This window comes from Xyrauchen texanus, chromosome 5, assembly GCF_025860055.1.
Source record: "Xyrauchen texanus isolate HMW12.3.18 chromosome 5, RBS_HiC_50CHRs, whole genome shotgun sequence".
Lineage (NCBI taxonomy): Eukaryota > Metazoa > Chordata > Actinopteri > Cypriniformes > Catostomidae > Xyrauchen > Xyrauchen texanus.
In genome coordinates this window covers 16,201,505-16,726,504 of record NC_068280.1, presented here as the reverse complement: position 1 = coordinate 16,726,504, position 525,000 = coordinate 16,201,505, and the positions used below count along the sequence as shown (strand labels likewise).

Below are 525,000 nucleotides of genomic sequence, written 5' to 3'. Positions count from 1 at the left end.
GAAACAAACTTTGTTTTTTGTTGTTTTGTAACATACTATAAATCAATTCAAGAAAATGATCAGCCTTTCCAGATTGACTGCCAAAATTCTAAAATATTCTTTTGATTTCAACAAGAAAACTAAAAGCATACAGGTTTGGAATGACATAAAGGTGAGAAAAGAATGTCATAATTTTTTATTTTTGGCTGAAATATTAATGTAATCAATTGTAAATATCTGAAGTGTTCCTCCCAAGTTCGATAAACCAGCTCAAACAAGATCAACAGGAATCTAAGTAACCTCAAGAACTCTCATTCCTCACATTGTCTGGCCTTCCCTTTGCCTCCCATGGGTATAAATCAAGAGAACTTCAGCCCTGTAAATCAACAGGACAGGGCTCTGCAAAGGTCAAGCCATGTGTAATTACAGCTAATTAAACTGTGCCAGGGAGATGGAGCTAAAATTTACCACCACTCATTAAAGCCGAGGAGACAGTGCTAATTGGACATCAACCCTCCTGTAACTCACTGCCCTGTTAACTGTCATGCTGAATCGCATTCATAAGTCATGATCAATGTAAAACATTAGCAAGTGCTTTCGAATGAGGCACAGCCACGTGTCCAGCATAACTTCAGGATGAGGCACCAGAGCGAACTGAGCATTAAAAGAAAGTGGCAGCTACAAAACCTCATTACCAACAAACATTTGATGTGTTTTACATGTAAAACATACACACTAGGTTTTGTTTAAAATGTTACACATCTCTTGCTTACCTTGCATTAAAGGAACAGTTCCTCTGTTATGAGGAACACAAAAGAAAAAATTAATACTTTTTTTTTATTAAGTATTTCAATACAACTTGAGTTGATAGTGACTCACTTTAAAGCTTAAAGCACCCAAAAGTATCATAAAAGTAGTTAATGTGACTTGTGTGTTGTATTGTATTTAGGGGTTTCAATGAAAGTTTGCTAACTGGTTAGATTAGTGTTGTTGCTATGCTATTAGCTTAGCTGTACTGCGTTTACAATATAGCATTGGCAGGTTACGCATGTGCGGTTAGTTACCCCGGAAGAGTCTCTTTAGGACTTCCTGTGAACTTTGAACTTGCTATCACCATAGCGACCAACACCAGTGATTTGTGATCTGGATCAATACAAATGAAAATACTTTCATCGATGCATATGAACGTCAGCGCATTCCACAATGCACAAATAAACAGTAATCAGTTAAAGTGCCCAAATTCTCAAATCACTATGTGTAGCGAATTTAGTATAATAGATGTACACTGCACGGGTTAAAGTGTTGTGTATATTAACATTATTTGTAAGGGAAACAGTATGTGTGAGTTAGGAATTAAATTAATCTGTTCTATTTCTACATCACTATGTAAAGAAATGTATAATGGAATCAGTCGCATTTGACAAACGTTATAATTTAGATATATGACAGATTACTAGATTATTTCTCTTATGATTAATTCTCCTATTATAGTAATATTATTCTCATCGCTTATTGAAAATAATATTACATATATAGGTATAGCTTTGAAGCTAAATCTTTTAGAAACAGGGATGAGATTATTTATCAAAATATACCACTGTCAAAATATTTTTGAAACGAAAACATGAATAATTAATCATAACTCGTTATAATTAATTATGAACATTTGGATCGGTTAATAGGATCAACTTGAGGTAGCTGAATTAACATTAAAATCAATTTATCTGTCCATACAGCGAACACTCAGTATTGATTGTCTATCAATTCTCAGAAAGGATATTTTTCATGGCCATACAAAAATAAGTCTTTCTTAGCATGGAGCTGAGATCGAATCGTTAAATTTACATTGATTTACAAGCAGACCAGAATCAACACGCAAGAATGTACACAACATTTTATTTAACTAAAAAACTCATACATGGGAAAGGGAAAAGTGAAAATAAAATGAAACCAGAACAGAATAGGGGAAATGCAGTTATGGAATAAATAATTTGACCATCTGAGAGGACCATCAAGTTCTTTGTTACAAAGGGGTTTTCATCTTATACTAAACTATGTTCAGTTAGTTACGGGTACAATACTTGCAATTGCCTTGGCTGTTGAGAGAGCGCCCGGATGCAGTTGCACGAAATAGGCTTGATGGTTCCCAGTCCCACATGAACAGCAGAAGAGAGTCTGGGGAAAGAGAGAGAGTAAGAGGCGGGACATGCCTTTTAACTTCTGCGTGAGGTCCCTCCCCTCGAGTCTGGCTTGACCAATGAGAAAGGTGCAATTTCCAAGCGGTAAATGTTCCTTTGTTTGGAATCTGACTCATTTGCATGACTGGGGTTAGTTTAAGCCCTTTTATGCTCTGATTAATATAGCAAGCATACAATGCATGCTGTCAGAATCATATATATATATATATATATATATCTATATATATATATACATACTGTTGTCCAGGATGTCACACAAGGATTCATTTAGTAGGAAACATGGCAGAACTAATTGTACATTATCTGGTAGTTCTGTCATAAGGCATGTATAAAACTGTATACAGTATACAGCCAATCCAATTTGATACTGCAACATTGTTTAAAACAATGGTCTGAGTTTGGGGTGGGACTATCTGTTTTTACAACCAATGATTGGGGAATTTTCTGGAATCCTTTTGAAAACAAATTATTACAATTATTTTTGCAATCCTGTATGGTGTACGCTAGTGGCACAGAAATTACACATTTCAGCTTTAAGATAGTCAGCATTCTTTCTACAGTTCGGTGTTGTAGAATCACTCACAACTTGTGTGTAGGAACAACAAAATCAATGCAGTGCTACAGAGACCTGTAGTGTCCATTTCATAGGAGTACAGCTTGCAGACATAAAAAAAAAATCTACTGTCAACAGTAAATTGACAAAGAAATAAAGTGGATGCATAATGTAGAAGAGACCAAAAAAAAGGACAATCTGAGTATTTTACAACTGCACTTTAGACATGATTTTGAACACAATGGAGAGAGACCTTCACTGTACCATGAAGTGGGAAGATGAGCCCCAACAAAAGTGAGGTGAACTCTTTGTGAATTTCCTATGGCTGACAGAGGTTATTTATTTGTTTACTTAGCATCTCAGTGCTCTCAAGGCACCCTGGTGTTATGCTGTTGCTTGTGGAGGTGTGCAGTGGAAGTGAAGACACAGGTGGAATGCTTGTTACCTTGAGTACTACTTTTCCCACACAGGGCACATTCATCAAGACTGAGAGGGCCTGGTAAGGTTACTGTCTGAGAGAGTTCTGCATGCTTCTCTTCCTCCTGCAGTCTCTCATGTCTGCTTCTTCCCATTCCATGCTCACCTTGGCCATCAGTATTCCCTATGCTAAACTACAGATGAGCCTTTGATTCCTCTCCCACATCATCTGTCTTATCACCTCCCTTCAGTTCAAATCCCCCTGTTTCCCTCTTCTCCTCCATCTTGCTTTTCTTTAATTATTTTCTTTTTGCATTTTCTTTTATTTCTCACATTCACTCATCACCTCACCTCCCCTGGCAACATGTCTGGGCACATCCAGGCTCTGCCACACATGGCATCTTGCTCGTTTCAAGCTCTCCTGCCAATGTTAAATGACTTGAGGACACAACCTGCAATTGGATGTTTCCCCTCGACAATGTCTACCCCTCACGGTGCTCAAAACAGAATCCTACAGGTGCTCCATGTGTATGTTTCTGATGGTTTCTACAACACAAAGAGAGAAATGTGTGTGTGTGCATGTGCTTTATTCTGCAAGAGAGAGAGAGAGAATGCATTACATTGCATAGTAGTTGACAAGAAAAGTTACATTGACATGTTTTGCATTTAGTCATGTAGCAGACACTTTAATCCAAAGTGACTTACAAATGAAGAACATAAGCAATTTGTCATACAAAAGTCAACAATATTTGCTTTATCACACGGCCAAGTTCCCAGACTAGCTAGAAAAGTACAAGCTAGCACAGGAGACATTTATTATTATTATTATTATTATTATTATTATTATTATTATTATTATTAGGGTTCAAGCCCGAAGGGCTAGAAACCTATTGTAATTGTAAGGATTTTTATTATTATTAGTGGTGCTTGCAAAGCAACACTATTGTAATCTCACATACTTATTATTCTATCTCCGTACAAAACTTCGGCACCTAACTCGTCCCGCACCGTTTGGCGTAGACCCACGAATGAGGTGTCAAATCGAACAGCCTATTGAGGACACGTGTGCTGTGACTTTTCTAAGCGATCGGGTGTACGATGTTCGCACAGCGGATGAAAAACCCATTGACTTAACATTGCGGAATGTTCAGAAATTTAAATCCCAACTGACCTTTTCACACACACACAGACAAAAAGGGCCTGACAGCCCTGCGTCTCTCCCTCTCTCTCTCCCTCAGAGGATTTATATTATCAAGCAGCCTAGCAAAGTGCTAAAAACGTGTTACCATCATGCTAACAAATGGTAGCTTCGACTAGCGAAGTGTTAAAACATGCTAAAAACGACCTAGCATCATGCTAACAAATGCTAGCATCACCTAGCGAAGTGTTAAAACATGCTAAAAATGTGCTAGCATCATGCTAACACATGCTAGCATCGCCTAGTGAAGTGCTAAAACATGCTAAAAAAGTGCTAGCATCATGCTAAAACATGCTAGCATGGCCTAGCGAAGTGTTAAAACATGCTAAAAATGTGCTAGCATCATGCTAACACAAATATAAAACCTACATGATACCATCATGAAAAAAACATGCTAGCAACATTCTATGACCATTATTTTAGTGCTTAGCAACAAGTTAGAAAATGCTATTTGACGAGTTTTGCCACGGCAAGCACCACTCACATTTTCTTCAGGAAATGTACCTATCTAGTTATTTTTATTATTCTGTCCTAAAACTGATCGTGCAGGTTAAACCGTAAGTTGTAGAGAGCTGAAACTTTGAGGGAAGTTAGTCCCCCAGAACACTACAGCGTATCAAAGTTTCGGCCGATCGACCTCAAGGTGGCGCTATGGTGATCATGTTTACGTTTTGGCCCATAAATCGTAAACTGTTTATCACACACTCTAGTGTCTTACATCGTTGGATTATTTGGCTCAAGACGAACAAATGTTCGAAATGAACGTATATCTCCGATTTAATTTCTGTCATGAAAATGTACAGGCTAATTTGCATAATTCGAAAAACCTACTTTTTCGAACTCCTCGCTGTATGTCCGATTCACACTAAAATTGGTGTGTGTCTACAATGAAACCTCCTGACAAAAATGTATCAAAGGAATTTTGACTTGTCAAAGCGTTGCGAAGTTATAAGCCAACGAATTGTCAGGCGTCGTCCATGTTGTACGTATTGACTAATATCTACCAAACGAAAAGGCCAAATGTTACGAAACTTGATAAACATAGACAACAGGACATTTTGAGGATACACGCAAAGTTGCAAAATGTTTCGCCTATAGGGGGCGCTACAACAAAAACGCTAATAACTCTTGGTATGCGTCTTGTAGGGGCCAAAGGCTAACATATACTACAATATCAGTCAGACAAATAAAAAAACATGGCCACCAGCAGCCAGTAAATTTTCAGCAACTAATAACATCAAATATTAATGTCCAACCATAACGAAACTTGAGATATTTGTAGACAGTGTTAGAATGAGGCTGTGTACCAAGATTTATGAAAATCAGCCACAAGGTGGCGCTATAACAAGGACATTTAAATTTTCACCAATAACTCCGCAACCGAGTTGAATAATGTCAAAATAATTTTTTCCTCAATTCTTTGCACAAAAACCTACAAAATGTATATCTTCGTTTTATGGCATATTACAAAATGTTTCTGCTATTCAAATTTTCTAAAAAGCTACTTTTTCGAACTCCTCCTTGGCCGTATATCTGATTCTCACAAAAATTGGTGTGTGTGTGTGTATACTATGAACCCTCCTGAAAAAACTAATTGGTCAGGCATCATCCATTTTGTGCGTATTGACCAATATCTGCCAAACGAAAAAGCCAAATGTTACGAAACTTGATACACATGTACAACAACACATTTTGAGTCTGCATACAAAATTGCGAAAACATTAGTCTATAGTTGGCACTAAAACTAAAAAATGCTCATAACTCTGCAACTGTATTATCAATGAAGTTGAAAATTGGTATGCTTCTTGTAGGGGCCAAATGCTTACATATACTACAATATGACTCAAACAAATAAAAAAAACATGGCCACCAGTAGCCAATAATTTTCCAGCAAAATGGCTGTATAAATGGTGTGTAAATTATTGTATATTATTCAATGTTATCTGCTATTGTGAACTACATCTAGGACTCCCTATGTCAATAATTATCAAAGGAAATTTGAACTTTAGTTATTTATTTAGGTATTTAGGGGTTGCATTCATCATGTGGGTTTGACCAAGTGTATCCAAAAGCCTATAATTCCTAAAATATATATTCAAACTTCAAAAACCTTTTTGGAGATTGGGTGCATTGTGGCTTTATAACAGTTAAAACATTTATAGAAATGAACACCATAACAATTATCCTGTTTCAGGATCGTTGAACACAAGACATCAGTTATATTTAACACCAGTTTGCAAATTCAGCAACTTACAAAATACATATACATATACAAATACCTTCCTTTTTTTCATGCATTGAAAATTCTTAAAGGGCTTGAACCCGTTAATTGCTGCTTGCAGCTATATTTATTATTATTATTATTTTTATTATTGGTAAACTAGTGTTGTTAAGTGAAGCCATTATTGGTATTTGTATCTGCATCTGAACATAGATCAAGTTGATTTGTAGGCTACATTAACTGTGGAATATGTTGCTAACTATGGTTTCTCCTGATATTTCTGATATTAATATCTGCATGTTTGCCTGTGCATGTATAACAACATTATTCTGAAGGCAGGAGGTGTCAAGCAAAATATGAAATGTCAAGCACACATTTTGAAATGAATAATACATACAAATTGAAACATTAAAAGAAATGAAAATAAAATCAATATAGCCTACTGTGACATGGGGGGCCTGGTCGTGTGTCGGTCTGCGGGAGAGAGAGAGAGAGCGGTAAGGCTTGTCACCTGGTTTGTAATTATCTCTAACACCTGTGTCTTGTTATAGTGATACGGAGAGAGACATTTAAGGAACGCCAAGTGTCGAGAGGGAGGGAGAGAGTGTCCAGAAAGCACGACAGCCCGAGTGTGCTATTTTTATGTTAATATTTCATTCTAATGGCGGTTACCGTCGTATGTACCGAAAACCCCAAATAAAAAGTACTGACCTCAAAACCTGCTCCGCTGTCTCCTGACTCCTCCATTGTTCAAACCAACCAGTTGACAGTGGTGCCAAAACCCAGGTTTGGAGGAGAGCGCCGCTATGGAGCCTTCACTGCTGGCCGAAGTCATCAACGCCCTCACCAACATCCAGCAGACACAACACCATGCCCTCTTGGATGTTCGCCGAGAGCAAGAACAACGCTTCCAAGCCCTGCTCCAGGCACAAGCCGAGAACCGGCAAACGCTGCGGAGCCTGATCGCCAGGGAGGGGGATGGCGCTGCGTCCTCCTCGAAGCCTGTCCCACCACTGGCGCTCGCGAAAATGGGGCCAAGCAAAGCAGCCAAGCAGTGGGTGGCCCACCTATTGCCCCTGCTTTCCTGGGAGGCGCAGCTGGCGGCACAACAACTTCCATCTGAAGAAAGCCATCCAGCAACGGGTCGGTCAGACCCCGGAGCAGAGTCGGCAGCTATTCCGCTCATTGAGGTTCGGGAAGGACGGCCGCCCGTTCGCATTTGCGCAGCAGCTCCGTGACGCCTGCCGGAAAAGGCTGTTGTTGGGGGGAACCCGTGACATCGTGGAAGTGGTCGACATGGTGGTACTGGAGCAGTTCGTCTCCCAACTTCGCCGAGGCATGTCGGAGTGGGTCCAGTGCCACCGCCCGGCGTCGTTGGATGGAGCCGTCCAGCTGGCAGAGGACTACATGGCGGTGTTCCCAGGAGGCGGCGAGGAAGTATCTCTCTCTCTCTCTCTCTCTCTCTCCACCCCCTGTGTCTTGTGTTCCGTCCCCTTGCCCCCGTTCCCCTCACTCCCACAAAATTCTGGCTCCTCGGTGGTGGAGAGGCCCGCCCAGACCCTGACCCCGGTCCAGAGGACCCTTTCCCTTGTCTGCCCCTTCAAACCCCCCTGTCTCTCTCTGCTATTCCCCCCAGGTTGGCGAGCCCACCCCCACGAGTGCGGAAGGAAGACTTGGGCCATTCTGCTGGAGCTGCAAGGAAGCCGGACATAGCCAGGAGCGGTGTCCAATGATGGAGGTGGGGACACTGGTTCGGATCCCGACACTCCACAGGCTGCCCCCGATCGGGCAGGAATGTATCGCATACCGGTAAGGGTGAAGGGGGATACACATCAAGCTTTGGTGGATACAGGTTGTTCTCAAACCTCGATCCACCAACGCTTTGTGCAAGGCTGGCATTGGATAAAAATAAACTGGTGAGGGTGAGGTGTGTGCATGGGGACATTCACAAGTATCCAATGGTTACCGTCGAGATCACGATTCAGGGGGAAAAGGCATAGAGTCGAGGCCGTGGTTAATTCCCGCCTCACCCATCCACTAATCCTGGGAACCAATTGGTCCGGTTTTAAAAATGCACTGAGGGTAATGTGTATGGATGGCTCCTGAAGAGTGGTGCGCCGGGTGTGGCGTGTGATACTATGGCCGGGGAGGTGGTGCTGGGGCCGTCAACGTCGGCTCCGCGTCAATATGACGCAGACGAGGGAGTTCCCGTCTTCAGGGGCTTCCCTGAGGGGGCCTCAGGCACGCCTTCGAACAAGTGAAAGTAATTGATGGTCAACAGCTCCAGCCCGGTCTTGTGCTCACATACCCGTACTTTTCTATTATCAAAGAGCGGTTGTATCGAGTGACGCAGGACACTCAAACCAAAGAGATTACAACTCAGCTGTTAGTACCAAAGAGCCATCGGGAAACACTCATCCAGGCGGCTACCTATAATCCAATGGCCGGCCACTTAGGTCACGAAAAGTCTTTAAACCGTATAATGGCCCGTTTCTTTTGGCCGGGCATTCACGGGGACGTTCACAAGTAGTGTGCGGCGTGCTGGGAATGTCAGTCGGTGAACCCACCAGCCACCCCAGCGCCATTGCGCCCGCTTTCGTTGATTGAGATCCCCTTCGACAGAATTGGAATGGATCTCGTCGGCCCATTAGAAAAGACTGCACGTGGGCATCGCTTTGTGTCAGCTCTACCTGCTGAACACTTTACTGTTGTACAGTTTCATGTACAACAGTAAAGAGTAGACTCAGGGGTGCAGGCCTTATGGGAAGAATTGCAAAGAAAAAGCCACTTTTGACACAGAAAAACAAAAAGAAAAGGTTAGCGTTAGGGGTGTAAAGTAACGAATTACAAATACTCGCATTACTGTAATTAACTACTTTTTCCAAAGAATTGTAATTTAAGTAATTTAAAAATGTTATACTTTCACTTGAGTACATTTTAAGTGCTGTAACTGTACTTTTACTGTGCTATTTTCCCACCATCTGTGTGTGCTACTTCCCTGTCCTGATTTTATTTTTATCTATCAACATGATTGGCTAGGGAGAGTCTCATGAATCCTGTCAAATCAAATCACATGTAAAAAACTTGAACGGCAGCTGCAGATCTGGCGCCAACTGTGGAGAATGCCTCAAGCACAGTTTACAGCTGAACATCACAGCAGCACCTGAAAGGGCTTTCGCAGTGAAAAAAGGCCAATTGCTTGATCGTGTCATGTGAGTTTAACTTGCTCAAGCCAGATATCAGCATTAATCCTGCTCTAATTTGAAGAAACATATCAAGGTAAATGTAATATTTCTGCTTACTAGATTCTGTGTGTCTATAACATAGTCTGTAATTTAACTATCTATCACTGAGATTATTGGGCTGCTGTGAGAGATTAATGCAATTTTATCGATAGGGCTGGGCAAAAAAATATCTAGATGTTTATCGGGAAAAAGAGAGATGTCCTCGATGAAATTTTGAATAGTTTTCTATAATTAGCCTATGTTCTACATCTAGAACAAGAGTGTTCATAACATCAATCGTGATAGCAAGAGCACCACTAGTTGGATGATCTAGATAAAATATAAAAGATTGACTTTTTAATTCCTGACGTCTGTACAGTAGCTGCTGTTTGATTGACAGATGGCTAATGTTTTAGCGCTAATGTGCACCTAAATGATCAAATGCACCTTATAAATTCTGCCAATGAGGATTTAATTTAAATTCAGTCGTTATGTCTAAAGTGAATTTAAACAGTGGGACAAAAAGCATATTTGCATTAAAATGTTGGACATGAAGTATACATGTAACCCAAATTGAGCGCTGTCTTGTAGGCTATGTCATACAATATAAAGGCTATTAATCAAACAACATTAAAAAGGAAACAAGAAAAACACTCACAACTTTTGGCCGAATATCTTGAGTAGCTTTAAAAGTATTAATGTGATAGAATAAAACAGTGACATTTTTAATAATAATATTTTTTTTTAAATATTGATCGTTTTTTAATAATACTGACCCCTGATGTAGAGAGAATGTTAATTTGTTTAATAAATATCATGGAAAGTAGAGATTATGAAATAATTTACAATTGTGCTTAGCCTTTATAAAGAGAGAAAAGTATCAACAATTGCAATATTTCAGCAGAACTTTCCACCAGTCACAAACTTCTGAAAATTGTGCATCATGCATTAGAATGAGAACACAATTATTCTTGGCTTAAAAGATACAAGTATCTCAAAAGGAGGACAATGTGGCCCCCCATGTGCTACTTAAAGAAATAATTCACACACAAATGAAAATTATCTTATCATTTTCTTACCCTCATGTCTATGACTTTCTTTCTTCAGAACACAAATTAAGATTTTTAGAAGAATATTTCAGCTCTGTAGGTCCATTCAATGTAAGTGAATGGGTGCCAAAAATGTTATGCTCCAAAAAGCACATAAAAGCATCATACACATCCAGGATGGCATGAGGGTGAGTAAATAATGAGAGCATTTTCATTTTTGGGTGAATTATTCCTTCTTAAGCATGATGTTGCCCCTGTGCCAAACAACATTTCCCATGCCTGCTCAACCTCCTCTGTTGTGCAGGACATGATTCTTGCATTTCTTGCATTGTTTAACATGTTTTATTCACAACAATAATGCTCTGTCGGCATTAAGGGAAATTTATACCCTACACTTAAACTGATTTTAATGTAATTGTTTTATACATTACAATTTAAAATGGTAATCAGTGTATTAAAAATAACTTTTTAATCTTTTCATTTCTGTTATAATGTCTCCCTTTTGGAATCAGATTAATGTAGTGTTTATCATAGATATGTGATGTATTTTAAAAGTTGGCATACAGTGTTCATTATAACGGTGCATAGTTTTTGAAACTCGGTACTCACTACTCATGAGTACTTTTAAATGAGCTACTCTTTTACTCTTACTTGAGTAGTTTTTAGGACACCTAATTTTACTCTACTAACACCACATTTTTTGGGAAGTAACAGTACTTCTACTTGAGAATGATTTTTCAGTACTCTTTCCACCCCTGGTTAGAGTGGTCAAAGAAACACAGACATTGGACAACAGTTAATTGGAAAAGAGTGTTATGGATCTTAACCCCTTTGAGCTTTTGTGAAATCAGCTAGACTGTAAGGTGTGAAGTGCCCGACAAGACAGCCACATCCATGGTAAGTGCTACAGGAAGCATGGGGTGAAATATCACCAAAGTATCTGGACAAACTGACTGCTAGAATGCCAAGGATCTGCAAAGCTGTCATTGCTGCATGTGGAGGATTTTTTGATGAGAAATCTTAGAAGGAAAATCCCAGAAAATGATGACAACCCTTTAGGCAATTATCCAATTAGCTTCAGATAGGCTAATTGGAATCAACTGGAGGTGTACCTTTGGATGTATTTTAAGGCCTACATTCAAACTCAGTGCCTCTTTGCTTGACATCATGGGAAAATCAAAAGAAATCAGCCAAGACCTCAGAAAAAAATTGTGGACCTCCACAAGTCTGGTTCATCCTTGAGAGCAATTTCCAAATGCCTGAACTTACCACGTTTATCTGTACAAACAATAGTGTGCAAGTATAAACACCATGAGACTGCTCAGGAAGAAGATGCATTCTGTCTCCTAGAGATGATCGTAATCTGGTGCGAAAAGTGCAAATCAATCCCAGAACAACAGCAAAGGACCTTGTGAGGATGCTGGAGGAAACAGTTATACAAGTATCTACATCTACAATAAAATGTGTCCTATATCGATATAACTTGAAAGGCTGCTCAGCAAGGAAGAAGCCACTGCTCCAAAACCGCCATAAAAAAGCCAGACTACAGTTTGCAAGTGCACATGGATTTTACATGTGCAAGGATTTTACTTTTGGAGAAATGTCCTCTGCTCTGATGAAACAAACATTTTTGGCCATAATACAATTGTTATGTTTGAAGGAAAAAGGGTGAGGCCTGAAAGCCGAAGAACACCATCCAAACCATGACGCGTGGGGTGGCAGCATCATGTTGTGGGGGTGCTTTGCTGCAGAAGGGATTGGTGCACTTCACAAAATAGATGGCATCACGATGATGGAAAATTATGTGGATATATTGAAACAACAACTCAAGACATATGCCAGAAAGTTAAAGCTCGGTCGCAAATGGGTCTTCCAAATAGAGAGTGACCCCAAGCATACCTCCTAATTTGTGGCAAAATGGCTAAAGGACAACAAAGTCAAGGTATTGGAATGGCCATCATATAGCCCTGATCTCAATCCGATTAAAAATTTGTGGGCAGAACTGAAAAATCATGTGCGAGCAAGGAGGCCTACAAACCTGACTCAGTTACAGAAATGTAGAGAGAAATGTAGGAGAAATGGGCCAAAATTCCAGCAACTTATTAAGAGAAGCATGTGGAAGGCTACCCAAAACATTTGACCTTAAAGTTAAACAATTTAAAGGCAATGCTACCAAATAATAACAATATGAATGTAAACTTCTGACCCACTGGGAATGCAATGAAAGAAATAAAAGCTGAAATAAATCATTCTCTCTACTATTATTATGACATTTCAGTCTTAAAATAAATTAGTGATCCTAACTGACCTAAGACAGGGAATATTTTCTATGCTTAAAATTCAGGAATTGTAAATAAAAAAAAACTGAGTTGAATGTATTTGGCTAAGTTGTGTGTAAACTTCTGACTTCAACTGTACACTGGAGTGCAGTGTCATTTCATCTCTTTTTGCTTGCAATTTCATCTCTGATTAGTAGCCGGATTTTAGGTCTTTGCTGAATGATATTATTAAAAATTATGCATTAAATACAGACACAATGTCGGAGTTGACCTGTAATTACAATTATCTGTATATTATATTCTCACGTTAATATGTTATACAATTTCATCCAAAATGGTGGGGTTGCAATGCTTTTTCTTAGGGTGGCAATTCACCCTATGCCACCCCGGTAGATCTGCCACTGGTTCATTTTGAGTGCATGAAACTTGAAAAGCTTCGTACTCGGTTCCTTTTTTTCCGAAAGCCAAAACCACTATCCTCCCACCACACTCCTTTTTGGGCTCTAGAGGGTTAACACAAGAAAGGCGTGCAAGGTCGGGATATAGAGCAAAGAGAGTTTGAGGATGATTTTTTAACGGCTTTGGCCTTGCATCTCACCAATTCTCCATCTAAAGTGGTTTCACCTGTCTAGTACGGCCCATTATGGTTATGTCCCACTGATATTATGATGAAGGGGTTCTGTATCGCTAACGTTTATCCCTGTCAGATGCACAGCACTTGTTGAAATGTATTGTATTCATTGTGAGCGCATGACACTCAAAGTGCTTCGCTCACGGCTTGCTTTCTGGGAAAGCTGATGCCGGTCCCCTCTCCTCCCTATATCTAGTGAGGACGGGATACTGAGCACAGAGAATTGAAGATGATTTATCGCTAGCTTGAGTCTGCGTCTCTACTCTTCTCCGTCTTAAGCAGGAAACTTGCTGTTATTTGTGATGGAGTGGCCCAAACACCCTTGGTTCCTAGAGCCGGTATAACTGTTGGAATTTCACTGAGGAGAGACCTGCTCTTGCAGGCATGAGGCACAATCTGACATCCTCAGTGGAAACTTCATGTCTTGCCCCTCGTCTGACCTGTGCTTGACACCATATTACAGGTTGGAGCCCCCTCAATGAGGCAGCTATGCCTTTGAAATGGCACGTTTTTGCTGGCTGTATTGCCCTGTGCATATGAAGCTTCACTTTTTGCAAGAGTGTTTGGATGCATGACTCACTCCCCTCATGCTCAAAGTTTGTGTTGCTGCTATAACAGCGGATCACGCTCCATCAACATCATTTGGTCAATAAATTCTTGCAAGTAGTAAGATGGCTGAGACCCTCTTGCCCCACTGCTGTCCCAGTCCTGGACTTAGCACTTGTACTGAATGTGCTTTCGAGTTCTCCATTAGAGCCATTTGATGCAGTGAGCTTGAATGTACTCTCTGTGAAGACTGTGCTGTTACTCGTTGCTTTGGTTATAACACATTGGGAATCTTTAGGCCTTCTCTCTCCATGAATCTTGTTAGGGGTTTGGACCGGCTTGTCTACAGCCATTATTAAAACAGGGGAGTGTTATGTGGCCAATATTTTGGATCTTAAGTGCGCAGGTGCTAATCTTATATGCTTTCTCTCCTGCTCTGTTTGAATCAGACTAGGCGCAGAGGCTGCACATGCTCTGCCCTGTGAGATTGTTACACATGTACATTGACCATACAAGTCAATTCAGGCTGACGGATCATCTATTTGGAGGATATTCAAAAGGTTTGACCTTCTCTAAGCAAATACTTTCTCATTGGATTGTCAACGTCATTGCGCACACAAAGCGTGCAGTGTCCCACAGTGTTATGACTCACTCTGTTTCTTAATGCTCCTACATAGCCTCCTGTAGGGCATGGGCTAAGGGTGTGTCGAGAGATGAGACACTGCTTGCGCTTGCTGGACTTCATATTTCTCACTGTTATGGGACCAAGAGATGTGCTCTTACATTAATTCATTCGAAAAATCCTGATGACATGGCACTGTGCTATGATTTATATGCTAGCATCGGGGTCCGAGCATCAAGCACCATCCGCTAATAAATTGCCGTGATTTTAAAGGACTTCAGCAATCATCACACCTGGGAGGAGTTCCCATAGTGTCAGCTACTGAAGCAGCATCTCATACACTCAGAATTAGACCGCTTTACTATGATAATGTAGTAACCATTACTGTAGTAACCATGTTTAAGTTTTGTTTTTTGGCAGAATCCATGGTTTTACAATGGCAAAATTTTAGAAAATATGTCTGTAGTAAGCATGGCTGTAGTAACCATGATTTGTTTAGGCTGAAATCATGGTATTGATACATATATCATGTGGTTTTGATTATATAAATATGATCCATATAGACTACGGTTTTACTACAGTTATATTTTTGTAACCATGGCAGTAATAACCATGGCTAATTTTGTGATAACCATAGTTTTAGTAATATCATGGTATATCTATGGTTACATTAGTAAAACCGTGGTTCATTTTCATAGTAGAATGTCACCATAATGAAATATTTTACATCAATATATAATATCAGATGATGTTATGACTCTCCTGTAAAAATGAATGTCAACTTTAAAAAAAGCATCTTGAGACCAAGGGCATAACCAGGAAATTACATTTGGGTGGGCCTCAAAAAAAAAAAAATGGATGGGCCAAATTTCTGCCAACATTTCTTTAACAGAAAGATGCCTCATTCAACCAGTTATTTCACACATTCAAACTATTTTATTAATAAATATGTGAATTCAAGGAATAATCTGTAATATTCTGGGTGAGCTTGTGTCTAATTTGGGTGTGCCATATAGCCATATAATCACCATAGTCTACCCTTGGCTATGCCACTGCTTGAGACACCTGTTTGATTCTAGTTGTCGTGCTGCGTCTAGCATTTTTTGATTGCAATAATGCTTTTAAGATATCAAACAAATTTAATTGGTGATTTTTCTTTCCTGTGGGATTGCAGTTAAAATTAAAAAGATTAAAACAAAATAATAACAGAAATAGTGACTAGTTACATTACAGCAACTAAAGTATACACTTTCCCTTATACATTCTACCCTAAAATCTTGATGTTCATGAACAAATTGTGCATCATCTACATACATTATATGTGTTTGCATCACTCAGCTAGTCATTGGGCACATTGATCATCTACGCAGCAGCACATAAGGTGAGCAACAGATGTTGTCGAACACCCCACTTGCTTCATAATTCAATTATTCTACCCGTTTGTTTTCAGGTCACACTGCCAGCATGCTGCACAACGACAAGCAAACTGGGCCAGTTCACACCTGCCACCAGTGAAGGTGAAGTAAGAGGCAAAATCTTTTCAGAGGAGAGGTCTGCTCCGCTGCGCTGGTGTGGCTGTAAGTCAGCAGGGCTTTAGCTTGATGCTGCTTATTTTCAGAGCATCTGACAGTGTGATTCATTTCTCCTCTGCAGTCCAACAGAAAGTGAGGTGAGAACAAGAGTAGAGCCTGGGGACTTGTGTATGCAGAGTCTTGGAGACACTTACACACACCTCTCGATCTCTCTAAGTGTCACAACCAAAGGATGGAAGAGGTTGAGGATAAGAGCAGCCTGCAGCAAGGTGAGATTGTGTGTGTGTGTGTGTGTGTGTGTGTGTGTGTGTGTGTGTGTGTGTGTGTGCGTGCGTGCATGTGTGCAGCCTATGGTTGTGATTCCATGACAGGTTGAGGAGTGAGACGCAAGCATGATGTTCTTTCCTGCTCAATACCTGAAGTGACATTCTTCAGTGTCTGACTCATGCTCCAGTGAGTTTTCTATCCACATTCATGGGCATTCTTCACAGATGGGGTCATAAAAAGGTTGACACATGCACAGACTCTGAGAGCTCAATTTAAACTACTAGCCATAGACCAGCAAATGTTTCTCATGATCTTACAAGACTTTTGATCTAAAGCCTTATGCGGAAATAGTTGAAACTAGTTGTGTAGACAAATATAAATAGTTCCCATGTATGAATGTCTTTACAAAAGTGTTTTTTTTTTTTTTAAATAAATATTAGATAAATTGGACCAGACAGTGAAGGAACAGCATCAAGTGCCCAGAATACATAAGACCTCCTTCAATGCTGTTTAAAATGCACTTCAGGTGGATACCTTAGGAAGTTGTTTAAGACAATGCCCAGAATGTGCAGAGCTGTAATCTAGAGACAAAGGATGGCTACTTTGTGTAAGCTAATATTTAATAATTAAGATTTGTTTATTTTATTTTATTTTATTTTTATTACTACATAATTCCCATACTTCCATTTGTGTAATTTCATAGTTTTGATGACTCTACTATTCAAAAATTTGCAAAATAGTAATAATAATGAATTAATAGGTGTCCAAACTTTTGATTTGTAGTGTACACTGTAAACTTTATTCAATGAATTGTATGAATTTTATTAAAGTCAAATATAGTCAAGTCATATTTATTTGTATAGCACTTTTCACAACACACATCATTTCAAAGCAGCTTTACAGAAAAGTATGCTTTAACAGAAAAAGCTTTAATATAGTAATGCCTTTGAGTCATAATTGTGCGCTTTAATAGAAAAACACGATTGTAAAGTGAGCCTTAAAATAAATAACAAAATAAGTAAATTATATTTACAGACCCCCAGTGAGCAAGCTAAGGGCGACTGTGGTAAGGAACACAAAGCTCTATAAGATGTTGGTTAATGGAGAAAAATAACTTTTAGGGAAACCAGGTTCACTGTGGGGGCCAGTTCCCCTCTGGCTAAACAGCATGACTATAATGCCAATAATAGACATTTATGTGAAGTACATGTCATGATTTAAAATGAGTAAACTAAATAAGTGTTAAGATAAAATATATAATTTAATGTAACAAGATCAACCTGAATACATTAGATTACACTTATGCAAGGGTGACATCAGGTAGAAATAGCTCCTTAAGGTATATAATGTATGCAACCATTTTTTTTACAATATAGCATAACTTTCTACAAGTACATACACTGGTAGCCAAAAGTTTGGAATAATGTATAGAGTATGCTGTTTTTTGGTACTTTAATTCAAGTGGCATTCAACTGATCAAAAAGTATAGTCAGGACATTACTGATGTAAAAAAAATAGCATCATCACTGTTTGAAAAAAGTACTTTTTGACAGGCCCCATTTCCAGCAGCCATCACTCCAACACCTTATCCTTGAGTAATTATGCTAAAATGCTAATTTGGTACTAGACAATCACAGATGAAAACTACTTGGTTTGTTAAATGAAGCTTAAAATTGACTTAGTGTTTGTTTTTGAGTTGCCACCATATGTTAATTTGGTCATTACCATCAATATTAAGTCAAAAACTGCAAAAAAATAAACAGCTTTCTCTAGACTACTCATCAGTCAACAATTTGTTTGAGGAATGAAGGCAATACAATGCTTGAAATTGCCAAAAAACTAAAGTTCCCTATGTGTCACTCACTCAACGTTGTGTTGATTAGTTGACACTAGGGGTTCACTCTTGGGAGCCCAGACTTCTCTGATCTTTGAGAAAAGGCCAATGAGAATTGGCGAGTGGAATTTGCGTGCCATTCCTCACATGTCCTCAGCTGACAGCTTTATTGAATTCTACTTGCTCAACACCAGTTTAATGTACAACAGTAAAGAGAAGACTCAGGGGTATAGGCCTTATGGGAAGAATTGCAAAGAAAAGGCCACTTTTGAAACAGACAATCAAAAAGCAAAAGTTTGAATGGGCAAAGAACAACAGACATCGGAAAAGAGTGTTATGGATCTTTAACCCATTGAGCTTTTGTGTGATCAGCTATACTGTAAAGTGCTTGAGAAGTGCCCAACAAGACAGCCACACCTATGGCAAGTACTACAGGAAGAGTGGGGTGAAATGTCACCTGAGTATCTGGACAAACCGACAACTAGAATGCCAAGGATCTGCAAAGCTGTCATTTCTGCACATGGATGATTTTTTAAACATTAATTGGCCAAACTCCATCCCTAACCTGCATAATCCTTACAGTTTATCCAAAAATGATAATTGCAGTGTCTTAAGAATGATTACAGTTCATTGCACTTGAGGCATGCACAGAGAGCTGTACACTCTGCACAGCGTGTGTACATGGGCACAGCCCCTGTACAGTGCTCTTTGCATGATTCGAGAAGAAGGAAGTGTAGCCTGTATTACATTGTGACAGGTTCACAAAACGATCTGCTCTAAAATGTGCTGCATAAACTGTTAAGATCAGACTAAATTATTACAGACCTTGCCAATCTTTTCTAATGTAGTGATCCTACAGAATGACAGGTTCAGCATATAGGAAGAGCAAACATTTTGGCAGACTTTCCTTCCGTTTACTATTATTGTAAGGGCTTATAGTGTTTAGGAAAACTAGTTTATATCCTACTTCCACTATATTACCTAACAGTGACTGGGCGAGCCAAAACACCAAATAGACATTGATGTGTAAATATGGGTGGTCATATGTTAATTCCTCAGATGCCTGATGTCAGAAATTCAAGAATTTCAGAATAAGATGTGTTTGCAGCTTTTAATAAATGCAATTTTGTGTTTAGGGAGGAAGTTGAGTTCTAAAAGTGACAGTATGTTTTCATAGTACAATTAATTCCTTTGTCTGGAAATATAAAGTCAAATTTTATGCGACATGCCTCTGAAATCTGATTAGTTGATGGGAAATGTTGTTATGTACTACTTGGCTGTCATGTTCTGCTCAATAACTTCCAATGTGAACAATCAGACAGTGGCAATAGTTATAGAAGCACTTAGGAAAATGTTTTAGAACTTTTAATAAAACTTCTGCCTAACCAGAGGTGCACTTGTCAAATCATTATCCTCAATTTAAGTGATGTAGTGGTGCCATTGCCTTAGATGAAACACTCAAAGTTGGTAGCTGATTGTATTTTCTTTTTCATCTCAAAAACAACAATTCCTTATTACCTCTGTAAACCTGTAAGAGGATAAAGCACTCACTCTGTAGGCCTGAAATTAAACAGATGATTAAGCACAGCCTATTTATCTTAATTAAAGCTCCTCTCAATCAGAGAGAAGGACAGGGCCTCTAAGGACAGGGTAAAGCCTGACAACACACACACATTCACATGCATACACACTTACTCTAATTCTGCGTTCATGGACAACATCCATTATGGTTGATTTGCGAAAGAGATGTGCCCTTCCAACACCCTGAAGCTTTGCTGTTTTTATTTTCACTGGAAATCATTTACAGGAACATGAAAATTCAGTACTATGTGAAAACACTCTTGCAGAACCATTCCTGTCAGTTTTCACCTTTTCTTTCTCTATTCTGGTACAGGGTAGCTGGTCCTTTGTGTCACGACCTTGTGTCTTCTCACAAATTGTATATGAATGTGTCAAAGGAATTCTGTGAACCAATAGCAACAAAACAACTAAACATAGAAATGAAGAATAATGTTTAGGTTTACAAACAGTTCAGTCCAATGGTCTGAGATCACATTTGTTTTATTTAAACCTGGAAATAAAAAATGTTTTAGGATTTTAAAACATTTTAAATTCAAGTTATGATGTAAAATGAATTAAATTCCTAGGTCACAAATCAATTTAAGCAAATGCGAGAGACTGTAAATATTAAAGTATTTGTACAAAAATTCAGATTATCCCACTTCCATTAAAGCACACAAAATACGGTTTAAAACTTTTCATGCTGGCATAACATTGATCATCAGGTTTTGCCCAAACTTGTGGAGTCAATGCCAGCTTAAGTGCATGTCATCATTATAGCAAAAAGGGGGTATACATATTACTGAACAAATCAGACATTGATGTCAGTTTACCAATTAAACTCTACACTCACACTGTAATATAATAATATAATTTGCAATAAAAATAAATTATATTGAAAAAACAAAAACAAAAAAATAGCATTTCAGTAGAGATCTACATGTGTTGTAGCTACATGGTCTAATCGTCAATTTGATAATTAATTATTTGAAATGCAATGAGAGTATATTAGTAAACAGATCAATACATCAATGCATAAAAAAATTAGTCTATGTGAATTCACATTCAAAAAGATATTCAATCTTTGAAGTTCCTTATCTGTCACTCAGTCGACATTGTGTCGATGAAGTGACACTAGGGGTCACTCTTGGGAGCCTGAGACACCTCTGATCTTTAATAAAAGGCCAATGGGAATTGGTGAGTGGTATTTGCATGCCACTCCCCCGAACATATGGGTATAAAGGAGCTGGCGAACCGTCCATTCAGATTTTCTCTTCGGAGCTGAGCGATTCCCATGGCTTTCCATTCACCTCTGCTGGATTTCGACACTGCATTACAGCGTCTTCTTCCTCCTCTGCACTGGTGCACTGCAGAGATCGCCTTGGGCGCTTCAGAAAAACAACTAAAAGAGTATATTCTAAAAGAGTATAATTCTGAAAGAGTATATTCTAAAAGATCGGCACACACGGAATGATTAAGATGCGTCTTTTTAAAGAAGCCTTTCTGTTTGTGTGTTATTCATGGTTGCGGTCGTTATCTCTTGCCTTCCGATGGCCACAATCGCTCTCTTTCACGTCTGGGCGCTGGTCACGCAGAGACATCGTTCGTGGATGGGTCATGTCCTCACTGCGAGAACATGATCATGGCAATGCTGCGGTCATGGCTTGCCTTCGTAAGAAAGCAAGCCATCCCAGCGGACCTTCTACCTACGGATATGAGGCCAGCGTGGCTAGCACTGGGGTGATATGGGGACCTCAATGGGACCACCTCCGCTGGGCATTCCCCCATGGACCTCCCATTCCCTTGATCGCTCGTTTGCCCTGATCGGGCTTTAGGATGAGTGCGCCGGCTAGCTGACCAGCTGACATGGTCGTGGGAGGCACCTTTTACTACCCGGTCCCGATCTTTCAGCTCCCTCGCCATCACTACCCTCGATGGTGGGGCGGCCATCTGGACCTACTGTATGTCCGCATAGAGCCGCCACCTGGCGTGGGCACCCGAAGCTCCAGTCCAGGGCCTGTAGGTTTACTTTGTCCCTGATGGCCAAGGCCTATGGTGCTGCTGGAAAAGCCGACTCCCCCTCCACGCCATGGCTCACCTGCAAGTCCACCAAGCCAAGGTGCTAAAAGAACTGCACAAGGGTAGTTCCACCCCAAGGTTGATGGAGGAACTGTGCTCGGCGACCCTCCGGGCGACGAAGGTCACGGTGCATACTCTCAGGCGGGCAATGTCCACCTTGTTGGTCCAGGAGCGGCACCAATGGCTCAACCTGGTTGAGATGAGAGAGGCCAACAAGGCACGGTTCCTTGACAACCCCATTTCCAAGGCTGGCCTGCTCGGCGACACCAGAGGACTTTTAGCATTTCTCGCAGTGAAGCAGTAGACAGAGGCCATACAAAACATTCTACCCTGGCGTGGCTCAAGATCCCATACTCTGTCTGGTCGTCGCCAAGGGCGTCCTGCTGCGGTGACTTCACCTGCAATACTGCTTACCCTGAGGAGGTTACGGCCCTTGATCCAGGGCAATCACGTGTTGGTTCAGACAGATAACATGGCAATGGTTGCATTGGAAATGAAGCGCTGTCTCCAAGCAGAGGATCACCCACTGGGTCATTGACGCCATAGCGATGGCATATCATGCCCAGCATGTGCCGCCAGCCGCAGGGCTATGAGCCCATTCTACTCCCGGGCCTTGACCAGTGGCGCCTCTCTAACCAACACCTTTGTGAGGTTCTACAATCTCTGGGTTAAGCTGGTTTCGCCACGTGACTTGGCAGGAATTAACAGAAGTCCGGGACAGTTATCGGGTGTATCTCATGCGCATAGCGCCTTTTATCTCCCCTGAGCTGAAGACGTGTGCTGTTGACTCCCAGTAGTGTTCACAAAATGTGTTCCTTGGATGACGAGTTTGCGGAGAAACTCGCTGCCAGCTCAGTACTAGGGTAGGTGCTCTGCATGTGCTGGTTCCCTGTAGGTAACCCCATGCAACGTATATCTCCCCATTGGTAAACTGTGTCTTCCTTGTTTGTAGAAACTCCTCCCCCATTGGGTAAGGCCTATGGCAATAACTTCTCCACATGACTTACTTTCGACCAGGCTTGGCAAGATCATGTGACGTATTTTCACTCAAAATACCCCCCCCCCCCTCTCTGGGTGGGGTGTGGTCTCCGCAGTGTATTCCCCTTGGGAGTGACTCCCCACTGACATAGACACTGGTGGTACCAGTCGGTTGGCAAATTTCAGTCTTTTTGGGGAGAGGAAAAAAAAAAGAGGAAAAGGGGCCATGACTGGGCTATCCTGTCCTTATTTTTTGGACAGTCGATTTGTCCCCTAAGCGCCATTCAACGCTCAGAACAGCATTGGGTGAGGTTACATGTCGGCCTGGTGCGCTGGCTACAAGGCACATAGTAGGCTGCCCGTCTTGCACCACCAGTTCATGTAACACAGTTCAGCTAGTTGTGGTATTTTGTATAGGGACCCCTAGTGTCACTTCATCGACACAACGTCGAGTGAGTAACATATAGGAAACATCCTGGTTACTTCCGTAACCTCCGTTCCCTGATGGAGGGAACGAGACATTGTGTCCCTCCTGCCACAACACTGGACTAACCACTGAAATAGCCGGGACCTTCTCTCGGCTCCTCAGCACAAAACCTGAATGAACGGTTCACACGCCAGCTCCTTTATACCCGTATGTTCAGGGGACTGGCATGCAAATACCCCTCGCCAATTCTCATTGGCCTTTTATCAAAGATCAGAGGTGTCTCTGGCTCCAAAGATTGACCCCTAGTGTCACTTCATCGACACAAGTCTCGTTCCCTGATGTTACGGAAGTAACCAGGACGTTATTTTTACTGCTCACCAACCAATTAGAACAACACATTACTATTTTCATCAGCTTCTCAAAAAGATCTGTGTAAGTGTAGGAAGACTGAAACTCAGGAGTAAACACCTGGTAAAGTAGACAGAGCGTTGCATTTCCCAGCCCCTCACCGTGAGACACTCACAAATTGGCTAGATAAATCTAGTTCTATGGGCAGCAATGTGTGCATAAAAGCAAATGTTTTTCATTTTATTACATGGGTTTATGCTTTCATTTACATCACCCTGTATTTTATCTTTATTTAAATTAAAATATTTGATGTGTGCAATGACGGTTGCATGCTAATTTTATCTTTTCTGATGCTAGCTATCATCATACAAGTATTATCTCATTTAAAAAAAAAAAACATTTGACATGAAAACCATCAATGGGAGGAACCTTTGCTTACAAGATGAGCTAAAACTATATTTAAGAATCCTTAATATTGGCTTACCATATTCATAAAATATTTTTGTTTTTAACAGACTGTAATGTAGGGTTTCGTTTTATAACCAGAAATAAGTTGCCTCCTTTTCACAAGTTACCCCTACATCATCGTGCCAAAAATTGTTGTTGGCAGATCTGTAACCCTGTGATTTCAGACTCAGCGTGTGTGTCACGATTCCCTGTTGTCTGCCCTGTGTTTCTCACTTGTCATCTGTCCCGGACTACACTTCCCATAATTCCATGCCCTCATCACTGCCAGCTTCATTGTTTTCACCTGTGTGTCATTATCCTTGTGTATTTAACCCCATTGTTTTATCATTCAGTGTCAGTTGTTAAATGTAATGTATGTCCTTGATTGTGTTCCAGCCTGTACCCTTTGTTGTTAAATGTAATGTATGTCCTTGATTGTGTTCCTGCCTGTACCCTTCGTAGATGTTTCTCTTGTTTATATTTTGGTTTTCCCCTCGTGTATGTTTCATTTGTTCCCTGTGTTTTCAGTTACCCTGTTCATCTTTTGTTTTTCCATTAACTGCTTGTAGATCCTCACTCCTCATGTGGTTCGTTACAGTGTGCATGCACACACATGCAAGTTATATTGTGTACAATCCACCCATGTGACAAGCCTCTTGGATTGCTAAAACTTGTGTAAGCTTTCACTGCTAGAGGCCCTGCAATCACTACTGAAAATTGCACCTACGTTTGATTTGTTTATCTACAACCACAGCTAGTGATTAAGAAAAATACAGTAAAATATTATGCAAAATAGAAAAATCGAATCAACTGAAAGCTATTAAGGAACTTGTAATGTGCACGAGTAATTGATTACTCATTCAGCTTTAAATATTAGACTAATAAAAACACTCCTCGAATGTTGCAATTTTATTTCCTTTGTACCTTTACCTGCCGTGGGCTACTATGAAACTGCTTCTCTCAGCTAAATCTCGTTGTTACAACTCAATACATTGGCTGGCGGTATAGATACATTATGATGAAAAATAGTTCACCCAGAAAGGTTGTCATTTTTCTGTCGTTATTTAAATCTCTTCAGAAGACTTGGAATGTATGTTTTTTACATCACTATTATTTATTTATTTCATTTTTTATGTAGATCTTGTTGTTTTTCATGCATAGTGCTTTTTTTTTTATAAGAAAAATAGTTTCAAAAGCTTATTTTGAAACCGCTAAATGGGTAACATTCATGAAAAACCCAAAGGCTATACATTTTACATGTGCGTCGCACTCTTTATTTACTTAACTTCAATGATGGCCCATGCATTTTGAGTCTATGAATTCAGTGTGATTCATGCCATTAAGAAAAGAGTTTCATACGTTATGTGGCAGTCAAATAATAATACCAATTTACATTTTAAAAACAGGCCCACACAAGAAAACCAGAACAATGGAGGTCTAATATGAAGAAAAATCTCTCTAATAATATTTGCGATTTAAATGTTGCTTGCAGTAAATTTTTTGCATTAAGGTTACATGGTAACTTTTCAAAACTTGAAGACACTGAATGTTCCAGCAGCCTAATTTACACTCACAAAACTCCTGATGTTGCTATAACAAAGCAAATAGCTCTTACCAATTTACTTGAAGTGAAAATCAGCCCTCCTTTTCTGTTTAATTAATCAATCGCATGATCATGCAGAACATCTTAGGTTTTTAAATCCATAAGGATCTCGTTTTAATGGTGATGATAGCAGTCTCGTCAATCTCGCACTCTTCGCTTTCAAATTACATACATCACTTAAAGCATGATTGCATCACTCAAGGTCAGCTAGTAGGCCTAAATACCACACCCACCAAGAACAAATAAAGTCTGATTGGCTGTGACATTCTGACATTAGATTCCCATTCATTTGCACTGTTGAGGGATTCTGCAGAAATTCTGAACACTCCAAAAAAAAATGTATTTATTTTTCCATTAAAAAAAAGATTTATTTTACCCAATAGCTGGGTTAAACATACTGGGTCAATCTGCTGGGTTATTTACAAGTTTATTGGGTTGTTTCTTTAATAACGCACCCAGTTGGGTTAAAACTGGTCTCACGAGGACATTTTAAATTTAAACGGTTGACCAATGCCACTGCCAACAGAAGATACAGAGGTAAGTTAATAATATCACATTATATGAACACTTTTCGTTTTCTTTATCAACATACAATAATAGCTGATAAATTAAATAATTAAATAATTTCCCCTTAATTTTGGGTCTGCTGTATTGCTGCTCACTTGGCTACCGACATAACACTTGCTATAAAGCCAACTTATTTTATACTGTGACATAGAAACTATTAATTGTGATGCTCCCCCTCACTTTCTGTGTTTGTCCCGACTATTTTTTTTGGAAATCATACATAATATTTCAAATATTTGGCCGACGCTCGAAGGAATTGTAAGACGCCTCTGATTTTAGACTCATTATCTGGCGTTGCAGACACGGCAGTTGTTCATCATCAACTGAAAGAGAAGTATATTGTCATTTTTACAGTGTAACATTAAAATATTTCAAAGCGGAAATATGAAACATTTTATCTAGAAAGTTATATCTGCAAGGCACTAAACTATATAATACACAAACTGGACTCAACAAGATATTACACCAGGTATAGGCAAACTTTTTGACATGGAGTGTCATTTATTTTTTTTTTGCTAGTCACTAGCTGTGCCGATGAAGGTTTAATAATAGAGTTTTCCTTATTACATGACGTGTTGTTCTGAAAGCAAAAAGAAACAAATGAAACACGGAATGTAGGCTGTCATCCACTCAGTCTGACCAAAGCAAAGCGGGCGCATTTACTCACGCGATTAATCGAAAGAGAAGTGCGGCTTGCAAGCGCAGCGCGTGTCTCATCACACTTTAATAGTGTTTAGCTTCCCATTCAGCTGATGAAAACACACTGCGTAATCGTAGATTGGAATGCAGGTGCAGAATTTATATAAATATAGTCTACTCCTCTCTCGCCGTTGCTGGCATGCCAATGATTACCCCTCTGCGTGCCAATGCTGGCACGTGTGCCATAGGTTGCCGACACCTGTATTACACAATAGCCAGCATCCACATGACATTGGGTGATAGCCTAATCAGAAGCCACTTTTCAGATAGTTCTGCACTCCTGCATTCATGACGGTTATGACTTTTTTCACGTCGTGACATTTATCACTTTTATAGTGACTTTTTAATGCCAAAAAGCAGCAACATTTTGATGGTGTTCTTTTACCATTGCAGGAAGGTGCCTGGCTCGTTTTATGATTGCCTCGTTAACGAAGCCCATTGCTTGAAATTGAAATTACAGGTTGTTAATTCACTTTATATGAACTATATATTTCAATTAGGATGTGATGGATTCATAAGTGAGGGAAACACTTCAGAAGTGGAACCTTGAAACATTAATTTCTAAAAAAAGCTCCAAGCCATGTCACCGCCACGCCAGAGTCAGCTGCAGGCCACGTCACCGCCACGCCAGAGTCAGCTCCAGGCCATGTCTCCGTCACGCCTGTGTCAGCTCCATGCCATGTCACAGCCATGCCTCAGCTTGCTCCTTGCCATGTCACAGTCACACTTCAGCCTGCTCCATGCCATGTCTCAGCCAAACCCTTGACTGCTCCATACCATGTCACAGCCAAGCTTCAGTCTGCTCCACGTCATGTTTCAGTCGAACCCCAGACTGCTCCATGCCATGTCACAAGCAAACCTCTGCTCACCGGTCCAGGCCCGCCTCTGCTCACCGGTCCAGGCCCGCCTCTGCACCACGGTCCAGGCCCGCCTCTGCGCCACGGTCCAGGCCCACCTCCATCCCTATGACTCCCCCTTGGCTCCACCCCTTTAGCCTTTCATGACCCCCACCCAGACTCTGCCTTGATCCCATGCCCCACGCCCTATCTCGCCACGCCTCATGCCTCAAAACACCCCCCCAGCTCCCTACAGAACACTGGACTTATGTTTTTGTTCATGTGTTGGGGCATCGGGAGCCGCCCCTTAGAGGAGGGGATATGTCATGCTTATTCTGTTGGTTCCTGTTTTTCGTGTCTTTTATTTTGAAAAGTTAGTCCTGTTCATCTCTTCAGGTCCTTCATTTTGACATTTGTTCACTTCCTTGTCTAGTCATGTGATTTTCCTGTTCCAGCCATTTTCATGTGTTTTTTTTTTCTCAATGGTTCCTTTGTTTATTAGTCTTGTTTTGTTATTGGTTCATGTTTCATTGTCTTGTTCTATTGTTTTCAGTCTTGTATTTTCATTGGTGGTCTTGTTAACTTGTTACCCATGTCAATGTATTTTAGCCCTCATGTCTGCCATTGTCCTTTGTGGAGTATTGTTAATGTAAATTTGTTGTAGTATTGTTTTGTTTCGTTTAAGTCAAGCCAAGCCAAGCTTTAGTCAAGTCATGTTTTGTTTGTGTCAATTCTAGTTTAGTCATTTTTCGTGTTTCTAGTTAGGGTTTTTGGATCTCAATTTGTTTAATAAACTAAACTTGGGTTCATCACTCCATCACCTTCGTCCTTTCCAGCAACGTTACACCATTGCCTACTTATTACTTATATATTTGTGGTGGTTCTTGTAAATTGAAACATGATTGTAAGTAACTTAATGATAAAAAGGAAGTAAATCGATAACACAATTGCAACCATTTACTTAATTATAGAAAATGTTTTTCAAGATATTTGTAACTTGTGTATTATAATTTATTTACACAGCAATAATAATAATAATAATGTCAACAATAATAATAATAGTACCAATAATACTAAGATGGTTAAAGCAACATTTTGGCCCCCCAAAAAAATTAAACCCAACAAATGAGTTATTTTACAACCCAATTTATTGGGTAAAACTTGCTACCCAATGCATTGGGTTAAAATAACCCAACAATGGTTTAGTGCTATATCAACCCACCATTGGGTTATGTGTTGGGTAATTTTTAACATAACTGATTTTAGTGAGTATAACTTCCTAAGTTTTGAACTTACCTGTTTTTAAAGCCTCAAATCTGTAATGATGTTTGCATTTATTGTTTATCTTGAGGATTTCCAAATTTGTTATTCTATTATAAATTATGATACAGACAGATATGCAATTTTGTCACAGAGAAACAGGTCTTTGGGACCATAACGACTCTGTTACTAACGTAACCTCGGTTCCCTGAGAGGAGGGAACGAGTATTGCGTAAGTAGCTTACGCTATGGGAAAACTCTGTTTCTCGAGAAATATTGAAGTCTTTATGTAAAACAGCAATACAGCAATGAGAGGCAGCTCGGTCATTGGCTGTGCTGCGGCAACTTGCTCGAACCAATGACGGGGCGACTCTGAACACGCGACCAATGAGCGCGTGCTTCGCGCCCGCCAAGATTAGCATGGCTAAGGCTATATATTAGGCGCCCCATCATGAGAGTTCTTTAGGTTCAATCGACTGAAGCGAACTGACCAAGCACAAGCACGGCAGCTTACGCAATACTCGTTCCCTCCTCTCAGGGAACCGAGGTTACGTTAGTAACCGAGTTGTTCCCTATCGAGAGGCCTCTCCTATTGCGTAAGTAGCTTACGCTATGGGAACACCATGTAAAACGCCGTGCGTGCTGACTTCGCTCTATAAAGCCAGAGGCAGATGCCTAAGCCTTAAAGCAAAGTGATTATTCCACGAGCCGGCCAACGGCGAGCTACATAATGGGATAGTATAGAGCACCCTTCCAAGGTGGTCCATGGTGGGGCGCTCATAGTACAAACACAAGCACATATCTTATGTACTGAGTTTTCTATGTACTGATATGCATAAAAAATCCTCTAAGTCAGTCAGAGACGGACCTTATAAGGGAGGAGATAATGCTCAGCATATACATACTCCAGTCCATTCTACAGTCAGGCTGATAGAATGTTGGAATGCAATGAGGGGCTCCTCGTAGAGTGAGCTCTGACGCCTAAGGGGCATTGAAGGCCCTTGGCTTCATAAGCTAGCGCTATAGCATCCACTATCCAGCGCGATATTCTTTGCTTTGAGACTGCGAGACCTTTAGTGCGGCCGCCAAAGCATACGAATAATTGTTCCGTCTGTCTGAACAAGGCAGAACGTTACAAATATACTCTGAGCTCCCTGACCGGGCAGAGTAAATTAGCGTCGCTTTCGTCTGCTGGGGACGATAGCGCTGCCAGAGATATCACCTGTACTCTGAAGGGTGTGGAGAGCACTTTAGGAATATACCCGTGCTTTGGCCTAAGGACAACTCTGCAGTCGTTAGGTCCAAATTCCAGGCAAGCAGCGCTTGATGACAGCGCGTGCAGGTCGCCCACTCTCTTGACTGAGGCGAGCGCCAGCAAGAGCGCAGTTTTGAGCGAGAGCTGTTTAAGGTGCACGGTTCGGAGAGGTTCGAACGGGGCACTCTTGAGTGCGTCCAGGACCGTGGATAGGTCCCAGATCGGCACCGAGAGGGGGCGAGGAGTGTTCATCCTCCTAGCGCCTCTTAGGAAACGAATGATTAGGTCTTTTTTCCCTAATGAACGTCCTTTATCAGGATTGTGTGACGCTGCTATGGCAGCCACATAGACTTTGAGCGTGGAGGGTGTGTGGCCCGCCTCCAGCAGCTCTTGCAAAAAGGCGAGTACACTTGGTATCTCGCACGATTTGGGGTTCAAGCTCTTGGTATCACACCAGTCACTGAACACTTTCCACTTTTGAGCATATAAGCGCTCGTAGAGGCGCTCGCGCCTCAGTGATGGTTCTCAAAACTCCACTGGGGAGGTTCTCGGGAACCCGTTGAGGGGCCATGCATGGAGGGCCCACAGATCGGGCGGGGATGAAGAATCATCCCGTTGGCCTGCCTGAGGAGGTCTAGCCTCAACGGAATCGGCCATGGGGCAGATTGCATCATCTGCATCAGTTCTGGAAACCACGTCTGGTTGTTCCAGAGTGGGGCTACCAGGAGCACTGCACATTTCACTTCCCTGATCCGACAGATGACCTGAGGTAGCATCGCGATCGGGGGAAAAGCATACAAGGGGCGGCTCGGCCAGACTTGGGCGAGCACGTCCGTGCTCTTTGAGAAGAAAAGGGGGCAGTGTGCATTTTCTCTGGAGGCGAAGAGGTCGACCTCTGCCTCGCCAAAGGTTTGCCATAACCACTGAACCGTCAGGGGGTGGAGAGACCATTCTCCTGGGACATGCGCTGCTCTCAGCGAGCGCAGGTGGTGTTGTGACCATAAGATGAGCTCCCTGGCCATAGAGTGCAGGGAGTTCGACCTGAGTCCACCCTGGCGATTTATATACGAAACTACCGACATGTTGTCCGTTCGGACCAGGACGTGTTCATTTTTCAGGTACGGAAGCAGGGCTCTGAGAGCCAAGGCGACCGCTTTCATTTCCAGACAGTTTATATGTAGGCGCTTTTCCGGGTTTGACCAAAAGCCGGAGACAGGCCTGCCCTCGTAAAGGGCCCCCCATCCTATTTTGGAGGCATCTGTCGCGATCATTTTTCTCCGTGTATTTACACCCAGACTCACGCCGGTTTGATACCAGTTGACGGCTTTCCAGGGCGTCAGGGCTTTTATATAGCCGTGATTCGCTCTGATCAAAAAGTGGCCCGAGCGCCACGCGTGAGTGGGGACACGGCTCTTGAGCCAGCGCTGGAGAGGACGCATGTGCAACAATCCTAGCTGGAGTACCGCCGATGCCGAGGCCATGAGACTGAGCATTCTTTGAAATCGTTTGACGGGGGCGTGTGCACCCGTTCTGAATGATGTTGCAAGGCGTCGAATAGAGAGCGCGCGCTCTGATGAGAGGCGCGCTGTCATCTGCACTGAGTCTAGCACTATTCCCAGAAAAGAGATATTCTGGCTGGGGGATAGCACGCTCTTTGCAAAATTGATTCTCAGACCCAGGCATTCTAGATGGCTGATAATCCAAGATCTGTGCATTGTTAACTGACCCTCTGATTGTGCTATGATTAGCCAATCGTTGAGGTAATTCAATATTCGCACTCCCCACTGTCTCAGGGGGGAAAGTGCCGCGTCCATACATTTCGTGAATGTATGGGGGGCCAATGATAGGCCGAATGGTAGTACTGTGTACTGGTATGACTGTCCCTCAAAAGCGAATCTCAGAAAAGGCCTGTAATGAGGCGCTATCGGAATGTGAATGTAAGCGTCTTTCAAATCCACTGATAGAAACCAATCCCCGGGGCGAACTTGCGCGAGGATATGTTTGGTTGTCAACATTCTGAACGAGCGAATCATTAAAGCTTTGTTCAGATGTCTGAGATCTAGGATGGGGCGGAGGCCACCGTCCTTTTTCGGGACGAGAAAATAGCGGCTGTAAAAACCCGCCTCGCTCATAGAGGGAGGAACAGTTTCTATAGCGCCCTTCTCTATCAGTTTGAGCACCTCGGTGCGTAGAACATGTGACACATCTTTCCTCACTTTCGTCTCGCCCACCGCTGAAAAGCTGGGTGGTCTGCGAGCGAATTGAAGTGAGTAACCGTGTTTTATTATGTTCAAAACCCATTTCGGCATGTCAGGGATGTTTTCCCAGGCTTTTGCTCGCACAGATATGGGCTGAATGCTGGCTGGGGGCGTGTCGCAGTGACGTATGGGCCCCACCGGCAAATTGCCTTGTGCTAACACTGAGTTTACAGCTCTCAGAGGCGCAGGTGCGCGCTGAGCAGCCGTGTTGAGTGCCGAGTGCAGGGGTGCGTGTGAGAGTACAGGCACGCGCGCTATCTCCGAAATGCTTGCAGCATGAGTCGGAGAAATGCTTGAAACTGTATGGACGCGCGCCACATTCATAAAGCTTCCCGCTCTTAGCGGGGAGTCTCTTGGCTCGCGCATCACATCTGTGATGTTTGCGGCATGAGACAGAGAACTGTTTGAAACTGTATGGGCAGCGCTTATGGGTGGGGGTGCATATACTGTAGTAGGCACGCGCGCCACTTTCATAAAGTCTTCCACTCGCGGCGGGGTTTTTTTGGCTATGCATACAGTGTTTGTGTGTAGGGGTGCATGCATGGCAGCAGGCACGCGCGCTACTTTTATAGTATTTCCCGCTTTTACTGGGGAAGTGTTTATAAATGTGGGAACAGTGCTTGTGTGTAGTGGTGCATACATGACAATAGGCACACGATCTACATTTATGGAGCGTCCAGCTGAGCTGGGGAAGTATTCGGCACTGTTTGGACAGTATTGACATGTGGGAATGCGCACTTTAGTGTGGACAGGTGACCCCTTAGTGACACAGGCAGAAAATGTGCTAACACTGAGCTTACGGCTCTCAGAGGCACGGGTGTGCGCTGAGCAGCTGTGTTGAGTGCCTAGTGCAGGGGTGCGTGTGAAATCACAGGCACGCGCGCAATCTCCGTAATGCTCGCAGCATGAGCTGGAGAAATGTTTGATAACTATATAGACAGTGTTTATGGGTGGGGGTGCATACATTGTAATAGGCACGCGCGCCACTTTCACAAAGCTTCCCGCTCTTAGCGGGGAGTTTCTTGGCTCACGCGTCGCATCTGTGATGCTCGTGGCATGAGCTAGAGAACTGTCTGGAACTGTATGGGCAGTGCTTATGGGTGGGGGTGCATATACCGTTGTAGGCACGCGCGCCACTTTCATAAAGCCTCCCGCTCGCGGCGGGGTTTTTGGCCATGCATACATTGTTTGTGTGTAGGGGTGCATGCATCACAGCAGGCACGCTCAAACCTTTATAGTATTTCCTGCTTTTACTGGGGAAGTGTGTATAACTGTGGGAACAGTGCTTGTGTGTAGTGGTGCATACATGACAATAGGCACATGATCTACATTTATGGGGCGTCCAGCTCGAGCTGGGGAAGTATTTGGCACTGTTTGGACAGTATTGATATGTGGGAATGCGCACTTTAGTGTGGACACATAACCCCTTAGTGGCACAGGCAGAAAATGTGATTTCTGTGTGTTGCCGTTAAAACGGCGTTTGATTGCAGGTGAGCGAGTTCTGTGACTGGCCCATTGACTGCTGTACAGACATTTCCAGCCGCCTGTAAGGGGACTGGGTAATGTTTTACACGTTTTGGAGACGGGAGGCGCCGCCCTGGCTCGCTGCTGCTGCTGAGGCGGTCTCTGGCGGCTCTGTGACGAGCTGGTGCCCGTGGAGTCCATGCCGGTGCCCGTGCTCGTGTCCGCTAATGTCGACGGCGCGGGGTCGAAGGCCGAGCCCGGCCAGTCGTCGGATGCAGCGTCAATGGAAAGGCTGTCATCCTTTTCACCGTCGTCCCCTGACACGCCGAACGAGACGAGACCCACCGCTCTGTAGGAGGGGTGCTGGTCTGCCTGCGTTGAAATGGACTGGCGGCGGGGAGTTCTCGGGTAGTGGTGAAGCACGCGGGGACTGGCCCAGCGTGACGTCACTGAAGTCCGCGTGCTCTGGCGGCCTCCGTGAGCGGCGCTTTTTCTTGTGCGGCTCGAACAAAGGGGACGGCAGCACGGTGGTAGCAGGCTCGTTCGCGGCGAAGGCGGCAAAGCGAGCGCGCAGCTCGGTGAGGCCCAGGGAGTCACATTCGGGGCATCTGCCTCGAGTGAGAGCAGCTTCTGCATGGTCAGGTCCCAGGCAGCAAGTGCAAATGATGTGACGATCCCCGTCAGGAAGAGGGCCTCTGCACGAGGCGCAGGCTGAAGGCATTTGCAACAACCCCTTGAAAAATTACTCTTTTACTCAATCAAAAAGCGTCGCAGAGGCGAGCGCTTGCAGTAAAAGGATATAGCGATGTGCGCCGGATGGCGTAGCAAAAGGCTTCGAAGGCGGCTGAAGGCGCCGGCGTCCTCTTAGCGGTCCTGCTGTAGGCTTTTCGACGGCGGGCGAAAGACTCCAACAATCTGGAGGATCCAGCGAAGAGAAGGTCTTTGCTGAAGGAGATTAAATCTAAAGAACTCTCATGACGGGGCGCCTAATATATAGCCTTAGCCATGCTAATCTTGGCTGGCTCTGAGTGCGCGGCCGCAGCACAGCCAATGACCGAGCTGCCTCGCTCATTGCTGTCTGCTGTGCAGCTGCAATGCGTTTTACATAAAGACTTCAATATTTCTGAAACTGAGTTTTCCCATAGCGTAAGCTACTTACGCAATAGGAGAGACCTCTCGATAGGGAATCTTCAACACATTTGCAAACAGTCTCTTACACATCTTCTTAGCATAATTATTTTCCTGCCACTGTTTTCGTCCTTTGCAAAAAGCTTGGTTGATGCATGAGGGTGAAAAGGGTGAACCATCACTCAACTTGGATGAGACAGACTGCAACAGCTCATACCATTTCCCTTGTCACTACTGTCTCTGCTATTCTTTTGAGTACTGTGTTTGACAGTGACTCTGTTGGTTAAAAATGACCTCAGCATAAGGGGAATTCAATACTGTGCTTCTCTTCCATTACACAAATCCCTGGATAATAGCTCATCTCTAACTTCCCCCCATGTACTAGACAACAGCATTAATTGCTTGCAGCCCCATGTCTAATAGCCGGTCAATATGCGGCATGTGTATTTTCAGCAAACTTACGGTGGCGTGCGAAATCCGATCTGGTTAACCTCATGGCCTCTGTGTAATTCCTTACATAATGAAAGAGGATGAGCGGAATCAGGGATCTGGCAACTAAAACCTGCTTTGACAGCTGTGGAATCATCGCTGTGACACTGGGCATGTTTTCGTTCAGAAAGGCAGCCGTTTTTAATGGAGATGATTGGAATAATTACATCCTATTTCAGAAATTAAACATCACCGGCATGCAGCTGATTGCTAATGAGGAAACGAATGGAGTGAGGTGATCACTCATGGTGAAGATGATGTTGGTCTAAATAGTAAACAAATATAGTACATAACTGACAACATATAAGAGGTAATGATATTATCCCATTCAAAATTAGGGGACACAGTTTCCATTTAATTTCATTTTGGGGCTTTATTGCTATTTTTTATCAGTTAAAGTAGAGAAGAGACAGGAATATTTAGGGTTTGCGAGGAGAAATGGGATCAGGACACAAAAGAGGCCAGATTCAATGCTGTTAAGCAAATGTTTTTGAAAACCACTCATAAAATGGCCATAGGATCTAAAAACAGGTGTCCTAAGAAATCACATCCAGCTGTGATAGCCCTATGCTTGTAAATAATACAAATATATAAAACCAGAGGTCGCTAGGTGTTTGAGACTTTTAGTTTGAAATTTTGTTTACCTTCTTGTGTCTCTGTTCCTGCCCTTATTGTTCCCAGCTGTTTCTCGTTTACTTTTTTGCATTCATTACACAGCCCATGCTTTTTAAGTCAATCAGAAAACTTTGAAAGACAGTGTTTTGGAGAGAGGGCGTATTTTAGATTGGATGGATACCGTATAATGCGGTCTAAATGGTTCAGCTTGGACCATCAGTATGGTTTAGAGTACATTTATCTGCATTATTTATTTAGACTGGATAAGGGCAAATTAAAAATAAATTTGCATTAAAAAAACAAAAACATAAAGAGCCTATAAAATGTACTGAAATCTTCTGTAATTTGGACAAACCATATTAACCATAAATAGGCTACTTGAAGCGCTGCTTTCTTTTCCATTAGCACAGGGGCATGCTATGTTTCACTAGACTATTTAATGTCAGAATATAATTTGATTTTCATTTGGTAGAGTTCTTATTCCTTTATGCCATTTAATTTACTCCACATAAAAGTAATGACATTGGGGCGAGTACAAAAATTATTTATTGAATACACCACTGACTGAATTCAATACAAATGGCAGTTCATAGTGACTCACTTTAACACTTAATAAAGCTCCCAAAAGTGTGATAAAGTAGTTCATGCAACTCATGTCATATATATACCAATTCCTTCAAGGCATATGATCGCTTTATATAAATCAACAAACCATAATTCGTCATTAATCACCCTAAAAATCAGCCCATAATCTGCTGAAATCAAAAATGCTACATTGATGACATCAAACCTCATTGTTCTTGCAGGTCTCATGATCCAACATGTGACATCAAATCACAACATCATTGGGGTTTATTTCTCCTATTTGTCGGATGTTAGATTTAGTATTAGGCTTCCATTTATGCCCGAATTATGTTTAATCCTTAATTATAAACAATTTAAAATTAGGATTAATTCACTTATTTTCCCAACACAGAAATAAAATCAATTTTAAGTGAAATGTCACCTCAACTCCAAAACAATATAAATACTTATCTGAAGACAAACATATGTCACATAAGCAAACCATTTTTAAAAGCTAAAGAGTAACACCTCAATGTTCTTGTTTCCATCAGACTTTAAATGTCTATATAGTTTACTTAGACTCAATGGTTCAGCCCTACCCTTTTGATAGAAGTGAGAGCAAGTCTGAATTCACACGAGGCCATTATAGTTCTCCAAATACATTGAGTGATGAAGTAAATTGAAGAAAAGTTAAGTGTCAGTCCATTTCATTGTTCCATTGCCTTGCTGTCATTCAAGATTAGTGCTGCAAATTCTCAGTAATGGCTAATGATTCTTTGAGTGAATGTCTGTTAGCCACAGGAGAGGCAGTGAACCCAATTTGCAAAGGATAGAAAAATCCACAGGGACAGTTGCACAGGTAGCTTGACTTAAAGCAACTAAACACCAATCACTAAAGCAAGGGAACAAACCAACATAAATACACACAGGGCAAGGAGATACAGGTGACAGCAATAATTATGACACGCAGGGATAAAAAAAACAACATAAGAGAGATCACTGAGGCCCTCAAGTGGCTAAAACATAGAACAAGTCCAAAACCCTAACAAGTGATATGCATATTTGTGGTAAAACTACTGTAATCTAACATGGAGTACATAGGGAATGTCTACGGTTACTCTTGTAACCTTGGTTCCATGTGATGAAGGGAGCGAGAAATTGCTGAACACTATGGGGAAATTCCTTTTACCTTGTTGAAGCCTTTGTAACATTACGGCAATCTTATTATTGGCAATGGTGTTTGAGCCCTTCTCTTTTAGGTGTGCATTTGCCCTATACAAGTGGGCGCTCACACACCATTTCTTCAGAATTTTCTGACTGAGGAAAAGAACGCATCACTCATACCTCAAACTCTGAAGTAGTAGTGTAATGTTCTCGTTTCCTTCATCTCAGGGAACCGAGGTTACAAGAGTTACCCTAGACGTTCCCTATCAGTTCAGTTAATGAGACATTGCTGAATGCTTTGGGGAATGGAGTACCTACATGCCACAATCCATAAAGTAGTACTCTTAGGACCAGTGGATAAAACACTTGGAAGAATATGTATATAAGGTCACAGGCCCATCAGCTGGTGACTTTGTATAATATCTATTTAGTGTGTCTGAAAATGAATAACCCCACATGGTGAAAACAGATGGGAAGATAATATTAGTCTAAGGATGTATTTGAGTCATTACATACACACAGTATAATTTAACCTCTTCATACCAGAGGTAGGGAGGGAGGTTTTATTATTTTTATTGGAAGTGCTTGTGACTTCTTATGGGAGTAAACTGGGTAGCAGTCTACACAGATGATTGTATTAAAATATAGCAGGTAGTCCGCCCATGATATGGGGTTCGGGCTCACTCGCCACGGGTTGGAAAAATAAGCTCCCTAGACAGAGAGGACTCATGGAGAGATGCACGCCATGTCAAGGTTATAAAACCTCACAAACATTTTTTGCAAAGACCATCCTGCTGTAAAGCATATATCCTATAGGGATATACCATTTATCCATACCCATGAATAGGCCATGCCTCTAGCTGAATGCGCCAATAGGGCATCTCACACCCTGTGATTCATAAGCGAGGGTGATCACATCAACGATCCAGTGAGATAGCCTTTGTTTGGAGATGGACATGCATTTTGTGCATCCTCCATAACAAACAAAGAACTGATCTGACAGTCTAAACTGGCGAGTGCACTCCACATACGTGTGCAATTCCCGCACAGGGCATTATAAATGCGCTAACTACTCCTCATCCGAATTAGATGATGGAGGAGAGAAAGCTTGTAGGTGCACTATCTGAGCCCGAATTCCAGTATATCGCTGTATATAGATTTTGCTGATGAGTGCATGGAGGAGACGTGGACGTATCAGGGGAAATGCATATTTTACGCCAAGATGCCCACTCCTAGCTGGGCTTGGGACATGGAGTATCAAAGAGGGCAGTGGACTGTCTCTGTGGAGGCAAATAGGTCGATTACCGCTTTGCCGAACAGTTCCCAAATCTTCATAACTGATTGAGAATGAAGTCTTCATTCCCCTGCCATCAGCCCGTGGCACTACAGCATGTCCACTCAGCAGTTCAAGCGGCCCGGGACGTATGTCACGCGCAGGGAGAGGGGTTGGCACATGCTCCACACATGGATGCGTTGCGCCAGGCTTAACATTGGCGGTGATCTAGTGCCGCCATGGCGATTTATGTACGTTACCACTGACATATTGTCTGAACAAATCAGAATGTGATGATTCACCATGTCAGAATGGAAAGCTTTCACTGCTAAGAAGATGGCTAACATTTCCAAGCAGTTGATGTGCCATGCCCGTTTCACACTGTCCAAGTGCCGAAAGCCGGGCGTCCATCCCAAACTGTGTTTTTACTCATCCGTGGTCACCACTTTTCATCTGAAAACCTGACCCAGCATCACACCTGCTGATAAAGGTTTGGAGCTGTCCATTACAAGTAAAGATTGTACAAAGTATGAGCAATGATTATGATCACATTGCTTTCATGTACTTAATTTTTTAATTTAATCTTCAGATATGTTACAAGATCCATTTAAAAATTTACATCCCAGATTCCAATTAGAGAAAATAACTGGTTTAACAGTTGTTAAAAAGGATTTATATCATTGCGGTTTGAGTGCGCTGATTAAGGAAACATTCAAGGCCAAATTCTGGTACTCCAGGGCTCCGGGGCTTACCGTTTTGCTGGAACAGCCCGATCAAGCAGATTTGCATTGTATAACAATAAAAAGTTCTGACCGTTCCTATCTGAGTATGCCATGCATCTCCTTGCCCAAACTCTTGTTATATCTTGACAGGACTACTGCAATGCTATTCTGCAAGGACTTCCTGCATGTACAGTAAAACCTCTGCAATTGATCCATAACAAAGTTAAATGGTTTTCAAGCCAAAGAGAGGGCATCTTGTTCAATGCATTGATTCTTGCTTACAGAACAACCAATGGCTGTGCACCCCACTGTCTACATTCATTACTTCAAGTCCATTAGCCCTCCATAAGCTTACAATCAGTGGGTGAGTGAAGCCATGTTGCACAAAATCACTTTCTATTACTTTCACTTCAACTGTTCCTAACTGGTGGAATGACCTGCCAAATGACACCTGAACAGCTTTTAAACTTTATGCGAAAAATTAATTGAAGTGCTTAATCTTGTTCAGAAGTGCTCACATAATACTGCAAAATGAGACACAAAAACATGTCATTCTTGGCATTTTAATTCACTTACAATTCCCTTATTTGACAGTAAAATTGTAAAATGTGAGGTGGAGGTGTAACTACTTGTTAATTTTCTCAATGCATTGATTAATAATCCTGATCAATCTAGAAATTAGTTTTTTGAAACAAGAATCATTATTGTTGCCAATAAACGGTTTAAAATGCTAAAAATCTAATGAACTGTGATTCGGCAAAACAGTGTACAATATATACAAAAGTTTCAATATTACATTTTGTTATATGTGCAGCATGATTCTCTAATGCACAGTTTTTCCTTCACAGATGCGTGCTGCACTTTTCCATAGCCCTTCATGGGATCATGCCCACTCTTTGTTCCATCTGTAACTCTCAATGAAACTTCTTCTGAGCATCTTCGAGCACATTGTGTCTGAATTCTCCTCAGGATGGCCACTGAGAATCACATGAGCAAATGTCAAGTTGCAGCAGTCTTATCTCAAGTCAACTGCACTCAAACCATTGATACAGCCACAAGTCATCGCGTGGCAACTACAGAAATAAAATGCTTTCATTACAGGGAAATAAAACTTAGACATTATTCGTTTCCTGGACATACATCTTTCAAGTAATTATTACTGGGAACTAAGCATGTGTTGGTATTCGGTAATTCTGTATATCACAGTAATATGCACAATATTTTTTTCGTGGGCACAAACAGATACCGTAAATAATTCTAGATAACCTTTTAGCCAAATGGTTTGGATTTTGCTGATTGCAGATAATTATTTTCCATCAACGAATCAAGATTCACACTTCCGATGTAAATCTTTAATAAGAAAAATAAAGGGTCGATTGTGTTCCTCCTTCAGCCGTGCTGCTCAACCACATGGGTCTTGTTTACATCAGAGTTCACATATGTTATTTCTGCTGCATACACACATGCAGCATAAATAAGGGTGTTTCCCTGCCTTTGGCCCGAGACAGCTGTGATAGGCTCCAGCAATACCCACTACCCTACTTAAGACAAGCGCCTATAGATGATGGATGGATGGAAAATCATACGTTGTCATACATAAGGGGAAGGCAACCTATGGCACGCATACCAGCATTGGCACAAGGAGGGGTAATCACTGGCATTCCAGTAACAACAAGAGAGGAGTAGACTATTTTATTTATATAAATTCCGCACCTGCATTTCAATCTACAGTACATCTTCATGTAATCCTTACTCATGATCACGCAGCGTGTTTTCATGAGCTGAATGGGAAGCTAAACAAAAAATGTAAACGTGACAAGACTGCAGTATAACCAACAGACATGGTCTGCTGAGTTTTTCAAGTGCAGATTCTTTATTAACCTACTGTATACACTGTAAAGTGTGGTAACATGGAATTGATCTATTTCTACTTGATCTAACCTTTTATAAAATACTTTCATTAGTGTAGCGTAATTTTGTCAGGTTGACATTTAGGTTGAGTCATGTATTCATATTATTCACTTATGATTTTTGTTCATGTTCATGGTAACCAAATAATAATATCCCTAGTTTAAAAAAATACATTTAATGATAGAATCGATATTTTTGTGTGAGGATCGATATTTTCGATACAACATCAGTATCGGAAGTATCAATACATTAGGATCAATCTGCTCATCTCTACTCAATATTTAAAGCATCTTAATTATGGCCCAAGCACTGAATATCTGGAGACCCTATCGTTCTTCTAAGGATTATTATTATTGTTTATTATTATTAATATCAGGGCCCAAGCACTGAAAATGCAGAAGCCCTATTATTCTACTAAGGATTCTTATTCTTCTTCTTTTCAAGGTTTTCAGTGCTTTTGGGGTACTTGAAAGTGTGTACACACATCAGAGTCGGCGGCAATTAGGACTAGGCAAAGTTACAGGGAAGGGCTTGCAGGTGAAATGGGCATATATGGGGGGCTCTGTAGCGCCCCCATTTTCACCTACAGTCACCAAAATTGCTACATATCTCATCAAGCCGGACAACTTTTGTGCTGACAATCATAAGCTCCATCCAACCAGAAGTTGGCCATTTTGGATTGTTTGAAAAATGCATTCTCTGGAATTTGAAATACTCATAGGGGATTCATGTTAAAGGTACCAAATGTGGGCGACATCATGCCAAGACATTGATGATGCTAAATGGCAAATAGATTTTTGATATATCGAACGGTGTTGCCATGGCAGCATAAAAAATAAATGGGAAAAATGGGAAACAGGAAGTGTCTCATATCTTCTGTGTGCATTGTGTGATTTACATAAAAATTGAGCCATGTGTGGCTATTGTGAGTCACATTCGTAGTGCCACCAACTGGTGGAAGGAAGTGTGGCACTTTTAACAGACTTCGAAATATTCCTCTTATATTGACCTGTATTGTTTAAATTCTTTTAAGAATAATGTTATGTCGTATTGATGAGTATTGACGCTGACAACCACCCCTGGAGTCACGATTTTGAATTCAGGGCGTGCTGAGTGACTCCAGCCAGGTCTCCTAAGCAACCAAATTGGTCTAGTTGCTAGGGAGGGTAGAGTCACATGCGGTAACATCGTGGTTGTTATAATGTGGTTCTTGATTTGGGGGGGGTTGTGCGTGGATGCTGCAGAGAATAGCGTGAAGCCTCCACAAGCACTATGTCTCTGCATTAACACACTCAACAAGCTACGTGATAAGAATAATGTCATGACAGTACAGATTTAAAATTCTGAAGGGATTCTTGATATATTAAATAGTGTTGCCATGGCAATGCATTAAATGTCATAATTCCTTTTTATGTATATTCACATGTTTTTGAGGTACTTGGCATGCTTGAATTTTCATGATATTTTGCACACACATCAGAGTTGTCAGCCATTATGCCTGGGAAAAAATTAAAGGGGTCATGACATGAGAAACCAAATTTGCCTTGATCTTTTGGTATATAAGAGGTCTTTGTATCATTAAAACGTCCTGCAAGTTTAAAATTTTAAGACGTCCTCCCCATTCTAAACGAATCATTTATTTAATCAAGCTCAAAATACAGCTCGTTCTGGATTCATGGTTAGAAGTGACGTGACGGTTAGAAGTGATGTACCAGCGTTTGCATATGACCGCCTCCAGCACAAGATAACTACGCTTTAAGCGCAAGACAACTACGCTCATTTCGTATCGCCGTGTGCCTCACAAGTGTTCAGTCGATGGACAGCGAGCTCTGACAGAGACTACTTGTGCACAGGAAAATTACGATGCCACACAGATGTGCTGTTCCTGGCTGTGGTCAAACAAAACCTCTGAATAAGCTGCCGAAAGATCCAGACGTCAGGGAAAAATGGATGCAGTTTATTTTTTGCGGACGCCCCAGTCACGGCAGTGTTAACTTAAGCGTTTGTTCTGTACATTTTAAGGATGACTGTTTTGAGAACATATCTCAATATGATGCTGGCTTTGCCAGAAAACTGTTGCTCAAAGATAAGTCCGTGCCGACTATTCTGGGAACAACGACGACGCAAACTGTAAGTAATCTATTTTAAACTTTAAACTACTTTTTAAAGCGCAATTTCATTCATTATGAATAATCACAGTGTTTTTACTTAGTTTACTTGCATATTGTTCTGGCTGGGGGCGTCAATAATTGATACATAGGCACTGACGTTAGCCAATCATAACAGTGGGCGTTAACACTGAAGTATTAAATGGAAAACGCCCCCAAAACAGACTGTTTGAATCAGAGGATGAGAAACAGGGTGGGAAAAGGTCATAAATCACTAGATTTTAAAAGTTTTTCTTAAAAAAAAATATATTAATACTATAATTGCACCTAAGGGAACATAATAATACAATAAAAAAACCCATGTCATGACCCCTTTAACAAATAGGCTTGGCTGGGGAGCTTTTGACAAAAGTGGTAGGGTCAGTTTCTTGTATGGTCACCAAACTTGCTACATACTGTATATTGTTCTTATCAAGCTGGACAACTTTCAAAATTAAAGTCATAAGCACCGCCCAACAGTAAGTCGGCCATTTTGGATTGAATATCCATTTTTTTAATTACAGACCCTGAACTTTTTAATACTCCTCCTTGGAGATTCATGTGTATGCCACCAATCTTAGGCAATATTATGCCAAGACACTGAAGATGCTAAATTGCGAATTGACTTTTGGTATATTGAATGGTGTTGTGATGGTGACACAATAAATAAAGGGCAAAAATGTGAATCAGGAAGTTCATTATATCTTATGTGTTTATTGTATGATTTTATGAAAATCCAGCTCTATGTATGGTAATGGGGGATAATGAGATTTATGCAGCTATTATGGGTCAAGGTCATAGAGCCACCAACTGGCAGCAGGAAGTAAGGCAATATTAACAGTCTTTGAAATAGCCCTCTTGTGTTTACATGAAATTCTTCTAAATTCTTTAGAAGGTATATTTGATATCTTAAATACTGTTGCCATGGCAGTGTATTATCCAAGAGAAAGCCGTTTTTAAAGTGAAATATAAAAGCTAAAGTTTAAATGTATTGTAATGAAAATGTACTGCACACACTTTTTATTTTTTAAATAAATATAATATAATAAAAATATCAACTGATATGTAAAAATACTAGAAAATCAAAGCCATGTCTATGTCTAACCCAGTTCTGAGTGGAACGTCTCAGGTTACTTTGCTGTAACCCTTGTTCCCTGAAAAAGCGGAACGAGATGCTGTGCTGATTCAGCGCTTTGGGAACGTCTTTTAAGAGTGACCAGCTGTGAATATGTGTGCAACACGTCAATAAAATTGACTAGAATGTATAGCCTCTGTTGGTGACATCATCAGAATTTGCCTGTAGCAGGGCTATAAATAGATGTGCCACAAGTGCATCATCAGGCCTTTTGTCTGAAGAGCAGTCCTGGGACATCCTCAGTGCGCCAATGAAGTGCAGAATCTCTTTCCGCTTTTTCAGGGAACAAGGGTTACAGCAAAGTAACTCGAGATGTCCCCTTATCAAAAGCTGCACTTAATACTGCACCGATTCAGCACTTTGGGAACGAGAATACCCACGCCGCTGCACTGTGGGTGTCTGGACCCCTTACGGTTGTGTTGTGTTTGCTCACAAGAGCGCGAGAGGTCTCAGACATGAGTTTGTGATGTTGACTCAAGGACGTAGAGCCCAGAGTGGCATGAACATCCAAACTATAAAATCTTATGAATGTTTGCGGAGAGGACAAGCCTGCCACATCGCAAACATGCTGTAGAGGGATACCCCCAGCCAAAGCTTTAGAAGAAGCGACCCCTCATAGGCCAGGGCAATAGCATCACTCACCCAGTGTGATATTGTTTGTTTTGTGGCTGCCGTCCCCTTGTTACGGCCCACATGGCAGATGAATAGTTGCCCCGACTTACGCCACTGGCTAGTGTGGTGGACCTAGGCCTGAGGAGCACGGAATTTCTTCTGATCCGGCATTATAAAAGGCGGAGGACAGAAGGCTTCAAGATTGACCAGAAGAATGGTCTAAAATGAACCTTAGGCAGGTAGTCAGGATGAAGGAATTGCTTTTTCCATTCCTGGGGCAAAGTCTAAGCAGGATGGCAAGAAGGACAGAGCCTGCAAATCCCCAATAATTTTAAAAGAAGTAATAGCAATAAGAAAAAAAACATCTTTAGAGTCAGGAGCTTGTCAGACACTGATTCTAGAGGTTCAAAGGGGGTCTCAACCAGACCCTCAAGTACTATAGCTAAGTCCCATGAAAGGATCCTGGTCCTAATGGAAGGCCTCAGTTGCCTAGCTCCATGACTAAAGCGAGTAGGCAAAGGATGTTTCCCTAGTGGCACTCCGTCAGTCAAGGCATGGCAAGCCGATAAGGCAGCCACATAAACCCTGAGAGTGGCGGGGCATGTGCCTGCTGGTAATTGTTCCTGCAGAAAGTGCAGAACTGAAGCAATCTGGCAGTTAAACAGATCTGCATTACGTGCAGTACACCGTTAACGTTAAAGACACCTCATTTGTTGGCATAAGTTCTTCTAGTCGAAGGAGCCCTAGCACTCAGAATGATCTCAATAACTTCAGGTGAAAATCCAGTGTACCTTAGTTGGTACCCTTCAGGGGTCAAACATGAAGGTTCCACAACTCAAGCCGGGGATGAAATATTGTCCCCTGCGCTTGAGACAGGAGGTCCCTCCTTACCAGTATCGCCCAAGGTGGACCGTAGAGGAGAGCTATTATCTCCGAGAAACATACTCTGTTCGGCCAACGTTGCGCCATCAGTAGGAGGCTAGACCCTTGTTGACAAACTCTTGCTACAATCTGGAGTGAATGCATACAGGTGAATTTTGGGCCATGTATGTGTCATTGTGTCCAGACCCGGGGGGCTGGATGACTCAGAGAGAAGTAGATGGGGCATTGCACTGTCTGTAAGGAGGCAAAGAGGTCTACTTCTGCTTTGTAAAATCTTAGCTAGATTGGTTTCACTACCTCGGTGTGGAGTTTCCATTCTCCCATCTGTATTTTTTGTCTGGACAATAAGTCTGCTCCACACACGGAATATGCCGTGCCAGTCTGTTTAACTGGTGTGACCGTAGACCTCCTTGATGGTTTCTGTAAGAGACTACTGCTGTGTTGTCCACTCGCACCAGGCCATGGCAGACTCAAATGCTGGAGGAAGTATTTCAGGGCCAGAAATACAGTTGATGTGCCAATCGAGCTGATGAGCCTCCCATTCCCCTTGAGCTGGATGACCACTTAAGACCGACAGGGTGGCGTCCGTTGTTAGCAATCTGCAACGGCAAGACGCACCTAGAGTAGGACCCAAAGTGAGGAGCCGGGGTCTGAAACACATAGAAAGGGTACATAGCTCGCGGCGCGTAACCATTATCTGCCTTCGGGGATTGTCCTTTGGGTGAAATCCCCTGGCTTTGAGTCACAACTGAAATGGTCTCATATGCAAACGGCCCATAGGAATCACCAAGGACGCAGACGCCATGAGACCTAAGTAAAAATAATTTGGCCTAGCCTGACTTTGCTCAGGATATACTGAATGGTCTAGATTCTAGTGGGAAATAGCTGTGCCCGCATCATGCCCAAATTCCATACGATCCCTAAATACGTCGTTCTCTGGGTAGGAGAAAATGCTTTTCTTGGCGTTGACTTTCAACACCGAAGCAACCTGGTGAGCTAAGATAATATTCCTGTGCTGTAATGCCAGTTCTCGTGACTGTGCTAGAATCAGCCAGTAATTTATATAATTCAAAATGCGGATGCCCCGGAGTCGTAATGGAGCCAGTACTACATCCATGCACTTTGTGAATGTGCAAAGTGATAAGGCTAGGCCGAATGGAAGAACCCGATATTGGAAATATTCACCCCCAAAAGCGAACCTCAGGAACTTCCTGTGTTGTGGCAAAATGAAAATGTGTCTATGAGATCGATCGTGACTAACCAATCACGATGTTGTGCAAAGTGATAAGGCTAGGCCGAATGGAAGAACCCGATATTGGAAATATTCACCCCCAAAAGCGAACCTCAGGAACTTCCTGTGTTGTGGCAAAATGAAAATGTGTCTATGAGATCGATCGTGACTAACCAATCACGATGTTGTATTTGTGACACGACTGTTCTGACAGTAAACATTTTGAACTTGAGATCCTTGAGCAAACAGTTCAAGCCTCGAAGATCTAAGATCGGATGCAATCCCTCATCCTTCTTGAGAACCAGGAAGTATCTGCTGTAGTAACCTGGCTCTCTCCCTAGAAAAGGAACATGTTCTATGGCCCCTCTGACCAGATGTGTTTGTTCCAGTTTCACGGTAGTAGGAACTACGCCATTGAAACAAAAAGGACGGCAAAGGAATAAAATTCTTTAGCCTTTTCTACTGTCTTTAGGACCCATGTAGAAAAACTTGGTGGCAGCTTCCAAGCTGCCTTGTTCTCTGAAATGGGTACAAATTTTGATATTCCTGTTGAGGGAATGTCGGATGTTCCATGTCCTGGGTGTGACAACAGGAAGCAACAGAACACCCAACATTTTGCTGGAAACCTCTAGCTCCCAAAACACCAGAGGTGGTGGGAATAGAGAGGTTCCGTGGGGTTGTCAGGAAAGTGCCGGCAGATGTTTTACGTGCCGTCCCGAGGGGGGGGGCTACCCCCACAAGGCTGTGCGCAAGACCATCAGGACTTTCTCTTATTAGAAATAATGCTCCTGAAGTCTTGCTTTAGAGGCTGCTGAGGATGGCGAGCCGATCCCCACTCTTTGCGGGGGGGGAGCACGACTCGCCACACTCTGCTTTTGTACCTCCCTTCTAGAAGGACCGGGGGGAAGCTGGGTGGCCGACAGCCCCTCCCTCTGAGTGCGGGGAGGAAGGAATTGCACAAAGGCTTCCTCGTTTCTTTTTACCTCCCGAAACCTAGAAATGACAGTATTCATAGAGTCACAAAACTGGCCAGAAGGTGAAATTGGGGCATTAAGGAGGAACACTCTGCCCTTATCCTTAATACCTGAAAGATTTTGCCACAGAGGCCTCTCCGTGCTGACCAAAGCATCCATTGAACGGCTGATAGTGTAAGCCGTCTGTTTAGTGGCACGGAGAGATAAATCTGTGTCTCGACGAAGCTCTGAAAACGCTTCTTCGTCTATAGTACTCCCCGCACTCAGGTCCTTCAATAGATCAGCCTGGTACGCTTGTAACACCGCCGTGGTGTGTAGAGTGGCACCAGCCTGACCTGCAGCTTGATAAGCCTTCCCCACAAGTGTTGAGGTGGTCCTACATGGCTTTGTGGGGAGAGTTTGTCCTTTTAATGATGATGCCGGACCAGGCGAGAGATAGCCCGTGAACTTCTCTTCTAAAGAAGGGGAAAGACTGACTTTGATTTCCCTCTCTCTGGCCACTAGACAGAAATCTATCCTAGGGCAAATACTAGAGTACATTCAGGATTTTTCTGAGGAGCCGGAAATGGTCCGGCCACTACAGCAGCTCGGCTCAGCGATGTGGCCGGGAAGGACACAACGTCTCGTTCCCTCCATCAGGGAACGGCTAACCTAGACGTTCCCCTTCTGTCGCTCTCTCCATGTTGTGTCGGAGAAGCGACACTAGTGGTCCAATTTAAATCACGCCATGCGCAGAGCCGTGTACGTGGTCTGACACAGGAGCGGGCAGGTGTTTTACGTGCAAGACGACCGGCTGTATCAGACTGCATGAACCCTTCCCCAATGCCCCACCAAAGTCGTCGGAATCCTTTTGGTTACCCTGACAGGGGAACAAGGTGACGCTTGCCAACCTGGGAATGGGCCAAGCCTGGCTGGGCCTCTTTTCTCTCTATGTTTCTCGCATAGAGCAATAGACAGCCGGGGCCCTTACACGCATAGAGGGAAGGAGGTCTTATCCAATTTCCTATTCTTTCAGGGGGAAAAGACCCTGCGGAGACCACACCTACCCAGTTGGGGAGGTAAGGTGGTGAATACATCACATGTGTTTTTAGGCGACACATGGGAGTGGCGCGGTGGTAGATCCAGCCTCAGCGAGGGGGAATGATAAGGGGACGGTATCATGGAGAATACACACAGGGGGAGTCAAAGTAGGAGTCCTCACCCTGTGGAGCACCTATTCCAGTACAGGGTAGATTTGAGTACCCACAGTGGATTGGGTCGGCAAGTTCATCCGCCGAATTGCGGACCCATGAGGGCTAGGGAGGAATCGACCAGGGATTCGAGTTGAGTGGAATCTCCTGGGAAAAAAGACGCACACTTTTACCTCAAGCGAGGGAAAGGGCGCTATATGCAAGCAATTCACCCAGCCAGCCCATCAGCGTGTTACCGAGTTCTACTGGCTCGGACCTGAGAAAACACGGGATGAAACTGACTCAACCCAGAGATTGTAATACCTCGTAAAGGTGTTGGGTGTTGCCCAACAAGCAGCTCTACAAATGTCTACAGTGCCCACGAGGACGTCACTAGACAACACTCCTTGTCTAGTGAGCTCGGCCCCGCAAGTGGGGGCACGGCCTGAGTCTGATAAGATAATGAAATGGCATCTACTACCCAGTGGGAAAGCCTCAGTTTGGAGAAAGCGTTTCCTTTCCGCTGTCCCCTAAAGCATACAAAGAGCTGCCCAGAGTGTCTAAAGCTCTGCGTGCGGTCCAGATAGGTACGCAAAGCACGTACCGGACACAACAACGACGGGGCTGGGTCTGCCTCCTCCTGGGGCAGCGCTTGCAGGTTCACTACCTGGTCTCTAAAGGGAGTGGTAGGAACCTTGGCACGTAGCCCGGTCGCGGTCTTAGGATCACATGAGTGTCTGCCAGACCAAACTCTAGGCAAGTGTTGCTGACAGAGAACGCTTGCAGGTCCCCGACCCTCTTGATGGAAGTGAGCGCGATCAGCAGGGCAGTCTTGAGAGAGGGTCCTGAGTCCAACTGATTCTAGCGGCTCGAAGGGAGGTCTCTCGAGGCCCGCGAGGACTACCGAGAGGTCCCAGGAGGGGAACAGGCTTGGCCGGGAGGGATTTAACCTCCGGGCGCCTCTTAGGAACCTGATTATTAAGTTGTGCTTATCAAGGGACTTGCCATCTACTGCGTCATGGTGTGCCGCGATAGCAGCAACATACACCTTCAAGGTGGATGGGGACAGCCTCCCCTCCAACCTCTCCTGCAGGAATAGGACCACTGACATAACTGCACACCTCTGTGGGTCTTCAGCCCGGGAAGAACACTAATCTGCGAACAAGCACCACTTCAGGGCATAGAGCTGCCTAGTGGAAGGGGCTCTGGCTTGGTTGATCGTGTCTACGACAGTAGGTGGTAGGCCAGCTAGATCTTCCGCGTCCCGTCCCGGGACCAGACGTTGAGTTTCCAGAGGTCTGGATGCGAGGTCCGAGTCTGGAGTACGAGGTCCGAGAACCAGGCCCGGGTGGGCCAATATGGAGCCACTAGTGTGACTTGCTTCTCGTCCTCCCTGACCTTGCACAGCACCTGTGCTAGAAGGCTCACTCAGCTTACGCAGCCCCGCGGGCCAGCTGTGTGCCAGTGTGTCTGTCCCGAGGCGAGCCTCTGTTCGGGCATACCAAAGCGGGCTGTGGGAGGTCTCTCCGCGGGGCGGAGCATTTTGAACGGGAGTTTGAATAGCGCTAGATTGAAAACTCGCAGGTCCAAAATGGGTCGTAATCAATGGGTTGTTCTTGGGTACAATGAAGTAAGGGCTGTAGAAACCCTTCTTCGTTTCGGTTGGAGGGACAGGCTCTATCGCATCTTTGAGTAGAAGAGTAGCGATCTTCGCATGTTGGCATGTTGGCCGTGCACTGCATTAAAGCGGACGCCCGCGATGGGGGCCTGGCAAACTGAATTGTGTAACCGAGTCGGATGGTCCGGGCCAGCCAGCGAGACAGGTTGGGAAGTGAGAGCCACGCATCCAACCTCCGTGCTAGGGGCACCAAAAGGACGAGTATTTTTGACATACCCGGTGGGGCTTCGCAGCGGGGCGGAGCAGATAGTACGCCGTCGGGAGGCGAGGATGCGTCCTGAGGCTCTGGTGCTGAGAATAGACTTGAAGCACTTACCTTGCTCCGCACACCCGACAGGGGGCAGGTTAGTGACTGAGGAGGAGGTCTTGTAATGCGTCCTCTGGACTCGTCAGAACCGGCCGGCCGGGGAACAGTCGTGGGTCTGAAGGCGGATCTGGGACCGCGTCCAGCGTGCTGGGACTTTTTAGATCTGGTGGCAGAGTGCCGTGAGAACGGCATTTGTGGGCCAGATGACCCAGAGACAAAAGAAATAGGTATTTTATTGAGAATTTGGGTACCGCTGCCCCGGTTAAGGGGAGCGGAAAATTAAAAGTATTCAAAGAAAGATTCTCCTCCCGGCCCTCCACCGGGGGACAGAGTGGTCTTACCATCTCTGGAACTAATGTCTTGGGCTCTGGGTCATCCGTCTCAGGAGCGCCTTGGAGCCTTCTGGGTCCTCGAGGGGGTTCGTGAGACAGGGGCATCGGCTTCGTGCGGAGCGCTCGACGCATGGGCTAAGAGCTGGGCCCAGGTTGAGGCAGAGCAGCTTGTTGTTTCTTCACAGGGGGATGCCCTCAGCGAGCAGACGGGGCAGGATATGCGATATCTCCTCCGTCTGTTTCTTCACCGCAGAGCACTGCTGGGTGAAGTCCTCGACGGTGTCGCCGAAGAGACCGAACTGGGTGACTGGGGCATCGAAAAAGCGAACCTTGTCGGCCTCACGCATCTCAACCAAGTTCAGCCATAGGTGTTGTTCCTGGACCACAAGGGTGGCCATCGCCTGCCCGAGTGACTGCGCCGTGACCTTCATGGCTCTGAGGGCAAGGTTGGTCGCTGAGCGCAGTTCCTGCAACATGTCGGGATCAGGGCTACCCACCTGCAAATCTTTAAGCGCCTTGGCCTGGTGGACTTGCAGGAGGGCCTTGGCGTGCAGGGCAGAAGCGGCATTTCCGGCGGCGCTGTAGGCCTTTGCTGTCAGCGAGGATGTTGTCCTACAGGCCTTGGAAGGGAGTACAGGGCGACCCCGCCAGGTGGTAGGGTTTCCGGGGCATAACTGGAGCATAACAGCCCTATCCACCGGGGGAATCGCCGTGTACCTGTGGGCCGCTCCGCCGTCGAGGGTAGCGAGAGCGGATGAGCGTGTGGCTTTGTGATGTCGTGTGGTGAACGGTGCCCTCCACAGCGACGTCAGCTCATCATGCACCTCCGGGAAAAACTGGACCTGGGGTGGGGGTGGGGGTGCAGCCGTGAGCATGCCCGGACACCAGGAACCAGTCATACAACCGCGATGGCTGTGATGAGGACGGGTGGTTCCAGTCCAAGCCCACGCTGGGGGCGGCCCAGGAAAGCATGTCGGACATCTGAGTGTCAGCATCAGCTTGGGCGTGCTGGCCCAAGGGAGTCATCCAAGTCAGACACTTTGAGCTCTAGAGGATAGGCGAGCTGGCTGTGAGGCGAGCCGCTGTTGCCTCGAGCATGGATGGGATTCAATGAGTGTGCCGGGGACGGGTGGTCCGAGGGGGGTATCCGACGGAGCCGCACTCGCTGCCATCCCCAGATCGCTTCCAGTGCCACTCGCATCGTCCTCAATCGCGTGGGAAGAAGGAGCAATGTGGGGGGCGGCTGGAGTGGCTTGCTTTCGGTTGAAAGCGAGCCACGACCGCAACGTTGTCATGGTCATGCTCTCGCAGTGAGAGCATGAACCATCCACAAACGCAGCCTCAGTGTGATTGCTACCCAGACACACGAGACAACGCCTGTGGCCGTCTGAAGCGGAGAGCACTCTACCGTATCCAGGAACTACACAGGGGCGGAAGGGCATCTTTATAAAGACGCGTCCTGAAGAGGACGTTAAACGCCGCTGTGTATTTTGCTCTTTTAGAGGAAATCACTCTTTTAGAGGAAATCACTCTTTTAACTAACTCTTTCGAGTTTGGGTTGTACTGCGCTGTCGAAGCACCCAGGGGCAATATGCACTGCCATGCAAAGCGAAATCACCGCTGTAATGCGCCCTCAATCCAACAGCATGCAGTAGCATCAGAGAAATACAGGAACGGGTGTGTCTTCAAGCAAACAGCATGCACAACCATCGGCTCTGAAGAAAATTTCTGAATGAACTCTAGTATTTGCCTCACCTATATACCCGTATGTCCGGGGGCGGGGTATGCAAATACTGACTGCCAACTTCTCATTGGCCTTTTTTCATAGATCAGACGTATATTCGGTGCTCAAGAGAGACCCCTAGTGTCGCTTCTCCGACACAACGTCGGAGAAGCGACATAATTTAAGATTTTTAGGATTTCATTTCTGACCTCCTCCTTTATACAATGCAAGTGAATGTACTCCATTTTTTGACGGTCCAAAATGCATATTTAGGGTGAATCAAAATAATCCACATGACTCCAGTTGAAAAATAAAGTTTTTCTGAACCAAAACAAAACAATACTTATATACTTTTTAACTACAAAAATGTTTGCTTCCATACATCTCTGTAATGGGCGCTCATGAGAGGGATGACGTAAGCTCGTTGGTAAGGTCACGTGTGGAGGAGGAGGCAAAATGGCTCTGCAATATGCAGAAAAGGCCAGCAAATGTTTGCCTCAGAAGGACCACGCCAGCACCAGATAGAGAGAGAGAAACTGGGTCGAGAGCCTTACTGTGTTATTGTGAAGCTGATGTGTTATTGTGAAGCTGATGAATTATTGTGAAGCGTTAAACTAGGGAAGTGGTTCCCTACCTGTGTTTGAAGAATCCAGCTCCCAGTGTCCTTTGTTACAAGGTGTTAGTCACATAAAATGGAAAATCATTTCTTGAAAAGAGTGGGAAACCTGTATTTGCACTATTGCTTGTATGCTTTTCATGCATTGCCTCGCTCTAGACACAGAATCAGTGATTAGGAAGGGAATACTCTAGCTAAAGTGCATTTTGATAGACAAAATTGAGCATTTAGTTTAAATGTTTGATGGATTTTATGTTCAACATTTTTCATAGTATGAAGACAAGGCCAAGATGTGACAAAGCCAACAACTTGTTTATGTTTGCATTCCATAATGTTGCACACTGGACAGTCTAATTTGTCATTTTCAACGTGTTTTGGATAACACAATAGAATAAATGTCCCTAGGGACAACCTTTCCTAATGAAAATCACAATGAGCACAGTTAAATCTTTTTCTTGAAGTCAAAATAAATCATGTTTTATTACAGCCCTATATATTAAGATTATTTATACAGCCACTGTGTTCTGGAGGACCAGTCATGGCTGCAGTTTGACTGCTCGTTAACGCTTTGCTTTTTACTGAGTCATTAAAACGAAACTGCATAAACTACTCTGTGCTTCGCAGATAATAGTGCGATCTCTGTTCCAGAATCATATCTGTCTTCACACAAGAGATGCATAATTAAGGTGTTAAAAAAACAACAACATTGATCAAAACCACATTAATAAGTAAGATGAAGGATAGAACTCTGTAATTTTATAGGCTGAATCACTTTAATCAAAAGCACAGCATAATTTTTTCATAGTTTTATTGTGCTGATGATTTATAATCAAAAGGCATGTGGCAATATTTTGCCTTGTGTAGTTTGCACAGGGCCTTTTACTAATTGGATGTCACAGGCTAGTACACAGGCTGCACCTTTTAATTGCAAACATCCATTTCCTCATTAGGGGCTCTCAAAAACTTAAATTCTTAATTTCAGCAGACTGGATCAGAAGGTTGCTGGTGTCCTCAGACTAAACCTGGGACCAGAGGCACACCTAGACTGAAACACACTCACCCTGCTTTAAAAATGCTTTTATCAGCTAAATTAATGTTAATACTAAACTTCAAAACACTGAGGTAAAATGTTCTTCACATCAGTGCTTGTGTGTCTGTGTGTGTTGTCACACAACTGGTGCTGTGACATCCAAAGCAAGTTGTTTTGACATTAAGTTGTGCAGCATCATCCTATGTATTTGTGCCTGGGTCATCAGAAATATTTAGTTTATGTTGTGCTGGCTGATATGGCAAATATCTTGGAATTGGACTGTATATTGAAACCTAACGAAGTGAATGCAGCATCATGCAAAAGCAATAGTTTTCAGATGCAGGTGCCGTTTTAGATGCCATTCGATATACACAGTCAGCAATTATTAATGTTACTTGAGCAAAAGTGTCTAGTAACAGGGGGGTTACCAAGATAAAGAGGCTGGTCATGTGATCTGACTGACCCCTTGCAGTAAACCCAGCTCCATGTAAAATACAATTTTAAATTTTAAACATATTTTTCAAATGTGCAATTAAAACTTTTTAATGAGGAACAAATTATTAAGTGCACCTTTAAAACCATTTTGACTTATTTACTGTAGGTTTCTACCAGTCTTTTCTTCGTTCACCATCCTATAACTCTTAAACAATGCCTATGTCCACTAGCAAAATCAGCAAATAAAACAAGCAGCCTAAATGGCTGATCTGACCTTCGCCAGAGCAGAGCGTGAGATTTTTCCAACTGAGATAAAAGAGAACTCTGCATTTTTTATGTTATAAATACAAGACCTTGAAACTGCATTCATTGCTTCACATAGCTTTGAAGGCTATAAATTGCATTTTCTACTGTGTTATTTCTTTGATGGACAGCTATGTGAAAGCCTCAACACATATTTTCTAGTATACTCAAGTCTGATCTTTGACAGCCAAGGACACACTGTATGATCTCTTTTGAAGCCAGTCTAATGTATTTTCGGCCTGGGCATAGTCTCAGTTACGTGAAGCATATCACTGGTTCCCTGAGTGGGAACCAGATGGAGCGTAATCACATTGGGACACGCCCTGAGTGTCACATGGTCTGAATCCCTTATACAATCATACCAGTTTATTGACTGATGCCACTTAATCAACGCCCCTAGGTAGCTACATCACAGGCTCTGTGAAGGTGCTCGCTTCACGCCATCGATTTTCTGCATGAAGGCATGAGCCTATGCAGCTGCTAGAGAGTATGGCCAGCTTACGCAGCATCTCATTCCCACTCAGGGAACCAGGGTTATGCTTCACGTAACTCAGATGTTCCCTTTCATAGGAACTCGAGCTGCATAATCGCATTTAGAATGATATACAATCACGCCATGCGAACAGTAGCTGCCAACTGTCTAAGCCCATGTGGCAAGCATATAGCGGTGCACAAGCGAGTTAAATCGTCTGAATAAAAGTCGGCAAAGCAAGTGCAATCTTTCATGCTCATATGACTCAAATGGGGGAGGATAGAAAGCCTGAAAATTAATAATCTGCCAATGAAATGATGTAGGAAAGACTTTGGGCAAATAGCCCAAGCGTGGCCTTAACACCACCCTTGAACACCCAGGCACAAAATCCATACATAAGGGATTCATCGACAGGGCATGCAAACCCTAACCCTCTTAAATGCTGCCAATGCCACCAGCAGGGCCGTTTTGAGAGTCAGAAATTTATCAACGACTGTTGCCAAAGGCACCAGAGTACCTGAGAGCGGCTCTAAAATAACAGATATATCCCATAAAAGAATGCGGACAGGATGAAAAGGTCAAAGCCTGCATACCCCGTGCATAAAACGAGAGACAAGAGAATGTCTTCCGACAGAGTAATAGATACTAAAATAAAAAACATGTAATGATACTAGTGTTCCTGCAGTACCAGTAGTACCGAGCACCAACTCTATCCGGTACCAGCGTGCAGTATGACTGACACACGACAACATTAAAATGCTCACAGGCTTATTTTGAATACGTGTTCTGTTGCTTTTTTTAACCCCGAAATGGACAATTAATCAAATTAAATTGTGACATGTTCTAGTGTGATTTATTAATCCACTAAATCCACTAGAAACTCAACAGATGTTGAAACATTCACATTGTACGAGATCAGAGAACTTATCCATTGTGAACCATGCAGCACATGTCAAATATATTTATATAATTAAAATCACAGCATTTTCACTTTAATCTCAGCTCAGCTTTATTTACATCGCATTTAAAAAAAAAAAAAAAAAAAGTTGACAAGTGTTTCACAGTAATACAGTTTAAAACATAACATTTAAAAATTACCACATACACAAACACCAGATGTCTAAAATACAAATGCTCCAAAAAGCGTGTCCTACATTTAATTTGTCAGACTCAAAGGCCAGTGTAAACAGAGATTTCAGACATTACTTAATTCTTCAATGATCACGCTACGCCATGACCTGAACTGTTTTTCAGAAAAAATTAAGCATCCGGCAAAAAACACACATCACAATAAAATAACAATTCAAAATAAAATCTAGATACCTGAAATTGTATTAATATATATTTGTAATGATTACCCTGTCTTGTCTCTCTGTTGCCCCCTTGTTTTCTGTCTTGTCACTTTTCACTTCTTAAGTTTTCACTTTAGTCCCTTATTTAATTCCATAGTCCACCCTGTCTCGTTTCACTGTTGCCCTCTCGTTTTCCATCTTGTTGTCACTTTAGTCCTTTATTTGATTCCACAACCCTCTGTTAGCGTTCGTATTCACTGTTCATTGTTTACACCTGCCCTGGTTAATTTGCCTTTGGTTTCTGTTTATCACCTTGTTACCTTGTTTGAGTTCTGTTCTTTCATTGGCCACCTTTCCCACGTTTGTCTATTTATACCCCGTGTCTTTGTGCTGTCTTTGTCGATCGTTGTTTGATGTCAACCTGGTGTGTGATTCTCCCTCGAATGCCCTCTTTGTTCATCTCGTGTTTAGTTTATACTTTTATGTTTCCTTTCCCCATCGTGGGCTGTTCCTTTGTGTTTTTCCTGTGCTGTTCATTTAATAAAGTTTGAACTGCGTTTGGATCCGTACCTCCTCGTCTGCCTCATTGCTCAAACGTAACAGAACGATCGACCACAATGGATCCAGCAGTTTTTCAGGCAAATTACGATCTGCTCAGCCTGAAGCAAGGGGACCGACCTATTGAAGACCACATTCACGACTTCCTGGCTCTGGCAAACGTCTCTGACTTTCCAAATTACTCTCTCGTGGTCTTCTTCCGAGGCAACCTGAATGATGGGCTGAAGGAGCGGCTGCCACCGGCTACGCACGACTGGACGCTTGACGCATTCGCTGAAGAGACCCTACAGATCTGCGGTTCTCATCTAACTGTGGACATCATCGAGGAGAACCCCGTAGCGCCTCCGCAGAATTGACCCTCCATTCGCCCGTGGTTCGTCCTTTCGCGCCGGTCAACGAGCCAGCGCGGTCCTCCTCGCCTGCCCGGAGAAGGAGGAGAAGACGGGCTTCCGCCTCCGCCCACGCATGTCACGGTGAGCGAGCTAGAGCCCACGCATGTCACGGTGAGCGAGCTAGAGCCCACGCATGTCACGGTGGCGAGCTAGAGCCCGCGATGTCACGGTGAGCGAGCTAGAGCCCACGCATGTCACGGTGAGCGAGCTAGAGCCCACGCATGTCACCGCGTGAGCGAGCCCGAATCCTCGCCAACCACGGTAACCCAGCCAGAGCCTGTAGCCTCAGACGTCAATGAGCCAGTGCCGCAAGCCTCAAACGCCAATGAGCCAGTGCCGCAAGCCTCAAACGCCAATGAGCCAGTGCCTGCAGCCTCGACGCCTGAGCCAGCGCCTGACCGCCCCTGAGCCAGCCTGTAGCCTCGACCGTCCCTGAGCCAGCGCCTGCAGCCTCGACCGTCCCTGAGCCAGCGCCTGCAGCCTCGACCGTCCCTGAGCCAGCGCCTGTAGCCTCTGAGCCAGGCTCCCTGAGCCAGCGCCTGTAGCCTCGACCGTCCCTGAGCCAGCGCCTGTAGCCTCGACCGTCCCTGAGCCAGTGCCTGTAGCCTCGACCGGCCCCTGAGCCAGCTGCCAGTAGCCTCGACCGTCCCAAGAGCCAGTGCCAGTAGCCCTGACCGTCCAAGAGCCAGTGCCAGTAGCCATGACCGGTCCCAAGAGCCAGTGCCAGTGCCAATGGCCGTGACTGCCCAAGAGCCAGCGCTCTCGAGCCTTCCAGGGCTCCTCCTCCCGAGCTTCCAGAGCTCAGCCATCCGAAGCTTCCCGAGCTTTCCAGAGCTCAGCCATCCGAAGTCTCCCGAGCTTTCCAGAGCTCAGCCATCCGAAGTCTCTCGAGCTTTCCAGAGCTCAGCCATCCGAAGTTTCCGAGCTTTCCAGAGCTCAGCCATCCGAAGTCTCCGAGCTTTCCAGAGCTCAGCCATCCGAGTTTCCGAGCTTTCCAGAGCTCAGCCATCCCGAGCTTTCCAGAGCTCCGCCTCCCGAGCTTTCCAGAGCTCCGCCTCCCGAGCCTTCCAGAGCTCCGCCTCGAGCCTCTCGAGTCTTCCAGGACTCCGCTCTCGAACCTACCAGGGTCGCCCCTCAAGCCTCTCGAGCCTCCCAGGGCTCCACCTCCTGAACCTCTCGAGCCTACCAGGGCTCCGCCCCTAAGCCTCCTACGGCTCCACCCCCAGAGCCTCTCGAGCCTCCTGCAACTCGCTCACGGGCCTCCTACGGCGCCTCCAGAGCCTCCGATTGCTCCGCCTCTCGATCCACTCAAGCCTCTGACGGTTCCGCCCCTCAGAGCCTCTTGAGCCTCCTACAGCTCCGCCTCTCAAGCCTCTCAGGGCTTCGAGCCTCAGCCTCTCGAGCCTCCCAGGGCTCCGCCTCTCAAGCCTCTCGAGCCTCCCAGGGCTCCGCCTCTCGAGCCTCCCAGGGCTCCGCCTCTCGAGCCTCCCAGGGCTCCGCCTCTCAAGCCTCTCGAGCCTCCCAGGGCTCCGCCTCTCAGCCTCCCAGGGCTCTCAAGCCTCTCGAGCCTCCCAGGGCTCCGCCCTCAAGCCCCTCGAGCCTCCCAGGGCTCCTCAAGCCCCTCGAGCCTTCCAGGGCTCCGCCTCTCGAGCCTTCCAGGGCTCCGCCCTCAAGCCTCTCGAGCCTTCCAGGGCTCCGCCTCAAGCCTCTCCCGAGCCTTCCAGGGCTCCGCCTCTCGAGCCTTCCAGGGCTCCACCTCAGCCTCGAGCCTTCCAGGGCTCCACCTCTCGAGCCTTCCAGGGCTCTGCCCCTCAAGCCTCTCGAGCCTTCCAGGGCTCCGCCTCTCAAGCCCCTCGAGCTTCCCAGGGCTCTACCCTTCAAGCCTCTCGAGCCATCCACGGCTCTGCCTTCCGAGCCTCCTCCAGAGCCTCCTACGCTCGCCTCCAGAGCCTCCAGCTGCTCCGTCTCCTGAGCCTTCCTTGGCTCCGTCTCCTGTGCCTTCCTCAGCTCCGGCCCCGCGAGCCTTCCAGGCCTCCGCCTCAAGAACTGTCTCACGGCGCCACCGCCCTCAGCTCCGCCTCCTGAGCCTCCAGAGCCTCCCTCTGCTCCGCCTCCTGAGCTTTCCAGGGCTTAGCCCCGAGCCTCCTACGCTGCCTCCGAGCCTCCAGAGCCTTCTAGGGCTCAGCCTCTAGAACCTCCTTCGGCTCCGCCTCCTGAGCCTCCCTCAGCTCCGCCTTCTGAGCCTTCTACACCATCGCCTCCCCGGCTCCGCCTCCAGCCTTCCACGGCGCCGCCTCCCAAGCCTTCTACTGGCTCTGCCCACAGGGTACACCATGGCTCTGCCTGCCTCTGCTCCGCCCCCAGGGTCTCCTGCGGCCCTGCCTATGCCTCCTCTGGCGCCGCCACCCAAGTCTTCGACTGCCCCGCCTCAGAGGTCCTCCTTGGCTCCGCCTCACGCTGCTCCGCCAGCTCCCCAGTGGCCACACCTCCCAGGTCCCCTGAACCGGCCATTGGCCCACGACCACCTCCCAGGCCACCGAGCTGGCCTCTGTCCTGTGGCCTCCTCCCAGGCCTCCTGACCCGTCCCTGTCTTGTGGCCTCCTCCCAGGGCTTCTGACCCTGTTCCCGCCCTGTGGCCTCCACCCAGACCTCCTGCCCCTGTTCCTGTCCTGAGTCCTCTTCCCTGGCCTCCTGACCCAGTCCCTGCCCAGTGGCCTCCTCCCAGGCCCCCGACCGGTCCCTGTCCTTGCCAAGTGGCCAGCTCCCGGCCATCTAAACCGGCCTCTGTTCTGCGGCCACCTGACCCTGGTCCCTTGACACACCCCCATAGACTGCTTGCCTGCCCTCTCGGCCTCCATGGTCTATCTATCTACCCTCTCCACCTCCCTGGACTGCCTAATGGCCCCCATGGACTTCCTGCCTGCCCAGTGTACCCCCTGGTCCGCCCATGTGCCCACTTGTCTCTGTCTGTTTGCCCCTGGTGCCCTCATTTTGGTTTTTCTTTGTGGGTCTTTTTTCGTCTTTTGTTGTTTTGATCGTCTGGAATCCGATCCTTTAGGGGGCTATGTAATGATTACCCTGTCTTGTCTCTCTGTTGCCCCCTTGTTTTCTGTCTTGTCACTTTTCACTTCTTAAGTTTTCACTTTAGTCCCTTATTTAATTCCATAGTCCACCCTGTCTCGTTTCACTGTTGCCCTCTCGTTTTCCATCTTGTTGTCACTTTAGTCCTTTATTTGATTCCACAACCCTCTGTTAGCGTTCAGTATTCACTGTTCATTGTTTACACCTGCCCTGGTTAATTTGCCTTTGGTTTCTGTTTATCACCTTGTTACCTTGTTTGAGTTCTGTTCTTTCATTGGCCACCTTTCCCACGTTTGTCTATTTATACCCCGTGTCTTTGTGCTGTCTTTGTCGATCGTTGTTTGATGTCAACCTGGTGTGTGATTCTCCCTCGAATGCCCTCTTTGTTCATCTCGTGTTTAGTTTATACTTTTATGTTTCATTTCCCCATCGTGGGCTGTTCCTTTGTGTTTTTCCTGTGCTGTTCATTTAATAAAGTTTGAACTGCGTTTGGATCCGTACCTCCTCGTCTGCCTCATTGCTCAAACGTAACAGAACGATCGACCACAATGGATCCAGCAGTTTTTCAGGCAAATTACGATCTGCTCAGCCTGAAGCAAGGGGACCGACCTATTGAAGACCACATTCACGACTTCCTGGCTCTGGCAAACGTCTCTGACTTTCCAAATTACTCTCTCGTGGTCTTCTTCCGAGGCAACCTGAATGATGGGCTGAAGGAGCGGCTGCCACCGGCTACGCACGACTGGACGCTTGACGCATTCGCTGAAGAGACCCTACAGATCTGCGGTTCTCATCTAACTGTGGACATCATCGAGGAGAACCCCGTGAGCGCCTCCGCGAGAATTGACCCTCCATTCGCCCGTGGTTCGTCCCTTTCGCGCCGGTCAACGAGCCAGCCGGTCCTCCTCGCCTGCCCGGAGAAGGAGGAGAAGACGGGCTTCCGCCTCCGCCCACGCATGTCACGGTGAGCGAGCTAGAGCCCACGCATGTCACGGTGAGCGAGCTAGAGCCCACGCGATGTCACGGTGAGCGAGCTAGAGCCCACGATGTCACGGTGAGCGAGCTAGAGCCCACGCATGTCACGTGAGCGAGCTAGAGCCCACGCATGTCACCGTGAGCGAGCCCGAATCCTCGCCAACCACGGTAACCCAGCCAGAGCCTGTAGCCTCAGACGCCAATGAGCCAGTGCCGCAAGCCTCAGACGCCCCTGAGCCAGCGCCTGCAGCCTCGAGCCGGCCCCTGAGCCAGCGCCTGCAGCCTCGACCGCCCCTGAGCCAGCGCTGCAGCCTCGACCGTCCCTGAGCCAGCGCCTGCAGCCTCGACCGTCCCTGAGCCAGCCTGCAGCCTCGGACCGTCCCTGAGCCAGCGCCTGTAGCCTCGACCGTCCCTGAGCCAGCGCCTGTAGCCTCGACCGTCCCCTGAGCCAGCGCCTGTAGCCTCGACCGTCCCTGAGCCAGCGCCTGTAGCCTCGACCGGCCCCTGAGCCAGCGCCAGTAGCCTCGACCGTCCAAGAGCTAGTGCCAGTAGCCATGACCGCCCAAGAGCCAGTGCCAGTGCCAATGGCCGTGACCGGCCCAAGAGCCAGCGCCTCTCGAGCCTTCCAGGGCTCCTCCTCCCGAGCTTTCCAGAGCTCAGCCATCCGAAGTTTCCCGAGCTTTCCAGAGCTCAGCCATCCGAAGTCTCCCGAGCTTTCCAGAGCTCAGCCATCCGAAGTCTCCTCGAGCTTTCCAGAGCTCAGCCATCCGAGTCTCCCGAGCTTTCCAGAGCTCAGCCATCCGAAGTCTCCGAGCTTTCCAGAGCTCAGCCATCCGAAGCTTTCCAGAGCTCCGCCTCCGAGCTTTCCAGAGCTCCGCCTCCCGAAGCTTTCCAGAGCTCCGCCTCCCGAAGCCTTCCAGAGCTCCGCCTCCCGAGCCTCTCGAGTCTTCCAGGACTCCGCTCTCGAACCTACCAGGGGTCCGCCCTCAAGCCTCTCGAGCCTCCCAGGGCTCCACCTCCTGAACCTCTCGAGCCTACCAGGGCTCCGCCCCTAAGCCTCCTACTGGCTCCACCCCCAGAGCCTCTCGAGCCTCCTGCAACTCGCCACGGGCCTCCTACGGCTCGCCTCCAGAGCCTCCGATTGCTCCGCCTCTCGATCCACTCAAGCCTCTGACGGTTCCGCCTCCAGAGCCTCTTGAGCCTCCTACAGCTCCGCCTCTCGAGCCTTCCAGGGCTCCGCCTCAAGCCTCTCGAGCCTTCCAGGGCTCCGCCTCAAGCCTCTCGAGCCTTCCAGAGCTCCGCCTCTCAAGCCTCTCGGGCCTTCGAGCTCGCTCTCGAGCCTCCCAGGGCTCGCCTCAAGCCTCTCGAGCCTCCCAGGGCTCTCTCGAGCCTCCCAGGGCTCCTCAAGCCTCTCGAGCCTCCCAGGGCTCCGCCTCCAAGCCTCTCGAGCCTCCCAGGGCTCACCTCAAGCCCCTCAAGCCTCCCAGGGCTCCGCCTCAAGCCCCTCGAGCCTTCCAGGGCTCGCTCGAGCCTCCAGGGCTCCCTCCTCGAGCCTTCCAGGGCTCCTCAGCCTCTCGAGCCTTCCAGGGCTCCGCCTCGAGCCTTCCAGGGCTCCTCCTCGAGCCTTCCAGGGCTCCACCTCTCGAGCCTTCCAGGGCTCGCCCTCAAGCCTCTCGAGCCTTCCAGGGCTCCGCCCCTCAAGCCTCTCGAGCCTTCCAGGGCTCCGCCTCTCAAGCCCCTCGAGCTTCCCAGGGCTCTACCCTTCAAGCCTCTCGAGCCATCCACGGCTCTGCCTTCCGAGCCTCCTCCAGAGCCTCCTACGGCTCGCCTCCAGAGCCTCCAGCTGCCCGCCTCCTGAGCCTTCCTTGGCTCCGCCTCCTGTGCCTTCCTCAGCTCTGGCCCCCGAGCCTTCCAGGCCTCCGCCTCAAGAACTGCTCCACGGCGCCACCGCCCTCAGCTCCGCCTCCTGAGCCTCCAGAGCCTCCCTCTGCTCCGCCTCCTGAGCTTTCCAGGGCTTGCCCCGAGCCTCCTACTGCCTCCAGAGCCTCCAGAGCCTTCTAGGGCTCCGCCTCTAGAACCTCCTTCGGCTCCGCCTCCTGAGCCTCCCTCAGCTCCGCCTTCTGAGCCTTCTACACCATCGCCTCCCCCGGCTCCGCCTCCAGCCCTCCACGGCGCCGCCTCCCAAGCCTTCTACGGCTCTGCCCACAGGGTACACCATGGCTCTGCCTGCCTCTGCTCCGCCCCCAGGGTCTCCTGCGGCCCTGCCTATGCCTCCTGCGGCGCCGCCACCCAAGTCTTCGACTGCCCCGCCTCAGAGGTCCTCCTTGGCTCCGCCTCACGCGGCTCCGCCAGCTCCCCAGTGGCCACACCTCCCAGGTCCCCTGAACCGGCCATTGGCCCACGACCACCTCCCAGGCCACCGAAGCTGGCCTCTGTCCTGTGGCCTCCTCCCAGGCCTCCTGACCCGTCCCTGTCTTGTGGCCTCCTCCCAGGGCTTCTGACCCTGTTCCCGCCCTGTGGCCTCCACCCAGACCTCCTGCCCCTGTTCCTGTCCTGAGTCCTCTTCCCTGGCCTCCTGACCCAGTCCCTGCCCAGTGGCCTCCTCCCAGGCCCCCGACCCGTCCCTGTCCTTGCCAAGTGGCCAGCTCCCGGGCCATCTAAACCGCCTCTGTTCTGCGGCCACCTGACCCTGGTCCCTTGACACACCCCCATAGACTGCTTGCCTGCCCTCTCGGCCTCCATGGTCTATCTATCTACCCTCTCCACCTCCCTGGACTGCCTAATGGCCCCTCAGGACTTCCTGCCTGCCCAGTGTACCCCCCTGGTCCGCCCATGTGCCCACTTGTCTCTGTCTGTTTGCCCCTGGTGCCCTCATTTTGGTTTTTCTTTGTGGGTCTTTTTCGTCTTTTTGTTGTTTTGATCGCCTGGAATCCGATCCTTTAGGGGGCTATGTAATGATTACCCTGTCTTGTCTCTCTGTTGCCCCCTTGTTTTCTGTCTTGTCACTTTTCACTTCTTAAGTTTTCACTTTAGTCCCTTATTTAATTCCATAGTCCACCCTGTCTCGTTTCACTGTTGCCCTCTCGTTTTCCATCTTGTTGTCACTTTAGTCCTTTATTTGATTCCACAACCCTCTGTTAGCGTTCGTATTCACTGTTCATTGTTTACACCTGCCCTGGTTAATTTGCCTTTGGTTTCTGTTTATCACCTTGTTACCTTGTTTGAGTTCTGTTCTTTCATTGGCCACCTTTCCCACGTTTGTCTATTTATACCCCGTGTCTTTGTGCTGTCTTTGTCGATCGTTGTTTGATGTCAACCTGGTGTGTGATTCTCCCTCGAATGCCCTCTTTGTTCATCTCGTGTGTAGTTTATACTTTTATGTTTCCTTTCCCCATCGTGGGCTGTTCCTTTGTGTTTTTCCTGTGCTGTTCATTTAATAAAGTTTGAACTGCGTTTGGATCCGTACCTCCTCGTCTGCCTCATTGCTCAAACGTAACAATATTACAACAGTATAGTCAAATGTAATATTCACTGTAATAATAATAATAATAATAATTGATCAAAATATCACAAGCAAGTCAAATGTTGAATAAAATTTGGCAAAAAAATGCAATGACACTTGTTAACATTTTTAAGATTTTATTGATTAGAATTTATGATGAAATTAAATTAAATTGAAAAAAGAAATTCTGGAAAGTTCTGGAAAATAATAATAATAAAAATATTTCTTAAACAATTAAAAATAACTAAACTGGTGTATTCAGTAGTACATTATTATATTAGCATATTATTGCTGTGGTATGTTCAAGCATTGCGGGGCATTATGGGAAAAAGCTCTCTGCACCGACAGGGCAGTGAACTGGATCTTCACCTCGTGCTCTGCACCAAGAAGCAAAAATATGCTACTTGAATGCATAAAGCTTCCTAGTTAATGGAGCTCTAGTATTCAGAATGGTATCAACCACAGCAGGGATAACCCATCATTCAAAAGAACACCCCATTTAGGGGCCATATCCATAAATTCCAAAACTCTGGCTGGACGCATTGTCGGCCACTGATGCTCCAATGCACCTGTTCCAACAGAACGGCCAACAGCAGAAGGCAGGTTAGTTTCCATAGTAACAGAATTTGGTAGCACCCACACTTCACTTTGAAAAGACGGAATGTATGCTTCACTGGTGGATGTCCCTTTGCAGAGTTCATCCAGCACTGAAAAGATCTAGCATGCAACATGCCCAGGGGAATTACAGCGCAAGCCTAGATCATGTGCCCCAAAAGCCTGTGAAACGTTCTCGCAGGGAGAACGCATCTCACTCTGAACATGGCTAGACACCAGCGGACTGACAGAATACAAGCTGCAGACATCGACCATGAATCTAGCTCCACCCCTAGAAACAGAACCCCCAAAAGCGAATCTGAGAAAGCACCCATGCTTTGGTGCAATCTGAATATGGAAATAAGCGTCCTTCAAATCTATTGTCACAAACCAGACCCCTGGCTGCACTTGTGACATTATTTGCTTCTGCATCAGCATTCTGAATTGACATTTCATTAGTTTGGAATTCAAACTTCACAAATCCAGAATGGGACACAAGCCACCGTCTTTTTTTGTCTGTATAATAATGTCTGTAAAAGCTGCACTCTCTCTGAGAAGGGGGAATCTCCTCTATTGCCCCTTTTTCTGAGACAGAATTAATTTTCTGAATCAAAAACGGGGCTTCTCAAACAGAATCACAAGTCGGAACAATCCAGTTGAACGCCAGCGGAGTTTGCCTGAATTGAATTACTTAACCATGCATTATTTTTCGATGCCATTCAGCTGCTGCCAAGCCAACAGCCTGGCAGACAGAGGGATTAATGCATGGCTTTTGCCTGCAGGACAACCTGTAACCATGAGATGGTACGTTGGCTTATTTTTGGCAACTACCCCCGAACCAGCCTCACAGCGGAGGGAAGCCTCCTCTCCTCAAATACTATGGCAGATAGAAGGGAATTTGGTAATGTTTTTTCCTTTATTGTATTCAGGCATAAAAGATGAGCACCCTAAGATTGATTTGCAGCAGGGATGCTGACAGAATAAAACTTTCCCTTTGTATTTTGAACAGGGAAAAATTTACAGAACATTGCGGGAAATGTTTATTTGGAAAAATGGTTCACCACAACGACCCCAGCATTCTTAACGTGTAGTGCTTATATTCAATGTGTGTTTTGTGTACACTTATGTTTGATGAACATGTTATGCATGTCTCGAGACCCTTGGTCATGGAGACAGGGGCTGAATTCCGAATGTGAGATTTTAATGTTTGCTCTCCAGTGCAAGCTGTGGAGGGAACTGAACTATATTCTGGCTGTCGAACTCAACCCGATACTGTCTGTAGGGCAAACAGGAATGACACATATGTTTGTATGGTCCTATTTCGTTCACCGAATGGGGGCTCACCCTTCGTTTCACTGCAAGTCTAATTTCCAGCTTGGCGCCAAAAGCGAGTTGTATTTTTTGTTGTAAATTATGTAATTCATTCAATAGGAATGCATATTTGATTAACTCTACTTAGATTTTGGGTTGTGGTTTGGGTTAGGTGGTAGAGTAAAAATGTAATCTTAGAGCAAATATCACACTCACCATTGTATATGTGAAGGCAATTACTTCCTGGTTTCCTCAGGAAAATGAACAATTTTATACAAATCATATTAATGATAAACAAAAATAAAAAAAGTTAAAGCTCATTAATCAAATTGCATGACAGTAACTGAAGAGTACACAATATTTTGTGATATTTACTAACAGTAAATGACAATTTACAATACAGTACAGATGTCATTACCTAGAGTTTTCAGTAATCCAAAATAAACAATGCACATAACCTAGATTTGCACTGTTTGGCCCAGATTGTGATCTCTGGTCATGTGACACACTGTCACTCTTCTCTCCCTCTGTTTGAGGGCCATTGCTATACTGTCTGAAACCCAGCAGGAGATTTATTTTCGATTGAATCTGAACCTGGGTGTTCTTTTCCAGCAGGCTCTGGAGGGCTCTCACGCTGTCCTTTTCCTTATCACTGCACATGCAGGCAGCTGCAGCCTCCATCTGAACGGCAACTGTCTGGTTTATCCTCAGCTTTCATCTCTTGTGGTAGACCTGTGCTCAAAGAGCTGCAGCAGCCTCGATTCAGCCCACATGCCTAATCTCAGAGACACTGCCCGCTCTGCTGTCAGGAAAATAAAATTTCCCTCATATTGAAAATGACATGTGTGTGTATTTAATCTTGTTTGACTGATTGCCATTTTTGTAATCAACTAGCATTGGTGTTTTATAGATCCAAGTTAATCCACAGTCTAGCACCATAAACAGGGCCCGTTTTTAACTTTTTCCCAGGGACACCACAACAAGATTCTTTGCCAAACCCAGGACCCCTAGTATTAAATATATAAAAAAATATAAAATAATAAAACTAATTTGAATTGCTTTCATTAAAAGCATTAACATCACCACAATATTTTATGTTTTAAAGATCATTAGTTAGAAAGTTAGAAATTAGTTAACAGTCACCAATAGAACCAATTACCATTTATATTTTTTTAAAGAAATACAGGAACTGTATAATGACTTTCGGTTCTGTATATGATTCTTAAATGTGCATTTTTCCACCGATGTGGACAGAACACTGCATTTAAATACTCTGACAGTGTTTTCTGCTACAATATTCTGCGGAATTGCTGCCCCCATCCTAAATCTACAGCATGTAACATGCATCTCTACCAGTGTAATCCAATTCACAAATTAATTACTCTTAAGGTCACTTCTTTTTGTGAATTTGACTTTCGTCACATCCAGCTTGAAATGTACCAAGAACTGTTAATGTGTTATGTAATGTTGTACTTATGGCCAAAGTCTTTCTAGCAAGTCAGTTCACTGGTGGCCATCTTTGGAAAACTCTTGGGCAGCTATTTTTATATGCCATTCCAGAACAGCTCCTGTCCAAAACAGTTGGTCAAGATTATGATAAAATAAATCAGCAGTAAAATCTGACAACACTGGTATAATTAAATATGCTTCCTTACCTCACATTACGCTAAGAATCGTAATTTTCCCGGCTTGTTTAGCTAATGCACAAACAAGTTCTTGAGTTGATTGACTGGCGATGTCTGTATCTAAAAAGTGATTGGCTTGTTTACCTGTAATGCGGAACTTCCTGTTCTACATCCATTGACCGTTGGGGGTTCCAATTTTTCCCATTAATTTAATAGAAGTGGCCCATCTCTGCCTAATTGTCTGTTATGGCTTCTGACATTTAAATCAGGCAGTGCAGTTACTTACTGGTTGTTCATATGAGATGAATATGCAGTCAAAGATAGTCCCACACATTATGAGTTTTGTTGTAATCAGTGGAATTTTATGGGGGAAAAAATGTATGAAATATGTTAGGTCTTTTTATTTGTTTAGAATTTTTTATTAAATATATCGCTACAGAAGGACCAATTAATGGATGCAATTTATTCCACTGAAAAGTCTTTGAAAAGTCATTAAAAAGAATGTGTTTGAAAATGAAAAGTTTATCATTTAATTAACTTATTTTATTTGTTATATCTGTTCTACAGAATATGCAATTATCTGCAATGCACTACTGAGGGCAATAAATCCAATAAAAATGGCATTTCTTACCTCTAAATATTTCTTCTTCAATAGTTAGAATTAGTGGAACCTATAAGGAATCTAAATCATTAGGAGAAATTGGAATCAGAAATGTTACATTTCTTACGATTCCCATTCCTAATTCTACTCTTGTTAGGATAGCAGCCATTTTTTGTTTTAAACAGATGAAAACAGGTCTGTCAGGGATAGAGTTACAGACTGTACAATGGCATGCACTATTAATGTCCTTGATTAGATCTTATTTTCACAAATGACGAGAAGGATATACGTAGCTGCAGGCAAAGCACCTAAAAGTTGCGGGAGCTCCAAACTGCCAGCAAAGATAGAGGGAGCCTCTAACCTAAACCTCTCCCTAACCCTAACCATGAGGAGTTGGCGCAACCTCGTTTTGGAGTAACTCTGCACCTTCTGGAATAACCCCAAGCTCTTTTGAAGATTCTTCCCATTTTAAGGTCTCTGGCATGCAGCTATACCTACTTATAAATGATAAAAGTTCAGCCACGCAACTCTATGTGGTGCAAGCTGAAAGGTTTTGGCCAGTTGGCTCGCTCACATCAAGTCAAGTTGAGCTTTATTGTCATTCCGCTATATGTAGAGACATACAAAGTAATGAGATGTCGTGACACAGGATTGCGGCGTTATATATGGAGAAACAATACAGCGACATTATTTACCTAACTTAGATAAATATATCTAACCTATGCTAGAAAATCTACCTAAACATATGTGACATGTTAAGATAATCGGTTTGCTTTGCATAAGCTGATTGGTTCTCTGACTTGTCATTGAGTAGCCAATCATCTTGCGTCTCTCACTTCTTGTCTTTTATTTTAACGTCTCATTGAGTAGCCAATCATCTTGCGTCTCTCACTTCTTGTCTTTTATTTTAATGTCTCAGTTTTGCAGTTAAGCTGGTTTCTCTGCAGTGTGCTGTGATTATTTTTTTTTCTCTGAAAATGCTATTGAATAAGTTACTAGATAAATAATCTTCAGACTTTCCTAGCTCAGGAACACATTATGAGTTAGGTCACTAGTATTTAAGCTATTCAACTTAGCAGGCCGAGGAACACACAGATTAAGTTAATACATTTAGTTAATTAACATTATGCCACTTCGCCTCTGGCCTAGGCACACCTAACTAGCATATATTTGGAGCATATGTCTCTTCGAGGCAGCAGCAGTATATATGCCTTGGTAAGTCTTCGTACATGCTCTGCAGCAGCAGTAGCAGCATAGCAGATCTACAGTAGTGCGGCAAGACCAATAGCCTATCAATATGTCATACCCACATTAACATGCTAAATCTTCAGAGAGTTGTCATGACTGAACTTGTGTTTTATAGAGTTTTTTGCCTACTTAATTTTTTGGGGGAAAATATGTTTTTTCAATGTTTCATAAGCTGAACACTCAATCTAATGTAAAATTAAATATGGTGCTACTCTGACTAAGGTCCACTATATATATATATATATATATATATATATATATATATATATATATATATATATATATATACACTGTTTATTCTCCACTGACTTCCTGGAGTACCTCCAATGGCCCCTCATTGAAAAGCCTAATCATAAAGTATCAGAATTATGAAAGGCAGTGTATTTGGCAGATGAGAATTTCAGATACATTCTGTGAAGTATTGTGCAGGCAGAGCAGCGGTGTCCGGTTAACAAGCGTAAGAGAAACTCCTTGTTCCCAGTCAAGAGGGATTAAGTAGGGCTCAATTCCCTCTGCTCTCGGTTAGTACTTTTCTCTGAGCAGCATGGAGAACATGCTGGGGTGAAAAGACACCAAGCACATACTGTGGAATTGTAACAACTGCCAGAAAGGTTGCGTAATGAATAGCTGTGTGGAACAGTCATGTATTCACTCACCCCTAAAGATTAAGTAGGTTCTGTGTGTGAGGGCTTGCATCCATTAACATTTCTTTCTTATTGATGTTAACAGTTTAGTAACTACACTGGCACATTCCCTATTAATTATGACCTTCTTCTACCCAGGCGGATGAATGTAATGAAATTGTTCAGCCCTTTGCAAAATGATTTAAGCATTCATACAGTCTGTCAAGGCATATCTCCACTTCAAAGGGCCGTCTAATGAACAAAGTTTGTGTTTCGCCTGAAGTCACCGTGATGATTTTCTGATAAAAGATTCAAAATGTTTCACAATTTTTCTACAGTTTAACTGATTTAGTTTTTTCTTGGAACCTTTAGATGCGTACACATGTCATCTGCATATTTAGTGTAATATTAACTTCATAATGATTGCATTCTAAAAGCTTTTTTTTGTAATGGCATTTTATGAACTAATAAAGATTTTATGCACATCAATTTTTAGACTGTTTATACATGTGTGCATTTCTTGGGACTTGGTAATCAACAGACGGATTGCAGTGCATGTTGCTGTGTGTGTGTTTGTGTGCAGAAAACAGCCTGTGTCTGTTTATTTACTCATAACTTTTTCTGAAATCCTCCAAATGCACACTCCACCTCAGGCAAACAATTTGTCTACTTCTGCTCAGATGAACAATCCTTTGTCACATTTCACAATTAGCTGCAGGCATGGCATTTAGCTCATTGCGTTGTGATTAGAATATCTCATTGTGCTTGTCCTCCATAGCATCTGCACACAAGACTGCCGAATATTAGCATGCCCATTATTTTGTCACTCCATCAGTTTACACTGATGCTGAGTACATCTGATGGAAACTATATTTGCACTGTTATTTGTGTTTGGCTGTCATCCAATATTCATCCCAACGTTTTATTTATGTCACTTGGTCTATGGTGTATTCATTTTACTTGCAAGACATTTGGGATCTGTGTAGGTTGAATTAAAGGGATAGTAAACCCCAAAATGAAAATTATGTCATCATTAACTTGCCCTCATGTTGTTCCAAACGCATATGACTTTATTTTTTGCCATGGAAACATTAGGCAAAATGTTAGCCTCAGTCACCATTCACATTCACTGCACCTTTTTTCATACAATGAAAATGAATGGTTACTCAGGCTAACATTCTGCCAAACACGAGCAGACAGAGAAGTAAGTTTGTGTAACCCGGACACACACACACAAGATGAGACAGTGACAATGTAAGTCAACAAACTGCTTTTATTAAATAAAGAGCAGGCGAAGGTACAGTAAGGAAAATCCAGAGGGAGAATGGTCAGGGAAAGCGTAGAGTCGAGAGCCGGGGAACGAGGATATAACAAAAGGGCAATAGCAAATAGAGTGGTCACGGAAAGCAAGGGGGTCGAAGCCGGGGTAATCAGAATAACAATAACAAGAGGGTAGAGGACGGGAAAACAGTTAACAACTAGGGAGCTGGCAAGCTAAAAAGGTAACGAGTAGGGAGGTCAAAACTAGGTGAGACTAGCGGGGGTCAAGACACGGGGAACTAAATACAATAACCAACCTCCAACAAACGAAAGGATAGTGAGTTATATAGGGGTGAGTGCAGGTGTGGACAATGACAGGTGATGAGACGAGTGCAGGTGAAACTAATGTGTGGAGATAGGAAGCGCGTGAGTGCAAGTGGTCATAATGTTCAGGCTGATTGAGGCGAGTGCGCCAGAGGGAGGAGATAGTTTACGAGCAAGAGAGCTAGGGGAAGCATAGTGGGCGTGAGGGCTCGAGCGAGCAATGCGAGCGTCAGAACTCGAAGGGGGCGGAATGAGTAAGCACGAGGGAGTGCGCGTGTGTGAGAAGGGAGATAGTGTGCGTGTGTGAGGAAGCTCGAAGGGGCGGAGCGAGGGAGCGGGGTTCGTGACAGTACTCCCCCCTCTGAATAGGACGGCTCCTGACGGCCGCGCTCGGCTGCGAGGAGCGCGAGGGAACAGAACGAGCGTGTGAGCTCGGGGGGACAGAACGAGCGTGTGAGCTCGAGGGGACAGAACGAGCGTGTGAGCTCGAGGGGACAGAACGAGCGTGTGAGCTCGAGGGGACAGAACGAGCGTGTGAGCTCGCGGGGGACAGAACGAGAGTGTGAGCTCGCGGGGGACAGAACGAGAGTGTGAGCTCGCGGGGGCAGAAGGCACAAAAGGGAAATGAAACAGTCCATGGGGGTCAATGGGCAGTTCAAGGCAAGGTCAGGGGGAACATAGTGGACAGGCGGGTGGTCAGGAGGTCTAGGGGGCAGCCATAGGGCAGAGACTGGGTCAGGAGGTCTGGAAGGCGACTGGAGGACAGGGACTGGGTCCGGGGGTCTGGAAGGTGACCACCGGACAGGAATAGGGTCCGGAGGCCAGGGAAGAGGCCACAGGACAGGTAGAGGGTCAGGAAGTCCGGGCTGAGCGTGAAAGGCGGAGCCGTCAGAGGCGGCACCATAGTTGGCTCTGGAGGTGGGGTCCTGGAAGGCTCTGGAGGTGGAGCCGACAGAGTCTTAGGGAGCAGAGCCGTAGGAGGCTCGGGTGGTGGAGCCGTGGAAGGCTCGAGAGGCGGAGCCCTAGGAAGCTCTGGAGTCTTTGGGAGCAGAGCCATGAGGGGCTCGGGAGGTGGAGCCGTAGGAGGCTCTGGAGGGGGAGCCGTAGGAGGCTCGGGAGGCAGAGCCGTAGGAGCCTCTAGTGGCCAAGCCCTGGAAGGCTCGAGAGACGAAGCCCTGAGAGGAGGAGGAGCCCTGAAAGACTCGAGAGGGGGAGCCCTGAGAGGCTTGAGAGGGGGAGGAGCCCTGAGAGGCGAAGCCGTGAGAGGCTTGAGGGGTGGAGCCATGAAAGACTCGAGAGGCGGAGCCCTGAGAGGCGGAGGAGCCCTGAGAGACTCGAGAGGCGAAGCCGTGAGAGGCTTGAGGGGTGGAGCCATGAAAGACTCGAGGGATGGAGCCCTGAGAGACTCGAGAGGCGAAGCCGTGAGAGGCTTGAGGGGTGGAGCCATGAAAGACTCGAGGGATGGAGCTCTGAAAGACTCGAGAGGCGGAGCCGTGATAGGCTTGAGGGGTGGAGCCATGAAAGACTCGAGGGATGGAGCCCTGAGAGACTCGAGAGGTGAAGCCATGAGAGGCTTGGAAGGAGGGGGAGCCCTGAGGGACTTGAGGGGTAGAGCACTGGGAGGCTCATGAGGAGGAGCCCTAGGAGGCTCGTGAGGAGGAGCCCTCGGAGGCTCGAGAGGAGGAGCCCTGGGAGACTCGTGAGGCGGAGCCCGGGAGGGCTCTGAGGGGCGAGCAGAGGCTGACAGAGCCGTGGTGGACTCTGAGAATGGAGCAGAGGCCGACAGAGTCGTGGAAGACTCTGAGGGCGGAGCAGAGGTCTGCAGAGCCGTGGAAGACTCTGGGGGCGGAGCAGAACACGGCAGAGCCGTGGAAGACTCTGGGGGCGGAGCAGAACACGGCAGAGCCGTGGAAGACTCTGGGGGCGGAGCAGAACACGGCAGAGCCGTGGAAGACTCTGGGGGCGGAGCAGAACACGGCAGAGCCGTGGAAGACTCTGGGGGAACCTCTGCGGTCTTGAGCACAAGACGAGACTGGGGAGAAGGGGCCCTCTTCCTTCTCTGACGTCTTCGGCCAACAGGGGATGTGGCCATGGGGACGGTCGAGGCTACAGGCGCTGGCTCTGGGGCGGTCGAGGCTACAGGCGCTGGCTCTGGGGCGGTCGAGGCTACAGGCGCTGGCTCGCTGACCGTGGCAGACATGGGCGCTGGCTCGTTGGCCGTGGCAGACCTGGGCGCTGGCTCGTTGGCCGTGGCGGGCATGGGCGCTGGCTCGCTGGCCGTGGCGGGCATGGGCGCTGGCTCGCTGGCCGTGCCAGGCTTCGAGACTGGGGCCGTTACAGGCTTCGGGGCTAGGGCCGTGTAAGGCTTAAAAACGGGGGCCGTGGTAGGCTTCAAGACGGGGGCCGTGGTGTGGAGCGCTGGTTCAGTGTCTACCTCCCCCACAGTAAACGAGGAACCAGCGTACAGTAGGGCGAGGTCAATAAACTGAGCCAGGTTGAGGGAGCAACGACCACCTGGCATGAATGATGAGGTCGGCTCATTCAGTCCACATCGAAAAATGTCTTTCAGAGCCACCTCATCAAAATTCACCTGGTTAGCCAGGGCACAAAAGTCAGTCACAAAAACCTCCAAGGGTTGACTCCCCTGACGCAACACCAATAGTCGGGCCGCTGGCTCCACAATGTCAAGGGCGGGGTTATGCGCCACACAACCGCTGCCCTGCATAGAAAACCCTTGGTCAGCGTCCGAAGAGCCATAAAACCTCTCCGGGGATGAAGAGCATACGGCGCTCGCGGATGCGTGGAGAGCATCGACGGGCTCAGGGGCAGACACAGGTGAGACAGGGTGAAATAAACCAGACATAGTACATACCTGCTGCCCCTGGGCCGCGAGCGCTTGGTCGAGTTTCCAAATAGTAGCTCCTCGCGCTGAATGTGGTGTATCTCCGCTCTAGTGAGCTGTGCGAATCCTTAGCGCGGGGCATTGTAACTGTCTGCGGTGAGGTTGGTTATTTTGTAACCCGGACACACACACACACACAAGATGAGACAGTCACAATGTAAGTCAACAAACTGCTTTTATTAAATAAAGAGCAGGCAAAGGTACAGTAAGGAAAATCCAGAGGGAGAATGGTCAGGGAAAGCGTAGAGTCGAGAGCCGGGGAACGAGGATATAACAAAAGGGCAATAGCAAATAGAGTGGTCACGGAAAGCAAGGGGGTCGAAGCCGGGGTAATCAGAATAACAATAACAAGAGGGTAGAGGACGGGAAAACAGTTAACAACTAGGGAGCTGGCAAGCTAAAAAGGTAACGAGTAGGGAGGTCAAAACTAGGTGAGACTAGCGGGGGTCAAGACACGGGGAACTAAATACAATAACCAACCTCCAACAAACGAAAGGATAGTGAGTTATATAGGGGTGAGTGCAGGTGTGGACAATGACAGGTGATGAGACGAGTGCAGGTGAAACTAATGTGTGGAGATAGGAAGCGCGTGAGTGCAAGTGGTCATAATGTTCAGGCTGATTGAGGCGAGTGCGCCAGAGGGAGGAGATAGTTTACGAGCAAGAGAGCTAGGGGAAGCATAGTGGGCGTGAGGGCTCGAGCGAGCAATGCGAGCGTCAGAACTCGAAGGGGGCGGAACGAGTGAGTAAGCACGAGGGAGTGTGCGTGTGTGAGGAAGCTCGAAGGGGCGGAGCGAGGGAGCGGGGTTCGTGACAGTTTGAAGTTTGGAGCAGAGGAAATAGAAATAAACCTTGTGTAAATTGTCAGCTTTACGGTGAGCTAAAATGCTATTTCTAGCCATTTTACATGCATGTTACCAGGCACGATCATATTTTTTTTATCAAGAAAATTCACGTTGGATCGTAATTTCTTTTTTCTTCTTTTTTACCTTTGAGGTTAAGGCAACATTTTTATTCTTGATAATCGTTGTTGTATTATTTTCCTGTAAAAATATCTAAAAATCTTTAAAACAAGATCAATTTGATTGATCTTGTTTTATAAACAACATGTATTTTTGAATGTATTTTTAACGTGTATTTTGTCTTACTGAACTTGCAAAGTTTTTAAAGTCAAAACAAGTGAAAAAATCTACCAGTGCTGAAGAAGTAATCCAAAGAATTTCAAATATGTTACTGACCTTGAATAATCTAAAGGAAAACGTTACAAATAACATTTTGCCACATGTATTCTGTAATCTGTAGTGGAATCCTCCCAACCCTGTCTACAGTTACATAGAGAGAGAGAGAGAGAGAGAGAGAAGCCATACAGCATAAACTGAATGTAAGACCTTGGCATTTGACCCAAAATATTCTCCAGGGGTAATGTTGTAGCCAACCCTATGGTTTGACCTCAGAGCTGACAACACTCATTGTGAACATGTATTTGTGGGTTTGTGAGGCTGACTAAAGCCAGTGTCACAAATAATAGCAACTTGTCACATATCCAGAGGCAATAAAATGAATGTGTAAATGATCATGTCCAACTGATACATCTTTTACAGTTTCATACTGTATGTTTCACACCTTTCAGTTTTCAATTTGTTCACATCTGTCATAAATCACTGTCTGTACTGCATTGGAGTGTATAAATAAACCTGTTAGGCTGATAATCACTGAGGTCCAAATTAATTAACACAACAATAGTCAGAATATGTACATTTGTAAGGTGATGAAGTCAGTCACAATGTGGATTTTGTAAGAGGAGGGACTGTGTTCTCATAGTTCATAAAATAACAAATACTTTTTGCATTCTTATAATTGCGTTCTTATTTGTATCAGAACAACAGTATGGTGCTGATATTACACTTCTCACCTTGTGAGCACCTTTCTTTCACCTTGTCTCTCAAAGTCATTGGCAGGGTTTAATATATGTCGGAGACTGAGATGGCTCAATCTTCTCTGTCATATCCAATAGGCTGTATCAAATAATTTTACTGATGTGCTGCACTGCAATTTTAAGACAAAGAGTAGTAGACATTTTGAATGCCTTGAACTAATGTTTCTCTACAGTTTGAATTCTGTCTGTTGCCTCAGGAAAATGTGTGCAACTACGACTTTTCATATAGATTTAACATTTTGAAGTTTCTAGCTACATTATGAGAACATGAAAATGTGCAATTTGAAAAATGATAACAGCTTTTAAATAGCCATCTATGTCAAACAAAGCACTAATTTGGATAGACAACTTAAATTCTGAGCAGCAGTATATTTTCACAGTACCTCTTAGGCCACGTCAACAATGATACATTTTTGTTTACGCCTCTTAGCCACACTATAGCATTTGCCTCCACCAAAAACACCTTCCAAAACACTCTCCGCTACGGCATACATGTGGCCTCATTTGCCTGTTCAAAATTTTGTGAGCAAATCATGTTAATGGCTGTGATGCAAACTAAAGGCCACTGGCCACTATTGGACAAGCCCTTTGTTATGCTCCACCCCCAACTTCCTGTTTCAATAGAAATATGTCAAACACAAGATAGAAAGAAAACTATGCTAAGCAAATTTACACGATCCAATTTAGTTACAGACTAACTGTGCTTGTGAAAATCGCTGTCCATGGTGCTGAAGAAAACAGGTTGTAGCTTTGTTTGAATGGAGTGATCGATAGCATCAATATCCCCATAATTAAGGAAATTTAAATTTGAGACTCCCAATAGAATATAATAGAATAGAAGAACAGGGATTCCTGAAACGGATGGCATGGTCCCCACAAAACCCCACTCTCTCTTCTGAAGAGACAAATGAGACTGCCTAAATAGATAGGAGAACTGCAGCAAATTCTCCAAGAAGCTTGGAAAATCCTATCTGCCAACAACCAAGAAAAACAGTGTCCAGGTACACCTATGAGAATTGGTGTTGTTTTGAAGGCAAATGTGGCCACACCAAATATTGATTTAGCTTTTTGTATGTTTACTGGACTTAGTAAGATGTTGATTGATAAATTAAAACTATTTATGCCGTTATTTTTTAAGACATACTCATTATGCCTATGCACTTAATTTTTCGCAAGTGCCTAAACATTTTGCACAGTACTGTATAACAATATTATACAAATATTGTTTTATTCTTACGTTAAACGTTGTGTCGATGAGTTGACACTAGAGGTCGCTCCTGCGGAGCCCAGACAACTCTGATCTTGAGAAAAGGCCAGTGGAAATTGGCGTGTGGAATTTGCATGCCACTCCCACAGACATACGGGTATAAAAGGAGTGACGCTGCAAACACACATCAGATATCTTCTTCGGAGCCGAACGAGCAAGTCACAGAGCTGAATTACTCTGCCGCCTCCATTCATCTCTACACACTGTTGGATCTACGGTGCTTTCCAGCGGTTCTCCCCCTCGCACACTACGTTGTGCTGAGCACACACCCCTGGGCGCTTCAGCAGCAGAAAAAATTTCACGGAGTGAATAACTTAGTTTATATATATATTTATATACCTCCCTATATATATATATATATATATATATATATATATATATATATATAGGTAGGTATATAACCTGCTGTCATGGCAGGTTACGCCCAGGGGAGAGTGGAGGCTCCACCCTCAGGCGGTCCAGCTGATCTGGAGTCGATTCAGCCAAGCACAGGTAGACCTGTTCGCATTGCCAGAATCCTCCCATTGCCCACTATGGTACTCTCTGACCGAGGCGCCCCCTCGGCACAGATGGCTTGGCACACAGCTGGCCCCTGGTGCTGCGCAAGTATGCATTTCCCCCAGTGAGCCTACTTGCACAGACGTTGTGCAAAGTCAGGGAGGACGGAGAGCAGGTCCTCTTAGTGTCCCCTTATTGGCCGTCCCGGATTTGGTTCTCGGACTTCATACTCCTCGTGACATTCCACCCCGGCAAATTCCCCTGAGGAAGGACCTTCTTTCTCAGGGATGGGGCACCATCTGGCACCCTCAACCGGACCTATGGAATCTCCATGTCTGGCCCTTGGATGGACGCGGAAGACTTAGGGCGCCTTTACGGCCTGAAGTGGCGTCTGTTTGCTCAGTGGTGTTCTTTCCGAGGTGAAGACCCCCAGAGATGCGCTGTTGGATCAGTGTTTTCCTTTCTGCAGGAAAGTGTATGTAGCTGCCATATCGGCACAACACGATGCAGTGGACGGTAAGTATTTAGGGAAGCATGATTTGATCATAGGGTTCCTGAGTTACGTGAGGAGGTTAAGTACAAGAAGTATGAACCCTGGACATTCTTCCACCCTAGCTTAGCAGCCATCAAGTCTTCGGAGAGGCTTGCTGCCGCCCCAGTACGGGCGTCACCCAGGCCCCCGTACTGAGGTAAGTGCTCCACATGCGCTGGTTGTCCCCTAGGCAACCCCATGTGATGAAACAATTTTTTCCCTGCTGGTAAACCACATCTTCCTTGGGCAGAGGGCCCTCTGTCCTTGGTCTCCGTGTTTGTAGTAACTCCTCCCCCCTTGGTTAGGACCTACCACGACGCCACTCCACACGATGTGCTTCCACTCCTAAACAGTAAGACCGTGTGTTGTATTCCACCTAAAATGTTCCACGGCTGGGCCAGCAGTCCTTATACTTCTGAGCAGATAGCCGTTCCCCTAGGTTCAGGGGACCGCTTCATGCCTGCCAGTGTGTTGGGGGTAGTTATGCGACGGCTTGCTGCACTGGCTACGAGGCACACAGAGGTCTGCCCATCTCGCAATGCCAGTCTGCGTAACTCGGTTAAGCTCTTACGCCGTTTTCCATTGGGACCCCTATTGTCAACTCATCAACACAACGTTGAGTGAGTGACAGATAGGGAACGTCTCGGTTACTGATGTAACCTCTGCTCCCTGATGGAAGGAATGAGACGTTGTGTCCCTCCTGCCACAACACTGAACCAACCGCTGAAATGGCCAGGTCTTTGGCTCGGCTCCTCAGTGCGATACCTGATGTGTGTTTGCAGCGTCACTCCTTTTATACTCATATGTCTGTGGGAGTGGCATGCAAATTCCTCACACCAATTTCCATTGGCCTTTTCTCAAGATCAGAGATGTCTGGGCTCCGCAGGAGCGACCCCAAGTGTTAACTCATCGACACAACTTCTCGTTTCTTCCATCAGGTAACGGTTACTTCATCAGTGACCGAGAAGGTTGCAGAACAGGCCATGCCTAATAGCCCCCTCTGTTGGTAATTTTGTAAATTCAAACCATAAAAACCACTAAGTTATTTACAATAGCATTGGAAAATATATCCTATTTAGACTATAGTGTCTTTAAATATTCAAGTCTAGATCGAACCTGATATTGACCAAATGAAGATCTGCAATTCACTTAGAAACATCAGGGGATCCTTTGTGTATGCTCTCTTCATATATACACATATGTGTGTGTGTGTGTGTGTGTGTGTGTGTGTTTAGAGTAATCTTGTTCAAAATGTCAACCAGAAGGAGTAATATTTATATATATAATAATGTAATCACAATACAGGTAATTGTTTCACAGATATATTGCATTTAAACAGCAAGCAGAGCTACAATTTTTCAGCTCAAACCTAAGGAACACAATACTGGCTTGATGTTGCCACCTCTTCTTACTCTCAGAGCTTGTTTAGTGAAACGGCTGGGCGCATTAGTAAAGGCGGTATGCTGCACACGTGGTTTATAACCGCAATATCTAAAAACTCGAGGGCGATGAGACGTCTCCCAAGGAGGAAAGAGAAAGAATCCTTAAATCTTGAGTAGGTGGAAAGCGCAAGAGGGTCTTAATGAAGAGCAAAAGACGATTTCAAATTGTATCACGAACGCATTGCCACAGATAAAAACGCGGCGCTCGTCGTTGAGCAATTATCTTAATCGGAAACGTTCCTTTGTACAATCTCAACAAAGAAGATGGGATTACCGAGCGTCATACATGTCTCAACATGCAAATAACCCTCTATTGTAAGCCGTTTTCATACTATTGCTCGCGCGTTCTCTTAAATTCCTGGTGTGTGGTAAGCTCTTATCCGTGTATTTATTGTCTAAGCTATCATAACGGTTACATAATTATGTCAGATATTGTGGTATGTTGTAGTGTGCTCAATTAATGTTTGGTTAATGTTGTATACAGTTAAGAGAACGGACAACATTGCTCGCGAGCCCAATAGTATACGCGTAATAAAACAGTGTTGCTGCTGTGTTTCATATGCTTTTTATGCTGCTTGACGTGACTTCTATTTCTTCCTCGCAGGTGAAAGTTTGTCGTCTTCTGTGAGGGAGTGTAAGGAGCTCGAGTTCACACACGGCAGACTCGCGTCTATTCAGAGTTGGATTTTGTTTTATTTGCGTCTTGAAAATGAAGAGGAGGGAAAAGCGCGTTCTGCAGATGGCATTTTTGTTCATGGTGGCTTTAATTTTTCTGCCAAACGTCGGCCTTTGGTCAATGTACAGAGAGAGGAGCCTTATGAAGTCTCATGAGTCTGGAGAGCAGGTGAGTAAACAAGTTAACATCTCTTTAACTCCATTGAGTTTACCGTCAGTCATGTCTGGTCTGGTCTGTAAATGACAAGCTTGGATAAACCTCAACACATATGTAATATTTCCATTGAAGGATATGTGGATATCCTCATTGTACTCTCAGATGTTTTTAAAGTAAACTTCATGTCAGACTAGGTTAACTTTCAAGAGATGCATTTACATTTCAAGGTATTTAACTGCTGCAAACCACAACCAAAACTATTTCATATTAATTTGGCCATTTGATTATTTGAAGTATAGGCAAACGGTCAACACTTTTCCCAAATATTTTGTTTGACCATTTATTTAAGCAACACTTATACTATATATGTTTTAGGTAAAGTTTATCATGTTCAATGTACTGGCACATTTTGAATCAAAAAGCATATTTCCCCCTTGTCGACAAACTGAGAGATTTGACAATTGAAGTTTTGAAAATAAGACATTTGACATCAGAAGCAGTACACAAAATAAACTTTTAAGATACAAAAATATATCTTTATATGCCATGCTCAGTTGTTAATGAATAGTTAACATTACATTATTGTACATTTGCATCTCACAAGATTATGCATTTAGGAGCACTTAGGAAGTCAGCAGCTTTGCCTTCAGGGAAACATAAATCACCAGTCAAAAAATGAAAGAACATTTTCTTTCACAGCGTGTAAAAATGAAAAGGATGATGCTATCATCTGAGATAATATTTATTGTTAATCTCTTTAATGTTCTCAAAGAGGAGGAAATTATAAAATCTATTTAATGATTGATCTTTATGAGATTCACGATTCACTGTTAAAAAAAAATCTGGTTGTTAAAAAAAAAAAAAACCTGGCTGCTGTGGTTGCCAGAAAAATTATGTAGAAAAATACAGTTAAAATTTCAACAACTTTACAGAACAACTTGTACATTTTACAGTTTAAAACGAAGTTGTTTTTACAATATATTTTACAGTGCAGTACCATTGTTTATATTATTAAATGATAAACTTTATATATTAACCTTCTGAAATGGTAAAAACCTGCTTTTCACTTTATAATGTAGAGACAGTGCTCAGTGTAACTCACACAAACACTTAACACCATCAGGGTAACACGTGTGAAATTAAAATAATACAATAAACATTAAATAAACTACATCAGATATAACACAGAACACCTCAAAGTACATAACTGATATTAAAAATAAGACTATTCCCATAAAATATAATGAAATGTAATGGGACACGCAGGGCATTCTGTGAACACCCGATTACTGTTTTTATTGTAATTATAACAATAATTTACTGTAAAAAGTACATGTACTCTTTTGTTAAACATAATATACATTTTTACCATTAATTATATGGGAAAATCATACTTTTTACATCTAAACAAATGTAATTTTTACAACATTTTACTGTAAAACTACAGTATTGTCTAAACATTTTGAACATATATTTTACGGTAACATGTAATTTACTGTAAAAATCTTTTACCGTTAAAATTACGTAAATACTTTACTGTTTAGCATCACATTCATAGGTTTGAATTCCTTAATCATGCCTAACTCTAGCTCTGAGAACAACATGGATAAGCTCATTTTCACCACAGCTGGTTGCTGCATGTGACGAGAGTGTAATCAGTGATTCTCTCAGCCAGCTGTCATTGTGGCATATTTAGTCCCCTGAAAGCATCTTGCACTTGGGCTGGGTTGGCTTGAACTCACTTACCATTTCGTTTGTAGACATACTGGTTGTAGTTCCGTTCCTAGATCATCATTACTAGATCACACTTCTTCCTTCTTTCCGTGCTGTCAACCAAGCAGAAGAAACCAGGTCTAGTGTTAGTGTCTACTGAATCCTCTCTGCTTTCCCCTCTCTATGTTGTACATGTGCACCCCACACCAGCTGCTGAGGGGTGCTGTTGGCTCATTTGATTCTGCCCTTGGGCACCTGCTTGCTTTTGGTTTCTGCAACTGTGATGTAATTCTACTGTTCAAAGGGAAAATGCTGAGTCTGTTTATTGCGTCTCCTAATTGCTCCTTTCTCATTTGTTTTGCCTTGGTTGCACAGCTTTAGCCTTGGGTGAGCGTAACTGCAAAAAAGTCTCTTCATTAAAGCAAAATCAGTGAGCAGGCACTGCGGAGTTGACAGGGACAAAAATATCAGAAGACCTCATGCAGGGTGTTGTGCTTTCTGTCTCTGCTGACCTCCCCTTATAATTTCCTCAAAAGGCATTCTGGAAGCAAAACAACCTCACCTGCCTCTGTGGTAATTTTATAGATGCTTTAATGCAATTAAAGCCAATGTGTAGGGCTGTTTGGTTGATATTAAAAAGGTAATATTCTTAATACTTTTCAGCCTTTTGACGATATTCAACATTAAATGTTGATCTGTATGTATTTTCTTTACTCAAAAATACTAAACAGATGCAATTCACACAAAACAATTACTTGAAAATACCTCTTCTATGATGAACTATTTTTCAGTTACTGGGTTCAAAGTCATTTTGACATTTTTCTAGGGCTTAAAGTAAACAATATGTAACCGTCATTTATGTAACATTCTTGAAATATGAAATGTTTGCTTGAGTATTGTGTTTCTTAAAAGAAAAAGCAGTGATTTTATTTTAAAATATGATATGGCGTAACCAACATGTAGGTAGCCAATGTGTTGTCATGGTCACCAAAAAAAAGAAAAGTTGACTTTCAGGACTGTTTGAAGTAAAAAACAAAAAACAAAAAAAACAACAGCAACAACAATAAAAACAACTATATTTCTTTTATCATTAAATATAAATATTTTTACATTTATATGAAAATGCACATGTTGTTCAGGTCATTTGGTGTAACCCTGAGAATAACTTGCACAAAAAAATCATATTTGTAAAATAAATAAATTGTCACCTTGATAAATATGCTTAAGTTTTATGTTCTTTATGATAAAGTTGCAAATACTCTCATGTATTCAATGTGCAAGAAAAAAGTATTTTAATGCCTTTTACTCGATGGTTACACCATGTTATACCACATGACATTAAAGTCATTAAATCAATGAATTTTGTGTAGAAAATGCTATAAATGCTTATCAACAATGTGGTCTAAAATGTTTAATGCAAGAGTTAAAACATATTGAAAATCTACTAAAAAATAATCAAGGCATGTTTTAAAAAAAAAAAAATTTGATGTGCACTAATAAATAAATAATGGTAATAAACAGCAATATTTAGCCTTCCTCTTTTTACTGAAAACATTTTCATGATGCAAACTAATCGTTTGAGCTTTGAATTTATTCATTGTGACTCATTAATCGAACTTACCTACTCTGTTTTTGGCTACTGAAATTTACATCAGAGATGCTATTAAAACATCCCTGATCGCAAAATTAATCTAATAACACAGTCTTAAGGATCGTTAATGGCCTAATGAAAAGCATGATTACAATTATTGCAAAATTTGAGCCTGTTAGCCTTGTGGGCATTGCTCATACATATGGGGCAGTAGCATTACAGGCGACATGAGTTTGAGACCCAACTCGAGGTCCTTTCCTGATGTCTTTTCTCCCCTTTCTCTCCACTTGTGTACTAATAAAGTACCATAATAAATTTGTTTTGCAACATTCATGATAATTTAATATTATATCACATATATTGCAAATATATTGTGAATTTTTAATATATAAGCCAACCGTAATTGCTAGCTACATAAAATTGGCTCTGTACTCTCAATGCAACATTCAGCAGTGCCCCGGATTGCAGACTCAAGACATAGACTGTGTCGTCTGAATGTTTAATATCATGTAATGAAGTAAATCAGAGATGGCAATGTATTGATTCTCCAGCATTTTTTTAAGAGAATATGATTAGTGGATTGCAAGAGCGTGCCGTGGGGCAGAGGTGGCTCGGGCTGTGTTGGGATATAAGCAGTCTTAAGGATGGGATTCAATCCTCTCATGTCACACACTTTCTTTACTCAAAAGGAGCTCGAGTTTATCACTCAATTGAAAAAACCCAGAGCCTGTTATTGAGCACCTGTCAGAAAGTGAGAGATAATTGACAACAGAGATATTTTGCCAATAAGCCCCCAAGAATACTGGTGAATAAGCCCGCATTTGTGTAGCCTCCTTTTATTATCTGATAGCAATTACCCATGATTGAATCAGCTCTCGAATCCTGAAAATCCTCCCTCAGTGATGTTAAGTGAGGCTTAACAAAACAGCAAGTCTAAACTGATGGGAAACGTACTGGATGACAGTAGACTTGATGCACAGGTCCTTTTCTTCTGGGAAGATATCGTCTGCTTTGCTGAGAGGAAACGGTTTTGAGCTCGGTCCCTCCTTCCCTTTAAAATTTTAGCTTTCTCTCTCTTGGGAGACAATCATGTTGAATTAGCTGTGGCACCCCACTCCTGGCACGGGTAAGCAGTATCTGTGTACTTTAGTGGGTGGCGTGCACAGTGCTGGTGCTATGAGATGGATGTGTGCTGATAAGCGTGTGTCAGGACTGATAACCTTCCCTCAGCTCCAAACAAGGCTGCAGCATTGAGTGTGACATTGTGAAGGCCCACGAGCATTATGAAGAGGTTGTATACGCAATCCTATCTCATTGCACCACTGCTCCTCTGTGTGCTGACAGCAGCAGGGCGTGCAAAACTGTCACCAATAGTGCGGTGGATAACGAGAGGTTTGCTGTTGTTAACTACCTGGGGTGGAAGCGCAACGAAGGCAGAGGGCAAGGTGACCTCAGACTCTTAAAGCTTCCCTGGATCAAGCTTTAAGCCAACCATGTTTATGTCACTCAAGACAAAGGAATATTTTTGTCGCTTTCCATTTGCAAGTAAAGTGACAAGGGGAAGAGAGATGTAGTAATTGCAATTACCCTCAGTGTCATACTGGTGAGATACATTATGGTAATGCGCACGTCATGCTGACAGTGAGAACACGGGTGAAGAGTGCACCAGATGATTTGAACTGAATTGTGGTCTGGGCACACTCAAGTATCACAGAAATAGGGAATAGAATAGAATATTTTAGAGAGGCTAGAATAACCAAGGAATGAAAAAAATTATCTTGTACTTATTAGTTATTGTCATGAGGCATTAAATATGTTCCTCACACGGTGGTAAGGTTCTATTTGGAACCATAATAGGTTGAATGGTGACCATGTTGACCGGAAAAAGGAGTGTTTTTCTCCTCCTAATTTCCATTTCACTGACTATAAATTAAATTGCGCTGTCAAGAGGGAGGGTGCGAGGGAGGGGGTCTCACTCAGTCTCTGGGGGAATGATGTAATTGAAAATCTCACCTTGCAGTGATAATGTCCGGTGTTCAAATCTAATAGTTCATGTATCCTTTCTCGATGATCCCATGGCATTTAACTATCGAAAATCATCAACGTCACATTGTTTCCCTGTAATTGCGCTCTTTCCAGAAAAAGGGTAAAGATAATTGGACTTCTTTGTGTATGCCAGAAAAAGTGTCTCCGCATTTGATGCCAGGCTAATTTATTTAGCTTCCTGTAAAGAAAAAGGCTTATATGGACCAGCTTCAAGATAAACTTATTGGACATCATTCATGAAACAGGAGCAGAACAAATTTTTTTGTAATTAATATTTGTTAAGCCGTTCTGACGTAATTCTCAGATTCATGAAAGTTTTCGTATTTTCAAAACATTAGTTGGTACAACCAAAATGTACTCCTGCTGCCGACCATGTGTAAATTAACGACAATAAAAAAATTAAAATTAAATAAGACATTCGAATGTGTTGTGTTCTTTCAGGGAAAACTGCCTTGACAACATTTTGATAGGAGTTAAATTAAATAAGGTATGAAAACATGTACTAATAATTAAATGATTTAAATTAACCTTAAAAGACAACAAAGTAGTAAAAAAAGCTAAAAAAAAAAAAAAGCTTTGTTTTCTTTTTAAACCATAGCTTATACTTAAGAATGTTTCTTTGCTGCTTGCATTTATTTCTTCAAAGTATTGTTTTTTCCCAACTCTGCATGTTTTTCTGCTTGACATGGGGTGAAAGGTTCATTTAAAGGTGCCGTTTGTGTTTGATTTTCTCAAAAAATATGACTGGTCTTTAATGTGACTTGTTGGACAGTTTTTATTAATTTCATATGAGCTCTATAATTTAGGTTTCATAATTTAGGATAGGCATCATTAAATCGCATTCAGTTGTTAATTTATGGTCAGTGCTAATGCTGTTAAACTAATAAATAAACACATTGCAGACAGATACACAATACAATGGAAAAAACGCTTACAGCTTTTACAGTAGGTCAGGGGTCTGCAACCAGTGGCACTGGCACACGGAAGGGTAATCACTAGCATGCCATCAACGGCGAGAGAGGAATAGACTATTTTATTTATATAAATTCTGCACCTGCATTCCAATCTACATATTGATGTCCTTCCTCATGATTATGCATGATTACGCATATTTTCATGAGCTGAATGGAAGGCTAAACAAAAAGTTAAAATGTGACGAGACTGCAGTATACCCAACAGACTCGTGCAGCGCTTGCAAGCCATTTATGCATCATGAGGCGGCAGCGCTTCACTTTTGGTTAAAAGTAAATGCTCCAGCTTTGCTTCAGTCAGGCAGCGTAGATGTCAGCCTACATTTCGTGTTTCAGTTTCTTTTTACTTTCAGAACAACATGTGATGTTATAAGGAAAACTCCACTATTAATCCTTGAGATTTCCAACCCAGCATACAGGCACACCAGCATACAGGGGTTGAAAAATCTTTTGAAGTCCATTTAAAATTAATTAAACCTGGAAATAAAGTTTTAGAATTTTGCAGGTGCGATTCACCGAAAACAGCGAAATAGCTGATTGGCTTATGATATGCGAATGGATTGCACGCGCAGCACGAGTCTCATCACACTCCCATTCATCTGATGAAAACATGCTGTGTGATCATTAGGAAGGATTACATCAAGATGTACATTGTAATGCAGGTTTAAAAAACATCATATAAATAAAATAGCCTGCTCCTCTCTTGTTGTTGCTTGTGTACTAGTGATTACATGTTACAATGACATAATGTAAGAAATATGTAAGATTCCACACAATTTTGTTATCAGTAATCAAATAAGCAAATTTGTGACATTAACTGTGTTAACTCATTTTGTACAAAAGGACAGGTTTTCAAGGTTTTTCCCAGCTCAAAATGAGGTGGAGGTGGTACCATACTGATAAAAAAAGTGACGTTAAAAACACATAAACATTGGCTTTGTATTAATAAACTACTAATGACCTGGCAACTGAATACTAGTGTTAATTTTGTCAGCTGTTTTTTTTTATTTAGTCTTAATCCTTTGTCAAATGTCCTTTTTAGTTTTTATCATATTTAGTTAACCTTATCCTATTTTAATTTTAATTTTATTCAAGTTTTAGTTGACAAAGTCTGGGCCTTTTGATGTAGTTTTAGTCAATGAAAACTGTTGACATTTTAGTAACATTTAGTCATATTGACATTTTAGTCACTGAACACTGTAATCATTTTAGCCATAAGACTATTATTTATAAGTATTTTGTCTATCCAAAACCAATATTTATATATATATAAACACATTTTATTGTTGTCGTCATTTTAGTGTTATTTTTCACATAAGATTGATCTTATCATGATGATCTCATGATGATTATGTTGTGAGCTGCAGACAGCGGGGGGTGAGAGACTAGCGTCTCCGTGTTAGAGTCCGCATCAGCCGGCGGGACTTTAAATCTCTCCCGGTCTCAACTCCCGCTCAGATTGGGTCTCTTCCCGACTGGTTGAAGCAGCTCTAACCGCACAGAGAATGACAGTTTTGGAGTTTGTGTTTATTTACATGGCACGCTCCAGTATTATATTAACTTTAATTAAGGATGAAATAAAGTTATATCGCCAAGCTGTGATCTGTGTTTCTATCAGACACTCTGATGTGGGGTGAGAGATGAGCGTCTTCGTGTTAGAGTGCGCATCAGCCGGCAGAACTTTAAATCTCTCTTTAAATTTGGATAAAAAATGGCACTCTATGTGCAAAATGGTTGCTGACCTCTGCAGTAGATTAAATATCTTCTTCAGGCATTCTGTTCATTTCTTTGAAGATTCTTCCTGTTGCAATTTGCAAGTATATCACTGTTATCATCATGATGCACTGCGAACTGAACCAGAGAAGGTTAATGGTGGTGGGCATCATCCTCCTGGCGTAAATGGAAATTTTTTATTGACTTATTGAACTGTTTGATTTACAAAATAGCCTCCAATGACAGCAAAAATATGCGATGACAGAAAGTCCTCACTTTCTTTGAGACACTATTGTGCTTGCAAATTGATTCAAAATTTTACGATGTGAATGCACTTCATTCATAAATGTAATTACTGTTCCTTATAGATGTTAGCAGCATTTACTAGAGAGTCTGGGGCCTTCCGTATATGGCGTGAATGATCGTGCTCGTGCCTTATATTTAGGAATGCTTGTAATTCACTAATGCACATTTTACAAACAAATCTGGGGAGCACGAAGCATTTGAGAATCCAGCTGAAAGTTTTTGGCAAGGTCCATTTTACATTGAAATTACTCTGAATTAACTTGAATTTATGAAAGTTTAATGAATGAGGCCCATTGTACGAATGCAGGCAGAAACATGCAAAATCTCACCTGCCTTCATACACTCATACTTTGCATTCGTGTCAAACATTTTGCTCTACATCATTACCACCTGCAGTCACACTTAATGCCCTGTGCCCTTAATATGAACAATGGCATGACCCTCTTAAGAAAGATGCAATTTAAACTTGATTACTCTGATGTGCCTCATAGGGTGAGGATGGAACAATATCTTTGGCTGTTCACCGATGCTCCCGAGAGTAATGCGCATTTCATATGGAGCGGCAGACATATAGCAGAGCAGGGTAATATAAAACCACTTACTCTCAGGCTCACAAAACAAAGGGACACAGACCTTTCCAGTCTTGTGTGTTTGGTACCTCCATTAAGATAATAACACTATTGCAAGAGATTGAAAGCCTCTGAAGCACTCTTACTTTTTCTCTTGGTCTTTAGCCGTGAGAGTGAAACAAACATGCATACTTTTAATGGTCATATGCATGATTGCTCAATGTGTATTTATAATTGTGAACCTGAATTGAAATAATGCAAATTTCTGCAGTGATATAGCCTTCACCTATCAAATCTGATTATTTTGAAAATAAGTATTAATATACTGTAATTATTTAGTATTATCTAACCAATACCATGTTCAAGCCTAGACTGTAGCTTCACACATTTATTCAGACCTTCTCATTTTAATTCTATATAATCATGTAGCTTAGAATTCTAAGATTCATCTTAGAATGCTCATATTCATCTAGAGAGTTCTTTGAATGTACTGTATATGTTATGCTCAAAATGTAATTTTAATATAATAGCCATCATTTATCATATGTGATTGGTTTGAAGAGTCATTGCACAAAATTATTTATTAGGGTTTAAATCAGCAGGGACCAGGCAATAAAATATCTCTGTATATCCATATATGGTTCTTGGTGCGATTTTAATATTGTTATACTTCTATTGCAACACAAAACGTCTAGGTTACGTATGTAACCTCCGTTCCCTGATGGAGGGAACGAGACGTTGTGTCAGAGAAGCGACACTAGGGGTCTCTCTTGAGCGCCGATATTCACCTCTGAACTATGAAAAAAGGCCAATGAGAGTTGGCAACCAGTATTTGCATGTCCCGCCCCCGGACATACGGGTATTTAAGCGGCGCAAATACGGGAGTTCATTCAGGATTTTTCTGAGGAGCCGGAAATGGTCCGGCCACAACAGTGTCTCGGCTCAGCGACGTGGCAGGGGAGACACAACGTCTCGTTCCCTCCATCAGGGAATGGAGGTTACATACGTAACCTAGACGTTCCCCTTCTGTCGCTCTCTCCACGTTGTGTCAGAGAAGCGACACTAGGGGTCCACTTATAAAAGCGCCATGCGCTGAGCTGTGTACGTGAACTGCTGATACAGGAGCGAGCAGGTATTCTTACGTGCAGGACGACCAACTGTATCAGGCTGCACGTACCCTTCCCCAATGCCCCATTCAAGCCATCAGGATTCCTTATCATTACCCTGGAGGGGAACAAGGTGCTGGCCGCCAACCTGGGAACGGGCCAAGCCTGGCTGGGCCTCTTTTCTCTCTATGTTTCTCGCATAGAGCAACATAGGCCGGGGCCCTTACACGCATTGAGGGAAGGGGGTCTTAGCCCTTATTCAGGGCGGAGAAGACCCTGCGGAGGCCACGCCTACCCGAGAGGGGAGGCAAGTTTAAGTGGCAAAACCATCAGAGGCCTGACTTAGGGCCTATGTGGAAAAGTCGGTGCGGTGGTGGATCCAGCCTATAGAGGGGGGAACATACAGCACGGCAACCGAGGCAGCCGTGACTGCCTAAGGGAAGCACGGGAGTCCACTCGCCCGAGGGGACAGAACCGTGGCGTTACACACAGGGGGAGTCCGAAGGAGGCCTTACCTGTGGAGCACCTATACCAGTGCAGGGTAGCTAGCGGTACCCGCAGTGGCTTGGGTCGGCGAGTTCCTCCACTGAACTGCGACCCACGAGGGCTAGGGAGGAATCAACCAGTGTCCCAAACCTGAGATCTCCTGGGAATGAAGGTGCACTGTTTCCCCTGGTTAGGGGGAAGGGCGCTAGATGCAAGCGATTCACCCGGTCAGATTGTGGGCGTGCCACCGAGTTCTACGGGCTCGGTACCTGAGAGAACACAGGACGATACTGACTCAACTCGGAGATTGTAGAATCTCGGGAAAGTGTTCGGTGTTGCCCAGCCCGCTGCTCTACAAATGTCTGCTAGGGCAGTGCCCCTAGCCAGTGCCCATGAGGACGCAACACTCCTGGTGGAGTGGGCTCGGACCCGCAAAGGGGGGGGCACGGCCTGGGTGTGATAAGCCAGGGAAATGGCGTCGACAACCCAGTGGGCGAGTCTCTGCTTGGAGACAGCATTCCCTTTCTGCTGTCCCCCAAAGCAGACGAAGAGCTGCTCAGAGCATCTGGTGCTCTGTGTGCGGTCCAGGTAAATACGTAAGGCACGTACTGGACACAGCAGTGAAAGGGCTGGATCTGCCTCCTCCCGGGCAGCGCTTGCTGGTTCACCACCTGATGCCTGAAGGGTGTGGTGGGAACCTTGGGCACATAGCCCGGCCGTGGTCTTAGGATCACGAAAGTGTCTGCTGGACCGAACTCCAGGCAGGCGTCGCTAACAGAGAACGCATGCAGGTCCCCGACCGTCTTGATGGAAGCGAGCGCGATCAGCAGGGCCGTCTTAAAAGAGAGGGCCCTGAGTCCAACTGAGTCAAGCGGCTCGAAGGGGGGTCTCTGGAGTCCCGTCAGGACGACCAAGAGATCCCAGGAGGGGAACAGGTTAGGCCGGGAGGGAGTTATCCTCCGGGCACCTTTTAGGAACCTGACGATTAAGTCGTGCTTACCAAGAGACTTGCCGTCTACCGTGGTCGTGGTGGGCCGCGATAGCGGCAACATACACCTTGAGGGTGGAGGGGACAGCCTCCTCACCAGCCTCTCCTGAAGAAACACGAGCACTGACCTAACTGCGCACTTCTGCGGGTCTTCGGCTCAGGAAGAACACCAGTCCGCGAACAGACACCACTTTAGAGCGTAAAGATGCCTGGTAGAGGGGGCTCTGGCTTGATTGATTATATCTACGACGGCAGATGGTAGACCGGCTAGATCTTCCGCATCCCGTCCAGGGGCCAGACGTGGAGGTTCCAGAGGTCTGGGTGCAGGTGCCAGAGCGTGCCCCGTCCCTGAGAAAGAAGGTCCTTCCTCAGGGGAATTCGCCAGGGAGGGGCTGTCGTGAGGAGTGTGAGGTCTGAAAACCAAGTCCGGGTAGGCCAGTAGGGGGCTACCAGAGTGACTTGCTCCTCGTCCTCCCTGACCTTGCATAGCACCTGTGCAAGAAGGCTCACTGGGGGAAATGCGTACTTGCGCAGCCCCATGGGCCAGCTGTGTGCCAGCGCATCTGCCCCGAGGGGAGCCTCTGTCCGGGCATACCAGAGCAGGCAGTGGGAGGTTTCTTGGGAGGCAAACAGGTCTACCTGAGCCTTGCCGAACCGGTCCCAAATCAGCTGGACCGACTGGGGGTGGAGTCTCCACTCTCCGCCGGGCAAGCTTTGTCTTGACAGCGCGTCCGCCATCACATTGAGGTTGCCGGGGATGTGAGTGGCGCGCAGTGACTCCAGTCGCTGCTGACTCCATAGGAGGAGAGGACGGGCGAGCTGTGACATGTGGAGGGAGCATACTCCGCCTTGGCGGTTTATGTAGGCTACGACCGTGGTGCTGTCTGTCCTGACTAAGACGTGTTTGTGCCGAATTAACGGAAGAAACTTCTGCAGGGCCAGAAAAACAGCCAGCAGCTCTAGGCAGTTGATGTGCCAGCGCAGCGGGCCTCGGTTCCACCGGCCTGCGGCTGCGCGCCCGTTGCACACGGCGCCCCAACCCAATTTGGAGGCGTCGGTCGTGACCAGAACGCGTCGGGACACCTGCTGCAAGGGTACTCCAGCCCTTAGAAAGCAAAGGTCTGTCCAGGGTTTGAAGGTCTGACGGCAGGCAGAGGTAACTTTTACGTTGTGCGTGGGCGCCATGCTCGTCTCGGGACTCGAGTCCGGAGCCAGTGCTGAAGTGGACTCATATGCATCAACATCCTCCGCGGCCGCCGCGGAGGATGCCATATGCCCCAGGAGCTGTTGGAAACGTTTTAGCGGGACCACAGCGCCTGGCTTGAAAGAAGCGAGGCATTTCAGCACTGACTGAGCACGCTCGTTGGAGAGGCGTGCTGTCATTGAGACTGAGTCTAACTCCAGACCGAGAAAAGAGATGCTCTGGACCGGGGAGAGCTTGCTGTTTTCCCAGTTGACCTGAAGCCCCAAACGGCTGAGGTGCCTGAGCACCTGGTCTCTGTGTGCGCATAGTAACCCTCGAGAGTGAGCCAGTATGAGCCAGTCGTCGAGGTAATTGAGTATGCGTATGCCGGCTACTCGGAGCGGGGCAAGAGCTGCCTCTGCGACTTTCGTGAAGACGCGAGGGGACAGAGACAGGCCGAAGGGGAGGACTTTGTACTGATACGCCTGGCCGTCGAACGCGAACCGTAGGAAGGGTCGATGTCGAGGGCAAATTGAGACGTGGAAGTACGCGTCCTTCAGGTCTACCGCTGCGAACCAATCTAGATGCCGGACGCCAGATAGAATTTGTTTCTGGGTGAGCATTTTGAACGGGAGTTTGGACAAGGTCCGATTGAAAACTTGCAGGTCCAAGATCGGTCGTAAGCCGCCGCCTTTCTTGGGTACAACAAAGTAAGGGCTGTAGAAACCCTTCGTTTCGGTTGGAGGGACAGGCTCTATCGCGTCCTTTAATAGAAGGGAGGCGATTTCTTCGTGCAGGGAATGGGCATGTAGGCCGTGTACTGCGGAAAAATGTACGCCCACGAAGGGGGGCAGAGACCTGGCAAACTGAATTGCGTAACCGAGTCGAATGGTCCGGTGCAGCCAGCGTGATGGGTTGGGCAGTGAAAGCCACGCCTCTAAACTCCGTGCTAGGGGCACCAAAGGGACGGGTTTTTTGGACGTACCCAGCGGGGCTTCGCAGCGGTGCGGAACAGGTAACGTGGCGTCGGGAGGCAACGTGGCATCCCGAGGCTCTGGTGCTGAGAATAAACTCAAAGCACTTACCTTGCTCCGTGCACCCGGCAGGGGGCGGGTTCGTGACTGAGGAGGATGTCTGATGCTGGTGTCCTCTGGACTCGTCTGAACCGGCCGGCCGGGGAACAGTCGTGGGGCTGAAGGCGGGGACACCGCGTCCATGGACTGTTGAGGCCTGAAAGCAGAGTGCCGTGAGAACGGCATTTGCGGGCCATATGCCCCAGAGACAAAGGAAATAGCTCTTTTATTGAGAATTTGGGTACCGCAGCCCCCGTTAAGGGGTGCGGCAAATGAAAAAACAAAGGATTCTCCTCCCGGCCCTCCACCGGGGACGGAGCTGTCTTACCACCTCCGGAGCTAACTTCTTGGACTCTGGGTGCGTTGTCTCAGGAGCACCTGGGAGCCTTCCGGGTCCTCGAGGGGGTCCGTGAGACAGGGGCGTGCGCTTCCCGCGGTTTGGTCGACGCTGAGGCTGAGAGCTGGGCCCGGGTTGAGGCGGAGCAGGAGCTTGTCTTCTGGCCGCGGGAGGACGCCCTCGGTGAGCAGACGGGGCATGGGCCGTGGCGGCAGGCTTGCGGCGAGGCATGATGTGAGAGATGGCCTCCGTCTGCTTCTTTACCGTGGAGAACTGCTGGGCAAAGTCCTCGACGGTGTCGCCAAAGAGGCCGAACTGGGAGACATGGGTGTTGAGGAAGCGAGTCTTGTCGGCTTCACGCATCTCGACCATGTTCAGCCACAGTTGACGTTCCTGGACCACTAGCGTGGCCATCGCCTACCCGAGCACTTGCGATGTGACCTTCGTCGCTCTCAGGGCGAGGTCGGTCGCTGAGCGCATTTCCTGCAGCGTGTCGGGATCAGGGCCACCCCCGTGCATGTTGCGAAGTGCCTTGGCTTGGTGGACCTGCAGGAGAGCCATGGCATGCAGGGCGGAAGCGGCGCGTCCGGTGGCGCTGTAGGCCTTTGCTGTCAGTGAGGAGGTTGCTCTACAGGTCTGGGAAGGGAGCACGGGGCGACCTCGCCAGGTGGTAGGGGTACTGGGGCATAGATGGATCGCAACCTCCCTATCCACCTGGGGAATCGCCGCGTACCCGTGGCGCGCTCTGCCGTCGAGGGTGGCGAGGGCGGACGAGCCTGTGGCGGTATGACGAGTGGAGAGGGGTGCTCTCCACGAAGACGTCAGCTCGTCATGCACTTCCGGGAAAAACGGAACCGGAGGGGGGGCGAGGCTGTGAGCGGCGCGCAGACCCCAGGAACCAGTCATCCAGCCGTGATGGCTGTGGGGAGGATGGAGGGTTCCAATCCAAGCCCACGCTGTTGGCTGCCCGGGAAAGCATGTCGGACATCTGTGCGTCAGCCTCAGCCTGGGCGTGCAAGCCCGAAGGCGGCAGCCCAGGGGAGTCCTCCGCATCAGATGCCGCGCCCTCCGATGCCGCGGCGAGCTCATCGGCTTCCATCGCATGAGGGACGGCTGACTGGCTGTGAGGCGAGTCGCCGCCGCCTCGAGCACGGACGGGAATCAACGAGCGTGCTGGGGCGCGGGTGGTCCGAGGGGGCGTACCCGGCGGAGCTGCACCCGCTGCCATCCCCAAATCGCCTCCATTGCCAGCTGCATCGTCCTCAATCCCGTGGGAAGAAGGAGCAACACGGGGGGCGGCTGGAGTGGCTTGCTCACGGTTGTAAGCAAGCCGCGACCGCAACGTTGTCATGGTCATGTTCTCGCAGTGAGAACATGAACCATCCACAAACGCAGCCTCGGTGTGATCGCTACCCAGACACACGAGACAGCTCCTGTGGCCGTCGGAAGCGGAGAGCACTCTACCGCATCCAGAAACAACACAGGGCGGAAGGGCATCTTTATAAAGACGCGTCCTTAAAAGGACGTTCAACGCCGCTGTGTTTTGCTCTTTTAGAGGAAATTACTCTTTTAAATAAAATCACTCTTTTAGGGAAAAAACTCGTGAGAGTTTTTAAATCTGCACTGTCGATGCGCCCAGGGGCAGGAATGCACAGCCGTGCAAACAGGAGAAAGCCGCTGTTGTGCGCCGTGGAATCCAACAGTTATGCAGCAGAGGGATGACAGGAACTCAGTGTGTAGTATGCAGCAGTTGCAGACACGACCATCGGCTCCGAATAAATTTTCTGAATGAACTCCCGTATTTGCGCCGCTTAAATACCCGTATGTCCGGGGGCGGGACATGCAAATACTGGTTGCCAACTCTCATTGGCCTTTTTTCATAGTTCAGAGGTGAATATCGGCGCTCAAGAGAGACCCCTAGTGTCGCTTCTCTGACACAACGTGGAGAGAGCGACAGAAGGGGAACTGTCATTTACAGCAATCTGTTTCTCACTTGTTTCTCATCCATCTTCACGGGACTTCGGTGCTTTAAGCATCAAATACTGAACGTCCTGCTTCAGTGTAGAGCCATAGAAATAGCATGGAGCATAGGCACATCTGTGTCTGTCAAAAATAATGTGGAAGGAATATTGTACCTTGGTTCCAACTTGTTTATTATTTCACAAAAACACTTGAATTCAAGGTGTTCTGAGGATCTGTATGGACATCCTTACAAATACAACAAGTAATAGACACTGTATATTCTAAGCTTGTTCTGAGTTTGCATTTTGGTCGAATAGAAATAATTAAATGTTAATTGGCCTAATGTCTCCTTTTTACACCAAAAATATTAGTGCGAAAAAAGTCACAGTATTGATTTTTGAGGTTTTTGAACATTGATGCAGTATCATAAGGTTAAATGATACAATACCTTCACCCCACCTCTATTAGTTATTTATAATTAATTAGCATTGTCTAGCTAGTGCAGCACTTCAATTCAGGCCTCATTTTAAATGTATATAATTCAGAATTCTATAGCTCATTGTGATTAGGCCTAAGATGTACTGCATTTGTTATGTTATAATGATAATTTTATATTGTACCTTTCACCCTTGTTAAAGGCAGCTTAAAGTAATTTACATTAAAAGCATGCATACTAAACAAAAGCATCTGTGTTTGGTTGAACCAGCTGTGTGTACATTCTCATGTAAGTTAGGACATAAAGTTCACACTAAGGGCTTAGTAACTACTAGTTAGTTTGTAACTAAGTCAGTACTTAGACTTAACTAGTAGGTCGTAAGCTCTCCGTAAAGTAATGCGTAGTCGCATAATATGACGTTTACCTTAATTGATCCAATAAACAGCCTTCAAATGTGTACACAGAAGTGTTAAAAAGACAAGAATTTCAGTTTTACCTCGTTATGGTTGATGTACAAATCTTGTTTGCTCATGTAACTGTCAGCTGTAATAAATTATATCCCCATTAAAATATGATATGTAAGATTTCATTAATAATATACTTAGCCTATATAAATAACAATATTTAATAACTGTATCTAAAATGAATAAGGGGTAATAAATAAATAAATACTAATACAAGAGGCTGGAAAAATAGACAGTTATTCATTTTAATATCTATTTCATATATATGTTGAAACTTGACACTGGGCTGGTACACAGGAAAGTGCACCGTTAGGTCAGTTTCATGCTGAAGTTCGTTTTTTAAATGATGTTTTCTCCCATAAATGTAAACGAGTGTAAATGCCAACATCATCATATATGTCGAAAGGACCTGTCAACCAAAATATGAGCTCACTGAGGTCATTAAATGAGTCTGCCTTTTTATTCCCTCCGTTACTCCTAGTCGAAGGCTTCTGTAAATATTTAGTTTATACGTAGTTTTACATCCTACCTAAGTTTAATGGTGCAACACTCACATATTTAGTAGTGTGTAAATTGTGACTTAGTGCCCATTTACACCACAACTAGGCTGTAACGTACGTATAGCTGGTGCAACCTTCCCCTGGATAACAGTAACAGAGATTAAAGGTAAACATAATAGCTGCACAGCATATTATGTTGGCTATCAATATGTCATTATGTATACCAATGCAGTTATACTGTGCATTATGTAAGTGTCTGCGTGCAGCATTGAGTTAATCTCTTTATTTGTCCTGAGGAGATCTGAGAGCTGCTCTGCTTGAATTACGGCAGTTTGAACTGCCAGTTTTCACTGACTTCTCCACCAGGTGATTGTTATCTAAGGAGAGTGAGGTCTCTTATGTTTTATGGCTCCTCTCAGAGTGTATGGAGATTTATGTCATTAAAATCTCCCGTGCAAGGTGATATTTGTCATTGGCGAAAAATTACCAACATTAAAATGGGCGATCAGTTCATGGTGTAGCCCAGAAGAGGGTGTGATCATCAGACCAGAGGGAAGAGGGTGATAATGCAATATGTGTGACTAATGCGATATCTGAAACCAGTTTTTCACAGCCTTTCCACAATCAGGTGGTTTATTTGAGCCACATATTGACTGACCAGAAATAAAGGTGCAGTTACTCTAGACTTTGCGCTCCATTTACTTCCATTCATATGCATGTAGCTGGAAATGCAACCACAGTTTGGTGTACTCTGACCTGCGAAATTGCATAGTGCAAAGACGTATGACCAATAAAGGATCTTAATGTCACAGTGGCTCAATTTAAAGAATACAAACTTCAAAGCTGCAGGATTTGCAGTGTTGAGGGAAAGTAAATTGTAACATTTAGAATTTTCTATTTATAATGTATTTTATATGTATTAAAAACAAACATAGAGTGTGACATTATATCCCGTTTCAATAATCATTGGCAAGTCATTTTGCATGCTCAAAGCCTGGTGTGCCCACATCTTGAAGGGATAGTTCACCCTAAAAATAAACTTTTGTCATAATTTACTTACCTTAATGTTGTTGTAATCCCCTATGACTTTCTTTCTTCCATGGAACATACAAGGAGATGTTAGGTAAAATGATAGCCTCAGCCACCATTCACTTTCATTGTGTGGAAAATATATGCAATGCAAGTGAATGGTGACTGAGCTTGTAGTCCTAAAACTCTGTCCAACATCTCTATTTGCGTTCCATGGAATAAATCAGTAAATTATCACAGAATTGTTATTTACATTTTTGGGGGATATTTCCCTTTAAACCATGCTAGTTTTCATTATAATGAAATGGCCTTATTATGGAAGACTATGGAAAACAACACTTTTGACAAAGATTTGACGATCTTAAGAAAGTTTTTCGCTTATATGCTTTTGCAGGAAAATGTGCCAGTTGGCTGCAGATCTTGTGTAAAGCAGAAATCAGCCAGTTACATTTACAGATATTAAAATTAAAAGCAGATAAAATTAAAAGCTTTTCATTGCCGCAATGAGAAAGTGGGACTCAAGGTTATATCATTTGTGTCCCTACCGTGTATTCATACTATATGCCCAAGCTCCTCTGTCAAGGTTAAGGTGGAAAATGTCATGTGAAGCTGTGCAGTTCTTTTATTGTTTTGGTGATTATTTACAATCAATCTTATCTCTGTGTACTCAATCGATTTACATGCTCTCTTGAGCTGTAATTTTTGTGTAGTAATCATATCACTCCTGTGTTTTCTCACCTCATAATCAAATTGAGTTCGATTGATTCTCAAATACAGTGTCTCACACTGTCTCAGTAAAATTTGTTCATGAATCAATAACTAAAATGACAATTGCCTTATATTGTCTATCTGAATGTGGACATTGATCATCTTGCATACTTATACTGTAACAGCTTTGAATATATACCTTTTTATATAGCACTTTTTAAATAGTAAACATAGAGTAATGTTGTGATATTTTAGCTAGAACAGGGCTTTTAAGATCAGTAGCAACCTTCCGATAGCCAGTGTGTTATAACCTCTGCATGTTCAAGAATGAAAATTTTTTACTTTTTGGTTACAAGTGTGCTTGTTTTGCTCTTTTCCAGCACAGCACACTGCAAAACAAATTTCCCTTTAGTGTTATTTTCCAGGAGTTCAGAGATCTGCAGGGAATTCTGTGAAAATATGTCAGTTTTAGGGTGCCAAGGGTGTCACTTTGTTTTAAAAAGTGGTGGGGTCATTGATTTATTTTTAAATAGGGGAGGGGGCTGATGTATTAACGACATCATTAATAATTTATTAATATTAATTATGTTATGTACAGATAATGTCAAATAATCTTTAACTGTTTTGACAAACAGTTGGTCTTGATGACCCGTTTAAGAGTTCCAATAAATATTTCACATAATTAATTTGAAAACTTGATCTGTACATAAGGTGTAAGTAGTGCTTGGATTTTGTTTGTTGCAGCGTAAGTAGAGTGCCATCGCCACCCGCTGTCACTCAATTCCACTGATAACACAGGATCGACACTTATTATAACAAACACGAATGAAATAGAAACTCCTGCTCAAGAACTGGAGAGTTTTCTTTTGCATCAGACATTTACCCGACGAAAGCTATTTCAAAAAGTGGTGGGCACTAAATTGGCAAAGGCTAAAAGTGTCCCACCTGTAAATTATGCCTATGGTGGGTATTGATTAGAACATTCCTCAATAGTAATAGAAAATTGTCTTAACTATGATTACATCCAAGAATTAATTTTTTTTTTGTAAGACAAAAGGCGTAGCACAATAAAAAGGTTTACTTTTAGCGCATGAACTCTTATTTCGATACTTCAAACGTCGCAAAAAAATGGTTTGGAAACACATTTTGTTGAGAAAATTGGCATTAACGCAAAGATGTAATTTAATTTACCTAAACCTGTGTTAATCATGATGACAAGATATAAATCCTTGAAAGCCAATTTATTGTACGTGAAGCATTATTCACTTTATTATGGATTAGTCTTAATGGCATACCTGTAGAGATCCAATGCTGCAAACAAATCTGCATCATGACACTTCCAGGAGTGCAACACAAATATCTCGGATCATGTACTTGTCATCAATAAGTGCATGGAGAACAAATGAATGTCCATTCTTTGCGAAAATTTAATCGCATTAGCCATCTGTTTATTTATTAAAGTTTCTTTTCCACACCATTCAAAATAACAGATGGAAGTTATGGAATTAGCCCACAATACAAAAAACATATTTCTGTGCACAAGATGTTTTAAATAAAAAATAAATTCACAATACTAGGAGAAAAGGATCAGTGTTCTTTTTTGGAACGTTAACATAGCTATGTAAACCCTGATATTACACCACACCAATTTTTCTTTAATAGCAGTGCACACAGCATATATACATTGATGGATGGTCCTTATACTAAAACTGAAAGTTTCCCCTACTATTTGGTGCAGGTTGCTAGCTAGAAAAGGGCCATGACGATTCACTTTCGGGTTGGAACTGGTGGAAACCTGCAATGGGTGCAACATCAGGACCAATATTACAGTGCTCCCTTTTGATTGCAATTCCTCGTCTTCTGATCTTGGCATTTATTTGTTTCATTAAAAGGACAGTAAGCTGGCTAATTTCAATTAATTGTCTCAGTACTCTCCCCATTTTACCAAAACTTCAGGGGGAAAAAATTAGGGACATCTGGGATGCAAAAGGTACACGGCCGATATTTGGCCGATATGTGCTTGTTTTTAACCTCTTATTTGAACCTTTTATTTGAAAGATAAAATGTAACACAAATAATTACTTAAGATAGACAAAATTTCTCAACAAATACATTTATTGAACACTTGACACTTAAATTAAAAATGTATAATGTAAAAACATATTGTATAACAAATATATTAAATAAACAAAGCAGGTGTTACGAACTGCTCCGAGACACGAAGGTTGAAATCCGAATGCAGCTTTAATTAAGGGGCAATCCAGACACGTAATCCAATATCCAGAGCATCCAAGAGAAGCACAGGCATAACTAGGGATGGGTATCGTTAAGGTTTTAATGGTATTACTATCTTACCGATACTGCTTATCGATCCGGTACTTTCAGCTGTATTCTTGACGGTTCTTTTTAAGATAAACGTTATATAGGCACAGTGATTTAATTTCAGGAAGGTCTACTAACATTACTGTTCAGGTGTGGTCTAAAAAGAAATCTAATAATCTAGTAATCAATTGTAAAAAAACACTGCATAGTTTATCATAGATAGATTAATGCTTATTAATGCAGAAGTTATTCATTCAAGAGCTGTAAGTGATTTTCTCTTTGCCTTCTGTTGTTTGATTCGCAGTAATGTCTCAATCGTCAGCATGTTTATTAGACAGCTTCCCCTTTAAGACCGAGTTCAGATCTAATAGACTCCTGATGCAGCATATTTTCTCCCAAAGTTATTTCCATAACTACGTCCATTTAAGACATAAACTGTGTTTAAGTGAATCTCCAAGCCGGTCGTTTAGACATATTTTGTGTATAGTTGATCGTTTAGACATGCACATGAAACCCAAAATAGGCACTTTGCTTGTCTCGTTGCGGTGTGTTTCGTAGCGCGCGCCGCCTTGGGAACGGTATCTCTTGCGTTCTTTTTATTATTAAACTCGTCCCACAATTTAGCAACAGTAGCTAGACTGCATTTTACAACAATCACAGATCGTGCTGATTCTGACGTTAAGTTTGAGTTTTAGGGAGAAATGTCAGTGCACCGCTGTGAAGGGAAGGAAGTTGTGCTAGACAGAATGCGGCTTATGTATAAATATTCTTTTTATAATCTTTGGAAGGCGAAATATAAAATAAAATCAGACTAAAATCACAGATCTAAACCAGGCTACGTTTTGAACTTCTGTGTTGTGCTTTCTGTGCGCGAGATCTCTCTCTCTCTCTCTCTCTCTCTCTCTCTCTCTCTCTCTCTCTCTCTCTCTGACTGTGAAAAGCTAAATTGCATCACAGACAAATGGTTTCATATAATTATTATACATAGAAATGGCTGGCGAGATAAAATAACTTTCTCTTTATAGCAATAATACATGTATTTTCTTAATTTCTCCAGTACCGACAGCAGAAGCAATAACGTCCGAGCTTACCAAAGCCAGTCCTTCACTAGCCTATAGCGCGTTGGTATCTTTTTTATTACTTATTTCTCTGCATTGAGTGACAACCCTCTCAAATATAAGACACACAAACAGAACAAATAAAAGTCTCAGATTCACTGTCTGTAATTGCAAAATTCTTGCTTACTTATTGTGACATGATAGCAACCCTTCTGCTGTGATAATGCAACTTCAACTACGCTATCAATATCCAAAGTAGCCGAATGTCATGTCGCGTTTTTTCTCGAAGTTGGCAGTAACATATCAAAAGTTTTTAATTAATTATACAAATGTAATCCTTACTGTTTTCTCCAATGAACTTAGCTCCTTCCTTAGGCACTGGATGAGGTCTGCTCACTCTGATGGAAAATGACTCTAGGGGCAGCATGCGTCGAACACGTGTTCCACAACAACACTAGGCTGCCCACAGATGCGCCTGCCTAATAATTGGCTTGATATACTTGGATATTGGCAGATGCCGATTATGTTAAAAAATGCTAAAAATCGGCCGGCCGATTAATCGGTCGACCTCTACATGAAAGACTTAATTTTTCTCTGGCACCTTTAAGTTTTGGCTCTTTAAATATTAATGGGTGTCATGATGCAGTGAAAAGATAGTCTCTTTTTGTTTATATTATTATGAAGAAAGGTAGTATAGTTTTCTTACAATAAACTCACACAGTTTTGAGTAATCAGACACAATGGCAGAGTGAATGGAATGGAAAGGTTGTTTTAAGTCATGGTTCCAGTAGCAGTGCAGGAGTGGCTATTCTTTTTGGATCTGAATTTAAAGAACATGTCAGTGTTTTTGATCTCCTTCCGGGAAGAATGCAAAGAGTAGATGTTACTTTACATGGTGTTCATTTCTCACTCTTTAATGTATATGCCCCTAATATTGAGACAGAACGTACCCTTTTCTTTGGAAAACTTAACACAGCATTAATCAGTGTCCCACATGGTTAGATTATTGTATTGGCTGGAGATTTTAACTGTACTTTAGATCACACATTAGATAGGAATCATGAAGAACCCCACAGTCACTCAGCAGAGGCTTTTAGAAAATTAATAATCTATTATGATTTTGTTGATGTTTGGAGAGAAGCATTTACTAATATAAAACAATATACATGGTTAAAAGTAAATTCTAAAATGGTTTCTGCAGCAAGGCTTGACAGAATGTATGTACAAAGAAGTGCTAGTGGAAGTTTTTTTCATAGTTGCATTACTCCCACTTATTTATCAGACCATCACTATATGTCTGTCACTGTCACTTCAGCACAGAGCACTTTTAAATGTCCTTAGGCGTTTCAGTAATAGGCTGTAATAGGCTTAATTGTATGGATTCTTCAACATTTTCAGTTTGGAGAAGAAAAGTGCTGATAGGAAAACTTTTAGTCATATGAAACTTCCAGAAGGAAGGGAAACGACTGAGGAAGATGAGATAATTGCTTATGCTTTGCAGTTTTATGAAAATATCTATAGAGCGGTTGTGATTGAGATATAACAGACACACTTCTCCAAGATCTACCTCATCTGACGGTAAAAGACGGTAAAAGATAATTCTAAACTTGATCAACCATTGCATATGATCGGATTGACTGCAGCCATTAAAGATATGTCTTCAGGCAAGGCTCCGGGTTTGGATGGATTAACTGTAGAATTCTATAAGCAACTTTGGCCAGTCATTGGAAAAGACTTGTTCTCAGTTTTTTGAGTGTTTTGATAGAGGCACTTTACCAGTGAGTCTACGGAGAGTAGCGATTACCCTGTTACCCAAGAAAGGTGATCTTGGGGATATAAGAAACTGGCGGCCAGTGTCTCTGCTTGGAATTGACTATAAAATACTGTCCAAAGCATTAACCAACAGATTAAATCTTTACATATCTAAATTAATTCACGCTGACCAATCATATTGTATTCCTAAACGCACAATATTTGATAATTTGTTTTTAATGCGTGATCTAATTTCTTTTGCCAGAGACAATGTCATGTATGAAGAAAGGATTCACTAAAGTGGGACATTTGATTGACTTAGTCTCCAAAAAGTGGAGATCAGCAGACGATATTGCTAGACAGGTTGATTTGAAATCTTTGAGTGTAGTGGAGCAGTTGATTTCAGGCTTGAAAGCCAATTTTCCTCCCCTTTTTCAGTTTTAATGTTGTGATTTAGAGGATGGGCCCATACAGTTAGCTTTTCCTAAATTAAGCGCATCACCTGAGGTTTGCCATGAAACAAATCAGGTTGGAAAGCTGTTAAAATTTGAGAAATTAGAAGGGCTGAATTTTCAAACTGCGGGGAAGAAAGACATATATCAGATCTGTGTAAAAACTATTTATTTTAATGATCTTAATGATAGATGTGATAAAAAATGGAGAGAAAACCTCATAGTTGCAGATGATATTTTTGTGCCCTCCTGGACAATTCTTTATAAAAGTCCCCTTCCAAAACGTTCAGGAGATTTGCAATGGAGAATATTACACTGTGTGTTAGCAACTAATGTTTTTGTTTCCAGATTTATTTAGAATGTTCTTCCTTCTTGTCATTTTTGTAATATGCATGAAACAGTCTTTCATGTTTTTATTGACTGTCCAAGGTTAGTGTCGCTTTTTACATTGTTGGAAAGGATTCTCGAATGGTTGGGTTTTGATTTTAACAAAATAATTGTTATTTATGGGTGTAGGTATTCTAAAGTGAAGAAGGAATGATGTAATGCTGGCAATTTTATAATTGGTCAAGCAAAATTAGCAATTATTAATGTTTTAAATCTTGTTAAAGCATTAGTGGAATCAAGAATAAGGATAGAATATGTTTTTTTATAGAACTACAGGAAACATGGTTGAGTTTGTGCATAAATGGTGTGTAAATACTGGCTTGCTTGTACTTTGTGAAGATGAGTCTTTATCATTTAATTGGTAATTATTTTTGAATATTTTTGTTGTTGTTTCTTTGTTTTTTATATAGTGTGAAGTGTGTGATTGATTAAAGAAATGTTAAACCTCTCTCTCTCTCTCTCTCTCTCTCTCTCTCTCTCTCTCTCTCTCTCTCTCTCTTCCTTTAATCTATTGCACATGGACTTAAAAATAAAGTCAGCTGGGCCCACTAACAAGAAGGTCCTTGATGCTTATTAGGATATTTTTGAGTCATTTTGATACATTATCCAATTTAATTAATGCCCCACAGAACATCATTGATCTCTTAATAGGGAAATTAGGCACTGACTGTGATGAATGTATGCTAGGTGTTGTCAATGAATCATTATTAGGGGCTGGAGGCATGTTTTCCAGTGTGCTAGCTTGAAACAAAGGTCTAGATTTAGCTGGATCTATCTGATGGGTAAGTGTACGTTCAGCAGCCATACCACACAGCCATACAGATGATAGAACTGGCTAGGGAACAGCTTGAGACCAATCACCCCACTGTAGGGAAAACTGAGACAGATATTAGTCTATAAAATTGGGAGCAACTGGCTGCCCAGAGCTGCAATTTATCTTGAGGTTTGGCCAGTGTACGTGCCATAGAGGAATGGATGGATAGCCCTGCGGCTACCATCCACGTATGGAATATATTATTGAAATTGCATATATGGCATAAGTATATTTTTGATACATGTTTATTGTTTACATGTAAATAACTGTAAATTGTAAAAAATGTGCAAGCATGTTGTAGTGCTAAAACATTACTGTCTCTTTAAGAATAGCAGCAGTTCAGCAAGCATTTTAAAGAAGTGTTTTAGTTGAGTGCATAGTAACAAGAATGGAGTTGCATGGCTTCTTTACAGTATCCCTGCATTGTAATTTTTTTCTTCATTTAAAAAGTTAATTAATAGTAATTTTGAAACGTATGTTTAAAATAATTTCCACTCATGTGAGATGAAAATTTTGTTCTTATCAGTAACCTTATAAAAGCTCTGTTATTCTATGGGGGCAGCCATGTTAGCATCACATGACCAGCTGAATACTTCTCGCTTGATCTCAGTAACTGCACTGTTATTGGGCACTTTCTTTCATGGATTAAATTAGTCCTGGCTTGCTATGCATAGTGAATTTCAACAATGGGATTAGTAACTGAAAACAACTGTGTTTGAATGATGCAGAATCCAGGCCACTAGGTGTCAGTGTAAGCCAATGTAAGCCACTGTGACATACTTAAAAAAAATTACTGAGTGCACCTATAAATATTTACTTTTATACCTTAAATATTTATTCATTATTGACTGTAAAGAACAGAAAGGGTATTCAAAAATATATTATTCAATGAAATTGGATTATGTGGATTATGTGGATCTAATTTTTAGACACACATTACACTGAACAAGGAAAAGCAATCGTTTACTCTCAACACACAGTGAAAGGATCTCTGTGATTCACTTTTTTGCCACTATATTACTTGATAAATGGTGAGTGAAATCTACCTGCCAGTTGCTAATCAAATATTTTTAGTAGCAGAGCATGAAATTTGGTCGTATGTGAATACTTGCATATAGAGATACCCTGCCCTACTAACGCATTAACAGGAACGTTCTCTGAACTAGTGTTGTCAAAAATACCGGTACTCCGGTATCAAGTCGGTACTCAAACAAAAAATTATTTACGACACCAGAATTTCTGGAGGTACCGGAGTACCGGGTCTACCCGGTACCCAAGCAGAGTCGGGAAGTTTTGAATGCTCACAACAAGCAAAAGATGACGACAAGCAAAGCTGCTGCGGAGTCTCAACAGAATCTTGTCGAAAAGAAAAGTGGAAAAAGCCAGGTTTGTAAATTCATAGGTTAGGGAAACATCCAGCAAAAACCTATTTGTAAATGCTGCTTTCGCAATTTTCTGACGAAAGGAGGAAACATCAAACTTAATAAAGCAACTGAAAGACAGACACCTGGATTTATTCAAGCAACTAATGCAGGTGAGTTTAAAAGCATATTATCATTTGCATTAGGGCTGAAACGTTTAGTTCACATTATCGACATCGTCGAAAATACAAAATTGACGAGAAAAATGTTCGTTGTTGAATAGTCGTTTGATCTCATTTAACGTAACATGAAATCACAATAAACTGTAACGATGACGCATGAGAGCAGCAGTTCAAGCCTGATGGAGGAAGAATTACACAGCTCAGTCCAGATGCACTCTAAACTTTCACAGATTATTTTACGTAGATCCCAATGTATTGGGGAATGATAAAAAAAAAGTAGCATACATTCAGAAGCATGTACCGTTGTGGAATAAGTGGAGGCAGAGCTCTTTAAAGGAAACATCCCGGTGTTACATCTTAAATGCAGTAAAATGTAATGCGTTATAGCTTTATTAAAGTTCAAATAATACAGAAGCAGATCGTGTTAATAACTATAAACTCAGAAATTGGCATTTCTCTGTGTGGTCGGTGCCTCTTCTATAAGTTGCGCGAATGTCCCAATCTAAGGGGGAGAGATTGAAACTGTACCCGGCTGAGAGAGACTCCGCCTCGGGGATGCTAGTCCCTCGAGCGCGCACGCTTAATGCAGCTAGATTAGAATTTATTTAATCATAATATCTATATGTCGATATGCATTTCTTATCATGAAGAAAAATGGCAAAATGCAGCTTTATTAATAAGAGAGCACTTTGCACATTAGTTTGGAAATAGTTTTTTATTAATTCTATTGCTTGTATGCTTGTTTATTTAGGTTTTGTTTTTTAGTACTTAGTAAAAATTTGTATTGAAAGTTGCAAAAGTTGAAGCAAATCTTATAAGTGTTCAAAAATACTTTAAGCATACATTGTTCAGTTTTGTTATAATTAAAAAATTATATATTTAAATTAAAGTGTTGCTCAATGGCATATTTTTGTTCTTTGTTCTGCTGCTAATGTTTTGTAGACTGTTATTAAAAGAGTGTTGTTCAGTAACCTGTTTTTGTGTTTTCCTTTGGTACCGAAAATGGTATCGAGTACCGTGAAATTTCACTGGTATTGGTACCGACTACTGAAATTTTGGTACCGTGACAACACTACTCTGAACACATGTGCACACCGAAAGAAGCTGGCTGTCAGTCAATCAAAATGCTCTGTACTAACGTTACTGTAGTACCGGGTACTTTCAATATCCCTTCACACAGGAACAACTTGGCAAGTGTGCCAAATGGGGCCTCATTTTTATTGGTCGATCGAAGTGGGTTTTTTAATGGCCGGTGCGATATCTAGAGAAGACGATGGCCAATGGCTGATATAAATGCTGATAAACATAATACAATTTAACAACAGCAAATCAGATTTAAACAACAATTTCTTTAGTGAAACAAACACTTATTTTATGCAATAGTTACATTTGCTTAAAATTGAAAAGAAAAAAACCTTGAAAACAAAGTTTTTTTTTCTCCCAATTTGGCATGTCCAATTCTCAATGTGCTATCACGTGGTTTGTTGAGCACGTTGCCACAGAGACATGGCACATGTGGAGGCTTCACGCCATCCACTGAGGCATCCAATCCCAACTCGCCACACGCCTCACTGAGAATGAACCACATTATAACAACCACGAGGAGGTTACCCATGTGACTATAACTTCCCTAGCAACCAGGCCAATTTGGATGCTGAGGAGACCTGGCTTGAGTCACTCAGCATGCCCTGGGATTCAAACTAGCAAACTCCAGCGGTGGTAGCCAGCGTCTTTACCTCTGAGCTACTCAGATGGAAGCCCTCTGCAGGTCTACATGTGCCATGTTGCCCAACTGTTCATTATGTAAACATAAAACACAGCAGACACATGGATCAACGTCCTTGTTGACACCTGGCAGTTCTCACAACCTGCAGGGGTCATTAGAAAACAAGCTCCTCTCTCCTCAGGCTGCGGCCCCCCTGCTTTCCTGTTATTTATGACATCCCGTGAACTGATAAAGCCCACCCTAATTACTCTTCACTCTTAAGATTAATGGGAGATCTTAGCCAGATGCATCTGTCAAGTTTAACTTTTTCCCACCTGACTGAGGGATGTTTCTGTGCGTTCTCAAGATTCCCTTTTGTCACTGAATGGAAGTTTAATAACCAAAGAATTGGAAGTGGTGCAAACACCCTCACCCTCACAGCCTGCAAAACGCGCCTGGATCTAATTGAAAACAATTTCTTGTCTTAAGTCGGAATTATTTGTCTTGCCTTTTGTCCTAATTAGACTTTCTCTTTTTTTCTCCCATGAAGATCATTGTCTGTTTCTTTTTCTTTTCAAAGTGATAGTAGTTGCCTCCTTTAACTTTGTGGACATTTTTCATGCCTTTCAAGCCAATGCTAATGCAGGATTATTACCTTAAAGAGAGATTTCAATGACCCTCACCTTAAAGGTTATGTCTAAAGGGGGTTGTTAAACTGTGCATGGGTGAAAACTTCTGTGCATGGGTGAAAACTTGATGATGTTTTGAGTAAGCCCCATCTCTCAATCTTACAGAAGACATTCAATACTGAGAACTGAACCGATAAATGAACTGATAAATTCTTTAATGTTCTCTTGAAGTAGCCTCTCGGCCCATTTATTGTTATGATGGTGTTGTTGGAGCAACCTTCTTTTTTATCTTTGACTGTTGTGGTTGTATATCTGTAATGTTGAAGGTTTATTGATATAAATCTTTGTTGTTGCCCAAAGTTTAGCTCTCAGCAAATCCTTATATAAATATTTTCCCGCTCATATTTTATGCTTGTCCTTGAAATCATTGAATTGTGTATGACCTAAGGAATGGAGACTGTGTATAATAAATAAAAACGTCATGGTTACTGTTGTAACCTCCGTTCCCCAAGGGAGGTTGTGTCGAATGAAGTGACACAAGGGGTCTTCCTGGGACACCAAATATACCTCTGAACCTGAGAAAAGGCCATGTCAAGTTGGCAGAACAAATTTGCATGCCCCGCCCCGGACATATGGGTATAAAGGGAAGCGGGGCAGCGGGTGCCAGTCAGGATTTTGCACTGAGGAGCCAAAAATAATGTACTGCCGTTTACAGTGGTAGGTCTAGTGCTGTGGCTGGAGGGACACAATGTCTCGTTCCCTCCCTCGGGGAATGGAGGTTACAACAGTAACCATGATGTTCCCCTTCTGTCACTCACTCGACGTTGTGTCGAATGAAGTGACACAAGGGGTCCCATCTAAAAACGCCACGCAATGACCGTGTTACGTGAACTGTCGAGAGGGGTGCAAGCAGGCTACTGCGTGCTAGAGGCAACTGTGTCGGCTGCACATAGCCCTCCCCAATGCCCCCAAAGAGATGTCACATACAGATCTTAGGTTCCCCGCACCCCTGAGGGGGGGAACAGGCACTACATGACTAGCATGGGAGCAAGCCCGGCAGCCACGGCCTCTTCTTTCACTATGTCTCTCACATAGAACGTGAAGCGGCTGGGGCTATCTTAAAGCTATGAAACAGGTTGGGGAAGGCGGTCTTTCCCAGTCCTATTCTTTCAGGGGGAAAAGACCCTTCGGAGGCCACATCCTGCCCAGTCTAGGGGAGGTAACATGTGGCAAATACACCGCGAGGGTTGTGAAGCCGTACGTGGGAAATGGCACGGTGGTAGGTCCAGCCTAATGAGGGGGGACTCTACAAGCACAGCGACCGGGGCAGCGGGGCTACCCAAGGGAAACTCGGGTCCGCTGACAGGGGGACCATACCATGGGAAATACATCACGGGGAGTTTGCCTGAAAAGGGAACTAAGCCCGTGGAGCCTGAACCCAGTACAGAGAACCTGTGACTCGTAGTGGGTCTGGCCGTGATTTGCTGTGCTGAATTCGCTGGCCAGAAGGCTAGGGAGGAGAACATCCGGGGAATGACGCTTGGTTGCTAACCTGGGATAGAAAGCGCATTGGATCAACTTGGTGAAGAGCGCTGTATGCAAGCGGAACACCCGGTTGGTTGTGCCGCGTTACCAAGTTCTACCAGATCGGACATGACCTATCACGGGACGAGACCGACTTTACCCATCTGGCAAAGGTATTGGGTGTTGCCCAGCCCGCTGCTCTGCAAATGTCTTCTAAGGAGGTGCCATGGGCCAGTGCCCATGAGGATGCCACACTTCTCATAGGGTGTGCTCAATCCCGCAAGGGGGCGGGCATGGCCTGGGTGCGATAAGCAAAGGAAATAGCATCAACGACCCAGTGAGATAAGTTTCCGGGCGCCTTTCAGGAACCTGATAATCAAGGCGTGCTTACCTAGGGACTTGCCATCTACTTGCCAAATTGGTCCCAAATCAGCTGGACCACCTGGGGGTGGAGCCTCCACTCTCTGCTGGGCAAAACCTGCCACGACAGTGCATCCGGCGTCGTGTTGTGGTTGCCAGGGATGTGAGTGGCGCGCAGCGACCTGAGTCGCGGCCGACTCCAAAGGAGGAGCGCACGCCGCTTTGGCGATATATGTACGCTATCGTCATGGTGCTGTCTGAACAGATCAAGACGTACTTGCCTCGGATTAGTGGGAGTAATCTCCATAAGGCAAGAGATACAGCCAACAACTCGAAGCAGTTGATGTGCCAACGCTGTCGGGGTTAGAACTGCAGCAGCGTGCGCGTTGCACACGGTGCCCCAACCCTGTCAATAGGTGTCTGTGGTCACCACAACATGTCTGGACACCTGCTGCAAGGGGACTCTGGTCCGCAGAAAGCAGAGGTCTGTCCAAGGGTTGAAAGTCTGATGGCAAGAAGTGGTTATCGTCACATGGTATGTGCCATGGCGCCATTCCCATCTCGGGACTCAAGTCTGTTGCCAGTGCTGAAGCAGTCTCATATGCATCAACCTGAGCGGTGCGGCCGTGGCTGAGGATTCCATATGTCCCAGGAGCCTCTGGAATTGTCTTCAAGGAACCGCTGTGCCGGGCTCGAAGAGAGCGAGGCACCTGAGCACTGAATGAGCGTGCTCGTTGGCGAGACATGCTGTCATTGATACTGAGTTTATCTCCATGCCGAGAAAAGAGATGCTCTGAACCGGGATGAGCTTGCTCTTTTCCCAGTTGACCTGAAACCCTAGAAGGCTGAAGTGCCTGAGCACTTGGTCCCTGTGAGCGCACAGTAACTCTCGAGAGTGAGCCAGGATGAGCCAGTCGTTGAGGTAGTTGAGTATGAGGATTCCCACTTTCCTTACCGAAACTGGTGGCCGAAGTCGTCGACTGTGTCGCCGAAGAGTCCATGCTGGGAGACGGGGACGTTAAAAAAGTGTGCCTTGTCAACGTCATGCATCTAGACCATGTTCAGCCAGAGGTGACGCTCCTGGGGCCATCGCCCGCCCGAGTGCCTGCGCTGTGACCTTCGTGGCACTGATAGCGAGGTCGGTGCAGGTGTTCCATGGTATGGCCAAGCGAGGTCAGTGATGACGTCATTCTACAGGCTCTGGAGGGGAGTAGTCGGTTCCGGGCATTAAAAGGTGCCACGACAGCGTCAGCTTGTCATGCACTTCCAGGAAGAACGGAACCGGGGGCGTGGCTATGAGCGGCACCCTGACCTGAGTAGCGGCCCGGGAAAGCATAGCGGACATCTGCACGTCAGCCTTAGACTGGGCGAGCAGACCCGAAGGCGACAGCCCAGACAAGTCATCCGACTGTCTGTGACGCTCTCCGATGTAGCGGCGATGTCATCATCCAATTCCGGGGCTCAAGGGAGAATACCGGCTGGCCGTGAGGCAAAACACTCTTTCAGGCAATGAAAGCGCTGTCAAAGCGCCTAGGGGCGTAGACTGCACAGCGTGCAGAGAGAGAGAACGCCAGCTGGAATTGCTCCATTGATCCAACAGCAGTGCTTATCGTCAGTAGAGGTGAATGAAACGGTGGTGAACTCAGCTTGCTGTTTCACAACCGTTCGGCTCTGAAGAAAAATTGTGCCCCACTTCCCTTTATATCCGTATGTCCGGGGCGAGGCATGCAAATTCTGTCTGCTAACTTGACATTGGCCTTTTCTCAGGTTCAGTTGTACGTTTGGCGTCCCAGGAAGACCCCTTGTGTCACTTCATTCAACACAACATCGAGTGAGTAACAGAAGGGGAACAATATAAATATATATAAAAAATAATTACAAGGCTGTAGTTCTGTCTTTCCATAGGGAGCTGTATCTTTACTCTTGAGAGAAGAGGAAATATGTTAATATTTTTATCAGTTTTGTTTTTTATTGTAGATGACCCTCTTTGCAATCGTTGACATTCTGTGTCTTTTTTATTATGTTCCTGCTCCACTCCCAAATATCCTTCTTAAAAGATTGCCGTTTGATCTTCAAGTCATATTTATTTTGTCCCCTCGCAGGTTACATCCAACCCGCTCCATAGAAATAAACATCCAGTGCACATTTTACTAAATTATTGCTCTCAGCTTGCTGTTCATAGTGGCACAAATTGCAGTTATCTCTAGATAGACATTTACGCAGGTGGACAATGTCCTCTCAGCGTTTGTCATGACAGATTTGTTGATTTTTTTTTTTAACCAGGTTGTTTTCACTGTCATCACTGTAAAAGCTTTTGATACCTGATAGATCCTCTTTTAATCTCACAAAACATTCCTGTCCATGAGATCTTGAATTTAAAAACATAATATAGACAAACCATGACAGCCTATCATCACCCAGAAAAAAAAGAATTGCTGTCATCCTTTCCTCAAATCAGCGTGACACTAGCGCTTAATGCAATCCTCTCCGCTGAGCGTGACAGCCACTTTGCAACTGATTTGTTTACATGGTTTATTGTTTCTCTTCTTGTCTGTGATTTTATTTCCGTTGTGTTCTTCAAATTTCCAGGCAGACGTCGTAAGTGACACCACTGGAAACACACACAGTCCCCAGTACATTGAACGATTTGTTCAAGGCCTCTATCATATCCCTGATGTCTCATGTCAGATGAAAAATGATCAGTGACAGATTTCAGTGTTAGTGTAATGGGAGCTCTCAAGTGGGCTTAAACACAGTAACTTTTGTGGTTGGGAGACGTCGGACCCCTAATGAGTACCACTGCTTTGTGTGTTTTACGTTTCGCTTCACTAACTGATACAATACATCTCAAGCATACAGTCGCTTGATGTTGCACCAAGCATGGATGCCTTTATTCAATCTAGAGAATCCTCTCCTGAATAAGATGCTTTAGATTAGATACTTTTCTTATTTTCTCTTTGATAAGTTTTGTGCCCCAAATATGGTGTTTACAGGAGAAGTTTTATATAACTTAAGTTCTGCCACCTCCCGTAACATTCCTCTACAGAAATCTTTGTTCTTTCGCTCAGACACACAAAGTAAGAAACAGAAATTGTGTTGCACGTGGCTGACAATCAGAGACCTAGAGCAGCGCACCTCCTTAGAACCGCACATCACTGGGAATGACAATCGAGGTAGATTTTGCAGAGAAGCCTCATTTGGCTGCTCCTTTGTGAGCCTCGAGATTCCAATCACTGACATTCAAAGATGAGATTGGCACAGCTGTCTCTTTGTGGTGACACGTCCCTCTGTGTGTCGTGGTTTGATAGACAGCTCCCTTGCTTAGTTGTCTCCAGGTCTGCAGAGAATTACCCAGAACCAGAAGTCAAAATAAGAAACTGTACGCACTTTTTAGAGTGTTGATTTATACAGAATTTTACAGACTCGAATGGTTTCCTGTGCATTTGTTGATGTCACAAATTACCTTATATTTGCATGTTTGTGAAGCTCTTTTATGGATGACTCCCCCAGTAGCTATATTAATACAGATGCAGCACCAGTGTTTATCTTTCCTGCACAGGGTTTAGAAATGTAATTATGGCTCAGGCGGTGACATTTTTGTCATTTCGCCTCTGAGTGGCTGATAGCATAATGAACAAGCTAAGATTATCTTAAGGCTTTTCACCAAATCTTCGAGCCCAATGTAAACAGTGTACGTTTTCAGATTATATACACTTGAATATGGAATAAAGTATGTTGAGCAGCATGTACTCTATAGTTTGAGAATGTTGAGTTTCTTGTTATATAATTTTATAATTAACCTCCCCCAGAACCTTATAAAAGGATTTAAATGGTATATAACATTATGTGGGGATTATCTGGTTATGTGTTATTTATGAACAAAGGCACTTTTCCTGCACTGAAATGACATGTTAGGACAATGACATAATGTGGATCTTTCATATTATAGTACATGATATATTGACAGCTTCACTTCTCACCTCCGAAAAAGCAGTTCGCTATATGGGCTAATGTGCTTATTAATCAAAAGGCTGTGATTTAATGATATAAAAATATACAGTATAGTCACAATTGCTACGTGCTTCACAGGGAATAAAGTGATCTGCTCTTTGTCAATAGTACACACAAAGAGCACATGCAATGTTAATGATGCAGTTAGTGTTCAAGCAGTGGCTTCTCTCATTCACTTACTGTTGAAGCACGCAGCTCATTTAGGCTATTTGTTTAATTAAATCTCAGCCTTTTGTGGTTTAATCACACTAGGCCATATCACAATTTTAATTTGATTAATTGTGCATTTATACATTAATTTCATCCCAAACATGTCAAATTCTCTGACATTCTGCACTTTATATTTAATTCCGTCACACGGAAATCATAGGTCCTTACATTTTATGCATATTGTGCACTGAAATGTCAGAGCTAACAGAACACAGACAGTTCTAATTTGATTTGTTCCACTATGCAATTTAGGGAAGTGGGTGGTGCATCAGTTTGCCTGGAAACAAAGTTGTGCTTACAAGGTACCAGGTTGATAGAATTAGCACTTGTGAGGAAGACATAATCATTGAATGTCCTGTTTCACAGATACAGTTTCTCAGGATAGTGGCAACTGTCAGGTTCCAGAAGAAAAAAATCCACAAATTTTCTCCATAGGCGAATAGATTTTTAAAGAGGACTTATAAATCTTTAAAGACAAACCTACCTTTGTTTATATGGTTGTTAATAAATGGTATATGGTTCAGTTTTACAGATTTCCTGTTGAAGAATTAAACTACCCATAGTCCTGAAGAGAAAACATCCACCAATCATAGAATCGGAGCCAACAAAGCATGCCAAATGAGCTGAGCAGCAATCACCCTCTCCCTTGACACACTGTGAATGACGCAATCGAGTCAGTCTACCTACACTCTGAAACTACTTATATATTTGTATATATCTGAATGTTTTGAAACAATTAAAATATATCGTTTTTTTTTTATGTTTTTGTTTTTTACTTAGAATCAACAACAAATCATTAGTTTTATATTTTCCATGATCTTTTATTTAATAACATCATTCACAGTGCTTCATGGGATTGTACTGTAGTTTTTGACCTCATGAAAAACGTTAAGAACAAATACTTTACAAATAGTTTTCAAATACTACTTTTTTTGCTTCAAATCAAAGTATGTACTGTTATGATTTAACTTGGAGCTGGTTGGCTTGGTTTATGGCTTAGAACTCTTTAAGAAAAACTGTATGAAATCCCTATGAAAAAAATGAATGGGAAAAATATTTCCAGAACCAAGATGGTTGAAAAAGTGGACAGTCTTTGTGTCCATTCAGAGTTTTGCTTTTGATGTGTACTGTGTAATATAGACGTCTACAATCATTGTGTATTCTGCTTTAAAATTCTCTGTACTACTTACTTTTTGACAGACATATATTTGGAGTTTCTCCCAAAACGTTGTGAGCTGTCTCCAGATGCAGCACAACATCATTTGCTCTCGATGCAAAGTATGTACCATATGGTAGGTATCTTAATTTTACTGCTCCAAAGATATTTTGTTTGGACCAGATTCTACAGTAGCATCATATGTATCCTTCCCATGGTAGGCAATCCTAGAATGCACTGAAAAAAATTATCCAATATGGTGGACAAAAAGCAGTTTTCATTATAAATATATAACCTATAATCCATTTAATACTGAAAACTGTTTTTTGAAAAGATATTAAATGCACTGTATGCTATGGTATTTATATTTATGCTAGAGTATGGCATCCTGTGTCTTACAGGTGAAACTCGAAAAATTAGAATATCGTGCAAAAGTTCATTAATTTCAGTAATTCAACTTAAAAGGTGAAACTAATATATTATATAGACTCATTACAAGCAAAGTAAGATATTTCAAGCCTTTATTTGATATAATTTTTATGATTATGGCTTACAGCTTATGAAAACCCCAAATTCAGAATCTCAGAAAATTAGAATATTACATGAAATCAATAAAAAAAAAGGATTTTAAATACAGAAATGTCGGCCCTCTGAAAAGTATAATCATGCATATGTACTCAGTACTTGGTTTGGGCCCCTTTTGCATTAATTACTGCCTCAATGCGGCGTGGCATGGATGCTATCAGCCTGTGGCACTGCTGAGGTGTTATGGAAGACCAAGATGCTTCAATAGCGGCCTTCAGCTCTTCTGCATTGTTTGGTCTCATGTCTCTCATCTTTCTCTTAGCAATGCCCCATAGATTCTCTATGGGGTTCAGGTCAGGTGAGTTTGCTGGTCAATCAAGCACAGTAATACCATGGTCATTGAACCAGGTTTTGGTACTTTTGGCAGTGTGGGCAGGTGCCAAGTCCTGCTGGAAAATGAAGTCAGCATCTCCATAAAGCTTGTCTGCTGAAGGAAGCATGAAGTGCTCTAAAATGTCCCGGTAGACGGCTGCGTTGACTCTGGACTTAATAAAGCACAGTGGACCAACACCAGCCGATGACATGGCTCCCCAAACCAACACAGACTGTGGAAACTTCACACTGGACTTCAAGCATCTTGGATTGTGTGCCTCTCCATTCTTCCTCCAGACTCTGGGACCTTGGTTTCCAAATGAGATGCAAAATTTGCTCTCATCAGAAAAGAGGACTTTGGACCACTGAGCAACAGACCAGTTCTTTTATTCTTTAGCCCAGGTAAGACGCTTCTGAAGTTGTTTGTTGTTCAGGAGCGGCTTGACGAGGAATACGACATTTGAAGCCTCAGTCCACTCCTTGTGAAGCTCCCCCACACATTTGAATGGCCTTTTCCTGACAATCCTCTCCAGGCTACGGTCATCCCTGCTGCTTGTGCACCTTTTTCTTCCACACTTTTCCCTTCCACTTAACTTTCTATTAATGTGCTTTGATACAGCACTTTGAGAACATCCAACTTCTTTTGCAATTACCTTTTGAGGCTTTCCCTCCTTGTGGAGGGTGTCAATGATGATTTTCTGCACAACTGTCAGGTCAGCAGTCTTCCCCATGATTGTGAATTCAACTGAACCAGACTGAGAGACCATTTAAAGGCTCAGGAACCCTTTGCAGGTGTTTTGTATTAATTAGCTGATTAGAGTGTGACACTTTGAGCCTACAATACTGAACCTTTTCACAATATTCTAATTTTCTGAGATTCTGAATTTGGGGTTTTCATAAGCTGTAAGCCATAATCATAAAAATTATATCAAATAAAGGCTTGAAATATCTTACTTTGCTTGTAATGAGTCTATATAATATATTAGTTTCACCTTTTAAGTTGAATTACTGAAATTAATGAACTTTTGCACGATATTCTAATTTTTCGAGTTTTACCTGTATATCACCTGTATTGAAATCAGAGTCCAGTCTACCGTTTGCTGTGCACGAGGAGCGCTATTTGAATGACGCGTGGAGTTGCTGCCAACGAAGTGTATTCCAAATCGCTCTGAGGCTCCGATTAGGTTTGAATGCTACTGGAGAAGGCAGATGCCTATGTATGCTGGAGACAGCAGGGCAGCTCACTACGTTTTGGAACAGACCCTTTGTTTACACTGTCTCCACACATTTATATTTCTTCAGAGGTTTCTCTACAACCGTTTTCATATCGATTGTGATTTATTTTTTTTCCACTGCTGATTTATTTTTGTGAGATCTAAACTATTTCAGTTGAAAACCACATGACACATAAAAAGAAGGTTGCTTTTAAAATCAGCCCACAATTTTGTGGGCACTTCTGTGCAAAATAAAAAAGCTAGTTAAATGTCTGTCTAAGTGAGGCTACTCCTTGACAGTAACTGGAAACAAAACATATGAAACTATTCAGGTACATCACTTCTGATTAGGAGTGACAGTTTCTGTTGATTTACATGAAACAAGACCACTATGTGAATCACCCTCCATTTGTAACGGGTTGTGAGGCAGAATCCCTCGTTCACTTTGAAAGTCGTATTTAGGCTATGATGAAAGCATATTCCAAGCTGCCTTAGGAATCCACCACACTGCCTCACTCCTGCTTCAACTACCACTAATTCTTTCCCCATACGATTTAGTAGAATTTTCTTCTGTGCATGTTATGATCCAATGTCATTTGAAGAAACATCTAGCCACCCCCCCCTTTCCCCTCTTTGAACAAGAGCCCCTGTTTCCTGAAAGTGTATGACCCAGATTCGTCCCTCTCATTTCCATTTCTATGATGTTTTTGTAGTGTGCATAGCCTGTGCACTTCTTTATAGGCAGTTGTTGGTTCTAATGTTTCAAGGCAACAGTGAACTCTCTTGAGAATAGAGTAATTTACTTTAAAAATGTATTCTCTAAACAGAGAGGAACTCAAAGGCATGGTAATAAATGTGGCGTGCCTCCCTCGCCATGTGTAGATATTTAATCAGCATCAACAGGCTGCTGAGAGCACTCCACCGGTGTAAGTGCCTTTTGGAATTTATTTGTTTCTTAAATTGGATGAGTCCTAAGTGTCTGTGGTTTAACATCATAACTAATTGGCCCCGGTGGTTTATCTTGTGTGTGTGTCTCTGATTTAAACGGATACCCAGATTAGTGACTCTTACAGATTGGCTGCAGCCCCATTAGAAAACATTCCTATCTACGATGAGAGTGAAAAATATGTGGACGTTATATCATGTTTGGCTAGCGGAATGTATATTAAGTGCCATAAACACCTGTGTTGTGTTTGTGATTGCTGTTTAAATTTACCACCCTACCATTTTGAATACTTCTCACATTGTATGAGGGGGTGTAATCTCAGTAGTGTGAGCATCAATGTCCTTAGGTTTCGACCCCTTTCCACCCTTTTAACCTGCTGTCCTCCACCTCTCTGCTGGAAGCTTGCCAACCATTAATTAAAGGCTCTCATTAAAGCTCTGCAGTCCTCTAACAGGTTGTATGAGTTATCATACTGAGCCTGGGGAAATTGTTTTGCCTCTGTGAGAGAATATATTTAGAATTCTGCTGAGTCAAAGCCATCGGGAGGAAGTGATGCCATTATTATATGATCAGGAAATGAGCCCCACAGCAGCTAGTAGCAGACTCATCTCTCCTTATTAATGGAGCACTGGTTCAGTGCAGGGCTTCGGAATGCCCTATGGTAACACTCGTGACTGGACATTATTATGCGCGTGTGAATCGGCATAGACTTTCCAGAATACTTCTGTTAATATCAATAAGACCATGTGTGCATAATCCATAAGGAATCCTTATGTATTTTTATAGTGGTCGACCAGTATGAGCTTTCTTTTCATGACCAATGTACTTTACCAATATTTCGAGAACAGGGTGAATGATTGCGATTATAATGCAGATATATAGGGAAGACAGTGGCAGTTGTCACACAGGCAGGTTTTCCCAAAGACATTAGCTTTGTAAAAAAAAATGTCAAAAGATCAAAATTTTTAGATTTTTTGTCAAGAGTCAAACGTTTAATTGCGCAGATATGTGATTTTTTAAAAAAATTCTAGCAGAGGTTTTGTATGTTTGTTCAAAACATCTAGTTGAAAACCTAGAAATTAATTAGAGATGCACCGATTGCAATTTTCTTGGCCAATTTCGATTTCTGATTTTTTTGCTAGTGTGACCTGCCGATACCGATATTTTCTTCTAATAACTATTATTGACCACATATACAAGCAAAATATACCTTTCTTCAATGCTAAATTTTATTTTCATAATAAAATAAATTATTAAACATTATAATTTTCCCCAAACTGCACTAAGTTACAGGATCTTCTCTCACTTAAACAACTCTCAAAATAAAGTGCTCTGTGACTAGAAAGAGGTAGAAATAACAATTAACTGCAAATGATTTGCTTTATATAACAGATGTCATTTTCCACAATTTTTTATAAATTGACCTTTTTCTCTTTATTATACGTTTAACAAAACAATTCCAAAGATCTGAAAAGCTGAAGTGTCCAATACGCTCAACTTACGTTAGATGTCCAAATATCAGTTGTAAAACTGAGCACTGCTTCAGGAACGGCTTGTAACCATATCTGTCTACACTCCCATTTTGTTATTTCTCCCAAAAAATCCTGTAATTTGTATGGCTATGAATAATCACATCAATATATTATTCCAAGGTGGTTCAGTTGCCAGATCTTGAATGAACTGCATCCTACTCACACAGTCGACACATCATACAAATTACAAATCCTTTATGACCACAATCTGGCAACCAAAACCCATTTGCGCTGTTGATATCTGCGCAGGCAGTAGACGCGGGATGTTAAATCAAGCATCACTGGTAGATGGGAGGAGAAGACTCAGCTGGTGCTCCGGTGAAAAAAAACCAAAATATACATGTACATTTAACAACAGCTGGATGGAAGAATTGAATTTCATATCCCGAAGCCATATCGACAATGGCCACGCCTTTTGCAATGTGTGTCGCACTGATTTTAATCGGACACGGTGGGAAAAATTACGTTACTCAGCACATTAAATCACAACGGCACAATTTATATAGTATTTAGCCTGTCTCTGCCATCCAGCACCCCACTTCCCCTCTTCCGGATTTGTGTACCCAAATGTTGACAGATAACAGGCTGCATGTGTGACATGACACGAGATTAAACAACTCGGGCAACGCGACGTTGGAAAATAACCACCTTCTCTGTATCAAGGAAATGTATCAGATTTCTGAACCCTCTGTCCTCAACTATGGAGAACAGCTGGTCATCCAGGGCCATGAATTCCATAATTTTCCTCGTAATTGCTTTGGTCTTTTCGCTGCTCATTACAAGGAATGATAGGAGAGGCGGCCGACTTGTGGCTGGCTCTGAGCTCTGGCTAGCTTTAGCCACTTTCACTTTTTAGTTTCTTTTTTAAAATGGGCATTTTCAGCTGGGTGATGGTGTTTTAAATGTCTAATTAGGTTTGTTGTTCCAAAAGTTATTGTGGTGGTTCCCCCACGGTTTACTTTGGCCTTACAATTATTACACATTTCGAACTTTATATATTCTTCACTCACAGTGAAGATCTTCCACGACAATGACATGTTTACGTGCGGCTGTGACGTTATTGCCTGCGCCGCTGGCAACAAAACGGACCGGCTTGGAATCGTAAAAGACGTGAGGCTGACCGGCCGGTCACCGATCCGGCCGATCATGCAAAAAATCGGCTAATTCCGGTCCCTGGCCGGTCGATCGGTGCATCTCTAAAATTAATTAGAATAATTTTTGTGAATTGTACCCTTAAAAGAGAATTTTCACTATCATAAGTTTTTACAGCTCTTTAGTAAATAAATGATCAAAATCAAGGCAAAAGTCAATTATACAGTATTAGGGGAAATGTTTAGCAAAAGGAATAAATGCATTCTTGGGAAAAAGCAATTTTTCTTGAAAATCAATGTTTTGATATTTTTTTGTTAACTTTTCCATTTTTGTTGTTTCATGAATCGTTTTGTGCCTTAATTGTTTATTTTTCTGAAAAGGCTGTGTAATACAGATGTAAATTTAAAAGAATATTCTGGGTTCAATATAAGTTAAGCTCAATTCCCTATCTGTCACTCACTCGATGTTGTGTAGATGAAGTGACACTAGGGGTCACTCTTGGGAACCAGAGCTCTGATCTTTGATAAAAGGCCAATAAGAATTGGCGAGTGGTAGTTGCATGCTACTCTCCTGAACAAACGGGTATAAAGGAGCTGGCATGCATATCGCTCATTCCGATTTTCTCTTGAAGTCAAGCTGAATTTCCCTCGGCTTCCGTTCACCTCCTTACGGATCCTCTCTCCCCTCTCTGCACTGGTGCACCATCCGGTGCACGCTTTACGCATCTATTTGGACCAGACACAGAGCTTCAGAGCCTCTGAGCAGCTCTTTGTTTGCTTTGGTGGACACCGGAAAGAAAGCACTGTCTCCAAGCAGAGGATCGCCCACTGGATCATTGAAGCCATAGCTATGGAATACCACACTCAGCACGTGTCGCCTCCTGCAGGGCTACGAGCCCATTCTACCAGGTGTGTGGCGGCCTAATGGGCCCTGACCAGTGGTGCCTCTCTAACAGATATTTGCAGAGCAGCGGGCTTGGCAACATCCAACTCCTTTGCGAGGTTCTACAATCTCCGGCTTGAGCCGGTTTCGTCCCATGTCTTAGCAGGAACGAATTGGTTAAGTCGGGGATAGTCGGCCGGGTGTATCGCTTGCGTGTAGCGACTTTCACCTCTACTGAGTTGAAGACGTGCACTCTTGACTCCCAGTAGTGTTCACAAAGTGTGTTCCCTGGACGACTTCTTCCTAGCCCTTCGGCAGACGAGTTTACGGAGAAACTCTCTGCCGGCTCAGTACACGTGCTATCTAAGCCCTGTACTGGGGTAGGTGCTCCACATGCGCTGGTGCCCCATGGGTAACCCCTTGTGACATATATCTTCTGCTGAAGCGTTGCCGTGTTGGTAAACTGTGTCTTCCTTGGACAGTCGACTTGTCCCCGAAGGGCCGTTCAATGCTCACGTGTCAGCATTGTGCCCGTCTGGCACCTCTGGTCCACAACACAGTTCAGCTAGTTGTGGCGTTTTTGTAGGGGATCCCTATTGTCACTTCAGCGACACAACGTTGAGTGAGTGACAGATAGGAAACATCCTGGTTACTTCCGTAACCTCCATTTCCTGATGGAGGGAACGAGACATTGTGTCCCTCCTGCCACAACACTGGATTACCCGCTCAAATGGCCGGGACCATACTCTTGGCTCCTCAGCACAAAACCTGAATGGATAAACTTGACGTCTCCTCAGCTCCCGGGGCATTATGTGATAGTAAAGTGTCCAGTTGATTTACATGTATGAATCTCACCACTAGATTACTATGTTATCTGGGTATTTCTCGCTTACTACTGCATAAATACTGTGGATTTGGACATACTACTACATTGGCATACTGTTTTTGGCATACTATATAGTAACCAAGGATATTCAGACTCAGCAATACAGATACAGATAATTTTGCCATTGCAACAGATAGGGAAAATGGCTTTGCTGCACACCCTCTTGTCAACTAGCACGAAACATCAGTTGGAAAGTTGGCGAGAAGTCTTATAATTTCTGAACAAAAGATCACTGATAATGTGCAATGCAATTTGTGTTCAAGTTCTCCCTCAGAGGAAGATGATTTCTTGTTCATAGACATTGTAAAGCTTTAGGAGAAATTGAATTACAAAGAATAACAACTGTAAAACACCACAGATGAGATTTTATCCTCAGCACTTTTATTATCTTTCCACATAATTGTGTCCTTCACCATAATTTTTGTTTCTTTCAGCTTAGAATTTTGAGGCATCTAAAAGGGCAATGCTCTCTAATGAAGTTATACAGAAAGCGAACAATAACCTTGGAAATGACTTTAAGGCCTATTCATGGGATGTAGGTATACAAAGGGCAAACAAGGTGTCATTGCATATTTCTCAGGGTGAGTTATTATAGAAGGTAACAAGGGTGAGTGCTTTCTCTACCTTAGGCTTTTGTCCTATTTTTGAATTATAAATTCACACTTTCAGTTTGATACAGAAATATAGATGACTCACATTAAGTGTATTAATAGACTGATTTTGTGAAATCAGACTGAACTGAAGTCTTAAGTATAGAATATAGATGTGATTTAATCGGTTTTAATTACATTTCTTTAATTTAAATGTAATTACCAATGAGGAATTTCCAATGGCATTTTTTCTTTACGATAAAATAATTTTCTTGATGTTGATTGAAATCCTCATCAAATTGCTGTACATACAGTTATGATTGCTTAAAATTCAAATTGCATGTATAACATATAGATTTAAATATGATTTGCCTACCTTTAATCATTGAACAGTACATATCATGATTGTGCCAAAAACCTCTATCAGTGAGTGCATACTATAATGGTAAAATTAATAGTCAGTTAGTGATGATTAATGGAGAGATGCATAAAATTGTATCAGTATATTATTTTGTGCAGATGTACTGTTTCAGATGAATATAAGCCTGCAGGGATTAATTGGCTACATTTCTTACATGCCTTCAACCTCTAAACTTTCCTCAAATCGAGGTGATCTTGTGAAAGCAATAATGTTAGCAGTCATTACAAGGAATCATTCAGATTTGGCACAAAAAGATAGGGCTTTGAAATGCAGAGGAGTCAAGTCAAGTCAAGTGGTTTTTATTGTCATTCAACCATATACAGTTAGTACAGTACACAGCGAAATGAGACAACATTCCTCCAGGACCATGGTGCTACATAAAACAACATAGGACAAACAGAGAACCACATGAGACTACACAGACTAAATAACATACCTATATAAAGTGCATGTGCAAACATGTGCAAAAAGTACGGGACAGTACAATACATTACTAAAAATGAACAGGACAATAGGCACAGTGAGAGACAGTGCAGCGCCGACCAGTACACAGTAGTACAAAAAGATGACAGTTTCTAAAAATGCCAGCCGGGTAGTAGAGGACTGTATAGATGTGTTAAATATATTTTATAATTTTTTATTGAAAGTCACAGAGCACTGTGCTTCACCTCACTGGCATTGATTTAAGGGGCTGGGAGTTATTTTTTTTTATAGGCTGGCATAGCTGAAGGTAGAATTGAGTGCTAATTATAGGTCCACTCCTTTCCTAATTCAGTAGTTTTTATGTTAATGTAATCTTGTATTGAAGAGGTAAACTCATTTGGCTTGCTGTCTGTATACAGGAGGGCTCGGAGATCTAGACTTGACTAGAGTCCTGATTACCCCCCCGGACTTTACTTGTTTAGATAAATTATGAATCTAGAGAACAGAAGGAGATGTGGTGGAGGAGGGATTTCAGGAGAATTGTCACAAGAAGCTGGTAAGCAGCGGCTTATACACTCCAGTGTTTCCCACATGGTTTTGTTAGACTATGGGTGGTGGACCTCCAACCCTCTAGGGGGGTCTGGGGGCATGCTCCCCTCTAGGAAAATTGTATCCATTTTAATGTTAAGTACTTCCATCTGGTGGACTTTGAAAGGCTCGTGTTATGTTCTTGTAAACAATTTTGTGCTCTTAATGCTGATGTAGGTAACTTTTAAATAAATTGAATTGTGAGAAACAGCACACACAATTCTTCCCCATATACATGATGCTCTTCACCCCCAGCCAGAGTTTAATTGACAGCTGTTCACAAACAGAGCTAAGGCCTACCTCGCCAGAAGAAATTGGCTAAAATTAGCTGGATTTACACTACCTGACCCACAATTTTCACTCAGAACTAGAGTCTGTGGTGCTAACTAATCTCTCACAGGGCCTAATTTACCTTAGAAGGAACATTTTTTTTATATATAAACATGGTGTCTATGATGTTTAATTGTCTGTTTTATGTGTTTCACGAATATGATGATTAATTACCATACAAACTCACTCAAGTCATTAATACAAATTTAGCTTGGGTCATATAATAAAATAAGGGTATGATTTCCTTTTCAGGCTTCAAAACATATGAATGACAGTCAAATATAAAAGTGTACAATTTAAAATAATTAAAATAATATTTTAATTATCAAAATATGTCTAAATAACTAAAATACATCTCTTATTTGTCTGATTTACTATTGATCCATTGGACTTTCAATATTTTGTTTTCTTTTGTTTCTTTTGTAAACCAGCCAACGTGTATAGCTATTATATTATATTATAAATAGTAAAATATTTCTGCCATAAATTCATTTTCACACATTATTTTAAAGCTCCCTGTTTAACTCACAAGCCCTTATTTCTCATGAAGGAAGACTTTGAGATTTTGTTGCTTGTATTTGATCATCTCCACAGAAATGGAGCAGGGCTCTCCCCTGTCTCACTGCTACACTATAACACTGCATGAATAAACCCACAATAACCATGGATTTTTTGCCATTACATGGACATTAAGTGAAACTGGAGTGCTTTGCGTTCATAAAATTAATACCTTTATATCTTTATATTAACAGATGTTTTTTGGTCGCATAATGCGAAATGTATGCGCATATGCGAGTGATTTACTCGCAATGTAGTGGGCTGGACCTTACTTACCTCAAAGATTTGTCGTCCTCCTCAACCAAATAATGTTAGACAGATCCAGGAAAACTCCAATGCTCCTCCCGAACCTCTGTTAATTAACAAAATTTCAGTTTGTATTTTAATGTTATCTTGTATTGGAGATAAGCTTTTTTGGCTTGACATCCATATTCTGAAGGGCTCGGAGCTCAAGACTTGACTTGAGTCCTGATTACCCCCAAAAAGGCATTAAGGTGGAAAATCAGTACCATGACAACGGCAGGAAATATTTAGGACAGTAAATTGGCTTAGTTGATACTACTGAAAATGTTTTAGCCCCCCCCCAAAAGGTATATGTGGGAGCACTTTACCCGTTAGTTTGAAGGTAAATTTTTGTACAATGGCTGGTCGAGAGGGGCTACACTGTGATTCGAACAGGAGAACACCACTCGTTATAGAAGTGGATGGACTCACGGCATTTGAACAGGGAAGGTGATAATGATAATTTCCTCACGCTGTTTTCAAAAGGGAGGGTGGGACGGGAGACTGCTCTAAAGAGAGAGAGCGAGCTTACGGCATTCGAATGGTTAAGCCCAGGAAGCAAATCGAATGGAGGAGGTGAGAACAAGAATTGGCTCGCACTGCGTTCGAAAGGGAGGGCTCACACTGCGATTCAAATGGGAGACGGCTCTAAATAAAGAGAGAGCTCACGGCATTTGAACAAATAAGCCTATCAAGCATTAGAATGGGGAAGTGAGAATGAGAGTTGGGATCAAATTGTGTATTGACAGTGATTTCTGAGCAATGCAGAAAGTTGAAAAAGTCTAGGAATAAACATAGCATCTAAAGAGCATGCTTTGTTTACTGTATGGTAACCGAGTCGGAGGGTGGTTAGGCATATTGTTAAGATATCGATGGTTAGATGCATTCTGGTACCTGAGTGTTTAAAGAGCAAAGAAATTTGGGGGTTATTGATTGCTGGGGCGGACTTGCTGAATATTGATTTATAGAAAAGGGACACCTCTCAGATAGCCTTTAGTGGTATCTGTTTAAATGCCTTTAAAATAGTTTAGAAATTAAATGAATACTTAAATGGATAATATGCTGTAGTAGAACCATTATGAAGTGCAATATATATAACCTCCCAAATTGGGTGAAGGAAAACGCAGAATCGAAGGCTGACAGAAGTGCTAGATTGTGGTAAAACTGCATTGAAATAGCCTGCTTTTGGAGGCAGCCTCACGTGAGGGCCTGCTCTGGGTGGAAGGTTTGGATGAAGGGCCTTTATGTGGCTACGAGTTTTTTTAATTTAAACTTTTTTTTTATCTACCATAGGTAAACTGTCAGATCGGCTGGCTTGGGAAGGCAGCTTCACTCAAAGTCTTCCCAGGGATGGGGAAATATGGTGCTTGAAAAGAACAGGATGGGGTGGTGACCACCATCTCATGTAATGGTCATTTCAGATGCTGAGAAGCGAAGACAAAAGAGCTTCAGCGGAAGCATGGTCAAATGCTGCTGCGGCTGTAGAGTAAGTGGGCCTCCTGCGGTAGTGGAGTTTAAAGTACTGTTGCCGCAGAGGATTGAGTATTTGGAGGCATGGTAAAGGGGGCTCCTGTGGGAGCGCTACCGTGTTTCCATTGCTGTAGATGCACATCTACAAATTCATGGAACTTAGGAATTGAAAGTGTCTCTGGAGGAAAAAGATATAACTCTGTGAACACGCCTGTGTATGAAGCAAAAGGTTAGTTAGAAAACCTAGCCATCATATTTATACACTCCTGCAAGGGAAGCCAAATGCTAGTTAAGATAAAAATTTGTAAATGCCTATAGGGGAAGCAAGTGGTTTGGTAGGAATACATGACATAATTACGTTTGGCATGGGCAGTGTCAGGTGAGGCACTGCTGCTGCGGTATCAAGTAGGGCACAAATTACTTTATTTATAAATTGATCAACACCTGTAAGGGAAGCAAAGGTTAGTTTGTACTTAAATGTAGAGGGAGAAAATGGTTAGTTAGGAATACTTAAATGTAACCTTTATACACATCTGTAGTTGAAGCCAAAGGTTAGTTAAGGAAAACATGTCAATTTCATTTATATGCGGCTTAAAAGAAAGCAAAAGGTTAGTTACTGTTGCGGCAGTATCAAAATATGAAAGGGGTGCTGCTGTGGCATAATCAAGTGTATGCGGGTAATGCTGCGGCAGTATCGAGTATGGGCGGGCGCTGCTGCACATTATTTGGTGGGACACTGCGGCTGCAGTATCAAATAGGGCACACATGGTTTTATTACATTTAGGCACACCTTATTGTGTTGTCGGGCTTGTTTCAACCATGAACAAAGGAAATGCCAATGCGAAGGATAATTGAAAAAGCTAAAAGACATTTAGGATTACTTCACCACTTTGCTCGAACGGGAGAGCTCATGCTACATTCGAATGGCAGGTTGTGCCGAGTACAGAAATTTGCAGTGTTGTAGTTTGCGATGTGTATATATATTTATGAGCTACACACCCAGAATTTGATTAGAGGAAAACAAACCCATGAATGCCGAGCGTGAACAGTGCATTTGCACCATTTGCAGGAATGACGTCGCATTGTGGCACCTGTACAGCATTTTTGCACTACTTTGCAGAGTCGGGGAGCTGTCGTATGGCCCGAAAATACGCCACAGTTGGCACCTGGACAGCCTATTTGTGATGCTTAGGGATGTTTTGAGCCAATGGTGGGAGCACCGCAGTTGTGCTTTCTAGCAACTTAAATGTCTGCCATCTTAGGCTCCTTGGAAGGTAACAGTGAAGTCTTGGAATAATACCTTGATAGCAATATGCAGGAGGAAAACCTGTTAACAATCCCATGGAAGGAGTTTTAGATAGGTTTTCATAGAGACCTGCTGGAAGTAATATTTGTGAAACCCTTGCAGATGGTGCAATTTCAGGCATTTCTGTAGAAATGACAAAATATTCATATTTAGGTGAAACGTGTACTAATTTCACAACCCTAAGAAATATGTGGAAAGTTAGATACATGGCCACTGGAGTGTGGGCTGCACTTGCACTTGTAGAGGTGTAACCTCAGACTGCTAATGCTTATTTGAGGGTAAAACATGCATACTGCTAATACTTATTAGAGGTGAAAGCATGCTGTCGACGTTTCGGGGACATGGGTTCCCCGTCTGTCGCTCACTTCGACACTAGGGGTCTCTCTTGAGAGCCTTTCGTATCTCTGATCTATGAGAAAAGGCTAATGAGAAATTGGCAGACAGAATTTGCATGTCTCGCCCCCGGACATACGGGTATAAAGGGAGGGAAATGCGTCTGTTTCATTCAGAAATTTTCTTGGGAGCTGACTGGTTGTGTGAGCAGCGAGCTACGAGTCACACACTGTTCCTCCCATCTCTGAGTACGATTGCTGTTGGATCTACGGTGCGTATCAGCGGCTTTATCCCTTCTCTGCACGGCAGTGCAGTTTTGCCTGTGGGTGCTTCGACAGCGCAGTAAAAGAGTTTATTTCTCAAAAAGAGCAATATACACAGCTGCCGTTGAACATACTTTTCAGGACGTGTCTTTATAAAGATGCCCTTCCGCCCCTGTGTAGTTCCTGGATGCGGTAGAGTGCTCTCCGCTCCTGACGGCCACAGGCGCTGTCTTGTGTGTCTAGGCAGCGATCACACCAAGGCAGCGTTTGTGAATGGCTCATGTTCTCACTGCGAGAACATGACCATGGCAATGTTGCGGTTGCGGCTTTCCTTCCTCAGAAGGAATGCCACTCCAGCCGCCCCCAGCATCGCTCCTTCCCACGTGATTGAGGATGACCTGGCTGGCGATGGAAGTGATTTGGGGATGGCAGCGGGCTCTGTTTCGCCGGGTACGTCCCCGCGAACCACCCGCCCCCCTACACGCTCGTTGACTTCCGCCCGGGCTCAAGTCAACAGCGGCTCGCCTCACTGCCAGCCTGCCTAGCCCCCCGAGCCGGATGAGCTCGCTGCTGCATCGGAGAGTGGTCCGGCGTCTGATGTGGACTCGAGGCTGATGCCCAGATGTCCGACATGCTTGCCCAGGCCGCCGTCAGTGTGGGACTGGACTGGAACCCTCCATCCTCCCCACATTCTTCGAGGCTGGATGATTGATTCCTTAGGTCTGCGAGCCGCACACAGCCGCCCTGCATGCCATGGCCCTCCTGCAAGTCCACCAGGCCAAGGCTCTTAAAAATCTGCACTCGGGTAGTCCTGATCCCGATGTGCTGCAGGCCCTCAGGGCCACAAAGTTCACAGTGCGGTCACTTGGGCAGGCGATGGCCACTCTCGTGGTCCAGGAACGTCATCTGTGGCTGAACATGGTTGAGATGCGCAAAGTGGACAAAACACGCTCCTGTCTCACAGTTCAGCCTTTTCGGAGACACCGTCGAGGACTTCGCTTAGTAGGGGGTCCAATTTAAATCACGCTATGCACTGAGTGCCTTCCCCAACGCCCCACAAAATTGTCAAAGCCTACTGGTTCTTTACCCCCGACAGGGGGGAACAAGGCAACATGCCAAGCATAGGAGCAGGCCGCGCCAGCAGCGCCTTTTCTCTCTCTATGTTTCTCGCATAGAGTTAAAGCGGTTGGGGCTATCTTAACTCTATCATACGCATCAGGGAAGGTGATCTTTCCCAGTTATCCTATTTTTTCAGGGGGGAAAGACCCTGCGGAGACCACACCTGCCCAGACTAGGGGAAGTAAGGAGTGGTGAAATACATCACATGGGCTTTTAGGTCATGTGGAGAATGGCGCAGTGGTAGAACCTACCTCAAAATTTACTTTTTGCCACTACTAGCAGTGGTGGGTGAATAAACAAAATTAACTTGCCATAAATATGTCTTATGTTCCTTAGAAAATTTAAATATTGTATAATAAAATTTCTTACAAAAAAATTTCCTCATGACAATGGTATTATTTGCTGTTTTTCCTTAAATGTGTGTGTCATATAATGATCTGGTAATGTCAATGAGAAATTAGACTGTATCATATCTTATAAGTTATTCTTCAGTGTTAAACATGATAAAATATCCTCGTCAGAGGATTGTTTGTTTTGATAATGGATTCTAAAACCGTTTTCATGTGCTAATTGCTATGGCTTCTTGGAGTAGGTCAGACAAGTACATGGACTTTCAGACAATTGTAACATTCTCAGGTGGATTTGATTGTTCCCTTCTACAGCGTAGGACGGTTGGTGAGTCATAAGCAGGGCTTGCTGCGATGGTTGTCTAGCTGAACTGTATATGCCACATTGCTCATAGTCTGTCACCTGTGGTATAAATACCCACTTAAACTAGGTAGGAACTTTCACACTGTCAGATTGTCCTCCGATTTGTACAAAAAATGTGTACAGTCGGGGGTTGAATTGGAATTTTTGAGGAGGGTGAACCCTATCACTTCCCCACTCTGCCATCACACATTTCTTCCCATTTGGAGCACTGGTTGCATATTAATTTGATAATAAAAAAAATAAAATAAAAACTGATAAAAAAGAAAAAAAGACTGGATCCGGCCTGCAGGAAGTAAAGTGACCATCAAAGTGGCAATATTTTGTTATTTTTTGGAATCTGAGGTTCCCCTTCTGTCACTCACTCGACATCTCACTTGAGAGCCCCGGCCAATGAGAATTGGGGAACAGAATTTGCATGCCCCTATAAAAGGAGGGAAGCCTGTGTCTGTTCAGACAGGTTTTTACTTTGGAGCAGAGCGGTTGCGTTTATGTGAGCTGAGTAAAACCCACTGCTGTTCCACTCACCTCTAAAGAGCATACACTGTTGGAAATACGGCGCATTTCAGCGGCTTTTCTCTTCTGCACGTTAGTGCAGACTACGCTGAGTGCTTCGACAGCCCTCTAAAAGAGTGTATATTTCTCTAAAATAGGAAACATATTGATGTTGAACATCTTTTTAAAGACGTGTCTTTTTCAAGATGCCCTTCCATCATTCCTGGATGCAGTCTTTACTTCTCCGCTTCTGATGGCCACGGGCGCTGCCTCGTGTTAGGGCAAAGATCACACAGAGGCAGTGTTTGTGGACGGATCAGGTTCTCACTGCGAGAACATAACGATGGGAACATTGCGGTCGCGGCTGTCCTTCCGGTGGAAAGCCCCCTAGCCACCCCCCGCATAGCACCATATACCCACGGCTGGCACTGGGGGTGATTTTGGGAATTTAATGGCCGTGGTTTCGCTGGGTGAATCCCCGCGGACCACCCGTTCCCCATCACACTCGTTTATCCCCGTCCGGTTCCGAGATTAGACCGGAACGCCTTACGGCCAGTCTGATGTCTCTTTCGGAGCCCCCGAACTGGATGAAAGTTTTGCCGCTGCATCGGAGAGTGTCTTGGCAGACTCCGACGCCAGGTATATGGAGGGAGGTAAGTGATTTCTGCCGTTGATCCGCGGCAAGCAGATGTTGATTCGCTCAGACAACACAGCGACAGTAGCAATATAAATTGCCTTTTCGGTGTTTGCTCTTGTTGCAACTCGCCCGCCATCTCATCCTTTGAGACCATCCTAAAACCCCGACCGGGCTACGTGCCCAAGGTTCCTACAACCCCATTCAGGGATCAAGCTCCCTCTACCCCCCGGTTGCTGTGTTTGTAGAGCTCCTCCCCATCGAGGCAGGACCTACCACCGCACCACTTCCATGTGTGGCTGGTAAGCCCATGTGACATTTGCCACATGTTAATCTCCCCTGTTGGGCAGGATGTGTTCTCTGTGGGGTCTTTTCTCCCTGAAAGAATAGGATTGAAAAAGAACGCCTTCCCCGATGTGTGTTATAGCATTAAATGGCCCCAGCCGCATCTAACGGTGTATTGAGAGAAAACATAGAGAGAGAAAAGGCTGCGGCTGCTCCCAGTCTAGTTACATCACTTCCCTCCTTCAGGGATGTGGGGAACTATTTGACGTCTCTTGGGGCGTTGGGGAAGGTTACGTGCAGTCTGATGGACCTGCTATTTTTGCACGCAGCAGCTTTCTTGCACCTGCATCAGCAGTCCACGTAACACGTTCAGTGGTGTGGCATTTTTAGATAGGGACTCCTAGTGTCACTACATCGACATAACGTCGAGTGAGTGACAGAAGGGGAATGTCTCGGTTACTGCCGTAACCTCAGTTCCCTGATGGAGGGAACAAGATATTGTATCCCTCTTGCCACAACACTGTACTAAGCCGCTGAAATGGCCAGGACCTTACTCTCGGCTCCTCAGCTCAAAACCTCTCTGAACAGATGCACGCTTCCCTCCTTTTATACCCGTATGTCCGGGGGAGGCGCACGCAAATTCTGTTCGCAAATTCTCATTGGCCTTTTCTCAAAGATTAGAGGTAACCAAGGCTCTCAAGAGAGACCCCTAGTGTTAGTACATCAACACAACGTCTCGTTCCCTCCATCAGGGAACGGAGGTTACGACAGTAGCCGAGACATTTTGGAATATTTCCCATTTTAACCCCTGGGTACAGTACAACTTTACTAAAAGGATTTACAAATAATGAACTGGATGTTTTTATGGTGTAATTACAGTGGTTCCAAACCCCGTTCCTGGAGGCTCCCCAACACTACACATTTTGGATATCTCCCTAATTAAACACACCTGATTCAACTCATCATCTCATTAGTGGAGAATCTAAGATCTGAATTGGGTGTGTCAGAAAATGGAGATATACAAAATGTGCGTTGTTGGAGGGGCCTCCAGGAACAAGTTTGGGAACCACTCCAGTATCTCATTCACTTAGTTCAGACACATGGTAAAATACTGCAGAGAAAATTATTGATTGTTGGTTTTTAACCATGTTAGAAAAGTGTGACGAGGCAGTCGAGGAATGTGGATCTAGTACACAGCTTCATTAGCAAAGAAAAAGCAAACAAACTCGGAATGTAAAGAAAACCAAAACACAGGGAACCAAGCACAGATCATGAAACTAAACATGCAAGAACTGACACAGGAAACGGGGAAACCAAGGCTTACAACAAGGGTTAAATACAGAAGGGAACAAACAAGGGAACGAGGAACACCTGGGGAAACAATCAGGGAATGAGAAATAATCAGGGAGAACCAATCAAGGAATAAAACTACAAAGGACTACAAAACTAATAGGAAACAGGAACTAAACAAGAATTTCAACATAAAAGTACAAAAACAAAAGACAACAGGGAATATGACAAAGTAATAAGAAATTGATTGATTTCAAATGCTGATTGATTTGGTAATTGATTTTGTTATCAAAATGTACATATAAATATCAAATGATTTGGAAATATGAATAACATTTTTAATAAATTAACTATACAAGGGAACCTGGGTAGGTAGAGAAATTTGCAAAAAATTCAACCTGTCAACACTCATAAAAAAAGAGGAAAACTGATTTAACACACATGCTATTTTAACATGTTTAACAAGCTATTTTAATCTATGCATTCAGAAAAGAATGAAACTTTTATTTTTAAGCAATTTTGTTTTAAAACCATCCTTGGGGACAGAAAAGATCCCCTAATTCACTCATATCTCAAGGCAAGAACTGCAGTAACTTTGGTGCAGATTGAAGTTAATATTTGTCTTTCCTTTTGAATTGCTATAACAGCTCTGAAACCTGAGAGTTTGATTCTCACTAATAATTATAGACGCTAGTGCTGCAGCCCTGCCAACAGCATGGAGAGCTGCGTCACCAGAAAACAAGATGTTAAAATAAACTTGTCCACAGACACTGAAGGCCATGCTGTGAAACCGTGTTGGAGAATATCTGTAAATTGGGTGATATCAACCATAAAAAATTTTCTAGTCAGACTTGTAAGACGAGCATTTGTAGTGCAGTCCATTAGTAAACCATAGTGTATTCAGTGCGAAGGCTCCCCTCAGTTCACCTAAAACATATCACAAAGGCTTTTCTTACAAATACTTGATATTAGACAGAGAAAGCTGTTTTTATTTGTGGTAAGTTTCCTCCACACAAGATGATCTCACATTCCTGTTCAATAATGAATAAAACAAACAAAAACACAAACAAATCTCTTCTGTTTACTGTATGATGCTTGATTGTCAAGTTTTTTTTTTTTCTCCCCACATCCAATGCTTTGAAGCATCAAAAGTCAGCATGGCATGCTCCTTCTTTCACACGGTTGGAGTGCTTGCAGCCATGCTGAAGCAAAGTGTCAGAACAAACAGGAAGCATCTCAAACTAAGACAAAGTGTCTCTTTGCAAATGCTTCTTTGATCTCAGTTTAATAACCTTAACTTGTCCTCTAACTGTTTCATTGCACAAGAACAAAGGATTTACGATGGTGTGTATACTGTACTTAAATACAGCTCTGGAAAAAATTAAGAGACCACTGCAAAATTATTTGTCTGGATTCACTATTTATAGGTGTGTGTTTGAGTAAAATGAAATTTTTTTTTTTATTCTGTAAAGTACTGCCAACATTTCTCCCAAATTCCAAATATTGTCATTTAGAGAATTTATTTGCAGAAATTGACAACTGGTCAAAATAACAAAAAAGATTGTGTTTTAATCTTTTAATTTAGGAACAGTTCAGAAATCAATATCTTGTGAATAACCCTGATTTTCAATCACAGCTTTCATGCGTCTTGGTATGCTCTCTTCCAGTCTTTTACGCTGCCGTTGGGTGACTTTATGCCACTCCTGGCACAAAAATTCAAGCAGCTCATCTTTGTTTGATGGCTTGTGGCTATCCATCTTCCTCTTGATCACATTCCAGCGGTTTGCAATAGGGTTTAGGTCTGGAGATTGGGCTGGCCATGACAGGGTCTTGATCTAGTGGTCCTCCATCCACACCTTAATTGTGTGGCATGGAGCATTGTCCTGCTGGAAAAACCAATCCTCCGAGTTGGGGAGAATTGTCAGAGCAGAAGGAAGCAAGTTCCCTATCGCTCACTTCGACGTTGTGTTGAAGAAACGACACTAGGGGTCTCTCTTGAGCGCTGAATATGCCTCTGATCTATGAAAAAAGGCCAATGGGAATTAGGCAGACAGTATTTGCATACCACACCCCCGGACATACGGCTATAAAAGCAGGCAAATACGTAGAGTTCATTCAGAAGTTTTCTTCGGAGCCGATGGTCGTGTTGCAGTCAGCTGCGAGTCACACACCTGTTCCTGTTTCCTCTGACATTTTGCCTGCTGTTGAATCTATGCCGTACTTCAGCGGCTTTCTCCATTCTCTGCATGGCAGTGCAGTTTGCCCCTGGGCGCTTCAACAGCCCAAAAACTAAGAGTTTTTATAAAAGAGTGATTTCTCTGAAAGAGTTATTTTCTCTAAAAGAGCAATACGCAGCTGGTGTTGAACGTCCTTTGTAGGACGCGTCTTTGTAAAGATGCCCTTCCGCCCCTCCATAGTTCCTGGATGCGGTAGAGTGCTCTCCGCTTCAGACGGCCACAGGTGTTGTCTCGTGCGTCTGGGTTGCGATCGCAACGAGGCAGCATTTGTGGATGGTTTATGTTCTCACTGTGAGAACTGAGACTGGCAACGTTGCGGTTGCGGCTCGCTTTCAACCGAAAGCACGCCACTCCAGCCGCCCCCCCGCGTTGCTCCTTTTTCCCACAGGATTGAGGACGGTGCGGCTGACGATGGAGGCGATCTGGGGACAGCAGCAGGTGCAGCTCCGCTGGGTACGCCCCCTTCGACGGCCAGACCTATCAGTACAAAGTCCTCCCCTTCGGCATGTTTCTGTCCCCTCGCGTCTTCACGAACGTAGCAGAGGCAGCTCTTGCCCTGCTCCAAGAAGCCGGCATCTTACCTCGACGACTGGCTCATACTGGCCCACTCCCGAGAGTTACTATGTACTCACAGAGACCAGGGTCTCAGGCACCTCAGCCACTTGGGTCTTCTGGTCAACCGAGAAAAGGCCTCTGGATGGGATGCGGAAGATCTAGCTGGTCTACCACCTGCCGTCATAGACATGATCAGCCAAGCCAGAGTCCCCTCTACCAGGCAACATTATGCCCTGACGTGGCGCTTGTTCGCAAAATGGTGTTCTTCCCGGGCTGAAGACCCACAGAGTTTTGCAGTTAGGTCAGTGCTCCTATTCCTGCAGGAGAGGTTGGAGGGGAGGCTGTCCCCTTCCACCTTGAAGGTGTATGTTGCTACTATCGCGGCCCACCACCACACAGTAGATGGCAAGTCTTTGGGTAAGCATGACTTAATCATCAGGTTTCTAAGAGGCGCCCGGAGGTTGAATCTTTTCTGGCCAAGCCTGTTCCCCTCCTGGGATCTCTCAGTAGTCCTCACAGGCCTTCAGAGACCCCCCTTCGAGCCGCTAGAATCAGTTGGACTCAGGGTCCTCTCTCTAAATATTGGCCTGCTGATCGTGCTCTCCTCCATCAAGAGGGTCGGGGACCTGCAAGCGTTCTCTGTTAGCGACACTTGCCTGGAGTTCGGTCCGGCAGAAACGCATATGATCCTAAGACCACGACCGGGCTGCGTGCCCAAGGTTCCTACCATGCCCTTCAGAGACCAGGTAGTGAACGTGCAAGCGCTGTCCCATGAGGAGGCAGGCCCAGCCCCTTCGTTGGACTGCACGCAGAGCTTTAGACGTTCTGAGCAGGTCTTTGTCTGCTTTGGTGGACAGTGGGAAGGGAACGCTGTCTCCAAACAGAGGCTTTCCCACTGGGTAGTGGATGCCATTTCATTGGCCTATCACAGCCAGGCCATGCCCCCCCCTTGCGGGTCCGAGCACACTCAACAAGGAGTGTTGCGTCCTCGTGGGCACTGGCCAGGGGGACCTCCCTGGCGGACATATGTAGAGCAGCGGGTTGGGCAACACCTAATACCTTTTGCAAGATTTTACAGTCTCAAGGTTGAGTCAGTATCGTCCAGTGTTTTCTCAGGTCCAAGCCGGTAGAACTTGGTAACACGCTGATGGACTGGTCGGGTGGATCGCTTGCACCTAGTGCCCTTTCCCTCGGACGAGGTAAAACTTTGCACTTTCTCTCCCATTACATTCCGTACATTCGGATCCCTGGACGTTTCCTCTCTAGCCCTGTGGGTCTGCAATTCAGCTGAGGAATTAGCTGACCCAATCCACTGTGGGTACTCAATCTACCCTGTACTGGAATAGGTGCTACGCAGGTCAGGTCTCCTGCTTGGACTCATCCTGTGTGTATCTTCCATGGTACGGTCCCCTTGCGTTTGGACCCACCTCTCCTTTGGGTAGTTCCAGCTGCCCCCTGGTCTCCGTGCTGTAGCAACTCCCCCCTCCTTGAGGCAGGATCTACCACCGCGCCATGTTTCCACATATGACCTGAATGGCCATGTGATGTATTCGCCAATTTACCTCCCCCTCTCTGGGCAGGTGTGGTCTCCGCAGGGTCTTTTCCCCCTGAAAGAATAGGAGACTGGGTAAGACCCCTTCCCACGATGTGTGTAAGGACCCCAGCCGCTTTGGCTCTATGCGAGAAACATAGAGAGAAAAAAGGCCCGGTTAGGCTTGGCCTGTTCCCAGATTGGCAAGTGTCGCCTTGTTCCCCTGCTTAGGGTAACCAAAAGGATTCGATGACTTTTTATGGGGCATTGGGGAAGGGTACGTGCAGTCTGACAAAACTGGTCGCTTTTGCACGTAAATATACCTGCCCGCTCGTGTCAGCAGTACACGTACACGGCTCAGCGCATGGCATGATTTGAATTGGACCCCTAGTGTCGCTTCTTCGACGCAACGTCGAAGTGAGCGACAGACGGGGAACGTCTAGGTTACGGATGTAACCTCTGTTCCCTGATGGAGGGAACGAGACGTTGTGTCCTCCCAGTCACGTCGCTGAGCCGAGCCACTTTAGTGGCCGGACCATTTCCGGCTCCTCAGAAAATTCCTCAATAAATTCAACGTATTTGCCCACTTTTATACCCGTATGTCCGGGGGCGGGGTATGCAAATACTGTCTGCCTAATTCCCATTGGCCTTTTTTCATAGATCAGAGGCATATTCGGCACTCGAGAGACCCATAGTGTGGCTTCTTCGACACAATGTCTCGTTCCCTCCATCAGGGAACGGAGGTTACATCCGTAACCTAGACGTTTTCTTCCAGGATGATCTTGTACATGGCTTAAATCAATTTTGATCGGCGGATGAATGATGGGGACATCTCTAATTCCTTTATTTATTTTTTGTGTTTCAGATACCATATGTGAACAAAGTCAAGTAATTTTATTCCAATTGGATTAAGGAAAAATAATATATCTAAGAAATAAAAGGGCTAAAAATGTAGGAATATATTGATAAAATATATATAAAAAAAGTGGCATTTACTTTAAAAGAAACTTTTCATGCAAAAATGTATTTCATAAAAATGCATTTAGTAGGCTTTAAAAAATAAAACAATAGAAACAGTATAGTCAAGTGGTTGGGAACCTATGGCTCGCAAACCACAATAGGCTCTTTGTTAAAAATCAAGTGGCTCGCCGGGTGTCTCACCATTAACCCACACAAGATCATTTAAAACTTTCTAGTAGGGCTGTCGATTTAACGCATTAATAAAGTGAGATTAATTTTACAAAAAATAACGCGTTAAAAAAATGAATGCATTTAAACGCAATGCCTTCCTGAGAGATTCAAGCTTGTAGTACCACCTGTTTACTTCAGAGGGTAGAAAGTGAAATTTCAGCTGTGTGAGCAATGCGCAGTTTATTACAGTGAACAAAACATTAACAACACTTCAGCGGACACACAATATAAACGTGTGAACCAAGGGATCTCAAGATGTGTTTAAAGATTGAGTATTAAACTATATTTAACTTGACACAGTGACCTAAACATTTTACTTTTATGACGCAACACACCAGAGACGTGACACAAGCATGTCTGATGCAGGTCGTATTGTCTTTACCTCACAAATATTTTATTACCAACAACGTTAAGTAGGTGTCCTTTAAACTGTTACACAGCTTTTACCCAGTCAATCTTATTTAAGAAACATGCTCTCTGAAATGGATTCAATTTGCTCCTTCATTAATGCTGTAGATTAATCTGGCCCTCACATTTTTGGGGAATGTGTCCACGCTGTAGTATTTTGGAGAAAATTTTGTTTGTACATACCTCTATTTTAACTAGTTTTTCTTTGCTTTATGTAGACGTTTTATTTGGTTTTCACAGTTTTGATAACTTAATTTAATATTTTCTGATTAATCTGTTTATTTTTCTTGCCAAGTTTTTTATACATAAGTGTAAATTTATGTCTATAAAGCCCCTATTTGCACTTAAAATATTATTTAAATACTCTTTGTACCTCCAACAACTCCAAATCATTGAAAACCATTGCACTATGTAATTAATATAATGTATTGGCATTATTGTAAAATATATATGTAGTATTGTGTACTATGTATACCCATGGCTTGTTTCTAAAAAAAAAAAAGAAATGTCTGACACAGGTGTACATTGACGGGTCCTTAAACAAGCCCTCATAATAAATCTCCAACTGATTGACAAATTCACTGTGAACTGTATGCCAATGATTGACTTATGATCAATAATATGGTAGTAAACAATACATTGTATTCTAAAGCTGCTTTTTGAATGGTCTTATCAATGATTAACTCTTCTGCTACAAGAATGTAATGAATTTTAATTATCTGAAAATGTTTGTATATTATATATATATGTATATATATATATATATATATATATATATATATATATTTTTTTATATTTAAAGATAACTGTGTATAATTATTTCATCATTTATATATTGAATTATTGTTATATGAGGGGCTTTCTCAGCAAATATTTGTTTGTGTGATTAATCACGATTAATTAATCGGGACACCATGTAATTAATTCGATTAAAAATTTTAATCGATTGACAGCCCTACTTTCTAGAGAAATTTTCCTGCAGAAAGTGTGGGTGCGATTTAAAACCTTGAAGTCAATGACACTGTTTTGATTTCCTTTCTCCCGAATTTGTCATACAGCCTACTCCTGGTGAACCAGGTGTGAAATTAACACCTGCCAAATTGCAGATTTTTCATGTGCAGTGGCGGGTAATTTTGCTTATGTTCAAGCCACTGGCGTTGCGTGATAATGACAAGAAATTAGACACAAAGAGGCATGTTTGATGAAGCATGTGTGATTATATTTTGAAGAACCAAATGCAGGTATTTCATGTGCGGGTAATTTTGCTCATCTACCCGCAACAGGCGGGTGACCTGTAAGACGTCTCGGAGTGACACATGATGTTAGACACAAGACACAAGTTTGAAGAAACTTAATTATATTTCATTATATAAAAACATACAAAAGAAAAGCCAGACATGGAGGTTTCAGAGGTCTGGGTGTGGGTGCCAGATGGTGCCCCAATCCTGAGAGAGGAGGTCCTTCCTCAGGGGAATTTGCCATGGAGGTGCTGTCATGAGGAGTGTGAGGTCCAAGAACCAGGTCTGTGTGAGCCAGTATGGGGCCACGAGGGTGACTTGTTCCTCGTCCTCCATAAGCTTGCACAGGGTCTGTGCAAGTAGGCTCACAGGGGGGACGCGTATTTGCGCAGCCCCCGGGGGCTGCCAGCGCATCTGTGTGCCAGCGCATCTGTCTCGAAGGGGGGCTCCCATCAGGGAATACCAGAGCGGGCAGTGGGAGGATTCCCAGGAAGCAAACAGGTCCACCTGTGCTTTGCCGAATCGACTCCAAATCAGCTGGACCACCTGAGGGTTGCCTGCCGTGATAGCGTGTCCGCTGTGGCATTGAGGCTGCCCAGAATGTGAGTGGCCCGCAGCAACCTCAGTCTGACTCCAGAGGAGGAGATGGCGGGCGAGTTGCGACATGCGATGAAAACGTAAACCACCATGGTGATTTATATACGCAACTGTCGCTGTGCTGTCCGTCCAGACCAACAGGTGCTTGCTGTGGATCAATGGCAATAGCCTCCACAGGGCAAGCAGCACAGCCAGCAACTCGAGGCAGTTGATGTGCCAACATAGCCACTGTCCTGTCCAGGAGCCAGCGGCTGCATGCCTGTTGCACACGGTGCCCCAGCCTAACTTGGAGGCATCGGTCGTGACCATGACGTGCCTGGACACTTGCTGTAGGGGGACTCCTGCCTGCAGAAATGCAAGGTCTGTCCAAGGGCTGAACAAGTGGTGGCAGACCAGCATGATAGCCACACGATGTGTGCCACGGCGCCATGCCCATCTGAAGCTACCTCAACAGTGGCTGGTCTGAGAGATAGGCGCTTTGAGAAAGCATAACTTGTCGATGTACCTCATCTCGACCAGATTCAGCCATAGGTGAACCACCAAGGTGGAAATCGCCTGCTTGAGTGCTCGCCACATGACCTTCTTCACCCGAAGGGCGAGGCCGGTCACAGTGTGCAGCTCCTGTTTACATCAGGATCAGGACTACCAACATGCAGTTCTTTCATTGCCTTGGCCTGGTGGACTTGCAGGAGGACCATAGCATGCAGGGCAGTGGTGGCCTATCCAGTGACACTGTAAGCTTGGTCACCAGAGACAACGTAGTCCAACAGGCCCTGGAGGGGAGCGCCGAGCAATCCCGCCAGGTGGTGGCGTTTTGTGGGCATAGATGCATCGCTTCCGCCTTATCCACCTGAGAGATCTCAGCGGACCCGTCGGCCGCCCCGCCTTTGAGGGTAGTGAGATTGGGTGAACTGGGAAGTCGGGTTCGGGCAGAAAAAGGTGTCTTCCATGGCCTCGTCAGTTCGTCGCGCACTTATGGGAAGAAAGGGACCAGGCAGGGGGCCTCTGTGAGCGGAGCCCCAAACCCAGGAACCAATCATCTAGCCGCGAGGACTCGAGAGGGTGGAGGGATCCAGTGCAACCCAACCAATCACGGTGGCCTGGGCTAGCATGGGGGTTAACTCTGCGTTGGCCTCAGGCTTGGTGGTGGTAGGCAGGTGTCAGCCCAGTCGAGTCCTCAGCGTCCGACATCACCAGTGTGCTCTCCGATGCAGCGATCGAGGACTCATCCTGCTCTCAAGCCCCGAAAGAGATGTTAAGCTGGTCGTGAGGTGAACTGGTCTCATCTCGGAACTCGACTGGGGCAAACAAGCGTGCTGGGGAATGGGAGGTCCGCAAGGATTTACCCGCTGAGACCGTGCCCATTGGAATCCCAAATCACCTCCAGTGCCAGCTGGGCTGGCCTCGTACACGTAGGTAGAAGGCCCAGCACGGGGGGAGGCACCTGGAGTGGCTTTACCTGGAGGAAGGAAAGCCACAACCGCAACGTTGCCATGGTCATGTTCTTGCAATGAGAACATGAACCATCCACGAACGCTGCCTCAGTGTGTTCATGGCTCAGACACGTGAGGCAGCACCCGTGGTCGTCAGCGTGATTTTCCGTCTTTGCGTGATTCCACCGCATCCAGGAATCACGCAAAGACGGAAAAGCATCTTTAAAAAGACGGGTCTTTATAAAGACATTTACTTCAATGTGTTGCTCTAATAGAGGAAATATACTCTTTGCAGATATATATATACTCTTTTTAGCGCTGTTGAAGCGCCCAGGGGCATAATCTACACTAATTGTGCAGAAGGAGAGAAAGCCACTGGAATGCACTGTATATCCAACAACATACGCTTCTTCGAGGTGAATAGACAGGCGGCAGTGGAATTCAGCTTGCTGACACACAACCGCTCGTCTCAGAGGAATCTGAATGAGTGGTTGCAGCCAGCTCCTTTTATGCATGCAAATTCCACTCTCCAATTCTTATTGGCCTTTTCTCAAAGATCAGAGATGTTTGGGGCTCCCTTCGAGTGAGTGACCAAAGGGGAGCTAACAATATTTTTAAGGTGTAGGGTCATGAGGGATTTTAAGAGCCTAAATGGTTTGGTAAATAGATTTGTTTATATGTTGCTCCTGTGATGGATTATAAGCTTTCTTGCATGCTGGAAACTCAGAGTTTCTACTGACAGTTAGTTTTGGAAGAACACAGCTCTTTTTTTTATGAAGTTTCACATTAACCACTTTTGGTTATTGTCAGATTGTTTTGAAAACAGTTTAAAGGAAGTTTTGTTTCATGACTAAGTGCTATAATATGATCTGTGATCTTCTGATCAGACTGAGTGATGTAGGTGCTGTAGTTACATACTTAGGCTCCAAAGGCTGCACAAAGGCACTAAAGAATGTACTCATTACTAATTTTGCTGTGAGTTGACTCTAAAAACACTGTGTGTGAGGGTTTTTTTCTCCTTCACTGAGAATGGTGCAGCTCTGGTCCTCATGCTGAGCTCCTGCTGAGCTGCTCTATTCACCCAAGGCCATGCACATGTCGCTGAGTGCACCAGTAACCCTTGCTCAGTAAGACACACACACACACACACACACACACACACACACACACACACACACATACATGAAAATCTCTGGTATGTTTTGTCTACCTCTCCAGATTTCATTAATAGATAAACACTCCGTGTTCATGGATAAACCATGAATGGAAAATTATTTTTTTGTTTTTCACCCTTAGCCCTCTTAATCAGATTAGTTTTGGATTTATCTCTAGAATTTAGCCTCACATTCCTCTCATTCCCTGGTCTATTTTTCGTGGTCCATGGTTTCAATGTGATTCTACTCTTCTCTATGTGCCTGTGATGCTCTGCATACAAGTGTATGCATATGTAGTGTGTGTGTGTGTGTAAATGTGTAATTTTTGAAATTCTGAACATGAATAATGCATTAGAAAGAAAAGCAATTATAAGCCGGTTTTATTTTGTAATAAATTACTATTTAGATGTAATGAATGTGCTTTCATTTCTGAGTTGCCAAAGGTGCTCCTGCAGCAAATCTTCCTTATTTGTGGGGAAAGGCTTTTTAGAATTAAAAATCAAGCAGCAGAAAGTAATAAAGTGCTCTATAATAACGAGAGAGCTACATATTAGAGGCCATGTGCTCAGATCGCAGATGCAGTGCAGCTTGAAGCCAAAAGAAGTTGGAACAGCGAGACACTTGAAAAAAATGAAAACTTCAAAATGCGAAGAGGCTGAGCACAGCATGTTTAAACGTGCCAGGAAAAGTCTTTTCAGCTGTTGTTGAACTCCACTTTCACTTGGGCTAATTAGATTTTCAAAGCTCATAGTGTGGTATATTTGCCTCTAATCAAAATTATTCAACATATTAGTCTATGTTGATATTCTGTGCAGCAAGCATTACTGTCAGAAGTAATGATGTGATTACAGAGAGTAAAGGCAGGGAAACCTAAAGGGTACTACTTGCATTGCATCAAAATGCAGATCTGAAGACTTATAACTGTAAAAGAAATTGCCGTTTTGGTCCATGATCAGGAAAACTTGTACGTCATCAGTACTACTACATTCTAACTCTCATATAGTTATATTTTTGACTTTTTACATTCAGTTTAGTCAACATTGTAGAATGCGCTAGGCTAGGAACTGGCCAAGAAGGGGGCCATTTGACTAACATACAAAGCAACCAACCAAAGATTGAAGAATTTTAATGTTATCCATTTTTAATATTCATATAATGGTGCAGTAAACTGTATTACATGTTGTAGAGACAATTAAAAATAAATTAATTGAAAAAATAGGGATGTACCGATACAACATTTGTTGTCAAAAATGCATATGATCACATCTGCCCTGTGCTAAAGCAAGAGTTTTAAACTGTTTAAAATGTGAAAAAACTGATACATATATGCATGAAAACTTCACTGATCTCCTTCAGTGTGTCAATATTACTATGTAGTGACAAAGATGAGAAACACACTCATTTGAAGCTCTGCTAACACAGAAACTCCTAAAAAAAGAATGGATAACTTTGCTCAATGATGTGTTTAAGGTTAGATTACATTTTAACTGCATTTGGAAAAAACAGCATGCCGGTTTTGTTTACACATTCCTTGTCTTTTTTCCATGGTCTATTGTCATACAGTAACACTTATGACATAGTGATTAATATATACTTTCTAGGGCTGCCCCTGACCAGAGATTGTCCTAGTCATTTAACCCATCAGTCGACTAGTGGCACATTTATAATATTAATTTAATTAAACATATATTATTTTTTTTGGGGGGGGGCATCAGAAAATGGTTTAGAAAATGTATAGAGAGAAATGCAAATTTGTGTTGTGCAAACAGACGATGATCTCGGGGATCGTCAATGGTCTGAGAGATCACCAATAGCTGATGCCTTTGAAGATGCCAAGACGATCTTTGATTCGTTTTCCCATTAATATATTAAATTATTATTTTTATTAGACTATTGTTATTATCAAATTAATATTACAATAATTTGCCCGTAAACACACAAACACGCGCTTGAAGAAACACTTTATTATATTATTAAGAACAGATGACAGAAAAGGCATATACATATACACATGTAAAGAGTTCTTACTGTTTCTTTGATTCTGTCTGTTTTTTTATTTTATTTTTTTATTTCTCAAGAACAGTATCGTCTATGAGTGCTGCAAATAACCTCAGACATATCAGCTCTGGAGGTGCTTTGAGTTCAGTTCACTTTATTTCCACATAGCAGTTTATTATCATAATTATATTTATTATTTTTACATTTATAGTTGTTTTTATGTCTTCATTTGTCTTCAAAAATACCCGACAGGTAGAGAGAATGCACAGATGAAGCTTCTTTGCCAGAGAGATGTTCACAACTCTGTAAAGCCATCTTTCAGCACACATTTTAAATGCACTTATATTTTTTCCAGTTTCATTTGAACTTTGTTAAAATAAATTAAAAAAAAGTTCAAAGTTTGAAAGCAATCCCATAGTACCACCTAGTGTCCAACCAGGTGTAAACTTCGATATTTCTCGCTGACCACATTTGTTCGGATTACCCGATATAACATCTGTGCCAACTACCCAAAGGGTTCAGGAAGGACATCCATTTTATTTTGGGCATGCCACTTTCATGGTTTGTGCTCAAAAAGTGGGTGTTCAATAGTATTCAACACGTTGATACCAGGTTTAAATGGGGCCTATGTGCTTTCATGCACTGTTAATGTTTTTATACTATTTTGTTTGGAAAATATTTACCTCATGTTTTACAAAAGCTCCACAAGTAGGTCTTATACATAATAAACACCCTCATCGCTGGCAAATGACTGGACACATTTGCAGGATGAGTTTCAAGTAATTCACATTTACTTCATCCCATGCTCTTTTTGCTCTGTTTATTTATTTGGATATTCCATTGTATTGTAAGTAAGTGAGAAACCGCTGATGTTTCAGTGTGTGAACTGTGCAAGTGATTGAATTTGATTCTAAACACATTCGAGACACATCAGAGTATCACTAGAACAATTGAACAAATCTTTGGAAAATTCAGTGACTAGTCCTTCCTCGGAGGGGCTCATTGTAGCAACATCATAGCTTGTAAACCCCCCACACTTTGTTTCCTGACTCTGTCCCCTGGGAAATAATTAAAGGCCAGTCAATCAGATTTGAACTGCTAATTTAAGCCAACACTTGCCATTTTTGCATCCTATGTGCATCAGAAAGTCTTTGAACTGTTCATGGGCAGTGTGTGGGTGTACCATCTGAGGTTGAGATGACTAAAATGGTATACTTGTATTATATTCTTGGTACAGATCCTGTTTTCTGTGGTTTCAAGAATTCCAAAAATCCTTATTTTTCTTGTTTGCTATTTTACAGTTCTTCACAATAGGTATTACAGTGCGTTCACACCAGAGGCGGCGAGAGCATCAAATCGACCGGAAGTCATTCATTTTCAATGACAGCCAGTGTCTCTCGGCAGCGAGAAGCGCGGTGAGCGGTGTGGGCGTCAGATGAAAGATCAAGTGCAGTCAACATTATGGTAATGAGCTGTGACGCGGTTCGGCGGCAACCTATTGGAATATAGAAGTGCTCCGCTCTAGCGAAGTCTAGAGAACACAACAGTGTAAACTTTGGTTCCCACCAAACATTAGTTCCGAAGATAAAATGGAGGAGAAACTAATTATTGCTGTGGCGGGTTTCCCAGTAATCTGTCCCTGTTTGCTTACAGGGATATAAAACAACCAAGACCACAGTTATTATTACAAATGTATTTTATTTTGATAACAAACAACTATAATTTTTATTACTTTCTGCCATCGATCGATTTCTTATTTTCACATTTTAAAGTTCATGAGGATATGATAGGTCGGCAAAAAGTAAATGGTCGACATGTCTGGATGTTTAAATTCTGGCCCCTTTAAATATATTTCACAAAACAAAGCATTCTGAACAAACGTTGCTGCCTATTTCAACTACGTCAGAGCGTTCACGAGTGTCTTTGAGCGTTGAAGGCAGGGCAGCCAGGGCAGCGAATTTTGACGCTCTCGCCGCTTCTGGTGTGATCGTACGGTTACTGTCTCTAATCTTCCACTTTATAGAGTGTTTGAACAGTATTTGAAAGTAATGTGGAAGCTCTTCAAACATACAGAGTAACAAAGAGAGTGAGAGGAAAAGAGGATGCCACAGAGGAGCGAAACAGATATTTGAAGTTTTTAATTTCATGAGGATGATCCAGGGTAAATGAGTTCTGCCCAAATGAATAGCATAACTCATAAAGAGAAATAAAGTTTAAAAGCCTAGGAATTAATCAAGTTACAGACATGCTGTGACCATAAGGAATATTTCAGGAATTAAATAATGTGCTCTAGGTGTGTGTGTGTGTTTGATAATTACAGTGGCTGGCTCTATGTTCTCCTGTAATTTCAGCAGATGTTTAATCTCTCTCCAGAGGAGGTGGATGTTGCTCATGCTGAACGGTATCAGATCTGGAGTCCCTCTCCCCACAGGGGCACTGGAGGTTAATGTAAAAATCAAACTCAGCAGCATGTGACATACAGAGCATCGCTGCACATTACAACATCCCTTTTCCTACAGAAATACATATGCCCAGATATCCATAAGTCCTTTCCAATTCTTCAATTCTCCTGCTCTAGTTGAGAATTTTCGTCTGCGTTCCCACGGTCATGATAAATTTCGAAATAACCAGACATTTTTAAATCGTGTTTTGCAGACCTGGAAATTTCACAAATGTGTGAATGATTAAAAATGACTGGTAAAGTTATGAAAATGTATTGATCAAAAAGTGGTTGTCGACTGATTTTGTATCAGGACCCAGATTTTACTGTGAACATCAACTGGCGACCCTACACAGCAGCAGATTTGTTTGTAAAAAATAAACAAAAATGCTGGACACATACAAGAGGAAAGTGTACACCGCTTATCCAGTACATTTAAACAGGTGCCCAGCTTTCTCACAGTAAGCCACATTCTAACAATAACCCACTTTTCTTTTGTCCACACTCAACAGCAGTGCATTCTGTTATAACTGCCAGTGTTCAGGATTTAACATGCATCTCACTGTATATATAGCCAGCAAAGCAAAACTTTTCGAAATTCGAATAGTATGTTTACTATTCAAATTTTTTTTTGCAGAATATTTTGGTGAATGAAGCGCAATCTATAATTAACCTAATTTCATAGAAAAGAGTCGTGTTTGTGTTGATAGGAATAACAATGACTTAATTAAAATACTTAAGAAGCCGCACAATTTCAGCTCTGAATATACCTGCTTGGTTGCTGGTGGTTAGTGAATCAGATGCAAGATTTTGACACATATGTTCAGTGAATTCCCCCCTGTGTCTAACTATAAAATTCCTATTTGTTTTGAGTAACCCATTGTAGTATTATACTTGCAGGTAGTGTTGTCAAAAATACCGGTACTCCGGTATCAAGTCGGTACTCAAACAAAAAACATTTACGATACCAGAATTTCTGAAGGTACCGGAGTAATGCGTCTACCCGGTTCCCAATCAGAGTCGGGAACTTTCGAACGCTCACAACATGCAAAAGATGACGACAAGCAAAGTAGCTACTGCTGCGGAGTCTCAACTTAATCTTGTCGAAAAGAAAAGTGGAAAAAGCCAGGTTTGGAAATTCTTTGGATTTGAAGATGATGAAAAGGGAAACATCATAGATCAGCAAAAACCTATTTGTAAACGCTGCTTTCACAATTTTCCAACGAAAGGAGGAAACACATCAAACTTAATAAAGCACCTGAAATACAGACACCCAGATTTATTCAAGCAAATAAAGCAGGTAAGTTTAAAAGCATATTATCATTTGCATTAGGGCTGAAACATTTAGTCGACATTATCGACCACGTCGAAAATAAAAAATTGTCGATAAACTTTTTCATTGTCAAATAGTCGTTTGATCTCATTTAACGTAACATGAAATCACATTAAACTGTAATGATGAAGCGTGAGAGCAGCACTGCAGTTCACACCTGACGGAGGAGAAGAATTACACAGATCACAGTCCAGATGCACTCTAAACTTTCACAGCTTCATCTTATGTAGATCCCAAAGTATTAGGGAATTATTAAAAAATATAATAATAATAATAAATACAGAAGCACTCTCATGGAATAAGCTCTTTAAAGGAAACATGCGTTACATCTTAAATGCAGTTATTTTAATGTGTTATAGCTTTATTAAAGTTCAAATAATACAGAAGCAGCTCATGTTAAGAACTATAAACTCAGAAACTGGCATTTCTCTGTGTGGTCGGTGCCTCTTCAATGAGTTGCAGGAATGTCGGTATCTAAGGGGGAGAGATTGAAACTGCACCCGGTAGAGAGAGACTCTGCCTCGGGGACACTCATCCCTCGAGCGCGGATGCTTAATGCAGCTAGATTAGAACGTGATGGCTCGCGACTTATTTAATCATAATATATGTCACTGTGCATTTCATATCGTAAAGAAAATTGCCAATATGCAGCTTTATTAATATGAGAGCACTTTACGCATTAGTTTGGAAATTGTTTTTTATTCATTCTATTGTATGCTTGTTTATTTAGTTTTTTTTTTAGTACTTGGTAAAAACTTAAAGTAAAAGTTGAAGCAAATCTTCTATAAGTGTTCAAAAATATTTTAAGCATACATTGTACGGGTTGGTTATAATTAAAAAATAATATATTTAACTTGAAGTGTTGCTCAATGGTATATTTTTGTTCTTAGTTCAGCTGTTAATTTGTTAACTTTGTTAATAAGAGTGTTTTTCAGTAACCTGTTTTTGTGTTTTGCTTTGGTACCGAAAATGGTATAGAGTACCCTGAAATTTCACTGGTATTGGTACCGACTACTGAAATTTTGGTACCGTGACAACACTACTTGCAGAGGAATTGAATCAACATGATTTGAATCTAGGATATCACAATCTTAATTCTGGAATTCCACAATGTCATAAATGGAAAAACTTCAGTTGCCAGTAAGTCTCACATCTGACCAATAAAACTAACAAAGAGACTTGTCTAGATCCCATATGACTTGAAAACTTCTCTGCAAAGAGGCCCTAAGTTCAAAGTTCGAAGCAATAAAAGACACACTCTTGGAGTTCCCGAGACACTTGGGACACACAAGATTCTGTCCTCCAATATAAACCGGTTTGCACATCAGATTGCGTGACATCGTTATCATTGATCAACAAACAGCATCTTAAAAGGACATTCCTTAATCCAGAAACATCTCACACAGTCTAAGTACTTTTCTGAATCAATCCTATAAAATATACAAGACCGCATGGACAAACACACAATGCCTAGCCTTTCTAGGTAATTCTGAATTTCTTTGAACTGTGGTAACTTGTATAACTGACAAATTAATGATTATAGCCTGATGTACCTCTTTAAAATGTGTGTAATGTTTTATCCATGTGGTATAACCAAGGAATTAACCTGTATGATTTGTATCCAGGGATTTTCATGTTTTGTTACATACATGTATAATATCCATGGAAAAAACATTCGCTGGCATATGCAGAGAAAGTTGATGACAACGAATATCATGTCTCTTGTTCATTTATATATATATATATATATATATATATATATATATATATATATAATAAAAAATATTCAGATAATTAAAATGCATTACATTCTTGTGGCAGAAGAGTTAATCATTGATAAGACCATACAAAAAGCGGCTTTATGATACAATGTATTGTTTACTACCATATTATTGATCATAAGCAATCATTAGCATACAGTTCACAGCAATCCATTTCACAAGTGAATTTGTCGATCAGTTCGAGATTTAATTTGAGAGCTTGTTTTAGAGCCTGTCAATGCAAACCTTCATCAGATACTCTTGTGTAACGTCTCGGGTGTGTTGCATCATAAACAAAATGTTTAGGTCACTGTTTCAAGTTAAATATAGTTTAATACTAGAGATGCACCGATTGCTATTTTCCTGGCCGATTTCGATTTCCGATTTTTTGCAAGTGTGGCCTGCCGATACCGATTTTTCCCGATTCCGGTTTTCTTTCTAAGAACTATTATTGACCACATATACAAACAAAATCTACCCTTCTTCAATGCTAAATTTTATTTTCATAATAAATATTATTACTATTATATACACTATAATAATAATGGTAATATAATGACGATTAATTGCGTAATTTCTTTTGAGTTTTTAATTTTTTTTCAAATTAATCGCACTGAATTAACGCATTAAATCGACAGATCTAATTATGATTTTAATGTTAGACAATTTATTCAGACAAATAATAGTTATTTTTAATTTATCTTATTTATAATGGTTGTCGAACGAGACTAATTCCATTCTATATTTCATTTACCTAATAATATACAATAAGGACAGTTTAATTTAGTTCATAGCTCACATATTTAGTGACCCTAAATTCCCTTCTAAATTTAGCATACCAAATATCCTACACCCTCCAGCATGACACAACAACATCAACTCAATTTATGGCATCAGTTTGGGGCAGGACTATCTGTTTGTTTGATCAATGGCAGGTGAGGTGGGGTGGGGTGGGGTGGGGTGGGGTGGGGGGCGTATTCGGAAAGCAGTTTGAAAGTAATGCTCATTTTTGCTAATCCATTCTGTGGCACAGAACATACATTCTTCAGCTTTAAGCAATTAATTTGCAAGGTTCGATGAAATGGGCATGCAACACAACCTCATTTTGGTATCTACCTCATTTGGCTAGCTTCTACCTAGCGAAAGATTAATTTATACTCATATATAGTAGTTTGAATGGACACATGGCCTTTTGCCTCAACCACAGATGATATAGTTCTGTTTTCTGTTTTTAAACTTATTTATAAAAAAAAAATTGATATTGTATATATGGTTAGTTGCATTTTATTATTTCACTTAGCATTGTTTTTCCCTGCTGTCCACAACCCTATCCAAACAGACCTGTGACCCACCTGTTGAGAAATGCTGGTCAAACACTTCAGTATGCTACTCATAATTTGTTTTCTGTGTTCTTATAAAACAGCGTACTACACTTTCTAATCTATCACTTAAACTATTCAACTTGCTCTGCTGTTTATGACCTATTTTTTTTGCTGTAAACAGAAGTGATGACAGATTTAACCAACATTTCCATCACTGCCATTATCTTTGTATCATGGTCGGCACTGTTTATTTCACAGATGAATAAGATGGGCTCTTGTGCACCAGAATCAGTGCAAGATGCGGTATGTGGTTGCTCAGAGCACAATGGTTCCTCTCCACTGGACATGTCCTCTCCACTGGACATGTCTCCACATGTTTTTTCCTGCTGTCGTTTGAACTCATCATGAGTTGAATGCGGCAACTACTACAGATGATAATTTATTCTTGGGTAATGATGTATCTTGCAGTCCAGATCCAATGCTTGGTGATCTACATGCTAGTTGTTCATCTTTTGTACCATTGTAATTCTTTCTAATCCCTTAGATACAGCCTTGGAAAATGTTATTCAGGACACGCAATAGAGTTTGAGTGAGCATGCTATTCTGACATTGTGCTGATGATGCTAGAGGCTACATTATCCTACATGACTTTAACAATCTGGACAGATTCTAAAAATACTAGGTATCACACTGAGCATAAAAAACTGGGCAACATACATGTAGGGTATTTGGTATGCAACATTTAGAAGGGAACTTTAAAGTGCCCTCATTCTCACACCATTATATGTAAGGTATATGGAATGCTAAATTTAGAAGGGAATTTAGGGTCTTGAAATATGTGAACTATGAAATAAATTAAACTGTCCTTATTGTACATTATTAGGTAATGAAATGTATTATGAATTAGTTGCCATTAGAATTGGACAACCATTATAAATTAGATAAATGACAAATAACTAGATTATTTGACTGAATAAATTCTCCACGCAATACAACATATCCGCTCACAATTTCTACTGTAAGGAATTAGCTTTAATAAGTGAATTATGATTAATTCACTTATTGGTGTGATATTATTCTCATGGCTTATTGAAAATAATATCGCTTGCACATAGTGCCTTTCCCCTCAGTTGAGGTGATGGTGCACTCTTTCGCCCAGGAGAGTCCACTAAACTCATGCTCCCTGGATGTTCTTCCTCCCTAGCCCTCTAGTCCACGAATTCAGCAGAGGAATTCCCTGACCAGACCCACTACGTGCACAAATTACTCTGTACTGGAATAGGTGCTCCATAGTATGGGCCTTTATGGATTAATCCCCCCGTGTGTATTTTCCGCAGTAGAGTCTCCCTACTGGCAGACCCGCGTCTCCCTTGGGCAGTCCCCTCTGCCCCCCGGTCACCGTGTTTGTTACGACTCCACTCTCGCAGCAGGTAGGATCTACCACTGTGCCACTTCCACATGTGGCCTGAAAACCAATGTGACGTATTTTGCCACACTTTACCTGCCCCCAGCTTGGGCAGGTTGTGGTCTCCGCAGGGTCTTTTCCCCCTGAAAGAATAGGAGTTGGAAAAGAATGCTTTCCCCGATGTGTGTTATAGTGTTAAATGGCTCCAGCCACTTTAACTCTATTCGAGAAACATAGAAATGTTCGAGAAACATAGTTCCCATGCATGACACACCGCTTGTTCCCCCCGCCCCCTTCGGGATGTCCGGAACCTAAAAATGTTACGAAATTTTTATGGTGCATTGGTGAAGGGTATGTGCAGTCTGACGCATTCTGTTGTTTTGACATACAACTGCCTGCCCGTACCGGCATCAGCAGCTCACGTACATGGTTCAGTACCACAACGCTGAACCGAGCCACTGTAATGGCTGAACCTTATTCTTGGCTCCTCAGTGCAAAACATGAATGAACAGATACATGATTCCCTCCTTTAATACCCATATGTCTGGGGGATGGACATACAAATTCTGTCTGCCATATTCTCATTGGCTTTTTCTCAAGTTCAGAGGAAACCTAGGCCTTCAAGAAAGTCCCCTCCATCAGGAAAGTCCCTCCATCAGGGAACGGAGGTTACAACAGCTGTTCCCTGCTGCTTTCTGTGCTTGGCAGCTGTCAGGGCGTCCTGGGGCCATTTGGTTTCTCTCGTTGAAACTTTTTAAAATTGTTTGGCTACCTTACGTCGTTCTTGGGCTTCAGCTTATAGCTGGTCTATGTGGCACATGGCATGTGTTAGCTTTTTTAAATTGTTTTAAAATGTTAAATTGCTTAAAGTTTGTTCACACACAATCTGTATTCAACTGTTACAGACTGCTGGATGCTAATCGCTAGCTTTTGGTGCTAGGGTTATTGTAGACTTTCAATGAAAGATGTCTAACTTGTTAGTTTAGCAGTGCTGTGTTATGCTATTAGCTTAGCTGTGTTTTGCTAATAGCTTAGCTGTACTGTGTTTACAATATGGTGTCGACAAGTGCAGTAACTTGCCCTGGAAGTGTCTCTTTAGGACTTCCCTTGAACTTTTGTCATCATAGCAAACAACACCATTGAATGATGATCATGGTCAACACTAATGAAAACACAGTTTCATTGATGCATATGAATGTCAGAGTGTTACACAATGCACAAATAAACAGTAATCAGTTTGCAGCGTGGTAATATAAATCTACAGTTACAGATAACTCATGTAAACGTTTTACGGAGTGGCGCTTATACTTTCAACTCATTCAGGGCGGCATTAATCTATGTTTAAGCGTCAAGTTAAATGCGGATGTTTAAACAACAAAATTTGATCAGAGCTGATTTTGTGACAGATTCTGGAAAAACAACAGGGTCTTTCACTGAAGCTAAACCAGACTTACTGCAAATCTTTAGCGATCAAACATTCACACTCCCATTCAAAATTACACTCTTAAAATGATGCACATTACACAAGTTATTTTCAAATTCGCTCAGCGAGCAGACACAAAAATATGAACATTTACTTTCAACGTTTATACCACAGACCGTTAAAATATTCTAGTTGAATGCACTGGAACATCGCAATGTCATCACTCTAGCTATTAATTAAAGCCATTGAGAAAGAGAGGAAAAACATTTGTATATTTTCCTTAGCTCACTTTAAAGAGATTTCTTCGACCTTGCAGGGGAAATTTCAAATGTCAAACTCCTTTCTTGTAATCTTAGTTTAACTGGACTTTATTCCATAGAGTGTTTGGGTTTTGTCAGATAGTTAAGTTATATTTATGTGCTCTTTTCATGAGTGCTGAAGGCGGCATTCAGCCTAACTTATAACGGAACTTTGTAGTTTCTTTGTTCTGTTTCTGGATCAAAGATAAGAATGACTGTGTATAAAATGACAAACAACTCATTTAGATTCTTGCCCGCATTCCAAAACCATTATATGTAAGGCAATTTATAATGGAATTAGTTACGTTCAACATCCATTATACATTAGATAAACGACAAATAACTAGATTATTTGTCTGAATTCTCCACCATTAAATTCGTAATACAATGACTCGTTGTATCCGCTCACAATTTCTACTGTAAGGAATTAGCTTTAATAAGTTAATTATGATTAATTAACTTATTGGTGTGATATTATTCTCATGGATTATTGAAAATAATATCATACGTATTTAGGTACAGTTTGAAGCGAAATCTTTTAGAAATAGGGATGAGATTATTTATCAAAATATACCAGAGTCAAATCGTCTTTGAATACAGACAGACGTTATTGCTATTCTAAACCTAAATCTAATCTAACACATATATTCATGAGACAGGTTGGTGAGAAGAGTGACAGAATGTGAAATAAATGATCAGTACAGTGAAAATTTACTTTATGGAGTCAATTGTTGACAATGCCTTAAGAACCATTTATCCTTATTTGTGTCTACATTGATTTGCTATTTGATTACCCAAAGTATTTAACTAATACACCAGCACTTTGAGCACAATATTGGAGATGTACTTGCGTGTCATGGTATTTTCTTTGTGTTCTTTGTGTTGCTTGGTTCTTGGCTCTTGGTCGAAAGTTCATTCCGTCAATGTTTTGGACCTCTGTAAGATCGAATAGTTATTGTCTGTATGCATGATGAGATTGGCATTGAAGCGAGGCCTTCTCATGGCGGATCCACGACTCCCATCGGAGAATGAGAGGCTTCCTTGGGACTTCGAGTCCCGAGCTTCCTTGGACCTCACATGGAATGGATCTGGTTCTGAAGAGGTCTAGAGAAGACCACGAGGGAAGAGTCAGAGTGAAGTCTGAGCAGAAGGGACCAGACAAGAGACAATGAGAGAGAGGAGAGAGGTTTCGAAACATTTGAACTGAAATTGGCCACATCCCCAAAGATGTCCTGCGCCATTAAGAAGTGACTTTTCAGAGTCACATGGTCAACTGAGCTGTCTTTTTCGACAGTTGATTTTATGGTGCATTGTTTCAGGTTTTTAAAAATCTCCTCTCAAAAACGGTGTATATTTAATCATGAACTTTTATATCTTGAGAATGGCACAAGAGACATGATATTCATTGTCATCAGCTTCCTCTATGTGACTAAGAGTGTGATTGAATACTAAACTTGACATGCTTTCATGAATATTATACGTGAAGGTAACAAAATATGAAAATCCCTGGTTTCAAATCATACTGGTTAATTCCTTGGTTATACAACATGGATAAAACATTACACACATTTTAAAGAGGTTCATCGGGCTATAATCATTCATTTGTTACCACAGTTCAAAGCAATTGCCACAATTACCTAGAAAGACTAGGTATTGTATAAATCGTGGATTTAAATGCATTCTGTACATTTTAGAAGGTTAAATCGATATAGTACTGTGACAATGTGTGGAACGTTCCTGGATTAAGATGAAATGTGTTAGTATTAGAGTCCTGCAAATCTGATAGTCTTTTGGAAACCTTTCAAAGAAAAGTCTCCTTTAACTCTGTGTGGAAGTTCAGAAGGTCATGCTATCTAGCATGGGAGCAGGCCGTGCCAACTGCATCTTTTTCTCTCTATGTTTTCTCTCCACAGATTCGGTTGGGGCCATCTAACGCTATCATCGGGGAAGGTGTTGTTTTCCTTTCCTATTCTTTCAGGGGGGAAAGAACCCGCAGAGACCACATCCTGCCCAAAATGGGAGGTCAACATGTGGCAATAGGACACATGGGCTCAACAGCTGCATATGGAAGAGGTGCGGTGGTAGGTCCCACCACGAAATGGGGGGACTATACAAAAATAGCGCCCGGGGGCGGAGAGAGCTCTGCCCAAGCGAGATGGCTGGTCCAACGACAGGGAGACCGTAACACGGAATATACATCACAGGGGTTACTGGAGTAATCGGCACCTGTGGAGCACCTATCCCAGTACAGGGCGTGTTAGACCCAATAGTGGGACTGGCTGTGAACTCCTCTGCCGAGTTTGCGAACCATAGGGCTAGGGAGGAAGGACATCAAGGGTCCACGACTTCGTGAACTAGACTGAGGGTAAAAGCACACGTTTTCGCATCAGTTGCGGGGAAAGGCGCTATATGCAAGAGATTGTAAAATCTTGCGATGGTATTGGGTGTTAACCAGCCCGTTGTTCTGCAGATGTCTGCTAGAGAGGTGCCATTGGCCAGTGCCCATGAGGGTGCCACACTCCTTGTAGAGTGTGCTCGAACCCGCAAGGGGGCAGGCACGGCCTGGGTCTGGTAGGCCAATGCAGTGGCGTCCACGATTCAGTGGGCAAGCCTCTGTTTAGAGACAGTGTTCCCTTTCCGCTGTCCACCAAATGAGACTAAGAGCTGCTCAGAGCGTCTAAAGCTCTGCGTGAGATCCATGTAGGTGCACAAAGCACGCAATGGACACAGCAACGACAGGGCTGGGTCTGTTTCCTCCCGGGGCAGCGGTTGCAGGTTCAAAAACCTATCCCTGAAGGGGGTCATGGGAACCTTAGGCACATAGCCCGGTCGGGGTCTCAGGATCACTATAGAATCTGCTGAACCGAACTCCAGGCAAGAGTCTCTGACAGAGAATACTTGCAGGTCCCCGACCCTCTTGTTTGGGGTGAGCAAGGGCCATCTTTAAGGAGAGGGCTTTCAGCTCGACTGACTCTAGCAGCTCTGAAAGTGTTTCAGTGGGACGCGCTCGCTTGTGAGGCACGCTATCATTGAGATTGTGTCTAACTCCATGCAGAGAAAAGTAATGCTCTGAAATGGGGAGAGCTTGCTCTTTTCCCAGTTGACCCAAAGGCCTAGACTGCTGAGGTGCCTGAGCACCAAATCCCTGTGCACGCACAGCCAGTCATCAAGGTAGTTGAGTATGCAGATGCCCACTTCCCTTAACGGGTCAAGAGCTGCCTCTGTGACTTTCGTGAAGACGCAAGGGGACAGGGACAGGCCAAAGGGGAGGACCTTATACTGATACACCTGGCCGTCATAAGCAAACTGTAGGAAGGGTCTGTGTCGAGAGAGAACCAAGACATGAAAGTACGCATCCTTCAGGTCTACAGCCGTAAACCAATCTTGATGCCGGATGCGTCAGCATCTTGAACGGGACTCTGTGTAGGGCCCGGTTCAGAACTTGCAGGTCTAAGATTGGCTGCAACCTACTGCCTTTCTTTGGCACGATGAAGTAAGAGCTGTAGAACCCTTTCCCCATCTTGGCTTGGGGGACAGGCTCTATCGGGCACAATCTCAGCACACGGGGTTGCAGCGTTCTTGCCCTGCATCGAAGTGAAGAGGACGTCGCTGAACCGGGGCAGGTGCCTGGCGAACTGAATCGTGTAGCCGAGTCGGATGGTCCTGACCAGTCACCGCGACAGTTTGGAAAGTGTTAGCCACGCGTCCCAGCTCCGTGCGAGGGGCACTAAGGGGACGATCGTGTCTGACATACCTGGGGGTGGCGCCTCACGGCGGGGGGAGCAGGCGACATCGCGTCGGGGAGTGTTGCTTCGACCCGTGTTGGCTGTGCTGAGGGGGAGCTCAAAGCACTTACCTTGCTCTGCAAAAACGGCATAGGGCGTGTTAGCGACTGAGGAGGAAGGCCTCTTGGGCTGTCCGAGACTCGTCACAAGTAACTGAACTAGTAAAGGACATTTGGGCTGTTTTTATGAAGGGTGCTTAAACAGTGGAATAAAAAAAAGTTTTGTACACACAAGTAGGATTTAAAATAGTCTTTGTCTGTGTGTTCATGAGAAATGTGAAAAAACTTCTCCATTTTCAAAGCTCTTCTGTGTCTTGGAAGTTGCCGTTATCCTCACTATTCTGGAGCAGAAGAGTAATTTTAGAAACATTGTATTGGTGTGCTGTGCCTTTTTTAAATTCTTTTAACATTTCTAATTCTTGAAGACAGACAGTGCCAGAATATTTTAACTTTTTACAACCCTAGAGGCCATCAGAGACTGAAGTACGTACCTAAATGCTGCAGTTTGCGTAAGATTGAAAGGTTGATTCAGGTCATGGAGAAAAAAATAGCACTGTTCTTTTGCTAAGTGAATTTGAAAGCCCTGCTAGTTGTACACCTTCAGCTTTTCATGAGATTGAGCCATAGGCATACTTTATTTATTTCTATCAGTACGATTCATACAACTGATAAAGCAATTTAACTGGAAAGTTGTTTCACTGGTTTCCACTGTTAAACTATAAAGCATGTTATTTACTCGGGTGGCAAATAAACTACAGTGTTTTCATGCTGACGTAATTGTTGCTGAGTTTCTGTGGCCAGTTTTTCATCAAATTGTGTGGCCATTTTGTCCCATGTTAGCTCTAGAATACAAAATGATGCACTTGTTGTGGACTGTGAAGTCCAAGTAACCTTTGTAATTGTATGATTCAGAAGGGTGCTCGCAAGTGCCACCTTTGCTGCCACTACAGTATGTGCCATTTTATGAATCCTGCCCAGGTGCGGACTTCACAGCATAATGTAACCAGCAGTGTACAGTATGCAGCCTTAATACCAATTAGTGTGGATTCAGAGGAGGAAGGCGTCAACACAATTGCATCCAACATAGCCACCAGCAGTTCTCTTTTTTTTCTCAAGCTCATGTGATTGTCAAGTTGATGTCACTTTCTTCTGCTGAAAGCTTTGTGCATGCATAGTTATCTTTTCTATTAATAAGGCATTAATAAAGGGGTGCTTTTGTTTTTAAATTATTTACAAACACACTAACCAACCACCCCCCACCCTCTACCCCCAACAATTGCACACACTCACAAACCAAAAACCTCTGTGCTTCTACTGGAATCCAAACACCTGCCTCCTGTAATACACTCTGCGCTCTAAATCATTTTTCTAAAAAAAATATTTATTTATTTTTGGCTGGATTAACTATTATTGTGTAGCCTCAGTCAGTTCTGATTTACTCACCTGAAGCATCTCCATGGGGGAGCTTGTTGAAAGACAAAGGATTAAAAAGCATGCAGACATATCTGCATGTATGTCTGACATACTTTGAATCCATCCAAAGCTTTTCACCTCCATCAAACAATTCTTGCTTCCTCACTGCATTAGCACCCGTCGTCTCTGAAGAGGGCTGTTATCAGGGGTCTATTTGTAACAATGGGTAAATTGTGGATCAAATTGGCCTGTTAGCCCTTTTAGTGCTCCACATTTTACATTCCAGAAAAATGTCCATTGCGCAAATAGGAGCTGCATGAGAACAAGAGAACCATATCTCTGTACATAAACAGACTCTTTTTGCTCTGCCTAATCATTTTGAGATGCTTTTTTATTCCCAAATTTGTAGAATACGCCTGGCAAAAAATGTTGTGCTGCTGGCACGTTGGAAAGTGATTGTTGGCACTACGTCACAACACCGCACTCATGAATTATCAAAAATCCTCAATGGATATCTGCCGAGGAAGGCACAGTGTATGTGCTATTGCTTAAAGGAATATGGGTTGCAACCTAAACTTAACACATAAACATGAGTAATCTACCATCACTAGTGCAGCTGATCAAATCTAATGGAAGTTTTGGCCTCTCGTTGAAATATTCTGTGTGTATACAGATCTGATCGGAAAGCGTTCTGGTCATGTATGTTAAATAATTAAGCATGAAAATGTTACCTCAGGGAGTTCTTTAACCCTTGTGCAGTGTTTGGTCATTTTTTACCTAAGTACATTTGGGCTCTTTAACAATGATTGTAGACTTCATCTGAGTTGCACAAGGCTTGGTTACTTTTTCGAAATTTGCCATCTTAACACACACACACACACACACACACACACACACACACACACACACACACACACAATTGGACTGGATTAGATCAATTTAGGCAGAGTGACAAAAAAAGCAACATTGCTGTTGTCAAATTTTACCGACCATAGGAAATTAATGGGCGAGACAATAACACAGAGCAATTTCTTAAAACATTTTTCAAATAAAATCAATAGTTCAGCCAAAATGTAGAACACACACTGACATGAAAGGGTGAGACTATAACACATCCACAATGCAGAACAAATGCACTAATACACACAAACATACACATGAATGAATGGGTGAGACTATAACACAGATAATTATAATTTTTTTATAATTTGTTAATTAAAATCAATAATTCAGCCTCAATGTAGAACTCAGACAGACAGAAATAAAAGGGTGAGACTATAACACAGATAATTATTATTATTATTTTTTAATAATTTGTTAAATAAAATCAATAATTCAGCCTCAATGTAGAACTCAGACAGACAGAAATAAAATGGTGAGACTATAACTTATCCACAATGCAGAACACATGCACTCTCACAAACACACACAAACAGAAATTAATGGAAGAAATTTGTTTAGTGACCTTGAAAGTGTGCAGAATTATCATCAGTTTTATATCTTTAAAAATTTAAATATCCTAAAACTTTTATATACAGGTATGAAAATGTTGTCAATGTCATCTCAGACTATTAGACCCCACTGTATATCTGTTTTGACAAAGTGTCTCTGTTTCCACAGGGCTTCTCACTGGGTTTAAATGATGGTCACATTTATACCTGGACAGACGGTTTGAAAAGAAGAGATTGGCACGATAACGAGAGCATCCGGCGAGATGGACTACGTGTTGGTATGGGCACCAAATCTAGTGACTTAACAGAATATTTCAAAATTTGCATTAAGCATATGGAAACATCATATTATCACAGCTTAAAGGAAATCATCCTGGCAAAAGAGGGATGATTTGATGATGATGCGGTTTTCTTTATGGCCTTCATTTGGGGTAGGACATTATTTTAGAATCCCTGACATGCAGTCTCTGTAAATCATTTGGTCGCCACTGTTGCTAAAGGGACTTTATTGATCCAGTTTAATTTACGGTAGGTTAATAATGTAAGAGTGTATTTTGTTATGTAAAATTTTTGCTGCATTTGGTCCTCAGCAGTTAAGGAAATAAATGGCTCTTGGGAGTTTATTGGATCCAATGTTTTTTGTCCAAGGTCCTTAAGAGATTTGTATGTTTGCCCAAGCAAATTGTGCCAAATTCACAGACTTGGCTACAATTTCAATTACAGTTCAAGTCAATAACTGACATGGATTGATCGTCACCACTTATTACACCAAAGAAACACTGTCAGTATTTTGCAAGACATAAAACCATGTCTTATTTCTCCATGTGATTATGCTACAGATGCAGCAATCCAATGAAATCCACATGGTGTTTTATTTCAATATAAATGCTATTGTGCTGCCTTAGCAGAGCTGCACATAAACTATATTTTTAAAATTAATCTTTTAAGTGCCTGTATTGCTTTTCGGGTGAATTAATTTTGACATTACTCTGCTTCTACACTCAAAATTATATTTAACCACCAACACATAAAGAATACCCTAAATCTACAAAGCTAAATGCATGTACTCAGGAAAGCAAACAAATGTGTCCTTTTGGTCAAAGTTCTATGGCAGCAGATAAACATATCAAAAGGCACACTTAATCAGGAAGAGGCACCCATAAGGAGGCTTGTTTTATGGGTATTTGGAATGAAATGAAGTCACTGTATTAATCTGATTGATTTGTCAGATTAGAGGGAGGATGGCTTTGCTGGCACCTGAAGGCAGGACCACATCCTTCTGCATATGGCCCACATGGTCCAACTTTTCCGTGTTGACCCGTCACGTTGGAGCATGCTGCACTATTCTATCTGAGGGCTTTCAGTGTGCACCATCTGTTGGTGACAAATCTTATGATAGCATCCTCCATTATAAAAATCCTCTTGTTAATTTTTCATGAGCCTAGTTCATTGGAGATTCTGGTACATAAATCCCTGAGAAGAATAATGGATCTGCCCAGATCTAGTCTGACAGGAATAACAAATTACATTGCAAATAGATGTGGGCAATCTCAATTTTTTATTTTGATTTCTGCTGAAGCATACAATTAATGGCCAATAAAGTTCTGTTCCTTAATTTGCTTTTAAAATGAAAGAGCAGGAATCAACATCCACGGAACATTTTTTTTTTTTTTTTACTTTTATCAATACCTTATCTATAAAATGGAACTCAAGTCTGGGACTTTTGACTTATTTGACAATCGGCACAATATTTTACAGTCCTTTACTATTGTTGCTTGTCAGAGTGTGTGATTTGATTCCAGAATCTTTTATGATCCCTGAGATTTGTTCAGATGGCTAAATTGTGGCAAATGTGAACCCAGCTTTAGACCATGACATTGATTTTGAGACTCCAGATCAGAGACTCGTGAAAATCAAGTCTTTAGAAATATTTTATCTGAATTCCACAACACAGTTTAGATATAACAAATGTATAAAATAATAAATTTTTCATTTATGGAATTTAATAAATCTTACAACTGGGTTAATAAAACTGACATGCCATATAAAAAAAAAAAAGAAAAAAAATATTACCCAAAGAGATTAGAGATTTGACTTGGACTTGTGACAGAAGACTTGGGTAGGAATTCACTAAGAATAAATTACACCCGGTAAAAACACAGTTTCTTTGCACAAAATGTCTGCACTGGTTTAGTTCCCGATTCACTTAAGGAATTATGCAGATTAGGTAAGCGTGCAAATGCATCCATTAAATCTGTGGTGAATTTCTGATGCTTTGCCCGGAAAGTTCTGAACAATCATAAACTTTTATAAAACTGTTTTACAATGCTTTTAAAAGGCAAAAACATGAACACGGTTACACAAAGTGCTGCTGTGTGGGAGTATTAAAATCTGTAACTTTGCATTATGATTTAAACGCTTTCTGTAACTGTTATCATGCTACAAAATGCCTGAGTGGCAGCTGTGAGGCTATCATAAATATGCACATGGAGAGATGACTGCACTAAAAATGTGCTAAGGGGTGTATTTATCGAATAACGCTTACATATGCTGTATAGTCAGAACATACACACTCAGACCCACAATTATCTCTATCTGTATTATTGTATGAATGGTCCTAATTAGCACATTTGGCAAAAGAATATATGTAAATTATGACATCATTTGGGAACATTGTATTAGATTAATTAGTGTGTTGTTAATAATTTTAGTAGAATTACAGTTTAAATAATATAAAGGCAAATATCCCCTCATGGGTGGTTTTGTTTGTGAAAATTGTGCACATGTTTTTGCACATGTTGTGTTAAGAAGATCATACAAAAGATCTGTCAGAATGCATTAATTACAGGATGGTGGCTTGGTTTTGACTTCAGCCTGTCATGGAGAAATTCTTATAGGATTATAAAATGAAAATCAAAGCAGGCAACATATTTTAACATTTTCCACCCTCTATATATGCTATTTTAAGACACAAAACATTTCTTTAAAAAACAGCAAGAGAAGTTATTAACATTTTGATCAGTTAAATTGAATTTGCAGGTAAACGTGTAGTACGGCTGTTTGGCACATATGTGAAATATTAGTTTATATTAATAAATGTAATGAGTCCATTAACTCCTAGTCAATTCAGAACTGCATTACCTATAGGCTATTAAGGATAAAACACATTTCAGACTTTGCTAAACTAATTTTGAAAAATTTTGCAATTGCATTCTATAAGCTTAGTTTCCATCCACTTTTTGAGCTATTTTGTTATCAACAAAGTGAAAATGCAAAAAAAAAAGTTTGGTAAATGTGGAGCGGAGGGGGGGCGCGGCCGATCAGAATATCGCGCGCCCGGTCCCCAATCGGCCTGATGAGGCGCGCGAGGGATAAAGGTGGCCGGTGACGATGGTTCGAGAGAGAGAGAATTATGGGCATGTCCGTCGTGTGTGTTTGTTTATGTGTTTTGGTTTAAGTTTTCATTAAATTATCATTTATATTGACAAGCCGGTTCTTGCCTCCTCCTTGCCCATCCTTGAGCTATTTTACATTGGTGCCGAAACCCGGGAAGGAGGAGGGATGCCCGTCGCAGAGTCCTCGACACTGCCGTCCACCCTGGGGAGCGCCGCTGCCATCTTCCGGGTGACGGAGTAGCCCGACCGCCCGGATGCGGGAACGGCCGTCGTCCGCGGGGCAAATGGGGACTGGATAACCCGACTGCCTGGAGCGAGGGAGCCGCTGCCGGGGGCGGAGGAGTGCCCTGCCGTCCCCCGAGACGCGGAGGGGTCGAGGGAGACTGCCGTCCGCGAGGGGAGGAGGGAATAATCTCTCCGACCGCCCGGAGCGGTAGAGCCGCTGCCAGGGGCGGAGGAGTGTCCCCATTTGCCGCCAGAAAAGCGGAGGCGCGTTCTGCCCGCTGGGGGTCGAAGGTGTCACCGGTTTGCCCGGGGTTGGAGCGGCTGTCGTCCGCCTGAGTGTTGAGGAGTGTTCGAGGACCACGCGACGGTACATCGGAGAACCGGTGAGTGAGTTTTTTCTCTCTCTCCTCTCTCTCTCCCTTTCGCACCGTGTTGGCCTTTTCCCTCGCCTATTTTATTGTTTGTTTGTTTTTTTTTCTCCCTCCTCTCCTCCCAGGGTGAGGAAGGCGGGGATGACCACGCGGGACGCAAGATACACCCCGCCCCAGGGATGGGGGAGGTGTACGTCATGCCGGTGGCACCCCGGCCTGAGATAACGCCGGGAGGAGTGTGGAGCGGAGGGGGGGCGCGGCCGATCAGAATATCGCGCACCCGGTCCCCAATCGGCCTGATGAGGCGCGCGAGGGATAAAGGCGGCCGGTGACGATGGTTCGAGAGAGAGAGAATTATGGGCATGTCCGTCGTGTGTGTTTGTTTATGTGTTTTGGTTTAAGTTTTCATTAAATTATCATTTATATTGACAAGCCGGTTCTCGCCTCCTCCTTGCCCATCCTTGAGCTATTTTACAGTAAATTTGCCGTGTTCTGCTTGTTCCATTCAAATGGCCTTTTATTGCTAAAAATGGTGCGCATGATGGCGTCATGCATAAAAAAAAAATTTGTTGCATAAGTGTTGGATATCGCAAAAGAAATCTGTCCTTAAGCCGTTTCCATACAGAAATGAGTGTTTATTGCTAATTGTGTACCTTTCGCCTCCCAGATGTCCCTAATTTTTTATCCTCCAAAGTTTTGGTAAAATGAGGAGAGTATTGAGACAGTTCATTGAAATTAGACAGCTTCCTGTCATTTTATTTTTTCAAATAAAAGCAATCAGAAGACGGAATTGCAATCAAAAGGGGGCTGTTGCCCTTCTGATATTGCTTCTGATGTTGCACCTATTGTAGGTTGCCACCGGTTTTGACCTGAAAGCGAATCATCATGGCCCTTTTCAAGCTGGCAACCTGCACCAAGTTGTGGGGAATATTTCAGTCTTAGTATATGTACCATTCATCGATGTGTATATGCTGTGTGCACTGCTACTATTAAAGAAAGATTGATGCGGTGTAATATTAAGGTTTACATATGATACATTCCTGATATTCTATAGGCTATTTTTAACAATCATCTAATCTAAGCATATTGCCATCACAAATGCATTATGTTCCGCATATTTGTCCAGACACTTTTAATGACCAACTGAACTAGATTGTCATCTAAAATTAATTTTAGCATCGTAATGCAATTTACATTTTCTGAAGAAGCTCCTTAAATGTGATCAAAGGTAAAGAGGGTTAGATTTTAAATATTTAAAAGTTTTAAAAAGTTCCAAAGCTTGTTTTCTGAAAGCAAACTCAACATTGGACAAATAGTTCTGATAGTTTATATTCTTAAAAAAAGTACAGAACATTCTGAGCATGTTATTCAGCTGACTTTTTCATCTTCAGAACAGGGTAAAACTAATTTAAGTTTGTGTAAAGAAAAGACATATATAGGTCCAAAATGTTTAGTTTTTTTTCATTTGGTAATTATTTTTTTTAGAGTAATGCTTTATTCATTTGGTAGGCTAATTTATTTAATTTAAAACAGGGAATTTTGCCGGAAATTTTTCAAAAGTAAGCTAAACAATAATTCTATGGAATTGGGTTATGTTAATGTTCCAAAAAAGCACACTGATGCTTTTCTCCTAGTATTGTTTATTTATTTATATTTAATTTAAAACATCTTTATGAATGGAAATTATATATGGAAAAGCAACTTAAATAAACGGATGGCTACCGCGATTAAATTAATCACAAAAAGTGGTCCGTGCGCTTGTTGATGTGCATGATGGGAGATATTTGTGTTGGCACTCCTGGAAGTGTCATGTTTGCAGCATCGGATCTGTGCTATGCAGTTAAGATCAATCCATAATTACGTTGGCTACAATAAATTGGCTTTCAATGATGTATACCTTGTCGTCATGATTAACACAGGCCAACGATTGGGGTAAATTCTGTCATGTTATACAACATTTTTGCGTTAATGCTAATTTTCTCAACAAAAAGTGTTTCCAAAGAATTTTTTGGTGACATTTGATGTATCGACTTAGAGTTTATGCACTAGAGTTAAACTGAAAAATGTTATGTTGACACTTGTGAAATTTTAGCAATAATTTGCGTTTACTTCAGCTTTATTTTGATGCGCTGAATCTTTTTTCGCAAAATATCCTTTGATGGAAATGCAGTTATATGCTTTCTGAAAGCATACAGCAGGGAAAGTAGTCATATCGATGTCCCAGCAGTTGTTAACAATGTTTTGAGGGCTTATCCAGTTGAAAAAAAAAAAAAAACATGTATGTCTGGAAAGGCTATGTTTTGAAAATGTGTGTATGCACTGTAGAGCTGTAGGGAAGCATGCTATATTAAAGTATCCATTTGGCATTTAAACATTGTAAAATGTTTACAAATGGTATTTAATGATTCAGGTGAGCAGATGTTCTCAGGGAGATATTAGTTGCACAGCTCCTGCATTACCTACTCAGGACATAAGAAAACCATTCAAAGTAGAATTGCTAATTCTAATGTGTAATCAAAATCTCATCTCAAAAATCAATGTTGTGTACTTTACTTCAGTCTGTGCTTATTTTAGCATTTTTAAGGGATAATTCATGCAAAAAATTTAATTTCTGTCATCATCTACTCACGCTCATGACATTCGAAACATGTTTTCTTTTCCTGTGGAAATGGGGTTAATTAAAATAAATGTTCACAAGTTTTTCTTGCACTTAAAAAAACACCCAAAAATATCATAAAAGTAGTCCATGCAACTTTTGTGTCCAAGTCTTCTGAAGTTATACAGTAAGTTTAGTTGAGAACCCCGAATTTGAAGTAATATTTCAGTGAATATCTTGACATACGTTCTGCGCTACGAGAGAAGCTTGCTCACAGGTGATCGCGTTTAGCGTTAAAAAACAAAACATGTTGTCACGTGAATACGTGCCGCTGTGAACAAGCTTCTCTCATGGACTCGTGAAATAGAAAAGAAGTGCTTCTTGTATATACAGCACACAAACACTACTAATGATTACCAATTAACCTAATACAGATACACAATAAAACTAATGCAATTAAACAAGGCAGTGCAAATATCGTTGGAAGAGGTGAGTCTTAAGCCTGAGAGCCACAGACACCATTTACTTTCTTTATGAAAGTGAATGGTGACTAGCTTTCTGCCTTGCATCTCCTTTTGTGTTCCACATAGACACAAAGTCATATGGAACAACATGTGTGTGAATTTTCATTTTTTAGCTAACTATTCCTTTAAATAATGAGAGGTGGGCTGTCCATCAACTATGGTAGACATGCAGCTGAAGTGAGCTTGTCATGCCTACTGTGCAGGGGAGTTACAGACAGGCTGAATATATGATTGTATGAGCCAGCAACTCAGTCAGCATTTTGAGATTTCTTGGAGTAGCGCTGGTCTGGGAAGGGCCAAGTTCCTCAGTTAAGTTGTTCAGTCTGAAAAAAAACAAAATAAACTGTCAGCTCTCACAGCAGTACTTTCCATCTGTGGAATGATGATATGTGTCATTGTTAGGACACACTTGCTCACCTTGCCAACATCCTTACTGTGCACGGTATGGTCGCTGATGTTAGACCGGATCTGTTTCAGGGAAAGGGGAGCATGGGAAACCATTCCCTCTCGCAGAGGACGAGTGTGATGACTCAGTGTACAAAGAGAATGGCTTCAACATCTACGTCAGCAACAATATCGCTCTGGACCGCTCCCTTCCTGACATCAGACATCCAAAGTGAGTAGAGCTGATTCTCACAGCATGTTCACATATTCCACCCTGCAAAGCTGCACAGCTTGAGCAAGACATCAGCATTTTAACGATCTGTGGCAGGCCACATTTACACAATGTTTTAATTAAGATTTTGTCCTCTAAATGAGAAATGTATCTAATTAGAATTAATCAGCCAAGTGATTTTTAGGCTTTTGTTTGTTTAACATTTGCTGTCAGATGACATAAAAAGCAGGTAGTAAGAAGGGAGAGCCGGCATTATTATTTGTTTGCTCAAATTACATACCTTATTTAGCCTAATGCTTTGAAATGTTGCCTCAAACAAAAATCCATGTCACGATCGTGGCTGGTTAAAACAAAAACATAGATCCCGTTGAAGAGATAGCTTTTATCGCGTTTTGCCTGGTTAGGACATGATTTAAGAACATTATTAAGCACAAGTTACAAGGTTTTAGTGCTCCTTTCCTGACCGTCATTATTAGAGCATGAAGCCGAAAAGAGACACATTAGTAATGTTCACAGTCCATTCATTTGGCTGGATTTGGAGAAGGTGGTCTGGTTTTACACTTCTATTTAAATGAGCTCTGTGATGTATTGATCATTAATTGTTCTCATAAGGCTCTGCACCATTAGCTTCTCTCGGATGTCTTCGCTGACATAGATTTTCCCTTGGCAAGAACAAATCTCTGTATAAGTCTTACACCAAATAGTCGATGTCTGGAGGTAGACATATTTCTTACAGACTTGTCAATAACTAAAATATCATTTATTTTGCCCGAACAGGTGACAGGTCCATTTTAAGAATATGCTGCTGTCTTGCCAAGTTTCCAGGATTTTAGAAAGTGAATGAATGTGACATTTTTACATGTAATCTTCAAACATGTTCTACTGTAAGTACATTAACATTTTAAATGATCATTACTATGTCATCTTGATGAAAATAATTTTTTTTTTGCACTCTGCTGTTTGATGTTAAGTTTACATTTTAAACCCCTTTCAAGCGCTTCAGACAGTGTTCCGGTGAAAGCTTGGTGCAGGGCTTTTATTTACATCCCATATTAAAGCTTGTGGCGCTCAGTGTGGAACCTGCCAACAGACTGAATGTGAATAAGTGTCTCAGTGTGAAAGCCAGCATGTCCGTTTACGATTTTTAGAAACATACTACATAACTTCATATGAGAAGAAAAACAAACAAAACAAACAATACTTAAACAGCAATAAACTAAGAAATGAAAGTTAGAGATTGATGGAAAAATGGTATAGCTGTATGTTTAAATGTAACCGTTACTGTCAAATTGTTATAATAAATAATATGTAATCGACACATGACACAGTTGACTTCTTTTCACTTTTTATTGTAGTTCAGAAAAGAAATATGGAGAGCATCCCTCATTTGTAGCTCAAGTTTAGCTAACCGAACAAGAACAACAAAACAGCAATGCGTTGGCCAGGGGTGCGTTTCACATACAACTATGTAACTTACTGCTTAAACACCATAGCACGATGCATCATTGGAGAAATTAACTAGCTAGTCACAACTTTTTCCCAAAACCATAGTAACTATGTTACTTATCCATTATTCAACCACATTGTTTCAACAATCTAGAGTGGAGTAATAACTTCTGTGGGTATCAAATTATAATAGCTCATTTACACATACTACAGAAAGATGTTTAATGCACATCTCAAGGGAACTTTTATCAAGGATCAAACAATGTCAGTATGATAGCATAGTGATCAGTGTTCATGCAGCTATCTCACTGAATGTTTACATGGACAACTTTACCCACAAACAGTTCCGTTGGGGGTTTCAAGCAAGATGGCTACAGAACTCAAACTTTGTTAAATTTATAGGGGAGAAAATAGATAATTACTTTGAGTTAAATACAGATCAAACTTGTGCCGCAATGAGATGGGAAGGATTTAAAGCATGTATTCGAGGTGAAATCCTTAGCTATACGAGTACGAAGAATAAACAACAACAAAAGCAAATGGAAATCTTGGATAGGCAAATTAAATCTTTGGAATTAGACTTAAATGCTAGTGATGACCCAATAAAACAAAGTGAATTATTACGTTTGAGAACTGAATATAATAAATTGTCTTCTGATGCAGCAGCAAAAAGTTTAATGTGGTTAAAGCAATCTTATTATGACCAAGGTGAGAAAGCGGGGAAGCTCTTGGCATGGAAAATAAAGAAAACACAGAGCGAAAGAGCAATTAATAGTATAAAGACCTCCTCGGGTGAGGTAACAGTAGACCCATCTGAATAGTTTTAGACAATTTTATGAAAATTTGTATAGATCTGATTGTTGCCATACCTCGGAGGAACAAGACATATTCTTGGACCAACTTCAGTTCCAGACACTCACAGAAGACACACAACAAGAGTTGGAAAGGAATTTAAGTATTGAAGAGATATCACAGGCCATACAAAGTATCAACAGTGGTAAAGCCCCTGGGCTAGACGGATTTACGATTGAATTCTACAAAACTTTCAAAGAAAAAAATAATAGTTCCACTTTTTAACATGTATGAAGAAGCATTTAAAAATGAGGTTCTCCCACCCACTCTAAGACGGGCTATGATCACTTTGATATTAAAACCAGGTAAACCTCCTGCAGAATGCTCATCATTCAGACCAATAAGTTTGATGGGGGATGACACTAAAATACTTTGTAAAGTTTTAGCAAAAAGATTAGACCCCTTTATCTCACACCTAGTTCATAACGATCAAAATGGCTTTGTACCAAAACGTCAAGGGTTTCATAATATAAGAAGAGTTTTGAATGTAATTCATGAGAAATTTTATGCTAAAGATACGGCTTTATTATCACTTGATGCCCGTCAGGCCTTTGACAGAATAGAGTGGTCATACTTGTTTAACGTTCTTCTGAGGTATGGATTTGGATTTAACTTTCTCAAATGGGTTAAACTTTTGTATACAAATCCTAAAGCCAGTGTCTTGACAAACAACATAGTCTCTAAACCTTTCACATTGGAACGTTCCACTCACCAGGGATGCCCGTTATCTCCAATGTTATTTATTTTGGCTATGGAACCCTTGGCAATGAAGATAAGAATGCGAACTGATATATTTGGCATCCAGTTAGGAGATCAGGAGCATATATTGGCCCTATATGCTGATGTTCTGATAGTTTTTTTTTGACAAAGCTGTCCATCAGTGTCCCAAATTTAATGCAACAAATGGAGCTATTTGGTCGATTTTCTGGTTATGAAATAAATGATTCAAAATCTTCTATTCTATTTTTGAACAGGGACGAGAGGCTAAACCCAGTCATACAGACCCCGTTTATCAATGCAAAAGAGGGATTTGTGTATCTTGGTGTTAAAATTACTCCAGACATTAAAACCATTGTACCAATTAATTATGATCCTTTGGTTAGTGAAGTAAAGGAGTCTTTAAATAAATGGATAGTAATGCCCGTGTCAATGATTGGCAGAATAAACATGATCAAAATGAGCATATTACCAAAATTTTTATATTTGTTTCAGGCACTCCCTTTGCCTCTCTCAAAACAATTTTTTGATGAATTAAACACTGTCTTTAATATATTCATTTGGAATAATAAAAAAACTAGACTAAGGCTTCGACTGCTGTACATGCCATATGAGAGAGGGGGGTTACAACTCCCTAATTTTAAATTATATTACTGGTCTGCACAGCTGCGCTCAGCCATATTCTACTTTGCAACTGAGACACCCCCAGCATGGATAAAAATTGAACAATTGGAAACAAAACTTAAATTAAATTTGTATTTATATTCAGCATGCCCCAAAAAATTGGGAAAAATTACAAAAAAACCCTTTTTAAAAAACACAATTGATATTTGGTATAGGGCCCATCAGTATATGGGAAGTATTCCTCCCATCTCTCCTTTTTCGCCTATTTGGGGCAACACAGGTTTTAAGGCAGGAAGAGCTGATGGAGGTTTCAAAATCTGGGCGGATAAAGGTGTACAGAAGCTGGCAGACCTCTATAAGGATGGCAACTTTCTTACATTTGAGCAGTTATGCCAAACATATAACATTCCAAAGAAACATTTTTATAAACATTTACAAATTAAACATTAAACATTATGTCGAAATATAAACAGATTGAATCTGAACCAACACTGTCAAAATTAGAGAATATTATATTGCAAAATCTTGAAAGGAGAGGTCATATTTCTTTATTTTATGCAGCTTTACTAATACATGATGAGGAATCCACCGCTGATAAGCTAGATGCATGGAGATCTGACATCCAAGAGGAGATAAATGTGGCAGACTGGGAAGCTGCATGTTTAAAAGCCCAAAAACAGTCAATTAGTACCAGGATAAAACTCCTCCAATATAAATGGTTGATGAGAACCTACATAACTCCGGTCAAGCTGAACCGTTGGTCACCTAATATCCCAGATAGCTGTAGTAAATGTTTTGATGGAAAGGGTACTCTTTTTCACTGTGTATGGGACTGTCCAAAATTACATCAATATTGGAAGTCAGTCATGCAGACTTTGTCAAAGATTGTTGGAGTAAACATACCTGCTGAGGCAAAAATATGTGTGTTGGTATATACCCAGAGAACTGTGTTTTTAGCTCCAGACAAATAAAACTGATTGACTTTGGACTCCTGCAAGCCAGGCGGTTAATATCTCTGTACTGGAAGAAAATGGATGTACCCTCAAATCATATGTGGGTGAAGGAGATGGCATCATGTATTGTATTGGAACGACTCACTTATATTGTTAGAGGAAAGGGAAGAAATTTTGAAGAAATATGGTCACCATTAACTGAGTTTCTAAGACATTATGAAGGAAATTAAGAAAGTAAAGCTGACTGCCGAGTTTTTTTTTTTTTTTTTAATATTGTCTTTATTATTCTGTTATGTGATGTTTTTAGTTTTTACTTTGGGGATTAAGTTGTGAAATATTAAGCTTATGTCAAATGTATCACTTGCTTGTTTTGTTAAAATTCAATAAATATAATGTTCAAAAGATGTTTAATGCACGAAAGCTGCTGTAGATTCAAAAGCTGTGTGTACTATATGCGTGCAATACTGAGGTTTCCTTTTACATCAGATATCGGGGTTCCCCCGATGCATTTGAGCATATACTCACATGCACACTCTTCAAAAACATATTAGAAGTTCTCTTATGCGTTAACATGGACACATAAGCAGTGTTCTCTGACATTAGCAATGTGTGTTAAAGTGCTTTTTCTTAATTGCATTCAATCCCTTTAAATGGCTGCATTCGTGTCTATGTGACATTTCAGAACACCAATTTTCTTAAGTACATGTAAACGTGGTCAAAGTCATAAAAGAATGACATTTATATATTTAATGAAAGATATAGATGCCTCGGCAAAGTCAAATTATGTCCACACAGTAAACTAAAAATGAACAATGATTCTAAGAGAGCTGTAGTTCCAACCATACAACATTGTGATGCTGAACATTCATGCGTAAAACGTCGAGACCAAGTGTGGTCCAATAATGTCTATACATACTGAATGAAACTGAGATACAATTGCATTATCTTGTTGTGTTAGTCATGTAGGGATTTTGGTTGATGTAGATGTTCAAGTTATGGATTAATGTGCCTCCACCATTATATGTAGGAAATGTTGTATGTGTGAGCTAGGAATAATATAGCATTTATAATGGAATTTGTCATGGTCAACAAATGACAAATAACTAGATTATTTTTCTGACTACAATTCTCCACCATTAAATCGTAATACAACGTCTCGTTGTATCCTCTCACGATTTAAATTGTAAGGAATTAGCTTTAATAAGGGAATTATGATTAATTCACTTATTTGAGTAATATTATTCTCATGGCTTATTGAACATAATATTTAGGTACAGCTTTGAAGCGAAATCTTTTAAAAACATGGATGAGTTTATTTATCAACACATACCACAGTCAAATTATCTTTGAATACAGACAAACTTTATTGCTATTCTACCATAAATCTAATCTAACACATACATCATGAAACGGGTACCAACAGTGAGTAAAGTGACAGAATGTAAAATGAATGATTAATACAGAGAAAATTAACTTTAATCTAGAATCTGTAGACAATGCCTTAAAAACAATGTATCCTCCTTTGTGTAATCCAATTGCAAATCGGTTTAGACTCAAAGTATTTAACTAATAAACCAGCACTTTGAGCAAAAGTCTGGAGATGTACTTGCATGTCATTGTGTTTCCTTGCGTGGTGTTCTTTGTGTTGCTTGGTTCTTTGGCTCTTTGTTGAAACTTCGTTCTGTCGATGTTTTGGACCTCTGTTAGATCATTGATAGTAGATGCCTCGATGGATGATGAGGTGGACTTTGAAGCGAGGCCTTCCGCAAGGAAGACTCACGACTCCCGTTGGGTGTGTGAACCGTAGAGTAGAGAAGTGAGAGGCTTCTTCGGGACATTGTCCCAAGTTTTCCTTGGACTCTACATGGCACAGAGGATCTGGAAGAAGCAAGTGACAGTTCCGATTAGAGAGGGATCAAGAGAAAAGGGGAGAGAACGTTCTTCCTTGGGTAGGAACGTTTTGAATTAAATTGGCCGCACCCCAAAGGTGTCCTGAGCCAATCATATGTTACTTTCCGGAGTCACATGGTTGACTGTGCTGTCCTTTTCAAAAGTTGATTTATGGTCCTTTTGTGGAGGGTTCTTACAAACTCCCGCTCAAAATAGTGCATGTTTAATCATGAACTTTTATATCTTGAAAATGGCACAAGAGACATGACATTCATTGTCATCAACATTCTCTACACAAACAAGCAAGCATTTACATACTAAATATGACATTCTTTCATTAATATTATACGTGTAAGTTACAAAACATGAACATCCCTGGTTACAAATCATACTGCTTAATTCATTGGTTTTACAAAATGGATAAAACATTACAGGTTATGAGAAACCTGATTGTCAGGGTATATTATCAATTTAAGCCTTAAAGTTACCTTGACAAGATTAAAGATTATAATCATTTATTTTTTAGTTAGAAGTGATTACAAAACACTACACATATTTTAAAAGGTACATCGGCTATAATCATTACTTTGTCAGTTATAAAAGTGATCACAGGCCATAGTCATTTTCAGAATTATCTAGCAAGGCTAGATATTGTGTATATTTTATAGGGTTAAATCACAAGTACTGAGTTCATGGATTCCCTTTTAGCTGCTTTTTGCAGGATACTAATCACAATGTCTCATGATCTGATGAGTCTAAGTGTAGCAAAATGGTTTATATCGGAGGACTAAACGGAGTGTGTTCTGAGTCTTTCTTAGGAATTCCAGGGAGTGTGTTACCTGTCTTTTATTGCTTGTGACCCCTGCACCCAGAGGCCACTTTGCAGAGATGGTCTTAATAGCAGTTTAGTCACCGTGGATTAGTTTTATGACTCTCTAATGGCTCTGTGGGGGATCTCTTTGATCTGTAGAATGTGTTATGTTCATTTAATGGCTTTGTTCATGGATAATCCTACAGTCCAACTTGGAGTAGTCGGGCTAAAGTGTTTACATGACATTTAAAAAATGCTAATTATTGTTTTAGTCCTACTGAAATCAAACTTTTAAAGTCCCTGTAAACTTTTTTTTTTTTTATAAGTACAGCCATTGAAAAGATAATTCAGTTGTTTTTCTCCTGAGTGTACAGAGTTCAATTAATTAGGTGATATCTGATAAGTGCAGCAGTGAAATTGGGTCTGCTGGTTCACAGCTAAAGCAAAACATTTGCTTTTGAGGGCCTCAAGGGCAGTAATCTAAAACCACAAACTTATGGTGACTGTATCTGACATTCAGACGGATACATCACTGGGAAAGCATTTTATTTCTCAGCAATTTTCTGTTCCCACAAATTACAGTAGCCGAAATCCTCAACTGCGTGTTTTCATGCAAATACATTTTCTTCTTATATACCTATGCTGGACATGTGGGTTAATGTATGTGACAGTTGCATGTTTCATGACACTATCTGGCTATTACTATGCAAATGGTTGCCTCTTTCTTCCTGAGCTGTATTTTATAAAATAGAATAATCTGACAGGTCAGACAGGGCTTTTATAGATACTGGCTCCCCTCCAGGATGCATTCATTCACCACAAGGTTCTGCTAATTTCTCTTTACTGTTTTTATTTTGTTTTGTGTTGTTTTCTTCACATCCCCATCTACTGTAAGTAAATGTTAATAAACCACACAGCGCCCAGTGAATGATTATTATATAGTTGTGTATAAATTTGGGCTGGCTTGTCAAGTTTGTCAGGGTGGTGAATTAGAGAGGCCGGTGTGATCCATAAAGTGCCACGTCATCTGCCAGTGCCAGTTTTGTGGGAGCTCAATTAGTATGCAGATTTCTGAATGCTTTATGAGAGCGCTGGGAGTGAAGGCCCTCTCAAAACATTGATTTATGATGTGAGCTCCATCACCATTTCCTACGGCGTTGAGGCGGCCCTCATTGGTACCTTGGTTTTCAAATAATGCTTTTACAGTTTGGCAAGATCTAGCACAATAAGCGATATGCTTTATATTTCACACATTTTTGTTCTGAAGAGGCTTAAAGTCAATGCTGTGAGTGTTTGTCTCACAATATGTGGATTAAATGTTGATGGCCTGATGAAGGATTTAGTATAATGCATTAAGGGGTTGGTAGTATTTGCCTGCCTCTCTCTCTCACTCAGTCTCACTCTTTCTTTTCTGTCTTTAGCTGTAAACAGAAGCTTTATCTTGAAAAGCTCCCAAACACCAGTATTATCATCCCTTTCCATAATGAAGGCTGGTCCTCTCTGCTCAGAACCATCTACAGCATCACCAACCGCACACCCAACTACCTGATTGCTGAGATCATACTGGTAGATGACTTTAGTGACAGAGGTAAGTGGCAGAGCTGGGGTCCCCTTGTTCTTTTGTCATGAGAGCATCTTATTTTTGAGAGTTTTGCTTTGTTTCTGTATTAGCTGCAGAAAATGACATTTTAATGGAGATTCAGCAGTGTTTGTTATGTAGCGAATCAGCTCTATGAAATATTAATAATCAATCATAACTTGTTATAATCGATTATGAATATTTGGATCAGTTAATGGGGTTAACTTGATGTAGCTACATTAACATTACAACCAAATACTCGGTTCATCCCGTGAACACCCAATATTGGTTATTAATTAATTAATTAATTAATAGAAAGGTACATTTCCGGGGCATGGGAAATGTCTTTCTTACTAAGTATTAAGAGCAAGTAGTCAAAATCTATGATTAGTGACTTTAGATATGAGCTTGAGACACAGACAACTTTACATGTGACATGAACAAGACTTTATTAACTAGACTAAACATTTAAACTACTCTAACATACATATACATACATGCATACAGTTTACCAAGGGAAAGAGGGCTGAAGCAGAATACAGGAAGGCAAGAAGTTATAGCATTGTTTGAAATTCAGCAGATCAACAGCCTGAGCAAACCATCATATTAGTTCTGACACGCCCTTTTTAGAAAGGGGTGAGGATACTTAATGTATCAAATAATGAGACTAAGTTTGATACTTGCATGTCCCACTTGAATTAAACTGTCCTGATGCAATTTGTTGAGGCTCCAGTTGATCTTTGATGATGTTGTCTTGATGAGAGAGAACCAGTGGGAGTCAGAGGATCTTTGGTGAATGGAAAGATAAGGCCGTAGCCTGGTGCACGCTTGGGAGTCCTTGGGGGCCTTCTAGTTCAGCATCATCTTCATTAGGACTTTTCAGGAAGGCCCAAGAGAGTAAGAGAGCACAAGGCTCAGAGAACCAGAAAGCAAGAGAGGCAGGAAGCAAGAGAGGCTAAGAGAGCAAGAAGAGAGAAGAGAACCAAGAGAGAGAGAAGCAATTTATAACCTTAGGAAACATGTCCCACCTCTCATTGGCTCGACCAATAAGAAGGGTTTGAGTTCCAGGCGGGAATTTGGTTTATGGCTCTTTGTTCTAAGAGGGGTGGTAGCCAATGAAGAAACTAGGAAATATTCTTGTAATACTAATATGTTGTTGTTATCGACATATCATGTACACAGTCATTTTGATCTTCAAAATACCAAGTTATAGAGACCAAATATGCCACACATATGATTTCGGTTAACCATAGTATGCAAAGTCTGAAACATTAACCCATTAGAGTTTGCAAGAGAACATAGACCAAACAACATTTAGGAAAATTATGAGATGGAACATTAGATACATGTTAATACATTTATCACAGGGATATATATAGGATATATAGGATTAAAAGGGGTTCATTTCTCCTCCTCAGTAAGGATTGAGTGAGCTTCAGCAGTCTGAGCATTCCTTTGGGGGGGGTCGTAAAAGTCCCCTTTCTTTGGGCAGGAGAATGATTCCTTTGTTCCGTCACGGCTCATTTGCATGTTTCTGGCTGGGTTTATGACGGTAAGAGATTTTGGGCTGAATGACTCAAAAGATGGTGAAAACCTAGCAGGATACAATTCTAAGGTGACCTCATATCTAGGGCAAGTTGTAAGGTTTAATTTGATATCAAGAAAAATGTATTTGTGACATTTAAAAATGGTTAAATACTCTCAGGCTATTACATATAAAGCCTCAGAGTTTTCTACACAAATGAAACAATTCAACTAATTTTGATCTAACACCAAACATACACAGCACACAGGGATTAAAGCATTTTTCATTAAAAATAAGCCCTTTTAGGCTTTATGGGAAAGGCACACACATTTTTACGTTCAAAGTTCCACATGGTTTTTCTCATGGTAAGCACGCGGTTGTCACGTGTGGGGGAGGGGGCACCACGAGGGAGCACTACGAGGGTTCTCTGTCAACAGTTCTTTTGTACTATCACAGACCATTTCCTTGATCTTACAGGGGTCCTTTGTCCCAAAATAGCTGAGTCCATGATTATCCTTCATTGATTCCTCCAGACGCTACAGTTGGCTGGATTATTGTGTGTAGAAAAGGTTTTTGGTCAGTTAGAGAGGGGGTAGGGCTTTTTTCATTCACATGAGACTATTAGAATGGCAAGATTGGGTTTTGTTACATTAACAATGGCAAGATTAGTTTGTTACAAAAAGCAGTCTCATTTTCTATTTACACTTATTCTATGTAGGGTTGCTGGGGTGCTGGAGCCTATCCCTTCTAACTTGGGCCAAAGGCAGGGAAACACCCTGGACAGGATGCCGGTCCATCACAGGGTTAACACAAATAACACAGGGCCATATTTTAGGAGCACTAGCACCAAGCACAGCACTATGTCAGTCATAAATGCAAAGTCAGGGGGCATGGCCTTGAAGTTTTGGTATTTTCGTGCAAGCATGCGCAAAGTCTAGGCACAAATGTGTTTGGCGAATTTGTGTGTTCAAAGTCAATTGGAATTTAATTCTGAGGTTCTTCTCTGGCACCATCTGCCTCCTAATATATATATACAGTAGGTAAGCAACCAGATTGAGCCATATTATCGTGGGGAGTACTGTCGCATGAAATCTAAATTCTCACACGTGAGACACGTTCGCAAAATCACCACCTGGAGCTAAGGGACACTTTTGTCACCATCGTTTAGTAGTTGTGAAGAAAGTGAGAGTTATTATGATTAAATTGCTAATATTATTATTTGTATTGTATTTTTTGTTTACTTTTTTATGTGTAGAAGATGATATAACTGCAAACTTAATAGCTGCATTAAAGTGATAGTTCATGAATTGATATACAGAAATAAATTATAGAATATCAGCCTTTTTCAATAAATTAAAACTGTTGCTTCATAGATAGTAGCTATTTGATTATCTTCACGAAAATCAAAACAAAAATACATTTTGAACATTCATAATTTCATTTGTTAGCCCTAATTAAAAAAACAACAATGCATGCCATTAATGGTGTTAACATGTGTTATAACTGCCTAGTTGCCAGTGTTAGACTAAAAGTGTTAGAACCTCTCATTTTTATGTGTGTGTGTGTGTGTGTGTGTGTGTGTGTGTGCGCTTATTTGGTTGTTTCTAAGTAATATTCTCTAAAGTTTCAGTGGTTTGTGTGGAGTAGTTAAAAACTGAAGTTCTTTGAAAGTCACATGAGGATCGATAGCTCAGGGGCTGTGTGCTCACATCAATTGATTCTGTCTTTTCCTGCTAATCACAGGTTCAAGACCAGCTTTACTTATCTTATTGTCTGTTTGGATATATGTAGAAAATAAACTACATCCAGCAGATTCACAAAAAGCCATTTTGTGCTCTGGCTGCTACTGACACTCTGTCCTGTAAAATCATTGTTGGTAATTGTTTCATATTATACTGTGCATATTTTTTACATGGTATTTATCTTATATTTATCACCACAATTTTTTAAAGGTAAAATCATTGGCGATACATTCGCATAGGACGGCAGCGTTCATTATTACATGATAACGTTTATTATTCATCTTAATTATATTATAATGTAGCCTACAATAGGATAAGTGTAGTTCCCTATCAAAAAGCTACACTTCGATGCTGTGCTAATTTAGAGCTTTGGGAACGTCTTTAGGAGTGACCAGCTGTGAATATTTGTGCAACACGTCAATGAAATGGACTAAAATTTATAGCCTCTGCTGATGACATCATAGGATGCACCTGTCGCAGGGCTATAAGTAGATGTGTCACTGGTGCATCGTCAGGTCTTTTGTCTTCAGACCACTGTGTCTGTTGTGCATCTCAAGCTGTCAGAACTTTCCTTTCCACTGTTAGGAGTTAGAATTTGTTAGGCAGTGCACAGAAAACCTTTTGTGTGAAGCAAAGCAAACAGTGTATGTTGCCGTGTTTATGCTCTATGGCTGAAACGGACACACACCAGTTTTGTTTTGTGTGTTTAGGGGAAGAGCGTGCTGCTCTTGCATTAGGGTGGTGTGGGTGCGAGCATTGCGATCTGTTTACAGTCAAAATGCTTTGCACTCGTCTCGCTTCCAAGAGCCAGCACCCACTCTTTCATCATGGGGCTCTTGCATGAATCTGGCTGAGGAGCGAGAAACGGGTCCGTCCCTATCGCTCGCTCTCTCCCCAGATCCAGCTGGTCCTTCTCGTGAGCCTGAAGCGCGCTTTTGTGTGAAGCAAAGCAAACAGTGTATGTTGCCGTGTTTATGCTCTATGGCTGAAACAGACACACACCAGTTTTATTTTGTGTGTTTAGGGGAAGATCATGCTACTCTTGCAATAGAGTGGTGCGGGTGCGAGCATTGCGATCTGTTTACAGTCAAAATGCTTTGCACTCATCTCGCTTACTTTCAAGAGCCAGCACCCACTCTTTCATCGTGGGGCTCTTGCATGGATCTGGCTAAGGAGCGAGAGACAGGCCCGTCCCTATCGCTCGCTCTCTCCCCAGATCCAGCTGGTCATTCTCGTGAGCCTGAAACGCGCTTCGGCACTTCTTCGGTTCACGAGGGGGACGCTGAATCTCTGCGGACTTTGAGCTACCCACCTCTGAACATTCCACGCACAATAACAAAGAGGCTGAGCAATTACTCAAGGTGGTTACTTGGCTGTGGCCAGGCTACAGTTAGACTCTGGCGTTACGCTAGTTAGTGGTTTCCAGCTAAATGTTGGGTGTTCCGTTGCTTCCTGCTGTAGCCCAGGACGCGGGACGTTCGACATCCCCTCAACAGGAAGTGTCAGAATTAAAAAAAATAAAAAAAAGGCAAAAACCCATCTCAGAGAACCTGGCAGCGTGGAAACTACTGCCAGGTGTTTCTATGAGGGCCCTAAGAACAGTAGAAAAAGGCTACAGAATTCAATTTGTTCGCCATCCTCCGCGTTTCAACGCTGTGGTTCCTACTACCGTGTAAACCGAACAAGCATGTCTACTGTGGGAAGAACTGCAAATCTCTTGGTCAAAGGGGCCATAGAGCATGTTCCCCTTCCAGAGAGAGAGTCAGGTTAATACAGTGATACTTCCTGGTCCCCAAGAAGGATGGAGGGTTGCATCTGATTTTAGACCTTCGAGGCTTGAATCGTTCAAAGGGCATTCAAATTCAAGATGCTAACCATCAAGATGGTTGTGTCTCAAATCCAACATCATGATGGTTGGTCACGATCAATCTCATGGACGCGTACTTTCATAAAGAAAGTCTGCCAGAACACAGGAAGTTCCTGAGGTTTGCTTTCGGGGGCAAAGCTTTCCAATATCAGGTTCTTCCATTCGGTCTAGACTTATCACCCCACACATTCACGGAATGCATGGATACAGCACTGGCTCCTTTGCGACTCTGGGGCATCCACATTCCGAAATACATAGATGACTGGCTGATACTAGCACAGTCACAAGAACTGGCATTACAGCACAGGGATATTGTCTTAGCTCATCTGGTTTCTCTGAGGTTGAGGCTCAACGCTCTTGTGAGCACAACAACCGTAAAAAAATTAAAAGCGGAACCAAGATGCTGCGCTTCATTGCCGCACTGAGGATGCCCCAGGACTGCTCTTCATACAAAATACCTGATGATGTATTTGTAGCCCTGCTATAGGTACATCCAATGATGTCACCAGCAGAGGCTATAAATTCTAGTCAATTTAATTGGTCTGGTCACTCCTAAAGACTTTTCGAAAGCGCTAAATCAGTGCAGCATCTCGTTCCGCTTTTATCAGGGAACAGATGTTACAGTTAAGTAACCCGAGATGTTCACAATACTCACGAGACGTTCCCTCAACTCATTCAGATTTTTCTTCGGAGCCGAGCGGTTGTGTTCAGCTAGCTAAATTCCTCTGCCGATCCGTTCACCTCTTCTGTAAACTGTTGGATTTATGGCACTTTACAGCGGTTTCTCCCCTCATGCACCGATGGAGTGCAGAAAACGCCCCTGGGCAGTCCCTGAGCAGCAGCTAAAAGAGTATATTCTTCCTAATAAAAGAGTATATTTCCTACTAAAAGAGAAGAACTGATGGAGCGTCTTTTTAAAGATGCCTTTCCTGTATTTCCTGGTTGCGGTCATTACCTCTGTGCTTCCGACGGACATGAATGCTGTCTCACGTGCTTGGGCTTCACCCACGCTGAGACGGTGTTCATGGACGGGTCATGTCCTCACTGCGAGAACATGACCATGGAAATGTTGCAGTTGCAGCTGCAGCTTTCCTCAGAGGGAAAGCCACCCCAGTGGCTCCCCACACTGGTCCTTCTACCTACAGGTTTTAGGCCATGTCGGTTAGCACTGGGGGCGATTTGAGGACTCCAATGGGGGCCGCTCCACCAGGCATCCACCTGTGGAAATCCCATTCCCCAACACACTTGTTTGCCTCTGTCGAATTCTGGGATGAGGCCGCCGGCTCATCTCAGTGCGAGTTCAGGCTGATGCCGAGGACTTGAGTGTGCTCCAAACTTAGGGTGTGTTCCCCCAGTCACAGGCTGATTCGGAGCTGGCTTGCCCAGGCGCCTGCGAGCATCAGGCTGGAGTGGAACACTCCGTCCCACCCTGAACCCTTGCAGCTTGATGATTGGTTCCTGGGCCCAAGGCAGTGAAAGAACTGCACAAGGGTAGTTCTGACCCGGGATTGATGCAGGAGCTGCGCTCGGTGACAGATTGCGCCCTCCGGCGCAGACTCTCGGGCAGGTGATGTCCACATTGGTGGTCCAGAAGCTCTACCTTTGGCTCAACCAGGTCGAGATGATAGAGGCTGACAAGGTACAATTCCTTGATGCCCCATCTCCCAGGCTGGCCTATTTGGCTACACCGTCGAGGACTTTGCCCAGCAGTTCTCGGCGGTTAAGAAGCAGACGGAGGCTATTCAGCACATCCTGCACCTGCACAGATCTTGATCCCACACCCTGTCTGCTCGTCGCCAAGGGTGTCCCAATGCGGCAACAACACTGGTTGTTCGCCCGCATGAAGCAGACACCTCCCGTATCATGGCCTGCCACCAAGTACCCGAGGAAGGCTTCGAAGCACCCCTGAGACCCAGGCACATGGAGACCCACTGCATTGGAGGTGGTGATCAGACCACTCCATCCCCGGTGAAGGGGCGGGAAAAGAATCTTTTATTACCTTTTCTTTTGGTTTTGCTGCATGCCCGAGGGGCTGCGGTACCCACATCTTCAAGAAAAGAGCAGTTTTCCCATTTCTCACGGCCGTCGTTATCACAAAAAATTCAACAAAAACAATTATTACATTCAAATTGCACTTTTGTGGCACTTCATTAACATACAATTCACCCGCAGTTTATGCGCAATAACCCACAAATAACGCAAACACTCCAATCTGTGCTTACGCTTTGTGCTTGCATAAAAATTGCAATTTAGAATGCGCATTCTCAAAGAAATTGGATAAGACATAGCTCACGGTGGTACTGTGAAGTCTACTTACAAAAATAGAGTCCTCACATTCAAACTTTCCCTCTCTCCTACGGTCAATTTACATTTTACAATTCACCTTTCCTGCGTGTTTATGGACTGTGGAGAAAACTGGAGCACCTGGAGAAATCCACTCCAACAGAGGGAGAACATGGAAACTCCTCAAAGAAAGGTTCAGGGTCAGAGTCGACTTGAACCCAAGCCCTTCTTGCTGTGATGCAAGTGTTAACCACTGGGCCACATGCTACTCCCAAAAAGTACTTACACTAAACAGTTGCGCCACTTTTTTGTGCTGTAGTTCAGTGCAAAAACCTTCTTCTTATTCACTTACCACCCGCAATCCAGTTTAACTAGGCCCTATCCATGCTGTTACAGCACTATGTTGTTGCGTATTTGAATGAAGTCATTGTCAATTGTATTTTCAGGATTTACATGACTAATTTTTTTATAAATAAGGCTTATTTTAGATTGTGCCTTATTTACAAAAGTCAGCACTATTTGCCAGGTGCAATTAATGTTGAGATCATACTGCCCGCTGAGAGCAGATGGTAATAACATTTTGTTTTAAAGAGATATTTGTTACATTTTGTAGTGATCAGGGCAGCAGTAACTGGAACTATATCCAGACCTGCTGTGCAGTTGAGTATGATTTCAGCATTTTAAAGAAAGCCAAATGAGGTGCCTGGAATCAAGTGGTAGAGAGGTTGTGTACAATTTCTGTAAACTATGTTAGATCATGGTAATCTGCTGCATCCTCAAGAAACCAGCCTGCATGATGTGGAATTCCTTCATGCAAATTGTGTTCAGCACTATTTTTCTGGGTGTGTTTGCACCATTAGCTAATTTTCCTAATTCCTATAGTGAGAGCTAAAACAACACAAACAGTGTGTCAAAACAAACAATGCTATCAGCAGGTGCAATTAATTCATAGTTAATTCCTCCCCTAATTGTGTATCTACAAGCAGTCTCATGTGTTTTTTTTTTTGTTTTTTTTTGTGCAATGTGTCTATGAAAATAAAAGTGTGTTGTCTTAAACCATGAAAAGTAGAACTTATTCCACTTATTGCAAGACTTTTGGTAGTGGCAAAAATTGTAAGATACATTTCAGCCTTTGTGATTGTATGTATCTTGGGTTGGAGACATACTGATCCTCTTGTGTAATATAGCATGGAACACCTTTGGTGTCACAAATTGTTTTTAATAAATAAGTAATTATAATAATCAATATGAACATCCCTCCCCACAATGCCATTTGTAAAATAAAACATTTTACATAAACTGGTTCAATTTGGCCAGATTTATGTGAATAAGCATTTAATATTTTTTCTATATTTTTTATCCATTTGTTGTGCAACAAATACTTAAAAATAAATATAAAATCTAAATCTAAATGTTAAATCTTCAATTTAAATCTAAATGTAAAACTCAATAATAAATGTTAAATATAAATGTTATATATAATCCAACATGTAAATCTAAATATAATTCTTATATGTATATTATTAATGTAAATCCTATAAATTCTAAATGTGACTCTTAAATTGAAATCGAAATCCAAATGTTAAATCTAAAATATAAATCTTAAATATAAAACATAAATATAAAGTTCAATTCTAAATATAAATCTTGAGCTAAACATTTAGAGGACATACACATTTATAACACCCGTGCTGTCTTGACTTATGACATTAAAGCAGTGCTACAGAGCAGGAGCAGATAGCAGTGGCAGATGACCCTGCCTTCCAAATGGGATACATTTTGGCCGCCATGTTGAAATGTTCCTCCAAACCTAACGGATTATAAATAGCTGCTTCGAAGGGCCCTTCAAAACGAGCATTTCCATGGGGTTCAACTGATGTACAGTTCACTGCCAACCGGAACCAAACCTTATAAATCTGCAGGTATGCCAAGTGCAATGTAAATTAAACAACCTGCAAATACAATCGCAGTCTGGTTCTATTCACAAAACATTTGACCTCCCTTCATCTCCATGATCTATACATGCTTTTAATCATTATAATGACGTTTTTTTTAATATTATTTTTAACCCCTGGCTTTCTTTTTGAAACTGGCTAATGCTTGTTGTTTTACTGTAAATTTGCTGGATGTTATTTATTAAATAACATAATTATACACTGTGGCATTTTATCTATTTAATAATTGAACATGCACCGTACATTTGTTTACAGGTTCATTTATTTATTAAAATAAAACTTTTTACACATGAAGCTTAAATTTCTTAATGAAGTTTTAAATTTTGTATAAAGATTTCTTTTTTGCACCATTTGCAAAAGATATACATGTCTGATTCGTTATCTGTTCTGTTGAAATCGCAATTTAGCAATAGACTGCTGAATGCAATAAGAATTTGTATTTTTCCCAAAAGATTTCTACCTCAAAATTAGTGGTCGACCGACTGATATCTTAGAGAGCAGTGTGGCCAATTAACGATAGCCTATAAAGCTGATATCCATGCAATTTAATTAAAAGATAGTAAATAACACATGCAAAACATTGCTGCATTGAAATACATTTTTATTTGACATATTATTTACTGAAATATCTTGAAATAAATCATTTGTAAATTAATTAACATGAAACATTTTTTAACATGATAAAAAAATACTTCTGTAAAAAAAAATGATTTATACTATAAATAGCAACTTCTTGATTATGTAATTATATTATTGTATTTTTCAGAAATAAATAAATTGTTAAAACAAATGAATACAAATTAAACACTGTAACCAACAGTGCCCTCAGTTATCTTGAAAGACTTTGCAAACTGGGAATAACATTTTCGCAAATTAAGACTAGGTAACGCTAATTTTACATACAGTACACAGTGAATATGATATAATGCAGCATGGTTTGAAATCAAATAAATGTATATTTAACATTTTTATTTATATATAATATTTATTTTTGAGTTTTACATTTAGATTTAACATTTAAATTTCACATTTAGATTATTTACATAAATCTGGCCAATTTCACCAGATTTTGTTGGTAAATCTTACAAAATGTATCTGTTTTTGTAACACATTTTATTTTAGAAATGCCCCCTCCCCCCCACACACACATGCACACATATCACATATACTGATTAATGCCGGCACTACGCATCTTTGATTAAATAAAAAATGTTTAATGTGATTGTTTTGTGTTGTGTTTGTCCAAAAAGGTCAGTAGCAACCAGAAGTAAATAGAAAGTCCCGATCATAAAAACAAACATGTGTTTGTGCATGAACAGTATAAGAGAGAGAATTGACTATGCTTATCAAGGCTAGCTCATTGGACTTTTCTGTGTTGGATTGATGATGAGCTCATATTAGACACAGATTGTCTCTGAACAGATTTTTGACCTAAAGCAAGAGTAGCAATTAACTCTCAAAGCATACAAAATGGTAATCTTCTGGCATTTTGATGAAACATTGCAGTTTTAATTTACAAATACAGTAAATTAAACTAAATCTCCAGTGTGTCCACCCAATGCTCTTATGAGTCATTTAGCTAATGACTGGTTTAAAGAGAATATTCATCCATATTATATCAGTAGTGGTTCTAGCTTGTTTGGCACCCTGGGCGAAACCCGCTTTAACACAGGGGGTTGTGCAGCAAGATGCTGCCCTGGGCGATCTATGTAGCCCATGCTTAAATCCGCCACTGTCCTCTATCACAAACATATTTCAGGCTTGTTAAAACTTTTGCAATGAGTTGCAATTTATTTTGACAATTTACATAAAGAAAAATTAACTTTCTAGCATCACTGAGAAATTTTGTTACATATTATTCAGTTTAACGCTTAACCAACAATAGCCTAGTCCTTTTCAGCAGAAATAAACACCTGTCAGTCCCTTTAACTGCACTCACAGAAGGTTGTCTGCTGCTGGTGGCTGTTGCCTTCTTTTTTTATCTAGACATACGCTTTTGAAACTGTCCAGCACCATCAATCATAACAGCCAGAAAACAAGAGAGATCTAATTAGCATAGATAGCAGCACAGTCCAGAGAGACTGACAGACTGCCATACAACTGCCACTCACAATCACTGGCTTTAAACAACCAAATATGAAGTGGATATAAAGTGGACTGGACTTATCGATTGCCCCTTCCTCTCAGTTTCTATTAAGCAGCACTCATGATATCCGTGCAGTTGTATATGTAAAATATCAAGGCTTATTACATGGCTCTCTGGAATAGCCTACTCTATTCTGGTCAATCGCTCCATCCAGTGGACAGACATTTTTTGATAATATATTGTATTTTAAATATTTCATCACTCACCTGGGTATTGCGAGTCATCTTTCCTGCTTCTTGTATCACTCTGCAATCTCTACAGTTCTCTTAGAAAAAATAATCAACTAAAATCAATAAATCCATATTTATTATTTTTTTGGGCAAATATTTGTGTGATAAGTGAAATAATGAGCAGTAATATGGTCATTTTCGCAGTTTAATTACCAACAGAACTCTGACGCAAACTGGAGGTGGATTTCAGCTGTTTCTGGAGAGTTTTCCGTTGTCTCTTTATTCTCACATAATAAAGTAATTTGAACTCAAATCATTATTTCATGTCCATTTAATGATTTATTAGGAAGTAGCCATGAAATAAGCAGGATAATCTAAAGTCAGCCAGTCATTATCGCAAAATATACCCCTTCAGGGTGAAACAAGATCCTGGCCACCATGGCTGGGTTTATTTTGATATAATGATTGAGTGAATTTAAAATATCCCTTACATATGTGCTCTTATAAAGACGCAGTTATCATAAACTTTGCACAATCCAGATGAATGGATATTAGTAGCAGACTGTATTGTCAACATTATCACATGGAAAGTCGGCATGTTGTTTCTAAGAGTTCCAGCACCCTAGGATCGGACACATTATGCCAAATCGCTGACAAGTGGCATCTCCCATCAGACATTTTTGCATTGACTCAAGCATGTTTACCCTCCTATGTTGTGTGCTCCTAGGGTACTGGAAGCACATTGTAAATTAAACTGATGGTTAGGTTTAAGTTTGGGGTTTAGGTTAGCAGGTACAGTATTCTTCTGCACTGTATTACAGCCTGTACAGCTAAAAACAACTCACTTTAGGCATCCCTCTGTGGACTCACACTTGCCCATACTCCCAACAACACTCAACGCTTTGGCTTCTGAGGTCAATGTTTTGAAAATTTTGGTAAGCACAGGCTGATTTTACATAAAGAAAATTCAACCAATTGTTTCTAATTTTACTGTAAGTTTAGTCTGTTATTGTTTGGTGTCTTATCAAACAGACCTTTAACCTTAATTTACCATGTGCTGCAGTCAGTTACACATCAGTACAGTAGCTGTTTTAGACCTCTCTGCTACACCAAATATCTACCAATTATGATTACTATGCATACTATTTACAATTATAATGCTCAGAACTGAACAATTACCTGCTAAGAGAATAGTTGTCTCTCATTCCCACTTTGGCATATCACCACTTAGGGTATGTCTTCTTTGTAACCGACTGGCTCTAAACACAAGCCAATATGAAGTGGATGTAAAGTGGTCTGGAGTTCTCCATATGTCGCCCACTCGACGTTGTGTTGAATGAAGTAACACTAGGGGTCTTTCTTGAAAGCCTCGTTACCTCGTAACTTGAGAAAAAGGCCAATGAGAAATTGGCAGACAGAATTTTCATGTCCCTCCCCTGGACATACGGGTATAAAAGGAGGGAATCGTGCATCTGTCTATTCAGATTTTCGAGCGGTTGTGCGATCAGCGAGCTGAGATCACTTCTGTTCCACTCACTTCTGCAGAGCGTTGCTGTTGATCTACGGCACGTATCAGCGTCTTTCTCCTTCTCTGCATGCCAGTGGAGCTTTTCCCCTTCTGAAAAGAGTATTTTCCTGAAAGAGTTTAATTTCTATAAAAGAGCCCACACAGCAGGCATTGAACATCCTTTTCAGGATGCTTATTTTTAAAGATGTCCTTCCGTGTGTCTGGGCCGCGATCACACTGAGGCGGCATTTGTGGATGGTTCTTTTTCTCACTGAGAGAACTTAACCATGGCAATGTTGAGGTCGCGGCTTTCCTTCCTAAAAAGGAACGCCACTCCACTGTGTCGCTCCTTCTTCCCACGTGATTGAGGATGACCCAGCTGGCAATGGAGTCGATTTGGGGATAGCAGCAGGCTCTGTTTCGCCAGGTTAATCCCCACAAACCACCCTCCCCCTGGCACGCTCGTTGACTTCCGTCCGGGCTCAAGGTGAGAGCAGCTCGCCTCACTGCCAGTCTGACTACTCCTTCAGATCCGCCGAGCTGGATGATGAATTCGCCGCTGCATCGTGAGCGTCCCGGCATCTGACGAGGAGGACTCGACTGGGCTGCTGCCTAAAGGACGGCCTGCACAGTCTGAGGCTGATGCCCAGATAGCCGACACGCTTGCCCGGCCCGCCGTGAGCATGGGGTTGGACTGGAACCCTCAGTCCTCCCTCACTAGACGATTGGTTCCTCGGGTCTGGGCGCCGCTCACAGCTACACTGTGGTTCCTTTGAGGTGGCCAGAGGCTGAACCCTCCCAGGCCATGCCTGTTCCCCTCATGGGATCTCTTCGTGATCCTTTCAGGCCTCCAGAGACCCCCTTTGGAGCCACTAGAATCAGTCAAGCTCAAAGCCCTCTCCTTGAAGATGGCCCGGAATGTGCTCGCTTCCATCAAGAGGGTTAGGGACCTGCAAGCATTCTCTGTCAGTGACACTTGCCTGGAGTTCGGTCCGGCAGACGACCATGTCTTCCTAAGACTTCGACTGTGCTACGTGCCCAAGGTTCCTGCGAACCCCTTCAGGGACCAGGTGGTGAACCTGCAAGCGCTGCCCCAGGAGGAGGCAGACCCAGCCTTTTCGTTGCTGTGTCCGGTGCATGCTTTGCTTACCTATGTGTACCGCACGCAGAGCTTTAGATGTTCTAAGCAGCTCTTTGTCTGCTTTGGTGCACAGCAGAAAGGGAACACCATCTCCAAACAGAGGCTAGCCCACTGGATCGTTGACGCTATTGCTTTGGTCTATCAGACCCAGGCAATGCCCGCCCCCCTTGCGGGTTCGAGCACATTCGACGAGAACTGTGTCATCCTAGTGGGCACTGGCCAACGGCATCTCTCTAGCAGACATCTACAGAGCAGCGGGCTGGGCAACACCCAATACCTTTGCCAGATTCTACAATTACAGGGTTGAGTTGGTTTCATCCTGTATTCTCACAGGTCCGAGCACGTAGAACTCGGGAATACGTAACGTCTGACCGGGTGTTCCGCTTGCACATAGCGCCCTTCCCCTCCAATGAGGGGATCACGTGCGCTTATTTCTCACAGGAGAGTCCACCAAACTCGCGCTCCCTGGATATCTTTCCTCCCTAGCCTTCTGGTCCACGAATTCAGCAGAGGAATTCCCGACCAGACTCATTACGGGTTCTAACTAATCTGTACTGGAATAGGTGCTCCACAGGGTTTTGCCATCACGGATTAATCCCCCTGTGTGTATTTTCCGCAGTACAGTCCCCCTGCCGGCGGACCTGCATCTCCCTTTGGCAGTCCACTCTGACTGTCCCCTGGTCGCTGTGTTTGTAGCAACTCCTCCCTTGCTTGGTAGGATCTACCACCTCTCCACTTCAACATGTGGCCTGAAAACCCATGTGACTTATTCGCTACATTTAACCTTGCTCCAGCCTGAGTCTTTTCCCCCTGAAAGAATAAGAGTTGGAAAAAAACGCCTTTCCCGAAGCGTGTTATAGCGTTAAATGGCCCCAGTCGCTTTAACTCTATGCGAGAAACACAGAGAGAGAAAAGGCGCGGCTGGCGCGACCTGCTCCCATGCTTGGTGCGTCGCTTGTCCCCACCCCCGCCCCCCTTTGGAGATGCCGGGAACCTAAAAAGTTTATGACGTTTTTATGGGGTGTTGGGGAAGGTTACGTGCAGTCTGACGCAGCCTGCTGCTTTGGCATGGAACTGCCTGTAGTAACTTTTTTGTAATAAGCATTGTGCCTCAAATGCTATCAATTGAGCTTAAATTGTATCTATTTGTTATTATGGGTGTCTAGGAGAAACAATTGAGAGATCTCAGTTGTGAACTTTCCTTTAGGTAGTTCTAAAATATCATAGAAAAAGGCACTCCTCACTTGCACTGTGTGATTAATTTCCATGAAGATGTAGAGCTTGTTGTGTTTCTTATCCTCAAATCCTGTATAAAGTATTTTAGAGTGCTACAGTGGTGTCTTTCTCGCTGCAAGCGCAGCCCTTATTAGAGATAAGCATTTCCACCATGTTTCACTCTCTGCAAAATAGGCCTTGCTGGGATCTCATTACATGTGGATACAAATGAAATTCACGGCAGGCATTTAATTAATTGAGAAACGTACTCTTTATGGAAGCTCACAGTGGCATGCAAAAGAGTGAAGGTGCTTCATCATTGCATGCTTACATTTTTGTTCTTTCCTTTGCCTGGACGACTTGTTAAGCCTCAAAAGTTTTTATTTTTGCTTTTGTTGAGCTAAGTTTTTAGTCATTAAAGTGATGATTAAAAGCCATTCAAATTCTCACTAATTAATAGTATTAAATCAGAACATGTAATTAATGCCTTAGATTCATAGAGCTTTCTAATTAACTAACATTAAATTGCTGGCATGAAGATGACATGTGTGTAAAGGAATATACACAAGCGAGTCAACATTTTTTATTTCTTTCTAAAGGCTAATTAAAACACTGTCATAATTGCATAGGTAAGTGTTTGCATCCAGTAAATCAAACAATATTAGTTTAATATAAAGCTAAATTCTATTCAGGCTTGTGCATTAGTACTGTTTGTGTTTGCACAGAAGCGGAAGATAAAAAGTGCACTTAAGGTCAATAGAGTGTCACAGAAATAGATTTATATCCTGCCTTATGTGAGTGCATGGAAAATCACATCTAGCTAAAAGGACTTTCCCGCATCAACGTCAATAGCCTTTGGTTTGTGTTTTAACCTGCAGGGAGCTGCATTTGTGGTAATTACTGACCAGCATCTGTGTGCCCTTTCTAAAGCTACAGCTGACACAATTAGTATGGCATAAAGGATTCTCTGGCTACTCCTGGACACACACACACAAACATGCAGAAGCAGATACTCACAGACACAGAGACAAACACAGATTCAGTTTTGCTGGCACACCTTGACAATGAATGATTACTATGCTCTGTGTTTTGCAAATGACAAGGAATGACTCCTGCGAGCCAAATGCGTTCCCCTCGAAGAGAACGTCCTTGAGATCCTCCACAAATTGATGTAAAGAACCAAATAATAAAATCTTTGCAGTAACAAGCTGTTCAGGCTGCACCCTTTTCTGACATGTGATTTGGGAAGCAGATGATGGGATATTGGGCACTTTGATAGCAATCCTCTTTAAGTCTTCTGCTAAAACAGCATAATTATTACAATCACCTCACCTCTTTTTGAGGGCAGACACCTGCACACCGTGAACCACTTCACATGGCAAGGATGTTACTTAAAGAGAGAGAGAGAGTTTGGTCTTATCTCTGATGTGACAATGCCTTAGCAAGTCCAACCAGCATATATAGCTCCAAAAAAATAGCACAAAGTGCAGGTGATTTTATTTATTTATTTGCAGGTAATTTAGATCTGCTTCAGTCATACAATTTTTCTGCCATGGAAATAAATGGCAAAGTGTTTTGTTTTTCCAGTAGGGACCAATTAAGTCATGAATTAATTGCATTTGATAGCTTTTAACTAAAAGCCATTACAACTAGCTAGTGGTGGGGTAAATCACCCCAAAATACATGGATTATCTAAGCAATAAATGAATCAAGGTGAATAGAAAATCCATTGTCTAATAGCTTTTGCTGCACATGAGGCAACTAATGTACCCTAAGCTGGTCAGGCTCAGGATCAGCCTCAGGGATCAATGTTCTTAAGCCCAATCAAAGCAATTCCATAGCATTATTTGGCTAGACTAATTGCTCAGACTAAAAAGTGCAAAGTTTACCCCTAATGAGATTGACCCGCAGAATAAATGTGTTCCCTTGCTTTAAAGATTATGCTGACTTATTTTATCCAGGGGTGCTTGTTAAATGAACACTTCCTGTGCATCCGCCTCTAATCTCCATTGCCATAAAATCATTGCTTGTGCATATTTCACAATGTAACTGCTGGTCCCACAGTTTCTCGGATTTAAAGCTATTAATCTCTGTATCAGCCAATGTGTTTCATACATTATCGCAGTTTATCACATACAGGTCTTTGCAGTTCATTAGCAATAGAACAGCCACATATAGCCTCCAGTGTTCTCAGTGGGTGATAAGGCTGGTCCCCTGGGTGTTTGTGTTCCACTGATTGAGCCTCAGTTTGATGTGAGGAGATGACCAGGAGACCACAAGAAGAAGAGAATAGACCTGCCCAAATCCCCTTGGACTTTTGTTGCCTCTGCATGGCTTATGCAGAGGGGGAAATGGCAGCATCTCTCTGGAGTGGCCATATATGCGATTAATTGGAGCAGGCAATAGAGACAGTGATGTACTCTTTGTCACTGCCATCTCTCCACAGCCTGAAAGTTTAAACGAAAGAATCAATCCTCTCGTTGGCCGCCTCATGGAGGCTGTCGATAGGCATAAGAGGCTGACTTTCCCATCAAAGTTTGTGCCCCTCATCAAGCTCACAGTCTCTGGCAGATATTGGTTGGAAAGCTGCATCTATTAATCCTGTGCCAATGCAGACAGTAAAGAGAGAGGGATTGTCATGGTGACTTTTGAAACTTTCAAGTTTTTTCAGAGGAGCTGAGGTGTTAATAACACTAATAACACCACAGCCTGTGGCAGATGGTCAACAGCAGTTTGCATTTTTTATTCAAAAAACAATCTATTTTACATCAAGTTGTGCCTAAAAATATGTATTGTGGTTCAAAGGTCTACAGCTGGGGTCACACTAGCAGACTCAGATCAACTCGATTTGGGGTTGCGGGGTCACACTTAGTAACTGTTTTTGATGATCTTGCTCTCCTGTCTGACTCTCCTGTCACACTTAATGACTGCCTTTGTCTTTTCTTAACGCTTCATTGTCAGTCACGGCCCATTTTCGCAGCCAATCAAACTTAAACTTTTGAGTACACAGGTATTTTTCAAGATTACTCCAAGAGCCTGCAGCATCTTCTGTTAGGTTATTTGTTAAAGACATGTTCTATTGAAAATGCATAGCAAAAAGAAACAGCATCCTTTTTTTCACACATTTATTGTCACATTGTGCAAAGAGCTGGGCAACCAATGTTTTTCATTTGGTAGATAGTGAACTATTCAAGTGTATGAAAGTACCATGAACTAAAATAAAACAGAAGTACAAACTTGTAAGGTATGCATATTTATACATAATTTATACATGCATAGACTAAAATATACAGTATTTATATCATCTAAAGCTGTACAAAAATAAAAAGCTTATGTTTACCTTAAAATAGTATAAGAACCAGATACTAAATGTAAAGGTTTTTGCACATTTATTGTCACACTATGCAAATATATATTTTTTTATTTTAATGGTCTGTCATGATATAACATATTAGATATGTTATACAAAAATTCTTGTTGTCTCCAAAGATCAATTAGTTTCTCCTCCAAATGCATTGTCCACGAGCGCATTCCTGATGCCATGATTTTTCTGCAGAAAAAAAAAATCACTATCATTCTTCAGGAAAAAACACTCTTGACATGAATACATGAAATGCACTCATTGGTTCTTGACCTGGCATCTACTCCAGAAGTTTGTGCAAAGTCTGAAGTTGTATGTTCCAAAGAGCATCTTCTGCACTTCAGTAGAATCAAGGAAATCTGACCTGCCAGTTAACATGGTCATTGTCACATAGTTTTATTATAGACCTAAAATATTTCATATTCATTTTACATCATGATGTTAATGTTGTTTTTTTATCCTTTTTTCAAATCCTTTAACTTTTTTGTTTATTTCCAAGTTTAGTTTGTATTTTGACCCCAAGATTTGCAATGTCAACTTTTAAATGGCACTCTTTTGAAATTTCAAAGTCAAAGTTCAAATCAAATCAAATCACTTTATTGTCACACTACCATGTACACAAGTGCGACAGTAGGTGAAAGTCTTGTGTAGCAGTCATGACAGTGACGAGACATATATCAATTACAATAAACAACATATTTACACAACACAATTTACATATCAAATGTACACAAGTCCAGGATGCAGCTGCACAGCGAGCTGTTTAAGCCCAGAACCCGGAGTTTCACAACAAGCTTGGAGGGCACTATGGTGTTGAATGCTGAGCTGTAGTCTACAAACAGCATTCCCACATATGTTCCTTTCTTCCAGGTGGGAGAGAGCAGTGTGTATTGTAGATGCAATGGCGTCATCAGTGGAGCGGTTGTTGTGGTAGGCAAACTGCAATGGGCAGCACAGAGCAGATGTGATCTCTGATTAGCCTCTCAAAGCATTTGCTGATGATGGGGTTCAGAGCAACAGGGTGCCAGTCATTTAAGCAAGTGATTTTGGCTTGCTTCGGTACAGGCACAATGGTTGACATTTTGAAGCATGTGGGGACTACAGACAGGGAGAGGGACAGGTTGAAAATGTCCGTAAAAACACCAGCCAGTTGGTTCGTGCATGCTCTAATGAGGCAGCCCGGAATGCCGTCTGGATCCGCAGCTTTACGGATGTTCACCCGTTGGAAGGATCGGGTTACATCTGCAACAGAGACGGAGAGTGAACCATCATCTGTAGCATCAGCCACGAGTGCTCTCTCCATTATTGTACACACAGCACCCCATATTGACAGAAAAACACAGAATTGTTGACATTTTTGCACATTTATTAAAAAAGAAAAACTGAAATATCACATGGTCCTAAGTATTCAGACCCTTTGCTGTGACACTCATATATTTAACTCAGGTGCTGTCCATTTCTTCTGATCATCCTTGAGATGGTTCTACACCTTCAATTGAGTCCAGCTGTGTTTGATTATACTGATTGGACTTGATTAGGAAAGCCACACACCTGTCTATATAAGACCTTACAGCTCACAGTGCATGTCAGAGGAACTGCGAATCATGAGGTCAAAGGAACTGCCTGAAGAGCTCAGCGACAGAATTGTGGCAAGGCACAGATCTGGCCAAGGTTACAAAAAAATGTCTGCTGCCCTTAAGGTTCATAAGAGCACAGTGGCCTCCATAATCCTTAAATGGAAGACGTTTGGGACGACCAGAACCCTTCCTAGAGCTGGCCGTCCAGCAAAACTGAGCTATCGGGGGAGAAGAGCCTTGGTGAGAGAGGTAAAGAATAACCCAAAGATCACTGTGGCTGAGCTCCAGAGATGCAGTCGAGAGATGGGAGAAAGTTGTAGTAAGTCAACCATCACTGCAGCCATCCAGCAGTCGGGGCTTTATGGCTGAGTGGCCCGACGGAAGCCTCTCCTCAGTGCAAGACACTTGAAAGCCCGCATGGAGTTTGCTAAAAAACACGTGAAGGACTCCAAGATGGTGATAAATAAGATTCTCTGGTCTGATGAGACCAAGATAGAACTTTTTGGCCTTAATTCTAAGCGGTATGTGTGGAGAAAACCAGGCACTGCTCATCACCTGTCCAATACAGTCTCAACAGTGAAGCATGGTGGTGGCAGCATCATGCTGTGGGGGTGTTTTTCAGCTGCAGGGACAGGACGACTGGTTGCAATCGAGGGAAAGATGAATGCGGCCAAGTACAGGGATATCCTGGACGAAAACCTTCTCCAGAGTGCTCTGGACCTCAGACTGGGCCGAAGGTTCACCTTCCAACAAGACAGTGACCCTAAGCACACCGCTAAAATAACGAAGGAGTGGCTTCACAACAACTCCGTGACTGTTCTTGAATGGCCCAGCCAGAGCCCTGACTTAAACCCAATTGAGCATCTCTGGAGAGACCTGAAAATGGCTGTCCACCAACGTTTACCATCCAACCTGACAGAACTGGAGAGTATCTTCGAGGAATGGCAGAGGATACCCAAATCCAGATGTGAAAAACTTGTTGCATCTTTCCCAAAAAGACTCATGGCTGTATTAGATCAAAAGGGTGCTTCTACTAAATACTGAACAAAGGGTCTGAATACTTAGGACCATGTGATATTTCAGTTTTTCTTTTTTAATAAATATGTAAAAATGTCAACAATTCTGTGTTTTTCTGTCAATATGGGGTGCTGTGTGTACAATAATGAGGAAAATTGAACTTAAATGATTTTAGCAAATGGCTGCAATATAACAAAGAGTGAAAAATTTACACTGTATGTAAAGTTACTATATGTAGGAGACTGTATTATGTGACATCTTCCCCAAGATACCTTATATCCTTCATTGACCATGTAGCTATTTGTTTTTGTTGCTTCTTCACCTTTTCTGCACCAAATCTCTTTACTACTTAAAAGTGTAGTGCTCAGAACTGGTTCCTGCTAAGAAATGTTTTATCTCTCTTTCCCACTTTTGACACTAAGGGTCTGTCTTTCTGTTTCTCATGCACTGTGCCACCGATGAGCCAAGCAGCTATGGTAACCTCTGCTTTTTGCAATGCTTTCTCCTACATGGAGTAACCTTAATTCTTGCAGTGATGAGCTTCATTTCAGTCTACTTAAGCCTGGATGTTCTAAACGAGAATTTAAATATACACATCTCCACTACTTATAAAGTTGAATGATGTGTAGAAGCTTCAGGAAGCCTGTTAATTCTAAAAATAGGTGTTTTGACAAAAGTATTTTTATCTCTCTAACTTCAATGACATATCTTAATTTAGAACTATACCTACTGCCTTTTGAATGCTGTTTATTTAGGGTTTATTCGAGAAAAGGTCCCTTTAAAGGCGAGCTTTTCATGCATGTGATCCGTGAGTCCAGCATTAGCTGGGCTATGTTACTTTGAGCTGCCCTGCTGATTGATGTGAGTGAGAGGAGTTGGACCATCACTCCCTGTGGACACATTAGACAAGTGGTTGGATCTCTTCTCCGTTTCCATCTCCAGGTCATACAGTATAATGCAATTACAGTATTCACAGCACTTCACTTTTTCCACATTTTGTTATGTTACAGCCTTATTCCAAAATTGATTAAATTCATTATTTTCCTCAAAATTCTACAAACAATACCCCATAATGATAATGTGAAAGAAGTTTGTTTGAAATCTTTGCAAATATATTAAAAACAAAAAGCCTTTGCCATGACACTCAAAATTGAGCTTAACGTAACAAAATGTGGAAAAAGTGAACGCTGTGAATACTTTCCGGATGCACTGTAATTAAAGATCCCATGACATTACTTGACATGTACAATTTTCTGTCATTTTTACCTATTTCCATTTTTCTTTTTTCTTGTTTTGTATTTAAGTTTGGGCAGGACATATTGAAGGGCTTGTCCTATTTTATTGCCAATAGCCTTAAGTTATGTCAACTCCCTGACATATTTGTCAATGTGGTGTAAGATCTGAGGAGCTCGGAAACAGAAGTAGAGTAAGATAAATTATACAGAATCTACCCTGAAATTCCATTCATTAAAGACTCTGCCAAGTGCCCTAAAGTCTGAATCAACCATGTGCAAGAATGCACATCTGCCTATTTTCAACCATCATTTGAACAAAGGAAACATTTCAGGATAGCACATAACCTTCCTTCAGACCAATCCTCACTCATGTTATAAATCAGGACATACCCCACACTTAATGGTCATCGCATGACATGGCCATCTCAACCCTCTGCAAGAGACTTTCCCAAGAAACCCTCAGGTTTGCAACACTTAGAAAATTGACTAATACGGGAGCACAAGGCATTTTCTGTGGAAGCATGGCTGTCACATATTAAGAAACTATGTACAAGACAAGAGAGAGCTTGAAAACTGTCCTTGGAAGGATCCCTTTGGAAGCTCTCTTTAGCGGGACCAAAACTAGTGTTTTTCTATCATCTCCAAAAGCACAAAACTAACTTTTCTTGGGTTTTTGCAATCATATACAGGCATTATGTACTATAAAACTATTAAAAAACTCCATTGTATCATCATTCTACAATGCACAGTCTATTTTTGAAAGTGAAAATATATCTTATACAAATGAATATAGCCTGATGTAACCTTTAAAATATGTTTAGTGAATTGGAATCACATTTATAACTGAGAAATTGGTGATTATGAATTTTAGTCTTGAATTATCAATGTTGGAATAGGTTGTTAACTATTTTTCAGAGCAAATGTATCATGTCTGGTATTTGAAGGTGTGTTGTCCCATGAAGAGAGCAATGGGTGATTTAATTTTATTGTTATAATTTGTTTTATTTAAGATATAAAAGTCAGGATAAAAGCATGTTTACTTTTTGAGTGGGAAACAGAAATCTTCACATATAAAGACTTATTAATCCCCTTCAGAAGGAGGGACAGAGAGATGATCACATGGTATCTGAAATGCCTCCTTTGATGGGGTGTGACCAAACAGAAAAGGTTAAAAGGACCAGCCAAACCCCTCTGCTGGGTCTTCTCGGCACTACAACTCACACACATGAAGGGGAATCACGAGTCTCCCTTGCCGGAGGCCTTGTTTCAAAGCCCTGCATGATCATTCCAGCACTGCACTACTCTGTGTCCACGATCTTAACGGAGGTCCAGAACATCAACGGAACAACCAGATCTTTCTACGGACCTAGCCAAAGAACCAAAGCAATGCAAGGAAACAAAATGCAAGTACACCTGCAGACTTTTGCTAGAAAGTGCTGGTGTTTATTTCATTACTTTGGGTAACCCGATTGCAAATCGAGGTATATTAAATGAAGTATCGATTGTTCAGGGCATGGTCGATATATCTCTGAAGTTAAATTATTTCTGTTACAGATCATTTCCATTCACCTTCTTTTACAGTTTACTCAACAACATGGGTTTATGTTCATCTATGTGTGTTAGTTTGATGTTGTAGATTAAAAATAAATCTTGTGGTATATTTTGTATATCTCGTCAATTGATTCTTAAAAGTCTATGCTCCGTGCTCAAAAAATATTGAAACATATTTGTGATATTATTTTCGATGGCCATGAGAATAGTCTTACTCTAAAGAGTTAACAGATACATCATATCAAATCAATGTGACCAAGTGATCAGATGTACAGCTTAATTCTTTCAATATTCCCCAAATGAATCATAATTCCCTTCTTGAGTTAAAATTAATCATATAATAATTGTGAGTGGATAGAACAAGCATGTTGTATTACATATTTAATGGAGAATTTTTATTCAGATTTCTAATCTGATCTTTTGTCATTTATCCTTCATATAATGGTGGTCGAACGCGGCCAAGATTCCTAAACTTATTTACATATAAAATCCTATACATTATTGATGGATAAATCCGGGCATGTTTAAATCTGCCCATTACATTTATCGTTCCATTATACAATTCTTACATATTATTGGTGATGAATATTGGCAGTTGTAAATATACCCTGGCACAAAGTCACTAATTTATTACAGTAGGTATAACATATTGATAGGATATTGTAGGGCTGAGCAATAAAACTATCTCAATATTTATCGCGATTTAAAAAATCCACTATATCGATGATACGTTTTTTAGTAATTTTCAAGATTTAGCTTGTATTCTACATCTAGATTGTGTTGCCAAACGCAAGCAGTTTGACTTTCTTATTGTACATATCCACTGGCGCGTGTTGAGTGAAGGTGTGCGAGCACTTTCAATTTATTCCTATGGAAGCGGAGCACCACGCATCCTGCAAGACTGCAAGGAACACCCACTTCAGAAAACACCCATTTCACGTAATGCCCTCCTCAGATCATCAAGTGATTATTTTGGCTACAATAACTTTTAAAATCCTATTCAATTGCTGTATGATTTATTTTCTCTTAACTGTTAAAATATGACAAACAATAACTTATATAATGATATGTCATGTATCTCATTATTAAATGTAAAATATAAATATTAAACTGAACTTACATATTTAATGTGAAATTTTGTGGAAGTACTCTTTATTCTAATGCTGTACAAGTCTGTATAAATATAAATGGTAAGATAAACATTTATCTGTAATGTTTTCTCCAGTTAGCTTACATTAGCCTATTAGCTTAGTATACTGATAGCTTCTTCACCTCTTCAATTTCATAACATTTCTCCTCACTGATGCCACCATATCATACGATAGTATGATTGAATTCAAAAGAACTTTTACTTTGCGGTATATTTAATTATTTGACAAACTTTTATTTTTAAAATATTTGTGGTTATGGTTAGGTTTAGAGTTATGGATATTGGTATGGTTGCTGCCAGACACTAATAAACAGTGTAAGAATGTGGCATCCAACTGTTCCAAGACTTCAGGATTTCGCTGGTTATTTGGAGGGAGTGTAACGTGTAGTGGCTGTGCCTTGTAGTGGTCTTGTAGTAGTCTTGCAGGACATAGACAGACCCCTCTCCACTCATGATGTGGGTTGTAGATTTGACAGTAGCGCGGTGCAAGGGTCAGTGGAAACACAGCCTCAGACTACAGTATGAGGCTGTGTTTCCTCTCACCCCTGCTCCAATGAAGTTGCTAACCTCACCACTACGCCAGTCACCGCGGTCTGTGTTTGGACCCTGGATTGATTCCATCCGGACTGCAAGACATCATGATGACGGTTGCACCCTCTCATTGTCTCTAGTGAGCACTGCGACAAAACAAAAGTGCTGTGTACACCAGATCTGATCTTTATGCACTGTATTCCTGAATACTTTTCTCTAGAACCAAACACACTTCATTTATGCCCTGTCCCGCTCTGCACATGTTGCCTCTTTTCCCGACGTGAGCAAACGTGACGTGCCGCATAAGTTAACGTGGTTCCATTGTGCCTTTAGACCAGCGTTTCTCAACGGGGGCGGTACCGCCCCCTAGGGGGCGTTTGGACAGTGTTGGGGGGCGGTGTGAACGAGGCAGCAGAGAGGGGGGCGCTCAGGCACAAATGGGGGGCGTTACTCAGAGGTACTCAGCAGGCGGCCTGCGCAAAAATCTTTTCAGCTCTTCTCCTTAGCCTATGTCTTCGTCTTGCTCGGATTACTGCTGCCACTTCACCAGTAGGATATGCCAGGAGAGCCGCTTCCTAAGTTACACATGCTTTTAAGAGGCGGAGAATTTTCAGCGCAAAATAGAGGCGCGCTTTCACCGGCCTTTTCTGTACATAACGCGGAATACATAATTAGGCGCATAATTAGTGCTCAGGGCTCACAATAATGACTGTAATTAATTTAAAAAAAGTGGCTGTTTTTGACGTCGTTTTTTCTTCGGTTCAGTTCAGGTGGCCGAGCTGTTGTCGTCTTTGTTCGTCATTTGAAATCAAATGACCGTTTGTAGGCTATTCAAATTTGAAGCCTAGTATACACTCACCTAAAGGATTATTAGGAACACCATACTAATACTGTGTTTGACCCCCTTTCACCTTCAGAACTGCCTTAATTCTACGTGGCATTGATTCAACAAGGTGCTGAAAGCATTCTTTAGAAATGTTGGCCCATATTGATAGGATAGCATCTTGCAGTTGATGGAGATTTGTGGGATGCACATCCAGGGCACGAAGCTCCCGTTCCACCACATCCCAAAGATGCTCTATTGGGTTGAGATCTGGTGACTGTGGGGGCCATTTTAGTACAGTGAACTCATTGTCATGTTCAAGAAACCAATTTGAAATGATTCGAGCTTTGTGACATGGTGCATTATCCTGCTGGAAGTAGCCATCAGAGGATGGGTACATGGTGGCCATAAAGGGATGGACATGGTCAGAAACAATGCTCAGGTAGGCCGTGGCATTTAAACGATGCCCAATTGGCACTAAGGGGCCTAAAGTGTGCCAAGAAAATATCCCCCACACCATTACACCACCACCACCAGCCTGCACAGTGGTAACAAGGCATGATGGATCCATGTTCTCATTCTGTTTACGCCAAATTCTGACTCTACCATCTGAATGTCTCAACAGAAATCGAGACTCATCAGACCAGGTAACATTTTTCCAGTCTTCAACTGTCCAATTTTGGTGAGCGCTTGCAAATTGTAGCCTCTTTTTCCTATTTGTAGTGGAGATGAGTGGTACCCGGTGGGATCTTCTGCTGTTGTAGTCCATCCGCCTCAAGGTTGTGCGTGTTGTGGCTTCACAAATGCTTTGCTGCATACCTCGGTTGTAACGAGTGGTTATTTCAGGCTCTTAGAAGTTGCTGATAGAAGTTGCTCTTCTATCAGCTTGAATCAGTCGGCCCATTCTCCTCTGACCTCTAGCATCAACAAGGCATTTTCGCCCACAGGACTACCGCATACTGGATGTTTTTCCCTTTTCACACCATTCTTTGTAAACCCTAGAAATGGTTGTGCGTGAAAATCCCAGTAACTGAGCAGATTGTGAAATACTCAGACCGGCCCGTCTGGCACCAACAACCATGCCACGCTCAAAATTGCTTAAATCACCTTTCTTTCCCATTCTGACATTCAGTTTGGAGTTCAGGAGATTGTCTTGACCAGGACCACACCCCTAAATGCATTGAAGCAACTGCCATGTGATTGGTTGATTAGATAATTGCATTAATGAGAAATTGAACAGGTGTTCCTAATAATCCTTTAGGTGAGTGTATATTGCCTAATTGAGTGCGCGAACGACCGCTGCTTTTTCATTGGCCATTTAGGTTAGTTACGTTATTGTTCACGTGATTGGTTCATATTAAAAACATTTGTGTGTGAGCCTGAATTTGTTTGAATTTCTAAATACATTTGCAATACCTTTCAAACAATCCATGTGTTTTTGCATTTTTTTCCAAACACAATATTACTCAACTTGAGGCTTTTACATACAATAAGAAACTTCTGTTTCAGTTTTTTTTTTTTTTACCAAAAACTCAGGCTTCAGGTATCAGTGTTGCAATTGTTTGGCTGTAATAGTATTTCTGAATTGTTTTATAACTTGTAGTATAATTTGTCAGTGACAAGGGCTTCTATACCCCCATACTTGGGTATTTGAATGTAACAAAATATACAAATAATTTAAATGTAAAAATGATATGCTGCCCCTGGAGGAGGCAGACCCAGCCTTGGCATTGCTGTGTCCGGTACGCGCTTTATGCATCTACTTGGATTGCACACAGAGCTTTAGGATCTCTGAGCAGCTCTTTGTTTGCTTTGGTGGACAGCGGAATGGAAAAGCTGGCTCCAAACAGAGGATCGCCCACTGGATCATCGATGCCATAGCCATCGCCCAGTCTCTAGCTACCAGGCTAGCCATGTGCTGCCCCCTGCAGGGCTACAAGCCCATTCCACCAGGAGTGTGGCACGTCTCCTGTGCTCTGACCAGTGGCACCTCCCTAGCTGACATTTGTAGAGCAGCGGGATGTGTTACACCCAACGCCTTCGCGAGATTTTACTATCTGCGGGTTCAGCCGGTTTTGTCCCTTGTCTTAGCAGGAACAAATGGGTAAGTTCGGACCAACCGGCCAGGTATTCTGCTTGCGCATACACTTTTCACCTCCCTCGAGCTGAAGATGTGCGTTGTTGATTCCCAGCAGTGTTCACAAATGTGTTCCCTGGTTGATTTGCTCCTAGCCCTTCGGCAGTATGTTTGCTGAGAAACTCTCTTTCAGCCCAGCGCTTGTGCTAACTACACCCCTTGCTGGGACAGGTGCTCTGCATGCGCTGGTTCCCTATAGGCAACCCTTTGCGATGTATTTTCTGCTGAAAAACATGTCCCGGTTGGCAAACTGCATCTTCCTTGGAAAGAGGCCCCTCTGCCCCAGTCTCCATGCTTGTAGAGGTTCCTGGCATTGGTTAGCGAATTCTGTCTTTTTCTGGGGAGGAAAAGAGGCATGACTAGGACAAGCCTGTCCCCATTCTTTTTAGTACTCAACTATTCCCCAAAGGGCAGTTCGACACTCACACTTGCGTCAGGGGAGGTTACGGGCTGGCCCGTTGCGCTGGCTAAGCGGCACACAGCAGTCTGCCCGTCTCACACCACCGATTCACGTAACCCAGTTCAGTCAGCTGTGTAGTTTTTGTAGGGGACCCCTAGTGTCAATACATCGACACAACGTCAAGTGAGTGACAGATAGGGATCATCCTGGTTACTTTCGTATCATCCGTTTCCTGATGGAGGGAACGAGACGTTGTGTTCCTCCTGCCACAACACTGAACTACCGCTGTAATGGCCTGGACCTTATTCTCTTCTCTTCAGCACAAAACCTAATGAGCGGTATGCAAGTCCCCTCCTTTTATACCGCGTATGTCCAGGGGAGGGGCATGCAAATACCACTCACCAATCCCCATTGGTCTTTTATCAAAGATCAGAGATGTTTCCGGGCTCTCAAGAGTGACCCCTTATGACACTACATTGACACAAAGTCTTGAGGTTACGAAAGTAACCAGGATGATTTCAAAGGTCGTACTGCTGATTTGTTTTTGAACTGCAAAATTTTATTAAAGTACAAAAGTATATGTAATACAAGTTTGTGACTGTTGTTGATTTATATGAAAGTAATTTTACACATTAGTGACTATTTGTATGCAAATTTGAATTCAAAACATGTTTTGGATTATTGTCTGTGCGTGCAGATTGCAGCATTCAACTTCAGATTTTTATTTTACAAGTTTTCACATCATAGCTGTGAGTGTAAATTTCAACTTACAAGTACAAATATTTATTGTACAAGTTCTCAACGTCAAATCTACAAGCTCCCGAGTTTTGCAACAGATTTACCTTCATGCTCTTTCAGCACACTGTAGTGAAAATGTAGCTATTTAAATGTATGATAAAGAGAGAGACACAAGTTGATTGGCTACCCGATTACATGTCAAAGTACCAATCAGCTTACATAGTGCAAGCCGATTGGCATAACATGTCACTTGTAAGCCAGCCGATTGGCTAACAGATAACAAGTTCAAAGAATCTATCAGCTTGTGCCACATAGTTACATGGCTGAACTTCAGTCATTTGTGTACTGACACTTGTTTAAGTAGTCTCACTGCAGTAACAGATTTGAGTTATTTAATTGAGTTAAATTTGATTTGGATTAAATGTTTCTAACACAATTATGTTTTTCAATTTACAATCGAATACTGTTTTAGGGAAATTAGTTAGTGTAGGGCATTGAATCAATAGAGGCTATTACATAATTCCCTACTAACAAAACAGCATATGTTGTATTTTGTTTGCTAGTCTCCATGGGAATCTGGTGTGTTGATGTATATATATATATATATATAAAGAGCTTTTCACAATGCGCTTAACCCCAGGTTATCGCCTTTTTAAACCCCACTTTAACGCTAGGTAAAGCAACATTTCACACTTATAATTTTTATAGGGGGTTACTGCTTTTATCCTGGAATTCTGAAACCCTGCTTTGGAGCAAAGTTAGCACTGCATTTGCAGGTTAGGGCTAAGGGTATACAGTGTGAAATGTGGTGTTAGAATGTTACAGAAAGTTGATTAGCAGGACACAAGCAATCATATATTGCTTCAGTACTCATTTAATATCCATGCATTTATCCAATCACTGGTTTTGTCACTGCAAATATGCAAGTAAGAATGTTAACCTGGGGTTTATGAATGCACAGTGTGAAACTCTCGAACATAAATACACAAGATTTTGTTTTCGTCATCAAAGGATTACCCTGGGTTAACTATTTCAAGCGTGAGAAGCCCTAAAGGCTTCTTGCCTGACTTACCATGCCGGTTGACCAGCTTTTCTGTTAGGTTTTGTTTATAAACACTTTGGCTAAATTGATCCAACTACACCAGCACTAAGCCACATAAACCAGTCTGGACCAATTTGGGAATTCATGCTGGTATAAGCTGGTCTTTCAGCTGGGTTAGCCATAGCACCGTATGATTGTTCAATGCCAAAATGCATATCAAATTGACTCACATATCAACATATCATCTTTATTTTTGGGTCAGCACACATTTGCTCTGCATATGTTCTACATATTCACCACTGCTCATTTCAATGCTTAGAACCATCATTGGGTAGTCTGGACACATATTTCACAATAGCACTTCATTATAAGATTTTTTGCCATGTCCTTAGTTCAAAATAAGCCCGGCACATTGACAGGCACAGGCTTTTATAATGAGATACATCTATGCCCCACACTGTTCAATCAGTCTTCTCAGGTTGTCCATTTCCTTGGCTGTGTGAGGTTGTGAAATATTCAGAAGCATGCATCAGTACACCTATTAATGAAATCAGCAGCTACTCTCTTTAAAAGGTGCATTAATCAATCATTAACGGAACATTGGCTTTATTATTTGCTTCATTACCATAGCTCTACCTCTGGCAACCACCATTCTGTGTTCATGAATAGAATCTAATACAGAAAAGAGTGCCATTTTCCTGTCATTATGTGAGTGCTAGAGGTCCATTGTTGGAGATTGCTCATAATTTTCTCACCATCATGACCACCATTCAACCTACAGCCTGAAGTCACAGAGTTTTTTTGTGCATTTGAATACAAGGCTTAAGACTTCAGTTTAATTTAAATGAAAGTTTTACAAAGCATTTTCAGCATGCAAACATTCATAAAGTTACTAAGATTGAATCCATTGTAAATTTAGAGCAGCCCTGAAGTGATAAGAGAACACATCGCCAGTCATGGAGATCTAACAGGCTGATAACCGAGTCACGACTCTCCCATCTTGATGATTGTTATCAGTCTAGCTTTATAGAGACCCCTAACAAGATTTATTGCTTCTTTATAGCAAAATTAAGAAAGGTTATCTGCAAGAGCAGTCAACTGGAGGGAAACCATTGCAATTATCATATCACTGTCAGCTATCAATTTACCCTCATCTTAAAAAGGGGTATCAAAAGAACATACAGCACCAAACAAAAATAATTTCTCCTGCCATTTACCATGTTGCCTTGCTCAGCTGAGAGATGGCTGGTAATTATTCTCAACTTAGAGCAATTTTGCTGCTTCTCAATACAAAGCCTTTATTGTCCTTGAGAAATGGAGTAACATCTCTGTAGAGGAGCGACCACCATCACGTGGGAGTGTAAAAGCAGCTGTGATGGATATTTTTCAAATGTAATGACTGAACTTGCAGCCTGCTCGGCAGAGGAGGAGAAGGCAAAGACCATTATGTGGAGGGTGGTTATTGGCTCCTGTTTTCACTTTCAGTAGTCAACTGAAATCGAGCTGGGAAATAAACTGCCTCGTTTATGTGGAGCCCTCAAAGAAACTCACAAATTGAATATTGCTATGAAAAAAGCTACCTTGACTTGGCTGAATGCAGCTGTGTGCACAGTTGTTTACTTTGTCATGAATGAATCTGCCATAATGCCACCATTGCAATTTTTGGTAGTGGATTTGAAAAATGCCAGTTGTTATCATTACTATTTGAGCACAATGAGCCCCATGTCTCCAAGCTGATTAGGACTTGTGCTGAATGGCTCTGATTGTGTAATGATCAGCTAATTACACAGAGCATGACTCCATGCTGTGGTGAATTCAGTCTGGCTGCTAAAGCCAGTTTGGCAGAGTGAATAATGCATAGCCCCATAAGAGTCACAAACTATAGTAATGGCATTAGACCGCATAGCACGTGATATTTGTCATGGATAAAATGTTATTAATGTAGTTAATGTTCAACTAAAATACTTGAAAATCAAAACATAAAGGGCAACCAATGTACTCAGAAGGAATTACTATTATTAGTTGGTGATATGAATCATTCGGAGTGATTACTGAATCAATCTGATTCACTTTCTGGACTGCAAGTCATTCATTTTTTCATGTAAGTTTCTAAATTAATCAAAGTCTTTGTTTGCCAGAATTGTATTATATTTATTTCTGATTTGTTTGTTTGTGATCTGTTCTGTTAAAATCTGAAATTATTTCATCATTTGGTAAGAGACAGTAAATGCAATAGCAAGTGCATTTCTTATTTACAAATATTTGTTCCTCTAAAATGGTCGTTAATGGAATCATGAAATCAAAATGCATTCAGTTTCAATCCCTGGTCACCAAGGTGTATTCATAAACAGTTGTTAAGTGATCTGTGAAACTGTGATGCACATTGATAATAAACGAAATTTAACATCAGAGCCATGACTGTTTCTTAAATCATAATAATTATTAATTAACATAAGCTACTGAAATTATCTTTAAAAGCATAATCACCTCCTTCACTATGCTTTCTTCATAGTCTTCATTTTATTGGTGATTGTGGAGCAGCAATTTCACGTCTAAAATATTTTAGTTTTATTACTATCTATATGAACATTAGGCAATAGGCAGTTGGTGTTTCTTGGTTGTCATGTCAGGGTTCAGTCTGACTCAGTTTCACTGAGCACTTTGTTCCACCATTTGGACATCAAAACAGGAAAATTCACAGACCACGACAGGTCAGCATGGCTAGAGTCAGGACTGTACAACCAACTGAATGTAACAGAGCAGAAAAAGCACAGAATATGTGTAAACCATATCAGTACTGGCAATTCCATTAGCTGAAGAATCTAAGCGTTGAGTCTAATTCCATCTACTACAGAAGACCAGTGAGCATCAAGAGACCGCATGAACTGTCTGTTCAGAATGCCAACAAATGTCCTTCTGTAACATGTTGTAATGTAAACGTCAGGGCAGCCAATAAGTGTAAGAGTAAAATCAGGTATTGTGAGCCATGGTGTGTAGTGGTTTGAAGCAGACAGGCTGGACTAGAGTGCCGTGCACCCCGGCACTGAGACTGATGAATGCGCCATTCTGCCGAGATGGGCCCATTTGTTACCGTCTGACATGACAAATCATTACACAAGGATACAGGGCCAGTTTGTGCACTCTACCACCACACCACAACAAAGCCATTGGTAATTCTAATGACCAGTATGTGCAAATGTGACATTTATTTTATAGTCCTGTAAGTATCTCATTTTTGCAGTCGATTCTGCATCATTACGTTTAAAAGTAAGGGTTTTGTTTAAGGGAAGGGACCCTGCAGTTCTTCAACCGCTGATGGTGCATTTGATCCCCATTGCTAAAACTGCATAACATAGAGAACAACAGACAAGGAAAGCACGAACTGAATAAAAAAGAAACACTTTGTTGTTGCATGATATCCTTACATGCCATCCCTATACAGTTAATTTCAAAAGAGCCTGATTTCTATGAATAGGAACAAACCTGCAATATATGACAGTATTTTCTAATACTTCTGAATATCGCACCTCTTAGAATTATCCTTTCTACGTACAGGCATTTGAACTGATAGGTTTTTTTTTTCATACTTGCTCCCTGCCGCTCTGAGCTTTGATGTCCGTTTTCATTAAACAGATTGTGTTTCTTTTCTCATAGAGTGAGGTCATGCTCAACAGGGTGCACTCCACATGCGACAAGGTGGGTCACTGGTGAAACTTGTCTGCGCAATGTTTTGAGAGATATTCTCAGACGGAAAGGCTGTGTGCTGCCGACGAGGAATGTCTATGTGTTTACAAGTACAGTTTATTGTATTTTTTTATTAATTCCTTCGGCAAATGATAGTCATGATAAAAGTTGAGGTGACTGTTGTTGCTACTCAAGCATGAATTTTTAAATCAATTTTACTCATGAGCAATTTTCAGTAAATGCTTTTGTATTTAGAATATTCTATATAATGAATGCAATTTTTTACTTGTTTTTTGGTTGTTGTCAGATATTTTTTTGAATTTATTTTTTTTCCTTTTGTTGTGAGATCTTGAGCTAGCTAAATCTGGTGCACATTTTGTTTTGTGCATTTGATTTTTATTTATTTATTTTTTTTTTATTATTTCTAGCTTTTAAGATTGTTACTTGTCAGATTATACTGCATAAACCTGTGAGATCTTGCGAGAAAGCCAAGGTAGATTGTCCAACATGAATTATCTTACATATCACACAGTTTGATCTTAGGACTTTGGTCATGATTGACAGAGTTTGTAACTGGGCAATCGTGTACTGAAATCATCATTAGAAAAAAAAATTGAAATAGGATTGTGCAAACTAGGAATGCAGCAAACTGATACCTGTAAAGATGTATGGAGAGTTCAGGTTTTGGAATGAAAATCAAAATGCTTTAGATGCACTCCTAGTACAAACCCATGCAAACTCTTGTGCTAATGTTGGCCCTTTGTTAATGGAAACGAAAAGGAGTGTCAGAATTAGGGCTGTCACGGTTGTGAAATTTGGCTGACGATTAATTGTCAAGCAAATAATTGCGAGTCCATTTTAGGGCTTACATGATTATGTTGATTGTCATACAGATTTTCAAAACCTTTAGAGGTCATTTATTCATGTTTAACTGTTACATGATTTTCTATAAGGCTATAAAAACCTATAAATAGCATTTTAAATATCAAAATATTTAAAAATACTTAAAATATATGTCTCTCTTTGTGGTCAACTTTAGTCTTGGTATATTTTGCATTTACACGTTTGTTGTTGGAACCCAGACAACCTGAATAGCTATTATATTATATTATATTATATTATATTAAGTATGCAATAGTAAAATATTTCTATCTAAAATGCTTCACTTTCACGTGTTACTTTAACGTAACTGTAAGCGATTTGTTTCATGGAAATGTATGCAAAATATTTTACCACTCCCTGAAAGATATTAATAAAATAAGTGTCCTGAGAAATCTCACCAGTCTCTGTTACAACTCTAGACTCTGTAACCGGCAAACAAAAATGTGTCCACGGACAATGACGCTTTCCACCTGTCAATCATTTTGCATATTCTCATATTATTGTATTTGCACCGAATTATTGAGGCACAATTCCACTTTTATGCCATGTTGCTCATAACACTTGTCAGTTGAGGGCGCAATTTAGCTGCTGTTGTGTTTGACAACTGTTTCTGCTCGTGTCTGTCTTAATAAGGCTCATTTGGTATCTTTGGAGTGTGGGTTTTGGATAAAGGAGCATGGCTAATATAACGGCTCAGATTGTAGAAATTCTAGAACGGCTAAAATTGCTCACATCACATTTAATGCTCTCAGAATAAACTCACAAGCCCTTTTTTACGTGAAGAAAGAACTTTGAGATTCTGTGTTTCTTCATTCTATCATCTTTGGCGTGACACAAGGCTCATCTGCAGCACTACATGTCATAAACACTTTGTTTCATAAACAATGCGTATATGAACGCACATTGACAAAAAACATTTTCTGTTACAAGATCGTGTAAGTAAAACCGGAGCATTTTACATTCACTAAAATTCTCGTTACATTGTCACTGGAGTTTGGTGCGAATTTCCGCAGACAGCGCATGCATCAGAGCTCTTCAGAAGCAATTAATGCACCCTTCAGGAGCTGAACTCAGTGTGGTTATTGAAACGGTAGGAGTTTAACTGAATGAGAATCCAAAACACAACATTCATGTCCTTATTTAGACAGTAAAATGTGATTGGAATTTAGAGTACACAATAATCAAGATCAAATCAACCATGTTAGATAAAAAAAACGCAATCAGACGATTACTTAATAATCACGACAGGCCTAGTCAGAAGTCATGGCTGGGCGAAATAGGGAATTTAATGGACTGCACATTCTTCAGAACTTAAGGTTATTTTGACATTACAATCATAAAGTGAAGGGGATGCTAAATGACAAGATTTATGTTTGTATAGACAAGAATAAAAACAAACATTTCAAAACTAATTTTGACCCAAAATCTCATCTGAGGCTAAGATTCAACGTTAAGGCAATTAATCAGTCGTCTGCAAACATGTCAGTAAAATTGTTGCCAAAATCACAGTGTGAACCAGGCTTAGAAGAGAAGGTAGAGAGTGGAAAAACATCTGAGCATTTGAGTGAGGAGGATAAAATCTACTCTGCACAGCAGCTCAAACAGACAGGAGTTGCCCACGAGAATCTCCCTCTCTGTACAAACATGCTGAAGCTCAGCACAAAGGACAAGCTTTCTACTTGCCCAATCTGATGTGGAGAAGTCAATCGCTGGACCCTTGCCGGCAGGTTGCTTTGTCCACTCTTGCGTAGTTGAACATTTGTCTGGCAGCCCAATGTATTATTCATCTGGATAAGTTTGCAGCTGGATTAGTCCCTGCCATTGCCTGTTTTCTCTCCGTCAAGAGTGATGTGCTGATGGTTTAATGATGCGACAGGTCTCGGGGAGGTATAGCTTATCGCTGGAATGTTGTCACATCGCACCTGATTAGGACACTGTAAAACAGCAGCTGTCACTAACATGACTTTATTTTTATTAGGGATGTCCCGATACCACTTTTTCCACTTTCGAACCTATTCCGATATCGGAAATCTCAGTATTGGCCTATACCAATCCCGATCCGATACCAGTGTTGTTTTTTAGCATAATCAGTATAATAATAGTAATATATTATTATAGTAATATATCTCAATCGTGCATGTTTCGCCACTGTCGTCACAGCACTCCCTGAGTTCTGATTACACACACCTGCATATCATTAGTGGCTATTCAAAGACTGCATAAATACCCCGCTTACACACACACACACACACACACACACACACACTCACTCTTTGCCTGTTCTCATCGATAGTATCTGGTGGTGGCGTAGTGGGCTAAATCACATAACTGTTAATCAGAAGGTTGCTGGTTCGATCCCCACAGCCATCACCATTGTGTCCTTGAGCAAGACACTAAACTTCAGGTTGCTCCGGGCGGGATTGTCCCTATAAAAAGGGCACTGTAAGTCGCTTTGGATAAAAGCGTCTGCCAAATGCATAAATGTAAATGTAAAAGTATCTCTGATACTCCAGAACTTTCCACTATATGTCAAACATACCTTTGTCTTCATTATTGCCGGCAAGTGTCATAAAATTGTTGAGTTATCTCTTTCATCGTGTCTATACACTGTCTGGATATTACTCACCTGCTGTTTGCCACTATGCTCAACTGGATTTACTCACAATGTTTACATTGTCTCTCCGTGACAGCTTTAATTTTTAAACCCTCACGCTTTTATTCACAGTTTAATTAGCTTCTTATTTCAATTCTGATAAAATGCACCTCCGGTGCCGTTCTAAATCCATATAAGTGAACCAAATTATTGAGCATTTACATCTGAGATGTTGTTCATTTGTAGCGATCAGATATTGTGCACGCGTGAATGCTAAAAATAGCCGCGGGTGTGTGTAAACGGAGAAGTGCCATTCACTAACGCGTTGCTGCTGCGCGTGCATTATATGTTTACTTATTAAACACAGCCTATTGCGTTTCACAGAGCTATCGCACGTTTTTTTTTATTTTTTATTTGAATAAAATGCACGAGTCATATGAATTGCTTTAATTGCGTTTTAACCGTTCTTTTATGCCATTTTTTGAGCTTGACAGTAACAAACATGACTAACACACAGTATCGGATTTGGGTTGGGCTCGTCGGACCGATACCCGATCCGTCTAAAAACGTCAGGTATCGGATTGGGACATCCCTAATTTTTATCATGGATTTTTAATTCTGATTATACATAGGGTGAAAATTACCTTGCATTCCATTCCTCAGTAAGCAAAACCGTAAACTACAAATTTAAAGCTAAAAATATTTGCGCTTATTAGCACTGAAGGTCTCTATGGTCTTGTCTGCCAAATAATAGTTCACTGAGTCATTGAACTGCAAGAGCAGCAAATATGCCCACCTGGAGTCGTAAAGTATTCATGTCATACCTGTTATAATGTGGCATCACTAATGCAGCATGATGGCAGATGGCATTTAGCTGGGTTGGGTGGCATCACTACAGAGGGGCCTGTCATATTTAATGCAAGACAGTCCTTGTGACACTTCACATTAGCCACTGCGGATGCTGAAAGTTTTATGTTTTATATTCCCTTAAGTCAGACTTTACATGAAATATCATCAGCAAATTATACTGGAAAATAACGTCAAGGCTACAGAAAAGACTCTATGGTTCAAATAGTCTGTAAAAGAGGCTTTTAACATACAAACTGTATTTAAATGTTTGTGTGTTGTACACAGAAATCAAAGAGAAGACAAAATCAGAAGAGACCATCATTAACATTCACAGAAGAACGTGCGGTTTCTGAGATTCTTCAGGCAATTAACTTTGTTCATAACTTAAATCCCTTTTAAGTTCTTAAGAGTCATGATTTTATGCAGTCAACTTCTATCAGAATCTGTTTTGTGGGCCAGAGGATTTGGAAATTGGTCCGAGGTCATTCTGTTTTATGTTACATCTTACACACACGGTCAATATTGTCTTTGCATATCAGTGAATCGGTGACTTATTGTGATTAACCCTCTGGGGTATGAGGGTATTTTGGGCCCTGGAGAAGTTTTGACATGCCTTGACATTTGTGCTTTTTTCAGTTGCTTAAAAACATATTAATGCTAAAGTCTGATAACACTGTATTCAGCACAAACTGGGCTACAATAATATGTGAGCAACATGTGTGTACAGTTTTGTATTTTTTAGAAAATAACGTTTATGCATGGTTTTTGAAAAAACTAAAATTTTAAGTCTCTGAAATAAGACCATATATCACATACTAAACATTTGTCCACAAGACTTTTGAGAACTGGATCTTGTAGCCTAGAGTTTTTGCTTTTGTTTTTGTGAAAACCATCGTGATCACTCATTCATACAAAACAATATAGTAATTTAACTTTTGTAAGACAATTTTAGTGTCGAAAGGTAATATGTGAGGAGGCGTGAATGATGATGAATATGGATTGTAATTCACACCTGAGAGACAAAAGACCCTCCCCTGGGCCTGTCAATGAGGTATAGAGAATGAATGTGAGGAGACTTAATGATCAAAATCAAGTTTTAAATTAAAAGAAGAAATCAGACAATATATTGTCTTTACATAAAGACTTTACTTAATATTAGACCTACACTACTGTTAAAAGAAGTCTCTTCTGATCACCAAGACTGCATTTATTTGATATTTATAGATCCAAAATACAGTAAAAACATTGTGTGAACTCTTTTTACAATTTTTAGAACTGTTTTCTATTTAAATATATTGTAAAAGGCCATTTGTGATCAAAGCTGAATTTTCAACATCATTACTGCAGTCTTCAGTGTCACATGATCCTTCAGAAATCATTATAAGATGCTGATTTTCTAATATGGGCATATTTAAAGTGCATTTTACTAATTTAACCTGAACACATATTTGCAAGCACAAGCATTGAAGATGATGAGGCATTATAAACACTAGATAAAATATAATCTAAACATTCATATTATGTTTATATCATATCATATTACATAACATATTTATATTATACAACATACAATTTAAATACCTGCTTTAGCCGAAACAACATTTAAATGTAACTAAAACTTGCTTATTAGGAGTCATATTTCAAATGTCAATACTCTGAATCCTGTCTGGCAAGTCTGGAAACAGTCCCACTAGTAGAATATGTAAATTTTTATATAAAATAGCATGTCAACTAATGGAAACTAAATGACTTACTCGTCCGAAATTGTATCCACGGCTGGGTCAAGTCTCTCTTCAAAATTTAAACGTTCATCTGTGTCCCGCTCTTCTTCTGAGGAAAATGCTAACTCTTCCTTAATATCCTGTAGTTTCATCGCCTGTGTATCGTTACAAACATGCAGAAAAATTGAGTTGTGTTGTGTTTACATTAAACCTCACCGTCGGGGCATGTACATTTACCTTGATCGTCTCAGCACATTACCGTATGAATGGCGCACTCTGCTGGAGGGTGGGATCACATTAGAAATAATGAGATGAACCGGTAAAATCTGTACATGGCTTTGTTTCATACAGATTACATTGCAGGAGAATATTTGTTTTAAATTTTAATTGTTTCATTTAAAAGTAGACATTTTAAGCTTTCTTTAGACATATGTTTCATGTTTGTGTGATAAGTATTTGTGGAGTTTCAGTTCATTTTAGTGACCTGTTTCTGAAATATGCTTGTGAACACTGAGACTGCTGAAAGCTCACCCTTTTTATTTAATTTATTTTACAAAAGCACAAGATTTTGTTGTTATTGTGAGTGTACACAAATAAAAGTAGACCCTTTATAGTCTTTAATGATGTCTTGCACTTATCTGTATACCCAAAAATGACGGAGTATTTTAAATTGTTTCCGCTGTAATGACAAAAATATCCAGCAGGACGCTGGCGCATCCGTCAATCCCAGAGGGTTAAAACTCAAATGCTCAAACCCCTCTGTTCCATGCCAGAAAACAATGCTCTATTTGTCTGTTACTCTATCGCTCTCATTTCTATTAAATTCAGTTGTCCCCCTCCACGGCTTGTGAAAAATCATGAAACAAAAGTAGTGAAAAAAAAAAAACGTTTCATTCTGTCACATGTGGTGCACAAAGACTGTTATGGTAAACATGGTGGAAAATGACAAAAACACACCCAGATCTCAATCATCTCCAACATGGTGTTTATTTTTTTCTTTTACATTCTTGAAGAGTTTCACTGCTTGTTCAACTCAGTAGAAGCAGGACCAAACAGTCCCTGTAATTTTCATCAAGCAAACAATGGAGGCAATGGTATAAATCAGGAGCAGAGGCCCTCTGAGTGAAATCTTTTTTTTCCCGCAGTCTATGGTTCTGGGGCCGGATTCAGAAAATTTTTCTTAACTTCCATTTTTAAGTTAACTTAAGGGAAAAGTTAAGAATATTTTGTATTCCTAAAAAAATCTTATTATTAATAAAGTCCATACAAAGAAGCATTCAAATTCTCAATAAAAAATGTTCTTAAAACTCATTGTGAAATGACATCTAAATGTTGGGATAACATCACAGTTGTCTTAAATTCTAAAAGGTGAGATGTTTAATGAATTGACTGTGTTCTTTTAAATGTGAGTCAGAAGTCACACTGCACTGTATGTAAAAATGTGATTTTAGACCAAATCACGTTTTTGACTGTTTTATGTTATTTTATTTTTTCTGCTTGTAAACCATGTAAATGTTATCACAAAATTCAAACAATAAATGTTGTTTTGAAGCTTCTTATTGAAAAATCATATTAATTCAAACTAATGTGCTGCATAGTGCTGTCCCTCTCCTCAATCTTTAGAGTTCATAGAAACATAGTAATTATATCAATAGAAAGCTGAGACATTCTTTTTCACCCCCCATCCACATCACTAACAGAGTTGGGCACATTGGAGTCATCCTCTGCCTCCCTTTCCCATTTACACTTACTTTTTCATAATATTTCAATAATTACACATAGGAACGTTCTGTCAAACTTATAATTATTTTCTTACGTTCTTACATTTCTTACATTATTTTAACGGCCAATTTGCTAAAATAAATGTAACATTTTGGGCCGAATTCACTTAACAGTTGTGCCACTATTGCTAATAGTATTTTAGCGCAAAAAGCTGCATCTTATTCACAATCTACCCGCAATCTAGTTTAAACAGGTACAATCTGCCCTAAATTTGGGCTGCATCTTGATTATTTAAATTAATTGTCATTCCTTGCTGCACAAACACAGATTGTGCTTCATTCAAAGAAATTGCCTGGCACAATTTACATCATGCTGTTATTGCCAGATGAAAGCAGAACATTTAAATTAAAGTTAATTTGATAAAAAAGAGATGTTTGTGAACATTTTCTGTTGATCGAATCAGAAAAAATTCATCAAATAATGATAAATAATTATAGAGAAGAGCGTTATAACTGTAAATCCAGATGTGAGTTGTAGTCAAACGCACTTTCGAGATGTTTAAGAGATGATTCAGGTATCTAGATCACATTAGTTGGGTGATGCTGTACAGTTCCAGCAGAGTGTGTCAGATAACGGTGGTCTTCTGCATCCTCCGCTATGTAGAGCTAAGAATTACATGTGAACAAGTGAATACTCCCCTCCGTGCTGAACACAATTAGCATGGCACAATCTCAAACTTGCCGGTCAGTTCTTAAGAAATAACAATTTTTTTGTGGGCAAGTTGGGTTTTGTGAATAAAATGTAAACGCATAAGACTATAGAGAGAGAAGGCATGTTTGCGCTGAAGAGAATGACAAGGACTTTGTATAAATACTCACGGCACAGCACTATTTCAGCATATTTAGTGCCTGATTAAACTCGATCTTGGTTGGTTAGTCAATGAGAGGTTTTTAAACTCAAAAACTGTGCGACAAAAAGTGCACAAATTCTAGTGTTTTTTTGCTACTCTGTGTTTTACACAAGCTCACAATGACCTCTTATTAAATGCAAGAAATGCTGCTTTTGTCTTTCATTTGTCTTTGTGGAGATCTTTGTCTGTACTTCCCTTCTTAACACATTGAACTTAAATCTTTGTGACTGTTTTCTGAAGAACTTTGTTTGCTTTCCATAAATATGCAAAAGAAACTCACTGTTACCATAGTAGCATATGATGGTATTCAGAAAGAACAACCAACCATTTGGGAGGCTAAAATTAGACTAAAGTGTGTGCATGCAGGCATGTCTTTTTATTTCTTCTTTTTTCACCTCAGAATGATAATTTGATTCATTGTCTCTAACTAGACAGAGCAATTCAATTAACTTGGAGAAGAAATCTTCTCTACACCCTTATGCTCTGCACAATTGTTTTCCCTCGAATTAGATGGAGTACTTTGTTTAGATAGAGCTGTTCCTATCATTTTTATCACTTTTTGTAATCATTTTTTTAAACACACATATAAATAATCCATTATTAGACTCTCCAACACCCTTAACAAGTTCAATAAGCTTTCATCTTTTCCAATCAATTGCAGATTCTAAGACATTGCTTAGTAAGATGAAAACAATGCTTTTTAACAATTAATTATATAGTAGTATTTTTGCTTTATATATTCCTGTTGACTTAAGATATATTCTCTCTTTAGCAGTTGTATGCAAGTTCTCATCAATATTGGATTCTGACTTAAGTATACACAGTGAGGTTCAGTAGTTCAGTCATGACATCTCTAGGAAAGATTTGGCATGTTAATGTGGGTATGACATATTGATAGAATATTGGTCTTGGTGGACTACTATCTGCTAAACTGCTGCTCCAGAGCAAGAATAGAAACTTGCCACTGCTAGAACATACACAGACATACTAAGTTAAGCATATGGAAATGTTTCTGCTGCTGCTGCACAATTATGAAAAACACAACACGTGCTGCATCAAGCATGTATGACATGCTACTGCATAATTAGACATAAATACAATCCCAATGTAGCAGATTTAGAATTGTGGAGGTGGAGGGTTAGAGAGAAAACTCTCGCATCATGCTGCGGTGAAACTGGCTCACTTGCAAACTGAGAAAATGTAAATATTAGGCTAAGAAAGAGTGCACGAGTTGATTGGCTACCCGATTAGCTGATCATGCCTGTGTAAAATGGTCAAAATTATTTTGATTCTGTACAATGCAGTCAAACCCTCAAATAGCACTGCTGTGTGCATGGGTATTATGGTTCATTGTTATGTTTATTACAATGATTGATAGCGCTTTCTGCGTTATAAAGGTAGTTATAGTATCTGGATGTATGGAGTGAAAATAAAGTACATGCGTTTAAATTCCTTTGTTAGCATAATCAGTCTAAACACCCCTGACACCTGCCTTTTTATCATGAAGATTTAATCATTTCTCCTGACATAGTCTCAGCCACAAAAATACATGCAAACTGATGCTGTAAATGGAAACTATGCACAACAGTTTTCCTAATGCTCCTCTGTCAGAGTATAGCCTATGTCTTGCTCTATTTCCCTGTATTAAAGAGGGTCGGCGTATCACTGTGTCTGTGAGTCTGTTAGCATTGCATATCTTACATGCTAATTGATTTCAGCAGTGGCAGCAGCAAGCCATCCATGAAGACAGCAGCGGTTCACAGATTTTGCTGCAGAGCTCTGGGGCAATGGCATTACATGATATGTTGGCAGGAAAAGCTGTATGAATATGAGAGTCCATGGAAGCCCTGCATTTAAAACCACACAAAGCTCCTGGGCCACTTCAGATAACCTCAGCTCAGTGCCCTTGTATAGATTTATGTATATGCTATATGGCCAAAATTACATGGACATCCCAAACATGACACCTATATGTGCTTGCTTAGCAATTGATTTCAACACCATTGGCTAATAGTTCACCAAATAATGAAAATTATGTCATAATTCACTTACCCTTGTGTCATTCAAACCCAAAACACAAAAGAAGATATTATATTATACACATTATATTAGATAGTCACCAAATCTCTACCATGTCTTCTTCAAACAGCTCAGACCCTTCACACACTCAGTCATTATAGACAGACTGCAGTCCTGTGGTCTCACAGGTTTGATTGGACCACTTCTTATCGAACATGGCTTCTTCTGAGCTGAGCTTATTTCTCTTAACACAGCTGATTTGGGCTCCATCACCTTCATGTCCTTGATGATGTCTCAAATTAAAGGTGTGACAAGTTGAGTGAGAAAGTCTACAAAGGGATCAAATCTTGAAGTATTTCAATCGTCTATTTCAAAAGACGTGTCGATTGTAGTGACACAAGGGTTTTTTTCGGGAATCTCGGATACCTCTGAATATGAAAAAGGCCAATGCCAAATTGGCGAACAGAATTTGCATGTCCCGCCCATGGACATAAGGGTATAAAAGTCGGGATATGCCTCTGTTCAGTCACGGTCTGCACTGAGGAGCCGAGAACAAGGTTCGGCCATTATAGCTGCTTTAGGAGGGTGGAGGAGCGGTTGAGGACCAGGCAACAGTGCGTCCAGGAGTTTTTCTCTCTCTCCTCTCTCTCTCTTTTTGTGTGTCTCCGCTCGCCGTTTCCCTCTCCCCACGCCAGCAGAGTGCTAAAGATTTAAATGTGCCATGAATAAATGTTTTTTTTGTGAAATTTAACACATTGGTAAAAACTGTGCAATTAATGTTAAATTATACACCATTTTCTCTGTAAATGTGCCTTCTTTGAATTACGAGAGGCAATTCAGCACTGACTGCGCTCGCTCGTTTGTGAGGCGTGCTACCATTGAGACTGAGTCTAACTCCATGCAGAGAAAAAAGATGCTCTGAAACGGGGAGAGCTTGCTCTTTTCCCAGTTGACCTGAAGCCCGAGACGGCTGAGGTACCTGAGCTCCTGGTCCCTGTGGGTGCATGCCAGCGCTGAATCATCTGATCAGCGGGAGAGTGAGATAAAGGGGAGCCGGAGGTGCCAGTTTGGGAGAGAGAGACACATGCCGGCCGTGCTGCATGTGTGTCTGTGTTCGTTTATGTTTTATGTTGTTTTAAGTTCATTTTTATAATTAAACCTTTATGTTAATTGTTACAGCTAGTTCCCGCCTCCTCCTCGCCTATCCTTATACTGTTACAGTGTTACAGCCGAAACCTGGGAGGGAGGAGGGATGCGCTGTCGCAAAGTCCTCGCCGCTGTCAATCTGCCAGGAGAGCAGCCACGGCCGTCTGCCTGGGAACTGAGGACTCGCTGCCATCCACCGGGGGAGGACCGAGCTGGCGTCTGCCAGAGGGTGGAGGAGCGGTTGAGGACCAGGCGACAGTGCGTCCCAGAGTTTTTCTCTCTCTCCTCTCTCTCTCTTTTTGTGTGTCTCCGCTCGCCGTTTCCCTCTCCCCACGCCAGCAGAGTGCTAAAGATTTAAATGTGCCATGAATACATTTATTTTTTGTGAAATTTAACACATTGGTAAAAACTGTGCAATTAATGTTAAATTATACACCATTTTCTCTGTAAATGTTTTTTTTTTACACTGGAATAAATCTTTTTTGCACAGACATGAAAAACACTTGTGAAAAATTACACTTACCTTCATTTAAATGAGAATGCCATGTTTTTTGTCAGTAACATATAATCAGGCAGGTAACAGGAAAATGTAAGTTTGTTGTGAATAAATTTATTTTAGGGGAAATTTAAAATTTTATTGAAAAATGGGGCATAAATGTTACATTATACTGTATGTTCTCTGTAAAAATACATTTATTTTTTACAGTGCAGTAGAACTGAAAGGTAATTTGTGTAATTTATGTGCAATTAATGACACCAAATGGACAGGTACGAAGTATAGTATAGACAGGTAAGAAGTATAGTATAGTATATTATAGTATATTATAGTATAGTATAGTATAGTATAGTATAATACAGTTGAAGATTTTCTTGGCTTTTTAATGGATCTCCTCAGACGCTCTGGACCAGAAGACTGGGTGCGTGGAGCCAGGTTATTATGGATAAATCTGCAGTCAATGATACATCCATTCACTCTTTATATATTAATTAACACTTTCTCTGCCTTTGACACCAGTTGAAAACAACACATGTTCATACACAACTGGTGGTGCTAAGCTGGGTCCCAGAATTTGTGAAATCGTGTGAAAAGTCATCACTTTCTTTCCAGGCTTCACATAGAGAAAACAACTACAGAAAGAGTTGCAGAAAGAGAAAATGTACTTGTTAAACCTACACTATGTTCGATTTTTTTTTTTTTTTAGAAAAATCAAAGAAATGAACAAAATTGCATTAATATCCAAGTACATGAAAAACCTGTCTTCCAAACCATGTTTTTGCCTTACCTCGATTCACTATGGTAAGCCTTTATTAATGATTTATATTTTAGATCGAGCTGTCGTGATGGATTTGGTGGGAAATTGTATATTTCCATCATTCGTCCGTGCGTGTTTACAGTATGTCATGTCCGTAAATAAAGAAAAGGTCCAGCTACTACACCGCTTATATATGTGCAATGATAGGTATGGTAGTAGTTTGAAGCTGAAAGCTTGTAGCCACAACAAATGAGCATGGATCATTAAAAAAGGCAACACGCTGGGGAATAACCAATTTTCAAAATAAAGAAACCTCAAACCGAGAAGAGTCTGCAAGCAAAAAGGGTAAGCGACAGACCCTGTAATAAAACACAAAAATACATCGGATTGGCTTTTCAAAGGTAGCGAGAACTCAGAGATCTTAAAGATTTTTACTTGCTGGACAGGTAAGATATTTTATTGGACTGATAGTTAGCCAGGTAGCTCTCTTAGCCCGGTAGTTTATTAGATAGTGTTAGCCACTCTAATGGGGCATTATACTATGGATAGTAATACTGTAGTGCTTTCAATAAAATTTTTTGAGGAAGGAAGGATAATGGAAAAAGATATATTTTTATGCTGGTAACAAAGCTAAACTCTAAACCAGTAACCAGTCTATTTGCCTTCTAGCTAACATTATGTCTAATGTCATAGTTGCTTAACTTTTGTAATGCAATTTATTTTAAAATAACTGTTTTCAATAAGTCAAAACAAAAGCGGAATAAGTGTTACTTACCTGCTCATAAGATTGTTTATGGATATACGTCTTTATCTTCCTTCCTTTATTTATTTATTTATTTATTGAGGTGAAGGGGGCGAGTTTTGTTGTCGTTAGTGACATTTGCTCTGATAAGATGATCATCTGTAACCATGGTTATACCGGTACTCCTCAAACCATCAGATTTATCCAAACAGAAGTGTTGAGTCGAAGCCCAACTCACAAAATTACCAAAACAATATTCCCCCGAAAGTAACTTGCAATTTTATGCTTTAATTCTAGAGGGCCAATAGTTACATAGTGTAGCTTTAAGGTAAATGCATTTTCATGCTGTAATTCACAGGTTTCAAGGAAAGGTGAAAGAGACTATGGTTTTGTTTATTGTAATGTTAAGTGATTCAAGCATGTTTTTGATGAATTAGCAAATTGATTTTAGCAATTTTAGTCTTTCAGCTTCAATCTATTTTAATTTGACTTATTTGTCTGAAATCCTTGTTGAAAAGAACAGCTAAACTCTTTTACATATACAGTACAGCAGGTACTGTATATGCTGAATGGTCACCCATCATTCTCTAAATGTCACAAAAGAGGTCTGTAATACAGATTTTTAAACATATGATTAAGGTAAGTGTTAGGAGATTATATGGAGGCTCTTTAGCTCTGTGAAGAGTATCTCTAAGCTCAGTGGAGGGCTGATCTGGTGGCAGACAGGGCCCATGCAGAGGTTAGGCCTTAATGGGTTTGATTTACTCTATTAAGGATGACAAATAGGGCTATATGACACTTCAATATCATTGTTATCAAGGAACTGTCTGATTAATGCCAGCTCTGTGATGGCTGCCCTAACCCTGACATGCTCCTGAGGTCCAGGAAAATAAATGATTAAGCTAAGAAACCGGATGCAAATAAATCCCTCTTCTAAGTCCCAGCACCCTGCTGAGGTGATCCATTTGTTAAAGTGGGAAGTGAGGTCAGGTCTGGATGTTCCCACAGTTCCTGTTGAGTCTCGGCAGATGGTGGCCCAAGTCCCATACAATTAAAAAGACCCGATTGTGTGCTGGGAGCAAAATCAGCCATGATCTGTGTGCGGATAGGACTCTGGAGAGGAGAGCAACCATGGCATGTGGCACTGGAGCCAGATGAGGCCCACATGAGGGAATGTACAGTATGTCCCACCTGAGTCCAGTTAAAGAGAGAAGACCACTGTTTACATGCCTTTATATACATTTTTATCCAGAACTTTCCTCTGAAAAGTCTTGTTTCAGCTCCCCGAGGTATCGACGAAAGCAGCACATTTCTTGGACATTTCCAATAAATGTGAATGGATGAGTGTGGCAGGGCGGAGGGCGGGGCCGGGTCATGATCCTACACACCCACTCCCGTATTAGGCTAATCAAGCCTCCCGAGAGGGATATGGGTTGACTGCAGAGGATCGTGTGGGAGAGAGAGATCGTTAACGGACATGTGTGTGTGTTTGTCCTTTGTTTCAGTTTATTATTAAAATATTATTTATGTTGAAAAGCCGGTTCTCGCCTCCTCCTTTCCATTGATCACTTTACAATGAGTTTGTAATGTGGGAATTTATATGGTAGCTTTAGGTCTTCATTAACTGGAAAGGAACAAGTTTGACTTGTGAATTGGCAGATTTTTTTTTATGCTAAGGACTCCTGCTTGGAGAATCCACTTTTAAGTTTCTGAGATGATTCTTTTTTTTTTTTTTTTTTTAAAAAAGCCTTAAAGCTCCACAGACTTGAGGATCAGTAAAATGCTAAATATTGCCCTCATGGGAGAACCTCTGCCAGACACAACAACACACTAACTAGACTTTCTCATGTAATTAAAATATAATAATACAAAATAGGAGCTAAACGCATGTGTCTCATGTATATCTGTTAAACTGCTTTGGCCTAAAAGCTATTTTGGTCCTCTTTAGAGAGGTGGAGACTGTAACTACGATAATTTGTTTTAACAAATGCATTTTTTGAAGGGCATTGAGAGAATTAAACCCAATTCTTGTTCCTTCCATCACTGTTCTACTTAAGCCCAGTGGGAAATTATCTTCCTATCTTAAGTACATAGTAGAGCCAGCAGTTATTACGTTACCCAGTTTTTGCACGGATAGTGATATTATGCCGATCCCCATTTTGCCTGCATGAGATTTGCATTTGGAACTTGAGAATTTTTCTTTTACTTTTCTGAAAGCTTGGTCGCAATAGAGAGTAAGTACAAGAGACATTAATCCCACTGTAGTGCTCATATTAAAACATTTCAGTGTTCATAATGCTGTGTCCATGGATAAAAGTTTCCAGCTACCCCATATATCATGATTTCAGAGTGCTTTGCTCCTTATTGTTGGTGGTGTCCTCTCTTCCTTTCTCACTTTAAAGTCATTAGATCCAATATAAAGGGTTCAAAATCCCTTTGCTTGGTTGGGGGTACTTGCATTCACTCATAACAGTCCCAAGCCCTTTTTCAAATCCATTTTATACTCCAATGCATGGTGATTGCTCGGGTAAATACTCAGATTTGATAGATGGCACTCATTAATAGAAGGTGCCTGCAGCCTTTGAGTAATAGCCTTTGGTTTCTTTTCCACATGTTGTTTAATCTGCAGAAACAAAGAGGTATTTGTGTCCCATGCTAGGAGAGGCCAAATTGATATTTTAACATGGTGTGCAAGCATCGGGAATGCTTGTGAGTTTCGCCCCTCCGGGTTTATTGGAAGAGGAAAGATCAAAGGAGGAATGTGTACGTTATTTAATTCATTGACTCAGATAACACAGGTCCAGGCAATGTAGTTTCCTCCTCAGCAGTTTCTGGATCACAGTGTTTCCATTAGGTGAAAACATGAGGGATATGGTGATTGAGCTGTTGTTTTTAAACATGGCTCTCGATCACATCCCATCCAGTCCTCATCTGGGGAGATGTTTGCATTAATTGAATAGTGTTCTCTGTATCGCTTGAGACGACAACTCCATACAGTTCCACTTTAAGCCTGGGAAGTTTTAATGCCTTACAGGAAAATCTGCCTCTCTTGCTATTTTATATGAAGAAGAGGAGATTATAACTTAGTTTATTACTCCCAAAGCAGCTCAGCATGATCACAGATCGCTACATTATCATGGTTGTGTATTTACACTTGGCTAGAGCACAGCTTGTTTGTCTCTTCAAAGTGCTATATGAGTTAATAATGTGATCACTGATTGACTACATTGTCAGGTTTCCCCAGTGAGACACATTACTTTCTGGAAATATTAAAAATACCAAAATTAATGTTATACAGCATACCATGTAGCAAGTAATATGTGGCAAATGAAAATATAGGCTATTGCAATGCTTGAGCATATTTCATCTGCATTGCAGAGATGTGGTGTTGATGCTGCCCAACAACAGAAAAACATATCTACATCAGTAAAGTTGGATTTATACACTCTTTTTTAAAAGACATTTAATAAAAGATATATCATAAAATGGATTCTGATTGGATTAGCCATGTTTGAATACATTGATTATAAAACACACACCTGTCATAACACATTCTGTATTAATGTGCCAAGTGCCTACATTGCCTAGCAACCACAAACAGCATACAGTTAGGAGAATGAACAATATGATTGTTGAGTGAGATGATTATATAATAGATAATAATACACTGAACTGCTTATTAAAAATTCCATTATATTGCAGTTGCTGTTGTTTTATACAAGCAATAATTCACTTAAGTCCATGCATTACTGTGATCTTACTACAGGGACCTGTTTAATATAATACAATTTGATGATGCTAGATGGTCAGAAATGTTACACCATTTATTAAATATTTTTGTCTTTTATCATATTGCTGTTCCATATAGTTTAAGCAACAAGCCACTTGAGGCCATACACGATTTTTGTGCATGATTTTACCACATTTAAGGAGGTTTTAGGCACCCTGCTACCAAAAATGTATTTGCATTAAGATGTTTTTAATGAAGTTTGTCCCATACAGAGGATTTAGATGGCATGACATGCATGGCTTCCGCTCTATCAGATCGTGACTCTCTCAATCCAAGTTTGGCCTCTTGGGTTCAATAGTATGCATCCAGCTGCAACAAATAATCTCCATTATAACTTCTGCCCTCTCATAATAGAGAGTCTTCAGTGCTCATCCTCTCCATTCCCTTAAGCAGTAGTAATAAATGCCATTAGCGCCAGAGTACAGAAGAAATTCTCTGACCTCTTGCTTTGGTTGCAGATCACAGCTGAAAATAATTACACGTCTCATCTGATAATTGTTCGCACTCATCCCGCCATAGACATTAAAGACCTGAAGGAATGTGTATCATTCGCAATTACAGGATAAAAGAATGGCCACTTTTCAAAGGCCAGGTTAATAGAGCTACGGCATTCTGGCCGAGTGCATGTTAGTGTTCGATATTTTGCTTGGCTTTGGCACTAATTCACCTTATTTCCCAATATGAAGAACTCCCACTCAACAATTAAGTCCTACACATTCTGCTCCTGCCTCCTTGTATAATCAGGTTAATCCGGTCCAGTCCAACACTGGGTAGTTTTAAATGTAATTACTGAAGCATGGCATCTCATATTCTGATTTAATTGTAGGAGAGGTAACATGGAGGGATATAAGGTTGAAAGTTATGTGCCTGGAACTTTTTATTACACAAGATGAGAGGTTAATTTCTGTTAAAGCATCCAGTTTGGACAGTACTCTCCACTTGCCTTCCTTGGTCTTTGTGTACAAGCAAGCATTTTTCATCTCTTGGCATTTAAGCACCTTTCAGTAGTATTACACATGGTGCAAAATAATCTTTCTTTAAAACATTTAAAAATGGGTTTGGAGTCCCCTCGAGGGGCAGTAAAAGAGTGCTAGGGGGTCTGTGGAAAATATCAGAGAAACAAAAGTGTTTCTGTTCTGCTCACAGCCTAAGTTTTTAAAAGTTAGAAAGAATACAAGTTTGTATATAACTTTCAAGAATGGTGTGTATATATGTTGTACCTTTCTAGGGATTTTCCTCTTGCTACTGTTGCCGTAATTTACTCACTAAGGGTTATATGACTAATAAACAATTAAATGTAATACGTTTTCATTGAAAAATGTTTCTCTCTTCAGATTTATATTTAACAGTACTTTAAAAGTGAGTAGAAAAAATATATGTTTTAATTTAATACAAGTTAATATGTTCAAGATAATATGTGACTCCATAATTTTGAGTCGTATTGACCCAGAATCACATTTTGAGATAAATATGCACTGCAGTAAAAGGCAGGTCTTAGCTTTTAATTATATAATTTTTTTATCTTTCTATCCCAAACTGTTGCTGAGGCATAAAACCTTTGTTTCTGAGAAAACAGCCTCTCAAAGTTTCTAAAGAATACTCATACATTATTTGACACAATTGGAAAACTTAAATATGAGTCTTCTAGAAATATGATGCAAGGACACTGTTCTTGCATGTTTAGCGAGCAAATGTGCATATTAATAATAATAAAATTTTTAACAACATTAGTTAACATGAACTAACAATGAGCAATACACCCAACACCCAACAATGAATCTCATCATTTACTCACCCTCGTGCCACTTAAAGTGTGCGTGACTTTCTTTTTTAGAATAATATCTCAGCTCTGTAGGTCAATACAATGCAAGTCAATGGTGATTGGGCATTTGAATCTCTGAAAAGGATATAAAGTCATCATAAAATGTATCCATATGACTCCAGTGGTTTACTCAATGTCTTTTACAGCAAACCAGTCAGTTATATTTAGGTCTGTTCCCACCCAAAACCAACCTGATCTCTTCAGATGACTTTGATTAAACCTCTGGATTCGTATGGATTACTCCAGTGTCCACAGCATGAGGGGTGGCAACGTCCTTGGCGGCCTGACTTCTCAGGCCCACGGCAGAGGGTCGGGAGGCGCATCCACTCGTCTGAACCCATTCCAGCTCTGGTCCAGGGCGTGTGAGGATGCCAGGACACATGGAGATTTGAAGCCTGCATTTTAATGACAGTGGTGATGAAGCATTATTCACATCAGGTGTGCTTCATTCACCGCTGTCAGAAATATGCTTATTAATTACACACCTCTTCTTGCTCTCCTGCCCAACTCCCATTGTGAGCCTGGCTGAAGGGTGACCCTAAGAGGTGGGCGATGATAACAAGCCGGAGGGGTGGATCATTCTGCCACAATACCTAATGCATTAGCTATTGTTAAGGATTATAACCATACTGTGAAGTTTTATAAACATATCTATTTGTAATGTGGTTATAGGATGGGCAAGGAGGAGGCGGGAACCGACTGAACAATCAACATAACTTTAATGACATAAATCAACACACACACAGCATCCACGTGTGTCTCTCTCTCTCAAACTGGCGCCTCCGGCTACGCCCTCCTCCTCGTCACACTGTAATAACATCAATGCGGGCTCACTAAACAAACTTAGAGCATATCTACATATTTACACTTAGCCGTGCACCTGCACAGACACTGCACAGACACTCAAACGCACACCTTAGAGCTATTGATTGAATTCAAGCAAGACACGCATCTATCATCATGCTTCCACAGACTAAAATACTCTGTAATGAGTTGTATCCACTCAGTATCTGTTGTCGCATCTCTGACAGTGATGGTGTTTAAAATGTTTGCTTTTGAAATTTTTGCTTTAAAATTAACTAAAGACTTTGGATAACTTTCTTTAGGTAAATGAGATGCGCTGATTGGAGGAGATGCATTGTACAGCGCTCCAATTTAAAGTGACAGGAGCTAAAGCGATTTGACACTGCATTTAAAAACAGAAAAACTACATTTATAGTTTGAATTTTATGATAACATTGACATAATTTTAAAGCTGGGACTTTGTTTTATTAATAGAAAACCTGAAAATTTTCAAAATCAAGTTTTTAACCAAATATCATGTTTTGTTTTGTTTTGTTTTATACTTCAAAAAATGGCCCATTAAAGGGTAACTAAACACCTGTTCAGAGTCTGACTCCACCCACTAGAAATATTTGAAAATGAAGGAAAAGTGGGCAGACACCGGCGGGGATAGAGGGAACAAACCGAGTGCGGGGCTGAGCGGGGGCACTTGGGCACCTGGGCACCTGGGCACCTGAGACTCGTAGTGACGGATTAATTGACAGCTGCTGTCAGACTCTATGTTATTATTATTCCTCACACGGTCGCAAGACGACATGTACATGAATCTGGCGTGGTGAGCTGGAACCTGCTTACGTCAGCTGTCACCGCTTACGTCACGAAGTACCGCAACAGCCAATAGGAAAATTCAACTGCAGTAGCCACCGTTCAACCTGAAGAGGGCAGCACTCAGACGTTTTTACACCATATATTGTAGAATTAAAACACTTTATACACAAATGTCAAAAAAATTACTTGAATCGATGACCAGTACTAATAAAGCCCCATGTTTACAGATCATTAACAAAAAAAAGTTGGTTTAGGGTTTAGTTACCCTTTAAGACTTACCACTCATTTTAATGAAGCACATCACATGTTTATTGTATTTTTTTTTTTTTTGCATTTACAAAATATAAAAGCAAATTGTTTAATTTTGAAAACGTGTTGTCTTTATACATTAAAATCATGCTTACTATATTTCTCACACAATATCAATAGGCCTTTATACTTAAAAATACATATAGCTAACTTTATATTGTAGAATGGGGTTCCCTCACAAGGGGGGACCCTCATATTTGGTGGTCCTTGCAATCCAAAAATTTGAAAAACCCTGGTCTAGTATGCAGATAGTATAGACAGATAGTGACAGACAACTGACAGACTGGCATCTCACTGTATGTCAAGATGGGATCAGTTCTCTTATAGAATGTCACTCTTGTGTTCTACTGCTGTGTGAAAGTAGCCAAATTCTCATTACCTTGTAGTGCCACTGGCTGCAGTTTATAAGTCCATTTGCCCCCTAAAACACGAACACTCTTCTACAGTTAGCTGCACTCGCTCTATTCAAATGCAGATTGCACACCCTGGCCACCTGCCAGCTGAACCAGATGAACGCTGAATACTTGTGTATGGAGCTCCTCTTTCAAGAGTGATGGACCCAGGAAAGTGGCTGCACAGTGAGCCCCGTTACTGCAGGCCTGAATAATGGATAGAGTTCAGCAGGTCTCGCTGACAGGGACAGGAGAGCCACACAGAGGGAACCCACGTAAAGACTTCCTGCCTTTGCTAGATGCTTAATCCTTTTTCACCCCCAGACTTATTGGCAAGTTTTAGACCCCTCATGTTTTATTCAGAAACCTTATATAGGTTAATTTCAGCTCTGCTCCAAAGTAAAGGGTATTGTAAATATGCAATAGTCACTGTCCATAGAATATAAATACTTCTGCTCTCAGAGCTGAAGGAAGCAAATTATATACTGTAATATTTTCTCCAGGAAATATATATTTTTCAGATACATTAAAACTGAAGCAGTCAATATGTCCTGAAGGAACAGAGACTGCATATCAATCTATTACTCACCAGTATTTATTATGACATACCGGCCATTTGTGCTTACAGTAAAACTTTTAATTGAACTTGAATTGAACTTTGAACATGAATTTGAACAGTTACGGCAATTTTCTTTTTCAAATGTGATCTTTAGGACTGATTGTTTCTACTGTCATCAGCACGATGCCAAAAGACTTTCTCATACAACAACATTATGGTTACTGTTTTAACCTCTATTCGCCGATGGAAGGAAGGAGACGTTGTGTCGATTGTGGTGACACAAGGGGTCTCGTCTGAGAGCCTTACATACCTCTGAACTTGAGAAAAGGCCAATGTCAAGTTGGCAGACAGAATTTGCATGCCCCGCCCCCGGACATACGGGTATAAATGGGGGCGGGGGAGCGAATGTCAGGCAGGTTTTCACTGAGGAGCCGAGAATAAGGTTACGGCGCATTGCAGTGGTAGGGATAGTGACGGGGCAAGGGGAACACAACGTCTCGTTCCTTCCATCATGGAATGGAGGTTACAACAGTAACCATGACGTTCCCCTTCTGTCACTGACTCGACGTTGTGTCGATTGTAGTCACAGAAGGGGTCCCACTTCAAAACGCCATGCACTACCTGTGTTACGTGACTGCCGAGCCAGGTGCAAGCAGGCCAGCCGCGCCTTTTCTCTCTCTATGTTTCTTGTCATAGAGTTATAATTCCTCCACTGAATTCGCTGGCCAGAGGGCTAGGGAGGAAGAGCATCCAGGAAGCTAGAGCTTAGTGGTCAACCTGGGAAAGAAGGCACACTGGATCAACTTGGTGAAGGGTGCAAGGTGCAAGCGGAACACCTGGTCGGCTGTTCCGTATTACCGAGTTCTACCGGCTCGGACCTGACAAAACACAGACCGACTCAACCCTGAGGTTGTAGAATCTAGCAAAGGTGTTGGGTGTTGCCCAGCCCGCTGCTCTAGCAGATGTCTGCTTGGGAGGTGGGCCAGTGCTCACGAGGATGACACACTTCTCATAGTGTGCTCAAACCTGCAAGGGGGGGCACAGCCTGGGTGTGATAGGCTAGGCGATAGCATCAACAACCCAATGAGCTAACCTCTGTTTGAAGACGAGTTGGAGTGAGAATGGTGCGCACCAGCTAGATAACCGAGGAAGTAAGGAAATCACTCTTTTATTAACCATGTGGGTAGCGCAGCCTGAATTGGGTGCAGCAACGAAGAATAAGGAAAACAACGGTGTTCCTCCCGGCCCTCCACCAGGGGATGGAGTGGTCTTGGTACCAGCTCCGGAGCGAACGTCTGACTGCCCGGGTCTTCCGTCTCAGGGGCGCCTAGGAACTTCATGGGTCCTAGAGGTGGTCCTGAAGACGGGGGGTGTACACCGCCTGTGGGGCGCTCGACACTGGGGCTGAGAGCTGGGTCCGTTTGAAGCGGAGCTGCCTGGTTAAGTAGCAGGGGGCGCCCTCAGCAGGCAGATGGGGCATGGGTGATGTGAGATATAGCTTCCGTTTGCCTCTTCCCCGCCGAAAACTGCTTGGCGAAGTCGTCGACGGTGTCGCCGGAAAGGCTGAACAGGGAGACGGGGCATTGAGAAAGCGTACCTTGTCAATGTCGCGCATCTCGACCAATTCTGCCACAAATGTCGTTCCTGAACCACGAGGGTGGCCATCACCCGTACAAGTGCCTCGCAGTCAGTGACGACGTTGTCCTACAGGCCTTGGATGGGAATACCGGGCGGTCCCGCCAGGTGGCGGCGTTCTCAGTACACAAGTGGATCGCAACCGCTTTGCCCACCTGAGGGACCTCCGTGTATCCGTGGACTGCCCCACCATCCAGGGTAGTGAGAGCGGACGAGCGAGGAGGTCGGTTCCGGGCAGTAAAAGGTGACCTCCATGAACTCGTCGGCTCATCATGCACTTCCGGGAAGAAAGGTACCGTGGCTATAAGTGGCGCCCTGGCCCGAGGAACCAATCAAGTAGCTGTGGGGGGTGGAGGTTTCCAGACCACCTCGCGCTCTAGGCGGCCATGGAAAGCAATAGCAGACATTCGTGCGTCAGGCTCAGACTGAGCGAGCAGACCCGAAGGTGGCAGCCCAGTCGAGTCATCGGCATCAGACGCCGCTGCGACACTCCGATGCAGTGGCGAGATCGTCATCCAATTCCGGGGGCTTGAAGGAGAATGGCGGATGGCCGCGAGGCGAAACAGAGCCCGTCGTCATCCCCGAATCACCTTCAACGCCAGCAGAGTCGTCCTCAATCCCGTAGGAAGAAGGAAAGACGTGGCTGACGTGAATCGGCTGAAGTGGCTTTTTCTAGTGAGAAAAGAAAGCCGCGACCGCAATGTTGCCATGGGTATGTCCTCGCCCTGAGAACATGAACCATTCATAAAACCCTACGTGCATTTGTTACAGCCCAGGCACACGAGGCAACTTTTTATGACCGCCAGAGGTGGAGAGAAATCGACCGCATCCAGGAACTACACAGAGGTGGAAGGGCATCTTGAAAAAGACGTGTCCTTAAAAGGACATTCAACGCCTGCTGTGTATTGCTCTTTTATGAGTGGAAACTCAAAATTTTTTAGAAGGAGAAACACTCTTTCAGGCAATGAAAGTGCTGTCGATGCGCCCAGGGGAGTGGACTGCTCAGCGTGCAGAGAGGAGAAAGCCTCTGGAATGTGCCGTAGATCCAACAGCTGTGCTTATCGCCTGTAGAGGTGAGTGGTGAACTCAGCTTTGCTGTTGCACAACTGCTTGGCTCCGAAGAAAAAATCTGTCTGACATTCGCTTCCCTTTAAACCATTATGTCCGGGGGCGGGGCATGCAAATTCTGTCTGCCAATTTGAGATTGGCCTTTTCTCAAGTTCTGGGGTACGCAAGGCTCTCAGAAGAGACCCCTTGTGTCACTACAATCGACACAATGTCGAGTGAGTGACAGAAGGGGAAATTAGAGTAGCTGCAATGTGAATGGTAGATATACAACTGCACATTTTAGCTTTACTCGTGTTTTTCATTAATAATTGTTTTTTCTGTGGTGCTGAACTTATAGTTAATGTAAATTCAAGTACTGTACTTGTAAATGTTATTAAACTTTCATTCATATGACCTTGCAAATTTTAAAATCAAATAAATTTTTTTACAAATGTTATATAATGTTTGACAGATCATTCGTTAATGTACATTTGGATGATTCCAAATGACATTAAACACTTTCATACTGTAAATTATATGTAAATGAAATATTTAATATTTTTCTCCACTTCACACAGTATTGATGTTTACAAATTGTTCAGATGTGTCCAGATAATTAGTAACAAAGGTCTGCAAAGGCCACACATATATGCAGGCTTTTACTATTTACATATCTTTACAAATAATGTATTATTATATTTATATATCCTATCAAAGGTTGAAACTGTTCATCCAAAGAAATGTTTATAGCATATAATGTTTAGTACCTTTATGGGCATTGGACCTTGAGCTACTGTAAAAAAAAAGTTTATGTAAGGAGTGGTTACTTAAATTTAAATGTATTTCAATAATTGATACAGACATGGAACACAAATATTTGGTAAAATGTTTTGCTCATAAGAAGTATATAACATTTACCCCCATTCTTATGAGCAACAAATTTTACCAAATATTTTGTGTTCCAGACTACGTATATTGCATATTTGTGATAATATTACAGAACATATTATTTGTGTTGCATCCCAAATGATTTTATTTTTAAATAAAATATTTGTAATAATAATTAAATAAAGCATGTGGATGTGGTTTGGATCAGAGGCCCGGATTCACATTAACATTCTAAGAAATTTCTTCTTAACTGCCATTTTCTTCTTAATTTGTAATTTAAGAAAAAAGTTGAGAATATTTTGCATTCCCGAATAAAATTCTTAAGAAAGTTCTTCTCTTTTTTTCTTAAGAGTGTTCTAGTTCATAGAAATATAATAATTCTAACATTAGAATGTGGAGACTTTCTTTTTCTCCCCCATCCACATCCCTTTTGGAGTTGGGCACAGCGGAGACAGCCTCCGCCATCCTTTCCCATTTACCCGCCTCTTACTTTCTGACTTGATATTATTATCAGGCTTCCTAAGGAGAACTTTTACTTGCAATAATTTCCTCAGCTGTTGTCTACTGAAGTTTTTGTTTCTTTTCCTCCATGTCAAATTAAAAGTTATCAGATGGTTAACAGCAAGTAAATTGTCCTATATAAACTAACACATCTCATACACTTTACATTTAAAAAATTATCGCGAGGTGCTTGCTACTTTAAAAAAAAGGTTAATAGATAAATGTATTGTTATAATTTGCCTGTGTTGAAGTATTGCATTTGTTGTTGGCTATTAGATAAGGCAACTCCATTAGCAGGCTGACCAGAAAAGTCATTTTAAGAAACAAATTAAGACGTTCTTAAGAAAATATTTGAGAACTTTCAAGTATTGCAATAAGGAACGTTCTTACAAACGTCTTGTAATTTATTGTAACAAGACAGAGGAGGAGTGAGATCTAAATGACAAGGGAGAAACACAGGGCAGACAACAGTGAATCGTGACATTTATCCTTAGAAATTTCTTAACATTTTCGTGAATCTGACCCCAGATTTGTAAAAATCCCATTTGTTTTTGCTGTTAAGACTACAAAAGGATTTCAGTTGAATATGCCAACAAATCGGATTTTTTTCTGCCTGTCTTAACAAAACCTAAATGCATCTCTGAGACACAGGTTTTCTTATTTCTCTGCTTTTGACCACATAGGCAAGTGGGAATTAACATTAGGTTTTCGTCTCACGCACTAGACGATTTCACCACCAGGGGAGAGGGGCAGATGGATCCGGCTCGTACTGTCTCATAAAGATTTCCCAGGAAAACTCTAGGGGGATTTGATGTTTAAAATGTTCCCTCTCAGCTTACTCGCTGTGCCTTTTTTGGGGGCATATTATTAGTGATGGGGCTAAGGCACTGTAATTAAATACAGCTGCATAATACAGTCTCAAACTGCATCAAAGACAATCCACTCCACTCTCTTGTGCCTAAATTTAAAAGTAAATATGGAGAAATCTCAGCCTCCCTCCAGTATTTCTAAAGATAGACACCAAGTTTTATGAGAAGATAGCTTTTTTTATCGATTGAGGCATAAAGAGAGTTACAGTTCAGTCAACTAACTTTCTTTTATCATGAGGTGGGGGTCCTCCTTAACTTGTAAGGCTTGACTTGTATGTAAGCTTACCTGTCCAATAAGAAGAATACCAATTCAGGGTCGATTTTGATCCCCAAAACTGAACGAAGATCCTTTCAGGACTCAAATGCCCTGCCAATGTTCACTCTAATTCTCGTTTGACCACAATCACGTTCACACTGATCCAGATGGGATTCATTTTTATTGTTTTGTTTTTTTTACTTTAAGTTTTTGTTGGAGTCGGTGTTGTGCTGGGAGCCGAATGTTTGCTGAATAGTGGAAGAGAAGCACTGATTCAAGGCCCTCGGGAGCACTCATAAATGTCACATCCTTTGGATTTTCTCGGCAAAAGCAACCTGCTCCCTTCGCATGAATATTAGCCTTTAATTTAATTAGGCTTTAATAGGCAAACTAGGAAGTCCGGGAAGTGCACACGTTTTAAGTTTCGTTACAAGCCATTCACACATTGGCAAAAAAAGGCTAATATTACATGAAAATTGTTACATATTGCACCTTTAAAGGAGGGAGATAAATAACTTACAACTTTGTTCTGTGTCACTTTGGTTTTAATCCTTGTGCTGTGTTTAAATGTTTTACCTAATTTGGTGTTACCGGTCAAAAATTACGGATTTATATAGCTCTCGCTATATTACTAATATTGGATTATTGGACAAAGCCACACTTCTGGTGTTCCTGTTCAAAATGACTGGCCTATAAATATTGCTTTTAAATTTCTCATTATGCTATATTATCACCAAATATTGGATTACATCTTTTTTTTGCCAACTTATGTTCTTTCAATTAGCACAGGTTTTGTATTTCTTTTTGGAACTTATTGATAATAGGCCTCATTGACCTGAGCTTATGCACCTCTGTTTTTGAGTGAAAAAAGCATTATTTGTGGATAATTTTGGAAATATTAAATAAAATATGAAAACATTCTGTACTATTTATCACACTAGTGTGCTTTAATATTTAACCAGGAAGTTTGTTTTGAAAAGCTTATATTTTGTACAAAATGGAACAATATAACACTTGTGGTGTTCCAGTCAAAAATTATCAAAAATAAGAGAAAAATTGAGTGTTCAGGAGCATGTCATCATGTTCATGTGAAAAAAAGACCTCGGACCTGTGCACAGGCACATACACAGGCACGCACACACACCCAAATGCTTAAATGAGCTGCATCCAACATCCATTCATCCATTAAAAATTACCACACACAAATACACACACTCATGCACGCACACACACACACACACACACACACACACACACACACACACACCAGAACTGGTTTTGCCCCACAGTGACCCCTCTCAAATATAATTATTTTTTGATGGTCTTTCTTCCATCAAGCATTGTGTGTTTCAAATGCAGAGCACACATTTGCAAGGTACATGCAAAAAGCTATTGTAAGTCACGTGGACAAGGACACAAACCATCAGGTGTTCGTTGATTTGGTTTGTTGTTGATTAGAAAATATAACAGAAATATGAGCAGTGTTGGTATTTTTGATCCATGAAATGTTCTTTATATGAAAGTGTTAATGTGTATATAGGCTTAGTCCAGTTTTCCTTGTCACAATGATCAGATTTGACAGGGAACACCACAAGAGTTACTTTGTGCCCCTTTTCTGAAAATAATAGCATTTAAAAAGTATGTTTGTTTTTTTGTGAGCTTCCTCATTCATTTTCAATGGCCAGTCATCTTTGACTGGGAACTCAACAGTTCTATTGGAGAAGGGGGGGCAAAGACAGTTCTGATGTGTGTGTGTGTGTGTGCGTGTGTGTGCGTGCGTGCGTGCGTGTGTATGTGCACGCGCACGTGCACAGATCCGAGGCCTTTATGTTTGCATGCACATGTGAACACGAACATCTAAGAATGAAGAATGAGCATGTAATACTAAAAAAGGCATTTGTGCGTGTATGTCAGCATCTGTGTGTTTGTGTGTGTTAATATTGGATGGATGTTGGATGCAGTTCAGGGTATGATAGATATTTATAATAAATATATAAATATCTATTTCTCTGTGAAATAGAAAGCACATAATACTCAAAAGTGTGTATGCATGTACGTGAGCGTGTGTTTGTTTGTGTGTTCATGCGCATGTGTGTGTTAGTGCACATGTGTGTATGTTCGCATGCACTGGTCCGAAGCCTTTATGTTTGCAAGCATACATGCTCATATGTGAACATGATGAACATGCTTCTGAACACTCAATTTTTCTCAGCTATTTTCAATGGTCGGTCATTTTTGACTGGGCACACCCAAATTGTGACTTTGTGCCATTTTGTACAAAATGAAAGCATTTTAAAAAAACTTCCTGGTTAAACATTAAAGCACACTATTGTGATAAATAGTACAGAGTTTGTTCATATTATATTTAATATTGGCAAAATTATCCACAAATAATAGTTTTTTCTCTCAAAAATTGCATAAACTCATGCAAAAAGTTCAAAAAAGAAATACAAAACCTCTACTAATTGAAACAAAACAACCAATTGTGTCAGTTTGGAGCGGGACTATGTTTGTGGCCAACCAGTGTCGGACGACTGTTTTGGATAACTGTTTAAGTATTTCGCAAGTTAATGTAATCCTGCTTTGAAGATATTGTAAACATGTGTGGCTCGCTGTCCTGGGCGAATGGCTCGAGGCTTGACCTGAGCTCAAGTACCCCCCAGACTTAGATAAGTTATTAATGAATAGATAGGAGAAGAAGGGGAGGTGGATGATGCCAGAAGACTCAATGCCACATAGAGGGAAGCCCGGCAATGTGTTTGGATCGGATTTAATTAACTTGCTCCTCCCAGACCTAGTTTATAAAACTCCATTTCAGTAGTTCACTGTTGTCTACGAAGGCAGTATTTGAGATGAGAGGATGTATTTTACGATGCCTCTTGTACCCCCAAATAGTTAAATGACTAAATTAATTTGAGGGAGGAGAGGCGCTTGCTGAGCCATGTATGAGGTGGGCAGAGGTGCCAAAATATGATAGAACGAGTGGGGGTCGCTAGTTGAGGCAGCCTCACACTAGGGTCCACTTGGTGGATAGGAAAATGGGAGGTGTAGAATAGGTAGAGATGGAGAAACGAAAATAGGCAGAAGCACTGAAGAGGCAGTGGCGGTTGTGGCCACATGAAATTGAGGGATCGTTACGCCCAAATGCGGGGGCCGCCCACGCGGTAGGGCAGGATCCCCCTGGACGGAGGTGTGAATCCTAGCCGCGAAGGGGCACTGCGGCCGCTCGAGCAGGCAAGTCCAACCTGTGATCAAACAGGGGCCCTCACTGCATTTGACTGGGAGAGTCCTCCCAAGCTTTGAATGAGAGAGCCCACGATACAACTATACGTGACTAGCTCACTGTGTTTGGATGGGAGAACCATCGCTGCAGCTTGAACGGGAGAGCCCTTGAAGGATTGTGCTGGAGGAGTCTGCCACGCCTGAGCGGAGGTGTGAATCCTAGGCGCAATGGGGGGCCCTCACAGCATTCCAATGCACTTTGAACGGGGGAGCCCACGATACAATAAACGTGAGTTAGCATGCACTGCATTTGAGCGAAAGAACCCCCACTGCAATTTGAAAGGGAGAGTCCTTGAGTGCTTAAGATGGGCCTGCCCTGCGTTGTGGGACAGGCAGCTTCCGGACTGGCCGGGGCCATCCTATTGGAAAGATGAGGATGAAGCAAGCATCCCCATGACCCCAAATGTGAACGTTTGTGATTTGATAATTAGGGCTTGATGTGCTTTCCTGATATGATGAGGGTTGGTGCGGATGTAGCTGAGATATGCGTCAGATGACCAGTGGCCCAGTAATCATATTTGGTGCTCAGGCAGGACTTTGTGGCCTGCTGTTGTTGTGGCGCTGATGCAAAAGGAATGGCTTGAGTATGGTTTATCTGAAATGCATTGAGTAGGATGGATTTGATGTGTTTTTTGGAACCAGAATCTGGATTCTTGATTTTTGTCATCACCGAAGAGGGGATCTAGACAGGTTTTGGTTTGGGATCCTCTGAAATGTAGATAGTGGGCTAGTGATTGGAAGGGTTGGATGCGAGTAGGAAGGTTGAAAATTATAATTGGGTGCCCTCTTTTAGTTTGGTCTGTTTCGCTTTGTTTGATGAAGAATCTGATTGTGTCGTTGTCTAGGATGTGGAGGTCCAAAATGGTGGGATGGATTCTTGGGTCTAATTTTCTTGGTGGTGAGTTCGGAGCAATGGAGGAAGCCAAAGAAGGCAAGGATAAACATGGCGTAAAGTGTTTTTGATGTGTTTCGTGAAATGTAGCCCTGACAGAGAGTGTTTGGGAAATGTGTTAGTATATTGATAGTAAGTAGTTCTGTTATTGATTCTGGTGGGTTAGCATTTGTGAATGCACTTAACAAGGAGTGAGATCTAGGGATGGCTTATTGTGGGGGAAAATGTTTTTATTTATTTGTTACTGTGGAAGAACTGGATCCCACTTATGTACACTTTAATAGTACCAGCGATGTGGTTTTTTTTGTTGAGTTGTGTGTTGTAGGAGGCTAAAGAGAGGAGAGAAACATTTGGAAATGGCGGATTGTAATTTAGGTGGAAATCTTTGAAACTTTTCCAAGCTGTCTGATTTGTTTGTAGGGTAGGGAACGGGCTGAATCCTCAGGCACGGGGCTGCACAGCATACAATGGCAGAGCATACGATACCTGTGAGAATGTTTATGATGAATTTTATTGAGCTCCCTCGAAGTTGTGAGCAGCTGAATTTGTAGGCGTGGGCTTGCATGGCATACAATGGTACTTTGTACTTTGTACTTTGTTTAGTACAATGGCCAGTTACAGTGCTTGGACAGCTTGTGCGCTGTATGCAGTGTAGTGGGATTTTGTCGCACAGCTCAAAAGACGCCATAGTTGCCGCACCTGGACAGCACATTTGTTTGGGATCCTCTGAAATGTAGATAGTGGGCTAGTGATGAGTTAAGGATGGGTTGAGCCAATAGAAAATATGATAACGTGGTAAACATAGCTTTATAGAAATAATGTCAGGTAACATGCTTGTGTGTGTATGAATGTCGTCATTTAAAGTTGGTTTGTAATGAAATTAGAAGGCACCTAAAACCGTGTGCCCACATAAATACCATAGTCTATTAACTTAATAAAATGGTTTGGAGCTTTGTAGATTGTTTTCCAACGTAATGCGAGTCATTTCATAACTTGATTCAAAAAATTATCATCATCTCGTTCTGCTCCTGCTCTGCCTTCCAATGCATTACACGTACAGTCTCTTCAATGGCATGCACTGTATAAAGCCATCAAAAGCTCCTGGATCACATCCAATTTTCCACAACTCGTGTTGTCTGGAGATTTTGTCTACTGGAATTCTTTAATTAAATTTCTATATGTTTTGTCAGCTGAATGATCCAAAAACACTTAAAGCAACTGTACAACCCATTGAAGAGACTGTATGTCTCCATCACAGCGTCGTTGACATTCCCTTCAAAAATTATGATGATGAGGATGCTGCAGTGAATAAGGTATTTTGTTTGTTGGTTGTTTAATATAGAAAGAGTAGTGGTGTGTGAGCCGTCATTCAGTCAGCTTTTTTACTGATCCTAAAATGGTACGATGCGTTTCTGTTCCTATTGATTTCCTATAAAACAGCATTGAGCTCTCGGAGACATGAGATGTGTCCTTTGCAGGTGCTATCCAGCCTCTGATCTAGTTCAGCCTCCAAGGAGCACAACAGCACTGGGGATTCATACCAAATTATTACTGCATTATGCCAGGGCTCTAATTGATCCCTAACCAGAGGAATGCAACTTAAGGAAAGCAGACTTAGTCAACACAGTAGTAGAGATGGTTTTGGATGTTGTGTCCTATCTTGACAGATAATCTATATTATTTTGAGGGATTTGTTTAAAGGTCTTCTCTTTTTGTAAAGGAGAATTTTTCTTTTACTCTCTCAATTATATTTCAATAGTTAGTTCTGGTCCTCTAATTTGATTGGACAATTGGTGCTCCATGAGTGCAGATGTAGCGTAACAGCACTGTGACAGCACAGTATACTCTGCATTTCTCTGCCTTATTGTGTCTAAAATGTAAGTTACTCAGTATACTCTTTACTGAACTGTTGTATAAAAATTAGCTTTTTTTACTGAATATCATCACATCTGTGATTACCTTTAGCCGAATCACAGATGTGATGTTTCAGTACAACAGCACTCTTGCTCATGTTCTATTGCTTAATCATTGCAGGAGATTTGTTGACTTGTAAAGTGCAATGGTTTTTGTACTCTTTCACTTTTATTTTTAACAAGATCATTTAAACTATATACATTTTTCTCTCTTTTTTCTGTCTTACCTAGATTTATTTTTCAAGCTGAGGAAGGCCTTCCTTGCATTGTTCACTCTCTGTTGGAAGATGTTAACATGTTCTCTTCAACATACTGCGATGTGAAACATTATGACTCTGTATTTAAGATCTAGGAAACATGGTTCTATTTTACTCTATAGTCAGGAGAAAGTAGTTTTTTTTTGTTTGCTTTTTACCCCACTTTTTTTCTTCAAGGTTGACACATCAATACCTCCACAGCACTTCAGGAGAAGCATTTGTGAAATTGAAAAGAGATTCATGCTGAGCTTTTGTTGGTGAACACTGGGAAATACAGACAAAAATACTCTCTCCAAAAGGCAATGTGAAGCCATTATGACACGTAAGGAGTGCAGATAGCAAGTCCTCTGAGAAATACCTTTCACAATAGGCTTTCTCCACTCTATACCAGAATGGATGAAATTGTCCTGTTAATCATTACACTATAGGCATTTTTAGACAGTTAGCCTGCATAAATGTGGAAGTTTTCAGGGAGCAATGTGATCTTTACCATCAAGTTACTGTATACTGTAAGTTTGTATTTAGATTGTAGTATATAAGTTATAGATAGAAAACATATATTAGTTGTATTGGTATATAGTGTTGAACTATTCAAAGTTTTGTGCATTAAAGTAAAAAAAAATATGTCTCGGCCAACATTTAAATTATTATATCTCTGAAAGTAGAAACATACTTTTATGTATACTCATTTAATCAAAGTTGCTCAATGATTTGTTTCCTGTCAAGAAATATTGTTGAAAGTTTTCGTAAAATAAGTTGAAAGATGATGTTTTTAATATTGCTGTACAATTAAGTACAGTTGAGGTTTTCTGAAAAGCCTATTCTTTTTTCAATAATTTATTTACTAAGGCAACAACAGAAGTATCTAATGTCATAGTAGTCTTTTTAAGTTCCTATGATGTCATAGGAGAATCTAATGTCATAAGCTGTGTCCGAAATTGTTCACTCATTCACTAATTCCTATATTATGAATGGCAGTGAGTGCATGCACTATACCAGCAAGCAGTGAATTAAATGAGTGAGTGAATTTTGAATGTGGAAAGTCATCGGAAAGAGCTCTGGAGCTGTCGCTAAAATGACCTAGTTACTTACGTACTTTTTAATTACATGTGCATTACTTTACAAAATAATAATAATGCTTGTTATTATTATGAAATGGTATATTAAGACAATAAATCTTCATTCTGTTTGTAATTTTTAATATATGTTCACAGTGATTTAGTAAAATAAAATTTTAATGCGTGCATAATTGTATTTATTTATTATATTTTAGTATCTTTAAACTACAATCCAAGCTGGGTAGCATTTTGTATGATTTTGGCTCAAAAAAATGCATTATGTAATTCTAATCAAGTAATGATTTGTCAAAAAAGTAAAAAAATACAGACAGCATTAACTAAAACATTGCAAGAATGAAGGAAGCTGTAAACTGGCACATCTCGCTGGCATCTACATCAGATGTACACTCGAAATCAGAGTGCATTGTCAGTAAAAATGAGTGAACAAATGTAGGGTATGAGATGTTCTCTCAGAATTCGGACACTACTACAAAATGGCTTACAACCGAAACTATGAGTACTATATAGTGGATAGGGTGAGATTTCTGCTACAGTCAAATATTTTTTAAGTATTTATGACATCATAAGAGAATGTAACGTTGAAGTAGAATCTTTTTTGAGTTCATATGGCATCATAGGAGAATATAATGCCATAGAATCTTGTGAGGTTCCAATGATGTCATAGGCAGGCCCAGGCAGAATCAGTGAACATCAGTTTCCAAGCATTGTAACCATTTAATGGCTTCTAGCAAGTGTAGCCCATTGGTATAAAACTCAACTGTTTTAAAATGTATATATTTGTCACTTTCTAAAACATTAGCCTTTACCTATTTTCCTAGAATTTAAGTCCATGCATCTCTGCATTTGGGCATGTTGTTCTAATCTCCTTTACCTCCAAAATCCTCTGAGAGAGGAGCTAAGCTGTCTTTTCCCCACACCAATAGTGTATTGATTTTGCCCTGGTCCATCTTCAGGGAGGCGTTTCTTGTTGAGATAATATAGTAGTGATATCACCTGAAATCTCCTGCCACTGCTAAGAGGCCAAATCCTTATCTCCTCTGACAGAGAGTTTGACTTTGTGAACTCCGAGGAGGCCTGTCGCTCTCGTTACCTACCCGAGGTCTTCACTTTTTACTCATAGTATTTGTCACTGTGCAGTTAACATGCAGTTCATATAATAATGCAAGAACTGTGCAGTCTAACTCTTGCCCATAACAGATACAGTTCCCACCTGAAAATGTAGTTAATAGGGAGAAGCAATTGTCACTTAAACATCAGAATTCTATTGCCATTCTTGTTTCCTTGGAAACATGTGCAGTTATCCTGGGTTGGTGTGTGACGTAAAGTTAAAATGACATGTCTTGTTGGACTCCATAAAGTACCTTTCAGCTGATTAATATTAATTCTGTTTGTTTTTATTATTATAATTATGTGAGTATCAATACAAAAATATAGCTTTTATTTACACTTCAGCATTACTAAAAAACATACAATTTGTCTCTCCCTTAAAGCACAATAAATATTTAAAAACAACTAACAATTCTCCAGGGCCAGGCTTAGCAGGAGCAAGGCAGGCCAGCCGACCCAGGAGATCATCCAAACCCACCTCAAATTCACACCGAATCATCTAACACCACACACACACACCATAAAATTGTGTCAGCACACTTAACACACTTGTGAAGCACACCAATGAATCAAGACAGCTAGCCTCCCATTCTCCCCACAAAGACCTCACTGGCTCCTGGAGAAAAGAGAAACTCAAATTTGAAATAAGTGCGGACAAAACACTAGGCATAGCTTCAAGTACTTTGTGATGTTCAGAGAGAAGTCTCCTAGTAGTCATCATCTGCTGGCTTTCCTCCGTTTTGATTCTGGAGATATATTGCTTTGCAACAATGCACTCCGTTTCCACCATGGTAGAATTAGTTAAATCCATGATGGGCTTTATGGACTTTACATCCAAAAAGGTCTCATTTTCTGGGTCAAGAGCAGCAAGTGCTGCGGCAAACTTTGAATTACGTTCACTGAAACGCACTTCCATTTCAGCAAGAATATGATCCAAAGCACTGAAGTACAGCCTGCGTAGCTCCACTTTATCATTGATGTTGGCTCCAGTTGTTTCTTCAACTACATACTCACTCAGGTTCTTGTTTACCTGTCGACTCCGTTTTGCTGGGACAGGTGTATCTTTCGTGCTCGCTTAACTGTGTCCCAGAGAATGCAGAATTCATCTTCGCTGCGGAGATTGCGCACACATTCGACAGCTGAAGATACAAGTTTCATCCCAGTTAAAAGGTCTGTATCCTGTCCTTGCAGAATGATGTTGGCAGGATTGAGCAACAAAAGAACCTAGGGTAGGGCGACGATTTAATTAGAGGTTGCGTTAACTGAAATTAAATGTTTCCGGCATTTCCGAACATTGAAGGATATCTCAAAATGAATGCTGTTTGTCATTTTGATATTTAAAAACAGGCCTAAATAAAATCAGGCTATTCAAACCCATGTCAGAATTCATATTACGACTATCTTTAGTCTAACTGTTTTAACGACCTTTTAAAACAGCCTTTTTTGTAGATTCAAGATGTCAATTAATAGTAAAATTTCATAAAATTGAATTGAATAATCCTTACACATGATTCATATTATGAATTAAGAATAAATGAGTAAAAAACTAGAGCTTCATATAGTATTTTTAAAGATAACTTTGAGTTGACTTGTTGAATTTTGTTATTAAATAAATAAAATATATTTACACACACACAAAATAAATTTCTTAGGCCTACCTTGTGAATCAAATGGCAGATGAAAATTTAGCTTTCATCTGTCACTTCTCTTAACAGTCCAACTGCCTCCATGCGAACTTCAGCTCCATAAGTCCTTGCAGAGCTGACATGCTCAAGAACTGATGTAATATCCTCGAATGAACTGACGATGACGGCAACAGTAGCCAGATGGCCTGTCCACCTCTGGTCAAGTAAACGTTTGAGTCTGTCACCTCTATATTGCTGGGTTTACAGCAAAAGTTATAAAGTGCGTTGCATATGCTGAAAAAATCTTGAATGTCTTGCTCAGCAGATAAAGCATGCACGACAACTAAGTGCAGCTGGTGATTTAGGCAGTGTACGTAAGGTATCTCCCGGCCAACTTTTTCCTGCAGAAGTCGCTGCACTCCACCATATTTACCCGACATCACCGCGGCTCTGTAATACACTTGACTCAGAATCTTAGACGCATTCAAGCTTGCCTTGGACAACTCTGAAAGTATGATGTTTGTGATGGTTTGTGCATCACCCGAATTTGCGATGGTCATCACAAGCAGTCGTTCTGTAATTTCCAGTGTTTTTTCATTGAAGTAGCGAATTACAATGGAAATGTTTTCCATTCCAGTAGGGTCCCTGGTTCCGTCTACTTCCACAGTAAACCATGAATCGCCGATTTCTTTCACTATTGCGTCAGTCACAATGCTGCTCATTACAGCAACGAGTTCATTTTGAATTTCATGGCTTGTGTAAGTGGCATTTTTTGGAATTGTTTTCACAATTTCAGCCAACTGGGGGTCTTTCCTGATGCTGAATTCCAGTAATGACATGAACAGTCCACTCCCACCTTCATCCATTTGATCAAAGGCCTCAATTTTACCCCTCAGGGGTAATTGATTGGACACCAGAAACTCCACAACATCAATAAGAGAAGACATGTAGTATCAATTTCTCTGTATTTGTTCTGCATACAGTAGCGTCGAGATTTCTTTACCTTTATCAATTCGGCTTACTTTTTCTTTCCACATACTATAACAAGTCAAATGTTCTTTGGACATTTCATGTCTGTTGAATCCTTTATTTGTTTCCACGGCGTGTTTCCAGTCATGGAAGCCTTTGGTTGTAAATGCTGGGTCAAGTCTAGTCCTGCTCTGCGGCTGCCCGTTCGAGATCTGCGTAGCACATCTAGAGCTAAATTTTCTGCAAAGGTAGAAGAAGGCCACATCTGCTTTAACCGAATACTCGAGCCAATCTCTTTTCTCAAACCACGCGTGTAAAAATGATCTCTTTCTGGTGCCAAATAAGTCTTTGGGATACGAACTTAATCTGACTTGCAAAGGCCCATCCTTTCCCAAATCATCAGGGCAAGTGTCATCATCATGACTGGAAGCAGTAGCTCGTCTGTTGTCGCTGGGCTGCGGCTCTGTAACTGGCGTGTCGACATCACTGGTGGTGCTAGTGCTAGCCATGACAGTTTTCACTGTTGTCGAGGTGGTGGTAAACCATTTCCTTAAATCCATTATTGCTTGAATGATCAAGCACGTTAAGTGTTTTAGACGAATACAGATTATGAATAAAGAGTAGAAGTTGACTGAAAAAAATACGTAAAATCATGACGTACAGTCATAATCAACCAATGACATACAAGCTGCTAGTGAGGTAATTTAGTTAATCGCCTGTCCCGAGTGCAAATGCAAAGTTGCAAAGCTGATTTAATCATGGTAAAACTAAATTAATTTACAAAATAGTTTTATATATATATATAGTTAATTCCCATATGTCAGGAATAAGAGGGCACAGTGGTAGCGTGCCTGATGCTGAGTCTCAGCGGCTGAAATCGTGTTCCGAGGCAGGGTGGTGTGCGGACCAGAGGTGAGGGGGCACAGTGACCTAGGTGGCCGGGCCAGGCCCCCTGGGGCCCCCTCGTGGCGCCGACCCTGAGCTCTGGTCTGTGTCAGAACTCACAGGCTTTCTTAGTATGCACTAAATTCAGTGAAGATCTTAATTCTTAATTCTTTCCTACCACTGCTACGCAAATTACACACAGCTCTACCTGTCGTTCCAGCCTGACGACCCCACCGTCTCCACTCATATCTCTGACTGCCTCTCGGAAATATCAGCCTGGATGAAGGAACGTCACCTTTAACTCAACCTCACCTCGTGATCCCAGCCAGCCTGTCTGTTGATCACAACCTCACCTATCATCTCATCTCAACTAACGCCAACCATGACAGCTCAACCTGGGAGTGGTGGTAGGTCACCAGCTTAACTTCACTGTAGATGACCAGCTTAACTTCAATACCCACATCTCAACAATTACACGGTCTTGCAGGTTCATGCTTTAAAACATCACAAAAATCAAACATTTCCTGTCTGAATATGCTGCACAGCTCCTGGGCCAAGCTCTGGTCAGTTCATGACTGGATTACTGTAATGCTTTAATGGCCGGCCTCCCAGCTAGCGCGATTAAGCCACTGCAGATGGTCCAGAACGCAGCAGCACTTCTGGTCTTCAATCAGCCAAAGAGAGTTCATGTCACCCCACTCTTGATTTCACTCCACTTGTTACCTGTAGCTGCTGCATCAAATTCAGTTCTTTGACTCTGGCCTTCAGGACAGCCTGTGGAACAACACCCTCTTACTTCAATTCACTCCTCCAGGCATATCTCCCAACTCGCACTCGGATAATGAACAAAATGAAGGCACATATTCTATTTTACAGTAATTTACTTTCTCTGTTCTCTGTGGTGGAATGAGCTTCCAACTACCTCACGATATGCTGAAACCATTGAACCTTTAAGAATCAGCTGAAAAAACATCTGTTACAAGTGCATATAACCAATCCACACTAAATGCACTTAATATAAAAATTAAAAAAACAATAAAAAAAGAAATTCTGTCTCTTTCTTCTACGCTAGATTCTATAGTACTCCAGCAACTTTGAGAACTTGGCAGTGCGATATTGCAGATATTGTTGAGTCTCATATGACAGATTGATTGCTAGATTCCTCATTTGTAATTTGCTTTGGATAAATCTAAATCTTCTAAATGACTAAATATAAATGAAAACATTTTTGATTTAGCATGTTATAAATAAATGTATACAGACATACTACATCCACCATGTTGCCATTGTTCTTTGAACCGTGTCTTTTTGATATGTGACATAATAACAACAACTGCAAAATCTTAAAGTGCCAGAGTCCAGATAAGTGTAGCAACACCAGCCTCAAAATGATTTACATGATGGTTATGATTTTTGATGAAAAATTGGTTAGGTTCTTCAAACTTAGTGGTGTAAAATGCTGCCGCTTGTTCGAGTTCAGCGTGTCAATCTACAGACACTAAAAGCACCCTCTTACGTCTGTGTCCAGACGCATCCAGCAAACACATTTCAATGATTTAAATGAGAAGCATTTAGTGTCAATAGACTGACGTGAAGGGCATCAGAATTTTATTATACTGAAAAAATATGTTTGGGAACAATTTTGGCACATCGTGACATGATATGATTTTAATTTCATTTGAAATTGTTTTTATTTTAACCATATTTATTCAAAGTGGTGAATAAAATCTAATCAGCAACCTACATTAGATGGCTATGGTTAATATTGAATCTGTTGTTTTCTGTACACATTCTGCTTGGCTGAATTGACCTGTTTCATTCTGAGTGTATTCCAAGTCTTCTGATTGCTTTGTGTGAAGAACATACCTAAATTAAAGTCTTTATTCAATACTCACTGTCTCCTTGCATCCACCATAACAACTCCCACACTCGTTTTAGCATTCAAAAATTGCCTCCTCAAAAAGCTTTATGACTTGATACAGTGTCAGATGACATTGGCTCTCATGTGTCTCATGACCGGTTGCGACAAACTCAAGTTCACGTGTTTCTTTTCATTGAGATGTAACTGGTATTTTAGAGCTCCTTTCATGTCACTGCCTTTTCGGAGGGAGAAGATTTTCAGCTATTAAAACCTTCAGTTTCACTCTGTTCCACACACAAAGCAATTGTATAGTATGGAATACTATTATAGGGCTTTTGTTGTATATTTCTTAAATACATTACTGTGACTGTACTTGTTCTGTCTTTATAATTTGTTGAAAATTGGTTAGGCTTAGGCAGAGGGGTGGGGTTGGGGGCATATCTGTATGTAATGTAAATAAAAATATTGTGACTAAATGTTCCTGTCTGTTAAATGTTTAATATTTTTTATAATTGGTTAGGTTTAGGAATGGGGTTGGGGATCTAAAATATCGATGTGATTGTATAATGTAAGCACACTAGGGCTTATACATTTGTGAGTATGTATTAAAAGAAAACACACATATTGCAGTTAAATACAAATTATAATATCCAAAGATTGATAGTGACACCTTCCAATATGAGACTGCCCTAGGCTAAAAAAGTGCATTTGGTGTCTGTAGATTGATGTGCTGGACACATAACTTAACCCTAAGAAACAACTTTCTTAGTACCTATGGCACTTGTAGCCTACTTGAAAAGAGCCTGCTTACACAGTGAGAATATATATATATATATATATATATATATATATATATATATATATATATATATATATATATATTTATTATTTTTTTTCTCTTTTTCTTTTTGTCCGAAACTTTTCAAAACTCATGTGCACTGGTTACACACTTAGTACTTTCAGCAGATGCAGTAGTCACTTGGGTATTGCTTGCCTTACTGTTTCATGAATATTGAGTGTTCAGACATCCTACTCTTTTGGCATACCGCTATTTGAATTCTATGTAGCAGGGAAGTACAGTACGCACAGTGTCAAGGTTACAATTTCCAAAGCCCCAAGTAACCATCCAGCCGGGGGGCCCCTTTTCGGTGGTACAACTGAAAATACATAAAAGTGATTTTTTTTAATCATAATTTTAAAATGATTTCTAACAGCCATAGCCAAGTACATTCAACATGTTGAATGCAATAAAACTCTAGATAAATATCATATTTGATTTATAATATAATAAATATAATTTATATGCACCAATACAGTAAAAAAAAAAGAAGCTATATTTACCTACACTTGTTTTTAGAAAACAATATGTTTTTATTTTTTTGTAAATGAATAGGGTGTGCTGAAACAACTTTTGGAACCCAGATTAATATTATTTATTATTGTTCGGTAAAGCTTATTGTAATATGATACTGAATTATTATTATTTTGAGGATTTATTTTTTACAATAGTAATATATTTCTGTCATATTTACTTCACCTACACCTGGAGTTTTATTTTGACAGAACGTTAATAGTGCACTGCACTGTCAGTATGTATTTCAATTCAATATCCTCATTACAAATCTGGTGAAACATTGTCACTTCCTACACACTCGCATTTTTAGATTTCTATAATAATTTGAAGCAGATTCAGATGTTTTGAATTGTGCGAATGGGTGAACCTGAAGCACGTGAACTGCTCCGAGATGGCTGAAAACAGTATCACCACCCGTAAACACAAAATAACGCATTACCCATTGAGCTTTTTGCTCAGCTTTCCGACCAGGCACATCCAGACCTCCAGGGCCCCACGCAATTGCATGGTTAACACCACGCAAAACTGAGTGCGCTTATTCTGACAAAGGACTGATTTCATCAGTATGCAAGTCAATCCGTGTGGAATTAACATGCTTTTTCTACCTTTTTAAACAGAATAAATGAATAAAAACTGCTTCAGGGTATTTAAATCAGTGAGATGCACATCGTAAATGCCCATTCTCAAAGCATTATGCGTAGTCTGCGTACATCTGCATGTGCAGCACAAAGGCAGTAACTGCAGGCATCTAGCTGAGCTTGCAAGCCCATTCATCAGCAGCTGACATCAATTGTGAGAATCCATTACACAGGAGATTTACATCTGTCTCTTGTGTGTGCGAATGTGCTTTTTATTGAGTGTACTGCCCGTCCTGTACACAGCCTGTGAATTGCCGTGGTTTGTCAGTAAACCTGTCAGGGTCTAAATTTTCTGTTGGCCACGGGAACGGCTCACTGTGCACTCCATCTGATCACGTGGAAGCAGCCATTTTATTTTATCATCCTACAAGAGAGAAGGTCCTGATCAGATGAGGCATCTGATAGCACAGACTGTATACTGTGGCCCAACACCACACAAAATAATTCAGTATAGGGCTATGCTAGGGACGCTTATATGGTGCACCATATTTTACAAAAGTAAACACTTACAATAAGCACCATGGTTCTACCAAGGTTTTGTTTTTTTCATAGTACCTTGGTACAAATATATTTTTTTGAACATGTACTGTGCAGTGGTGGCTGATGTTTTTCAAAAGTGGTGAAGAACTGACTGTAATGTTGCTCCCAAAAGCTGCTCAAACTAATACTTTAACTGTAAAAATGTCATAATAAAAGTAATACACTAAGATCAAAAGTGATTTTGCAACTAAAAATTATGAAAGATGAAATGTTTCATCAGATTGCAAATAACTGTGTGTGTATTTCTGAGCTGCAGAATACATTCTGCATTTGACAACCGGGCTTTTACATTTCATACACTGTCAATCACGTTGTGGCAGGGCGGAGGGCGGGGCCGGGTCGTGATCGTACACACCCGGTCCCGTATTAGGCTAATCAAGCCTCCCGAGAGGGATAAAGGTCGACTGCAGAGGATCGTGTGGGAGAGAGAGATAGTTTACGGACATGTCCATCATGTGTGTGTGTTTGTCTGTTGTTTAAGTTTTATATTAAACTATTATTTATATTGACAAACCGGTTCTCACCTCCTACTTTCCATTGATCTCTTTACACACGTTAATCACTGTTTCAAGTACTGGATGTTTATTGTGAAGTCCCACCCATTTGAGAGCTCAGCAAATAATCATATAGATAAACCATGTTTCCAGGTGGTACAATAACACATTGATTAAAAGCCCAATGTCCAGCAAGCAATCCAATATAAATAGTGCTCATGAAGCTCATATAGACTCCCATAGAAGCATGACGTCTATGCGGGACCAAAAAGTGTATTACAGCATGGTAACAGCACAGTAGTGTTGAGTGATATTTTACACTTATTCACTAAAGTATTGAGATGCTCAAAGAGTAATACACTACCCTTTACACCTACTGTACATATTCATGCGATTATCTAATCAGCCAATCATGCTGAGGTACTCCAGTCAGGCTTGCTTAGCAACCAATTGGCCCAGTTGCTAGAGTGGGTAGAGTCACATTGGGTTATCCTCCTCATGGTCGCTATAATGTGGTTCTCGCTCTCGGTGGGACGCATGGTGAGTTGTGCATGGATGTCGTGGAGAATAGTGTGAAGCCTCCACACGCACTAGGTTTCTGCGGTAATGCGCTCAACAAGCCACGTGATAAGATGTGCGGATTGACAGTCTCAGAGGTGGAGGCAACTGAGATTCACTATGCCACCACGAGGACTTTTGAATTCATTGGGAATTGGGCATTCCAAATTGGGGAGAAAAGGGGAGAAAATCCCCCACAAAAATTTTCACATCAGAAAATGGTTTAAAATGTGATCTCAGTGATTTCGACCATGGGATGATTGTTGGTGCCAGATGGGCTGGTTTGAGTATTTCTTTAACTGCTGATCTCCTGGGATTTTCACGCACAACAGTCTCTAGAGTTTACTCAGAATGGTGTCAAAAACAAAAACATACAGTGACTGGCAATTCTATGTACAGAAAGCCTTGTTGATGAGAGAGAACAGTGGAGAATGTCCAGACTGGTTCAAGCTGGCAGAAAGTCTACGATAACCCCTCTGTACAATTGTAGTGAGTAGAATAGCATCTCAGAATGTATAACACGTTGAAACTTGAGGCTGATGGGTTACAACAGCATAAGACCACATTGTGCACTTTATTAGGACTATAGTGTATACAAATTTATCAATGCTGTATTTCTTATGAAATTTTATTAGGGTAAGCCATGCTTCCTGAGTAGGATTAAAGCAACCACCACTGGTACCATGGTACTACTATGTTTATTAAATTACCAAATTATTACAATCTGATATCAACATTGTATCACTTTTTTTTTGTATGGGAATCGAACCATGTAAAAAAAATTAAACTGATTCTTAAGATTCACCCTCTCTCTATCTCAGATATGCTGAGTCTCTCTTGTGCATTTGTCACAGTTTCAGTCACGATTAAATTATGATATTGTGATGCATTATGATGAACTGTGTTGAAATGTGATGTATGTTTCGCAGTATGTTTCGTATCATGAGGCAACGAGTCAAGAACATGACCATATTGCCTTAGAGTCTGCTGCCCAGTTCCCTTTTGTCTTTCTTTTTCAAACAAATCAAAAAAGTTCTCACCTGGATTGAGATCAGTCATTGCAGGAGTGTGAACCAAGAGTGTCTCAATGGGAGAAATCACTGCAGGATACTTGGCAGAAATAATCAATCTCCCTCAGAGCTTTTTCTCTGCCATAACGGCCACATTCACTCTGTTAAATGATTTTGCTCTGTGCTCTAACTGCCTGATTCAAACATATAACTGGCCTATTCGCTGTCCTAACTACAACATGCGGTGTCTTAACAGCCAATAGGGTTTTAAGTTAAACTGTCTAGCTTAACTCAATTTGTCTCTCTATATTACTCTCTTTTGCACTCTTGTTTCTCTCTCTCATCTTTCTCTCTCGGTCTTCCTCCATTTCTCTTAATCTGTTTTTTTTACATCTGACTGCTCTGAAGGGCCGCTTTTGATTATAACGCTGTCCATTATCTAGGTGGTCAGTTTATTATTCACTATATTAGATAAGCAGTGACTTCAAATCTTTGGAGTGGGTAATCGGGTCTTACATGCTGTTGTATCCTTCCATGAAGCACACAGCCCTTTTATTGGTTACATGTGAGATTTGAGAGCTACAGCAGAGAGGAAGATTATCAGTGAACAATGAATTAAACTTTGGCTTCTATCTATTTATTCATTCATCCATACGTTCATTGTTGTATGGACTACATTTACAGTGCTTTATAGAGCTTAGCAATATAAATATCCATCCACTTTCTAAAAGAAAAATTGCCCATCTAATTCAACTTTATAAGATTAGTTAATATTGAAGTTAGGTCATTTAGATCTTGCAGTTGTAGCCGTAGAGTGGTCTAATGTTTATGGATTCATGCCACACACAGGCTGCTGGTTCATTACCAAGTAGAGGGGTAACCCAAGACCCTGATAGTTGCTGATATCACACTGTAGCCTTTCTACCTTTGTGTCCTTGAGCGCTTGACCTCCAAATGTTTTAAGGGAACTCTCCCTACAGACAGTCTATTGGCACCTTTCTTACTGTTCGACTTGCCTCAACTCTACTTGCTTTACTTTTCTGAGCTTGCATTTCCATTGCAGTTTAGTGCCACCTCAACGTGGGTGGGACTAGAGGCTGATCATCATAGTTGCGCCGCCTCTACTGCCGTGACGTCATCTTAAACATGACACAAACTGACCAAAACAATAACACGACCGCTAGCTGTTAGCTACTAGCATTGTGCTGCATAAAGCAGTTGTTGCATGGTGATTTTACAGAAGTGTAACAGTTAAATTAGCCTGGTTGTTTTAGAAGCAAGCTTCCAGTAGCTGGTCAAATAAATAAAGTGAAGCTTCCAAGCAGATTGTAGAGTTAACATAACAAAACATACCATCCTCCATCGTGGATCAACGGCAGTCCAGGGCACTCTCCCTGAAATTGCTCAATTGTTTAGATAGCGTCCATTTGGTCGAACCACTTCCACTTTTCCTTGATAGTTCTGTAGTCACTTTAATTCTTTTTTTTACTTTTCCCTACACTGTTGGAAGGTTTGGTGGTAGTCGTGTGCAGCCAACAGTCGATACACTTCCTGAGAGACTTTATAATTTTGCTCATCGCTAACGAGTGGACCGTCTGCACCTCGTTTATTGACCACGGTGTGGTTTTGCGCACAGCCATTTCTTTTTTCACAATTCGAAAGTCGCGTGAACAAATTATACTGTTATCGCTGTTGCTAGCTTTAAAACTAGTGGGTTGATGTTGCGTGTCGGAAATCCAGTGATGCTGGTAGTGACGATTCTCCCTGAACAATCAGTGATCTGCAGGATTTTTACATCACATTTAGTATCGACTCGGCAGGCTTGGCACCTCGACTGTTGGGGCACTAAAAAAAGTATCAGGTATCAGGTACTATCCACAGTGGAAACCCCCAAAAAGGGAGCTGAGTCGAGTTGAGTCGAGTTGTACCATGCAGTGGAAAAGCCCCGTTTTATAAGACACTTTAGATCAAAAGCACCAGCCAAATGAACAGATTTCATTGCCTTTAACAGCAAAGAAATTACAATCACATGGTATGAGAAGCATGAATATATTCAGATTTGGGCAAAAGTCATGATAAATGACAAGTGACATTATTGTTCTTAAGTGACTAATTACTTACATTGCATTATTAATTTTTTTTTTACAATCACTAGGACCCCTTCTCAATACTTAGGCCAACAGCAGTCTATGTTATTTTTCATTGCTTTGGCACATAATACATTCAATGACTACATATTTCAAATAACATTAATTTGTTTCTCACTCAGACACAACCACCACCAAAACTCTATGTTTACATACTCTTTTCAAAACTGTTAAACTTAAGTTCAAATCCTAACATAACACAAAATTGAATAAGACAGCAGTTTGCTACATTTCTACAGTAATACCATATTGAAATATATTTAAAAAATAAAAATACTTTCAAAGCAATTAGACCAAACATTGTAGCTGAACACCTACCCAGGTGTTAGTCTTTAAATTTTATTACCATCTATACAAAAGGGAACATATTAGGAAAATGTTGTACTGTAATGTAAACATGGATCCAGCTAGTGATAGAGAAGTTACTGACAGAGGAAGAAGAGTGGCTGGAAGAGGGAAAGGAGTATGTATGCGTGGTGGAAGAAGACTGAGAGGAAGATCAAGAGCTGTAGTCTCAGATGAGATTAGTGCTACTATAATTGATCATGTAATAAATCATGATCTATCAATGAGAGAAGCTGGTCTGAGAGTGCAGCCAAATGGATGAGGCTGGTTACAACTTGGCCAAAATACAGCGCAGAGGAAGGAATGTGATTGGGAAAAGAGCCACAGTGGGTGTCCCAGGCCAGAGAGGTGCCAACATTACAATGTGTGCAGCAGTATCCTCTGATTGATTGCTGTCACACAAACCGCTAATTCGGCCATACAACACTGAGAATCTCATTTCATTTCTGGATAACTTCTATGGAAGGGTTGTGCCAGGTAAGGAAAGGGTGGTTTGCAGCCCATCCCAGGATGCTGTCACTTTTCCCCCTACTTTACTCTCCATTCCTCAACCACATAGAGGAATTATTTTCCTCATGGAGGTGAAAGGTTTATGACCACCATCCACATGATCAAAAGTCCCTCCTGGTTGCAATGAATGCTGGATGCCTGGACATATCTGCAGAAGATTGCCAGGGATGGACCAGATATGCCAAAAGATTATTTCCTAGGTTTATTGCTCAAGATGACATAAGATGTGTATGAGAACCTGTGGCCAAATGCAGAAGACAGGGTTGACTAGCATTGCTAATGTATCTGTATAGGTAGATGGTGTATATACAAATTCTTCTATTTTGGAATCACTCAATGCCAAGAAATGGCGTAAAACTTATTGAAGCATATTGCATCGTGTCTGATTCAGTAGAGAGGTGCCATTCTTGTTTTGTAGAGACATTTTACCATTGTGTAATGCTACCTGTTCTTAGTGTTTTTAGGTCATTGTTTTATGAGTGACAAAGTGTGCTTTTTGGGTGACAACCTTTGCTAGTTTTATGGAAGAATGAGTTGATTTGAGACATGTATCAAGTGTTTTGGTAGTTTTAGTGTATTTTGGATGTGAAATTAACTGATGTGCCAAGCTGAAGGTTGGTTAGGAGAACTGTATGTATTTATAAGTATTGATAAATGGGTCCTAGTGATTGTAAACAACTGCATTACTTGAGCTCATTGTTGCATTTCTTTTTGCCTCATCTACAGATTTTGTGTGTGTTTATGATTTAGGTTTGGGTAACATTGTAAAGGGACAAAGGAGAATTTGATTAGGAAAAAGAGTGCTTGTCTCAGGAAGATAAACTTCCTTCATTTCCATAATATGCATGATTTGCATCAGAGAGATTCACTGACAAACTAAATTCTACCTCTTCAGACGACTCACATGAGAGGAAAGTTGATGAGTGGGAACTTGTTTGAGTTCTCTCTGCTCTCCCTTGTTGGAAGCTCCAGTTCTTCTCAAAACAGTTTCCAATTAACTGTGACAAAGATGCATTGTATGCTTAATGACTTTTAAAATCACATTTACTAAATTGCTTTACTTTGATTAAAATATGCACATGCACCATGTGTAATATGTATAGACACATAATTGCATGTATACTACAGTCATTATCTCATCCATATATTTTGATTTGATGTTTATAATAACAGCCTTTTGAAACCTCAACTATTGCCCTCTGCCAAGGCAGTGGTTGATGAGTCTATATTCAGAAAAATAAAGCAGTTGTTGCATCTCTGTGGGGGAAATAATGAGCTACTGTTCTATCAGTGGGGATCTGTCAGCCGGCTCAGATCGCTGTCACTCATTCCTCAGATAGATGAGGAAGAGATATTGCGGTTCGTTGATGGGTCTCATCTCTGGGAGTCTGTAAGGTCTCCATCTGTATTTGGCTGATTTATGTTGCACTTTCTCTGTGTGAGGGTCTCTAGTGAGGGCAGAGGTGAGGTTTTGCCCCATCAGTCACAGCCCATCATTTTTTAATATTTAACACAAGCCTCTGTTTATTTACCTAAAGCTCTACTGAAAAGCCTATGAAATTCAGTCGAGGAGAAAAGAGAAGAAACCTGGCATGCCATATTAGAAATTAGCCATGCTGCTAGAGGATATCTTTTATACTGCATGTATAATTGTATAATAACATTAGTGTTTTAATTATATGTTATACGTGTGTGTGTGTGTGTGTGTGTTTGCGTGCATGCGTGTGTGCCAGTTTTATGGTGGATGGTTGTATGTACAGTTTAGCCAATCTAATATGGCTTCTCTACTTAAAAATACCGTCTTCTATTGGCAGCTGGTTTTGCATGGTTTGTAGAAGTGTTGCAGAGTAAACTTAAAGTTAGCACATTTACCTTCATGATACTGTATTTTTTTGTAGTGATGTACAACACGTAGGGGGGAAACCCCACCCTCAGTTGCCCCAACCCCTTTAATACAGTATCCTATCCTGTCCTGACCTGTAATAATATTATACTTTATCCTATAATAATATTATGATATTATCCCTTCCTGCCCTATCCTAAGATATATTATCAGTTTATCCTATCCTATAATACAATTATCATTATAAAGTATTTTACAAAATAATAATAATAATAAATGATAAGTGTAAGTTTTGTTTTGTTTTTGACTAATATAAAATATGGTATTTTCTAATTTTAGTTTAAATTGATCTGTTTTTACCCTAAGTGAGATTCTCATTGTTTTTGTGCCAGTTAAATGCTGCTCTGCAATAAATTCTATCATCTGATACTTTATTTTAGTGGGTGGGGTTGAGGTCGACCTGATAGACTACTGTGATCAAGCTACTTAAGGCGGGTAGACCAAGTAGGACTACTCTTATTAGCTCTGCTTTCTGCAGTAGTTTTTTTTTTTCTGGCCACAGTGCAACACCCGCTGGTAGACTGCTAGATTGGACAGACTAATTACATTGTAACTTCGACAAAATCTCCTTCGTAACATCCAAATCAAAATGCACGTAATGTTTCTGAGTCAGTCAATTAACTAAAAGTGCACATCCTTGCCTGCGACCCTCATGATACCAGTGGTGTTTACTAATTATTGATTGACTAAAGGTTTAAAATGAAGGCTTTCCATATGCCTTAAACACAGAAAATATGTAAACCCTTAAATGGAATTGGAACATGATTTTACATTGAACCAAAAAATTTAAGAGATTTTGCCACCTCATTTTAGGACTTCCAGTACTTGCTTTTGCATTTGATATGCTGGATTAGGCTACAAAACCCTCCATTAAATTCCAGCCATGACAGAGCTGTGTGAAAAAGGTGAGGCACGTATTCAGTTAAAGGACTTGTGATGAAGGACTCTCTAGGTCTCTGAAAGAGTCATGAGAGACAATGAGGGCAGCTGGGGATGGTGGATAAGAGAGAATTATACTCACTCCAAAGCAACCAACACTCATTCTGAATGTGCTTCAGGAAGACACACATCCTGTCTGGCATGCAGACTTAGCATGTGTGTACTGTAGGTGGTTGCGTAGGTGGGTTGTTACAAAGTGCAGCAGTCAACTTCCATTGAGCCATTGGGTCAGAAAAATACTCCAGACATTCCCACAGGAGCGTTTCATAACGTATCTTGAACCTCAATAAAAACATTTGCCTGTGTTTTTGATGCCTGAAGTTCAGAGGAGAGTGGTAACAAATTTCAGACAGCCAGCACATCTCCTGTGGCTTTTCTTATAAGACATCTCTGAAAACAGGAAGCAATAACTATCCCAGCAATTCAAAACAATACTTTCTTTATAATTTCTTTCTTTATATTACTTTATATTTTCATATTTGAATGTGCATGGACTACTGATCAATTTATTTGAATATAATAAAGCAATAAGCCACAAGATTGTGCTGTCTCTTTAATACTCTGCTTTACTGTATGTACTTTTCATAAATTTGTGTCAGCAATATGATAAAACACCAATGTTTGATAAAAACTTAAATTTTTACTAATAAGTTTGTAAGGAATAATTCCACCAAATAATATAATTCATTAGTCTTAACTGCAAGATGTTTATGGTTGCCAAGCAGTGTACTGTAGCAACATGCCACAATAAGATGTCAAAATGCATATTTATAACAACTGTTAATAGCACTGATGCACAATCAGCTAAAATTATGTAAAGAGTCAAACCACAATAATTCAGAAGGTGTCTGTACTATAATAATTAAATATGCAAACAATCTTTATTAAAAGTTATATTAACAAATTGTTTTTACTAATTACTAGACATAGAAATATATATTAATAGTAGAATAGTACATTTGATTTTTTTTTTTAAATAAGACAATATGACATTTAGACAACTCTATTGCTACATTCTGACTATAAGCAAATATTTATGCACATGTAAATCCTCTCTGTGAACTTTTCTCCTGCATTGTCCTTTTCATTTCTTTATATAACCACACTATGCTGGCTCCATGGCAACCAGTGTGAATGGCTGCATGTGTGAATTAAGTCTCAAGTTATTTTAAAAGTAATTAGTGAGACTGTGTGTGCATATGTACGGGTGGAGATGGCAGCCCTCTGTCTCTTTCTGTCACTATCTTCTTAGACTGCCATCAGATGAGTGCAGTTGGGTGCAGGTACCACCATCTGTTGAGGGACATAGGTGTGCATGAAAAAAACATGAATACAAAAATTTGGAAAATATGGATTTGCTTGACAGGGAAGCATTGATTCAAGCACTACCTATGACTAGTTCAGCAAGGTGGGCTGTTCATATCAAACTCATTTTTTTGCGGAACGAATGGAACAGAATGCAGGTGTCTGGAGATGTATTTTTAGAAAAAAAAACAAGTTATTTTAACCGGACATGCTGTATTAAAAATGTGGCAATCATGATGCACAAGATGCTACAAACAGCGAGACATGGCACAGCAGTCAAATGTCTTAGCTTTTAGCACGGTCACAGCAAATTCTGAACAGGCAAATACCTCTCAAATTTTCATCAGAAAATGTACAAATCTTGTTACATTACTGTATATGTTAAGGGATGAAATGTAAAAAATATGGGACTGCTTTACTGCGAAGAACTGATTCAAGCTGTCTCGCTCAGTAACATGACTGTAGTTGAAATGCTTATAGACAGTGACAGCTCTTCATGCATGGAAATAGACTGTTGTTACTTGATGAAATGTAAATGTGCTTGCATTTATTTGCATTTAGAAAAATTCCATCTCCACGGATGATTTGAGAATATTCATTTTATTACGACTTTCTAGGAGAATGGTGTCTTCTACTAGGCAGGTCTCAGTGTTTGCTTTTCCAAATGGAAGTCTGATTAGGAATATCTTATATCTGGACTATTAGCTTTGTAAATATTTGGTGAGGTAAATAATTAATGGCTTGTGATGGTTTTCTATCCTTTCATCTTCTAAAATTCCTAAGGGCTCCGGAGGGTTCTTTCTTGAATCCCAGTCTGCAATCTTTATGGTGAACTTATGGTATAAATCTAGTCCCTTAATTTGAGTTGTCTCATCTTAAATCTAGTTTCACCTTAAATGTGAAGTGTGTCATTTCTGTGTCACTAGCAACACCAAAATGTATAGCAGAAATAAACATCAAATTGGTTTTCCAAACACTCCCCCAGCCTTCTATTGTTTGGACAAACAGATATAATATGGCTTACTTATACCACATTATATTTGTAATCAAAATCACATATTAAGCTGGGAGAGGAGAAAGTATTTAAACATAATTACACCATTAAGTTTTAAATAAAGCAACCAGGTGTTAATTAATATGCAGGTTGTCATTTTAATTAGCAAATCTTGTTGTCTGCCTTTGTTTACATGTGACGCTACTTGCTATTCAAACACTGGTGAAAAAAAATTGTGCACCTTTAAGGAAATTATAACAAAACAACCTCAAGTATGTTTCGCTCCTCATGAATATTCCTGGGAAGATTTGTATTTTGATAACTTCAGCTACTTGATTAACATCTCGGGCTTGTTTAGACATTAACAACACAGGAAATGCGTTGTTGAAATGTGTAAATGAAGGAAGAAGACCATTCTCTTCTTTCTTTCTCTCTCTCTCTCTCTCCCTCTCTCTCGCTCAATTACAATTTTCAGTTTAAAGTACTTTATTGGCATGATTGTGTACATACAATATTGCCAAAGCATTAATACACAAAACAGATAATGACAAGACAAATAAAAATAATAAAATAGTAACAAATAACAATAAAAATATCATTAAAATAAGGTGCATGGTAATGAATAAAAACTGTAATAACAATATACAATATAAAATAAAATAAGCATTTAGAGAATCAGAATCAGAAAAAGCTTTATTGCCAAGTAAGTTTTTTTACGCATACAAGGAATTTGTTTTGGTGTTGTAGGTGCGTGTCACACAATCTCTAAATATATGAAACAAGAATTAAAATATAAGCAATATAGATATAAATATGTCCACGCAGTATCAATTAAAAATAAGTATAAAATAAAAGAGAGCAGAGTAGTACAGTGGAATGTAGAGCCAGAGGTGGAGTGTGGAGAGTGTCAGGGTGGGTACCGGGCCTTGTTGATAAGGCAAGTGGCGGATGGGAAGAAACTGTTCTTGTGGCGTCAGGTTTTTGTCCTGATGGACCTCAGCCTTCTGCCAGAGGGGAGTGATTCAAATAGATTGTGGCCAGGGTGGGAGAGATCAGCCACAATCTTTCCAGCATGCTTCAGGATCCTGGAGGCGTACAGGTCCTAGAGCGGCGGCAGATTGCAGCCGATCGCCTTCTCTGCAGACCGGATGACACGCCGCAGTCTGCCCTTGTCCTTGGCAGTAGTAGCAGCGTACCAGATAGCGATGGAGGATGTGAGGATGGACTCAATGATGGCTGTGTAGAAGTGCACCATCATTGACTTTGGCAGGTTGAATTTCTTCAGCTGCCGCAGGAAGTACATTCTCTGTTGTGCTTTCTTGATGAGGGCGCTGATGTTCAGCTCCCACTTGAGGTCCTGGGAGATGATAGTTCCCAGGAAGCGGAAAGACTCCACAGTGTCAATTGTGGAGTCACAGAGGGTGATGGGGCAGGTGAGGCTGAGTTCTTCCTGAAGTCCACAACCATCTCCACTGTCTTTAGAGCGTTGAGCTCAAGGTTGTTTTGGTTGCACCAGGTCACCAGGTGGTCAACCTCCCACCTGTAGGCGGACTCGTCACCATCAGAGATGAGTCCGATGAGGGAGGTGTCGTCCGCAAACTTCAGAAGCTTGACGGACTGGTGACTGGAGGTGCAACTGTTAGTGTACAGGGAAAAGAGCAGAGGAGAAAGAATGGAGCCCTGGGGGGATCCAGTGCTAATGGTCTGAGTCGGAGACGTGTTTCCCCAGCCTCACATGCTGCTTCCTGTCAGACAGGAAGTCAGTGATCCACCTGCAGGTGGAGTCAGGCACACTTAGCTGTGAGAGCTTCTCCTGGAGCAGAGCTGGGATGATGGCGTTAAATGCAGACTTGAAATCCACAAACAGGATCCTGGCGTAGGTTCCTGCGGAGTCCAGGTGCTGGAGAATGTAGTGGAGGGCCAAGTTGACTGCATCGTCTACAGACCTGTTGGCTCTTTATGCAAACTGCAGGGGATCCAGGAGGGGGTCGGTGATGTCTTTGAGGTGAGAAAGCACAAGGCGCTCAAAGGACTTCAGACCCGTCTCCCTGACCTCTGTGGTGATGAAGTCGTTAAGTCCTGTGGTCCTTGACATCTCGGGAACAGGGATGATAGGCAAGGCAAGGCAAGGCAAGTTTATTTATACAGCACATTTCATACACAATGGTAATTCAAAGTGCTTTACATAGAAGAGATTAAAATAAGAATAAAAAAATAAGAATAATTGAAACAGTTTAGAATAAAATAAAATACAGTACAAACAGTCGGACACACAGTGGCACAGTGCTCATTCAGTAAATGCACAGCTAAACAGATGTGTTTTGAGTCTGGATTTGAATGTGACTACTGTAGGAGCACATCTGATCTCTTCTGGAAGCTGGTTCCAGCTGCGGCTGGCATAAAAGCTAAAAGCAGACTCTCCTTGATTAGAGTGAACCCTTGGTATTTCTAGCTGATGTGATCCTAATGATCTGAGTGATCTGTTGGGTTTATATTCAGTGAGCATATCTGCAATATATTGAGGTCCTAGCCCATTGAGTGATTTATATACCAGTAATAATACTTTAAAATCAATCCTAAATGTAACTGGGAGGCAGTGTAAAGACCTGAGGACTGGTGTGATATGTTCATATTTTCTGGTTCTGCTCAGAATCCTGGCAGCAGCGTTCTGTATGAGCTGCAACTGTCTTATGGTCTTTTGGGAAGGCCAGTGAGGAGTCCATTACAATAATCCACCCTGCTGGTGATGAAAGCATGCACAAGTTTCTCTAGGTCTTGACTGGAAACAAAGCATCTAATTCTTGCAATATTTTTCAGATGATAGTATGCTGATTTAGTTATTGCTTTGACATGACTACTGAAACTAAGGTCTGACTGTAGAGACACACCAAGATTCCTGACTTGATTTTTAGTTGTTTGACCCCTAGCGTCAAGGTATGCATTCACCTTGAGAACGTCATCTTTGTTTCCAAACACAATGACTTCAGTTTTGTCTTTGTTTAACTGAAGAAAGTTTTGGCACATCCAACTGTTAACTTCATCAATGCATTGGCACAGGGAGTCAATGGGGCTGTAATAGTTAGGTGATAGGGCTAAGTAGATCTGTGTGTCGTCTGCATAGCTGTGGTAAGCAATTTGGTTCTTTCTCATTATTTGGCTCATTGGGAGCATATACAGGTTGAACAGGAGTGGCACAAGAATTGAGCCTTGAGGTACTCCGCATGTCATGGACGTCCACTCAGACTTATGGTCTCCCATACTCACATAATAACCTCTCCCTTCTAAGTATGACCTGAACCATTTTAGGACCATCCCAGAAAGCCCCACCCAGTTTTCCAGCCTGTCAAGAAGTATGTTGTGATCAACAGTGTCAAATGCAGCACTGAGGTCGAGTAGTACCAGTACCGATAATTTTCCTGTATCAGTAATTAAGCGAATATCGTTTATTATCTTTATGAGCGCTGTCTCTGTGCTGTGATGCGATCGGAAACCAGATTGAAAATTGTCAAAGTATCCATTTGAGTTCAAGAATTTGTTCAGCTGATTGAAGACAACTTTTTCAATGATCTTGCCTATGAAAGGAAGATTTGAGATCGGTCTATAGTTGCTTAATATGGTCTTATCCAGATTGCTCTTTTTCAAGAGGGGCTTGACAACTGCAGTTTTCAGGGAGTTTGGAAAACTCCCAGAGAGAAGTGAAGAGTTTATCACTTCTAGGAGATCTGCTTCAAGCAGGCTGGCACGTGACATGTCTCCAGTGAGGTGTTGAAAATGTCTGTGAACACTGGAGACAGCTGATCAGTGCAGTGTTTCAAGCTGGATGGGGAGACAGCATCCGGTCCAGCAGCTTTAGGGGGTTCTGTCTCCTGAAGAGTTTGTTGACGTCCCTCTCATGGATGGAAAGAGTCATCACTGAGGTGGGTGGGGGGGTGGAGGGGGGGTACCTTTAAGGTGGGCATTGGTGGGGGTGCTCAGGCCCCTGCTGAGGTGGGGGAGGTGAAGGTGATGCACTGTGGCTGGAGCTGCTGCAAGGTGTCGTGGGGGATGGTTTCAGGACTGTCCCTTTGTCTTTCAAAGGGGCAGTAGAACTCGTTCAGGTCGTTGGCTAGGCGTCGGTCATTGATGGCCTGGGGGGCTTTAGGCTTGTAGTTGGTGATCTGCCTAAGCCCTTTTCAGACAGATGCAGAGTCGTTGGCTGAGAGCTGGTGTTGGAGCTTCTCAGACAACCGTCGTTTAGCCTCTTTCACCACCTTGCTAAACTTGTACTTCGCCTCTTTAAATCTGTCTTTGCCCTACTCCTGAAGACCTCTTCTTTATCAAACCTTAGCCTTCTGAGTTTGGCTGTAAATCAGAGTTTGTCATTGTTGTAACTCACCCTGGTGCGTGATGGAATACAGTAGTCCTCGCAGAAGCTGATATATGACATCACAGGCTCTGTGTACTCATCTAGACTGTTTGTCGCTGTCCTGAACATATCTCAGTCAGTAGTGTCAAAACATGTCTGGAGATCCTCCACAGCCTCACTGGTCCACTTCCTTGATGTCCTCACTACAGGTTTGCAGAGCTTTAGTTTCTGCCTGTACGCAGGAATCAGGTGGACCATGACGTTGGTCAGAGTTTCCCAGTGCAGCACGGGGGACGGCATGATAAGCATTCCTGACTGTGGTGTAACAGTGATCCAGAATGTTCTTCTCTCTGAATTTAGGGAGTTCACGAGTGAGGTTTCCTTTGTTAAAGTCACCAAGGACAATAAATAAAGAGTCCGGGTTGGTCCGCTCCACACACAGTATCTGGTCAGCGAGCATGCGCTGTGCGACCTGCACGTTGGCCCGCGGCAGGATGTAAACACTGACCAAAATGAATGAAGCAAACTCACGGGGTGAATAAAAAGGCTTACAGTTTATGATGAAAGATTCCAGGTCAGGAGAACAGTGCTGCTGGATCACTGTCACATCGTTGCACCAACCGCTCTTGATGTAAAAACAGATTCCTCCACCTTTAATTTTGCCGGAAAGTTCCGTATCTCTGTCCGCTCTGTAAATTTGGAAGCCTGCCAGCTGCAGCGCAGAGTCCGGTATTAATCCACAAAGCCACGTCTCCGTGAAGCACAAAACAGTAGATGAAGAAAAGTCCCTGCTTTTCCCCAACAGCAGTTGTAATTCCTCCAGTTTGTTGGGCAGTGAACGCAAGTTAGAGAGAAATATTCCTGGTAACGGTGTGCGTAATCCTCGCTGGCAAAGACGCACAACTGCACCAGCCCGTTTCCCTCTCTGGCGTTTCACTGCGTGAGCAAAGGTGAGCGCACCTTTGACCAGAATGTCCAAAATTTCCAGTGTAGGGAGAAGAAAAGTAGGAAATAAGTCCTCTGGAGTTGTACCCCTTATGTACATGAGCTCATCTCTGGTGAAAGAGCTCCCGGTACCGATGCAAAAAACAAGTTAAAACACAAAACAAAACAACGCACACCGAGGCGGCCGTCTTTGGCGCCATCTTGTATATCATGACATTATGAACATAAGAGAATAAAAGTACTGTGACTGAAGTACATTAAGGCAGTAATTGGTTTCTGAGGAGGTGCATCTCAAATATGAATTTAGCTGCAATTGATGCATGATTGTCCTCCCCCAGTAACACCAGCATCTGATCGGTTTCTGCTGAACTGGAAAACTGTGGCATGAGGTTTGAGAGTTTGCAGAGGTATCTCTCTCTCACCTTTGTATATTTCTCACAGTGAAGGAGAAAGTGTATCTCTGTCTCGACCTCACCCGTGTCACAGTGAGCACAGACTCGTTCTTCCTTTGGAAGCCATGTTTTTCTGTGTCAGCCTTTTTAAAATGTATGTAGCATCTCAGAATGCACAACTCATCTAAGCTTGAGGAGTATGGGCTACAACAGCAGAAGACCATTTTATGTTCCACTTCTGTCAGCCAAGATTAGAAAGCTGAGGCTGCAGTGGGCCTACCATATGTGTACTACTGTAGAATTGAGATTCATCAGACAATGCAATATTGTTTCCTTTTTTGTCTTTAAAGGGATAGTTCACCCAAAAATTAAAATTATTTCATCATTTACTCAACCTCATGCCATCCCTGATGTGTATGACTTTCTTTCTTCTGCAGAACACAAATTAAGATTTTTAGAAGAATATCTCAGCTTTTTGGGTACATACAATGCAAGTGAATGGTGACCAGACTTTCAAGCTCCAAAAATTACATAAAAGACAACATAAAAGTAATCCATACAAATCTAGTGGTTCAATTGTTGTCTTCTGATGTAACAGAGTGAGAAACAGGTGAGAAACTAATATTAAAAAACTAAAATTGTTATTTACATAATCTATATCGTTTTAAGTCTTATGACTATTGTTGTTGTTGTTTTATTGTAGCTGGTTGATAGTTGTGATTTTTGTGAAGTGTTGTGGTTAGTGAGGTAATTAGTGTTACCTCTAGTGAAGTTGGAGCTTGTTAAATATTTTTTTTTTTTAGGCAGATTTGTCTTTCTCTTTCTTCTAGATTTATATAAATGAAATCCCACATTTTCAATGTGGTTTCAGGGTTTTGGAGGTTATTAGTAAATATTATCAGCCAAGAAACATTTTCACACACAACCCAACAGGAATGCTGCCATTTATGCTGCCATTAACCCCCTGAAGCATTCATTTTTAGACTGAGGTAGTCGTAGTGTTGGGTGTGTTTTATTGCGGTGTTCCCCAGAGTGAATGTGTATCTGGTGTCCTGTAATCTGGCTTTTTTCTGGAAGATCATAATTTTAGTTTCAGGGTGACTGTCAGTGCCCAGTTCTGACAGTAGTTCTCCAGCAGGTCCAGGTGCTGCTGTAGCCCTTGTGCAGTAGCTGACAGCAGCACCAGATCATCGGCATAGAGAAGAAATTTAACTTCAGAATGGTTTAGAGTAAGACCGGGTGTTGCAGATTGTTCCAGTAGCACTGCTACCTCATGTAAATGTAGAACAGAGTTGGATTCAAACTGCAGCCCTGTCTCACTCCACGCCCTTGAGTGAAGAATTCTGTTCTTTTACTGCCAATTTTAACTGCAAACCTGTTGTCCGATTACATAGATTTGATAGTGTTGTACATTTTACCCCCAATGCCGGATTGTAGAATTGTATAATATAGACCATCATGCCAAATGGAATTGTTAGGGGTTTAACAGTTGTGACCCAGACCAGACATGGAGAAAGAAAACCAGGAGTCAAGAAGTTCAATTAAAGAATCCAAAATTTACTGAAGAATAGTTTGCAGTGAAATTGGTAGAGCCAGAGGCAAAGTCTCACGAGGAGATCGAAAGCCAAATCATACATTACACAAAATCTTACATCAATTATACCATTTGCAAGGAGTACATTCTATTATTTCACTCCTGATTGGCTAACAGAGCATAAAGTCACAACATATAGATAGCTATAGCACATCAACATTAATCAGCGCAATTGTCGTCCTGGCCCGAGATTTACATCTGAAGTGACCTCGCAGATGGTCTCGGGCGTCTTCGAGTCTGCCTGCTGTGTCTCCCTGGGTTCAAAACCTGGGTAGAAGGTCAATACGCACACACAAAACACTGACGAACGACAGTGTTTCTCTGCTGCACAAGGGAACCAGAGCACACATTTATCAGGTCATTTTAACCAAAACAGTGAGATAAGAAATATTCACCCCTCAGGCAAAGGAGAGGAAAGAAATAATAAGAGAAAATTTACACTTCTACTTATTCAAGTGCTATCACATAGGATTTTAAATCATATAATTAGTCATGGACAGGTAAAAATCAACCACAGAATACATCTGGAACATATGTTTAACATTCTCCCTGGTGTCTCATCTCAAGCTTATTCCCAAGATGACCTTCAAGTCAGCCTCCGTGCAGAACAGAGAGAGAGGCTTCAAGGAATGTGCATGAAATCAAAAATTAACTCTTAACACACATATGATTCAGCGTATATTTCAGTTATGCATAAGAAAAATAAAATTGATTATGTGATCATGCATATAGTTAATTCATCATTTTATTAAAGAAGTTAAGCAACAGAATATAGATAGATATTGATATAAAAGGATATATATATATATGTATTGATATATCTGAAGAGACAAGGGATTTCTGACCCTCACCCTTCAGAATCAAATGTTTTTTTAAATCAACAAACATACATACATTTTGCCTTTGCTTTTTTGAAGAACGTGCTGGTTGACTATTGTGTGTAGCGTGTGAATGTGGTCGGTGGTGTGGTGGTTTTGTCGGAATCCAATCTGACTCTTACTCAAGACATTGTGCTTGGTAAGGAAAGCCTGTATCAGAGCTTTCAGGATACAGCAGAAAGTGTTCCCCCGATTGCTGCTCACACAAATGCCTCTGTAGTTATTGGGGTTGAATTTGTCTCCACTCTTATATAATGAGTGTATTAAGCCCATACTCCAGGTGTCAGGAAAATAGCCAGATTGCAGAACCAGATTGAACAGTTTTAACAAGGCCTCCTGCATTACTGCTAGACTGTGCTTCAGCATTTCTGTTCTAATGTTGTCTAAACCACATGCCTTTCTGGGTTTTAGTTTTTTAAGTGCATCTGCCAATTCTTCTCTGCTAATCTTATTTTGCATGTTTTTCTGGTCAGGTGTGAGATTTTCTGGAGAAATTTCTTTGAATAAGTTTTTAAAATAGTCTTTCCATAATTCTCCATTTTGTATGGCTATGTCCTGGCTGTGATGTTTATTCAGACTGTTCCATTTTTCCCAGAACTGATTATTATTAATTGAGTCTTCAATTTCATTAAGAGTGTGGTTTAGGTGTTGTTGCTTTTTGTGGCATATTGTATTCTTATAATCCCTGAGTGCTTCACAATAGTTTTGTCTGGTTTCAGATTTGTGTGGTTCTCTGTGTTTTTGGATAGAGATCTGTCTGAGTAATTTTCTTTTAATTTTGCATTCTTTATCAAAACAAATTTCATCCCCAGTTTTTATTTTAGTTTTCTTGTTTGTACAGAGTAAATTTGCTTTTGATTGAGCACCTTTGATAAATGTAATTTATTTGTTGTACTGCGGAATTTTCGTCGATCTTGTTAGCCATAAACCGTGTTATTTGAAATCTATTGATTAGGTTGGACATTTCTTTGGAGCTAATTGCACTAAGGAATTTGGAATGTTGAATGTTGGGTCTAGTTGGAACCGGTTGCTGGGCACTTGGTCTGTTCTATGGTGTTGGATTTTCTTTAGGAACACATTAATTTGACAGTGGTCTGATAAGTTAGACTGTGGTCTGACAGTGAATGCACGTATGTAAGAGGGGTCTATGTCTGTAATAGCATAGTCGACTACACTAGCCCCAAGAGCTGAGCAGTATGTGAATCGACCTAAAGAGTCCCCTCGGATCCTACCATTAAGCATATACAGACCCAGGCCTCGACAGAGACACACTAACTCCTTACCATTTTTGTTGACTGTACTGTCCGGATTGTTCCGCGTTGTAGTGGTGGGGATTAGATGTGTGTTTTCTTTCAGTATGTGGTTATTCCCGTGGGTATCTATAATGTCCGATTCTGAGCCTTGCATTTAGATCCCCCATATGACATCACATTCCCCTGGGCCTGGAATTGGCTGGTTTCCATCTGAAGCTGAGTCTTTATGGAGACTCTGATGGAGGTATGTAGGCTGCACATATGTAAAGGTCCTTATCACAGTCTATGATGCCTTTTTTAAGTTTAAGCCAAACATGTGATAAGTCTTTTTTCATGATTGATAGGCTGTTTTTTAAAGTCTCTTTGTACCAAATGATGACCCCACGCCTCTTCCGCGTTTCATGTTACAGTTTTTAAGTGATGGCAATACAATTTCCCTGTATCCTAAAGGGCAGTGACTGTCCATGTCTGATCTGCACCATGTTTCTTGCAGAATAATGATAACCTGGTTATAAATGTTTTTCAGGAACTCTGTTTTTAAAGTCTTGGCCCCTAAGATTGTGGAGTAGAGGCCTTGAATATTCCAAGAGCTTATAGTGAAAGAAGTCATGGTGAAATAAAGTGAGGTGTTTTGGTGGTCCAGAAGGCTTACCCCAGTATTCTACAGATGAGATGTAGAAGATGTCTCACCTCTGTAATGTCGGAGGAGTCTGTGTGTATTTTGCCCTTCACACTCTCTCTCTCTCTCTCTCTCTCTCTCTCTCTCTCTCTCTCTCTCTCTCTCTCTCTCTCTCTCTCTCTCTCTACACACACACACACACACACACACACACACACACACACAACACACAGTGGCTCCCTATCATCCAATAGTATTGGCTTAAATAGAGGAGGTCTGTAAAGGTCAGTCGACGTTAATGAGCTAAGTCTAGCCTATTGTCTCTGAGCACCCAGTTATTTGTCTTCCTGATGAAACAGGAGAGACAAAGGAGACATACCTTCAATATTCACCTTTGTGTTTGGATTAACAGTCACATTCTACTAGTACAGTGGTTCCCAAACTTTTTACAGTGGCATACCCCTCTAAACATTCAACATGCTTTCGCGTACCCCCTCTCTATCACATAGATAACATTCACACAATGTATTTTGAAAATATATATACAATATTATCTTTGTAAAACAACTCCCTTATATTAAACATGTAATATTTGTACATGTTTTTACATTATATGTTAATCATATACATATAGAATAAATGGCTTACTGATTGAGATGGGTATGCAAGATATGATATAACTGCATAATTGAAAACTCCCCCCTCTTCGCTTTGCGGTACGCAAGAATAGCATTCGTTTCTGTGCCTGGAATTGCGCATCATTGCAAACACGGTGTTGCTGGCCAACTTATCTGTGCAATTGCGTGGTCAGCTCAAGGTGCTTTTTATGTCACAATTGACAATTTATAATAGCTCATTTGCTAAAAAACATCATACAACAATGGGATGACAGGTCTCTAGCGTGTGAGCAAATATGAGTGAAAATGACACCGTGTGAATGTGGAAAATGATTTGGCCGCACCGGATGTCTGACACCTGTCATCAAAGTTTATTAACTTATACCATCAGACTGGAACCTCCCTATGCATCTAACCTTAAATACAAATTACAATTTAAACTCTGAAAAAACAAACAAACAGACAAACAAAAATCATGGACGACTAACATGTGCGAGTCTTGTAAAACAGTGAAGTATTCATTTTAAATGGTAAATGGTCTGCACTTATATAGCGCCTTTTTAACCTTAACGGTATTCAAAGCGCTTTACACTGTGACACATTCACCCATTCATACACACATTCATACTCCAATGACGGCAGAGCTGCCATGCAAGGTGCTAGCCTGCCATTGGGAGCAACTTGGGGTTCAGTGTCTTGCCCAAGGACACTTCGGCATGTTGAGTCGTGTGGGCCAGGATTCGAACCACCAATCCTGCGAGTAGTGTCCAAAAAAAGATACTTGTGTGACGCATGAGTAAATGTATTTTTTTTAACTGCAAAATATAGGGTTATTTGATTGCATATTTTCATTTGCATATTTACATTTTGGTGTTCCTACACTAGGGGGCACACAATTTTTTTGCCAGTGAGAAATACATGAACTGGGTTTGAATGTTATTTTAGACAGTGATGAAATTAAAAGAATGGTAAATCTCAGAATTGTATTCACGTACCCTCATTGTCACCTCACGTATTTGCGTACCCCAGTTTGGGAAACACTGCACTAGTAGATTCCCAACATGCCTATTTGTTTCTCAAAGCAGTGGTAGCAAGCATGGTGACTAATTACCATTTATCAAGCATCAGTAATTTTGACACTTAAAGTCTAAATGTAGAGAGCTGCAGTTAGCATAAACATGTTCATTAATGTCTGTTCTGTTTTTAAATTATTTTTTATTTTTTATTTCTAGTATGTGCACAGCAAACACATTAATGTTGTGACGATGTTGCTGCCGCATTCTATGTTTACTATTGCAACGTTGTTCGTTACATGTTCTTCACGTTGTGACAGTGTAGAAATGGAAGTCTTGAGAGGAAATATTTTTGCGTAACATTAGCAATAGTGAGATGACCTTCCAGCCACATTTGTAACACATTAGCACACACTTAGTAACACATTACTCTTGATTACAATTATTTATTTGTGTTCTTATGTTCTGTGGTTAATAATTTTCAGTAATCAAAAATGTCATGGTTACTGTTCTAACCTCCATTCCCTGAGGGAAGGAACGAGACGTTGTGTCGAATGAAGTGACACAAGGGGTCTTCCTGGGACGCCAAGTCAAGTTGGCAGACAGAATTTGCATGCCCCGCCCCGGACATACGGATATAAAGGGAGCAGCGAGTGCCAGTCAGGATTTTGCACTGAAGGGCCGAAAATAAGGTATGGCCGTTAACAGTGGTAGGTCTAGTGCTGTGGCTAGAGGGACACAACAGTAACCATGATGTTCCCCTTCTGTCACTCACTCGACATTGTGTCGAATTAATTGACACAAGGGGTCCCATCTAAAAACGCCACGCACTGACCATGTTACATGAACTGTCAAGACAGGTGCAAGCAGGCTACTGCGTGCTAGAGGCAACTGTGCCCAATGCCCCCAAAGATATGTCACATACAGACCATTGGTTTCCCGCACCCCTGAGGGGGGGAACAGGTGCTACATAACTAGCATGGGAGCAAGCCCGGAAGCTGCGGCTTTCTCTCTCACTATGTCTCTCACATAGGACTTGAAGCTGCTGGGGCTATCTTAACATTATGAAATGCATCGGGGAAGGCGGTCTTTCCCGGTCCTTTTCTTTCAGGGGGAAAAGACCCTGCGGAGGCCACATCCTGCCCAGTCTAGAGGGAGGTAACATGTGGCAAATACACCACGAGGATTGTGAAGCCGTACGTGGGAAATGGCGTGGTGGTAGGTCCAGCCTAATGAGGGGGGACTCTACAGCACGGTGACCGGGGCAGCAGGGCTGCCCAAGGGAAAAGTGGGTCCGCCAACAGGGGGACCGTACCGCGGGAAATACATCACAGGGAGTTTGCCTGAGAATGGAACTAAGCCCGTGGAGCCCGACCCCAGTACAGAGCACCTGTGACTCGTAGTGGGTCTGGCCGCGAATTGATCCGCTGACTTTGCCGGCCAGAAGGCTAGGGAGGAGAACATCCAGGGAGCGCCGCTAAGTGGCTAACCTGGGATAGAAGGTGCACTGGATCAACTTGGTGAATGGTGTTCCGCTTGCACACAGCACCATCAACTGGGTGCTGTGTGCAAGTGGAACACCCGGTCGGTTGTGCCGCGTTACCGAGTTCTACTGGATCTGACATGATAAAACACGGGACAAGACCTACTCAACCCTGAGACTGTAAAATCTGGCAATGGTATTGGGTGTTGCCCAGCCGGCTGCTCTGCAGATGTCTGCTAAGGTGGTGCCATGGGCCAGTGCCCACTAGGATGCCACACTTCTTGTAGAGTGTGCTGGAACCCTCAAGGGGCGGGCACGGCCTGGGTGTGATAAGCTAAGGAAATAGCATCAAGGACCCATCAACGACCCAGAGCTAACCTCTGTTTGGAGCAGCGTTCCCTTTCCGTCGTCCGCCGAAGCAGACAAAGAGCTACTAAGAACACCTTGAACTCTGCGTGCGGTCCACATAGATACGCAAAGCACATACCGGACACAGCAACAAGAAGGTTGGGTCTGCCTCCTCCCGGGGCAATTTGCTTGCAGGTTCACAACCTGGTCCATGAAGGGGGTCGTAGGAACCTTGAGCACGTAGCCTGGTCGCGGCCTCAGGATAACGTGATAATTTGCCGGACCGAACTCCAGGCAGGTGTGGCATGACAGATAACGCTTTCTGGTCCCCAACCCTCTTGATGGAGGCTAAAGCGATCAGGAGGGCCGTCTTCAGGGAGAGGGCCTTGAGCTCAACTGAATCAAGTGGCTTGAAGGGACCACTGAGAGATCCCAGGAGGGGAACAGGCTAGGCCGGGGAGAGTTCAGTTCAGTTGTGACATATGACGAGAGCGCACGCCGCAACCATCTCGGTGCTGTCTGAATGGATGAAGAGGTCCTTGCCCCGGATTATTGGGAGAAATATGCATATGGCAAGAGATACAGCCAGCAACTCTAGGCAGTTGATGTGCCAACGCAGCCGTGGTCCTGTCCAGGGGCCAGTGGCAGCGTGCCCATTGCACACGGTGCCGCAACCATGTTGAGAGGCGTCTGTGGCGACCACGACACGTCTGGACACCTGCTGCAAGGGGACTCCGGTCCGCAGGAAGCAGAGATCTGTCCAAGGGTTGAAAGTCTGATGGCAAGAAGGGATGATTGTCACACGTTATTTGCCATGGTGCCATGCCCATCTCGGGATTAGAGTCTGTAGCCAGTGCTGAAGCAGTCTCATATGCATCAACCCGAGCGGCATGGCCACGGCTGAGGATGCCATATGCCTCAGGAGCCTCTGGAATTTTTATAGAGGAACCGCTGTGCCGGGCTCAAAGAGAGAGGGGCACTGACAGGACAATCGCTTTTGACGTACTGGGCAGGGCTTTGTGGCGGGGGGAGCAGGTAATAGCAGGTCGGGAGGCTTGGGTGCTGAAAAAAGACTCAAAGCACTTACCTTGCTCTGCGCACCCAGCAGGGAGTGGGTTAGAGACTGAGTAAGAGGTTCTAGAGAGGCGTCTTCGGAACTCGTCAGCGCTGGCCTGCCGGGGCTGATCAGTCGTGGGTCCGGAGGCGAGAGAGCTGCATCCAGGAACCTGGGACTGTAGAGTTTTGGGGCCAGAAGCCGTGAGAATGGCGCGCACCGGCTGGATGACCCAGGGTGTGAGGAAATCGCACCTTATTGAGAATGTGGGTGCCGCAGCCCGAAGGCGGTGCGGCAAATGAAACACACCGGGGGATGGAGTGGTCTTGGTACCAGTCCCAGAGCGAACATCTGACTGACTGGGTCGCCCGTCTCAGGAGCGCTTCTGAGCTTTCCTGGTCCTGGAAGGGGTCCTGGAGACAGGGGGCATACGCCGTCTGCGAGGTGCTTGACGCTGGGGCTGAGAGCTGGACCCGGTTTGAGGTGGAGCTGCCTGTTGTTTAGCCGCAGGGGGACGTCCTCAGCAAGCAAGCGGGGCGCGGGGCATGCTGGTTTGGCAGCACCATGGTAAGATGTGCCATCTGCTTCTTCACCACCGAAAACTGCTGTGCGAAGTCGTCGACGGTGTCGCCGAAGAGGCCAAGCTGTGAACTTGAGAACGCGGTTGGTGTGGCTATGAGTGGCGCCCTGACCCAAGGAACCGATCGAGTAGCCGTGAGGGGGGTTTCCAGTCCAGCCTCGCACTCACAGCGGCCCAGGAAGGCATAGCGGACATCTGCGCGTCAGCCTCAGACTGGGTGAGCAAACCCGAAGGAGGCAGCCCAGACGAGTCATCAGTATCAGACGCCGCTGTGATGCTCTCCGATGCAGCGGCGATGTCATCATACAATTCCGGGGTCTCAAGGGAAAATGCCGGCTGGCTGCGAGGCGGGCCACACTCATCCCGAGCTCGGATGGAAGCAAGCAAGTGTGCCTGGGGCCGGGTGGTTCGTGGGGATTTACCCGGTGAAACAGAGCCAGTCCTTAATCCCGTAGGAATCTCGTGAGAAAAGATAGCCATGACCACAATGTTGCCATGGCTATGTTCTCGCACTGAGAACATGAACATTCATAAAACGCTGCCTGCATGTGATCGCAGCCCAGGCACGAGAGGCAGCTTTTATGACCGTCAGAAGTGGAGAGAAATCAACCGCATCCAGGAACTACACAGAGGCGGAAAGTCATCTTTAAAAAGAAGCGTCCTGACAAGGACTTTCAACGCCTGCTGTGTACTGCACTTTTTTGAGTGGGAAAAACACTTTTTAGGAGGAGAAATACTCTTTATGCAATGAAAGCACTGTCGAAGCGCCCAGGACTGCACAGCATGCAGAGAAAGAGAATGCCAGCTGGAAATGCGCCGTAGATCCAACAGCAGTGCTTTTTGCCAACAGAGGTGAGTGGAACAGTTGTGAACTCCGCTTTGCTGTTGCACAACCGTTCTTCTCGGAAAATAAATTGTGACCGGCACTCGCTGCCCAGCTTCATTTTATACCTGTATGTTTGGGGCGGGGCATGCAAATTCTGTCTGCCAACTTGACATTGGCCTTTTCTCAGGTTCAGAGGTACAATTGGCGTCCCAGGAACACCCCTTGTGTCACTTCATTCGACACAACGTCGAGTGAGAGACAGAAGGGGAACATAAAGCCTCAAAATAAAAGAGCAATTTATGTAATACAATTTTTTTATATTGTTGATATCTAATATTGTTCTTTATAAGTTATGTTTACAGTAAATGTATCGATTATGATAAACATGTGCCAGCATAAACTTTGGAGAGTAAAAATGCAACACAGGGTCGTAGAGCACCAATGTCACTAATACATATTACATTGGTGTAGTAATTATTGTAATTGAATACAAACTGACAAAAAGTATATATATTGGTAAAAGTAATTGAGTAATTCTTGGGATTTGGTAATATTTCATCTTGGAATATTGTAATTTATTTAACTACATTTGATTAATTGTCTGAATGCTCTAGAACATTAGGCACATATTGAACCTCTAACAAATAATATTCCCCCACCTCAGTCATCATAGCTCTTTTTTTCTTTTTTCCTAATTTGGGCACCTTTTGTTCTCAACCCCATCGTTGACATAATGGAATGGTTATAAAATGATTATACACAATACTGGATATAAAATAAACATCTGCCTACTGCTCATATGTCAATCATACAAATGTAATAACTACAAATACAACATTTATGACAGTTTCCTAATTTTTATATGATAAAGCTACAAATAGGCAAATTGTGAGTCTGTGGTCTCAGTAATTATGTTTAAAATGTTTTCAATTAATATTTTTAACCAAAACCCCACATTTTTGTATTATCCCTTAACATGTCATGCTGTGCTCAGCAAACAATTCATGTATTTTAATTGTGTTCTCATTGTCACTATTGTCTCTACTCAGTCACAACTCTTCCACCACAAGGCTACTTACATCCATATATATTTTTAACATCATGTTTTATTCAAGTAAATATATAGAATTTGTAATATATTGTAGACTATATAGACTATTCCATATTTAGTTTTTCAATATTCATACATGTAGTGAGTAACTCAACCCCATAATAGGTTGACATAAATGTGACAGTGTTGTGTGACAGGACAGAGTTTTTTTTTTTTTGGCTCAAAATGGCCACTGTTCCTTGCATGATGTTGGATAGAGGACCACATAGCATGCATTAAATTAATACATTATACATATATATATATATATATATATATATATATATATATATATATATATATATATATATATATATATGGATAAAAAATATAATTTTGATTTCATGTGACAGGTTGAGTTGTTTAGCTTGAACACATCCATCTGCAGGGTTCAGTTGGTTACTTTTAAAATGTATTATGCTACAGAATCAGAATACATGCAGTAAAATGTCATTTCAAACTTCAAAACCCCAAAGAGTGAAAATAACCACATCCTTTTCTGATTGTATGTGGATTCTGTTCAAAGAATGAGGCAGAAAATATATTATTTGTAGCTTTCTATACGATGTTAAAGACTACATTGATTAGTATTTCTTGTAAAAATACCCAACCACATTAAAAACTTTGACAAGGCATGTAATCGTGTATTTATTGGATTTATGTTTTGCAAAAGTGTTTGTAACTGTTTTTTTAAGGTGTAGAAATACAATGTAGCTCCTGAGGGAATGTTCCTCAATGACATCCTATCCACCTTTTCACTCACAACAGTGTGAACTTGTATGAATGAAACACATCATAAGAAAATGTTTCATCGCCGTTCAAACGCTACTCGGATCACATAATTTATATTCATTAATAAATCCAACTGAATAGGCTAAATATTAAATTAAACAAATTACATTAAATTGCAAAGTAAGCTCTTCAGTAATCAAAATATTTTTTTTAATGTAACTGTATTCTGATTACCAACAATTTAAATTGTAACTGTAGTGGAATACAGTTACTAATATTTAGTATTTTACATTATGTAATCCTATTACATGTATTCTGTTACTCCCCAACACTGCCCATCTGGCTATAATAAACTTTGAAATATGAATACAAATTCTGATATGTCTTACCTGTTTGTCAATCAGACTGTTGAATAAAGCTGAACGATTTCACTTATGGTTAATAATGTTACATATTAGTGGAACCAAAATATTTATGGGATGAAAATTGTTGGTGTGATGGGGTTGAGTTCAGATTGAGGAACTACATTTTATAGCTTTTAAATCATGCATTTGAACAAATCCAGCTGTTAAATGTCTAAAAGATGGCTTTAAATCTATTACATTTTAAGGGACATTTGACATGTATGCAAAAAAAATAAGGATAGAATTAACTTCCAAATGTTGGGGCATGCCTAAATGTGTGCTATCTGTTTGGATAGCTTATTTGTAGACCACTGGCATCACTGGATAAAATATAATTAGTAAATTACTGTCCAGCAACCATTTTTCATATATTGTGAATTGTGTGAATATGCTTTTCTACATTATTACTGATGCTTACCACACAGTTCAGCAATTTTTCCAAATCGAGTGAAATTGTGCAAACTCGTTTTTCAATCTTGAAGATTAGAAATCATTTTATTATTCATTTTTAAAAAATCTATTTTAGGAAAAGACTTAAAATACTTTAACCAGCTTACCTCAACCTGAGAATATTAGGCTGTTGAGAAAAAAAGAAAAGAAAACAATAACTCTTATTAATTGCTTTGTTCCAGCACCAGCAAATATTTTACACTAACCTCCTGAGACCCAGCAATTTGATGATTTTGACTTTGACCAAGAAACACATTTTGAGCTGAGATAAACACTAAAGTAAAAATAAAAGTCCCAGCTTTTAATGATAAAGGCTAATTATTCTATTTAGATTCCAGACTAGTATTTTAAAACATTATAACAGAAGATGTATTTAAACATATAAAACAACTTGTAGTAAGCTTGCAGTGGTTCCAAGTCAAGTCAATTTTATATGTTTTTATTTTCATAACACATCATTTCAAAGCAGCTTCACAGAAAATGATGTTATAACAGAAAATTAAGCTGTAATGTCTGTAATGTCTTAAAGCCATCATTGTGTGGTTTGATGAAAAACGTGATTGTAGATTATGACTTAAAAAAATACAATTTTATTTAGACCCACAGTGAGCAAGACATACAAGACTGTGGCAAGGAACACAAAACTCTATAAGATTTTAATTAATGGAGAAAAATAACCTTGAGGGAAACCAGATTCACTGCAGGGGCAAGTTGGCCTCTGGTTAAACAACATGAATATTATGGCAAAATTTGTTATTTATATGTAGTACAAGATTTTAATTAGTAATTTGAGTAAATGTTGGTGGCCAATGTTTAAACAAAATTATTTTATATGAATCATAAGGTTAATGTCTAAAAGTTTTTGAAGTCCATCCTGAATTAACTGTGGAAGTGCACACAGATGCATAGTCCTTTGTTATTTAGCTAATGAAGGCTTTAGTTGGCAATTCATTTATTGGCTATGTAGTCCAATTTAAGAGAGTGTAGTCCATCCTTGACCAAGATGATGCAGGCAGAGTTCAGTGAGGTGCGTCGCAGTCTGGCTGGAAGCTTGTGGCAGTTAATTTATGGTGAAGTCCATCCTAAGTCCAAGGTTCAGGCGGTGGCCAGTGAAGTATCCCTTGTCTTCCGTTTTGGAGTTTGCAGCAATTCATCCGTTGTGAATTCCATTGTAGTAGACTGAAGTGATGTCTGGCTGGCACAAGCTGCAGTAAGTAGTCATCATTCAGCAACACATAGCAGTGGGTGTAGTACATTGGGCAGAACTGGAGCTGGATCTGGTAGGCTCTGGTAACCTTATGATTTGCATCCCAAGGTTGAGACAAGGGAAGCAAATATAATAATATTGATGCGATTCACTTTACTGCAGAGTTATAGAATATAAGACGTGTTTCAGATTCTGGTGGACCTAACTAATGCAGCATAATTATGAGTTGAGGGATAAATTAGTTGTATGCCTGGCTGAGTATTTAGTCTAGACATCCCGAACCATGCTAGGAAGACTATTCCATGGTTTATGAATACATTTACATTTAAAGATTTACATATCAGTAAACAAGCTATAGACTATACATTACCATTTACAATAGTTCTGTTTATTAACAGAACAATTATTATCATTTAAGAATAATATATGATAATGTCCCAATTTATAGGTTTTGTTTCAATATTATTACTTTTCTTATTTTGCTGACAAAGAAATTAAAATTGGTACTCATAGCCTCTGTGAATCACAGCAGATATGCTTCAGATGGCTCAACTGTCAGTTTATATTTAAATGGCTAATATGTGCGCCTCAGGACAGTGAAAGATACAGTATATGTTGGACAGTGATAGTCAACAGAACAAAAGCACAACCCTTATCAGTGCCTCAGATTATAAAACAGCAAAGTTGTGACAGCATGGTGACAACCTTCACCACACAACGTAAAATTGTGATCCTTTTGGCGATGTTGTCATAACGGTGGTTTGGTGATGTGGAGACAATGTTCTTCGTTGGATGTGTATAGCCTGAACACAGAGGAAAAAATATTTCTCAGAGGTTGCTCTTTCATAGCTCATTTATTGGAAATTACAGTTGTGTTTCATTTGAGTATCATCTTTGTCTCAGTTGTTTCTCCAAAAATTTCTAATATAATAAATACAAACAAATGGTTACAAAAATAGAGCTATAAAATTAGTAAGGGAAAGTCTATATTCAGGTGGTCATAATTGCCAAAAAAAAAAAAAGATAGGTGGTATCACCCTGAAGGATTTAATTTTTTTTGCTGACAGTAGATACTCCTTCTTTTTACATGGCCACTTACCAAATAAACAATAAAATTGACATACAATTAAAGAATTGAGTTTAAGTAATTAAAATGATTTAGCATTTCCAGAAACAGCTACAGTAAATTCAATCTCCTGTTTGGGTCAGATTTCTGATGGGTGACTGACTGGTACTTATTATCCTGCTTATTTTGTGACTACTTGCCAAATAAATAAATGAGCATGAAATATTGATTTGAGTTTTTAGCTTATCTAGGTATGTGCAGTATATCGGTGGCCGGTATATCATTGGTCGATAATCGAGAAAATCAAAATGTTATCGTGCCAATGGTGAAATTACAGCTGATATTTTCGTCGATAATTTGTTACATTTATTTATGGCTGAGAATCTCTGATTGCTCGTGGCTTATTTACTTCAGGCAGGCACTCCATCAGTCTCAAGCAGTACACAGAGCGTGTGAGACAGTATTAGCAGGATAGTGTTGCAAGCCAATCTCATGTTGCTATGTGAGGATTATTTTAACATGCTGAACCTTATGTTATTTTGGGCTCATTTTAATCGGGATCACCTGCTGTAAGTAACAACATGCAATTTCACATATTCTGTTTGTGTTGTGAAATAATAAATAAAAATGCCACAAAAACATACATGTATTTTACTTTGTGGCAATAATTTTTGAATATTGCATCATGTAACATAATGAGAATATGGAAAATGGCATATTGTTACTTACAACAGAGGATTACCGTGCCAGCTGCGGCCTTTTCTCTCTCTATGTTTACCATAGGGCTGTTAGAAGCAGCTGGGGCAATCTAACGCTAAAACACGCATCGGGGAAGGTGTTCTTTTCCAACTCCTATTCTTTCAGGGGAAAAGACCCCGCAGAGACCACATCCTATGCAGGCTGGGGAGGTCACATGTGGCCAATACGTCACATGGGCTTATGAGCCACATATGGAAGTGACACGGTGGTAGGTCCTACCTTTTGAGGGAGGAGCTCTACAAACACAGCGACCGGGGCAGGGGGAGCTGCCCAAGGATCTTAGGATGATATGAAAAATGAGAGCACTGACCTGACTGTGCATTTCTGTGGGTTTTCTGATTGGGAAGATTCTCAGCTGCGAACAGACGCCACTTTAGGGCATGGAGCTGCTTGGTAGAGGGAACTCTGGCATGGTTGATCATGCCTACGACAGCAGGTGGTAGGACACGTTTAGATCTTCCGCCACCCATCCAAGGGCGGATGCCAGAGGGTGCCTTGTCCCTGAAAAAGGAGGTCCTTCCTCAGAGGAATGTGCCAGGGAGGTGCTGTCGTGAGGAGCGTAAGGCCCGAGAACCAAGTCCGAGTGTGCCAGTAGGGGGCCACTATGAGGACCTGTTCTTCGTCCCCCTGACCTTGCATAGCACCTGTGCAAGTAGGCTCATTGGGGGAAATGCGTATTTGCGCAGCCACCGGGGCCAGCTGTGTTCCAGCACGTCTGTCCCGAGGGGAGCCTCCAACAGGGAGTACCAGAGTGGGCAGTGGGAGTTTTACTGGTCCTAAATCAGCTGGACCACCTCGAAGTGGAGCCTCCACTCTCCGCTGAACGTGGCCTGTCGTGGCAGCACGTCCACTGTCATGTTGAGGCTGCCCGGGATATTAGTGACTCCAGAGGAGGAGATGGCGGGCGAGTTGCGACATTTGACGAGAACGCATGGCGCCTTGATGATTTATGTATGCTACTGTTGTGGTGCTGTCTGAACAGATCAAGACGTGCTTGCCCTGAATCAGCGGGAGATACCTGCGGAGGGCAAGGAATACAGCCAGCAACTCTAGGCAGTTGATGTGCCAACGCATTCGTGGTCCTGTCGAGAAACCGGCGACTGCGTGCCCGTTGCACACGGCACCCCAAACCAGTTTGGAGGTGCCTGTGGTGATTCCGACACATATGGGCACCTGTTGTAGGGGGACTCCTGTCCGCATAAAACAGAGGTTTGTCAAAAGGCTGAATAAGCGACTGCAGAGAGGGGTGAAAAATCACTCGGTATGTGCCGTGGTGCCAAGCCCATATCGGGACTCAAGTCTGAAGCCAGTGCTAAAGCGGTCTCATATGCATCAACCCGAGCAGTGCGGCCGCCACAGAGGATGCCATATGTCCCAGGAGCCTCTGGTAATGCCGCAGTGGAAACGATGTGCCTTGTCTGAATGAATTTAGGCAGTTCAGTACTGGCTGCGTGCGCTCGCTTGCAGAGGGCTGCCTCTGCAACCTTTGTGAAGGCGTTAGGGGACAGAGACGAGCCAAAGGGGAGGACCTGGTACTAGTACGTCGGGCCGTCGGATACAAGCCATAGGACGGGTCTGTGTCGAGGCAAGATTTAGGCATGAAAGTACACATCACAGGTCCACTGCTGTGAATCAATCGCTAGACGTACGTTAGAGTACGTTTCTTAGAAACTGTTCAGAACTCGCCGGTCCAAGATTGGCAGGTGTTTGGTGTCAGACCGCCATGAGAATGGCCTGTGTGGACACCGGTTAGGTGAATCAAGGAGTGAGGAAGCTGCGCTTTTGGTACCACAACCCAGTCAGGGTGTGGCAAAAGGTTTCCCTGCCGGCCCTCCACCAGGGGATGGAGTGGTCTAGAGGCCAGCTCTGTAGTGGCCATCTCGCTCCCTGAGTCGGTCGTCTCAGGAAGGCTTGGGAGCCTTTCGGGTCCCTGAAAGGGTTCATGAGACGGGGACGTCAGATTCCTCTGGGGAGCTCTACGCTGGGGCCGAGATCTGGGCCCGGGTTGGAGCGGAAAATTAGAATATTACTTAAGACCAATGTTTTGAGTTAATTAGCTGATTAGAGTGTGGCACCCGGTGTCTTCAATATTGAACCTTTTCACAATATTCTAATTTTCTGAGATACTGATTTTGGGGTTTTTCATTAGTTGTCAGTTATAATCATCAATTAAAAGGAATGAACACTTGAAATATATCAGTCTATGTGGAATGAATGTATACATTATCCAAGTTTCACTTTTTGAATGGAATTACTGAAATAAATCAACTTTTTGATGATATTCTAATTATATGACCAGCACCTGTAAGTACTGCAACAAGCAGCTGAAACAATGAGATAGAAGTTTGCTATTCTCTCTCTGTTAGCAATTCATTAGGATTACTCATATATCGTAATCCAGCTCATCGTAAATACTCATATAAGTGGGCACTATATAATTTATGCAAGTGTAATGTCATTTATTTCTCATTCAATTCAGCATGCATCTGTAATATAGACACACATTTGGTTTGGATCAATCCGTTAGATTAATTAAGAGCAATAGTTAAGAGTTGGTCACGTTGTGAGATTCCAATCTTTTAAATGACACCTATTTTGGTTCAATTGAGTAGTTTTTAATTAATCAGCTAGCAAATTCCATATCAGTGCATCCCTTTGTTTTATATGCTTACTTGTAGAGATCACAGATTGATACAAGTTGGAAAGATGATTAGCAATATCTGGATGATCGGTACAAAATCGTTATATTGGCAAATGTACGTTTGAGATCTCTTCTGAAACTCTAGAGACGACAAATGTCAGATGACTTGGATCTTTTTTGTCATTACTAGGGTCTTTATTCAGAAAAATCTGAAAAGAAGGAGATTTAAGCAAAATACTTCATTTGATCTCCATTTAATCTCATTTATTGAATCTACTTTTTCTTTCCCATAGGTACACCTGTATATTGCATATCTTCCTGTAAATTACATGGTACGGTCAAGTAATTTTACGTTTTCCCATTTAAGTGTTCCCATGCAGAGATGTAGAGATAATAAAAAAATTGGGCTGACCTGTTGCTTTCATGTGACTTTTAACCTCCCATCGGTTAGCACTATACTTATCACATTTTCCTTTCACTCTTTCACCCACACACATAACCCACTCTCTCCTTTCTACCAGCTGCTTCTGACCTCAATGTGGTGACACCTTGTGTATGTCCTTTGTTGTTCTCTCTGACTAGCCCTGTTATTCATCACTCATATTCATTTGTGAGTCATGATCTGTGTGTGTGTGTGTGTGTGTGTGTGTGTGTGTGTGTGTGTGTGTGTGTGTGTGTGTGTGTGTGAGAGAGAGAGCAGTTAACCGAGTGAGGGAAGGGGGAGATATTTCATGGTCTGTGCATGTGTTTGTGCGTGTGAGGATGTGTGTGTGTTGGTGCACTGATGGAACGAGACAGGACTTGTTGCTGTCTCTGTCTGCTGTGCTCTCTTCCTCTCATTCCCTAAGTGTCACAGTCATCTACGAGCACCGAGCCCCTCACAACTGTCAATATCCAGACCAGAAAATCTCACTTCTTGATCTCTGCTCTTCTACTGCCGCAGGCAGACTTATAAGCCTTGCCGATGTGCTTAGCATAAAGATACACCGCTTGCCACTCAAACCCCACCAAGCTTGATGCAAGTTGCCATTTCAGAGCAAGGGTGTCTCTAGGATTTGAAAACATCAGGGTCTAAGAGTATCCAAACATAAACTATGAATGCATAGAAATAAAAACTATGTTCATTATATATTGTTTTCCACATATGAGGGGTATTTCTGGTCTTAGCCTTTCATTATTCACCTATGAAGTAAAATAGTGTCCACTTGTTTTGTAGGGGGGTCCTGAAGCATGCTCCCCCGTGAGACATTTTTTAAAAGAACAGCACCAAAACATGTGATTTTAATGAGTTTGGGAGCAGCATTTCTAAATTTGCTTGTGTAGCTTGAATGTAAATATGGCATACAAACAATGGATCTCTAGACAAGGGGTGTAATGGTGTGGCATTTTCACGGTATGATAACAAAAATTACTATTGTATTACGATTTAGCGGTATCTAGGTGCATTGATAATATTAAAAGCAGTTCAATATTTGGTTATGAAATAGGCTACTTCTGATAAACACACAGATAAATATTTCAGTTATAACCAATTCTTTAACTTTATTTTGGATTTCTTCAACTTTAATCCTTTAACTTTTGATCTTGAACATCAGGACACTCTTAATCCGACAAGGTAAAAACAAATCACAAACAAGTAAACATTCATAAAAAACATTTTGACAACATGTAGATTAGTCAGATGATTATAACTAAAAATATTTTGTTATTGTTATTTTATAATTTATGAAATTGAATTGTAATAATGTTTTATGATTATTGCCCTGGTTAAAACTTAAAATATACATTTGCATGCATTAAGTAATATGTTGCATTTGTGATTTAGTTAAATTCTACAATACCTCCTGAAAATATATTATTAATTTGCTGTTTATTTATTGTCATTTTGTCCAATACTGAATATTTCTACCACAGTTTCACTGTCAATTTCCTGAACACCAAAAGCCATGCATTTTTAAACACTATAGTAAATTTTTTTACAAATAAAACATATTATTAGTAGTATCAAACACATTTTTGGCCTACTGTTGCACTGCACTTAGGAAAATTAACAAACAGTTGGCACATTGTAAAGTTGAAGGAGGTCTTAAATCCGTTTGCTGCATTTGTGAATGTGAAAGAAAGCATACACATAACTTTAGCCTAACTAGTCATTACAAATCATGTAAAACTACAATTAATCTGGTGTTTTCATGAAACGGGCTATAATTTATTATCCTGTGTACTGTATTTCCACTTACATTCATCTCCGCCAATTCCGTGGGATGCTGCTCACGGAGATGGTGCTTAAGGTTTGAAATGTTTCCCCCCTGAGCCGATATTTTTGTGTCAAACTTGACAGACTGATGTGACAGGGAGGGCAGGGCCGGGTTGTGATTCCACACACCCGGCCCCTAATCAGGCTAATCATGCCTCAGAGAGGGATAAAGGCTGAGAGATTTATGGACAGCTTTTTGTGTTTGTGTCTTTTTTTCAGTTTTTTATTAAAATATTATTTATATTCTCAAGCCGGTTCTCACCTCCTCCTTTCCTTTAATCCCTTTACACTGGTGCCGAAACCCGGGAAGGAGGAGGCTCCCCGGCCTGAGAGAAAACGGGAGGAATGTGACAGGGTGGAGGGCGGGGCCGGGTTGTGATTCCACACACCCGGCCCCTAATCAGGCTAATCAAGCCTCAGAGAGGGATAAAGGCTGACTGGAAGCTGCAGTGCACGAAAGAGAGAGAGAGAGAGAGAGAGAGAGAGAGAGAGAGAGAGAGATTTACGGACAGCTGTCCAACACCTTTGTGTGTTTGTATTTTTGTTTCATTTTTTTATTAAATGTATTTATATTCTCAAGCCGGTTCTCACCTCCTCCTTTCCATTAATTCCTTTACAACTGGGTAACCATCAACATTGATGGTGCCTCTTGGGTCTTTTACATAGCCAAGTAATCCCAGACAGCGGACTTCAACTTCTGTGTTGGCGGAAATAAAGGTTCAGTTTCGGACATGTCTGTATGATGCTCTCGAGCTGCACTCATGCTGCGCTTCGCTCATGCTGGACTTCTGATGTGCCCGTGTTGCGCAGCGCTCACAACAACTTTAAAATTGAGTGACAGTCAAATGCAACATGAGGATGGCGCAATTTATTTTATCTAGCCAAGTTTATATGATGCTGTGTAAATGTCACAGATTCTGACTTATTTAAACTGATTTGGATTTTAGAAATGCTCTGAAACAATTTGTCATTATCTTCATCCAATACCGTCTATGAGAAGATTTCAAAGCTATGATAACTGTCCATTTTAAAACTGTGGTAAATTTTGAAACCTTGAAACCGTTATATCCCTACTCTAGACTTAGGGTGGGTTGCACCAACCAGGTTTAATCTTAAAATAAGATTAAATCAAGGTTTATATGAAAATTCTGATGCACCAAACTATTAAAAATAATCAGGGCTACATTTTAACCATTGATCATGATTTAAATTTCACATTAAATCTTAAATGACTTTAATCCTTTTGCTCCAAAACTTTAAGCTCTTATTTAAATCTCAGTTAGGGATTAACTTTAGCTGTTAAGGGAGTGCCAGAAAGTTTGGTTTATTTCTCTCTTCTTACTGCTGTTATCTAGCGCTCTATATTTTTATCTTCTTTTGCAAAGCTGTGAAAGTGCAATCGTTGTTTTTTCTTTTGCTGTTGGAGCAAACAGGTAAGCAAAAGTAAAATTTGCTGTAGTCCCCCATTCACCGCCATTCAAGTTTAACCTGCGATGTGTCGTCTTCTGCTCTCCGGATATGTGAAAAGAGTCCATAGCGTTTTAAACTAGACAATGCTGAGGATAATTTAAGTGGGTCGCAATACCACACTCCAGAGATACAGTAGGTTATAGCAAAGTGCATCTAGGCTGGTTTTCATTTGGAAAAGTGTGTAACTGCGGTGCGCATCAAGTATAAATGCCTCTGGCTGTCAAGAGCTGCGCACAAACGAGCTACGGTGCCAGGCGAAAGTATAACTGCAGCTTCACACGAGTGGTTTTGTGATGGCTTGCACAACACTTTTGTGAAAACATGTGCATGTGTCAGATGAGTAAGCATATTTAACACATATAAAGCGCCATAAAGCAGATGAATATAATAAAATTTGCAGGAAAACCACTGCAATAACCAATACATACTTAACTCCGGCATCAGTTCCACTCAAACACCTGCAATTCACAACAAAAATATTCAAGGCTGGACCGAAATCATTCTGGGCTCAAGCCCCGTAAAAAGATCATAATCTGACACTGAAAATCTTTGGTAATATTGTTATGCTTTATTGGCTTATGTTCTGGGCAAACATAAATATGATTTCTGATGTATATTATTGTATAGTGTTTTGTTTGCTTTTTTAATTTATTGTATTACGTGGAAAGTTCTGCTTTGGCAGACAGCAAACTGTCTTCATTTGGCTGATGTTTTTATCCTGAGACCAATTTTGATTATCCCCTTTGTCATAAGGTAAAATCTGCCATGTTTGAACACTAAAGGCTAAAGTATACTTAAAGTGCGCTCAGCATTCCATAGTACAGTATACTCTTTTGGCTGCGAGCCCTTACGTATGGGTTTAACGTATGAACACTGCTGCTGCTTTGTGATACTCTTTTAGCACAGTCAACGTCATGCGGCGGTGATGTGCAGACTTTCCGTATGTTTCAGAAAATAGGCTGCACGCGGACAGTCTATGCATAATGTGCCAATGACGAAATTTGTCTTCCTCATTGTTACCCTTATCACTCTCCCTCATTTAGTCCTTGTTATGTTAAATGTCTTCACCTGTTCCTCATGTGCCCTACCTGTATATGTTATGCTGTCTTTCCTTTTGTGTTTGTTGGATTGTTTTGTTTCTCATGTTGTTCAGTTTGTGTTTCTTTGTTCAGCCTCCTAGTCCGGTTTGTCATCTTGTCTTTCAGTTTAAGAGTTTGTTATTGTTTTTTGTTTTTTTTGCTTGTCAGTTTTATCAGATTATCTCCCTTTGTGAGAGTTTGTTTTCCCTGTTTGTATTCTGTTATTTAATAAAATCTTTATTTTTACTTATTCTTGCAATTGGTTTCTCATTCCTGATGCATCCCCTGACAGATCTAGCTATATTGTAGAGTCTGACACGAAAACCTATTTATGTTGCACAGTTTGCCTTGGCTTTTACGTAAGATTTCAAGGGTCATATGTAATTTTGTACAATCTGACAAGCAAAAATAATAAAAGACAGAAAATATTGCTTAGACTTCATCAAACTTTACAATGCATATACATTTTGTTAGTATATTTGTTCCTTGGAAATCCAACCCATGACTACTGCCATGCTCTATTAGCAAGAAGCTTAGATGTAAGCTTCCATCTAATATATCACATATGTTCCATTCTGACAGCTGTAGTTGTTGATAGTGAAGATGCATTGCAGTGCTCTTGCATCAGTTCACAGTGTTATGCACCTGCAACCCATGTGGTCTGCCCTGCCACGCTACAGATAAAGCACTGTTGTGTGGGGATCGGACCTTTATCAGTGTCTGGACTGAGTCCTGCCACTGCAGACAGCCTGTAACCATCAAACTCATATCATACCTCATCTTTGTTCTCTGCTTGTTGTCTCTCTCCCCCCACTCTCTCTCCAGCATGTTTTCATCACACTTCTTCTCAGTCTCTCCATCCCAGCAGAAAACCAGCACAGATTTATACCACTCTTGTACGTGGTTTGAATTTGGACAGCACGTTCCCCAGCAGTGATGAACATCTCACCCAGCCTTCTTGACAACTCAGTGGATCGTTTTCAGTGGGTCAGATTTTCATTCAAAACACCTTGACACATTTGATAATGTGACTAATGGGTCTCTTTGTCTGGCAGCAATATCATCAGTATATTCTCTCTGCGGTTATTTGCGCAATGAGCCAGAAAATGAAATTAACAGAAAGCAAATTAAAATGAGTGAAACTGATTGAAATGGGAAGTAATCCCAAGACAAAGGTCTCAATTTTTACGCTTTCGATTATCAGATGGCACACAAATAAACAAATATGTCTAGATGAAATGAATAAATGAATAGACAAATATACATTTAAAGACTTCATCACATTCTTGTTTGTTTGCTCTGCTACAGCAAATAGCAGCTTCTGGATAATCAACAAAACAAGCTCTTCAACACAGTTTAAATTGGGCAATAACAACCAGGGAAGTGAGACATGGCAATCGCAAATATTTATGGGACAATATGGAATACAAATAGTGCAATATAATATATTTTTTTCTATTAATACAAAATTTATTTTAACAGGAAATAGTGATGTAATATTAGCTAAGCTTGATGATTGTTCACCAGATCCCATCTTCCAGGGGTAGCTTTTAAGTTTATCTTAAAAATCAAAATGTCTGTTTATATTAAAGTCACTGGAAGACATACCTCAGTATGCTGAATATTCTGTAAAACAGTATTACTTTATAAAATTCAATATGTTTCCCATTATATATTCATTATGGGCAAGGGACACAAAAGGAGATGTTAGACAGTATGTTAGCCAAGTCACCATTCTTTTTCATTGTATGTGAAAAAATGTGCAATGAAAGAGAACATTGACTAAGGCTAACATTCTGTCAAATCTTTTCTTTTGTGTTCCATAAAGTCATTCAGGTTTGGAATAACTAAAATTAATAAGTAAATAAGAGAGAATTTAATCTAATTGGGTTGCACACATCAAACACAGGAATTTTTATAGAGACACAGGGTTCTATTTTCACAAACGTGCAAAGCGCATCGCTACGCACAAAGACCATCTTATCCAATTTTCATGAGAGCATTAATTCTCAGTGCAATTTTGGTGAAAACGCAATTGGGCATGGGTGGGAGTGTTCGCGCTATCTGTGGGTGTATGTGCGCAAACTGTAAGTGTGTATTGTATGTTAATCAAGTGGTGCAATGTGGAATTTGCTATTTTCATGACAAATAGGTAATACCGCGAAGATGTTTAAATACCATGTCTGTTTTCAGTGCAAAGTCCAAATTCAGTTCCTGCATTTGCAGTTTTGAGATTCCACCAGCAGGTATAAACTCAGTGGAACATCAAATTATATCCATGACGATCACTGTTGTAGCCATTTTAATTAAACAAATATCTATGAGATTTTTGTTCAACATGAAAGTTAGAAGTGAAGGGTGTGCCGATACAATCACTGTTAATACTAGCCATGATTTTTGTCCGCAGATGAAAATGATTAATACAATTTACATTCTCTATAATTTAACCGAGCCTACATCTATATCCATATCCTGTACCACATTTTCCATGCACATAAGGCCCCATTTCCACCTGGTATTAAGATGCATCTCGGGTGATCCAATCACATGTGGTAAGGCGAGACACATCACTGTTTACACCTAGCCACTTAAATGCATCTCCTGTGACCACTTGTGTTCACATTTGGAGGGAATGGACTCTGTTTCATGATGACATACTGTATATCTGTCACTATTTCAGTGTGTTAATAAAGGGCAACAAGTCAGAAAAGACAAAGAAAGCACACAAAAAACAAACAACCAAAAAAAGGTGCGCTGTTTCTTCCAGATGTGGTTGAAATGTAATGTAAGCACAAAGCAACATGTCAAGCATAATTATCCATTATTTTAGCAGATTACATGTATTAAAGGAGCATCAGGTGTTCGTGGTTGTCATCTGTGTTGATTTCAGACAAACTAAAGAAGATCCGTCAAGCTCTCGTGATTGTGTATGTATCCACTTTTTAAAATGTTCAGACTGGATGGTTATTTCCTTTTAAAGCCACTCATAAAAGACCAAATTTAAACTCTTGTTTTAGCACAGTGGTCGATTGACAGGTGAGGAGTGGTGCCTCTCTGCTGCATGGAGGCATACAGGACGGATTAGCGTTTACACCACAAATGCGATCTGGTCACGTGTGTTTTTACCACTTTCATATGTGTTTTTTGTGATCCGATTACAAAACGTTTTAGTCCCTGTATTTGGGGCTCACCACATGTGATCGGATCACCCAAAGTGCATGTTAATACCAGATGGAAATGGGTACTAAAAGGAGCATGACCCATTTAACAAGGTTTAATGCATAAAATAATGTAAGTCTATATTTCTATTCATCTAATTCATTGCATCCTGTCCATTTACACTTCCAACTTCTAATGAATGTGCAGTCTTTGTTTATATCGCTGCTGCTTGAGGGAATTGACTATATAATAGGACACAGACAGTGCCGCAGAGGAAATTCTGAATTAAATTGCACTTGACCCAGCCCATTAGCGCTTTTTGTTTATGACTTTTGACATAGAGCTGCGCTTAGTGTTAGCGCTCTTAAAATTAGGGCCCACAGTGTTTGCTATGAATGGCTTACTTAGAAGAAAGTATTTTAACAAAGAAAAAGTAACATGCTTTAATATTTAATCGAATTGGGAATGGCCTAATTAAGACGATGGGGTTCAGGGAGGGGGCTTTCTGAGAAGAAGTTGTGCTTTTACACTAAGCATTGCACATTTTCTTGTAGAAGCTTTGAATAAGATTTGGCGGTCACAACAGTGGCTCATAGATCCACATTAAATAGTATCTTCAGCCCTGGGCTAAGGAGTTGCTTGCTGGCCGTAAAGAGAGTAAAGATTGTGTCCTTGACTCTAGCTCATTACACATTCCTAGGAATAGGAGTGTGATTAATTGTTATTATGGCCAAAACAACAGCCGAGGTCAGTCGTGAAGAGGAGCTATGTATGAAGTGCCAGACAAATCACTCTTTTGTGTCCGAGAAGTGTGGCGACCAAGAGAGCTTGTGTGTGTCCACGCATGTGTGACTTCACACATCTCCTAGGGAATATACAAGTTTATCCATGTCTGTTTCACTGTGTGTATGTGTGAGTTCCACCCACAGCCCTTTGATCTCCTAGTGCAGCTTAAGTGGATTCATAATACCTTATTTCTGATTAATGTGGAATTGAGTCACAGCCTTTGTAGTCTGCAGTACAAAGAACATAGCATTTATCATAGCTTTCAGTAAAGTCAGTGGCAGCAAGTCTGATAGGGAGTGTGAAAAATCTAACTTCATACTAATTTGATTAGTTCGCAGCACTCCAATTCCTATTACAGTAATGAGTGGTGTATCTTGAAACCTTGAATCCTGTTTAACCTTAGAGAAATTCCTCATATGCAACACCACAGCTTCTGGGCTGACAGAGGGAAACAAAGAAATATTTAAACGTGATGTTTCTAGATGTCCTGAAGGGGCTGTATATATGACTGCATTCTGCTACTGCAATACCCAAGCTTCAAAATATCAGCAGTACCACAGTGTTTTTCAAACAGTAGTACCATTTTCATAGTAATATTGTAAATACTGCTGTATGTATGGTAGTAACATTTCCAGATAGTATTGTTATTCGGCTGAACTCGGTAATTGAGCGCATTTGTGGCTCAGACTCTACCTCATTGCGGTAACTTAGTGTTAAATTGGGATTTTGGTGGGTTGTGGGTAATCCCAAAATCTATTTGTTATTCTAACGATATATGACATAACAAGAGCTACAAAAAAATATAACGGATAGACAAATAAGCTGCCATTTTTGTCTTATCTTTTTTAATAGAAAGTGTTTAATCCCAATATAACCCCTGGCAGTAACGGCATGTATTCGAGTCCAGTGCCGCAATAGGTGCTGTTCAGTGTTTGGTGTAATGCATTACTAAGTAATTAATTACTGTAAGTAAATTACTTTTTCATTGAAAAAAAAAATAGAGTAAGGGATTACTCGTAATTTTTTCCAGTAATTTAATTACAGTAACTTCTGATGTAATTGTGTTAAATACCATATAGACTATTTATAAAATTAGAAAAATTTGATATAAAACAATAGTACTTTTAAAATCGAAATTTAACGTATAATGTTCAAATGTAATGCAGTCCCTTAAATTATTTGGTCATGATTTTATATGATTTATTTGAACGAATTAATAGAAGAATTTCATGTCTATCCTTTTTATCTGGTCGAGGTGGATAGGGTTCTAGAAAGTAATTAGTAATAAGTAATGCAATTGCTTTTCAGACAGAGTAATTAGTATAGTAATCTGATTACACTGTAGATGTGCTTAGATGTACACTGATGTAATGAGTAGTTAGTAATTAATAAATGTTTTAGAGTAACTTGCCCAACACTGGTGCTGTTCAAGCTGGATACTAGACGGAGTGCAAAAGAATGGGACAGAATGCAGGAATTTCAAAAAATGTTTTGTGCTTTTCGAAATTGAAATCCTTTTATCTTCACACAGCATTTTATAATGCTTTGCTAATGGAGACACTTATGAGAGAACAAGAAAAAGACCTCCATCTGACACATAAACACACTGAGCACTTTATTAGGAACACTATCATAGTGTTATATTGGATAAGCAAATTGCTTGTTGCCAGCAGCCATATCACACTGTAGCACAAGACTGGTTGCCTGCTGAAGCTTAACAGGGCTGAGCCTGGCCAGTACCTGCATGGGAGACCTCCTGGGAAAACTAAGGTTTCTTTTGGTATTAGGGAGTCCAGCAGAGGGTGCTCACCTTGCAGACTGTGTAGATCCTAATGCCCCAGTATACTGACTGTCCTTCAGATGAGATAAACCGAGGTCCATTCTCTGTGGCCATTCAAAATCCCAAATTCCCCCCATTGGCCCTTATCAATCATGGCTTCCTAGTAATCCCTATTCATTAAATGGCCTCTCCACCAATGCCTGCTGTTGCATCGTCCAGGTGGATGTCGCACACTGGTGATGGTTGAGGAGATTCCCCTGTTCACTGTGTAAAGCACTTTGAGTGTAGTGTCAGAAAAGCGCTATATAAATGTAACATTCATAATAAAGTTCCCAATGTGGTCCTCTACTGTTGTAGCCCATCCGCCTCAAGTTTCGAAGTGCTGTGCAATCTGAGATGCTTTTCTGCTCAATACAAATGTATAGAATAGTTATCTGTGTTACTTTAGCCTTTCTGTCAGCTCAAACCAGTCTGGCCATTCTCTGTTGACCTCTCTCACCAACAAGGCATTTCCATCCACAGAACTGGCGCTCACTGGATGTTTTGCTGCTGCTACACGATTGGCTGATTATTGTAGATAATCACATAAATAAGTAGTTTTACAGGTGTTCCTAATAAAGTGCTCAGTGAGTGTAGGTACATAGACGACAATTAAAAATATCTCAGATGAAATATAACAATGTATGGTTTTCAATTTTCTGTGGTTAACCAGACCGATCTGCAATGCTGCGTGAAAGTGAATATATTAAGGCAGAAATTTAGAACTACAGTACATTATTTTCCAATATTTTTATTTTTAATGCAATAATAATAACTGTTTTAAACTGAAAATAAATAATACATCAACAGAATAACACCATTCAGCCCGTTATTCAAGCAATATATGTGGTATCGTGATACTACTCGGTATCGTGATACTTTTGCTGGTATCGTACCTTAAACCTTTATCAATCCTACAACAGAGAGATAGATACAGAGTTTCACAATAGGAAGTTGGTGCACAGGAAGTCCATCTTCAAATTTCCATAGTTTGAGTCGACAGTTCTGTTGGTGCTGTCTCACAGATATCAACAGAAACCTGTAAGGGACAGTGGAAGTTCTGGGATTTGAATGTGAACAGCATGTTTGAATTTGAACATTTCAAATCTTCTATCCATGAGTGTAGGTACATAGACTTAGGTGGAGGCGTTTCCTCAGATACATTTTTCTTTTAATTTGATCAGGGTGCAGCTGGCAGAATCTGAGTGGTTTTCTTGGCCTTGCTCGAGGAAGTGGTTGGATTTCTGAATGGTGGAGAAATTCTTCTTCAGAATGTTATTTGCCATCTCTTTCTCTTGTGCTCATACTCAAATAACTCTCTCGCTTTACCATTTCCCAGTTTCAATCTGATCTGTGAACTTGAAAGTTGCTAAAATTTTAGCATCATTACATTTGAGCACTTAGTGTAGGAACACTGTCACTAACCCTCCTTTCCAAGAGGTCCATCTCTTTCTCTCTATCTCTCTCTCTCTCTCTCTCTCACTCTATATATATATATATATATATATATATATATATATATATATATATATATATATATATATATATTAGGGATGCACCGATACCACTTTTTCTCTTCCGATCTGATTCTGATATTGGAAAGCTCAGTGTCGGCCGATTCCGATCCCAAGCCTATACAGAGTTGTTTTTTTTGCATAATCAGATTAGAATATCTTTACATTATTGTGTGGAATTAATTGGGCATACTCTTTAATATGTAAAGAAACACAAACCTCTAACTACACATTATTTCAGTATAAATGTAAAGCTTATTGAGAAACACTTTATTATTAACTAGTATACTGGATAATGTAGCAGCAAAATTAACAGTAATTCCAGTCTTCAAGTCTTCAGTAGAAAAGAAACCAGTGTTTTTTTTAATGTTTCAACTTGCATCTGGACTTTAAAGGACTCAGATCTCTTTTTTTTTGTTAAATTTAGTTGTAAGACATCAGTCCACTTTTCATTCACACAGTTATTTTTTGGAACCCATTCAACCTAAATATTGTTATAAATTGTAAACAAATGCTAATGATGATAATAATAATAATACATTGTTATTAATATTATTAATGTTGAGTTTTAATTTTAAACACAACAGTAACATATTTAAATCATCCACTTTTTAAACTGTCACACTTTATTTTATTATTCTAAACGCTTTAGAAAGTCCTGTATGTGTCTGTTTGTAGGCAAGTTCACAGTAGTTTAATTTGCTTCTTATCCCAATTCAGGTAAAATGCACACACATATATATATATATATATACTGTATATGCATATATATATATATATATACTGTATATGCAGTATTTAAATAAAAAAAAAATCCTACATTTTAATTTGGCACATAAATGAAAGAGATGCACATGTATGCACCGCAATTACCACCATCCTTTCGTCAGTGTGTGATTAAAGCTAAGGGCTTCATAGAGAGAGCGGTGCAATGGTAGAGGTAATTAATGTTAGCCAAAGCGGGGAGGACAAAATATGCCTTTGAATGACCTTACCAGCTCCTCCACAATTAATTAGCTGATGCCAGCGAATGGTTTTATATGGGCAAGCATGAGGTCTAATCTGGGGGTATTCATCTTATAAAGCCTCATTGACCTGTGGGTATTGGTTGATACAAGATTGACTTTGATGATAGGGCTGCTGCCTTCTGAACTGCACAAAGGCGCAGGCACATTCGTACACAAAAAACAACACTGCAAACATGCCCTCCCACTCTTTTCTCCACATACTGACATGCTTGCATTCACACCATTGAACCAAATGTATGCAAACACTCCCATCGTTGGCGTCCGGTGGGATGATTAATTTTTTATCGCACTGTTTTGATCTGCTCGTCTATGCGTTTGCTCATGTAGCAAATATGTTTGTGTTTTGCCTGCAGTCGTACTCAGTGGAAATGTGAAATGTTGTTATTGCCTCTCCAGGTCTATCATCCATCTGGAAATTGTATTTAAACATAATAGGCTGAAAAAAAAAATAACAATTCAAATAGGTGGTAATCAGAGCATTCAATCAGAGCTGCAATTTCAGCCTTTCCCCAATGAAGCGATGGCCGCTCCTCACTTTGTAATCGAGGGCCATAATGAATTAAGATTCATCATTGGATAAATTGTCGTGATGGTGTGGTGAATAGTCTAGAAAATGCCTCTTAGATGTGATATAAGATGCCATCTCCTGCCACCTGCTAACATTCTAGGCCTGTGAGAATGGACCATTGATTCACTTTGGATTTCAGGCATTATAAAGGTCCTTCACATCTTGCGGCTTCCAGCAAACCAATAACTGCTCAGAGTTCACACATTTATCTGAAATGAGCTTACAGAGACAGAGAAATAAGGAGTGGGAAGAGATATTGAGAAAGAGAGGGAGGATCTGTTTTACTTTAAGCCAACTTCTTCCCACACGAGCCATGCAGTAATGATCATAAAAATGTATTTTATGTACACAGCAGTTGATATTGATCCATCCACATAGATCACCTCCACTGCTCAGGCTGACTTAACAGAAGAATCCATATTCAGACAAATCCATATACAGCGGTAAAAATGGCGGTTTTATTAGCTGTGAAGCTCTCCTTTATTTTGCTGCTTTGCAAGTTGCAGCCGTAATAATTTAAAAGATAAATACTGAAAACGCAAAGGGGCTAGAGCATTATAAATGCAGATAAATGCAAAACATCAGAATTTGGTCAATTAATTCACAATTAACAATGTTTGGATGCCATTGCATTAGATGTTAAATAAAAAGATAGCAAAAGCAAAACATTTATCAAAAAAGATTGTTAGTTTTTAAAGAATGGACGTTCTTTTTAAAATTAAGATAAAACTTTTGACACTTGATTGTCAAACATAAGTGGAACATGTCCATAGTTAATGTGATAAACTGTGACCTTTAGGGAAACTGACATCATACATAAACTAAAAATCACCTTGGGACCAGTTTGTAAAAAGTAACGTAAAGTGAAGTTCGTTTTGAGAAAAGGTTTAGCATTATATGTTTGCAGATGCCACTTGTCTTGGTATTATTCATATAATGCACAATAATATCCATAAGGCTTGAGGTCTATGCCTTATTCACACATCGATAATCTGAATATTTTCCTGATGATTATCGATATATATATGGATTTTTATTTTTTTCAGATATAAATTGGTCTGCTCGTTGCACAATAGTCTTTATCTTTTCAAACATTTTTCTCAACACAACTTTGGTAATGTGTGAGCGACAGGGTGAATTAAAGGGACATCTGATGCATCTGGGGGACGACATGACACGTTCTAAAATTAAAAAATATATAGATAAAATAAAATGCTGATCAATAATTGATATATGATTATGACATCCCTTATGGCAGGGCCATAGCAAGGAACTCTGGGTCTCTATCTTATAAAAAAATTTGTTGTGGGACCCCCTGGACCCCTAGAATCATTGCCACCTTTCACCCCACTAGCAAAAGCCCTGATTTACAGTATGTGACGTTTAAATCTGGGGATCACCACCAAAAACAGGAACAAACTACATTAACTGTGCCCATTGTGTCTGATACGCCAGTAAAAAGAGAACACGTTTTATTTATTCTGATTTCATGTATCATTTGTGTGTGTGAATCCTTCTTACAAGCAATGTCAAGCTTGCTTAAATGGAAAGCTAAATGGGGTTTGTTACATTTGGCATTGTAAGACACTGCTGTGAAAGGCTGATTGTATTTATGGTGACAGGTGCACAGCTCTACAATGTATTCATTTCCTGGGGCTATTGTTTCTTTGAGCAATCCATGTGTCAATGTTAGTCTTTTTGTTGCCTCACAGTAAATCATATCATCAAGTGTCACACAGTAATCACAATGAGTTAAAAATATAATTTCGAACAGATAGTTAAGATTCTATATTCAAATTGGACAAGCCGTGTTCGTTGCCATTGTATAATGACTACAGGTATAAACCTTTGTAAACACATTCTGTATTAAAGGAATGTTCTGTGTTCAGTACAAGTGAAACTCAATAAGCAGCATAATGTTGATAATTTTGACTCACCCCCCTGTTAGTACATTACTTACAATAAAAGTGAATGGGGCCAGATCATGAATGTTAAAATGCACATTTTCAAAAGTATATGTGATAAGATTTCTTGTGGTGTTACGTTGTCATGACAACGAAGTTGCAATATTGGATATAACGGTAACAGTTTTCAATAAGGTTCCATTATTTTTACGTTAGTTAATGCATGAGGGTCATGAACTAACAAATGAATGGTCAAGATTACGATCAAAGAATATATTTAAAATCAGCACCCTCATTTCCCGGCTTGTACAGCTTTTGATTGACAGGTGATGTCTGTATCTAAAAGGAGATTGGCCTCTTTTCTCTCTTTTACCTGTAAGGCGGGATTTATTTTCTACAGCCGATGACCACTGGGCCTTTCAATTTCTTCATTTTAATAGAAGTAGTCTGTCTCTCCTAAACAGTCTCTGAAACATTTTTTACATTTTTGTTAGTTTAATTTAATAAAAATAAAAAAAATGTGTTAGTTCATATTGCATTAACTAATTTTAACATATTCAACTTTTGATTTTATAAATACTGTAAAGGTATTGTTCATTGTTAGATCATGTTAGCCAGTCTTGTTAACTAATATTAACCATTGGAACCTTATTGTAAAGTGTTACCAATATAACTTTACACAGACAAGGTTGGTAAGCAATTCTATCACACTAAGACATATTATCATGTATAATGTTTATGTCTTGTGGCTATACTTTTAAAACAGTATGTGTTTGAATATTTATGGACTGACCCCCTTAACTTCCATTGCAAGTGCCTTACTGTCAGGGCTGGACTGGGAATTGAAATCGGCCCAGGATTTTACATGGCATCTGGACCAAAAGTTGTTGAGCGGGTGTACGCTGTCCTTTTCTGCATATTAATTTATTTATTTATAAACGCTCTTGATAGAGGTTAACTTACACTATTGAACCAGGAACATTCCTTTAATGTGCCAAGTTGCTACAGAACATTGCTTCGCAGACACTGGGATAATGATCTGCATTACTTGGTGGAAGAATTGTTTATTCTGATTATTATTAATGATAAATTTAACTTCATTGAACAATATTGTCTTTTAACATATTACTGTTGCCACTCTGTTTTGCGTTGTGCCTAAGAACAGTCTTTACCTGTGGTTAAATAACTGAAATGCACAGCCTCTTGTGGCTTATTGTTTTAATTAATTAAGAAGAGGAAAATCCACTAGATGAATAATGTTGATGTCTGTGAAAATTTGTGTTTATGCTAATTATAGATTTTAAAAGCAGCAACAGCAGTCCCTTGAGGACTCAGATGTGCTAATGTGCATACATATTGTGTTGGGTTATAGTCGAAAAAAGCTCTAGTAAAAGACCTGAGAGGATGTTGGTCATATTGCTTTACATGATGAGCTGCCATGAGATTTTATCAAGTGTTGATGTTTTCATATTGAGCTTTTATAATTGTTTCTCACATTCAGATGTGTGAAAGACACTTGAAAGGTGCAAGATTGAATGTTTCCACATCTAATGTTGCTTGATGCATTAAAAACATCTTTTACTCAGGTTTGAAAAGCATTCAGTCAAAACCTGCTTAATGGATTATACTGCTGTGCCTTTAATAGGGAAAGTAATTATTTATTATTCTTAATCACGCAGGCATAAATATTTTATTGATCTTGCTACATTATTATTAAGAGCACAGTTTCATAACGCTTGCAAGCATCATCTTCCACTTTATAGCCTCTGTTTTGCTGATATTTACAATTTTAAATGACAGCTTTCATTGCACATAAAGGAATTGTAATTTCTGCTCATACTATCTAATTGCCACTCACTAGCTCTTACTTTTTACACCTTTAATGTAAAGTATATTAAGTGTACAATACATAGAGCAACATTTTGCTAATGCAAGCTAATAGCAGGTCTTTGTCTACAAGAACAGGTACAATTTGAAGTAGATTATATCAGCCATTCCATGTATGGGAAATAATGCTATTAAGCTTTCGTCATCATTATAAAGTTCATTCACACCCTGATGAAGGTCTAATGTGCGAGCCATTCATCTTAATTAGCCTCAATAAATGCCATTTACCTGCAACTCAAGTGCTTTGTCATACTCTGTTTTGAACTAATGTTTCATCCATATTACACAGTCAGAACAGAAGTAATGAAAAGCTTATCATCAGAGCTGAAACACCTGGGAGTTTGAACCAGAGGGTGAGGAAGAGTATAGTGTATACATTTGATTGCTCTCAAATGGAACTATTTCAGAGTGGTTTTATTCAGGCCATAGACACTTCTCTGAAAAGTTGAACTACCAAGTCTTTGAAAAACCTTTCAGTGGAGTTGGTACACAATATAAACAGTCTACCATCAGAAAATATTTTTATTGGCCTAAAAATGCTTTGAAGGAATCTGTCTTTTCTGCTTGAACAAACCACAATGTGTGCTTCTACCCTCATGTGAAATATCCGCTCTCCATCCTCACACAGCCCTGTCACCTTTCTCAGTGACATTCACAGGAGATTTTTCACCTCTGCCTCTATTCATAACAGCCTTATGAATAGCAGGCAATTTATTTTTGGCCAGCAGTAATATTAAAATAGAACCTTTGGCAATGGCTTTCCATTTTACCATGTCAAATGTACTTAATAATTATTCTCAGAAGTGAAGGAAACCCTTAAAACAGTAGGTTAATTTAAATTCAGTTTCAATCTTTTCAATTCAGATTGGAGTTTTCAGATCATTTTGATTGATGTGTTTGTTTCAGAGGATGTCTATGTGGTTCTTTAATTCCATTGTTGCACCCATAGAAAGACATATTTTTTTATGTCAAATCATGTAAAGAAAACAAAGGTACAGCAAGTTGTGTGCGTGTGTGTGTGTGTGTGTGTGTGTGTGTGTGTGTGTGTGTGTGTACCTCACCATTGTAAGACAGTGTAATGTCTTAGAATGTTGACCGTAGCTCTGTTTCAAACCCTATTTAGCTACCTCACTCTCTAGTTTCTCATGGGCAGCCTCCTTCGAAGTAGTGAAGGGAATCATACAGAATTGAATGAGTCCAGTTCTGATTCTTCTTAACGATTCAGATTCCTTAACAATTCCATTAATTATTCTTACATTTGAAGAATATATGATTGGACATTAGTAATGCCATTGTTACTGCATGTACTGCCCTCAGCTGTCTTCAGCAGAGCAGATATAACATAGATAAATGTAATACAATTCTTGCAAAAGGCATATTTATGCAGATTTTTTCATGACTTTTAAATACTTTTTGGAGCCAAAAATGCATCCAGTAATTGGTCATATTGTACACATTAAATAAAAATTCTAAACAAACAAAAAGGGTTTTTAAAAGAGCTGCCAAAATCAGCACGTTAACACATAATGTTAACGTTAATTTCTTAATAACATATTTAACTGTTAATAAAGCATAAACCAGCAAAAACACTGTTGGGGCTAGGGTAGAATCTATGTGCTGTGTCCGCCTGGAGTCAGTATAATGAATGACACACCACAACACACAAAACAGCGATGGGAAAGGACCTCTTAACAACTTTTATATGTACAAGCAAGACTTGTGACAGAAAGCAAGTACTTTTCAGCCTCTGTAAGGCGCAATTTAAATACCACAGAAGCAGGTCAAGTCTTATCTATCACGAAAATGCAGAATGAGACGTTGTCTGCACCGCTTTTCATGTGGAGATCAAAACAGTGCTTGACGCTGGCATTGACGCCCGGATGAATCATGAATTAAATCATGAACACGGATTCACAATTGCTGTAACAAAGTGGATTGCCACAGTCTGCCAGGTGATTAATATTGTAGAGTATAAGATTTTAAAAGATTTAATGCCCATTGCAATGAATATGCCACCTGTGTGGGGACTAGTTCTTTCAATTAATCAAACTCCCACTTAGACTTTGGGAATCGTTTAATATTACTTGAATTGGTGTATTTAGTGCATCTTTACACCACGGATAGCTTTGTTTTAAAAATGTTAATAAAGTATTACATTTATTACATATTGTTTTGTTTTCTTTCCTAAAAAAGGGCAATACGTTCATTTTGACTAGAAAAGAAGTATATATAGTCAAATTTCAGCACTTTCAAAATATGTGATTAATTGAGATTAACTATGAAAATTATGTGATTAATCATGATAAAAAACTGACAGAACTGGTTTTTAATTATCTGCATTACAATTGTGCTGTGTGTTTTGAGCTGTAGATTGAAAAATTAATTGTACAGCACTTTGGTTACAGCACTTTTAAGTGTGCTTTATAAATAAACATGAACTTGAACTTGAAAAGAACTGGCTCAGAAGAGAAATTTGTTTTAAATCGGTCTACACTGGTTGCACTGTCAGTTTCACACGGTCGATTTACAGAGTCAGTCTTTCCGCCGATTAGCGCAGCAGGAAACACAGTCAGAGTTGTTTGTTTTGATCGGTTTAAAAATGTACTTTAAAGAACGGTTAACATAACCAAAAATCATGAAATTGATTTGGTTCTGGCATTTTTAAAATAGAACCAGTTCCAAATAAGAACCGGTTCTTGGTTTCCAACCCTAATTCTAAGGCAGCATCTTAACCTACATTGAACACCATTAGAGAGTAATTTGAAACACTCTTAATGGTCAGCGATGCAAACAAAACTAATATTCAATTAATATTAAAAGCAAGAGTAAAATAAAAAATGTCATTTATATTCTTAACAGATGCTTCATTAAAAGTTTTTAGAAGTTAGAAATCTAACTTATTATTATTATTATTATTATACTCATTTTATTATTTCTTTAAACCATTTAATTTTAGGATCACTCAACCAATCATTTTGTGTCTACTGCAGCCATTAAGCCATTAAATTGATAATGGTTTGGGGCTTATAGGTTCTGGCTGCTGGCCCAAAGGGTTTGGGGCCCAGTCCCAGTGATGAGGGTGGGAGCGAGTCAGCAGTAGGAGGGTAAGTGAGGTCACAGATTCACTTCTGTCACTGACTGTGGTGCCTTTGAGAAAAGCACTTTGCTTCAAATTGCTCCAGAAGGAACGTCTCAGCAATTGGCTTACTGTCTCTTCGGATAAAACTCTGCAAAATAACAAATTTAATTTAATCTGGTACCAGCGTGGGCTGATGGTTGTCTGGGTCCTGGGGCCAAATACAAAGATTAAAGAGGGAAACATTAAGACACTGCTCTTTATTACATGTTGTAACAGTCAACTTTACATCAATTTCTGGTTCTCTAAGAACCATAAATGAACAAGTGAAACTTCCTAATCCTAAAGTATGTTGATGCATAAGGCAGTATAGGCAAGTCCGCACAGATTTTGGCAAGATCGAAACACTCATCATTCACAAAGCTCTTCACATCCTCCACCACTTGCATGTCCATTGAATAAAGCTGAAGTGTGTAATCTCTGTGAAATTAGCGTTAACCAAATGGAATTGCAAAAATAAAGCTTTTCGAAAAACACCTGTTGGTTGAGCAAACAGATAGTCCCGCCCCAAACTAATACCATTGTCATTGTTGCTTTGTCAGGCTTGATGGGCTGCTCAAACAAACAGAGGATTAGGACAAAGTGTTTTAACATTGAAACAAATTACACAATTTCATCTTTAAATATTTGATTGTGCTTTTATCTATCAATAATATTGTTGTACTCTCAGCTCATTTTAAAACATTTGTATCATATCAGACTGGTCATATGGGCATTGCGAGTCATCTTTCCTAATTCTCGGATCATTGTGCGATTTTTACAAGTAAGCAACTAAGACAATTTCAACTTAAATCAAGGTTTCATGCCCAATTAATTATTTATTTGGCAAGTTGTATTGTTACTGTTGTCATCATATTACAGCTGTATAATGAGTTGTCGGATGGTCAGTATTTACTAAATAAACCAACAGAACTCTATCGCAACCTAGAGGATAAATTCAGCTGTTCTGTGATTTCTTTCTGCTCAAAAAATAACATAATTTCAATTCAATATTCTTTGTTTTTGGGGAATACGGCTTGACACATTACAGAGACTAGTATGAACAATGAACACCAGGAGTCAAAGTTGAGTTTTCAATCACTTTACTGAAGACAAAAGAGAGAAACAGAAAATGAGAATGAACTAATTTAGACTACTGAAATAACAGTAATTATAGGCATATACAAATGAATTGTCACCATCTCTTACAAGGACAGAGTTCTGATATGTGAACAGTACAGATACTGTAATTCTAGAAATGTCTAAACGTTGTGTTCTGTTCAACTATGTGAATGTAATCATTCAAAGATTAGATTTTTAAAACAGAAAATCAAGTTGATCAGGGTCAGAGGTGAGTCATAAATTGAGAGGGCTCTTCTCCTTTTAGATACCCTTGGTGTCCAGTTCCTCTGGCTTAGTCACATGATTCCAAAGCTTCAAACAGTCTCTGTAATGACATCACTGCAGAGGGACTATCTTTCCATCAAGGTTGAGGCAGAACTCACTGGAACACAGGCCTTATCCAGCTGGAACAAACAATGACGATAGAACAATACATAAAAAAGCAAACAAGGAAGGTTAGGCTGAAATATAATTTTGATTACGAATGCTAAGTGTGCATTTGTGTCATTAAATACATATGGTACATTAGTGATCTAAAACATATTTCGCACTGTGATGCACTTGTGTTGCAAAATGGTAAACACAACTTCAACAGGGTCATCATTTACACACAACAACTGAATGTAGTTCGAAGATTTGGTTTTGGTTTTGTGTTTAAAGTCATGAGAAAATGGGAGAATCTTTCAAGAAATGTGTCTTAGAAATTGTGAAAAACTCTTGCTTAACAATTACAACTCACAAGTATATTCATACTCCTGGAGCCGGGCTAAAGGAGCAAGCACTTACTGTGACCCCTCAGAGACCAAATACACACATGACCTGCAACATTCATAATTGTACACATAACCTGAATAAATACACATGTAAGAAGACTTTTTGATATTACAATTGCTAGTGAATGTATTCAACTCATAAATAGGCCAAAGAGACAGGACTGAACCCACCACTTCAGTGTCCATTTATTTATTTATTTGGTTTGTAAAAAGTGGTACCATGTTCAGTCAGCTGGTTGTTAAGGCAAAATAAACCCCTTCAGGTTGATACAAAACCACTCTGCTTCGTGTCCTTGATCACCCTGTTGGGGTTTATTTTGCCATAACAACCAGCTGACTGTAAATTATCACTTAATTAACATAGGGAACCTTATTGTAAATAATAATTGAAATTAAATTCATGCAATGTTGAAAAACATGTTTAAATTTTAAATGTTGTAGATTCTCCCCCAAAATCAGTGCAGAAAATCTGAAAAACGTTTGCAGATTCCATCTGGCACAAACAATAGGATAGATTGGTCTATCTGCATATGGCAGTGGTAACACATATTGCTTGCTTAGTGACTGTTGTTTCTGTCTAAGAAAAGTTATATCGTTTGGATCCTTTCATACCCAAGATCAAGACAAAAGCATTGAAAAACCTCAAAGATATTTGCAGATTGTTGCCATAACACCATGGGAATTATAGCACTGTTCCTTGCGAACAACCCACAGAACAATCTTCTGCAGCCATTCTACTATAAACCCCACAGCTAGGATCTCCTTCTCCTTTTGTAATCTCAGTATAAATGCTGGCATGTTCACTACAGGAGGCAAAAAAAGATACCTAAAGGAGTATTTATTTCCAGCAACAAGGCCTGAAAAGAGAATGGCATCGCAGTTCAGAGGCCTGAAAAGAAGCAGCTCTGTCTGGCATATTCACAGTAATTTAGTCTGAGCTAGGTACTGATGAGCTCACATTTTTTTCGCTTGCATACTGCCATGGGAATCATACAGAGTCATTCCCCTTTTTAAGATCAGAGCATTTGGTAAGGTAATATAGATGCATTTTTCTTTCTCTCTCTCTAAATCAATCCTTATAATTGTCATAATTACATTATAATTGTCCCACAGTCTCTTTACAATGTACAAGGAAAATAAGATTTCACCATGCTATTACAAAATCCACGTTTCCTCCAGCTGACTTCTGAGGCTTCATATGCGGACAATCCCCCCAGATATATTTGGCAATTAATTTATGAGTATTCGCAACAAATATTTACCCAGCCAAAATAAACACTATCTTATGCTGAGAATATAAATAATGTAGAATGTTTAGCCCACAGCAAAGCATCCTCTATACAAATAATACAGCACATTTCATATACTATAGGCATGCAGCAATAACTGAGCAAATGATCAATGCCACTGGGGCTGATTGAGCTGAAGGAAAATGTGTTAGACTCATGTGTGAATGCACAAAGAGGCTTGAGGAGTCACATTGTCTGGGGCGACTCCCCCATGTTTTCCATTCATCTGCTGACTGCCATCAGTCAGTCTTGACATATTCAATTAGGTGCAGTGATTGTACTTACACAGACCTTGAAAAGTTTGTTTTCCCCAGTGGATGTCAAGGATAATTGTGTGAGTGTGCGAGGAGCTTCATGCAAATTGATAAGTGCTCCACATGCGGCTATACCATGAGTTTGAATTGTTTAATTCTGAAGCTATGGCTGTAGTCCTGTAGTCTAGTGTTTCTAATAATTTATTGCCTTATGTTCCCCCACAGCCCCATCAAGTAGGACTCATGTATATCTTTATGACACCAAAGCAGAAATCTGTTGCTTTTAACTCAGATTATGCTGAATATCATCAGAGACATTATGGAATGAGATGAGTTACTGGCATGTTTATGAATGGGTGAAATAGTTAATGCTAAATATGGCTAGCATATGGAATGGATGCCTAAATATGGAATGGACATTCTACCAGATAAAAGACAGATAAAAGAGCCTGACACTTTTTTGTTAGACATATCACTTGATCATAATCTTGACCAACCTTTCCCTATTCAAGTACAGTAGATATGAGCTGTAATTGTATGAATGGAAAATAGCTGCACGGAGGCATTAAAAACATGGTCACAGAGTGACCTGACTTTCCTTGAAGAGACTTTGATGACATTTAGCATTATTGTTAATATTTTTAAAGTAGCTATCATTACAATGATTCACTATTGAAATAAAAACACCAATATTATGGGTGAAAAACGCACTCAACTTTTAGCTTCCTGTCAAACTGTTGCAGGTTTTTTATAACTGCATTTAGTTTGATAATGGTTTATTTTGCTTAGATATTTGATGGGACAAAACTAGGATAGAGCAGTGTATTGTTGTGGAGAAGTGCAAGGGAGAGTAATAAGTGCTGCTGTAGATCCACATCTGTCAAGAGTCTTTATATAATTGCACTTTTGTTCGGCTACAAGTGTCATTTACACAGGTATTACTTTATTTTCTTTCCTTTAAAAGTAACTATATGTGTTACATTAATTACATTAAAATCATGATTATTTGTTTTGAATGTAAGCAAAACCTAAATCTTTCCATGTACAGGAACCTGTTTTCCTGTATGTTCAGATATACTGTACACACGCATTGTTAGGTTGGGGGTAATTGTTAGCAGGTGGCTTGTCGGTGTTGCAAGTGTGTTCTGGGTGGTTGCTAGGGTGTTTTTGGTTGATTACTAGGGCGTTGTTAGGCTGTTGCTTAGCAGTTGCTTAAAGGACATTGCTAAATGGTAGCTAGATGGTTTCTAACAGACCCAGCCAAATTAACAGAAGCCTAGTCTCTAGTTTCTATGGTATCCAGAAATGTGTTAGGAACCTTTTCAGTAGAAGTCTTTGATCATTTAGATTTTTTGATCATTTTTCATCCACCAGGTAGAAGTTTATAATCTGACATGTTTAAGAATAATAAAAAAATATTTGTTTAAAAAATAAAATACAATTTGCATGTATTCTTCTATTAATCTTTTTTAATTACCACAAATTAAGGGCTTACTGTATACATACAGTAAAAGAATAGTATCACTACTAATATATACAGTCCAGCCCATGTTCAAGCTGGCAACCAGCCTGCAAAAGTAGTGGGGAAAATGTCTGTCTCAGTATAAGGACCAACAATAGATGTGTATATGCGGTGTGCACAGCTATTAAAGAAAAATAATGTTCCAGTGTTATGTCAGGGTTTACATATGATACATTCCTGATATTCAATATTTTGAATCTAACATCAAAAGCATCGCCATCACAACTGCATTATGTCCCGCATATTCCTCTAGCAACTTTTAACGATAAACTGAACTTGATTATCATCTCAAATTTATTTTAGCTTCATAATGCAAATTTACATTTTCTGAAGAAGCATTAAATGGGATGAGATGGTTAGATTTAAAGTATTTAAACGTTTTAAAATGTTCAAAAGCTTGTTTTCTGAAAGTGAACTCAGCATTGGACAAATAGTTCTAATATGTTTATAGTCTTGAAAAAAGTGTAGAACATTCTGAGAATGTCATTCAACCGACTTTATTCATCTACAGAACAGGCTAATTAGACAAACTAAGACAAACTAAGTTTTTCATTGGTCTAAATATATACTTTTTTTTTTCATTTGGTTATTTTTTTTTTTTTTTATTTAATGCTTTTTTGGTTTGGTAATGTATTTTATTTTATTAAATGCTTTTTTCGTTTGGTAATTTTTTTTTTTTTATTTAATGCTTTTTTCATTTGATCATTTTTCAGAAGTAAAACTAAACAATAATTTAAAAGAATTGGGCTGTATGTGTTCCCAAAAAAACTACAAAAAAAGCACTGATGCTTTTCTGCTATTATTGTGTATTTATTTTTTATTGAAAACATCTTTGTGCACAGAAATTATATGTGTTTTATGTTTTGTGGGCTAATTCCATGACTGCTGTCTATTTTTTTTGAATGGTGTGGAAAAGGAACTTTAATAAATAAACGGATGGATACTGCAATTAAATTAATCGCAAACAGTGACCAATCATTTGTTCAATGTGCAGGAAATATTTGTGTTGGCACTCCTGGAAGTGTCACGTTTGCAGATTGGCTCTATATGCCGTAAAGGTCAATCCATAATCACATTCAATAAATTGGCTTTCAATACTGTCGTCATGATTAACACATGCTAACGATTGGGGCAAACTCTATCATGTGACACTACATTTTTGCGTTAATGGCAATTTTATCGACAAAAAGTGTTTCCAAACCAGTTTTTCGTGACATTTGATGTATCGACATAGAGTTTAGGCACTTGAGTTAAATGAAAAAATATTATGTCGACAATTGTGACGTTTTAGGGATAATGTGCATTTCCATCAGCTTTATTTTGATACGCTAAAACTTTTTCTGCAAAAATAGGAAACGCAGTTATAGTGTCTTTTGACCCAGAACATTTTAAATCTATTAACGCAATGCTGCAGCACCGCTGAGTGAATTGTGTATATATATAGGTACAGAGATTCTCTCTAAATGCGCACAGAGCTGCGGGAGTGCAACTGATGGCACTGGCAAGACAGATAGTCCGACTAAGCTGATCCTCCAATCAGAACGTTCATTTCAGACGCTATTGGATATTTGCTAACCAATAACATTTTCTGTTTCAGTAAGTGGTGGGGCTGGTTCTTTCATAAATTCACAGTATGCCCACCTCTTCAGACACTTCTATACCACTGCCTGGTTGGGAATCACAGCTGTAGTCCTCTGAGCTGTTGCTCTGTGTGGCATACAGTGTACAGACTATGTTGTGTACACATGCCATGCTTACACACAAACACTGGATGTAATTGAGTGTGGCAGGTAGATATTTGCTGACAGAGGCGGGAAGCTGGAGTATAACACAAGTCCCGAAGTTGTCAAGGCAGGCTGTCTATTGTCTAGCGTTTCTGTTTGTGTCATCATTGTTGTGGTTTTTCCACACTGCCGTGGGCCGGGCAAAAGACCTGTCCGGTCCAACCAATAGAGTGTGAGCAGCATCTTTACCACTCACAAAGCCTTGTAGCAGGCCTAAATGGTGTGTTAAGAAACATGGCTAAAATAGCTGTCCAAGCTTTGGGCGAAACTGTTATAATTTACTCTTTTTTTTTCTTTCCTTTTTTTGCACATATGTCTCTATCTCCCTCTCTAGCTCTTTTTTTCAGTTTCTCTCTCTTTCCCTGTCTTTTTTTATATCCTGATGCACAATTAAAAAATTATGCAAACATTTGCAAGTTATACCTTATGTAATAGTCTGCGTACCTGTCATTCCCAGACTCTATGATGCGATGTGTCATCAGAATAAGCTGTTATCCTATCTCACCGCACATTATGGAGAGTATGTTTTTCCATACCATTCTTATCTGACTCATGCCATTGAGGATTATTTTTTAATTATGTCATAATCCCCTCATAAAAGAGATTTGATTGGAGCATAACAGGCAGATGTGACCTCATTATTTAAGGGATTCAGGCCCTGCAGTCTCTCTCTCTCTCTCTCTCTCTGTTATCATGGAGCCATCACTATAGTGACATGATTATGGCACAGGTGCTTCGCTAAGATGCAGACAGAGTTTTATACTCTGGGGGCTTTATTTTGCAGTCTCTCGCCTCATATCTAACTGTCTCTAGTGTGTGCGGTGCCAATTGCTGGTTTTTGACAGGAACCGTGTGTAATATTTCACATCTGCTTTGGATTCTTACCTAGTTGTCGCACAGGTCAGAGGTTGCTCTCAAATTAAACGAAGGAAAATTAGACAAGCATGTGGTTGAATTACTTTTTTCTCTTTCCCAGAAATTAATTTAGTTTCAACAGATGTTTATGAGACTTGGCACCGAGTGCGATCTTCATGGGCTGTTGGCAGTGATTAAGACAGATTCCAGTCTTCTGCTGCTGTTAATTTGACATCGCTGGAATGTACCTGTATTGTGTTCATGAATTGATCTTTGGATCTTCTCGGGTGTGTCATTGCATTTTTCATTTTTTAGCACTGCATTAGCCCTCTCATTTATTTTCTTAGACACTGTAAAGTGATCAATGGAAAGGAGGAGGCAAGAACCGGCTTGACAATATAAATAATAGTTTAATGATAAACTTAAAAGACAACATAAACACACACATGACGGACATGTCCGTAAACTATCTCTCTCTCTCGCACGATCCTCTGCAGTTGACCTCTATCCCTCACGGAGGCTTGATTAGCCTTGTGGTGGTGGCGTAGAACTGTTAATCAGAAGGTTGCTGGTTCGATCCCCACAGCCACCACCATTGTGTCCTTGAGCAAGGCACTTAACTCCAGGTTGCTCCGGGGGGATTGTCCCTGTAATAAGTGCACTGTAAGTCACTTTGGATAAAAGCGTCTGCCAAATGCATAAATGTAAATGTAAATGTAATACGGGATCGGGTGTGTAGGATCATGACCCGGCCCCGCACTCCACCCTGCCACAGACACTTTTTATCTTCCAAATAATTTACACTTGTTTTATCTCAAGGCGAGGCCTTTTGTCACCTGCCTCATTGGAGGCCACCTGCAGTTGTGAGGTGTAATGTCCAAATAACAAGAAATTATATGAGAAATAAAGTTAGCATTATGAGAATGAACACTTTATGTTTGCAATACATTGCTAAATATATTGCAATGTTCCATGACTAATTCACACTGAAAACAAAGTTGCTTCATGTGGTAACATCAACATTTTCAAGTCAAAAAGTCTAAAAATAAATTAATAACAAATTTTAAGGGTTAGGTCAGGTGGAAATAGCTACGTAAGGTAACAATTGCAGGTTACCAGGTTGCAGGTTGTACTTTACACCTGTAGTGACTTGTTTCTTGGTTTCTCCCAAGTAGTGAAAGGCTCCTGGGGCTTTGGCCCCATGATTGGCCAGGGCTGCGTTTCCCAAAAGCATCGCAAGTCTAAGTACATCGTAGAAACCATTGGCGCCAATGGTCTCTTCGATCAACTTAAGCTTGCGACGCTTTTGGGAAACACAGCCCAGATCCATTATGTATCCTGGGTTTCCAAGTGGTCATCAAGTTCCACTATCATGATACTAACAAATTTAAACCCTGAGAGTAAATATTAGCACTTGTCTTGTTATCACTTATAACTCGCTGACGGTGCACTGCCTGAGAAATTCTTGAATATGAAATTGGATTTAAAAGTAAATGGGAATACAAACCATATTATCAATACATGCTTCATCAGAAATCTTTCAAAGGGGGTTAAAGTAAACAACTTTGTATTATAATGAGAAATTATAATTTTGTATCATGAAGGGAAAGTTTCATGTTCATATTTATAGAGGAAAAAAAAAGACTGAATGGACTGTAGCTATTGTAACTATTTTCAGCGTTCTTTGTGAATTTCAATTAGATTTTTTGGGTCTAATGAACCTGGCTGGTTGCCATGGATTTCAATCCATGGCAATGGGAACAGGTAATGTTCTGCTCCCCATCCCCTACAACAAATAGTAATAAATTAACTACTATTTAAATTTGCTCTAGCGAAGGATTGCTGTGTTAAAAAAACTACATGAGGTCACTACAGAAACCAATTGGGAACATAAAAACATGTATTCTACTTTACCCTCTCTATAATTTTCTCTCTCTTCTCTCTGTCTCGCCTCCCCCTCATGCCCTTTTTTATCTCTTCTCTTATCTCCAAAGAAACACATTTAGCTGCTGCTCCGTTCATTAATCATAAAATTTGTACTCTTTAAAAGAAAACACAGGTCACCACTGAGGTAAGTTTCAGTGTGTATCTTCAGGGCAGGTAAAACTCTGGGCATAGTGGTTTTCCTGTAGCATTTATATTGCATACTGTATCATTATTATTAAGTTACCTCATGCTATTTCAATGCTTTCCGCAGCATAGCATCTGCTCTATATTCAGTGCATTCATTTTAGAGATAGCTAAAGGTTACTGTTAACATTTGAATAGGATTGTGGTTTTTCAGAAAAGCCAAAGGATTTGTAATACTGTGTAATATATGAGTTGTAGTAGTGTGTGTGTGTGTGTGTGTGTGTGTGTGTGTGTGTGTGTGTGTGTGTGTGTGTGTGTGTGTTGTGTATATATGTATGTATGTGTATGTGTAATATATATATATAGATAAAATATAATATATATATATAGTCTTATTGTGTATTTATATACACTTTATTTTCTATTAAATTTTGTTTATTAAATTTTAAATCATTTGGTATTATTATCTCTGTCTTGTTGCTGTTTTGTATTGTTGTCCACTGGAAGCTCTTGTCACCAAGACAAATTCCTTGTATGTGTAAGCATACTTGGTAATGAAGCTGATTCTGATTATCATGAGTAGCCTAAGAGGTGACATTTTTTTACGTGATTTGGGGGGTTGAATATGCACGCTTAAAAGAGTCGCTGTCATTCTCATGAAGTACAGAATAAGACAAAACATTACAGTTTGTTTTTTGTTTTTTTCTAACACACTATAACTGATTCTGTTAGCCCAATTCCCATAACTTTTAAAACAAAGACACGTTTCTCAAAACTATAAACACAATTCACCAGTTTTCACACGTTCCAGTTTGTTTAATATTTTTCTGCAAAACTCTATACAAAAATGCCCATAGCACAAGTACAATGTTCTCATTCAGAAAGCACAAACACTCAAAATATTTCACAAGAAAACAGGTAGCTACAGTAACTGCAGTAACTGAAATTTACTGTATACACTTAGATGGCCTACAGGGCTTCTATACTTTATTGCATTACATGCCATTTAGAGGCCATGTACATGTGTAGTGCATGTACTGTATCACATGTAAGTGAAAATGGATGTCTACTTTTCTTTCAATTGTTCTTGTTCTACTATAATGTAATGTACTTCTGCTGAACTTGGGAGCATTTTTCTCATGAATACCTGGGCTGTTAGATTATACTGTACAGCATTTACTGTAGTAACGCCAACAGTTTGATAAGCCTTTTTACAGCTAAACTTTTTATTAAAGCAGTGTCAGACAGAATCTGCAGTATGACTCCTGACATATACTCTCCACAACATCTCAAATAAACATTTGGATTATGCATAAAAACAGGAACATTGATCACAGCAGAGGATTTTGAGGTCCAACAGTGAACAAACGGGTCTTTGATGGCTGTAGTAGTGGTGCATTACAGGATTAATGTAAAGAATTAATGAGACAAAACGTCTCAGAGAGAAAACCTTGTTAATGTGGAACTTTGCACTCTATTTGGAAATAGCTATCTATATTTATCTATTAATCATTGTAACGTTAAGATAAACATGATTTTTATTTCATTAAATAAAAAATATATATTTTTCATCAGGGAGACATTTTAAAATAGTTTGGCTCAAGAATCGCGATTTGTAACAGAATCTATATTTTTCCCAGCCCTAGTAAAAAGGTCAAGCTCTTTGGCACTGACCTCAGTCATGGCAATTCTCTGCTGACCTCTCTCCTCCTTCAAACTGCTTGACTTTCTTTTTCGTGCCTCATGCTCTGAATGCTCTTTTAGCTTGAAGAAAAAATGGTTTAATTCTGCTTTCTGCTTTCTTGGAGCTGCTTTCTATATTCTGATTTCCAGATTACTTCTATTTGTCTTGGTCCAGCTCCATCTGTTGGTTAGGCATTGCCAGGGAGCTACTTGCTAATTAAGTCATTATTTAGAGAGACAGTCCATTTTGAGGATTCTTTTTAATACCCTTTTTAAATATAACCTGGTTGGTGGTAAATAAGGAAGTCTTATTGCTTTTGCTTTTTTTATATCAACGGTGTTGTTCTCAGGGTCTGTTTGAGTCTTTTATGCAATCCTTCATATCCTGGACTCGAAAGCCTGATATTAATGTTTGCGTTCATCCTGTGCTTGTTTATCAGCACAGCAGAACAATGGGATTTCAAGGTGCTCCGTCAGTGGAATTCGTATTGCTGCTTTATTTTCTGTTTGTTTTGTGATGCCAAACACTTTATTGAGGACAAGGTACTATATTGGATGTGCAACGCTGAATCCAATGCTGGTCATTTTCTCTTCGAGTGGTGGGGCTATTCTTAGTCAAAATTTTATTTATACTTGTACTTAATTGTACACTGTGTTGTAGAAAATGAAGGCAAAAAATGAAGGAACAGTTTGCTTTTTTATTATTTAAAAAAAATAATGTTGAGATAATGTAGTTAATTGTCTTCAGTAAATGTCTTGACTAATCTGCTGTCACTGTGACAGTAATATTTTTAGATTACCGTAAATAACTCTAAACTGCCACACACAGACCTCAGTATTGTAACATGTAGCAACCTGCAATTATTATATTAAGGAGCAATTTTATACCTGATCTAAACCTTTTTTAATTATTAATTCTCAACAAAAATGTATTTTATTGGTATAACCTTGGGAATTCAGGTTGATTTTGAAAAATTAATCAGTTAATTTAGATACCACAATTTACGTTACCACATAAGCACATTGTTAGGGTTTTTTTTTCTCCATGTAACAATAAACTAACTGATCATTTGATTCCTTGATGAATTATGCTAATTTACTGGTTCATAATTTTATTTTGGGGGTCTACTAGAATAGGTTTACATGCTTTAATGTTCAAAAAACACGTAATTTTTCTCATAATGTACTTTCTTTTCCCCGCTCTTCATACTCTGGCTCAGACGCTCTGATTTACCTCCTGTCTATTTAAAAACCCCTTTCCGAAAAGCCCAGTCTGCTCTGATTGGGCATCTGGCCCAGTCTGTTGTGATTGGTCAACCATGTAGAGCGGGTGTGGGAAATGTAACGCCCCTTATCGTAACCGAGTTTCAGCTCCCTAATCTTTCTGAGCAGCTGTAAACACTACTGTAACTATGGTAACAGGGGTGTCGGTTTTTTCCGTACCAGTTTTAGCCCGAGTCTGATAATGAATGAAATAATGAAAGTTTGGAAGAACAAGCTGATCGTCCCGAACCACCTTCGCAAGCAGGACTTGAGCAGGACGTTTCGCTTTCTTACAAGTACACTTGATTATTTTGAACCCAGCAAAGCTTCAAGTAAAAGACACATCTAAGTAAGTCATCTTTTGCTGGAATGGGTGTAGCCAAACTTTTTTTCGCCCAAAATATGAACAGAGAATAGAGGCTTACTCCCAGTTAGAGAGCAAGTTACTGGACTACCGTGGATAGTGGCTGTAACTTTATAGCTTGAAATTATGTAATTATATAAGATTCTTGAGATTGGCCATTTGGTTACACAGTTTTAGGTAAAACAGCTGTATAGTAAACCCTTACTAAAACAATAACATTACATAGCAAGTTAGCCGAGCACTACCATGGATTGCAGATGTAAAATGACCATTTGTACAAATAAATCCATCTCCACACTTGATCAGTATTCATGATAGTAAAAATGACATACAATCTGTATAATTCTACACAATTGTAGAATGAAAAACTGAACGCTAAAACAGATGATTAGCAAAACTATTTCAACACAATAACATTAGTTAGCAGGTTAGCAGAGGCCTACAGCGGTGGACTGGGTGTACACCGTAGCTACAACACAAAACTCTGCATTTGAACTCTCAGTAGCAGATAAATCCACAAATAATCAAGCATACATACAGGTTGTGATCCTGAAGTGCCAGATTGTCCCACCATTTTTCAGGAGTAACCATCTTGAAAATCTGGCATTGATTGTGGTTGTACTGCTAAATAATTCAAATTAAATTATAACCACTGATTCTTCAATTTGTCTGCCTTTGGAAGTCCAAACAAAGAGGTTTTGCTTTCACAGTGAGGAAAACAGCATCTTCTCGACACGGCGACAACACTAACCCAACTCATCCTTGCCTCGGCTATAACTACGTTTGTTCGAGGGCAGGCCAAAGTAGCCCTTAGGTGGGCATTAAGCAAATGTTTACATTGTGACGTAGATACTTTAGGGAAGAAATGGCTTGACTACAAATAGCCTGTTTCTTGTAGTCCTTGAGTAGTGTTGTCTGTTGGAGAGAATAACTCCCTTTTGTGTGGACGTTGTGCTTTGTAAATGTGCAGACCTTTTGCATGCACAAAGAGCTATGTTACACACTAAAGGGAAGATAAAATTCCAAAAAGCATAATAGGGCCTCTTTAAAGCGAGTTCAATTTTCTCCCAGACAGATTGCACTCTTTATTTATTTATTTTTTACTCATTTAAATGTTTTACTCCTAAAGAATTTAATTGTAATACAAATAAATAAATAAAAACTATTCAGTGTACAGGCCTATTTAAACTGTTTGTATTGAACCTTTTATTTTGTAATCGAAATGTTGTTTCAAGATGCATTACTTAATATAAAGTAAACCCACAAAAACTACAATAATCTTTGGATTTTTGTTACTAAAAGGAAATCTTTATCAGCAATATTTACATCAGGGAATGGAGGTTACAACAGTAAACAAGATGTTCCATATCTGTCACTCACTCGACTACAAGATGTACTTACAATGGGAACAGGCCAGGCCAGCCGCTTCTGAATTTTCTCTTCTTTTTCTCCCACAATAATGAAACATTGTTCAGCCGGGGCAAGATGTATTCGCGTCGGGGTAGGTGTTCTTTTTCCCCATGAGAAAAATACACCACGGAGACCATATCCTGGCTGAAGGGGAGGATAACATGTCTACAAATGTGGCGACTGGAGGCAGAGTAAAGGAAGACAGGGGTTTGCCATCAGGGAAACTGTACCGTCGAAAATACGTCACATGGGGTTACCCACAGGCAACCAACACATATGGAGCACCTATCCCAGTACAGGGCATACTAACGCAAGTACTGGGCCTGGCATCGAATTTCTCCACCGAATTCGCCTGCCACAGGGCTGAGGAGGAAAGACATCCAGGGTTCAGTGGTCCCGGGAATTCATGTGGGCCAAAAAAACACACGTTTTCCACTCGAGTATGCTGCCTGCATACTTTCCTGTTCATACCTGCCAACACACAGGAAAAAACTGACTCAACCCAGCGATTATAAAATCTTGCAAAGGTATAGAGTGTCGCCCAGCCTGCTGCTCTACAAATGTCTGCTAGAGAGGCGCCTTCCCCTTCTGCTGTCCCCCAAAACAGACAAAGAGCTGCTTGGAGCACCTAAAGCTCTCTGTGCGTTCCAAGTAGATATGCAAGGTCGACAGTGGATTTCATTGACACAGCTCAGCTCCGAAGAACAAGTCTGAATGAGTGGTTGCAAGCCGGCTCCTTTTATACCTGCATGTCCTGGGGAGTGGCATGCAAATTCCACTCACCAATTCTTATTGGCCTTTTCTGAAATATCAGAGGTGTTTGGGGCTCCCAAGCACAACCCCTAGTGTCACTACATCGACACAATGTTGAGCGAGTGACAGATAGGGAACAGCTTTATTGCCAGGTATGCTTACACATACAAGGAATTTGTCTTGGTGACAGGCGCTTCAAGTGCACAACAATACAATACAACAATAAGACAGAGATAATAATAAAAAATAATTACAAAATAAAATAAATAAAAATAGAACAAAAAAGAAACTTGATCTAAGAAACATTTTTCTCAGTGATTTGAGAGTTTGCTGTGGAAGTTTTGTGCTGATTGTTGTTGTTCCGTGTAGTAAGGGATCATTAACTGCTGCCGTGAAGCATGCCAGTCCTAAAGTTGTAGTTGCTCTCTTTGGCCTTTGCTGGAGGATTGAAACAGTAGTATTGACTTGGCAAGCAACAACAGCAAAAAAAAAAAAATCAATACTTTACAGAACTTTAAAGTTGTTTTGAGATGGATGGTGTTGGTGAACATGATTTTGTCTTTTTAGACTTCCAAGTTTCAGCTCAGCCAAATTAAAAGGAACAAACAGAAATTTCAAAAACAAATAGACTGTGGAAAATCATTTCAAATACAAACTTTTGATGTCTTACTTCTGAATTTTAATCTGGTCCAGACTGCAAATTTAATGACTGAAATTGCAATCGGTACTTCATCTCTTAAATTGGATTCAAGTTTTTGGGTAATCTAATCTGAAGTCTGTCACCTAACTCTTGTTTATTTGATGTTTCGTGCATTTGAGTAAGATAACATCCCATTTTCTCATAAAGTTGCTTAAATTCTTTAAGAAAACTTAATGAATCAAAATGTGAAAATGTATTTGTCACTGATATGTATGTTCTGTCTAAGATGCTAGAAAAAAGATTTATTTATTTATAAAATAATTATTCTTATTTAGAAGAGGATTAGGAACATGAATAGGAACTGTTGTCTTTTTTGTACAAATTCAGAAGCAAACGTATCTAACATGGTGAAAAAAATAAAAAGGCTGCATGTTTTCCCCCTGTGATGCTGATTAAGCTCAAGGCCCTTTTTTAATGATGGACTCAAATGTGTTAGAGTTTCTAGAATTATGGACAGGTACCCCAGGGTGCATTTAACATATGTGGTCTTACTCTGGCAGTTTCCACATTACAAATACCATCTACGGTATGTTTGCTAACAGATCAGACCAGTTATATTTGTAAATCAACGTCACAAAAAATAGTCTCAAATGTTATCACTAAAGTGAAAGTCCATTAATTTACATTGTTTAAGCAAAATACAAAATAAATTAATGAAAAATAAAATAAATTGGTTCAGCATTTATGTGTTTATTACATTGCGAATATGAAATTACATGTATTTGTGTTTGATGGACAAAACCCTTTCAAAGACACAGCAATACATGGTTATATAAGATGCAGAGTGATAATTCAAATAATAATTCAAATGTGTTCATCACAAGTTTGTTAGATATACAATTTTAAAAAACATGCCAGCATACCTCCAAATGCTTTTTTATATTTGATGTGGAATCATTTGCACTTGATAGGATATTACGTTTTGGAAGCCAGAGTTTACAGTAATGTTTGCGCAGTATTTTAATTTTTTTCTGTGTCTCCAGTTATTATACTGAAGATGGCTAGTGTCTAGTATCATGTCTGTGTGTGCATTTCTCTTCTGAAAACATTCGAAGACTCCCTGATTTAGAATTAAAATGTTTTTAAAAATCCCATCAAATGACTCTTTGTCCTGGTAAAATGATGTTGAGCTAATCTGGGAATTGCACTACAAGGCATGTAATTTTGTTGTATTGCCCTGTCAATGCTTATTATTGTGTCTTGCCACCAAAACTATGACTAAACTGTGTAAATTGCTGTTTGTCTGGGACATTACCTTTTCAAACAAACAGAATCTCACCAAATGAAAAGTTGATTCTAAAGCAAATTGTTTTTAATGGACAGATAATGGGGTTCCACTCAAGCTGTCTGCTTCATGCTTTGTAGCTTCAAATACTTGAAATGGGTTATAATTTCAGATCAATTACCCTTAAAATGGCTCCACTTGTTTATGTGTCTGTTTCCATTGTGGCTCCCCATCATTGGCTTTGATGGTGTTGAATTTGGGCTGTCTGTTAATTATGATGGAAGTAAAAAGCTTTCGATGTTGAATTTGGCACAGGAGTATCCATAAATCTGTTGGTGCATTGAAGTGCAAGGAAGGATACATGGAGTGTGTAAGCACCTAAAAGCTTATTTTAGAGGCAGGTGCCCTTTCTTTCTTTTGTATGATTTTTGCTTTTAAGAGCAGGAAAATGTAAATGGCATACAATTGGCAGATAAAAATAATTGAACATGAGTTCTCTAGATTTTGTTATGAGGAAGTCATGAGGAAGTAAATAATCAAATATACAAGTAGTTAGCATAAACCCACATGCTTAATAACTTTTATTTTAACCTGGTCTCATAGAATCACATTACAATACCCACATTTTGACTTTTTGTCAATTTCACACAAATCACAATTAAAAACAGCAGATTCTTAATTAATTAACTCTGGGTGCTTTTCATTTTTTTTTTAATTGTGCATCCTTTTCCTTTTTTCCTAGCTCCTCTCTCTTAGGAAACGAGGAAAGGAATGCAAGTAAAGGAAGTGTTTGAGTTTAAAATATGGCTGTATTTGTGGGGCTGCACGATGTTAGCCAAACATAACAGTGGGCATGTATGTTGAAGTTTAAAGGAGGCGCAAAACCGAGTGTTTCAGACAGATGGCAAAAAACTTTAAACAACTAACATTATCACCTCATGGACCTCAGGGAAGATAAAAAAAAAAATTACTATGACATGACCCCTTAAAACAACAAAGGTGAAACATGAATTAAAACTGTTGTGTCAGGTGTGAAGGGGAGAAGAATTTATACGTATGTCAGGTAATTTGGCCAAAAAGAATTCCGCATAGGATGCTCCATGGCTTCCTTGCTCAAGCGACCTCGGGAAGCTTCCTCCATCCTCGATATGCTGTAATGTTTAGGACATTGCCCTAGCGGCCAGTAGAGGTCGCTAGATGTGTAACTTTTATTTATTTATCTTGTATATTGTTCTAGTTGTGTCTTTGTTCTTGTTGTCTCACTTAATTGTTTCTAGGTGTGCCCTCGTTACTTAGTTATTTCTTGTGTTTTTGGTGTTTGGAAAGTTACATTTACATTTATGCATTTGGCAGACGCTTTTATCCAAAGCGACTTACAGAGCCCTTATTACAGGGACAATGCCCCTGGAGCAACCTGGAGTTAAGTGCCGTACTGTGGGCCTCGAACCAGCATCCTTCTGATTACCAGATTACCAGTTATGTGCTTAGACCATTACACCACCACCACTTATAAATCCAGTGCTTGCCAGACCCATTATTGTTACACTTTTATATTGACACAAGTTGAATGTGTCATAGAAGCACCACAAAATTACAGGATTGCTTCAGCAATTGTGTCATTTTGTGTCACCCCAATTGAGCAACGGCGGCCATCTGGCCGCCTGGAAGCGGAGGAACGGCTGCCGTCCGCAAGGGGAGAAGGGGCTCCTAAGCGACCGCCTGGAGCGGTCAGGGCCGCTGCCAGGGGCGGAGGAGTCCCCTACCAGCTGCTGAAACAGGCGGGGAGGGGCTCGCTGCCGACCGCCTGGAGTGGGAGAACCGCTGCCAGGGGCAGGAGAGACCTTCTCTGTTCCTTGAGAACGCGGCAAGGTGTTCCGTCTGCCAGGGGCTGGAGGAGTGGCCGAGGAACATGCTACGGCGTATCGGAGAACTGGCAAGTAAGTGTTTTTTTTTTCATCTCTCTCTCCTCTCTCTCTCTCTCACTGCCGCTCCGCGTTGGCCTTTTCCCCCTTACCCCCCCATTGTCGCCTCCCTCATCCAGGTAGACGGGGATGACCTGCCGGCAGACGGGGCGAAAGGCACGCCCCTCCCCAGGGAAAGAGGGGGGTACGTCATGCCGGGGGCTCCCCAGACTGAGAGACCAAGGGAGGAATGTTGCAGGGTGGAGGGCGGGCCGGGTCGTGAGACACCCGGTCCCTTATCAGGCTAATCAAGGCTAATCAAGCCTCCAAGAGGGATAAAGGCAGACTGCGGAGGATGGTGCGGGAGAGAGAGATCATTTACAGACATGTCCGCCGTGTGTGTTGTTGTCTTTTGTTTAAGTTCATCATTAAAATATTATTTATATTGCCAAGCCAGTTCTCGCCTCCTCCTTTCCATTAAATTGCTTTATAGTGAGTATGTATTGTCTATAATTGTTTTCAGTACACTAGCAATTATGTCATCTTATGTATGTGCAATTACAGTTGGAAACTTAACCGGCCACAGTATTGACACAATGAATGCATGCAATCTTCATTTGAGGTGTGTTTCAAGTCTGAGTTAAAAATAATGATGTGATTAAAACACTGAATCCAGCAAAAACATTAGCATTAAAGACAGATTTGGAAGCGCTTATGACAGACGTCACTGCTTTCATCATAAAGAGCTTTGTTGGCATTTTCCACATCTCATTTGCATAACATTGAGCATTTCTCAACTTTTTGATGCTCTTGACCACCCTCAATGCATTCTCCACACCGCTTTCAATCCCACAATCTCGCTCGCAAGCGTAGCACTCGACTCCCACAAGAATACATTTAAAACACCCACTTAGCTCTGCTCAAATTGTGCCAGTGCACACGTATGATTAGGTTTAAGGTTTAGTGTAGGAAGGTTGGTTTTGTTGATTTAATAATTTAATAGAGCATTAGCAGTAGCTCACCTGATAGAGTGTTGGACTTTGGACTGGTAGACCTAATCTCGAGCCCAGCCAAAGATGCTCAAAATGAAAATGAACACGGAATGACGTGGTTGATTCAGTAAATGTGGCTAAAGTTTTAGGTTAAGGAGGTATGTATCTTAGGTTTTCATACATCAAGTGTACACATGTTTTGTTTTTTGTTTGTATATTTGGATAGACTCTGAAATGTGCTATGTACTGTATATCTAAAACGTAAAGCCTGTACATACGCTTCATACGAATTGTCTAAAAACCTGAACTGAAATTGCATGCCTTTGCTAGGGTACCGCCACAACTGACTGAGTTCCATATCATCTCATAGAACAGAAAAATTATAACTGTGTTAAATCAATGTGATGACATTAAACTTAATTAATAAATTATAATCATTTTATATATATATATATATATATATATATGTCACGAACCCCACTCCTCTGCCCCATCTCCGGCTTCCTCGAGCACGCACCCATACACTCCGAGCGTGCTGCTTCCGCTCCCTCGCTCCGCCCCTTGAGCTCGTGCAGCTCTTTTTTCCTCCCTCAGGCTTTCACGCCCGGTTTGCTATTACGAGCTCTCGCTCGTAAGCTCTCTCCCCTCTGACACACATGCACTCCATGACGTGCTCTCTTCCGCTCATCTGCCAGAACATTATGACCACTTACACTCACGCGCTTCCTATCCCCACACATTAGTTACACCTGCACTCGTCTCGATCACCTGTCATTGTTTGCACCTGCACTCGCCCCTATAAATACACCATCCTTCCGTTTGTTTCCTGTTGGTTATTGTATTTAGATTCCTGTATATATTTAGATTCCCGTGTTTATGCCCCGCTAGTCTCGTCTAGTTTTGCCCCTGCTAGTCTCGTCTAGTTTTGACCTCCCCACTGTTTGATTACCTGTTTAGCTTGCCAACTCTCTCGTTCCCCTGTCTTTGTTCCCGCTAGTCTCGTCTTGTCCTTCGCCCTAGTTGTTAACTGTTTTCCCCGCTTATCGTTCACCTCCCTCATTAGATCTGCCCCCTTGTTTATCGTTGTTTCCCCGGCTTCCGACCTTACGCTCCCCCTCGACTACTCTCACTGGATTTCCCTTGTTTTGTACTTTTGCCTGCACTGCTTTTAATAACCATTAAAAGCAGTTTCATCCAACATTGTGACTGTCTCATCTTGTGTGTGTGTGACCGGGTTACAATATATATTCTAATGATTCTCAAAGTATTCGTAAACATCTCTAAAGTTTAGGTTATGTAAAGTAAAGGGTTTGTGTTTTAGAAGCTGTCAATACATTGATATTGCACATTTCATTGTCATTGCATACAAAAATGCACGTGTGCTAAAACAACACTTTACAAAAGGCATACCTATGAAATCTAAGACAAAAAATATGTAAATATAAGACAAAATATATAAGCTTCTTTGTGGCTGCTCATTGATTGAAAGTATCTTGTGTGCTAATAACTACCTCTCCATGTATAAGTGTTCATCAAACTGTATGCATTGCCATCTAACAAATGCCACTATAGAGCTCTGCTGACAATAGCAGGCATTTATATGGCAGGATAAGTCCAGTGTTTTAACATGATGTGCAAATTAAATCACTAGTAAAGAGTGAGATTCACAAGGTCATTATCCTCCAGAGACTCACTCTCCCTAGTCCAATCAGAATGAGCTGTCTGCCTGATTCTCTGTTGTCACCTCATCACAAGTTACTATCAATATTTTAGTGACAGCTGCTCTGCTCCACTTTCAAAAAGTTATATTGTATTTCATGCTATATATTTTTCTCTTTTTTCTGATATCTGGGTCACTATTACACATAGAGAAGACAGGCATTAAAAAATACATTGTATATATTCTCTACTCTTTATCTGCACAATGACCTGTCCATCATCAGTATATAATTTTCCAGCAGCTCCCATGGTGCTATGTCACCTCCCGTCAATGGCAGGCACACAATCTTGTCATTAAATTGGAACGCTGACTGCACATTTACATTGCAACTCTCCCTCAATCACTGCTTTGAGTGAGTGAGTGAGTGATTGAGTGAGTGCGTACGTGCGTGCGTGCTTGCACCCTGTTGGCCCCACTAACGCCATTTCAACCAACAGGGGGTCTCTTGTCTAAGAACAGGCCAGGCTCAAACCTATCCTGCTTCAGGGGTTTGCCAACACTTGCTTATTTGGCAGAATGCTCAATCTCCAAATCAGAGTGCCAGACAAAGAAATTATATTTGCTTTGTAAAAACATTGTTTTTTTTTTTCTTCTTTCAGATTAAATTATCTTTTGTCTTTCATATATTTTGTTCTTTCATTGAACCAGATGCGTTCCAGCTAATGCATTATGCATATGCATTAGCTGTTTACAGTACATTTTTATCTGTATTAAAATTTCACTACAAGCTTTGTTCTCTATTGATTAGCTTTAGTGTGTCACAGCATTTCAAAACAAACTTGTTAGTCCCAATAAAGGTTTCATTTAGTGTTCTCTCACAAGAAAATGGCAGCTTTTGCAAAATATTTTATGCATGCAATGCTTACTGGTTTCCCACAAAAAGATTTAACTAAAAGGATTGATTGCAGGAGCTGTCATTATCCGCCTCCCCAGACTTCAGATCTTTTTTTTTCTGTATTCCCCTCCACACCCACCACCCAAACATAAGGCCACTTCTCCCAAGGCATTATATCTCAGATGTTACATTTAGAGTGGGCAAAGTTTTTGGCACAGGGACCACATTGGACTATGGTTAATAGGGGGCCGCATAGTATAATTCCTTTTGAGATGTTTTGCTTTAATTGGTTCTTGTTTCTTTGAAGCCCTGAAACATTTGTGTATTTATTCTAATTTATACAACAGTTAGTTCCAGTCTTCAAGTCTGATTGGACAAGAGGCGTTCCAGGAGTACTTATGTTTCAAAACATCAGCATTTGTACGCATTACTGTTTTTATCAGGCCACTTGTGTTCATGACATTCCAAACTAAAGTGTAGGAGCATCGCAGATGTGTAAAAAGCAGCTAGAAGTGTCTTTTCATTTTTCCCTGTACTGTTAAAGATTTTAGCCTGCAGGTGGCAACAAAAGACCATTTTAAGGAGTTGTGAGCCAGTTGAGCCAGCACTGCCAGTCAGTGAGTGGATTCCTTAAAGTCATTGGCATTGTTTCTCACTCCATGATTACTCGGATTACTACTACATTACAGCTGGGAAATAAAGTAAAAATGAATAGCTTCAGCATTAAGGCTTATCACATCTGAGAGACACAACAGATTAAGTAAACACACATACTCAAGGGGCTTACCTAGCAGAGTTTCCATGTTGGGAGCAGATGTAAACATTCAACATGGCAGAGGAGATAAATGTACCAGCTAATGGTAAATGCTCAGGGAGAGCCATGCTGGGATGGCTATTGTTGAAATAAAGAAAATAGGATTTATTTGACCAAAATTCCATTATCTTCTTCAAGTTGACTAACACACAAGGCTGAATCCAGCTTATTCGCTAGCTTCTTAAACATGCTACAGATATAGCTCTACTGTTCATCTCTGCTTGGGAGTCACTGCAGATGCCATTGATCACACGCTTTATCACTCTCTCACACACACATACAAACACACCCTTGTTTCTACAATAACTTGTTAGAGACAGCTGAAGCCATCGTTACTAATTATAAAGTGACGTTTATTAATTAGTCATGGAAGCTAGGGTGCATCTTTTGAACTAGCAACGGCAGATCAGGATCCATGGTGTAAGAAAGTAGTTACATGCACAGGTGCATTTTTTGTGACAGTCCTTAATTTTTCCTCTTTTTTTTTGTATTTACTTGTTAGTTGAATCGTGCTGTATGGCCCTAAAATCAGCAAAGCTACAGCTTGATTCATGTACACAGAAGACAGAGAATGGTCATGTGATACAAGTGCATTTAGTTGAGAACTGTGTTTGAATTTATTGAAGTTCATCACTGAGAGGGTTTGTTTTCAGACGTAAGTAGCACTAAACACCATTAGATACATTGTAAATGAACAGTGTCTGTTGTAACCTTTTTGTGATTTTTATTTATTTATTTTGAGCAAAATATTGCACTGGAGATCAATAAGCTTAAAGTTACAATGACATTTTCAGCAACACCTTTTGCAGTGGAGAGAGAGAGCATGTGCTAATGGTTGCAAGACTGAGCAAACTGAGTATAACATATATAATAGGCAATAGTTTGCTTACTGTTTGTCCTTGGTGTCACTGAGAATGCAGAAGAAAGACTATCTCTGTCTGGTTGTCTTGAAAATATGCATTGTATGCAATAATAATGAGCAAAGTGACACTAATTCTATATTTATGTCTCTCACTCTGCGTGTATCTGCCGAAGAGAATGGAGCGCCTTGTTTGGCTAGTAATCAGCATGTATGGTACTTCATTGTTGCTTGACGTGCTTTTTGCTCCACACCGAGATGAATAATTGTGTATCTTTTAATGGAACCGCATCGAAGGACCCGTGTATCTTTCAAACAAAACCTGCGTTGCATGGAGCCAGTCTTTACATTAATGAGAGACTATCACAGACTCAAACATCCCATCGTTGTAGAGCAAGGCCGCCTTTCAGCCTCAGCGATAAACAAACGGACGCTGTGATGTGGGCCCTGAGAGGACTGGAGGGAGGCTAATGGAGGGGCCTCACCTTGCCGCTCACTGCCTCTGCCTATCCTCACCAACAATAGCCTGACCAATTACCCACCTGCCCTTTGATTAGGCGGTTGCCACTGTAAGCGCTTGGAAGAGGTGCCAGTCATCACAACCTCCCTTTATCTCTACAGTTATTCCTGCTGCTCTCGTCCACAAGCAGATGAAGTTGCTGGATCAATAGGACCCAAGGCCAGGGCTTTGTTCTTCTTCTGTAGCAACTGTTGTATAGAACACATGCAGGCTGCATTATCATACACCCTAAGCAACAAACTTTTGCAGCGGAATATCAATTACTGTCCTTGCTCGTCAGTACATGCCTCATCTTTAACTAGCATCTCCCTCTCACCGGACTGAGAAGGAAATCCATACAAAGCCTCCAATTAAATTCTGCTTCTTCAGAGAACCTTTGTTGTGTTGAATGGCTTAAAGTTTTAGTTCTCTTACCTTTTCCTAACATTTTTGCATTTTATGAAGGTGTCCAAGTCATTGTTCCCAAGTGTGCAGAGAGTAGCCCAAAAGGTATTTGGATACTTAGTCATACTAATATATTCATATACATAATAGTAAACCAATACAAAATAGTAAACCAAGTTGTATTTATTTTAAAGAAAGATGCTTAAAAGTATAGTTCACCTAAAAAAGATAATTGTCTAATCATTTATTCACCCTGATGCCATCACAAACTTGAATGACTTTCTTCAGCAGAACACAAAGCAAAATATTTTGATGGATCTAACATGTGTTTTTGTCCATACATTGACATACATAAATCAATGGGATCCAAAATTTTAAAGCTTTAAAAAGGTAATATCAAATTAGTCCATACTCAAGTTGTTTAGTTCATGGCTTTGGGTGAGAATAAATCTTGACATCTGCAGTCTCCTTGGTGCGTTCATGAAAGAAGCTCATTCACACACTTCCTCGCTCTTGACACATGCGCAGGACGCTGAACACAAACCAGACACAGTGTTACCAGGTTTGTGGTTTTCACTTCTAGTTGGGCTATTGTGAAAATGCAGACATTTACATTTACGTAAATTTGGCAGACACTTTTATCCAAAGCGACTTACAGAGCCCTTCTTACAGGGACAATCCCCCCGGAGCAACCTGGAGTTAAGTGCCTTGCTCAAGGACACAACAGTGGTGGCTGTGGGGCTTGAACCAACAACCTTCTGATTAACAGTTTACCAGTACTACACCACCACCACTCCACCACCACCACTCCACCAATATTAAACATAAACATTAGACTAATTCCCAAAGTCTAATTGGGAGTTTGATTAATTGAAAGAGCTAGTCTCCACATATGTTGCATATTCATTGTAATGGGCATTAAATCTCTTAAATTATCTTCCTCCACAATATGATTCTGCTGATAGACTGTGGCTATCCGCTTTCCTGCAGCAATCGTGAAGCTGTATTCATGATTCATGTCAGAGTGTCAATGCCTGCTTCATGCGTCACTTTGAAAGACACATGAAAAGCGCTTGCAGATAAAATCGTCTCAACCTGCATTTTGGTGATAGTTAAGACTTGGCATGCTTCTGTTGCAATTAAATTGCGCCTTACATGTCCCATCTGGGCTTGTTTTATACATCAAATTGCCTCAAGAGCTCATTTTACCATCATTTAATCACTGACAGGTAAGCTTGTTGTGTGTGTGTGTGTGTGTGTGTGTGTGTGTGTGTGTGTGTGTGTGTGTGTGTGTGTGTGTGTGTGTGTGTGTGTGCATTAGTGTAATGACTCCGGGTGGACACGTTACAATGGTTACGCCCTCCCAACAAGTGTTTATGCTGGTTTATGCCGTATTTGCAATTAAGAAAAATGTACGTGTTAAACTTTGCATTTAAGTGTTAATTCTGACAGCTCTAAAATATACATAAAGAAAATGTTGTGATTGGTAAGAGATATTGTAACAACAGCGTACTGCCTATTCTAAAATAGAAGATCTATATGTATACTGAGTATGCTGCCCACTCTAACCACAGTCCTCTATTGAATCCTCTAGATGGTAGAATGTTGTGGATGTCTCTCTTTAACCTTTAAACTGCACATAAGCATTTCACCTCAGAGGTCTTCATGCTGAGTTCTATTACCCAAAGTTTCTGAGCAGGCAGAGGAATGCAGTACTAAAACTTATTTTTATGGCACTCCTCCTCCTGTTGAAATGTTTAATGTTGCATGAAAGACCTTTCCTTTAGTGAAAGATAATATGCTTGCTACTGAGTAGAGGTTTGCTTGTCATTATACTCTCAAAGAAGTTGTCATTTTGTTCTTTGGAATTGATTTAAGTCCAATAGAAAATTGGAAATGATACAATTTTATTTTAAAAAGACCCCATTTTCATGCTGTTTTTTTTTTGGTCAGTCTTGGAACAAATTATGTTACCAATCTTACAGTATTTACTGCGTGTTCAATACCCATTTTGATTTTCATTGAAGAAAGATGTTTGTGCACTTAGAAGTTGAAAGTCTTCTTGGAGTTGTTGGGTTTTTATCTATTTATTCTTTGACTTATGAGTGGTTCACAGCCCTGTTATTTTTGCTTTAATGACCACACTGTGAGTGAAAGATGTGTCTCCCGACATTTGAGATGAGCTTAGTGCTACAACAAAATCATTTGCCACATTGTCAAGCATTGTTAGGCATTTCCCTGGTTCTGCATTCAGTATCCCTGTGGGTTTCCTGGGCAGGCCTCATTTTCTGCTCCTCTTTGTGATGGCAACATAATAAATTGGGATTGAGTCGAACATTGATCTCACTGCTGAGATGGGTTTATGAACGGTTCAAGGGAGTGCATATTCCCCCCCTTAGGAAAACGTTGGTTGAGTAAATTTGAGCCAACAAGCAGGCCAATAAGGGGGTAGCGGGTGTTTTTTTTTTTCACACATTGGCCAACGGCGGGCTTCAAAAACACACAGTATATTATGAATAAAGGCAGTAGCAAAAGAGTGCTCAAAGTGTCTGTGCTTAACCAGTGTTTTATTCTCTGTGCCTGTTCACTGGGGGCCACAGCCGAACCCTGAATACAATGTCAGCAAACCATACTTTAATGCATCTATTATGGCAAGGTTGTAGTAGCTAAATCCCTGCAATTGGGGGAAGTACTTGTTGAATAATGCACCATGCCAAGTTGAGTAACTCAGTGGTGCATCATATTGGTGATTAGCAATCCCGGCCCTTGATTGGAATAGCTACTTGGAAGTGCCTCACGCAGAGACGATTTTTGACTAAGTCAAAATGGGTTCTAAAGAAATGGTAACCTGCTTCAATTTAGAGAAAAGAATGTGGTTATTTCCATAAAGTTTTCTATAACAGAGTGTCAAAATTTTCTGATGCAGGGACCCTTCTCCCATAATATAAAATTCCAGATTTTCTGGCAGGTTTTGTTATCAACATTAACATATTATTAAATTAAGCTAAATTAGCATTTACCTAGTTTGTCAATTAATTACCTTTACATAATGTGCCAAGTCTTGGGTTCATCACACCACTGTATTGTCTGACAGAAGGAGATTTTTATTTGTTCAATGTTGAAGCTACAGAATCAACCAGATGATATAACAGATTGTTTCTTTTAAAAAAAAAAAAGTTATAGTACAAATTAACCAACTCGGTCTGAGTTTGAATCTTGTACAAAAATATAAAACTTTTATTCCCGTAGAGGAAAAATAAATGAACCAACGAACAATTTTATTAGCTGTATATTGTTTGTTTATTGAAAACCTAACCTAAAACTAAACCTAACCATATAGCCCAAATGTGTACAGTACGCATGATGTAAATTCCGTCATCAGCAGTGTGTGCAAACACTAAACACACGTAGTCTGATTTTTCTAACCACGTGTCTTTAAACACGCAGAATGTCCATGTACCTGTAGTTATTTCTAAAAATTACTAGGTCCACAAGGTGGCAACACTCACATTTTAGCCATTACTGTCACAAAGAAGCACTAATAATAAGATTAATTTGTTGCTAAACTTTAACAGATGAATGGTAAAAACAACAACAGAGGATGTGCACATCAAGAATGCGTATCTAAAGAGGTCAGGAGAAAGTGGTGTCTCATAGCAGTCATAGCGCACAGTTATATGGAATATATTTTTTCAGGCTCGTCGCGTGTGACTGTTTGTAGACTCTGAGCATTTGTGTCAAATGCAAGTATACTGTACCTAGGGATTTAGTGTAACCTTTTACCATAAACCCAACCATGATTTTAATAGGAAAAGGGAATGCCCAATTCCCAATGCGCTCTAGGTCCTCGTGGTGGCGTAGTGAATCCAGGAGGCGGAGAATGAATCTCAGTTGCCTCCGCGTCTGGGACCATCAGCCCGCACATCTTATCACTTGGCTTGTTGAGCGTGTTACCACGGAGGCTTCACACCATCCACCACGGCATCCACGCACAACTTACCACGCGCCCCACTTAGAGCGAACCACATTATAGATACCCCTAGGTTACTCCATGTGACTCTACCCTCCCTAGCAACTGGGCCAATTTGGTTGCTTAGGAGACCTGGCTGGAGTCACTCAGCATGCCCTGGAACAAAAGTACTCCAGGGGTGGTAGTCAGCATTTTTACTTGCTGAGCTACCCAGGCCCCCAAAACATTAGGGTTTTGAAACCCCAAACTTATTCCTAATTATAAAATGTAACCCCTTACCCAAACCGTAAACCTAAACCATGATTTGAATAGGAAAATAACTTTTAAGTCAGAGTGATCTCACAGTGAAATCTGAAAAAGTAGGATGACTTTTTTTTTTAGCTAAAAGCGGCCTGCGCTTACCGAAAGTCAAAGCACTGCCCATTTTGGCCAAAGCGGTAACTGTTGTTTAGCATATGGGCACGCGTGAGCTCCATTTTTCTGGTACAATGTCCACGAATTGTAAAGAAAACGGTTTTCAGCTGTACATGATGTTATACAGTGAAGAGGAATACATATTTTAGAAACTGTGTCCCCAACCGAAGCCCCAAACCTAAACCTAACCATCAGTGGAGTAGAAATTTAATGTTAGGGTGAAAAATGTAAACTTCAAATAGTGCTCGTAATTGATTATGCTAACGCAGTTACTTCCTGGTTTCAATGTTGGATGCAAACTCGGGTCTCCCATCCTGCTGATGCATTGCAATTCCAGTTGAACCACAAGAGAAAGTAAACATGCTTGAGCCGATTGAAAAATGTCTGAAAGGAGATTGCACTTGTCAGTGAGTCAGCATAATGTGGCTGATCCTGGGGTACTGGAAATCTCGGAAACAACATGTTGATGTGTGATCATGTTGTTTGTTTACCAGGGAAGAAAGAAAACATTTGGGTTTGGAAGGAGAAGGGAAGAGTATTACAGGTTATTGACAGGTTATAAGAGCCAAGTCATATGATACAATTACACCATCTTTCCGATTTTTCATGAGACTGCTGCATTAACCACTTTTAGAAATAAATTCTGGAATATTTGTAAGAAGTTTTTTTGTTTTACAAATCAGACCACAGACCCCTGCAGTATCTAAATGGTCCCCCTGTTGGAAATACTTCTTTCTCTACAGTTTGTTTACAATGTATTTAATTGCAACTAACAGAGACATGCACAAACACACACAGGCACACAATGGCCTTTGCATGCAGCTGTTCTTGCCTTTCTTACAGTTGTCATGTTATGCTCCTAATTAAATTTAAAATACACATGGGGTTTGAACCTTTGCACTTTAATGAAAGTTTCAAGTTTTTTTGTCATTTGTTTGTCCTAGCTGTGTCTACTGTGTGCTCTGACCTCTTTAGGTATTACATTTAACATTCAAATTTTTCATTAAACCCTATTTATTGAAATATTGAAGTTTGAATTGCAGAAACAATTGTAATTTTAGTCCCTCTGAAGGTCTCATATCAAAGAAACAAGCTCTAATAAAGTACTGTTAGGGGAGCCTCACATTTCTCAGTGTTAATTTGAATGTGATGTGAAGGAATCTGGCTGTCTGAAAACCCTCAAAACCTTGAGCGGGGCAGAAAAAAATAAACTCTTTCTCAACTATCTGTCTGTAATGATTAAAAGATGGGCGAGGAGGTGGCAGGAACCGGCTGAACAATGAACAGTTGACAACAACTTTTAATGACATAACTGAACTTAAAACAACAGAAAACTTAAGACACATTCACAGTGGCCATGTGCGTCTCTCTCTCCCACGACCCGGCCACGCCACACTGTCCTAATGGCAGGCCACTAGGGAGAGAGAAAATACCATTTTAAACCCATGTTAGAAAGGTAGTGGCCCAGAGGGGTCTCTCTGCAAACCATCAAGCAGGGAATGTGCCTTCATCATGGCTTGTCAGCCATATGCCAACGGGATATGAAACTTTGCCTTTTCCTCATAACTGTTTATTTGTTACTTCCTTCCCCACTGCTCACCCTACCATGCATCAGCACCAATGATTTATGACCTTGTTTATTCAAGCACTCATAGGACATGATACAAGAGAGAGAAAACCCACCCGACAACCCAGTTACACTAACAAAACCAGCATGAAAAAGTTTTGTAATTCTCCTCCTGACCTCAGCTCAGTGGGATCAGAGTGCGGTGGCAACTCATATTGAGGCTGTCACTTTTATTGGGGCTATTTATTTGAATGTCAGATACCCTGGGTGTTGAAAAGAAAGGAGAAATCTGCATCGGTTAATATACTCTTTTATTTTTCATCAAAGATGTCCTGCTCTGTTTGGGTTGTTGATAATTGCATTGGGGGCCTGCAGTGAGCTCTCAGTACACAGACCACAAACTCTCAGAGGGCTCGGAAGTGCTATTATCATTAAGTTGCCAATCTTTCTGGATCTATATTAAAAATAAATGAGTCAATGCTGCATTTTGGAATGGGCACAATGACCAATATTTGAACCTTAGGTATTGTTAAAGGGATAGTTCACACCAAATTAGATTTTTGTCAAAATTTACTCCCCCTCATTTTGTTTCCGGATGTTTTTCACCAAAACTCATACCAAATCCTTAGAAGACTTGGAATAAGAGTACTTTTATTTATTTTTTGGGCACGTCTTAAAGGGGTCATATAATGCCATTTTTGTACAAGTTAATATGAATCTTTAGGGTCTAAATGAAAACTTTGTAATATACTTTTATTAAAAATTCTCATTAGTATTTTAAGAAAACACTAATTTTACCTGCTCAAAAACAGCTCTGTTTTCAGCACGCTGTTTCAGTGCATATGACTTTAAATGATAATGAGCTTTGGTCACCTCGCCCCTCCGTTATGGAAAACATGCCGTAATGTACCCTGAGTGTAAACATTAGCCACATTCATTGTGAAGCGTGCAAGCGATTTGCAAAGATTAATATAAAGGTTAATAAAACGTTACACTTACTTCTTCTGGAGGTGCAGAGGGAATATAAATAGTTGGTACCGAATCTTTTTTCAGCAGCAGCTTCTTAGCAAAACCTGCTTTATACTGACCCTCGTTTATAAAGCAGTCTGTTGAAAAATGATCCGCGCAAACATGAACGCATTGACGTTGCTCGTGGGGAATATTCCCATCGTAAACAAAACTCAGCCACTGCGTCTTCAGCGGTTCAGATTTAGGAACATCAAAATGACTGCTGTGTTCGTTATTACACCGAAGAACAGAACACCACAATCGCTTAGGCGCCATTCTGCTCCAGTGTATCAACAATGATGACGGACTATGATTGACAGCTCGCTCACGAGCGAGGGCGGGTCTGTGTTGAAACACTGCTGTCAATCAACAATCCTGGGAGGGGCGTCTGACCGTGTGACGTCACACGGTCGAACGGCTCGATTTGAGGCAGGGGAAAATATATAAGGAGATTAAAACAAAAACACTGGATGGATTTTTATCATAATAGGATGGTTGTGTACAGGCACAGCCAACACACATTTCAGTACAATCAACTTGAAAAAGTGCATGTACCATTATATGACCCCTTTAAGCTTCAGAGTGAGTCTTTATCTCTCATACTGTCAATGCATTAACATTCTGTGTAAAACACAGATCGGGGAATGCATTAAAAAAAACTATATTTATGTTCTTCAAAAGAAATAAAGTCACCAGTGTGGAACAAAATGGAAATTATGGCAAATTTTCATTTTTGGGTGAACTATTCCTTTAATTTGTGTAAATTGGCATGTGTCATGTGCTTTTAGTTTCTTAAAGTTCTGTTTATCATTAAATGAGTGCTCATCTTTAATCCATAATTAGATAATAACATATTAATGCATTATGTACTTTTTCAAAGGGAAATGTATTATTGAATATTTTCAGGATTAACCATAGCTGTTGTGGATGTCAATCAGATAAATCGCACCATTTCATCCACTATGAAATAGAATTACACTACCAGTCAAAAGTTTTTCTCTTGGTCTTAAAAATCTTTTGATCTTAAGGCGTATGCCTACATTTTAAATTCATTCTGTAGACAAAAACATAATTGTGCCACCATATTAATTTATTTCATTATAAAACAAAAATTTTATATATATAAAAAAAATAAGTTTTTCAATTGATGAATTGGACCAAATAATAAAGAAAAGCAGCCAATAAGTGTCCAACATAGATGGGAACTCCTTAAATACTGGAGGCAACTACTTTAAAGATGCTAAAATTGGATTTTTTTTTAGTCACAACATGGTTCCCATGACTTAACTATTATTCTAAAATGTGAAGAAAAAAATTATAATAAAGAATGAGTACGTGTTTCAAAACTTTTGATCGGTAGTGTATGTTTACAATTTACGTATGAATACACAAATACAAATAAGGTCCCCTTCAAAAAGCATACCATGTAGCATCTAGCATCTACCATTGTTGTAGTTGAGACCAGCTCATTCGAGTACGAGTTCATGCCGAGACCAGAGAGGTTCAAATCAGATACAGTAAAAACTAAAATTAAAGGTGTAAGGTTCCTTTGGCTTAGAATCCCTGCTGAAAGGATAGCTTAACCAGTATGCAATTCACATGCTGGTCTAGGCTGGTTTATGCTGGTTAGTGCTGGTTTGGTTCTGTCTAGTTGGTTGACCACCATACCCATGTTTTTCACCAGCTAAACCTTGCTGTTAAAGCTGTTGACCAGCATGGTCTTTCTGATGAATCTGGTTAAGCTAGTTTAAAAGCCTGGTGGTGGCACCAGCACAACAGTAGTGTTAATGTACTGTAACTAAAATAAAAAAACAACTAACAATGATGTATTAAAGTTAAACTGTTAATGCAGAAAGTGAACCAAAACCTTTACTTTCAATGTGTTTACAATTGCACTATTAGATTCCATCCATTGTACTCCCAAGTAAGCATTTCTGATATATAAAATACAGTCTTACTGTACTACAACTTACAACTTACAATTTACAGATACAGCAGGGAATAATTACTTTTCATCTGAATATGAGACCACCCTGTTACCCAAATGTTTACCAGGCTCCAGATTTCCTCTTTTGTTATAACCAGTTCTAATAAAATTTGAAATGTTACATCTGTGTTATTGCTATAAAGTAAATCTTTAAATATGACTAGAACTCAAATTAATAAGTCCCACTAACTTTTTTGCTTTTAACACTATGCACTTAATCACTTAAAATATAGTCCCTTTCTGCTTTTGTTTTTCTCTCATGTCTTAAAGCTTATAAATTCCTCAGGTACATCTGTATATTACTCTCTGTATATTACTCTTTTGTATCTTAACAAGATACAGCTATTTGCTTGCTGATTTTACATGCATGCTGGGAAGCAGCTGCCAGACAGGCCATGATAATAAGCAAGGGTTTTTTTTTTGTGTTTTTTTTTTTTTTTTTTTAAAGGACTCGACTGGTCTTTTGAAAAAGTCTGATTTCACACTTGTTCGAGTCAGAGTCGAGAAAAGACCAAGACCATAAAAATATGGTTTCGAGACTGAGTCTCGTGTATTACAACAATGGCGTCTACTGCTTTTTATGAATATCTGAAAGAGAAAGAGCCAGCACCTTTAAAATGGATGCTTTTACGGTTTTAAGTGTATTTATTATTCTATCTTGAAGTCAAACATAAAACACAAACCTCACTATCAAAGGTGTCTTTCCATGAACATTATTTTAATATTGTCAGCTTCTCAGCTTTCATATCCAATGAAGACATTTACTGGTCCTCTCAGTTCAAACCTTCCATCAAAATCATGGCTGAATCTAATGGATTTATGTTATTGGTGCCAATCCAAATCCTATATACTTGGTACCTCTAAAGTGTCTAATCGCATGCTGTCACATGCACACTCTCACCCACAGACACAACAGCTGGGAAGCAGTGATTGAGTTTGTGCAGGTATTAATGCTTTCTATTTCAATAATGTTCAAATGGTCGACAAGCTGCTGCAAACTCCTGCTGCTTCTGAAATTGAACAAACCGTATTGTGTGGAAAGATAAGGCTTCCCTGCATTTTTTGCTTTTGAAATGACTGCCTTTGCTGTTTCTTTGTGCTGGCACTGAAAGGGGAGAAATACATTTCCAACTACCTGGCTAACACTGAGGAAATCTAAATTTGACATCTGTTTCTTTTGTGTTTACCTCACGTTAGCATAGTTGAAGATGTTTGTGGAACGAGCACATTCATATTGACTGTAAAAACATCACATTGAATGTTGAATGTTCAATGTTCACCATAAAAATACAAATTTGAATGTACATTGAAAATATATGTCAGGAGCGACTTTTAAACAGTGGATAGTTTAAAGGTACACTTTTTTTGTTAATGTTGTGCTTGCTGTTATGGTAGTCGTCTTGGACTTGGACTGACACATGGCAGCATGGATACAGCATCGTGCAAAAGCAATAGTTTTTGGTTTCTAATACAATTGTAGAAATGCAATATATGCAGTCACCCAAGATTAAAGTGTTCAATCATAGGGGGGTTACAAAGATAAAATGATTAATATGTGGCTGGTAATGTAATCTCATCATGAGACAGCTCAGCTCCAGGTAAAACCAAAAAGTTTTTATAAGGCTACTGAACACTTCAGCTCATGTGAGTTTAAATGAACCATAACATATTTTTCAGGGGTAAAAATTATTTACAAGGAAACAATTCCTGAGTACACCTTTTAATGTTGTTACAATGTTGTTACAATGGTACTGTTGTTACAGTATTTGCTATTCATGTTTAAAGTAGATATGCAGCAGGTATGCTTTATAATATGGTGTAATGTTAAAGTTGGGTCTGTTTGTGATGCTTTATTCTAGAAACAGATGGCATTCAACAATTATTTTAACTGTTAACAGCAGGGGAATCTTATGGTGTGTTAAACAATTCCCTTGAACGGGGCCAGGAGAATGAAGAAACAATTCGGAGATTAAATTAACGCACCACTGCACTGCAACACACACTCAATCTGCCTACTTTTCTGTTTTTCTTAAATGTCATTTTGCTTTTCCTGTGCAGTCTTTCAAGTAATTTATCTCTTTTTTTATTCTCACTTTGTCTCTAACAGACCACCTGAAGGCGAATCTAGAGGAGTACATGTCAAAATTTCCTAAGGTGCGTATTGTGCGCACTAAGAAGCGAGAGGGTCTGATCCGTACGCGGCTACTAGGAGCGTCGGTGGCTAAAGGAGAGGTCCTTACCTTCCTGGACTCGCACTGTGAAGCCAACATCAACTGGCTGCCACCCCTACTCGGTAAGTCCAGATAAAAAACTGGTTACCCTGGTGGCCACACGTACCCACAGATTTCTCAGTTTTTTTATGCCCATCTGTCAGTGGCTAGTGTTTTATCACTGTGAGAAAACACTAGCCACTGAAAATCCCAGAATATTTTCTTTGTGCTTATCTTTCTCATTTGAATCGAGCCATTTCAAAATTCAATTGCTTTTCCCATTCAAAGCCCTTCCCTCTGCAGTTGGCTGATTAAAAAAATCCTTTGTCTCCCTGTTTCCTGTCTATGACTTGTTTCATTTTATCACAGAAAACCTTTCTTCTCAGAATCATTGAGGATTGAATCTATAGCATACCCCCACTGTGCCACAAAAGCATTACTTTTGATGTACAGTACATGGCACTGTTATAACATATTTCAGAGTGCCTATTTAAGCAAAGGTTCACTACAGATTCACACTTATTGATTTAATAACAGCTCAGTGTTTAGTTAGTGGGCCTGATCTGTCTGTTTTTCTCTGGATTGAACATCAGGCGGTCGTCCCAGATACGTGGGCACAGCACGGCAAGTTCTAATTGGTTGCAGTGTGCCGTCTATGGTCTTTGAGAGGCATGCTGGGATCAGCCTGGCATGTATGATTAGAGTGGAGCTGGCACACAAGTACGCGGCAGGTACTGTGTCACAGGCTGTTTGAAACAGTGCTCTGATCAGTAATGTTGAGGACAAGGCTATCTCCCTAAGCTCTCATCACACCATCATTCTTTAGACAGGTTGCAAACAGACATACTGCTAATAAACAACTTTTATTTTACAATGTAGTAGAAAGGCAGCTTCATGCCTTTATAATACATTGTAAAAGAATGGTTTGTCAGGTAACCTAAAATACTGTATTGTTTAATATGACTGAATTGCACTGACTACATTAGGTTGGACTATAGCGACAGCAATTTAAGTGTTATGCCAACTACAAAAAGTTAATTAATGTAACAACTGCACATTACCACTTTTCAGAGTCAGACTGTGTTGTGCAGATTAAAAATGACTTTTGTAGATGCAACCCAATGTAATCAGGTCAATTTAGTCATATTTAATACTAGTTTGAAGTCAAATAAAAGCAGGAAGATGCTAAGCAACTTAGATGTTATCACGACACGCCTTTTCAGATAAATAAAATTTGGCTAAAATCTAAATTAACTGGTTTTGTTGAAGTCAAACATTTTCAACATCTATGAATCAATGTGACTAGATTTGCTAACTCCAAAACAAACAAAAAAACAAATAACAAAACTGCTGTAATTGTAAGGATTAAGTCAGGTAGAAATAGCTTTTTAAGTTACCAGGGTACCACATTTTCCAGTGTATTTATATTTCACTCCTATGAATAATTATTATTTCCCTCCTTTTATACTTTATGAAATAATGCATTGTAATTATTTATTTATTTATATATACAGTACTGTGCAAATGTTTTAGGCACTTGGCATTAATGTTGCATAGTGAGGATGTCTTCAAAAACAATGTCATAAATAGTTTTCATTTATCAATTAACGTCATACAAAGTCCAGTAAACATAAAAAAGCTATCAATCAATATTTGGTGTGACCACCTTTGCCTTTAAAACAGTACCAATTCTCCTAGCTACACCTGGATACAGTTTTTCTTGGTTGTTGATAGATAGGATGTTCCAAACTTCTTGGAAAATTCCCCACAGTTCTTCAATCTGTTTAGGCTGTCTCAATTGCTTTGTCTCTTTTACCAATTCAAATTGGTAATCAGAAGGTTGGTGGTTCGATCCCCACAGCCACCACCATTGTGTCCTTGAGCAAGGCACTTAACTCCAGGTTGCACCAGATTGTCCCTATAATATGTGCACTGTAAGTCGCTTTGGATAAAAGCGTCTGCCAAATGCATAAATGTAAATTTAATCCCAGACTGACTCGATATTCAGTGTGGGGACCATGACATCTGTTGCAGGGCTCCCTGTTCTTCTATTCTATTTGCAAAAGAAATGTTTGGGAGTCTAAAATGTTTATATCCTATTGACAGACTAAAGCTGAAAATATAAATAATCATCTTAAGACAAATGTTTTAGTGAAGCATCTTATGTGCCTAAGACTTTTGCACAGTACTGTAAATATTTATGTTTACTGGCTACTAATTTGTACATTTGTCCAAACAAAATACTTGGTTCAAGATAAAGGGGCACGTAGTTGGGTTTGGGGGTGCTGTTGGAGCAAGGATATTGGGATCTTTGTTCCCTTTACAAAAAGCTTCACTACGATGCTGCGCTGCTAAGCGCTACGGGGAACAACTCTAACTGTGAACCGAGCTGAAATAGTGTGTGTAACATGTCAATGAACATTGACCGGAATTTATAACCTCGGCTGATGTAATCATTAGATGCATCTGCGGCCAGGCTTTAAATTTATACGTCACCAGGTGTCGTCAGAAACTCTTTTTCAGAGCGATTCTGTTTCTGTGTGTTTCACAAACCCTGTCAAAACTTTCTTTCCTCAGTTAGGAGATAGAATCAGTTAGGCAGTGTGCAGTGAACGTTGTTCTCTTTTCTCTTCTGTTTAGAAAATATTATATATATAGATTTCTAAAAAAGAAAGAAAAAAAGAGAGAATGACTGAAAGCATAAGCGGTGCGTGTTCCCCTCTTCTCGCTCTATAGCTGAAGACGACACACATCAGTTTTTGCTGTTTGTTTGGGGGTAAGAGCACGCTGCTCTCGGCGTTGCAGCAGGGCGGTCGCGAGCACTGCGATTTGCTTTAACAGGCAGAGTGCGTCGTGCTCGCCTCAGCTTGCTTCCGGAGTCAGCACTCACGAAAAAAAAAAAGATCGTTCGTGGGGCTCTTGCATGGATTTGGCTGAGGAGCAAGAGACGGGTTGTTCCCTTTCTCTCACTTTCTCCCCAAACCCAGCTGGTCCTTCACATGATCTCGGATCATGAGGTGGATCGCGATTCTCTTCCCGCCTCCGAGCTTTCCGTCCGCGATAGAAATTCTACGGAGGAATTGTTCGATGTTGTAACTCGTGCGGTTGCCAGATTGGACTGGCCACGCGAAAAAGAGACCCCCAAACGCTCCAAATTAGGGGATAGAGTTTATCTTCCAGTCTAAGAAAGGGAACGCCTCATGGGTCCCTTCCCTTCTTTGATAACCTCCATGAAGAGCCTTTTTCGCTCATGGAGAACCCCTAAACAAAATTTAAAAAATAAAAAATAAATATATATATATGCCTGACTGAAGGGAGGCTCAAAAGCAAAGCGTGGCGAGTCGTGCTCCTCCTCCCAGGGATTGGGGACAGTCTCACCGCCCTCGCCAGCCCCCGAAGCAAGACCTCAGGACTATAAATTCTAGTAAGAGAAAACCCTGATGGTCTTGCGCCTAGATTAGGGGGTAGCTCCCCTCGGGACGGGGCGCGTGCTTCACCTCACCCCTCCCAGTACCCCCTCGAAGCCCCTCCATTCCCGCCACCTCTTGGTGTTTCGGGTTGCAGAGGCTTCCGTCAAAATTGGGTGTTTTCGCTGTTCCTGCATTTTATTCAGGACGCAAAACACTCGACAACCCCTCAACAGGAAGTGTTAAAATATAATACCCATCTCAGAGATCCTGGCAGCGTGGAAACTTCTGCCGGATATATTATTTTCTGTGGGTCTTATAAGGGCATCAGGATTTAATTCACTCGCCGCTTTTCCGTGTTTCAACGGCGTGTTCTCACTACCGTGAACTGGATTTCTTTTTATGTAAAAAAAAAAAAACTCAATCTCCTGGTTAAAGGGTCCGGGGCCATGGCCATGTTCCCCTTCCAGAGAGAGAGTTAGGTTATTACACTAAATACTTCCCGTTTCCCATGGAGGGTGAGGGGTGGCGTCTGGCTTGGATCTTAAAGCTTGAACTACCCGTGGGTGTTCAAGTCCAAGATGATGCCTGTCAAGACGGTCGTGTCTCAAGCCCTACAACTCGTTTGGCTGGTCACCATCAATCTTATGATGCACTTCTATACTTCATTTAGAAGTTCTGCGACAACATGGAAAGTTCCTGAGGTTCACTTCAAGGGGCGAAGTCTTCCAGGATCAGGTTCTTTCACTCAGCCTAGCCCTTTTTACCCGCACATTCACAATGCATGATGTAGCGCTGGCTCCTTGCGACTCCAGGGCATCTGCATTCTGAATTATGTAGACGACTGGCTGATCCTAGCGCAGTTCCAGGAACTGGCAGTTCAGCACAGGGACATCGTCTTAGCTCATCTGTTTTTCTGGGGTTGAGGTTCAACGCCAAGAAAAGCGTCCTCTCTCCCACTCAGAACACTGTCTATCGGGGCATCGTATGGAGTTCAATCACAATGCGGGCACAACTGTCTCCCGCTAGGATTGAGTCCATTCAGATCACCCTGAGCAAAGTCAGGCTAGGTCAAGGTTGCACTGTTATCAGTATCAACAATTTCCAGGTCTCAGGGCGACCGCGTCCACGGTGATCCCTCTGGACCTTCTGCTCATGAGACCGTTTTTGTTGTGGCCAAAAGCCAGGGGATTTCTTCCAAGGCCAAAAACCCCTAGGCTAAAAAGGGTTACGCGCCTCAGGCTTCGTTCCCTTTCTATGTGTTTCAGACCCCGGTTTTCTGCCTTGAGTCCCACTCTAGGTCCGTATTGCAGAGTAGCACCTCTGGCAACCTTTGTGAATTTACAGTTCTGTAGGCGGACAGTTATGGACAGTGATTCCGGTAAGAGAATCAGGCACGGAAGAGGTATATCTTCATCAAACTTCTCTTTAATAATACTTGTCAGGCAGTAAGTGACATCCAGTTACAATCTCAAGATGGTAGGGAGAATTATAAAATGTCATCACGTTGTGTTGTGATATTTGTTGCATGAACGCACAACATTGAACGATATATGGGAGAGCGCATCTGGAACTAGCTATCGTATCAGTCTGCTGGAAGTAGCAACTATGATACTAGTCTGTCAGAAACCGCTGCCTGTTTTCCGTTCCGGGATGGACTTTCTGACACAGCCGCCCCCAATTATCAGTCAGGATAATTGTATTCCTTAAGAAAGGCCGTCTGGAGTGTCTGTATCACTATCCCTCATTGGAGGAAGTGGAATCAGTTTCACGACAGGGCGTGTGTACAGCTTGCCTTTGACTTGAACTTTGGCTGTCTGGATTCTCCCGTCAGCCCCTGCATAGGTTTCTGTCACGGTACCCACAGGCCATAACGCTCGTGGGAGTTGATGGTCAATTAGGAGTACCACTTGTCCCACTGCCATCTCTTTGCCGTCTGATCTCCATTTCTGTCTACCCTATAGTTCTGGTAAGTAGCAGCGAATGAAAGTGGTCAAGAACTGGTCGGCCAGTATCTGACTGTGTCTCCACCTGCGTTTCCCCAAGAGTTCGTCGGAGTCATAAAGGACTTGTGGTAATGAAGCATCATGACGTCCCATGAGTAACAGGTTAGGAGTCACAGGATCAAGGTCTGCAATGTCCGATGAGACTTAGCCAAGGGGCTTGGAATTGAGTATGCCCTCAACTTCCACTAGCAATGTTTGCAGAGCAGATTCAGGCACAGATTGTTCACGTAGAATGACTTGTAAGGCAGTCTTAATTGATTTCACCTCTCGCTCCCATGTCCCGCCAAAGTGAGGGGCACTCGGCGGGTTGTAGCGAAACTGGATCTGCTGTTTAGCCAGTTGTTCCTGCAGCTTAGGAGCCATTCGATGAAAGGAGTCCTTTAACTCGTGATCGCCTCCAATAAAGTTAGTGCCATTGTCACATAGAATCTCGAAGGGCTTTCCTCTACGTGCTATAAAGCGTCGCAAAGAAAGGAGGAAGGCGTCAGTGTCCAGGTGTTCAAGGAGATCGAGATGTAAACATCTGGTTGTCAAGCACTTATATAAAATTCCCCATCTCTTTTCCTGGCGTCGGCCTATCTTTACCTGAAAGGGCCCAAAGCAGTCTACGCCAGTGGAGTAAAATGGTGGCTTAAACAGGCGTAGCCTACAGGGTGGAAGGTCGGCCATCTGTGGGTTCTGTTGCTTGGCACGCCAAAACTGGCAATTCTGACAGGAATGCTGGTGTTTGCACACAGCTTCACGACCTCTAAGCACCCAGTATCTACGACGTAGCTCTGCTAGCACTCCTTCTGCACCTGGATGATGGAGTTGCAGATCTATGTCTTGGATGAGTAGTTTTGTGACCTGATGCTGAGGATCTAGGACAATCGGGTGAATGATATCAGAAGGCAGGGTTTCAACACGATGAAGGCGTCCACCCACTCTGATAAGACCAGTAATTTTGTCGTACTCTGGGGCAAGAGAACTCAAACGGCTATCTGTCAGGATAGTCTTTCCAGCTTTCAAAGCTCTGAATTCCTCTGGGAATGAATCAAGCTGTGACTGTGCTAAGAGGAGCTTTTCTGCCTGTGTATACATTGAGGCCTCAAAGGCGTTGATATTGGCCGCCCCATTACAGGACTCGACAGTAGCCTGAACTAGCTCCTTCCAGGTTCTGAATCGAATGAGGTCTGAAGGCACTGGACTGGGAATGACAGTGACTGCTCCAACAAAGGATGTTTTTTTCATTTCGCTCAGGTCAGGTGCGGATTCCGATTGGATGTCAACGGCCACATATCCTGTGGTTCAGTCAGGAAGGATGGCCCAGATCTCCATTGGTGAGGACCTGCTATTTCGGCTAAGGTAAGACCTCTAGTGATATGGTCAGCTGGGTTTCGAGCAGAGTCAACATACCTCCATCTAGTAACATCTGTCAAAGTCTGAATCTCTGCTACTCTTGACCCCACAAAGACCTTGTATCGGCAGGATTCTGATTTTAGCCAATGCAGCACCGTAGTTGAATCAGCCCAATATTTGACTTGGTGTATGGGAATGGTCAGTTCAGTCTGTATCACTTTGGCCATCTGAGCTCTGGAAAATGCAGCACACAACTCTAAGCGGGGCATAGATAGACTTTAGACACTCTAGATCGTGCTAGGACAAAGGTGACATGGACTTTATCACTGTCGTCTGTGACCCGAAGGTAGGCCACGGAACCATATACCCTCTCCGAAGCGTCACAAAAGACATGGAGCTCCCGAACAGTGGAAGGGGTGTCAGCATTGCCAGGCGCATAAGTCTGAGGGAATTGCAGTCTGGTGATACTGGAAAGCTCTGCAACCCACTTGGACCATATCACACGCAGGTGTAGGGGTTCGATAGGGTCATCCCAGCTCAGGTTGTTTTTCCAGAGATCCTGGATAAGAGTTTTAGCCCTAGAGGTGAATGGGACTATGAAGCCCAGGGGGTCGAACTGGCTTGCCAAAGTTTTGTACAGATTCCTCATGGTGGGCTGAACAGGTTCTGCTATGCGGCTCTTATACCCGAGGGTGTCATCAAGGCAATTCCATTGTAGGCCGAGAGTAGGTTCTTGCATGTCAGTGCTACTCTGAGACAACCAGCACTCGCTACTAGCTGATCTGGCTTCCGATGGGAGGTGTTTGAGCACTGATGGTATATTGCACGCCCATTGCCTGATCTCGAAGCCTCCCTTTAGCAAAGACTGACACAACCCATCTATTATGGCCCTGGCCTCACCTTGGTCGTGAGTACTGTGGAGACAGTTGTTGATGTAAAATGAGTTCTCCACAATATCAGCTAAGCCAGCCATGGTGTCATGGTGTTCCTGGGCATGGAACTGAAGGGCATAAATGGCACAGCACGGACTGCAGGTCGTACCAAAGGGCAGTACCTGCCATTCATAGATGTCTGGGTCAGCTTCCCTATCCATGTTCCGCCAGATGAATCGCAGCACAGACTTGTCACCAGGTAACAAACGTACTTGGTGAAACATGCCTTTGATGTCCCCACTCACTGCAACCACATGTTGTCTGAACCTCAGTATGACACCTAACAAAGATGGCCCCAGTGTTGGCCCTGGAAGGAGTTGTTCATTTAAGCTTTGCCCATGGTACTGGAAGGAACAGTTGAAGACTATTCGGTCCTTCCCATTATGATGCACCATGTGGTGCAGAATGAACCACGACTCTGTGGACTTGTCTTCCTCCTCTGGTGTTATCTTGGCAATGTAGCCTTCAGATTCCAGCTTTAGAATTTCAGAGCAGTAGGTTTGAGCTTGCTCAGGATTCTTGCCCAGTTTTCTCTCAATGTTTCTGAGACTGGGGAGCACAGCCTCTTTGCCTGCATAGAGCAAGGTGATAGGAATACGCCTTAGCAGCGGGGTAGCATACCGCTGGATACCATTTACTTCTACTCTGACCATAGCAGACTGCAAGAGGTTGTAGGATTGTTGGTCTTGCTTTGATCTCGTGATCAGCTTTTCATTGTATGGCAAGGTGTCAATTTGCCACAAGCGCTCCACATGTTGATACAACTCGTCACGTGTTGGGGCTGTCATTAGGTGCAGGCATTGTTGCTGTCCTTTAGGGGGCTGAATCGGACACATTGGGCCTTGCAGTACCCAACTAAGCTTGGTACATGTGGCAACAGGGCCACATTCTGCTCCTCTACGGACTGGTTGAATAGGAGTCAGGAGGTGTGGCATATCAGACCCTATGAGGAGTAAGGGTTTCACTCTGTCTACAGACTGCAAGGGTAGACCTTTCAGGTGACGATATGCCTTCTGGAGTGCTGCCACTGGGTAATTATGTTCAGCAAGGCTTAAAGCAGAGGCAGTAAAGGCATCACGAACGACATACCTTTCTGTGGGTTTGGTGATTGGAGAAACTTCCAAGGTTACCGTGGACCCTACAAGTTTGGTATGACCTTGTTGGATAGTCTGGAGAGAAAGAACCTCTGGAACTCCATTCAATCCAAGCTGCTGAATTACTGGAGGAAGAACTATTGTTCTTTCTGAGCCATCATCTAGAACAGCATGAGCTTCCATCGTTTGGCCACCACTGTGCAAGAGGACTTTCACAACCTTAAGCATAACTTTCTGTGAGCGGTTGGGTCTGTCGAGATAGATTTGAGTGGATGGCAAACTCACTACAAGCACCGCTCTCGAAGTATCTCTGATAGAGTCATGCAGGACAGTCAGGTGCAGTTCTTTGCAGACTTTACAGGGTCGCTTGAGATTACAGGAGTCCACTGGGTGATTCCGACCACATTTCCAACAACGTTTACCCTCTGTGATCCAGGTGATGATCTGGGTAGTGGTCAACCTCTTGAATTTATCACATGAGTTTAGAAAGTGATCTTGGTTGTCGCAATGAGGACAGTAGGGCTTCGGTTTAGAAGTGGCTTTAGTTTGGGCCGGTCCAGAAGGCTTGGCAGCTCTCTCGGATGTCAGAAGTACAGGTGTTGAATGCTCTCGATGATATGAAGTGCCTTTACTCTTTACAGATGACTTTGTTGTGTCAAACTGAAACATGGCAGCTGCTCGACTCGAGATGCGCTTTGCTTGTGACTTCTTTTGTAACCAAGCCGCTAAGTCAGGAAGAGTATAGGTTCTATCCGTACCAGTTTGAAGGATACCATGGCTTAAACAGTATTCTACAAAGCCATCTCGGTAAGCGGGTGGCATCTTTCCCAGAAGACGGTCCACGTGAGAACCACACATAAGCTCGTATCCGTACTGTCCCTCCAGCGTCCTCAGCATGCCCACCAGGGATTGCACAGATAAGGCGAACGAATCGAAGGCATTGGTATCACCCATTCTGAGTGGTGGAGTACTCATGATAGCACCTAATTCTGATTGCACGAGCTGCCTGGGCTGGCCATACTTCTCCTGCAAAGCTTGCAAGGCTGCAGTATATGGTTGTAGGTGGTGCATATATGCCTTAGCCAGCTGCTGAGCGCTAGCAAACTTCAGGTGGCTCAGTAACACTTGGTATTTGTACTGCTCACTGATGTGAGTATGGTGACTTAATAGATTGTCTAAGGCCAGTTTCAACAAAGCAAAGTCACTTTCTGTACCACTCTCAAACACTGGTAGTGTGGGCCGAGGGATACCGTAGGCTGCTGCCATCAGAAGCTCCGTTCCGGGTTGAGGTAAGTAACCAGTTTGGGGAACAGTTGGATGTGGATAAGGTTGAGGGTAGACGGGTGTAGTAGATGAGACTGTCACTCGCTGCTGAGGGGCTAGATAAAGCTGATTCTGGCTGATAGGTGGGGCTACATAGCTTGGTAATGGAGTGTTCACATCTGAGGTTGATGCAATAGTTGCAACAGGGAGTACAGGCTGCGATATCAAACCACTATCTGTGTGTGGTGTCGCAAACTGGGTGGCTGCTGCTTGCATGGGGTTGAATTGAGGTAGTGACACTGGGACTGGGCTGAGCTGCTGTGGGACAGGTGACATGTTCTCCCCAGATGCGATGTGTGGTCTCCCTTGGACTTGAGTGACTACACATGAAGACAATTGTGCTGTGAGAGCTGGAACTCGTGCAGGCATAGTCACTGGTAGTGCCCAATGAGGTAGCTTGGGTGTTGACTGAACTGTGCGTGTGTCCCTTAATGTGCTCTGTGCCTCTGTAACAGTCTGTGTGGCTTGCATCATAGAAGATGGGGGGTAGGAGGACTGGTGAAATACAGGTGAGTGGGCTGAGCTGGCATGTTGGAACTGCGATGGTGGCCCAGTTGTGTCTGGTGATGCTTGAAGCTCTGGATCAGTCAAATTTGTGTCTTGGCTGAGCAGGGAACTCACCAGCTTGGCCACCTCTAGATCGGCTTCTGCCTTTTTCAACTTGCGCCGTCATTCTAACTGGTTAGATAAGGCCTCCTTTGCCATGAGAGCCTCTTCCTGAGCACGTTGAGCCTCTTTAGCTTGGGTTTGTAGTCTCTGGTACTCTTATTTCTGCCAGCGTGTCTTCCTCCATTTGGTGAAGTAGGTCGTCGTACTGTCGCCGTTTTATTTTCTCCTCCACTATGGCGGCCTGGCTGCTTGTGAGTGCAGATGTAGCCTGGACACCAGAGATAATAGAATGACAACTGGATCTGGAACGAGAGCTGGCTTTACTATAGGATGTTTTCCTAGACTGGCTCTTACGTTGACTGTGACAGCGAGAAGAAGCGGTTGGAGGAGGGTCCACAGGAGGTATGTAGCCAACCTCATAATCACCCAGATGGGAAGGCATTTTACTCTGTCTCTTGAATCTATCCACTGTCTCTGATGCATCGCTAGCTGCTGTGTCCATACTGTTTACTGTTGCCGTATCCGGCTCGAAGGACCAATTTATTGCAGAGTAGCACCTCTGGCAACCTTTGTGAATTTAAAGTTCTGTAGGCGGACAATTATGGACAGTGATTCCGGTAAGAGAATCAGGCATGGAAGAGGTATATCTTCATCAAACTTCTCTTTAATAATACTTGTCAGGCAGTAAGTGACATCCAGTTACAATCTCAAGATGGTAGGGAGAATTATAAAATGTCATCATGTTGTGTTGTGATATTTGTTGCATGAACGCACAACATTGAACGATATATGGTAGAGCGCATCTGGAACTAGCTATCGTATCAGTCTGCTGGAAGTAGCAACTATGATATTAGTCCGTCAGAAACCGCTACCTGTTTTCCGTTCCGGGACGGACTTTCTGACAGTGCGTCTTGTTGTCGCAGACTGCTAACGACAGAAGCCTCCCTGACGGGTGGGGTAGTGGCCTTAAGTGGTCGTCCAGCTTAAGGGGATAGGAGGGTCGTCAGCTCGGTTGTCACAGTCTCTGTCTCGGGTTGATGGCTGTATTTCTGGCCCTGAAATACCTCCTCCTGATGCTGCCATGTCTTGGTGCGGGTGGACAATACAGCGGTAGCCTCTTACATAAATCATCAAGGAGACCCACGTTCTTGTCAGCTGTATTTCTGACACGTTGGATTCTCCTTAGGGCCCAGGGTAAGCTCCTATCACTCAGGTCAGTTATATCCCTGGATGCCCGTATACGGGAGCAGATTTACGGTCCAGACAGAAAATACCAACGGGGGAGTTAAGAACTCCACCCTAAGGTAGTAGTTGCCCAGTTTGCCAGCAAGGGTTTTTGCCTCTTACTGATAGCACCGCGCTGGCCGAACAGGGCTTGGTTCTCGGAGCTAATCTCTTCCCTCGACGGCTCGCCTTGGGCGATTCCGAACAGGAAGGATCTTCTATCTCAGGCACAGGGCAATATTTCATCCCTGCCCCGAATTGTGGAATCTTTTATGTTTGGACCCTAAGGGTACCAACTGAGGGACACAGGGCTTTCTCCTGAGGTAATTGAGACCTTTTTAAATGCCGGGCTTTTTCCACTTGGAACAAGTTTGGGTGAGATCTTAAGGCAGAAGAGGACCTCTTCGCCTCTATGAATAGCGCAATGTCTCCTCTACTTCTCCCTGAAATCACCCAGCCCCCTTGGGTCTGGACGTTAAGACACATACATGACCCAGAATGCGTCTGTATGCATTTCTTTCCCCGGTTTCTCTGCTCCCGGGAGTCTTGGCGATGTTCACCAGCAAGGATCTTGCCTCCTATTAATGGCGCTGCTCTGGCCGAACAGGATATGTTTCTCGGAGCTAATTCCTCTCCTCGACGGCTCGCCTTGGGCGATTCCGAACAGGGAGGACCTTCTCATCCTTGGCCCGAATTGTGAAACCTTTCATGTCTGGCCCCTAAGGGTACCAAATGAGGGGAAGGGTACCCCCCCCCCGATCGTAGTAACGCATACATAGCACAAATGCGCCTGCATGCGTTTCCTTCTACTAAAGTTCTTATTACAGAACCAGCTTACTGCCAGTTTGCTTCAGTTCTGGATTTTCTGTAGAAAGAACTGTCAGCGGGCACTTGCCTCGCCAATGCCAGGTTCTATGTGGCCACTGCAGTTTGCCACGGCTTGGTGGGTGGGGTGCCCTCAAAGAGGCATCCTCATTATTGCCCGGGCCTACGAGGCGCGCGGTCAAGCTTCACCAGTAGGTTTTAGGGCGCACTCTACCAGAGGGCTCTCCTCCTCTAAAACCTTGGCTAGAGGTCTCCATCTGCAGCAAGTTTGTGATGCGGCAGTTTGTCCTCTCCGCACACATTCATTACATTTTTATAGTTTGGATGTTTTGCCACTCCGGGCTCTTATGCCCTTGAGTCGACATCTCAAGCTCATGTCTGGACAAGTTTGTGATGCGGCAGGCTGGTCCTCTCCGCTCACATTCATCAGTTTTTATGACAAGTTTATATTGCGATAGGGTTCTCTTCGCACACATTCATCGAACTTTATGGGTTAGATGCTTTGCTACTCCGGACTCTTATGTCCTTGAGTCGACATCTCAGCCCATGCCTAAACAAGTTTGTGATGCGGCAGGTTGTCCTTTCCGCACACATTCATCAAAATTGAATGGTTTAGATGTTTATGCTACTCCGGGCTCTTATGCCCTTGAGTCGACATCTCAAGCTCATGTCTGAGACCTCTCGCGTTTTTGTGAGTACACTGCACAACCGTAGGTGTCCGGACAGCCCCAAGTGCGGCAGCTTGGGTATTGCGTTCCCCGTACCGCTTAGCAGCGCAGCATCGTAGTGAAGCTTTTTGTAAAGGGAACGTCTCGTGTTACATGTGTAACCCTTGTTCCCTGAAAAAAGCGGAATGAGATGCTGCGCTGCTTTGCCGCACTGGGACGTCCCAGGACTGCTCTTCAAAAAGAAGTATCTGACGACACCTGGTGACGTATCCATTTATAGCCTGGCCGCAGGTGCATCTAATGATTACATCAGCCGAGGCTATAAATTCCGGTCAATGTTCATTGACGTGTTACACACACTATTTCAGCTCGGTTCACAGTTAGAGTTGTTCCCCGTAGCGCTTAGCAGCGCAGCATCTCGTTCCGCTTTTTTCAGGGAACAAGGGTTACACATGTAACCCGAGACGTTTTATTACTGCCTTTTTATCATGATAAATCAAACTTGCACACAAGATCAAATGGTGCTGTCCAAGTTGAACTCTCCAACCGTTTTACTGACACCTTTCTAATTTGCTACTTTAAGATCCTTCCTGTCTCCAGTACTCAGTTTCTTCTTAATTCTTCTTTGCTTCTACTTTCTCAACTGGGCAAACATCAGATCGGGTCTTGGGTTTTCAAATTTAGACTGCTTACTAGATGCATCTGCAATAGAGGAAAGAATCAAACAAAGGATACTGCTCCAGTAAGCGCTACAGCAAAGCCGGTTCTTGGAGTACAATTGGAAAGCGGATACTTAGTGCCAGAGAGAAAACAAAAGCTTGATATGAGTGTTGGCAGGAGAACGCAGGTGGTTGTTTGTGTGCTCCCTTTTGAGGAAGGCCTGTTCTTGAACTGACATGCAATTCACACACACACACACACACTTTCACACACACCATTCATAAACAAATGCAAAGTCCATAGCTCTTGACAGGAAATGTTCTCAATGCCTAGCTAATGACATAAAGCCAAGAGTAAACTCTTCATGTTGCTCAAACCGCCATTTGTACTGTAGCATTTTGCTCTAATACATATGTATTCTTGTAATTTGTTCTCAGTTGCAGTTAATCTGTACAACCAAAGTAGTTTGTATTGTATAAAAACACACACACACAAAAAAAAACATGTTAAAAAACAGATACAGTTACATAAAAAAATGTATTCTGTAGAAAGAAAAGCCAGCAGCTTTTAACCCTGCAGCTCTTGTCTAGTTGCCTACTGAAGCTAACAAGCCCAGCCATCACCTGTGGGGGAGAACTACTGGGGAAAGCTTGTTGCTTGAAGAGGTGTTAGTGAAGCCTGCAAAGGGTGCAAACCCTGCGGTTGGTGTGGGTCAAATTGGCACAGTATATTGAGAGGGAGAAAAAAGCCACTGTATTTCAGATGAGTTGTTAAAGGAATAGTTTGCCCAAAAATACAAAATTGGTAATAATGTTCTTACCCTCATGTTATTCTAAAACCACATGACTATATTAGAAATTACTACACATTATTCAGCAATTGTGCAACTCTTGCAATCTTCTCATGGATTGTGCTACTGCTGCTTCTGCCTCATGCAAATATATACTTTAGAGTTGAGAACATAAGCTACTGATTTTCGCCGTCAGGACTACTCGTGTAAATCGTGTTTATTTGAATTAATCCATTTTTCCAGTGTTTATTAGAATTAATCCAGGACTACTCGTGTAAATCGTGTTTATTTGAATTAATCCAGATTTTTTTTTTTTTTATTAATAAAAATTAAAGCATATAAACATGGCCGTAGCCAGCTATGAGGTCATCAGTAATTTTTTCATATTCAGTATGTGTACTATGCATGAACAATGGTAAATTGTCACAAATGCAACTAATTTAACAAAAGCAAAATTTAACAAAAAACCTTTAAAGCCTGGACACTCATGAATTAAGTATGAAGTTATGACTTTTTCTCCTTTGTAAATATGTTTAGTTCTAATGAACTTTAATGAAAAAATTTAAATTAAAGGTAAGGCAGCTTACACTAAGTAACTCTTTGTTCATTTCATCATGGACTTACAGTGACACCTAGTATTGCGGATGCAGCATTATTCAAAATCAGCAGTTTTCAGTTTCAGATGCCATTGTAGAAATTCACTATTCACAATCAGCCATGATTAATTTAATCAATGAGTGAAATTGTCCAATAACAAGACTGACTGTCCAATAACAAGACAAGCTACTGAGATTAAGCCAGTAGTATTAAAATGGTCAAGTGATGCTAAAATGGCAGCTCCCATGAGGGCGCCCCTGCCCCATACAGCTTTTATAAGGTTACTGATATGACTACATTCCTCATCTCATGTGAGTGATCATGATTTTATACATGTTTCAAAATTGCTATTAACTTCTTTAAGAGTAAAACTTTTTTAAGGGGAAAAAATTATTGAGTGCACCTTTAAATAATTAAGAGACTGGCAAAGGGAAAACAATTGATTGTTTTGGATAATATTAATATGTAACGGAGTTAACATAGCCCTAGATAAATTAGTTGTTAATTAACTTTATTTTCTATATGCTTTTCTACTGCTTTATTTTTAAATGTGCATTTCTATGTGACAAAAATTCAGTAATAGTGTGCTAATAACTGCATTTGCGATTAAAAATATTTCAGTATTATTATTGGTTTCTGTTCTTTAATTTTTATATTTAATTTTGTTGCATAGAATATGTTGCATTTGTAGGTGTAATTCTGGTAAAAGTCTTGACACCTCAACATGGACCTCACTAATTTTCAAACCCTGGCTACAGCCCTGCATGTAAATGGTTGGATATAAATCGGGTTTCAGTTGCTGAAAGGTTAAAAATCTCTAATATATAAATTAAGGGGCAATTCAGCATTAAAGGGTTAGTTCACCCAAAAATGAAAATTCTCTCGTTTGTTACTCTCATGCCATCTAAAATGTGTATGCCTTTCTTTCTTCTGCTGAACACAAACAAAGATTTTTAGGAGAATATCTTAGCTCTGTATGTCCTCACAATGCAAGTGAATGGTGATCAGGCCTTTGAAGATCCAAATAGCAGATAAATGTAGTATAAAAGTAATCCATATGGTTCCAGTGTTTAAATGATTGTGAAAGGTTTTTTTTACTATAAATTTAAACTTTCACATCTAAAAGTCACATGGCTCCTGTTTAGTTGTTAGATGTGAACGTGGAGATTTAGAATAAGAAAGGACTTAAATATCTATTTGTTTCTCACCCACATCTATCATATAACTTTTGAAGACATGGATTTAACCACTGGAGCCTTATGGATTATTTTCATGCTGCCCCTATGTACTTTATGGAGCTTCAAATTCTGACTACTATGCACTCGCATAGGATGGACCAACAGAGCTGAGATATTCTGAACAAAAACAAGAAGCAGAAGAAAGGCATACACATCTGGGATGAGGGTAAATAATGAGAGATTTTTCATTTTTGGGGGAACATTCCTTTTAATAGTACAATGGGTGTTTAATGTTTGTAATGCCTGGTGTGTTTAGCATTATTTATAAATGTTACTTTATTGTTCTACATGCTGTTTATTAAAGCTTTTGTAAAATGAATTAAATCTAATTATTGCATGTATTTATATTCATCCAAAAATAAAGGCGCTACCATGTTTACTCATTTGTTTATGGTGTGGTAAAACAATCTGAAAATATTAACCAATTTATGAGATAAAATTAATCCAGCATTTCTGTGAAAATGATCCAGCATTTGGGTTGAATAAATAACCCATTTGCTGGGTTTAAAAAAACAACCCAACTTGCTGAGTTAGTTTAGCCCAACATGTGTTCTGTCCTATATTTAAACAGACGCTGGTCTAAAAACAACCCAATTTGGGTTATTTTTAACCCAACATTTTTTGCATCTGAATTACGAATGTGACATGCGTGCAGCTCTTGCCTAATGAGGGAATGCTTTGAAACCTGCAGACATTGACCTCTGAGACATCGATATGATATCCATCAAGGCAGCATTATGGATTAAATTAAGATTCAAATCATGATATGGCCTTGCACGATTACTAAACCGCAAAATGGTAGGTTGGTGTTTTTCGTTGTGGATTATGTGTAAATATTTTTTAAAATAATGGGGTGATCATTCAGAGACACTATGTCTGCTTTTATTACTGTACAGCTTATTATTCAAGTCTTTGTGTATGTGTAGGCACCATGAGTCCAAGACAAATGTCTCTACAGGGACAATGAAGTGTATTTAATTTCATTTATTATACATTATCCTGGGTGAAAGCTGCTGTCTGATAAAGATTGAGGAGATTCCCCCACTTACTGTAAAATGCTTTGAGTGGAAGTATCCAAAAAATAGCTAGATACATGTAAGGAATTATTTTTCTTAAAGTGCTCAGTCTTGCAAATGTGATTCAGTAGATATCTATCCTCAGTTGTAGACAGAGTGTGGCGATTCTGCTCTTGAGTTTAATGCTCATGATTTATTTGTTTAAGATCTGTTGTGTTCCAGGTCTTCTCGCTCTCTTCTCTCTCTCCCAGAGATCTCCATGGTCCAGTAGAGTAATGGCGTTGAGGGAGAGTATGGGTGACAGATCTGGGACGGTTTAGTGGCTGCTGACTGACGAAGATAGAGCTAAGGGCCGTGGGTCCTTTCTGCTCAGCGCTCCATGGAGCAAACCTACTTTAAAGCAATGTAATTGTTTCTAATCGCCGGGCAGCTGTGGCAGCTTTAAATTTCACAGGGTCGTCACACTCATCCGAGCAGAGCGAAGGAGAGCAAGCGATCCAGGAGAAGAGGGAAACTCCTGAGATGCACTGTAGTCCCCCTTCTTTTCTTCCCTCCTCCTCTCAACAGAGCGTGGCAAAGGGACGTGGATGATGGATGTAGCCTTTCTAACTTTTCCTTCCTTTCTTCTCCTTGCCTTCTGCCTGTAGATCAGATCGCCCAGAACCCCAAAACCATTGTGTGTCCCATGATAGACGTGATAGACCATAACAACTTTGGGTATGAGGCGCAGGCGGGGGATGCCATGCGGGGAGCCTTTGACTGGGAGATGTACTACAAACGCATTCCCATCCCACCTGAGCTACAGGGACCAGACCCTAGTGACCCATATGAGTGAGTGCATTCAGACAGTTTTACATCCCATTGTAATGCCCAAAATACATTTTATGATGAAAATCAGAACAGCTACATAGAAATCTAGTTGCTGCTATTTTAAAAATATTTACAGAGATAAAGTCATTGTGTGTTCAATATTAATAGCTGTTATGAAACGGAGGTGGAAAATCGACTGTACCTAATGTGAAATAACAGTTCATTGAGCAAATGGTTTTAACAAATGATCCTAAAGCAAATATTCTCATGTAAAAAAAGAATTATAATAATAAAGAAAAAACGTATACGGTAGATAAATTAGTTATCTGTCCCTCTCACAGAAGAAGCAGTGGAGAGATTTATCACAATTAAAACTTTATAAAAGATGAACTCTTTATAAAAGATGAACTCAGCTTTCAATTATCTGTTTCTTTGTGTTCATTATCTGCTTTTTTTTTTTTTTTCTAATATGCTTCATTGTTCCATCCCCAATTTGTTCTAGCTTTTGATCTGCCAGTCTGTTTCAAAATCTCGTGCACCATTCTGTCTGCTGCAGTGAGATATTGAGATTGACCTCATTTAACCGATGTGTATTAATAGAGGATGCATGAAATGTCACTCTTTGTCTTATGTTACATGTAAGATGTTTGTTTGTCTTTCATGACCAGTAACCTGCATGTAAGACTCTAGCTCCAAGCCAAAATCGTATTGCCTCACTGCCCACTGCCTACTTAGGCAGCTGCCCACTAAAACAGTGATTCCTAACCAGGGGTATGCGTCCCCCAGGGGGTATGTAAGCAGATTCCAAGGTGTACGTGAAAATAATTGGATTTTGCTTTGTTTAAACTATAAAACAATATGGATGACTTAAAATAAAAAATAATAGGGATAAGGGCTGGGTTAAAAATCACAATATTCATATGAACAATCTCGAAATCGATTTTTAAAATCCCAAGACTGATCATTGCAGAGTTAACCACTGGGTTACTTTCACTATGTGATGAGAGTATTTGGTTTAAATTTGGTATAATTAGTTCCGTATAATGCGTCTCCAAAGACGAGATCCACACAATCCATTTGTCATCGATAATGTCTATTTTACAGTAATACCAAAAACAACAAGCATTGTGTGTGACTCTTGTTAATTGTGCTCAACCAAAAAGAAATATGCTAAACTGCCAGTAGTCTTAAAGGGATAGTTCCACCCAAAGATGAAAATTCTCTCATCGTTTACTCACCCTCATGCCATCCCAGATGTGTTTGACTTTCTTTCTACTGCTGAACACAAACAAAGCTTTTTAGAGGAATATCTCAGCTCTGTAGGTTCATACAATGCAAGTGAAATGTGATCATACCTTTATAGCTCCAAAAATCACATAAAGGAAACAAAAAAGTCATGCACTATAGTGCATTATCAGTTTGAGCTACCAGATGACGTTAAGACATGGCAGCCTTTTTATTCAAATGTATGTGTGTTCGGTGTGAGACTGTACACATTATCCAGCAATTTTCTTGTCGAAACCTGAGTTTTGATGAGAAAATACTGTTCTTATTTCATACAATAATGGACATATTGTTTATTGATCTTACACCGAACACGCACACTCATTTGAATACGAAGAGGCTTAACGTCATCTGGTAGCTGAAATTGATAACGTGCTACAATGTTGTGTTGATCATGTTATTGATGACAGAGCTTTCCTGAGTGTGTCAGAGAGAGTGTTTATGTGCATGCACACTGTGTCTCATCTGCAGAAGTGCTTATACAGTATTTACTCTTTCACTTCCTCATTTTTTCTCTAATGTACAGACACATGCATACACAGTCTTACATGCACTTGTTCTTGACTGTGGCTGCACACATGCTGATTAGAATGTTAACATTAGAGAAATTCTGTAAGGTTATATCCAAAGACCACTGCGACTGTGGTTGTTCAGCCCTCAGGCTGTTGGTTCTCTTGTGCGCTGTGCCCAGTGCTGCCCACTGTAGTTCATCCAGCATCCCACTCCTCCACCAAGCCCTGAGGGCACCTCACATTTTCTGCAGTCATCCTGAGCCCATCTGTCAGGGATGAAACAAGACTTTTCCCTCTATCAGGCTGTCATCTGTGCTGATTACTAGGGGTTATTTGATATTAATGATATTTAGTGGCCGATTCAGTATTTATTGTGATTTTTAAAGTATTGTGATTCTTTAAATATTGCTATTTTATGTTACAATTTTCAAATAAGATGTGTTAATCCCTTTGGAGGGGGGGGTCCATGTGACCCGTATCAGACATGTTTCATAGGGATAAAAAGGTCCTTTAACAGGGTAACTATTAAAAAAATAAATAGGATAAATAACTATAACCTCTTTTCACACAAAACTATCAAAGTAAAAAGAAAGGATTATGCATAAAAACTGGAAAATCACCTGCAGATGATTTGAGGTCTGATAGCGAACAAGCAGCGCTTTGATCGCTGCGGCAGTGGTACAATAAAGGACTAAACTTAAAGAATTAAAGAGACAAAACTTTGCGGAGAGAAAACCTGTTAACGTGGAACCTATTTATCTATCAGTTAGCTAGATAATGTTAAGCTAAATGTGTATTTTTTTAATTAAATGTAAAATCTATTTTTATCAGAGAGACGATTTTGTTTCAAGGATTGCAATTTGTTTCAGAAATAAAAAAAGTGGCAATCATTTTTTGCCACTTTTTATTAGATAATTTACTGTTTACAATTGTAAAGTAATCGAAGAAGTAGTCTGATAAGGCTTAAATAAGGCGTCATGGTCCTCTTTTGTTTTTGTTGTCTAGCACTTGTAAGAATAATGTGATTTTGTTGGGTCTGAATAGTTCTCTTGAGTAATTTTAGGGTCTCATAGAGGTTGCAATAAAAATAATTATTTACCATCAATTCAGTGATTGAAATGTAAAATTTCCTTCATAATGTATTTTTGTTTACATTTTTCTGATAATTATATACAAACAAGGAAAAATACATCATAAGCGATTCATTTTAAGGAAAAAGTAGTATGAAAAGTGCTGCATTACAAAGTTTCAATTGCATCAGAATAATAGTAACCAAGACAGATTAGAGTGCAACAAGAATATATATATATATATATATATATATATATATATATATATATATATATTGTGACAAGGAGGAGGTTGGGGCCGGGCCATGACTATGCATTTCTGGCCCCAATTGGGCTAATCAGCCAAGGAGAGGGATAAATGCGGAGGAACACAGCACTTCGGGAGAGAGAGAGCCAAACGCAGTGTTATTTTGACTGTTCAGCCAGTTCCCACATCCTCCTTTCCCAACCTTAGCCTGTGTTACATTGTGCCGAAGCCCAGGAAGGAGGAGGGATGTGCTGTCGTGGAGTCCTCGCCACTGCCATCCACCCAAAGGATCAGCCGCATCCATCTGCCGAGGGATGGAGGAGTTGCTGCCAACCACCTGGACCATCTGAGGGTACCCCAGCCTGAGGCAAAGGAGGGAGGAGGGCGAGGCCGGGCCGTGATTATGCAGTTCCAGTTGGGCCGAGGAGAGGGATAAAGAGAGAGAGAGAGAGAGCCACATGCAGCTGCCATGTGTTTGTTTATGTTGTGTGTTTTTCTTTAAGTTCTTATTAAATATTAATTTGACTGTTCAGCCGGTTCCTGCCTCCTCCTTTCCCAAAATTAACCTTATATATATATATATATATATATATATATATATATATATATATATATACACATAATATCTAAATTATCTGGTGCCTCTTTGTGTTGGTACAAGGTGCTGCTTATTAGTAAAACCACAGGCTTTTGTTGGGAGCTCTGCTGGAATAATTTTAGGTAAGCTGGAACAAATCCAGTGACTGTTCTGTATACCAGCATCAGAAACTTGAACTTGATATGTGCAGCAACGGGCAGGCTGTGTAGAGAGAAAAGGAGTTGTGTACTTGTGCTCTCTTCGGTTCATTGATGACCAGACGTGCTGCTGCATTATGGATGTGCAAATCTACATGATCGTGGTGTCTTTGAGATGTGATCTGTGAAATTTAGTTGGTTGTCAATGGTCATGTGGCAGCGGGGGCGTGGTCAAGCACCCGTCCGGGAGAGAAAGCGGTAAGGGCGCTTGCACCGGGGCTAAATTATGTCTAACACCTGTCTCTAATTTCAGTGAGCATGGGGAGAGCGGCATAAAGTTGGCCACAGAACCTCCAGTTAGGGGGAAGAGAAACACGCGCCAGTCTAGTGTTAGCATGATATGAGAGAGTCAGAGATCTATTGTTGAGCTGGAAAACTATTGTGTTATTGTGAAGCTGTAAAGTACTGGAGATCACCTCCTGGCCTTAAGTTTGTTACAGGTCACCCCTAGATTTCTGACCGTTTTGGAAGGTTTTATTGTAGATGAGCCCAGCTGGACAGAGATGTTTTGCTCAACAGCTGGGTTGGCTGGAAAGACAAGGACCTCCATTTTCGCTAGATTGAATTGCAAGTGATGATCCTTCATCCAGGCCAAGATGTCTGCCAAACAGGCAGAGATTTGAGCTGTCACCATGTAGTCATTATGTTGGAAAGACAAGTATAGCTGAGTGTGATCGGGTAGCAGTGGTAAGAGAAACCATGGCTTGAATAATGTGTCCCAGTGATTTGATTAATTATTGAACATGGACTTACAATCATTTTATTTTATTTCTGCCTGGAAGCCTGGCTGATTGATCATCATTGATGATGATTGGTCAAGCTCTCAAATGGGCAGGACTATGCAATAAAAGGCCTACAAATGAAACGGTGATGTACATGATTGTCAGTTTATAAAATGTAAAACCTAATTCCCCTTCTGTTGCTCTCTCCACGTTGTGTCGGAGAAGCGACACTAGGGGTCTCTCTTGAGCGCCGATATCCACCTCTGATCTATGAAAAAAGCAGCCAGTATTTGCATGTCCCGCCCCCGGACATACGGGTATTTAAGCGGCGCAAATACGGGAGTTCATTTAGAAAATTTCTTCGGAGCCGATGGTCTGTCTGCAGTTTGCTGCGAGTTACACACCACTATAAACGTTCCTGTTTCCTCTGACGATCTGCATGCTGTTGGATCTTGACGGCGCACAACAGCGGCTTTCTCCTTCACATTGCACGGCGTGCATTGTTGCCCCTGAGCGCTTCGACAGCGCAGACACACACACACACACACTGTGTATTAAAAGAGTACATTTCTATTAAAAGAGTAATTTCTCTAAAAGAGCAAACACAGCGGCGTTGAACGTCCTTTTAAGGACGCGTCTTTTTCAAGATGCCTTTCCGCCCCTGTGTCTCGTTCCTGGATGCGGTAGAGTGCTTTCCGCTTCAGACGGCCACAGGCGCTGTCTCGTGTGTTTGGGCCGCGATCACACCGAGGCGGCGTTTGTGGATGGTTCATGTTCTCACTGCGAGAACATGACCATGACCACGTTGCGGTTGCGGCTTGCTTTCAACAGACTCAAGTCGCTGCGTGCCACTCACATCCCCGGCAAGCTCAACGTCATAGCGGACGCGCTATCATGACAACGCCTGCCCGGCGGGGAGTGGAGGCTTCACCCCCAGTCGGTCCAGCTGATTTGGGAACGGTTTGGCAAGGCCCAGGTAGACCTGTTCGCCGCCCAGGAAACCTCCCACTGCCCGCTCTGGTACGCCCTAACAGAGGCTCCCCTCGGGACAGACGCGCTGGCACACAGCTGGCCCTCGGGGCTGCAGCACGCATTTCCCCAGTGAGCCTTCTTGCACCGGTGCTGTGCAAGGTCAGGGAGGACGAGGAGCAAGTCACGTTGGTGGCCCCCTACTGGCCCACTCGGACTTGGTTCTCGGAACTCAGGCTCCTCGCGACAGCTCCTCCCTGGCGAATTCCCCTGAGAAAGGACCTCCTCTCTCAGGGATGGGGCATGCTCTGGCACCCGCGCCCAGACCTCTGGAACCTCCACGTCTGGTCCCTGGACGGGACGCGGAAGAGCTAGCTGGCTTACCGGCGACCGTTGTGAATACCATCAACCAAGCCAGAGCCCCCTCTACCAGGCACCTTTACACCCTAAATTGGCGCTTGTTTGCAGATTGGTGTTCTTCCCGAGCCGAAGACCCGCAGAGATGCGTGATTAGGTCAGTGCTTCTGTTCCTACAGGAGAGGCTGGACAGGAGGCTGTCCCCGTCCACCCTCAAGGTGTATGTTGCCGCTATCGCCGCCCACCACGATCCTGTAGACGGCAAGTCTTTGGGTAAGCACGACCTGATCCTCAGGTTCCTGAGAGGCGCCCGGAGGTTGAATCCCTCCCGGCCAGGCCTAGTTCCCTCCTGGGATCTCTCGGTAGTCTTGGCAGGACTCCAGAGACCTCCCTTCGAGTCGCTCGAATCAGTTGGACTCAGGACCCTCTCTCTTAAGACGGCCCTGCTGATCGCGCTCGCCTCCATTAAGAGGGTCGGGGACCTGCAAGCGTTCTCTGTCAGCAACACTTGCCTGGAGTTCGGTCCTGCAGATACGTCTGTGATCCTAAGACCGCGACCGGGCTATGTGCCCAAGGTTCCTACCACACCATTCCGAGATCAGGTAGTGAACCTGCAAGCTGCCCCGGAGGAGGCAGACCCAGCCCTTTCGTTGCTGTGTCCAGTGCGCGCCCTGCGCATTTACCTGGACCGCACACAGAGCACCAGACGCTCTGAGCAGCTCTTTGTCTGCTTTGGGGGATGGCAGAAAGGGAATGCCGTCTCCAAACAGAGGCTCGCCCACTGGGTTGTCGACGCCATCACACTGGCTTATCACACCCAGGCCGTGCCCCTACCCTTACGGGTCCGAGCTCACTCAACAAGGGGTGTTGCGTCCTCGTGGGCACTGGCCAAGGGCACCTCCCTAGCAGACATCAGTAGAGCCGCGGGTTGGGCAACACCCAACACCTTCGTGAGGTTTTACAACCTCCGCGTTGAGTCGGTTGCGTCTCGTGTTTTCTCAGGTCCGAGCCCGTAGAACTCGGTAACACGTAGACCGACCGGCTGGTTGGATCGCTTGCGCCCAGCGCCCTTTTCCTGACGTCAAGGTAAAGTAGTGCGCCTTCTTCCCAGGGCGCCCCACTCCGAGTTGGGACCCTGGTCCCCAGCCCTCCGGGTCCGCGGTTCAGCGGAGGAACTCGCCGAACCAAGCCACTGCGGGTATCCTGATGGCTACCCTGTACTGGTATAGGTGCTCCACAGGTAAAATAGAAGGCCTCCTGCGCGGACGCCCCCTGTGCGTATTTCCACGGTTCTGTCCCCTTACGAGCGGACCCCCGTGTCTCCCTTAGGCAGTTACGGCTGCCCCGGTCGCCGTGCTGTAGCAAATCCGCCCTTCGAGGCTGGGATCTACAACCGCACCATACTTTCCACACGAGCCCTAAGACAGCCGTGTGACGTGTCTACCACTTTTCCTCCCCAAGAAAAAGGGCAGGTGTGGTCTCCGCAGGGTCTGGGTAAGACCCCCTTCCCTATATGCGTGTAAGGGCCCCGGCCGTGATTGCTCTATGCGAGAAACATAGAGAGAAAAGAGGCCCAGCCAGGCTGGCCCGTTCCCATGTTGGCAAACATCGCGTTGTTCCCCTCCCAGGGTAACTAGAAGGATCCTGATGTTCGTATGGGGCATTGGGGAAGGGTACGTGCAGCCGGGTACAGACGATGCGTGTCTGTACCGGCAGTTCACGTACACGGTTCAGCACATGGCAAGATTGGAATGGGTCCCCTAGTGTCGCTTCTCCGACACAACGTGGAGAGAGCGACAGAAGGGGAACGTTTGGTTACGTATGTAACCTCCGTTCCCCGAGGGCGGGACATGCAAATACTGGTTGCCAACACTCATTGGCCTTTTTTCATAGATCAGAGGTGGATATCGGCGCTCAAGAGAGACCCCTAGTGTCGCTTCTCCGACACAACGTGTCGTTCCCTCCCTCGGGGAACGGAGGTTACATACGTAACCAAACGTTTTACACTACAGTGTTTGGTGGCTCAGAGAGACATTTGACATTACACTTTTATTTCAGCTTTCATAATTGAATGTTTCATTCTATTTTGTTGTAAAAACAGTTTTAAGATTAGGTAATTATTTTTGTTAAGCAATTTCACTGTTTGAGTAGTAGTTTGAGGAGCTTTGTGAGCAACTTTACAGACACCAAAAACTACAGTCTGTGCTTCCAAACTTTTGAAAAGTACCAGCCACCACTAGTAAATAGATTGTATCTATCTATCTAATATTAACACTTTCAAAATGTAAAATGTGACAGTTCGTAGACCTATTGTAGCTTTCATGTGTATTTAAGCCTATCCTCCGTTACCTTCAATAGTCTCACAAAAGTATACTGTAAAAAATGCTTTGTCAGGTCACCTTAAAATGTGCTTTTTGGTAATATCTAAATTAACTGGTTTCAAGCAAGTCAAAAATATTATTTAACATGTCTAAATCAACCTGACTGCATTAGGTTACACCAACAAAACAAACTGTTAAGGGTTTGATCAGATGGATTGTCATAATTTAAACCTGTATCATTTTTTAGATGCAATATAGGTTTATAACAACTTAAGCTACAGGTCATAGTATAGGATACAATAAGAAAATGTAAAGAACTAAAATCAATGTCAAGCATGACTTCATTAAAACAGGTAAATTCTATTTGCATTTTTTGACATTAAATAAAACATTTAAAGATCTATTAATATTACACCCCGCTGACCATACCAAAAGTCCACTGCCATTCATTGAAAGGAATGCATGTTGTGATAAATTAAAGATACTTTTTAGAATAAGCCTTTAGCAGCAAATTGCTATAAAATGGGTTCACATCAGGCAATATTTGAGGAGGCAATAGGATGATTTTCAATGGTATATATAAAACAGTGATATGCTACCCCTATAGGGCCTTCAGAATTGAATCCCCTAGCAGTGCAATGGTTACAAATAAAATAGGCAGATTCTATTTGCACCCTGGTACAATTAAAAATAGGAAATTATTTGCACCTTTATTTAAATACTAACATACAGTTTAGCCACTGCAGCTACACTTTTAATGCCATTGGTCGTACATTTCTATATTTCCACGCTGTGTGGCAGGTGCTATTTACACCTGGGTGCAAATAGTTACTCAGAATCTAATATTGTTCCCCTTCTGTCAGTCATTCGACATTGTGTCGAATGAAGAGACACAAGGGGTCTTGCTGTGATGTCAAACGTACCTCTGAACCTGAGAAAAGGCCAATGTCAAGTTGGCAGACAGAATTTGCATGCCCCGCCCCGGACATACGGGTATAAAGGGAAGCGGGGCAGCGAGTGCCAGTCAGAATTTTTCTTCGGAGCCAAACGATTGTGCAACAAGCAAGTTCACTACTGTTTCACTCATCTCTGTCAGCGAGAAGCATTGCTGTTGGATCTACGGCACGTTTCCAGCTGGCGTTCTCTCTCTCTGCACGCTGTGCAGTCAACGCCCCTGTTAAAAGAGTGTTCTCCTCCTAAAAGAGTTTTGATTTCTCTAAAAGAGTTTGAGTTTTCCACTCACAAAAGAGCAATACACAGCGGCGATGAATGTCCTTTTCAGTACGCATCTTTTTCAAGATGCCTTTCCGCCCTGTGTTGTTCCTGGATGCGGTCGATTTCTCTCCAAGACCGATGGCCACAGACGCTGCCTCGTGTGCCTGACTGAGGCGGCATTCGTGGATGGCTCATGTACTCATTGCGAGAACATGACCATGGCAGCAATTTCTCACATCATGCCATGGTGCCGCCCAACCAACGTGCCCCGCCTGCTCGCCGAGGGCATCCCCCTGTGACCAAACAACAGGCAGCTCTGCCTCAACCTGGGCCCAGCTCTCAGCCCCAGCGTCGAGCACCCCGTCTCCAGGACCCCTTCCAGGACCAGGAAAGCTCCGAAGCGCTTGTTTTCATTACTTTCATTTGACGCAATGCCTTCGGGCTGCGGTACCCACATTCTCAATAAAAGACAGATTTCCTCACTCCCTGGGTCATCCAGCCAGTGTGCACCGTTCTCACGGCACCCCGGCCCAAAAACTCTACAGTTCCGGCTGCCCGGGCGCAGTTCCCTCGCCTTCGGCCCCACGACTGCTCATCCCCGGCAGGCCAGCTCTGACGAGTTCCGAAGACGCCTCTCTAGGACCTCTTCCTCAGTCTCTAACCCGCCCCCTGCCGGGTGCGCGGAGCAAGGTAAGTGCTTTGAGTCTTTTCTCAGCACCCAAACCTCAGGACGCTCTTCTGCCTCCTGACGCTCAATTACCTGCTCCCCCCTGCCGCAAAGCCCCGCCTGGTACATCAAAAGCGATCGTCCCGTTAGTGCCCCACACACGGAGCTTGGATGCGTGGCTTTCACTTCCCAATCCGTTGCGCCTTACGAGCAGAGATCACAACCCTGCTCCCCCTGTTAATGATGCGATAGAGCCCGTCCCTCCAGCCAAGATGGAGAAGGGTTTCTACAGCCCTTACTTCATCATACCCAAAAAAAGTGCCGGGTTGCGACCAATCTTGGACCTGTGATTTCTCAACCGGGCCTTACACAGACTCCCGTTCAAAATGCTTCCCCGGGAGGAGGCAGACCCAGCCCTTTCATTGCTGTGTCCGGTACATGCTTGGCGTATGTATTTGGACCTCACGCAGAGCTTTAGATGTTCTGAGAATCTCTTTGTCTGCTTCGGTGGTCAGTGGAAAGGGAATGCCATCTCCAAACAGAGGTTAGCTCACTGGGTCGTTGATGCTATTTCATTAGCTTGTCACACCCTGGCCGTTCCCGCCCCCTTGCGGGTTCGAGCACACTCTACGAGAAGTGTAGCATCCTCGTGGGCACTGGTCCATGGCACCTCCTTAGCAGACATCTGCAGAGCAGCGGGCTGGGCAACACCCAATGTCTTTGCCTGATTTTACAATATCAGGGTTGAGTCGGTCTCGTCCCATGTTTTGTCAGGTCAGAGCCGGTAGAACTTGGTAACGTGGCACAACCGACCGGGTGTTCCGCTTGCACACAGCGCCCTTCACCAAGTTGATCCAGTGCACCTTCTATCCCAGGTTAGCCACTAAGCGTCGCTCCCTGGATGTTCTCCTCCCTTACCTTCTGGCCTGCGAATTCAGCGGAGCAATTCGTGTCCAGACCCACTACGAGTCACAGGTGCTCTGTACTGGGGTCGGGCTCCATGGGCTTAGTTCCCTTTTCAGGAAAACTCCCTGTGATGTATTTCCCACGGTACGGTCCCCCTGTCGGTGGACCCACGTTTCCCTTGGGCAGTACCACTGCCCCGGTCGACGTGTTGTAGAGTCCCCCCTCTTTAGGCTCGACCTACCACCGCGCCATTTCAATGTACGGCGTCACAAACCTTGTGGTGTTTTTGCCACATATTACCTCCCCCTAGACTGGGCAGGATGTGGCCTCTGCAGGATCTTTTCCCCCTGAAATAATAGGACCGGGAAAGACCGCCTTCCTCGACGCATTTCATAGCGCTAAGATAGCCCCAGCCGCTATATGAGAGACATAGTGAGAGAGAAGGCTGTGGCTGCTGGGCTTGCTCCCATGCTAGTTATGTAGCACCTGTTCCCCCACTCAGGGGTGCGGGGAACCTTAAGTCTGTATATGACGTTAGGGAGGGCTACATGCAGCCGACACAGGTGCCTCTAGCACGCTGTAGCCTGCTTGCACCTGTCTCGACAGTTCACGTAACACGGTCCGTGCATGGCGTTTTTATATGAGACACCTTGTGTCACTTCATTCGACACTACGTCGAGTGAGTGACAGAAGGGGAATGTCATGGTTACTGTTGTATCTTAAGTTCCCCGAGGGAAGGAACTAGACGTTTTGTCCCTCCTTCCACAGCACTAGATCTACCACTGTAAACGGCCGTACCTTATCCTGACTGGCACTCGATGCCCCGCTTCCCTTTATACCCGTATGTCCGGGGAGGGGCATGCAAATTCTGTCTGCCAACTTGACATTGGCCTTTTCTCAGGTTCAGAGTTACGTTTGGCATCCCAGGAAGACCCCTTGTGTCACTTCATTTGACACAACTTCTCGTTTCTTCCCTCGGGGAACGGAGGTTACAACAGTAACCATGACGTTTTATTTGTACCTGGTGGGTGCAATTTTTTACATATGTAAAGCCAAAGCTTGAGTTGCACAATAACACATTAAATGATGTCCGTAATTAAAGAGTGAAGAGCATGAGAGACTAGAGAGAGAAGAACATCATCTAGCTCAGCTTATCAAACATTTATACTAAAGTGAGATAAAACATTGTGGTGCATTTCTCCATTATAGTATATAATTGACTCTGTAAACAGCCAAAAAAAATTGTTTTTTTAGTACAATGACTTATTATATGTCAAAAGATGCACAAAATCAAAACAGAGAGTTATATATTTCATATCTTCTGCAATACAGTCTGAATATTGGAGACATGTCTGATTACATGCAAGTTTTGGAGGGGATTAAGAGAGACAGTGGGACAGCAGAATGTAGACATCTCTATCTGAGTGGCACTGGAGTTCAGGTTTGAGAGCTTTACCAATTGAGAGAAAGGGAGAAAAATCTCCTTACTTCCAGTGTATTCATTTCACACTATGATAGCAGTAAAATATAACACCTAGTCACTTGTATCATATTCTGACCTGCATTATCTGTACTACCATTCTCACTCTCTTTGACTCTCTCTCATGGGAAAACCAGTGAACAAATTGCAGTGAACAAATTGACACCAAACCCTCCATTATGCAGACCAAGACCTTGTTTTGGCGACAACCACAAACCAATCAGAAATTTGTTGTTTTCCATTTAACACATCTATACAATACAGTCATGAATATTCCCCTGTATGCTGTTTTTCTTTCTAAGTCCCCTTCATAACATCTGCCTAAAGCAAATAACAAGCCAAAGTTAAGCTGATGTCGCTCTCTTTCGCACACTCGAGCCTCTCGCGTGGGTGCAAGACTCCTCCGTCAGACCCCTGTTGCTAGAGGGGTGACGTCTCCTCTGCCAATTTGCTAACTTTACTTCTGAAGGAAAAGGCACAGACGTTTTTATGAGGGTAAAAAGAAGCATATGCCGGGAAGACAAAATGCATCCCTTCAGTCTCCATGCATCCTTTTGCTCACTGTGAGACAGTAGCACCGAAAAAACTTTGCGACGTGACGGATACATAATGAGCATCTCCCGCCAGCCGCCCTCTAACACAGAACAGACTTCAGCTGGCGTTCAAAATCCCCCGTCCTTTTATTTTAATACTTTATTTCCTCTCGCCTCGACTGCTGGCTGAGCAACCTAGCCTGGCGCATTCTCATGTGTGAAGCGTACGCAGCTAAGAAGCCTTAATATAGATCTTACCGGCTGTTACAAGATGAAAGGGGCAGCTCTATGTGGATCACAGCTCATTTGTGCAACGGCTGATCCGCTGAGAAGTCAGAGCTTTCTTTCCCCACTACTTTCAGATTTGTGGAGAGAAGAAAGAATTGTAAACCCAATGTATCGGTATTAATGGAAGTGAGGTGAATGATTCACTTTGTGACACGCATATTATAATATAGCCCGGCCTGTTAATCTATTCTGACCTTAAGGGACCTCCAGTCTCCAAATTAAGGCTCAATCCTTGTCCATACATCGCCCCCTTTTGGCCATGCTGAGAAAACACTCAATGTTAACCATGCCAGCTGTTCACAGTCAAAGGGAGGAGAGGATACCAGCACAAGCCTATTTCCATATATTACAGACCTTATTGGCCTTTTATTCATTAGAGATGGCTTTCTATAATGGGGTCACATTGTCCCCTATCTTCTACCTTTCTCTCAGGAAGCAATGAATAATGAATTCATGGTGCACATATGCTTTAATAGTGATTCACAGTCTATGCCTTTCACACATATGCCCTTGCTCAGTGTGTATCATACCTTGAACAAACAAAGTGCATATGCATGAAGTTCTCTCTCCAGATATAATGGGATTCTTGGAAAGTATGATAGATGACAATGGACTCCATCCTTTCTCTGCCTTACTATCTCTGTTTCTTTTTGTGTCTCTCTGTCTTTCTTTCTCGCTCTATGCATACTGTGACCTTGACACTAAGAAAGTACATTGGCAAATCTTTTCTAAGTCTCCAACAGTTTCTTGTGACTTTAACCATTTAATACGCAGCCACACAATAGGACAGAAATCAATGATTATTCCAGTCCTCACCCCACCGCCTATTCAGGCAAGATTGGACATTTCCAAATGGAGGTCTTTTCTACTGAGAATGAAAATCTTCCTGCTGAATTTGCCATGGATGGGAGTAAATAGTGGATTTATATTTATGGAAATCACAGGAACAGCGGGATAGTGGGAGAGAGAGAAAGAAAAGGCTGATGAGCTCCCCAGCCTGTTTCCTTCCTGCTTCACAAAGACATTTAAGCTTCATAAATGTTGTATTTGGGGGGAATTTAATTGGATTTATGTAGCTCAGGCCTTGAATGCAAATTGTGATTGGCATCTGCTTGGCAGGCATTTTTACCATGATTCAATGGGGAAGGATGGCTTAGAATGAAAATGATGCAAACATTATGCCTTGTTTTCTTTATTTTTTGCTAAGGATGCTTTAAATGTATGTCAGGAGAGACGAGGATCGATGGCAGCTGCGCTTAGGGGCCTGCTCTAAAGTGCTGTCTCCAACCAGCCTTAACAAATGATTATTTAGATTAGAATGAGCAAAATGAAAAGAGATTCTTTTAACTTAGTGCCTCTCTGCAAAGGACTAACATGCAGAGCCACATAGACAGGTAGCATATTTAGCATATTTTATTGAAATACGTATATATGCTCCTTTTTCTCTGCCTGCCACTCTCTCTTGATCTTTACTGTAAATATCTCTCAGTTCAATTTTCAAATAAGTTTATTAGCATAATTGTTTTACATACAACATTTTCAAAGCATCAATACGCATGTTAACAGTGACTGGAGAAAAAAACAATAACAATTTTGTACTGAACGATATGACAGTCAAGTGTTAGATAATGGGGGCGTCACTGAGATAAATTTAGTAGGATTCGTTTAATTATATGATCTTGAATATGTATATGATATATGGGGTCATGACGTGATATTTTTTATAATTTTATTATCTTACCTGAGGTCCAATGATCATTGTTATAAAAAAAAAATATTAATAATTGCACCAAAACAGTCACAATTTTAAAAAAAATTCCACCCTTTTTTTGGCCGTCTGTCTGAAATGCGAAATAATGCATCCATGATGCATTTGTGCTGGAATGGGAATGGAATGGAAAAGAATTGCTTCTCCCTTTCAGAGTTTTAATTTGACACTGCATATTTTAAAAGCAGCAAGATACATGGCAGCGGTCAAAGAATCTGTGTAGTTCATATACAAAATAATCCAAAATATTCAAGATGGGTCCCCTTTGGTGTTTTGTTTGGAATAGTTAGCCACACAAGGCCTGCTCTCTTGACCTGAACTGTGCGCCAGTGGTCGGGGCCAAAGGTCCGATGACGCATTTTGTGGGATGTGTAAATACAAATGAGCAATATGTTGTGGTGTCACGCACAGACAGATTTTAGCAGGGTGGCAAATATAAATGCTCTTTTTAGACTAGGGGTGTAGTTTTGATTTCTGAAATGTATAGTATGTTTTTATAGGACAGTTAGCACTTATGTGTAAATATCAAGAAAAATTTGATTCTCCATTTCATGACCCCTTTAAAAGGATAGTTCTCCCAAAAATGATAATACTTTCATAATCTACATTCTTTGCCGAACACAGAAATATTTTGAAAGATGTACTGTATGTGTTTTTGTCTACATAATGTTAGTCAATGGGGTTCAAAACTTCCAAGCCCCAAAAAGGACATTAAGGCAGCTTAAAGGTAATTCATATGACTCAAATGGTTAAATCCATGTCTTCTGAAGCAAAATGTTTGCTTTGGGTGAGAAAAGACCAAAATGTATATAATTTTAGGCTTTTGATATGACTAGATTCTTAATCTTATGTGAGAGTTCATGATTTTAAACATATTCTTCAGAAGGACTATTTATTTAAGAGAAAAACTTTTTTAATAAGGGAAAAATTGCTTGGAGCATCTTTAATGGATGAAGAACACAATTTAATTGCCTCAAAAAGACCAAAATTAGCCTTCAGTCACAAGACAGCACTCTCCCTTACTCTCCACAAAAATTCAATTGTGGCTGAGTTTACAGTATCACCAATAACCCTGCTGTTGTTTTTAATGGCCTCTGTGGAATTAGCAGACCACCAAGAGGGTTTGTCGACACCAGGGCTTGCATGTCCTCTGGGAGGCATTCTGCGAGAGTGTGTTTATGTGTGTCTGTGTGGGTGTATGTATGCAGGTTCTTGTGTATTTAGGCTGCTATGCTTAATGGTAATGAGAGTGGTGGAGTGGCCAGTGTGCCATTTGAGAGAAGGAGATTAATGCTAATGAGTGTGAACAGGGCTGATAGGTCGAACCCCACTGAGTCCCTCAAGACCTGGATAGAAAACTGCCCAAGAGAAAGTCCTACATACACTCAGAGAGAGAGATAGAATCCTGCTCTCCATCTGTGTGTGTGTGTCAAATGCTGCTCCCGGGGCCTAGTGTATCTAGCTGTATTTAACCCTCTGGGGTTGATGGACGCGTCCTGCTGGATTTTTATCGTCATTACAGCGGAAACAACTTAAAATACTCCGTCATTTTGGGGCATACAGATAAGTGTAAGACATCATTAGAGATGATAAAGGGTCTACTTTTATTTGTGTACACTCACAATAACAACAAAACCTTGTGCTTCTGTAAAATAAAGAAAATACATGGTGGCGGCGCTCTTTGGGCACAGGTGCACCGCGATCGCCTTACCAACCTGGGGAGTCGCCGAGCACCCCATGGCAGCCCCACTGTCGAGAGTAGTGAGAGAGGATGAGCCCCCGAACCGGGTCCGGGCAGTAAAAGGTGCCCGCCGTGATCGCGTGAGCTCATCATACACTTCCGGGAAGAAAGCGGCGCTCGGGGCCTGGGACCAATCATCGGGCCGCGAGGGTTCAGGGGGGGAGCAGAGGATTCCATCCCGATGCTCGCAGCTGCCAAGGCAAGCATGGCCGTTAGCTGCGCATGGTGACAGACTGAACAAACCCACTCACCGATGCAGTAATCCACTTCGCAAGCCACGAACGTGACCGCAAACTCACCCTGAGATGAGCCGGCGGTCACATCGCAGACCTCGCTGGAGAAAATGAGCGTGCTGGGAAATAGAAGGTCCGTGGGGGATATCCCGGTGGAGAAGCTCCCATTGAAGTCCCCAAATTGCCCCAGTGCTAACCGACCCCGCCTCATACACGCGGGTAGAAGGACCGAGTCGGGGAGCCGCTGGTGTGGCTTTCCCTCTTACGAGAGAAAGCTGCAACTGCAACATTACTAAAATCATTCCCTCACAGTGAGAGCATGACCCGTCCACAAGCGCTGTCACTGCGTGGGCAGTGCCCAACATGAGTGGCAGCAATAGTGGCCGTCGGAAGCGGAGAGGTAACGATCGCAACCAGGAAACACAAACGAAAAGACATCTTCAAAAAGACACTTTCATTTGCGCCACTCTTTTAGAGGAAAATCTACTCTTTTATGTGTGTGTGTGTGTGTGTGTGTGTGTGTGTATATATATATATATATATATATAGAAGCTCTGCTCAGCTGTTGAAGCGCCCAGGTGTGTTACTCAACACAACCATTGTGTGTGAGGGGGAGAACCACTGTAATGCGCCGTAGATCCAACAGCTTCTCAGAGAGAGAGATTAATGGAACAGCAAGAGGAATTCAGCTCTGTGAATTCGTCCACTCAGCTCCGAAGAAGAAATCTGTGTCTGTATGCAAGTGGCACTCCTTTTATACCCGTATGTCCGGGGGAGTGGCATGCAAATTAAACACACCAATTCTCATTGACCTTTTCTCAAAGATCAGAAATGTCTGGGCTCCGAAGTGTGACCCCTAGTGTCAACTCATCGACACAACCTTGAGTGAGTGAGAGATATGGAACAAGCCTCAGACTTAAGCCCTATTTAGATGGCAATTGTTTCTCAGTGTGATGTCTGTAAAAGTTAAATTTCATGGCTCCTCTGTGATAAAACTCATGCGTTTGGATGACAAGTAAATCATGGGGGACGAGCGAGACTTTTTGTTGAACACATGATTGCAGTTGCACTTGTTATATTGAAAATTAATCAGTCCACACACTGTCATCCCTATTTGAATTTAAATATATTTGGAATTATACTAAAGTGAAAATATTTTTTTAAAGCATGAGGGTATCATGCTGCAAAGTGCTGTAGACATTTACATTGTAAATTTTCACATACAGGTCAAGCCAAAATTCTTGGGAAGAGCAATTTAACGAATCAAGGAACTGTAGGGACTAGACAGTTTATTAACGCAGCCAAATAAATCTGTCAGTGGGGGTACACATGTTTCATCACCTGCATCACCTCAGTTGCACCGCTTGTACACTCACTCCTAAGCGCAAGCAAGGACATACTGCACATATCAAGGACAGTAAAGATAGTTAAAATGAAATTTGAGAAGCAATGTAAAAATGTTTTTCTTATGTTTTATCTATCAAAATAACAGACATCATTTGGAATTATCTGTCAGTGTTTAAAAAGTAGAGCTGGAAATGAAACCTTTTAAATAAGATAGATATTAACCGGCAACTTTTAAACCCGTATAAACAAGTAGTCATGCAAGCCCTATGTATAAATGTAATTAGTAAATGTTTCTACATTAAAATGTTATATATTACCATTTTATTACATTGCTGCCATAATAATGGACCATTTCATAAGTTTATGTGATCTGGCTCTCCTTTTACTTTCCCTTCTACTTAAGAGTTCCCACTCACTGTGTTGGAGTGGTGACATAATTTTATTATTGTGAATTATTTCAAAAATTTCGGTTACACAATCCTCCAACTGTCCATTATCACCAGAGCTGTTACCATGTTCAGCGCAAACGTACAGCACTTACAGTAGCAGTGGTTTAAAAAGGATTTCCAAAATGGCTTTTTGATTATAAACTCAGAGATGTGGATTCCAAAGGCAATTAAGTTATCTCACAACCTTGGTGTTTGTCAAAAAATAGTAGGTAATTTGGCCAGAAATGTTCTCGCAGGAGGTGGGAGAAAAACACAAACATTTCGAATTTGGAAGGCAATACTATATATATATATATATACACACACACTCATGAGCATTTTATGAGGAATACCTGTACACCTACCTATTCACGTGATTATCTAATCAGCCAATCGTGTGACAGAAGTGCAATGCATACAATCTTGCAGATACGAGTCAGGAGCTTCAGTTAATGTTCATATCAACCATCAGAATGGAAAAAAAATGTGATCTCAGTGATTTTGACTGGCATGATTGTTGGTTCCAGATGGGTATTTCTGTAACCTTCTGGGATTTTCACACACAACAGTCTCTAGAGTTTACTCAAAAAAACATTTAAATCCAGTGAGCTGCAGTTCTGTGGATCGGAAACACCTTGTTGACTGGCCAGACTGGTTCAAGTTGACAGAAAGGCTACGGTAACTGAGATAACCACTCTGTACAATTGTTGTGAGCAGAATGGCATCTCAGAATGCACCACATGTTGAACTTTGAGGTGGATGAGCTACAACAGCAGAAAATTAAATATCTCATTTGTATTGTCTGTACATTTCCAACAAGGGTAGTATTTTTAACCCCACCTTTTAGGTGCTTATAATTAATTAATACAAAATTAAAATCAAAATATTATCATTGAATTTCAAATAGTATCATCAATAACAATATTCGATAGAAGAACATAACATTTCAGTGCTTAAATACAAAACATTTCCACTCCACACCACACCACCCCTATAACACACAAACGCACGGACCGATCAGTTCCAATGCAAAAATCATCTTACTCAAAATCTCAAAGACATTTCAACTGTCTGACAGGTCATCTCAATTGTGTATTTCTTTGCAGTTCCTCCCAAAAAACATTTCTGTTTCGTTGTTCACAAGCCTGAGCAAAACAGTATACGATTTCTTTAGTGATTCTTGCACTGTCACTGATTTTTGATGCTAATGTATTTTACCTTTAAAATCTGTGATGAGAGTTGCTCTGGTGTCTATTTCATACTTCTCTTCTTGAACAGTGGTGAAATGGTGATTCAAATTGAACTCTTTCATGACAGATTTTGTCTACAAACCCATGGGTTTCCATGTCAGTTCGGTAAACTTCAATTATCTTCTTTAGTTACTTATTGTTTAGAACAAGCAACATCTACTGGTAGATAGCAGTAATAACACCCTAACCTGAATGCTATCTTCCCATGAATACTTTTTCAATGTACTAAAATCAATCTTTAATCTAATATTGTCTGATTGACTGTATTCAAAGATACTGTGGGCTGTATGTTGCCCATATCTGGGGTGCATCTAGGAGTGTGCCCCTCTTTCTTCCTCTTTCTTTTTTATGTTTCTCTCTCTTATCTGTCTTCCGCTCTAGTAAGGTATTTGACCTGGTCGTATGCTCCAGTGGTGCAGAACACTCCTGATGAGAGTCTTCTCTGCTTCTTTCACCTGTCTTTCCCTCACACATACACTGACACTCCTCTTTATCGACCGACACTCTCCCATCTGATCTGTGCCTAAATAACCAATCAATACAGCCACCGCCAACTGCTCCTACATCCTTATATTTACCTTGCACAGCACCTTTCCCTCCAGGCCAACCTTTCCTCAAGAGCAGCCCCCTGAAATAATCAGTTCTCCTTGCTGTGTCTGAATAAGAGGCTGACGATCACTGAAAACAGACACATCGTAAATGAGCCGTGTAATTTTGCATGCATGAATGCATTGGGAGACAAGAGCATAGAAATACAATAAATAGACCTATCTGTGGCTTGAGCTTTTCAGGAAAACTTGCCAAGTCTTCCAAGTTCCCTGGAGCCTGTTGATCGGGCACTCCAGTCATCCCCATCACTGATTCTCCCCTCTTCTATGTCTAAGTCAGTGGTTCCCAACTCGGTTCCTGGAGACCCCCCCAACACTACACATTTTGGATATCTCCCTAATCAAACACACCTGAATCAACTCATCAGCTCGTTAGTAGAGTCTCTATGACCTGAATTGGGTGTGTCAGATAAGGGAGATATATAAAATGTGAAGAGTTGGGGGGCCTCCAGGACATTTTTGAGAACCACTGGTCTAAGTGATTCTATTTCTTTCTGCCTGAGACTCCTAGCTAGGTGCCCAACTGATCAAATAAGCCCACAAGCCATCAACAAAAACCTACACAGCCAATAAGCTGGCCACACACCCACACAGTCCATCGTCATTGAGAGCCAAATCGCAAGCATCCATTCCAGGACACCATGTACCACCAAGCCACAATATCTATTTGAGCTGCAGTTATTGGTGAGCATGTTGGAGGGGAAAAAAGCAACATGGTAATTTCAACATTGAAGTGCTTATACTTCCATTAGCTCCCTTAATTGAGTAGACTGTTATATTTCAGCACCTTATTAAATCAAAAGGATTGAGGCCAGAGAGTATTACGTGAGAGTAAATTGATTTTTGCTCCTTGCTTCTCATCTAGTTTGGCCTTCTTACTTTTTCTCTTTTCTTTCTCTCCTCTGTTTATTATCACTCTTTTTCTTCTCTGTTCTCTTACTCTTACTTTCAACCATCTATAATATGTTGGCTTAGTTTAGCTTTAGTCCACTTAGTCTACCCTTGAGGGCACCAAACCCAGCAACACTTTACTGTTTTCTTCCTTGTTAAATGCAGACCATGAGCTTTCCTCAAATCACAGTGCAATCGACAATCACATCAATATCTTTTTTGAAAGGAAATACATTTTCGGCTTGGGCTGGGTCTCTGTGGTGTGTGAGTATGATGTTTGGGACAGTGAATGGCTTAAAGTATTTCTAGATTAGATTTGGATTTATTTTGCACAGGTACAGGTCAGTACAGGTACATTGGAATTCTTATGCATATCTCTCTGAGTCAGCTATATAAACATACATAAAAAGAAAATAAACACATTATATATACATCTTAATTTTAATAATAAAGTGAATAAATAAATAAGGAAATATATAAAAATTAATTCATAAAGAAAAGGAGTGGGGAAATATTCTATAGGACAGAGATAAAGGTACCCAAGAAAGTAAGAGGGGCTTAAGTAGTTAAGTATAAAAACATGATCTTTCCTTCCAGCCTAAATGTCCTTTGCAATTAATCTGTCAGTGGCTGGAAAAAAACTATTATAGATGTGTGCCTTGTGAGTGGGGATACACTTTGGCCTGTGGTGTCTCAGATTGTTTCCTGAGTTCTTCCACCATGGAAGGGGATGTCATGGCCGATGTTTCTCTCTGCAGATCTGATGACTCGTTGAAGGGATTTCCTCTCAGCCTTGGTGGTGTTGTCAAACCACACAGTGATACTGCTGGTGAGAATGCTCTCAACAAATCATCTGTAGGCCTGGGTGAGGGGCTGAGTCCGGCCTTCTTCAGCAGCCTGATGAAGTAAAGCCGCTGCTGTGCTTTCTTCACTGTGGCTATGGTGTTTTCGGCCCAGCTCAGGTTTTATTGTGTCATGTGAAGGCCTAGAAACTTGTGACCATCAGCCCGCAATGCCTCAGTCCATTTCATGATGAGAGGCTTCAGCGGCGGGGGGGTTCTCCTCCTGAAGTCCATAATTATTTCTTTGGTTTAAGAACAAGGTTGTTGTCCTCTCCATAGACAAAGATTTTGTTCACCAGTTCCCTGTACGATAACTTGTCCCCTCCCTTGATGAGGCCAAGGATGGTTGTATCATTTGCATATTTAATAATGAGATTGTTGTCCAGGGTGGAAACACAGTCATAAGTGTACAAAGAATAGAGTTTGGGGCTGAGGCAGCAGCCCTGAGTGGTTCCTGTACTGACTTATTCCCCATCCTTACTATCTGTGGTCTATCTATGAGGAAATCCAAAATACAGTTACAGGTGGGTGTTGGCACTCCAAGATCTTTCAGCTTCACAATCAGCTTCATTGGTCGGTGGTGTTAGCATCCAAGTGTTCCAATGTGGAGTGACGCATCAGGGCCACCGCATCATCCACTGATCTGTTCAGGCGGTAGGCAAACTGTAGGGGATCCACCATGTTTGGAACCACATAATTTATGGATTGGAGAACCAGCTTTTCTAAACACTTCATGGCGACTGGTGTAAGTGCCGCCGGCCTGAAGTCGTTCACTGCAGATGTGTTTGATCTTTTTGGGACCTGTACTATAATGGAGAGCTTGAAGGACCGTGGGACTGTTGCTTGTGTGAGAGAGATGTTAAAAATGTCTGTGTACACACCTGCCAGCTGTTCAGCACAGGCATTCAAGACTCTTGGTTACACTCCATTCTATGATGAATTAATCTGTGTTCATATAATTTCAGTCATGACAAGTTATGTTGGTATGGCAATGGAGATAGAATTTGGTCTTGGTGGACTAGATCTGTTATGCCGATGCTGCTGATGCTTATGCAGAGCAAGTCCGAAGAACTTGAGTACTGCTAAAACATATACAGACATACTGTTTTAAACATATGGATATGCTGCTGCTGCTGCATATTTACAAAAACAAAAGACATTCTGTTTCAAGCATGTAGTACATACTGCTGCTGCACAAATAAATATACAAACAATCCCCATGTAGCAGATCTAGACAGATGGTGCTGGGGAGGAGGTGGGTTTTAGAGAAAAACGTTTGCAGCTTGCTGCAGTGAAACTTGCTTAACTGCAAAACTGAGCAAAGTAAATGTTAGACAAAGAGATATCTCAAGTTGATTGGGTAACATATTACATTTTAAGGGACCTATCACTTACACCTTGTTAGCTGATTGGCTCAAAACACCACATCCTAAAGAGTAATAACAGATTACAAGTTAAAAAAAAACTATCAACTAGCACCATAAAGTTAATGAATAAACTTCAAATTATCAAGACAAACTAAAATGAAAAATATAAATGTATACTGAAATATATTTTAACCACAAATTAATTTTAGTTTTTGTTTTTGATACACAGTATATTCCAAGAATGTAAACCTTCAAATTTCACCATATAATGATAACACCAGATGACCCTGAACAATTTAAAATTAGATAAATAAAAGATTTGGCAGCCCTAAAATACTAAAACTTTAAAATAAAAAACTAATGAAAACTAATGTACATTTAAAAGACAAATTGACAAGTAAATAGAAATAAAAAGTACGTTTAAATTTCAAAATTTTAATAACCCTGAAATTATCGAAATTTGCCACCTGCATTGATGCCACCAGCACAGAGTATTGGCTCCACTCTTAGATCATCTTAGCTTATGCCCCCACTAATGCTCGAAACACTGAATAAATAAATCCACCACAAATCCTCTCACAAACCAGAGCGCTCTGTCCTCTCTCATCTGTGCAGTGTGTAAGTGCACTATATGCAGAACCATAATCCCAAAACATGCTGTCGTTCCAGCCTTTGCAATTACCATATTTCATCCCACATGCTCTATTAAAAGATTGCATTACTTACACTAACAGACACTTTGTACCCGCATTCTGTATGCTTTAGCCAAGTCTCGAGATTCAAACACCACTGAACAACTGGAGAGTCCATTAAATCCATCAGTGTACCACTCTCAAACCCCATTGGCAGGCTTAGGACCCATAAGTACATGTGATATAACGGCTGAATACAAGTTTGGGAGCACAATAAGCGTTAATGAAAAAAGCACAAGGCAGACCGATGGAATAACAGCTTATCTGAATGTTGGATTGAAATCTGCTCGGCAGCAATCCTCTCTTGCTTTGCTATGCTTTGAATCAACCACTAAACCTCAACATTTCTGACATGGCTGATTTCGACTGGACCATGAGCATGATCATGAGTAGAATTCGGATTGCACCCCTACTTAAAATTGTCTAAGAATGTTCAGTAGGGATTGCATTGACTATTTGATTAGTACAGCCTAGTGAACATATTGGGTCTGTGTTGACTAGTTCTGGATCACATGATGGCAGTTGCACTTGTAATAATTGTTATACATGGTGACATTAGGAGTAACTGAATACTCAAAACTGTCCACAAACTGCATCCCAGTATAAGTGTTTGTCATTAGCTTTGTATAGGGTGATCATATTGTTGTAGTCCAAATAAAGACCCCTGTGTGTGTGATTGGATGGGGATGATTGGACCTCTTCACAGTGACCTCCTCTTTACATTTAATACATTTTATGAATAGAAATTTGAATACATTTAAAAATGACCATAGAATAAATTAATATCAAATAACAACAAAAAGTGCCATAAAAATGTTTTTTACTCTACTTAACACAACACTTTCAGTTCTCCTGCTGTGCCCAAGTGTACTTCCTTGTAGATCAGATTTTTGTTACAAAATCTCTTTTGGCTGTTGTTTTGTCAAATAATATTTAGTAAGGATAGAATGTGAACAGAGATGGCTTGTTTCTCCCCGCACATGGCCTAACCCACATTCTAGTTAATTGTATTTTCTGACTTTTTTAACACTGATATATAAGTACCAGATTCACAAGTCATATACAGAGGATGCGCTACAAATATCTGATGGATGGAGTTGTAAAATTTCCATCATGGATTATTTCTATCCATCATATATTTTTTTTAATTTCCCTGATATGTAGTACATTTGATATTGTCTCGATATAGTCAACATTTTGAGTTATTAAAAATTACAATGCATACCAAGCACAAGTCTGATTGGGGAATCTCTGGCTGAGAGCGGCAGACGCTGTCATAATTATCGCGCACTCTGAGATCGAGAGAGAGCGAGAGAGATGACACATAAAGATGATTAAATTTGATGCACTTTATCAAATAAACATAATGTATGATAGGTTTAACTGTAGAGAGCACATAAATATGAAAACAAATCAAATCCCAAAAGTTTTGAAATCCTGGCCAGAGGTTTTTTCAGGTCTTTTTCAAAGTCTGGGAAAAAGAAGATGTATGGTCTAGCTTTGTATAATAACTTGTAATGCAAAATTATGCAAAAGTGACAATAAAATGAACAAACTTTGCATCTGTTGCAGAATGAGAAAACCTACCAGTAAATATAATACAAAACTAGCTTTAGCGGTTAATATACTAGCTGGAAACAAACACATATTTCCGATCCCGGACAAGCCCCCAAAAAATTATGACGCAAGAAAACCTGTCAGTAGATATAATACAATACTAGGTCTAGTAGTATGTACACTAGTTGGCAATAGACACACATTTCTTATCCTGAATGTGCCCCTGAAAATTTACAGCGCAAGAATCCATGGCTGTAAATATAATGCAATATTAGGGGTTCTAGGGGTAGGAACATCTGTTCCTATATGTGTGCAATATGATGTGAGAGAGATTTCATGCCCAAATGTAAATATCTATGCATCTCTGGATTCCCATAGAGAGGTTTCTCACCTGTGTCGGATTGGCTTTGCTCTGAGTGTACGTCCTGATAGCCTATTCTCAGCATTTAGTTCGGCTCTGACCAGCTCCATGCTTATGTCCGTGTTGTCAGCGATGAACATGGTGCCATTTACAATAAAACAGTGAGACTGTTCCTTCTGTGTATTCTGCCAGGAGAGAAGAAGGATTAGAAATTCACATACACACTGTGAGGCCAACTCTACGACAGACACAAGTCCAATATACAGCACTCTCTTGAATTTCGCAGATGCAATCTCCTTAATAGTCCCAGGTGACTGATGTATCTGAGCTTCACCTGTTAGTTAGCCCCATTCTCTAACTATGTTACTAAACCACTTCCTAACAGCATCTACAAAGCATGTTAGAAGTTAACCATTATTACGCTGCTGACAAATGAAATTGTTCCGAGGTCATTTGGAGTGTTCACACACAAGCCAAAATTAATGCAAAGTGCTCTGAAACTAGCCAAGTGTCACACAAAGGCTGACAGAAACTGTAAGTAAATGGGACATAACATGACATGTAATAGAGATACGCATGCTTTAGTTTGTCTCCCACATCATCTGATATACATGGACAATGTCTACACACACACACACACACACCATCAATGCTCTACATTAAGGGTCTTCAACCAGAGGTTCATAAGACCAAGGGTGTCCACAATTTAATGTTTGATCTACTATTGGCACATCAGTGGATAATGACTCGCACATGAGCGATAGCAAGGAGAACATTTTTCCTTGGCATGTTGAAATCCATGGCACCTGCATGCCAAATCTTACTTTTGCAGTACTAGTTTTACTCCTAAAAAAAGTAACAGTAATTTTTATTAACATTAGTATAACATTTTAGTAAAGCTGTTTTATTTTAAATGGAGAGAGTCTGTCTGTCTGTCTGTCTGTCTGTCTGTCTGTCTATCTTAAGGGGGTATGACAGATTGATTAACAGGGAAAATTGAAAATAGCACTTTATGTCAAAAAGTTTGCAGACACGTGCTGTATACCATTTAATTATTATTTTAATGGCTTTTCAATGTAAACATCATAAAGTATGTACATACAGTATATTAACATGGTACCATTCACATGCATTTACAGGAATAAAGCACAACACTTATTTTTTAAGAATACATAACAGCGGATCCCTGCTCTGTCTCTTTACTTACCTTGGGGTCCTTGGCCTGAAAAAGACCCATGCTCTACATATGAAGAATATTGATCTGTCAACTTCTTTTCTGGACAACTAGTTGTCTAGTACATATGAGTAGTTATTCAAGGCCTTGTGTATAGCTCGGGATGTCAATGTTATGTAGATCCACCCACTCATCACTATAGATATTTTTTCTTACATTTACATTTATCGATTTATTCATCTTTACCCAAAAGTGAGAAATAATACAACACAAGTGATTCATCATAGGAATTTGTATTAAATAAACTGCACTGCCTTACAGGATCCATGAAGAATTTGTCCAAATTATGCAGTATGAAGTGTTTAAGTCAGGACTGAGCATGTTGGCCTTTCTTCCTTCCTGCAGGTCTCCTGTGATGGCTGGAGGCTTGTTTGCTGTAAACCGTCAATGGTTCTGGGAGTTGGGAGGGTATGATACTGGCCTTGAGATCTGGGGAGGCGAGCAGTTTGAAATATCCTTCAAGGTAAGTTAATGCATCTCTGCTGCAATTCCCAAAAATTACATAAATATATTTCTCAAACATGTTTACAACCCTGCTGAAAAGACCAGCATTTTTAGTCACCAGCAGATGTTGTGTTTTGGATGCTGGTTGCCTGTATAGAATGGTAGTGTCACGATCGGGCTGCCTAACCAGCAAGATTACATTGGTCGGCCACATTGACCAGAAACCAATGCTGTTAACCAGCTTGACCAGCAACCTGATCTCATATAATCACATTACTATACCTACATTTTTGCAAAATTATTTTCCTGGTGAAATGAACACTAGGCACTACAGCTACAAAAACTTGTATTTCCTTTTACAAATCATGAGTAAAACATGTCACAAGTCATCCTTTTCCTCACACAATCCTATCTTATGACATCAAAACACTTCTTCTATAGTCCATGACAGAAGGCAATAAATGTTAATGTTTTCATTACATACCAACCACATTTACAAGCTTTTACAAGCACAATCTAATTGCACGGTAGCTAACATGGTAGGGTTATTAATAAGGATGTGCATGGTATTCAAATTCCAAAATCACTATTCGGTTATTCTGCACATTTAGAGGTCTTCAACCCAATCTGAGTCCGATGGTACCCGACAAATCTACAGGTTTTTGGCCAGGTTCGGGTCAGTTTTTCAAGTAGGCTATAGGGTGAGTTACGGGCTGTTCACACGTGCACCAAGGCCATGTTAACATGCACTGAATGGACGTCTTTGATCACTGCGCCTCAACTCACTGTCTCAGTTTCAGTGTTTCAGTGCTGGTGTCACAAATCAACATTCTGATGAAGTTGAAGTTGCAAAGAGTATTTAATGTGACTGTACACATGATTCAAGATTGTTTTTCACCTGGCAAAATTTCAGAGTTAAATGGTGAGCCAGTGTTTTTCCCCCCTTTTGCTCTGGTGTGCAGACAAAGTTAAATGCTGAATCATTTAATAATAAAGCATCCCAAATAAATCCTATAATTTGTAGTGTTTGCTGTCTCATAGAAATTGAACCTACTTGGGCAGAATTATGCATTTTCTGTTTATTAAGAATAGGCCTACAATGTTGCAGGCAGTGACAGAAATTATTTTTGATCGACTTTAATGTGATTTTGTCATTTGAAGATCTATGTGTTGTGCTATTTAGGCTCATAGCTTACTGTGCACTTTATTCTCTTCTATCTGAGATTGTGTTGTATCCAGGGCAATAAACTGTTGCACAAATTCTGTCACTTATGCACCCCAGAAACCGAATGACTATGATGGTCCACCAGTTAGACCAGCTCCAAACCATGGAAATGGTTTTGACAAGTCATTTAAGCAGAGAAAGCTTCTTCTTGTTGTTGGTCTTTCAAACAGAAGTAATCAAACAGAACACAATAAAGCCATGTAATTATATAGTGTCTTGCTCCAGTGCTTTGTGTAATCCATTCCTAAAAATGGATTCCATGAAACACACTCTAAACCATGTCCAACTGAAGACTCTCACTGCTCCTGATCCATTACAAAGAACTAATTATAGCTAGGCCTATACCAGATTCACTTTCCACTTAATGTGAAATGTTCTGTCTGTCTGTATAGCCAATTCTTTCTCATTCTTTTCAACAATAAAGCCAGAATGAGATTGGATAGGAGAGGTTATTTTCTTCACTCTGTTACTAAGTGAAGCCTCAACGCTCAAAGCACACTAGTCGCCCAAAATAAGGCGGAAAACATAGTGGAGGTGTGAGTTTGTGTGTGCACGTGTGTGTCTGTGTGTATGTGTTTAGACTGGCCCCTCTGCTAAATCTAATTAGATTGTGTGATCCTGTGACTGGCTGTGGCTCTGAAGTGATTCAGTTTTGATTAGCGGGGCCAAAACTGGTGCCGACAGATTTGAAAAAGTGTTCTATTTATCAGTTCTGACATACCTGCCACCCCACTCTTTTTCATTAGGCTCACACTTGTGCTGGCACTGAACTTTGTTATTGGAACACTGTCCACTCTTGCTCTCCTAGAAACCATGGCAACCACAAAAATAGTTTAGAGGCTAAATTGTTTAAGTTTAGGTTGAGACTTTTGCTTAAGCTTCCTGCTTCTTAGATTTTTCTCTTGGGAGAAAATCAGATTACAGACATTTTCTCTCAATGTCTCAAACTATGCTCAGATTGACCAGGATTTCTATTTATTATCAAAATCATTTCCAGAATCACATTTTCTGAGTTATGCTTTTCAATGTAATTCTATAGCTCTATTACTATTAAAAAGAAATGTATATATATATATATATATATATATATATATATATATATATATATATATATATATATATTTGTATTTCTCCTAAAGGACTTAATGAGAGAAATCAGAGACAAAATTGATATTTAAATGAAAGAGAACTGAGATCCAATAATTCACCTGAGCTCTGAAAAAGCAACCTCTGAGCAATCTTTTTTTTTTTTTTGCATGTAATTGTCTGTTGCTTTAGCAACAATGTTCTATTTATCAGTAAGCTGTGTGAGTAGCACCTTATATACTGTTGTCGTAATATGAAATACTCTGTTTGGACTGTTGAATTTGGTATTGTAATACAGTGTCTCCATCAGGATCCAAAATGCAATTACAACCTGAAGTGTAAGCCTGGGCTGATTAGGTCTGGCTTCATCCCATCTATTGGTTTCCTGCCATGCTGTGTCCAAGTTTCATCCATCTGTTCGACTTAAGCAGCTTTCTAAATGTAATACAAGTCCTCTTAATATTTAAAGTCCTGCCATGCCTGCATCTCTCCATGCTTTATGATGAAAAAACCTTTGAAAAAGTAAGGAAATTATTCCTAAAATTTCATTTGTTACATGGCTTCCTCGTTGCTTCCACAGATGAGAGATCTGTGACGGCTTTTTCTCGCTCGCTTTGTGGCACTGATGTTTCGAACGATTCTTTCCCCATAACGATAGGCCCTGTGAAGTTAGCTTGACCGCTAACCTTCCGCCTGGCAGGAGAGATAGGTCTGTGCGGTTTGATATCTGCAGACAGCTCTCTCAGGCCCAGCGGGTGACCAAGGATAAGTAGAAGAAGAGAGAGGCCAGAACTCGGCAGACTAGAAGCCTCCCTTCAATCCCTCTCTCCTCAACCGTCTCACCTCCCTCTGTGTGTCAGTGGCCTTAGCTGAGCCCACACTCAACCATTCCTGAGCCAATACTCAATACGAACAGGCACATCAAAGTCTTGGCTTTAGAGCAACAGAAAGAGAGACACAGACTGTAGATGGCAGAAGGGAAGCAGAGTTGAAACCCTCTTTATTTCTTTATCTCTCTGTTCTTTTGGTTAAGAGAGGAAAAGTAGAGTTAGGAGCAAATGGCAGTTGGAAAAGTCTTTCTACTTTTTACTACTTTTCTTCAGTTAACGCACCAGTCAGTTCATAATTGTACCCCACGGCAAGGGCATTGCTTGTTTCTGGTATGAACATGATGTGGAAACATAGCAGTATTTTTGGTAGTCTATCCACATATTCCCACTGAGACCAGTCTGTCTGTATAGGAGCTTACAAAGATGTGATGCATGAGGCTTTTTTTGTCGTATCCCTCTTTCAACTGTCTCAAAGAATACAGGACAGAAACAACTCTGTATATACTGTGATGTAGTATAAATGTTTTTATGTGTGTGTCATGTCCCCACAAAGATAGTAAGACCTGAAATCACTTACATTGTGGGGACCAGCCAATAGCTGAAATGGCTTTATGGTATAGCTTAAAGGTATATTTCACCCAAAATTAAAAATTATATTATTATTTACTCACCCTCGTGTTCCAAAACAATTTGAAAATGTTTTTTCATTCAGTCAAAGCAAACATGACATTTTGTCATTTTACCTAAAAGCTCCTTTTGTGTTTAATGGGAAAAAGAAAGTCACACGAGTTTGGAATTAAATAAGGTGAGTAAATTATGACAGAATTTTCATTTTTGAGTGAACTATAACTTTAAAAAAACATACAAAATGTCTTAAACATAAAAAAGGTTTCTGTGAGGGTTAGTTTTATGGGCAGGTAGCTCAGTATAAAAACAATAGAAGTTAATGGAAAGTCCCACCATGGAAAAATAAATTGTTTGTGTTTGTGTGCATGATTTTTCAGGTGTGGATGTGCGGAGGCAGCATGTACGATGTTCCCTGCTCAAGGGTGGGCCACATCTATAGAAAGTACGTCCCCTACAAAGTGCCCTCAGGGACCAGCCTGGCAAGAGTGAGTAGAGAGAGAGAGATTTCTAGGGCAAATTTTAGCTGTTATGTGTAAGTAGTTGAGATGAAATGAATGTCTTTTCATCTATTCTTATATCAGAACCTGAAGCGAGTGGCAGAGACCTGGATGGATGAGTACACAGAGTACATCTACCAGCGCCGGCCTGAGTATCGGCACCTCTCCACCGGTGATCTGACAGCTCAGAAGGAGCTACGGAAACACCTCAAGTGTAAAGATTTCAAATGGTACATGAACACTGTGGCCTGGGACCTGCCTAAATATTACCCGCCCTTGGAGCCACCGCCAGCTGCCTGGGGAGAGGTGGGTAAACCATAGGGACTTTAGAAAAGGTAGACGCCATATTTACATTTTGTTGTCGATTTTTCAGCTGCCGAAAAATGTGTCATGCCTATTACAACATTTAAATATGCAATATATTCTTTATAAAATATTGACAGGGTTGGGAGGGTTACTTTTGAAATGTATTCCACTACAGATTACAGAATACGTGCTGGAATTTGTAATGTATTCCGTTAGATTACTCAAGGTCAGTAAAATATTCTAAATACTTTGAATTACTTCTTCAGCACTGGTAGATTGTTTTACTAGTTTTGAATATAAAAACTCGGCCAGTACAGTAAGACAAAATACACATGTTAAAAATACATTCTCTGAAAAAACCTAAATATCTTATGCAGTGTTGTTTCTAAAACATGATAAATTAAATTGATCTTGTTTTAAGGATTTTTAGATATTTTTACAGGAAAACAATACAAAAATTATTATCAATAATACGATTTTTTTGCCCTAATATCAAAGGTCTTACTAGCAAAATCCAACATGAATTCTCTTGATAAAAATATATGATCGTTCTGTAACGATTAAGACAATGTATTTACATTGTCTATTGGTATGCAGGGTCCCTTTAAGATGCTGAGCATCTCATTTGCATATGCGTGTGCTGTGTGATTAGATAGTAACTCAGTCTGTGTGCAGGTGCAGGAGGATGATGACCGATCTGCTCTCCCTGACCTATATTATACTTTTATGTTTTGTGATGCTAATGGTTTGTTCATTTTCTCATGTAAGAGAAGAGTGTGCAGCCTGTGTATCTGCCATTAAATGTGTGGAATACAGACTTTTGCTCTTTAGCTCCGTGATTCGTTGGACTAAACCATTAATTTCTGGGGAAAGCATTACAGCGCCTGGGAACATGTGCATGTAAAATGGCTAGAAGCCGCATTTTAGCTCAGTGTAAAGCTGACAATTTGCACAAGGTTCTTTTCTATTTCTTCTGCTCCAAACTTACTTCAAACTCACTTCTCTGTCTGCTCGTATGAATGTAACACATCATAAGAAAGTGTTTCACCGCTGTTCAAATGCTTTTTGGATCGCATCATTTATATATATAAATGTTTTCCATCTGAAAGGACTAAATATTAAATGAAAGAAATTACAATAAAATGCAAATTAATCTCTTCAGTAATCAAAATACTTTTTGAATGTAACTGTATTCTAATTACCAGTGATTTAAATTGTAACTGTATTGGAATACAGTTACTTATATTTTGTAAATACGTATTCCTGTTACATATATTTTGTTACTTCCCAACACTGAATATTTATATACACAGGTCAAGAGATGATGAAGAAGGAGGTATTCAAATATAGCATGAAAGAAAACCGGAATTGGGGATAAAACTAGGATAATTCTCCAAAGAGAAAAATGTCATCATCCTTCACTCACCATCATGTTGTTTCAAACCCAAATTACTTTCTATCTTCAGTGGAACATAAAAGGAGATGGTAGAAATTAACTTTTACATTAAGGGGCAATATTTGCTCTATGGGTCAGATTTTCAGGGGCATTTTTTACATTTATGAGGCCATATTTTTTTTCTAACCATTTAAAACCAATTAGCATGAACTCATTTTATTTCATATTATGTATAACTATGACTATAAAAGAATATTGAGAGCTACAGTGCTGTGCACATAAGATGCTTCACAAAAACCTTTGTCTTAAGATGGTTATTTATATTTTCAGCTTTAGTGTGTCAATAGGAAATATACATTTTAGACTCAAAAAAACATTTATTTTTCAAATAGAATAGAATAGAAGAACAGGGAGCCCTGCTACAGATGACATGGTCCCCATAGAGCCCCTCACTAAATATTGAGTCAGTCTGGGATTACAAGATAGAAGAACTTTGGCAAATTCTCCAAGAAGCATCCTATCTGCCATCAACCAAGAAACACTGTATCCAGGTGTACCTAAGAGAATTGGTGCTGTTTTAAGGCAAATGTGGTCACACCAAATATTGATAAATAAAATTAATAAATGAAAAATATTTATGGCATTATTTTTAGAAGGCATCCTCACTATGCAACATTTTTCCCAAGTGCCTAAATCTTTTACACAGTACTGTATATCCAATGTTACAAATAAAAAACTTCACTACGAGGACATTTTCTTTTTGGTAGCAATTTTGCCCAGAGTCCCCCTTAATTTCTGAACCTGGTAGACAGAATGTTAGCCTCAGCTTCCATTCTCTTTAATAGCATCTTTTTCCATATAATTATAGTAAATGGTGACTGAGGCTAACATTCTGCCTGACATCTCATATTGTGTTCCATAAAGGTAAAAGTTTGGAGCAACATAAGGTTGACTAAACGATGACTGAACTTTCATCTTTTTGGTGAACTTTCCCTTTAATTTTTCATTGATCAGACAATTTTTTTTCCAAAGCAGCTACAACACTATACTTATTACAGGGACAATCTCCATGAAGCAGCCAGGGGTATGTGGCTTGCTCAAGGGCACAAGAGGGATTTGAACCTACAGCTCTTACGTTAACCGTTCAGATCTTTAACCACTAGTCTACACCACTGCGAGCAATGCAGTAAGTCAATAGATCTGTACAGTTTCTGACATCCCTGCTGCTGTTATTAGTTACACCTCACATCTTTTTGTTTGCAGATAAGTGGTCACGCAACTTTTCCACACTTAGTTGGTTTGAGTTATGCACTAAAAACAGCACGCTCGTCAATACGTCCTGTGTAAGACATAGCATATATTCCAGAAAAGGTGTGTGTGTATGTGCATTTGACAGAGAAGTTATGCAAAAATCTTCATTGATTTATGAGAGACATTGTCGGGTGAGATGTAACATATTTTTCACTGAAGACAGGCAGACGGCCAGCCCTCATTTAAAACCGTGCTCCCTAATATGCTGCGACATCACAACACAACCATTGTTTGCATCACTGATTCCTAATCCATAAATAAACAGAAGCTGTATGATACATTTATTACTCAAGCTGATTCAGGCAGACAGGCTATTCAGGCTATTTGTTATCATTTGGGTTTCCTGTAACAGAACAGCAGTTCTTGGGAACACGCATGGAGGGATGGGCTTGCCATTTCTCTCCATATGCAGTTCTGCTCTGTCTTTCACAGTGGGGTGGGGACATTTAATATGCATGGACTTATTTCCTATCTTGTGCTTTAAGATGGGACCTTTTAATTACAGCTGATAGACGTACATCATAGACATCATGCCGTAATGAATTCCTCAACGGGGAACACCATCTCCTCTTTTTATCAAACCCCTGCTGTGATGTGTCAGAAATGGCAAGTAATAATTTACCAATGTAATTAATTTCACATCAGAATGAATTGCAGAGCTGACTTTTGCCATGTCGTGCCGTGCCGTGAAGTGCAGTGTTTGCATGCATCCACAATATATTGAACATACCGAACGTGGAAATGAAAACAGCCCTCTCTGTTTTTCAATTGTTTCAGACGAGCTGGCCCAAAAACTCCATTAGCCACCTACATGCCATCCCTTTCACTTATTGGCTCGCTCTGAATTGCGCCATAAATTGATGGCAAAAAGGGTCGTGTGGCATGTGGCTGAGGAACCTGCTTAGGGGAAATTTATGCACAGTAAATATATTTTTTCCTGAGGCAAAATGATAGTTATTTGACTGTCAGGCTGATAGCTTCATACGGCACGCTCTGTAGCTGGTCTGCCCTTGGCGGTCGCCTGTCACACTGCCTGATGTATTGCACAATAAAAGAGCCTCATTGGACTTTTGGAGCCACCCCCACAGGCTTTGACAGAAAGAGAGAGAGAGAGAGAGAGAGAGAGAGAGAGAGAGAGAGACAGACAGAATAGACAAAGATAGGAAATTAATCGAGTTATTGTCTTCATCTTTAGCAGAGACATCTGTGGTTGAAACCTAAAATTGCAAACAACTTGCAGAGGAACATTTTACTTGAGTTGTGTTTCGACACTGCTCTTGTACCATGGTTTGAGGTTATCTATCCGGAGATCTTCACCTGCAGAGCCGGAATCATAACGTGCTATTTTCATGTTGATATTATGTTATTCGTTTAAACATTTATTACCGAGATATTATTTGCTTTGAGGAAGATAAACAACATTCTTATTTATATGTTTTAATAGGATTATTCAAATGTTTTATCCATTACACATTAATGTTTGCATTGTATTACATTTATCAATTTAAGAGGTGAAACTCTTAAATATGACAGTTGAAGACATTTTAGAAGATTTTCATTTAAGTAAACTGTAATACTACAATAGTAGCTGTATGCACTGCAAACAATAAAACTGTAATGTAAAGCACCAAAACAAGGATTTGAGAATGATGGAGATTAAATATACTTTATTAAACATGAAAATAATAGGCAGATATGTGCAATATAACAATTAAAATAATAAACAGTTTCTTTAATAGTTTCTTCGGAAGTAAAGTTATAATAGAGAAATTGGTCACAAGTAGGTCTTAAAAATAGTTTTTTTTTTATTGAATTAATTACATGGTATGCCGATTAATTAATCAAATTAATTGCAATTAATCGCATAAATATAAATATTTGCAGGGGCAAAAAATAAAAAAACTATTACATATGATGAAATAATTATAAATAGTTATATTTAAATAATCACAAATAAAATCTATTGTAAAAAATTATAATTAAGATAATTAAAATGCATTACATTATTGTGGCAGATGAGTAAAGCATTTTTTAGACAATACAAAAAGTGGCTTCCATATATTGTTTATTTCCATATTATTGAACATAAGCCAATCCTACAGTTCACAGCAATCCATTTTGTAACTCAATTCGCGATTTAATATGCAATTGAATTTAGTCCTAGATTTATTATAAGGGCTTTTCTAAGGACACGTCAATGTAAACCTGTGACAGACGGACACTTTTGGAGTCTCACTTTGGTTGCGTCTCCTCATAATCACAATCAAGTTTTTAGGTTACTGTATCAAGAAACTTAGAAAACACGCCTTGAGATCCTGTTTTCGGATTTGTGCTTCATCAAGTGTTTGAACACAAGAACTCGTCCTCGGTGTTAGCAACTTTTTGACCCACTTAGCGAGTAAAAGAACCATCTAGCGACTAGTGAAATTTTAGAGACTTTTGTAGTCTGCTTTAATGGCATTCTTCCACATCTGGCAACACAAAAAACATCAGCTCTATCGTGAATGATGTCTAATTTTTCTCTTTGTTCTATCGCTCCCCTGTGCTTCAAATAATATGACTGACCTGCATGCCATCAACAGTAGGATTTACGTACATACAGATGTTCTATAAATCAAATGGCTGACAACCTTATGTGTTGTTGATATTTGTTTTGACAATATCAGCCTCTATTCAACTGCATGCTCTCCGTTTAAAAAGAAAAGTTAGCCTACAGCGATAAAAGAGCATTGAGAAATTATCTAGCAGGCCAAGAGAGAGAGAATGTAATGGATATGAACCCCTAATCTATAATAAAGTGTAGAGATAAGTGATATGAACAGATGGGTGTCACTGTCAAAAAGTCATTGTGACACAGTAACACTGGCATAGGTAATAAACACTGATGGCTCAGCATCACACAACATATATGTAAATAAATATTTAAGCAAAATCACTCGAGCAAGACTGTGATATGGCCATAGATCAGCACTGCTGTGATTCGGCCGCAGGCACGAGGCCGGAGGCCGAGTGCCGTAGGTAATCACAGTAGTGCTGATTTAGGGCCATATAGCACAATTTCTCATGTGATATTTGATAATTGTTTTAGGTGTTATACGGTAAGGAAGAACCCTGCGCATGTTTTGAAAGAGTACGTAACTCTTTGATCAAAGAAACAGACTGCGATCGTCTCAAACATGAAGAAGTGGAGTATTGAGAAGCTCAAAATATCAGACATAAACATGCCTTTTTCTCAGCTTTTTGTCTGAAATGTTGTTTTTTGACAAAACCTACCTCTGTTCAAGTCGCAATAAAAAAAGAACAAATGAAGATAAAATAAAATCGTTTTTTTTTGCCTAAAAGCCGAGGCTCAGATCTTTATTGTGATATATAGCATCTTCATATATTCATGGAAGAAAATATTCTGCGGGCCATTAAAGTTTAGCGAAAATCGTCAAAAACCCTGGCGGTGGCTGGCAACTTTTTTTTAAAAACGCTGGCGGGGAAAGAGTTAAGAGCTGTTGTATGTAGACGCCGATTCACTTCATGTCACCTAACTTGCTCATATTACACACAAAAATTATATTTTGCCACCACCTGCTGGCTAACATATGTAATGTCAAAAAAAAAAAAAAAAAAAAAGACAAACAGCAGCTCTTAACACATATGTACTTCTCTCACATTTGAGTTTATAATGGCACATGATACACACACAATGAAGCGTCGGAGTGCTGGTAGACCATCAGTGTTCACGGAGCGTCTCTTGTCCAATCAGATTCGAGGACCGGAACTAACTGTTGTGTGTGTGTATATATATATATTGATTTATAAAAAAAATTGAATGTAACGAAGTTCAATGGAAAGGAGGCAGCGAGAACCGGCTTGACAATATAAATAATATTTTAATGAAAAACTTAAACAAAAGACACAAACACACACATGACGGACAGCTGCCCGTAAACAATCTCTCTCTCTCCTTCCCAGTTCTTCGGCCCCAGTGTAAAGGAGTTCAATGGAAAGGAGGAGGCGAGAACCGGCTTGACAATATAAATAATAGTTTAATGGTAAACTGAACCAAAAAGACATAAATCGTAGCCTATTGGAAAACACAATACCCCTCGGATAATGTTCAATTTATTAAAGCATGTTGTTGTTGTTGTTGATACTTTATTGATCCTTTGCAGGAAATTATATTGTCATGGCAGCTTTAACACTCAATAACAATACATAATACATAACAATAATACCTATATCGAATAATCAGTAACAGATGCATATTCAAAACAGGATATTCAATAGCAGAATTAATAACAGTATATTCAGTAACAGGTGAATATTCATAAATCATTAAACATTCTGATGGCCGCTGGTACAAAGGACTTCCTGGTACGTTCAGACTTGCACTTTGGTGCGATCAATCTATGGCTAAAGGTGCTCTTGTTGATCACCCCAAGAGCATGGATTGGATGTAAGGGATTGTCCATGATTGATTTTAGTTTAGAGAGTATTCTTTTCTCAACCACATACTGGATCATATCAAATTCAGTCCCCACAACCAATCCTGCTTTCTTTATCAATTTGTTGACTCGATTTAGATCTCCCATGCGAGCACCCTCTCCCCAGCACACCACAGCAAAGAACAGAGCACTTGCCACCACTGTCTGATAGACGTTACACAGTAAAGGATGGCAGATGTTAAATGACCTAAGCCTTCTTAGAAAATAAAGTCGGCTTTGACCCTTCTTATACACTGTCTCCATGTGGCTCTTCCAGTCCAGCTTATCATCAAGGTAAACACCGAGATATCTGTGGCTGGAGACCATCTCCACTTCACTGCCCTGGATGGCGATTGGGGTTAACGGTGTCTTCTTCCTCCTCCTAAAATCCACAACCATCTCCTTTGTTTTTAAGATGTTAAGTTGGAGATGGATGTGGTCGCTCCAACCCACAAACTCCTTAATAGTTCTCCTGTACTCCTCCTCCTCACCTCCTTTAATTAGGCCAACCACGACCGTATCGTCTGAAAATTTCTGGAGGAAGCAACTGCCACTATTGTACTGGAAGTCTGTTGTATAGATAGTAAACAGTAACGGGGCCAGCACGGTTCCTTGCGGCACCCCCGTATTAGTCAGAATAGTATTAGAAACACTATTCTGCTGAGGCACGTACTGTGGTCTACTGGATAAATAGTTCATACACCACTGGACCAATGTTGAATCCAGCTGCATCCTCATCTTCTCACACAACAGTCGGGGCTGGATCGTATTGAAGGCGCTTGAGAAGTCGAAAAACGTGAATCTCACAGATGCATCAGAGGTGTCCAGATGTGCATGAGTTCTTTGTAGCATGTAAATAAGGGCATCATCCGCACCCATGTTGGACTGGTATGCAAACTGCAACAGATCCACGTAGTTTGACATACAGGCCTTGATGTAAGAAAAGACCTGTCTCTCGAACGTCTTCATGATATGTGAGGTGAGTGCTACAGATCTGTAATCGTTATGGTTAGATGGATATCTCTTCTTTGGAATTGGAATCAAACAGGATGTTTTCCACAGTTTCGGGACCTTTTGTAGGTGCAGACTTAGATTAAACAGGTATGTAAAAATACCACTCAACTGGGTAGAACATGTCCTCAACAGTCTGGGCCCAATATCATCAGGCCCCACTGCTTTTCCCAGCTTCAGACGGTCCAGTTCACCCTTAACCTGAAATTGATTTAACACCGTTGGTACAGTTAGAGAAAAGTTGGAGTCAAGAGAGGTCTTTTGGGAGATTATGATGTCACTGATGGAAGAAAGGGGAGAGAGGGGAGACGATATCATAGATGGGATGATTGAGGGACGGGAAACAACACCAGGCAGCGGCAGACCAGGTGTGGCGGTCTGATGTGGCATCGGGTTATCAAATCTATTAAAGAATCTGTTCAGATCGTCAGCCAGGTCCTGGTCACCATCAAGTAGCGAACCCCCCTTCTGCTCCATACCTGTGATCTTCCTCATGCCAGCCCAGACCTGCTTCACTCCATCCTGCTGCAATTGTTGTTCTAATTTGCACCTGTATGCTTCTTTCCCCTCCTTAATCTTCACCCTCAGTACTTTGATGTTGGCTCTGACTTCACTGAAATGGGGTTTTGAAGTAAATTGGATGCATCGGGCAATAAATTAGTGTAATACTGTCTTTGTTACCGTGTTGAAAGAGTCAAATAATTTGTCCTGAAAACATCAGGCACAAGTAAGTTCTAAACGAGAGTGAGAGGCTGCTAATAGACAAGAAAATGAATTAAACATGTTCCCCTTCTGTCACTCACTCGACGTTGTGTCGAATGAAGTGACACAAGGTGTCTTCCTTGGGAGCCTCGTGTACCTCTGAACTTGAGAAAAAGCCAATTAGAAATTGGCAGACAGAATTTGCATGTCCCGCCCCCGGACATACAATTATAAAGGGAAGCGGGCGTGCGTCTGTCAGTCAGATTTTTTCTTCGGAGCTGAGCAATTGTGCAACAACAAGCGGAGTTCACCACTGTTCCACTCACCTCTACTGGCAAGAAGCACTGCTGTTCTCGGATCTTACGGCACGTTTCCAGCTGCCATTCTCTCTCTCTGCACGCTGTGCAGTCCACACCCCTGGGCGCTTCGACAGCCCTTTCACTGCCTAAAAGAGTGTTTTCCCCTCCTAAAAGAGTTTGTTTCTCTAAAAGAGTGAGTTTTCACACATAAAAGAGCAATACAAAGACAGGTGTTGAACGTTCTTTTCAGGACGCTTCTTTTTCAAGATGCACTTCCTCCTCTGTGTAGTTCCTGGATTCGGTCGATATCTCTCCAAGACCGACGGCCACAGATGCTGCCTCGTGTGAGTACATGATCAGGGCAGCTTTGCAGTCGTGGCTCTCCTTCCTGAAGGTGAATCCCACTTTAGCCCCCCCACCCACCCTCCCACAGCATCGATGGGCTCGGTTTCGCCGGGTAAATACCCACAAACCACCCGCCCCCCGACACGCTCGCTCACTTCCGTCCATTCTCCCTTGAGCACCCGGAATTGGATGATGACTTCACCGCTGCAGCGGAGAGCGTCCAGGTGTCTGACGCAGAGGACTCCACTGGGCTGCCCCCTTCGGGACAGCCCGCCCAGTCTGATGCGCAGATGGCCCACGGGTACACGGTGGTCCCCCAGGTGGACAGGGCAGTTGCGATCCACCTGTGTCCCGAGAACGTCGCCACCTGGCGGAACAGCCCAGTACTCCCCTCCAGAGCCTGTAGGATGACGTCATCACTGACCTCGAAAGCCTACAGCACCACCGGACTCGAGTTCAGAGGTACGCAAGGCTCCTAAGGAAAACCCCTTGTGTAATTTCATTTGACACAATGTCCGTTCCCCCTCAGGGATATGTTACAACAGTAACCATGACGTTTCCATGTTTATAACCCCAGGAAATAACATGAGCTTTCATGAATAAACCTGCAAGGGAGAGCGTTGCGTGACCTTGCTTTTCGCTTTAATTTTCTTGCATTTGTCAAGTTTTCTGTCGCACAATTATTCAATTCAACTCATTTTAAAAGAAATCACAGCTCAAATCGGGTGCTGTGCCTTCTTTCCCATTAATCTTTGGCAATAAAAGGATGACCTGAACTTTAAGAAGATTTTCAGGGTTAGGATATTTAATTCACCAAAAAAAGCTTCTTGTGTCCATCTGCCAGAAACTGCATTGATTCCATTAGATGTTGTTTCAGCTTCAGTTTAAACTCATATTAACTTAAATTTAAGTTTAAGGGCATTTACATTTTTTTACTGCAAGCAACAGCAAATGTATCCAGTCACCAACAAGAAAAACTGCCAGACTGATTTAGCATCTGCAGTATGTCATGCATTCACCCAGATATTGAGCTGAACTCCATGTTGGTTTGTGCAGCGTACCAACTGATTTCCAATTACTTTCAACAGTCATGCTTTGCCAAGAGCTCAAACCCCCTAAATCCCTCACCGCAATCATTCAAAACGCATGAGCGTGAGAAAAACATATTTGAAGAAACAGTCTTCTAGATGGCCTTGGTATGCATTGCACAATTTTATCAGTGGAAGCTCTGTGTGTGTGTGTGTGTGTGTGTGTGTGTGTGTGTGTGTGTGTGTGTGTGTGTGTGTGTGTGTGTGTGTGTGTGTGAGCGTGTATTTATCACTTTGTGGGGACCAAATGTCCCCATAAGGATAGTAAAACCCGAAATTTTGGACCTTGTGGGGACATTTTGTCGGTCCCCATGAGGAAAACAGCTTATAAATCATACTAAATTATGTTTTTTGAAAATGTAAAAATGCAGAATGTTTTCTGTGAGGGTTAGGTTTAGGGGTAGGGTTAGGTTTAGGGGATAGAATATAAAGTTTGTACAGTATAAAAACCATTATGTCTATGGAAAGTCCCCATAAAACATGGAAACACAACAAGTGTGTGTGTGTGTGTGTGTGTGTGTGTGTGTGTGTGTGTGTGTGTGTGTGTGTGTGTGTGTGTGTGTGTGTGTGTGTGTGTCTTTCTGTCTGTCTGTCTGTCCTTGGCCCAGGCCCCGATACCCTCAAGTGAGGTGAATAAGTGAGCAGATTTGGCCCAGCACTGCTGTCCACTCCTCTGTGCTCTCAGGACACAGTGGCTCCAGCCGCTCATGCATTATTGAGCTACACTGTGAAAAAAGTTGGTACACCTGAATGCCTTAAAGAAAATTAGGCAACCTGGACAGCCAATCAAAAACTGAAAAAAAGAGATGAAAATAAGGACATAGGGCAGTTCATGCTGTGGGGAAAGTGCACACATCTTTGTGAACAGACAGGGAACAGAAGTGAAACTTCTTGCTAACATTCTGTAACCTTCAAAATCTTCATTCATGAGCACCATAGAGGTCATTAGTGGAGGCATATGGTTAGGAAGTTAACTTTTATAACATCTGAAGGGTCTAAATATGCAATATGATAGTTCATGAATATTGTAAGTATTACTACTTGATGAGATATTTGACACACTCCATTCAAAATAAATATTAAAGATTCTGCACTATTTCTAGGTCACTAATATAGCACATTTGTGACTATGACTATGTTTGCACAGTCAGATTCCTTGCTTACGTTGAAGCACACAAGATGCTCTTTGTATCATTCAAAGTCATGCTGGGGAAATATGGAGCATCAGATTTTTCACAAACTTGTGGGCATCCATGCCAGCTTGAGTGCCATTAAATTATTGGATCCTTATTGAATTTTCATTTTTTCTATTCTGATATACAACGATGAGCCAAAATATTATGACCACTCACAGGTGAAGCAAATAACGTTGATCATCTCCTAACACAGGGGTTCTCAACCTTTTTCAAGCTGGGCCCCCCCTAAGCTGGTTCATTGCAGTTGGGGCCCCAGTGCCCCCCGCCCCGCGCTTTATTGTTGTTATTATTATTATTATTATTATTATTATTATTATAATTGGCAGTAGCACCAGACTTCTAATGTGAGCTTGCAGGCATTATTATTATTATGAGTAGTAGTAGGCCTATCATCATTACTAGGCTATTGCTATATAATTATATGAGGTTACATGCTTTATTGTTGTTATTATTATTATTATTATTATTATTATTATTATTATTATTATTATTATAATTGGCAGTAGCACCAGACTTCTAATGTGAGCTTGCAGGCATTATTATTATTATTATTATGAGTAGTAGTAGGCCTATTATCATTACTAGGCTATTGCTATAATTGGGAATTGGCACCAGACCTCTGATATTAATTTATGCTTTATTATTGTTATTATTACTAGGCTTAATAGTAGGCATCATCTGCATTTTTTACAGAAGCTTGCTGGTAGGTGATGTTAATGTGAGACCTGAGCCTGCTTTGCCTTGCAAAGATCCTCAATTCTTGGCTCAATGTTTGATAAACATAGCCTCAAATCATCCTCGATTTGTGCACGATTGCGGTATTTCGTTTTGAGTGCAGTCATTTTTGAGAATCCTGCCTCACACAAATATGTCGACACGAAAGGAAGGAGAATCTTCAAGGTGACGTCACAAAGTTCAGGGTATTCCTGCATCAATGCTGCCCAGAATGACGAAAGAGGGCAGGAGCTAAAGAGTTCCTTCAGTCTACTGTCACTCTTCAGCTCAATAAGCTGTTCCTGCATATCAATTGATAGCTCGTTTGCTGTGCACACAAACGGATCTCGAACCCACGCAAAAGAGCGATAATCCTCTTTAAAGTACGTCGCAAATTGTTTTCTCATTGCTGACAGGTGCTCAGACGCTGATTGAAATAGGGAGGAGAAATCGTGTGACGTGCCTGCATCAGTGATAAAGTCTGCAAGGCTGGGGAACATGGCGCAGTTCCCTCGACTGATGCGGCCATGCCAGAGGTCTAGTTTTTATGTGAAGGCGTGCACTTTGTCTGCAAGGAGCAAAATATGAGTTTCGCGGCCTTGCAAAGACAGGTTGAAATCAAACAAATGAGCGCCGTTTTCTAGTCTATTTAGTCTATGAGCGCAGCACACACAAATAAATTAAATTGACATACTGCAGTTAAATTTCAAAATGTGGTGTTTTTATATTTATAACATTTGAATACAGTTCAGCAACATACATCACACGACCTGACGACCAAGAGAGCTGACAATTGACCATCACTTAATTTACCATCCCCTCACGATTGAAAATGTGACACTGATTTCATATGACAGTTCAACAAACAAGTTAATAATATTAAGTCACTTACATTTTAGACGAAATAATGACTGTTTTTGGTCTATTTTAGCAGCGAAAATAGATCCGATGAATCCAAACAAAGATCACAGCATAGCCATAGCGCATCTCACAGCAATACTCAATCGTGTTTTGAATGATTCAGTTTTGTGAACGAATCGGTTGAGTCAAAGATTCAATGACCCATTCACAAACATCTGTCTCATTCTTGATGAATCGGCCGTTTGAACGAATCGTTTGAATGAAAGACTCAATGACTCGCTTAATGAAACCGCTTATCACCTGCATTTGCGCTCACTATCGACAAACCAATCAAATTTGTTCAAAACTTTTTTTTAAATCAGTCCAAACACATTTTAATGTTTATTCAGGAGTTATGTATATACAAAACTATAACTTTTTATGACAGTAGTTTGTGCCCCAAAAAAAAAAATTTCCAGTTTTTTTTCCCTTCCATCGTAGCCTACTCGCGCGTGTACATCAGTTTCACATGTGCCACCTACCTAAACATCGTTGCAAACCTGGTACACCCCTTCATGGCAATGGAGTCCATCCCTCGGCGGATTGGTGCTGTTTTGGCAGCACACGGAGGATACAGCATATTAAGTCATAATGTTTTGGCTCATCAGTGTAAACTGAATAGTTTATAAGATATAATTCCTTCAGTACAAGACATGAGTCACATATAATTTATTAGACTTCTGAATTGTACTTTTGTGGCCTTTGGAAGCTTGAAGAGGTGGTCACCATAAACCGCCATTGAATGACATCACTGAGCACAACAATTTTTCTTAATATTCTCCCTTTTTGTTAAGAAAAAAAATTTATATGTGGTTATAACACAGTGGTGAGTAAAGAATGACTGTATTTTCATTTTTGGGTGAACTATCCTTTTAAGGTTCCATTTGTTAACATTAGTTAACGTGAACTAAGAATGAACAATACTTTTACAGCATTTACTAATTTTGGTTTTGTCATCAGGAGACAAGGAGAGGACCTAAATGCAATAAGCAATGAGGCTTTATTAACAATAAATCAAAATACAAACCAAAAACTTCCACTGGGGGATGAAACAGAAAACAGAACAGAGTAACTAATGAAACAGCATAACAGGAACCAACTGATATAGTAAACACACAAAACAATCCAGCAAAGAATAAACTAGGGAGATGAATTAGAAGGTAAGGTCATTTAAGACAGGTGCCACTGGTGAAGAGCTGGGTAGAGAGTTGTCCTGGCAACAGAGCTGACGTTCTCCATGTGGCACCTACAGTACACAAGAGGGAGAGAGAGGGAAATGCAGACACACACCAACACAAGACAGATAGACAGGAGGGACTGTCTAGCCCAGACTGTGGCAGGTTTATGTTAAATTCAACATAGTAATTATATTTTTTTTTAAACAAAAGTTGTGTGTCTTAACATTAGTTATTGCACTGTGCACTAACAATGAACAATTGTTCTGTTATTAACTAACATTAACGAAGATTAATAAATACAACTGGTCATTGTTTGTTCATGATACCTAATGCATTTACTAATTGTAACAAAGTTCTTAGTTTTCCTGGAGAAGGAGGAAGCAGGAGATGGCGAGATCAAATTCAAAAGGGGCTTTATTTCCCCCACTTTCACAGACTCAAAAACCACACTTTTCAGTGTACACACACAATTATCCTTTTCAGCACAACAGAAATATTGCACACTGGAACACTCTGTTCCCTGCTGCTCTCTTTCCCCCTCACTGGCATCTGGCTCGCTCTTAAAAGCCTGTCTCCACTCTCACTGCAGTGACAAACAGCTGTTAGACAATCACTGCCAGGTGATGATCCCCACCATTCTCATCTCCTGATCTCGCCCATTCACAAACCATCGCTCAACCATGCCCCCGCTACCACACTAATGTTAACAAATGGAACCTTATTGTAACGTGTTACCGTTTAACCTTTTTTTATCCTTGTTAAATTGATTTCAAAGTGCATGTTTCAACAGATTTTTCTGTCCATAGATCCGTAGTGCTGCATCTGGCTTGTGCATCGACTCTAAGCACGGCTCCACAGGCACAGAACTGCGGCTGGACACATGTCTGAAAGAGGGTGCAGAGCGGACATGGGCTCATGAGCAGGTATAAAGCTTTGCACAATGGTGTCGAACTGGAATAGTGTTTTCTCAGTGTATTTCACTTTGCAAGATCTGCATAAGTTGTTTCAACCCTGATCAATCCACATTGCTGAAGGCATATTTGTATCAGATATTTGAATGATGTGAACAGCCTAGATGTCTAACAATGAGAGTAGTGTTTCAATTGTGGTTAAGTGAATGATACTTTGACTTGAAGATCATTCCTTGACACACTTTTTGACATTGAGAGTACTGCTGTTCTCTTGGGTGGTTAGATTTTCACGTTTGGTTGGAGAGAGGACATCAGGCCTGGAGATCCCCTACACACCAGAAAATTCTGCTTCGATGCCATTAGTCAGAATAGCCCGGTAACCCTGTATGACTGCCATGGTATGAAAGGCAACCAGCATTGGGGCTACAGAAAGGTAATACAGTAAAACTAATACACATATATAACCAATGCAAAGTTTAGGCACAGATACTCATTCTTTATTACTACCATTTCCACTTTTTTAACATTAGTTATCAAAATGAAAAAAATAAAATAAAATTTGTGACCAAATAGTTAGATAAAGTTGCAGCCTTTTTGCCTAGATTACCGATCTGCACAGTCTGGGCATTCTCTCAACTGTCCCCATAAAGTGTCCACCTGGGATGCTTTTCAAACAGTATTAAGAGTTCCCATATATGCTGTGCACTTGTTAGCTGCTTTTCCCTCAAATGTCTTTAGCTCAGAAGGTTTTTAAGATCATGAGGATCAAATTCAGCCATGTCCAAAATTTTGACATGTCATATTGTACTTACATATTTATCTCCTGCTTAAAATACAGCCAGCTGACTCAATAATTGGGAGTTGGGGATTTTATTGAGATACAATGAATTACAATTTCTACATTTACTTGTAGAAAATTAGCAATTAGCAATGTTTTACACCCTGATGTTTTGTTTTCATATTGCGTCATACATATTCAAATAACATATGTAGGGGAAAATTTAAGAGAATCCACACCTACCTTCCTCCTACCTTTCCACATCTCGCTTTAGACGTCGATACAGTATATCTTACTTTAATATATCAACCGAGCAGCAATAGGACAGAGCATACAGCTTGTTACAGAAGCCCTTGTGGATTAATGCTCACTGCTCGGGGCCCATCAAAAATGATAGAGCCTAATATGGCACCTCAGTTTTTATAGCCCTCTAGCAACATGACTATGAGCCTGAACTCAGATATTCCTTCTCACACAAGGGCTTTAAGGTGCTAAGCAAAGAAATCACTGTCATTGTAGGATAGGTCAGTGATGACACTAAAGAGAGAGGAAATATACAGTTGAAAGGAAGAGGTAGTACTTTGCAGTGGATCTGCCAGAAGAGCAGAGAACAGTAAATCAACCCAGGGGAGAGAAGCATAGGACTGCAGCCCGAAAGCCCAAAGGCATGTCCCTCCTCTGCTCAGCCTGATCACTCCCTTAGGGACACATCCTCAGTTTTTTTCCACTGGGTCTGTATGGCATACTCAGTAGTTTCTAGCACAAAATGTACATGCCCTGTGTGCTGTGGAAAACTCTTTCAAGCAGAGAGACTCTTTTTGTTGTCACTTACTCTTCAAATTTGTTGATGGGAGATTGATGATTGAGCTCTTTCACATTCTTTCACTTTTATTTTCCTTTCACCTTTCTCTCTTGCTTTATTTATTTTGAAATTAAAATGGAGAAACTTGTTCTGTACTGGAATAAAATCGATTTTCATTAAGCGCCACCTATTGTTTCAGAGTAAATTTGCTTTTCATGTAAATAGGCCTAAACCCCTTAAGTCTGACATCACAAAAAACTGGTTTGCTTTCAGTTAGGCTAAAACATTTACATGAAATTTTGAAAAGACAAATTATTGTTTTTGTTCAATTAAAATCTAACTTTTAAAGTGCATGTAAACATACCGTCTCGGCGTCTTCTTTCTGACTCTCTTTCCATGCGCTTCCTCGATTTTGTACATTTGACTTCCAAACTCAAGCCATGAAATGAAGTCCGCTTTTCTGATTAGGTAAAGGGGAAAACATATTCTGTATTTGGTTTTTCAGTTCCACCCCTGCAAACTGACTGAAAGGTAGTGGGAGATAAGGTAGGGATTAGACCTTTGCTGGAGTCACAGTGAATGTGTCTTGTTTATTTATTTTTATTTTACTTTCTCTCTTTCTCTCTCTCTCTCTCCTACCCATCTTCACCTTGCTGCAGGATAAGTCTTTGTACCACCTGGTGAGCAGTGGTTGCATGGACTGTAGCCCTGGTGATAAGCGGATTTTCATGAACAAGTGTGACCCCCAGTCTGAAACGCAGCAGTGGATCTTCCAAAGAGTCAATGCCACTGTTCTGGACAAATTTAACAGTGCAGCCAGCTCTTAGGACCTGGAGTTGTGGTCAGCCAGTCAGTTGGCTCCCACACACACCTCCCACAACCCTTCACCTGAGCCTGGACATTCTTAATGTCTGGCTCTGGGCTCCTCTCAAGGTTATGCAGCAGACTGAATGAATGCAGGCTCTTTAATGAGAGGACTAAAAACAGAGAGACATAAGGCTGGTGGGAGGAACACTTCCACAAAGAGCACCTTGCTGGTCGAGGAAAAAATGGACAGTCCAGACTCTCTCAGTCTCTTTTGTGGGGTCTAACTTGGCCCCGGTCACTTCCATACATTAGAATACAGAGCAACTTTAGGACTTTGAAAGTGGAGTCCTGTGAAATAATGTTCTGTATCAGTCCTTGAGGATTGTATGGTGGATTTGTACAATACCAGAAACCGGAAAGAGTTTGCTCTCTTTTTGTATGGCTATTTATTTTTCTCCAGGGATTGTTTTGACTGTATATTTATTTGTATTTATTTGGTGCCTTTTACAAATTTAAGTTATGTGAATTGACTTCATTTTTTCATCTGTTATACCTGGTAGATTCAAAATTGGGTGAGGCAGTCACCTAATGAAATGAAATATTTCAATTTTTTTCAATGGGATATATCTTGTTACAGAGTTTCTCGTCTATAAATAAAGCAGAAAATGAGTAGATGTGTTGTTTTTTTCAATTGTGTCTTTGCACTGATGGAGTTATGCTGAAACATCGCTCAGACTTCCAAAAAGTCTTAAAATTTGTGGTTTGGCTCCCTCTGGTGTTCAGTTGTCTGCATTACAACTCTTTTACACGTTTGTATAGGTGTCAAATTATTGATTTAGCTTTAAAAGCACAGTCTTTTGCTTTGCCTTTCAATTCACTGACCCCCAAGTCAGTTTTGATAATCCATTATTGGATAATAAAAACAGGTCGACATTTTATTCTGTTACCTGACTATTTCCTACATGTTAATGATTCTTCAGTGACAGCAACTCTGAACAGGGCTGTTTGTAGTCATAAGCGGTATAAGGTGTATTAGGGCAACTGAGCCACCTGGGGGGCCCGCAAAACAAGATCGTTTATATATATATATATATATATATATATATATATATATATATATATATTAAAAGCTGCGAGTAAGACTCAGACAGTTGTTATGGTTCTATTAGACAGTTGTAGGGGGTCCTCTTGTGGCCTAAGAGGGAAGGGAGAATGTAACTGCAGTGAGAGAGTTTTAGCTAGATGTAACATGTAGGATTTCACATATGGCCTGCATATGCTCAGAAATGACAATTACTATGAATATTATAAATGTTTTCCCTGAAAGATAGACATGTTTCATTGACTTATCACAATAAATAAAATGGCAGTTTATAATAGATTTTGTTGTCTTTATAGGATATGGTTGCCTGCCTTACCCACTCACCAAATGTGCTGGATGAATCTTGCAGTGCATACCTGCTTTGAATGAGTATGAATGTGCTTTCAGTTACCTGAGCTCTATAATAACAGAACAGGGGCAGCAGACATTTATCCATATTACAAATATAGTAATACTCCATCTGCACATATATTTAAACATATATTTATTTTGAAATAATTAGACCAATTTTTTACATTTCTTCAATATAATCAGTCAAAGGTGTGTAGGTATCCAGAATGATGAAATGGCCTAATACATACATAACTTAATCTTGAACTGTCTATTACAGAGATTTATAGCATGTAGTGTAACTAGTGATTAAAAAAAATCTAATCTGTCATTTATATGAATTGCTTCTACTTTTTATTTATTTATTTATTTTATAGGATAGACGTAGGTGTCATATGGGGAAGAGGGCTTTATAAGGAACCACAAGGTTTTGAGCAAAGTTTCCTTGTGCTTTTTTTTCCTTTCTTTTTTGCTGTTTAATGAATTGCCTTGTTTTACTAATTATTGATTTACAGTGTACGATATTTTTACTCCCAGCATTGGGTGTATTCTAACTTCAGTTATTAATTACTGTAATCACATTACATTTTTAATGTCCTACAATAAGTAGTGTAACACCTGTCAGATTACAGATTCTGACATTCAATTATGTTAAATATTTTCAAGCACATTACTTGGGGTTACATATATTTCTAACTTTTTATTAGTTTATTTATGTAGAATACATTAATTATATTCACATGTACATCTGTTTGTATTTCTGTGACAGCCAAATGGCATGTGCCCTATAATGACTCTTCTTAAGGGAGAAACGCGTACTTCTGCTGAGTGTATGACTGTGAATATGGAATATGGACAATGAATATGGAAATATAGACAGTAATTCAACAATAGTTCTGAAAAATTGTATTTTAAAAGTAACTTAAAAGTTATCAGTAATATGATTACACTTTTAGTGTGATTTTAGGGTAAATTTGAGTGGATTGCTTTTCTGAATTGTATCAGTAATACCCACATTTTCCCTCATTTTAGGAGTATGTTGTTACAAAATGTGAACGTATTAAATCAACTATATATTTTTCCTGGGCAATAACAGTGGAAATGTTCACTCGTTCCCTTTCAAGTCTGTCTCTCAACACTGCTGACACTTTGGAAACTCCTCCCAGGAATGACAATCAGGGACTCAGGGAAAGAAAATGAAGCCATATATGACGCAACATAGTGATTTTCTGTTCCAGAGTGAAAAAGTAATGTGCTGACAACTGGTTATAACTGGTTAATTTATTTCTGATAATTTGTTTATGAAACAAAAGGCCAAAGGGTTTATCACAGTACATTTTTGGAATTACACCATCATGTTGCCCGAAAAAATGAAACGTGCTTTGATCCTGAAGGAAACTGCAGCATGACACATTTCTTTGCCTAACTATCCATTGTGGATGTTGCATTCTGTGAATGAAGACCTTTTTAACAATTATGTATAAAGACTACATATACTGTACATGCACAGCTAATCCAGATACAAAGAAAACATTAGAGGTAAAAGTTAATTTCTAAATTGTTTCCAAGTCTTCACTGAATTATTGTTAGATATGTTGCATTAATACAGATTTGATGCTGCCGGGTTTTGACTCAGAATCAGATCTGTAATTAAAATGATACTTAACTGTTAATTAACTGTATGCTTGTCAAGATTTCTATGCTGAAAAATCCACCACATAGGAAGAAGATGAAATGCAAATATTTGCTTATTTTAGTGTCAAGTGGCTTATTTTGGACTTGTTTGTCCAGACCAGATTGCTTGTTACTCTTGTGAGATTTGACAATACTGCATCTGGTATTTCACCCACCCCTTAGTGCAGAGTACTGCCATTTTAAAAAGAACATTATTAACCATTCTTTTATTTAGTTCTAACCGGTAACCTTTTGGAAAGGAGGCTGCGGAACTTCTGAACCGGAGCGAAAAAATACAGTTTTTGCTCAAAATGAACCGAAATTAATATAATTTTGTTTTTAGTCCCTAGTGACAATCTCTGAAGCCTGTATAGATTCACGGCAATCTATTTGCAGATGGCACTTGTCACTCAGCCCCTTATGCACGCATCATCGCGAATTTAGGTCAGGATATAGAGCAAAGAGTTTTTGAGGATGAAAAACATCCCATGCGGCCTGTTCAGAATGCCTGTGATGATTTGCGGAACGCTCTGGCACGCTTCGATCACATTTGGCGAGAGGGATACTTTGTAGCTGGGGCTTCCAACGTGTTGTGCTCAGGTGATGAATTTCCCCCATGGGCGGGAAAACAGGACAAAGCGGCCTCTGAGACTGAGTTGCTTGAACTTTCTCAAAGGTTTTCACCACATTGACTCACGTCCTGACGTGCTGCCGGTACCGTTCTTTCCAGAGCTGCATGTGCACCTTGTTATGATTTGCCAAGTTCAGGTCCTTGGCGCATCCGCCTTCATGCCGTTGGTATGTGCCACGCCACGAATTTGCCGAATATCTCTGCTCAAGAAATCTGCAGATCTATAGATGGCCCGGTGTCCATGGGGTGACACTTCTGGCTGAATTTGCCAGGGGTTTGCTACTCACTGTCCCTTCTGTTGTGAGCCAGGAAGATAGTCTCTGCCTGTTTTTACTGTTGTTGGTGGCAGGTCAGAAGATTGCAATGTCATAACTCAGATATTTAAGCCATACATGGTGTTTTCCTCCAGCCCTCAAGAAGTCTGGTTGGAAATCGCCACCATGTCTACAAGCAGCCCTGTCGCTTTCCCCACTGTTGCAAGCCGGGAATGAGTTTGCGGAGTGACAGGTCATCTTATTGCCTTATTGTGGGCTGGGATAGAGTGCTCCACTTCTTTATGTGGAAAAAATCCCCACTTTATGTGGAATTTGTGTTGCTGCCATAGCAGCAGGATATGACCTTTTGAGTGGTTTATCGTTAGGAAAACACCCTTTTATCAGTATGTTTTTAAGGGGAGCTAGACGGCTGAGGCTCTCTCGCCCCGATAATGTCCCATTCAAATCTGAGACTTAGCGCTGGTGTTAGGAACACTTATGGGTCCCCTGTTTGAGCCATTATATGTGGTAAGCTTATGCATACTCTCGCTGAAGGCTGAGCTGCTTCTGGCATTGGCCTCAATAAAATGTATTGGGGACCTATGCCCTGTCAGTCTGAGACTCGTTTAGAGTTTGGACCGGGCTTGTTGAAGGCAATCCTTAAGCTTATAGAAGATTATGTGACCAAGGTGTTGACCACTCACTTTAGGGTTCAGGTTGCCATCCTGCAAGTGTTCTGTCCTCCTCTGTTTGGGTTGGATGAGGCGAGAGGCTGCACACACTTTATCTGGTAAAGGCATTATATATTGATCTTATGAGTCAAATCAGTCTGTCAGAACAGTTCTTTGGTTGCTTTGAATTATGTGAATGGTTGGCTGTCTGCAAGCACATACTTTGTCACTGGGCAAGCAGTGTTCTTTGGGTATAAAAGCTCAGCTACCAAGAGCATGGCTTCCTCCTGGACTTGGGCGAAATGGGTGTTTTGAAAAACATGTACTGGCTGCAGGTTGGGCTTCCACTACCACTTTACCAGGTTCCATAACCTGGACGTTTCCTTCTCTTTCCAGATACTGACTGTGAAATAGGGTTCATTTTGTATGTCAATGTTTCACTTCACTGACTGGCTAGTGTAATTGTGTGTAGTGTTTTGCAATATTATCTAATTAAAGGGTTTTCAACAAGGGGTGCATGACCACCAGGGGGTCCACGGTGGTACCGCAGGGGGTCCGCAAATTATTGTTTGATCCACCTTGGTGGCATTTGTAATAATCACTCACCCGCACGCAAGCGAGCGACAGCGATAGACAGGAGTATGAATTATCTACATGTTAAAGTCCTTCGCAGATGCATGCCAAATTTAGGCTAGTCAGCAGAAGCACGCAGCCCGGACAAACCCTTCACGCGGCCATCATGAGTTGTTCAATGCGTGACACACGTCAGGTTTTGCAGCAGTGCAGTAGAGGGTCACTTGAGTAATCGCATTTGCTTTGCGGCAGCAGTGTTAGACAGCCTAATTTCAGAACAATAGCTTACTTGCCTGGTGTAAATAAATAGTTACTGCTGAGATTATCAATCTGGCATACACAATCCTTGATGTTCCACACACAAGACGATCAAATCAACATAATTAAAGGTGCACTCAGTAATTTTTTTTCTCATTACGAATGTTTACTCAATAAAATCAATAGTCATTTTAAAATATATGTATAAAATCGATCCCTCACATGAGATGAAGACTCCATAGTAACCTTATAAAAGTTGTTTTATTCTGCATGGAGAGGGTCTGTCTGTCTTTATCTTTCTTTTTGGAGGAGGTTTGACACAGGGATTTACAGGGGAATTTTAAAATGTCTTTTCATATAAAAAATGTTGCAGACCCCTGTTGTAAATCCCTGCTGAAAAGACCAGCTAAAACCAGCTTAAAATGGTTGGCTGGTTTTAGCTGTTCTCCCAGCCTTGCCAGGCTGGTCAGTTAGCAGGTTTCAGAGGGGGTTTGAAGACCAGCTAAGACCACCATGACCAGCTAAGAACATCCTTACCAGCTATGACCAGCCAAACCAACTAAGACCACCCTGACCATCTAAGATCAGCATGACCAGCTAAGGCCAGCTAAAACCAGCCAACCAGCTTATGCTTGTGGTTTTAGCTGCTCTTTTCAGCAGGGCAGCATTTAATTATTATTTCAAAGGCTTTGCTATGTAAACATCAAGAAGTATGTACATACAATAATATGGTAGCCTACCATCCATGTTTTTATAGGCATAAAATGCAACACTCAAATGTATTCAATATGTAACGGGGGTCTCAGCTCCATCTCTCTACCCGACAAGGGGTCCTTGGCCTGAAAAATGTTGAAGACCCCTGATCTAATTTTCAAGGTATCGGCAGTGCATGTTCCCTGTCTTGAACACTTGGGGGAGCTTATTTTATAAAAATGTCTTATTTTCCTGTGATAGAATCAAGCAGTCTTTACAGATTAGGGCATTGTCTCCCAACCACTGTGCTGTGCCATGGGAAATTATCAAATTCCACAAAATAAATCAATGCATGGAAAAAAATATATAATAATTTCAGGGATCCAAACTTCTCACCATTCGGAGAAATTCACAGTTTTTAAACCATAATCGCTCACTTTTGTGATTGTGAAGAGCAATGATTAATGTGTTAAAGTGAGTGATATTTATACGCATTAAAGCTGTCCACTTCCGGCAACACGAGTGACGGCGACCAGATGTGGGCATGTCCAGCGACGTGAAATGTTTAACTTTATGCAAATGAGGAGCGACTTTCGGGAGCGACAGCCAATACGAGAGAAGATGGTAGAGCTCACGTGATCCTAATATTTTAATAATATTAATTATAAAGAAAAAGTGCTGTTTAGACTCTCCATATATGCCACTAGCGACCTAACAGCCAGCCACTGGCGACATGCAGTGACAAAGTAGCTGGAAGTGTGAACACAGCTTTAGGGTTTTTCACGTGAGTCACGTCAAGTCAATGAAGTGACATCACTTTACACCAAATGTTTTTCACACACATGTTTTTTGCTTCACCGATAATGTCTTTGAGAGTAGTAAGCAACAAGAAATATTTAAAAACTATCCAAATTTGTGAAGAGACATTGTATGTCTCTTAATTTCGTTTAATATATTACCTTTTCATTTACGATTATCAGAGTCCCCAGTCATTGAACTAATTTAAATTCACCAAGAAAACGCTTTGACCTAAACATAAACAAGTCGTTTTATTACTTTCTGCTATAAGCGACAGCAAGCTTTTTTCTCTCTTCCAAACATGTTTTCAATGTTTATTGTGCACACCTTCTGCTTTTTTATGTGGTAAACTCTTAAAATCGCCCCTCTGTGACACTTTCTTTAACTCTTGTCATGTGGAGGACGATGCGGCGCTTGACGCTGGCATTGAACGGAGCAATGACGCCTCGACTCAACTCATGTGAAATGCACTTTACAATGACGAAAGAACATTATTGGAACTCAAATGTATTATTCTTTTGTCTATTATTGTGGTCTTTTCTGATAAAAGCCATGCTCAGCAATTTAAATTATGGAAATTATACCATAGATCTGCTTTGTGTTTATAATTCTTATACTGATCTTATACAGATTTGTAGCCATGCAAGTTTTTATAAAGGAGAAGGTAAGGATGTTATTGAAACTCACTATGATTAGACTATTGTTGTTGTCACTTTGGATGAAAAATTATGGTCAGACTGAAGGAAGACTATAGATCTTCTTTGTTCTTTTAATGCTTAAAGTCTCTTACTATAAAGTCTCTTGGTAGATTTCAGTAATGAATGACTCAAAATGATTCACTGATGCACATAAGACGCTCATTTTTCGCCACCTAGTGACATTTCCTGAAGGGGTCACTGAACTAATCAGTTAATAAAATTGAACAAATTTGTGAAACAGAAGCAAGCCTCACCAAAATACTCTTTATTTTGCAGCTAATTCTGCACAATTGTAAACCTGAATAAACTTGAAACACTAAAATAGCATTGTGAAATAGCAATGCACTAAAATAGCTAAATAAATTGGTGCTTTTAGCTTATTGTTCAAAAGAAATATCCCCAGAAAACTCACCTCGTAAGTTTGAATGCCTGTCATTTGTTGTGGCATTGCAAGAACAAATCAAAAATTAGAAAAGAAGCAAATTTGTTGTTTTTTCATTACTGATTTAGCACTCTTGCCACCTGTGTCCTCACACAGCGTAGCCTGCCTGTGTGACTTTTTAGATTTTCTTTGTATTTTGCATAGCCGAATTTCAAACATTACAAGTAAACACGCTACTAAGATGGACAGAAAGTCCTTGAAAAGGAAAATTATTGACATAATTTTTGGGAAACACTGGATTAGTGAATGCCACAAAGATCTCTTAATTTTTTAACTATATAACATTAAGTATACTATATAAGTCACTTACTTAAAAGTGTGTGTATGTGTGTACGTGCGTGCGTGCGTGCGTGAGAGAGAGAGAGAGAGAGAGAGAGAGAGAGCATCACCCAAATGTTCACCACAGTGATCCTCAGTAGATGTATGTTTGTGAATATGCCGTATGTGTATACAGTGTGTAGATGTGTTATTGATCTTCAGTTTTATGTCAACACTGTGATCTTCCACTGTTCAGGAATGTTATAATATGTTATGTTGTTTAACTGTCCTTAAAATATTGAATAATGTTTTATATTTATTTTATTTATTTCAATTTTTTACTCAATATTGTATTAGTCACAGTCATGTCAATAAAGCCATTTTTAATTGAATTGAGAGAGAGAAATCTTTGATAGTATTATTATGCCTATTGCTCTGTATTAATGTGAGGTTTGGGGTCCACTCTGTTTAGCAGATTATTCTAGATGGGACAAACACCCTATATAATCTGTGCATGTAGAATTCAGTAGAAACTTTCTAAGAGTTCAGAGAAGAACACCTATTAAAACATGCGGCTGAACTAGGCAGATAACCTCTTAAACCTCATGCCACAGTTTTCCAGTTTGGCAGAAACTGATCAGATGCTGGTGTTACTGGGGGAGGACCATCATGCATCAGTTGCAGCTAAATTCATTTTTGAGCTGCACACCCTCAGAAACCAATCACTGCCTTAATGCACTTCATTCACAGTACTTTTATTTTCTTATCTTCATAATGTCCTGTTAAATGCATATTTTATTTTATATTGTATAGTGTATATTGTTATTATAGTTTTTATTTTATATGATTCATTACCTGGCACCTTATTTTAATTCTATCTTATCATTATTATTTGTCTTGTCATTATCTGTTTTGTGTATTAATGCTTTGGCAATATTGTATGTACACAGTCATGCCAATAAAGTACTTTTAAATTTAAATTGAATTGAGAGAGAGAGAGAGAGAGAGAGAGAGAGAGAGAGAGAGAGAGAGATGCTGTAGCCCAGACTACTGCCATGGTCCCTCCCCCAACTACCTGTGAACTGGGAGACATCATGCACACCCTGTGCACCCGGCTTATACTCAGATCACTTTCCCATTTTAAGAAAAATAGAAATATATTTTTTTAGTAAAAGAACAACACAGGAATATATTATTAGTTAGGAGTAGGCCTAGTAGGGGTTAACAATAACAGCATCAGGGAGTTTCAACATGGCAGTGAATGCACTCAAAAAAAAAATCTTAGAAGAGCCCTAAATGCAATTAAGAGAAAATTTTATAATCTCCAAATTCCAATTAAAATCTGGCTGAAAATATTTGTGGATAGTGTCATCCAGCCTATTGCGCTGCATGATATATGCTATACACGCTGGGACAAACACCCAACAGAATCTTTACATGCAGAATTCTGCAGATACATCTTACATGTACACAGAAATACACCAACAAATGCATGTAGAGCAGAATTAGGTAGATACCCACTGATAATTAGAATTCAAAAGAGAGCACTTAAATTCTTCATTCACCTTAAATCCAGCCCCCGAGACACCCTTCAATCCAAAGCCCTCCAAATCCAAGAGCTGAGCCCAGAAAAGAATCCCCTACATCAGTTGGCGCTGAGACTAATCGTCCCCCCTCAAACACACTTTGACCAGTCTCACATCAACACTGTTTTCCAAACACCAATCAGAGTAAACCAAATTCTATCGCAATGCAAAGAAACCTATTTGGAACATTGGAAAGAAGAAACTAAAAGCCAAAGTCGATTAGAATGTTATCTGGCCCTAAACAGAGAGTATGAGCTGGCAAAATATCTCTTTACTGTCAGAGATGGAAAACAGAGACAGACCCTAACCAAGTACATTCTCAGTGACCACACATAGGCAATTGAAATAGGAAGACACAAAAAAATCATGGCAACCAAAAGAAAACTATAATATGTGGTCACTGTTGGACAGGTGAGGTCGAGACAGAAATGCACTTCCTCCTAAAATGTGAAACATTCAGAGAAATAAGCAATGTTTACTTAAACAAGTTTAACTCTGAAACTTAAGAATTTAAAGACCTAAATGACCTCTCAAAATTACAAATACTCCTAGGAGAAGGGGACAGGGCACATATTGCTGTTATTTATATATTACTAATAATTATATTATATACTGCCCAAGTTATTGGACAAAATGTATTTCGCTTTTATTCTATTTTATTTATTCTATATGATGCTTTGGCAGCATTGTTTTTGAAACTTTCATGCCAATAAAGCCCATTGAATTTAATTGAATTGAGAGAGGAGAGAGAGAGAGAGAGAGAGAGAGAGAGAGAATTCCATTCAGCAGCAGCAAGAAAATGAGCTCCTGATTTTTTTCTTTTTAAATGTTGTTTTAAGACAAGACAGACAAACAGTTTTGATAAAACTCTATAAAATAAGACCTTCTGCAACATATTAACTACAAAAGGACATTGAATTGATCAAGAAAAATCAGCAGAAGACAACTAGCTGACAACCAATAGACAGAAGGCTGACAGAAGGCTTAAAGGTCCCACAACTGCCACGAGAGAGAGGAAAAGAGGAACTCCATGTGAGTACACAAAATATCTACAATCAACCACCTTTGTTTTGGAGAAAGATTTGCCCAAAAACTGTGATTTAATTAAGCTACAATATAAAGGCTAACTCCAGTAGATATAAACATTCATAAAACAACAACAACAACAAACTGCCAGCAACTGTCAGAATATTTGAAAAATGACAGAATCAATCCCTGTAACATACCCATCCAAAGCTACCAATGAGATCCTAAAGAAAAAACATAAAGAAAAGCTCCTCAAGGACAATCCAGAAACCCTGTACTCAGACCTATACAGGAATGGAGAGGTCAGTAACATCATATTCTATACAGAAGACCCAGAAGTCTGGCACTCAGCAATCAGACATCATTACCCCACAGTAATTAGAAAGGGCATCAGTAATGGATGGAAACTACAGATTAAAGAAGGGAGGATTCAGATTCAGATGTCACAATAACAGCGAACCTATATAAAAATGGGACTGTAATGATCCAGGGAAGCTGAAACAATTTGAAAAGGATTTCCTGCAAATTAAAGAAAAAGCTCAGCTGAACAAGATCAGCCCTAATGCACAGAAGCGTGCAGAAGACCCCTCGACCTCCAGCCATCAGTCCACAGCTGAGCAGTCCAGGGACGGCAGTGAGGAGATCTCCCTTCTACACAGCATCATCAGCAACATGAAGGAGAAGTTCAGGGAGATGGAGCTGGAGCTGGTGCAGCTGAGAGAGGAGATACATAGAGTAGGGAAGGAGACTGATCCAACAGAGAAAGAAACCGACTACAGGAAAGAAAGCTGAGAGAGGACAGAGAGTCCCACATACAGCTGTCAGCTGTGGAGAAGCAGCCGACACAGAAAGGAGAACAGCAGAGCTCAGAGGAGCCTCCTCCTCCAGCGACCACAGAGACCCGGCCCAGCAGCCCTCCTCCAGCAGACTCCTACAGTCCATCACAGCCTCACATTATACTCCTCATGGACTCCAATGGCAAGTTTATCGATGAAAAGAGACTGTTTCCAAGAAAAAACGTCAAAAAAATGTGGTGCCCAAACACACAGAAGGCCCTGGAGCTCTTGTGTGAAGAGCAGCTGGGTTCCCCCAGCCACATCATCATCCACACCGGCAGCAACGACCTCCGAGCTCAGCGAGAGAGAGTAGCTACAGCTCTCATAAACGTGACTGAGAAGGCATCCTCCAACTTCCCCAACTCCAAAATCATCCTCTCCACCCTGATACTGCGCTCGGACTTCCACCCAGACACCATCAGGCATATAAATGCTAGAGTATCCAGAGACTGTGCCCTAAAGCCCAGTGTACACCTGGCTCAGCACCCCACACTGAATCTCAGCAGCCTGTACGACCATGTCCACCTCCACAGAAGGGCAGTCCCCATCTTTGCCAAAACCCTGAAGGACATCGCACTCAACCGCAGCTCCAGCGCACCGCAGCGTCCTCATGGACATCCCATAGAGCCACTGCAGGGACACCCCTCAAAACATCACCCCCTCCACCACTTCAGCTCTGACAGGAGGAACCCCACTCTGTGTTTCCCCCTGGAACACACTACATGACCAGGCCTGAAGCCCCCTTGCCTTCTCATCTACGTGAACAGCAGCAGCAGCAGCAGCCGGGCAGCCGGAGCTACGCTGAAGCAGCCAGCAGATCACTGACCCACTGCAGCCCCAGCACACCCTACAGCCAGCCGGCCTCATCGCCATCCAGAGACCTCACAAACATCCAGCACATGCTGACCGTGCTGTGCTCACATCTCATGGGTTAGTGACTCACAAAAAAGGGGAAAAAAAAGGAAAAGGGAAAGGAAGAAAAAAAAAGGGAGAAAGAGAAAAAAAAAAAAAAAAGTGAGTAAGGAAAATGAAAATGTATGTATAAGTGTGTGTGTGTGTGTGAGAGTGTGTTTTATTTCTACTTATATTAAATCAGATTCTCAGAAATCTATTATTTATTATTCTTGAAAAAAAAAAAGTATGGATGTGTATGCATGTGTATATGTTTATTTTATACTCATTTTATATCAGATTTTTTGAAACCTCATATTATTTATTCTTCTTGAAAAAATGAAAAAAAACAACAAAAAAACCGATGTATTTGTGTGTGTGTATGTATATATATATGTATATGTAATATGAATATGATATCTTTGTATATTTATTTGACCTAATTTATACATTTAACTTATTTTCTTGGATCATAATATTTAATATATTCTTCTTGATTTGTCAATTCAGTATACTGATATCTGTCTTGTTTTGAAATAACAAATGTGATTATCTAATGAGCTCATTTTCCCTGAAAGTCATGTGTTGGAATATTCAAGGACTGAGGTCCTCTGTTTTTGGTATCAAGAGCCAACATTCAGACTTTAAAAAAGAAATCGAGAACTCTGACATTATAATACTACAGGAAACATGGAATGTTAGAGATTTGTCCACTGGCTGTCCAGTTGGATTTAGGGAAATAGTCCTACCATCGACAAAACTAAGAGGGGTGACTCAGGGCAGAGAGTCAGGGGAATGCTAATATGGTATAGAGCACACCTCATAAACTCAATCACAGCTATACAAATCGGAAAATTTAACATTTGGCTAAAAATCCAAAAAGACATTGTCTCCACAGACCGTCACATTTTCTTGTGTGCTATATACCTTCCCCCAGCTGAGTCCCCCTATTACAGTGAAGAAACCTTCTCCATCCTGCAGGAGGAGATCTGCCATTTCCAGACTAAAGGGAATGTGTTAATGTGTGGCGATCTAAATGCCAGAACTGGAAATGAACCAGACTTTGTCAACACACATGGAGACAAATATATCACAAACACCAGCCACGCTCTGCCCTCATACCACCTAAGAAACAATTATGACAAATTAACAAACAAAAGTGGGAAAAGCCTACTAGAGCTCTGTCGATCACTGGGCCTGTATATAGTGAACGGCCGTATACGGGGAGACTCTTTTGGTTGTTACACTTTTAATTCCTTCTTGGGCAACAGTACTGTGGATTACTTCGTTACAGACATCGACCCAGTGCATCTCAGGGCATTCACAGTCAGTCCTCAAACACCTCTGTCAGACCACTGTAAAATTACACTATATTTAAGACGAACTCATAGCAATGAATCACACAGACAGCCCTCTGATTTACTGAAGCTGCAACCACCCTATAAGTGGACAAATAACAGCACAGAAAATTATCAAAATGCAATAGAAAGTCAAACGATCAAATTATTATTGGACAAATTCATAATGAACACATATTCACAAAATAAATTAGGCATAAATCTGGCACTTAGCGACATTACCAAAATATTCCACCAATCAGCATCCATGTGCAATTTGAAAAAGAAATCATCAAAAAGGAAACCAAAAAACACCAAAGAATTGTGGTTTGACAGTAAGTGCAAAAATATCCGAACAACAGTACGAAATCTTTCAAATCAAAAACACAGAGATCCGGACAATGAAGAACTCCGCCATCAATATCACGAAGCCCTTAGACTGTACAAACAAACTCTAAGAGTAAAAAAGGAAGAACACACAGAACAATTATTTCAAGAAATGGAGGAGTCAATAAACACCAGTAACTTCTGGAACAATTGGAACTCTCTCTATAGGCCACAACAGGAAGAACTGGCCATTCAAAACGGGAACATATGGAGGACACACTTTGAAAATCTGTACAAAACAACTGAAACAAATCCTGCTCGAAATGAATTCAAAACCAAATTAGAAATCCTGAAAGAAAAAATTAAAGACAATCAGAACCCCCTGGATTTCCCAATCACAGTAAATGAGCTTACAGATAGACTGCATGCTTTAAAACCCAACAAGGCATGTGGCATTGATGGAATATTAAACGAAATGATCAAATACACCAACGACAAATTCAAAACCGCAATAACCAAATTATTCAACTTTGTTTTGAAAGTAGGATATTTACCCGACACCTGGAACCAAGGCCTAATTACACCAATATTTATACAAGGAGAAAAATATGAGCCAAACAATTACAGAAGCATATGTGTCAACAGCAACCTGGGGAAAATATTCTGTTCTATTATTAACATAAGATTGCAGAACTTTCTCAAAACCCACAAAATTCTGGACAAAAGTCAAATTGGATTTGTGCCCAAACACAGAACGTCGGACCACATTTACACTCTTCACACGATCATTGATAAACATGTATACCAAAATAAATCCAAAGTCTTCTCTTGCTTTATTGACTTTGAGAAGGCTTTCGACTCGATCTAGCACGAAGGACTCTTCCTAAAACTACTGGAAAATGGGATTGGAGGGAAAACATTTGATTTGATAAGCACCATGTATAAAAACAATACATGTGCTGTAAAAATAGGAAATAAGCGAACAGAATTTTTCTCCCAAAAACGAGGAGTCAGACAAGGTTGCCCATTGAGCCCCACTCTATTTAACATATATATAAACGAATTAGCCAAAGCCTTAAATAAGTCCACTGCCCCGGCCCAACCCTGACGCTTAATCAGAAGTTAAATGTCTCCTCTTTGCAGATGATCTAGTCATTCTGTCAAAAACAAAAGAGGGACTACAGCAGCTCCTCGATGTCGTAGAGACATTCAGTCAAACATGGGCTCTCAAAATTAACCTCATAAAAACTAAAATAATGATTTTTCAAAATAGATCCAGGTGTAGGGAAAATAAATACATCTTTAGAGCAGGAAACCAAGTCCTCCAACACACCCACGAATACACATATCTGGGGCTAAAACTGAGTTCGACAGGGAACTTTAATCTGGCTGTGAATGAACTGAAGGCAAAAGCAATGAGGGTCTTCTACATGATCAAAAATACTATTCGACATGAAATTCCAATTCAAACCTGGCTAAAAATCCTACAAGCAATAATTGAACCCATTGCTCTGTATGGCAGCGAGATATGGGGACCTCTAAAACCCAAGATTTTTCAAAATGGGAAAAAGAGGCAATCGAAACTCTGCACACCCAAATTTGTAAAAGCATCCTAAAAGTAAACAGAGCGACACCAAACAACTCTTGCAGAGCTGAATTAGGACAATACCCCTATTGATCAATATCCAAAAAGAGCTGTGAAATTCTACCAGCACCTGAAGCGCAGTGACCCGAGCTCTTACCAGGCCGAAGCCCTCGCGGTGCCAGGAGCAGAACCGCCCCGAGCGCACTCTCACAGCTGATGCTCAAACTACAGCCAGACCAGCACAGCACTATCTGGCCCAACCAAATTATAAAATTACAAAAACTAAATTACATTACCTATTGGAAAGATGCTACTAAATCACAAAAAAAGATGGAATTCTATTTAAACCTGAAAAGAGATTATAAACCAGCAGAATACCTGAGCTGTGTAAAAGAGCATAAAGTAAGAAAGACCCTGACCAGATACAGGCTGAGTGCCCACTGTCTGGCTGTCGAGAGAGGACGGCACCGGCAGAGGTGGCAGCCGAGAGAGCAGAGACTGTGTTCTCTGTGCTCTCAGAGAGAGGTGGAGACAGAAGAACACTTCCTCATACACTGTGATCACTATCACAGCATTAGATCGGACTATTTCACTAGATTCCAACAACTAGAACCAAATTTTATGGCATTACCAAATTCAGATAAATTAAATTATATTTTGGGAGAAAACTCCAGCTCAATCATAACAGCAGCAAAGTATGTAACAGCCTGCCACAAACTACAAGAGTCAGCCAGTGGACAAAACTAGGGTCTGAAAAGTTTTTTTTTTTTTTTTATATATATAAATGTATTCATGCATTTGTTCACTGATTAATTTATTATTTGATTATTTGTTCATTGCCTATGTAATGGCCAAGGCTTTGGCAATACTGTACAAGTCATGCCAATAAAGCTCATTTGAATTTAATTGAATTGAATTGAATTGAGAGAGAGAGAGAGAGAGAGAGAGAGAGAGAGAGAGAGAGAGAGAGAGAGAGAGAGAGGACATTTATAATGAAAAGGATGACATCAAGCAACATAAACAACATAACAACTAAGAAAACTTACAAGAAAGAAGAGTGGTAAAGACATTTTTGAACAGAAAGTGCCATTTCATATCTCTCTGAGTTTTTGCTTAGAAGAACAGCACAAAGAGTCATTTTGGACAAAACTGAAACTTGAACTTTAAGGAAATATATATATATATATATATATATATATATATATATATATATATATTTTTTTCTCACAAAATCAGTGAAAGTCTGACTTTTGGCTTGTTTATTAATTTTTATCCCTTTATATCGTCACTGAGAGAAAATAAACAAAAAAATGGCAGTTTTTTCAGTTGGATGTTTACATTCTAAATCAACTATGGCCAGTGCATCATCCTGGCCCCGCCCCCAGAAGAGTTCTGAACACTCCAGCCACAGCACCAGGCCTAAACAACCCCCATATGTGGAGGCCATCCCACTCCGCTATCCTAAAGATGTCACAAATGAATCGGCACGGAAAGTCTACAAAAACAAAAGACTGACAGACAACCCAGAAACCCTTTTTGCAGACCTACATAAAGATGGCAGCATAAGTAACCTGATATTTTATACCAACAAGCCCTATGCATGGCACAAGGCCATAATTGCACACTACCCCTCTGCTGAAAGAAAAGGCATCTGCAGGGGTTTCCAGCTAAAAATAAGAAACGAGGAAGACACAACAACCACGACCGTAAATATCTACAAAACAACGGGTATAGTGGTGGTAAAAAGCATCAATGGTCTCTTTGAACAAGACTTCCTCTGCATCAAAGACAGAGCACAGAAAGAGACCACTACCAGCGACCAACTTATCCCTCCTGAGGAGTCAGTCTTCCACACCTTCCACAAAGATGAGGATCAGACAGAACACAGAGACCCTTCGAGCACAGAACAGACCAAAGGCCCCCATCCACACTGCTATTGCACTGACATGAGGGAGAGATTCACAGAGCTAGAGGGAGAAATGGTCCAGCTCAAGGAGATGATCTTCTCCCTGCAAACAGTTCAGACAACAGACCAGACCAGCAACAGCCCCACAGCCAAGCACAGAGATAGGGACAGCCTCAGGAGAGAGCTGTCTACACTACAGACTGAGGTGACGGAGCTCCAGCAGGAGAGAGAGGGGTTAAGGGCTCAGCTGGAGACACTGGAAACACGGTTCTTACAACAGATTGAGTTACACAAGGCACAACTAACAGCAATGAAGATGGAAATAAGTGAACTGAGGCAGGACAGAGGAGCACAGCACAGCGAGTTCAGCTCATCAGAGGAACCGGTGGAGCAGGACACTCTTCACCCTGATCACAGCTCCCAAACAACAGAGATTCAGCACAGCCAGAATCCTCCTCTCCCATCAGACCCTTCCCTCACCTCACAACCAGCCTCACACTCAGAAGACCCCTCCACACTGACAGAAGGAACACTACAACCGGATGTCGCTATTTTAATTGATTCAAACGGGAAATTTATAGATGAAAAGAAGCTTTTTCCCAAACACAGAGTGGCCAAACTCTGGTGTCCGAACACTCAGAGCACACTCAAATGGCTAAGTGTTGACAAACTGGGATCCCCAAGCCATGTAATAATTCACACCGGCACAAACAATCTGAGAGCCCAACAGGAGAGGGTGGCTACATCACTACAAACAGTGACTGAAAAGGCCTCAACCACCTTCCCAAATGCTAAAATTACCATCTCCACACTGCTGCCCAGAAAAGACTTCCACCCTGACACTATCCAGCGCTCTCCCGCTCCTGTGCACTTAAACCCAATGTGTACCTGGCACACCACCCCACCCTGGACCCCTCATGCCTCTACGACCATGTCCATCTGTACAAGACAGCTGTTCCTGTCTTCGCCAGGACCCTAAAAGATGTGGCCCTGAGTCGGAACCACAACAGCACCCCCAGGAGCAACAGAGCACAACAACCTCCACCCAGACCTGTAAGAAAGCACAGTGTACCCCCAGAGAGAACATCCAGAAGACTTCAGTCAGGACAACAGCATTCTCACATGCCGAGACCATCCCAACCAGCACTTGAGCATTTTCTTCCAGCCTTTACACCCTCAAATTCAGTGCATCAGGCCAGGCCAAAGCCCCTCCTGCCGACCCCCTGCCCTCCTCATACCCTGCAGGCCCCGGGCAGACACAGCTATGCTCAGATAGTGAGCAGAACATCCACAACAGCGCCAGAGCAAGCCACATCAACAGAGCTAAGAGACATCCATCAGATGCTCAACCTCATCTGCTCACACCTACTGTCATAGGTCAAAAACTTATCAACAAAATTATGACCCCATGGATAACAAAGCCTTTATCATTTCATGTTGGAACATTCAAGGCCTGAGATCATCTACCTTTGGCCTCAAAAGCAGTAACCCAGATTTCAACTCAGAAATCATAAACTCAGACATCATCATCCTGCAGGAGACATGGAGCAGAGGAGATGGACCCACCGGCTGCCCCAAAGGCTACAGAGAACTCATCATCCCATCCATTAAACTGCCTGGAGTGACACAAGGAAGAGACTCAGGAGGCATGCTTATTTGGTACAGATCAAATCTTGCCCATGCCATCAAAGTAGCTAAAACAGGACAATTCTACACATGGTTAGAAATTAATAAGACAGTCACCGCAACAGAGAAAAACATCCTCCTGTGTGCCACTTATATCCCTCCAGCAGAGTCTCCATATTTTAATGAAGACAGTTTCTCCATTCTTGAAGAAGACATTAATTACTTCCAGTCACAGGGAAGTGTACTGCTCTGTGGAGACCTGAATGCCAGAACAGGTGAAGAACTGGACACACTTAACTCTCAGGGGGACACATACCTGCCTGGAGGAGACGTCCTCCCCACACCTATACAAGCACAGAGACACAATTATGATAAAACAACAAACAAAAGCGGAACACATCTTCTTCATCTGTGTCGCACACTAGGTCTGTTCCTAGTCAATGGCAGGCTTCGAGGAGACTCCTACGGTAGATACACCTACAGCTCATCTTTCGGTAGCAGTACAGTCGACTATTTTCTGACAGACCTTAACCCAAACTCCCTCAGAGCGTTCACAGTCAGCCCACTAAACCCCCTGTCAGACCACAGTAAAATAACCCTCTACTTAAACAGAGCAATGCCCAACCAAGAAGCATCTAAACAAACCCAGCTCCACTCACTTAGAAACATGTATAGATGGAAACAAAACAGTAAAGATACATATCTAAGTACAATTAGTCAACCGAAAATTCAAGCCCTATTAGATCAATTCCTTGCCACTCCTTTCCCGCACAATAGTGAAGGTACAAACCTAGCAGTAGACAATCTGAACAGAATATTTGAGGTATCAGCAACATTATCCAACTTAAAAACCACAAAAGAAAACCAAAAGACCACATGCCACTGAGAAATGGTTTGACAATGACTGCAAAAAACTTAGGAAAGAATTAAGAATCCTATCCAACCAGAAACACAGAGATGCTGACAATGAGAACATCCGTCATCTCTATCACGAAACACTTAAACAATATAGGAATACTTTAAGAAAGAAAAAAGAACAAAACACAAAAAATCAACTCAGGGAAATTGAAGAATCCTTAGAATCCGACCAGTTCTGGAAACACTGGAACACACTAAACAAATCCTACCATCAAGAACTAGCTATCCAGAATGGTGATGTTTGGATTAACCACTTCTCCAACCTCTTTAATAATGTAAACAAAAATCAGGAACAAAATGCCCTTTATGAAAAACTAAGGGTTTTAGAATCAACCATCAAAGACTACCAGAACCCCTTAGACTCCCCAATGACACTAACCGAACTATTAGACAAAATTCAAACCCTGAAATTGCAAAAAGCCTGTGGTGTCGATGGTATCCTAAATGAAATGATTAAATACACAGACCACAAATTCAAATTAGCCATTCTCAAGCTCTTCAATATCATCCTGAGTTTAGGTATATTCCCCAACATTTGGAACAAAGGACTTATTACCCCAATCCATAAAAACGGAGACAGATTTGACCCTAATAACTACCGTGGTATATGTGTAAACAGCAACCTAGGCAAACTCTTCTGCAACATCCTAAACAGCAGACTAGCCCATTTTCTCAGAGACAGAAATGTCCTGAGCAAGTGTCAAGTTGGCTTCCGACCAAAATATCGCACATCAGACCATATATACACTCTCCATACCTTAGTTGATAAGCAAATTAACCAAAACAAAAGTAACATTTTCTCATGCTTTGTTGACTTCAAAAAAGCATTTGACTCCATTTGGCATGAAGGTCTTTTTCTTCAATTAATCCAGTGTGGCATTGGAGGAAAAACATATGACATCATCAAATCAATGTACACAAACAACAAATTTGCAGTTAAAATTGGTAACAAACACACAGAATTCCTCCCTCAGAGTCGTGGAGTGAGACAGGGCTGCAGCTTAAGTCCCACGCTGTTCAATATCTACATAAATGAGCTAGCGAGGGCTCTGGATCAGTCTACAGCACCTGGCCTTACTCTACTGTACACTGAAGTCAGATGCCTTCTGTTTGCTGATGATCTGGTGCTGCTGTCTCCCACTAAAGAGGGTCTACAGCAGCATCTAGACCTCCTGCACAGCTTCTGTCAGTCATGGGCCCTGTCAGTTAACCCCAGAAAGACAAAAATAATGATTTTCCAAAAAAGACCCAGCCGCCAAGACCAACATCATAGTTTTAAATTGAACGACATGCTCCTCGAACACACGCAGGACTACACTTACCTTGGAATAAATATTAGCAACACAGGAAATTTAAAAAAAGCTGTAAACGACTTGAGAGGCAAGGCACGGAGAGCTTTTTATGCTATTAAGAGAAATATCCAAATTGACATCCCAATCAGAATCTGGCTAAAAATAATAAAAACTGTAATAGAGCCCATCGGCTGTACTGGTGTGAAGTCTGGGGTCCACTCACAGACCAAGAGTTCACTAAATGGGACAAACACCCAATAGAGACTCTGCAGACCGAGCTGTGCAAAATCTTGCTACGAGTTCAGCGCAAAACCCCAAATAATGCCTGTAGAGCAGAATTAGGATTATACCCCCTTGTAATAACGATTCAAAAAAGGGCCATTAAATTCCATGCCCACTTAAAAAATAGTGATGTACAGACCCTCCATCACAAAGCCCTGTCCTACCAAGAGCTGAAGCCAGAGAAAAATGCCCTCGGCCGATTGGTCTTAGAGCTGACGTCACAAACTGACAATAAAAACATAGCCAGACCAAACCAAATCATTCAAACACAAAAAGAGAAATACCTCAAACATTGGACAGACGCAACAGCCAAACAGAGTAAATTGGAATGCTATTTGGCCCTAAACAGAAAATATGAATTGGCAGGATACCTGAATAAAGTGAGCAACCCTAAACTTAGGAAAGTCCTGAGCATGTACAGACTCAGTGAACACACACTGAGCATAGAGACAGGCAGACACAGACAGACCTGGCTGCCGAAGGAAGAGCGACTGTGTCCTCACTGCACAGAGAACCAAGTGGAAAGAGAACTACACTTTTTGACATCCTGCCCCAATTATACAAATATTAGAGACACTTTCTATCCCCTTTTTACAACCTACCAGAAAGACTTCCACCAAAAATCAAATATGGACAAACTCCCACTCCTGCTAGGAGAAAGCCCAGCAAGCTCAAGCCTGGCTGCCAGGTACCTGAGGTCCTGTCACGAAGAAAGAGCCTCCTGCAGGACAGAGCTACCAACCATACGCCTAGAAACACTATTATAACTATGAGAAAATTAAACTTTTTATTGCAATGTTTATTTCCATGTTAATTTTTTTTTTAAAAAAAATAAAAACTACTTTATTTTTATTTATTTATTTATTTTTATTTTATAATTATTTACTTATTTGTATTGTATACTGTTATGAATGCTTTGGCAATGTAAAGATTTATTTTACCATGCCAATAAAGCTATTTGAATCTTGAATCTTGAATCTTGAGAGAGAGAGAGAGAGAGAGAGAGAGAGAGGGAGGCGTTTTGCCACCTCAGCCTTAGAAAGTGAATAGAACGGTGTCAAGTTAGAGTTCACAAAACTCTGACTCATTCCCTTCATAACATTCCATTACAGGTAAACAATAGCATCACATCTACATTTTGAGACTTTTCTTTACTGTAACCCGTTTTCATGCAAGACATAGTTATGTTGCTGGGTATGTCTGAAGAATTGTTATTTGCAAGTCTTCATGCGTGGCTTGCTAAGAGAGCGGAGAGGCAGGACATAAATGCCTATGCACTTGTGGAAGACGTGTTCATTACATGTCACCACACCCAATCCCGTGTTTTTTTTAACATGCCTTTTTATTTGCTAATCAATCATGCCACACGTCCGTGTATGTTTATTCACATCCGTGTGTGCTTTGACCTCACGGCTGCGTGGCGCGCACACACAACGATCCGCCCAGGACATATGTAGGGCTGTCTTTTAACACATTTTTTTGATCAGAAACCGGACGGTGGGAGTTTAATTGAGTAGGGGACACACACACACACACACAGAGGTAGAGAGAGAGAGAGAGAGAGAGAGATCGTAGTATTCAGGCTGTGGGTCTGTGGGGTATTTATTTATTTTTGTTAGCTCTGGTAGCTAGCTCCTTTTTTCTTTATTCTTTCCTGCTCATTTTTCAAAAATGAGGTTAAAAGTTGGATTTCTCCTTCGAAGTTTACTAGTCATCGGCACATTTTTGGGGCTGGTTTTGCTTTGGTCTTCCCTGACACCGAAAGCAGGCGACGATGACCCGTTTGCAGCCGGAATGGTAAAGTATCGTTTTAATGAACGTTAGTTCTCGTAATACGTGTTTGTTTTCTCTGCGTTTGACGTGTTGATATTGAAATTCTGTTTTAGTATTCAGGACACTCGTCTAGAATGATGATTAGCATGCTAACTGCTGCGGTTGTCATGGAGACGAGTAGCTAGATCGACTTAACGACTGTTTTTTATAACTTGACATAATTTATATTAGTCATGCAGAGACGTTTTTCAATTTAAATAAAACATTCAGATGTGGCTGTATGCTGCTAGCATAGAGCTAAATGTCGTCTCTTTACATCCTCATGGACATCAGAAACCCGGAAGGTTTGTACTGTAGTTACGGTTTGCTGATCATGCATCATTGAAGTGAAAACAGTGTCTCTGCTGTTTTGACTTCAATGCTTCAATACTGTTTTCACTCTGCTGTGCTGATCTGTCCAATACTGTAAATCTATCTAGATATACTGTATCACATATAGGTATGAGTGAATCAAAAATGGGTCTTGCATGTTGAGTTAGGGGTCGATATACTCAGTTAACTGCTAACATTGTGAATTAAAGGCCGACTATTAGCCAGAGATAAGTAATTGGACACCAACACACACTTCTATACTTTAAGAAGACATGTAAGCAACCATACTGAATGACACGTGGAACAAAATGTTTCTCATTGCCCACAATGGAGAAAGTGTCACTAAACAGTATGTGGTTCCTTTGGAATGACAATGTAATTTAATGGTGCACTAAAAAAAAGTTTACCTCCCAAAGACATACATTGTAATTTTGCAATATATGTTAGAAATCATGACTACTCATATTAAAATGAAGACTCCAGCAATATCAGTTACCTTATATAAGCTGTTTTATTCTACATGGAGAGGGTCCGCACATGGGGGCTGCCATTTTAGAATCATATGACTAGCCGAATACTACTCACATAATCTCAGTAACCATCCTGTTATTTGACACATTGACTCAATAATTAAAGTAATGATGACTGACTGAATACTAACTAGACAAAAGTTACCTTTAAGGAATGTTCCAGGTTTTATACAAGTTAAGCTCAATCAACAGTTTACAGTAAGGCACTCTGGATGGAAGTGAATAAACATTAAAGTCCATAAACAGTTAAATACACACTGTTTCAAATGTATAGCCGCACAATGTAAAATGTATATGTGTTAACGTGTTTTTTTTAGTGTCATTAAATTTGGACATAACTTTACACTGATAAGGTATTTTATAAACTAAAATATGTCAGCGCTAGTGCTGTCAGTTGGTTAAAATTTTCAATCACGATTAATCACAATCTTTTTATAGTTAATCGCAGATTTTGTAGTAAAATTTGACACTAAATGTACTTTTATTCCTGTCAAAATGCATTTATTTTATTTTTAGGAAAGAAATCAAAATAATATTTACAATATAACGCTTTATTAACATTTTCTAAACAAATCCTTCCGTTGTTTATATATAGAAATGCACTAAAATAGAACTAATTTAAGTAACATTAAACAATTTTCAAAGTTTAAAGCCCCATTCACACCACCAGTGGCATCTTGCAATGTGGCGACACGGTCCCATTAATTTTCAATGAGAGCACAGGGACTTCCAGCGACACAAGCTGCTTTGACTGTTGGCTACAGAGTTTGCCGTGGCGAGCAACAAGGCAAGTTGAGAAATGTTTTACTTCATGCAGATGATGAGCGATGTTCACAAGTAACTGCCAATGAGGTTGTAAAATTTGACAACTAAGGTATAATAACACAAAAATAATGTTAACACATATAATGTTTGCATCTGGTGGTTAAACTTTTGAAACAATCTTGTCTTAGTTTACTCCTTACAGTTTATTATTATTCCTTATTGTTTTTTCTTTTGCATATTTAGTGCTTATTTAAATGTTTACTTGTGAAATTTCCATATGGTCTCTGTTAATGTTTGTATATGGATAGACTTGGTATAACTGAAAACTACTAGCAAATACCATCCACCACAGTTTCCTCTATATCTCATAGTTTTGTCTTATTACAGGCAGGAAGAGATGCAGGTAAACTCTTGCAGCCCAATCCTCCTAATAATGACATGGCTGACCAGTTCAAGCCGGTCGTTCCTTGGCCCCATGTTGAAGGAGTTGAGGTTGACCTGGAGTCTATTCGTCAGAAAAATGGTGACAAGCCAAACCCTGGATTTAAAGCCCAGAACCAGCAGAATGTCATCCAGAAGCAATACATCACCTTCAAGCCCCACACCAATGTGTTCAGTGAACCTGTGTTGAAGACGGGGATTCTGGGCAACTTTGAGCTTAAAGAACCTGAGCCTCATGGGGTTCAGGGTGGACCAGGGGAGGGCAGCAAAACGTTTGTGCTCGGACCAGAGTACAAAGATGCCGTTCAGGCCAGCATCAGGGAATTTGGCTTTAACATGGTAGCCAGTGACATGATCTCACTGGATCGCACAGTGAGCGACTTGAGGCATGAAGAGTAAGTATGAGGATGCAAGTCACTCTAATTGCGAATGCATGTGGGTGTGGCGGTAACAAGTTTGTTAGACAACTGCGCCTAATGATTTTGTTTTGCATTGTTTCAAAAGCTTTTTGCCTTATGTAGTATTTACCACCTGAAACCTGATTTGGTTTAGGATGTGTTGAACTGATGGATTTGAATACCTCTCATTTTACTAATGTTTTTTTTTAATTGCTCAAACGACACATAATATAGATAGTCAGGTTTGACATGTTGGTATTCTTTGTGTTTATGTGTCAAACCTACATTGATAAAACGATAAGACCACACCTTTTCACAGCAAGCAATTTGAATGGCATAATAGATGGCACATTACCTATTATATGTTTTTAAATGCTTTGGTGTACCATGTAAATACATTGTTATATGTCAGTTCAGTACAAGGTATATGCAGTGTGCTACACTGTATCACTAAAGCTCCAGATATTATATAGGATCAGGATTATGGCCATAATTTAGCCACTCAAATGTTGTTTGACCAGATGTAAATGATAAGCCACAGTCTCTCATTCGCTCCATCCCAGCTGGAAAGTTGGATTATCTGGCTGAAACTACCTGAGGTATTACCAACAGGTCCAACCTCGTTTTTGAGTTGGGCATCCAGTTTGGACACGCATTCCATTACTTTGCAGCGTTTCTTTTATGACATAACTGCAATATCATGGTTGTAATGGAGTTATTTTCTAGAAGAAAGCCCCATCCCTTCAATCACACGCCCCCTCACCAAAACCCTACCCTCCACATACATCTCAGCAAACCTGAACAGTCAAAATTATTCAGAGGCAGGGAGTGTTTTTGAGTGACTGGTTTTCTGATTGGTTAAAAAAGTGCAGGCCACTCCCCTGACTCTGTTTTGAGTATAGAGCTATTACAGAGACAAGTGTGATTTCTCAGGACACGTTTACATTTGTCAGCTAGTAGAGGAATTTTAAGCTTTGTATTAGGGCTGGGTAATATGGCAAAATTCTTTTTATATCATTCGATATCGATATTTATTATGATATTCAATATAGAATTTCCAAAAAAAGAAGAGAAAACAAAATCCAAAAAGTCTAAATAGTCTTTACAAAACTGCGTTGGGGGCCCAGACACAGCCAATGCAGTGGTGTCTGAGGGATCTTATATGAAAATATTACAATATTTTATAGAGTTTATCAATTGAGTGCAGTTGGATATGAATGTTATAAGATGATCTGTTCATTTTGAATCATAATGAAGGTATATATATATATATATATATATATATATATATATATATATATATATATATATATATTTACATTTAAAATTATTTTCATATTTCTTAACATACAGATATCCAAGTATGGGGGCATAGAAGCCCTTGTGACTGAGGAATGATACTGTATGGGGGTTCAGGGGTATCTCCAGAGAGAAACTTTTGAAAACGTAAAAGTCTGAATGGACCATTTTTCTATTTTCATTAAAGTGAGAAAGACTAGGATACAAACTAGTAATTGTTTTGTCTTTCATCCTTGTCAGAGATGATGAAATCTGAATAATTTAACACAATTAGAACAGAAATATATTTGTTTATTATTAAAGGCTTGGAACATGCTGATTAATAAAACTACATTTAGAAAGAAAAAATGTTATGGTCTAAAGGCACTGGAAACACGCACCTCATGTTTACTCACATGTGGGGAAAAGAGGAAGCGGGTGTGGAACGGGACAGGGCATCAGTGAAGCGTGTTTCGGTGCTAGAGAAAAATATTCAAGAATAAAGCCCAGAAAGATCAGATATGATGTAACCGGCACTGTTGTTTTGTTGTGCTGCTCACTAGAGAAGATGAGAGGGCGTAACCATCGGCATGATGTCTTGCAGTCAAGATGGAATCAATCTGGGGTCCGGATTCGGAACGCGGTGACTTGCGTAGCGGGGGCAATAGCAACTTAATACAGTCTGAGGCTGCGTTTCCACTGACGCAGCAGAAATCCACACAAAGCCACTCCCAACGCTAGGCAATCACTTGCCCTGCGCTGCTGTCAATTTTACAATCCACCTCGCAAGCTTGTCGCTCAGCGTCCATAGGAAGGAATTGAAAGCGCTCACACACATTCACTCACTACACGCCAGTGGAAACATACGATAAGAAAGCCAAAGCGTTTTTAGCAACACGCATGTTTAGATGTAGAACGCATGCTAAATATTGAAAATTACTCAAAAGCTTATCATCGATTGATGATCATCGAGGTTTTTATGGCGATAAATATTGATATCGTTTTATCGCCCAGCCCTACTTTGCTTAAATGTGCTGCAAGTGATTTTTGTTCATACAGAGACTAAAAATGAAATGTTTATCTTCTGTTGTTCCATTTTTGACATTCCTTGGCCTCCTTTGCAAATGGTAGCTAAGTATATGCAGGGATAGTCATTATTTGGACCGTATGACACACCTTTATTCGAGTACTTAAATTACTTGGTTATTCTACATTTCAAATAGAGGTCTTCAACCCTATCTGAGCACAATGATACCCGACAAACCATCAGGTTTCGGGCCATTTTCGTGTCAGTTTTTCAAGTGTAGGGCAAATTAGGGGCTGTTTTTGCTTGCGTCTGCGCTGTTTTTGCGTTTTTGACCATTGCACCGCATCTCATTTTTTAAGTCAAGTTAGTTTTTATGTGTAAAGCACTTTTCACAATGCACATCGTTTAAAGCAGCTTTAAGAAAATTATTATTTTATGTCTGTAATATCCTTTACAGTGCCTCGAGCAAGACCGCCACATTTATTTTAGACACCTTGTCAATTTAAAAACAACTTCAATTTTTATAAATGCATCTGAAGACACCTGCATTCTTTTTCATTTGCTAGGTCTAGATTTTTTAGCGCAGGTGTCACAAAGATTTGACTTTCTAAAAAGAATTCTGGTTACAAAAAGGACTTGTGACTGTTATCAAAGACTGTTAGCAAGCAATTATAGTCCAGTAGAGGCCATCTTTGGTATGTTCTCGGAAAGCTATTTCCAGTCATGAAAGTGCAGCTCCACTTGAATGGGGAAACACAGAAACCTCCAAAATGGTTTGTCAAGATTTCTTTTAAATTAGCAGTCAAATCTGATAACAATTGCATCATAAAATGTGCTTCTTTACCTCAGATTTCACTAAAAACAAATTTTTTCTGGCTTGTATAGCTAATGCGCACGCTTGTTCACGAGTTGATTGGCAGGTGATGTGTGTATCTAAAAGGTGATTGGCTCTTTTACCTGTAGGGCGGGACTTCCTTTCTACATCTGTTGACTGTTGGGCGTTCCAATTTCTCCCATTGATTTTAATAATAGAAGTAGCCAGTCTCTGCTAAATAGTCTCTGGTAGATGCAGAATATGTATAGCTTTAAAGAGGTTATGAAACGGAGAATCAAATTTTCCTTGATATTTAGACATGTAAGAGGTAACTAGAAATACATACTGAAAATTTCAGAACTCAAACTTCCTCCCTAGACTAAAAAGAGCGTTTATAGTTGCCACCCTGCTAAAACATCCAGTTTTGAAATCTGTCTGTTCTTGATGTCACGAAACATTGCTCATTTGTATTTACACATTCCACAACATGCTTCATCGCACCCTTGGCCCCGCACACTGGCGTGCAGGTCAAGAGAGCAGGCCTTGTGTGGCTAACTGTACCAAACAAAACACCAAAGGGGATCCATCTGGATTATTTTTGATTATTTATGAGTATATTAATACACCAGACAGACATCTTTGACAGCTTGATATGTACATATCCCGTGCCGCTTTTAAAAGAAGCGGTGTCAAGTTACAACTCAAGTTGCAATTCTCTTCCATTCAGCTGTTGCCTGTGTTGCTCGGAGCACAAACACGTCATGGAGGTAACTGCATGATGGCAAAGGAACTGTTATTGAAGGATAGGGCAGTTAAAAACACTTCAAAAACGTAAGTAACGTAAGTGTCTGTTTGATAGTTTATGGTGCTGAGTGTTAACAGTTGTGCTTGAGATGAACAGTTTAATATATTCAGATGTAATATGTTGGATGTGCGTTATGTGTAAACCCTGCAATTTTGTTTTATAATGTTCTTCCGATTGAGTTTGCTGAATTTGAGGGGCTGCATGATGTTAGCCAATCATAACAGTGAAGCTATGTTGAAGTTATGTTTATTAGGTTGAAGTTTTGAGGAGATACTAAGGCCAAAACTGAGCGTTTCAGACAGAGGGCCAAAAATAGGGTGGAAAATGATCATATATTACTAAATTGTGAATGTTTTGGTACAAAAAACATTCATAACATTATCATTGGACCTCCGAGAAGATAATAAAATGATAAAAAAAAAAGAAAATAGCATTTCTTGACCCCTTTAATAAGGACATTTTCCCTAAGGTAAATAAAGTAATTAACTTTAATTAAAAAAGAATAAATTTACGTGAATAAATTTATTAATTTATGTCCAGGTTATTTTAGAAGTTATAGTAAATTAAGCATTCACAGGATCATGGTGGGTATGTTATAGAAATATTAGGAACAATTCTGTTCACTTACACTAATGTTATACTGTTAAGTTCAAATCGCTATCGAATGAGTATTTTCTCTTTTTAGTTAAAGTTGCTGTGAGCAATTGTATTTTTTCATGGAGAGGTATGCAAAAAAATGTCCTACTCCCTGAAAGATATTAATGAAATATGAATCATGAGATATATCACCTGTCTCTGTGACAGCACTAGACTCTGTAAACAGCAAACAATAATGTGTCTAGGAGCCGCGGTCTCTGATGCTTTCTGCCTGTCAATCATTTTGTGCGTTCTCATAGTATTGTAGGTGCAGCAAATTATTGATGCTTAGTGCCAATTTTATGCCATGTTGCTCATAACAGTTGTCAGCTGAGGGCGCTATTTTGCTGCTGTTGTTTTTGCTCTATGTCTGTCTCCAATAAATCTCATTTGGTAGCTTTGGAGTGCAGGGTTTTGGAAAGAGGTGGCATGGCTAATCCAACAGCTCAATTTTTGGAAATTCTAGAACAGCTAAAATCGCTTACATCACACCTTTAACTTTGATTTCATTATGACTATGAATCATTTGACTCCATTTTAATTCGCAGTCTTTAGTTTTTAATCCTGCTGCTGTGTAATTTAACTTAAAATTCTACTTTATGAGCACATTTACTACAAATTTCTTTGTTTATGGAAATTGCCAATTTATTTCTATGTGAAGTTCTTTAAAGCTTGTCTGAGTGAGCAGCAGTACCCAAGGGTGGGTGGAGCTTTATAGTTGGTGACTATACAGTGATTCCAATTTTTGTCAAAAGATGTCATTGTTCAAGCACTAGTGGTCTCTTAAACAGTGCTATGCTTTGCTGTAGTTTTTAATCCAGTCATGCCTTGTTTACAAAACAAACACTCAATTCCAGACAAGTATGTGCATGTGTTTCTGTTTGCATGAGTCACTATGTCAATTAGGACAGTTAAGGACTCACTTGTGTCTCACAGTTAGAGATTTAGGTACTGAAAAATAGGTTTGCATTTCAAGTCAAGTCAAGTCAAGTGGTTTTTATTGTCGTTTCAACCATATACAGTTAGTACAGTACACAGCAAAACGAGACAACGTTCCTCCAGGAACATGGTGCTACATAATAACAACAAAGGACCAACACAGGACCACATGAGACAGCACAACGAAATAAAATACCTATATAAAATACCTATATATACCTATATTAAGTGCACGTGCAAACATGTGCAAAGTACGGGACAGTACAACAAATGTCTGACAATGAACAGGACAATAGACACAGTGCAGCGCCGACCAGTACTCAGTAGTGCAAAAAGATGACAGTTTCTAAAAACGTAAACATAACATACTATGAGATAGTGTTTTATGCACATAGCAGTTATTGAGGTAGCAGACAGTTCACTAGCAGGATGAGCAGGCTTGTTTGTTATCTGCGTGTTCTGAATTTTTTTCTTTTTCTTTAAGTAAGAATGCTTATTTATGTAGAGTATCAGTCAAAGGACAAATTTACTCATTCTTTATTATTACCATGTTTCTCATTTTAGATTAATAGTAAAGTCATCAAAACTAGGAAATGATTAGTGGCCGACCCGCTCTACCAACTGAGCCACAGCCGCCCAATATATATAACAAACAAACAAAAAATAATGAACATTTTAGATTGTAAATAAATTCATAAAGAGGTGAATTATTAATAAATAAATTCATTAACATTCAGTTAAGTGTGTCCAAACCAACTTTCTTCTTTCTAGCACAGAGATTCGGTATTAAAAGATGTTTAAACGTGGCTAAAGAGCGTCTTTATTTTAAAGTTTAGAAGAACAGTTTACATGAGACGGCATTAGCAAGTTTATGAGTAGTGCAACACACCCCTGATATCCAGTGAGATTGAACGTCAAGAGAATTAGTTGCTCTTCCAGTTGAGTAGCTTTGCAGTGCCATGTAACACAGTTTGGCCTTTATGACATTGCACAGGCGAGAACATTGAAACCTATATCCGGCAAAGAAAAAAACTAAACCATGTCAAAAGAAAGCCGTACTCTCTCTGGCTTAGTGGGTTGCAGGCTCGTGCAGGAAATCTGCATGGTATTGTGAGGGAAGTGAGTGTGTGTGTTTTATACAATAGTGCATAAATACAATCTAGCCCATATCACATGTGAAGGCTTGGCTTATGCTTGCCTGAGTCAGTTGCTGTAGGGACCAGGGGTTAGTTCAGGTGTGTCCAGAATTGCAGAAAAAAGTAAGGTGCCATGGACCGCATCGCTGTAACAATGAAAAATATTGCTAGAAGCTACTAGATTGCCATTATGCATAATCTTTATATTGTACGCATAATATTATGTGAGTTTTAATCATAATTTGTGGTCTATGGTGTGCTTCTGTAGGCCCTATACATGTAATAAAGGATAGGGTATTTCACTAACAAATAACTTATAATGGAACAGTGATGCAACTTATACAAAATATTATACTCATTTATTCACATTTTTATATTATTTGACGTCCATTCAGTGGCACTTCAAAGAACATAGATCTGCTACTGTGTGTTGTTTGTGACCCATTACAATAATCAAAATCAGATTACATTTGATCACTTTATGAGGTGATGCAAGGAATTACTCTTTTTCAAGGAAATACTCTTTATAGCTATAGAATTATAACTTCTATTCTGTTGTTACTTGCGTTACAAATACAATTTTAATTAGATAAAAATGATTGCGCTTCATTTTATTTTGTAGATATGCAAGTATTTTAATGCGCTTTTTCTTGTTTCAATGAAATATCAGAATGAACCAATTAAATACAGTATACTTCCCAGTGCTACAGAGGACGTTCTGGAAGAGTATGCTCGGTTCGTGCTCAATAAACTCTGTTCAGCAGCTCTCACAACAGCAGCTCGACTCAGTTGTATGATGTGAGGTATCGGGACATTTTAACAAGAACAAGTACATGAGTAAAGTATCTAACCTGATGTCAATCCTTTAACCTGTTGATAAGCAATTCCCCCCCCGCACACGGTGGTGACGTCACTCTACTTACATTTAATATAGAATTTACCGTCTATAAATGTAATTAATTTTAACAAATTATACACCTTTCAAAGGTCTAAGGGTTCAAAATTGATATCCGATCTCTGTTTCACAATAGCAATGCTTCAGAAAAAGAAATTTAGTGCCAGGAGTACAAATGAAAACATGCAATATTAAAACGGGACTTCATACCTTTGTTATGAAAACGTGATCGCCAGATGAATCGAGTTTGCCACATTTGGGTCAATTGTCCATGGCAAGCGTTCATTGAAAATCATCCAGTAGCACTTTTTGTCCATAAAATTGATAAATCTGAGAAATATTGATATATTCTCCATTGTTTACATGAGATCTCACCTGAAAGAATTACCCTTCGTCATCTTTCTTCAACAAACTATCTCCTATCTGAGCAGCATTCATGTTGTAAAACTGTATATTATCTTATATATTAGAGTCTCTTAAACCAAATAAACATGTCTCCAAAGTCTGTTTTTAAAAGGGCGGCATAGTTTTATTCATAATAGCCAAGCAGTGCAGTCAGATTTTGTGTCGTCTAGAAAGGCGGAGCCTTAATTTTACTCAGTACACCGGCAGAAATTTTCAGAGAAAGAAAGCTTGCAGGAACCTAATTTTTTGTTAGACAATTTTCAAATTTGAAACATAACTTCTTTAGACTTGTGGCTTTGAGATCATTGTATTTCTGGGTTGTTTTGGCACTTTTATTATTGTTTTTTTAGATTATAAAAACATGTTCAGCACAAAATATTTCCATTACAATAAACTTCAGCTTCTATAACTTTAAAAATATAACAACATATATTAATTCAGAAACTTGGGAAATAAAGCCCAAAGTGTCTTCTAGGGTTGCAACGGTATGAGATTTTCACGGTTTGATAACCGTCTCAGAAAATATCACAGTATACAGTATTACACAATTAGTATTTTCAGTGAAAACAGAAGGGTTATTTTATTTATTTATTTATTTTTGAGCAAACACTTTATTATAATTGAAACTTGAAACCATTTCTTTTATTGAAGTATGTGTAAAAAAAAAAAAAGTCTCTCTTTTGAAAATAAATAGAAAAAATAAGAAAGCTAACAATTATAATAAACAGAATTATAAACATGATAAAAAATATAATGTAACTATAACATGTTATATAGCTGAAGCATGTTAGTTTACATGTTAAATTAACTACTAAATTAAAAATAACATCAGCAGTGTGAGCTTTTAAAGTAATGTTAACATATACTGCTCCTGTCTGTACCTTTATCTCAGTGCTTCTCAACTGGTTTTGCTTCAGGACAGATTTTACATTGGAAATCAAGTGTCGACCTACCATAGATCAAACATAACCTGTATTTAATGTATCCTGGGTCGCATTTCCTTTTATGTTGCATAGTTTTGTTCATGGATTTCCAGTACAAGGACATGCATAAAGTGACATTATTTTTGTTGTTGATGTCAACAACAAAATCTACAGTTGTCTCTCCCACTTTTAAAAATTGAAGAGCATATTTTCTTATATGAGCCCATTATTATCCCATTTGTTACCTAATATTACATATTTATACACATATTACACAGAAGGAAAGGCTCCTCATTACCATGGTTAGGTCAGTGTGCTAGTCTTAAATAATATTAATAATAATATTAAATTAATGTATTTATGAAAAATAAATACTAGCTGAAACACATCTCGAAACTTTAACTACAACTGCCACTGTTGATATAAAATGAGGTCTAATAGATTCTACCTTTTAGATTATTTCAAATGAAACTGAAACATTTTGTCAAAATATAACAGTTTCTTTTACTCATGTAAAATACTGAAACAAATTTGTAAAGGTGATGTGTGTAATTATTAATATTTGTAACTATTTTGTTAAAGGGGCCCACATCGGGCTTTATAGTGCATGGGGCATTGTATTGCTTTTGAGATGCAATGTTCTACATTGATTTGGTTTTTGTTTCTTTTAAGCCCAGAAATAGTTGTGTACTAATTTTATGAAGTGTATCTGTGACTAATGGGACTATTCTGCAATTGCCTTAAGTATTGTATTGCTCTACAAAGATAGATACTTTTCTATCAGGCATTAAAAAATGGAATAAAGGCAGAGATTATACATTTATTTTGATATCTCTTCTTCCCTGTTAATTTATTATTCAGTTTTAATAATAATTAAAAAAAAAGAAATTTATAGAGCTTTTAATGTTTGTCGCAAAGCGGGCGAGTATCCTTTGCACAAATAAAAAATACATTCACATATTCATCTCTGGCTTGCTTTTGCTTGCATGTCAATGATGCCGAGATCTACTTTTATATTTAATTTAATCACTGAGAAGGTTTACCTGCAAAATTAGTAGCACCAAACATCACAAGCAGCCTCAAGAATGGACACAGAGTAGCCCTATAACCTTTTTCCTTGAGCAGAATATTCCAGGGAAACAAATAAAATAATATAAGCATAGATGCCATTCAATTTATTGCAGAGATATAAATCATGATCAATGTTTCTGGTTACTGGTTCCTGCAGACTAAACTAAAGCTGCCTAATTGTGGAGGATAAATTAGGTGTATCCCTGGCTAAATAGATGAGTCTTTAGTCTAGACTTAAACTGAGGGAGTGTGTCTGCACCTCGAACAGTGTTAGGGAGACTATTCCATAGTTTAGGAGCCACATATGAAAAGATGTACTGCCTTTTGTGGATTTTGATATTCTTGGAACTATTAACAGGCCAGAATTTTGCGATCGTAATGAACGTGATGGAATATAGCATGGTAGAAGGTCACTTAAATACTGCAGAGCTAGACCATTCAAACATGTTACATTGTTAACAGAATTAAAAAATTAATATGGAATTTAACAGGTAGCCAATGCAATGATGATAAAATGGGGCTAATATGATCATATTTCTTGGTTCTCGTTAGCACTCTGACTGCTGCATTTTGAACCAATTGAAGTTTATTTATTGATCTTGCTGGATATCCTCCCAGTAATGCATTACAATAATCTAGTCTTGAGGTCATAAACACATGAATTAGTTTTTCGGCATCAGCAACAGAGAGCATGTGCCTTAATTTAGCAACATTTCTTAGGTGGAAGAATGCTGTTCTACAAACATTGGTAATTAGATATTCAAATATAACACCTAAGTTCTTCGCTGTTGAAGATGATGTAACAGTACATCCATTGAGAGTCAAATTATATTGTAGTGGCTTATTTATTGTAGTTTTTTGATCCAATAATTAGTACCTCTGTTTTGTCTGAATTGAGTAAAAGGAAATTTCTGGCCATCCAAACATTTATTTCATTGATACACACTGCTAATTTCGAGAATTGTGAAATCTCATCAGGTTTTGAAGAAATATAAAGTTGTGTATCGTCGGCATAGCAGTGGAAACTTATTCCACGATTCCTGATAATATCTCCCAGGGGAAGCATCAAGGAGAAAAGCAGAGGCCCTAAAACTGATCCCTGTGGCACTCCATATTTTACTTTTGCTTGGTTTGACAATTCCTCACATGGTTTAGGTCTGCTAAATATGACCTAAACCATGCTATTGCAACTCCACAAATGCCAAAATAATTCTCTAGCCTATTCAGATCCTGTCGTGATCTATCATGTCGAATGCAGCACTAAGATCTAAAAGCACAAGAAGAGAAATGCAGTCGTGATCAGATGATAAGAGCAAGTCATTTGTAACTCTGATAAGTGCAGTCTCTGTACTGTGATGAGGCCTAAATCCTGACTGAAATTCTTCATATATACTATTTCTCTGTAGAAATACTATATAGAACATATTTGGGAGGATACCAACCTTTTCCAGTATTTTTGACATAAACAGGATATTTGAAATCTGTCTATAATTAGCCAGTTCTCCAGGATCAAGTTGTGGCTTCTTAATAAGCGGTTTGATAACTGTCATTTTAAAGTTTCTTGGGACATGTCCAAAGCATAGCGAGGAGTTAATAATATTAAGAAGAGGTTCTGAAATTGCAGGAGATACCTCTTTTAAGAGCTTAGTTGGTATAGGATCTAACAAACATGTTGTGGCTTTTGATGTTTTGAAGTTTTGTTAGCTCTTCATGACCTATGACAGAGAAGGATTGAAGTTGCACTTGAGGAAAATTATTAGACACTGTTTTCTGAGGTGCTTAATTGCATAATTCATGCATCTCATGAATGTCATTACTCTTGTGCTGCGACGTAATATCTGGTTCAGTTGAGGCTTTATTCCTAACCAATTTAGCCACAGTACTGAATAAACATCTAGGAATGTTATGGTTATTTTCTATGAGTTTACTAAAATATGCTGACTTGGCAGCTTTTAGTGCCTGTCTGTAGCTACAGACACTACCCTTCCATGCACCACAAAATACAAATTTTGTATTTTTCCACATGCGCTCCATTTTCCGAGCTGCTCTCTTGAGAGCATGAGTGTGATCATAGTTCCATGGTTTTTTTGTGGCATAATCCAACAATCAATCATGCAATTATCTAATCATCCAATCGTGTGGCAGCAGTGCAGTGCATAAAATCAATCAGATTCGGGTCAGGAGTTTTAGTTAATATTCACATCAACCATCAGAATGGGGATCAAATGTGATCTCAGTGATTAGGACCGTAGCATGATTGTTGGTGCCAGATGGGCTGGTTTGAGTATTTCAGTAACTGCTGATCTCCTGGAATTTTCACGCACAACAGTCTCTAGACTTTACTCAGAATGGTGCCAATAACAAAAAACATCCAGAGAGGGGAAGTTCTGTGGATGGAAATGCCTTGTTGATGAGAGAGGTCAACAGAGATTGGCCAAACTGGGTCGAACTGACAAAGTCTACGGTAACTCAGATAACCACTCTGTACAATTGTGGTGAGAAGAATAGCATCTCAGGTTGCCGCTGTTTTGGCGGCACGAGGGGGACCTACACAATATTAGGCAGGTGGTTTTAATGTTATGGCTGATCAGTGTACTTTTGAAAAGGTGAGTAGTTTAACGTTTACATATTGGCCCCCATTCACTTCCATTGTAAGTGCCTCACCATAACCCAGATTTTTGCTTCTTTTTAAGAAAAGGAGGGGCAAGTCAAAATGATCTATTTGTGGCAAGCAACATTATACCACAAATGCTTTCGAATGAGCTTATTTTGTATTGAACTAGGGATATTCATCTAAGAACTTGCACATAAAAGTTCTTAATTGAGCCTTAATGCAAATAATCCACCTGGAATCTACAAACAAACAAAGGCATATTTTTCTATCTAGTTACATCATTCATTGCATTTTTGCACATACTTCAGGTTCATAACTCAGCAGTCCTCTCATTTTATCCTGTTTTTACTGTCTCTCTCTCTCTGTTTCTACTGTATAAGATGTGTCTGTAAGATCAAACCTTCTAAAAATAGCATCAAGCTTGTGCAATTCCTAGTTTAAGTACAATCTTTCTGCCAGTCCTGCACACAACAGTACTTACTGGAAATTGATTAAACTGGATGAGGCTACACTTGAGCTTTCAGCTTAGAAACAGAGAATTAGGAAATGTCACTGTTTCCTGTCTAACAAATGATTTCCACAGCACGGAGGGTGATGTGAGTGTGAAAGAATCTACTGCTGATTTAAAGGAATAGCTCACCCAAAAATTCTAATCTGTCATCATTTACATACCCTCATGTTGTTTCAAACCCATATGACTCGTATTAGCAGAATGTTAGCCCTCAGCCACCATTCAGTTTTTGTTGTATGGTAAAAGATGCAATACAAATGAGTGGTGACTGAGACTAACACACTGCCTAACATCTCGTTTTGTGTTCCTCAGAAGAGAGAAAGCCACCTAATTTTTGGGGCTTTTCCACTGCACTGTTCAACTAGACTCAACTCTGCTCGCTTTTTGGGGTTTTCCACTGTGGATAGTACCTGGTACCTGGTACTTTTTTAGTACCACCTCGGTCGAGGTTCCAAGCGAACCAATCCAAAACTAAATGTGACGTCAAAACCCTGCAGATCACTGATTGATCAGAGAGAAGTGTCATTACCAGCGTCACTGGATTTGCGACATGGGACATCAACCCACTAGTTTTAAAGTTAGCAACAGCGATCGCAGTATCACTTGTTCACATGTCTTTCGAATTGTAAAAAGAAATGGCAGTGCACATAGCCATGCCGTGGTCAATAAACGAGGTGCAGATGTTCCTCTCGTTAGTGACGAACGAAAAAAAATGACTTTTAGGAATTGTCTCAGCTGTTGGCCACATACGGGCCAACAGTGCAGTGAAAAGTAAAACAAAATGTACAGAACCATCAAGGACCTCAACAGCCGGAGTGGTTCAAACAGAAGAAAGTGGAAGTGGTTAGATCAAATGGATGCTATCTATGGCAATAGACCGGCGAGCAATGGGAAGGAGAGTGCCCTGAACTCGGCCACAGCGTTGTTGGAGTCCATGATGGAGGAGGGTATGTTTTGTTGTGTTAACTCTTTATTCAGCTTGAAATATTCATTTTATTTAGTTGACCAGTTACTGGAAAGCTTGCTTCTAAAACAACCAGGCCAATTTAACTGTTACACTTGTGTAAAATCACCATGCAACAACAGCTATATTCAGCACAATGAGCTAGTAGCTAACAGCTAGCATTCGTGTTATTGTTTATGGTCAGTAATATTTGTGTTGCGTTTAAGATGATGTCACGGCAGTAGAGGCGGCGCAACTATGATGATCAGCCTATAATCCCATCCACTTTAAGGTGGCACTAAACTGCAGTGGAAAAGCAAGCTCAGAAAAATAATGCGAGCAGAGTCGAGACGAGTGGAACTGTAACTTGCAGTGGAAAAGTCTCATTTTATGCCACATCGCTATAGTATAGAGTATAGAGCATTTTCTAACTGTGTATGTTTTCCTCAGGTGTAAATACTGGCATTATGATGACAACCTCCTGACCTCCAGTGTGATCATTGTTTTCCATAATGAGGGCTGGTCTACCCTGATGAGAACGGTGCACAGCGTCATCAAAAGAACTCCCAGGAGATACCTGGCTGAGATCGTCATGATTGATGACTATAGCAACAAAGGTAAAACTGTCACCTTGAGCATGTGTGTACTCATTACTGGACAGTTTTTAACTGTTTTCTCAACTGATTGGTAGACCATAGTTTGATATCAGAATAAAAGTAAAAAACACAGTAAAATTAGTCCATCTCTGGTTTGCTAGTTTTCTGATCCTTGAAAATCATATCCCCACCCAATGTAATTAAACAGGAGACCATCTTGTTTTTTGGGTCTTCTGAACTTCATCTCATTGAAGGTAGACCAGAAGCTAAAAAGCATTCTCATAATATTATATATACATTAGAATACATGTAAACCGATTGGATGAGGTCAGTAATTTTTTCATTCAAGGTCAGAGCTTGTTGGGGACTTCAACAAATAAATTCAGACAATTTAATGAAAATTCAGACAACTGAAGCTGTATTTATACTGCAAATGCAGCACAGGAAAGTTGCATTGATGCTGACTGTATTTATTGAGGCTCAGAGGAGGTATACATATATTTGTGTATGTTTTCCTCATAACTTACATCAATGTTAAATTTATTTTTATATTTGCGAAATTCAAAATATTAGGTAAATGTAACAAGATGACATCACAAATCTTTCTTCAGTGTCCCAAACGACACACTATGCACTTACAAAATGTACTATGCACTCAGCCATGCAGTGTATGCATTTTCAAAGTGTAGTATCATCCAAAATGGAACACTTTACCATTTATTTACTACACAGAACTGTTTGCCGTTTAACAGTTGCCGGAAGTGACGTTTCAAACCCAAGCAATGCATTGCCTCTAGCTTTTAGCACGCGATCCACCCTCAGTTCAAAACTTATTTCTAAATAGTATACATATTCACAGCATGGTATGATGATAAAGTGTTTAACTCACTTTTGTAAGGTGCTGTCTTCACAGAAGTTTCGCTATTTGCCGTATTCTTCATTATTTAATTGTTTTGCCAGATCACCATCGCTACTGGTAACTCTGCCCCTTCGGCTATGTATGGCCACATGCGTAGAGTGCACGAAGTGTCCAACAGTCCACACTCCGTTTCACAATTGAAAAAGTGCATCAAAAGTGTTGCATTTTCACTTCAGAAATACTTCAAAATTACGTAAAATAGTGGAGAAGTGTGCGGTGGGGGACACACCTAAAGTCTTTATAGCAAGACAGTCCACTGTCTGCCATCTTTGGAACGCTCCCTGGAAGCTATTTGCAGTAATGAAAGTGTAGCTCCTGTCTACTTGAATGAGTTAAGACTGAAATCCTCAAAACAGTTGGTCAAGAGTACAATCAAAGAATATATTTCAAATCAGCTGTAAAATCTGACAACACTGGTATCATAAATTGTGCTTCTTTACCTCAGATTATTACAAAAAAAAGTATAATGATCCTGGCTTGTATAGCTAATGCGTATACGCATTCTCTAGTTGATTGACATTCAATGTTTGAATTTAAAAGGTGATTGGCTTTTTTACCCATAAGGAGGTACTTCCTGTGATAGTGAAGAAATCTTGATAAAAATTATTGATAAATATCTAATATTGAAATATTTAATATTCAATATAATGCCAATTAATATTCAAATAATATAATATTCAAATGGGCTGGTTTCTGAGAACAATGTGAATGAAAACTGTACAGACCTTATTACGACTGAATTGGAGTTGATTTTCATTCTGTTTACTTTTGATTTTTTTAAAGAGGACTCCTAGGGTCCTATTAAATCCTTTTTTCTGTCTCTTTCACTAAAAACCCTTTAAGATAAAGGTACCTGTGCTCTGTGGGATTTTCATATGCTGTCTGTTTTGTGTTGTCACTGTCTTTAAGCAGTTACTGGGTTTTCAGGTTTAAGGAAGTGAAGAATGACTTTTTAGAAATCAATCTCTAGTGACTCTGTTCTGCACTCGTAAAGGGGCATTCAGTAGTGGCATTCATTATTTTTCTAGTTCGCATTAGCATTGCTCTTCTTCATGTAATTTAAGTACCGATAGGATAGTAATGTTAGATGCTGTACTGCCATCTATCGACGTGGATCAGCATGATCATCTCCGCTGCCCCCACCAGCTCTGGAATATCATTTGCATCTGGAAAATGTCACAGTTTGAGGTAATTTCTAAAGTTATTTATTTGTACTATAATATAATTGCCTTGCCTAAAACAAATGCCAGAATTTAAGCAAACAGACTTCTACAGGTAAGGACATATTATTATTGTCCCTTATATCAATTATGTTTGGAGACTGGCAAAGTTTCACATTATTTTTAAAGACAGTTATTACCTTTATTAGAAAACTGCTTAGCGTAAAATAAACCTCATCTAATGATACAGAATGTTATGGTAAATGAAAGATTAGAATTGTTTTTGATGATCAAATTTAGCATGTCCATGAATACTGTATTTGAAGAACTTTTTTTGTTTCCAAGCAAACCGATGTCATGGTTTACTCAAAATCCACATGAAATGCTGTGCCAAGCTACTAAACAAATGTAGCTTAAAAGTATGCCATTTCATAGAGGTGGTGTTAGGTGGGCCCCCCTACTATAGCTTTGATAACAAAGAAATTACTTTGTGAACACAGCTGAAAATTGTCCATTACTAAAATATGTTGATTACACGTGTAATTTTAAAAAAGTTTGAGGGATACCTGTATGAGTTTTCTGTAAATCCCTCTGATACTATTTTAGAGAGTGGTCTAAACAATTAATAATTTCTTACCTGTCCAACAAAAAAGAAGCAGCATCGGTATCACTACTGAGGTTTTCTTCATCGTCAAATCTTTCCACCTTGTGTATGCCGTACCAATGTTTACTCTGTTTTCTGTCTTTGCCGGTCTTCTGTCTTCTTGCTTAGGACCATTTTTGCTTCTTCGGCAGTACAGCTACTGAATCTCCTGTTGTCTCTGCTTCTAAAGCACAATAATAAGTATGCTCCATTGTGTTCTTTTCACTCTTCGCATCACCAGACCTGCCCCATGTATAATAAAAACACATTTTATTCAAAAGTATTATGAGTACAGTCTTCGTCTCATTTAAGTGTACACCAATCAGATCACTCTTCACAAAAACACAATTCATTTGTTAATGTGTAAAACCTTTTTAATTAGCTCCAAATTACTGAATGCACCTTTAAGTGAAAGAGTCTTGCCGTAACATGTAGGCAGTCTGACTAAAGATGAATGCTGAGCACCTATGCTTTAATATTGAGGCAAGCTGGCTGTGTGGAATGGAGATTATTACTCATCATTCACACTGAATTTTAGAATTAATGCAGTGCTGTAGAATGAATATATTATGTTGATTTTGATGTCTTTGGATAGAATGTTTCAAGCTGTTGGTAGTAAAGGCCGGTAATACTTTGTTTACTCTTAAGGGCTGTCTGCATTTGCTCATTATTTTTGTGTTGTTGTAGAGTTGTTTTTTTCTTAATCAGTTTAGAATATATATACCTCACTGTTTGGAACTGACTGGGGATACTCTTTTTTTTATATGAATAGAAAAAAAAAACATCTAACTACACATTATTTAATTATATAATGGAGAAGAAAAAAGCGATTACTTAAAAAATTGTGTAGCCTTTTAAGAGAAACGTAATTTTTAAATAGTCTTCTAGCAAATTTAACAGTAATTCCAGTGAAAGTTTTCAGTAGAAGCCTTTACACATTTTTCAACTTGTATCTGGATTAAAATATCAGTCCTCTTTTTTTGTTCACTTCAGTTGTAATAGGATATCAATCCACTTTTCAATCACAGATATTTTTTGGAAGCAGGTCAAGTTAAATAGTATTGTATTGTAAAGAAAATACAGTATAATACTACTACTAATAATAAATATTATATATTTTTTATGTATATAATTTAATTCTATAATTCTGTATTTATATAATTCTATTGCAGCCATAATTTCTGAACTTTCAACCCTGGGGCATATATTTTGTTGGAACACTCCAGGAAGATGTTGACCTAGGAGTACCTGTGTATGGGCTAGTTCACAGTAGTTTAATAAGCTTTTTATTCAAAATTTGGTGAATTGTTTCTATGGTTCTGATCTCAATGCATGTTAGAAGTGAACTGAACTATCTCGATTATCTGCATCTGAGATGTACACTCACTGAGCACTTTATTAGGAACACCTGTACACAAACTAGTAGTGCAATGCATAAAATCATTCAGATACAGGTCAGGAGCTTCAGTTAATGTTCACATCAACTATCAGAATGGAGAAAAATATGTGATCTCAGAGATTTCGACCATGGCATGGTTGTTGGTGCCAGACTGGCTGGTTTGAGTATTTGTGACACATCAGAGCATCGCTTTTTACGGAAAGTGCTGCGCATGCAGACTACATTATATATATTTATTTATTAAACCCAACCATTTGAGATTCACAAAGCTACGGTATGTCTTCAAGAGACTTTAATTAAAATGCATGATTCAAATGGACTACTTTTAATGGTTCTTTTATGCCATTTTTGCAGCTTGACTGTAACGACCATGACCAACACACAATCAAGTTAAAAATGTCCATGTATCGGATGGTGCATCGCTAATTCTGTCCGCTCCTCACTGATATTTTAAGTAAACCCGGAAAAACAAATCCATCGCTAAATTTGTTGTCTTTCTGTAGTGTACTAGTGTAGAAGGTCACATTGGCAAGTGTGAATGTCAAATTGAGTGACAGTTCGCAGCATGACCAGCACCTGACAGTGCCTCAGCTGACACTTTGGAAAGATATTATTACTCTGTCGCAGAGCGTGCTTAATGCTACTGCAGAGGAGGGTTAATACTGTCTAAACCATACTGTAGTTTGATAGAATTAATTTTAACTGACAAAAATGAGTGCATGTAAACATACTTACTGTGTACAAAGCCTAAAAGTATTTTGTTTGTGTTGTGTTGTATAGTTCATCTTAAAGAGAGGCTGGAGGATTACATAAAACAATGGAATGGACTGGTCAAGCTGTTCCGCAACGAGAAGAGAGAGGGTCTGATTCAGGCCAGGAGCATAGGAGCCCGCAAAGCCACTCTGGGACAGGTTTTGGCCCCATAGTCTACTTTCTGTTTAATGGATCTATATGAATTTATGTATTTGTTTGTCTCACACTGTGGTTCTCTGCTCAGGTGCTAATCTACCTGGATGCTCATTGTGAAGTTGGACTGAACTGGTATGCCCCACTGGTGGCCCCCATTTCAAAGGACAGGTATGACTTGACATCTGGGCCTATTTTATGCTGTCTGAAGGGACCTTGAGGAAAGATTTATAATTTTAATACAGATTTATAAATGTATATAGGGTTCACACAGTCATGGGAAAACCTGGCAATATCAAAAAAAAATATAATTTTTTAATTGTTGTGAGTGCCAGTCATGGATGTTAAAGGAATAGTACACCCAAAAATTTAAATTCAGTCATTTTTTTACTCCCCACTGTGTTGTTATAACCCCATATGACTTTCTTTCCCCTTCTGTCACTCACTCGACATTGTGTCGATTGTAGTGACACAAGGGGTCTCTTCTGAGAGCCTTGCGTACCTCTGAACTTGAACTTGAGAAAAGGCCAATGTTAAGTTGCCAGACAGAATTTGCATGGCCCGCCCCCAGATATACGGGTATAAAGGGAGCGGGCAAGCAAATGCCAGACAGATTTTTTCTTCGGAGCGGAACGGTTGTGTGATCAGCGAGCTGTGTGTCACGACTGCTTCACCCACCTCTGCAAGAGAGCTTTCTGTTGAATCTGACTGCGCATTCCAGCGGCTTTCGCCTCTCTGCACGCTGTGCGGACTCTGTCCCTGGGCGCTTCGACACCGCTTCTCTCTAAAAGAGTTTGTTTTCTGGTAAAGGGCAACATACACAAGCGGGCATTGAATGTCCTTTTCAGGACGCGTCTTTGTAAAGATGCCCTTCCGCCGCTGTGTAGTTCCTGGATGTGGCCATTATCTCTCCAGATCTGACGGTCATAGACTCTGCCTCGTGTGCCTGGGTAGCGATCACACCGAGGCAGCGTTTGTGGATGGTTCATGTTCTTACTGCGAGGACATGACCATGGCAATGTTGCGGTCGCGGCTTTTGTTTCTCAAAACGAACGCCACTCCAGCCGCCCACCGTCTCGCTTTTTCTTTCGCCGCACCCCCTTTGGGCTGCAGTACCCGCCGCGAGCCCCACCCGGTACGTTCAAAATGATCGTCCCTTTAGTGCCCCTCACACAGAGCTTAGACGCATGGCTTGCGCTTCCCAGCCTGTCGCGTTGGCTGGCCAGGACCAACCGACTCAGCTACGTGATTTAATTCGCCAGGCTCCCGCCTCGTTTCAGCGGTATTCGCTCTACTCCGTTGCGCGACGAAAATGCTAGCACCTTACGAGCAGAGATTGCTACTTAAGGATGTGATAGAGCCTGTTCCTCCAGCCAAAATGAAGAAGGGTTTCTACAGCCCTTACTTCAACGTACTAAAAAAAGGCGGTGGGTTGCCAATCTTGGGCTTGCGAGTTCTCAACCGGACTTTACACATACTCCCGTTCAAAATGTTCACGCAGAGGCGAATTTTAACCTGCGTTCAGCATCAAGATTGTTTCGTGGCGGTAGACCTGAAGGACGCAGTGTACTTCCACGTCTCCATTCTGCCTCGACACGAGCCTTCTTACGGTTCGCGTTCGACGGCCAGGCATATCAGTACAAGGTCCTCCTCTTCGGCCTGTCGCAAGCGGCTGCAGCGGCCTGCTTTCGTGCAGGGAGCTCTAAAGCTCACGTGCAGTCTGTCTCATGAACGCGCACAGGAAATCAATGGTCGGTCAAGAGTTTCACTAAATAATCAGTTATATTTTGGTTTGTTTCTCACCAAACCTTATCATATTACTTCAGAACAAGACATGAGTAGCGTACAATAATTTATTAGACTTCTGAATTATAATTTTGTGTCCTTTTGAAGCGGTTGTCACCATAAACTGCCACTGTATGACATCACTGAGCACAAATTTTGTTCCCTCAATATACATATAATTTATGTTAGGAAAAAGAAGGAAAGTCATATGGGGCTATAACAACACTGGTGAGTAAACAATAACTGGATTTTCATGTGTGGGTGAACTATACCTTTAATAGAATTTTAAAGGAGTAGTTTACCCAAAAGGGAAAATTCTGTCATTATCTTATCGCTGTCATGTTCTTCCAAACCAGTATGACTTTTTAATTTTTTTCATGAAACAATAATAGGAGATGCTAGAAAGAATTTTAGCCTCAGTCACCATTCACTTCCATTTTATGGAAAAAAAGATGCAATGAAAGTGAATAGTGACTGAGGCTAGCATTCTTTGTAGCATCTACTTTTGTTTTACATGAAAGAAGAAAATTGCACATGTATGGAACAACATGAAGGTGAGTAAATTATGGCAGAATTTAAATTTTTGGTTGAACTATCCCTTTAAGATTTAATGGAAAGAATTTCAGCCCCAAAATATTTAATCAGCTAACAATTGCTCTTTAGAGTGCACAGTCTATATTAGGATTTTTAAAAATCCTTTTTGACTAATAAACTGGAAAATGTATATACATTTAAATGTATATTCTATTACCTGGGAGTGAATGGATGGAAATATGTTGATATAGTAATACATGGAAATTGTATTTATTTTTGTAATATTCTACTCAGGTAAGGTGGATTTAAATTTATCTTACCATAAATGTATTGTTAATATTATTTTGTGTTAATGTTGCAGAACGGTCTGCACAGTACCGTTGATAGATTACATAGACGGCAATGATTATACCATAGAGCCCCAGCAGGGCGGGGATGAGGATGGCCTGGCGCGAGGCGCCTGGGACTGGAGCCTCCTGTGGAAAAGGGTCCCTCTCAGCAGCAGGGAGAAGGCTAAGAGAAAGCATAAGTCCGAGCCTTATCGGTAAATGCTGCCTTCACCCTCCCTGAAGCATGATCATTAAACCCATTCTGTCTCTCTCCTGTTTTGTCTCCCCTCCTCCCTTGTGTGTGTGTGTGTGTGTGTGTGTGTGTTGAATGTAAATGTGTGTGCCTGTGTTTGATTGCATGGAACTCCCCATTGCACTCTTGTCCATCCTCTGTGGCTATGCCTAGAACGGTGTGCACCGTGCCTCTCATAGACTCCATAAACGGCGATACTTTCTCCATCGAGTCCCAGGGAGGCGGGGATGAGGATGGCTTTGCCAGAGGAGCATGGGACTGGAGCATGCTTTGGAAACGCGTGCCTCTGGGTAGCAAGGAGAAGCAGAGCAGAAAAAATAAAACTGAGCCTTATCGGTAATTTAGAGACAAAATAGGGCCAACCACAACAAGTATAAGGAAACAGACCTTTACAATGGTTGTCTCTCTCTTCTAAAGTTTGGTGGTGATCTGCTTACCTCTGCTTCTTTTTGAGATCAGTTCTTTTAAAAATACTTACTGCAAAGTGCTAAAACCAACTAACTAACTGCTATGAAGGGGTCATAAAACAATGAGGTGATTTGAATAGAATACTTCATATTTTATGACTCCAATAATGCTCTTCTGGTCCCTATAACTAGTTATGCACTACTAGAATTTAGAACTAATGATTCACAACCCTTGTTCCTGCATCTCTTTTCATGCAAACATCTCCTTTCTGTGTTGTCTAACAAATAATCTCAATTGTCTTTGTTGTTGTGACATGGAATAACTGCCCTACAAAGACAGTAACTACAGTGAGACTAATGGCTTCAAAGTTTAAACTGGATTTTGAAGTTACTGTAATTTCAACACTGTTTTCTCTGAATCTGAGCATAGTTGAGTCAAGCCCATTTGTTGCTGGGCAGGTAATAGCCTAAAAAAATTAATTTCACTCAGAAATAAATTTTGGCAAATGTGTAGTTTCTGTGTTTTGCCTTTGCAAAGTGTATTGCAGTTTACAGGCATTCATAAAATGGAAAAACATTACTTTCTTTACACTATGCTGTACTGTTTTCTGCAAGCTTAAACTGATGTTTGTTTTTACAAGCAATGTAAAACACCTTAAAATGAACAATCATTTAGCAGATTTACGTATACTCTGGAACAGGACATTGTCCATTTTAAAGCATGAAACGTACTAATATTGGGAAGACTGTGAGCTTTTAACTTCTTTTTTGGGTCTTTTTGGGTCTTAATGCTGTAAAATAGTGTATATGTGTGTGAAAAGTACATTGCTGACAGTTAAATTTGTGTATCAGGTCTCCTGCCATGGCCGGTGGACTCTTTGCAATAGAGAGAGATTTCTTCTTTGAGCTTGGCCTCTATGATCCAGGCCTTCAGATCTGGGGAGGAGAAAACTTTGAGATCTCCTACAAGGTAATATATATATATATGTACTCACACACTCACACACACTCACACACACACACACAAGTACATTTTTCACTCAAAATTTTTTATTTTAATCATCCTCAATTCCACACCCATATTAAATTTCTTTCTTCAGTGTAGCACAAAAGTTGTACAGCAGAACGGTCATGCTGACTGCCATACAATGAAAGTGGATGGTGACCAGGGGCTGCCAAAATAGCTACAGTATGTGTTGGAGACCGAAATTCTAGTCGTTATTCGCCCTCCACCACAGCTCTCAAGTGTTATTGTGATTGTTGTGCTTGTGCATTCAAAATGTTGTGTTGTGATTGGTCGTGTGATGCGCAAAATCTAAAGTTTGCCATTATTGACGTCAAACCTGACATGACGCGTGTTCAAGCACCATTTTCAATATTAGTATGCATATGCACAAATCTGATTTGAGAGCTACAATGGAGGGGAAGATCACTGAAGATTTTTAGTGAATAATGACTTAATTTAATATTATCAGCAAAATCATTGTGATTTATATTTTGTATATTCTATATATCGGCCAGTCCTTTGAACAGTCTCAAATTTAAGCGATATAGCAAAAATCGTGAATTAATTTGCTTTTTATTTGGACATTAAGATTCATAAAGAGCGCAGTAAATTAAAATAACATGCAAACAGTGATATTGTCATATGTGATTGTAAAGGGCTTTGATTATAGGTGGATAAACATGGTCTGTCTGCACTTCAGAATAAACGGGTGACGTGCTGCTCTGTGTGCACGCGTAGGCTCATGGGCTTGTGTTTTAGCACTTTTAGAGCAGTTCACATGCATTGTGAAACAAAAGTACTGCATGTTCAACCATTTGCACAATTACAAACATTAGTAACCATTACAAGTTATTATACAAAGGCGGAACAGTATAACAGAAAAGGAGAAAATGACAGCGTTTCACCAGATGCAGAACATTGTAAATTACACATTGCATTTTCAGTGTCAAAATAAAAGCTCCAGGTGAAGGTGAAGTAAATAGGAAAAAAATATATATTACTTGTGTATATAAATCAAATCGAATCCTCAAAAATATAATAATACAGTATTGTATTATAATATAATAATATCAGAAAACACATGAGATATACAGGTGAAACTCGAAAAATTAGAATATCGTGCAAAAGTTCATTAATTTCAGTAATTCAACTTAAAAGGTGAAACTAATATATTATATAGACTCATTACAAGCAAAGTAAGATATTTCAAGCCTTTATTTGATATAATTTTGATGATTATGGCTTACAGCTTATGAAAACCCCAAATTCAGAATCTCAGAAAATTAGAATATTACATGAAATCAATAAAAAAAAGGATTTTAAATACAGAAATGTCGGCCCTCTGAAAAGTATAATCATGCATATGTACTCAGTACTTGGTTTGGGCCCCTTTTGCATTAATTACTGCCTCAATGCGGCGTGACATGGATGCTATCAGCCTGTGGCACTGCTGAGGTGTTATGGAAGACCAAGATGCTTCAATAGCGGCCTTCAGCTCTTCTGCATTGTTTGGTCTCATGTCTCTCATCTTTCTCTTGGCAATGCCCCATAGATTCTCTATGGGGTTCAGGTCAGGCGAGTTTGCTGGCCAATCAAGCACAGTAATACCATGGTCATTGAACCAGGTTTTGGTACTTTTGGCAGTGTGGGCAGGTGCCAAGTCCTGCTGGAAAATGAAGTCAGCATCTCCATAAAGCTTGTCTGCTGAAGGAAGCATGAAGTGCTCTAAAATGTCCCGGTAGACGGCTGCGTTGACTCTGGACTTAATAAAGCACAGTGGACCAACACCAGCTGATGACATGGCTCCCCAAACCAACACAGACTGTGGAAACTTCACACTGGACTTCAAGCATCTTGGATTGTGTGCCTCTCCATTCTTCCTCCAGACTCTGGGACCTTGGTTTCCAAATGAGATGCAAAATTTGCTCTCATCAGAAAAGAGGACTTTGGACCACTGAGCAACAGACCAGTTCTTTTTTTCTTTAGCCCAGGTAAGACATTTGACATTTGAAGCCCATGTCCAGGACCCGTCTGTGTGTGGTGGCTCTTGATGCAGTAACTCCAGCCTCAGTCCACTCCTTGTGAAGCTCCCCACACATTTGAATGGCCATTTCCTGACAATCCTCTCCAGGCTACGGTCATCCCTGCTGCTTGTGCACCTTTTTCTTCCACACTTTTCCCTTCCACTTAACTTTCTATTAATGTGCTTTGATACAGCACTTTGAGAACATCCAACTTCTTTTGCAATTACCTTTTGAGGCTTTCCCTCCTTGTGGAGGGTGTCAATGATGGTTTTCTGCACAACTGTCAGGTCAGCAGTCTTCCCCATGATTGTGAATTCAACTGAACCAGACTGAGAGACCATTTAAAGGCTCAGGAACCCTTTGCAGGTGTTTTGTATTAATTAGCTGATTAGAGTGTGACACTTTGAGCCTACAATACTGAACCTTTTCACAATATTCTAATTTTCTGAGATTCTGAATTTGGGGTTTTCATAAGCTGTAAGCCATAATCATCAAAATTATATCAAATAAAGGCTTGAAATATCTTACTTTGCTTGTAATGAGTCTATATAATATATTAGTTTCACCTTTTAAGTTGAATTACTGAAATTAATGAACTTTTGCACGATATTCTAATTTTTCGAGTTTCAACTGTATATTGAATATCGTCAATAGGCTGAAAAATATCGAGATATAATTTTTTTGCCATGTTGCCCAGTCCTAGTTCCCCACACTAAGCTTTCATATGGCTTCAAAAGACTTTGAATATAATGCTTAAGTCATTTGGGCTACTATTATACTATGTTCTTTTTTTAGTGCTTACAAGCCCCTGGTGACCACTCCTATTGATTGTATGGAATAGAGCATAATTTCTAGGTTAACTATTCCTTTAAGAAGTTTATTTATGTGCATGTTTGTGTGTGTGTGTGTGTGTGTGTGTGTGTGTGTGTATACTTTCTAAATCCCTGCCATGCTGTGTGTTTTTGACAGATATGGCAATGTGGTGGGCAGCTTCTCTTTGTGCCATGTTCTCGGGTGGGGCACATCTACCGTCTGCAGGGCTGGCAGGGAAACCCACCTCCTGCTCATGTTGGCTCTTCCCCCACACTTAAAGTCAGCGCAAACCCTTATTATTCCATAAAATTTTCTCTGAGAGTTTTAATCTGCAATTGTTATACACTTTAGATCCAGTCCCTAACCTGTTTTGTCCTTATTGGCTGTTTGTAGAACTATGTGCGGGTGGTTGAGGTATGGTGGGATGAGTATAAGGACTATTTCTACGCCAGTCGGCCTGAGACTCTCACGCTGGCCTACGGGGACATCAGTACCTTGAAAAAGTTCAGAGAGGAGCATCGCTGCAAGAGCTTCAAATGGTTCATGGAAGAGATTGCTTATGACATCCCCCTACACTACCCACTGCCTCCAAAGAATGTAGAATGGGGAGAGGTACATATATTTAATCAGTTAAAATGCAATTAAAAGATTTCCATTCAATACAATTAATTGCATTTATCACCCAATTCACCCATTCAATTGCATGCTCTCTCAATAGATCCGAGGGTATGAGACCAGCTACTGCATAGATAGCATGGGCCACACCAATGGTGGCAATGTCGAGATTGGGCCTTGTCATAGAATGGGAGGCAATCAGGTAAAGGGATTAAACACCAGTATATTGCTATGACAGTTTTCTCACTTCATTTATCTTATGCGTCTTTCTGTTGCTAATCCAGCTCTTTAGAATTAATGACGTTAACCAGCTCATGCAGTACGACCAGTGCTTGACAAAGGGTGGAGACGGATCTGCCGTCATCATAACGCACTGCAACTTGAATGAGCACACAGAGTGGAGGTATTTTAAGGTATGTCACAGCAGGTACCTAGCCTCTTTCGCAATAGAGCAACAACAACCATTTTAACATGAATCAATTATTTTAATTTTGTCATTGTTTTACAAAACTGAAATTATAAACAATTTACTCAGGCCTATGTATGCATTACACTTTATTTTGTACCTTGCGGTATCAATTCTTCAGTGAACCTTTTTAATGCCTCTGATTTCTTCCAGGATCTACATCGTTTCACACATGTACCTACGGGGAAATGCTTGGATCGCTCTGATGTCTTACACAAGGTTTATATCGCTGACTGTGACAACAGCAAGAGCTCCCAGAAGTGGGAGATGAACAATATTGTGGCCGTTTGAGAGACAGGCTTAACTGTCTCATGTGTGTGAGAATAAGGAATCTTTAAGGAATAAACACTGACTGGTCTACAGCAACAGGTTTTACCAGTATACACGTGACTAATGGAGGCACATGTTTTAGTCATCACCAGTATAACTCTGATCATGAACTTTTTTTCTCCATTGAAGACAATGTTTACATCGGATAATACCCACTGCATGGGTTTTTCATTGGAATCTGTGGATTTGAGGGGTCTGCCTATAATAATGTTTTCCCTATTTCACAGAAGATAGAAGGTAAATGATCTATACCACTTGGGCTTTTGTTGCTGCTCAATTATGAAGTACAGGTTGTCCCTCAAGTACTGAAATACATATATATTTTTAACACTGGACCTCATTATGTTAATGAGATCAACCTGCCACTTGAATAATTTTGGTCTTTGGCACAGTGGCACATTTTTTGCCATATTCTAGGGTAAAGCAAAAGGGAAATTGAGACAAAGGGTCAACAATGAAAGTGATATACATTTATTTTTGTCTACTGCATAGATGGCTGCTTGGTTGGGGGAATGGATGTTTACTTGTTTTTGAAAATCAATGATTGATTTGCTTTAATTACTGGACTAATGTTACTATGGCATCAAAATCAGCTCGAACAAGCGGAGCAATGTTATGTCTTTAGGGAAAGAATGACTGCATTGTGTACATTTGTTTTGTACAATGTAAATATTTCTAAATTAACATGGAGATATGGTGGGCTTCCCAATGGTGTAAATATCTAACTTATAATGGTTGTTTTCTCAAGAAAATAAATGGAACATTTTTACCATTCTGTAGCAGTTTCAATCAGTTTTTCTTGATTGTATGTGCAGATCTTGTAAAAGAACATGAGGATTCAGTAAGCTGCAATTCTTGTCACATGCCTCCAAGGGGATAAAACAGTTACAGACATTTCACTCTTGTATTTTTACATTTCCAGTAGCTACTTTTCATCTTAAGAAATATGCAATCGATGAATAAGAATACAAGCACACGTAAAAAGTGATGCAAGTACTAGAGTGATGAGTTGGTTTAAGTTTTATGTGCAAATGTCACATTTATGATATAAATGTATTGCATGAGCATGGAACAATATAAATATCCTACATGTAGACTGCACCATAATGATTACTTTATAATGCCCATGAGGCCTCATTAAACACAAAATATGCCAGCCCAAACTAATCATTAAGATTAACTCTGGCCCCTTTACATTCATTTCAGATTAGGTTTTAGAGATTCAATTCAACCTGATGCAAAAGAGCCCATCAAACCAATGGCTTTTCACCTCTTGGAGGTCAAATCAAATTGTAGCTTGCTGTAATTTTCAACTTTTTTGTTTCTTAATCAGAAAAACCCAGAAGCTACATTTAACAGGACTCCTACTAGAAAAATCTATTTATAAAGCTGTTAACTTTCACCTACGGTTTACAAAAAAAATTAAAATTGCACCTTAGTCTATCAAGTAGAGGTGTGCGCTGTGTAAACCATTATAAGTCTGCACGTCTCAAACTTATCATCTATAACGATACTTAACTATACTGTCAGACACAATATGGAACAGATTCTGCAAAATTCTTTTAATAATTTCAAATGAAGTCAGAATAACACATTCAATGCAAGTGGAACATTCACAATATACAAAATGTAATTATATATATATATAAAAAGAAAAAGCAAACTTCAGTCTACAAAACTTTTAAAGCTCAGTTTAAAAATTGAGACACTGCATAAGTTCAATGGTTCCTCATTTCTTAAAAACAGCAGTAGAAATATCAAACATGGAACGATAAACCAAAAGCAACCAAAGCCATTACACAAAAGGCAGTGCTTAAAAACAAAACAAAAAGCTGTTACGTTTACAAAACAGCACATGACCTCAATATGTATTCAATTATACACATTTCTGTACATGTTTTGGAACATTTAAATGCTAAAAAAATGCATTCACATTGTTTTGCAAACAACTCCGCTCAAGTTTTCCTGTTTAATCATCATCGTCGTCGTCATCATCGTCATCCTCGTCCTCATCATCATCATCCTCTACATCGTCGTCATCGTCATCATCATCATCATCCATAACCTCTACCTTCTTTCCTACTGGCCGGCCTGATCCACCCTTTTTGGCCCCATCTTCTTTTACTCCTTTGGCACGGTATGCAGCGACATCCTGGTACACAAACACTTGTTTGAACAAAAACCCAACAACTGCAAAAGGCCATAAACCACTGAAAACTAGTTACATCAGCTGTTACCTTTTCATACTTCTCCTTGAGCTTCATGGCCTTCTGCTCATGTGGAGCCTTTTCCTTTGGGGAAAGCTTGGACCACATCTCCCCAAGTTTCTTTGCAACATCACCAATAGAGATGCCAGGGTTGTCATTCCTCACCTTTGGGCGATGTTCAGAGCAAAACACAAAGAAAGCAGATCTGATAGAAAGAAAAAAAAATTTACAAAAAAATTATGACACCAAAACACTATATTAAAACTTTTAAATGTATTAAACTGTTTAAAGTGTAGTCTATTGTGTACTGCTTACGGTGGTCTCTTAGGAGCATTCGGGTCCTTCTTCTTTTTCCCTCCCTTTACACCTTTAGGAGGTATGTAGTTTTTCATCTCCCGGTCATATCGGACCTTGTCACTTTTGGCCATGTCCTCAAACTTGCCTTTCTCTTTAGAGGACACAGTCTGAAAAACAAGACAAGGATTAGGTGCTGTACCGCTTTATCCTCCCGCCCTACATTTGCCACAAACTCTGTGTCTGTTACTCAAGTGACTGAGTCTGCCCCACCCCCTCCCTAACAACAACAACCACCACCATCCCCCGGAAAAACATTACAGCCCTTCTGTTCAACTCACCTTCCATCTTTCAGAGCACTTCTTGGAGAACTCTGAGAAGTTCACAGAAGTCCCTGGGTTTTTCTTCTTATGTTCTTCCCGGCAAGTTTGCACAAAGTAGGCATATGAGGACGTCTTCCCTCTTGGCTTATTAGGATCTTTACCCATGGCTTTAATATACTAGAAGTGATAAAACAAAGTTAGAAAAAAAAAAAAAACGTTTAAACGTTACATTTCGCAATACTTCCTTGTGCACGAGCGCTGGTAAAGCTATGAAGAAATGATGGCTAACTAAACGCTGGTTAATCCGATCAAGTTCCTGCTTCGTTTACACCAGATCACTCAACTAGAACAATAAGCGTCCCTCCATTTTGTTTTCCCGCCTAAACTGCAGGAAATCGGTTTTACTTCTGTCGAGGGTAAATTATTTCAGACTTGGACGTTATATAGCAAACATACCCACAAAGTTTTTTCCTTCAGGAGTTTTCGCCTCTTCAAGTCTCTGTATATGGGCACAATACTCCATTACGAGCTCAACATAACAGACAGTCAAGGCTGCTAACACTCTTAACAAGAACACTAAGATGGCAAAACTTATTAAAACTACATAAATAAAGTCGTAATATGTGGAGAAACAGTTACAAATGTTTTTAAATAATAAAAAACGAATTGAACCCCTAGTTCAAAGTTTTGTATAAATGTTCAGTCACGTTTAAAGAACATCTTTTCAGTCATACTCGCTAAAGTCTACACCAAAACGTATAAGGTATTAAAAAGCAACACAATAAACAGGTTAAGATATGCTTACCTCTAGTCAGCCTCAACTTATCGACCGAATGTACGTTACGCTGTAAACTGTTTGTCGGTGTGCTTCAGAGCGCACAAACATGATTAAATGCCCATAGACTCCGCCCTCATATCGCTCATCTGATTGGTTGGGACACATTCAAATTTGAATCAGTAACGTTCTATGTGTAGTATTGAATTCCTATTGGCTGTTCATGAGCACAGTCAAGTTTCTTCGTGAAGTTACAGATGACGACACCACGCCACTGAACATGTCAGCTAGGACTGTCCGATTCCAGAAACTGGGAATCGATTCTTATTCTTGATTTAGGAATCGATTCCAGACTCATATGTTCGATTCCGAAAAAAATAAAAACGGCTTGGTGTTGTTTAATTAAAAACAGCTCACTGCTAAGCGTTCTTTGCACTATTTATAATAGCATGAATTACATTTACTATTAGTAGGTCCATTCTAAAATTAAATCAGGACCTATATGCACATACCAAAGCACGATGATTCAATCCCATGATATACATGTGAGGGAAGTTTGAGATGCGGCTTTATTTCGAAGAACTACGGCAAATCATCTTAAAAGCACAATTTCACCTACCGTACATTGAAATAATCTGTTATCACTCATGAGTTCTTGTTTAGAAATAGGTTTATATTATAATGTACAGTAACTGTCGCTACCTTTTGTACATGGAGTAAAATCCAAGGTTGTTATTTTTGTTTATTTATTACAATCTTAAATATATATATTTGTATATGTATTTAAAATAGTAGTTTTTAAATGTGACTTCATTAAATAATGTTAATGTAAAATTGTGTCAAATGTAGGCTAATTATGTGCGTGTGTTGTGTGTGTGTGTGTGTGTGTGTGTGTGTGTGTGTGTGTGTGTGTGTGTGTGTGTGTGTGTGTGTGTGAAAGGTTTTAAACACTGTCAAAATGTCAAGAACGTGTAGAGAAGCGTTACAATCTCACTTTTATAAGTGCAGCACAATGATCATTTCAACTTTTAACATGCCGATTTATTGATGTGAACTAGGACGCTAACTGAACTTATTTTGTAAAGGCTTCTGAAATGTGTAGTAGTCTTCGAGGAAATTAGCATAGTCTAAAAATATTAACCGGCTTCCCCGAAAGGAATCGACTCCAGCTTTAGAGTCGATTATCGATTCCAACGCCTCGGACTCGATTCTTTTTGGAATCGATTCCCAGCCCTATATTCAGCTATTGGTTTAACAGTGAGCGGCAAGTCTTTGAATCAACGAAGGATGTCAGTTGTATTCTCATATCGTCACCTTCCTAAAATAATTGCCTAAGTCATTTTTTGACAAAAATGATTTTTTTGCATAAGTCATCTCCTCATGATGCTGGCCACCTTTGGTAAAATCGCCCACATCCTCAGTTGAACAGATCATGCAATTCTACCCCTATAGTATAATGGCCTATGTCAAGTGTGTGACTTAGGCCGTTTTATTTTGCCTAAGTCAAAAGGCAATGAGACAATTTTACAAGTTTTTTAAGATGGCAGGTGCATCAAGAAGATGGAAAAGCTACTCATGCCTCCTCAGAATGATGTTTAGTTTGTTTGTTAGTGTTTTATTGTTGACAGAGTTGTCAATTTAAAATTGCCTAAGTAACAAAGGCATGTTCAAAAAGTCATTTATTCCCGTTACGTTACATAATTGACATGCATTGTTATTAGTATGTCAATAGTCATCTTATGCCATAACCTTTTGAGTGACATTATCAATAAATATCATATATTCAATTATTGGTTCAGTGTTTTGTGTTTTCTGAGAAAAGTGAAAAAATGACTTAGGCAATTATTTTAGGAAGGTGACGATATTGAAGTAACTCTAATACAAATATGAATATGTTACTGAGTAAAATAAAGCACCGCTTATCAGAGCGAATGTTCTTCCTCCAAAACAAAAACAAAAATTTATAGTGGCACAAATAACCTCGCACGATATTGTATTGCACTTTGGCCAAAATAGCTGTAGGCTACGACTTTTAGAGATGGCACGCATTATCGAAGCGAGGCTAATGGATGCAACCGCCTCATATTTACTGTCTTAAAATTAAACCACAACACGAATGTATTCCTTTTTTCTTTTCCTGCGTTTCACCAAGTATAATACATAAATAAAAAGTCAAACTAATTTCTAATACCGAGGTTTACCCTTTAAATATAATAACATAAAACCCTCAGTTCATACAACTGGTAGCGTGATTGTTGCTGTAAACATACATGGTCACGTGATACTCTGACCTTTTGTGAGGTTAGAATGATGTTCTAATATCCATGTAACATCACAGAAAACATATAGGCATACTGCACTAAATATGAAAACTCAAAACTGTTCAAATATTTTTTATTCTATTTATGTAAACACTGGAATCTGTTAGAATCAGTACACCTACACCAACAGCACAATAAACAACAACAACTATATACTATACTGTTGTTGTTTGTTGCTACTCCTCTCGAAATCATCTGGGCATTAAACACATAGTAAATGCTGAAAACTTGCAACAGTGCTTGTATGTTTAGGTATATTTATATATGTTTAGGCAGTGTGCGTGAGAATAACCTTGCACATTTCCTTCAGTTGTATGGCCTTATTCTAGAGTGGGGCAGTTGAAGCCAGTTCCACCATGAAACATTGTGGCCTTCAAGATTAATTGTGGAAAACTCTCTCAGCTGTTCTGTTCAGACAACTGAAAGGCCAATGGGGGATGGACAACAGGAACTCTGTTGAAGTGCTTATGAAGAGCAAGACAGCAGTTGGATAGTACTTGAAGATAGCACACATATGTGTTTAATATGAAATAAATTGTGTATATGTATACAATCTTCCAAATAATAACTAAACTCACAAAAACCAAAACATTTGGTGCAAACTTTATGTACTTTACATGTAAATATATATGCCAAATTGAGGACATTAGCACAAATTAGCATAACATTGTTACCAGAAGCTAACAACACCTCCCATTCTCCTGTATCCCCTTGCTCCACATTTGCCATTTGATATAAATAGGTAAGACAATCAGAGGTGACAATCAATTCTGTATAATTAGCCAAATGGTTCTTTAAGTGTCCTGTTTGAGCACAAAAGGCATGACTGGGGAGCTGACTAGAAATCTGAATTGTGGTTAAAGAAGAGTAGGCCAGTCTAGAGCAATGACGCCCTTACTTGGGATCCTCTTCTTAAAATATAATGGCATCTACAGTATACATTTGTATGTATAAAGACACATTTCAGTAAACATAGTACTTTTAATAAAATGTGCCATTTGCAAAATGTAATAATTGGAAATGTTTATTGTCATGGGTACTAAAGCCAAAACATATTCAATTACAATGCTATCTGGAATTCTCTGCATTTGTATTAAATTGCAGTGCATCTTTTATAGAATATATGATTAATCTCATGATGTCCAAAAGTATTTAGAAATAATTTGATAAAACTGTGTTTAAAATTAACATACTGGACAACTGAGTTAAAAAAAAAGTAACATATTTGATTAATATTTTAAATTAAGTTCACTTTGACTGCTCTAGAAAACTTTTTTTTTATGCTTCCTGGACCCTAGTTTTTGAACCCCTGGTCTAGATTAGAGAATGAGACCTACCAATTTACTGTGGTAATTCATACTTTTAACCCCTTAAACTCTGGTGCATTTTTGGGCTGCCATCCACAATTTTTCAAACTCAAATTTAAAAGCTCACCATTCACACATACTGTGATTGTCCTCTTTACCCCCCAAATGAAATAAAGACTCCAATTATTATCATTAATAATATTGTATGTGTTTACAATCTTATGTTTTTTTTTTATGCATTATCCTAACTTTGTAAAAATGCAATTCTGGTTCTGTTCACCCTACCTAACTTTAAAAAGTTTTATTTCATTCCACTAGAGCAGAGGAACATGCTCTTTAGACTTATCTTGTCATTATGGAGTTAAGTAAGCATTTAACTTATAAAATGTCTCATCCATCAGACATTAAATGTATAACCAACCAGTTACAGTAAATAAATAAAAAATGCAATTAATAAGTATAGAAAACAGAAAACATCATATTGCACATCCTGTTCACCTGAGGTGCTATGAATGGTCCACAAGATCTGGCAAGATTAGACATGCAGATACAAACCAAAGTGATACTCTTATCGTTTAGCAATGGAGGAAAATGCAATGAGTGTAAATAGTTAAGGATGACTGAACAGCAAGCCCAGTAGCAGCATCTCTTTTCAAGATTGCATATTTTGTTCATTCAAGATGTTTTCTTGATGTAAATCCAGGACATGGATGGTAAAGCTCATAGCTACCTAAACGTCTCTAGAGGCTCAAGCTATAGGGCTACATCATGAGATGTGGACATACTGACGGGTTGTGATCCAGTGATGTTCTGTTTTAAACATAGTAGGAACTAGTCCTAGTCCTTTATTCAGGTGTAGAATAAAGACATTACATACACATGCATATCAACAAAAACATTAAACATTAACATTCGTGATTTTGCTTTGTAAATAATTAACACAACAACAACCTTAACTTTATTTCACTACTAAATAAAAAATGCCTTACATTTGTACAACACAATACACGAACAGTGGCCTATATTGTGTTTCAAATACTGCACCCTAGAGCCTGTGTTTAGTGTCTCACACACTTCGTGTTGTCTCTTTCAGTTAAATGGGTTGGCCATTTACTATACTGTCCTCTCTATAAATATTCTATGGGAAACTATACAAATAGTAATTTAGGGCAAAACATTAAACTGAAACTGGATAAACATTTAATATTGTAGCACTGATAAAATGGGGATAAGAGTTTGATTATTCTTTATGCCACTGAATTACCTTGCTGTATATCTTCCTAGCACTGATTTCCAAATCATTTATTTATGTAGGCCTATTTCCCCCACATGCTTTAAGGATTACTAAGAAGTTGTTGACCCAAAGAAGATATACATGAAACAAACATTTAAAATCACAATTAACTTTTCATTCTTTCTCAGTTTTTCCAAATTTCTTAAAATTATTAATCACAACTTTATATACGATTAAAAAATCTAGTCTTTTAGGCTAGTTGTCTTAAGTGTCTTAACTAAAAGGACAGGCCTACTTTTCAGCCCTAATTCACTCACACAGAGGATTTGCAACCAGTGTATTTCAGTTTAAATGTAGTTGCTGTTCGTAGCAGTTAACCACGATGTCACAAACGTACAGTAACAGGCCATGCTTCTATGCTAGCTGAGAAAATGTCACACATTTATGATATAAATTTATTGCATGCACACATGGCAATATAAACAACCCATAGGACTGCACCATAAGGATTACTTTATAATGTCCCATTATTACATGAGGCCTACATGAGGCCTAAATAAACAAGAAAAGGGATATGCCAGCCCAAAACAACTAAACATCAATCGTTAATGCATTAAGATTATCTCTGGCCCCAGGAGAGGTTGCTTGTCATTTTACACCTTATTTTTCAGATTAGGTTTTCCACTCAAATGGAGAGTTTGGCACACTTGCATCAGGAAGAATTTAGTCAATCCAATAACAAAGGCTTTTCACCTTTTGGAGATGCCAACTGAATTGTATTGTGCTATTAATTTCTCAACTTCTACTCTATAGTTTTTGATAACCAGCCAGTTTATTTTGTGGCTAGCTCAGGAAAACCCAGGTTCATGGCACAAAAGCAAAATGGTTTCATTTGTACAAGCACACAAGACACTTAACAGAAAAAGGTTAAAAGTATGGAAGTTATTTGTAACCTATTTGTAAAGCCATGAACTTTCTAACCTTCTTAGTTTTCAAAAAATAAATAAGTATAGTCAATGAATATGCCATGTTCAACAAATTATTTTAATAAATTAAAAAAGAAGTCAGAATTACACTCAATGAAAAGGGAATTGTTCATAATATACAAAAGGAAAAAAAAAGAACTTCAGTCTAAAAACTTTTAAAGCTCAAAGTTTAAAAATTGAGACACTGCATAAGTTCAACTGTTCCTCATTTCTTAAAACAGCAGTAGAAATATCAAACAGGGAACAATAAACCAAAAGTAACCTCCGACTGAAACTGGAATTGGGGCGGGACATGCTGAAAGACTCATCCCATTTTAACAGATTTAGTTTACAGCCACAAACCTTATTGTTTGTAATTGCTGTAGTTCAATAACTGGGGTCTCTGGATATTCCGAAATTCTTAAATAATATTTAATAAAAAAAAATTCTGGACATTCAATATCTCTAAATTTGGACAATTTGTTTAAATATTCCTTGTTGCGTACTCTCAAAAACACCATTTGTGAGGCAAAAAAAATCAGTTGGTCAGTACATGTACCAGGTAATTTAGTTTGTTTTCAAATGAGAAGTTTCACGGGTGCCGCTTCTTCAGAGCCCTTCAAGCTCCATTCCTGTCAGATGCAGAATCATTGTGCACGGGCTGCTGTAGCCAAGCATGCGATTGGCCATAACTGAAATCAATCAAGAAAACTGCCTTTGTAGGATTGCGGTTGCCAAGCAAGCGATTTTGATGATGTCGTCAAACTTGCCTTTCTCTTTAGAGGTCTGAAAAACAAGACTATGATTAGGTGCAGTCAGGTGCACACAGTGTGTAGCGCTTAATTCTCCCGCCCTACATTTGCCTCCAGAATGTAATTCTGCCCCACTCCCTCCCTAACAACAACTATCTCCAGGAAAAACATTAAGACCTTTGCACACCAAATGCAATGCTAATATGATCACCGGCGAATGGCCCATTCCCATAGAGAGCAAAGTGAATGTTCACCGTTAGCACATTCAAGACTTTACAATAGGTGGATCTAATCAACAAGCAATTTTAGCCCGGTTTGGTAGGTGGCTCAATGCACCTTTCAACTGGTCGACCCATCACTGGGTAAGAAGAAATATGCACATGACAAGTATGCAAAACAAACAAGAAAAGAAACCATCTTATATAATTTAGCAAGAACGTTCTAGGTGAGAATGGCTCATTATAAACCAATTGTTTTAATTCAAAATGTTGATAGTGGCAAGAAATCATGCCAGTAATTTGCATTTGGTTTGCAAACTGAAAAGGCCTTAACAGCCATTCTGTTCAACTCACCTTCCATCTTTCAGAGCACTTCTTGGAGAACTTTGCATATTTCATCTATGTCCCGGGGTTTTTCTTCTTATGTTCCTTCTGACAGGTTTGCACAAAGACTGCATAAGAGGACGTCTCTTTAAAAAACGTGAGTTGGTAAACCAATTTAGAAATTATTAGAATAACTAAATGCTGGTTAATCTGATCAAGTTCCTGCTTCGTTTACACCAGATCACATGACAAGAACAATAAGTGTCTCATCAATTTATTTTCCCACCTAAACTGCAGGAAATCGGTTTTACTTCTGTTGAGGGAAACAAATGTCAGACTTGGTTGTTATAGCAAACATACCCACAAAGTTTTTTCCTTCAGGAGTTTTCACCTCTTCAAGTCTTTGTATATGGGCACAACACTCCATTACGAGCTCAACATAACAGCCAGTCAAGGCTGCTAACACTCAATAAAAATACATGAAAATGAACATTTTCAGACGAAAGTTATTTGGTGCACGAGAGGTCATAATAATAAATAAATAATAATAAACCACAGGGTTTAGACTAGTCTACAGTAAAAAATGGGACCTGTTTTTGGAGTATCTCCCTGCTTATGGCTGTTTAATATCTTATGTATGAGGTTGAATGTAAACGGTAAAATTAATTTCTCGAAGTCACCATTGCATGTAACCTTCACTAACGGCTTTGTGGAAGGGCCTTTGTGGAGGGCATGAGTTACTCACTTTCATCTGGATCACCCCTTCATGCGGTGACCCCTTCCCACTGTGCCCTTCAAGGGTGCAAAAATGTCTCGGTTATGTATGTAACTTCGGTTCCCTGAGTTTAAGGGAACGAGACACTGCATCACTAAGCTGACGCTATGGGGAGTGTCCTTCTACACTACCTAGTTGAAACCCTTCTACAATAACACCAATTGTAAAATTGGCTATGGAGTTTAAGTCCCAGCCTTATAGGCAAGAAGCTGTCCGGTATAAAAGCGGGCGTATAAACACCACTCCTCAAAATTTTCTGACTGCAGGACAAAGAGCACATTGCTCGCACCTCAAAGAACTCTGAGTTCTGAATGTCTTGTTCCCTTCAACTCAGTGAATATAGGTTACATACCGTAACCGAGACGTTCAAGTACTATTCAATTCACTTGACACTGCGTCACTAAGCTGATGCTATGGGGAACAGAGTCCCATCACACCGCACTACATGACATAACCCACCCAGAGAGGACACATGATGCACAGTCACGCGGGACGACAACCGACATGAGTATGCCGCAAGTGAATTATCCTCATAGAGAGCCAGGAAGGGAAACCTCAGAATTGATATATGAAATATAGTATGAATTAACACCTTCATGAACCCAGTCGGTAAGGATATTTTATTTATAATGAAAGTGCTAGTGAAAACACAACGGTCTGAATGCAGGCGGTTGTGCAAAATGACGGGGAGCCTGTACTTAAAAAGCGGGTCTTAAGTATATTTTTGTCCATCGAAATAGCAAGCGCTCTAGACAGAGAGGACTTGCAATGAGATAGACGTTATATCTAGGTTGTAAAACCTTACGAATGTGTTTTGAGAAGACCATCCTGCTGCAAAACATACGTCTTGTAAGGACACACAGTTCGTCAATGCCCATGAAGAGGCCATGCCTCCAGCTGAGTGTGCTTTATCACCAATTGGGCAATTTGCACCCTGCGACTCGTAAGACAGGGCGATCGCATCAACGATCCAGTGAGAAAGTCTTTGCTTGGAGACGGACATTCCTATCATTCATCATCCATAGCACAAAAAGAGCTGGTCAGACATTCTGAACTTGCAGGTGTGCTCAACGTATGTGTGTAGCGCTCACACAGGGCATAACAAATGAGACTCTTCCTCATCCAAATTAAATGGAGGAGGGAAAAAGGCTTGAAGGTGAACCACCTGCGCACTGAAGGGTGTGGTTATAACCATAGGCACATAGCCCTTTCTGGGTTTGACAGTGGTTTTTGAAAGACCCGGACCAAACTCCAGAAATGAATTGTCGACTATCAGTGCTTGCAAATTACTGACCCTTTTTACTGAGGTCAAAGCCAGCGGTAATGCGGTCTTAAGAGAAAGCAGACGCAATTCAGCAGAGTCTAGAAGCTTGAAGGGGGCCCGTGTGCACTAAAAGAAACACACGTTATGTAATCAGATTACTTTTTCGAGTAACAAGTAACGCAATATTTTTTATTTTAGAGTTACTTTTTAAAGTAACGTGTTGCATTTGTAAATCTCTACTGTCCCTGTATTGCGAGAAATCAGGAGTAAAATGTGCAAACATTGGGGAGAAGATGTGCATGATGGGCATTGTAATTCTATAGAGTGTGATGCCAGAGACTATTTAGCAGACACGACTCACTTCTATTTAAATCAATGGGAGAAATTTAAATGTCCAACCAAGAAGCTCTAGCACCCAACAGTCAATGGATGTAGAAAGGAAGTCCCACCTTGCAAGGAAAAGAGCCAATTACCTTTTAGATTCAGACATTGCCTGCCAATCAACTCGCTAATGTACATGCGCATTTCGTGTTTTAGCGTAAAATGAGGTGAAACGTGATTGAGTCATGTGTTAATACACGCTGCATTAAAAAATATGTAAACATGTTCAGGCAGAGAGATTACAAAAATAGTCTTTCACTGGCCAAGCCATGATACACAGGGTGAAATACTCACTCAATTCACTGACTTATGCAGCCGAAATGCTCCGTGTTACAGCTCCCTTAATTGGGAGAAAAGGATGAGAAAAACTCTGGATCATTGACTCGTTCTACATTGATTGTGTACGCAGAGAAAATGTCTTAGTTTCTAAAAATATTCGACATTTTTGTTTTAAAATAAGTAGTTTGATTCAGCATGAAACAAACATTTTGGTAGCATTAAAAACTATTCCATTCAAGCTCTATCAACATGCACCTTTGAAGTTGTGGCATTTGTATGCACCATGGATCAACTCAAAACAAGCATGCACTGAAATGACTTAAGTAAATATATTAATTTATTCATCAGACTAATTCCTTGATCATGTTAGGCTTGCATTCCCCACTGAATTGAATCCTGACTTTTGAAAAACATCTCAAGTTGGCTCTGTTATTGTCAATTGGCACAGCACTTGATGACATATTTGATACAGGTTCAAGTGTTGGACTTTGATGCATTAGGTAAGACAGTGGTTATTCTTCATTTTTTATATTGGCTGCCATGTTGATGGAAAAACAAATCATGCATATTTACTGTATGTTACTTATTATTTATTATATGACGTGTAGACTTACTTTCTAAATATCTGTTTGTTTACTATGTTGTTTTGACATGAGTGTTGTACAGTAGCTAGCATGACCTGTAATGTAATGTCTCCTGTAATGTATGCAATGCATGGCTTATTTGTATGGAATGCATAGCAGAAGAGAATGTGGCTGTGAGAAAAAAGTAATACAAAAGTAATGTAACACTTTACTTTCCATAAGTAAAATCAACTTATTTTTAAGAAGTAACGCAATATTCTAATGAGTTACTTTGAAAATTAACGTTGCGCAACACTGTCTAGAACCAAAGTTTGGTCCCAAGTCAGGCATTCTCCGTGGAGGCAAACAGATTGATCTCTGCGTTGCCGATTATTTCTGAAATCCTAAGGACTGTCTGAGAATGAAGTCTCCATTAGCCTGGCATCGCTCCTTGGCGTGACAATAGGTCTGCACCGTTATTCAGATGGCCTGGGTCCTATGTTGCTTGCATGGACAGGAAATGACGCTTGTTTCACAGGAGGTGGCGCATCAGTCTCATCATTGGCAGGGAATGAATTCTGCCATGGTAGTTTATGTACACCACAACTGTTGTGTTGTCTGAGCAAATCAGAAAATTATAATTTGCTATTTCAGATTGAAAAGTCTTTAAGGCTAGGAAAATAGCCAACAGTTCCAGGCGGTTGATGTGCCACACCCTCCTCGCACCTGTCCAGGTGCCGAAAGCCAGGCGTCCGTCACACACTGCTCCCCAACCTGTATTGGAAGCATCCACGATCAACATTTTCCACCTGAATATTTGCCCCAGCATGACACCTTGCTGGTAGAAGGCAGGAGCTAATAGACAGTGGTGAGAGATAGCGATTTGTATGCGCCGTTGGTGCCAGGCATGTTGTGACACATGGTGTTTGAGCCAGCACTGAAGGGGTCTCATGTGTAGAAGACCTAATGGAATGATGGTGGATACCACCACCATAAGCCCCAACGATTTTTAAAACAGCTCCAGTGGAAGTGTTCTCTCCAGTTTGCATTGAGACAGACACTGGAGAATGGCCTGAACGCACTCGCTCATGAGATGTTCTGGCATAACAGAACCTCTGATTGGGCCAGTAATAGCCAATCATTGAGGCAGATCAAAATGCATAAGCCACTCAATTTAAAAAAAAAGCGAGTAACGCGTCGATGCACTTTGTGAATATGCAAGGAGCCAGGAATAACACTGGCGCCTCTTCAGAAGACAGAACACTTTTGAAACGGAGCGGCCCACGGGCAAATTGGATCATATAACCATGTTCGGTTTATTTATTGTATGATATAATGCGCTGCTCACCATTGGGAAGCAGTTGTGCATAATGTGGGCTTTGAAGAGGAACAGAGCATATCTCTGCCCTGCTACTCACAAGGCAGAGATATGCCGCTACTATCTCTTCCACAGGGGATAGTTGGGCATAACCTTTTCTCTTTACCATGGTCCACTTTAGTGAGGAGAGTTGAATCGCTTAGCGAGCAAGCTGAATTGGGCACGCACCAGGATTTTTTCAGTTCGTTATGAACCTCCGGGAAGAAAGGGGCAGATCTGCATAACGCAGTCGCTTGCCGATGTCCGGACTGCAGGAACCACTCATCAAGGCGAGATTTTTCCAGTTCCTCTAGAGGAGACCACTCGAGACCGAGCTCTTTGACTGCCCTTGAAAGGACGTGAAGCATTTCCTAGTCAGTAGCGCATGCACGCTCCTCGACCTTGCTGGGTGAAGTGGTGGCAATATTATATTATATATTATATTATTAACTCCATTGACCACTCACCAGATGCGACGAGAGATATAACATCATCCCCAGCGTCCGAATCGCAGGACGTGATGAGGTTGCGCACTCCAGCAGAGTGCCAAAGCTTGTCAAGCATGTACTGCATTGACATAGATGAAGTACATGGAGTCTGAGGGGCTCGCAGAGCGTGTGCTGGTAAAATGTCCCGCCGTGCCTCCTTGTGTGAGAATACACATATTATGCACAGACAGCGAACACAGCTCTCATGTTGATCTGAAGACTGGATGTGTCCCTTGCATAAGGAACACATACGGAATGACAAAAAATATGAGAACACGTTGTGAAAGGACAGAGGGCGGGGCCAGTCTGTGATTTTAAACACTCGGCCCTTATCAGGCTAATCAAGCCTCCGAGAGGGATATAGGCTGACTGCAGACAGTGGTGCAGGAGAGAGAGTGTGTTTACAGGCAGCTGTCCATCATATGTGTGTGTTTGTGTCTTTTGGTTCGGTTTTATATTAAATATAATTTATATGGCCAAGCCGGTTCTCACCTCCTCCTTTCCATTATACCCCTTTACACGGGTGCCGAAGACCCGGGAAGGAGGAGGGATATGCCGTAGTGGAGTTCTCTCTGCTACCATCCACCCCAATGGAGCAGCTGCGGCTATCTGCTGGGGGATGGAGGAGCCCAGCCGCCTGGAAGCGGAGGAATTGCCGCTGACCACGAGGGGAGAAGGGGCTCCTAGCTGACCGCCTGGAGCGGGAGAACCGCTGCCAGGGGCAGGGGAGACCGCTTCTGTTCCCAGAGAACGCGGAGGGGCATTCCGTCCGCCAGGGGCTGGAGGACAGCCTACAATCCGCCCAGGGATGCGTGGTTGTCATCCGTTAGAGCGTGGAGGAGTGGCCAAGGACTAAGCTACGGCGTATCAGAGTAACTGGCGAGTAAGTGTTTTTTTTCTCCCTCTCTCCCACTGCCACTCCGCGTTGGCCTTTTCCCTCTCTTTTAAATTTTACAGTGTTTTTTTTCGTTGGGGGTACTACACTGTTACAGGAAGTACCCCCTATTTGAATCATTATTGTTTCCCTCCCCCTGTCCCCTCCCAGATTCTGGAAGGCGGGGATGACCTGCCGGCAGACGGGCCGTAAGGCACGCCCTCCCCCAGGGAAAGGGGGCGTACGTCATACCGGGGGGTCCCCGGCCTGAGACAACGAGGGAGGAATGTGGCAGGGCGGAGGGCGGGGCCGGGTCTTGATTTTACACACCCGGCCCCTTATCAGGCTAATCAAGCCTCCAAGAGAGATAAAGGCTGACTGCGGCCTGTGGTGCGGGAGAGAGCGTTTACAGGCAGCCGTCCGTCATATGTCTGTGTTTGTGTCTTTTGGTTCAGTTTTATATTAAATATAATATAGATTGCCTAGCCAGTTCTCGCCTCCTCCTTTCCCTTATACCCCTTTACACACGTAAACAGCTCTTTTATATTACAATATAGCAATAGCAATAATGGATACTTAGGCCGAAGCACTGCATGGAGGAGGTGTGTTGCTTAAGTGAGGACCTGTTCACCAATGAAATGTCAATCTGCAAGGTGTAGAATATCCACCGGAACACTGCAGTTGAGCGGAGAGTCTTCTAAGTTTGCGAAGATTACATCGGTTAGTTCGTGTATTTCGACGGCGACAAATGTAGAGGGCTTCTAAGATGAGAGATGAATTGCTGTCTTGAAGGAAGAAAATTGTGTTTGCGTTCCTGCTTTTATACCGTACAGCTTCGTGTCTAAAAAGATGGGGCTTAAACACCCTAAGCAATTTTAGAACTGCCCTTATTGTAGAAGGGTTTCAACTAGGTCTTTAAGAAGTACTCCCCATAGTGTCAGCGTAGTGACTGTTGGGCCTCAGGTATTCAGATACAAGACAAAGACAGGCCTAACACTGTAATAAAGCCTGACTGAGGCCTACAAACAGTCAATAAATCTTACTGATAAAAACTGTGAGTTCAAAACAGACTACAAATCCCAAGAAGCCTTGCACACTTTACACCTATGTGTGAAATTGCAAAGGAACGGACTCTCAACTCCTATTGGATGAGGTGCTCAACAGAACGGCCCTCAACCATGATGTCATCAGGAGTAGAAATACATCTAAGATCCTTTTGGGCATCGCTTCCAGAAACTTTGCCATTCCGTGGATAGACGCAGCTCATCACTGCTCCATCGCCGGAAGTAATGTATGACTTGAAACTACAAGTCATACATTATGGTCATACAATCTCTATCTCACTGGACGAGTTGAGATTACTCTGTGTTCCAATGAACACTTTAATGGATCCGAAGGAGACCGTGAGCAATCCACATCGTCATCTGTTTGCCTGCAGAAGTGAAGAAAGAAGATTTCTCTTCTCTCTTCAACCAAGTAGATGTTGCTGATTTCTCCACCAGCCCACCGAGAATCAGCATTCGTACCGCCTGCCGACAGAGCGAGGACACGGCCTCCTGTCATCACCTGGGCCTCGAGGAACCGAGTCTGAGTTAAAGGACGGATTCTACCTGCATCCTCAAGCGATCCAAGTAAGAGGTTAACGTCTGGGCAGAGATAGAATATTTTAGTGTGCTATTCTTGTTTATCAAAGTTATTGCTTGAACAGTTAACGGACCGCCGATTTCGCTCATTGCTGCTATAATACTCTAGGTATTACTGTAACATACTCTTACCACGAATGTTTCAAAACTGTTTAGTTTGTAGCTGTAAGTCAGATGTTTATTGACTGCATTGTATTGATTATAAATCTATATTACTGCATCAATAAACTTTATTATATTTCAAAGAGAAGTGTTTTGGTTTGTTTTGCCTGTATATATATATATATATATATATATATACACCTGTGTAAAGGCTGGAAGGGGATGCCAGTGCTCGGATTCAAGCCTTCGTTGTTTCCTTTTGAATGTTCTCCGGACGTCGATTTTCTTGAGAACAATCTAATATTGAGATTGTTATACTGTCTGATTATTAGTCCCTGATTCCAGGTGCCCCAGCTATACTAATCCTCTTAATATTATATTGATTTTGATAATTGACAGTTATCTTTGATGATTGTTGAATTTGAAGGATCAATAAGCTAGTGTTAATAATGAATGATTGTTAAGGGGACGCCATTTGTAATTCACCCAGTGAATATGTTAAGACAGTGGTTCTCAATTTTTTCGGTTCATACCCCCCTTTGAAACAAGAAAAACGTTTGTGCCTAACTTCAATGCTTTTAAAAGATTTAACTAAATATACTTTCATCTTAATTTCATGAAAAAAAAACTCTTTAAAAAAAAAAATATAATCACAAATCTGAACTATGAGTTAAAATCTTTACTAAATAGGTCCTAAATGAAATAACTTTTGTATAGGTTGTTGTTATTTTGTGAACACTTTGTGTGTGTGTGTATATATATATATATATACATACACACACACACACACACACACACAAATAACCCTCCATCCATCCTCATTTAATTATCTGAACATATATCTCACTGAAAACATTTTTACACTAGATAAGTATTATTAACAAAAACTGTTAATTCCAAGGATTCTTGCAGTGAATCATGGGCAAAACACCTGTAACGGACATTAATGCAATAATTCACCACGTGCTCATCAGTGTTAAAGACTATGAAGGAAAGATGGAATTTCTGATTTAACCAGAAAGAATGTGATTAAAAAATAAAAATACTCATTTAAAATCTAGCAGCACTTGGTAATGTTTTACCTCCAGCGCAAAGGTTGCTTTCCCTTTCTGTTTTCATGCCTCCTATTATTGAGTTAAGCTTGCGGTAAAGCTTGACTTAACTACATGCTTGAGTCTCAGCTCTTTATTCTTACGTCAACTGGCATATAGTGAAAATGAATGACGGGATGGCGAAGGAGAACATGAGTGGGGAGGTGATTGCCACAATCAAACGTTTGTTGTGAAATCCTAAAAGACATGTCCAAAAAACACGAATCCATTCAAATGTGGAGATAAAATTATCTAAAGGTCAGTAATTCATATCTCCCCTATTAAATATTTTGAATAGCCCAATCATATCATCATTCTAATCTAATGCATCTCAATAGTAGGCTGTTATGTCCCGCATTAAATAGAATTGAACTTTTAAAAATGTAAAACACAAACTGAACTAATCAACATGTTAATATCGCATAGTTTGACTTAATCGATTGGCATCTAAATTTATTTTAGAGCCATAGACTAATTTATGCGTTATACATTTGCAGATGGAGTAGCGCAGCAAATGCGAATAGAGGAAGATATAAATATTCAAACGCTAGCATTTCTAAAAGTTAACTCTGCATTATGTAGTTTTGACAGTCTTATTTTGATTTAGACAGTCTTATCTAGTTTTGAAGTGTAGAACATTCTCAGAATGTATTTTTGTTTTTGTTCACAGAATTATAGGGCAATGTTAATAAAAAGATGTGCAATAATAGGCAATAATTAGTCAATAATACATAGGCCTAATAATGTTTTTTTTTGTTTTTTTTTTGCATCTAGCAATTTATTTAATTGATCAAACCCAGAGAATGCTGCCGATATGTTTCAAAAGTAAGCTATACCCATTATTGAATTCTTGGGCTAGTGTTAGTGTTTTAATAAAGCACATTGTAGCTTCTAGTATTGTGTATTAATTTTTCATTCACCCATCTACGGCTATGTGCTACTTCGATACCGGTCAGGACGTCTAGACAATTATTTACATCTTATTAATGATACTGACAAACTTTAATAATCACTGAAATAAAAACTAACTTTTTTTCAGCCATTATTTACACACCCTATTCGTTCAAAAATACAAGCTTGAGGGATGAGAGGATCGTGATTGTCCAAACTCCTAAAGCACACATAAACGCATCTTTAAAGTCGTCCATAGTCTAACACTTAAGTCTTTTCCCTGGTGGACCAGGGCCGCTCTAACCTCCGCGCTCTCTGCTTGCCTGCCTGCCTCAGGCCGGGTGGATTCTGACTTGGTCTCCGTCTCCGTCTCGTGTCTCCAGACCGCTGGTCCACCCTGTGTCTCCACGGAGTCGATCTTCGGCGAGCTGCCGGACGCCCGGCTGGCCGCCACCGAAGTATGCGTTGAAAAGAACAGACCGAAATGTGTTTATAGTTTGAAACTGGCGTGAGAACAACTGGCGCTGTTTACATGAGAGCTGCGAGCGCAACTGACACCACGCACGCGAGCTACCCCAACACTCTGAGAACCACTGCGTTAAAACACGATTACGTCTAGTCAGATTCAACCAAAGGATTCAACTGCTCGACTGTAGCTGGGCTTTTTCTTCTTCCGGGGATTTCCTGTGCTGGAGTGTGAAGAGACTTCGGTCTAGGGATGAAAGTATAGTTTGTTTCTTATATCATGTTCTAAAGACCACTGTTTCTAATTAATTTAATTATTGCCTTTATTAATTTTCATAATGTAACAGGTGTATAATTAAATAGTATGATTTAGTGATTCCACTTGTCATGACCATATTTAGACTTCCTCTTCTTCTTTGGACTCTATGTAGACAAAGGGGAGTCTGCGCACTCTGCTGCGTCCTAGTTTGCGTGAGCTCTCACAGAGGTAGGTCGCATGGGAAGGGCGGTCAATTAATTAATGATATAGCCTACTTAATCTAATTAATAACTCTCTGAGTAACTCTTTGTGTTTAAGACAATGAGTTTATGGTAATGTATTTTGGTTTTCAATCAGTTTTTATATATTTATTTATGCACATTTTTTGTTTACATTTATGCATTTGGCAGACGCTTTTATCCACAGCGACTTACAGTGCAATTATTACAGGGACAATCCCCCCCAGAGCAACATGGAGTTAAGTGCCTTGCTCAAGGACACAATGGTGGTGGCCATGGGGTTAGAACCTGTGACCTTCTGATTACCAGCCCTGTGCTTTAGCCACTACACCACTCAAAAGATTGTTCATGTGTTTGAACAGGTACTGCGTACCTGTAGTTTGCGTGAGCTCACACAGAGAGAGAGTGACGTAAGTGCTGCAGAGGCGCTCAAAGATTGTTTACGTGTTGGAACAGGCATTAAAAGAAGACAAAAGACAACCATTTCTGAGTTCGAAGTTTATTTCATATTACAACAACACAACACAGATTAAACAACTCTACACTGACATAATTCACATAATCATGTGTGGTGTTTTCCTATGAGGTGTAGCATTTTGCTTGACCCATCCTTAAGCGTGTTAAAAGGGCTTGTTCTTATCTACAGAGGTTTTGTATGATTTTATTTAGTCAAACTGTGTTGTATATTATACAATTGTATAAAATGTAAAATATTCCTTCCATTTATTGTTACAAGCATTCAAAATATGTTTATTTCCTTCTGACTTAGTGTGACTGTTATAGTTAGATTATCCAGTTTAGTGACTCTTCAGCCATTTAATCTGTTTTTTATTTTTTTTTATCTTATTTTTTTTATTTCCAGCACACTAAGATGTGCAGGATATCCAAACAAAATGAACTTATAGTTCCCACCTGTCTTAGTCTACACAGTATTATTATCATTATTTTTTTTTTAAATATCACAATGGCATGTTTGAAGGCTGAGATCTGATGCAACTGAATCTGAACAAATCACAACTTTATTTGGAATCACTTCCTCCACCCAACCAAGTGCCATCTGAATTGCTACCATTTCCACAGTGTACACCGATGTCTCATCAGTTAATCTCCCATTAACAGTTAAACATTTCCCATTTTAAACTCTGGAATTTAAAATTCGGCTCCTGTTCGACCTGTCTCTGGGTTTCTTGAGCCATCTGTGTACACTGGGAGAAATGCGTATTGAGCACTGGGCTTCTTCTTGTCTTGTTTATTGCCGGTTGGCATTCCTGCAGCCGTCCCCAACTGGACTGAAGTGTGGAGTATAAACATGGAAGAGAAACCCCCTCAGAGCACTCATCTGATTGCTTGGGATACATTTAAATTTGAATCAGCAACGTTATAGGCAGAGATCTTTACAAGTTTAAAATAAATTAAAGGTTTAGTTCACACAAAAATGTAATACTTTGTATTAAATTGGTAGAGCATCTTTTATAGAATATATGATTAATCTTATGATTTCTGAAAAGTATTTAAAAAGAATGAAATTAAATGTCAAATTTGGTAAAACTGTTAAAAATGTACATATTGGAAAACTGTGTTAAAAAAGTAATGTTTAATTAATAGTTTATTAACTTGACTGCTCTAAAAAGCACATAATGTAAAATCTATTTTTTTCTTCTTTTTTTCTGTGAATAATTGGGAGTGAGGAATTAATGGTTGTACTTGAGCCGGGGCATCTCTGGGATTTGAAAACATCAGGGGCTGAGACCAAAACATCTAAGTCTAAGAGTATCCAAACATAAGCTATGAATAGAAATAAAAACGATGTACATTATATTGTTTTGCACAGGGGTGTTTCTGGTCTTAGCCTTGCATGATTCACCTATGACGTAAAATAGTGTAGTGTTTTGTAGTGGAGTCGAGCATGCGTCCCCCTAAGGCATTAAAAAAAAAAAAACAGCACCAAAACATGTAATTTTAATGAGTTTGGGAGCAGCATTCATTTTCTTGTGTAGCTTGAATGTAAATATGGCATACAAACAATGTATCTCCAGATTTAGGATTGGTTGCACCAACCAGGATTAATCTTAAAATTAGATTCAATCAAAGTTTATATGAAAATTCTGTTGCACCAAACTTTAAACTTCGTTTAAAAATATTCAGGGTTTTAACCATTGATCCTGATTTAAATTTCACAGTAAATCTTAATTAACTTTATTTCTGTTGCTCCAATACTTTAAACTCTTATTTAAATCTCAGTAAGGGATTAACTTTAAAGTTGCAGCTGAGGTGGTTTAAATAGAAAAATGGGCCTACAATTAAACATGAATGACTAGGTAAACAAAGTGACGGATGTGCCGTCAGCCCTCTGAGAGACGTTTATCATATTATTTATGTTTATTATGGTCTGAAATCTTGGTGCTAGTGGTGCTTGCGATCCAAGATGGCGGCGCGGTAGCACGCAGCGGCCACTCCGGATCCACAATGGTGCTATTTTTGTTAAAAAAGCCCGACTTTTGCAACACATGGACATCGGAGCAACCAGTGTTCGTGTCTACCATCGCCAGACACTACTCAAATATAAGACTCATGCAAAAACCAAGCTGCATGATGACCTGCAGGAGGCGCTACGCGTACTCGGCTTGCTGCGGAGACCAGGCCTCCAGCCCTCGGCATCGCCTGATGCCGGTGGCCGAGGAGAGGACGTCGTAGCGGTGTGCGAAAGCGAAGCGCGGAAAGAGGGCGGGGTCCATGCTAGGCTAAAACAAACCCTAGCCGGCCGGCTCTCCCGTCTATCCTGCTCTCAAATGTTTGCTCCCTGGACAATAAACTGGACTATATCCGACTCCAGCAGGCTACGCAGCGTGAGTTTAGAGACTGCTGCGTCTTTGTTTTCACGGAGACGTGGCTCAGTGACAGAGTTCGGATGCCGCCATTCAGCTAGACGGGCTCGCCTCGTTTCGTGCCGACAGAAATACAGCTCTCTGCGGTAAGACTCGCGGTGGTGGCTTGTGTGTTTACATCAACACGGAATGGTGCAAGAACTCTATGCTAGTCTCTAGTTACTGTTCATCGCTGTTGGAGCTTGTGACTGTTAGATGCAGACCTTTTTATCTACCACGGAATTCACCACTGTTTGCATAACCGGGTTTACATTCCCCAAGCTAATGATAAGGAAGCGCTCTGTGAACTGTATGGGGCTATGAGCGAACTGCAGAACGCTCACCCCGACGGACTGTTTATTGTCGCCGGAGATTTCAACCATGCAAATCTCAAGACAGTGCTCCCTAAATTCCATCAGTATGTGGACTTTGCAACGAGAGGGGCGAACGCGCTTGATTTTGTTTACACAAACATCCCAGGCGCATACCGGGCGGAGCCCCGCCCCCACCTTGGCTACTCAGACCACATCTCTGTTATGTTAATTCCAGCATACAGACCGCTCGTCAGACGCACAAAACCGCTTCAGAAGCAGGTGAAAACCTGGCCAGCAGGAGCCATCTCTGCTCTTCAGGACTGTTTTGAGTGTACTGACTGGCATATGTTCAGGGAGGCTGCAACATATGGCGATTCTACCAACTTGGAGGAATACACAGCATCAGTGACCAGCTACATCAGCAAGTGCATTGATGATGTCACTTTCTCAAGACCATCACCACACGCTCCAACCAGAAGCCGTGGATGACTGCGGAGGTGCGCACGCTGCTGAGGTCCCGAGACTCCGCCTTCAGAGCAGGCGATAAGGCAGCCCTAAGAACAGCTAGGGCCAAACTGTCACGGGCAATCAGAGAGGCAAAGCGCCACACGCCCAGAGAATCCACAGTCACTTCCAGGACAGCGGTGACACGCGCGCATGTGGCAGGGCATCCAGGCCATCACCAACTACAGGACAACATCAGTTGCCTGTGACAAAGATGCCTCCCTTCCAGATGCGCTGAACGACTTCTACGCTCGGTTTGAAGTGCAGAACGACGTGATGGCGAGGAAGTCCACCCCTCCTCCTAACGACCAGGTGCTCTGTCTTACCACGGCAGATGTGAGGAAAACTCTATGTAGAGTCAACCCACGGAAGGCTGCTGGACCAGACAACATTCCTGGCAGAGTGCTCAGAGGATGTGCAGACCAGCTAGCAGATGTTCTTACCGACATCTTCAACATCTCTCTGAGCAGCGCCGTCGTTCCAACGTGCTTCAAGGCCACCACCATCATCCCCATGCCAAAGAAGTCTTCAGTGTCCTGCCTCAACGACTACCGTCCCGTCGCGACTTACACCCATCATCATGAAGTGCTTCGAGAGGCTCGTCATGAGGCAGATTAAGACCCAGCTGCCCCCTCACTAGACCCACTGCAGTTTGCGTATCGTTCAAACCGTTCAACGGACGATGCCATCACCACAACCCTCCATCTGGCCCTCACCCACCTAGACAATAAGGACTCATACGTTCGAATGCTGTTCATAGATTTCAGCTCAGCATTCAACACAATCATTCCCCAGCACCTGATTGGAAAGCTGAACCTGCTGGGCATGGACACCTCCCTCTGCAACTGGATCCTGGACTTCCTGACTGGGAGACCTCAGTCAGTCCGGATCGGGAACAGCATCTCCACCACCACCACACTGAGCACTGGGGCCCCCAGGGCTGTGTGCTCAGTCCACTGCTGTTCACTCTGCTGACTCACGACTGTGCAGCAATGCACAGCTCGAATCACATCATCAAGTTCGCCGATGACACGACCGTGGTGGGTCTCATCAGCAAGAACAACGAGTCAGCATACAGAGAGGAGGTGCAGCGGCTGACGAACTGGTGTAGAGCCAACAACCTGTCCCTGAATGTCGACAAAACAAAAGAGATGGTTGTTGACTTTAGGAGAGCACAAGGTGAACACACTCCGCTGAACATCGACGGCTCCTCTGTGGAGATCGTCAAGAGCACCAAATTCCTTGGTGTTCACCTGGCGGAGAACCTCACCTGGTCCCTCAACACCAGCTCTATCACCAAGAAAGCCCAGCAGCGTCTCTACTTTCTTCGAAGGCTGAGGAAAGCACATCTCCCAACCCCCATCCTCACTACATTCTATAGAGGGACTATTGAGAGCATCCTAAGCAGCTGCATCACTGCTTGGTTTGGGACTTGCACCGTTTCGGACCGCAAAGCCCTGCAGAGGATAGTGAGGACAGCTGAGAAGATCATTGGGGTCTCTCTTCCCTCCATCAAAGACATTTACAAAAAACACTGTATCCATAAAGCAACCAGCATTGTGGACGACCCCACACACCCCTCACACAAACTCTTTACCCTCCTCCCGTCTGGCAAGAGGTACCGAAGCATTCGGGCCCTCACGGCCAGACTGTGTAACAGCTTCTTCCCCAAGCCATCAGACTCCTTAATACTCAGAGACTGGTTTGACACACACTTGTCCTGAGTTGCACTTTAATAACTGTCACTTTATAACTGTCTGCTACCTCAATAACTGCTATGTGCATAGAACATTATCTCATAGTATGTTATGTTTACATTTTAGAAACTGTCATCTTTTTGCACTACTGAGTACTGGTCGGCGCTGCACTGTCTATTGTCCTGTTCATTGTCAGTAATTTGTTGTACTGTCCTGTACTTTTTGCACATGTTTGCACGTGCACTTTATATAGGTATATATAGGTAGTTTATATAGGTATTTTATTTCGTTGTGTAGTCTCATGTGGTCCTATGTTGGTCCTTTGTTGTTTTTATGTAGCACCATGGTCCTGGAGGAACGTTGTCTCGTTTTGCTGTGTACTGTACTAACTGTATATGGTTGAAACGACAATAAAAACCACTTGACACGCTAGGCAAAAGTATAACTGTAGCTTCACGTGAGTGGTTTTTTGATGGCTTGCACAATACTTGCACAAAAACCAGGCTTGAATCATGCATGTGTCAGATTATGAAGCCTATTTAGCTGTATAAAGTGCCAAAAGGCAGATGAATATCATTACATTTGCAGGAAAACCACTGCAATAACCAATACTTACTTAACTCTGGCTTCAGTTCGACTCAAACACCTGCAATTCAGAACAAATCTGGGCTGGACCGAAATCTTTTGACAGAGCGACGTGCCTGTTCTTGAGTTCCCAAACGTCATAAAGAAATTAGAACAACACAGAGAACAGAATATTGATGGGAAAATACTTTGCTTTCTTGTAATTGAAATGATTGAACTTGATATAAATGGCACATAGAAAAATGAGCTGCCAGTGGGTGACAAAAATAACTGCCAGTGGGTGACATTTAGTGGCAAAGCACATAGCTAAATAAATTGGTGTAACATTTGTATGTTATGCTATTCAGCAAAAAATAAATACCTAAAATTATAAAAAAATATATACATTTTTAAATGTATACATAAAGCTTAATTTTCTGTTTTTTGTTGTTGTATTTTTCTGCTGTTTAGACTTATCTTGTAATTATGGAGTTATATAAACATTTATCTTATAAAATATCTAATCCTTAAGACCTTCAAAGTATAATTAAACTGTCTAAAAAAAGGCAATTCATAGGTATGGAAAATTGGTTTAACAATTCTCTTTTGTTTTTTACATGACCGTCAGTTCATATTTGTACACAGAGCACATCCTGTTCACCTGAGGTGCTATGAATGCTCCTCAAGACCTGGCAAGATTAGACATGCAGATACAAACCAAAAGTGATACTCTTATTGTTTAGCAATGGAGGGAAATGCAATGAGTATAATTAGTTCAGGATGACTGAACAGCAAGCCCAGTAGCAGTCTCTTTTCAAGATTGCATATTTTGTTCATTCAAAATGTTGTCCAGGACATGTATGGTAAAGCTTGTTTGCATAATATAGAACTATACTTATTTCCTTATAAGGTACCTAAACGTCTCTATAAGTGAGACTAAAAGACTTAACTAAAAAGGCAGGCAAACATTCTGCACTTATTCACCAAGACAGAAGATTTGCTACAGCAAACCACAGTATTTCACGTGATATTCAGTTGCGCAGTTCGTGACCGTCAACCATGCTGACGACACAGCCTGGTCAGTCATTCTGACCATGTTTATTAATAGGTAGTTCAAGATAGCTCCATACCGCCATTTCAAATACCGCCATAACCAAATCTAATACCACGTTCTTTTAGCCTACATGGAGGAAGTTGGCGCCCTCTTGCGAAATTACTGAGTTCGGCAGAAATTGGGACAATCACTGTCGACCATCTTTGGAACGCTCTCGGGAATTTCCAGTCATGCCAGTGCAGCTCTTCTCTACTTGAATGAGGGAAACACCGAAATCTCAAAAAAGTTTGGTCAAGAATAAGATTAAAGAACATATTTAAAATCAGAAATAAAACGACTTGAAAAAAAAAAAAAAAAAAAACGCAATTTTTCCGACTTGTATAGCTAATGCGCATGCGCTTTATAAAGTTGATTGACAGGTGATATCTGTATTTAAAAAGTGATTGGCTCTTTTAACTGTAAGGCGGGACGTCTAAATCCGTTGGCCGAACAGTGCTGCTTAGTTGGGCTTTCCAATTTCTCCCATTATTTTTAATAGAAGTGGCCTTTCTCTGCTAAATAATCTCTGGTACAACGCTACTGCGAATTTGGCCAATTCCTTGCCTACTATGGCCTATGTGAAGTTTGTGAACTATGAAGCCCTATGTGAATGATTGCAACGTTTTAGCTCATCATGAATGTCAATAAGGCAATGCTGAAGTTGCTCGGTGGCCTTTCAGTGAATAAGGCTTGGCTTCTGAATATTAATTAGGTAATGCTGACAGTGCGTTGTTTGCCTTCCAATGGGGAAAGCTTGGCTCATGAATATTAAGAAACACGTCGTTCGCTGTCTACAGCCGACTGCCCTCACTACCAAACCCAACCCTCTTGGCTCTAGCGGTTATCGGTGTAAATACATTTAACAGCACAGACGCTCGATGATATTTGTAATACTTGTATTTATTATTTTTTTTATTTCACCCTTTTGACCTCAGGTCTTTAGTGACCTCATTCCACCCCTGTACCTCATCCATTTTTTGGAGTTATGCAAACACATAACACAACTCTTTAGTATTCATCAAGCTCAATCTCTCTATTATAACACAAAAGTGTATAGGAACTTTAGAGATAGGTATGAGAGTGAATAGGTAAGAGAGTCTATATTTTTTTCTTTAATTTTTACTTCCATAAATTACATTTTTATGAATATTTCATATTAACTGTATATAGGTTTAATATCACAGGATATCTATTTCTTTATACAAACACTATATCACGATTGTTCTTATCATCAATGGTGAATTAGCAGTATTCCATATAATACACACACACATACTATAGATGCATGTTATTTCTTCTTACTCAAGGTGGCGCTGTTGTTTCAGTGATTAACTTGATTTAAATATGACAGCTATTTGATGAAGAAACAACATGGCAGTAAACTAGCAAGAGTAACACATGAACAGGATGATATGACTCCTGTCATTTGGGTGTACTATTGAAATTATGTAAATTGTGGATCTATTTAGACTCAATAAGTTCCTTAGAAAATATATATGTAACATATATGTAGTTGATGTGTATCCTATGTGTTATGTGTAGCTCAGTATATGTTTGACAACCATTTGCGTCTCATGAAATTTCAGATTGAAAGTAATGAATCACATTCTAGGTTTGTCCTGATTTGTTGCATTTTTCTTTGATATATGAAAATTAAAACATCAAAATATATCAGAATATATTTAATTCTATTATTTTCTAATTGATTTGAACATATTTTGAGAATTTTACACAATTGTATATATATATATATATATATATATATATATATATATATAGACAAGAACAGATGCTGGGGTTTGGAACACCGAACCAGCAGACAATGAAAGAAACAAGGGTTGCAATACAAAAAAGCAATGCAAATAATAATAAAAAATAATTAAATAATAATAAGTAAATAAATAAATAATATAAACAATAATACAAAAATCGTCTAATGCAATTTGAATAATACAATATCAAAAGACACTGCATTGGAGAATAAAAAGTGCTGGTAAAATTATACTCATATGTGAGTATTTGCCTAGTGACATTCCCATACATTTATATATAGGATATAGGATTCATACAAAAAATTTAAACACAAAATACAATTTATCTATAATTACTACTACTAATAATAATACAAAAAAATGATTTTCTCTATAGCTATACTGAGAGTTCCCGAAGTGAAGACAACAAATAAGTTTTAGGATTGGGTTCGAATTTAAGAAACGTTGCCATATGAATACTATATGTACCTATCATAACAAAATGCAACATATTAGCGACTCGCTACGACAAGATCTGGGACACAATTGGATGGGACTCGCCCAGGACCGACAGACCTGGGCAGATCGTTGTGGTCTGCGCTGACCACCTTTGGCCGGCGAAGACAGACCGATTCTGGATTCTGGATTCTGGATGTACCTATCATAACAAAATGCAACATATTATCCAGCTCATAATGACCAGATTCGTAATTATGGAAAATAATCAGTGACAGAAAAATCAACAATGTGGTAAAATGCAAGAAGCTTCAATATGAGACCAAAAGCATGTAAGAGCAAAAATTAAACAGATAAGAAATAGATCCTTTTCCTCCAGACAGAAAGAGCACAGTGGGTAGATGTTTCCATTACATTTAATAAGTATGTATTACTGTTAAAAATTTGCAAGTATTTTTCAAATAAACCAGCTTAATTTTATCATGAAATAAAATGGGTTGGCTACTGTCTTCTGAAAAGTTGTAGTAGAAAATAGAATTAAGCAGTTGCAATAGGCTTGTAGTGCAATTATTAGCAGTAATTTCTGTACATTTAGCACAGTTAAGACTCAACATACCGCGTAAGTTGCAGAAACAGACCATGTCGCACTCGTTGTCTATACCCACAATTCTGTAAAGTGTAAAGTACTGGGCAAAACTTCTCCACTCCTTTGGCAATGACAATCACGATCCTTTAAGATTTTTGTTTTGTTTTTGTATGACATGCAGTTGGACTGCACTGCTTTTAGAATATCCATTCGAAGCAGAAAAGAGAAAATAAATACTAATATCCGCATTTTATTTTAGCTGTCAAAAAACTATTCAATTGTATGCGTAATCGTTGTATCACAGTAACTAATAAGCTAATCACATTTTGATCACACCTCACTGTCAAACATCGTTTTCAGCAAATCACGTTAATATAATCTTAATATAAAAAATAGCGTGCACATGTAGAGTATAATTTTACCAGCACTTTTTATTCTCCAATGCAGTGTCTTTTGATATTGTAGGCCTATTATTCAAATTGCATTAGACGATTTTTGTATTATTGTTTATATTATTTATTTATTTACTTATTATTATTTAATTATTTTTTTTATTATTTGCATTGCTTTTTTGTATTGCAACACTTGTTTCTTTCATTGTCTGCTGGTTCAGTGTTCCAAACCCCAGCATCTGTTCTTGTCAACGGACTTATTTGTCCTCTACCACGTAACAACCACAAGGTGGCGCTATTAGACTATGTCTTGTCAAGCAATACATTTTCTGGCAGATCGGGATAACCAACAGCTGTGAATAAAAATACTTTCAGTTAAGTAAGCGCACACTTTGTTTTTATTCTAAACAGATCACTCCGTTTAACAGAACGACTATTTATATTTATGAATGTGCACGATATTAGGATGTGTTGTCAAGTCATTTTTATTTGTACAGCGCTTTTCACAAAACATTTAATTTCAAAAGCAGCTTTACAGAAAACCATGCTTTATCCAAGCTTTTTTTGCTCGTAGTTGAAACAGAGAAAAGTGTGGTTCCAAGATGTCAAAAAAGTTGCCCATATTCAGACTTGACTGTCACGCATGATAAATAGGCTATGGCAATGTCTAAAGAATGAGCTGCTTTTACACCAGACGAAGAAGAGCGCAAAGAGTCAGATTCATGTCACACTGTAGGTCCTAACCCAGATATTTATTTTATTTGTATTTTATTTTTTAAAAGTAAAAGTAGCTAGTCGTGTTCTTAAAAGTGAAGTTGCATTGCCAGGAAACATCACTTGATAATTTACGATGCGATTCCCTGCCATTGATAACGGATCGCTTTCAACGGTGTCTATATCTGACAAAAATGTAATCAGAAAATCTAACTGCGCTTACACCTTGAGTGGTGGCATTTGCATCCAAATAATATCTGGGTTTCAAATCATATTTGCGTTGCGAATGTATTATTTTATTATTATTATTACAATTATTATTAACAATAAATAAATAATAATAATAATAAATTGCTTGCTTGCTTGGAAGAGCAATGACCGCTCGATTATGGGGCCGTGAAATTTCGTTCTCACTTATGTAGCATATGTCTAGCATCCAAATTTGCTTTGCAATCATGAGTTTGGAGTTATTACGAAAGGGCTTTCTTATATTATCACAGAGGTTATTTGAATGAATTAAATGAGTTGTATACCAGCGTCCTAAAATTGCGCCAGCTACACTGACCACCCTTGCGGCGAGCAATGAAAGCAGTGGGGTGTGGTGTATCACAGTGGCCTGGCCACCCGTGAGAAGCCCTAATACTTCCAGACCCGTGGACTTGTGTGACCAATAAACATGGGGCCACTCAGTCCCAAATCAATCTGCCATCCACTTCCTAAATCAATACGCGAAATGTGGGCAAGAACAATGACAGAAACGACAAACAAAAAAAATGCCATAATTGCAGTTTTAATTGTGTTTTACAGTAAAGTTTTAGCTCTTTCACTTATGCCAAAATACAGCACAGAGAGTGCAAGTGCGCCGTATTGCTTTTGTTTTAACTTTCATAATGAGGTCTGAATACATGTCGAGTTTGGATTCAAGCAAACAATGTTAGTGTCAGCTTTTCATCATTTATCCTTTTTCATGTTGAATCACAATATTGCCTTCTTGACCTCAAATTTTTACATATAATAATACCGTCATATATATATATATATATATATATATATATATATATATATATATATATATATATATATATTTGTTTGTTTTTTGTTTTGTATGTGAAATGAAAGTTATTTATCCCTTGAAATCTTTTTGACTTTGATTTAAAGATGTAAAGCCCTCCTTTGTAATGTAATAATTTGTTATTACCAAATGTTCACCAAGTTAGTATTTTTATCATAAACGGGCTCTGGGGAAGGCATAGGGTATTATTATTATTATTATTATTAGCCTATTATTATCATCATATAACTGCTACAGCCGTCATTATTTTTTGTTGACTAAGCGAGTCCCGATCATCTTAATGCTTATTTATTCCTGGAAGAGATGTATATTTAACATGGCAGAATGCTCGCGTCAGAATAAATTATTTATTACATAGTAAAGCAATCAATTACACGCATTCATTGTGGACTGATATTCCGATGTTGAATGCTTTTAAAAATATAAAGATAACTTTGCATGCTCATTGAGAATGCAAAATTTTCCTAATTTGGTTTATTAAATGAATATTCAGGGTTCAATACAAGTTAAGCTCAATGGACAGCGTTTGTGACATAATATTGATTACCACGATACAAATTTATTTTGACGTGGCGCTCCTTTTCTTGAAAAAATACAAAAATCAAGTTTAGAGAGAGTCAGTCCGTAAACGTTGAAATTCTCACTGTTTCAAACGTATAGTCACAAGACGTAAAGAATTCAAAATATGCAGTTATAATGGTGACGTGTTCATTGGGCTTAGTAATATAGAGCCCCATGCTTTCTAGGCCTCTTCAGTAAAGCCATAAATCATTCACAAGAGTAATATGTGTCTCACTCTGGACAACTTATGTTTGTGCCCTGGACACACTGATCTGAGACTGACACTGTCTCATAGCTTTGAAAGCCAAGGGGTGTAGTTTGTAAACACATGCCCATTGTGATCAATGCATGGATGGCTTTGCAATGTAAGATAGAGGGCACCCTTTTTTAAATTGGACTGTCTCCTGAAATACTTTTAGCCATTAGATGGAGAAACAGATGGAGAGAGAGAGAGAAATAAATGTAAAAGTAAATGCACAGAGAGAGAGGGGTATACTCAGAGCAGGAGAGCAGATAGCTGTCATCGCTGTGGTTTAACACAGTCAGCCACAGACTACTCCAGAAACTCTCCATTACTACCCATGATGGATGGTAGAGGAACCTATCCCTAGATGTACTGGCCCAAGGGGCCCCTGAGTGACAGGAGAACCTGGGGTTGCCATAGTATCACTGTTTCCATGGTTACACCCTGATCTGCTCTTCATTATTGATCCATGAACTTGCTGTCTTCCTCTGCCAAGTTGTCTATTCCTATATAGTGAAAAATAAAGTGTTTTGTAGCCACTTTCCCCAAAAGTTGCAGCATGCTTTAGGAGGACACCAGCTCCATACTCTCAACTCCATACTTCACTGTATTAGCCACAAGCAGACAGCAAACGTTTGCATTTTACCACATGCCATATGAGGTTATTTTTTACTGTCTATTGCTGCAAATGTAAGGTCTGTGCATGTGCACAGGAACAGATGTTTTCATGATTGGAAAACTGACCGGCCATGTGTATTGCAGAGACACAAAGATGTCTGAGAGTTGGTTACTAGTGCTGGTAAACAAGAATGCTTTCATTTTAACTCTTGACCCATCACTTTCTGGTGAAAAAAATTTATGAATGCGTTTCAGACTCTATAATGTCTGTTGATGACATACTTTGTGTGATTGCCTGCATTTATGTGATGCTGTAAGTTAAGTCAAGAAGAAATTAACATGTCATCCATTCATCACTCCATTCAGGCCATGGAGGGATAATGCTTGACCTTTGAACTATGAATTATCATGACTGGTGGAGCTTCACATTAATACCTTCCAAATTCACGTTTTGAACAACAATTGGTATATTCTAATACATTTCTTAAATGCCCTTATGTTAATAAATGTGCTACCAGTCTGTGAAACATAATGCTGTACTTATGTTTTGCCCAGTATTCGACTTATAATATGAATAAAGGTCTCAATATTGCTGCATTGGCATGGTTAAGTTGTGATAGGGGTTTCTTTCAGCCACTAGTTAGAACCATGAAAGCATTAGAGGGAGCTTAAGATACAGCATCTTTATGGACCATAAGCAAGTCTCGGATCTACAGCTAACAACTTTTTTTTTATTTATTTATTTTTTACGTATTGTGTCTTTGCTGAAGCTGCAACCAAAAGCAATATTTTCGAGGATGTCTTTGATTAAAACTGATCTTAACATCATTTTACACCATATAGACTATTATAGCCCATGTTTTCCGTACCTTAAAACAATAAAAACTACAGTAACGTTATTATTATTATTATTATTAGCCTACCTGAAGCATGTTCACACTGATTTGTATCACGCTTGATTTACATGTTTTTAACCTATATAGTATCAATAGGTTAAGTAGGCATATTATTAAAACATTATCAGTATTTATTATTATTATTATATTACCTAATATATGTGCATGTTCACATTGATATCTAATACACTTGATTTGTATGCTAACTTATGTTATCATCTTTTTTCAATTAGGCCTGTTTTTTTATACAATATCAGTATTTATTATTATTATTATTATTACTATTATTATCATCATCACAAGTACTAGTAGTATTAATAATAACAATACGAATAATAACACTAATAAGAAGAACATAATCATTTAAATGTAAATACTAATTAAACAAGCGAACAACAGTAGCCACCACAAGTTCATTTATAGATTTTACTATGTCTTTTTCGCTCTATTCACAAGTAGCCTACAATACAAAATCGCATTCACCTTTTAATAAAATGTATTGATAAGATATGAGATTGTTATCTAAAATGTAATTGCAATGGCAATAGCTCACACCCCGACTGAACAAAGGTCAGAGATATGATGCGGGCAATATCTAAAAATATATACCCTCTTCATCATAATTTGACTGCATCCGAACAGAATAGTCCTACGAAGTCCAACAAACAGTGAAGTTTTGATCAGAACTTGAGTAGGCCCATACATTTTAATGCAGCATAGCAGTGCGAGAACTGACCATTCAGTCTCTATGGTTTAAACAGACCTGTATTCAGTTTGTTTAATTAATCTGTTTAAAAGGTTAATACTGTGAATAGTTTGTGCCTGTGATGAACGAAGTCTGTTTATTATTCACTGAAGATGTATTGCTCTGCTGCAGTTTATCACACACCTCCTCTATGGGTTTCATTTAAATGAATGGGATAAAAACCTCGAATCTGGTGAGGGTCAGGCAATGTCAATCCTGGGCGTTTAGCTAAAAAAACATTACTATTAGGTTTAATAGATGGTAATATGAGGCACCCTTAATCATTTGGAAGCCAGCTCTTCACATAACCAACATATGGATTAGAAGATGTACGTACATGGGGAATCCTCACCGTTGAAGCGCAATTAAATTCACAACAACAATGAGCATGTGCTGTAATATATATCTTTGGCAGTAATATTTTACATTACAGTATCCTTAATAGTTAGTTAATAGTTTCATAATAGGCTAGTACATGTTATTACACAATAATAACAACAAGAACAATGTATAATTGCAAGCAGCGCCGCAAAATAATTAAATAATTTCGTTCATTAGAATTTATTTAACACTTACATACATACAAAAATATTAATTTTGCCTCAATGGACACTCTAATTTACAGTGGGACCCTTAAGCATTTTAACCTGGTGATTTACATATACTATCTATCAATTAACTGCCAACAAAAGCCTTCATCAGAAAACTAACAAAGGACTATGCAACTATGTGAACTTCAGAGACATTACTCATTAATCGTACAGTTCATACAAACATATGTTTAAACACTGGTCCTTAACACATAGTTTACTCATTTTAAACCATGATTTGCACTGCACATAAATAACTAATATTTGCATTATATCATGCTGTTTAGCCAGAGGAGAACTGGCCCCCACAGTGAGCCTGGTTTCTCCCAAAGCTATTTTACTCCATTAACCAACATCTTATGGAGGTTTGTGTTTTTTGCCACAGTCGCCTTCGGATTGCTCACATACAATTATTATTGAATTATTATTTTTTATACACAATTTGCAATCATGTTTAATCACACTACATTGTGATGACTCTTAGACTTAGACTTCGATATTACAGTTTAATTTTCTGTTAATGCGTGATTTCCTGTAAAGCTGCTTTGAAACGATATGTTGTGAAAAGCGCTATACAAATAAAAATGACTTGACTGCCCTCGACATATTTTTCCGAAAACTGCGACCGTGCTCATTTCTATATTTCAGAATTGCTCATATTGATCAAATTTAGCATAGGCTACTTTCAATACCTAAATGATCTTAGTGACTGTTAAAATATCTACCAGCTCCGTTATCTTTGACAGACCGATATCAGAAAATGCTGTCGTTTTATGTAATCCCCCCCTGAGTCTGGATTTATGCTCTCGTTTAAAGGTTTTAAATGTTTATCACCAACAAAACAGAGCAGTCGCCTCCTGCTCGCAGGGATAAATGGAGTGTTAGAGGACTCGCTTGAAATGACACGCATGCCCTGACCACTTGGGAGGTCTTCTTTTCCACTCACAGGCCAAATACCTGAAGGTTTTTATTCAGTCCAAGCTTTTCGGAAATGTCTGTGTAGGAGTCGTTGTGCTCATCACGGATCTGTTCTAATGAACACGCGTGTCTTGGGTATGTCAACCTGCTTGGTTAAATGGGTGACATTAAAAAACATTAATATGTTTATATAATCTTTAATGGTGCCGCTTTTTATTGGACGCGATGCTCTTTTTTAGACGTGTTTTTATGTAGTAGGCTAACTAAATTGTCAAACAATCAAATAAAATATATATATATATATATATATATATATATATATATATATATATATATATATATATATATATATATATTATATAGGCCCTATATATATATATATATATATATAATTATTTTTTTAAACAAATTTTTAGCCTACATTTCATAGCCTACATTACGCTATAGCCTAGATGCGTAAGAAGTTTTTCCTTGCGAAAATATGTAGTCTACAATATGACAATAACAACGTGTAAAATGCATAAAAACGTTATATTTAGGCGCATTTACTGGTATCTGTCCTAGTACGTTTTTTAGTACTTTAATTAAATTCATATTAATTTTATGCGTAAATGAACGAGTCACGCTTGCCAAGTCCGTTTGTGTGTATTTGAGGACTTTCAAGTCAAGTTCGGACGTTATGCACGCCAGAACGATTTGCAACGCAATCAATAGAAGGCTTAATACTGGAGCATAGGCTAATTTAACCCATAACACCATCAAAAACACAGAACATCAGTAATACTATTAATAAATATAACAATAACATTAAGAGTGTTACTGGCAGATTTTAATACGTAGACTTGTTTTCTATTGACAGGTGCTTTTAAAATCCCATGCATGAAATATACGCACCTGGAAAACACAGATATTCCAAGTTATTTTCAGTAGTCTTGTGCTAGTTCTTTTTAATAAACTAACAATTCGCGTTCCACGGTATAGGCCTACTAGAGTATAAACCAGATTACCGTAATAAACATTCGCTATCCTGCACTGGCTCCTGGCTCGTCGTCGCTTAGAATCTCTTCTTCTAAATCATGCCCTGATGGAGCATGCGTTATTCCTTTAAAACTTAGCTCATTCGCTCCACGGTACCGATGTTTGGGAAGTCGGAGCTCAAGAGTGCCTGCAGAACTTTTGGAGGACGGTTTGGAAGGAGAGGGAGTTGTTTCTGTGAGAAACTCAATCTCGCATACAGTAGCGGCCTACATCTGGGAACTGTCACAACTGACAGCACCACGGGCACAGGAATGATCTTCCACACAACATTCAGCAACAGTATAGTATCTCAGAAAAGCCCGTTGTCTGTTAGTTAACAACAGAGTGACGCGGACATATGCAGTGTTAGTTGGTAGACTAGGTAGATATCCTGTCTTTAAAAAAATAATTAAACTGACTTTTTTATTGTTGTTGTTGTTATTGTTGTTGTTGTTGTGTTTTTGTTTTCTCGAGTTGTTCTTACCCTATATATATATATATATATATATATATATATATATATATATATATATATATATATATATATATATATATATATATATATATATATAGCTATATATATATATATATATATATATATATATATATATATATATATATATATATATATATATATAAATCAGCGAGAATTGCATCATGCATTTAAGGAAAGCGAGTTGTTTAGCATTTTTTACTGCTTATTAAAAAAATAAACGATAACAGTAATTCAATTAAGAATTCATATTAATGTGGACAAAAAATAATGAAGAACAATTTGTAGTCAAGACGAAAACATGATTTCGTTACGTCATTTGATGCATATGCTAGTCTTTTTTATGCAATTTAATGCGAAACACGCTCCATTATAATGTAAATCTGTCAATGAATGTCTATTTAGCCTCCTAAAAATCAAATACGCTCTATGTGTGTGTGTGTGTGTGTGTGTGTGTGTGTAATGTATGTATACATATATAAAATGTTAACTTAAAAAAACGTGCTTCGTGTGGTAGAATCTAAATTAAATATTTTTAATCGTCAATAATTACATTTAACATTGCTGAATCAACCTGTATAAATTATGTTATACCAAAACAATTTTATGGGTTAGGCTGAGCGGGTAAATAGCTCCTTAAATTGACAGTCGCAGGTTACCACTTTTTATAAAAGACAATTATGCATAAAACTGTTACCTCTGTATTACTCTAGGCTACTTGTTGAGAACAACATAGATTAGCAGCCTACTTAATTTTCTTTTTCTGTCAATAGAATAGCCTATATGTTGTATCGCTAAATGTCGAAAACGAAACGAACCCAAAGCTATAACTCTCATGCTCTAATTAAAGGAAGCTAGACTGTTATCTGTGTTATATTGGGACCTCGTGAGCATGTGGGACAAAATATAGCTACAATTAAAAATCTAATTACACGTAGGCCTAAGTGATTCAGTGTATAAATGATACGTCATGAAATTAAAATATGAAAAAGTCCTATTACTAAAAAATGCTGTTAGCGCAAAGAAAAAATAATAAAAACAAACATAACTAGAGCTGTGGTGACTTTAAGACTGGAACATATAGGCCTACTCGATTTTGCTTTGTCCATTTAGCTGAATTGAATTTTTAATTAAAAACCGCGTCATTTAGGCCTTTTGCAAGATCACTTAAACTTGAACTTCGGTTACTTGTAAGATCGTGGCAGTAATTCAAGCCTTTTTTCCCCCATTCTTTCTTTTTTCTTTTTTAGGAATGCATTCATTAATAAAATAAATTTCACCGGAACGTTTTGATGCTGGGCGTTTTATGTTGTAGCTAGGCCTTTTGCGTGGTTACGTTTAGGATGACTCTGCCCTGACGTCAACATGTCTGCAGCCGCTGCTGCAGACTGAAAAAATGGAGGAGGGCCTTATAAACTAATGGCTTACAGATGTCTGGATCTGTAATACCAAATATGATATTTTGTCAGTGATTTAAAATCTATTAGTAGGCCTAGCCTTTAAATTTGATCAAGTTTAAATGGATCAAAACAAAAACAAAGAACACCCAAAAACAATCAATTGCTTATTACGCTGATAAGAGGCTTGTGTCATTGGCCATAAATGATGAAAAGATTAACACTGAACATGAGGTGCTATCTGGTCGTCAGGATTCGTAAGATATATTTACTTATCTGGCACTAATATGATGAGGGATACGGGAGTTCTAATACCAATGGAATTGTATATTACAGGATTGGACGCCATCGTTTGCTTTAGTGCCAAAGGAAATGATGGCTCCTTACGGGCCTACTAATTTGGGCCTTCAGGAATCATGGTGTCGAAAGTAAGATATGTGTTCCCCTCCACTGGAGAGTCATTCATGTTACAGCAGAAGCAGCAGCGGGTCACAATAAGGTCACAGAATTATCTGTATTCTTAATCAAGGGAGTACGAACGGTTAATTTTATCAGAGACGCCATCTTGACACACAACCTATCCTATCTACAATTATTAGCCCACAAGACCTGTGGAATTAGACAATACCATGTAAAGTAAACGGTAATTTAATGTACTTGGATGGGTCTTAAATCGTCTGTGTGTCTACCTATCTGAACAGATTTACTCTGCCGGAGATGCCAGTTTAATTGCATGCCTTTGCGTACAAGATATTCGACAAAAGCTTATACCGTCTTCCATTGGGTGTGATAGAAACACACATACCATTTAACGTGCTATCCTATAAAAGTTCATAAAATAATAATAATAATGAAAAAGAAAAGAAAAATAACAGTAAAGCACAAACATGTGGAAAGAAAAGAGAAAGACGGTGCTTTAAACAATATATATATTAATTTGACCCATATTTCCTATTTAATAAACCATTTTGATTGCGTGTATAACTAAGAAGTAACAACGTTTATCCCGTTTTTGTTATGGTCAAACCACCCCAACACAATTGGGTCGTTTTAACTGCACATTTTGATCGGCGTTACCAGTCATTTGCACATCAGATTATTAGCCTTCGTTGCTCCTACAAAATCTACCTTTCTCTTACCCTCCTCCGTAGCCTACTTTGCTGCAAATGTCATTTAGACATTTTTCACAGGCTCCAGTGTGTCTACTCAGTCATTGATTTTAGCAGTTGAAATGACGCGTTTGCGCCTTTCCGCTTTAATTCGATTGTAGGCTATAGGGTACTATTTTTAAACTACCTATATTCTATTGCAGTTTCGTGTTAGTCTACTGGGTTTATTTTAAAAATGCTGTCAATGTAGCCTAATTAATATCATATATTATTTTATCTGATTCAGGTATTCATTTAATCAGCAATACACCCATGTGAAATATTTTTGTATAATTACATTCACCCTGAATATAACACACTTATTGTAATTTAACCAAATCAGCGTGTTTTTATTTATCTTTTTTCTTTTTTTTTTTGGCACATCTCACCTGTTATACAGTATGTAGCCTACCAAAAGTATTCATTTAATGTAATTCATTCGTGTATATGCAGATCTGTTAATTTGCACTGACATTGAAAACTATGTCTGAAAACTTGCTATTATTATTGTTCAACGAAATAACAGTTAGAGTTGTTGCCTGAACTATCCACCTTGACATGCAGGCCTCCCAATAAAGAGGTGGTATATTTACCTGCTATGCTATGCTATGCAAATACCTACTGCTAGCATTAATAGTTTATTTGTAATTAATTTTAACAAGTGCATTTTTGAGGATCATAGTGCAATCATAGATTGCATTTTCATCATATATTTGCCTTTGGAGCTACACACAGTTTGGGGCTGCCTTTGGAAACCAATCTGTCTCTGCTCAAGTAGCTGCTGGCTTTGTATTTCGTGAGTGCTATTTGATTTGACTGTCACGTCAAAGTAAGTATTTTTGAAAATATCTTCCAACAGTCCCTCTGGGCCCAGAAACGTATCATTTATTTCTATTGTACTATAGACTAAGTTCTGCTTATGAACAGCACTTATCCTCTGTGAATAATTTATAAAAAAGTGTGTAATTTACCCATGCACATTTAAGTTAAATAATATAATTACATCAATGCAACAAAAGGTCTAAGATCGTTTAAAACACAGTGGTTTATTGAATTTATTACATTGCTTACATCTTCAATATTATTTAAGGTGTGTGTCTCTGGACGGAATTGCACTAAGTGGACTCAACAGTTGTTTCAGACACCAGCATTCTATACGACCACAAAATGACATTATAACACTTCATGACATATTCAATAAAACATTTACTATATCATAACATCGACTAATCTTCTTTTTAATTAAAGAAGGATAGAAACACAGAGAGATAATGAAAGTGATAGAAAGACAGAAAGAGACAGAACTTCACGTACTCCTTAGTGGCAGATCTCATTTTGATTCACAAACAATGTCAGACAGCAACACACAGTCTCTTACCAAGAGAGTATCCTCCTTCAAAAATGGAATGATTTTCCTCAGAAATCCACTGTCCGTAGCAGGAAATTGCACATAAATATTCCATTAAATAAAGTTAGAGAACAACTGAAAATGACTTCAGAGGCCCTCATTTCATGTCTTTTGCTTTAGTCTCATTGTTTCAGTTCCAATGCCCAGACATGCTGCGGCCAACCAGTTCTCCCTTTGGTTTTCTTGTCATTGCTGCTCCCTGAACTTTTCAATACGTCATTCTGTAAACAAAACAAACAACAACAAAAAAAGAAAAACGACAGAAAGAAGGATTATTTGTAAATTATTATACCAATAGCATTATATGTCTAATATGGCAATGCTTTTCGCATGCTGTTGTCTTTAAAACCAACATTTATGCCCAATAAATGGCTGTGTTATATTATCATAAAATATAAACTATATAATGAAGTCCATTAAGTTTATTAAGATATACATCAAAGTAAATAATTCTTACCATGTCCTTCTTTCGCCGGTCTTCTTTGGAGTCTGTCTTTTTGAATTCCGCTTTGAAGGCCTCTGCTTCCCCGTTCTGGTCGTCTTTGTCCAGCACGTCCATAAGGTAAGCAATGTAACTTGTGGCCAAGCGAAGTGTTTTGATTTTGGACAGCTTCGTATCCGCGGGCACATTGGGAATGCATTCCCTTAGTTCTGCGAAGGCACTGTTGATGCTCTGAGTCCTGCGCCTCTCCTTTCGGTTTGCCGTGGGTCTACGTTTCACCGTGCGAGGTCCCATTCCATCGGCGCCAGCCCCCGGAACTCCTCCGTAGTGCGAGTGGTCGAGCCCGGGGGCTCCGGTTGAGTAATCGGGACTGTACGAGGGTGCCATTGAGTAGTCTGGAGGAGACATCTCCGAATGGCTAATAAGCCACCCATGGAAATAGGGGCTTTCTTCGTGACAGCGACTGGCAGCTGCTGCTGCAGCGAAGGAATAACCGTCATGATGCATCACCGGGTGGTGGGGAAAACCTCCAACTAAACTCATGGCGACAGACTGATCTACCCTACGGCGAACCACAGACGGAGAATCCTTTTGCTTTTAGATTGTGCGTAATTTCACTTGACGATTTAGGCACTAGTTGGCTCCCCATGCAAAGTACTCACTTAGTACTTTATCAAACAGAAAAAAATGCTTCCCGCTTATTTGTCCATAACAAAGCTACTACAGAAAATTATAGCAGATCATTAACGGATGAACAACATAGGCTTCAGCTATAACTGCAGGCTATCTATTACTAAAATAATTTACTTACTCTAACATTCTCCATTGCAAATATCCATCATGAGAAAGTTCCATTACAAATCGCCATTAACGTTTAAGCTGAGTTCAGACCCTTTACTGCATTTCAAACTCGCGATGGAATCAATGAAGTGGAGCGTTGGATGGAAAAAGTTCCAGTCCCGGTCGATGTTGTGCAAGCAATTCGCAGTCTCACTCTGTAGAAGCAGGCGAATTCCGCCGTTTGATCTCCATGTCAGCTACATCTTTAGAGCTGCTTGGGTTCATATATGTCGTCAAAACTGTTCTCAGCCAATAACGTTGTAGAGGAGGAGGGACATAAACTGCATCGTTGGGTGTTTACGCTCCCAAATTGCACTAACCTTTACAAAGATACTTCACATATATATAATGTGTAAAAAGAAATAAGAAACAGGCCTACATGTATCACCAAATACCAAAATATGCAACCATTCCATTTTATTTTCTATTTAATTCTATATTTTGTATGCATGTGTGTGTGTGTGTGTGTGTGTGTGTGTGTGTGTGTGTGTGTGTGTGTGTGTTGCGTATAGTGGGCTATAGCCTACATTTCTTTTAAATATAAACTTACAGATGTGAACCACAATACTGCCAGTCTTTCTTTTATTTTAAGTTAAAGCCACGAAAGCAGAAATACTGTAAGTTAAATAGTTTTTTTTTATATCACAAGGTATTTTACATACAGAATTCATTGATGACTTTATAGTAACAAGAAGAGATATTAGTCCGCATGAAACGTACATAAATTACATGAACTTTTATAAACTTTATTAGTATGCTGTTATTGCAAAAAAAGAAAATAAAAAGAATAGGAAAGTGCAGAGTAACATATTGTTTTTTTTCCGTTTAAAATGGTTTTAGTCCTTCATACAGCTTAAACAACTCAATATTTATACATTAAACTTTACCATAGTGTGTAATACAGCACTGTGCATTATTATTTGGTGTAAATATGCCAATAATAATAAGAATAATCATAATTATTATTAAAATTTTAATATGAAACAACAATATGAACTGTTTTAAGAATACTATTAACACTTTTACTGAAATATCCTACGTATGTTCAAGTTTTTGTTTTATGTTGCGTTTGGGGAATATAATAGGCCTAAACTTTTCATTCGGCTCGTGAATACAAACGGATATTCAAATATATACGCGCACTGCGTTATTATAAATGAATTATAAGCCAGTTAAGTTGAAATTTATAATAATAGTATAGAATAAAATAAAAATAGAATAAAATAAAAATTTCGAACCCTCAACATAAAACAAAAATAATTAATGTAGCTACAAGTGTACATTCACTTTATGAAACGAAAAATGTTTTTCATGTCACAGTATTATGTTAAATGGACTACTTTCCGAATTTCAACTTTGTTTTTGCATTAAAAG

The 525,000-nt window shown here is 40.6% G+C and overlaps 4 protein-coding genes across 6 annotated transcripts; 2 read left to right on the top strand and 2 right to left on the bottom strand.

The window, feature by feature from the left end:
- Positions 1-83,345: 83,345 nt before the first annotated feature.
- Positions 83,346-425,071, top strand: galntl6 (polypeptide N-acetylgalactosaminyltransferase like 6). Of its 2 annotated transcripts, none has more exons than XM_052126394.1 (13): positions 83,346-83,520; positions 83,810-84,049; positions 168,827-168,935; positions 176,246-176,384; positions 185,099-185,265; positions 355,204-355,389; positions 373,681-373,864; positions 401,874-401,991; positions 406,118-406,225; positions 406,322-406,543; positions 421,965-422,081; positions 422,353-422,502; positions 424,309-425,071. In XM_052126394.1, exons 2-13 carry the CDS (start codon positions 83,915-83,917, stop codon positions 424,474-424,476), a joined length of 1,803 nt encoding a protein of 600 aa, XP_051982354.1. In that variant the 5' UTR covers positions 83,346-83,520; positions 83,810-83,914; the 3' UTR covers positions 424,477-425,071. The 2 variants fall into 2 exon arrangements, with proteins under 2 accessions (XP_051982354.1, XP_051982355.1); XM_052126395.1 differs by lacking the exon at positions 83,346-83,520 and adding an exon at positions 83,546-83,566.
- Positions 425,072-447,818: 22,747 nt separating this feature from the next.
- Positions 447,819-479,675, top strand: galnt7 (UDP-N-acetyl-alpha-D-galactosamine: polypeptide N-acetylgalactosaminyltransferase 7). Of its 2 annotated transcripts, none has more exons than XM_052126391.1 (12): positions 447,819-448,247; positions 450,278-450,726; positions 465,177-465,343; positions 470,224-470,354; positions 470,441-470,520; positions 473,404-473,586; positions 474,510-474,627; positions 477,657-477,779; positions 477,894-478,112; positions 478,219-478,317; positions 478,400-478,528; positions 478,735-479,675. In XM_052126391.1, exons 1-12 carry the CDS (start codon positions 448,122-448,124, stop codon positions 478,870-478,872), a joined length of 1,962 nt encoding a protein of 653 aa, XP_051982351.1. In that variant the 5' UTR covers positions 447,819-448,121; the 3' UTR covers positions 478,873-479,675. The 2 variants fall into 2 exon arrangements, with proteins under 2 accessions (XP_051982351.1, XP_051982352.1); XM_052126392.1 differs by lacking the exon at positions 473,404-473,586 and adding an exon at positions 473,030-473,212.
- Positions 479,676-480,448: 773 nt separating this feature from the next.
- Positions 480,449-482,644, bottom strand: hmgb2a (high mobility group box 2a). The gene is made up of 5 exons (XM_052126396.1): positions 482,541-482,644; positions 481,754-481,912; positions 481,434-481,582; positions 481,149-481,323; positions 480,449-481,063 (listed from the first exon to the last, which is right to left on the bottom strand). Exons 2-5 carry the CDS (start codon positions 481,898-481,900, stop codon positions 480,881-480,883), a joined length of 654 nt encoding a protein of 217 aa, XP_051982356.1. The 5' UTR covers positions 481,901-481,912; positions 482,541-482,644; the 3' UTR covers positions 480,449-480,880.
- Positions 482,645-521,966: 39,322 nt separating this feature from the next.
- On the bottom strand, positions 521,967-523,822 carry LOC127643607 (heart- and neural crest derivatives-expressed protein 2-like). Its single transcript, XM_052126397.1, has 2 exons — positions 522,802-523,822; positions 521,967-522,565 (listed from the first exon to the last, which is right to left on the bottom strand). The coding sequence occupies exons 1-2, from the start codon at positions 523,327-523,329 to the stop codon at positions 522,467-522,469; spliced, it is 627 nt and encodes a 208-aa protein (XP_051982357.1). The 5' UTR covers positions 523,330-523,822; the 3' UTR covers positions 521,967-522,466.
- Between the last annotated feature and the right edge of the window lie 1,178 nt (positions 523,823-525,000).

Bases quoted from the DNA above. Each gene is read 5' to 3' on its own strand.
- galntl6 (XM_052126394.1), top strand. From the start codon at position 83,915: ATGAAGAGGAGGGAAAAGCGCGTTCTGCAGATGGCATTTTTGTTCATG. The intron at 84,050-168,826 runs GTGAGTAAACAA...CTGTTTCCACAG, and splicing joins CTCATGAGTCTGGAGAGCAG to GGCTTCTCACTGGGTTTAAA. The intron at 176,385-185,098 runs GTGAGTAGAGCT...TTCTGTCTTTAG, and splicing joins CCTGACATCAGACATCCAAA to CTGTAAACAGAAGCTTTATC.
- galnt7 (XM_052126391.1), top strand. From the start codon at position 448,122: ATGAGGTTAAAAGTTGGATTTCTCCTTCGAAGTTTACTAGTCATCGGC. The intron at 465,344-470,223 runs GTAAAACTGTCA...TGTGTTGTATAG, and splicing joins TGATGACTATAGCAACAAAG to TTCATCTTAAAGAGAGGCTG. The intron at 478,113-478,218 runs GTACATATATTT...CTCTCTCAATAG, and splicing joins AGAATGTAGAATGGGGAGAG to ATCCGAGGGTATGAGACCAG.
- hmgb2a (XM_052126396.1), bottom strand. From the start codon at position 481,900: ATGGGTAAAGATCCTAATAAGCCAAGAGGGAAGACGTCCTCATATGCC. The intron at 481,583-481,753 runs GTGAGTTGAACA...CTTGTTTTTCAG, and splicing joins AGTGCTCTGAAAGATGGAAG to ACTGTGTCCTCTAAAGAGAA. The intron at 481,324-481,433 runs GTAAGCAGTACA...TCTTTCTATCAG, and splicing joins AATGCTCCTAAGAGACCACC to ATCTGCTTTCTTTGTGTTTT.
- LOC127643607 (XM_052126397.1), bottom strand. From the start codon at position 523,329: ATGAGTTTAGTTGGAGGTTTTCCCCACCACCCGGTGATGCATCATGAC. The intron at 522,566-522,801 runs GTAAGAATTATT...TTTTGTTTACAG, and splicing joins ACCGGCGAAAGAAGGACATG to AATGACGTATTGAAAAGTTC.